The sequence below is a fragment of the Homo sapiens genome, chromosome 7, assembly GCF_000001405.40.
Source record: "Homo sapiens chromosome 7, GRCh38.p14 Primary Assembly".
NCBI lineage: Eukaryota > Metazoa > Chordata > Mammalia > Primates > Hominidae > Homo > Homo sapiens.
This window is the reverse complement of record NC_000007.14, coordinates 148,896,324-149,411,502: the sequence shown is the minus strand read 5'-3', so window position 1 is coordinate 149,411,502 and position 515,179 is coordinate 148,896,324. Positions and strand designations below refer to the sequence as shown.

The following is a 515,179-nucleotide window of genomic DNA, read 5'->3' as shown; positions in this document are numbered from 1 at the left end:
TTGAATCAGTAATAATAGCCTACCAACCCAAAAAAGCCCAGGACCTGATGGATTTGCAGCTGAATTCTACCAGATGTACAAATAAGAGTTGGTATCATTCCTACAGAAACTATTCCAGAAAATTGAGGCATAGGGGCTTCTCCCTAGCTCATTCTATGAGGCCAGCATCATCTTGATACCAAAACCTGGCAGAGACACAACAAAAAAATAAAACTTCAGGCCAATATTCTTGATGAACATCAATGCAAAAATCCTCAACAAAATACTTGCAAACAGAATCCAGCAGCACATCAAAAAGCTAATCCACTGTGATTAAGGAGGCTTCATCCCTGGGATACAAGGATGGTTCAACATACAAAAATCAATGAATGTGATTCATCACATAAACAGAACTAAAGACAAAAAACACATGATTATCTCAATAGACGCAGAAATGGCTTTTGAGAAAATTCAATATCCCTTCATGTTAAAAACTCTCAATAAACTAGGTACTGAAGGAATATACCTCAAAATAATAAGAGCCATTAATGACAAACCCACAGCCAATATCATTCTGAATGGGTAAAAGCTGGAAACATTCCCCTTGAAAACCAGCACAAGACAAGGATGTCCTCTCTCACCACTTATATTCAACATAGTATGGGAAGTCCTAGCCAGAGCAATCAGGCAAGAGAAAGAAATAAAGGACATCCAAATAGGAAGAGAGGAAGTCAAACTATCTCTGTTTGCAGACGACATGATTCTATATCTAGAAAACCCCATATTCTTGGCCCAAAAGCTTCGTCAGCTGATAACTTCAGCAAACTTGCGGGCTACAAAATCAATATACAAAAATTGCTAGCATTCCTATATACCAACAATAACCAAACTGAGAACCAAATCAGAAAAGCAATCCCATTCACAATTGCCACAAAAAAAAAAAACAAAAAAATACCCAGGTGATTTGTATGTTTTGTAGATACAGGGTCTTGCTTTGTTGCCTGGGCTGGTCTCAAACTCCTGGGTTCAAGCAGTCCCCCTGCCACCACCTCCCAAAGTGCCGGGATTACAGGCCCGAGCAACTGCGCCCAGCTTGGAGTCATAGCCCTGACCATTGTCAACAGCCCAATCAGACACAGGCAGGCCTCTGAGTCTCTTTCCAGGTGGGTGGCATGGAGGAGGCAGCTAGATCCGTGTTTTCCAGCAGTCCCTGAACTCTCCGAAGAATTTTTCTATTCAAATTTTAATCACAATCTTAGCATTTTTAATATGGGCATTCTAGGACTTGTTTGGGTGGACACTTTACAACAAAAAGCTGTTTCTAGGCACTGTGTGCTTGGGTGTGCCTGTACGCGTGTGTTTGTGATTCACTTGTCACCATGTGGTGCTTTAATACCTGTGGTGGCAAAAGAACAGAAGCTCAACTAAGTCCACAAGAGAGGGAAGTGAGAGTTGTGCTCACAGAGGCGGTTTCCCAGACGTGCTGGGGCCCAGCGGGTCTTCACAGGCTTGTGAGGGACAGCCTCACAAACACATTACACAGAGCCTGTTAGTTCTAGCGAGTTAGTTTCCTCTGAATGAAACTAATTATTTGAGTGTTATTTGATTTATGATTTCATTTGTAATGATTTCTAAAAAAAAATTGGTTTTTTTGAGAGACAAGAGTCTTGCTCTGTTGCCCTGGCTGGAGTGCAGTGGTGTGATCTTGACTCACTGCAACCTCCGCCTCCTGAGTTCAAGTGATTCTCCTGCCTCAGCCTCCCGAGTAGCTGGGACTACAGGCACATGTGAGCATGCCCAGCTAATTTTTGTAATTTTAGTAGAGACGGGTTTCACCACATTAGCCAGGCTGGTCTTAAACTCCTGACCTCAGGTGATCCACCCGCCTCAGCCTCCCAAAGTGCTGGGATTACAGGCCTGAGCCACCACCCATGGCAGGATTTCTAAAATTATTTTGTTTTTATAGCCGTATAAAACTGTTAAGTACAGGGCATTTGTATGTAGTTTTGTGTACATATGTGTATACAGATCTAAGAACTAAACTAAATAAACTAAGAAATAAACTAAAATAAAATTAACTCTGGGGCTCTAAGAGAAATGTTTCTCTTTTGAAAGTGTACAAGAAACCAGCAAAGAGGTTACATGCTGGCCAGGTGACAACTTGTACATTTTAAACTCTGAGCCACGTGAAGTCGTTACTCATACAAAAGCTAACTAATTCACACATTTAGAAAACCTCAGTTTAAATGTTCTGACTTTCCCAAAAGCAAATGCGATAAAAACAAAGATAAATAGCCGGGACTTAATTAAACTAAACAGCTTTTGCATGGCAAAACAAACAGTTAGCAGAGTAAACAGACAACCCATAGAGTGGGAGAAAATCTTTGTAATCTATACAAAGATTATTAATATCCAGAATCTATGAGGAACTCAAACAAATTAGCAAGAAAAAAATAAATAATCCCATCAGAAATTGGGCTAAGGTCATGAATAGACAATTCTCAAAAGAAGATATACAAATGGGCACCAAACATATGAAAAAATGCTCAACATCACTAATGATCAGGGAAATGCAAATCAAAACCACAATGTGATACCACCTTACTCCTGCAAGAATGGCCAGAATCAAAAAAATCAAAAATAATAGATGTTGGTTAGATGCGGTGAAAAGGGAACACTTCTACACTGCTGGAGGGAATGTAAACTAGTACAACCACTATGGAAAACAGTGTGGAGATTCCTTAAATAACAAAAAATAGAACTATCATTTGACCTAGCAATCCCACCGCTGGGTATCTGCCCGGAGGAAAAGAAGTCATTATACGAAAAAGATACTTGCAGATGCATGTTTATAGCAGCAAAATTGGCAATTCCAAACATGTGGAAACAAACTAAATGCCCATGAATCAATGAGTGGATAAAGAAACTGTGGTATACATATACAATGGAATACTACTCAGCCATAAAAAATAATGAATTAATGGCATTCACAGCAACCTGGATAAGACTGGAGACTATTATTCTAAGGGAAGTAACTCAGGAATGGAAAACCAAGCATCGTATGTTCTCATTCATAAGTGGGAGCTAAGCTATGAGGATGCAAAGGCGTAAGAATGACACAGTGGACTTTGGGGACTCAGGGGAAAGGGTGGGAAGGGGCTGAGGGATAAAAGTTCACTAATTGGGTACAGTGTATACTGCTCGGGTGATGGGTGCACCAAAATCTCACAAATCACCACTAAAGAACCTACTTATGTAGCCAAACACCACCTGTTCCCCAATAACCTATAGAAATAAAAAAATTCTAAAAAAAAATAGTTACCAGATTTGGAGGCAGGGCAAGATTTTTCTTTTATTACCCTAGACAATTTGTAGCTTACATTTACAGAATCATTCTGTGTCTCTGACTGAGACTCTTCAGATCTGTTTTTGAGGGGAAAAAAAAGCTAGGGTCTGCTTTTGAACATGCATTATACATCTTGGTGAGACATCTAGGTGCCACTGTCTTTTTCCAATAAAATCTATGACAACAAAGTAACAGCCAAAGGCCTGTTGACTTCCTTAAAGTGGCTCGACTTACTTTTGTATACAGTAAGATTCAGGGGGCACAACAGAAAACCTAATGCTGTCTGTAGGGATTTAAGAAAAAAAAAAAAAAAAGGAAACCTAATGCTCACATTAAAAGTAAAGCAACCAAATAGTAGAAAAATTATCAAATAATGTGGTGAATCTGAGAGTAATTTCTGATGTATTAATATCTAACACTATTAAGGTTTGATCCCAAATTGAAAATATAGCTGTAAAATAAGTTAAGCAAGCTCTTCTGAATATAGAAACCATTTTACCTAGGATAATATAGATATCATTTGGCTGCTTCCCTTATATTAATTTTTAGAGTACACAGTAGCTTCCATAGAAGATGGTGGATCTCCCTTCAGAGGCTCTTAAGGGTAGGAAATGAACTAGATGATTTCTTGAGGCTTCCCCCACCCCTGTGATTTTGCAAAATAGCCAGCTCTACTCGAAGGCTAACGTGTCTCATTGCCAGGGGCTGGGGGAGGTGGGATTGGAGTGATGTCTGCTGATGGGTTTGGGGTATCTTTCCGGGGTGATGAAAATGTTCTGAAATTTGATAGTGGTGATAGTTACACAATCTGTGAATATACCCAAAACCACTGAATTATATACTTTAAAAGGGTGAAGTATATGATGTATAAATTATAGCTCATTTTTAAAAAGGTTATTATGTCTCCATTTAGCTGCTATTAAAATATAAACTTTTATTAAAAATATTCTGTTACATAAGAGGTCTGTAAGTAGTTTATCACAATAAATAATTCTGACAAATGTCGCTGTTTCTGTGGTGTATAGCCTCCTAAGCGATTCCTTTCTGAAAGTATTTTGACCAGAAATAATTCTAATTTATTAATTTGGTTTTCTTCAATGAAATTGAGAACATTTATTGGCAATTTGTAAGAATAACAAGAATTTTAGCAAATTGCAAATGTATATAACTTGCGATAAAATTAATTACCACTGGCAAAAATAAATAAATAAATGTTCTGACTTCCAGAAGCCAATGTTGGGCCCTCTCAGGGCACTTGGGTTAAATGGCCTTCTCTGGGCAACCCCATTATATAAAAGCAGGGAGGGCTGGCAGGGAGGAGGCGGGGGATGAGGTTGTAACAGAGCAGGGAGAGGGGTCCACTGGGAGGCAGCAGAGCCCTGCAGACCCAACCCAAAATAAAGAGCAGCCTAGTGGAGGCTGGATAATGTAGTGGCTGTTTAGCTTTATTTATTTATTTATTTATTTATTTATTTATTTATTTATTTATTTTAAGGTCTTGCACTGTCACCCAGGCTGGCTCACTGCAGCCTTGACTTTCTGGGCTCAAGCAGTCCTCCTGCCTCAGCCTCCTGAGTAGCTGGGACTACAGGTGTGCACCACCATGCCCAGCTATTTTATATATATATAATATACATATATATATATATATATTTTTTTTTTTTTTTTGTAGAGATGGGTTTTCACCATGTTGCCCAGGCTGGTTTCAAATTCCTGGGCTCAAGCAAGCCATCTGCCTCAGCCTCCCAAAGTGCTGGGATTACAGGCATGATTCTCCACGCCCTGCCTTTAGTTCTTGATTCTGTCACTTAACACTGATTTGGGGCAATTTGCTTCAATTCCATATGTCATTGTCATCAATGATGATGGTGGTAGTAGTGATAGTACTACCACAAATAATTTTTTAAATTATATATATGAAGCTCTTACAATTTATTTAGAACAAAATAATTGCACAAAAACATTAGGTATTATAGTAAATGTAGTGTCTTGGGTGTGGCTACACAGGTGAAATGTGCTAAGAAGGAATGTCCCTCAGGCAAGGGGGTATAGCTGAGGAGTAAACCATTTGGCTGCAGATCAAGTGGTCCCTGGTTCAAATATGGGTGCCCTCTATTCCCAAGTTTCCTTCCCTTTCCGCTATCGGGTTTTGTGGTAACGTTCCCCCTCCCATTAATGTTACTACAAATTTCAGCTGGAAAACTTACCCCTATGACACCACTAAAGGCATCTGGAGACTATAAAATTAAATGAGGTAGAAAAAAACCAAGATGTATATGCTGTGCTATCATTTGTGTTTACAGAAAAGGTAGGAGAAAATATGCACTAATAACTCCTCAGACGTACAAATTATCTATGGAAGAATATGTAAGAAACACAAGACATGGGCTTCCCCCAGTGAGTGGAGTCTTGGTAGATAAACAAGAGGGAGAATTTTCACTGCCTACTTTTTCGTTCCTTTAGAATATTGTATTGTGTGAGTTCTATGAATTCGGTATTTATTTTTAAAATATACATTTTTTATTTGTTTTTATTTTATTTATTCTTTTTTTTTAAGAGATGAGGCCTCCGCTCTGTTGCCCAGGCTGGAGTGCAATGGTGTTGATGGTGGCAGGAGGCAGACAGGTTTCTGGGTAGGAAAGGACGGGTCCCAGATGAAACCCCACCTTCAAGCCAAGGATGGACTGAAGCCTGGAGGCCAGGCTGCCAGGTCCCAGTGAAGTCCGCTACCCGGAGTGAAAAAACTTCCTTGATGCCTTTCAGCCAATCAAGTGGTGCTTCTTCCAGGCCCACCATGGACCAATTAGCATGAACTTCCTCCATTCTGAGCCCATAAAAATCCCTGGACTCAGCCAGACTCATACACTCTGGGATTACCTGCCTGTGGATAGGAGCTACCCACTTTGGGTCTCCTCTCTGCTGAGAGCTGTTCAGTCACCCAATAAAGCTCTTCTCTGCCTTGCTCACCCTCCAGTTGTCTGAGTAGCCTCATTCTTCCTGGACACAGGACAGGAACTTGGGACCCACCACACAGTGGAAGCAAAAGGAGCTGTAACACTTCGCTGGCTGGCTCACCAGGCTGTGGGCAGTGATACGCGTCTGGACTGTGGGAGTTAAGAGTGGTAACCTTTCTGAGGCCCAGACCTTGGGATTCCCCAAGCCAGAGCTGTAACACTATAGCCCTCCCGCCCTCTGTCAGCAGTGACAGGAGGCAGGGCCAGACTAGCCCAGGAGCTTCAGGCCAGAGCGGGGCGGTGGGACTGAAAGAACTGTGACACAAACTGGCTGAAATACTACCCCAAAACACCCCCAACCCCACTTGCCACACTGCAAGTGATGAGAAGGAGAGAAGAGCTGTGGGCCTCCCCAAGCCAAGACCGTGACATGCTGTAACACCCTTTGGGGCTCTGCGGTTCCTGGCATCTCCAAGCTTTTGGGCACCAATGCGTTCCCCTCGTCCAGTTGCTGGTGCCTGTGGTGGAAGGTCCAGCTGCAGCTTCACACAGAGCTGGCACCTGTGCCCGTGCCCGGAGCTGCCCACCCCACCATAGCAGCTGGTGTGCCTGGCTACGTGCACTGGCCAGACCCCATACCTGCACACTCACACACCCCTCTCTGCTCCGCACTTGGCTTGCCCATGGCAGGTGGGGGATCTGGGCTGGTAGCGTGAACTAAGCACAGCCTGCCAGACCAAGTAGGTGGAAGGAGCTCAGCGGCCACGAGCAAAACTCAAGCAGAGATGCCACTGGCCACAGAAGTTTCCCACTGGCGAAGCGATACCAAAGTCAACACTGAAGGATCCTGTGACTGTGATGAGGGCTCACTACAAAGGATCCAGTGACAGCATGGTCAGGGCTCACTGCGAAGGATCCAGTGACAGCACAATCAGGGCTCACTGTGAAGGATCCTGTGACTGTGATGAGGGCTCACTATAAAGGATCCAGTGACAGCGCGGTCAGGGCTCACTGCGAAGGATCCTGTGACAGTGAGGTCAGGGTTGACTGCAAAGGATCCTGTGACAGCAGGATCGGGGCTCACTGCGAAGGATCCCATGACAGTGAGGTCAGGGCTCACTGCGAAGCATCCTGTGACAGCGCGATCAGGGCTCACTGCCACCTCAAAGTCCTGGGCTCAAGGGACCCTCTGCCTCAGCTTGTCCAGTATCTGGCACCACAGCTACTGCCACCACACCCAGCTAATTTTTTAAAAAAAATTTTTTTTGTAGAGACTGGGGTCTTGTTTTGTTGCCCGGGCTGGTCTGAAACTCCTGGCGGCTTCAAGTAATCCTCCCACCTCAGCCTCCCAAAGTTCTTAGATAACAGGCATGAGCCACTGTGCCCAGCCTAAAATATACATTTTAAATTTTAAAATAAATCTAATTAAATCAGGTCTCACCCACCAGGACTGCTGGATCTAGATGGAAGAGACTACTGTTTTTGTGTATATTTGAAATTTTCCATAATGAGGATCTGATTTTAAGGTTCTGATTCTAAGTTTCTGAGTTAGTTTTCTATCTCATGTTAATGGAGTTCATATTGGTGTGTCTGGAGAAAACTTTCTTTCCTTACTTTTCTTAGCACCATGGAGACAGGCTGACATTTCCAATAGGAACTTTGCTGAAAAACAAGGAGAAACAAAAAAAAGAAGGCACACTCAGAACCAGTCACCTTGGTTCCCGGTTCACTAGCGTCACTAGCAACACAAGGCTAGGTGGCAAACGTCCTTAGAAACCTTAGCTGCTCTGCAGGTAGGTTCCTGCCTCAGGGATGGGCTTCCTGGTTCATCTTGCCCAGAGATTTTTAAAGCAGAAAAGTGCTTACCTCCAGTTTCTCCAAGGACCCTCCCACTTTTGTTCTGGGATGGTGATACTCCTGGAACCTGAAGATAAAGTCACTTGAATATAACATCAGCCCATGAGCGTGAAGCTAGAATCGCTTCTAGCTGAAAACCGTTTTACATTTTAAAAGGTGACTAGGCGTACTTGGAAGTTCAAAGCAGTAGGATGCACCGTGCAGGGAAAGAAAGAGGAAAGCCCTTTTCCATGTTGTTTCCAGTCGCACTGGGTGGGACTGAGGTCAGCAGAAGTGACCCAGAGAGAAGTGTTCATGTGAAGGAACAACCAAAGTGACTTCTTCAAACTGACGAAGAAATTCTTCTTCAAACAAGAATTTCCCCCATAACATCCTTTATGACTTAAGTTCAATGACAGTTTGTGTTTGGTGGTAAAGGATTTTCTCCATGGCGTAAATTAAGACCGTTGGAAAGCACCAGGCAGTGGGTGCAGTAACTATCTGAGGACTGTGCTGGTGCGTCCTATGTCCAGGGACAAGGGGCAGCGTGCCTCGTCTGTGTTAGAGAGGGGAACGGATGGGATCTGGTGCTCCTCTTCTCCTGGATTCGCATCCCCACCCAGAGCCCAGTTTTACTGAGTATTCTGCCCTAGCCTGGTTCAAAGAACTCATCCAACTGACTTTATTAAGTGGAAGTGGGGTATATTTGATATATATTTGCCTAACAACATGGAAAAGGGCTTTCCTCTTTGTTTCCCTGCACGGTGCATCCTACTGCTTTGAACTTCCAAGTATGCCTAGCCACCTTTTAAAATGTAAAACAGTTTTCAGAAAAATGAGGAGGATTGCTTTCCTTGCATGCACTTATTATCTTGACTACCTGTATTACAAGGGATTTTTATATATTCATACATTCCAAAGTCAGCAGTTCTCCTGTTGGTTCATTATTGAATGTGATGTAAAGGAAGTCTTTTGCAATTAAAATGAGATTTGCCCACATCCAAGAAAAAAATACACAAAATAAAATAAATGAAACGGCAGTCTAATTAACTGTTTCATAACCTCACAGCCTAAAGTCACGGGTGGTGAGCTGTTATTTCCCAAATATCCAAGAAGGGAAATCAGACAATAAGGAAGTGGCAGATGTTTTATCTCCCAATGCCAGGTAGGCAAAGACCCTTTGTAACCTTGTTTTAGAAAGAATTCTTGTAATATGATCATGAACTTTGGTTCTGATGTTAGACTGTCTAGGTTACTGAATGTCTCTAAGCTTTGGTTTCTTTGTTTGTAAATTGGGGATAATAACAATACCTATCTCGTTGTGAAGACAAAAGGAGGCAATTAATGGAAAGCATGTAGCGGCCGGTCATATGAAAGCCCCCATAAGACCTGTTCTGGGAAGGATGGAGAGTCATAGGGAGGTGGAGGGAAGACAGAGAACATTTGAGAAGCTGGGTCTTCATAATGGGAGATAAGAAGCGAGGTTTCACGGCCAGGCGCGGTGGCTCACGCCTGTAATCCCAGCACTTTGGGAGGCCGAGGTGGGTGGATCACCTGAGGTCAGGAGTTCAAGACCAGCCTGGCCAATATGGTGAAAACCCATCTCTACTGAAAATACAAAAATTAGCTGGGTGTGGTGGCAGGCGCCTGTTATCCCAGCTACTTGAGAAGCTGAGGCGGGACAATCATTTGAACCCAGGAGGCGGAGGTTGCAGTGAACTGAGACCACACGCCATTGCACTCTAGCCTAGGTGACAAGAGCAAAACTTCATCTCAAAAAAAAAAAAAAAAAAAAAAAAAAAAGCAAGGTTTCTGTCCCCTGTGGCTGCTGTCGCCACCTGTGGCTGCTGTCACCACCTGCCCTCTCATCCAGACAGGTAGGCCTTGTGCCTTTCACACCACAGGGAAGGAATGACGCCATAGAATGCAAATTGTCGGTGCTCATCTTTTAATTTCAGCAGTCTGGGTGCTGGGGGACTCAGGCAATAAAGATTGGCACAGAAGTAGCACTGTCCCCGCATGGCAGAGCCATATGGGCAAGGCTGGCAGGAGAAGGCACAGTGGGGAACAGCAAGGACCCCGAGGCAGCAGGAAACCAGAATATCCCACACTCACATGTGGTCAAGATGATGTGAAGAAGCAAACCCCTAACCCCACCTCCAGTGCTGTGGCACTCCTAAAGCCACTGCCGAATTTAGGGGCAACACGGGGGAAATATTGGGAGGATTTATAGATGAGTCATTAAATTTCTGTCGCCCAGCAGGACAGGACACAAAATAGAAATCAAGCTGTTCTGTAAAAGAGTAAAGTCACAGTCCTCTACTCCTCAATTTGTGGACTGAGATTTGGACACACATAGTAGATCACAGAGCCAAGACACTAGCAGTGACGACGGGTGTCCAGGTCCAGGGGACTGAATGACAGGACTCAGTGACCTGCCAAGGATGAGCAAGGAGTCAGTGAGGGTCTCAGTTCCGTGGATGTGAGATTTTGGCCTCTAGAGAGGGGACAATACTTCGGAACAAGAATCACTCATGATAATTTTCTATGACCTGAGAAAATCCCCTCAAGAGCTTTCAATTCCATTTGCTCTGATTGCAGCCTCACTAAGCAACCTTCTGATGGCTCTTAGTTTCCCAGGTAACCTGAAGAACATTCTGGCTTATTATGTATCAGTCTTTGAGAGTCTAATTAGGGCTACCTTGAGAACCTGGTCAAATTAGGTTGCATCTACAAGTTCAGGGGTCTGGTGATGCACATCTGAGGCCCAGGCTCCATACCTTCAACCGCATTGAGGTTCTGCCAGTCCAGGGTTTCTGGACGCCTTTCTGAAGCCAATTATTAGCACTCCAGTAAGGAGGAGATTGACTGCTGTAACCCAGCATGTACCTCGGTGGGGAAGGAGAGGGAGAGAGCCTATCGGAAGCACTGGAGATGGAGTTACTGTTGAGAGTCACTGTTGTGAGCCACTCTGCTGAGCTCCATTTTCACTTTTAGGAGTCAATCCTGGGGACGTCCCTCTCTGGAGCCATTTCACAGGTTTTGATGATAACATTTATTATTGTTTGCTTCCAGGTATTTTCATTTTTCATTGCAATTTTTTCTTTGACCCATGGTTAATTCAGAAGTCTTTCAACTGTTGTCAAAGCATACATGATTATTTAGAAGTTACTTGTTACAAATTTCTGCCTTTACTACATTTTGTCAGAGAATGAGGTTTGTATTATACTAATTCTTTATAATGTGCTAAAATTAGACTTGTAATATGGTCAATTTCTATAAATGTTCTATTTGTGCTTGAAAAATGTGCATTCATTATTGTTTTTGTTTTTGTTTTTTGAGACGAAGTTTTGCTTTTTTTGTCTAGGCTGGAGTGCAATGGCACAATCTTGGTTCACTGCAACCTCTGCCTCCCAGGTTCAAGTGATTCTCATGCCTCAGCCTTCTAAGTAGCTGAGATAACAGGCGCCCGCCACCACGCCCATCTAATTTTGCATTTTTAATAGAGACAGGGTTTCGCCATAGTGGCCAGGCTGGTCTCGAACTCCTGACCTCAAGTGATCCACCCGTCTTGGCCTCCCAAAGTGCTGGGATTACAGGCGTGAGCCACCGCACCTGGTCAATTTATTGTTAAAGCAAGTATTTGGCTTCACCTTGTTTTGTTAATGCCCAAATACCTGCATGATTATCAATTTAAAAATAAATAATTATTGTATTATTAGTCTTCTGCTCAATTAATGTTTGTTACATTAGCCAGATTCTTAAATTTCTTTTCTAATTCTCTTATTTCCTATCATTCATTCCTTCTGTATACAGTTGTCTTCTTCCTGAAAAAATATCCTTTAAAACTTACTTTAGATCGGGCACAGTGGCTCACGCATATAATCCTAGCACTTTGGTTGACTGAGGCAGGAGGATCACTTGAGCCCAGGAGTTTGAGACCAGTCTGGACAACATGGTGAAACTGTCTCTACAAAAAATACCAAAAAAAAAAAAAAAAGAAAGAAAGAAAAAATTAGCTGGGCATGATGACACACCCTTGTAGTCCCAGCTACTTGAGAGGCTGAGGTGGGAGGATCTCTTAAGGACCTCCCCACTGGGAGGTCAAGGCTGCAGTGAGCCACGATCATGCCACTGCACTCTAGCCTGAGCAACAGAGTGAGATCCTGTCTCAAAAGACAATAAAATTTACTTTAGTGAGAGTTTGCTGATGGCAAATTCTCTCAGTTTTTATCAGTGAAAGGTTCTCATCTTTTCATTGTTATTGAACAGGGGTTTAGCTGGTATCGTAGTCAGGGTTCTTCAGAGAAACAGGACCAATTGGATGTGGGTGGATATATGGGTAGATAGATAGACATAGATTGATTGATACAGATAGATAGATCTGTATCGGTAGACAGAGAAATATAGCTCTATCATCTATCTATCTATCATCTATCTATATGGAGATTAATTTTAAGGAGTTGATTCATGAAATTATGGAGGCTGGCAAGTCCCACGATTTTCCGTATGGGAATCAGGGAATAAGAATCCGAGTAGAGGAGGGGCAGGGAGTGCTAATAGCAGGACAACAGCAACTGCAGAGAGAAGACGGTCAGGCCGGTGAGGGAAGGGAGGAGAACGGGTGTCCCGGACAGGTTCTTCTTGCAGTCCTACTCGATCCCAGAGGAGGCAGGACGAGGCCTTGAGCTCCCTGGCCAGTGTCCCGGGCCTGAGGCAAGGTGAGAGCTATGGTTACGGGGAGCTCTGCAGGCCTTGCTCTCACAGCCCTCGCCCCAGGGACAGCAAAGCAGCAGCTGGAGGGAGGTGGACCCGGAGAGACACTCCATAAAAGGGAGCGGCACCTGGGCAGGAGGGTGATGCTGGTGACGTGTAGGAGTGAATCCGTGAGTGAGTCGTGGCGGTGGGGCGCCAGCACCAGTTCCCCGAAAGTGAGAGCCCGGGAACAGCCAGAGATCAGAAGAGGCGTGGGACTGCAGCCTTGAAAGGCGCTAATGAGAGGAGCCTGCCACTGTAGAGGGTATAGCTTGGTGGAAGAGCCTCTGCCTACACGCCAAGAGGTTCCTGCTTCAAGTCCAGGTGTCTCCTATGGTTTACGTTTTTATCCAGCAAGAGTATTTTGTTTTCTTCCTCTCCCACCCCTCAAAAGCCAGCCTGTAAGGCTGTAATGTCTTATTTGTCTGTGACAAAGAAATAGAATGCAGCAGACAAGCTTTGCTAGCCTCACAATGACTTTTCTAGCAGGTTCTCTCTGTTTCTGCAGAAACCCTGTGGTACGTTTGAGTAGGTTTGAATCCTGATTCTGCCTCCTGCCATCTGTGTCATTGTTAGCAAGTCACTGAGTCTCAGAATCCTCACAACCAGGACAACTGGGGTCCCGGCAAGGAGACCACGTGTGGACAAACCTGTACGTTATGCCCAGGAGCTCAACTCCGGCTGGTTTGTGCTGCAACATCGCCGAGGACTCCACCCAACTTATAAGCGGGACTTGCTCCATCTGCTCCCTCTGGCCTCTCACTTGCCACTCTGGTTGCTGCCTGGGCCCCACCCGCCTGCCTTGGCTACTTCCATTTCTGCTTGTGGACAGAGGGCAATGCATCCAGGAAACGTCCCAATGTGGAAATGCGGCTCTCACCGCCCCTGATACAAACTAAACACATTCTTTCCAGAAAGCCTCCCTTCCCCCTGGACACAATGACCTAAGGGGAACAAATAGCCAACCCAGACTCCTGGCTCCTGCGGTGACTGGCCAGAGACTCCCACATCCTTTCCCACACCCTGTGCAGCCCACCCCCACCACCCCTCATCCAGCATCCTCCAGAGAGAGGGGAAGAGAGAGGAGGGGGAGCCTGGAACTTTGTATTCCATATGTACATGGGTGGAGGCAAATCGGTGCATCGTGGAGAGATAGTCCCACTCCACTAGCAAAAGCCTTCCTCCAGATATCAGTGCAAACTCCTCAGGGCAATCACTGGTACAAAATCATCTCTAGCGCAAAGTCATATTTCTTTTCTTCCCATTCCCCTCATTTTCTGATCCCAATTTCATCTGCAGCTGGGATCTATTTAAATTTCTAACTTCCAGGCATATCTAACTTTTTGTCTTTGGTGGGAAGAAGACTGACTACATAGAATAATAATCATGAAATAATTTATTTCTTAAAATAAATTTTAAAAATAAAAATAAAAATTATTAATAGTAAGAACATTGCAAGCCCTCAAGGCTTCCAAGCTGGGGTCCTCTGTGTATTTCACCTCCCTGCTTCCAACTCACCTCACCTTTCAGTCCAAAAAGTTACCAAATCCACTCTGTTGCCCAGACTGGAGTGCACAGGCCTGATTATAGCTCATTGCAGCCTCAAACTCTTAGGCTCAAGTAATACTTCCAACTCAGCCTCCTGAGCAGCTGAGACTACAGGTGTGTACCACTACGCCAGGCTGATTTTTAAATTTTCTGTGGAGATGGGGTCTCACTACGATGCCCCAGCCTGGTCTTGAACTCCTGGGCTAAAGTGAGCCTTCCACTTCGGCCTTCCAAAGTGCTGGGATTGCAGGCATGAGCCACTGCACCCAGCCCAAATCTTATAGATTTTTATTCCAAATTTTCGTCCACTGTCTCTACCCAAACTGCCACAGCTTCATGTACTCTTGCCTGAATCACTGTGACTCTAAAGTCACATCCCTGTAACTCCTTCCACTGGATTCTCCTGTCCAATGTGATCACACTGTGAGATTCCTGAACAATCTGAGCAGATTATTTTCATCTCCTGAATAAAACCGTTTGTGGATCCTCAGTGTTCACAGGACAAAATATAAACTTCATCCCATGGAACTCATGGCCCATGGCAATTTAGACTTTGCTGCCTTCTCCAGCCATCATGCCCTCAATGCCTCCCATGGCCCACACTACCCTTCTCACTGCTCCCCTGACACATGTGATTCCTTGCCCAGCCTTTGTTTATACTGCATCCTCTACCTCAAATGCCCTTCCCTACTCGTCTTCTTCACCTGGTATTTTGATTAGTTAATGCTGCAAAACAAATCACAGCAAATCTTAGAGCTTCAAACAACACTAAACATGTCTTACTTCCATAGTTTCTATTGGCCAGAAATTCAAGATGGACACTACTGAGCAGTTCTCATTTAGAGGTCTCTCCTTGCAGTTATAGTTGTATGTCAGCTGGAGCTGTGTCATCTGAAGGCTTGACTGGGGCTGGAGGGCCTACTTTCAAGGTGGCTCTCTCCCATGGCTGGCAAGATGATGCAGATTATGAGCTGAGGGCCTCAGTCCCTCTCCACATCAGCCTCCACAGGGTTGCTTGAGCATCCTCACAGCATGGAGGTTGGCTTCCCCTAAGAGTGATAAATCTAAAAGACCAAGGTGGAAGCTGCCATGCTTTTATTGTCTAGCTTCAAAAGTCACACACTGTCACTTCCATGGTCTTTTGTTCCTCTCTTTGTATCAAGTACTTTCTGACCTTCAGTCAAATGCTCTACCTCCGGGCCATCCTTTTGACCTGCTGTGACTTCACAACTGCCACCTTTCACTTGTAAGGACATGCCTAGGACTTCAAGCTTGCTTTCAGGAGCTGGCAACACCAATTCTAAATAGTGGTCTTCCTTACTGCCATGAACCATCCCTTTCTTGTCTTCACAACATTTCTGCCTATGCTTCCTCAGTCCCAAGGCAAAACATGCATAAATAGCCTTGTTGAAATTTAAGAATGGAAAGGCCAATCAACCCTCCTTGGTTAAACTCAACTGACATTTTTTTTGAGCATCTATTGAGTGCCAAGGCTCCAGACATATGCAGATGAGGAATATTTGAACATTCCTCCTGCCTAAGACATGCTCAGAGCCAGATGGAAATAATGACAACGTAGTAATACGTGCTAGAATTGCAAACAAAATCTTAAATTAAGGAAAAAAAAAAAAACAGAAAAGAGAAAAAGCAACTCAATCCGGGGCCAGTGAAAGGGAGAAAAGTCTTCAAAAAACATACCCAGTTTGGCGGCTCATGCCTGTAATCCCAGCATTTTGGGAAGCTGAGGTGGGAGGATCACTTGAGGCCAGGAGTTCAAGACCAGCCTGGCCAATATAGTGAAATCCCAGCTCTACTAAAAATACACAAATTAGCTGGGCATGGTGGTGTGTACCTGTAATCCCAGCTACTCAGGGGGCTGAGGTACGAGAATCGCTTAAACCCAGGAGATGGAAGTTGCAGTGAGCTGAGATCGTGCCACTACACTCCAGCCTGGGTAACAGAGCAAGACTTCATCTCAAACAAACAAAAAACAAACAAAAAAACCCAGCTGATAGGTCACCTCTACAGCGAGAGATGAATGCTTGTCCAGACAGTGGGGTTGGGAAGTGCGTTGGATGGCACATTAGAAGACGTGCTAGACCACAGAGAGCACTCGGTGGCCGGAGGGCGCATGTTTGCCTGTGAGGGTCTGTGGGGTGGTGGTATGGAGGATGAGGACAGGGAGCAAGGAACAGGGAGGGGTGGGAGAGAGAGGTGATCACGATGGAAAAGTAGATCGATACAGGTTGTGGGGAGCCTTGTATATCGACTGTGCTTGGAAGCTTTGACATTTTCGACATCTTGGAGTTCACTGAGGATTTGAAGCAAAGGAACCACAGGTTTGTATTTGTTTTGCAAGCAGATGGTGTCAGCAGGCAGAGGCCATGTGGGAAGAGTGGGGAGACGAGGGCGACTTACTAATGTTTGTTGTATTGTTGACGCTGCTGTTGCTGCTGTTTGTGAGGTTGGGGGTGGGGTTTTAACTTTTTTCCTTATAAACTGTTTTATTTATTTTAACTGAAAGTATAAGATATGGCCCTGGGAATACTGCCTTCCAGAGAGGTGGGGTCCTAGCAGCAGCTTCAGGGATGCTTTGGCCCCCAAGATCCTGTGCTGCTGTTGCAGTGCCTGAGCAGGACCTGGAAGTGCCTGGACAGGATCTGGCAGCACCTGGTCAGGACCTGGGCAGCATCTGGGCAAGATCTGGCAGCACCTGGGCAGGACCTGGCAGCACCTGGGCAGGATCTGGCGGCACCTGGGCAATACCTGGGCAGAACCTGGGCAGCATCTGGGTAGCAACTGACAGGATCTGGCAGTACCCGGACAGGACCTGGTGGCACCTGGATAGCACCTGGGCAGTACCTGCCACCACCACAGGCCCACAGCAGGACGATTCAGCTGATGAGGTCACAGTCATTGCTACAGTCTCTGACCCGGATGGTTTCTTTTCATGGCTAGTTTTTTCCTCTTACTTTGGAAAATTAAAGCATAACACAGAGAAGAGTGCACAAAGCCTCATGTACAGCTCAATGAATTAAAACAAAGCGAACATGCCTGGTAACCACTGCACCAGCTGAGAAAATAACACAGCAGAAACTCAGAAACCACCTGCAGGACCCTCCTAAGCATTGGCCTCTCCTCCCCAAAAGAACCAAACTATTCTGACTTCTCTTGCCATGCATTAATTTTGCCTGTTCATGTACTTTGTTTAAATGGAACCATAAAATATATGTTCCTCTTTGTCTAGCTTTTTTCTCTCAATATTCTATTTGTGAGTGCTATGGTGTAAATGTCTGTGTTCCCCCAAATTCTAATCCCCACAGTGATGGTATTAGAAGGTGAGGCCTTTGGAAAGTGATTAGGTCACGAGGGTGAAGCCCTTATGAATGGAATTAGTGTCCCTATAAAAGTGGCTGGAGAGAGAACCCTCACCCCTTCCACTCTGTGAGCATACAGCAAGAATGCACCATCTATGAGCCAGATATAGAGCTCTAACCAGTTATTGCATCTGCCTTGATGTTGGACTTCCCAGCTTCCAGAGCTGTGAGAAATAAATTTCTATTGTTTATAAACTCTCCAGTTTATGGTATTTTGTTATAGGGGCTGGAATGGACTAAGAGAGTGAGATTCATTCATGTTATTGCATGAAGCTATAGCACATTCATTTTAATGCTGCATAAGATTATCTTGGGCTAATAGTACAATGTATTTATCCATTCTATTCTTTATAAACATTTGGGTTATTTTCCATTTGAATCTATTATGAATGAAGCTGCTATGAATATTCATGTATGTGTCTTTCAGTGCACATTTCTTTTGAGCATATACCTAGGGGAGGATTTTCTCATTCATATGGTGTCTGTATCTTCAACTCTAGTGGATAATGTCAACTTTAGTGGATAAAGTTGTTGTGCAAGTTTACACTCACATCAGCAGTGTATGTTTTTCCATTACACCATCTGGTTACCAACACAATTATTGTTAGTATTTTTCTATTTTAATTTAGGCATCCCAGTGGGTGTGTAGGGTATCTTGTGATTTTATTTTGCATTTTGCTAATTATGACTAGATTGGACCATTTGTCATGTGTTTGTTAATAACCTTTCTTTGCATAATCTTGTTGAGGTCTATTGCCCATTTTTGTACTGGGTTCATAGGATTTCTTTATACATTCTGAATAAAATCTCTTGTCAGTTATATGTGTGCAAATATCTTCTCCTTCTCTATAACTTGCCTTTCAACTTTTTGTTTGTTTGTTTGTTTTTAAGAGAGCATCTCACTCTGTTGCCCAGGCTGGAATGCAGTGGTGTTATCATGGCTCACTGCAGCCTCCACCTCCTGGGCTCAAGTGAACCTTCCACCTCAGCATCTCAAGTAACACAGGCACATGCCACCATGCCCAGCTAATTTTTTAAATTTTGTATAGAGATGAGGTCTTGCCGTGTTGCACAAGCTGGTCTGCAATGCCTGGATTTAAGCAATCCTCATGCTTCAGCCTCTCAAAGTGCTGGGATTATAGGCATGAGCCACCACACCTGGCCCCTTTCAACTTTTTAATGGCAACTTTTCATAAACAAGCATTTCTAATTTTAATATAGTCTTATTAGTCTTTTTCTTTTGTGGTTCTTCTTAAGGTCTGCTTAAGAAATCTTGGCCGGGCGCGGTGGCTCACGCCTGTCATCCCAGCACTTTGGGAGGCCGAGGCGGGCGGATCATGGGGTCAGGAGATCAAGACCATCCTGGCTAACATGGTGAAACCCCGTCTCTACTAAAAATACAAAAAATTAGCCGGGCTTGGTGGCAGGCGCCTGTAGTCCCAGCTACTCGGGAGGCTGAGGCAGGAGAATGGCATGAACCTGGGAGGCGGAGCTTGCAGTGAGCCGAGATCACGCCACTGCACTCCAGCCTGGGCGACAGAGCAAGACTCCATCTCAAAAAAAAAAAAAAAAAAAAAAAAGAAATCTTTATTTCAAGAGCAGAAGAGAGTCTCTTCTGTTGCCCACTAGAAACTTAATTATTTCACCTTTTCTCTTTGGATCTGTAATTCACCCAGAATTGATTTTGTGTTTGGTACAAGATAGGGGTCTTTCATTTTTTCTATAGTGATGTCTAATGGACTCAGAAGCTTTATTGACAAAGCCATCCTTTCTGAGCTGCTCGGGAACACCACTGCCACTTTTGTCATAAATCAAGAATCTATAAGTGTGTGAGTCGATTTCTGGATTCCTTTGGATTTCAGTTCCCTTAGTTTGCTTGTTCTTCCTTGTGCAAATATATCATCTTAATCACGATAACTTGCTAACAATGTTTTTTAACAATATCTTTATATGTAAGAGCAATTCATCTTATTTTGTTCTTGAACATTAGCTTGGCTATTCCTGGCCTTTTGCATTTTCAATGTTAATGTTAGAATCGGCTTGTTAATCTCTTCTCTCCATCCACCATGAAAAACTGCAGTAATTTTGATTTAGATTGAGTTGAATCTATATACACATTAGTATCTTTATGCTGTGGGTGTTCTAGTCCATGAAGATGATATATTCCTTCATTTATTTATTTCTCTCAGAAATTTATCTCTGTAATATTTTATCACTTTCTGTGTAGAGAGAGTATTATTTTCTCTGTAAATATATTCATTAGATTTATCCCTAGGTATTTGGTATTTTTGATGCTGTTATTTTTAAAGACTTCATTTTCCCACTACTTATAAGTCACAAACTTGCTAAACTCATATATCAATTCTAATGATTTATCTGTATATCCTTTTGGATTGTCTAGGAACTCTGGCACACCTGCTGTGAATAAGAACAGATTAATTTCTTACTTTATAATACATATACTTTTATTTTACTTGTCTTATTTCAGTTATTATGAATTTCATAAAAATGTGAATAGAAGTGTTGATAGGAATCATGCTTGTCTATTCTCAAACTCAGAGAGAAAGTGAGCAAGACAGGGTCTTGCTACCACCCAGGCTGGAGTACAGTGGCACCATCATACTTACTGCAGCTCAAACTACTGGGCTCAAGTGATCCTCCCACCTCAGCCTCCTAAGTAGCTGAAACCACAGTTGTGCACCACTTCACCTGGCTAATTTTTTGTTGTTGTTAAAAATTAAAATCTCACTGCGTTGCCCAGGCTGTTCTCCCACCTCAGCCTCCAAAGTGCTGGGTTTGCAGGTTCATTGAGCCACCATGTCGAGTTGAGAGATATTTTTAGACGGTGTCTCACTCTGTCACCCAGGCTGGGATGCAGTGGCACGATCTCGGCTCACTGCAACCTCTGCCTCCTGGGTTCCAGCGATTCTCCTGCCTCAGCCTCCCAAGTAGCTGGGATTACAGGCGTGTGCCAACATGCCTGGCTAATTTTTTTGTATTTTTAGTAGAGACAGGGTTTCACCATGTTGGCCAGGCTGGTCTTGAACTCCTGACCTCAGGTGATCTGCCTGTCTTGGCCTCCCAAAGTGCTGGGATTACAGGTGTGAGCCACCGTGCCTGGCCCCTTTCTATTTTTAAATTGAGATTTTTATTGTTATTTTATTACAATGTTTGATTTTAAAAATCATAAATAGATGTTGAATATTATCAAGGCTTTCTTCTGTATCTACTGAGATTATCATATGATTTTTTTTCTTTACTCTGTTAATGTGGTGGGGTGAACATTACCTTGATAGATTTACAAATGTTAAGTCAACATTTCTGGAGTAAACTCAATTGATCAGAATGTATTATCTTGTTTATGATTTGCTGAATTGCTAGTACTTTTTGAGAATTTTTTCATCTACATTCATAAGTGATATTGGCCTGTAATTATCCTTTTTTACAATGCTCTGGTCAGATTTAGGTTATTAAGGTTATGTTAGCCTCATAAACTAAGTTGAGAAATTCTCCCTTTATTCGTATTCTTTGAAAGGCTATGTATAACAGAGGCATTGTTTCTTCTAAAATGTTTGGTTAGATTCATGGGTGAAGCCATCTGAGTCTAGAGTTTTCTTTGGGAAAGGTTTTAAATTATGGATTTAATTCCTTTAATAGTCATAGGAGAATTCCAGCTTTCTATTTCTGCATATGTAAGTTTTGTAAATTTGTGTTTTCTATAATTTACCATTTTATCTACATTTTCAATTTTTTAGTGTAAAGTTGTTTATCACATTTTAACTTTGAATTTCCATCTGATCTGTGTTACCTCTAGTAATGTTCCCTTTTAAATTCCTAGTAGTAGGTATTTTTGCATTCTATTTTCTTCGTCTTAAAAGTCTTGCCAGAGATTTCTGTCCTTCATGGATCTTTTCAGGGAACCAACTTTTGGCTTCATTGATCTCCTCTATTGTACTTTGCTTCCTAGTTCATTTTTGTTACTCCTCTTTTTTAATAGTTATCCTAGAGAGCATAGCATGCATGCTGAGCATGTCAAAATTTAATACTGATGGTACATTGACCCTCTCTCCATGAAACTGCAAGAACCTTAAAACACTTTAAGTCCATTTATTCTCACCTTATGTAATGTTGCTGTGTGTTGTAATTATCTATATATTTTAAACTATGTTAGATATTATCATTGTGTTATACTATTAATATTTATTTACATTACACACCTATTTATTCTTTTAGAAGGAGTCTCGCTGTATCACCCAAGCTGGAGTGCAGTGGTGTGATCTCGGCTCACTGCAACCTCTGTCTCCCGGGTTCAAGTGATTCTCGTGCCTCAGTCTTCCAAGTAGTTAGGATTACAGGTGCCCGCCACCATGCCTGGCTAATTTTTGTATTTTTAGTAGAGACAGAGCTTCACCATGTTGTCCAGGCTGGTCTCGAACTCCTGACCTCAAGTGATCTACCCACCTTGGCCTCCCAACGTGCTGGGATTACAGGCGTGAGCTACTGCACCTGGCCAACACACCTGTTTATTCTTGTTATTGTTTTTCTTCCCTTGCATATCCAACATTCCATTCATCTTTTCTGCCTGAATAATACTCTAATATTTCCTTTAGGGAGGTTAGCTGATAAATATTGTGTTTTTCTTTGCTCAGAAAAAATCTTTATGTCATTTTCAGAGTAGGGATACAGGCTATTCCGAGAGGTATATCTTCAAGAAAAACAAAATCAGAAGATTAACTGATGTGTTTTACTGTGTTAGAGGAGATTTTTACTGAAAGGACAAAGAGAATCGGAATTAAATTAACAGAAAAATGTCATCCCAGTTCGGGAGGGATGACTGATTTCACAGACCTGAGGATGCTGAAAGCTAAATATCTTCAGTGACAGAACCCAGAGAAGCAATCTGCCTCCCAAGGTGACCCTAACCCCAGAAGGGCTCAGGAATTGGAGGCACTAGAGCCCAGCAGGTGGACCTTTGTCATGGAGCTGGAAACAGAAGCCCCAGTTGAAATTCTGTTTCCAAAGCAGAAAGACTCCAAATCCTTTCTGCCATGGAGTAATCCAGATGAGAGAGAGGTTTACCCCTTGAGAGGCTGATCCAGAGGAAGTCCAGACTTAGGAGTATCTGTGATGGTTGCTCAATGAGAAATAGTGGAATTCACTCATCCATTCAGAAAGCATTTGTTGAATGGATACAGTGTACATGGCACAGTAACACAGCTACAGTGCCAGACAAGACAAAGTCCCTGCCCATTCTAGAGAGGACTAAGGAGAAGCCTACATGCTAAACTGTGAGGCTTTCTCCATCCCTTTCCCCTGTTCTGTGACCCCAGCTCACTCGTAGCCAATTACACTTTCTGGCTGGAGATGAGCGATACCATTTGGAGTCCTTACCCTTTGCATGTGATCTGCAAAATCAAATTTTTCTGGATCTCCCTACTATGAAGCCATCAGCCAACAAGCGCCACCCATACTCAGAGAACCCAATCAGCATCAGTCACCTCACTCTTGATTTACAAATGAGTAATTAAAGATCCACAGACTTTGGAGGCAACATCTCTAACATAAAAAACATAGATGAAAGCAAACAGAAAAAGAAAAAGAGACAATACCAGGAGCAGAAGAAAACTTAAAACTTTGGGAGGCCTAGGCGGGCGGATCATGAGGTCAGGAGTTTGAGACCAGCCTGACCAACATGTTGAAACCTCCTCTCTATTAAAAATACAAAAATTAGCCGGGTGTGGTGGTGCGTGCCTGTAATCCCAGCTACTTAGGAGGCTGAGGCAGGAGAATCACTTGAACCCGGGAGGCAGGGATTGCAGTGAGCCAAGATCACGCCACTGCACTCCAGCCTGGGCGACAGAGCAAGATTCTGTCTCAAAAATAAAAACGAAAACTATATGTGTGTGTCATTGCTATCCTTAGGGAGAAAAGGACAGTTTTGCATGCACGAAAAGGGAACACAGTATAAAACCAAAAAGAACTTCAAAGAATAAGAAAAAGGGCCTGAATATTCAAAATATGATCCAAGAAATTAAAAATTCAGTAGAAGGATTGAAAGAAAACTCATCCTGACAGTAGAATAAAAAAGATAGTGATAAAGACAATAGGAGAAAACAGATTTAAAAATCTGTTGGAGGATTGATTTAGAAAGTCCAACTTTCAATGTCCAAGAAGGAAGAATTCAGAAGACAGAGAGGAGAAAATTTCCCAGAGCAAAAGCAGTGAGTTTATAGACAGAGAGGGCCCATCAAGCGCCCAACACCAAGACTCTCACCAAGGGACTACATTGTGAAATTGCAGGCTTTTCATGGCTTCCTGTGGAGGTGGGGCGTGGCAGGGGTAGGACAGGGTCGAAGCATAGGGAATTAAAATCGCATTGGAATTCTCAACAGTAACATTGAAAGTTAGGGGCTGGGCGTGGTGGCTCACGCCTGTAATCCCAGCACTTTGGGAGGCTGAGGCGGGCGGATCACGAGGTCAGGAGATCGAGACCATCCTGGCTAACACGGTGAAACCCCGTCTCTACTAAAAATACAAAAATTGGCTGGGCGTGGTGGCGAGGGTTCCTGTAGTCCCAGCTACTTAGAAGGCTGAGGCAGGAGAATGGCATGAACCTGGGAGGCGGAGCTTGCAGTGAGCCTAGATAGCACCACTGCTCTCCAGCCTGGGTAACAGAGCGAAACTCCGTCTCAAAAGAAAAAAAAAAAAATACAAAAAATTAGCTGGGTTACTGTGCCATGTACACTGTATCCATTCAACAAATGCTTTCTGAATGGATGAGTGAATTCCACTATTTCTCGTTGAGCAACCATCACAGATACTCCTAAGTCTGGACTTCCTCTGGATCAGCCTCTCAAGGGGTAAACCTCTCTCTCATCTGGATTACTCCATGGCAGAAAGGATTTGGAGTCTTTCTGCTTTGGAAACAGAATTTCAACTGGGGCTTCTGTTTCCAGCTCCATGACAAAGGTCCACCTGCTGGGCTCTAGTGCCTCCAATTCCTGAGCCCTTCTGGGGTTAGCGTCACCTTGGGAGGCAGATTGCTTCTCTGGGTTCTGTCACTGAAGATATTTAGCTTTCAGCATCCTCAGGTCTGTGAAATCAGTCATCCCTCCCGAACTGGGATGACATTTTCTGTTCATTGAATTCCGATTCTTTGTCCTTTCAGTAAAAATCTCCTCTAACACAGTAAAACACATCAGCTAATCTTCTGATTTTGTTTTTTCTTGAAGATATACCTCTCGGAATAGCCTGTATCCCTACTCTGAGAATGACATAAAGATTTTTTTGAGCATCAAAAACACAATATTTATCAGCTAACCTCCCTAAAGGAAATATTAGAGTATTATTCAGGCAGAAAAAATGAATGGAATGTTGGATATGCAAGGGAAGAAAAACAACAACAAGAATAAACAGGTGTGTTGGCCAGGTGCAGTAGCTCACACCTGTAATCCCAGCACGTTGGGAGGCCAAGGTGGGTGGATCACTTGAGGTCAGGAGTTCGAGACCAGCCTGGCCAACATGGTGAAACTATGTCTCTACTAAAAATACAAAAATTAGCCAGGCATGGTGGCGGGCACCTGTAATCCTAACTACTTGAAAGACTGAGGCACGAGAATCACTTGAACCCGGGAGACGGAGGTTGCAGTGAGCCGAGATCGCCCTGCTGCACTCCAGCTTGGGTGACAGAGTGAGACTCCGTCTAAAAAAAAAAAAAAGTTAAGAAACAAGGGGGCAAAGCTTTTGAATATTGTGCAGAAAAATTATTACCAACTGTGGGAATGAAATTCCCAGACTAACGACCAACTGAGTATGATGTTAGAAGAAGGTGCTTTCAGAAACCTAAAGTCCGGGGAAGCTGCTGGAGGATGCACTTCATCAAAAGAATGCAACAGACCATCAAAGGCAGGGAGGACTGGTGACTTCCCAGGCTGGTGGGGAAGAGAGGTCCCCAAGTAGTAGCTGGCAGCAGGCCCAGAGTGCATGGAACAATTCAGAGCGATTAGGGAGGCATGTCTCCGAGAAAAAAAAAAAAAAAAAAACACTCCACCAGTAAATAGAGATTCATTCCTCTTTCAGAAATATCGGGATGATTAATGAAGTTTGCAGAAAACTTAGCAAAAAGGTCACCATAAATTCCCAGGAAAACAAAGAGCTGTATGAGAGAAAATCTAATCAGAGGACACTATAAAGCCCAGCTGTTAAAAAAATATTTGTATGATCATACTAATATAAATACTGAATATTGAGTTGAGAGACTAGAGGGAGAGAAAATGTGTGCGTGTGTGCATGCATGTGTGTTTGTATATGTGTGAGTGTGTGCACACGTGTGTGTTTGTGTATGTGGGTGTGTGTGTAGATTGTGGGAAAGAAAGAGGCTTATACAAGAGTTAAATTATTGTCTTCCATCAGAGGAAGTTAGATAAAATTTCAAACTGAAAAAATGAAGAAATAACAGTATAAGCCTGTTCTTCAGACCAATGGAAGTACCCACGGGGGAACGCTAAGAGTTTAAACTGGTTGCCTTGCCTTCGGGGAGCAGGGATTGTATGCAGACAGGTGACATGGGGCCGCCACCTGGTTTTTGTTGTAAGTTTTTTTTTTGTTTTTTTTTTTTGAGACGGAGTCTCGCTGTCGCCCAGGCTGGAGTGCAGTGGCGCGATCTCGGCTCACTGCCGGCTCCGCTCCCCGGGTTCACGCCATTCTCCTGCCTCAGCCTCCCGAGTAGCTGGGACTACAGGCGCCCGCCACCTCGCCCGGCTAATTTTTTGTATTTTTAGTAGAGACGGGGTTTCACCGAGTTAGCCAGGATGGTCTTGATCTCCTGACCTCGTGATCTGCCTGCCTTGGCCTCCCAAAGTGCTGGGATTACAGGCGTGAGCCACCGCACCCGGCCTGTTATAAGCTTTATGAGCTTTTTTCTTTTGTTATTGTGGTGAAATATACATAACATAAAATTGATTATTTTAACTCTTTTTAAGTGTATGGTTCAGTTGTGTTAAGCACATTCACATCGTCATGCAACCAACACCACCATCCATCTCTAGACATTTTTCATTTTCCCAAACAGACACTGTCTGTATTAAACACTAACTCCCCATTTTAACCTCCCCCCACAGCCCTGGCAACCTACATTCTACATTTGGTCTCTGTGAATTTGACTGGGCATCTCATATGAGTGGAATCATCCAGTATTTGGCTTATTCCACTTAGCATAATGCCCTCAAAGTTCATCCATGTTGTAGCATGTGTCAGACTGTCCTTCCCTTTCAAAGCTGAGTAATATTCCACAAACTTTTTAAGCCACACAAATTGTTTTGATACAGAACAATTTTTTAAAAAATTTTTGTGTATACATCATTTAAGAATGGGAAGAAAGAGAAGAAGCCATGTATGTCTGGCTAGATTTGGGAGAATTAAAAGAAAGGTCCAAGACATTGTACATTTATCTGTCAGTCATTACAGAAGGGGTGCTTCAGCATATTTTCACCATTGACTGGACACACACCAAGAAGAGGATCATTGATACAATTGGGCCATGGAAAGCTCAGGGTTTGGATAGGTGAGGACAGAGTGACCCTGGGAAGAGTGGGAAGTTGGGTAAGTCAAAGACAGAGCTTCTAGAGTCTCTGTGAACTATGAGGCAGGGAGCAGGGTCCGTGTTGAGAGAATCTGGGAGTGGCTTAGCAAAGCCAAATTCAGGATTGGACCAAAGGAGCTGGATGGACTTGGGGGTCATTTATGGGACTATGGGGTGGCCTGGAGAGCTCCAAGCCTCACTGTGGAGTCTGCCTCTCTGGATGCCACAGCACAAGGGGCCCCAGATGTGCACACGTGCCCTGGTCAGTGCTGGGAAGTGTAGTTAGGGGTTATTACCTCATCCCACCCTGTCTTCATCACTCCTTCACACAGAAGTTTACTACCAAGCCCCTACCCTCATCTTCAACCCCCACACATGAGCTTACACCTGGCCCCACTTTCACCCCTCCCCATGAGCACAGACAATTTTCGCAAGTAGGACAGACTCCCTGCAACACATGGAAGAGAACTCATACAGGGGATAAGAAGGTCTTTCCTTCTCTCATTTTCCAGATGAGAAAGCCAAGACTTGGGAATATCCTGCAGCTTTGTTGAGGCACAAACCACTGAGGGGCGGAGCAGGCCCATTCCTTGCAGTGGGGGTCTTTCAACCACATTCAACTCTCCTCTCAGCAGCACACAGGCAAACGTTCTCCCAGGATGAACACCTTTACAAAAGCATGTGCTAGACAGATGATGGTGAATCTTCACTGCTCCCTCTCTGGGAGGGTGGTCACCATTTCCTCAAGACTCTGGGGCCACCCCTCCTGTGTCCTTATTTGCACCAAGCGAAGAGGGGAAAATGTCCTCTGTATTCAGTGCAGTATTACTTGGTGGTTAAGATCACTGGCCTTGACTTTGCAGGGCCCCAGGCTCCAAGGCAGACTCTCCATTTATTAGCTGGCAGCCTTAAACAAGTTATCTAACCTCTCCAAGCCCCAGCATCTTCATCTGTAAGCACCGAAAAGAGAAATTACCACTTACGATGGCTGGGTGGGTTGTGTAAGGGATGCGTGGACAGTGTCCAGCTCAGAGCCTGGCCTGTCATCAGCGCTTGCTACACACTGGGCGTGACTGGCCGTGACTTAGGACAAGACATGCAGCCTCTAGACCCCACATGGTGCTGCCTGACTGTGTTATTGATCAGCTGTCTCCAACTCAGAAGGGCACAGAAAAGGTTATCCTGAAGTCCTTTCTGGTTGTAGGAGTCAACATTTTTAGCCACAGACTTGGAAAGGGCAGCCAGATGGCTGTGGGGCATCCGGGGGCCAGACGGTGAGGAGGGGATCTTGGCAGGAAGGGAAGCAGTTTTCAAGGGAGGAAGTTTGCCAGCTCCTGGGATGTGCAGAATGTCAGACATCATTGGCGGTTGTGCGTCCTCAAGGCTCTAGTGGCATTTGTCTCTTCATGGCCATCCAACATCCTTTCCCACTTCCTATCAGAACCTAAGCTTCTCTTGGGAGAATCTCCTCTTTCCCTTTGGGTGTCTTTTTGTGGGATAGTAGAGCAAGGTACACCCCCTTACCCTGGCCCAGGTCAGACAGTTGTCCCATGATAGGCCAAACACTTTCCTTGGGGACCCGCAGTCTTGAGCAGGGCAACCCAAGGATGGATGAAAAAACTAGCAGAGGTGGAGTGTTTGGTGGTGGCAGCTACTAGAGAGTGCCAAGCTCTCTGCTACCCAGATGACCAAGCTACTCTGCTTCCTGCCAGCTAGCTCTCCAGCCTACCAGCCACTCTCTGAGTTACCCATTAGCTACACTATACATTTCTTTTTGCTTGAATTATCCAGAGTTAATTTCTGTGGGCTGCTACCAAAGAATACAAACATATACACAAGTGACAACATGCCAGTTGGAAGTAACATTCTATTGTTATCCTTTGTCTGTATGGCTCAGGAGTAGCGATATTGACTGTTAAATGGTTTTTGGGTTCATGGATTTCTGCATCCACCCATGAAAAACTAACTACTATGGGAATTGCCTCCTTGCCATAAGTAATGAGATAACTGGGCAAAATATATAAAACAATGGTTTTCAGGCACTGAACAATAAGCAGAGGAGAGCAGTGAGAAGGAAAACAATGGCCCTACAGTGACCAAGCCCTGCAATGCCCCAGCTTAGTGCCTGTGGTCTGCAGTGAAGGGACAGGGAATCAACACAGACTCCAGGGGTCTCATTGAGTTGAAGAAGCAAAAATAAGACTTCAAGGAGGTCAGGGAAGCTAGAATTTGCAGGTAAAAGTACCAGAGAGAAGGAAGCTGCATGAAAAGTTCTGGGAAACTGCGGAGAGGTCCCAGGACGAGGATGAGTGTGCCTGGAGGACTGTTCTCATTTTCTATTGGTTCATGACAAACAGCCTTAGAGGCCTCAACAGCACAAATTTATTATCGCACAGTTTCTGTGGGTTGGTGTTCTGTGCTTTCTTAGATTCTTTGTCTCTCTGGCCTCCATTCATTACAGGGCCAATTACGTTAACTGTATTTTCTTATGTTCTGTATTCTTGATGCTCCGGCATTTGTGGCTTCACTGACTGGGTAGAGACTGCCCCTCTCAAGGTTAGCCAATTCTTAGAGACAGCAAAGGGCTCACCTGGGAGCACACCTTCTATATGCAAACTAACCAACCCAGAGCCCATCCTTCAAACCATCTCCTTATCAAACTCTAACACACGATGGCAATATTCCCCTACTCTAAATTACTCCAGGGCCAGGCATCAAGACAACTGGGGACAGCCTCTATGCCCCTAAGGTTTGCCAGGATTATTCAAACCAGCCAGTCCTAAACTGGTGGCCCTGCTTTGCCTTGCCTTTTCCATGGAAACCCCAATAAAGGTTCTGGCCCATGCTTTCCTGTCACTTCTGTCTTCTGACCAAAACTGGTGCTTCACCCATGTGGCTCTGCATGGTGGGGCATGCCTCCTTCTGTTGGATAATATAAGTAATAAACATCTTCTTTCAATGGCATTGGTCTCTGTGTTGTCTCTCAGTCTCCTCCATAAATTAAAATTTCACAGGTGCAAGTGAGACAGTCAGGAGTTCAGAAATATCTTAGCTGGTCATCTCCTCAGGCCCTTATAAGGCTGAAATCTAGATGCAGCCAGGCTCAGGCTCAGGGCTCTTTTCCAAGCTCACTGGTTTGGGCAGAATTCATTTCTCTGTGGCCATATGATTGAGGTCCCTATTGCCTGCTGGCTGTTGGCCAGGCACCTAGGGGTTGCCCTCAGGTCCTAGCCACATGGTCCTTCCAGAAAATGGCAACCCACCTTTTCAAAGCTAGAAGAAGGATCTCTCTCTTCAAGAAAGACCAGGACCTTCTTTTAAAGGGCTCCTCTGATTAGGTCATACCTGCCTAGGATAATTTCCCTTTTGATGAATCAAAGTCAACTTATTAGAGACCTTAACCTGCAAAATGCCTTTACCTTTATGATATAGTGTAACCTAATCATGAGAGTGAAATCCCATCATATTCATAAGTTTTGCCCACAAGGAAAGGAAGAGGATTATATGGTGCATATATCCCAGGGGGTAGGAATCTTGGTGGGAGCTGGGAGGTATCTTAAAATTCTGCCTAGACAACAGGAAAATCCTTAAGTCCAAAATGAAAAAAAAAAAACAAAAACGCCAAAAATACACCAGTAGACAGCAAGGCAAACAACTCCTAGAGTTCACACAGGACCAGAAAGAATTCATGTTCCAAATCAAAGACAGTGGAGAGATCTCATAATACCTAAGGCACTGAGCAAAGTTATCAGAAGGTTCTTGCCATAGGAGTGAAGGTAAATTATACTGCAGTTTCTCTTGGCTGCAGGGGATATATCCCAAAATCCCCAGTGGATGCCTGAAACCACAGATAATACCAAATCCTAATTATACTGTTTTTTCTTATACATACGTGCCTATAATAAAAATAATAATTTAATTTATAAGTGTGGCACAGTAAGAGATTAACAACAATAATCAATAATAAAATAGAATAATAATAACTGTATACTTTAATAAAAGTTATATGAATGTGGTCTCCCTTTCTCTCACTGTCTCTCAAAATATTTTATTGTACTATATCACCTATTTTCAGACCAAGGTTGACCACAGGTAACTGATACCTTGAAAAATGAAACTATTAGATAAAGGAGGACTAATGTACAGAATAAAGGCTACTCTGGACTCACTCTAACAAAATGTAAAAGCAAGCTTCAAATGGAGTAGGTTGACAGCCAAGTTACTTAATTGCATCCCAAAACAAAATTCAATACTCTTTAAAGGAATACAACTAAATCTAGTATTCAGCACTCTTTAAAGGAATATAACCAAACATAGCATCCAATTTTACATTCACAACATAAAATTCACAATGTCCAACGTACTAACAAAAATGCAAAGACAAAGGAAGATATGAGCCATAATCAGAGGAAAAACAGATGCAGAAAGGAAAGAGATGATGAAGTTAGCAGAAAATCACTTTAAAACAGCTATTATAAATCTTATAAATGTGCTGAAATATGCAAAGGAAGACAAGGACATAATGAGGAAAGAAATAAAAAATATTAAAAAGGCCCAAATATAATTCTATAGATAAAAATACAATATCTGAAATGAAAAGTAACTGGGTTAGATGTTTTAGAAGGAAAGATTATTAAACTTAAAGACATAGCAATATAAGCTACCAAAATGAAGTACACAGAGGAAGAAGACAGAAAACAATAAGCATAGATTTAGTGAGCTGTGAGACAATATCAAGCAGTTTAATACATATATATTTGGCCAGGCATGGTGGCTCACGCCTGTAATCCCAACACTTTGGGAGGCCAAGGTGGGAGGATTGCTTGAAGCCAGGAGTTCAAGACAAGCCTATGTAATAAGCAAAACCCTGTGTCTACAAAAATTTTTTTTAATTAGCCGGGTGTGGTGGTGTGTGCCTATAGTCCCAGCTACTCAGGAGGCTGAGATGAGAGGATCGCTTGAGCCCAGGAGTTTGAGGTTACAGTGAGCTATGATCATGCCACTGCATTCCAGCATGGGTGACAGAGCAAGACCTGTTTTTTTTTTAAAAAAAGCGTGGTGTGGTGTGGTGTGTGTGTGTGTGTGTGTGTGTGTGTGTGTGGTCTCTGAAGAAAAGAACAGAGAGAAATACAGAAAAAAATTTTAATAAGTGGTCCAAAAGTTTTCAAATTTGATGAAAATTGGAAATCCACAGATCATCTCAACAAACGCCAAGCATAAGTATCATAAAGAAAACCAAACCAAAGCACATCATGATAAAGTTGCTGAAAGCTAATGATAAAGAAAAAATATTAAAGACAGCCAACATAGAGGAATGAAAGCAGACTTCTTATCAAAAATCATGCAGTCTAGAAAGGGGGAAAAGGAATATCTTTTTAAAAATACTACTAATTCTATATTCAATGAGTTCTACACCCAGTGAAAATATCTTTCATCAATGACGGTAAACATTTTTTCAGACCAACAAAAGCTGAAAGAATTCGTTACCCATAGACCTACTTTATAGGAAGTAGAGTAGGCTTCTTCAGGGAAAGAGAAAAATGATACCAGATGAAAATCTGGATTTGCTCAAAGTAATAAAAAGTGTCAGAAATGGTACATATGTAGATTAATATAATTTTGCCTCATTTTAAAATCTCTTTAAAGGATAATTAATGCTTCTGGGCACAGTGGCTCACACCTGTAATCCCAGGATTTTGGGAGGTCAACGCAGGAATATCGCTTGAGGCCAGGAGTTCAAGACCAGCCTGGGCGACATAATGAGATCCTGTCTCCTTTTTATATTAAAAAATTAAAAACAACAAAAAAAGAGATAAGTAATGCAAAAATAATATAAATATACTGGGTTTATAATATACATAGAAGTAAAATCTATGACAATAATAACACAAAGGACAAAATGAGGGGAATGGAAATCTGTTGTAAGATTCTTACACTATCAGAGAAGTAGCAAAACATTATCTGAAGGTAAAATGTGATAAGTTAAAGATGATACTGTGATCTCTAGAGGAACCCTAAAAAATATAAAACAAAGAGGAATAGCTAATAAGCTCATGGTGGAGACAAAAGGAGATCATTAAAAAAATGAAATCCCAATGAAGTCAGGAAAACAAGAACAAAATCTAGTATTTGGAACAAATAAAACCAAATGTGGCTGGGCACACTGGCTTAGCACTTTGGGAGTTTGGCTCAGCACTTTGGGAGGCTGAGGCCGCAGGAACACCTGAGGCCAGGAGTTTGAGGCTAGTAGGGGCTCTTTGCACTCCAGAACAATCAGGCCCAGGGTCCAAACCCAGGCCCTCAAGCTATGTCTACATCTGGATTTAATCCCACCATTCTCCTTTTCCCAAAAAGCTAAGGCTGCAGCTTAATTGGCCGGATGCTGGCAGGTGTGGAGGGGGTTGTACAGAAGAGCTGCTCTGTTGTGCATTACATAACTCCACACCTGTAGCTCCTGGAGAGCTACAGGAGACAGGGTGGCCAGAGCGTAGCTTGTGAATGACTGTGATTATTAATACATCTTTATTGAAAGAAGATGAGTACCTTGGGGGTATAGCTCAGGGGTAGAGCATTTGACTGCAGATCAAGAGGTCCCTGGTTCAAATCCAGGTGCCCCCCCTTTGTCACTATCCTTTTACACTGGGCAATTATAGAATAGCTCCTTGTTATCTGGTAGGCTCTGTCTCTACGAAAAATAATTTTTAAAAAAATTAGCTGGGCATGGTGACTCACACCTGTAGTCCTAGCTACTTGGGAGGCTGACACGGGAGGATCACTTGAACAAAGAAATCTATAAGCTATCTATAAGAATGCCACTTTAAATATAATAAGATGAATAATTTAAGAGAGTGGAAAAAGTATATGCCAAACAAATACTAACCAAAAGAAAGATGAAAAGTGTATTCTATAACAGACTAAATAGACCAGAACAAGGAAAATTACTGAATTGAAGAGGAATATTTCATAATGATAAAAAGATCAGTTCATCAATAGGACATAACAGTCTTAAGTGTGTATGCATCTATTAACAGAGCTTCAAAATACAAGAGGCAACAACTACTGAGATCAACTGATCAACTGTTGGTAACTGAAGTTGGATCTGAATTTTTACCTCAAAAAATAAACGAATCTTCATGTTGTCTAAGCCAAAAAAGACAAATGAACAACATAATGAAAAAAAAATAGAACATAGCTAAATAAAATTTCAGATTATAAGAGAATACTATGGGCCGAGCACAGTGGCTCACACCTGTAATCTCTGCAGTTTGGGAGACCAAGGCAGGTGGATCACCTGAGGTCAGGAGTTCGAGACCAGCCTGACCAACATGGCAAAACACTATCTCTACCAAAAATACAAAAATTAGCTGGGCATGGTAGTGGGTGCCTGTAATCCCAGCTACTCAGGGGGCTGAGGAAGGAAAATTGCTTGAACCCAGAAAGTGGAGGTTGCAGTGAGCCAAGATTGCACTCCAGCCTAGGCAACAAGAACGAAACTCCATCTAAGAAAAGAAAAGAAGGAAGGGAAGGGAAGGGAGGAAGAAAGGAAGGAAAGAAAAGCAAATACTATGTACAACTTTATTATATTTTCTAAGTGAAAATGAATTACTAAAAGTGACCTAAGATGAAGCAGAGCACTTAAATAGACCAATAATGACAGAATTCATTAAAAGATCATTAAGGAGCTCTTCCTCACAAAAGGCACCCCACCCAGAGGCTTACAAGCAAGTTTCTGCTAATCTTTAGTTAAGAATATGTAATTTTATGTTATATATAATGTTCCAGCGTAGAACGCTTTAAATCTCTCCAAATCATTCTAGAAAATTCACATAATCCTGATATAAAAAATAAATTACAAGAGCATATACCACAAAGAAAGCTATAGGCCAATCTCATTTCAGAGTAATCTAGACAAAATAGTAGAAAACCTTATCCAATAGTACAATCCCACATAACCAAGAAAGACTTAAAACAGAAATGCACTGATGGCTCAATATTGGAACATCAATTACTATCAAGTAGGGGCTCCTTGCACTCCAGAACAATCAGGCCCAGGGCCCGAACCCAGGCCCTCAAGCTATGTCTATATCTGGATTTAACCCCACCACTCTCCTTTTCCCAAAAAGCTAAGGCTGCAGCTTAATTGGCCAGGTGCCGGCAGGTGTGGAGGGGGTTGTACAGAAGAGCTGCTCTGTTGTGCATTACATAACTCCACACTCTGGAGACAGAGTGGCCAGAGCGTAGCTTGTGAATGACTGTGATTATTAATATATCTTTATTGAAAGAAGATGAGTACCTTGGGGGGTATAGTTCAGGGGTAGAGCATTTGACTGCAGATCAAGAGGTCCCTGGTTCAAATCCAGGTGCCCCCTTTGTCACTACCATTTTACACTGGGCAATTATAGTATAGCTCCTTGTTATCTGGTAGGCCAGCCTCAAGGAACCAAATTTTCCAACCAATGGCAAAGACTGAAGTGTTTCTCTTGTGACATTTTTCACATATTTCATTTTTACCTCCTCAGCCATAATCATTTCCTGGAGGGGTAGAGGAAAGCTGCCCTAGATTTTTTCTGTTTCCCTTGTACCTAATTATTACCACCAAGATTTTATTTGTTTACACCAAGCTTGCTTTAAAAAAAGAATCCAAGGCAACTTACAATAAAAGACACAATAAAACTCTAACTGGTAAAACGAGTATTAAAATGCCAGAGCCAAATGTCTAGGAGAGGTAGCAAATAATTATTCCAAAGATCCTAGGTTAGGAGAAGCTCTTACTGTGGAATTCAAAACATCTCATAGCTCCTAGTAATCATGCGGAGGGAAAACAGACCAATTCACCAATCGTTAAAAATATGTTATTAGCTCAAAGAGCAGCAGACATTAATATGATAGGTCTTAATACATGAAACACTGGAGAGATGATGGTGGTTGCCAGGGCAACCATGTGCAGACACACAGGTTGCACATTTTATAACTTTACCAATTACACAGCACCCTGGAATGATGCAACACAGCGACCCTGAATATTTGCTGTATTTTATCCACTTTTTAAAAATTGTAGAAACAGTGCCACACGTGTGTGTGTATGTGTGTGTGTCTCAAAGGAGGCTACTAGTTAAGTACCCAATATTCATTCTTTTCTCTTCTGTAGTAATAGAAACTCAGATTTCATACTGAGCAGTTATGTTCTCAGCTAAAAGACCACACTCCTAGGCCGTCTTTGGCCAGGGGTGGCATACACATGAGGGATAAGGAACAGTTAAGACTTCTGGGAAATTTTAAGAGAAGGACAAACATGTCATGTGCTTCTTTTGCCTTTACTTCTGCTTCCTACTTATAACATAGATGTGATGGCTGGGGCACAAGCTATCAACTTAGACCATGAGTCAACTTTGAGGATGGGATCCACATTTTAAGGAAGGCTGACCAGAGAGATAAAAGGAGCCTGTGTCTCTAAAGACACCCTCGAGTTACCATGCCAGCTCTGGTCTGCTCACCTCCTGATATGGTTTGGATCTATGCCACCACCCAAATCTCATGTCAAATTGTAATCCCCAATGTTGGAGAAGGGGCCTACTGGGAAGTGACTGGATCATGGGGGCAGACTTCCCCCTGTTGTTCTCATGACAGTGAGAGAGATCTCATGAGATCTGGTTGTTTAAAAGTGTGTAGCACTTCCTCCCTCTCTCTTCCTCCTCTTCCGGCAGTGTGAAGATGTTCCTGCTTCCCCTTCAACTTCTGCCATGATTGTAAGTTTTCTGAAGCCTCCCCAGCCACGTTTCCTGTACAGTCTGTGGAACTGTGAGCCAACTAAACCTCTTTTCTTCATAAATTACCCAGTCTCAGGTATGTCTTTATAGCAGTGTGAAAACAGACTAATACAGCAAATTGGTACCAGAGAAGTGGGGCATTGCTGTAAAGATACCTGAAAATGTGGAGGTGACTTCAGAACTGTGTAATGGGCAGAGGCTGGAACAGTTTGGAGGGCTCAGAAGAAGACAGGAAGATGAGGGAAAGTTTGGAGCTTCCTAGAGACTTGTTGAATGGTTGTGACCAAAATGCTGATAGTGATATGAACAGTGAAGTCCAGGCTTAGGTGATCTCAGATGGAGATGAGGAACTTATTGAGAACTGGAGTAAAGGTCGCTCTTGCTTTTCTTTAGCAAAGAGACTGTGGCATTGTGCCTCTGCTCTAGGGATCTGTGGAACTTTGAACTTGAGAGAGATGATTTAGGGTACCTGGCAGAAGAAATTTCTAAGCAGGAAAGCATCAAGATGTGACCTGGCTGGTTCTAACAGCATATCATATATGTTCACAAAGAGATGGTCTGAAATTGGAACTTATATTCAAAAGGGAAGCAAAGCATAAAAGTTTGGAAAATTTGCAGCCTGATCATGTGGTAGAAAAGAAAAACTCATTATCTGTGGCGGGATTGAAGCCAGCTGCAGAAATTTGAATAAGTAAAGAAGAGCCAAGTGTTAATAATCAAGACAATGAGGAAAATGCCTCCAAGGCAATCCAGAGAACTTCATGGCAGTCCTTCCCATCATAGGCCCAGAAGCCTAGGAGGGAAAAATGGTATCATGGACCAGGCCCAGGGCCCTGCTGCTCTGTGCAGTCTCAGGACATGGCACTTGCTTCCCAGCTGCTCCAGCCCCAGCTGTAACTAAAAGGGCCTCAGATACATCTCAGGTTGCTGCTCCAGAGGGTGCAAGCCATAAGAAGTCTTGGTGGCTTTCACATGGTGTTAAGCCTGCGGGTGTGCAGAGGGCAAGAGTTGAGGCTTGGAAGCCTCCACCTGGATTTCAGAGGTTGTATGGAAACACCTGGATGTCCAGGCAGAAGTCTGCTGCAAGGGTGGAGCCTTCATAGAGAACTTCTACTAGGGCAGTGCTAAGGGTAAATGTGAGGTTGGAGCCCCCACATAGAGTCCCCACTGGGGCACTGCCTAGTGAAGCTGTGAGAAGAGGGCTACCACCCTTCCAGTCCCTGGAATTGTAGACCCATCAACAGCTTGCACCATATGCCTGGAAAAGCCTCAGGCACTCAATACCCATCCATGAAAGCAGCCATGGGGTCTGTACCCTACAGAGTCACAGGGGCAGAGCTGCCTTGGCCCACTCCTTGCATCAATGTAAACTGGATGTGAGACATGGAGTCAAAAAGATAATTCTGGAGCTTTAAGATTTAATGACTGCCCTGCTGGATTTTGGTCTTGCATGGGGCCTGTAGTCCCTTTATTTTGGCCAGTTTATCCCTTTTGGAACAGGAGCATTTACCCGATGCCTGTACTCCCATTGTATCTTGGAAATAACTTTTTTTTTTTTTTAATTTTACAGTCTCATCAGTGGAAGGAACTTGCCTTGTCTCGGGTGAGACTTTGAACTTGAACTTTTGAGTTAATGCTGAAATGAGTTAAGACTTTGGGGGACTATTGGAAAGGCATGCCTGTGTTTTGAAATGTGAGAAGGATGAAATTTGGGAGGGGCCAGGGGTGGAATGATGTGTTTGATTCTGTGTCCCCACCCAAATCTCATGTCAAATTGTAAGCCTTAATGTTGGAAGAGGGGCCTGGTGGGAGGTGATTGGATCATGCGTGTGGTCTTCCGCCTTGCTATTCTCATGAAAGTGAATACCTTCTCATGAGATCTGGTTGTTTACAAGCATGTAGCACTTCCTTCTTCACTCTCTTCCTCCTGCTCTGGCCATGTGAAGATGTGCCTGCTTCCCCTTCACCTTCTGCCATGATTGTAAGTTTCCTGAGGCCTTCTCAGCCATAATTTCTATACAACTTGTGGAACTGTGAGTCAATTAAACCTCTTTTCTTCATAAATTACCCGGTCTCAGGGTAAGTCTTTATAGCAGTGTAAGAACAGACTAATACACCTCCATACATCCTTTATGAAAAATATATAAATTGCTATCTTGTTGAAACCTCCAAGGACAGACAAATCCACACGATTCTGAAAGTTCATCCACTTTCTCCGTTGACAGCCTACCAAGCACCTACCTCAGTAGGTCTGAGTTAGTCATGAAAAAGGTTTTTCTACCAAGGCAATTTCCCTGGTAGAAATTCTCATTGTTGAGAGTTGACCAGGAAACTTTCATTGTTACAGAGTCAACTAAGTGTTCCCACAGCTTTCTCAGCTTCCCTCTAATGATACAGAGTAGTGTAGGAGGAAAGTCCTTCTATTGTTCCACATCCCATGGTGCACCCAGCTCTGCCTGGCCCAAGTCTACATCTCTACATGATAAGGAGAACGCAGGGAACCATACACTTTTGCTGCTTGTCTGCCTACAAGTTCCCCCAGGAACTTCTTGTCTTTGTGTTAGAAATGCAAGGTATGCTGTAGTGAGTGAGCCTGTACCCCTTAGCACAGTAGTCACTCTCATTTCCAGTTGGTTACTAGCAGCTGAATGCAGCTTCTAACTGCTGGTGCATGATTCTTCCACTAGTTTGGAAAAGGCAGTTCTACAAAGGGCTTGCATAACTAACTTAACAGAGTGGTAAAGTCATCCCTGGATGCCAGAGGAATTCATGGTTAGCATGTCTTTCAGCTCAGTGCTACTCATTGTGGTCCATGACCTGAGGCCAGTCCATGAACTCTTTGTTACAGGTCTGTGATGGGAGAAATTCAGAAATTGAGAGTAAATGCTGAGAAAGTCTATAACAATCTTCCATTGGCCAGTTCTGGTGGTGTGGTGGGTCTCAAAGTCTGCAAGTCTGATGGACCAGTGTTGATTCATGACAGATTTTAAGGAAATAAAAATAAAGCTGGGTTTTCACCACAGATAGATTGAAAAGCATGGCTTTAATTCACCCCTCCTGGAGATTCATTTCTGAGAACTCTTTAGTGTGGAGCAGCTGGCACTTCAAGATTTCACTCACTGTGTTCATCAGGGCCCTTAGGGACCAGCAACAGAACCTAGATTGAGCAGTAAAAGTTTATTAAAAGCATCTCTCTCACAAGGTAGAGTTGTGGAAAATGAGTCTCCAGTCTAACCTTTCAGAAAAAATGCCCCAAACCACCCTGCAGAACTGGCCCACTGAAGAAACAAAAATGCAGGTGCCACCTTGCACCAGATGACACAGTCTACATTCCAGACACCACAACTCATACCACTTCTCTACCAGAAACTCAAGCCCTCAAAACTGGAAAACAACAACACCATCCTTGCAAGCCAAATGGACCCTGCCCCTCCCTCTTCCCTCTTCAGGCCTTAAAAGGGTACATCCCATCACTGGAGCCCAGGCCCATTCCATAAACTCAAAGGGGCCTGGAGAACAAGTTTTCTAGCTTCTATTTTGAGGTTGCTGGTCTTATAAGGAAGACATTCCCCACGTACAGCTAGTGCACTCAAAGATTCTGCACCGTCAGAAAATATGAAAATGTCCCTCACAAACACATCAGATTTTTGAATACAGTACAAAAAGAATGTAAAATATCTTGTTAGCTTAATTACATGTTGCAATAATAATATTTTAGATATTTGGGTTAAATGGAATATTGCATTAAAATAAATTTCAATGATTTGTTTTTATGTATTAATGTGTCTACTAGAAACTATGAAATTACATATATGGCTCACATTTGCAGCTTGCATTATATTTCTATTGGACAGTGTTGCTCTAGATGAAGTGTGGTCTCAGAATATAAGACCGGGATGGTGTCACCAATCAGTGGGGAAAGGGTGGACTATACAATAAATGGTGCTTGAATAATTGTCTTCTAAACAAAATCACAATGTGATCCCTACCTCACTCCATTAAAAAAATACAGATGAGGCCAGGCATGGTGGCTCACGCCTGTAATCCCAGCACTTTGGGAGGCTGAGGTAGGTGGATCAGCTGAGGTCAGGAATTCGAGACTAGCCTGGCCAACATGAGGAAACCCCATCTCTACTAAAAATACAAAAAAAGTAGCCAAGTGTGGTGGTGGGTACCTGTAATCCCAGCTACTCAGGAGACCGAGGCAGGAGAATTGCTTGAACCCAGGAGGAGAAGGTTGCAGTGATCCAGGATTGCGCCACTGCACTCCAGCCTGGTCAACAAGAGTGAAACTCCATCTGAAAAAAAAACACAAAAAAACAAAAAACCAGATGAATTAAAGACCTAAATATGAACTCAAACTTTTGGTAGAATATACAGAATACACACACACACACATGCACAAACACACACACACACACATACATATATATTGTTAAAGAAAAGTTATTCAATGATACTTGTTAAAGCACAGTGAGGAAGCCATTGCAATAGGTATAGAGACCACTGCAGCAACTGGGCTTTGCAGTGGGGGAGACAGACAGGGCTCAACTCTGAATACAGCATGGCTAAGTAGGTATTTATAGCCAAGGAGCAGGGTTAGGGGTCAATGGATGGAAAATTACTAAGTAACATCAGGAGTAAGGGGAATTCTGGCTAAACTGGCCTAACAGGATTCTTGCTGAAGACAGGCCAGGGAAATCAGACATCATCACCTGGTAGATGATGAAGGAGGAGGAAGTTGACCAGCTATTATATTCATGTCTAAAACACCAAAAGCAATGGCAACAAAAGCCAAAATTGACAAATGGGATCTAATTAAACTAAAGAGCTTCTGCACAGCAAAAGCAACCACCATCAGAGTGAACAGGCAACCTACACAATGGGAGAAAATTTTTGCAACCTACTCATCTGACAAAGGGCTAATATCCAGAATCTACAATGAACTCAAACAAATTTACAAGAAAAAAACAAACAACCCCATCAACAAGTGGGTGAAGGATATGAACAGACACTTCTCAAAAGAAGACATTTATGCAGCCAAAAAACACATGAAAAAATGCTCATCATCACTGGCCATCAGAGAAATGCAAATCAAAACCACAATGAGATACCATCTCACACCAGTTAGAATGGCGATCATTAAAACGTCAGGAAACAACAGGTGCTGGAGAGGATGTGGAGAAATAGGAACACTTTTACACTGTTGGTGGGACTGTAAACTAGTTCAACCATTGTGGAAGTCGGTGTGGCGATTCCTCAGGGATCTAGAACTAGAAATACCATTTGACCCAGCTATCCCATTACTGGGTATATACCCAAAGGATTATAAATCATGCTGCTATAAAGACACATGCACATGTATGATTATTGCAGCACTATTCACAATAGCAAAGACTTGGAACCAACCCAAATGTCCAACAATGATAGACTGGATTAAGAAAATGTGGCACATATACACCATGGAACACTATGCAGCCATAAAAAAGGACGAGCTCATGTCCTTTGTGGGGACATGGATGAAGCTGGAAACCATCATTCTGAGCAAACTATCGCAAGGACAGAAAACCAAACACCGCATGTTCTCACTCATAGGTGGGAATTGAACAATGAGAACACATGGACACAGGAAGGGGGAACATCACACACCGGGGACTGTTGTAGGGGGAGGGGGAGGGATAGCATTAGGAGATATGCCTAATGCTAAATGATAAGTTAATGGGTGCAGCACACCAACATGGCACATGTATACATATGTAACAAACCTGCACGTTGTGCACATGTACCCTAAAACTTAAAGTATAATAATAAAAAAAAAAAGAAAAGAGTGCTCAGATATCAAGGGTGTAGGGGTTTTTGCTAAACTGGCTTAGCAGAACTCTTGGCTAAAACTGGACTTTATAAGGAAGTGTACAGATGGGCACAGATTGGGGGCTTGTGTTTAAGATTTATATATCTGATAGTATAAAATTGCTAAATTGGTACACTCACTATGGAGAAAATTTTGGCAATAAAAACAGCAAAATAAGTATATAAATCATATAGACCTATAAGAGTATACTTAAAAGTATGCATAAAATTCAGGAATTTCACTTCTTGGTACATCTGAGAAACTCTAGCATAAGTTTCTCAGGAGATGTGCACAAATGTTCTTTGCAGCACTATTGTTAATTTGAAAACAAACAAAAAAGAAATGTCCTGAGTATGTCCCTTTATAGTGGAATAGATAAATAACACTTTCTGGACTCTTATAATGTAATTTTTTAAATTATGCAGTTTAAAGAAAGTTTAAGCTGAGGGTGCAAGATAAAATAGGTATCAGATACCAAAAGTAGGCATGAGAGAGCACCATGTGGAAATTTCAAAGTCATGTCTGATAACCAGATGGCTTCCTACCAGGAGGGTATAAGAGGGTCAGTTTGTTGGAGATTAGAGTGTTGGTGAGGAATACATTTTCCTGCTCTTCTCAAGGGGAAAGAGTTGAGTGGGGGGTTTCCCCTAACTCAAGCCTAGTAAAGGAGCTTCAAGGAGTCTCAGCTCACAGAACTTGGTCCACATGCCCTGGAGTCGGGGTTTGCGATGGAGCAGAGTCCAGCACAAAGGAGGGCACAAAGCTAAGCAGGGGTGGCTGCCCTGCAGGTGGGAGTGTGATGCAGCTCTTGGAAATGGGCCTGCATCACCAGCATGGGCTGGGGACCAAAGGCACAGGGGTGTTCCCTGCAGGCCACACAAGAGAGAAAGCTACTCAGGAGCTATGTTAAACTCTGCCCAAGAGGATGAGTCATGGACCCCAACAGAGAGAATCTGTGTGACATGGAACCCAGAAAGCCAGAGGTGCAGGTAGAAATGTCAGCCTAAGAGAGGTGTGTGCCAGGTCACAGAGGCAGTCAGATGTTCCCAATGAAGCCCTTTGAAGAATCCCATGGAAATATCCAGGGAGTCATTTTAAACACTTGCCAAGCCCAGAAAAAACAAACCTATCTTATTACAGTGCCAGGCAAGTAAGAACTTTCTCATTCTCCTTTTCCTCTCCTCCCCTCTTCCCCCTCTCCCCACCCTAGATGCTAGGGATGAATGCTAGATGGGGACAGGGAAAGGAGGGACCATGACTCAATTCTTCCACTTCTAGCGGAAGATAGATGCTCCAGTCGATTTCAGAGTATCAGTTATTCCATGGGACTGAACATTTTAATGACTGAATTAAGATTGCAGCTATGGGACTTTCTGCTACCTAAGAGTAATCATTAAAGCCTCTTTGACAAGAAAAAACCATTTCACTGAGAAAGTTTAAAAGGGGCAGTGAGGAGCAAAAATGGAATTGCTTTTATTATCACCTCATGAGTGCTCCACATTCAACAGCTGCAAAAGTGACCAGATAGCTCTCAAAAAGAACAGTGTCATGTGCAAGGAATTTAAGATACAGAACTATATGTTTAGCATTATCTCATTTGGGTTGTTTAAACATACACAGAAAATATGGAATATTGTTTCTGTATACCCATATATAAATATAAAAGTATTTTTAAAATGGGACTTGTATCCAGAATACATAAAGTTGTCAAAATTTAACAAAAAAAGTCTATTTCAAAAATGAGCAAAATATTTAAAGACATTTCGCTGAAGAGGATATTCAGTTGGCAAATAAGCACATGAAAAGATGTCAACATCATCGGCCATTAGGAAAATGATAATAAAGCTACAATAGGATATCACTACTCTCCCATCAGCATAACTAAAATAGAAAAGTGATATTATCAAATGCTGTTGAGGATGCAGAAAAACTGGATTACTCATACATTACTGGTAGAAACGTAAAATGGTACTGTCACTCTACAAAAGAGTTTGGCAGGTTCTGACCAAGCCAAACATGTGCTAACTGTAGGACCCAATAATTGCACTCTTGTGCATTATCCCGAAGAAGCAAAATTTTTTTTTCTCAGAAAAATCTGTACCCAAGTGTTCATAGAAGTTTTATTCATAATGGCCAAAAGCTGGAAACAACCCAAACATCCTTCAATATGTGAATGAGGTTTAGCAAACTATTGTTCATCTGTATGATGAAATACTACTCAGCAATAAAAAGGAGTAGACCATTGATACACACAAAAACTTCGATAGATCTCTAGGGATTTATGCTGAGTGAAAGAAAGCCAATCTCAGAAGGTTACATATTGTATGGCTTCATGCACAAAACAATCTTGAAATCATAAAATTATAGATGTGGGAAATGGATTAGTGGTTGCCAGGATTAGAGAGGGATGAGGAGGGAAAGTAGCTGTGGCTATAAAAAGGTGGCATGAGGGACCCTTGTGAGGAAACTGTTCTATAGGTTGACTGTGGTGGTGGCCATATAAGTCTACATCAGTTATAACATTGCAAAGAACTAAACACACACACACAGGTGCATGTAAATCTAATGACATCTGAATAAGATTGGTGGGGCTTGTATCAATGTCAGTTTCCTGGTGGTGCTATTGTACACTAGTTATTCAAAATTATATTATTGGAGAAAATTAGCTGAAAAGTACTTCAGTTATCTCAAAAAGTTGAAAAATAAAAACCAAGTGGAAAGTGGAAGGATGCAGCCTAAATTCATGATAATAGTTGTCTTTAGGGAGGGGAGGAATGGGAGTGGATTGGGAAGGAGGATGTTGCAGGGGACATAGCTGTGTTGGTGATGTTTCACTACCTTAAAATGATGGGCCAGTTCTAACATGATAGCAGTTACCACTTCTGGGTGTTAAGTATATTGGTGATTCTTAAATTATTCTATGTAGTTTTCTATAAAATAAAAAGTATTTTTGAAAGGTGGGGGAGTAACTTTGGTGGCTTGATGGATATCCAGGTGGGGAGCATAGGCACACAGAAGGGCCAGCAAGCAGACACACTGCAGGTGAGCCTACCTCAGGGAAAGTTGCCCATTCAGGGCCTGGGATTGACCTGCAGAGGAGGGGTCTCTGGTCCCAACACAGAAGCCCTTGTTTGTTCAAGCTTTGTTTCTGGGGAACCTAGACTTAGTGTCCAGCCCCAGCAACTCCAGCTGGGCCAACCTGCTGGTTTGAGGCCCTGGGACAGGTAGAACTGTTGCCCTGCCCTAGGATGAGGGCTGAAAACCTCTGTTAGTATGTCTCCTGTGCCAGTTATCAAAGTATTGTCTCTTGACTCCAAATGCATCCCTCATTGCCTGCTCTGTGATAATGGAGTGGGACCCTGTAACTATTTCTCCCTAGTCAGTGGCACAACGTTATGCTTTGTCAGTAGAAGGTGCAAGAGGGATGCTGGGGAAGGAAAGGGTTTGTATTCCTGGTTGTGGTGCACTCTGCCTGGAGGCTCCTGCAGCGTGTGCAGCATCTGCAGCTCTGGGCTCGCACAGTACACTGAGCCAGCAGCATGTGTCTGCTTTCTCTGGAGTGTTGCTGCATGGCACCTCCTTGTGAATGGCTTCCTCAGCACCTTTCAGGCAGCTTTGCAGCAACTTCTGAGGGCAGCACTTTCTCATGGTTGGTTTCCCCAAGAACTCCCATAAAGTTTCCCAGTGACTGCTGCAGGTGCAACATCTCCCTGTGGGTCGTTGCCCCCAACACCCTAAGGGGTGGATTCCCCTTGAACTCAGCTGCTGTGGCATCTTAGTGAATTTCTCCACTCTGTAAGCCATGACCACAGCCTTTTCAATAAAGCTTAAATCTCAGCCTGCGGTGGAGGTGGGGTTTTTCCAGATCTGTTCCTTCCTTGGGTGCCCTTTCTCAGCCCTAGGATAGGGTTTACTCCCTATATCTGCTCTTCCTATATTCTTTAGAGTTCTCTTTGCCCCTCACTAGTCAATGTCCCTCACTATTCCAATCCTCTGCTAGAGTTACTATTTCTGTATACTAACCTTTTCCAAGTTAAGTTACCATGTGGTTTCTGTCTTCCTATTGGATCCTGATTGGTACAGAATTGATACCAGAGGCAAGGTGGTAGCAATCAGTAGATAGCTTCACACCATGGGTTTGGGGAATTGGTTTGTTTGTATTCTTGGCTTGAATGCAATGTGGAGCCCCTTGCCAATGAGAAATAATGGGATGCTAGTAGTCCATGGCATACACTGGCATCACAACCAATCAAGCTATCACTGTGGTTGATTGTGTTAAGTGTTAAATGAAGTAGATGTCTTGGGAGCCCAAGTGGCTGCTGTTTTAATGATGGCTGCAAGAACTATAATATGGGATTGATTCTTCTGAGTGCACTTGACCTCTTTCAGGAGGAAAATGACAAGCTTGGATTTTTGGAACCCTGTAGACATAAGCTTAAGCTTGTTGTTCACAGGCAAAAGGCAGAAGGATGTAGAGAGAATAGAGGAATTGCAGACCTAGTGGCTGTTTGAGGTCTCACTCTCTCAAGGAAGTCTTAAGTCCTCTTACAATTGAGTCAGGCACATCCAGGATAATCTCCCTTTAGATTAATTTATAGTCAGCTGATTAGGTTTATTCCATTTGCAAAATCCTTTCATCTTTGCCAGATAAGTAACATAATTGCTGAAACGACATCCCATCACCTTTGCTATATATATGTTTATTTTATTTATTTATTTTATTTTATTTTTGAGATGGAGTTTCGCTCTTGTTGCCCAGGCTGAAGTGCAATGGCGCGATCTCGGCTCACTGCAACCTCCGCCTCCCGGATTCAAGCTATTCTCCTGCCTCAGCCTTCCTGAGTAGCTGGGATTACAGGCATGCACCACCAGGCCTGGCTAATTTTATATTTTCAGTAGAGATGGGGTTTCTCCATGTTGGTCAGGCTGCTCTTGAACTCCTGACCTCAGATGATCCACCTGCCTTGGCCTCCTAAAGAGCTGGGATTACAGGCATGAGCCACTGCACCCAGCCTGCTATATGTTGTTGATTAGAAAAAAGTTACACATCCCATCCACACTCATGGGGAAGCAACTACACAAACATATGGATATTAGGGTACAGGAGTTGTGGGGGCCGTCTTACAGCTCTACCTACCACATCTTCCACTACAACATACCAAGGAAGCTCTGGCATTTCAAGTTCATTTGGTGTAGGCTACCTTTGGGCCTGTTTTTCAGTCAGCCACACTAGCAGAATGTGGATATAGTCTGCATTTGACTGCAAATTAAAGAAGTCTCTGGTTCAAATCCAGCTGTCCCCTTTGAAGATATCCTTTCAGAGTCATTCCCAGTCCGTGGAGCTAACACACTAAATCTGGAAAATCTCAGCTCAGTGAGCCCATTTAAATACATTCAGCCTGATCCAACTTTATATTCCTTCTACTTTGAGCTGACTTTGGTAGTTTTAAAGTATGTTAACATTTCTCCCTTGGAGATGTGAAGCTTAATTATCTTCCATGTGCTTAGTAAGACACTATGTTTAGTGTTACTGAGTTTAGTAACACACTTGTAATGAATAGAATATGGTGGAAATGACAATGTGTCACTTCTGAAACGAAGTCATAAAATACACTGTGGCTCTACCTTGCTCTCTCTTGGATAAAAACTCAGGGAAGCCAGTTGTCATGTCATAAGGACACATCAAACAGCCCTGTAAGAGGCTCACATGGCAAGGAATTGAGGTCTCCTGCCAACATGCATTAAGGAACTGAGTCCTCTTTCCAATAGCCATGTGAGTGAGTCAGCTTAGAGTGGTTCCTCTAGCCCCAGTCAAACTTTCAGATGACTGCAGCCCCAGCTGACATCTTATCTGCAATCTAATAGGAGACCCTGAATCACAGCCACACAGCTAAGTCATTCCCAGATTTCTGAACCTCCAAGACTGCATGATATAAAACAATAAATGTTTATTGTTTTAAGCTGCTAAGTTTGGGGTGATTTTGTTATGCAGCAATATATAAGTGTAGACATACCTTGGAGATACTGCAGGTTCAGTTCTAGACTACCACTGTAAAGTGAATATTGCAATAGAGTGAGTCACATGGAATTTCTTATTACCTAGTGCATATAAAAGTTATGTTTATACTGTAGTCTATTAAGTGTGCAATAACATTATGTCTAAAAAAGCAATGTACATTGCTTACATTAAGGTATGCAAGGTACATTGCATACCTTAATTTAAAAGTACTCTATTCCTAAAAAATGCTAATGATCATCTGAGCCTTCAGTTGTAATCTTTTTTTACTGGTAGAGGGTCTTGCCTTGATATTGATGGCTGCTGACAGATCAGCATGATGGTTGCTGAAGTTTGGAGTGGCCATGACAATTTCTTAAAATAAAACAATGAAGTTTGCCACATCAATTTACTCTTCCTTTTATGAAAGATTCCTCTGTAACACGTGATGCTGTTTGATAGAGTTTGACCAATGGTAGAACTTCTTTCAAAATTGGAGTCAATTCTCTCAAGCCCTGCTGCTGCTTTATCAACAAAGTTTAAGAAATATTCTATGTCTGTTGTTGTCATTTCAACAGTGTTCACAGCGTTGTCACCAGGAGCAGATTCTATCTCAAGAAATCACTTTCTTTGCTCATCTGTAAGAAGCAACTTTTCATCCATTCAACTTTGATCATGAGATTGTAACAATTCAGTCACATCTTCAGGCTCCCCTCCTAATTCTAGTTCTCCTGCTATTTCCACCACATCTGCAGCGACTTCCTTTACTGAAGTCTTGAACCCTTCAAAGTCATCCATGAGGGTTGGACTCAAATTCCAAACTACTGTTATTGTTGCCATTTTGACCTCCTCCCAAGAATCATGAATTGTCTTAATGGCACCTAAAATGGTAAATCCTTTCCAGAAAGTTTTCAATTTACTTTGTCCGGATCTGTCAGAGGGACCACATTATCTATCACAGCTACAGCCTTATAAAATGTGTTTCTTAAGTAATACAACTTCAAAGTCAAAATTATTTCTTGATCCATGGGCTGCAGAATGGATGTTTTCTTCACAGGCATGAAAATAACATTCATCTTCTTGTTCATCTCCATCAGAGCTCATGGGTCACCAGACACATTATCAATGAGCGGTAATATTTTAAAAGGAATCTATCTGAGTAGTAGATGTCAACAGTGGGCTTTAAATATTCAATAAGGCATGCTGTAAACAGATGTACTCTTATCTAGGCTTTGTTATTCCATTTCTAGAGTACAGGCAGATTATATTGAGCATAATTCTTAAGAGCTCTAGGACTTTCAGAATGGTAAATGAGCATTGGCTTCATCTTAAATCACCAACTGCATCAGCCCCTAACAAGAGAGTCAGGTTGTCCTTTGAAGCTTTTAAGCCAGGCATTGACTTCTCCTCTCTAGCTATGAAAGTCCTAGATAGCATCTTCTTCTAATAGAAGAGTGTTTCATCTACATTGAAAATCTGTTGTTTATGCAGCCACCTTCATCAGTAATCTCAGCTAGATCTTCTGGATAACTTGCTGCAGCTTCTCCACCAGCACTTGCTGCTTCACTTTGTCTTCTTATGTTCCTTAAACCTCATGAACCAATTTACGTAGCCTCAAGCTTTTCTTCTGAAGCTTCCTCACCACTCTCAGCTTTTATAGAATTGAAGGGAGTTCGGGCCTTGCTCTGGATTAAACTTTGGCTTAAGAGAATCTTATGGCTGGTTTGATCTTCTATCCAGACCACTCAAACTTTCTCCATATCAGCAATATGGCTGTTTTGCTTTCTTAACGTTTGTGTGTTCACTCAAGTATCACTTTTAATATCCTTCAAGAACTTTTCCTTTGCATTCACAACTTGGCTAACTGGTGCAAGAGGCCTAGCTTTCAGCCTGTCTCAGCTTTTGACATGCTTTCCATACTAAATTCAATCATGCTTAGCTTTTGATTTAAAGTGAGAGATGTGCAACTCCTCCTTTTATGTGAACCCTAATTAGAGGCCAGTGAAGGGTTAATTGGCCTAATTTCAATCTTGCTGTGTTTTAGTTGTTAGGGAGGCCCGAGGAGGGAGAGACAGGAGAATGGCTGGTTGGTGGAGCAGTCAGAACATACACAACATTTATCGATTAAGTCCACTTTCTTATATGGGTTTGGTTCATGGCACCCCAAAACAATACAATAGTAACATCAAAGATCACTGATCACAGATCACCATAACAGATATAATAATTTTCAAAAGTCTGAAACAATGTGAGAATTACTCCTTGCACCTGGGCAGCTTTTCCGAGCTCTGGGGCAGTGGGTGGGTGGGTGGGGCTGGTTTGTCACAAATCCTAGGCTTCTGCTTTCCCTTGTTGCTTATCTGAAAAAGTTTGAAATAATGTGAGCCTTACCAAAGCTCACATGGAATCATGAAGTGGGCACTTGTTGGAAAAATGGTGCCAATAGACTTGTTGGATGCAGGGTTGCCACAAAACTTCAATGCATAAACAAACAAACAAACAAACAAAAAACCCCACCAGTATCTGCAAAGCAAAATAAAGTGAAATTCAATAAAACAAGGTATTCCTGTAATCAGAGTCCCCCTCCCATTAGCACTGACACATCTCTCCTAGGATCAGCCAGGCCTCGGACCACACTGGGAAGGTACAAAAAAGACAATGATCTGGAGATGACAAAGCCTAAAGAATCAAAAAAATTAGAAGATTGATGTCATCCTGGATGGGAGGAGGGGTTAAAGGGAACACAAAAAGGAGAACTGAGCAATGAGGAATGCAGGACAGCTCTCTAGGTGGCCTTGGATGAACCAAGTTCTCCACACTTTCTTGCTTGTAGTTCTGAGGAATAACTGTAGAACATGCTGGGAATGCAACATCCTGAAATATGGAAGAAGGGGCCAAAACATCCCAGGTGCTGTTCCAGTCCCTCCTAGAAACAGGATGTCCATCAAGGCTTTATCCTAGCAAGTCATGAGACTCTGGCGTATAAAACCCAGGGTGGGCTGCTTACCAGGGTCCCTGAGCTGTGGGGCAAGTGAGGCATGCACAGACGAGACTTCATTTATTCTGGGCCGATTTTCTGAGCTTTGGGGGGCTGGTTTGTCACAAATCCTAGGCTTCTGCTGTTCCTTGCTGCCTATGTGTAAGTAATAAACCCATTTCATGGTGCTCACGTGTTTGGGAGTGCTCTGTCTCATTGAAGTCAGGCAAGTAGAGTGATGGCAGCAGCAGGCCATGAAGAGTGGCCACTTGCATCATGCTGGCTGCAGTGGGGAGGTGTGGGCTGTGGTGGCAGGAGGCTGTGGGAGCAGCAGTGGTGGCAGTGCGGCCCCTGTGTCCTGTGTTCCTGAGGCAGCCGACTGCACCACCCCCGTCCTCACATGGCCAGGCAAGACCTGCTCCCAGGCCCAGAGCCTCCACTGTAGCCTCAACCTCACTCCCCAATGCATCTTGGGAGCCTGCAAACACCCAGCCAAAGGTGCAGCCAGGACTCATGGGACCAGCCCCAAAAGCATGGAGTTTATTCATGTGGGGTTGGCCAGGGCACCTCATCCACCATCACTGCAGGGAAAGTGCAGAGAGGAGGTGAGCAGTCCCCAAAGCCCACCCCTGGGAGCCCCCCGGAGCCTGCTGCCCTGGGAGCTGGCACAATGGTGCCAGGCTGAGTCACCTATCGGTGGGAGAGTAGTGCAGCCATGAACAGAGGGGTGGGCAGAGACAGACCCTGAGGTGGAGTGGGGCCTGGGATGGTGCTGCACTCCACAGAGCTGGCAGGAGCTCCCCAAGGGCAAATGCAGCCACCCAAGCTGTGGCTGCAGACCTGGGCATCCCTAAGCTCTCGGGGGCCAGAAGCAGGCAACGGCCCCACCCTCCTGGGCACAGCTGCAGCTGCCCAAGCTGCAGCTGCAGACCTAGGCATCTCTGCACTCTCAGGGACCCAGGAAGGGTCCCCCCTGTCTCCAGTAGGCTTGGAAGTGCCTGATCCCACTGTCTGGCTTCTCTCTGCTGTCAACACCTACTCCAATCACACAGCAAAGCTGAGGCCGAGCCCAAGCACTGTCATAACCTGGCTGAGTATGTGCACACTCGGGACAGCGGTGACACACCAGCCCCCTGCCCACTTGGCCCCCTCTGGACTTTGGGCACCAACAAGCACAGGAGGGAGGCTGAAGAGGGGCTGAGGGCAGCTCGGTGCTGGCCTGCAGGTACCCTTCAGCATAAAGAGCCTGGGCACTACGAACAGTGGCAAGAGGCAGACAGGCTCCTGGGCAGAAAGGGGCAGGTCCCCAGTGAAGCCCCACCTTCAAGCTGGGGAAGGCCTGAAGCCTGGGAACCAAGCTGCCAGTCCCATGGACCAGAGTGGGTACTTACAGTGCTTTTTCTGGGCCTGCCCATGGCCACCCATGGACCCATCGGCATGCACTTTCTCCCCTCTAAGGCCCATAAAAAACCCTGGACTCAGCCACACCAGAAGAGATGACGGGACAACCAGCTGCAGAAGGGAGCTACCCTCTCTGCTGAGAGCTCAAGAGATGATGGGACAACCTGCCTGCAGAGAGGAGCTACCCTCTCTGCTGAAAGCTGAACACTCATCGGGACACCATGGCTATGTAGAGGAGCTACCGACTGTGGGTTTCCTCTGAGCTGTTCTATTGTTCAATAAAGCTCCTCTTCGTCTTGCTCACCCTCCACTTGTCTGTGTACCTCATTCTTCCTGGACACAGGACAAGAACTCAGTACCCACCAAATGGGGTTGCTAAAAGAGCTGTAACACAAACAGGGCTGAAACATGTCCCTTGCTCACCACGTTGTGGGTGACAAGAAAAAGAGAAGAGAGAAGGAGAGAGGAGCTGTAGCCACAGACCTAGGAGCTCCCTGAGCCAGGGCTGTGACACCCCCTTTAGGGCTCTGTGGTTCCTGGCATCTCCGAGCTTCCAGGCACCACCGCATTTTCTGGTGTGAGCTGTGGAAGCTGCTTATGGTATGCTTGGTCCAGCTCCAGCCTTGCAGGGAGCTGGCATCCATGCCAGTGCCTGGAACTGCCCGCCCCACCACAGCCAGTGTGTCTGGCTATGGACAGTGGCCAGACCCCACGCTCACTCACGGACCCCTTGCCACTTCATGCCTGGCTTGCCTTGGCAAGTGTGGGATTCAGGCCAGTAGTGTGAGCTGGGCACTGTCTGACAGGCTGAGTGGGTAGAACAAGCCCAGAAGGCCAGAGCAAAACTCAGGCAAAGGCACCACTGGTCATAGAGGTTTCTGGCTGGCAAAGCAACACCCCAGGGATTCTGTAAGGGTGCAGCCTGAGATGCAGTGGGCCGAAGTGGTAACCAGTGCACAGTGAACCTGCTTTGTAAGGGGCACGACATATGAGGCAAAAAAGCTAAAATACTGTTTTAATGTTCAACTGCCTTAAACAAATGTGGAATTTGAAGGAGAATTCAGGGAGGTCATCTTGGTCTCACACTGGGGGTTATTAGAAAGTGATCTCAACTGAAAAGCTGGCAAAGAAAGTTTGAATCCTTGGCTCTGTAAGCAGCACCTTCCCTCTGGGCTTCATCTTCTGCCTGTATACGAAGCCAGGTACAGACTTTGTTGTCTCATACAGAACCTCCAGTGGACATCCAAGCTGATGTCAAGAAATGTTCGTTTCTTTTTGGAAAAGGAAGATAGTTATGGCATAAGGAGATCCACTTACAGTTGAACAGGACCAGCAACTCTGTTGAGTCAGCATGAGCACCTGTATGTATGTATGGAACTATAAGAAAGTATAAATTATATACTATTCTCAATTATAGCTCAGTGGTAGAGCATTTAACTGTAGATCAAGAGGTCCCTGGATCAACTCTGGGTGCCCCCTTTAAAGAATTCATTTTCCTCCTTGAGCCGAACTGACAAAATCGAGTTTTACTTGAGTAGAGACCATAGTGCAGTCCACTCACAGAAGGAAGCTGATGAGCTTATGAAACAGTGCCTTTATGACCTTCTTCCTATGGCCATCCCCTACAATTCAGGATCCAACCAGGTGCTCAGCACTGCCTTAGAGACCAAGGACAAGACCAAGTCCATCCCAATACCCTCCTTGAAGGTATGTTTCCTAGTGCCCCACTGGTAGCTATTTCTGTATCATTCAGGGTCCAGTTCTGAGACAAAAACTGCACCAGTTACTTTAGCAGAGAGAATTCAACATAATTGTGGAGGAATGTTTTAGTTTTCTAGGGCTGCCCTAACAAAGCACCACGATATATGAGGCAAAAAAGCTAAAATACTGTTTTAAAGTTCAACTGCCTTAAACAAATGTGGAATTTGAAGGAGAATTCAGGGAGGTCGTCCTGGTTTCACACGGTGGGTGGCGGTGGGGGGTGGGGGGCGGTCATTAAAAAGTGATCTTAGCTGAAAAGCTGGCAAATCCAGTATCCAGAAAATGTGGGTTCTATCTTTGAAGTGTTGCAGGCTTGGCCAAACCATTGGGCATTTTGAGTCTCTGTTTGCAGGCCCCGGCACAAAACCCACAACATAGGTGTCACTAGAGAGCCTTCCAGCTGTCGGGGGACTGCTCCCCAGATCCCTGCACTTACTCAGGAACTGAGAGTGGAGAGGTGGCAGAGCTGTGGGAGAAGGAACTGGTTGCTTCCTCTAAGACAGGGTGTTGAGTTGGCAGCAAGTCAGGCCTTGTAACTCAGAAACCCATCCTGAAGCGGAATCTAGGACAGCAGGTCTGGGTGTGGCTGCACAGGGAAAGGTTGTTAATTGGACCTTACTAATGTAACTGGGGGTATAGCTCAGGGGTAGAGCATTTGACTGCAGATCAAGAGGTCCCCAGTTCAAATCTGGGTGCCCCCTAGCATTTTAAACATGAAAGGTGGTAAAGGAGTCCTAGTTTATTTTCCCATTGCTGAGCCCAGTTTCTGAGTCTCTGTGCAAAGGCTGAAGAATCAGAGGACACCCTCCCCCACTGAGCAGTTGGCGTTTCTCTCAGCTCCCACTCCTCTGATCTTCCCAATACCCCCTCGCCTGGTCCTTGGGCTTTGCAATATATACCTTGATCTTCTGGCCATGGGTGAGAACTAGGTCCTTTAGAGGGTAGCTGGTGAGAAATATGAAATCACCCACTGCTGGCCAGAAGATAGTGTGGTAACACATTCAATGAGAGGAAATAACAGCCAGGTCAGAATTCTGTTCCCTGAAAAACGATTCTTCAAGAATAAACAATTGCTGAGAAAAATTACCACCAACAGATCCTTACTAAAGAAAATTCCAGGCCGGGCGCAGTGGCTCAGGCCTGTAATCCCCGCACTTTGGGAGGCCAAGGCAGGTGGAGTTCAAGACCAGCCTGGCCAAGAAGGTGAAACCCCGTCTCTACTAAAAATACAAAATTTAGCCAGGCGTGGTGGCGGGTGTCTGTAATCCCAGCTACTCAGGAGGCTGAAGTAGGAGAATTGCTTGAACCGGGGAGGCGGAGCCTGCAGTGAGCCGAGATCGTGCCACTGCACTCCAGCCTGGGCGACAGGGCGAGACTCCATCTCAGAAAAAAAAAAGAAAAAGAAAAATTCCAAAATATGTACTTTAGAGAAAAGTAAAATGATCCCAGATAGGAGGACTGAGATACGAAAAGAGTGTTAAACAGGGAAATCGGTAGATATGTAAGTAAATCTAAATTTCATTGACCATATAACATCACATTAATGTCTAACTTACAGGTTTTTTAAAATATAAAACTAAAATACTGGTCACAATAACATATAAGGAAAGAGCTGATCCAAGTTTAAGTATTATAATATCTTTATGTAATTTGGGAGGAGGACAAAGATGATTAACTGTAGACTTTTTAAATTTGCTTGCAGAAATTCCTAGTGTATCATTTTGTAAAGTTGTGGCTTTGCCAAGCAAAGGGAGGTAAGGGGAGGGAGAGCACATGCTTGAAGAGCAAATAAATGAAGTGGAAAAAAATTGTAGTTAATCCAAAAGAAGGCTGCAAATAAAAAATAAAAGAAAAATGGGACAAGTGGAAAGCAGTCAGTTGGACTCAATCCTGATAAACTGTACTGGGCGAATGCTGTATTCATTTCCCAGGGCTGCTGTGATAAAATCACACACACTGAGTTGTTTTAAACAACAGAACTGTATTTTCTCACAGTTCTGGAGGCCAGGAATCTGAAATCAAGTTGTCGGCAAGGCCACAGTCTCTCTGAAGACTCCAGGGGAGAATGTGTTCCAGGTCTTTTTCTCAGCTCCCAGTGTTGCTGGCAATCCTTGCTGTTCTTTGGCTGTAGAAGCATCACTCCAGGCTCTGCCTCTGTTCCCACGTGACGTTCTTGTGTCTGTGTCTTCACATGGTGTGCTCCTCTGTGTGTGTCTGTCTCTGCCTCTTCTTCTCTTCTTATAAGAACACCAGCAATATTGGATTAAGGCCCACCCTAATGACCTCATCTTAATTTGATTACATTTGCAAAGACCCTATTTCCAAATAAGATCACATTCACAAGTATGCAATGTGAGGAGAAGTTAGGACTTCAACACATCCATTGCGAGGACACAGTTCAACCCATAACAAATGGTACTCCTCGAAAATTCACAACCACCCTGAAATTCAGAATATTACATTTGGAAAATTCACACATAATGTTGCATGTAACTGAGAGTCTCACCCTGTCATCTAGGCTGGAATACAGTGCTGTGATCATACCTCACTGCAGCCTCTAATTCCTGGGCTCAAGAAATTCTGCCACCTCAGCCTCCCAAGTAGTTGGAACTACAGGCATGCACCACCACACCCAGCTAATTTATTATTGTTGTTTTTTGTAGAGATGCGGTCTTGCTATGTTGTCCAGGCTGGTCTCTCACTCTTTTTTTTGAGACAGAGTCTTGCTCTGTCACCCAGGCTGGAGTGCATGGCATGATCTCGGCTCACTGCAAGCTCCACCTCCCAGGTTCATGCCGTTCTTCTGCCTCAGCCTCCTGTGTAGCTAGGACTACAGGTGCCCGTCACCACGCCCGCCTAAGTTTTTGTATTTTTAGTAAAGACCGGATTACACCATGTTGGCCAGGATGGTTTCGATCTCCTGACCTTGTGATCCGCCCGCCTCGGCCTCCCAAAGTGCTGGGATTACAGGTGTGAGCCACCGCACCCGGCCATCTCTCACTCTTGACCTCAAGCAATCCTCCTGCTTCAGCCTCCAAAAGTGCTGGGATTACAGGTGTGAGCTACAATGCCCTGCCTCCTCTCAAGGTTTTATGCTTTTTCTAAGTAGAGCATTTCCCATATTTTGTTAGAGTTATTCCTAGATGTTTGAAATTTTTATGCTATAATAAATGTTATCTTTTATACAATTTAAATTTCTTACTGTGGCTGAAATATAGAAATATAATTGAGAGGTTTGTTCTCAATTTTTATTATTGTGGTTAAAAAAACCTATATCATTTACCCTCTTAACCACTTTTAAGTGTATGATTCAGTGGTATTAAAAACATTCATGGCTGGGCGCAGTGGCTCGCACTTGTAATCCCAGCACTTTGGGAGGCCAATGCAGGCAATCACCTGAGGTCAGGAGTTTGAGACCAGCCTGGCCAACATAGTGAAACCCCGTTTCTACTAAAAATACAAAAAATTAGCCAGGCGTGGTGGTGCACGCTTGTAATCCCAGCTACTCAGGAGGCTGAGGTAGGAAAATCGCTTGAACCCAGGAGGCGGAGGTTGCAGTAAGCTGAGATCACACCATTGCACTCCAGCTTGGGCAACAAGAGCGAAACTCCATCTCAAAAAAAAAAAAAATTCATAATGTTGTGCAACCATCATCACCATACATCTCCAGAACTCCTTTCATCTTGTAAAACTGAAATATTATACCCATTAAATAGTAACTCCCCATTCTCCACTGCCCCCAGCCGCTGGCAACCACCATTTTACTTTCCATCTCTATGATTTTGACTACTCTAAGTATCTCATATATGTAGAATAACACAGTATTTGTCTTTTTGTGATTGGTTTATTCCACTCACCATAATGTCCTCAAGGTTCATCCACATTGTGGCATGTGTCAGAATTTCCCTTTCTTGTAAGGCTGAATAGTATTCCATTGTATGGACAGACCACATTTTGCTTATCCATTCATCCTCCAATGAACACTTGGGCTACTTCCATGTTTCAACTGTAGTGAACGATGCTGCTATGAACACAGGGGTAAATATCTCTTCAAGACCTTGCTTTCAATTTTTTTGGGTATATATCCAGAAGTGGAATGGCTGGATCATATGATAATTCTATCTTTAATTTTTTGAGGAAACACCATACTGTTTTCCACAGCAGCTGTACCCGTTTACATTCCACCAATAGTGTACAAGGGTTTCAAGTTCTCCACATCCTTGTCAATACTTGTTATTTTCTGTTTTTGTGATAGTAGCAGTCCTACTGGGTATAAGGTGGTATCTCATTGTAGTTTTGACTTGCATTTCCCTAATGAATGGTGATGTTGAGCATCTTTTCATGTGATTTTTAGCCACTTGTATACCATCTTTGGAGAAATGTCTATTCAAGTCTTTTGCCCATTTTTTCAAGTCGTTTGTTTTTGGAGTTGTTGAGTTTTAACAGTTCTCTGTATACTCTGGATATTAATCCAGTATCAGATACAGTTGTCCCTTTGTGTCTGTAGGGTATTTGTTCCAGGAACACCCATAGATCCCAAAATCTGTGGCTGCTCATGTCCCTTAGATAAAATGACATAGCATTTGCATATAACCTATGCACATCCTTCTGCATTTTTTTTTTTTTTGAGATGGAGTCTTGCTCTGTCACCCAGGCTGGAGTACAGTGGCGCTATCTTGGCTCACTGCAACCTTCGCCTCCCAGGTTTGAGCTATTCTCCTGCCTCAGCCTCCCAAGTAACTGGGATTACAGGCACGTGCCCCCATGCCTGGCTAATTTTTGTATTTTTAGTAGAAATGGGGTTTCACCATGTTGGCCAGGCTGGTCTCGAACTCCTGACCTCAAGTGATCCACCCACCTCAGCCTCCCAAAGTCCTGGGATTACAGGCGTGAGCCATCTCGCCCAGCCACCCTCCTGCATATTTCAAATCATCTCTAGATTACTTATAAAAGCTAATGCAATGTCTACACATCACTTCATTTTCATGGGTTCAATGTAGTACTCAGCAAGTGACAAATTCAAGTTTTGCTTTTTGAAACTTTATGAATTTTTTGTCCAAATATTCTCGACCTGTATTTGGTTGAATCCATAGATGTGGAACCCACAAATGTGGAAGGTTAACTGTATATGATTTGCAAGTATTTTCTCCTATTCTCTGGGTTGCCTTTTCACTCTGTTGATATTATCTTTTGATGCACAAAGCTTTTTAACTTTAATGAAGCCCAATTTGTCTACTTTGTCTTTTGCTGCACTTGTCTTTAATGTTATATCTAAGAAAGGATTGTCAAATCTAATGCTGTGAAGATTTTGCCTTATATTTTCTTCTAAAACTTTTATAGTTCAATGGCCAGGCATGGTGGCTCATGCCTGTAATCCCTGCACTTTTGGAGGCCAAGGTGGGCAGATCACTTGAGGTCAGGAGTTTGAGACCAGCCAGGCCAACATGATGAAACCATGTCTCTACTAAAAATACAAAAATTACGTGGGCATGGTGGCACATGCCTGTAATCTCAGCTAATTGGGAGGCTGAGGCAGGAGAATTGCTTGAACCCGGGAGGCAGAGATTGCAGTGAGCCGAGGTCACAGCACTTTACCCTAGCCTGGCCAACAGAGTGAGACTCCATCTCAAAAAATAAATGAATAAATAAAAGTTTTATAGTTTAGGTCTTAAATTTAGGCTTTTGCTAATTTTGAGTTGATTTTTGTATATAGTGTTAAGTCAGGGTGCAACTGCATTCTTTTCCATGTGGATAGTCAATTCCCAGCAACATCTGTTGAAACGACTGTCTTATCCCCCACTGAATGGTCCTGGCACCCTTGTCAAAAAATCACTTGATCATATACACAAAGATTTATTTTGGGGCACTCTATTCTATTCCACTGATTATATGTCTATCTTCATGTCAATAACACACTGTTTTGGTTGCTGTAGCCTTGTAATAAGCTTTAAAACCAGGAAGCATGAGTCTTTCAGCTTTGTTCTTCTTTTTCAAGATTTGTTTTGACAATTTAGTGTCCCTTGAGACTCATATGAATTTTAGGAATTTTATTTTCTCTATTTCTGCCAAAAAAATTATTGGATACTGATAGGGATTGCATTAAATCCCTATCAATGCAACCCCTATTCATAGCTCACTGCAGCTTACAACTCCTAAACTGAGCAAAAGCCTAGATTGCTTTGGGTAGTGATATGGTCTGGCTCTGTGTCCCCACCCAAATCTCATCTTGAATTGTAATCCAAATTGTAATCCCCACGTGTTGGGGTAAGGACCTCATGAGAGGTAGTTGAATCATGCGGGCGGTTTCCCCCATTCTATTCTCATGATATTGAGTAAGTTCTCATGATAGCTGATGATTTTATAAGGGGCTTCCTCCTTCGTTCAGCATTCATACTTCTCTCTCCTGCTGCCATGTGAAGAAGGACGTATTTGCTTCCCCCTCCGCCATAACTGTAAGGTTCCTGAGGCCTCTCCAACCATGTGGAACTGTGAGTCAACTAAACCTCTTTCCTTTATTACCCAGTCTTGGATATTTCTTCATAGCAGCATGAGAACAGACTAATACAGTAAATTGATACCACAGAGAGTGGGGTGCTGCTATAAGCATACTCAAAAATATGGAAGGAACATTGGAACTGGGTAACAGGCAGAGGTTGGAACAGTTTGAGGGGCTCAGAAGAAGACAGAAAAATGTCTTCCTGTTCCTTCCTTCTCTAGGAACCTCCTAGAGACTTATTGAATGGCTTTGACTAAAATGCTCATAATAATTTGGATAATGAAGTCCAGGCTGAGGTAGTCTCAGATGGAGATGAGGAACTTTTTGGGAATTGGAGTAAAAGTAACTCTTCCTATGTTTTAGCAAAGAGACTGGTGGCATTTTGCCCTGGCTCCAAAGATCTGTGGAACTTTGAACTTGAAAGAGATGATTTAGGGTATCAGGCAAAGCATTCAAGAGGAAGCAGACCATAAAAGGTTGGAAAATTTGTAGCCTGGTGATGCAACAGAAAAGAAAACCCCAGTTTCTGGGGAGAAATTCAAGCTGGCTGCAGAAATTTGCATAAGTAATAAGGAGCCAAATGTTAATTACCAAGACAGTGGGGAACATGCCTCCAGGGCATGTCAGAAAGCTTTACAGCAGCCCCTCACATCACAGGCTTAGAGGCCTAGGAGGGAAAAATGGTTTCATGGGCCAGGCCCAGGGTACCCCTGCTTTATGCAGCCTTGGGACATGGTCCCCTGAGTCCCAGCTGCTTCAGCTCCAGCCATGGCTAAAAGGGGCCAATGTACAGTTCAGACCATTGCTTCAGGGGGTGTAAGACCCAAGGCTTGATGGCTTACATGTGGGTGTTGGGCCTGCAGGTACACAGAAGTCAAGATTTAGATTTCAGAGGATGTGTGGAAATTCCTGGATGTCCAGGCAGAAGTTTGCTGCAGGAGTGGAGCCCTCACGGAGAACCTCTGCTAGAACAGTGCAAAAGAAAAATGTGGGGTCAGAGCCCCCACACAGAGTCCCCACTGGGACACTGCCCCTGGAGCTCTGAGAAGAGGGTCATCGTCCTCCAGACCCCAGAATGGTAGATTCGCTGACAGCTTGGACCATCATGCACCTGGAAAAGCCACAGACACTCAATGCCAGCCCATGAAAGCAGCCAGGAGGGTGGACCACACCCTGCAAAGCCACAGAGGCAGAGCTGCTTAAGGCCATAGGAGCCCACCTCTTGCATCAGCATGCCCTGTAGTCCCTTCGTTTTGACCAATTTCTCCCATTTGGCACAGGTGTATTTACCTAATGCTTGTATCTCCATTGTTTCTATGAAGTAACTAACTTGCTTTTAATTTTACAGGATCATAGGTAGAAGGAACTTGCCTTGTCTCAGATAAGACTATAGACTTGGACTTTTGAGTTAATGGTGAAATAAGCTAAGACATTGGGAAAGTGTTGAGAAGGCATAATTGTGTTTTGAAACATAATAAAGGTGAAATTTGGGAGGGGCCAGTGGTGGAATGATATGGCCTAGTTCTGTGTCACACCTAAATCTCTTCTTGAATTGTAATCCAAATTGTAATCCAGTGTTGGGGGAAGGACCTTGTGCAAGGTAATTGAATCAAAGAGGTGCTTTCTCCCATGCCATTCTCAGGATAGTGAGTAAGTTCTCACAAGATCTGATGGTTTTATAAGGAACTTCCCTCTTTACTAGGGTCTCATACTTCTCTCTCCTGACACCATGTGAAGAAGGATGTGTTTGCTTCCCCTTCTGCCATGATTGTAAGTTTCCTCAGCCCTCCCCAGCCATGCAGAACTGTGAGGCAATTAAACCTCTTTCCTTTATAAATTACCTAGTCTTGAGTATTTCTTCATAGCAGTAAGAGAACAGACTAATACAGGTAGTGTTGTCATCTTAACTATATCAAGTCTTCCAATCCATGAACATGGGATGAGGTTCCATTTATTGGTTTTCTTTAAATTTATTTCAACAATGTTTTCTGGTTTTCATTGTACAGGTATTTTGTTTTCTTGGTTAATTCCTAAGTATTTTACCATTTTGATACTATAATAAATTGAGCTATTTTCATAATTTCCTTTTCAGATTGTTAATTGTTAGAAATGCAACTGATTTTTGTGTGTTGACTTTGTATGCTGCCACTTTGCTGAATTCATTTATTAGTTTTAACAGTTTTGTGGGATATTTGGGGTTTTCTATTTGTAAGACTATATCACCTGTGAACAGAGATCATTTTACTTCTTCTATTCCAATTTGAATGTCTGTTTTGTTTTTCTTGCCTAATTTCTCTGGTTAGAACTTCCAGTACTATGTTGAATAGATGTGGTGAAAGTGAGCCTCTTTGCCTTGTTTCTTATCTTACAGAAAAATATTTCAGCCTTTCACCATTGAGTATGGTATTTGCTATAGTTTTTCACATATGGTTTTTCACATATGACTTTTATTATGTTGACGTAGTTTCTTTCTATTCCTAGTTTCTCAAGTGTTTTTATCATAAAAGTGTGATGAAGTTTGTCAAATATTGTTTCTGCATCAATTTAGATGATCACGTGTGTTTTCCCTTCATTCTGTTAGTATAGTGTATTATATTGATCAGTTTTCATATGTTGAACCATTGTTGCATCCCACAAATAAATTCCACTTACTTATGGAGTATAAACCTTTTAATATGCTACTTAATTTTATTTGCTACTATTTTATCAAGGATTTTTGCATAAATGTTCATATGTTCTCATGGTAGTGAATAAGTCTCACAAGTTCTGATGCAGTTTTATAAGGGGAAACCCCTTGCACTTGGCTGTCATTCTCTCTCACCTGCCACCATGTAAGACATGACTTCTGCCTTCTGCCATGATTGTGAGGCCTCCCCAGCCATGTGGAACTGTGATTCCATTAAACCTCTTTTCCCTATAAATTACTCAGTCTCAGGTATGTCTTTATCAGCAGTGTGAAAACAAAGTAATACAAAAGTGCACAAGATATATTGGTCTTTAGTTTCCTTCCCTTCTAGTGTCCTTATTTGGCTTTGGTATTGCAGTAATACTGAGCTCATAAAATAATTTAGAAGGTATGACCTCCTCTTCAATTTTTTTGGAAAAGTTTAAAAAGGGTTGGTGTTAATTCATCTTTAAATATTTTAGTAGAATTCACCAGTGAATCAGGTTCAAGGCTTTTCTCTTTTGAGAGATATTTTGATCACTGATTAAATCTCCTTACTAGTCATGGGTCTATATAGATTTTCTAATTTTTAGTGATTTAGTCTTAATAAGTTTTGTGTTTTTAGAAATTTGTCCATTTTATCTTGGTTATACATTGTCTTGGCATACAATTGTTCATAATACAAAGGATTGTAAAATACAACCGTTTTTACTTCTGTAAAACTGGTAGTAAATCCCCACTTTTATTTATTTATTTATTTATTTATTTATTTTGAGATGGAGTCTCACTCTGTTGCCCAGGCTGGAGTGCAGTGGCACAATCGCGGCTCACTGCAAGCTTCGCCTCCTGGGTTCATGCCATTCTCCTGCCTCAGCCTCCCAAGTAGATAGGACTACAGGTGTCCGCCACCACACCCAGCTAATTTTTTGTGTTTTTAGTACAGACGGGGTTTCACCGTGTTAGCCAGGACGGTCTCGATCTCCTGACCTTGTGATCTGCCCGCCTCAGCCTCCCAAAGTGCTGGGATTACAGGCATGAGCCACCGCACCTGGCCTCATTTCTTATTTTAATAATTTCAGCCTTCTCTCTTTTTTTGTTAGTCCACCTAGCTAAAGATTTGTAAATTTTGTTGATTTTTTCAAAGAACCAACTTTTGGTTTTATTGATTTTCTATTCTCTATTTTGTTTCATAATTTTTAATTCTCTATTTCATTTATTTCTGCTCTAATCTTTATTATTTTGTTCTTCTAGTTTGAGGGTTAACATGTTCTTCACGAATAGGAACAGCTCCAGTCTATAGCTCCCAGCATGAGCAACACAGAAGATGGGTGATTTCTGCATTTCCAACTGAGGTACCGGGTTCATCTCACTGGGGCTTGTCAGACATGGGGTGCAGCCCACGGAGCATGAGCCGAAGCAGGGCAGGGCATCGCCTCACCCAGGAAGTACAAGGGGTCAGAGAATTCCCTTTCCTAGCCAAGGGAAGCTGTGACAGACGGTACCTGGAAAATCGGGACACTCCCACCCTCATACTGTGCTTTTCCAAGAGTCTTAGCAAACAGCACAACAGGAGATTATATCCTGCACCTGGCTCAGCGGGTCCCATGCCCATGGAGCCTCACTCGCTGCTAGCATGTCCAACTGCAAGGTGGCAGCTAGGCTGGGGGAGGGGCATCTGCCATAGCTGAAGCTTGAGTAGGTAAACAAAGCTACCAGGAAGCTCAAACTGGGTGGAGCCCACCGCAGCTCAAGGAGGCCTGCCTGCCTCTGTAGACTCCACTCTAGAGGCAGAGAATAGCTGAACAAAATGCAGCAGAAACTTCTGCAGACTTAAACCTTCCTGTCTGACAGCCTTGAAGAGAGTAGTAGTTCTCCCAGCATGGAGTTTGAGATATGAGAAAGAACAGACTGCCTCCTCAAGTGGGTCTCTGACCCCTGAGTAGACTAACTGGGAGGCACCTCACAGTAGGGGCCAACTGACATCTCATACAGCTGGGTGCCCCTCTGAGACGAAGCTTCCAGAGGAAGGATCAGGCAGCAAAATTTGCCGTTCTGCAATATTTACTGTTCTGCAGCCTCCGCTGGTGATACCCAGGCAAACAGGGTCTGGAGTGGACCTCCAGCAAATTCCAACAGATCTGCAGCTGAGGGTCCTGATTGTTAGAAGGAAAACTAACAAACAGAAAGGACATCCACACCAAAACACCATATACACGTCACCATCATCAAAGACCAAAGGTAGATAAAACCACAAAGATGGGGACAAACCAGAGCAGAAAAGCTGAAAATTCTAAAAATCAGAGCACCTCTTCTCCTCCAAAGGAACACAGCTCCTCACCAACAACGGAACAAAGCTGGACGGAGAATGACTTTGACAAGTTGAGAGAAGAAGGCTTCAGACAATTGGTAATAACAAACTTCTCCAAGCTAAACGAGGATGTTTGAACCCATTGCAAAGAAGCTAAAAACCTTGAAAAAAGATTAGATGAATGGCTAACTAGAATAAACAGCATAGAGAAGACCTTAAATGACCTGATGGAGCTGAAAACCATGGCACAAGAACTACATGAGGCATGCACAACCTTCAGTAGCTGATTTGATCAAGTGGAAGAAAGGGTATCAGTGATGGAAGATCAAATGAATGAAATGAAGCAAGAAGAGAAGTTTAGAGAGAAAAGAATAAAAAGAAATGAACAAAGCCTCCAAGAAATATGGGACTATGTAAAAAGACCAAATCTACATCTGATTGGTGTACCTGAAAGTGATGGGGAGAATGGGACCAAGTTGGAAAACATTCTTAGGATATTATCCGGGAGAACTTCCCCAACCTAGCAAGGCAGGCCAACATTCAAATTCAGGAAATACAGAGAACACCACAAAGATACTCCCTGAGAAGAGCAACTCCAAGACACATAATTGTCAGAATCACCAAAGTTGAAATGAAGGAAAAAATGTTAAGGGCAGCCAGAGAGACAGGTCGGGTTACCCACAAAGGGAAGCCCATCAGATTAACAGCAGATCTCTCGGCAGAAACTCTACAAGCCAGAAGAGAGTGGGGGGCAATATTCAACATTCTTAAAGAAAAGAATTTTCAACCCAGAATTTCATATCCAGCCAAACTAAGCTTCATAAGTGAAGTAGAAATAAAATCCTTTACAGACAAGCAAATGCTGAGAGATTTTGTCACCACCAAGCCTGCCTTACAAGAGCTCCTGAAGGAAGCACTAAACATGGAAAGGAACAACTGGTACCAGACACTGCAAAAATATGCCAAAATGTAAAGACCATTGAGACTAGGAAGAAACTGCATCAACTAACGAGCAAAATAACCAGCTAACATCATAATGACAGGATCAAATTCACACACAACAATATTAACCTTAAATGCAAATGGGCTAAATGCTCCAATCAAAAGACACAGACTGGCAAATTGGATAAAGAGTCATCAGTGTGCTGGATTCAGGAGGCCTATCTCACATGCAGAGACACACACAGGCTCAAAATAAAGGGATGGAGGAAGATCTACCAAGCAAATGGAAAACAAAAAAAAAGCAGGGTTTGCAATCCTAGTCTCTGATAAAACAGACTTTAAACCAACAAAAATCAAAAGAGACAAGGAAGGCCATTACATAATGGTAAAGGGATCGATTCAACAAGAAGAGCTAACTATCCTAAATATATATGCACCCAATACAGGAGCACCCAGATTCATAAAGTCCTTAGAGACCTACAAAGAGACTTAGACTCCCACACAATAATAATGGGAGACTTTAACGCTGTCAACATTAGACAGATTAACGAGACAGAAAGTTAACAAGGATATCCAGGAATTGAACTCAGCTCTGCACCAAGTGGACCTAATAGACATCTACAGAACTCTCCACCCCAAATCAACAGAATATACATTCTTCTCAGCACCACATAACACTTATTCCAAAATTGACCACATAGTTGGAAGTAAAGCACTCCTCAGCAAATGTAAAAGAACAGAAATTATAACAAACTGTCTCTCAGACCACAGTGCAATCAAACTAGAACTCAGGATTAAGAAACTCACTCAAAACCGCCCAACTACATGAAAAATGAACGATCTGCTCCTGAATGATTACTGAGTACATAACAAAATGGAGGCAGAAATAAAGACGTTCTTTGACACCAACGAGAACAAAGACACAACATACCAGATCTCTGGGACACATTTAAAGCAGTGTGTAGAGGGAAATTTATAGAACTAAATGCCCACAAGACAAAGCAGGAAAGATCTAAAATTGACACCCTAACATCACAATTAAAAGAACTAGAGAAGCAAGAGCAAATACATTCAAAAGCTAGCAGAAGGCAAGAAATAACTAAGACGACAACAGAACTGAAGGAGATAGAGACACAAAAAACCCTTCAAAAAATCAATGAATCTAGGAGCTGGGTTTTTGAAAATGTCAACAAAATTGATAGACCACTAGCAAGACTAATAAATAAGAAAAGACAGAAGAATCAAATAGATGCAGTAAAAAAATTATAAAGGGGATATCACAACCTATCCCACAGAAATACAAACTACCATCAGAGAATACTATAAACACCTCTAGGCAAATAAACTAGAATTGCAGCACTATTCACAATAGCAAAGACTTGGAACCAACCCAAATGTCCAACAATGATAGACTGGATTAAGAAAACGTGGCACATATACACCATGGAATACTGTGCAGCCATAAAAAATGATGAGTTCATGTCCTTTGTAGGGACATGGATGAAATTGGAAATCATCATTCTCAGTAAACTATCGCAAGAACAAAAAACCAAACACTGCATATTCTCACTCATAGGTGGGAATTGAACAATGAGAACACATGGACACAGGAAGGGGAACATCACACTCTGGGGACTGCTGTGGGGTGGTGGGAGGGGGGAGGGATAGCTTTAGGAGATATACCTAATGATAAATGACGAGTTAATGGGTGCAGCACACCAGCATGGCACATGTATTCATATGTAACTAACCTGCACATTATGCACATGTACCCTAAAACTTAAAGTATAATAATAAAAAAAAAAGAAATGGATAAATTCCTGGACACATACACCCTCCCAAGACTAAACCAGGAAGAAGTTGAATCCCTGAATAGACCAATAACAGGCTCTGAAATTGAGGCAATAATTAATAGTCTACCAACCAAAAAAAGTCCAGGACCAGACGGATTCACAGCCGAATTCTATCAGAGATACAAAGAGGAGCTGGTACCATTCCTTCTGAAATGATTCCAATCAATAGAAAAAGGGAGAATCCTCCCTAACTCCTTTTATGAGGCCAGCATCATCCTGATACCAAAGCTTGGCAGAGACACAAAAAAAGAGAATTTTAGACCAATATCCCTGATGAACATCAATGCAAAAATCCTCAATAAAATACTGGCAAACCAAATCCAGCAGCATGTCAAAAAGCTTATCCACCATGATCAAGTGGGCTTCATCCCTGGAATGCAAGGCTGGTTCAACATACACAAATCAATAAATATAATCCATCATATAAACAGAACCAAAGACAAAATGATTATCTCAATAGATGCAGAAAAGGCCTTTGACAAAATTCAACAGCCCTTCATGCTAAAAACTCTCAATAAACTAGGTATTGATGGGATGTATCTCAAAATAATAAGAGCTATTTATGACAAACCCACAGTCAATATCATACTGAATGGACAAAAACTTGAAGCATTCCCTTTGAAAACCAGCACAAGACAGGGATGCCCTCTCTCACCACTCCTATTCAACATAGTGTTGGAAGTTCTGGCCAGGCAATCAGGCAGGAGAAAGAAATAAAGGGTAGTCAATTAGGAAAAGAGGAAGTCAAATTGTCCCTGTTTGCAGATGACATGATTGTATATTTAGAAAACCCCATCGTCTCAGCCCAAAATCTCCTTAAGCTGATAAGCAACTTCAGCAAAGTCTCAGGATATAAAATCATTGTGCAAAAATCACAAGCATTCCTATACACAAATAACAGACACAGAACCAAATCATGAGTGAAGTCCCATTCCCAACTGCTTCAAAGAGAATAAAATACCTAGGAATCCAACTTACAAGGGATGTGAAGGACCTCTTCAAGGAGAACTACAAACCACTGCTCAATGAAATAAAAGAGAACACAAACAAATGGAAGAACATTCCATGCTCATGGATAGGAAGAATCAATATCGTGAAAATGGCCATCCTGCCCAAGGTAATTTATAGATTCAATGCCATCCCCATCAAGCTACCAATGACTTTCTTCACAGATTGGAAAAAAACTACTTTAAAGTTCCTATGGAACCAAAAAAGAGCCCTCATTGCCAAGACAATCCTAAGCCAAAAGAACAAAGCTGGAGGCATCACGCTTCCTGACTTCAAACTATACTACAAAGCTACAGTAACCAAAACAGCATGATACTGGTACCAAAACAGAGATATAGACCAAGGGAACAGAACAGAGCCCTCAGAAATAATACCACACATCTACAACCATCTGATTTTTGACAAACCTGACAAAAACTAGAAATGGGAAAAGAATTCCCTATTTAATAAATGGTGCTGGGAAAACTGGCTAGCCATATGTAGAAAGCTGAAACTAGATCCTTTCCTTACACCTTATACAAAAAATTAACTCAAGATGGATTAAAGACTTAAATATTAGACCTAAAACCATAAAAACCCTAAAAGAAAACCTAGTCAATACCATTCAGGACATAGGCATGGGCAAGGACTTCATGTCTAAAACACCAAAAGCAATGGCAACAAAAGCCAAAACTGAAAAATGGGATCTAATTAAACTAAAGAGCTTCTGCACAGCAAAAGAAAATACCATCAGAGTGAATAGGCAACCTACAGAATGGGAGAAAATTTTTACAATCTACCCATCTGACAAAGGGCTAATATCCAGAGACTACAAAGAACTTAAACAAATTTACAAGAAAAAAATCAAACAACCTCATCAAAAAGTGTGCGAAGGATATGAACAGACACTTCTCAAAAGAAGACATTTATGTGGCCAACAGACACGTGAAAAAATGCTCATCATCACTGGCCATCAGAGAAATGCAAATCAAAATCACATTGAGATACCATCTCACACCAGTTAGAATGGTGATCATTGAAAAGTCAGGAAACAACAGGTGCTGGAGGAGATGTGGAGAAATAGCAACACTTTTACACTGTTGGTGGGACTATAAACTAGTTCAACCATTGTGGAAGACAGTGTGGTGATTCCTCAAGGATCTAGAACTAGAAATACCATTTGACTCAGCTATCCCATTACTGGGTATATACCCAAAGGATTATAAATCATGCTGCTATAAAGACACATGCACATGTATGATTACTGCAGCACTATTCACAATAGCAAAGACTTGGAACCAACCCAAATGTCCAACAATGATAGACTGGATTAAGAAAATGTGGCACATATACACCATGGAACACTATGCAGCCATAAAAAAGGACGAGTTCATGTCCTTTGTAGGGACATGGATGAAGCTGGAAACCATCATTCTGAGCAAACTATCGCAAGGACAGAAAACCAAACACCGCATGTTCTCACTCATAGGTGGGAACTGAACAAGAACACTTGGACAGAGGGTGGGGAACACCACACACCGGGGTCTGTCATGGGGTGGGGACTGGGGGGAGGGATAGCATTAGGAGATATACCTAATGTAAATGACGTGTTAATGGGTGCAGCACAACAATATGGCACATGTATACATATGTAACAAACCTGCACCTTGTGCACATGTACCCTAGAACTTAAAGTATAATAAAAAAAAAAAAAAGAAATACCATTTGACCCAGCCATCCCATTACTGGGTATATACCCAAAGGATTACAAATCATGCTGCTATAAAGACACATGCACACATGTTTATTGCGACACTATTCACAATAGCAAAGACTTGGAACCAACCCAAATGTCCATTAATGATAGACTGGATTAAGAAAATGGGGCACATATACACCATGGAATACTATGCAGCCATAAAAAAGGATGAGTTCATGTTCTTTGTAGGGACTTGAAACTGGAAACCATCATTCTAAGCAAACTATTTCAAGGACAGAAAACCAAACGCTGCATGTTCTCACTCATAGGTGGGAATTGAACAATGAGAACACTTGGACACAGGATGGGGAACATAACACACTGGGGCCTGTCGTGGGGTGAGGGGAGGGGGGAGGGATAGCATTAGGAGATATACCTAATATAAATGATGAGTTAATGGATGCAGCATACCAACATGGCTCATGTATACATATGTAACAAACCTGCACATTGTGCACATGTACCCTAGAACTTAAAGTATAATAAAAAATAAAACATGTTCTTCAATTTCTAGTTCCTTAAGTTGTAAAGCTAGGTTATTAATTTGAAATTTTTCATGTTTTTTAATGTAAGTGTTTATAGCTATAAATTTTTCCCTTATCATTGCTTTCACTGTGTTCCATAAGTTTTGGTATGTTATGTTTTCACTTTCACTGTCTCTAAGTATTTCTGATTTTCTTTCTGATTTGTTCTTCAATTGATTGTTTAAGAATGTGTTGTTTAATTTCCACAATTTTGTGAATTTTCCAGTTTTACTTCTGTTATTTATATTCATCCTGTTATGGTTCAAGAATATATTTTGTATGATATCTTTTTAAATCTATTGCAACTTAATATGTGGCCTAAAATATGATCTATCCTGGAAAATGTTCCATGTGCACTTGAGAAAAATGTGTCTGCTGCTGTTGTTGGGTAGTGTTCTATATATATCTACTACATATAATTAGTTTATTTTGTTTAAGTCTTCTATTTCCTTACTTATTGTCAGTCTGATTGTTCTATTTATTATTGTGAGTGGAGTGCTGAAGTCTTTATTATTTGAGTACTTTCTACTTCTCCCTTCAATTGTGTTGTTTTGGTTCTTGCTCCATGTGTTATTAGGTACATAAATGTTTATAATTGCTACATATTCTTGTTGTACTGAACTTTTTTTAAAGAGAGATTGGGGTCTCACTCTGTTGCCCAGGCTGGAGTATAGTAGTGCAATTATAGCTCACTGCAGCCTCAAACTCCTGGGCTCAAGCAGTCCTCTCACCTCAGCTTCCCAAGTAGCTAGGACTATAGGCAGATGCCATCATGCCCCACTAATTTTTTACTTTTTGTACAGATTGTCACTATGTTGCTCAGACAGGTCTCAACTTCCTGACATCAAGCAATCCTCCTACCTTGGCCCCCTAAAGTGTTGGAATTACAGGCATGAACCACCACACCCGGTCTAAGCTTTTTATTAATATATAATGTCCTTTTTGTGTTGTAATCTTTTTTGATTTAAGGTCTATTTTTTCTGGTATTAGTTTTGCCACCCCCTCTCTCTTTTGATTACTATTTGTATGGAATATCTTTTTGCATCTTTTCACTTTCAATCTATTTGTGTCTTTAGGTCTAAAGTGAATCCTTTATAGACAGCATATAGTTGGATCATGTTTTTGTGTCCACTCTGCCTTTTGATTAAAGTTTAATCCATTTACATTTAAAGTAATTACTGATAAAGAGAAAACTACTTCTGTCATTTTGCTATTCATCTTCTGTATGCGTCTTAGCAGTTTTATCCCTCATTTCTGCGTTACTGTTTTCCTTTTTGTAGTGAAATGTTTAAATTTCTTTCATATATATATATATGTGTGTGTGTGTGTGTCACTTTCAAGATTCTTTGTCTTGGGATGTTGAAAGTTGATTATAACGCATCTCAGTGTGGGTCTCTTTAGTTTCTCCTACTTGGAATTCATTGAGCTTCTTAGATATATATATGTGTATATATATATATATATATATGGGTTTTTTAATACATACATATTCTATAGCTATTTTCTTTGTGGTTATCATGGGGATTACATTTAATATTATAACAATACAACACCCCGATTTGAATTCATGCCAACTTAACTTCAGTAACATACAAAAACTCTGGTTTGTTAACAGCTCCATCACTACCCCTTTCAGTTGTTGAAGTCACAAAATCACATCTTTATATATCATATGCCCAAAAACAAGAACTAATAATTCTTTTAAGTGCATTAGTCTCTTACATTATGTAAAAAAAAAAAAAAGTGGAGTTACAACTATTGTTGCAGTAACACTAACTTTAACAATTGCCCATGTATTTACCTTTACTGAGATCTTTATTTTTTCATATGGCTTCATGTTACTGTCTAATGTTCTTTTATTCCATCCTGCAAGGCCCCGCTTGAGCATTTCTTGCAGGGCCATTCTAATGGTAACAAACTCCTCAGCTATTATTTTTCTGGAAATTTCTCAATTTCTCTCTCACTTTTAAAGGACAGTTTGGCTGAATACAGGATTCTTGGTTGAAGGGTTTTTTTCCCTTTTAGCACTTTGAATATATCAACCCACTGCCTTCCAGCCTCCAAAGTTTCTGATGAGAAGTCCACTGATAACCTTATTAAGGATCGCTTCTATGTGATAAGTTGCTTCTCTCTTGTTGCTTAAAGGTTCTCTTTGTCTTTGGATATCGAAAGTTTGATTATAATGTGTCTCAGTGTGGATCTCTTTGGTTTTTTTAATTTCAATAGGTTTGGGGGGGAACAGGTGGTATGTGGTTACATGAGTAAGTTCTTTAGTGGTGATTTCTGAGATTTTGGTGCCCCCAACACCCAAGCAATGTACACTATACCCAATGTGTAGTCTTTCATCCCTTGCCCCCGCCACCTATCCCCCAAGTCCCCAAAGTCCATTGTATCATTCTTATACCTTTGTGTCCTCATAGCTTAGCTCCCACTTATGAGTGGAAACATAGAATGGTTTGGTTTTCCATTTCTGAGTTGCTCCACTTAGAATAATGGTCTTCAATTCCATCCCGGTTGCTGTGAATGCCATGATTTTGTTCCTTTTTATGACTGAGTAGTATTCCATGGGGTGTGTGTGTGTGTGTGTGTGTGTGTGTGTGTGTATCTATCTATCTATCTATCTATCTATCTATCTATCTATCTATATATCACATTTTCTTTATCCACTCGTTGATTGATGGCCATTTGGGCTGGTTGTGTATTTTTGCAATTGCAAATTGTGCTGCTATAAATATGCGTGTGCAAGTATCTTTTTCATATAATGACTTCTTTCCCTCTGGGCAGATATTCAGGAGTGAGATTGCTGGATCAAATGGTAGGTCTACTTTCAGTTCTTTAAGGAATCTCTATACTGTTTTCTACAGTGGTTGTGCTAGTTTACAATCCCACCAACAGTTTAAAAGAGCTCCTTTTCACCACATCCATGCCAACAGCTATTTTATTTTATTTTTATTATGTCCATTCTTGCAGGAGTAAGGTGGTATCACATTGTGGTTTTGATTTGCATTTCCCTGATAACTCGTGATGTTGAGCATTTCATCACGTTTGTTGGTCATTTGTATATCTTCTTTTGAGAATTGTTTATTTATGTCCTTAGCCCACTTCCTTATGGGATTGTTTGTTTTTTTCTTGATGATTTGAGTTCCTTGTATATTCTGGACATTAGTCCTTTGTCAGATGTATAGATTATGAATATTTTCTCCCACTCTGTGAGTTGCCTGTTTACTCTGCCGATTATTTCTTTTGCTGGGCAGAAGCTTTTTAGTTTAATGAAGTCCCATCTATTTATCTTTGTTTTTGTTGTGTTTGCATTTGGGTTCTTGATCATGAAGTATTTGCCTAAGCCAATGTCTAGAAGGGTTTTCCAATGTTATCTTCTGGAATTTTTACAGTTTCAGGTCTTAGATTTAAGTCTTTGATTCATCTTGAGTTGATTTTTGTATAAGGTGAGAGATGAGGATTCAGTTTCATTCTTCTACATGTGGCTTGCCGATTTTTTCACACCATTTTTTGAATAGGGTGTCCTTTTTCCTCAGTGTGGGTCTCTTTAGGTCATCTTACTTGGAATGCATTGAGCTTCTTAGTTGTTTTTTTCTTCTTTTTTTGAGACAGGGTTTCATTCTGTCACTCAGGCTGCAGTGCAGTGGCATGAGCTCAGCTCACTTTTTTTTTTTATTAAATTACTGAGCTTTATTTCACATGCATATTTTTGTCTCCCTACCATTTCCATATCTAACCACCGCTATTACTATGTCCTATTATAACATTCCATACATACCTAAAACCAAACAAAGGGCAGAGTTCCATCTTTAAAAACTAAACAGGCATTTTGGACAACACGTTCTTGGCAATGGAACCTAGACAACAGTTATCAAACACGGTAGGGAAATTTCTCACTCTGCATTATAAAAAAGACAGCCAGATATCAACTGTTACAGAAATGAGATGAAAATTTTTTAATAAATTGTTTAAACTATTTTCTTAAAGAGACTTCCTCTACTGCCAGAGATCTTGAATAGCCTCCTGGTCAGTCATCTGGAAGCAATTCTTCACATAACTGATGAACTTGGCTTCCACTGTGGGAATAGAACCACCTTTTTCTATACTTGCTTGCATTTTTGCTTTAATGTCTTCTACAGAACTAGGTCCTTCTGGTGTTTCAGGAGTTTTTTGCTGTTTTTTGAAGGATTCTTGTCCATTTGATCTTGATGTTGATGGTGGTTTTGAGTCTTTTCCATTCTGATTTGACTTTTGTGCATTTTTGGCTTGGAGTATCTCATATAGATTTCTTCACTGGTGTTTTTCTTCAGTTTCCTTATCATCAAAATCATCACCATCATCATCTTCATCAGCAGCAAGTTTTACTTTTTTCTGTGGAAGCTTGCTACCACCGCCAGGGGCAGACTGCTTTCCAGATATACTTAAGAGTTTCACAACCTCCTTGTCTTCATCTTCTGACTCTGCTTCTTCCTCCACAGCTACTAAATGCTGTCCACTAGTATGCACTGGCCCTGAACCACACTTCAACTGTAAGACCACTGGTGGTGTTATTTCAAAGCCCCCAAGGGAAACCGTTGGCTGTACAGACATTTTCAAAGTTGCCAGTATTACTTTAATTGGACTGCCTTCGTAATTCATTGCCTCTGCTTCAACAATGTCCAATTCATCCATTGCACCAGCCCCTAAATTGATTGTTGTTAAAGGTAACTGGTGCTCATTTTCATTATTATCTACCTTAAAGTGATAATCTTTGTTGGCCTTTAGTTCACAACTGAAAAGATAGTTCTGGGGCCTCAGGGGCCTCATCCCCATGTCCACGAATCTTCCATCAGGTGGTGGCACGCACTTAGGTAGGAGAGAAGGTGGATGGAGATAAACGACCACTGCGCAAGAGAACAGCCGCACAGGAGAGAATGACAGCAGGGTAATCTCAGCTCACTTTAACCTCTGCCTCTTGGGTTCAAGCAATTCTCATGCCTCAGCCTCCTGAGTAGCTGGGATTACAGGCATGTGCCACCACGCCTGCCTTTTTTTTTTTTTTTTTTTTCCCAGTAGAGATGGGATTGCACCAAGTTGACCAGGCTGGTCTCAAACTCCTGACCTCAAGTGATCCACCCACCTCAGCCTTCCAAAGTACTGGGATTACAGGCATGAGCCACTGTGCCCAGCTGAGCTTCTTAGATTTTTATATTCATGTCTTCCATCAATGAAAGTTCATCAAAACTTTCATCAATAGTTTTCAACTATTATTTCTTCAAATATTCTCTCTGTCCCATTTTCTCTCCCTTCCTCTTCTGGGAGTCTCACAATGCATATGTTGGTCCACTTGTGGTGTCCCATGGGTCCCTTAGGCTCTGTTCACTTTTCTTTAGTCTTTTTTCTTTCTGTTCTTCTATATTAATTACCTTATCTTCTGTGTTTGCCATACTTTTGTCTTTCCATGTTTTATGATGGATAGTTTTTCCTCCCAATGTTTTAGTTCACTGATTTTTCTCACTGGCTTAATCTATTTATTAAGAAGAGCATAGACCTATTCGTTGAGTTTTTTAATTTTAGTTAATTATATTTTTAGACATAAAATTTATATTTTGTCTTCTTTTCAAATCTCCTAAGTTACTTTTCATGCTTTTAAATTTCCTTTTGAAATTTTCAGCCCCCGCCTGGCCAGCCGCCCCGTCCGGGAGGTGGGGGACGCCTCTGCCCGGCCACCCCATCTGGGAAGTGAGGAGCCCCTCTGCCCGGCCGCCACCCCGTCTGGGAGGTGTACCCAACAGCTCATTGCGAAAGGGCCATGATGACAATGGTGGTTTTGTCGAATAGAAAAGGGGGAAATGTGGGGAAAAGAAAGACAGATCAGATTGTTACTGTGTCCGTGTAGAAAGAAGTAGACATAGGAGACTCCATTTTGTTCTGTACTAAGAAAAATTCTTCTGCCTTGGGATGCTGTTAATCTATAACCTTACCCCCAACCCCGTGCTCTCTGAAACATGTGCTGTGTCCACTAAGGGTTAAATGGATTAAGGTCGGTACAAGATGTGCTTTGTTAAACAGATGCTTGAAGGCAGCATGCTCGTTAAGAGTCATCACCACTCCCTAATCTCAAGTACCCAGGGACACAAACACTGCGGAAGGCGGCAGGGCCCTCTGCCTAGGAAAACCAGAGACCTTTGTTCACATGTTTATCTGCTGACCTTCCCTCCACTATTGTCCTATGACCCTGCCAAATCCCCCTCTGCCAGAAACACCCAAGAATGATCAATAAATACTAAAAAAAAAAAAAAAGAAATTTTCAAGGTTGGCTGTTATCTCCCTCAACACAGTAACATTGTTATTTTATAATGTTTCTGGTAGTTCTAATATCCGAAGTCCCTTTGTTTAGTTCTGTGGTCTGTTATTTCTGTTTATTCTCATTTATAGCTTTTTGCTTCCCTGTGTATTTGGTTATCTTTGACTGTATGCTAAAATTTTACTTAAAATTGTATTTGTAGAACTAATCTAAGGCCAGGGATAATAATATCTTCCTTTATTTGCTTTTTCCAAGTATCTGAGCAATCAGGACACCTTAATATAATTTCAAGGTTTGAGTTTTCCTGAGCCATTCAAACGTTAAAAAGCCTAGCCACAAATTCTTACAGTGGCTGAATTTCTTTCCATTTACTCTTACCCCTTGAGTTCCTAGTCCAAAGTCAGAGTTGGTCTCATCAACGTCTGTACTGTAGTTGGGCCCAGAATTCTGACTTCTATCTCCTTAGTTTTGAGAGGTTCCCAAAAGCTCCACTCAGCTTCTCAGCTGCCTCTTCTGAACTGAAAAATACACTCAGGGCCAAAGCAGCTTTTAGTAAGGAGATTTAAACTTCTGCTTCCCATCATTTCCAAATCTACATCTGGTATTTCCTGTGTTAGCTCTTTGATACTTTTAATGAGATGTTTTTCATATTTTCTGAATTTTTATTTGTCCTCATATAAAAGATTATTTCAGATTTCTTTGTTCATCAAGGAAAGTAGAGAATCCTCTGAAGATTTGTTACAGCCATTTATATGTCTTAAATATTTTATCTGAATTTTTAAATATAACATAAAGTAGGGTCTACTTCTAGGTATTCTCATCAAGGAAATACTGACCCAGGGTAAGAAATAAGAAGTGTTAGGAGAGAAGAAGGGAGAATCAGATGGCCAGAATCTGTGGTAGAGGCAGCACCCTCAAGAAATTCACAGACAGAGAAAAGAGACAAATTTGACATTGCTTTCAAATCATTATAGTTGCCTCTGGGAAGTAGGAAGCTGCATATATTTCCTTCATACTTCACAGTAGTAGCAAGATCAAAGAGATAGTCTGTGCCTTCTTTCTGGAGATTACGGTGAGGCTGAGGAAATGAGATACCGAGAAAGAGTGAAGTCCACATATAGACCATGAAGGGCAAGAGACCCAGAGGTGGGGCTTGTCTGGGCTAACTTGGTCAGCCTCTTCAATCAAATGTGACCCTAGTAGTTATTATATTATCTGGGTGATGATCAGGGGAGGATTCTTAGACCTTGTCCTGATCCAGACACTAAATTTTATCATGAAATAAAGCACACTAATGGTCACATGTGGGGAGAAGGGGCAGAAATCCCAGCACTACTTCAGTGATTAAAAGGAGTAGGGGGCACCTGGATTTGAACCAGGGACCTCTTGATCTGCAGTCAAATGCTCTACCCCTGAGCTATACCCCCAGGCCTTGTTCTACATCTTAATTTCACCTTTACAACTGTGCAGCTGATGGCTGTTTCTGGACTCAGCCATGTTCCTGAGGGGTGTGGGGAGCCTGCCCATGATAGCCTGGCCCTCACTGCCATCACTCACTCCCTGGTCTACCTGTGAACACCTGACCATATTTCATGTGCCAGGCATATCTTTACCTCTGCCACCCCTGTTCCATCTGCCCTGCAGTGGGCAGTCACTGGCTGTCCCAGCTTAACAGAAGCCTAGTTCCCCTCCTGCCTTCCTGTACTAGGGTGCTGAGGAGCAGAAAAGTCTCTGCATAGAAAGACTAGCAGGTCTGAAACGAGACCTGGCCACAGCCTCACACCCTGAGACACAAGATGACCTATTGTCCCACTTTCTACTGCATGAGTCAGATTGTGGGGTTGATCCCCAACAATATGCTAAATATTGAGAAGAAATAAGGTGAACAGCTTCAGATTCCCTTAAGAAGAAAATTGATCGGGGGGCTGGGGAAACACTGTGGTCAATAGCTGTGAGCCACGCAGGGTATGGAGGCTGGGTTTCAAGATTCGTTTCAGAGGGCGGGTGGCTCTGCATGGGCAGCAAGAATAGGGAGGCAGTAGGGGCGGGAGCTTACTCCCATCTGAACAGCTGGGTCCTGCATGGGGGGCAGAGCCAAAAGAGACCCCACCACCACTGGTAGACAAGCCAAAAAAGGCTTTAACTCACCTATCAACCCTTCCCAATGCCTCACCTCATCCATCTTCTCTCCCATAGACAGTCTCCAATAAAGTCCACGAAGCTCACAAGGACTTTGGGTAAGTAGTGAATTTGTCCAGAAATACTGTGGAGGGTCCGCAACACCCATGGGCTGCTTGTACCAAGTTTGCCAGTCACTCTGAAGTAATTTCATATTTACCATGTTTTTTTGTTTTCTCAAGGCCACTTCAACATGCCAGAATTGACCGTAGACTCCCTCTGTTGGCCCAAGATCATGATACTTTCAGCCAGCCAGCTCTGCTGAAGGAGCTAAAACTGGACCCTTAACTGAGTGTCCTGGGCCCCAAACCCTGCCTAGATGGAACCTCTCCCTCAACAGCCTTGCACAGGCACCTTTGCCCTCGCAGTGAGGCCACTGGCTGACTCCTCCCCACACCTGAACCTCCAGCCCTCTCTCTCTACTATGTCATCTCTTCCCACCCTCTATAACACTGAGTGGAGACTTATTGGAGTAACTCTGCCAGGAAATGGGCCTAAAGGCATGAAGTAGCCAAGGGTGTGCCTCAGGCTCTATGGGACAGGAGCAGGGAAGGAGCTAACATCAGCCCCCAGGCTGGGAAGACAAGGAAAGGTCACCTTTATTAAAGGCCTTGTACCTTGATACATTTTGACTCACTATTCCATTGAGTTTGGACATTTAGGTTATTTCCAATTCTTTACTATTTGGAGGAGCATTGCGATGAACAGTGAATTCGTCAAAGGGTCTTGCTGTTGATGCTCTGTCATGTCTCTGTTCAGCAGTGGCCAGATGTGTGCTGAGAGGTAAGGCAGGAACTGGAACAATTTACTTGAGTCCTGCCAGATAATATCTGCACATCATCACACTTGGGCCCCGGAGTTAGAGGACCTTTACCATTCAAAGAGGAGAGTCCAAGCCTGTTGGAACTGCATATGCAGGATTGCAAAAGCATGAGAGGCCAAGTAAACAGAGAGAGAGAATTGCCCCCTGGCACTGGCAAAATATTAACAAATATAGGCCATCAATAAGCTCAATGAAGGCTGTTTCCATGGATCAGGTGAAATGAAAGCTGGATTGGAATGGGAGCAAGGATGTGAGGTCGATGAGAACAGTTGATTAATTTGAGTGGTTTTTCAGGAAAACAATAGCAGAAAAATTGAACAGGAACTGGAGGGTCATGGAATCAAGAGAAACTTTTACAAGATGAATGATAGTAAAGCATGTTTATATGCTTACAATAATACCGTAGAGAGGGAACAAATGATGCAGGAGAGTAAAGACATCATCATGATGTGGTCCTTAAGGGAGCAAGGGGTGGAATTTAATTCACAAGTAATAGGTTGGCCTTGGGTAAGAATGGGAACCCCTCCTTACAACAGAGGGAAAGGCAGATTATGTGCAGACAGACGGAAACTGTTTGGTTGGAATTGATAGAAGAAAGATGGAAGTGATTCTCATCTTACTGCCTTTATTTTCTGATTATTCAAGATATTTGTCAACTTAAGCAACAGAAAGTGAGACTCTCTAAAAGAAAATGATGTGTGCCATAGTAAACTATCTGCATATTCAGGGAGGTAAAGGAAGACAAAGGTTATTAAACGAAAAGCGAGGATTACATAATTGTTTTAATTCTTGGCTACAAGGATAAATAACAAGGGCAGCACCAGTGCAAGGCTGGACAGGCAGCAACTGAACAGATGTCCCTACAGAAGCATTTTTGTGTGTGTAAGTTTGCAACGGCCTTTGTGCAAAGTTACGGATTTTGCAGTCTTTTGTGATGGTTCTTGTTATCAGGCATTCATGCATAAGAACTCTCCCTTTCGCTGGGTATGGTGGTTCACACCTGTAATCCCAGCACTTTGGAAGGACAAGGCAAGAAGATCACTTAAGCCCAGGAGCTCGAGACTGGGCTGTGCAATATAGAGAGACCTTGTCTCCACAAAAAATTTTAAAAATTAACTGGATGTGGTGGCATGTGCCTGTAGTTCCAGCTACTTGGGAAACTAAGACAGGAGGATTGCTTGAGCCTGGGAGGCACAGGTTGCAGTGAGCCAAGATTGTACCACTGCATTCCAGACTGGGCAGCAGAGTGAGACAAAGTCTCAAAAAATTTTTTTAAAAAATAACCCTCCCTTCCTTTTTACAGCCTCCTCCAGCTCTAATTGTCAGAGTTTTTTTTGTTTTTTGTTTTTTGTTTTGGTTGTTGTTGTTGTTGTTTGGAGATGGAGTCTCACTCTGTCACCTAGGCTGGAGTGCAATAGTGTGATCTCAGCTCACTGCAACCTCTGCCTCCTGGGTTCAAGAGATTTTCCTGCCTTGGCCTCCTGAGTAGCTGGGACTACAGGCACGTGCTACCACACATGGGTAATTTTTTTGTATTTTTAGTAAAGATGGGGTTTCACTGTCTTAGCCAGGATGGTCTTGATCTTCTGACCTCATGATCGCCTGCCTCAGCCTACCAAAGTGCTGGCATTACAGGCATAAGCCATCGCACCTGGCTTGTCAGAGTTTTTAATACAATTAACTCCATTTTGATTCTGACAACTTCCACCTTTCCCCCGTTTGATCAAGGTCTTTCTCTAAAAGCATTGCTGATCAAATCATTCTGTAGTTAGGATTATGTTCCTTGGTGCTGAGATGAACCTGTCCCAAACTGCTGCTCTGGTCCCATTTTGGAGGGAAAAGATTGGCCACAGTGGCGTGAGCCACTGTGCCTGGCCTAAAGATTTTTATTTAGTTAATTGATCTTAAAATTATTAGAAGCCCATATTTAAGTGTACTTGTTAGAGTCTCCTCCATGAATCTGATTCCAAATGCTTTTAGAGAAAAATCAAAACAATAACTGTGGATGACAAAAACTTAAAATAATCATGTTTAAAAATCTGATGTAAGTTCATTATCATCAGCAATTGACACAGAAATTTGGTTATTTTTGTGGCATACAACATAACCCAAATTATGTCTAATGACATTATATTTTTAAGAGTTTAATACAATTTTGGAACATTTAGGTCAATAACATATCAGAAATGTGGCTGGGTGTGGTGGCTCACACCTGTAATCCCAGCACTTTGGGAGACTGAGGTGGGTGAATCACCTGAGGTCAGGAGTTCGAGACCAGCCTGTCCAACACAGTGAAACCCTGTCTCTACAAAAAATACAAAAATCAGCCAAGTGTGGTGGCACACACCTGTAATCCCAGCTACTCAGGAGGCTGAGGCAGGAGAATCCCTTGAACCCAGGAGGCAGAGGTTGCAGTGAGCTGAGATCACACCATTGCACTCCAGCCTGGGCAACAGAGTTAGACTCCATCTCAAGAAAATAAAAATTAAAATAACGTATCACAAATGTGACTGAAAAAATCTAGCATCACTTATCATCTGACAAAGCATCCTGTATAATTTACCAAACAAGCCTAATCATTTACTATCTCTATAAAAATGAGAGATACATCTTTTGATGCTCTCCTGGGGCTCAACTGGAAAAATCACAAAGCAAATTCAAGATCAAAAAGACTTAATTTAGAATTTTTACATTGGGAAAGCCTGTCAAAGATGCCAAAACTTTTTAAACACCTGATTAAAACAGGATTACAGGTCACTGTGAAATAATAGTCATTCATTTAACCATAGTGATAGTCAAAAATTTCAAGAGCAATACAGAAAGTTACATGGATTTTTTGTAGACTTAAAGCTTTCAAAGCTCAGTTTTCCTAAGTAATCAAAAACCTAATAAAGACTGTTTCTTAGAACAGTTACCAAAAAGATAAGACAAACATCCTGAAATGTGATTGCTTATTCTTACAGGAAGCTCACTTATATAACATGGAAGTTGAACCTGATGAAAAAGCTCTTTAAACTTAATAAGATTGTGTGTCCAAGGTTATGAGTGTAAAACACATTATAGAGGAATGTAAACAAAAAACTAGTATCTTGAGCAGCAGAATGCATGGCTCTTGGTAAAAGCATGGGAAGTTCGGCCGGGTGCGGTGGCTCATGCCTATAATCCCAGCACTTTGGGAGGCCGAGGCAGGTGGATCACGAGGTCAGGAGATCGAGACCATCCTGGCTAACACAGTGAAACCCCGTCTCTACTAAAAAATACAGAAAATTAGATGGGCACGGTGGCGGGCACCTGTAGTCCCAGCTACTTGGGAGGCTGAGGCAGGAAAATGGCATGAAGCTGGGAGGCAGAGCTTGCTGTGAGCCGAGATCGCGCCACTGCACTCTAGCCTGGGTGACAGAGTGAGACTCCATCTCAAAAAAAAAAAAAAAAAAAGCATAGGAAGTTCCTGGTTATATGGAACAATTCAGAAACATCAAGAAATCAAGTTATATTAAACAAAAACATTTCTCTTCTAGACCTTCAAGATAAGTATTTCAGTGTCAGGCCATACCAGCAGAGTTAGAACTAGAGAACTGAGCTGATGAAAAAGTTAAAATTATCACCCCAGCCAGGCAAAAAAATGAATATATTACTTGCAAATCACCTGCAGGGAGACACAGCCACAGTTGAACTTCTGAGATATGAACCTGGGAAGTTGAATTTCTGAGATATGAACCTTGAGGTAGAGGAAAACTCTACCTCAAGAAATAAAATTACCATTCTAAATGATGAAGACAGCATTTTCAACTGAAACTAGGGAAATTAAATAAATCTCAGGACGAAATGTGACATAAATAGAAACCATAAAACAGGAAGAGGCTGCAGTTTAGAATACAGCTGTTAAACATTTCATAATTAAAATCAAAACTTCTTGTAATTTTACTTCAAGAAAACCTTGTTCTAACATAAGGGATCACATTTTTAGTTTTGTATTAGTAATTTTTAACATAAAACCTCAATGTTTAGAAATAATTTTAATAATTCCCTTCTAATTATAGCCTACTTGATCACACACAAAAAAGTTATTTCATAAATGCATCCTTCACAAACCTTTCACGACTTGCACAGACCTTCCATGACATGCTTAGACCTTCTGCTTTGTCCTATACTTCCTCTTTCCCAAATAAGTAGTCGTTTTACTTTGGGACAAAAATATACCACACAAGATTATTTCTCATATAAAATTATTCTCTTTTCTTTTTAACCTTCCTTACCAAAATTACAGTTCCATACCTATTAGTTTCTTCATCTCTCTCTCCTACTTACTGGTTACTTTCTATATTGCTTCTATTTCATTCCTAAACACATATTTTGAAACAGCCTTTAAATAATCTCTGAATTAGACAAAATTACTGTTTTTTTCTCAATAAAGAACACATTTTTAAAGCCTAATTTTTCTCATCAAATGATTTTTGTGTACTTTGTAGACAGAATCATATATATTAATTAGAATTTTTAACTCTTAGTAACCTTAAATTCTAGTGAAAACCTAGGAAGCAAAAAATTTTGAGCTGCCTGTCACATATTAGTATTTTATAGATGGAGAACCATGTTATAATTTTTAGAAGTATGTTTCCCCATAACACAATTTTTATTTTGTATTAGTAGATCTAAATTTATTTAGTCTTCCTATAAAATTTAAGATGCCGAGAATAAACTTATATTTATGTTTAGCAATGTATGTTTTAGTATTTTGTCTTACTTAAAAATAACCCAGACATTTAGTATCACTTAATTTAATAATGTTAAGATTTCAAATTGCATGAAAAGTTTATAAATGTGAATCCCATTTATATTGATTTATTTTAAACAATTATACCCAGATTACTTACGAAAACTAAAATAGTAGACAAAACTAGTCATCATTTTAAGTCATTTCCCTGTTAGCCCTTTTCTGTAGCCTGTGAATATCAGGTATTCACCTGAGTAACAAGTAACTTTACATATGTGGATATTTTGCCAATACCTCAGAAGATACAACTGTTTTTACTAAATCAACAATGTTAAATTAGTCTTATTTATCAAAGAGTTACAAAAAAAAAGATTAGTCTGTTTGGGGGCAGGGCTTCTAGTTTTATGACCTTAAACCATTTAGCAGAGGCAAATATAATCCCATTTGGCCAGGCCAGGCACAGTGGCTCATGCCTGTAATTCCAGCACTTTGGGAGGCTGAGGCAGGTGGATCACCTGAGGTCAGGAGCTCGAGACCAGCCTGGCCAACATGACAAAACCCTGTCTCTACTAAAAATACAAAAATTAGCTGGGTATGGTGGCAGACACTTGTAATCCCAGCTACTCAGGACGCTGAGGCAGGAGAACCGTTTGAACCTGGGAAGCAGAGGTTGCCATGAGCCAAGGATCATGCCACTGCACTCCAGCCTGGATGACAGAATAAGACACTGTCTCAAAAAATAATAATAAAATAAAATAATCTTATCTGGCCAGCAAACCCAGGCAAAAGTATATGCTGACCATTTTAAAGGCCTTTCTATTTTTATCAACAAATTAAAACTAGCTTATTTATCAAAGATTTATGTAAGTCACATAAACTAAAAGGTATTTGGGTTAATTATTATATATTTTCTGTGAGTGCTCATTTAATTGCTTTGCCCCTATGTGGTAAAGCAATTTTTTTTTTTTTTTTTGAGACAGAGTCTTGCTCTTTTGCCCAGGCCGGACTGCAGTGGCACTATCTTGGCTCACTGCAAGCTCTGCCTCCCGGGTTCACACCATTCTCCTGCCTCAGCCTCCTGAGCAGCTGGGACTACAGGCGCCCGCCACCACGCCTGGATAACTTTTTTTTGTATTTTTAGTAGAGACGGGTTTCACCGTGTTAGCCAGGATGGTCTTGATCTCCTGACCTCGTGATCCGCCCACCTCGGCCTCCCAAAGTGCTGGGATTACAGGCGTGAGCCACCGTGCCTGGCCGGTAAAGCAATTTTTATGCTGGGTGGAGATACCTTCCTTATATTATTACTCTGAGCTCAAGGTTTTGACTTGTTTGATCTGGTAGCCTAACTTTTATAAATATTTATTTAGTTCTTTTCTTTTAGAATGTCAATCCTTTAATTTTTCCATCACCTTGAGTAGTTGTTAGTTGGGCAAACCTGAATTTTCATTTCCAAAAGGTGTCTAGGTTGTTAGTTGTCATGGAGCTATTGTAATTTGTAAAGCTATTGATTTGAAAGCCCTTTAAGACTCCTTTTTAAATAATCTTGGCTAGGGGCAGGACATGGTGGCTCATGCCTATAATCCCAGCTGTGGGAGGCTGAGGCAGGAGGAGGGCTTGAGGTCAGGAGTCCAAGACCATCCTGGGTAACATAGTGAGGCCCCTGTCTCTACAAAAAAATAACAAAATTAGCTGGGTGTGATTGTACTCAAATGTGGTCCTAGCTACTCAAGAGGCTGAGGCAAGAAGATCACTTGATCCCAGGAGTTGGAGGCTGCAGTGAGCTATGATCATGCCATTGTACTCTAGCCTAGGTGACAGAGTGAGACCCTATCTTTATTTAAGTATATATATTTAATATATATAATATATAATATTGTATATATATTTAATATATATATTATATATATTTAATATTGTATATATATTTAATATATATTATGTTAAATATATTTATCAAATATACATAATATATATATTTAAATAGAGAGAGAGAGAGGCTGGAATGCCATAACCAGTGAATTCATCCTAATGCCAGGAGAAAAGTCATCAGAGTCAAAATAAGCAGAAAAAAGTAGACAGAGAACTTGGAAGAATCTACATGTTAACCCTATAGTTGGCTGCAGTTTTCTTAGAGCCTGTGAATAATGACCATTTGTGCTCTACATTTTTCTTGGTGTAATTTGCCCATCAGTTTTAAAATGTACATGAGAATCAACTATGATACAGCTGACTGGAATCCCAAAGGAAGGTTTTAGTGGTATGCCTTTAGAATTTGATAATCGCGTTCCACTTCTTGTTTATCTCTCAAGGGCAAAAAAAAAATCCTAGAAATCCTGTCAAAGAATGTGAGTAATTTGAACTGGCATGACAGATAGCAGTGACCACCTAGTAGCTTTTAATTGGTCATCTTATGCCCACCATTTAGAATGTTTTTTTTTTTTTCCTCTCAGAACATGTTCAGAAACAAGGGAGAAAAGAGCCAAATCACTTACAGATACATGTGACCTGACCAAAATGAAACCAAAAGTAAGAGTGTTCATAAAAATTTTAAGCCAAGTATGCAGACAGATACGGTTTGGATCTGTGTCCCCACTCAAATCTCATGTCAAATTGTAATCCCCAGTGTTGGAGAGGGGCCTAGTGGGAGGCGACTGGATCATGGGGGCGGTTTCTCATGAATGGTTCAGCACCATCCCCTCGGTGCTGTCCTCATGATAGTGAGTGAGTGAGTTCTCTTGAGAACTTTGCATTGACCACATTGCTGGAGATGAGGATCATACAGACGGAGTAGTAGCTTGTGCTGCTGGACTAATAGGGGACTTATATACAGCATTTGGGAAGGATGTACTGAAACTAGTAGAAGCTAGGCCACTGATCCATGAATTGTTAACTGAACGGCGGAGATCGAAGACGAACAAAGCAAAAACCCTTGCTACACGGGCAACAAAAGAATTCAAGAAACTGAAGGACCAAGCTTGATCTGTTACCACTGGGATGATAACCTGAGGACCCCCACTGGAAATCTCCAATCTTTTGAAAAACCTGGAAGTGAGGAGTGTGCATGGATGCTGAATGTTTGGGAATGAGAGGATGAGTGAGTGAGGCTTGAAAACACACCACATTGAAAATCCTGCCACAGCAGCAGCCGCAGCCGCCGCCGCCAACAGCAGCACTGTCAGTGAGCTAAGTAAGCACTGACTTCGTAGAAAACCATAACATTGGCTATCTTGGAAAAGAGAAAAACAATGGAGTTACTTATAAAAAAAGAAGAAAGAAAGAAAAAGAAAGAAAGAAAGAGAGAAAGAGCGAAAGAAAAGAGAAAAGAAAAGAAAAAAGAAAAGCTATCTCTTCCCAGGAGAGGCTAGAAGTAGTTTTTCTGTCTTTTGGCCGGTGCCGAGTGGAATGCCTGGTTTCGGGGAGGAGGAGGGACTGGGTTCAGCTGTGGTGCTTTGTTGTAAAAGGCAGCCTGGCCTTTGCTACTGAGGAGAAAGATGGAGCCTGGGTCTCAAGCCCACCTTCTCTGTACCTTTGCCACACGGTACTGTATGCTTGCCGGCTAGAAGGAGGGTGAGGGATTTTTTACAGTCTGAGAATGAGTGTGTGTGAGTGAGGCGGTATCCACATTCTCAAGTTCAAGTCATTACAGTTTCTTTTTCCCAGAAAACAAGGGGTTAGATGTTGCATTTCATAAAACGAACCCAAGTTCTGTCTACTGGTGCAGCACAAGAGATGTAAAAAAAAACAAAAAAAAAAAAACACAGAGGAAAGACGCTCTTTAGGTTTTGTTTTTTTCGTTTTGTTTTGTTTTTTTTTTTTTTTTACTCTAGGGAAACACTGACGAATGGTCAGAGCTCCTATCCTGATCTTTTCAGTAAGGCGCCTTTCCTAATACTATGGTTCAACTGTGAATGTAGAAGTGAGGGGGAGGGGGGAGAAAAAGAAAACTCTGGCGTTAGAGAATATAGAAAAATGTAAGTACAATTGTTACAAATAGCGCAGACTTCAAAAACAAAAAAGTCACAAACCAAACCAAAATTTAAATGATCAGAATTGGCAGCACAAAGAAAACGCCCTCTCCTGACTTGTATTTTGGCAGTCTGAACGCCCCCAGAAAATTACGCCAAAGAGTTTAGAAAAATATACAATAAAAGTAAACACACACATACACACAAAACAGCAAACTTCAGATAACTACTTTGGATTGCAAACAGGATAAATTAAATGTTCAAACAATCTGATAAAATAACCATTTGGAAACTGGAAAAAAAAAATGTGTAGCACCTCCCCCGCCCCGCTTGCTCCTGCTCCAGCCACAGAAGTGCCTCCTTCCCCTTCACCTTCGGCCATTGTTGAAAGTTCCCTGAGGCCTCCCCAGAAGCCAAGCAGTGCTAGCATCATGCTTCCTGTACAGCTTGAAGAACTGTGAGCCAATCAAACCTCTTTTCTTTATAAATTATCCAGTCGCAGGTATTTCTTTATAGCAATGCAAGAACAGACTAATGCACAGACCAAACAAAATATTAAACCAGGCATGGAGAACCAGACAGAAGATAAATTCTGTAGAAACCAGAGTACTGAAACCAGAAGGACATTGTTCTTATACCAGAAATGGTTTGCCAGAAAAACAAAGTCTTCTGTCATCCCAGGACAGATGCAAAGTTCTTTATTGAGGTGGCCTTATAACCAAATCAGAACATGAATAAAATAAAAAAGAACTCACCAAAGACAGGGAGTCCAAAAACTCGAGATTCACCAGGGCAGAAAAGGTAACTGACAGAAGCAGAGTGCAAAGAGCTCAGGTGGTACCACACTTGATTCCGGAGCCACCAACCCATTCAAGCTGAGCTCACTTCAGTCCCACTCGAGACACCATTTTGTCAAACTAAGAAATACAGAGGGACACTCTAAAAATTCTGCTTATTGGAAACAGAGCATTGCAATGGGGATATGTGTGCCATAGTAACTATGTGTGTATTCACGGAGGTAAAGACAAAGGTTTTTAATGAAAAAAAGTAAGGCGAATTATATAATTGCTTTCAGACAATTATCCTTGGCACTAAGGATCAACAATAAGAGGGTGCCAGTCCAAGATTAGCAGTTTCTGGACAGACGTTCTCACAAAAGTATATTTTGTGTGTGTAAGGTTGCAATTACCTTTGTGGAACCTGTGGGTTTTGCAGTCTTCTGTGATAGTCCTTCTTATCAGGCACTGGTGCGGAGAACCCTCCCTCGTGCCCTTCCCCAACTCTATTTGTAAGGGTTTTTTAACGCAAGTGATTCCATTTTGATTCTGACAACTGTTGCATATTCAACTACAATAGAAGATGAGAAGGGCATGTTGAGGATTTGAGAAGAGAATAGAAGAGGCAAAATAGCCGTCTCAGGAGGTGATAAGGCAAGAGTATTACATAAACTAACAGGCTTGCCTGGAAATGTTAAGTGCCAAGTAGCGGTCTCAGGTGAGTCTAGTCAACACAGTTGTATGGCTTTTCCCCAGCAATGACCTGCTGTCTCAGATTCCTGGGATCTATAGACATGGCTGCAGCTGGTGCACTGTTCCAAGGAGGGAGGAGGGAGAATGGGCACTTCCATGCATCCAGGAGGGTACTTGCCACACTGCTATGAGCTGCTGTTGAGACTGGGATGCAAGCGCACTGCACTCTCCACAGCTTCTTGCTCACACTGCTTGCCTGGGTGGTGCCCCATTCTCTCTCTGGTCCTAGGCCCAAGATGCCATTTTGAGGGTGTAACACTGGGTTGGGCCCCGCCTTCAGCCTGAATTTAAACTGATGTGGCCGTGGCCACTACCCAGCTGAGGGACAAGGAAGCCAGACTCTCCTATGCATACCTAGAACAATAGCCAGTGCCCTGCCACAGGTTTCTGTGAGACTGAGAGGCAAGCAAACCACACTCCCCACAGCTTTTTTCCATGCTTTCCTGAGAGGGGCTCCACCCTCTCCAGTCACAAGCTCACAGCTGGCACCATTTTGAGAGTTTAGAGACATTATTTGGCAACATGGCAGCAGTGGCCATAACAGGCATTTTAGTCTCAGGCTAGACATTGGAGCACTTGCTTTGGAATGGGGGAAAAGCCCTCCACAGCCAGAATTGAGCAGCAAACATGGAGGTGCCCAGCAGTAGGTGCAGGAATTAGGCTCTCTCCCGTTGCAGGGCTGCAGCAGGAGGAGAGCTGCTGAAGCCATGGTTTCTCCTGGGTGGCAAGACTGGCAGCCAGGGGCAGTTTTGTGACGTGGAACCAGTCTGCATGTGTCATTGCTGGGTGCCCCAGCCTACTCTCTTGGTCAGTTGGGGGAAAGTGCCCCACCACCATTTGAGAAGCTAGAGGGCAGTGCACTCCACTCCCGTGGAAATCTAACTCTTGGCATGGTCCCCTCTAAGAAGGTGGGGAGCACAGAATGTCAAAGCCACCCTTAGGTCAAAGGAAATGCAAGCACCATGCTAACTTCTGTAGGAGGCACACCAAAGCCCGGAACAGACATCAAGAGGGGGTCATCTCTTATCCCTGGTGCCCCTCCTCGGTGCACTGTTGCCTACTCAGCAGCGGCTCCTCCTGTTGGGGTAGAAAGAGACAGCTTCTCCCGTTGCTCCACCCCACTGAAGATGAATGCATGCCTGAAGAGGGCGCTCTTTTCATTTTTCCATTGCCTGTACTCCCACTCCTCCCTGTCGGCTCTTACTCTTAAGCGCACCTACTAGACTGCAGCCTGACTTACACCACCAAGCAAAATTACATCACTACTACAAGCAACATCTGAGAAAGCTACCTATCTGCATCCAAGAAACAATACAGAGCCTTGGTATCCTGGAAGCACCCAGAAACATAGCCAACCAATCAATCACACACAATATACACCAGAGTCATACCCCTAAGGGATAAAAGAATAAAATATCAAGAACCTCCACCTAAATGATAGCAAATTTAAAAAAAAAAAAAAAGCATCAGCTCTCTCAGCTGAAAAGGAGCCAGCACAAGAACTCTGGCAATACAAAAAGCCAGGGTGTTTCATCACCTCCAAAGTATCCCACCAGCTTCTAAGCAATGGATCCTAACCAGAATGAAATGTCTGAAATGACAAATATAGAATTCAAAATATGGATGGCAAGGAAACTCAATGAGATCCAAGAGAAAGTTGAAATCCAACACAAAGAAGCCAGAAAAACCATCCAAGATTTGAAAGAAGACATAGCTATATTAAGAAAGAACCAAACAAAACTTCTGGAATTGAAAGACTCCCTACAGGAATTTCAAATTACAGTTGGAAGCCTTAACAACAGACTTGGCCAAGCAGAATAAAGAATTTCAGAGCGCAAAGACCACTCTTTTGACTCAACCCACACATATTTTTTAAGTATTCTTTTTAAATGAACAAAGCCTTCAAGAAATATGGGATTGTGTAAAGCAACCAAATCTATGACTTACTGGCATTCTTGAGAGAAAAGAAGAAAAAGTAAGCAATGTGGAAAACATATTTGAGGGTATAATTCAGGAAAACTTCCCCAATCTTGCTAGAGAGATTGACAGGCAGATATAAGAAATCTAGAGAACTCTTGCGAGATACTACACAAGACAATCATCCCCCAAGCACATAGTCACCAGACTATCCAAGGTCAAAGGGAAAGAAAAAAAAAATCTTAATGGCAACTAGAGAAAAGGGTTATATTACTTCTAAAGGAAAACCCATCAGACTAACAGTGGACTTCTCAGCATAAACCTTACAAGCCAGAAGAGACTGGGGGCCCATTTTTAGCATTCTTAAAGAAAAAGAATGCCAGCTAAGAATTTTATATCCCACCAAAGTAAGCTGTGTAAACGAAAGAGAAATAAAGTCTTTCTCAGATAAGCAATTGCTAAGGGAATTTGTCACCACCAGACTGACCCAACAAGAGATGCTTAACAGAGTTCTAAACATGGAAACAAAAGAATGAAATTTGCCTCCACAAAGGCACATGCAAGCACATAGCCCACAGACTGTATAAAGCAACTACACAATTGAAACTACAAAGCAACTAAATGGCAATGCTATGACAGGAACAAAACCTCACATATCAACATTAATCTTGAAAGTAAACTGCCTAAACACTCTACTTAAAAGGCATAGAGTAGCAAATCAGATTTTTAAAAAAACAAGACCCTTCCTCTGCTGTCTTTAAGATACCCATCTCACATGTAATGACACCCACAGCCTTAAAGCAAAGGGACTGAGAAAGATCTATGATGTAAATGGAAAACAAAAAAAGAACAGAAGTCACTATTCTTCTATCAGATAAAATTGATTTTAAACTAACAAGAGTAAAGAAGGACATTATATAATGATAAAGGATTCAATTCAACAAGAAGGCTTAACCATCCTGGCCCAGGCACGGTGCCTCACGCCTATAATCCCAGCACTTTGGGAGGCGAGGTAGGTGGATTGCTTGAGGCCAGGAGTCGAGACCAGCCTGGCCAACATGGTGAAACCCCATCTCTACTAAAAAATACAAAAATTAGCCAGGTATGGTGATGCATGTCTGTAATCCCACCTACTCAGAAGGCTGAGGCAGGAGAATTACTTGAACCCAGGAGGTGGAGGTTGCAGTGAGCCAAGATCATGCCACCACACTCCAGCCTGGGCAACAGAGTGAGACTCCATCTCAGAAAAAAAAAAAGTCTTAATTATCCTAAGTATATATTCCCCCAACATTGGAGCACCCAGATTTATAAAACAATTACTTCTAGACCTAAGAAAAGATTTTGACAACCATGTAATAATTGTGGTGACTTCAACACCCCACTGACAGAATTAGGTCAGGGAGGTAGAAAACTAACAGAGAAATTCCAGACTTCAATTTGATACTTGACCAATTAGATCTAATAGATGTCTGCAGAACACTCCACCCAAATTACCACAGAATGTACATTCTTCTCTTCTGCACATGGGACATACTCTAAGATTGACCAGGTGCTTGGTCATAGAGCAAGTCTCACAAAATTCTAAAACCTCAAAATTATACCAAGCATCTTCTCAGACCACAGTGGAATAAAAATAGAAATAAATATCCAGAGGAACTCTCAAAACCACACGAATACACAAAAACTAAACAACTTGCTCCTGAATGACTTTTTTGTAAACAACATAATTAAGGCAGAAATTTAAAAATTATCTGAAACAAAGAAAGTAGAGACACACCATACCAAAACTTCTGGGATGCAGCAAAAGCAGTATTAAATGCCTATATAAAGAAGATAGAAAGATCTTACATTAAAAACTTAAACTTGCGCCTAAAGGAACTAGAAAAACAAGAACAAACTACACCCAAAGCTAGCAGAAGAAAAGATAACCAAAATCAGAGCAAAACTAAATGAAATTGAGACCCCAAAAAACCATAAAAAGAAACAAGAAAACCAAAAATTGGTAATTTGAAAGGATAAACAAGATTGATAGACTGCTAGCTAAAGTAACAAAAGAAAGGCCGGACGCAGTGGCTCACGCTTGTAATCCCAGCACTTTGGGAGGCCAAGGCGGGCAGATCACGAGGTCAGGAGATTGAGACCACGGTGAAACCCTGTCTCTAATAAAAATACAAAAAAATTAGCCGGGCGTGGTGGCGGGCGCTTGTAGTCCCAGCTACTCGGAGAGGCTGAGGCAGGAGAATGGCGTGAACGCGGGAGGTGGAGCTTGCAGTGAGCCGAGACTGCGCCACTGCACTCCAGCCTGGGTGTCAAAGCAAGACTCCGTTTCAAAAAAGAAAAAAAAAGAAAAAAGAGAAGATCCAAATAAGTACAACCAGAAATGACAAAGGAGACATCACAACTGATCTTACAGAAATACAAAAGGTTCTTAGAGACTACTATGAGCATCTTTTTGCACACAAACTAGAAAATCTAGAGGAAATGGATAACTTCCTGGAAACACACAACATCCCAAGAGTGAACCAGGAAGAAACAGAATTCCTGAACAGGCCAATATCAAGTAATGAAATTAAATAAGTAATTAAAAACCTACCCAAAAAATCCCCTGGACCAGATGGATTCACAGCCAAATTCCACTAGATGTACAAAGAAGAGCTAGTACCAATCCCAATGAAACAATTCCCAAAAATTCAGGAGGAGGAACACCTCCCTAACTCATTCTATGAAAACAGTATCACCCTGATACCAAAATCTGGCAAAGATACAACAAAAAAATAAAACTATAGACCAATATTATTCCTGATGAACACAGACACAAAAATCCTCAACAAAATAATATCGTACTGAATTCAGCAACACATCAAAAAGCTAATTCACCACAATCAAGAGGGCTTTATTCATGGGGTGCAAGAATGGTTCAACATATGCAATCGATAAATGTGACTCAACACATAAACAGAATTAAAAACAAAAGCCATATGATCATCTCAATAGATGCAGAAAAAGGCATTTAGTATAATCCAACATCCCTTCATGACAAAAACCTTCAATAAACTAGGTATCAAAGGAACATACCTCAAAATAATAAGAGTCATCTCTGACAAACCCACGTCAATGTTATACTGAATGGGCAAAAGTTGGAAGCATTCCCCGTAAGAACTGGAGCAAGACAAGGATGTTCATTATCACCACTCCTATTTAACATAATACTGGAAGTCCTAGCCAGAGCAATCACTCAAGAAAAGGCAACCAAATAGGAAAAGAGGAAGTCACATTATTTCTCTTCACTGACAATATGATTCTATACCTGGAAAACCCTAAAGATTCTACCAAAAGACTCCTAGACCTGATAAACTACTTCAGTAAAGTTTCAGGACACAAAATCAACATGCAAAAATCAGTAGCATTTCTATACACCAACAACATTCCAGCTAAGAGCCAAATCAGGAATACAATCCCATTTATAATAGCCACACATGCAAAAATACATCTAGCCAAGGAGTTGAAAGATCTCTACAAAGAGAACTACAAAATACTGTTAAAAGAAATCAGATGACACAAACAAATGGAAAAAATATTCCATCTTCATGGATTGGAAGAATCGATATCATTAAAATGGCCATACTGCTCAAAGTAATCTACAGATTTAATGTTATTCCTATCAAATTACCAACATCATTTTTCACAGAATTAGAAAAAACTATTCTAAAATTTATATGGGGCCAGGTGTTGTGGCTCATGCTTATAATCCCAGCACTTTGGGAGGCTGAGGTGGGTGGATTGCTTGAGCCCAGGAGTGTCAGGCCAGCCAGGGCAACATGGTGAAACCGCATCTCTACAAAAACTACAAAAATTAGCTGGACATGGTTGTGTGCACCTGTAGTCCCAGCTACTCAGGAGGCTGAGGTGCAGGGATCACTTGAGCCCAAGAGGTGGAGGTTGCAGTGAGCCAAAATTTTGCCACTGCCCTCCAGCCTAGGCGACAGAGCAACACCCTGTCTTAAAAATAAATAATAAATAAATAAATGTAACTTAATTCATATGGAACCATAGAAGTGCCCAAGTAGCCAAAGCAATCCTAAGTAAAAAGAGCAAAGGTGGAGGCATCACATTACCCAACTTGAAACTATGGTATAGGCTACAGTAACTAAAATGGCACAGTACTGGTACAAAAATAGACACATAGCCCAATGGAACAGAATAGAGACCACTGAAATAAAGCCACCTGTATAACCAATTGATCTTCAGCAAAATAGTTTTTTTTTTAATGGGGAAAGGATAGCCTATTCAGTAAGTGGTGCTGGGAAAACTGGCTAACCACATGCAGAAGAATGAAACTGGACCCCTACCTCTCGCCATAAACACAAATTAACTCAAGATGGATTAAATACTTAAATGTCTTATTCTAGAAGAAAACCTAGGGAATACTCTTCTAGACATTGACCTAGGCAGAGAGTTTATGACTAAGTCCTCAAAAGCAAATGCAACAAAAACAAAAAATTGACTAGTGGGACCTAATTAAACTAAAGAGTTTCTGCACAGCAAAAAACAAAAACAAAAACAAAAAAAAACTATTAACAGAGTAGACACGCTACCAAACGGGGAAAAATATTTGCAAACTATGCATCCAACAAGGGTCTAATATCCAGAATCTATGAGAAACAGAAATCAATAAGAAAAAGACAAATAACTGCATTAAAAAGTTGGCAAAGGACATGATCAGACACTTCTCAAAAGAAGACATACAAGTAGCCAACAAACATGTTTTTTAAATGCTCAACATTATTAATCATCAGAGAGATGCAAATAAAAACTACAATGAGATACCATCTCACACCAATCTGAATAGCTATTATTAAAAAATTTTTAAATAACAGATGTTGACAAGGTTGCAGAGAAAAAGGAATGCTTATACACTATTGGTGGGAAGGTAAATTAGTTCGGCCCCTGTAGAAAGCAATTTGGAGATTTCTCAAAGAACTACAAATAGAATTACCATTCAACCCAGCAATCCCACTACTGGGTATATACCCAAAGGAAAATAAATCGTTCTGCCAAAAAGACACCTTCACTTGTATGTTTATCACAGCACTATTCACAATAGCAAAGACATGGAAGGCCGGGTGCAGTGGTTTATGCCTGTAATCCCAGCACTTTGGGAGGCCAAGGCAGGCAGATCACCTGAGGTCAAGAGTCAAAGGCCAGCCTGGCCAACACGATGAAACCCTGTCTCTACTAAAAATACAATACTTAGCCGGGATGATGGCAGGTGCCTGTAATCCCAGCTACTTGGGAGGCTGAGGCGGGAGAATTGCTTGAACCTGGGAGGGAGAGGTTGCAGTAAGCCAAGATCGTGCCACTGCACTCCAGCCTAGGGGACAGAGCAAGACTCTGTCTCAAAAAAAAAAAAAAGACATGGAATCAACCCAGGTGCCCATCACCAGTGATAGGATAAAGAGAATATGGGGCCAGGCATGGTGGCTCATGCTTATAATCCCACACTTTGGGTGGCCAAGGCAGGAGGATCTCTTGAGTCCAGGAGCTTGAGACCAGCCTGGTCAACACAGTGATACCCCCATCTCTACAAAAAATTTTTTAAAATAGCCAGGCATGGTGGTGCATGCCTGTAGTCCCAGCTACTCAGAAGCCTGAAGTGGGAGGATTGCTTGAGCCCAGGAGGTTGAGGCTGCAGAGACCCATGATTGCCATGATTGTACCACTGCACTCCAGCCTGGGTGACAAAGCAAGGCCTTGTCAAAAAAAAATGTGGTACATATATAACATGGAATACTACAGAGTCACAAAAAAAAGAATGAAATCACATCATTTGCAGCAACATGGATGCAGCTGGAGGCCATTATCCTAAGTGAGTTAACACAGAAACAAAAAACCAAATACCACATGTTCTCACTTATAAGTGGGAGCTAAACATTAGATACACATGGACAGAGAGATGGGAACAATAAGCATTGGGGAATCCAAAAGGGGAGAGGGAGGGAGGGGGAGAAGGGTTAATAAACTACCTGTTTGGCAATGGGATCATTAGAAGCCCAAACATCAGCATTACTCAATATACCCATGTAACAAATCTGTACACGTACCCCTTGAGTTTAAAATTTAAAAATTTTTAAAAAGGTCATCACTAGTTCGTGTATTCAACAAACATTTATTGAGCTCCTGCCTGTTCCAATCTGTGTCATGTTCTGTGAACCCCTAGCTGATGAAGACTTTGTTTTGGCAGTCAAGGAGCTCCTGGGCCAGAGAACTGTTCCCACTGCAGATATATACGGAGTACCCAAGGGACAACATGATCATCATCCTAGTCTCAGGCCTCCAGGAGAGGTCTCTGCACGCCAGGCCAACAGCTCTTTTGAGCTTGAGCTTATGTGCAGACCAGCAAAGAAAAATTTTCTTGTTGATATCTTTGTCCACAGCATGGGGGAAGGGAAAGAGAAGTGTATTTGTTTGTTCTCACACTGCTATAAAGACATACCTGAGACTGGGTAATTTATAAAGAAAATAGGTGTAATTGGCTCACAGTTCTGTGGGATGTACAGGCTTCTTCTGGGAAGGCCTCAGGAAACTTACAATCATGGCAGAAGGGGTGTGAGAAGCAAGCACATATTCACATGGCCGGCAGGAAAGAAAGAGAGTAAAGGGGGAAGTGCTACACACTCTCAAACAACCAGATCTCATGAGAACTCACTCGCTATCACAAGAACAGCAAGGGAAAAATCTGCCCCATAATCACCCCCCACTAGATCCCTACCCCAACACTGGGGATTACAATTCAACAAGAGATTTGGGTGACAACACAGAACCAAACCATATCAAGAGATTGCAAGGGCTTTGGGACTAGACCTTCAGTGAGGCTAATTGTTGAGAAGGAACAATACTCAGTCCAGCTCTGCTCAGCACATCATTATTGCAGTGGTCTAGCATCTCTTCCTGTCTTCTCCTCCAACTCAGACATTGCTGGGCCAAACTAGGTATTTTTTTTCAGATTTCAGCCTGACCATATCACTCCCTCTGGTGGACAGTTGTTGATTCTTTTTACCCAGCATCCATTTCTCCCTCTTCTTAAGCTTCTTTCATTGTTTCTCCTTCATCTCCTTTTTTGTCTCAAATACTGTCTCCCAAAAGATGCATTCTAGAAGTGAAGAAAACTAGGGGGCACCTGGATTTGAACCAGGGACCTCTTGATCTGCAGTCAAATGCTCTACCACTGAGCTATGCCCCCTGCTGCCATTATGTTTCCTATTAATATTATTTCAGCTTTGGAATCGTGTTGTATTAACATGATGGTAAGTGGCAGAGATTAAATTTCAGCTGATAGAAAATAAAATATAATGTAAATATCAGACAAGAAGCTGACTTCCAGGAACTCAAATGTTCTCAGGACTCTCTCCCTGTAGCTTTATTCTTTGGTTCCCTCTTAAGTTAGTTTTAATGTCTCAAACCCAACTCTCCACGCAGCTGAGACCCTGCCTCCAACATTTGTAGGTTCATAGCTCCACACTTTGATTGCCAGAGAGAAAAAGACTTGAGTCTAAAAAATTCTAGAGAAGGACTGTGGTTGGTTTGGCTTGGGTTCTGTGCCTATCCATGAGCAGCCACTGCCACCAAGGATTAAGATATGTAAGGGGTATAACCATTTCAGGAGTAAGGTCTTCTAAGAATATATCTGCCTCCACTCAGAATATATGTCTATAGTATGAGGAGAAAAGTGGTTCTCTAAAAGAAGTCAGGAGTAGCCAGGACATGGCCATGGGGGACCATCACTGCAGCCCTAGGGGCCTCTCAGTATTCTCAGCAGAGTGGAACATATTAAGAAAGACTAGCAACCTACTGCCTCTGCTAAACAGAGCCATGGGAAGCCCTGCACAGCCAGATTCCTTGATGAGTTTCATGCATTAATTCAATGAGCACTAGTAGGTGCCTCCTGTGTCCCAGACTCTAACAACCACACAATTCCCGGCCTCAGGAGCTAAAAGTTTAGTGGAAATGCCTGTCATGGCAATTCATGATAATAGCTCTTGGAATACAGAGGAGAGGGTGTAAATTACACACCTGACCAAAACTAGGGTAATGGCATGTTCCCTATTCAAAATGGGCTTTGCGTTCTGAAGGGCTTACTTAAACAAGGCAGGTGGGAAGGAATTCCATGTGAAAATGGCAGCAAGAGCAATGGATTCAGGTGCAGCCTTGACAAGAAAGTTCAAGGATGGTCATTGCACAGTGTTGGGTGAGACAATGGGGGAGGATCTTAGAGAGGCATCGAGGCCCAAGGCCTACAGTACAGCAGGACCTCCTTGCAGAATTAATAGTCAACATGGGCCCTGAGTGTGACCCCACTGGAGAAAAGGACCCATAAGAACTGCTGATGTGTTGGGGCCACAGCTTAGGGCACTGGACTGTAGGTCAAGAAGTTGGGGTTCAAATCCAGGTGGCTTCTCCCTATTCTGGCTTTCGCACATGAATGCCTTCCCATATTTTTCATATTATAGCCCACTTAAGAGACGAACTCTGGTATTCAAGGGTGGTCTTCACTGTGCATGTTCGCCAAGAGGCAAGGTCCCTGCTTTGGATTGAATGGGTCACCTAAAAAGATACATTGAAACCCTAACCTCTGGTACCTGTGAACGGGACCTTATCTGGAAACAGGGTCTTTGCAGATATAATGAGCTCAAGATGAGGTCATTAGGGTGGGCCCTTATCCAATATCACTGATGTCCTTGTAAGAAGAGGAAAGGAGACAGACACAAACACAGAAAGAATATCATGGGAAGATGGAGGCAGAGACTGGAGCGAATGTCTGTAAGCCAAAAGCACCAAGGAGCAAGGCCACACCAGAAGCCGGGAGGAGGCAAGGAAGAGCTCTACCCAGCGTCTCCGAGGAAGCAGGCCTGACTGGCACCTCCACTTCTGACTTCTGGTCTCCAGAACTGTCCAAGAATAAACTGCTGTTGTTTCAAGCCACTCCATTTGTAATACCCTGTATGGCAGCCCTAGGGAATTAATACAGTCCCCACGCAGGGGGGCTACTTGGTCCCTGCATCCAGGGCAGGGACTGAAGAGAAAAGAGTGAAGCCGCCTGACTGGGCCTGATCACCTCCAGGCTGTGAAATTCCAGCTTCTCCAGCCTGGCTGGCCTGCGCAGATGTGGGGGTTCCTGGGATTGCTAGGGCTGCGGCCTCTCTGGCCACGAAATAAATAGCTTTCCCTGGAGACCTTGGCTCCCCAAGTAAGAGGGAGGGCTGAGTAAGGGAAGGGAAGGAAATAGCCCAGATCAGGAGAAAATAAGTGGACCTCACTGCATGTGGCGAAGTAGAGAACTGTTAGGAATGCTCCGTGAAGGCTGAGACGCACACACCACACAAAACCCCATTCCTTACCTATGAAGCCAGGAGGCTGGCCCAGACCCTCACAGGTCCTGTCCACCACCTCTCACCTGCAGGAAGCAAGTGAGGAGGAGGCCGCAGTGCTCTGGGAGCGGGGCGGAAAGGGCTGCTCCGCAGCGGGGTGGGAGTCCTTCGGTCCTCCTTACTGATGGTCCAGCTGGAGCCGTGAGTGTGGCCGCCTCCTTGAGTGCTAACTGAGACCTCTTTTCTCTTGGACCTGCCTAGGACTCTGTTTTGCCATTTGTTAAATGGGGATGTAAAAGCCCTACAGCGGGGCGCAGTGGTTCACACCAGTAATTCCAGCCTCCAGGCTGAGGCTGGAGGATTGCTTGAGCTCAGGAGTTTGAAACCAGCCTGGGCAACATGGCGAGACCCCAACCTCTACAAAAAAAATTTTTTTAGATTAACCGAGTGTGGTGGCATGTGCCTGTGGTCCCAGCTACTTGGGAGGCTGAGGAGGGAGGATTGCTTGAGCCTGGGAGGTTGGGGCTGCAGGGACCCATCATCACAGCACTGCATTCCAGCCTGGGCCACAGAACGAGACCCTACCTCAAAAAGAATAAAATAGAAGGTCCTACAATTGTGAGGATTAAATGAGAACCTTCATTTTTTTTTAACTTTTATTGTAGGTTTGGGGTACATGTGCATATTTGTTATATGGGTAAATTGCATATCGTGGGGGTTGGGTGCACAGACTATCTTGTCACCAAATAATAAGCATAGTACTCAATAGGTAGTTTTCTGATCCTCACCCTCTTCCCTCCCTCCACCCTCCAGTAGAACCTGGTGTCTGTTGTTCCCTTCTTTGTATCCATGTGAAGATGTTTAGCTCCCACTTCTAAGTGAGAACATCCAGTATTTGGTTTTCTGTTCCTTTGTTAGTTCACTTAGGATAATGGTCTTCAGCCCCATCTATGTTGCTGCAAAGGACATGATCTCATTCTTTTTTATGGCTGCATAGTATTCCAGGGTATACGTGTACCATATTTTCTTTATCCAGTCTAAATGAGAACCTCTACAGCAGGAATCAGCAAACCGTGGTCTGTCACGGGGCACAGCCCCACAGGCTACGAATGGATTTTACCCTTCTCAATGGCTTGGTTGGGGGGATGGGAAATGGGCCCTCATGGGACTTGGGGAAAAGTAAATGAAACAATTGTTGTTGTTTTTTAATGGCACAGAGTAAGTGTTCAATAAATATTTGCTGTTGCTTCAAAAAATATTTTGTGGCATGCAAAAATTATATGAAAATCAAATTTCAGCATCCATAAATAAAGTTTCCTTGGAACACAGCCACTCTGGTTCATTTCTTTGGTGTCTGTGGCTGCTTTCCTGTTAAAAAGGCAGAGCTGAGTGGTTGCCAACAGAGACTATTTTGCCTATAGAATAACAAACATGTACAATCTGGCCCTTTTCAGAACAAGAGTCTGACTCCAGGCTTACAGCCTTAGAGTGGTGCCTGACCCATAGCAAATGTTTCATAAACGATGGCTAGTGTTGTTATTGCAGCAGAGAGTAAGCACGGCTCACTGGAGAGCCTAGAGTTCCCTGCCTCCCATTCCAGTTTCCCTGACTTTCTGGCCTCATTCACAACAGCTGCAACCCCAGCTCCCTCTCCTCCTCCAGCCTCATTCTCCAAGACCTCCAGGTAAACTCCTTTAAGATGCTAAAAACTACAAAGTCTGATACCACACTAGGGATTCAGGGTGTATGGGGAACAGGCATGTTTCTGCGTTGTTGGTAGGAGTGTACACTGATACAACCTCTAAGGAGGCACCTGGCAAGAACTTTTGAAATGCTAAAAGCACATAACTTTGACCCAGGAATTACACTTCTAGAAACTAAGAGGTCTATAAACACAATTGTGAAATGATGTCTGCAAGGTTATTCTGTAGCCACATCATTTTAAATTATAAAACATTAGAAGCAACCTAATTGTCCCTCATCTGGGGACTGTTAAATAAATTACATACAGCCGTACAATTGAATGCCAGGCAACCCTTTACAAATGGGGATGCTCTTTATGTACTGATAGGGAAAGATTGCCAAGAAGAAACAGAAAAGCAAGCAAGGAAAATGTGTTTCCGCCATAGCCTGCTACTGTTTGTAGAGGGGAAGAAAAGGGGAGATGACATGTTTGCATTTATGTCATGAAAAAACTCTAGAAAGATCTACAAGAAACTGGGAACATCAATTGCTTGCGAGGAGGGGACATGGGTGGCTGGGGACAAGAGTGAGAGGAGATACCATTGTTTCTGTGCCACTGGAATTTTGAACCATGTAGATATATTATTGTGTCAATATTTTCTTACCTTTCTAAAAAGGAAGAGAATGTAACAAGAACAAAAACTCACCGGAGCCTAGGTGTCACCCCTTCTGTGATGGGGTCACACCTCATCTCCTTCTCTGCCCCCTTCCCATTGGGCCTCTATGTTCCCACACAAACATGTACCTTTTTTCCTAACAAAAAGTAAATATAAAATACTAAAACACCCACAATATTTTTTAAAAATACTAGGAGTGGCCGGACATGGTGGCTCATGCCTGTAATCCCAGCACTTTGCAAGGCCGAGGCAGGCGGATCACCTGAGGTCAGGAGTTCAAGACCAGCCTGGTCAACATGGTGAAACTCCGTCTCTACAAAAATACAAAAATTAGCCAGGCATAATGGCGGGTGCCTGTAATCCTAGCTACTCAGGAGGCTGAGGTGGGAGAATCACTTGAACCCAGGAGGCAGAGTTTGCAGTGAGCCAAGATGGCACCACTGCACTCCAGCCTGAGAGACAGAGTGAGACTTCGTCTCAAAAAAAAAAAAAAAAAACAGGAGTAATATGATTCCCAAACCCAGTTGTCTGTATATTATAATAAAATACAAATTAAAAAGGACACATACTTGCAATGTCCAGGAACCCTACGTTAAATTTCCCAAAACACTGACTCTAGCATGAGTGTAGTGATTTGTTTCTTACAGGCATCCCCGCTGGTCTAAGCCTTGGGGACCCTGCCTTACTTGCCTTGTAGCCCCATCACCTAACACATAGCACATGACTCGGGCTCAGCAAATATTTCTGGAAAGATAAAGGCCAATCCAAGCCCCTGGAGGGACGCCTTCTCCCGCCAGCAAAAAGAGTTAGTACCTCCTGGGGCCCACAGCGTTCAGCAAACCCCCAGGAGCATCCACACAGAGAAGAATCCTGTGGGGTGGTGCCGGCAGCCTCCACGCAGCCCGAAGGAAGCTGCAGCTGGTTCACCGTGTCCTATGAGCTGTTCACTCTCCAAAACATCAGCAATTGACCCACCATGAATCCACTCAGGCTGCCATAACAAGACGCCACAGACTGGATGGCTTCAACAACAGACATTTATTTTCTCACAGTCCTGGAGGCTGGAGGCCCAAGATCAAGGTGTCAGTGGTACTGGTTTCTCCTAAGGCCTCTCTGTGGTGTGCAGGTGGTCACGTTCTCACTGTGTCCTCACACGCCTTTCCTCTGTGTGTGCCCATCCTGGTGTCTTCCCCTTCTCATAAGGACGCCAGTCCTCTTACATTGGGGCCCCACCCTAACAGCTTCTTTTTAGCTTCATCACCTCTCTAAAGGCCTCATCTTTGAATATGGTTACATTATGAGGTACTGAGGTTTGGGACCTCAACATATAAATTTGTTGGGGGGTGGGGGTGGTGGCTCACACCTGTAATCCCAGCACTTTGAGAGGCCAAGGCGGGGCAGATCACTTGAGGTCAGATGTACGAGACCAGCCTGGCCAACACAGTGAAACCCTGTCTCTACTAAAAATGCAAAAATTAGCTGGGCGTGGTGGCACCCGCATGTGGCCTCAGCTACTGGAGAGGCTGAGGCAGGAAAATTGCTTCAGCCCAGGAGGCAGGGGTTGCAGTGAGTCGAGATTGTGCCATTGCACTCCAGCCTGGGCGTCAGAGCGAGCCTCCATGTCAAAAAAAAAAAAAGGGAGGGGGAAATAATTCAACCCATAATGCACACAAAATGAATCTGGTCATGCTGTTGCCTTCCAGAAACTTTTCTTGGTTACTGTTATGGACTGAATGTCTGTGTCCTCCAAAATTCATATGGTGAAGCCCTAATCCCCAAAGTGATATTGTTTGAAGGTAGGGCTTTTAGGAGGTAATTAGGTTTACATGAGGTCATGAGGGTGGGGCCCCAGGGTGGGATTAGTGCCCTTACATGAAGAGAGACCACATCTCCACATCTCTCTCTCTCTCTCTCCTTTTCTCTCCCACTCTCTCTCCCTCTCTCCCCAACATGTTGAGGATGTCTGCAAGCCAGAAGAAGAGCCCTAAGGAGAGCCAGGAGAGAATCTGCCCACATCTTGATCTTGGACTTCCAGCTTCCAGAACTGTGAGAAATAAATTTCTGTTGTTCAAGCTGCCTAGTCCATGGTATTTTGTTTTAGCAGCCCGGGCTGACCAATACCGTCAACACAGTACTTTTTGTTGTTGTTTTGTTTTTGTTTCTGCTTGTTTGTTATCTAGCACTAACATTTTAAGATGGCAAGGGTAAAATGGGATTTTCCACATTTTCAATCCTCTCCAACCCTTTTGGAAAGCAATTTTGGCAATATTGTATTTATTATATTGACTCAGTCATGCCACTTCTGAGAATCTATTTTAAATAAATAAACACCCATGAAAAATAAGAAACCTAAGATTATCACTGTATTATTTTTAATTTAAAACTAGAAAAAAAACTCTAAATGTCTAGTAGTAGGGGAATGGTTAACAGCATTCACTTAGTGGAATGTTATGTTGCCATTTGAAGAGATCAGGTAATGTTTATGAAGCATCTCCTCTGTGCCAGGCTCTGTGCTAAACAGGATAGATGCAGAGATGAAGAACATGGTGCTTGCTTTCAAAGAATTTACATTTTAGTAGAAACAGACACAAAACACTCATTTCATAATTCAAATATTTAGTAAGCACCTACTATGTGCCAGGCATTATTCTAGGTACTGGGCATCAAGCAGGAACAAAACAACATCCCCATTCTCATGGAGTAGATAATAATCAAACAGGCAGGGCACAGTGGCTCACGTCTGTAATCCCTGCACTTTGGGAGCAAGAGGCAGGAGGATCATATGAGTCCAGGAGTTCAAGACCAGCCTGGGCAACACGGTGGGACCCCATCTCTACAAAAAATTCAAAAATTAGCCAGGTGTGGTGGCATGTGCATGTGGTCACAGCTACTTGACAGCTGGGGCAGGAGGATTGCTTGAGCCCAGGAAGTTGAGGCTGCAGTGAGCTGTGTTTACACCACTGCACTCCAGGCTGGGTGGCAGAGGGAGACCCAGTGTCAAAAAATAAATAATTTTTTTAAAAAGATAATAATCAAATAATTAATGTCAGGTGCAAATCTGTGCTGTGAAGACACATAAGGCAGAGTGGGGGAAAGAGAAGGGGCCCCAGCAGCAAGTAGGGTGGTATTTTAGATGGAGCATTCAGAGGTGACATCTGCAAGTGATCTGAAAGGAGCGGGGAGCAAGCCATGCGAATGTCTGAAGGGAAGGGCTCTCGGGCAGAGGACCAGCGAGAGCAGAGGCCTGGAAGCATGGCCAGCGTGGCCAGGTAGAAAGATGGGCCGTTTACCCTGGCCATGAGGGAGGCCCCCAGTGGGCAGTGCAGGGAGCCAGGGGAAGGCCTGGCTGTGGAGCATGATGTTTGAGGCAGGATGGTAGCAGAGGTGGCGGCGGAGGTGGGTGGCTGAGGCCTTTGGACGGGATTCACGCCTTGGAGAGTCCCTGAAGACATTTACTCATTCTTTGAGACCGAGCACAAGCGTCATGCTCCTGTGAGCTCATCCCTGACTCTCTTGACGGCCAGTCTACCCTTCTCCCGGGTTCCCACATCAACGTGTAGTCTATTTCATTATTGCTGCTTTGTATTGGATTCGAGCCATTCAAGCCCTTCACACATCTAACGCATGCACGTTCACACACATCTCAGAGCATGGACTCTCACTGCAGATCCCGCATATTTGATATATCTAATGTACAGGACTTAGCATGGAAAATGCTACTGAAATGAATTATTGAATACATAAACTCACATCCCCCAACTGCACTGTGATTTCATAGTAAAAGAGCAGGACTCTGTCTGGAACTCCTGCTCTATTCAGCAGTGCCTGGAACAGGTGATACTAACACCTCTCAAGTACCACTTAGATCAGGAGCGCTTTATGGGCATGAACCTGTGCAGTGGCACAGAACCCCATGCTTAGAAAGACCTGAGTTTGCTATCATGCTCTGCTGTCGCCATCAGGAAACTCATAATCTTACCTTTGAACTTGTGTTTTGCAGGTGAAATCCAATAGGACAATGAGCATGTCAGGAGCAGAGATGAGCACAGCATGTTCCTTGCAGCCCAATTTGCATATAGAGTGCTTGTGGTGCCCCATTGCATTCCGAAGGCCCACAATGCATGGAGTCCAGCAAGACCCAATGGGATATACAAGGTAAGCACATTCCATCTATGACCGAGAAAGTAGGGTTCTGACAGCCCAAGAGGTCCTACTTTCCTTTGGGACCAGAACTTGGTTCAAATACAGAAAGAATACCATGGTGTATTAGTCCATTTTTACGCTGCTGCTAAAGACATACCCAAGACTGGGCAATTTACAAAAGAAAGAGGTTTAATGGACTTACAGTTCCGCATGGCTGGGGAGGCCTCACAATCACGGCAGAAGGCAAGAAGAAGCAAGTTACATCTTAGATGGTTTGGAGGCAAAGAGAAAGCTTGTGCAGGGAAACTCCAGTTTTTAAAACCATCAGATCCAGATCTCATGAGACTTATTCACTATCACTAGAACAGCACAGGAAAGCCCGCCCCCATGATTCAATTACTCCCACCAGGTTCCTCCCAAAACACATGGGAACTGTGGGAATTACAATTCAAGATGAGACTTGGGTGGGGACACAGCCAAACCATATCACATGGTGTTCTGAGAAACACAAGCAACCAAGGAAATGTATCAGACACTTTCTTCCCCATGCTACTCGTATTATCATACATGTGCTAGCCAATTACTTACTCTGAAAATGTTGGGCTAGAAGGAAGAAGAGAGGGCAGCCCATGGCTCCTTTTCCGTTAGTCCTTTGCTCCTGGTTATACTGAAGATAGAGAGTGTTGGTAGAACGGGCATGGAGCAGGAAGTGAAATGAAAACAATGAAGTTAGCTTTGGGCAGTTTCCACGGTTCTTGTAAGAATGAAACGCATATGCATGTGTGAACTACAAATATTGTTTACTTGTGTGGAATCATGTGATTTCAGTGATTCTGCATCCCAGTAAATGCTCTTCTATTTGCATTTAAAACTATCCGTTCATAATACAAAGATGAATGGTACACACGCTCATAATGTTTTTAATTTTTGTTTTACATTAACAATTAATGTTTTAACTTTTCTTTACTCAGAATGACAGTAAAGAGCAAACAAAAAACACTATGATAGGTCAAAAGAGAGAGTGTGGAAGAAAGGAAGAAGCTTAGTATTTTAGTACCCTCCATGGTACTTTCTTCCTGCCTTTGAATAAGGGGACCCACAGTTTGATTTTGCACTGGGCCCTGCAAATTATATAGCTGCCCAGATTCGGCTCGAAGCTGCAGTTGCCAGTGCCTGGTGTAGGGCAATGATAAAGATGAGGATAGTAAGGGGTCTGGCTTCCATTCACAACATGAACACTTTGCATAAATGAAACAGCGGGCTCAGGACAGCCAACCGCCAACTGAGACAAACTGAATACCAGAAGGTCATTAAGGGGCTTTGAAAGAGGCTCTTGGCCAGGTGCGGTGGCTCACGCCTGTAATCCCAGCACTTTGGGAGGCTGAGGCAGGCGGATCACGAGGTCAGGAGATCGAGACCATCCTGGCTAACACGGTGAAACCCCGTCTCTACTAAAAAAAGACAAAAAAATTAGTTGGGCATGGTGGCGGGTACCTGTAGTCCCAGCTACTGGGGAGGCTGAGGCAGGAGAATGGCGTGAACCCGGGAGGCAGAGCTTGCAGTGAGCCCAGATTGCGCCACTGCACTCCAGCCTGGGCGACAGAGTGAGACTCTCCGTCTCAAAAAAAAAAAAAAAGAAAAGAAAAAGAAAGAGGCTCTCACATCCTGTAGCCATGGAGCAGTCTGTGCAGAAGGCTGGAAGGAGACAAGGGACAGCAATGGGCTGCCCAGGTCAGAGTCAGAGTCCACATGGGACAGTGGGACATGGGGTCCAGGATGGGGAGATTTGGATAGACAAGTCTGAGAAATGGGGACCCCACCCCCACCCAATCTCCCTGCACTTTCCAGATGGTAAAGCAGGGCTGAGGGAGGAAAAGCTATTCTGTTTTCTCCTTATTCCTGCCAGGAGAAAGTGGAACAGCTGCCTCTCCCCTGGAGAACAAGTAATAGCCTCTCCTGGAGCAGGACCCAGCCTCGCCCTCCTCCTCAAAGCTGTGCCTCCACTGCCCCATTCGTCCTGGCCCAGTGGAGAAGCACAGTCTCCACCCCAGGAGTGTCCTAGGGCCACTGAAACAAAGGACCACACACTGCGGGGCTTAAAACAATGGAAATGTATTCCCTCACACTTCCAGAGGCTGCAAGTGTGGTATCAAGGTGCGAGGAAGGCCGTGCTCCCTCTGAAGACTCCAGGGGAGAACCTGTTCCACATCCCTCTCCTCGCTTCTGGTGTCACCAGCAACCACCCTTCCTTGACCTGCAGACACGTCCCTCCAAACTCACTCCACCATCACATGATGTCCTTCTGCATCTGTGCCCTTCACATGGCATTCTCCTCTTACATGGACACCAGCCATACTGGATTAAGGGCCCATCCTACTCCAGTGTGACCTCATCTTAACTTACATCTTAATTATATCTGCAAAACCCCTATTTCCAACCTAGGTCACACTTACAGGTACTGAAGATTAGGACTTGAGCATATCTTTGGGAGGACACAATTGAAACCACAACCCCAAGCCAGCTGCCATCAGAGCAACATGTAGCTCTGGATCATCAGGGACAGGATGGATGTAAGCTGGAGAGGGCACTGGTATGGACACCTTCCCCCAGGACTCTGGATTGTGCTCTAGGAAGGAGACCCGGAACAGGTCCTAATCATCTACTGACATGGCTCCTCGGAGCTTGGGCATGACAATGGCCTAGAGTAAAGGAAGTGGAAATTCTAGAAGGTGCGGTAATGAGGAAGGGATCAGGAAGCTCTTGAGGGAGGGAACTTGTCTTGGTTGGCTCAGGCTGCCATAACAACATATCCATACACTGGGCAGCTTAAACACCAGAAATTCATGGCAGTGCTGGAGGCTGGCAAGAGGGCACCAGCATGCCCAGGTCCTGGTGAGGACACTCTTCCACCCTCACATGACAGGGAGTTCTGGTGTCTCTTCCTCTTCCTGTAAGGGCACCAATTCCATCGTGAGAGCCCCACCCTAATAACCTCATCATCTAAGCCTAACTACCTTCCCTAATGGCCCCATCGCCAAATACCATCATACTAGAAGTCAGGCCTTCAACATATGAATTTGGGGAGGGGGAGGCAAAATTCAGCCCGTAGCAGAATCCTAGAATAAATTTGCTACATGAGACAAGAGGACCTAAAGGACCAGAGGATCCTCCCTGCAATAGATGCCTCACCTTATTAAGGTGAGGGAGGCTCAGGTGTCTCAGGGTGATTTGTCTGTAGCTGGGGTTGATGATGGGAGCTGCTGTCACAAAACTGACCTCCCTGGTGCCAAGAGAAATGATGGGATTCCAAATTCAAGAGCTGTCTAGGATGTGATGTATTGGTGGCCCATCTTGATAGGACCCAATGCTGTTCTTGGTTCACTTTTACACTTCTAGGACCTTTGTTAAAAATGAATCATTGGCCAGGCATGGTGGCTCATGCCTGTAATCCCAACACTTTCAGAGGCCAAGGCAAGCAGATCACAAGGTCAGGAGTTCGAGTGAAACTCGTCTCTACTAAAAATACGAAAATTAGCTTGATATGGTGGCACGTGCCTGTAATCCCAGCTACTCAGGAGGCTGAGGCAGGAGAATTGCTTGAATCCAGGAGGTGGAAGTTGCAGTGAGCTGAGATGGTGCCACAGCACTCTAGCCTGGGCGACAAAGCAAGACTCCGTCTCAGGGGGAAAAAAAAAAAAGAATCATTTGGCTGGGCACAGTGGCTCACTCCTGTAATCCCAGCACTTTGGGAGGATGAGGTGGGCAGACTGTGTGAGCCCAGGAGTTCCAGACCAGCCTGGGCAAGGGCAACATGGTGAAACTCAGTCTCTACAAAAAAAAAAAAAAATTAGCCAGGCATGGTGGCGTGCACCTGTAGTCCCAGCTACTCGAGAGGCTGAAGTGGGAGGATCACCTGAGCCCTGGGATGTCAAGGATAAAGTGAGCCGTGATTGTGCCACTCCACTCCTGTCTCAACAAAGAAATGAATCAGTTGCTCTGACATTGTCAAGAATAGTAACAGTGGCTCACATGTCACCACCTAGTTATCATCCTGCACTGAGAAGAGTCATGGTGAAATTGACACATTTTTTCCTTGCTTAGTGAAGTAGAAAATAAGGGTGTGTCTTACAATCAATGGATCTTAGATTCAATGAAATACTGGAAATGTATTAACAACTATTATTTAAGGCAGGAAGTGGTAAAGATGTGCTGTTAAAATTTGCATTATCAGATCAATGACATTAAAATTGAGAATGGCATCACTTATGAAAACATTTTTATTATTCATTCATTCCACAAACGTAGGGGCTTTCCATGTGCAGGGCACAGTGCTGGACACTGAGGCCTCTGCCCTCCAGTGCTCATCCAGGGCTTGGTCCTCCAAGCCTACCTGGACTCTGCCTTTCTTTGGGACGTTGTCCTGGACTTCAGTCCATCCAGTACTTCTTTCCAGAACTTCAGAATGGAAGCACAGGTGAAAATCACTATATTTCACCACTGATCATGGGAACCTAGAGTGGAATATCATTACTGCATCACAGACAAGATCACAGACAGGGTAAGAAGGGGGAGAGAGGAAATTTACAATTCCTCATAAATAGTTCCTTATTTACAGAGATTGTAAGTGATTATGTAAATCACAGAGCTTCCAATTAAAACCAGCTCAAGCTACAAACATGAAAGTCCAGGGGCAGTGCCAGAGCCACCTCACTTGCCCGAGTGCTGCTCTCCAGGGCTTGCTACCATCTGCTCGTGTGCCCCTTAAAGTGAGGGCAATGGTAGAGACAGCACCGGCCTCTAGTCCTAGGAAGCACACATGCATTCATGTCAAGCACTGGGGGTTGAGTGGGGAGGAGGAGGGGGACAGGGGATTATCTGACAGCTGAGGATCTAGGGGATCCTGGCGGAGTCTGGGTCACAGCTGGAGCCCAGTTGTGGCTGAGATCTCCAGTAGCTGAGGGGGAACTAATGTATCAAAATGGGAGGGTCCCAAACTGGCCGGCCACCATAAGGGCCTGCCTGAAAAGCCCAAGGGACTGGCCTAAATCTTCAGATGGTGGCGGGGCCGCCAGGATCTCAGGGGGGCTTCTCAGCTGCTGGCAGGCCATGTCCAGGTTTCCTACCTCCCTTCTGCTCAACCTTTAGGTGCTTCTGCAACATTTACTGCAGCCCATGCTGCCTGCTGTTGTCTGTGTGTCCTCTGCCAGGTGCCACCATTGATGTCAGATACCCTTCCCAGCCCCACAGCTAGGAACCAGGCCTGTCTTTGTATCCCAGTGGCTGGCACACGTTGGATCCTCAGAAAGCCCCCTTTGCCTGCCTGCTCCAACAATGGCTTGAAGACAAATATTACACCAACTGGGCAGGGCGCTGTGAGGGCCAAGATGGCTGGTCCTGAGCACTGGGCCACAGCCAGCCCAGGCCCTTCCGGGACACATGGCCCACAAAGCTGCCTTTCCCAGGTAATGGGGAGCAAGGGGGAGACAGAAGTCAGGGAAAGTTTCCATGAAATCTTACAACTCACCAAGGCTGTTGGATTCGCATCTGAGGGACGCTTGGGCTCAGCCTATTAAACAGGAGGCTGGGTCTGGCCTGGACTCCGTCCAAGGCCTCCTGCCACCACCGCCCACCCTAGGAAGCACTTTAGAATCTTCACAGTCAGCATCCAGGAAACCAACGGCTATGGCTAAGAGTGAGCACCTTGGATGTCCCTTCAAAGCACTGAGTAATTACGTCTCCTAACTTGGACCTTTGTCTCTGAAAATCACTCGCCTAATAGAACAAGGCAAAGCCAGCCACTCCTGCGCACCCCATCTCCAAGCCCAGGCCTTCCCCTCAGTGAGGCTCAGGTGTTTGGGACTGGCCTCTATCCCAGCCGCCTCCCTGCAACGAGAAGGCCCATGGGCAATCTCAGTGCCTGGGAGAACAGCCCTCCCCCGGGAAGCCAAGACCATGGCCAGAATACTTTGACCTGGCCAAGAAGTGGCCCCCAGGAGAGGTTGCTCAGATTTAAGGGGCACCAACTGCCCCTGGGCCCTCAGAGCCCCTTTAGGGAGCTCTCTGGGTGCTACCCACATTCTCCATCTTCACGCGAGAAAGAGAACTGGGCAAGGGACCCCCACCCAAGACCTTCCTGATCACCACTGCCCCGCTGCCTGTCCCCAGGGCACCTCCTGAGGCCCAGCTCTGTACCAGTGCCCTCAAATCTGAGTGCGGCAGAAGGATTACTAGGGGTGCTCCCCCACACTGCACCCCTGAGGCCCGTGGGCGGCTCATCGGTCGAGGAGTCCCTCTCACAAACCAGGCAAGATGGAGAGGCCTGGCTAGCATGGCTGTCCTGGTGACGCACAAGCCAGGAGGGACAGGTGAAGCTCTCACCACAAGGGCTGCAAGGATAGTGCTTCTCCTGCGAGTGGCCACACAGATGACGCAGGAAGCCGGGCTTCTGCATGAATCTCCTGCTGTACTGGGCGCACTGGAAGGAGCGCTCGCCCAAGTGCACTCTCTGGTGCACGGTCAGGTTGGCCAGACGCGTGAAACGCTTGTCGCACTGCGCACACTGGAAGGGCTTCTCGCTGATGTGTGTGTGCCGGTGCTCCAGCAGCGTGGACAGGCGGCTGAAGCAGCAGCCACATTGCGTGCACTGGAAGGGCCGCTCACCCGTGTGCATGTGCCGGTGCTCCAGCAGCGTGGACAGGCGGCCAAAGAGCTTGGCGCACTCGTAGGGCTTCTCCCTGATGTGCGCGCAGTAGTGGGTGTGAGCGTCGACTGCTGGAGGAAGGTCTTGCCGCATTGGGCGCGGGTGTAGGTGCACTCGGCCACGTGCGCCCGACGGTGGCTGGCGGGGGTGGTCCGCTGCGTGAAGCTCTTGGGACACTGAGCACCAGCGAAAGGCCGGGGGCCACGATGCACGCGCTGGTGCGGCGCACTGAGCTCCTTCTGGCCGAAGCTCTGGCCACACTGGGCGCAAGGTGGGCACTGCTCCGTGCCCCTAGCGGCTGGCTCAGCCTGGCTCGGGGGGCCTGGAGGGAGGGAGGCCTCTAGCTCCCTGGGGTCAGGAAGCAGACCCCCACAGGTGCTTCCCCGAGAGCCCTCCTTGCCAGGCCCCCCTCCAGCAGCCCAAACTGGCTCGTGGCCCTTGGACCCTACCTCCAGACTCCTCTCTGCGGCCCAGACAGGTCTCTGCAGGCAAAGGACACAGAAGGGTATAGTGAGTGAGGCCTGCCTGCCACAGGCTCTGCAGCCGGGCCACCTGCCCTTGGCTCTTCTGGAGTCTGAAGCCTGGGGTTCAAGCATCACTGAAGGCCCCACTCTGGCCTAGCCTCCATCAGCTCCCATTGTCCTCTGCCGGGTTCCACCCTGTGCTGTTCCACCTAAGGCTCCCCCGTTCATCCACCTCTGAGCCTTGGCCCGAGGGTCCTCTCTACCCAGAAGGTCTCTGGCCTCCTCTTTGCCTCTCACCCAGGCTCTAAGCCCCTCTCAAGTCCCACCTCCCTCTCATGGAGCCTCCCAAGACCAGCGTGGTGACATTTTCCCCAGCAGCACCTTCATCTGGGCCGCCTGTGGCCACCGAGACACCCCTTTTACTATAGTTGAAAGAACACCTTCAGCTGTTTGCACATCGTAAGCATATGTGCTTTTTCTTAGAATACTGGCCATCTTTTGGGTCAGATTCTGAAAGGGCTCTCTGGCTGCAGACATGGAAGTGCCCCTTCCCACCGTGTACTGTGTCTGTGTTCGTCTTCTCTCTCCTGAGTGGAATCTGTGTCTCATGCATTAATGAGCCCCTGCAGCGCCCAGCACCATGCTGCCTACAGACAAGTTCATGAAATAAACAGGAAACAGGATCAGGAATAAAAGAATGATTTCGTGCAACTGCATGGGAGGACACCACGCAGCAAGCATACAAGATTCTGCAGAGACACAGCCAAGGCTGCGCACTGCCTTCCCTCAGGAGCCTCGCCCAGGAGAAGGCCCCACTAGAGGCGCTGTGAGGCCCCCCAGGGGACGCCATGTCTCCTAAGGCCCAGGGATACAGGCCTGAGGAGACATGGCCCAGCATGCCTTACCTGAGCACAGGTGTGCCACAGTGGTCTCCTGTGGGCCCTGCTGGCTCCTCCCACTTGCCCCTTCCTCTTGCTTGATCCAGGACAGAACGCCTGGGGACGTTCCAGCTGGCCTGCGTCTAAGGGAAAGAGGAAGAGGCCCTGAGGGCAGCAGGTGTCATAGGACATCTTTCCTCTCACAGCCTCAGTTGGGACCATGACACCAAAGAGACTCCCAACAGAACTGTAGGTCCCAGCAAAGGCACAGCACATCCTGGGGACGTGTGACATGGCAGTGAGTCAAGCCAGGGGAGCTTGGTCTGTGAATGACGGGCTGTGAGCTGTGACGGGGATGACCAGCCATCTTCCAATGCCATCCACCCCGCTTCAACACTAACAGAGCACTTGGTGTCTTGCTGGCCATGTGGCCTCCTAGACTCCAGACCTTGTTGCTGGGCCTCCCTGCAAGTAGGTGTGCCCTGTGGCTGGTCTGACTAATGGATGTGAGGGGCGCTGCCTCCTCCAGCTACAGGACCTTTGACAGTGGATTCGGCCTCTCTGTGCCTCAGTTTCTTCATCTATGATCTGAGGAAACTGAGAGTTGGAATAAGCTTAAATGGGTCAATGTTTATAAAGTGCACAGTAAGTACTAAATGTACAAGAAACCAATGTGTTTGCTTAAAGGGAAAGGCATCAACTAAAGGAAAAGGGAAAGGGCACCCCAACCCCCAGCCCATCCCCTTGCTTCCTTCAACAGGGCCGTGGGCATGGTCGCGGGCCATCTCGAACCACAGCAACAAGGCCTGGCCCCAGGAATGGTGGAGCGGTAGGCTGGAAGGAGCCTGGGCCTGTGAGCTGCCAAACAAGCTCTGTCGGGAGGGAGACCACCCCCTGCCGTGTGGAAGCTGCGGTTTTGGTTTTGTTTTCTTCAGTCTCTGTTACAGCAGCCAAATACAGATCCTACAGTGCCCTCAGGTGGGTGTCCTTCAAGGACTGGGCGACCTCACCAATCTGTGCCCACCTCTAAGGCCTATCTAAAGATCAGGGAATAGTTACTGCTCCTCTTCCTGCTCCAGGCTTGACACAGGGTAGGCACATTTTTTGTTAAATAAATGAATGAATGGAGAACATTCCAAGCCACCCATATCTAACAGCTGTCCAGTCGCTCAACGCTGCCAGATTTTATAGCCAGGGCACAGCTCACTTACTTCTGTCATACACGAGGCCCTTCTGACACAGCCACTCTGAAGACACCAGCCCGACCTGGCTGCCACACACCAGGCTGGCTCCACCATTAACCAGGGCCCTGGAAACCGTTTCGAGAGGAAATTGATCAAAATGTATCAACACGAAAAGATCCTTAAGACATATTGTTGAGTGAAAACAGCAAACCGCAGAAGATACGTAGTGTATATCTGTGTGTTCTTAACCCCTGTATTTTTCCACAGTACACACAAGTAAGTATGTGCATGAGAAAATAGCCTGAAAGGTTATGCAGCAGAATGATCCCAGTGGCTACCCTGGGAGGGGCCTGGGGTTGGGTGGGCGGCCAGCAGAGAGCCGCTTAGCTTTACCCATGACCTCCACATTGCTTAGTAAGAACATATTCGTGTAAGAATCCATTTGCATAATCAAAACATAGACACTTTCAATGGCTAGAGGCGGGTCACCTTCTGTTCAGAGGGATCTCTGAGCCGTGATTTTCAAACTAACGGCACCAGAATCACGGGAGGAAAGTGTTGAAAGTCCAGTGCCCAGACCCTGCCCGTACCTAATGAATGAGCAGCCCGTTTACACTGCTTCTAGAATTCTGGCAGCAACAGCCTGCCTGTGGAAACATCCAACAGATAAAGCAGTCATGCACCCACACTGTCTGGGGCCTGCACGCAAAGGGTTTAGAAGCAGCTTTTAGGAGTGAAGCCCAGTCCTTGGGGGTAAACAAAGCTCTCTCCTGGAGAAATCTGGAAAAGTTTACAGAGAATGGAAAACAAGAAGTAACTGCTAGAATGGCAAGGACTACCCAGACCGTAGGGCAACCCTAATCCCCTGAGCAGGTCTCATTCCTCCACCCACCACGCTTCCTTGAGCTGCCTTCAGGTGCAAGCCCAGCCTCATGGCAGAGCCGTGCCTGCAGCTCTTTGGCCAGGCCCTGCCTGCTGCTTTGCATCCCCCTAGGAGCTGCTCAGCCCTGGGGACTGTGGCACCGGCCACAGCCTCTGAACATGCCCCAGTCCTGCCCACACCTGCTGCAGGGGGCCAGCCCAAGACGGGGGTGGCTGCAGTGCCTGGGCTCAGCTCCCCTCCCTGCACCACAGGGGAGGAGCTGTTGGCCAGGCTGCTGCTGTAATAGCGCTCAGTGACACCACAAGAGCCACGTTCAGTGACACCACAAGAGCCACGCTCAGTGACACCACAAGAGCCACGCTCTGCCCAGCTGGCCTCTCGCTCAGGGCTCCCCAGCTTGGGCTATGTGACCTGCATCCTGCCACACCCCACCCCTTACTCAACCCTGCTCTCTCTCTGGTGCCCCTGCCCCCTGCAGGTGCCTGGAAATGCCACTTTTAGCCTTGGACCTACATGCCAGCCACTCAGTACCCCTGTCAACCCCCACCTTCTTCCCCACTCTGGGCTCACTGTGACTTAATTTACCTACTCAAAGAGTCTGCTTCACAGGGGAGCCTTCCTCCCCAAATCTAAGAATCTAGAAAGCAAGCAGCAGTATCTTGGCATGATCCACTGTGTTCTGAGCAACCAGCTCCAGGGTTCCTGTCCTTCAACTAGAATGGTCCCATTGTCCCCATGTTATATGTTTCTGGTTGTCACTGGAATAAAGGGTTCTCACCTTTAAAAAAAAAAAAAAACTGCATTCTGATCCAATGCTATTATTTGAAAAATGGAGGAAACTGAGCTTCTATTCTGGTTCACTGTTCATTTAGTAATTATATATTATTTATAATCTCAGTACATGCCAGGCACTGTGTAAGGTGCTAGAGGAGGGGGATAACACAGCAAGACTCAGTCCCTTCACCCAAGGAGAGTGAAGCCTGGAGAGGAAGCAGGGATTAGGCTGCAAAGTGAGGAGGACATGCACGCAGGCACCAAGGGCCCTGGGAGCAGATGCAGTGTCAGGGCAGGTCTCACGGAGGCCGCCAGCCCGTCGCTCCTCCCGGAACCCTGCATGCACCAAGACGGCCTGTCTCAGGTTCCTGGTATCTGCTATGCCCTCTGCCCTTCCCCTCAAGCCTCCAGACTGGTCTCAGGCCAAGCGATGGCTCCAAAGGGACATGGAGTATGGGAAATGGCCCAGGCCCTCTCTGGGTGTCAGAACACCCGGGTCTGGCCCTGACCACCAGCTGTGAGGCCCAGCAGTTCACTTCCCCCCACCTCTGCCTCTCTTTCTCCAAGGGGGCCTTCTGACACCAGATGCCCTTACCAGATGCAGGTGGAGAGGCCCAGGCCCACACCCTGAGGGACTCACCAGTGCCCGGGCTCTGGCCCCTCTCCGCACTGGGCAGGCTGCAGTTGCCTGCCTGTCTCCTTTCTCCACTGGTGCCAGATCTGGCTTGGTGGTGGCCTGGCCTGTGGGGAGGAAAAGGGCAGTGGCAGGGCTGTCCTCTGCAGGCCTGGAAAGGGAGGGTGTTCTGCTAGGCTTGGAGCAGCCTCTTCAAGGCGTGTGTTGAGGGGCATGGAGAGTAGGGTGGGCAAGGCCTCTCAGTTTTCGTGGGCTAGAAGTGAGTGCCATGAGGCCAAGAGGAAGGGTTCCCATCCACTGCCCACATAGACAAGTCACCTAGTCCAGACAGATGAGGAAACTGAGGCCCAAGAGTGGGTCTGGCCATCCATGGCAGTCAGGCTCAGGCTTCCTGCTGCCCTTCCTTCCACGTGCTTCTCCTTCCTCGCCTGAGGCCGGACAGCCTCCTCACCCTGCCTCCCACAGCACACTGGGACCCTTTTCTGAAGGAGGAACCTCTGCAGCCAGGCAAAGAGAGGGAAGGCACTGTGTTCTGGGCCTCAGCCTCCCAACAAGGGGAGAGACTGGACAAAAAGCCAACTGCTCACCTGCCCAAAGCAGTGAGAATTCCAGGTTCACGCAGGAGAGCTTCGGAGTGGGGTAGCTACAAAAACCCAGGTCTGATCAAGTCTCACACGAAGACGCACACCTGCCTGAAGGAGCGAACTTCCCAGGCCTGGCCCTGATTTTCTGGACCTGGGGCATCCTTAAAAGCAGGCCTGGCCAAGCCTGGTGGCTCACTCCTGTAATCCCAGCACTTTAGGAGACCGAGACGGGAGGATCGCCTGAGGTTGGGAGTTCGCGGCCAGCCTGACCAACATAGAGAAACCCCGTCTCTACTAAAAATATAAAATGAGCCGGGTGTGGTGGCCCATGCCTGTAGTCCCAGCTACTCAGGAAACTGAGGCAGGAGAATCACTTGAACCCGGGAGGCGGAGGGTGTGGTGACTGAGATCACGCCATTGCACTCCAGCCTGGGAAACAAGAGCAAAACTCCGTCTCAAAAAAAAAAAAAAAAAAAGCAGGCCTACAATTCATCCTTCTTTGCTCAGCAGGAATCTCCTGAGAACTCAGTGTGCAGAGTGCAGCGTGGGAGTCCTAGAGATGCAGATGTAAACCAGGGGAGGCCCCAGCTCCCCAGGAGCAGATAGGCTGGTGAGCCACAGGTGTGCACGCAGGAGCTGCCTCTGGCACCACGCGAAGGGCAGGACAGCGAGGAGCAGATTCCAGTTTATTTACTCCAAGAAATCTGGAACAAGTCACATAACCTCTGCATTTCATTACATAAAACTTCAAAATGAGAATGACAGATACCTTCTACCTGCCTGAAGACAGAGGGCTGAAGAAATGATCTCCACATGCTTCCTGCTCTGAGATTCAGGAGTCTCATGTGATTGAATAAAGGAGTAAAACCAAGGTGTGGAGGCCCCCAGAGGCCAGCCTCTCACCCAGGAAGCTCAGGGTGTCGCAGCTCCCCTTCACAACACATTTGCAGAACTCCTTCTATGAGTCCTCCAGGCCGCCACCCTGCTGCTCTGAGAAATACCCGACCGTGTCTTCAGGAGTCACAGGCACCTGGAAGTACAAGTTGCCTGCACCCACCATGAATAACAACCATTTCACGGAGCAGCCAAAACCAACTCGTCCCCTCTCCCTTCCCCCGAAGCAGAGGGCATCGCAGGCCAAACTACTAAGCAAATGCAAACTCAACTCCATCACACTGCCTTCAGCTAAAGGGCAGAACCAGTGACTAATGGGATCTAGGATCGGGGCTCCTGGGTTCTCCCCTCTCCCAGGCACACATATCTCCTACTTGTGCCAGTCCTCACTCTCAGAGACCATGTACAACCACTGCTGCACAACCATATCTCTCCCAACAAACCCCATTCCATCTTCCAAAGCAGACATTTTTCTGTGTCACAATTTTCTTCTGACATTTTTCAAGCCCTTTAAAGTCAACTAGTGACTGCCTTGGACGCCCAGAGGTCAGGCTTCAGCAGCCAAGGGTATGCTGCTGTGGCGACGCTATGCATATGGCCACCCTACAGAGTCCAGGCAGGGCCTCTCCTCCTACACCCAGCTCCTGTACCTTGGGGGCCTCCCCCTTGCTGCCCGGGGGCAACTGCAGGATCCAGAAGTTCCTGTTGCACAGCAGGTTCTCCACGTTCCCCAGCCACCTCTGCAGCAGCCCGTACTCCTGCAGCAGGGTCCCCAGCACGGCCCACTTGCCTCCAGCTGGTTCCCGAACTCCACAGCCACCTTCTCGCAGTCAGCCAGCTTCTTCTTGGCTGTCCACATGCATCCCTCCAGGCTCTGTAGCCAGGCAGCCTGGGGTTCCATCTTCTTCTCCACCACCTGAACAGCAGCCACGATAGCCGGAAGGGAGATCTCTGCAGATCAGATCTGGGCCTCTCCCTGGAGGTCAGTCCGCAATGCCAGTCCTGCAACCAGACACAAGTTCGCAAGTCAGCCACCAGAAGGAGAGCAGCCCAGAGCCATTCCCAAATACAGGAAGGTCAGGATTCTCCGGAATGGGGGAGACGTCTTCTGAGTGCCAGGCGGCCTCACTGGTCAGACCCCCAAACAGACCCCACCTAATAGTCAAAGACAGCAGACACTGGACCGCACAAAGCCCCCACGAGAAGAATCCTGAACCAAGAGCCGGGGCAACGGAAAATGACATAACTAACATTACCATCATAAATGAACAGAGAGTGGATCCCAGCTCTACCACTCACTGGCTCTATTTACTCAGCCAATTACTCAACCAACTAGGGAACACGGCCAGCAGCAGGAGCCAAGAAATGGTGAGAAGCCCAAGTCCAGAACACCTGCCAGGGGACCTGGGGTCCAGTGCACACACACCCAGGCAGCAATCTGACTCCTCACCTTCTTCTAGAACAAGCCCACACCCCTTAGTGGGCTCAAGGGGAGAAAGGCCTGTTGTTCTGCCTTGGTGATTTCTAAGGCCCATCCACCCTGACATCTACTGGTGTGACTTCCTGCCCCGCCTGATACCACATCCCCATGATCCAGGTGCCTTGTCAACCAGCCCCAGGGTGGTCTCCACCCTCCTAGCTGCCAGGCAACAGGGGCCAGAGAAAGTTGAAAGCAGAAAAGGAAAGAACAAAGAAACATTACAAGGAATACCCTGTTCACAGGAGGTGGAAAATATATTGTGTATTGCTAGAAATAAAATTTAAAATCCAGGAATGCCTCAGCAGGGAACAGTTGAGGTATAAAGGGAGTGCTCCTGGAAATGGAACTCACCTAGAACTTGACTCAGTGCCTCTCCTGCCATCTGAATCCTGCACAACCTGAGGTCAAGCCACATTACTTATCCAAGGTTCTGTTTTCTCACTTATGGGGACATCCTAACTTCCTTCACTCCTAAGGTGGCTGTGTGGATGAAATGCACTGAAGATATGAAAAAGCACTCATGGTGTATGACATTAGCACCTGTTATATTCTTAAAAACAAATATAAAGGCTATGGACCAGTGATCTGAATGTGTTATGAACCAAAGACTGTGATTAATCCAATTCTGTGCAACTGAGTTTCTCAGAGACCTCCCCAATAAACGTACTCAGCAAAGCGTCCCACACATACCAGGTACCAGACACCAGATACCTGGCCCTTTCCTTCCCCACACAGCATGGCTATTCATCCTCAAGTCTGGCCTCTGTCTGATACAATGAAGTGGAGCTCAGAGGAGGCAGCACCGTCTTCACAGATTAGGGGCAAACATCCTCACCTCCCTGCAATGCCCTGCCACAAATGTGCCACCCGGGAATGGATCCAAAACCACTGCAAAGCTATTTATACTAGGAGATGGCCCCTCTACCTTTAAAAACCTATGAAAATCTCAACAGTTCTTATGCAGGCCAGCAATGGCCTAGGTCAAGCCTGAGCCTGAAGCCCCTAACCAAAAGTCCTCACAATGCAGATCCCCTCAGCAGCAGCCAGAAGGACTTGTCAGGGAATTTTAGAAAGAGTGGGCAGGCATCAGAATCCTCCTGACTGGAATCAGAGCTCAAGTCTAGAGCCCACCTCACAGCCAGGAGCCAGACTCTGGCTCCAGCAGACTGCAGCGGACATCCCTCCCCAGGCCATGGCACTGGTCTCAGCTTGGAGGGAGGGGTGGATCTTTGAGATGGTCGACTTGGGGGCGGTGCCAAAAGGCGGGTCCAGAAAGAGGAATCTTGGAGAGTCTGGAATGAAGACGTCCACAGTCCACTGTCCCCCCAGAGCCGGGTCCAGTGGATATCAGGGCTGGAGGGAACCTCCAAATCTTGTGTTTGCCAATCACCTTATTCCACAGGCAAGGAAACGGAGAGCGAGAAGGGCGTTTATCGTGTGGCCTTAGGAGTCCTTGTCCTCCTCCTGCCACCCGGGCTGAGCCCTCCCCAGTTCCAGGAGGTCGCCGGAGATGGTGGGGGGTGGAACATCCTCCTGGCGAATTCAGGACTCGGCTCCACGTCCCCAAGCCTCCATGAGGGTCGCCCTTACCGGAGGCGCAGCCGCCTCGGCCATGGCCCTGTGCTGGCCGGCCTGGGCAGGGAGTAGCCGCTGCCGTTACGCGCGGCCCCACACAAGCCCGGCTGCGCAGTCCTCTCCGCAGACGGCGTCAGCCCTGCTTTCCCCGCACGGACCGAGCTCGCGGGGCCGCCGGGGCTCGGGACACGCGGAAAACGCGTCAGCGCGGCAGCTGTGCAGAGACTCAACGGGTTGCGACCGGGTGGACCCCGCCCACATCCCGAAGCCAGATCCCCATTGGCCGGTGGTGGAAGCTCCGCCCCCCACTTGGCTGGCGCCTCCGACCCAGTGCCAGCTTTTCATTGGCCAACCCGGGAGGCCCCGCCCCCACAGCGTGCGCCGGGCCTTTGTGCACGCCCGACAGGTGCGAGCGCCCGCCCCGGGCTGGTGCCCAACAGCCCGCAGGTGTCGCCAGCTGCCACCGCCCCGCACGGCCACTCACCTCCCAGAGAGCAGAAACCAGATCAAGCGCACGCACTCGTTTATGCCAACAACTTTATTGAGCACCAATTAGGGCAAGGGACTACCACCTTCACAGTTCTCTTGGGCTTATTAACGTCGTGGCCCACTCATTTATTTCACAAATGAGGAAACCGAGGACCCTGCTGGGAGAGTTTGGGGCCCAACCAGGGCTCCCACTGAGTCTGGGGCACCCTCAGCTCCTGCACCACAAAGCTTCGGTTGACTTGTTTCAATGTAAAGAACGTTACTTAAACAGGTCTGAGTGCTAGGCAAACTCACAAGACCTAGCTCAAAGTTTGAGCACATTGGTATGAAAAAAAGAAAAAAGGAGAATCAGCACCTTGTGATATTTAAGCAGGGGCATTTGGCATTAGCCAACCAAGCCCAGAAAGTCGGCAAAATTCTTAGCCTGAGGCATCCCCAGAACACCTGAGACTAGCTCCTGCAGCTGAGGGTTAAACTCGTGCACCTGCACTTGCACCACATCCTGTCTGAGCTCTTGCTGACAGCCCGTCTCTGGTTTGTGAAGCTCCTGGCAAGGGTGGGGGGACTCCAGAGCAGACAAGCAGGATCCACAGCACAGAAGGGCAGTGCCTCTTCCCAAACCCAAGGGAGCCTGGCTGAACTGTCACTGACTTGTATACTCACTCTCCTCCCAGAGATGACAGCAATGCTACCATTGGCCCCCAACTCTGCTCAAGACTTTGGAAGAAGTGTGAGGGTCAGAAGGGCAAGGAAATGGCACATCCAGGGACCAAGACCCCCAGAAGCAGCCCTGAAGCGTGGTCACAGTGCCAGACAAGGCGGTAAAAAACAAGGATAGCTGGGGTCCCATCACTCCAGCTTCAGAGTCACCCACACCAAGGCTGCTCTACAGACAGCGTCCGCAGTGGTGTGATGAGAGACACCAGAAGCCAGCTGACCTCCAGACTGCCCCATGAGGCAGTCTGAACTGAGGCAGTCTGAACTTCTACAGTCCGAATCTCATGCTTTGGTAAGAATTTGTTCACCAAAATACAAAGGACTCCTGGGGAACAGAGCCCCATGGGCGACTCTTTCACTGAACCCAGTGGAACTGCCACTCACTCCAGAAGATAAAGGTCCTTCCTGAGGGATTCTGACAGGAAAAAAAGGCTGGAATGGAGTAGAAAGGAGGCCCTGAATTTGAAAGGAAGCACAAAGCTAGGCTTCATATTTGTCCCAGTGCCTGTTACTTTGACCCTGACAACTCTGAGGTAGGACACACTGGGGCCATGACCCCTTTGACAGAAGAGGAACATGAGACTAGCTGTGACTAAAGGATTCACCCAGATCTCCTAGCCCAACTCTGCCCCAGAGCCCAAAGTGCTCAAGGGAGAACTCCTTTGAGAGGAGACTGCCCCGCCTTTAATGTGAAAAGCAGGCCTGGAGGCCCAGGGTGGACGTGGTCCTCAGCCAGACCAAGGGCCTCCTCTAGTGGAGGGGCTTCCTGGGCTCTCTCTGCACTGCCCCTCAGGGTGCTTTCTGGGGTCCAGTCAATGGATCTTACACACCCATGAACACTGAGCCCTTGGGGAGACGTGTCCAGGCTTCAGTTTCCCCTCCCAGCTGACAACAAAAGTAAATAATGGATGTGACTATCCTGTGGGGAAGGACTAGGAATACTGGGAGTCACTCTGGGCCAAGAAACACACACATGGGGAGACACTGTGCCTCCAAGACAGCAGCCAAGACATCCCCATCAAAACCCACAGGCTGGGCCAAGAGTGGTGGCTCACGCCTGTAATCCCAGCACTTCAGGAGGCCGAGGTGTGCGGGTCACCTAACATCAGGAGTTCGAGACCAGTCTGGACAACATGATGAAACCCTGTCTCTACTAAAAATACAAAAATTAGCCGGGAGTGGTGGTGGGCGCCTGTAATCCCAGCTACTCAGGAGGCTGAGGCAGGAGAATCACCTGAACCCGAGAGGCGGAGGTTGCAGTGAGCGGAGATTGTACCATTGCACTCCAGCCTGGGCAACAAGAGTGAAACTCCATCTTAAAAAAACAACAACAACAACAAAAAAAAAACCAAAAGACCCACAGGCTGGTGGACGTAGCTCCCCTTTCAGCTCTGCGAGCCTCACATGGAAAAGCCGACTCTTTCCGACTTTGCAAAAGGCAAAGTTCCATTAACAACTACACACATTTACAAAAGTATTTCAAAGTCTCTATAAGAAGGGAAAAAAATTTCAAAATAGCAAAGTAGAAAACTTTCCAGGGCCCTTTCTTCAAGTCAGGCCATCCATCCACTCCACTCCACTGTTTCTCATGGTGACAGCAGGCAGGAGATCTCTGCACAAAACAAAAATCCCAGGTCCCCGATGTCTCTATCGCCCCCATACTGGAAGGGCCATGATCTCTGGTCCTCTTGGCTGTGGTACCTACCAGAGGCCTTATCAAAAATATGGCATCCCTTAAGCCTTAAGGCATCTTTTAGAAGTCAGGAATGCAGAAAAGGCAGCGAAGAGTGCAAACAGGAAACAGAAAGCACCCGGTCACACACAATGTCACCAGAAGGGCAGCTAGCTTCCCATTTGAATGGGTAAAAACAACAAACCTCTCTCCATCCCAGGAAAAGGAAGAACCTGCGTCAGGCACAGGGGAGAGACCCCGCCAGGGGTCCTCTGTGGGCTCCTGCCAGGTCAGCCCTCCTCCTTCCGGCTGGGCCAGGGCAGGGGCAGGCTCCCGTGGCGGGCGGGGGCGGCAGGGAAGTGTGGGCCCACCTGGCCTCGGGCGTGGGTCTGCATGTGCACGGCCAGGTGGTGGTTGCGGTTGAAGGTCCGGCCACACTGGGGGCACTGGTAGGGCCGCTCACCGGTGTGGATGCGCTGGTGCCGGAAGAGGTCCGAGGGCCGGCGGAAGGCCTTGCCGCAGTAGGGGCAGGCGGGCCAGCCCTGGCCATTGCCGGTGTGCAGGCGCTGGTGCAGCAGCAGGCTCTTGCGCTGCTGGAAGAAGCGCAGGCACTCGCTGCAGTGGTACATCTTGCTGGCTGCAGGCCGCCGCCCCACCAAGGCACGGCCCCCTGCCACGGAGCGGCGACCCTCAGGCTCCTCGGGGAGCCAGCGGATGACAGGGCCGGGTACCACCACCTCCCCCGGCTCCAGCATGGCCTGGCTGTCCCCGCAGCTGGTGGGCGAGCGGCCGGGGGCCTCCTGCCGCCCCTCCTCCACATGGGTCCGCTGATGAATCGTCAGATTGATCTTCAGGCGGAAGCTCTGCCCGCAGTCGGGGCAGGGGAATGCCCGCTGCCGCCTGCGGGAGAGGACTCGGGGCGTCTCCCCACTGGCCCCCGGTGGCCGTGGCTCCCCTGCCCGCACCCTGGGCATGCCCTGGGCCTGATGACGGCTGGGGCCCCCAGGCCTGTTCCTGGGCCCTCGGGGGATTCTACACTCGGTCTGGCCTCGGGACACCCCCAGAAAGAGCCGCTCAGGCGTCATCTCGTCTTCAGACTGTGCCTCTGTCTTGATGGCCACACCACCACCTGGCAAAGGAGTCTATGTTGGTTTCCAAGTGGACCTCACCACCCTGTCCCCCAGGTCACTCGGCCCAGTCCTGGCTTCCAGCCTCAGCCCGGGCCCTATCTCCCCACAGTGCTCACAGCACATTGCAGGGGTCCTGCTCACTGAGCCCTGCCACACAGGCACTGCCTTGCACGGTCACTCAGTCCTGATTGTTGTCATCTGCCTCATTCCTGGAGGCCAAGCTAAGGACATCAGGGGAGGGGAGATCAAACTGCAAGGCCAGGAGCCAGGGAGCCCAGAGGTCAGGGGTCAGCTGGAGTGGGACACAGAAGCAGAGACCCTGGGCACAGCAGAGAGGGTGGCAGGACCCCACCCCCAAGAGTTCTGGTGACATTAGTTACCATCTGTGAAAGACAATGAACCCCAGGGGCCCTGCATGCCCCCAGACCACCCTAAGAGGCCTCTGTGGACTAGAGGTGGTGAGTGCTGCACCCATGCTCAGCTGCTCATCCACATGACAAATCCACACAGAGCGTCCACGACCTGTCTGCCACTACACTCACTGGTGACAGAGAGGAGGCACTGGGACCTGAGATTCCTGCCTGGGTCTGTGTGAGTCTCACTCAACTCCCAGGTTGGGTGGAGGCAAGGAGCTGCTGGGACAGCAGTGACAAGGACAACCAAGGCAGTGGCAGGTGATCACAGCAATGTGCTGGAGACGTGAGACCCCAGGTCTCAGCACCCAGCTCTCAGGGGTCCCTAATGTGAGGGAGGGTCCTGGCACCCTGCCCTCTCAGGGAAGCACAGACTCTAGGCAGAGGGACACAGACTGTGGACACGGAGGGGCTGGGAGCCCAGCCACGCCAAGACCACGTGAACAGCTTTTCCATCATCATCGGACCACATGCCTGGGATCTGATGCCTGGGTTTTCATGCAGTGCCTTTCCAGCCAGGCCAGACCAGACCACGATGGGGAAAGACCAGGAAGGACCCCAGACTGATCTGGGTCCCCACAGTCCCCAGGGAGATAGAAGCTGGAGAGGGAGGGAGAGAACCCTCAGGAGGAAGCCCCTCACCAGGTCCCACCACCCAACCCCAACCCCACCCCACTCCCAAAAGGCCCCCACACTCCTGTGGGGCTCTGCTGCGGCCACAGGTGCCTCCGCCCTTCTTCCCCAGGCCCCATGCCTGGCAGGATGTCCCTGGTGGGGAAGGTTGGAGACTCCCCATCTAAAGACTCTCCTTCTGGCTTAATCAAAGATAAAATGCTGGTGCTCCGGGAGGTGAGGGGCGCCTCTGCCCGGCCACCCCTACTGGGAAGTGAGGAGCTCCTCTGCCCGGCCAGCCGCCCCGTCCGGGAGGGAGGTGGGGGGGTCAGCCCCCCGCCCGGCCAGCCGCCCTGTCCGGGAGGGAGGTGGGGGGGTCAGCCCCCCGCCCGGCCAGCCGCCCCGTCCGGGAGGTGAGGGGCGCCTCTGCCCGGCCACCCCTACTAGGAAGTGAGGAGCCCCTCTGCCCAGCCACCATCTCGTCTGGGAGGTGTACCCAACAGCTCATTGAGAACGGGCCGGGATGACAATGGCGGTTTTGTGGAATAGAAAGGGGGGAAAGGTGGGGAAAAGATTGAGAAATCGGATGGTTGCCGTGTCTGTGTAGAAAGAAGTAGACATGGGAGACTTTTCATTTTGTTCTGTACTAAGATAAATTCTTCTGCCTTGGGTTCCTGTTGATCGGTGACCTTACCCCCAACCCTGTGCTCTCTGAAACATGTGCTGTGTCCACTTCCCCACTTCCCTCCACTATTGTCCTATGACCCTGCCAAATCCCCCTCTGCGAGAAACACCCAAGAATGATCAATAAAAAAAAAAAAATTAAAAAAAAAAAAAAAAAAAAAACAAAGATAAAATGCTGGTGCTAGCTGGCGGCCACGTGAGAAAGACTCGGCGAGGGCCTCTCCCAACACCGGCTGCTGGACACCCGCGGCTTGCAGCGTGCACAGCCATCTCCCCAGCAGCCCTGGACGTGCGCAAGTCCCTGTCAGGGAAAGGAGGCCTAGGGCTTCTGTCCCGAGGGCTTCAGAGGTGAGACAAGAGCTACGAAGGCCATGTCCCCAACACTCCTGCAGGCCAGTGCTAATGACTTGTCCCTCAGCATCTGTCACCCTGATGAGCCTGAAAAGAACAGAGGGTTGGGAGGCTCCCGGACACCGTTCCAGGTCTGCAATGGGGCAGGAACATTGCCTTCCCACCTAAGAGGGTCCCATCTCTCCAACTCCATGAGCAGAGCCCAGACTTACACACTGGCTGGAAAGAGAAACCCAGGGAAGGGAGGATGATCCAGTGGGGAAGATACCCAGAAATCACCACAGGGAAAGCAACCAGAGACTGAAAGTCGGGCCAGCGGCAGGACCAGGTGGAGGAGCCAGCCCCGCAGAGGAACACTAGACAGAGAACAGAGCTCTGGACTGTTTGCAAGTGTTCCGCTAAATGCCCTGATATACACTTTTGTGAAAGGACAGGCAGGGACTGCCTTTAAATAAAAGCAGACAAAGAAGTCTGGAAGGATGACTAAAGCCAGAGTTCCCAGTAGGTCTTCAGAAAGAGGGCGTTTACTGAGAAACACCATGCTGGCGCCGCGCTAGGCACAGGACACACACTGCCCCGTGGATGGGACCCTCGTAAAGACCCTGGGCAGGCACAACACACCCATCTACCCCCTCCCCTCACTCCACCGGACCCATGTGCCCAGGCCCCCAACACGCAGAGGAACCCACCCCTCTATACAGACTGTTTTCTCACGCTGAAAATGCCAAAACCTACCTTCTTTTAGGCCTGTCTCAGGGGCCTCTTTCCCAGAAAGCCTGTCCGGCCCAGCCCAACCAGTCTCCCAGCCCTCTCTCCCAGCCCCATGCTTCCAGGGCTTTTCCTCAGCACCATCGCTTGGTGATCGCGTGCTGCCTCGGGACACTGTTCATCCTGCCGCCTCACTGTCCTCACTCACCTGCTTCTGGCCCGGCTGGGGCCACTCTCGCCTCTGAGTCCTGCTGCTGCTTGGGGGCCTGCCCTTCTTTCAGCTCCTCCTGGGCAGGGCTAAGTGGGCTGGTGAGGTGCTCTGGATACGGAGGGAGGCCTGGAGAATGTAAATCAGTGACATTGAGCACAACATGGAGGTCTCCTGCCCAGATGACCAGGGACCCTCTGGGGAAAGGCAGAGTCACTGCGATCCTGGGGCCTCAGCTCCAGCACAGGGCATGATAGTGAGGTGGACCCCACCAAATACCTGGCAGCTAGATTCCAGTCTAAAGCCTCATGTCCCACAGAAGGAAACTGCAGCACAGGAATTCAGCAGACAGGAAATCACGGTAATGATCGCCAGGCAGGTCATGACAGAATCTGGCATTTTAAGGCAGGAAAGAGAAACACCATGCCTGTCCCACCAGCCAGTGGGGTGGTCACCACCTCCCGCAGTCGGGCCTCCTCCTCCTCCTCCAAGCTGCTCTTATGGCATAGGGGACCCAAGGCAGGGCAGAAACACAACTGAAGATATGGCGTTAGGAGCGTCAAGGTTTTCCCCTCAGAAGTTGTCTTTCAAGATAACTCCATCCCTACGCCTACTTCTTAGAACCCGTGTCTATATACATGTTTAATCAGTGCCCGCCTCCCAGAGTGATCGTAACCAACCCAGCTGTTAGCAAGACTTTCAAATGGTAAAGCCCCGAAATGAGCACTTGTCCTCTCACACAAGAAATCAAACTCTGATTTTTTTTTTTGAATTTTTTTTTTTTTTTTTGAGGCGGAGTCTCGCTCTGTTGCCCAGGCTGGAGTGCAGTGGCGCAATCCTGGCTCACTGCAAACTCCGACTCCCAGGTTCAAGCAATTCTCTGCCTCAGCCTCCCAAGTAGTAGGGATTACAGACGCCCATTACCATGCCCGGCTAATTTTTGTATTTTTTAAGTAGAGACGGGGTTCCACCATCTTGGCCAGGCTGGTCTTGAACTCCTGACCTTGTGATCCACCCTCTTGGCCTCCCAAAGTGCTGGGATTACAGGAGTGAGCCACTGTGCCTGGCCAAAGCTCTGATTTTTTAAGCAAAAAAAGATGATAAGAAAAAAACTATGATGAGCAAAAGGCTGACAGTGAGAGTTGACAGAATGCTACCATCAGAGATGAAATCAGCAAATGGCTCACATCATTTGTCCACTTGATGCTAAGAGGAATTTGAAATTGGATGGGCATCAGATCAGAAGGGAACAGACAAGAAACCCAGAATCATGGAAAAAGTGGCTCTACCTCCAAACCTGGGTTGGAATTTACCACGCTGGATCTTCCTAAACTTAAGCATCCAGAGAACAATGCCTTGTCAGAGATAAAAGAACAACCAGACCGGGCGCGGTGGCTCACGCCTGTAATCCCAGCACTTTGGGAGGCCAAGGCAGGCGGATCACAAGGTCAGGAGATCAAGACCATCCTGGCTAACATGGTGAAACCCCGTCTCTACTAAAAATACAAAAAATTAGCTGGGCGTGGTGGCAGGCACCTGTAGTCCCAGCTACTTGGGAGGCTGAGGCAGGAGAATGGCATGAACCCGGGAGGCGGAGCTTGCAGTGAGCCGAGATCGCGCCACTGCACTCCAGCCTGGGCGACAGAGCAAGACTCCATCTCAAAAAAAAAAATAAATAAATAACCACCAAACGCCGAGTATGGTGGCACATGACTGCAGTCCCTGCTAGTTGGGAGGCTGAGGCAGGAGGATGGCTTGAGCCCAGGAGTATGAGGCTGCAGTGAGCCATGATTGTGCCAGTTGCATTCCAACCTGGGCAACGGGGCCAGACCCTGTCTCAAATAAATAAATAAATAAATAAATAAATAAATAAAAAGTAACCCAAGTGGGGTCCTGTCCACTCTACCTCAACTGAGGTTCTCTTCTAACAGAAGAGGTAAAACCAGCTAGAAGGTTATCAAAAGGTAAAATAGTGATGAAAAGTAATAATCCAATTGAGTCTGTGCCTGCTAACACTGCTACCGATTCCCCTTTACGTACGGGAGAGTTATAAACCAACGGGTTACACTGCCCCTAAAAATGTTGCTTTCATGACAAGCCTAAAGACGGTTGCTTCATCAGCAGATCCTAAAAATTTCAGTGGATCATCCTCTGAAGTTTCATCTTTGGATCCTTCCTACAACAAAGAAAAACACATCATCCATCCTACTAAACAGCCCCAAGCATCACAAGGTGGTGACTGAGCAGGATGAAGCCTCAAAAAAGAATGAGAAACAGAACAGTCTAAGTGAAAATATGAATCCTGACTGTTCGTGAGCCACTAAGAATTGAAAATAAGGCCGGGCGTAGTGGCTCATGCCTGTAATCCCAACACTTTGGGAGGCCAAGATGGGAGAACTGCTTGAGCTCAGGAGTTTGAGACCAGTATAGGCAACATGGTGAAACCCTGCCTCTACAAAAAAATACAAAAATGAGCTGGGTGTGGTGGCATACGCCTGTAGTTCCAGCTACTCAGGGGGCTGAGGTGGGAGGATCACCTGAGCCCGGGAAGTTGAGGCTGCAGTAAGCTATGATTGCACGACTCCAGTCTGAGTGACAGAGCAAGACCCTGCCAAAAAAAATTATGAATAATTTTTTAAATATTGGGAGGAAGAGCCAGATTCCACTGCAGTTGGATTTGGGGGACAGCACTGGCAAAGGGGCAGCACCCCCAGGATCAAGCAGCCTGCAAGTCAGCAGTGCTCCTAGTTGGGGCAGTCCTAGGCCTCTCCAAAAATGCCACTTCCATCAGTTCCATCAGGTGAAGACTCCACGCAGCTCCTTGGCCTCCAGTGCCCCCAGATGAATAAAGGGAAGCACAGGCCAAGAAGGCAACCTCATTGAAGATGATTTTGAAAGAACGGCAGGAGAGGGCCAGGCGCAGTGGCTCATGCCTGTAATCCCAGCACTTTGGGAGGCCCAGGCGGGCGGATCACAAGGTCAGGAAATCGAGACCATCCTGGCTAACACAGTGAAACCCCGTCTCTACTTAAAAAAAAACACAAAAAATTAGCCGGGCGTGGTCATGGGTGCCTGTAGTCCCAGCTACTCGGGAGGCTGAGGCAGGAGAATGGCGTGAACCCGGGAGGCGCAGCTTGCAGTGAGCCAAGATCGCGCCACTGCACTCCAGCCTAGGCAACAGAGCGAAACTCCGTCTAAAAAAAAAAAAAAGAAAGAAAAACCTAAAGCCTCCATCAAAAAAACCTATTAGAACTGATAAATTCAGCAAAGTCGCAGCATACGGAATCAATATACAAAATCAGTAGCCTTTTTATATGCCAACAGTGAACAATCTGAAAAAGAAATCAAGAAAATAATCCCATTTACAATAGCTATAAATAAAATAAAATACCTAGGAAAAAACTTAACAAAGGAAGTAAAAGATGTCTAGAATGAAAATTATGAAACATTAATGCAAGAAATTGAAGAGGACACCAAAAAATGGAAAGATATTCCATGTTCATAGATTGGAAGAATGAATTAGTTATAATGTCCACAGTACACAAAGCAATCTACAGACTCAATGCAATTCCTATCAAAATATCAAAGACATTCTTCACAGAAATAGAAAAAATAATCCTAAAGTGTATACAGAACCATGAAAAACCTGAAATAGCCAAAGGCATCCTAAGCAAAAAGAACAAAACTGGAGGAATCTATTACCTGACTTCAAATTATACTACAGATCTACGGTAATCAAAACAGCATGGTAATGGCATAAAAAAAGACAAATAGAACAACAGAATAGAAGAGGGAACCCAGAAATAAACCGATACATCTACAGCTAACTCATTTTTAACAAAGGTGTCAAGAACACATATTAGGCCAGGTGCGGCGGCTCACGCCTGTAATCCCAACACTTTGGGCAGCCAAGGTGGGTGGATCACCTGATGTCAGGAGTTCAAAACCAGCCTGACCAATATGGTGAAACTCCGTCTCTACTAAAAATACAAAAATTAGCTGGGAGTGGTGGCTGGCGCCTGTAGTCCCAGCTACTCAGGAGGCTGAGACAGGAAAATTGCTTGAGCCTGCAAGGCGGAGGTTGCAGTGAGCCAAGACTGTGCCACCACACTCCAGCCTGGGTGACAGAGTGAGACTCCGTCTCAAAAAAGAAAAAAAAAAAAGAAAAGGAAAAAAAAAAGAACATATATTGGAATAAGGATGGTTATTTCAATAAATGGTGCCAGGAAAACTGAATATCCATATGCAGAAAAATAAAACTAAACTCCTATCTCTCATCATATACAGAAATCAAATCAAAATAGATTAAAAACTTAAATATAAGACCTCGAACTATCAAACTACTACAAGAAAACATTGGGGAAACTCTCCAGGACATTGTTCTGGGCAAAGATTCGAGTACTACCCTAAAGCACAGACAACCAAAGCAAAAATGAACAAACGGGATCACATCAAGTTAAAAAGCTTCTGCACAGCAAAGGAATCAATCAACAAAGTGAAAAGACACCCCACAGAACGGGAAAAAATATTTGCAAATTATCCATCTGACAAGGGATTCATAACCAAAATATCTAAGGGGCTCAAACAAATCTATAGGAAAAAAATCTAATTACCCAATTAAAAGATAATCTGATTAAAAATGGGCAAAAGATCTGAATAGATATTTCTCAAAAGATGGCATACAGCTTGGGCATGGTGGCCCATGCCTCTAATCTCAGTGCTTTGGAAGGCTGTGGCAGGAAGATTGCTCGAGTCCAGGAGTTCAAGACCAGCCTGGACAACATGGCAAAACTCTACCTCTACAAGAAATACAAAAATTAGCTGGGTGTGGTGACACATGCCTCTAGTCCCAGCTACTTGGGAGGCTGAGGTGGGAGAATGGCTTGAACCCAGGAAATCGGGTGCAGTGAGCTCTGATTGTGCCACTGCACTCCTGTCACATCTGGGCAACAGAGTGAGACCCTATCTCAAAAAAAAAAAAAAGTACAAATGGCAAACAGGTATATGAAAAGGTGCTCAACATAATCGATCATCAAAGAAATGCAAATCAAAACTACAATGACATATCATCTCATCCCAGTTAAGATGTCTTTTATCCAAAAGACGGGCAATAACACATGCTGGCGAGGATGTGGAGAAAAGGGAACCCTCGTGCACTGTTGGTGGGAATGTAAATTAGTGCAACCACTATGGAGAACAGTATGGAGGTGCCTCAAAAAAACTAAAAGCAGAACTACCACGTGACCCAGAAACCCCACTGCTAAGTAATACCCAAAAGAAAGGAAATCAGTGTATCAAAGAGGTATCTGCACTCCCATGTTTACTGCAGCATTATTCACAATAGTCAAGATTTGAAATCAACCTAAGTGTCCATCAACAGACAAATGGACAGAGAAAAGGTGGTACATATACACAATAGAGTAATACTCAGCTATAAAAAAAGAATGAGATCCTGTCATCTGCAACAACATGGGTGGAACTGGAGGACATCATGTTAAGTGAAATAAGCCAGGCACAGAAAGACAAACTTTGCATGTTCTCATTCATTTGTGGGAGCTAAAAAGTAAAACAATTGAACTCATGGAGACAGAGAAGTTGAATGATGGTTACTGAAGGCTGGGAAGGGTTGGGGGAAGGTGCGAGGGGGGAAGTAGAGATGGTTAATGGGTAAAAAATATAGTTAAATAGAATGAATAAGATCTAGCATGTGATAGCATAACAGGGTGACTACAGTCAACAATAATTTAATTGTACATTTTATAATAACTAAAAGTATAATTGGAATGTTTATAATACAAAGAAATAATAAATGCTTGAGGTATGAATATCCCATTTACCCTGAGGTCATTATTACACATTGTATGCCTGTATCAAAATATCTCATGTACCCCATAAATATGCACACCTACTATGTACCCATAAAAATTAGAGATTAAAATAGAAAGAGTTCTAAAGGAAAAAAAAAACTCATCCACACTCAGTAAGAGAGGTGCCATTAAAACTACACTGACAGACTTCTTACTATTACACTGAAAAGAATCCTACAAGTTTGCCCTCTGTTGGCATGAGAACCTTTCTCACAACACAGATGAGAATGCAAATGATACGAGCCCTATGGAGGGGAATTTGGAGATAAATTCTCCCCAAATAACATATTCATTTACCTTTTGACCCAGAAATCCAACTTCCAGGATTACATCTCAAAGATACATTGGGGCTAGGCACAGTGGCTCATATGTAATCTCAACACTTTGGGAGGCTGAGGAGGGTAGATCACTTGAGGTCAGGAGTTAGAGACCAGCCTGGCCAACATGATGAAACCCCGTCTCTGCTAATACGAAAATTAGCCAGGCGTGGTGGCGCACACCTGTGGTCCCAGCTACTCCAGAGGCTGGGGCTCCAGAATCATTTGAACCCAGGAGTCAGGGATTACAGTGAGACGAGATCGTGCCACTGCACTCCAGCCTGGGCAACAGAGTGAGTGAGACTCCTTCTCACAAAAAATAAATTTAAAAAAAAGATACGTTGGCAAAAACATGAACTGATTTATGCACAACGTACTCCCTGCAGCATTATTTATATCAGCAAAATACTGGAAATACCCTAAATGTCCAAGGTACAGACTGTTAAATAAACTATCATACCACAGAACATTCTGAATCCACAGAAGAACTGAGGAAGATCTGTACATAATCATATGAGGTGATCTCCACAACCTACTGAATAAGACAGGGGTGGGAATACAAATATATCTCTGTGTTATTGAAACATGGTAGTATAAATAAGAAAGGAATCAAGATGATTATCTATAGTGAGAGGCCACAAGGATGGAAACGAGACTTCCTTGAATCTACCCTGTTAAATCATTTTGACTTCGCAAACATAAAATATCTTACATATTCAAAAAATTAAGTTAAATCAAAAACCAAAAAGAATAATCAATAAAAAATCTAAAAATACACAAATGAATGCAACTGTATACCAAGCTGGTGACATAACTACATAGAGAAAATATTTCAAGTGACTTTAAAAGGCATTATTTTGCCCATAAGTCCTGCATAGAATGTATACAGAGGACAAAAAGAACTGCAAAGAAATCTTGTATTTCAATGGAAGTCTAATTGTTAATAGTATTATGGCTTCACTGTTTTGAAATTGTAAGATAAATTATAGGATAATGAAGTGGTAGGACTGGATATAAGATCATTTAAGAAATTATGCAAATTTCGTTGAGAATTTAAGATTGCCACCTAAAAGGAAAGTGATAAACAATATAAAATCAAAGAGCCAGGCTGGGCGCCGTGGCTCACGCCTGTAATCCCAGCACTTTGGAAGGCCGAGGCAGGCAGATCATGAGGTCAGGAAATCGAGACCATCTTGGCTAACACGGTGAAACCCCGTCTCTACCAAAAATACAAAAAATTAGCCAGGCGTGGTGGCGGGCACCTGTAGTCCCAGCTACTCAGGAGGCTGAGGCAGGAGAATGGCATGAACCCGGGAGGTGGAGCTTGCAGTGAGTGAGCTCGCACTCCAGCCTGGGCGACAGAGCGAGGCTCCGTCTCAAGAAAAAAAACCAAAGAACATTAAATTTGAATTAGAAATATCAATGTATAAACTCATGATTTCTTTTTTCTTTCCAAAAATATGTATTTTCTGAACAGGCCTAGAAGTAGTGCCAAAAATCAGCAACAATTAACACTCACATTGTAATCTCTAAATACCACTCCTCACCAATAGAAATCAAAAATCCAGAGACATTTTGATTCCAGGTCTGGAGCAGGAAGCACACACATAAATCTGGCACACCTTATGGTGTCTGAAAGCCACTGAGGTCACATCAGAATAACCTATGGGCCAACTTAAAAAAGAGGCTCCCACTAGCTAAAGATGGGACAGTTTAAGCAGGAAAATCATGGCTGCAAAGGCCTAGCACATATGAAATATCCAATTATCTGTGAAGTCACAATAACTTAACTCAGGAAAAAAAAGAAGCCCAAGTCATGGGTCACCTTTGGAGGCTACTAAGGCAGCAACTCTTCATTCATTCTGAAACTGATAAAGGAAAGAATTAAGCATCCATTCTGCCTTTTCAGTGCAGACTGAATCTCAGGGTAACTAAAAAAGCTGACTAGCATTTTCGGAGGCAAAAGTAGGTGGACTGCTTGAGCCCAAGAGTTTGAGACCAGCCTGGGCAATATAGTGAAACTCTGTCTTTACGAAAAAATACAAAAATTAGCCGGATATGGTGGCGTGCACCTGTAGTCTGACTAAAAAAAATGCAATGGTGAAAAGACTCCCTTCCCTATTCAATAAATGTTGCTGGGGTAAGCCATCCCATTACTGGGTATATACCCAAAGGATTATAAATCATGCTGCTATAAAGACACATGCATACGTATGTTTATTGCAGCACTATTCACAATAGCAAACACTTGGAACCAACCCAAATGTCCAACAATGATAGACTGGATTAAGAAAATGTGGCACATATACACCATGGAATACTATGCAGCCATAAAAAATGATGAGTTCATGTCCTTTGTAGGGACACGGATGAAGCTGGAAACCATCATTCTCAGCAAACTATCGCAAGGACAAAAAACCAAACACCGCATGCCCTCACTCATAGGTGGGAACTGAACAATGAGAACACATGGACACAGAAAGGGAAACATCACACACCAGGGACTGTTGTGGGGTGGGGGGAGGGGGGAGGGATAGCATTAGAAGATATACCTAATACTAAGTGACGAGTTAATGGGTGCAGCACACCAACATGGCACATGTATACATATGTAACAAACCTGCACATTGTGCACATGCACCCTAAAACTTAAAGTATAATAATAATAAAATTTAAAAAAAATGTTGCTAGGGTAACTAGCTAGACATGTGCAGAAGAATGAAGCTAGACCCTTACCTTTCACCATATGCAAAAAGTAACTCAAGATGGATTAAAGATTTAAATGTAAGACCTCAAATTATAAAAATTCTAGAATAAAACCTAGGAAATACCCTCCTCGATATTGCCCTTGGCAAAGAATTTTTGGCTAAGTCCTCAAAAGCAACTGCAACAAAAACAAAAATTGACAAGTGGGACCTAATTAAACTAAAGAGCTTCTGCAGAGCAAAAGAAACTACCAACAGAGTAAGCTGACAACCTACAGAATGGGAGAAAATATCTGGAAACTATGCATCTGACAAAGGTCTAACATCCAGCATCTATAAGGAACTTAAATCAACAAGCAATAAATGGGCAAAGGACATGAACAGACATTTCTTAAAAGAAGACATGCAAGCGGCCAACAAACATGAAAAAATGCTCACCATCACTAATCATCAGAGAAATGTAAATCAAAACCATGAGATACCATCTCACACCAGTCAGAATGGCAATTATTAAAAACTCAAAAACCGTCAGATGCTGGTGAGGCTGTAGAGAAAATGGAATGCCTATACACTGTTGATGGGAATGTAAGTTAGTTCAGCCACTGTGGAAAGCAGTTTGAAGATTTCTCAAGGGACTTAAAACAGAACTACCATTTGACCCAGCAATCCTGTTACTGGGTATATACCCAAAGGAAAATAGATCATTATACCAAAAATATACATGCACACGTATGTTCATCACAATGTTATTCACAATAGCAAAGACATGGAATCAACCTGGGTGTCCATCAGTGGTGGACTGAATAAAGAAAATGTGGTACATATACACCATGGAATATTACATAGCCATAAAAACGAATGAAATCATGTCCTGTGCAGCAACATGAAGCTGAAGGCCATAATCCTAAGTGAACTAATGCAAGAACAGAAAACCAAATATTGCATGTTCTCACTTATAACTGGGACCTAAACAATGAGCACACATTGACATAAACCTGGCAAAAATAGACACTGTGGACTACTACAGGGGGAAGGGAAAGAGAGGAGAATGGATTGAAAAGCTTGGGTACTATGCTCACTACCTGGGCACAATATACCCATGTAACAAACCCGCAGGTGTATGCCTATATCCAAATTAAAAGTTGAAATTTTTTTTAAAAGTACTCAATTGTACACTTTAACAGGTGAATTATATAGTATATGAATTATATCTCAATAAAGCTGTTGAAAAAGACTGGGGGGATTGTCATAAGTTTTTTTAATATACTTCAGAGACGTAAACCAAATGTAAAATGTGGACTTGGGTGTATTACAATTAGGATCCAAAGACCCATAGAAAACATTTTTGAGACAACTAGGGAAAACAAAACAAAGGCTAGGTATTAGATGGTATTAGATGATATTCTGATATTCTGTGGGTGTGATCATGGTATGTGGTCATTGTTCAGGAAAAGGGTAAAAACAGATGGATGAAGCGCATGTGGCAAAACCCAGCAGAGTGTTGAGTTTTGGTGACGATCATTTGGAGATTCGCTGTGCTATTCTACTTTATTAAAATTTAATTGAAAAAATAAAGCTCCCCAGAGGATTGTGATGTGCAGTCCCCTTTGGAACCACTGTCCTATATACCAGCTACAAGGACAGGGCATGCCTGGCCCTCCTACCAAGGGCCATGTACACAAATGGAAGCCAGCACGTGACATGCCTTCCTGCCACAGGCTGGGGTTGTGGGACTGCAATAGGGGACACAAGCAATAGCGGGGACATGGACACACGTGAAGATGCCAGGAGGCAGCAGTGCTGCTGGTGGAGGTATTACTAAGTCCCCATTATTTTTTTTTTTAGATGAAGTCTTGCTCCGTCACCCAGGCTGGAGTGCAGTGGCGCAATCTCGGCTCATTGCAAACTCCGCCTCCCGGGTTCACGCCATTCTCCTGCCTCAGCCTCCCGAGTAGCTGGGACTACAGGCGCCTGCCACCACGCCCGGCTAATTTTTTGTATTTTTACTAGAGAAGGGGTTTCACTATGTTAACCAGGATGGTCTCGATCTCCTGACCTCATGATCCGCCCGCCTCAGCCTCCCAAAGTGCTGGGATTACAGGCGTGAGCCACCGCGCCAGGCCAGTCTCCACTATTATAAAGTGATCAGTATGTACATGCTTAACACTTATCACTCAGTCATCACAACCACGTAAGGTGAGTGTGATGTTCCACCTTAGACAGATATAGAAACCCTATGGCTCAAGCCAGCCACCCACTCCTGCCCAGGGTGGCCTTGTACAGAGTGGTCCCACTTTGGGTTAATGGTCTATGCTCCCTTCCTGCCCTCCCTGATTGTCTGGGAAGCCCGAGAGGGTAGGCGATGGTGCAGCTAGCCCCTGGCGGCCCCCCAACCACATCTGGCTCCTATACTTACCAGTGCCCATCATCCTTGGACGTCCCACCTCTACTTCATTCCCCTTCTCCTGGCCCCACCGGTCAAGACAAGGCTCCTCTCCCCTCTCTATCCGGGTGAGGATGTCTGGTTTGGAGATTGCATAATCTGTGCACAGAACAAGAAATGAGGAAGAGCTGGACCCCACATGCCCACAGAGATGCAGAGATGCCCAAAGTACCAAAAGCCAAAGCAAAGACACAGACTGTCCACAGACAACCTGTGGACAGAGGCCCAGATCCTCCCTCCGTGGCCTTACCCAGGGAGACCAGCGTCTCGTAGTTGCCCCTCATCACGTGCTTGTAGAGCTCCTTCTGCCAGTCCTCCAGCTTGCCCCACTCCAGCTCAGAGAAATACACGGCCACATCATCGAAGGTCACGGGCACCTGGAACCATAAGTGTCGCACTCACTCACCCACACGCTCACAGGCTCAGCCCCTCGAGCTCCCCCACCCCAGGGTGTCCCGGTGCTACCTTGGGGGCCTCCCCCTTGCTGCCCGGGGGCAGCCGCAAGATCCAGAAGTTCCTGTTGCGCAGCAAGTTCTCCACATTCTCCAGCCGCCTCTGCAGCAGCCCGTACTCCTGCAGCAAGGTCCCCAGCACGGCCCACTTGCCCTCCAGCTGGTTCCCGAACTCCACAGCTGTCTTCTCGCAGTCGGCCAGCTTCTTCTCGGCTGTCCCCGTGCGCCCCTCCAGAGTCAGCAAGCGGGTCAGGCAGGAATCCACCTTCTTCTCCAAGGCCTGAATGGCGGCCACCACCGTCCACAGTGTGATTTCCGTGGAGTAGAGGTACGAGTTCTTCTCAGCAGCTGGCTGGGGCAAGGGTGTCGAAGGACTCTGGTCCTCTGTGTGCTTGTCTGTCTCGGGGTCCTGCTCACAAGAAGAGAAAAGAGAGATGTTATGAGAATTATACAATCAAAACTTCCACCTCAAAAACACACTTCGGAAATGACACCTGCCATGGTAAAGTCCCATCTGGGCTCCTGAGTTAGCAGCAGACTGGGGGGGAGAGGGAGAGGCTAGGGTATCAGTTAGGAATCCAGCCTAACTGATACAAGAGATAGTGGCTGGACCAACGTGTCAGCAAGTGGGAAAGTGGAAGAAAAACAGCCCCGGCTCCTGTCCTACAGGCTAGCTATGGAGACGGGGCATGCCCCACAGGCTTGAGCAACCACGTGCAGTCTCAAACAAGTGACTCCCCTTCTTGGGTCTCAGTTTCCTCTTCTAAAAATGAAAGGACAAGGCTTTGTGGCACAGAGAACATGACTCCCCAGTGGACAGCCCAGGTGCAACTCAGCTCTGCCACTTACAAGCTGGCCAACTGTGGGCAAGGTGTTTTCAACAGCTTCCAACTTCCCTTCCCTATCTAGAAAATGGAGATAATAATAGTACCTATACAATAGCACTGAGAGAATTAAGAAAAATCTGTGTACAAAGCACTTAGTACAATGTGTAGCACAGCACAGATAATAAACATGAGCCCCATGTTGCAGGGCTAAGATGACACTGACTGCTATGGAATGAATGCTTGTGTCTCCCTCAATATCCATCTGCTGAAGCATTAATCCCCAATATGCCGGTATTTGGAGGTGGAGCTTCTGGGAGGCAATTAGGCCATGAAGGCAGAGCCCTCATAAATAGGATTAGCGCCCTTGTAAGAGGAGACACAAGGGAGATGATCTTGCTGTATGCCACGTGAGGATACAATGAGAAGGCAGCCGTCTGCAAACCAGGAAAAGAGCCCTGCCGGGAACCAAGGCAGCCTGAGCAGACTGAGACAATGACAGTGATTATGGTGATGGTTCCAGCTCAGGGATATGGTATAAATAGTTCATATGGCCTTTTTTTTAACCTCCACCTCTTTTATTCCATTGTCCTTCAGTGCCTTGGAAAAAGCTTCTCAAGTGCCTCAGCTTACCCTGGTATCTGATTCACAAGCCCTCATTGTGCATGCGCAATGGGCACAGTCCTGGTTGGTGCTGCTAAAAGCCTTGTTGGAGAGACAAATCAACATCTCACTCCTCAATTTCATTCATCCTTCATGGTTAAATCACCATCAGGTCCTAACTTCCAAAATTACCTCAAATCCATCCATGTTTCTCCTTCTCCACTGCCAGTGTCTAGTCCAAGTTCCCATCACCTTGCTTGGCCTGGGCCACTGCGGTCCTGCCCACCTGATTTCCCCACTTCCAGCCTTCTCCCCCACTTCCAGCCTTCTCCCCCACTTCCAGCCTTCTCCCCCACTTCCAGCCTTCTCCCCTACTTCCAGGCTTCTCCCCGACAATACACTTTCCACAGAGTAATTGTTAATCTTTTTTTTTTTTTTTTTTTTGAGACGGAGTCTTGCTCTGTCGCCCAGGCTGGGGTACAGTGGCGCAATCTCGGCTCACTGCAACCTCCACCTCCCAAGTTCAAGCGATTCTCCTGCCTCAGCCTCCCAAGTAGCTGGGACTACAGACGCCCGCCACCACACCCAGCTGATTTTTATATTTTCAGTAGAGACAGGCTTTCACCATATTGGCCAGGCTGGTCTCAAACTCCTGACCTTGTGATCCGCCCGCCTCAGCCTCCCAAAGTGCTGGGATTACAGGCGTGAGTCAGTGAGCCACTGCTCCCGGCCTGGTAATCTTTTAAAAACACAAATAGATCATTTCAGTACCCTGCTTAAAACTCTTCAATAGCTTCCCAGTGTACCTGGCATAAGATCTAGACTTCTTCATGGCCCAGCCGACCTCTCTTGACCTTGAGCCATCCAGTTCCTGTCGTGCTCCAGCCATGCCAGCCTCCTGTGGATTCCGAGGACCCACCCGGCCCTCCTCCAACTTCACATCAGCTCTCAATATGCATCCTCTGTATGCCTGAGTCTCTCTCGTTTTTAAGATTCTAGCATAGACAACGCATCCTAGAGATTTTCACTGCCCCTCCCCCTTAGCACTAGTAATCTATAATTGCTTCATTCATTCAATAACAATTACTGAACACCTATCATAGTAAATGTACAGTGAAGATGAAGAAAAAACTGATGTGGTTCTTCCTTCTCCAGGAGAAAAATTCTGTATAGGAATACTTATAAACAACAACAGTGTGATAGGATGGGCTAACAAGAGTCCAGGGCAAATCTGTCCCTTTTGGGGAGTTTTTTGGGATCTCAAGTGCTGCAAGAAGGGAGGAGCAGGTGGACAGGAGTGATCTGAAAGGTAGTGAAGCAGTGAGCCCCAGGCTAGGGGGAGTGGATGATGTCACCTTCTAGGGCCCCCTCTTCCCAGGGAACAGGACTATAAACCTGCAGAATCCTCAACGCTTTTTCTCTCCCTTGCACTCAGGGAACCCAAAAAGAAGCTCAGCACACTCACTAAGAGGAGGGAGAGGAAGTTATACTTTAATAAAAGTATCCAGAAAAATCAAGGTTTCAAAACCTTCACTGAGGTGTATTAATAATAGTAGGTATCATCTATTGAGCCTTTACAAGCGTTTTCCAGTATGTCAAAAATGGCCAAAGGATTATAATCTCCCAATTGGACATACTGCACTATATCAAACCAAGATTCTAAAATCTGCTAAACTGGCCTAACTTATATAGATGAAGATGCCAAAAAAACTGATGTGATTCTTCCTTCTCCAGGAGAAAAATTCTGTATAGGAATACTTATAGTGTATTCTTATGAATAAACTTATTCATATAGATATGTATCTGGACAGATAGATAGATAGATATAAATGAGACAGGCACCTGCGCCTGTAATCCCAGCTACTTGGGATTGGGAGGCTGAGGCAGGAGAATACCTTGAACCCGGGAGGCAGAGGCAGAGGTTGCAGTGAGATGAGATCCCGCCACTACACTCCACCCTGGGTGAGAGTGAGACTGTGTCTAAAAAAAAAATATATATATATATATATATACACACACACACACACACACACACACACACACACACACACGTATATATATATACTTTTTTAATTAAAAAATTTTAAAATGGCCGGGCGCGGTAGCTCTCGTCTGTAATCCCAGCACTTTGGGAGGCCGGGGCGGGCAGATCACGAGGTCAGGGGTTCGAGACCAGCCTGGCCAACATAGTGAAACCCAGTCTCTACCAAAAATAGAAAAATTAGCCAGGCGTGGTAGCAGGCGCCTGTAGTCCCAGCTACTTGGGAGGCTGAGGCAGGAGAATCCCTTGAAGCCGGGAGGCGGAGCTTGCAGTGAGCCGAGATCGTGCCACTGCACTCCATCCAGCATGCGCAACAGAGCGAGACTCCCTCTCAAAAAAAAAAATTAAATAAAATCTGCTACAGTAATCTTTTTTAAAAAAATCTACTATCTCTCTTGTAAACGACACAATCTTTCTCTTTGGCAAAAGTAGAATATGAGGCGTTTTAAAGTGTCTAATTCCAAAATCCCTGCCCCGGCGTGAGGCTCCCGCCTCTAATAGATGCGTGACCCTGGGCCTGTCCCTTCCCATCTCAGCCTCCGCTACTGTCCCGTGGGGCTGGCGGCCCCTGCCCGCCCAGCCTGCTGTAGGGGGGGCCGCGAGGCCTCAAATGGGACAATACTCCTAAGGCGCGGCCTCCTCGTCGCCGAGCGTGACTCTGGGGCCCGGCCTGGCTGAGGCCGCAGATGGGCCGGATCGTCAGCCGCTGACGTCGGGGCCCCGCCCGCCGGGCCTGGCATTTGGGCCGCCCGGTCAATGCCTTCGACGCGGGCTGGGCGATGGGCCGGGGGCAACGAGCGCGGAGGCTGCGCGCAAGGCCCTCTCACCCCGCGGCCTCGCGCGGCCAGAGTCCCTCGCGCGGGCTCACGCGGCGGCGGCCTGGGCCTTCCGGGCGTCCGCGGGGCCGAGGGCGCTTACCCGGGCAGGCGCCGCTTCGGCCATGGCTGCCCGCGTCCCTCGCTGGGTTGCAGTCCCTGGACCCGGCCTGTCGGGCCCGGGGCGGCGCGGCAGCGACGGCGGAAGCGGAGCGGGACCCGCCTAACCTGAGAGCTACTGCCGGGCGGCAGCGAACTGCGTCCCGAGCCACGTGCCCCGCTGGCCCTTTAAAAAAGAGCTGCGCTCGGCGGCCGAGCTTGAGGACGCGCACAGCGCCCCCTGCAGCCCGTAGGACCGCACGCCCGCGGCCGCCGCCCCGCGCCCTCCCGAGGCCTTCAGCGCCCGCGGCGTCCGGGACCCAGGCGCGGCCACCCACCCTCACCCGGGGCGCGGGAGTTGACGCCAGGGCGGGCGTGCCACGGCCTCCAGCGGGGCTACGTCAGGCGTAAGCCACTCCCGGGCCAGCGCGGCGCCCAACCTCTCTCTGCGTCCCACGCGGGAGCCGGGAGGGCTGCGGGAAGGAACCGCGCTGGAAAGTGCGAAACCTCGCGAGGGAAAGCTGCGTGGGGAACGGGGTCGGCCCTCGCCGGGGCTCCAGTCCGGACCGAGACTCTGTTGCAGCGCCTCCCACGCACCACAGAACTGAGTTGGGGAAAGTAAAAAGGATACGTGTGTACCCAGGGAGAAGCCAGGGAAACTTACATGAACGTTTTTAAAGTCTCTTTTAAATTTGACAGAACAAACGTGAAGATGGTAGGATTTTTTTTTTTTTTTTCCTAAGCCTGCCCTCCCCTCCTGAGGACTCTGGGGTCCCTTCCTCCTCCCGGGGCCCGCCTGGTGAAAGTCCTCAGCCACCCACGAGGACCCTTCTGTAGCTTTGGTCCAGGCTGAGATCACAGCAAGTGTGAATCAGTCCATCCCTCATTTAGGCCCTGAGGCATCTTGAATAAACCGCAGGACCCATTTTCCTCGGCCTGTGCTGAGGCATATTGAACTAAATGTGCTGTATGCAGTTGAAGCTTTGTTTTCTGTCTTTTCTGCATTTCCCATTCATCTCACAGTCTTTGTCCAACAAGCTGGCAAACTCTTCCCGCTAGAAATCTGCAGTTTTGTTTCTTTCTGTGTTTGGGTTTGTTTGGGGTTTTTTGGTTTTGGTTTTGTTTTTTCTTTTTTGGGGGGGGGGGGTGAGGGTGAGAAGTTATTTTCACAAATATTTGAGCCAAGCAAAAGCGTGGTCAACTATCAGAAAAAACACAAACTGATATCCTAAGTAAGGTGAACCCCAAAATTTGCGGAAAGGTTAGGACGTGTTACTTTAAGGTAACAAATCAAATAAATATTTGGCATTATTCATTTTGGAAATTCTTGTTGAACTATCCCAATCTAAAACACAAACTGCAAGTATGCACTAAAGACATTAAGAGCATCCCTAGGATCTTATCAGGGATCAGTCCAATCTATTCAGGATTATAAAATACCAGTAAATGGTGACGTTATAGAATAACAGTTAAGGTCCAATGCAAACAGAAAGGGTCAGGAAAATGGGCCAGGAGCCGTGGCTCATGCCTGTAATCCCAGCAGTTTGGGAGGCTGAGGCGGATGGATCACCTGAGGTCAGGAGTTCGAGACCAGCCTGGCCAACATGATGAAACCCCATCTCTACTAATACAAAAAATTAGCTGGGTGTGGTGGTGAGGTACTCTGGAGGCTGAGGCAGGATAATCGCTTGAACCCGGGAAGCAGAGGTTGCAGTAAGCCGAGATCATGCCATTGCACTCCAGCCTGGGCAACAAGAGCAAAACCCCATCTCAAAAAAAAAAAAAAAGAAAAAGAAAGAAAGAAAGGGTCAGGAAAATGGGCTGGAGACAAAAATGCTAGGATTTAATGAGCTCTGTTGAGGAAAGAGTGCTATAATGTTTGACAGCTAGTCTTCGTTTTTTAGAAAAAAAGTTTCTCTAAGTCAGTGGTACTCAAACTTCAGTGTGCATCATGTTCACTGAGGGTTCTTGTTAAAAATACAGGATGCTAGGCACAAACCTCAACATTTCTAGGTCTGAAACAGGAGGGGATGAAAGTGATGCGAATTTGCAATTCTAACTAGTTCCCAAGAAATGCTGATTCTATTGGTCTGGTGATCACAGTTCGAAAACCTTGGCACTGTTTATCAGGGTCCCACAGCTACCTCCCATTCCCATGCTCAGATTTTATAAATATATTTAATAAACGAACACTTTGCACCATAATGTGGTTTCTGAGCAGACCAGCCGGGGTGTCAAGCCAGCTCTGATATAAATTAAAATTACATGGTGGCTTTTTTTTTTTAAGACGGAGTTTCGCTCTTGTTGCCCAAGATGAAGTGCAATGGCACGATCTCGGCTCACTGCAACCTCCACCTCCCAGGTTCAAGAGATTCTCCTGCCTCAGCCTCCCGAGTAGCTGGGATTACAGGTTCCTGCCACCATGCCAGGCTAATTTTTAGTATTTTTAGTAGAGACGGGGTTTCACCATGTTGGCCAGGCTGGTCTCAAACTCCTGACCTCAGGAGATCCACCCACCTCGGCCTCCAAAAGTGCCGGGATTACAGGCATCAGCCACCACGCTCAGCCTACATTCATCTTTAATTGTTAATCTGTCTCTTGTGAGTTTGTTTTTTGGGGGATCAGATTTCCAGGACCTGATTATCTCTGGGTGAACTGACAACATCCAGTGGAGGCCCAGTCCGTGGAGTAACAAGGGTGACTCCACCTGCAGAAGGTAGGGTTGTCACAATTTGAGGGCCACCAAAGTAGTACCCAGGGTCACTCAACAAGAGGTCAGCACACTCAAGTGCCATTGTCCCCACCAGAACATCCTCAGCCAAGAGATAGTGGCAGGTCAGAGACAGAATTCCTGTGGCTCCCTCATCCTCCAAGCCAGGAATGTAATTTAGATTAGGAGGTGGACCCACACAGAATTATAAAGATGTTAGGAACGGAAGCATTAGTAGAGGGAGACCAGAAGTACAGCCAAATCCCACTTCCTCCATAGAAGCCTTCTCTATTTCAGACAACACCCAGCTCTCTATTCTGTGAACACCCATTATACTTTCTCATTCAGCAAACATTTGCTGAGCACCTATGTGCCAAGCACCTGTGCTGAGAGCTGTGGAGGCTGATAGGAGTAAGACATGGTCCCTCCTGAGGCCAGGCGCGGTGGCTCACGCCTGTAATCCCAGCACTTTGGGAGGCCGAGGCGGGCGGATCACGAGCTCAGGAGATCAAGACCATCCTGGCTAACACGATGAAACCCCGTCTCTACTAAAAATACAAAAAATTAGCCGGGCGTGGTGGTAGGCGCCTGTAGTCCCAGCTACTTGGGAGGCTGAGGCAGGAGAATGGCCTGAACCCAGGAGGCGGAGCTTGCAGTGAGCTGAGATGGCGCCACTGCACTCCAGCCTGGGCGACAGAGCAAGGCTCCGTCTCAAAAAAAAAAAAAAAAAAAAAAAAATGGTCCCTCCATTCCCACAGCATCACATCCTGTGACTGTTTCTTGGTCTTATCTATTGTTCCCTTCCCACTGCAGCTGCACCCAATCAGGTAGGTCCTCACTGGCTCTTCCTTGATCTCACTTGAAACCTTCTAACATATCCCAAACCTCACACCCCCCAAAAAGCACAGTATAATTCTTATTAGTATTCCCAAATCACAGCTAGAATCAGGTCACTCTTTTGCTCAAAATTCTTCAGCTCCCCATTATCAACCGAATAAAATCCAGACTCCTTGAAGCCTGACCCAACTCTTAACACCCACTACTCTCCTTCTCACACTCCACCCTCCCGAAATTGGATGAACTCCTCTTCTGTACATGTCCCATAATGTCTCCTGACTTGGTCATGTCACCTCCATTTAGAATGTCCTTCCTCCCATCCTTAAAAGGCCAGTTCAAATACCACCTATCACGAAGTCTTCCCTAATGTCTCACATCTAAAATAATTGTTCTCTGAATGCTTAAAGCCTTTTACCCTCACTTATCTGAAGACATTACTATTCTATCTTATATTCCCTTAGTAGCCTGTAAGTCCAAGAGCAAGATTTATCCCTGTACCCCTCTGTAGAATTCTGCACAGGGAGGATACTCAGATATTTGTGAGTGAACAAACTCTAAGGCAGAATGGAATACTGTCCTCACCTAGGAAAGGGCTGTGCAAAGGTGCAGTAAAGGAAGAAAACTGATTTTGAAAGAACATAAACTCAATAAGGGCAAAGATCTTTTTTTTCATTGATGTGTATTTAAAATAGTGTCTAGATAACAGGGACTCAATATGTATTTGTTCAATGAAAGAAATGGATGAGGGAAGCTTTCACAGAAGGAACTTATAAGCCAAAACAGTGAAAAATAGTGTTTGGTTCAGAGAAGGACACTGCAGAGAGAGGGAGAGAGCATGGCTTATTCAGTAAGACAGGAGGCCAGACGTGGTGGTTCACAGCTGTAATCCCAGCACTTTGGGAGGCTGAGGCAGGAGGATCACTTGAGCCTAGGAGTTCAAGATCAGCCTGGCAACATAGTGGGACCCTGTCTCTACAAAAGGTACAAAAATCAGCTGGGTATGGTTTGTGCACACCTGTAGTGCCAGCTACTTGGAAGGCTGTGATGGGAGCATCCATTGAGCCCAAGAGGTCAAGGCTGCAGTGAGCTGTGATGGCACACTCAGCCTGGGCAACAGAGACTCTGTCTCAAAAATTTTTTAAAAAAAATAAATGAATGAATGAATGAATGACAGGAAGCCCAATGTGGCAGCAGCATAGAGTGAAAACAGAAAAAATGCAGGGTGACGCAGGTTTTCAGAGTCTTGAGTTCTATACTAAAAAGACTGCTCATTATCAGTAGCTGCTAAAAGCCATTGCAAGGTTTTGAGGAAAGTCTACATCCAGTTGTGTGCAAGGACATTAACTCTGGAATCAAAAAGGATGTGATTAAGAGCAGAAGACCTACTGGTTACTGAAAAGTTTGGATGAATGATGACTAGGACCTTAACTGTGGGAACAGAAAGGATAGAAAAGGCAGGATAGATGAGTCACTAATATTTGGCATTTAATTCTTCCCTGTTGACTTCAATCTTTCTAACTTGATCATCCCTGTCCTTCTGACAGTGCATTTCCTGTTTTCTCCTCAGCACCTGGCAGAACAGGCTTTCAATGGAGGATGGCAGAAGCAGACAAGAAGAGGCGAATCTTTCGTATACCATAAGAGAGTGCCTCTGCATGCACAGAATCACCTGGGGAGCTTGCTGAGATGCAGATTCTGACTCGGGGGTCTAGGTGGAGCCTGAGTCTGCACCATTTCACACTCCTAGGGGATGCCGCTGCTGCCAGCAGAGAGCCCACACTTCAGGACACAGGATCCAGCTTTGACACTGAGTTCCTAACTGCAGAAGCACCACCACCCCACAGCCAAGTGTGTGGCTCGGAAGCAAGATGCTCTGGGTTTCCATCACCTCTGCCACCTTACTTCACTTCTCAGGCCTCCTCCCACATCTCATACGGAAAACTAGGTAAAATCATGCTCACCACCCAAAACTATAAGGATTTGTTTTCATGGAAATAATTTGAATAGTGCCTAGCACACAAGTATTCAACAAGTGTCAGCAGGAGTCCAATTGCTTGATACAATTATTTCCCAGCCTCAAGGAAAACTTAACTTAATTGGAGAAGTAGGACCATATTTTGTGCTTCGCTTTTCCCCACAACACAAGGCCCAAGGCTGCTCACATTAAAACGCTCAACAATTGGGAAGTAAGAGTAACTAAGGACAGGACAGAGGGGGTGTCTATAAGGCAAAGGCTTGAGGGTAAGAAAAAACTGCAGAAGAAACAGGAAAGAAACTGCAAAGGTTTTCCTGACGAAGCTACCTACCCACCTCACACAGCGCCAGCCCTACAAGGATTCCCTCCATGTTGTTTCTGTAACAAGACAATCCCATACCTTATAGCAGGAGGCCTCAACCCCTGGACTGTGGATCAGTACTGGTCCATGGCCTGTTAGGAATCAGGCCACACAGCAGGTTAGCTCTGCCTCCTGTCAGATCAGCGGCGGCATTAGATTCTCATAGAATGAACCCTATTGTGAACTGCGCTCGCGAGGGATCTAGGTTGTGCGCTCCTTATGAGAATCTAACGCCTGATGATCTGAGGTGGAACAGTTTCATTCCAAAACCATCCCGTCCCCCACCACTGTCTGTGGAAAACCTGTCTTCCACGAAACCAGTCCTGGTGCCAAAAAGGTTGGGGACCCCTGCCTTACAGCAAGCCAAGTTTCCTTCTACTTATTTGCTCGCTCTCCCCGTGGAAAACTGTAATGTCTTTTAACGGGTCTCCTTTGGTCCCAAGTGTTCTTACAAAATGTTTTGTGTACATGCATTTTTAATTTATATAAATGGTGTTACATTATAGATCTCAATTTCTTACCTTTTCCCCTCGGCATTGTGTTTAAGATGGATCCAGATGGCTACGCATATATCTAAGCCAATGCTCGTAACAGCTACCTGGCACTCCCTGGGGTACCCACATTTCACCTACTCTTTCTACCTCCCAATAGCCATCACCCAGACTGTCTCCAGCTCTCCACCATCATAAGTACAGTCCCCTGAAAATTTTCACCCATGCCACATCTTGTCTTCTGTCCTAGGTTTAAGTAAAAGTGCAGGTTAGGCTGTGCCATCAGTCCTTCCCTGTCATCACTCCAGGTCAGGTGCCTCTCCTCCACCTTGGCCCCAGGAGAGTGTTCTTGACAAACGGAGAAAAACATCCAGTATGAACTTTTTTTTTTTCTTTTGCTAGTAGCAAGTTTTATTCTAAGCAACCGCAAATCATCCAAGGGGATGTTCACATATGACCCCAGAGCCCACTCCCATCCCCCCAGACAGCAGCGGGGCACACATTCAACACTCCTGAGACAAGCCATCTGTGTGCTTTTTCTGTACCCTCTCTGGAATAGGCAATCCCAGAATGCATTTGGAAACTGTAATCCGAACCACCTCAAGTAAGGATTGGTGTAATAGGAACAAACTCAAATAACCACTGGTACAAGGTGAACAACCTTAAGTAACAAAGTAGTTTTCTACTCTGGGAGGCTGCAGAACATAGCCAGGAGGAGGTGGGAAGAGGAGAGGGGTATGCCGAGACACCGCAAGTCCCAGACCACAGCCATACCATCAGCAACTTCACTGGAATCTTTCTTCTCAACAGGGCTGCAGGGTCTACCCCTCCGACTCTTTTCCTCTTGGTCCTTTTGAGACAATTTGAGAGCACCAGGCACTGCACGAGGGAACCTAGCACCGTGTCCCCTGCTCTCCGGCCTAAGTAAGCATCAGTGGGCTAAAAGAGCCCCATTAACAACTCCCTCCTAGAGGGTAGGTCCAGTCCCCAAGTTAGGAACAACTTCTACAACTCTTAAAATGTAAAAAACAAGTGTTGGGCTGTATTCTTTAAAAAATCAACTAAAATCTAATTCCAAAAAAGGTTCTTCAGAGCAGGGCTAAGCAGTTCATTTAAATTATTTCTTCTACTTATTATTAAACAAAGAGATTATAAAACAAGAAAAAATGGAGGGTTATACTTCCCAGAACTCTTCCAGGCAGCTGCTCACCCCTATGGCCCGACTCAACCCCGTGGGAAGACATGAAATGCCGGGACGAGCCCTGGAACCAGCCACCAGTCCCTGTGGGGTCAGAACGCCAACCCCAGCCCACAAGCATTGGCATGAATGAGAAAACCAGAGACCTGAAGGTGCCAAGAAACAGCAAACTTGGCAGCAGGATGAAGACCTGGCCTGGACTCTTCTTCCACAGGGTTTTCAGGACAGCCTTTGGGCTTGGCTTGGTACTGGGACAAGGGAAGGCAATCACAAACAACTGCCCTCAGGAAGAACTCAGTCCCTGACTGCAGTGTCTCTTCGGGGGAACCAATGCCACCCCCCTCCATCCCCCAGACGGGCGAGGGGCTGCACCCTTAAAGCAGGCCATTGGGCCTTCCGGGCTCCAGGGCCAGCCCACCCCGCTCCCGCTGGTGGATCTTCTGGTGCTGCAGGAGGTGCTGCTTCTGGACAAAGCTCTTCTCACACTCAGTGCAGCTGTAGGGCCGCTCACCCGTGTGGATGCGCTGGTGCCGCACCAAGTCAGATGGGTGACTGAAGCTCTTGCCACAGTAACCACAGATGAGGGAACTCCGGCTTTTCCTCCAAGGGATGTGGCCAGGCAGGGCAACCAGGCTGTTGGGTGAGAACCTCTCTTGGACATGCTGGCCGGCACTGGGCCCCTCCTGCAGGTGGCAACGCTGATGGGTCACCAGGCTCACCTTGCAGCTGAAGCTCCTCAGGCACACATCACACTGATGCAGCTTGGCCTTTTTGGTCTGTGGTTTCAGCCGTGGCCTGGGCCTAAGGCTCTCCTCTGGCTCCTCAGGTGTACAAGACCCCCACCCAGAGTGGCTGCGCAGATGTGTGGCCAGCTGCTGCTTATAGCGGAAGGTGATCTCACACTCAGAACATTCGTAGGGGCGGGAAGTGTCCTTTTTCAGCTTCAGGCCCTGCCCACATTCCTGGTCCAGCTGTACCTGCCTATGAGATTTCTGCTTCGGGCAGCCCACAGTTCTGCTGCTGCTAGGAACTCTACTACCAACAGGCTCCTCTAGAGTAGAGTCCCCAGGACCTGTTTCCAAGAGGACAGAACTGCCCTGACCACCCCAGAGTTCGGTCTGCTCTGGGCTCAGGAAAGCCTGCTCTTCAGCAATGCATGAGAACTCTCCAGGAAGATCCGCAGGGCCTTCCTGTGTATACTGTAGCTCCTGTTTGATCATGACCCCACCTGCTGCAAAGTGGAAGAAGACCAACAAAAAAGATCACATTCTAGTACCTTTGGTTTCTTCAGGACCAAACAAACATCTGTGAATTTCAGAAGCACCCCAGGAATAAGTGAATTAGGATAACGTGGAGGAGGATGACACTGGCTAGGTTCCAAGACTTCTATAAAACTATATTCATGTACAGTTTTTCCAATGTTGATTGGAAATATAAATGTATTACTCTTATAAAACAATACTGTAAATGATAGTTCTCCAAGCTTGTCTACAAATTTATATTTAATCCCTGTGAAAAATGACAGAATACACTGTAACAACTATACTCAATTAAGAGTGTTAAAATAACAAATTTGAATGATTAAAGACAAACTAAACCTACAGCTTAAGAATTCATGTCCAGCTCTGTTCTTCCTCCATAACCTCCCAAATTACCTACTGACAAGTGCTTTTCCTGCACTGCCTTCCCTCCTGAAGCTCTGACATACCTACGCTCAATCTCCAGCAGGTTTTGACTACCGCCTCGTACGGTACTCTATTCTGTAGGGCATGAAGAATAATGATTGATGTGGCCGTTAGTCTTAAAGACCCCACAGGGTGGTAGGAGTTGAGGCATATGTAACAGCTGAACTAACGACAATCATAAAGGAGTCCAGAACAAGCAGATGCCAGATGAGGTCACCAAGTCAGCACCTGGCACTTCAGCCGTGGGAAAGCTCACTCTAGGCTACAGAGGGCTATGGAAGGGGAACAGAATATTCCAGAGCCACTCACCTGGGTGGGCACCACCAGGACCTTCCTCTTCCAAGTCACCCAGCATCTCTGTACCCAACTCCGCTTCTCCCTCTGTCTGGCCAAGGACCTCTGGGTGGGAAACAGCACAGTGTGAGCCCAGGAGAGAGTGAAAGCTCACTGCACACTGATCAGCTGCCAGTGACCAAGATGACCAATGGCAGGGAGGAAATATAGATTCAAAGGCTACTGTTCTTGTCAGTTTCCCCTAGCAGTTTGGGACAATTATAAAATTCTGGCCAATCATAACAACTGACTTGGCTAGCTGCTGCCTCCAGTGCTCCTCCATTAGAGGGGCTGTGGCTCAGGCAGGCAGGCTACAGAGCTACCACTGCCCTTGATGGCACCACCACCCACCTCTGCCTCTCCATGTGCGTGCAGCTTAAGTCTTGCCAATGCTTCCTTTCAGGGGATCTAATTTCATCCTTGCTAAGGCACTGCAAGGTAAGATGGGCACTGGGACAGACAAGGAAACAGTCACAATGAGAGCATGTGACCCAACCAAGCTTACAAGGTCACTTTTCTGGCCCATTTTCTATTTCCTTTACCTCCTACTCTGCTCCAGGCACTTGACACTCCTCCATGTACCTAGGTTTTAAAAGACTTTGTCTACCAAACAAAACACATTTATTATGTAATAGGTAACATTTTGCATATAAAGACTTATATCTATTAAGCAGCACTCCTAATCAACAAGAAAAAATCACTGAGACCACAATGACCAGCTATAATTCCGGCCAAACACCAAGAAAATGCTTTTGATCAGCCTGTGCTGCCTGCCTCATCCAAGGTAACATAGGGTTATCAAATCATCTTTTTTTTTTTTTTTTTTTTTTAAGCAACAGAGATCTCACTATGTCGACCAGGCTGATTTCGAACTCCTAGCCTCAAGCTATCCTCCCACCTTGGCCTCCCAAAGTGTTGGGATTACAGATGTGAGCTACCACACCCATCTCAAATAGTCTTAAATATTAAAAACAGCATGAGAGGCCAGGTGCGGAGGCTCACGCCTGTAATCCCTGCACTTTGGGAGGCCGACGTGGGTGGATCACTTGAGCCCAGAAGTTCAAGACCAGCCTGGGCAACACAGTAAGACCCACGTCTCTACAAAAAATTTAAAAAATTAGCCAGGCGCAGTGGCATGTGCCTGTAATCCCAGCTACTCGGAAAACTGAGGTGGGAGAATCATTTGAGCCCAAGCTGTCAAGGCTGCAGTGAGCCGAGATCGTACCACTGCACTCCAGCCTAGGTGACAGAGTCTCAAAAAAAAAAAAAAAAAAAAAAAAGATAAAACAGGCCAGACGCAGTGGCTCACACCTGTAATCCTAGCACTTTGGGGGGCTGAGGTGGGCAGATCACGAGGTCAGGAGTTCAAGACCAGCTTGGCCAACATGGTGAAACCCCATTTCTACTAAAAATACAAAAATTAGCTGGGCGTGGTGGCAGTCACCTGTAATTTCAGCTACTCGAGAGGCTGAGGCAGGAGAATCGCTTGAACCTGTGAGGCAGAGGTTGCAGTGAGCCAAGATTGTGCCACTGCACTCCAGCCTGGGCAATAGAGCAAGACTCTGTCTCAAAGAAAAAAAGAAAAAAAAAAGATAAAATAAATTAAAAAACAACATGAGGAACCCTAGCCATATCACACTATAGGGTATATGACATTTTATTTATTAGAAAATACTATCAAGAACAGACTATGTGACCACAGGAAAAAAAAAAAAAAAACACAAAAGGCACAATGCTGCGAGCTTTCCAAAAGTCTCTGTAAATGGGAGGACCTAGAGACTGGCATTTCTCCACCCGTGCAGGTCTGTAAATGGGAGGACCTAGAGACTGGCATTTCTCTGCCCGTGCAGGCCGACAGAGGACCCACAGCCACAGGAGCCACAGGTGTGGTCTGAATTACAGGCTGCCAGCCAGGAATTGTAGTATGTCTGAGACAGAATTCTAGGGAGAAAACTGCTACTCACTCAGAGAGACCAGTGTCTCATAGTTACTCTCCATCACGTTTCTGTAGAGCTCCTTCTGCCAATCCTCCAGATTCTCCCATTCCTGCTCGGTGAAACAGACGCCATCATTCTCCAGTGACCTGGACACCTGGAATCACCAATGGCACACCATGAGTGCTTCTACTCACAGCTATGACAGAAAAGCCAGCAACTGAGGTGCTTACATATTAAAGGGCTGGCTCCCCCTTCTCTTCTAACTTTTAATCCTCAATGAGACTACCTTGGGGGCCTCCCCCTTGCTGCCCGGGGGCAGCCGCAGGATCCAGAAGTTCCTGTTGCGCAGCAGGTTCTCCACGTTCTCCAGCCGCCTCTGCAGTAGCCCATACTCCTGCAGCAGGGTCCCCAGCACGGCCCACTTGCCCTCCAGCTGGTTCCCGAACTCCACGGCCATCTTCTCGCAGTCAGCCAGCTTCTTCTCGGCTGTCCCCGTGCGCCCCTCCAGGCTCTGTAGCCGGGCAGCCTGGGACTCCATCTTCTTCTCCACAGCCTGAATAGCGGCCACCACCGTCCAGAGTGAAATCTCGGTGGTCTGAAAATAGGAGCTTTTCTCTGTTGCTTGTGAAGGAAGTGTGGAAGAAGTTAAAGGTGTGGAGCGTCGTTTTCTCCTGTGCTGATGGATTAAAGACACAGGGTCAATGTCACTTCCAAACATCAAGTAAAGAAAGCAGTGTTCAAGTGTATCAGTGCTCAGAGTTATCTAGTTTCTTTTAATTAAAAAAAAGCATGTCTTTTATTGATACTAAAAATTATACATAGATATTGTATTAATAATGTTGGAAAATGATGAAGAATAGAAAGAAAATATTACACAAAATCTTCTCACACACAATAAGCTGTTAGGGCTGGCCGTGGTGGCTCACAACTGTAATCCCAGCACTTTGGGAGGCCAAGGCAGCTGAATCACTTTAGCTCAGGAGTTTGACACCAGCCTGGCCAACAAGGCAAACCCTGTCTCTACAAAAAAGTTCAAAAAATTAGCCAGGCATGGTGATGCATGCCTGTAGTCCCAGGTACTTGGGGCACTGAGGTGGGAGGACGGTTTGAGCCCAGGAGGTTGAGGCTACAGTGAGCCAAGATCGTGCCAGTGCACTCCAGCCTGAGTAACAGAGTGAGACCCTGTCTCAAAAAAGAAAAAGAAAGAAAGAAGCTGTTTGAATTTTGGTGTATTTCTAAAGTTTTTTTTCATCTTTTAGTTTATTTTTTTTCAACAAAAGTGAAATTATAGCGTGTATGTTCTGTTACCTATGCTTTATGCTTAGCATATTCTCTGAGACTCCTGTATCAGTGTTCATTTTTAAACCTATTTTTATTTAATGTTTTGGACTATATGATAAAAGATGTCACTTACATCTTATCTTGCTTCCACATCCCTGCCAGACTTCATAGTTGATCATGTCACCCGTTTGAAAACTTTCAATGGCTCCCCACAATAAAGACAAAATTCCTTAGCAGGACCTACAAGACCTAATTCATTCATCTTTGCACTCTAGCAGCTGGGATGGTGAATAAATCCTTAAAAAATATTTACTGAAATGATGTGACTAAGTCTACTGACATTTTCCTTATAATTTTCACTTTAATGAGCTGTCTCTGACAGTAGGAAAATCACTGTCATAGAAGCTAAAATTACTGAAACCAACACTGGGGAAGTCTTCCCCAAGCTGTCCCCCTACTGTCTCCCTGCACGTTCACTTCAGTCCTAACCCCCTCTGCAAACTTCACTTTATTTGAATAAAGCACACACTTTATTCAAGGCTGCTTCTCTAACCACAGTGAGGCCACCAAGACCGAGACACTAGAGGAAATATCTCGGAAAGAACTGCTGGGGCCAAGGGTTGTGGTCCAGAGAACATGGGACAAAAGGAAACTGACTGGTGCAGAACTGAACATTTAAGTTTGGCCATGACCTACTCTAGTTACTCAAGTCAGTTAATTCATCATGGAACACATGAGACAAAAGCTTAAATACATCCTCCTGCAAGAGATTAAAAGAAAAGTTCAATGTAAAAGACAAATACAAGCGAAACAAAACAAAATATTAAACTGGATATATGCATGCCATCATGTTTGTTTTGCTTCTACTTTAAGTCTGTGAGTCTCCTCTTTCTGTGGCCCAGCATTCTGTGCTCAGTAGCACTTTTTCTAGACAGGAATGTAGGTGAGAATCTGTGCAAAGGAATAAGCCCCCTCCTCTTCCACATAGTAAGAGGTTGAAAAGAATGATTAAGCTAGTTTCTTCTTGTCTTCTGTTTTGAATTATCTAGCATGATGGGAACAATTCAAATGTTCACGAACCAGTCAATGGATGAAAAAATTGTGATCCATCCAGTGTTATGGGTTGAATTGTGTCTCCTCAAAATAATACAGTAAAACCCTAATCCTCAGTACCTCAGGATGTGATCTTACTTGGAAATAAGGTACTTCCAAGGGTAATCAGGTTAAAATGAGGTCATTAGGATGGGCCTTAATCCAATGACTGATGTCCTTAAAACAGAGGACCTTTAGACGCAGACACACACACACACAGGGAGAAGATGTCTACTATGGTTTGTCCTCACCAAAACCCATGTTGAAATTGTATTTCCAATGTGGCAGTGTCGGGAGGTGAAGTCTCGTGGGAGGTGTTTGGGTCATGAGGGCATATCCCTCATAAATAAATTAATGCGCTCCCACAGGGGTGAGCTGTCATTGGCAGGAATGGATTAGTTCCCACTACAGTGGGTTGTGAAACAGTCTGACTTCTTTGGTCTCTCTCTTGCCTCCTCTGTCACCATGTGATCTCTACACACACCTGCTGCCCTTCCATTTTCTGCCATGAGTTTAAGCAGCTTGAAGCCCTCACTAGACACAGCTGCCCAATCTTGAACTTTCCAGCCACCAGAATTGTGAGCCAACTAAACCTCTTTTCTTCATGAATTACCCAGCCTCATGTATTCTGTTACACCAATACATAATGGGCCATGTCAAGATTAAGGCAGAGACTGGACTTATGCTGCCACAAACCAAGAAAACACATGGGACCACCAGAAGCTAGGAGAGAAACACAAAACTCATAAGGAACCAACCCTGCAAACATCTTGATTTCAGACTCCTAACCTCCAGAACTGTGAGACAGAATTTCTGTTATTTAAGCTTCCCAGTTTGTTACACCAGCCCTAGGAAACAGACACACTATATAAGACACTTCATTATATACCGTATTATATATTTAGTGTATTTTTCCTATATAGCTTAGAAGACTACTAAGCCTGCTACTTAGTAGTAGACTACTACTTCGACTACTAAGTCTACTACTATGTAATAAAAAGGAACCAAAATCACTGACATGTTTAACAACATGCTAAGTGACGGGAATCAGACAAAGGTCAGGCACGGTGGCTCATACCTATAATCCCAACACTTTGGGAGGCTAAGATGGATCACTTGAGCCCAGGAGTTCAAGATCAGCCTGGGCAACAAAGCAAGACCCCCACCTCCACAATTTTTTTAAAATGAGCCAGACGTGGTGGCATGTGCCTATAGTCCCAGCTACTTGGGAGGCTGAGGATGGGAGGATCACTTGAGCCCTGGAGTTCAAGGTTGCAGTGAACCATGATCACACTACTGCACTCCAGCCTGAGTGACAAAGTAAGACCACTTAAAAAAAAAAAAAAGAAGGGCCGGGCATGGTGGCTCACACCTAAAATCCCAGCACTTTGGGAGGCCGAGGCGGGCGGATCACCTGAGGTTGGGAGTTCGAGACCAGCCTGACCAACATGGAGAAACCCCATCTCTACTAAAAATACAAAATGAGCCGGGCATGGTGGCGCATGCCTGTAATACCAGCTACTCGGGAGGCTGAGGCAGGAGAATCACTTAAACCTGAGAGGCGGAGGTTGCGGTGAACCGAGATCACACCATTGTACTCCAGCCTGGGCAACAAGAGCAAAACTCCAAAAAAAAAAAAAAAAAAAAAGAATTCAGACACAAAAGGCTACATTTGTGTTTCATTTACATGTTTGGAAAAAAGCAAACTATAGGGACAGAAATCAGATCAGTGGTTGCCAAGGGCTAGGGATAGGAGAAAAATATTGATTATAGGCCAGGCACAGTGGCTCACACCTATAACCCCAGCACTTTGGGAGGCCGAGGAGGGCGGATTGATCATGAGGTCAGGAGATCAAGACCATCCTGGCTAACATGGTGAAACCCCATCTCTACTAAAAATACAAAAACAAAATTAGCCAGGTGTGGTGGCAGGTGCCTGTAGTCCCAGCTACTTGGGAGGTTGAGGCGAGAGAATGGTGTGAACCCAGCAGGCGGAGCCTGCAGTGAGCTGAGATCACGTCACTGCACTCCAGCCTGGGCAACAGAATAAGACTCCGTCTCAAAAAAAAAAAAAAAGACTGATTATAAAGGGATATGAGGGAACTTTCTTGGATGATGGAAATATTCTCTATCTTGGTAATATGCTGGCTACACATTTGTCAAAATTTGTTGAACTATCTGCCTAAAGAGTAAATTTTACTGTATGTAAATGGTATCTCAATAAACACGTCTTAGAATGTCAAAGTAGGAGAAAATGCTAGCTGTAATAAAAGATAACATAAACAAAGTCTAAAAACAAGGAGAGAATATTTGTAAACAGAATATGAAGTGGAAAAAGGTCAAGAACCCCAAAATAAAACTGCAGATTGTAAATCATTCATGGAAGCGGAAATGCAGGCAGTCAATAAACAAATGAAAACACAACCACCTTACAATCAGGAATCCAAATATAACTAAGTGAAAGCACGTTCACCCATCAGACTGACAAACATGAAACAGACACAAAGAATAACATTCAGAGCTGACTATAATGTGGTAAACTGACTCTCATAACACTCCTGGAAGGAATGAAAAATACTACACACTCTTAGGGGAAGAAAAATTTCAAGTCATTAAAAACCCTTTTACCTAGCAATCCCACTTGGGGAATCTATGGCTGGGCACAGTGGCTCGAGTCTGTAATCCCAGCACTTCGGGAGGCTTGAGGCGGGAGGACAGCTTGAGCCCAGGAGTTCAAGAACAGCCAGGGCAAGATGGTGAAATCCCATCTCTACAAAAAGACAATAAAATTAGCCAGGCATGATGACAGGTGCCTATAGTTCCAGCCACTCAGGAAGCTGAGGTGGGAAGATCACTTGAGCCCAGGGGATTGAGGCTGCAGGAAGCCATGATCACACCACTTCCCTCCAGTGACAGAGAGAGATTCTGTCTCAAATAAATAAAGACACGGTCTCACTCTGTCACCCAGGCTGGAGGGCAGTGGCACGATTATACGTCCTGGTATTACAGGCATGAGTCACCCCACCCAACAGAAAAGTGACACATTTAGGATGAATTTCAATTCATAAACATAGTATGCAAATCCTTTTTTTTTTTTTTTTTCTGAGATGGAGTCTCTCGCTCTGTCGCCCAGGCTGCAGGCTGGAGTGCAGTGGCATGATCTCAGCTTACTGCAACCTCTGTCTCAGGTTCAAGTGATTCTCCTGCCTCAGCCTCCCAAGTAGCTGGGATTACAGGTGTGTGCCACCACTCCTGGTTAATTTTTCTGTATTTTTAGTAGGGACAGGGTTTCACCATGTTGCCCAGGCGGGTCTCAAACTCCTGACCTCAAATGATCCACCTGCCTCAGCCTCCCAAAGTGCTAGGATTATAGGCATGAGCCACCATGCCCAGCCTTTTGAGACTCCATTTTTAATATCTTTCAATGTTTTAACATTTTCCCTAGGTATCTATTCCAACCATCAACTCCTGTATGACAAATAATCCCCAAATTTAGTGGCTTAAGACATCATCATCTACTTTGCATGTGAATCTGCAGTTAAAGGAGGGTGGCACATGGATGGTTCGTCTCTGCTCCACTCTCTGTCAAGTGGGGCAAATCACAGGCAGCCAGGTGCTAGAATCCCTTGAGAAATCCCAAGCCACATGAAGAGGGTGCATGAAGTGTTCTGTTCAACGGCCTTACCTACAATCTCAGTCTACACACCAGCATCAACCAATAGACATGGGAATGCACACATTTTCATTCCCAATAGGTTTTTATTTTTGCCTCCTCTCTTTTGTTTTCATTTTGTCTCTACACTTTGATATTATATACTGATAGATATATGGATTAAAAAAATCATTTCTGGCCAGGTGCAGTGGCTCACGCCCATAATTCCAGCCCTTTGGGAGGCCAAGGTGGGCGGATCATGAGGTCAGGAGATCGCGACCATCCTGGCTAACATGGTGAAACCCCATCTCTACTAAAAATACAAAAGAATTAGCCGGGCGTGGTGACGGGCTCCTGCAGTCCCAGCCACTGGGGAGGCTGAGGCAGGAGAATGGCATGAACCCGGGAGGCGGAGCTTGCAGTGAGCCGAGATCGCACCACTGCACTCCAGTCTGGGCAACAGAGAGAGACTCTGTCTCAGAAAAAAAATAAAAATAAAAATAAAAATAATCATTTCTGTACCTGTGCTTCCAATATAATATCCACTAGTCACATGTGGCTGGTTAAATAAAATTAGCCGGGCACAGTGGCTCGTGCCTGTAACCCCAACCCTTTGGGAGGCCAAGACAGCCGGATCACTTGAGGTCAGGAGTTCAAGACCAGCCTGACCAACATGATGAAACCCTGTCTCTACTAAAAATACAAAATTAGCCGGGTGTGGTGGCACATGACTGTAATCCCAGATACTCAGGAGGCTGAGGCAGAAGAATCACTTGAAACTGGGAGGCAGAGGTTGCAAGGTTGCAGTGAGCCAAGATTGCACCACTCTACTCCAGCCTGGGTGACAGAGTGAGAGTCTGTCTCAAAATAAATAAATAAAATTTAAAACTCAGTTCCTCAATCATACTAGCTAACATTTCAAGTGCTCAAAAGCCACATGTGCCTAGTGGCCACTGTATTAAACAGTGCAGAGCAGAACATTTCTATCATCTTGGGAAGTTCTACTGGATGCACTACACCCTTATAAGTCTTTTCTATTTGATAAAATACTAAGGTTGTATTAAAATCTCCTATTATAACAGTGAATCTTTCTCGCAATTCTGTCAGTTTTGTTTTATATATTTTTAGGCTATGTAATTAGGTGCATACAGGTTTAGAAATTTTGTATCTAGCTGGTAAATTGAGTCTTTTACCATTACAAAAGTAGTAGGAGCCTTCTATCTCTAAAGATACTAAATATATTTGTCAACTTTATTTTCATTAGTATTTGCTTGGCATATTTTTTCATGACCTTTTATATTCAACTGTTTCTATATCCTTATCTTTTAGTTGTATCTCTCTCTCTCTCTCTTTTTTTTTTTTTTTTTTTTTTTTTTGAGACGGAGTCTCACTCTGTCACCCAGGCTGGAGTGCAGTGGCGCAATCTTGGCTCACTGCAACCTTTGCCTCCCAGGTTCAAGTGATTTTCCTGCCTCAGCAACCTCCGCCTCCTGGGTTCACGCCAGTCTCCTGCCTCAGCCTCCCAAGAAGCTGGGACTACAGGCACCCACCATCACATCTGGCTAATTTTTTGTATTTCTAGTAGAGACGGAATTTCACTGTGTTAGCCAGGATGGTCTCAATTTCCTGACCTCATGATCCACCCAACTTTGCCTCCCAAAGTGCTGGGATTACAGGCGTGAGCCACCACGCCCAGCCGGTTGTAACTCTTTTAAACCATCTAGTTGGATTTTTCCCCCATCCTGACAATCTATGCCTTTTAACTTGAACATTTCATTCATTTACATTTATTGTAATTGTTCATTAGCTTTGATTTATTTTTACCTTTTTTGTGCTATTTATCCCATCTTTCTTCTCTACTTTCTTGTCTTCTTTTACATTAATTTTTTCTTATTCCATTATCCCCCTTTCTGATCTGTAAGTTATACGACCAATTTCGAGTTGTTTAGCAAGTATCCTAGAAATTATGGGAAACATACATAGAAGGCCCTTTAACAAAGCCCTTTAAACACTTTAGTTCTGATCATCTCTTCCTCATATTTACATCAATGCCATCATGTATTTTAATTGTTTTTAACACAACAAGAAATTGTTACGTTTTATTAAGTCACTATTTGTTTAGATTTAACCATTTCCATGCATCATCACATCTTCTCATATTTTCAGACTTTCTATTTGGGAAAATTTTCATTTTACCTGAGGTATATCTTTTAGAATTTCCTTTTCTAAGAGTGTATTGGTAGCAAACTGTCATTTTTAATTTGTCTAAAAATGTCTTCTTTACATCTTTGTTTCTGAAACATTTTTGCTGCATATAAAACTATGGGACCACAGTTACTTTCTTTCAGCCTATTGACAATATCATTCTACTTTTGCCTAGCTTCCATGGTTGCTGTTGAGAAGCTGGCCCCCATTCATTTTGCTGTACTTCATTTCAAGGTAGTCTTTTTTTTTTTTGGTTGCTTTTAAGAATTCCCTCTGCCTTAGGCCGGGTGCGGTGGCTCATGCAGTGGTAATCCCAGCACTTTGGGAGGCCGAGGCAGGTGGATCACCTGAGGTCAGGAGTTCAGAGACCAGCCCAGCCAACACGGTGAAACCCCATCTCTACTAAAAATACAAAATTAGCCAGGCATGGTGACGCATGCCTGTAATCCCAGCTACTCCGGAGGCTGAGGCAGGAGAATCGCTTAGAACCTGGGAGGCAGAGGTTTCAGGCAGCCAAGATTGCTCCACTGCACTCCAGCCAGAGCAAGAGAGCGAGACTCTCTCAAAAAAAAAAAAAAAAAAAGAAAAGAAAAGAAAAAGAAGAAAAGAAAGAAAAGAAACGAAACTATGGCCAGGCACGGTGGCTCACGCCTGTAATCTCAGTGCCAAGGTTTAACAACTTACTTTGCAATCATCTGAAGGTCAGACCTTACTTTCAGTTCACCCTTACACAGAATGTTACCCTTTGAACTCTCTGCTTCATGGGATTGGGTTAGGGAGCTTCTTAGACTTTCCATCTTAGGCTCTGAGATGTGTGTTCCATTTTGCAGGTCCCTTGAATCATAAACACCAAAGATGAATGTTTGGCCAATGCCCTCAAAGTTGGCTTCAGAACTCTATCACTTTCGAGTTTCCTCTTTCGCTTAAGTTTTGGGGCTCCAAGTATTCTTTACTAAAATACATTTCAAATGCATTTATGTGCAGGGTTTTCCAGCATTTTCAGTTGTTTCATCAGGGCACCTACTTGAGCTTACTGTTAAATGACAGACACCTGAAATGTCTGAGAAGAGAAACAGGCTCAAGAACAATTTGAATAAGTTCTACAACGACAGATTCATGTTATTTAAGGCATAGTTTGGGATTGTGGTGGACTTTTTTTTTTTTTTTTTTTTTGAGACAGAGTCTTGCTCTGTCACCCAGGCTGGAGTGCAATAGCACGATCTCAGCTCACTGCAACCTCCACCTCCCAGGTTCAAGCGATTATTCTGCCTCAGCCTCCCGAGTAGCTGGGTCTACAGGCACCCGCCACCACGCCCGGCTAATTTTTGTATTTTTAGTAGAGACCGGGTTTCACCACATTGGCCAGACTAGTCTTGAACTCCTGACCTCGTGATCCGCCCTCCTCGGCCTCCTAAAGTGCTGGGATTACAGGCATGAGCCACTGCGCCTGGCCTGTGGTGGACCTTTAAGGCTTCTTCCTAACAAGGTCTACTGACGACATGTAGGTAATTGTGGAGTGACCTGGCAGGAAGAACTGTGGCAGAATCCTCTCGCCGGACTCTAACACTAACTAGATCTTGTGGAAAAGCCAAGTCTTTGACTGGCTCAGCCTAGCTTATAGGAGTCAGATGAGGTTAATATTGTAAACATTTGTGTCTTGTCTTCCCAATTCAACTGTTAACTTCCTTGAAAGCAAATACTGTGTTCTCTAAGTCTCCCAATCTCTCCGTTCTTAGTTCTTAACGCACTTTCTACAAGAATCAAATATAGCGCACCCTGCTCATGGTCAAATTTTCCCCACAGAATTTCCTTAGCCCTCCATTCTCACAAAGATCTAACATGATTCTCGAAGTGTTTCTAGACCAAGGAACACTTCATTAAAAGTCAATTCAATTCCAGCTGCCCCTTCCGTTGCAAACCCTCTGGTGTTGTTAAATTAACCACTACTTTGAAACAGTATGGGAACAGTATGAGAATGTCGGAGCTGGAAGGAAACTTAAAGCCTTGGAGATCATCTAGCAACTACTCCAACACTCTCGATTTACAGTTAAGAAAACGAAAGAGACCCAGAGAAGCGAACACAGTTGCCTAAAATCACCCAAATGGACAGCTGAAAGCTTCGTGACTCCACAAATAGGATTTTCCTCACACCAAACTCCGTATCTTGACATTCCCAGAATGGGGATGGTCGGTGGGCTGGGAGGGGGGTGTTGGGGGGGGGGTGAAGGAGAGAGTTTGGGCAGCTCTACAAACAAAATGCAGCAACTGCACTGTAGATAACATCCGTCCCCAAGGAGAAGCAGCCCAGGCTGACTTCAACCTGTGGCTGCAACCCCCAGACAGAAATCTGCAGCACTGGAAAAACCGACAACACATCGGACCGAAGAGGAGGTGGTCGCAGAGAGGCAAGTCCTGGGGTCTCCCGGGCAGCGGGAGAGCTCACTCGTAGCGACGGAGACCGTTTCCAATCTGGAAACACTCCAACCTGGGAACGGGCTCTTTTGGCACGAAAGAGAAAATGTGTGGGCAGGGTCACAAATCCACCAACCTAAAGCAAGCGTCAGAGAAGTTTCTGGGCAAGGGCGCACGGCGCCGAGGCTCCGACCCCGCTGCAGAAGGAAGCGGAGGGAAAAAAGGGCAGAGCACTGGGGTCGCGAAGAGGAGGGTCCGCGTTCACCCGCGCCAACGGCAGCCCCGGGAAACCAAGACCCCGGCGGCGTCCAAACCGCGAAGCCCCGCCCCCGGCAGGGGACTCCGCCATCCCCAACGCGCCCTCGAGCCAGCGCGCCGGTGCCTCTTTACCCGAGCAGGCGCCGACTCCGCCATGGCTCCAGTCGCCCCTCAACACCCAGACCCCGCCTCGGAGCCCCCGTGCTGCGTTCCTGTCCGCTCGGCGCCCCAGAGCCTGTTGGAAGCCGCCGCCGCCGCCGCCGTGTTGATGCCAGGTGCATTCTGGGAGCAGCGACCTCCCCGGCACAAGACCGGCTCCAGCCGCTCTTCCTCACTGTGCAGGCTTCCCATTGTGCCCCCGTGCGGCGGGAGGGAGAACGCTGCTTGGCACTCCCGGCCAGAGTGCGGGCACCAGGAGGGCTCAGTCACTCAAAAGTCAAGACCAGGTTCCGCGTTTCAGGCAAAGCCACGGGATCCTGCTGTCTTCCGTATGCCCAGCACTCTGCTAAATGCTTTGAGGGATTCAAAAATGTGTACAACTCAGACTTTTTGCTGAGGAAAGAACATGTAATGTTGTTGGGGAAAAGAAATATGGTTCCAAAAGGCAAGTGATTTTATTCCAAAAGTTCACCTGTTATTTGGCTTTTTAGAAACTGGGAACAGTTTCCATATCAACAGTGTGGAGCGTGGGGTCAGGCCCAGGCCAGCCCTCTGTAGCCTGTTAATTATGGTAATCATGTGCCTTGGAAAGTCCAAGACAACCCTGATTTCAAATATTTCCAGTCCTCATGCTACATGTAAGACGATGTGTCTGGAATTTTTGTTGGAAAGCACGGCCACATGACCATTTAATCGCCATGTACTTAATCCCCAATACCAGCAACACTACGGCAACCATAGCTGCCTAATTTATACCATTGTCTCTCTGGAGACAAGCAATGAACTTCCACTTCACAGGATAGGCGTGAAGTGTTTCCTCTGAGAACGAAACTTTTTTTTTTTGAGATGGAGTTTCGCTCTTGTTGCCCAGGCTGGAGTGCAATGGCGCAATCTCGGCTCACTGCAACCTCCACCTCCCGGGCTCAAGCGATTCTTCTGCCTCAGCCTCCCTAGTAGCTGGGATTACAGGCATGTGCCACCACGCCTGGCTAATTTTGTATTTTTAGTAGAGACGGGGTTTCCCCATGTTGGTCAGGCTGGTCTCAAACTCCCGACCTCAGGTGATCCGCCCACCTCAGCCTCCCAAAGCGCCGGGATTACAGGTGTGAGCCACCCCACCCGGCGGAGAACGAAACTTTTAAGATCATGACTGGCTCCTTCCTCACATGCAGGGCTCAGTTCAGATTCTACATCCTCAGAGAGATATCCCCAGTCCCCCCTTTCTACAGCCCCACACCATCCTCCATCTCAATACTCAATCTCGTTACCCTGCTGGAAATTTTTCATACCATTTATCACCATCTGAAGTAATCTCTCTTTTTCACTCATTTACATATTAATTATCTGTATCTCTTCCACTGAAATGTCTGTCTACTGTATCCTCCATTTGTTGTACACAGAAGTGTTCATATTTGTAAATGATTGAATGGTGAATCAGAGTGTAAGGATATGAAATGTCATCTCAAACAGAGGCATTATTTCCAGGGCAACTAGATCAACGGGCACGTCACTGAATCATTAATAAATCTAGAGAAAGAATGGGCCAGGCTGAAGAAACCGGTCAGTCAGGGAGATCCTGTCCAGAGGGTCTGACCTAATCTCTCAGACCAACAAACTCTTGGTGTCAGATACAGAAAAAAAAAAAAATGTGTCATGGGTGAGGTGGCTCATGCCTGTAATCCTAGCACTTTGGGAGGGCAAGGCAGGAGGATCACTGGAGTTTGAGACCAACCTGAGCAAATAGGCAGACCCTGTCTCTACAAAATTAAAATTAAAATTAAAATGAGCCAGGAGTAGTGGTGCACACCTGTAGTCTCAGCTACTCAAGAGGTTGAGGTGGAAGAATCATTTGAACCCAGTAGTTCAAGGCTGCAGTGAATCACGATCGCACCACTGCACTCCAGCGTAGGCAACAGACCAAGATCTTGTCTTTAAAAATAAAATAAAAATGTTATCCTCCACAGGCACAATATCAGGACATAGGATGCTGAGGTCATTAAACAGTTCGGTCGTAGAACTCATTCCCTCTATTCTATTTCTATACTCACAAGGCAACCTTCTGACGTTGCATGTTGCCAGGTAGCTTCTGGGAGGCAACATGCAGGTGAAGCTGATGCACATGTATACCTCAGTCTCTTGAAAATGAGCATGTTTCAGCATCCCAGACTCTGAGCCTGGAAGTCTGGAAAAAGGTTCAGATCAAATTTCCAGCCTGCAAAGGAGGCAGCACCAGGCACCAGGGTTGCAATCACGTGGGCTGGTGGAGATGGTGTGGCGCCTGCAGTCCCCCGGGCTGATGAAGACAGTGTGGCACAGTGATTTGCTAAGTGGGGCTGGGGAGTGAGACCGTCTGGGTCCCTAGCCCAGCACTGCCAGTATATTAGGTTTCTCTAGACAGACTAATAGGATATATATATAATGTTATATAAAGGGGAGTTTATTAAGTATTAACTCACATGCTCACAAGGCTCCACAATAGGCTATCTGGAAGCTGAGGAGCAAGGAGAGCCAGTCTGCGTCCCAAAACTGAAGAACCTAGAGTCTGATGTTCGTTGATGTTCGAGGGTGGGAAGGGTCCAGCATGGGAGAAAGAAGTAGGCTGGGAGGCTAGGCCAGTCTAGTCTTTTCACATTTTTCTGCCTACTTTATATTCTAGCTGTGCTGGCAGCTGATTAGATTGTGCCCACCAGATTGAGGGTGGGTCTGCCTTTCCCAGCCTACTGACTCAAATGTTAATCTCCTTTGGCAACACCCTCACAGACACACCCAGGATCAATACTTTACATCCTTCAATGCGATCAAGTTGATTCAGTATTCACCATCACAGCCACTTACTAGATGTGAAACTTGGTCAGGTCTTTAACTTCTTAGTACTTGTTTCCTCATGATTATTGGTGAATAGATAACAGTACTTAGCTCATAGAGTTGTGTGAATTAAATGAGTGAATTCAAGTCAAGTGCTTAGAACAGTACCTGGCACAGAGGAAGAGCTCAAGAAGTACTCATGATCATTATTGTTGTTTAGTCCCAGATCCTTCATTTACTAAGTGCTGTGGCTCATGCTCACTCTGCCCTAGTGTCCTTGTCTTCCACTGAGAATGTGAACACCTCATCCTAAGGTTGCTGATGGAACTAAAAGAAAGAATTTATGTAAAGTGCTTATGTAGCCAAGTGCCCGGCATACAGCAAGCACTTGATAACAGGCAATTTCTTCTCTCTGCTTTACTTTTGCAAGGTCCAAGCCTTGTATTGCAATGAGTTCAGCAGGATAAATGTGGCTTTGTTGTGTCTCTTAGAAACTACCCATTTGTTTTTTCCAACTGACATTCAAATCTTGACATATGCTGTTTTAAAAAACGTTGTTGGCCGGGTGTGGTGGCTTACGCCTGTAATCCCAGCACTTTGGGAGGCCAAGGCAGGCGGATCACAAGGTCAGGAGATCGAGACCATCCTGGCTAACATGGTGAAACCCTGTCTCCACTAAAAATACAAAAAATTAGCCAGGTGTGGTGGCGGGCGCCTGTAGTCCCAGCTACTCCAGAGGCTGAGGCAGGAGAATGGTGTGAACCTGGGAGGCAGAGCTTGCAGTGAGCGAGATTGCACCACTGCACTCCAGCCTAAGCCACAGAGCGAGACTCCATCTCAAAAAAAATTGTTGTTGTTTTTTGTTTTTTGTTTTGAGACAGAATCTCGCTCTCTTGCCGAGGCTGGAGTGCAGTGGAGAAATCTTGGCTCACTGCAACCTCCGCCTCCCAGGTCCAAGCGATTCTCCTGCCTCAGCCTCCCAAGTAGCCGGCATTACAGGTGTGTGCCACCACGCCAAGCTAACTTTTGTATTTTTAGTAGAGAGGGGGTTTCATCATGTTGGCCAGGCTGGTCTCGAACTCCTGACCTCAAGTGATCCACCCGCCTCGGCCTCCCAAAGTGCTGGGATTACAGGTATGAGCCACTGCGCCCAGTCCGTTTTAAAAAACTTTTTTTTTCCTCTTTTTTTTTGAGACAGAGTCTCTCTCTGTCACCCAGGCTGGAGTGCAGTGTCGTGATCTCCGCTCACTGCAAGCTCCACCTCCCAGGTTCACGCCATTCTCCTGCCTCAGCCTTTTGAGTAACTGGGACTACAGGCACCCGCCACCACGCCCAGCTAATTTTTTTTTTTTTTTTTTTTTTTTGTATTTTTAGTAGAGACAGGGTTTCACTGTGTTAGCCAGGATGGTCTCAATTTCCTGACTTCGTGATCCGCCCGCCTCAGCTTCCCAAAGTGCTGGGATTACAGGCATGAGCCACCACACCCGGCTTAAAAAACTTTTAAATGAAGTTCACAGTTATTCCCATTAGTAGCATTGGTATTCCAAGAATCAAGAAAATAGACATTTAGTACTTGTAGCCTGGCATCTCTACATTTGTAGAATATGAATGCAACATGCAGAGCTGAAAATGACCTTAGACATCATCTCACCCCAGACCCTCATTTTTAGTGAAAGAAAAAAGTATTCTTTGAACAAACAAATAATATACATTGTTAAAATAATGTTTTAATAATATTTATCTTGGCCAGGTGCAGTGGCTCATGCCTGTAATCCCAGCACTTTGGAAGGCTGAGGTGGGAGGATTGCTTGAAGCCAGGAGTTGGAGACCAGCCTGGGCAACATAATGGGACTCCATCTCTACAAAAAAAAAAAAAAAAATAGCTAGGCATGGTGGCACACGCCTGCAGTCCCAGCTACTCGGGAGGCTGAGGTAGGAGGATCACTTGAGCCCAGGAGGTCGAGGTTGCAGTGAGCTGTGATCACGTCACTGCATTCCAGCCTGAGTGACAGAATAAAGCCCTGTTTCACACACACAAAAATTATCTTATCCTTTAAATTTGTATCATGTGTATGATTTATAGCATACATATTAGCCTATATAAGTACATATATGTATGCCTGTTTTTTTCTCAAAAAAGTTTATAATCCATGGCTTTATTCCACTCGTTAAGACTCTTTCTGTCTCACTGCCATTACTATCTTGCAAGTCCCTAGATGGCATGAACCATTTCTTTTTTTCTTTTTTTTTTTTTTTTGAGACAGGGTCTCGCTCTGTCGCCCGGGCTGGAATGCAGTGGCGCAATCTCAGCTCACTGCAACCTCCGCCTCCTGGGTTCAAGCATTTCTCCTGCCCCAGCCTCCCAAGTAGCTGGGATTACAGGCATGCGCCACCACGCATGGCTAATTTTTGTATTTTTTAGTAGAGACGGGGTTTCACCATGTTGGCCAGGCTGGCCATGAACTCCTGGCCTCAAGTGATCCAAACGCCTGGGCCTCCCAAAGTGCTGGGATTACAGGCGTGAGCCACCGGGCCTGGCCGAACAATGTCTTTTGTATTCCTTCCCTCACACTAACAATCCTCTGGAGATCATGCCCTGCTAGACTGCAGGTCAGTGAGAATCCTGGAATCAACACGCATTGGCTCAAGGTGCCTCCCGGCTGTTTATGTGTCTGTGGTGTGCACCCACGAACTTCTGCAGCCTAACATGGCTCCTTTCGTCCTCTAGGCATCGTGCCTCCCTAAGCTGTACCCATGTAATTCAAATGTGTGTTGCCATCTTCTTGCATACCAACTCCAGCCTGGTCTCAGTAACCGTTTGAAGGGTGAGCACCTGGCTCAAGCCAGCCCAATCATATGGGCCCAGTCATAGCACAGTCATTAAGCCAGCCCACCCTATGGGCCCAGTCATAGCACAGTCATTAAGCCAGCCCACCTATGGGCCCAGTCATAGCACAGTCATTAAGCCAGCCCACCTATGGGCCCAGTCATAGCACAGTCATTAAGCCAGCCCACCTATGGGCCCAGTCATAGCACAGTCATTAAGCCAGGGTGGATGTGTCCTGAGCTGGACCAGTCCAAGCTTTCCCCTGGGTTTCTTCTAACTGAGCTGAGGGAAAAAGCTAATTTCCTCTCTGGTGAATTATAACTATATGAGTCAGGAATAATCTTGTCCTCCATTTTTTTTCTTTATAAAGTTTTCTGGGACGGGAGCCTCACTCTGTCACCAGGTTGGAATGCAGTAGTGCAATCTCGGCTCACTGCAACCTCTGTCTCGCGGGTTCAAGTGATTCTCGTGACTCAGCCTCCCGAGTAGCTGGGACTACAGGCATGCGCCAGCACGCCCGGCTAATTTTTGTATTTTTAGTAGAGATGGGGCTTCACCATGTTAGCTACGCGGGTCTCAAATTCCTGACCTCGAGTGATCCACCTACCTCGGCCTCCCAAAGTGCTAGGATTACAGGCATGAGCCACCATGCCCGACCATCCTCCATTTTTTTTAGAATAAGTTGGTTTGAAAGAATGATCCCAATACAGTGAAAGGAGCAGAAATGAGAGACACATTTTTGTCAGTATCCAAGAGTGGTTCTTCATCAGTTACCTTTGAGTCTGTGAATGATTCCAGGTTCCTTCCAGAATGTTCCCTTTTCTTCCTGGTTGGCCAGTCAGCTTCTGTTGATTGCAACTGGAAGCACACTGACTAGTGAAAGAATGATGGCTCTCTGTATACCCAAACCGAATGGAAAGTCCCAGAGGGCAAGGAGTGCCTCCCGTCCTGTCTTTGTGTCTTTCTCAGCTGCACAGTTTCTTGGACTTGGAGATACTTCTAAAACCCCTGTGGGAAGTCAGGGGAGCGTGTGACCTAGAGTGGTGAAGCAGTCTTCAGGGACAAAGTGGAACCAGAGCTGGGGCTTGAGAGACCAGGACTTGGACACAGCTCCCCTGGCCCAGGACCCCTGGAGAACAAAAGTGGAAAAAACAGGGCATGGCTTGGAAGTGGTCAAGAGACAAGCCTGTAATCTCAGCACCTTGGGAGGCTGACGTAGGAGGATCCCTTGAGCCCAGGAGTTTGAGGCCAGTCTGGGCAACATAGGGAGACCTCATCTCTACATAAAATTTAAAAATTTGCCAGGCATAGTGGCACACATCTGTGCTCCCAGCTACTTGGGAGGCTGAGGTGGGAGGGTTGATTGGGCCTGGAAGGTCAAGGCTGCAGTGAGCTATGATTGCACCACTGCAGCCCTCCAGCCTGGTTGACAGAGCAAAACCCTATAGATGATAGATAGATAGATAGATAGATAGATAGATAGATAGATAGAGCAAAACCCTATAGAGAAAGAAAGAAAGAAAAAGAAAGAAAGAAAGAAAAGAAGAAATAAATGAAGGAAAAAGAAAAGAAGGAAAGAAAAAGAAAAGAGAGAAAGAAAGAGAAAGGAAGGAATGAAGGAAGGACGGAAGGGAGGGAGGGAGGAAGGGCTGAACACAGCTAGGCAAGTTTGGGTAGTAGGCAATAGAGCAGAGAGAGCTTCTACTGACAGGCTAAATGTCTGTATCGCTATCATAGGGGCAGTGTAAAGAAAGAAATGCTTCTTTAAAAACTAAAGGCAGTCGCCAAGCGCAGTGGCTCACGCCTGTAATCCCAGCACTTTGGGAAGCTGAGTCGGGCAGATCACGAGGTCAGGAGATCGAGACCATCCTGGCTAACACAGTGAAACCCTGTCTCTACTAAAAATACAAAAAAAAAAAAAAAAAAAATTAGCTGGGCGTGGTGGCAGGTGCCTGTAGTCCCAGCTACTCAAAAGCCTGAGGCAGGAGAATGGCATGAACCCAGGAGGCGGAGCTTGCAGTGAGCCGAGACTGTGCCACTGCACTCCAGCCTAGGTGACAGAGTGAGACTCCATCTCAAAAAAAAAAAAAAAAAAACAAAAAACTAGCTCCTGTAATCCCAGCTACTCGGGAGGCTGAGACAGGAGAATCACTTGAACCCAGGAGATGGAGGTTACAGTGAGCTGAGATTGCACCATTGGACTTCAGCCTGGGCAACAGTGAAATTCCTTCTCAAAAATATATATATGTGTGTGTGTGTATATATATATATACATATACACACACAAAAATTAGCCAGGCGTGGTGGCGCGCTCCTGTAGTCCCAGCTACTTGGGAGACTGAGGTGAGAGAATTGCTTGAACCCAGGCGACGTATGTTGCAGTGAGCTGAGATCACGCCACTCCACTCCAGCCTGGGCGACAGAGCAAAACTCCATCTCAAAAAATAAATAAATAAATAAAGAACCACTTCTCATCCCCAAATCCTTGAAGTGTGGGGCAGGGGCACTGGCTTTGACACTATATGTAGGATGGGTCTGAAGCTATTTTTCAGTTAAAGGATATTGACACCATCAGAATGAAAGGTATGGGGACACCCAGATAGTCAACACTGGCTTACACCTCTAATACTAGATACAGAACTTGAATCTTGAATGGGAGACATCAAAGGTAGTCTTTTTTTTTTTTTTTTTTTTTTTGAGACGGAGTTTCACTCTTGTTGCCCAGGCTGGAGTGCAATGGCACGATCTTGGCTCACCACAACCTCCACCTCCCAGCTTCAAGCAATTCTCCTGCCTCAGCCTCCCGAGCAGCTGGGACTACAGGCATGCACCACCACACCCGGCTAATTTTGTATTTTTAGTAGAGACAGGGTTTCTCCATGTCGATTAGGCTGGTCTTGAACTCCTGACCTCAGGTGATCCGCCTGCCTTGGCCTCCCAAAGTGCTGGGATTACAGGCATGAGCCACCATACCCGGCCCAAAGGTAGTCTTTTATAACAAAGAGAGTCTTCTGGTAAACCTATAGAAATTATCATGCTGAGGGGTGACGTGGATTTAAAATATGTCTAGGCCAGGCACAGTGGCTCATGCCTGTAATCCCAGCACTTTGAGAGGCCAAGGCAGGAGGATCGCTTGAGCCCAGGAGCTCAAGGCTGCAGTGGGTCATGATCCCACCGTTGCCCTCCAGAGTGAGCGACAGAGCGAGACCCTATCTAAAAAAAATAACACATTAAATTAAATTAAAATATGTCTAAAGAAGTTTGAACAGAGGTTCCCAACCTTTGGGATACAGTGCCAGCATCTCACTAGCAGAGTGACTCTTATGGAAGGAGACATCTGGGACCCTTGTCAGTGGGGGCTGGGGGCTGTGTATGATTCTGACAGATATTCAGGACCTCTCATCTCAAGAATTACCAGTTTAGAGATATGCCTCCCTAGCCGGGCACAGTGGCTCATACCTGTAATCTCAGCACTGTGGGAGGCTGAGGTGAGTAGACCACATGAGGCCAGGAGTTCGAGACCAGCCTGGCCAACATGGTGAAACTCCATCTCTACTAAAAATACAAAAAGTAGCCGAGCATGGTGGTGCACATCTGTAATCCCGGCTACTCAGGAGGCTGAGTCAGGAGAATCGCTTGAACCTGGGGGCAGAGGTTGCAGTGACCCAAGATCGTGCCACTGCACTCCACCCTGGGCGACAGAGAAAGAGCCTGCCTCAAAGAGAAAGAAAGAAAGAAAAAGATATGCCTCCCTAATGACTCCCTAGGAGGCATGGCCTCCCCCAAACCGTCCTCCTGTGCTCTTCCAAAACAGGGTTCTGGGCCTCTAGGATGCTCTATCGCATGTTTTTGCAGTAACAGCTGGATGGACAAATGCTGTGAAATTATAGGCACAGGCTGGCTCATCCTGAGCCTGGTATGAAGTTTCCTACTTTCCCCCTTTACTCCCTGCCAATACCCAATACCCAGGGCCCAGATGTCAGAGAGCTGGTCATGGTGCCCAAATCTTTGATCATAAGATAACTGCCTTTACCTGTGTGTTTTGGGGTGTTTTTCATTTTTGGTGGTGTCTGACTTAAACCTGCCTTCTTGAGACTTCCATTTCATCCTCTGGCCTCCTTTCAGCGCTATGCATTCACTGTTTCTGAAGAGTTCCAAAAGGGCTGCAGCTCTGTGGGGCCCAGACCACCAGCAGCTGGTCCACGGCCTCTGGCTCTGCCAGTCTTCTGCCTTTCAATCCCAATTGCATTCTCCCCAGTGTGTTTCACCCTTGTCCCACATTGCGTCCTCCCTCCTTTCCCTCTGCCCCATCCAATTCATCCTCTAGTCCCTGACTTCTCCATGAAGGTTAATCTCACGCTTATCGTATCATGAGCTCTGACTCCTCCCATCAACTCTGCTGTCAAGCAAATTGTACCACCTTAGGGTGCCAATTTCCTCTTCATGTCTGTTGCTCAACTCCGATCACTTGTACCCCCTGTGGTGCCCATCCAGGCTAGACACGTGCTAAATACTAAAGAGGTATTCAAGTGAACAAAATGCAGAGGCCAGCATCCTGAGTGTCACCATCTTTGATCAGCTCTGTGGTTAGAGCTCCCTACGGGACTCTCCTAGGGCCTGTGCTGGGGGCTGGGGTGACTCACGGTGTAGTTGAGGGGCACTAGTGCAGCGGGATCCCCCAACCCAGGATCCAGGAAACCGGAGACTTAGCCTTGACCATCACTAGCTCAGTATGGCTTCTACAGACCAGTATTTTCCCAACTTCTCAGCGGGATGTCCTGCAGCGAGCCTTCCAGAAGATCAGGCGTATATTTCTCAAGCCCCCACCCTCATGCAGTCATATGCTTTCTAGTAGTGTTGTTCTCACAAATACCTTCTCTCCTTTAGACGTCAGGCTCCCAGAGGGCAAGGACTAGGTCTTACTCTTCTTTGTTCCCTAATAGATGTTCATGAAACAATAACAATGCAGCCATCCGTCCATCCTCAATCTCATTCTCCTAACACCCTGCCTTGCCCTTTCCATAAAGTAAGGCACAAACTGAGGCCATGAGCATGAAGTTCCCTGAGCTGTCCACCCATCTCAGGAAACGTTCTACTCTCTTGAGCTTTTTGGAGCAGCAACCTTTGCAGAGCACTCCTTGTACCTGATCATCTGGTACAGTGCTGAGGAAGGAATGCTACAATCCAGATGTCCCTGTTAGAGCTTCCTAGGCTGATGAGGACAGAAAGCCCAGAACAGCATATCCTGAAATGAGGAAGTAATTTGAATGTCTGGGAAATTGAACACAGGTCTGTAAGGACACAGATGCAGCTTTCAGCAGTGGATACTTCCAGGAAGTGTGTTAGGAAAGAGTTTCACTCTTTATTGTGTCCTCTTTTCTTTTTCTTTTTTTTTTTAAACTGTTCGAATTTTTATTGCATGCATTGTGTGTGTTTTTTTTTGTTTGTTTGTTTGGTTTTGTTTTTTTTTTTGGAGACGGAGTCTCACTCTGTCACCCAGGCTGGAATGCAGTGGCACAATCTTGGCTCACTGCAAGCTCCATCTCCCGGGTTCAAGCGATTCTCCTGCCTCAACCTCCTGAGTAGCTGGGATTACAGGTGTGTGCCATCACACCTGGCTAATTTTTGTGTTTTTAGTAGAGACAGAGTTTCACCATGTTGGCCACGCTGGTCTCAAACTCCTGACCTCATGATCCGCCCGCCTAGGCCTCCCAAATTGCTGAGATTACAGGCGTGAGCCACCATGTCTGGACTGCATTGATTTTTAAATTAAAAGTCAATTAAAAAAATAGGCTGGGTTGGGCGAGGTGGTTCACACCTGTAATCCCAGCACTTTGAGAGGCCGAGGTGGGCGGATCACTTGAGGTCGGGAGTTAAAGACCAGCCTGGCCAACATAGTGAAACGCCATCTCTACTAAAAATACAAAAATTAGCTGGGCATGGTGGTGGGGGCCTGTAATCCCAGCTACTCCGGAGGCTGAGGCAGGAGAATCACTTGAACCCAGGAGGCGGAGTTTGCAGTGAGCTGAAATGGCACCACTGCACTCCAGCCTGGGCAACAGAGTGAGATTCCATCTAATTAATAAATAAATAAATAAATAAATAAATAAATAAATAAATAAAAGGCCAGGTGCAGCAGTTCACATCTGTAATCTCAGCACTTTGGGAGGCTGAGGTGGGAGGGTTGCTTGAGCTCAGGAGTTCAAGCCCAGCCTGGGCAACATAGCAAGACCCTATCTCTACAAAAAGTAAAGAAAAACAAAATAGCCAGGTGTGGTGATGCATGCATGCCTATAGTCCCAGCCACTGGGGAGGCTGAGGCAAGAGACTGCTTGAGCCCAGGAGTTCGTGGCTGCAATGAGCAATGATTGAATCATTGCACTTCAGCCTGGACAACAGAGTGAAATCCTATCTCTCTCTTTTTTTGAGGAGTCCCGCTCTGTCGCCCAGGCTGGAGTGCAGTGGTGCCATTTCGGCTCACTGCAACCTTTGCCTCCCGGGTTCAAGCGATTCTCCTGCCTCAGCCTCCCAAGTAGCTGGGATTACAGGCACCCACTATCACGGCCGGGTAATTTTTTGTATTTCAGTACAGATGGGGTTTCACCATGTTGCCCAGGCTGGTCTCAAACTCCTGAACTCAGGCAATCCATCCACCTTGGCCTCCCAAAGCGCTGGGATTACAGGTGTGAGCCACCATGCCTGGCCTGTCTCTGTTTTTAAAATTTTTTTCTTTACTCTAGAGACAGGGGTCTCACTATGTTGGAAGGGCAGTCTGAAACTCCTGGTCTCAAGCAATCCTCCCACCTCAGCCTCCCAAAGTGCTGGGGTTACATGAATGAGCCACCACGCCCAACCGGATTGCTTCAGCTCCAGAGGTCAAGGCTGCAGTAAGCCAAGATTGCACCACTGCACTCAGCCTGAATGGCAGAGCAAGACTTTGTCTCTACATAAACTACATTTTCTCAGAAGGAAAATAAAAATCCACCCCCAAAGCAAAACCCCTGTTCTGCTTCAGGATGTGGACTCCAGGGTCTTCACTGAGGATCTTCGCTGCCTGGGAGCCAGCAGAGGCTAACATCCTGAGTGTCACCATCCCCGATCAGCTCTGGGGATGAGGCTCACTATGGGATGCTCCAGCAACCTGTGCCAGGGCTTGGGGCGACTCATGGTGTAGCTGAGGGGTACTTGGTGCAGTGGTATCCACCAGCCTAGGATACAGGAAAGCAGAGAGGCTTGGCTCTCACTAGCTCAGTCCCTAGGTCTCCTTGGGAATCAGCCCCTTGAAGGTAAAATAAAGGGATCACACTGAGCCTTGTGCTCAGGTGTTTTTTTGTTTTTGAGTCGGGGTCTCGCTCTGTCGCCCTGGCTGGAGTGCAGTGGTGCGATCTCCGCTCACTGCAATCTCCACCTCCTGGGTTCAAGCGATTCTCCTGTCTCAGCCTCCTGAGTAGCTGGGATTACAGACACCCGCCACCACGCCCGGCTGATTTTTGTATTTTTGGTAGAGACGGGATTTCACCATTTTCGTCAGACTGGTCTCAAATTCCTGACCTCGGGATCCGTCCGCCTCGGCCTCCCAGTGCTGGGAATACAGGTGTGAGCCACCGCGCCCGGCCAGGTGTTTTAAACCCATGTCTCAAGTGACGTCTCCCCTCTCCTCACACTCCTGCAACCAAAAGACATTCTGACCTTTCCATGATCTAGATTAGGAAAATACTTCGTGCATATGCTTTTTAAAAGTGGCACACTACCCCCCTCCCCCAGCAACTGATCACTGGAGGGTCCCCTTCTGCTCTAACAAAACTCTACTGAACCCTGTCTAATTTCTCATCTCAATTTGCTTTCTTAAGATTTGTCTCCTTCAAAAAGCAGAATGAAGAAAAAAAAATACCCCATTGAATTGGATTCCAGTTCATTGAGGCTTTACTGTAGGCAAGCTGGAGAACCCCCAGCTCTGTGAACATGCAGTCTGCAATCTGGATACCTTTTATTTAATGTCAAGAATTCCCTTTGCACGGCAAAAAGGGGTCTGAGGAAAGCGGAGCAGCGTAGATGAGGGCGAGGGCGGAAGCAGGACGCTCGCCAAAGTGGTGCCGGGTGCCGGCTGCCCACTGTGATCCCGGCTGGGAGGAACGCCGGACCCACGGCAAGGGCAGGGAAAGTCATTTTTGACACAAACAAGGGTCCTGGGGCATACCACCCCACCCGGTGCCAGGCCATGCAAGACGCTGAAATGGAGACTGTGGCCCCTCGGGACGCAGCGCCCGGAGCTATGGAGCAGGTGCACCAACGTGAAGGGGAATCCTTTGGGCGCTTCCCGAGGCGCCTGCAGGGTGTGGAGCACAGCAGGGTCTGTATCCATGTCCGTGAGCACGGGCAGTAACAGATAGCACCAATTGGGAGGCCCAGGGCAGGAGAGCCTGAGGCTCAGACTCTAGCACCCACTTGCCCGGCGCTGCTGGGAAGAGACACGTGACGGCTACTCTCACAGCAAAAGCCTCTCCCTCGCCCCTCTGCCCTGGGAGAACTGGAACAAATCATCATGGTGAGGTCTGACCTGGGGCCCTAACTGCCTGTGGGGGACCAGGCCACTGTTGTGCAGTGACAAGATGCTGCTGCACCAGATTGAGGGGCTGGGGACAGGCTGGGGCCGAGGCGGCACCAGGAGCTCCCATGGAGAAAGAGCCCTCTGAATGTACAACCTGGGGCGTTCCGTAGCCAATCTGTTCCCGGCTCCCAGGAACCCCAGGAGCTGGCCTCCTGTCGCTTCTGGTTTTATCCGTGGGTGAGAGCAAGGAAAGGAAGAGAGACCAGGAAAGGAAGAGAGACCAGGAGGGCCAGGCCAGCAGCTTCCCGAGCAGCGGAGGTAGGCGGAGAGCGCGGTTGGGCAGCGCGCGCCCCTTCCCGTGTGATTGGGTGAACCGTCTCACCTGCCTCTCACTTTACTCGGTCACCAGGAAAATCCTACCCCACCTATCTGAGAGGGATAGGCCAAGGGTGAAATGGATAACGGATAGAAAACACTTAAAAAAGTATAAAGCGCTATTGAAACGCGAGGCAGTGTTGTCATCATGAAGGTGTTACCCTTAGCACATCCCTCGGCCTTCGCTTTTTTTCAGGGCGTCTCCTAACCTTGGGACCTGATTTCCTGATCTCAGAAGGGCTTCGGGACTCCCTGGTGGCTTCCCCTGATGACCATCTGTGGCCCAGTGGTCCCAGGGCACTCGAGGAGGTGTGAGGGCGGTGCCCGAGGACGCTCGGCTCCTCGCGGTCCCCCTGGCTCTTCCCCAGCAGCTGGGTCCACCCTAGATGAGCTGGGCGTCCATTCAGACCAGACAGATCTGGGGGATCCCTGCCCCACCCTGGGGGACCCCCAACCGGAGTGCAATGCCTGTTGCCGATTTCCAGACGGTGGCTGAGGACACCCGGCAAGGTGGTTGGTGCTCAGGCCGCCCCCGATCCACTCCGTCCGGCCCTGCCCTCCCCCAGCCCAGCCCTAGTCTCGCTCAGGAGGCGGCGGGAGCTGCCGTGGGGCGCCGGGGCCCGGGCCGCCGCTGTGCACGCGCAGGTGGTCCTTGAGCGACTCCTTGTAGCGGAAGCTCTTGCCGCACTCGCCGCACGTGTAGGGGCGCTCGCCCGTGTGGATGCGCTGGTGCTTGAGCAGGTTCTGCTTGCGGATGAAGCTCTTGCCGCACAGTGCACATTGGAAAGGCCGCTCGCCCGTGTGCAGCCGCTGGTGGTTCTGCAGGTGCTCCTTACGGCTGTAGGTCTTCTCGCACTCCGAGCACTTGTAGGGCCGCTCGCCGCGGTGCGTCATCTGGTGGCGGATGAGGCCCGAGTGGCAGTTGAAGCTCTTCTCGCACTCAGCGCACTCGTAGGGCCGCTCCTTGGTGTGGCTGCGGTGGTGGATGATGAGGCTCTTGCGCACGCCGAAGCTCTTGCCGCACTCGGGGCACGAGTAGGGCTTGCTGCGGGCGCCGTGCAGGAGGAGGCTCCGCCGCAGCCCGCCAGGGCAGCAGCTGCCACAGCCGCCGCCTGCCCCCGTCCCCGCCTCCGCGCCGCCGCCCCCACCGCCCCCATCGCCCCCGCCGCCCCCGGTGCTGCGGTCCCCACCCGGCGGCGCCTCGCCGGAGCCACGCTCCCCGGGCAGCACCTGGAAACCGTCGTCCAGCAGCCCTCGGCTCGGGGGGCCGCCCGGGTTCTCGGCCACCGCGATGGGGGGCAGGCTCTGGGGCTGGGGCTGCGACTGCAGCTGCGGCTGCGGTGGCTGGGGCTGGGGCTGGGGCTGTGGCGGGGCCGGGGGTGGGTTCTTCACCATCAGCAGGCTGTCACCTGGGGAGATAGGAAGAAGTGACATGCTGACAGGGGTTCTCGGCCAGGACCCCACACTGCTCCCGAAGGGGGGCCCAGGGAGCATGCTATCTGAGCCTCAGTTCCACTAACTACGAGGGATTGCACAAGGTGCTGGGCCACGATCTACGTGGCCCTTCGACCTGTTCGAAGCCACCCTGCTGTGGAGCCCAGAAACGGGTCAAGCAGGTGGCACGCAGCAAGGACAGGAAGTCCCTCCAGAACGCTGAGGGCTAAGGGGTAGGGGACCTGCTGTCCAGAAGTCATTTTGGAAGGCAGAATTTCCCAGAAACAACAAGACTTACTTGCAGTCTGATGGACAATGTTTTTTGTTTGTTTGTTTTTCCAGACAGGGTCTGGCTCTGTCTCCCAGGCTGTAGTGCACTGGTGAGATCATGGCTCACTGCAGCCTTGACTTCCTGGGCTCAAGTGATCCTCCCACCTCAGCCTGCCAAGTAGCTGGGACCATAAGCATGCGCCACCAGGCCCAGCTAATTAAAAAAAAAAAACAAATCTTTTCGGCCGGTCGCAGTGGCTCACGCCTGTAATCCCAGCATTTTGGGAGACCGAGGTGGGCGGATCACCTTAGTTCAGGAGTTGGAGACCAGCCTGACCAACATGGAAAAACCCCGTCTCTACTAAAAATACAAAATTAGCCGGGAGTGGTGGCCCATGCATGTAATCCCAGCTACTCAGGAGGCTGAGGCAGGAGAATCACTTGAACCGGGGAGGCAGAGGTTGCAGTGAGCTGAGATCTTGCCATTGCACTGGCCCAGGCATCCAGCCTGGGCAACAAGAGCGAAACTCTGTCTCTCAAAAAAGTAAATAAATAAAATACAATTTAAAAAGGCCAGGCGCAGTGGCTCACGCCTGTAATCCCAGCACTATGGGAGGCCGAGGTGGGTGGATCACGAGGTCAAGAGATCGAGACCATCCTGCCCAACATAGTGAAACCCCATCTCTACTAAAAATACGAAAATTAGCTGGGCATGGTGGCACGCACCTGTAGTCCCAGCTACTTGGGAGGCTGAGGCAGGAGAATCACTTGAACCTGGGAGGCGGAGGTTGCAGTGAGCTGAGATCCTGCCACTGCACTCCAGCCTGGCGACAGAGCGAGACTCTGACTCAAAAAATAAATAAATAAAAATAAAAAATAAAAAATAAATTTTTGTTGAGACAGGGTCTCACTATGTTGCCCAGGCTGGTCTCCAACTCCTGGGATCAAGCAATCCTCCCACCTTGGCCTCCCAAAGTGCTGGGATTACAGATGTGAGCCAGCACACACACTGACAATGCTCACTTTTATCTCAGGACAGTCTCTCAATAGGAAGAAAAGAATTTTATCCAAGGTGAAAACCATCTAGAGGCCCACAGGAATGGAATGCAGGGAGCTGGAAACATAAGCATCAGATGGGTTGGCAGTCATGTTTCCACTAAGCATGTGGGGCATCTGACTTGGGCAGGTGTGGGCAGCTGGGACATGTGAGTCCCACCCTGGCACCTGACCCACCTGGACCTTGGCAGCACCATAACAGGCCCTCCTTGCACTCGTGGCAGTGGCCACCCAACCTACCACCCCAGGAAATGCGGTTCTTGCCCCCTTTCCTCCAAGTGCACAGTTCTCCACCACCTTGGGGGGCAGTGGGAGACAAAGCCCAGGCTCTGAGCATCAGAATGGTGACGTCAGGCCCAGTCCTTCCCCCTCCCACCCACCCTGTCCCCCAGCCCAGTGGTTCTCATGCCTCACGCTCCATCACCTCCCTGGTCTTCAGTTTGAATTCCTTTCTCCCTAGAGGAGTCCTGCTCCCCAATTTAGGGGAAGCCTGTGGAAGAGCTCTGAAGAAAGAGACGGCCTCCCACCTCTTCTCAGCATCCTTTTCTCCGTGCTCACACCCCTCTGCCTAGGACCCAACTGCTCCCCGGAGGCCACTTCCCAGGCCACATCTGCCATGTTTCCACCCAGCCCTCCTATATTCGTTGGTGTTTGACTGAGGTCTGTCCTTATATGATACTCTTAAATAGACTGGGCCTGCCCTCCCTCTCTGTCTCAATCAAAATTGGCCTGGCAGAGAACCATCTCTGCAGGACACTGGCCAGGTGCAGAGGCCAAAAGAATTCTCTTCACATCAGTGCAGGATGCCTGGGAAGGGTCATCCCAGCTCCAGAGAATCCCGGGAGATCGCTGTGGCCTCTGTGGCCACGGCACTGAGGGTGTTTGCTTCTCTGTCTACCCAGTCCTGCTACTCTCACTCCTTCCCAGGTGTTATTCCCAGAGGACTTGCAAAGAAACTATATGCACATAAACTCCCAGGGGCTGTCTCCCGGGAAGCCCACCTAAGGCAGTCCTACTCTGACCGTCTTCCAACCCAGTGTGAACCTCAATCCACGTTCTCACCATCCCGCTATGCCCTCCACCTCCAACCTTTTTCTGCCTTCCTGACCCAACTTGGCTCTCCAGGCCCGGCAGCCCAGGCACTTGCAAGGGCACGGTGATTGCCTTTGCTCCGCCGTTGTGCTTGCCTGGAGAACTCCAGTCCTGTGACTGCACTCAGGCAGCTGAAAAACTGCACAAGCTGGCCAGGCACTGTGGCTCATGCCTGTAATCCCGGCACATTGGGAGGCCAAGGCAGAAGGATTGCTTGAGCCCAGGAGTTTGAGACCAGCCTAGGCAACCTAGGGAGACCCCATCTCTACAAAAAAACATTTAAAAATTAGGTACTGTGACACACGCCTGTGGTCCCAGCTACTCAGAAGACTGATGCGAGAGGATTATTTAAACCTGAGAGGTCGAGGCTGCGGTGAGCCGTGATCGCGCCACTGTACTCCAGCCTGGGTGACAGAGTGAAACCTTATCTCAAAAAAAAAAAAAAAAAAAACCCTCCAGGGGCCTCCACACAGCCTGGCATCCTGGCCCACGTCTCTAGTGGGTTTTACTTTTCCACTCTGGAATGATTACGTCATCCTTCCTCCTCTATCCTACGCCCCTCCCCCCCAACCCATGCATGGCCCTGAGGGCTTTTCCTTTCCAGTCACTGGCTGGTAAGTGATTCACATGCAAGCATGTAACCTAGTTATGGTCAGTAGGGTATGGGAAGTTTGCTGGGAGGCTTCTGGAAAGATTTCCTCATTCCTTAGAGTGTGCAGGAAAAGATGGGCTTTCCTGTACACTCATGTCTGGATGCGACGCTTGGGACAGCTGCAGCTGCTGTGCTACCAGCCTGGGGATGAAGCCACACCGAGGATGGTCAGGCAAGGAATTGGAAAGAACCTGGGTCCTTGAAAACATGCTGAGTCTTTGAATCAACTAAGCCTGAACCTGACCTACCTTAGGACTTCCAGTTACGTAAGAGAAGAAATTTCTTTATTCTTTTTTTTTCTTTTGGAGACGGAGTCTGGCTCAGTTGCGCAGGCTGGAGTGCAGTGGCGCGATCTCAGCTCGCTGCAAGCTCCGCCTCCTGGGTTCACGCCATTCTCCTGCCTCAGCCTCCCGAGTAGCTGGGACTACAGGCGCCCACCACGACTACGCCAGGCTAATTTTTTTGTATTTTTAGTAGAGACGGGGTTTCACCGTGTTAGCCAGGATGGTCTCGATCTCCTGACCTCAGGATCCGCCCGTCTCGGCCTCTCAAAGTGCTGGGATTACAGGCGTGAGCCACCGTGCCCGGCTTCTTTATTCTTTAAGGCAGTTTGAATCAGGGTTCTAAAGTAGTTGGGAGCATCTGACCCGAGACAATGGTCTAGTTATCTCCGACCTTAAAAGAACCCCCTCCCTAGGCCCATGTGGCCCGTGCCCCAGCTCCTCACATGTCATTTCTGTTCCTTTTCATAGTAAGACTCATCAAGAGTCACTGCACTTGCCCTTACCACTTCTTCACCTCCCATTCTTTTTAGATGATTCCAATCAGGCATGCACCCTTGCCATTCCACTGAAAAACTTTTTCGTTTTTGAGACCAAGTCTTGCTCTGTTGCCCAGGCTGGAGTGCAGTGACACAATCTCTGCTCACTGCAACCTCCACCTCCCAGGTTCAAGCGATTCTCTTGCCTCAGCCTCCCAAGTAGCTGGGATTACAGATGCCTGCCACCATGCCTGGCTAATTTTTGTATTTTTAGTAGAGACAGGGTCTCTCCATGTTGGCCAGGCTGGTCTCGAACTCCCGACCTCAAATGATCCACCTGCCTCGGCCTCCCAAAGTGCTGAGATTACAGGTGTGAGCCACCACACCCAACCTCCATTGAAAAACTTTTGCCGAGATCACCAACAATATCCAACCTGTCAAATCCCCCAGGCTCTTCCCTGTCCTGCATATGCAACCACTCATGGGTGTCTGACATAGTTAACCCTCCCCAAGAGATTCTCTTCTCCCAGCCTCTGTAACACCTTGCCCCTCTGGTTTTCTGCCATGCTCAGAGCTAAGATCTCTTTAATTCTTTGTTTACACTGTCCCTAGAACTCATATAGTCCTGAACAACCTAAGTGTAATAACTTGACTGGCCTTTGTCCCTGGTTCCTGGGAAGGAGCCTCTAAATCTCTGGATTTCCCGAGTGACAGGGGTGCCTTTGTTATTCATGGTGGGATCTTAGAGAGTTTAAGCTAAGGAGATGACAAAGGATGGGGCTGCCATGCTGAAAAGACCAAGCACGTGACTAAAGGTTTAGGGTTTGAGGCCCAACCTCCAGGGAGGGAAAGGGGCTGGAGACTGAGCTGAACCTCGTGGCTAATGATTCAATCAATCATATCTATATAAAGAAGCCCCAACAGAAACTCGGAACGCCAAAGCTCAGCGAACTTCCCTGGTTGGCAATGCTCTGCATATTTTCACACGTTGACATGCTGGGAGGGTGACACATCCTGACTCCACAGGGAGGGAACAATGGAAATTTCAGGCTTAGGACCATCCCAGACCTAGCCTTATGGATCTCCTTTTGGCTAGCTCTGATTTGAATCCTTTTGCTGTGATAAAACTGTAATGATATATATAGCACTTTCCTGAGTTCTATGAGTCATTCTAGCAAATTATGACGGGGTGATGGGAAGCCCAGAATTTGTAGCCAGCTGGTCAGAAGTGAGGGTGGCCTAGAACCCCCAAATTTGCAGCTGGTGTCTGAAGAGAGAACGGTCCTGTGGAGGCATGAGCCCTCAACCTGTGAGGTTTGGCCAATTACAGGTCGCTGATGTTGGAAGTCACTGCAACCTGTAACTCCCAAATCAGTCTATCCCCAAGCTCTCTCTTGAACTTCAGACTCCTATATTCACCTACTTGATCTGCTACTTGAGTGTCACCTCAAATTTTAATAGGTCCAAACTAGAACTCTTGACTCCAAACTAGAACCAGCAACACAGGTTCTTTTCCAGGGCTTGGCACTTCAGCAAACAGTACTACCATTCACCCACTTCTGTAGGACCCAGACCCAGGAGTCAGTCTTGATTCCACAGCCCCCACAGGCAACCCATGAGTGACACTCTCAAAGTGCATCTGAATCTGTCCTTTCTCTCCCTGTGCACTGCTGCTACCCCAGCTCTGACCACCAGCATCTCTCCACTTGGTCTGCATCAAATGCATGAGCCTCAGACATGGCTCCGCACCCCCCGCCAATCCACTCCTGAAATCCTATAAAAACGTAAACCAGATCATGTCCGATTTCATACCCTTTATTAGTCTCTCTCTCTCTCTTTTTTTTTTTTTTTTCTGAGACAGGGTCTCGCTTTGTTACCCAGGCTGGAGTGCAGTGGCATGATCTCACTGCAACTTTCACCTCCTGGGTTCAAGGGATTCTCATGCCTCAGCCTCCCGAGCAGCTGGGATTACAGGTGCCCGCCATGACACCCGGCCTAGTCTCCTTTCTTGTAAGAATAAAATCCAAACTCTAACTTGGCCCATAGGTCATACATGCTCAGGTGCCTCAGTCTACGGCTCCATCCTCCTCCCCAAAGCCTCCATGGCCCTGCCTTCACTTCCCTCTTCTTGGTCTTCTCTTCCCCCTGCAACCCCACGGCCGGCTCCTTCCCACTGCCAAGGGCACACTCAGTCAGGCACCGCTTCCCCTCGGAGGCCTTTCCTGACCACTCTGTCTTTGCTCTGCCTCATGTCCACACTCCTTCCTGTTCTCCCTGCCATTGTTCTCAGAGCATTGCTGCATCCTGGCTTTACCTTGCCTGCTTGCTGGCCTGCTTATTCATCCTCTTCCCACAAAAGAAAAGGTCTTTCTTCACTCCCAATTTTTTTTTTTGAGACAGAGCCTTACTCTGCCACCCAGGCTGTAGTGCAGGGGCGCAATCTTGGCTCACTGCAACCTCCGCCTCCCGGATTCAAGCAATTCTCCTGCCTTAGCCTCCCAAGTAGCTGGAGTTACAGGTGCCCACCACCACTCCTGGCTAGTTGTTTTTTGTTTGTTTGTTTGTTTGTTTTTTGTATTTTTAGTAGAGACGGAGTTTCACCATGTTGGCCAGGCTGGTCTGGAACTCCTGACCTCAGGTGATCCAACTGCCTTGGCCTCCCAAAGTGCCGGGATTACAGGCCTGAGCTACCACACCTGGCCCTTCACTGCTTATTCTAAGTGCTTACAATACTGTGTAACACATAGCAGGCATTAAGTAAATACCTGCTAAAAAAAATATAAACTATGAAAGGTTGGAACCACTGTTTTAACCCAATGTAGTGAATAATGTGGGAATTTCAAGAGGGTGCTTTCACGTCATATTCTGTGGGTGTTGGCACCTGGGAATGGTGGCCCAGCTTCAGGATCTTTACCACCTCTCACTCCGGAAGCACCTTTTAGCCACTGCACTCCAGAGTCCTAGCTACGCTTCCTGCTTCAGTGGAGGCACTGATGTACATTAACTTTGGGCAAACTGAATCTTCTTCTTGTCTTACACTAACATGCTGAGAGCGAGACTCAGTATACACTCATTAATAAATAAATTCAGGAGTCCCTTTTACAAGAATGTAATATCCAATTGGGTTGAGGTCTGCCTTTGAGTCAAACGGATACCAGTTATTTCCCTCTTACATATCCCAGGGCTGGAGAAGGAAGTTGGCAAGGACAGGTATCCCGTGTCTGCACTGTGTTCTCTACCCTGACTCTTCTCCCCTCCATCCCCTTTCCAGAAGACTCTTCCACATAATAGCATGGCTACCATCTGGCTGTCCCTGGCAACCACAATACTAGGTTGGTTTTAAACATCAAAGAAACCACAGATGACAGGCCAGTGTCAAATTCCAACACTGATAAATAGGAAGCAGGCTCACTTTGGGAGAAAGAACAGAGGTTCTGATAAGAGGCTGTCGTGACTTGGCAGGCAAGAGAACCATTTCCAGATACTCCTATCTCCTAAATTCTGTGCATTTCCTCCCAAATGCTAGGGTTCAAAGGTCCTTCAAATATAAAATAACGGGCTGGGCCTGGTGGCTCCTGCCTGTAATCCCAGAGCTTTGGGAGGCCCAGGTGGGAGGATTGCTTGAGGCCAGAAGTTCAGACCAGCGTGGGTAATATAGCAAGACCCTATCTCTACAAAACATTTTAAAAAATTACTGAGGCACAGTGGTGCATGCCTGTAGTCCCAGCTATTTGGGAGGCTGAGGCAGGAGCATCACTTGAACCTAGGAGATGGAGGCTGCAGTGAGCCAGGATCACACCACTGCACTCCAGCCTGAGCGGCAGAGTGAGACCCTGTCTTTAAACAAACAAAAAAAAGATAAAACAACATGAGGCAAATCATTCTATGATATCCAAACTTAAGTAGGAAAATGGTGGGGTCCTTTGCAAATCCTTGCAAGTTCTCTATGGGCCTTCCTAGACTGCTTTCCACACAGCACAAGTCCCCAAGAACAGGCTCCTCTAGGCCCACATGCTCCTAGCCAACTGGGAAGAATCAGAAGACAGCATTGAGGGATAAGGAAGGGTTTGGGCAGAATTTCCTGGCCCCAGGTCAGATGCACTAGTTCCTATGCCTTCGGGCCAGGGCTAGCAATGGTAGCCTACCAGCTGTGGAGGAAGAGATGGAGTTGGCTTTCTTCCGGTGCTCACCACCAGTTTCCTGGCTTCCCCCATCTCATCCCACCAAGCCAGCAGTTACAAAGAGGACCGCTTTCAATTCTACTTGAAATAAGGACATACATTGTTCCTATCTCGTTCCTGCCAATTCCTCCAGGCCCACACTGGCTCTTCTAGAACTAAGTTGTCTTATAGAGAGTGTGATCCGCTTGCCTGAGTTTGAAATGGCTGTTCAGAACCAGAAACAACCCATGTCCTCCGCTCTTACGTGAAGTTTAAGCTCCTTCAAGATGTCAGCACTGGGCACTATGGCTCATGCCTGTAATCCCAGCACTTTGAGAGGCCAAGGTGGGCAGATCACCTGAGGTCAGGAGTTCGAGACCAGCCTGGCCAACATGGTGCAACCTCGTCTCTACTAAAAATTCAAAAATTAGCCAGGCATGGTGGCACACACCTGTAATCCCAGCTACTCGGGAGGCTGAGGTGGAAGAATTGCTGGAACCCAGAAGGCGGAGGTTGTGGTAAGCCTAGATCGCACCACTGCGCTCCAGCCTGGGCGGCAGAGTGAGACTCTGTCTCAAAAAAAAAAAAAAAAAAAAAAAAATGTCAGGAAATATGGACAGGGAACACACATGCAGCTATTCTGTTAAGCCTTTGACCAGCCAGAAGACACTAGGTCAGCCATGTTGAGGGCAAGGGGATGGTACTGGGTTTTAGCGAGGAATATTAGCCTGAGCTAAGAATGTTCAACAATCCATAAACATATGCCTAGGGTCATAGGTCAATAAGGGAGCTTCAGAAAGACCCAAGAGACCCAAGTCTGGTGAGACATTTGGTTCCATACCTGTTGGGAAAACAATCCTCCCTTTCTCTTTGAGCTTCAGTGTGTTCATCAGTGACTCCGGGATGGTAGCTCAGGGATGCCTGGGGTACTTCTAGTGTTTTTTGTTTTTTCTTTCAGGTTTTTTTGAGACAGGATCTCGCTCTCGCCCAGGCTGGAGTGCAGTGGTGCAAGCATGGCTCATTGCAGCCATGACCTCCCAGGCTCAAGCGATCCTCTCACCTCAGCCTCCAGAGTAGCTGGGACCACAGGCATAAGTCACCACGCCTGGCTAATTTGTTAATTTTTTTGTAGACCCTGTGGGTCTCACTATGTTACCCAGGCTAGTTTCAAACTCCTGAGCTCAAGAGATCCTTCCACCTCAGCCTCCCAAAGTGCTGGGATCATGGGTGTGAGCCACCGTGTGCAGCCTGGCTAGTGTCTTCCAGCATGTGAGCCACCTGCTGCTGTCAACTGCCTCGGGCACACTGGCTCAGCAATCTCCCGGCCCCTCTCCCTTCCTCCCCTCCCTGCCATAAAGGGTTAAATTGTGCCTTCCCCCCTCCCCACCAAATATGTTGAAGTCCTAACCCCCAGGACTTCAGAATGTGACCTTATTTGGAAACGGGGTCATTGCAGATGTAGTTAGTTAAGATGAGGTCATACTAGAGTAGGGAGGCCCTGATCCAATATGACTGGTGTCTTTATAAGATGGCATGTGAGGACAGACACAAGGGAACACCATGTGACAACAGAGGCTTGCAGCAACGCATCTACAAGCCAAGGAGTGCCAGAGGTTCCTGGCACCCAGCAGAAGCTGGGAGAGGCGAGGGAGGAATCCCATACAGACTTCAGAGGAAGTCTGGAGCAAGGCCCAGCCCACCCCTTGATTTTGGACTTTCAACCTGTGGAACTGTGAGAGAATAAATTTCTATTGTTGAAGCTGCCCAGCCTGTGGTACCCTGTTATGACAGTCCTGGGGAGCTAATACAATATCACACTCCAAAAAGAATGGGAGTGCTTTGGTGCAGAACTTTGAAACGCTGCCATCAACAGAACATCACCCTACGAGGGGTGAGCTGAGAAGAGGACCAGCCTTCGTCCACGCCTCAGCTGTACAGCTCCAGAGAAGAAACCCCAGGGTCTAGGTGGGGACGTTACTCACTAGGGCCAGAGTCTAATCCAAGCTCTCCGTCCATTGAGTCGCGTGGTCCCCATGGGTATGGCTGCTCCTCCTGCTTGATCCATGACAAAATGTCATGTGCTGAGATGAGAGACTCTGTTGTCATGGAAAGAAGGCAGTCTTAGATTTTGTTCAGTTCTACTCGGCCTCCCATCAAAGGTTTGAAAACCATCCCATGCGGTGGCTGCAACCTGCAGGGCATGTTTTGGTATCGGTGTTGCATTTCCAGGCCATCCTCCTTACCCTCATAAGCCCCTTCCTAAATGGACTCTCACTGCTCGATGCATTTCAAGTTGGCCAGAAGGAGGCTTAGCCCAAGGTCTGTGCAGTGGCAGGGCCGGGATTAAAACCCAGATCTCCCAGCTCTGCCACTTAGCCCCAGAGGAACCCATGGGGCCAGGACAGGCCAGAAGAAAGCCCCAGATAACGGCCCTCAGGGCCATGGCTAACAGGTATGATTTAGAAACCAGCGATGGCAGAGGCTGCAACCAGAGGTCATTGATAAGAACCACAGTGAAGCAGGAAGGCCCCGCTTTCCCTCTGCCCTGGGTCCCCTCAATTTCTCTGTGGTGAAGTTGACAAAGTACAAGGAATCCTAGATTCAACTTCTCATCCTCTCTCCCTGGTATGGTGGGTAGGATGAGACTTGTGTCCTAACTACCAGGCAATGACACTGGACTTCTCAGCTCTGCAATCACATGGACACACACATAGGTCGTGGGCAGGTGGGGCTTCCATTGTTCTTTTATGCCTCCCTGAATGCCTAGACCCTCCCTACAAGTTTCTTGGGAAACTTCTAACTAGTATTCACTCAAGAGAAATTCCAGAAAATGTAAATAATTTTCTGACACAGAAATATATGCAGCTTTTAGATGCTTTTTGGTTGTTTTTATTGTTCAAAAATCAGTGCTGAATGGCCGGACGCGGTGGCTCATGCCCGTAATCCCAGCACTTTGGGAGGCTGAGGCGGGCAGATCATTTGAGGCCAGGAGTTCAGAAGCAGCCTGACCAACATGGTGAAACCCCATCTCTACTAAAAATACAAAAAATGAGCCAGGTGTGGTGGCACATGCCTGTAATCTCAGCTACTCAGGAGGCTGAGGCAGGAGAATCGCTTAAACCCGGGAAACGGAGGTTGCGGTGAGCTGAGATCACACCACTGCACTCCAGCCTGAACAACAGAGCAAGACTCCGTCTCAAAGAACAAAAAATCAGTGCTGAAGTAATTTTAGTATCAGCTGCATAAACACAATAAATTATTAATTTAATGATTCCTTTTGAAAAACACTTGTTGCCCTCAAGATTCATTCTGACCTTGTTCTCACCTGAATTGGGATCCGTGGGAATATCTCTGTCTGCCAAATCCTGCTGATCCCACACGCACTGATGCTCCTCCTGTTTAATCCGGGACAAGAGGTCCTGGGCAGAAATTGGGGAGTCTACTTGCGGGAACAAGAGCGGCAAAGGTGTTAGAAGATGCGAAATCTCCTGCAAGTTTGTGTTTTGAGTAAATCTCTGATTTCATGCAATTATCTCTTTCCCCTAAACATCAGGTACAATTACATAAGTCTCATTAACTAAAGGTTGAAGTCAGCTTGGCCCCAATTAACGGAGCTTTTGCTGCAAATAAGAGGATGCTGCAGGGGAGTAACATTACAGTCTTTAAGAAAGAGCCTTTCTGTGCTGCAGGAACTTAAATCTCCTTAGAATGAGGTTCCCATTCTGGTGCTGAGACCACCACAGAAAGAGGTATTTCCTCTGGAAAGATGAAAACTTCCAGAAAGCCTCTTTTTTTAAATTATATATTGACAAATTATAGTTGTATATATTTATGGGGTATAAAGTAATGTTACAAGAAGCCTTTAAATCTTTTGAATGGGATTTTTCTAAGATGTAAGAAAAAGACCCTATACTCTCTTTCTTCTACAGAGTCTCTGAAACCTAATTTACACCTTATTGCCTTCTTATCTCTTAAAGATCTCCTTAAAGATCCTAATACTGTGATGCTTTCAAGGGTCATGCCTGATGACAAGTGAACGGGCTTTCCTCTACCCAGACACTATGAGCACTTACCTATGGGTGTGAGGCTCTGACTAAGGGGGGGATGAGGTTTGTGGAGCTCTAACCTGTGGATAAGTAAAGGGCTACAGTATGTTAATATGTCTCATGATTGTTGATTTTATGTGTCAACTTGGCTCGGCCACGGTACCCAGATATTTGGTCAAACATTATTTAGCTGTTTCTATGAAGGTATATTTTTAGATGAGATTTGAACATGTAAGTCAGTAGACTTGAGTCAAGCAGATTGCCCTCTATGATGTGGGCGGGCCTCATCAACCAGCTGAAGGCCTAAGGGAAAAGACTGGCCTCCCCCAAGGAAAAGGGAATTCTGCCTGCAGGCTCCAGCAGCCACATCAGCAATTCCCTGGGGCTCTAACCTGCTGGCCTGCCCTGTAAATTTTGGACTTGCCGGCCTCCACAATCACAAGCCAATTCCTTAAAATAAAATAAATCTCTCTTTTCCACACACACCCTTACAGGTCCTGTTTCTCTGGAGAACTCTGATTGATACATACATCTGCTATAACAGAGCTCTCACCTACGACAGAGTCCAGCTGCAATGCCAGCTAAGAGGAGGTCCCTCACAGGACCGCAGGTATGTAGGTGCCTGGCACAGAGGTAGCAGCCCATAAATACTTGTTTAAAACAATGAAAGGCCTTCCTGGTCAGGGCACAACAGGTCTTCCTGACCTCCCTGTTCCCCCACCCATGAAGCCTTACACTTAGTACTTCTGCCAGGATATTGTTTCTAAAGGGGAAGATGGAATAGTTACAAACGGATAATATGAGGAAGAGAGGAAACAGAACACGCTGAGCCCAGGTGTACCAGCAAATTGTCAATGCTGTTTGCCACGTCTGTGTCTCCTGGAGGAATCCTGGCTCAGCCCAGCCCTGGATGCACAGCCCTTCCATTTCGAGCTCAGCCCTCTGGCCTGGCACATGTGACAGCTAACTCTGGGGGCTGGCAGACCATGCTAACCCTCTCCCCTCCCCTCCCCTCCCTGGTGTGGACGGCTGCTTGGCTCACTCACCGGTAATGGATTCCGTAGGGATGGCTCTTTCCTCCAGGCCCCGCTGACCCCGGACACACAGGGTGTCCTCACGCTTCACCTGGGAGGACGCATCCTGCGCAGGCACCAGGGGCTCTGCTCCTGGGGACAGAGAATGACATTGCTTTGTGTCTTTTTTTCTGCAGGCACCAGGAGCTCTGCTCCTGGGAACAGAGAATGACATTGCTTTGTGTCTTTTTTTCTGCATGCTGGTCACCAGGACATTCTGGGCTCAGAAGCATGGCTGACAGCACTTGCCAGGGGAGAAGACAGGGGTCTCGGGTTCCTATTGGAACCATGGGGGACCCTGAGGAGCAGAAGGTCTCAGGAGCAGAGAGGAAGCCAACATTCAAGAAAAAGGGCTAGGCAAGCAGCAAAATGAGGGGTGATGACACTGAAGAGAGAATTCAGAAACAACCTAGAGCTGTGTAACTGGCTGGGTCCTAATCAGGACTGGGCCACAAGTTGGACCTCTCTGTGGGAGTCATTAGTCCTTGTTAGTCACCCCAGTCAGAAAGAGCTGGCCAGGTTGAGGCCAGATGCACACACACGTGTATATATATGATTTGTGAGAAGCGGGGATGGGCAAAAAGGCACAACTAAGCTCTATTGTTGGACAGATAGTGCAGAACCTCCTTATACAGCCAGTCTCACTGTCGTCAGCAGGTTCTTGGAAACAGTGAGTTCAAGTGAAATGACACATAGCAGATCCTCAAATAACATCATTTCCTTCTATGATGTTTAGTTATAACATTGATGAGAAAGAAAAATTGGTTGTGTTATATGTCACTTTAAAGCCACAGTTTCCGAGACCCTATCAATGACATTAAGTGAGGACTCACTGTGCATAAAAGACAAGGACATAGCCTCTACACAGAAGCCCAGCATGCAACAAACAGGGCCTTTTCTTCTGATGGCGCCCCCTGCTGCAAGAGGAGGCTCAGGCACCAGGAAAGAGAGAAGACAAAGAATCTGAAGACTGGGATCCTGCCTTCAACTCCGCACCAACTCAGTGGATGAGTCATTTAGCCTCTCTGGGTTCCGGTCTACCCTTTTCATCTACAAAAAGGACACAGTGATCCCTGTTCTATCTCATGCTCAGTGATGGTTTGATAACCAACTGAAACTGTTGAGATTACAGTGCTTCAAATGTAAAAATCTACCCCATAAGACTAGGTGCTGTTACTACCGCTGCTGACCTTAAACTTCTGCAGTCCTTGATGAAGACAGGGAAGGAGCCATTTAGAGGAAATGCCCAGGACAGGCAAATTCATAGATATGGACAGTCGATTAGTGGTTCCCAGGGGCGGGGGGTGGTAAAAGAGAGCAGGGAAGGACTGCTTGTGGGTGTGGGGTTTCTTTTTTTTTTTTGAGACGGAATCTGTCTCCCAGGCTGGAGTGCAGTGGCACAATCTCGGCTCACTGCAAGCTCCGCCTCCCGGGTTCACGCCATCCTCCTGCCTCAGCCTCCCGAGTAGCTGGGACTGACTACAGGCGCCCGCCACCACGCCCGGCTAATTTTTTGTGTTTTTAGTAGAGACACGGTTTCACCGTGTTAGCCAGGATGCTCTCGATCTCCTGACCTCATGATTCGCCCTCCTCGGCCTTTCAAAGTGCTGGGATTACAGGCGTGAGCCACCGCGCCCGGCCCTCTTTTTTTTTTTTTGAGATGAAGTCTCCCTCTGTAGCCCAGGCTGGAGTGCGGTGACACAATCTTGGCTCACTGCAACCTCCACCTCCCGGGTTCCAGCGATTCTCCTGCCTCAGCCTCCCGAGTAGCTGGAATTACAGGTGCACGCCACTGCACCCGGCTAATTTTTTGTATTTTTTAGTAGGGACGGGGTTTCTCCTTGTTGGCCAGGATGGTCTTGAACTCCTGACCTCAGCTAATCCGCCCACCTCGGCCTCCCAAAGTGCTAGGATTACAGGCGTGAGCCACCGTGCCCTGCCGGGTGTGGGGTTTCTTATGGTAGAAATGTTCTGGAATTAGATAATGATTTTGGTTGCATGACTTTGTGAGCCACTGAATTGCATTCTTTAAAACAGTAAATGTTATGGTCTGTAAATCACATCTCAAAAAAAGGAAAGACTGGGAATGGGAGGAGGAGAGAGTGTGGCCTTGAGAGCTGCATTCTAAGATGAGTTTCAGGAAAATGTTCTCCACTTAAAAACAACGGAGGACACGGCCGGGCATGGTGGCTCACGCCTGTAATCCTAGCACTTTGGGAGGCCGAGGCGGGTGGATCACTTGAGGTCAGGAGTTCAAGACCAGCCTGGCCAACATGGTGAAACCCTGTCCCTACTAAAAATACAAAAATTAGCTGGGCGCAGTGGTGTATGCCTGTAGTCCCAGCTACTCGGGAGGCTGAGGTTGCAGTGAGGCTGAGGTTGCAGACTTGAATCTGGGAGACGGAGGTTGCAGTGAGCTGAGATTGCACCGCTGCATTCCAGCCTGAACCACAGAATGAGACTCTGTCTCAAAGAAACAAAAAACAAAAAAACAAGGGAGGACAGAGGGCCCAGACAGGCAAAAGTTCCTCCAATGAGGTAGAGAACACAGTTTGAGCACCAGATTTCACCTAATCCAACAATGCTCAGGAAAGCTGACCCTGAGGAAAGATTTCCAAGGCAGAGGCAGGCCTAGAACCCTAGGGCCTTCCACCCTTTCCACCCCAGCAAGAGCTCATCAAGTGTGATGTGCTCGGGGGGCCCGATTTCCTCAGGCTTAAGATTCCTTCTTGAGTGAGGCAAGCGGCTTGCAGGGCGAGCCTGCAGGTGAGCCGCATGTGTCGGCCGACGAATGAGGTGATGACGCTGTACATTAGGCCAAGCAATAAGCGACGGGCCGGGGCGAAACCCCACATGCGCCGCAGACTCCTTTTTCCCTCCTCTGTCAGCCTCTCTGAGCCCGGGCCTGGGGCGGTAGCGTAAGCCTAAGCCCTTCCTCGTCTCTCCACCCAGCTTACTTGAGAGTCCAGAGCTACGCGGCTTTAACAAACCACACCACAAATATCCAGGGTGCTATTTTGAGCCCTGAGATCTCTTCCTATAAGTGACCACCAAATTTCGACTCTGGCAGAACTGGCCCCTGGGAGCCACCCAAGACCCTCGCCCCATGGTGCACACACAGTGGCGCCTCGCGGCAGCAGTGTGCGGAAAGCCGGCTGTCCTCTCTCGCCCTTCCCTGGACCCCGCACTCTCTTCTGCTGCCATCACCTGCTTCGGGATCCATTGGGATTTCTCTCTCTTCGGGGTGGCGCTGCTCCCACACACAAGGTTCTTCCCTGGGCTCAGCCTGGACTGGAGCATCTGGCTTGGGGACTGAGCCCTCCGCGTCTGGAAGTGAGGAGGAGGGAGGGAAAGGCTGAGTGAAGTTGACCAACGCATCCAGCAAGGGGAAGGGAGAACTCTCCCCTACCCCATCTCCCCCTCTCCTCCTGGGTGTCCCTCTTTGGCAGCAGTTATGCGAGTTAGGCGGGTAATCTGAAAACGAGTCGATAGATGCCCAAATTTCTACTGTAGGAAGAGCTGGTCTCTGAAAGCCAACATCAGACCAGCTATGGCTTACCGCGGGCTGCTGGGATGTGGTGCGTGGTGAGGTGCGAATGGTGCTGTTTTACTGTAATCCAACGTGGTAGTGGTGTAACGTTGAGTTCTATGGTAATGGGCCCTGTTACTGGGTTTTAAATTTTTATCCTATTGTAAACTGTTCTATCCTACTAGCATTATAAGCAAATGGTTTCCTGAGTTTCCATTACATAAAAATATGAAACAACCTGCCTAGGCGGTGCTAACGTGGACAAATAAGCATTTCACAACCCTCTGCAGAGATGGCTCACCAAAGAGGAGAGAAGGTGTCCTTACCCAGGGACATGAGGGTTTTGTAGTTCTCCTTAACAAGGTTGTTATAAAGCTCCTTCTGCCATTCGTCCAAGTTCTTCCACTCGTCTTCGGAGAAGTACACAGCAATGTCGACAAAAGTCACTGGAACCTAAGCCAACAAGCGGTTAATCTAGCGCCTCCTGCCTGTTCCTCCCCACCACCTCCCCTTCTCCTGCGGGCCACAAGACCCACTCCCCACCAAAGCCCGGCCTTTGCTCTCCGTGGCTCCCCAGTCCCCACTGTCCATCTCAGTGGAGTCAGTCCTCTCTGTCCCGGACCTTCTCATGCTTTCAATAACACGGATGGTCAACCCTGCCTTTTTAGAAAAAGCATTTAGCCACATCCATTGTTATTTCACTTTTAGGTCAACTGGATACCTGAGGGTAAAGAGTAGTCAATATGCTTCTTTTGGTATTCAGGGTGACAGAGGGGTAATGGGTTCTCAGAGTGGGTATCCGTGAGCCAGGTAGAGTAAAACCTGGTTACCAAACCTGTATTTCAGGTCAGGTCACCTCTGTGCACACAGTTACCTCTTTGTCAGCAAAGCATATAAAATCTAAGGCCTGTGCTAAGGTTCAGGACCTTGGTCCACTTCGTTCACTACCCTATCTTGATCATCAAGGAGCATACAGTAGGGAATCAATAAATACTTGAGTGTGCTGCGCAGCGAGTGCCAACACCAGGAAGCTCCACTGCGGCCCGAGTCGTCGCGTGGTGTCAGTCACTTGTCAGACTGATGACAAGTGTGTTCGGATCTGTTACAGAAAGCCGATTTCAGTTTGCAATCACTCACTTCAGCCACTCACCAGCACGACCTCAACTTGGACCGAATTGTCCAAAATCGTTTCACTTCCATGACTTTGATAACTGAACTTCCTCCTCTGGACACACAGCCTTCCCTCTTACCACTTTCACATTCCGACTGAACCAGCCTTTCACTCTCGGTCTGAAATCCGACCCCTCAATCCTCCCCCATCCTGTGATTACAGTCCATTCATCTACGTATCTGCATTTACAGGGCCAAAGCTGGCTTGTATGGCACCTTGGGGTGAGTTAGAAAAGGCAAAGTCAGGAGCACAGCTACCACTACTCAGCATGGTGAGTGGGCAGCACCTTTATGTAAGTTAGAAATGTCAGCCCTTTTACCAGGTGCTTGTAACTCTGAGAATGCCATGCGCAGGTGCGATGTCTACACCTCAGTGCCATGGCCCCACCCCTACGGACTGACAACTCACTGTCCATCTTTACAATCAGAACTAGAATCTTTAGCTACTGGACCTTCCACCAGATGCAGGAAAAGCCCCAACCTGGGAAAATTAATACAGATCCCTTTCTTCATTTTATTTTTATTTTTATTTATTTATTTTTTGAGACAGAGTCTCGCTGTCGCCCAGACTGGAGTGCAGTGACGCGATACCAGCTCACTGCAACCTCTGCTTCCCGAGTTCAAGTGATTCTCCTGCCTCAGCCTCCCGAGTAGCTGGGATTACAGGCGCTTGCCACCACGCCCGGCTAATTTTTGTATTTTTAGTAGAGACGGGGTTTCGCCATATTGGCCAGGCTGGTCTCAAACTCCTGACCTTGTAATCCACCCACCTCAGCCTCCCAAATTGCTGGGATTACAGGGGTGAGCCACTGCACCTGGCCTCTTCATTTTGTTTTTTATTTTTATTTTTTTGAAACGGAGTCTCGCTCTGTCTCCAGGCTGGAGTGCAGTGGCACAGTCTTGGCTCACTGCAACCTCCGCCTCCCAGTTTCAAGCAATTCCCCTGCCTCAGCCTCCCCAGTAGCTGGGACTATAGGTGTGTGCCACCACGCCTGGCTAATTTTTTTGTTGTTGTTGTTATTTTAGTAGAGACAGGGTTTCACCATGTTAGCCAGGATGGTCTCGATCTCCTGACCCCGTGATCCGCCTGCCTTGGCCTCCCCAAGTGTTGGTATTACAGGCGTGAGCCACCGTGCCCAGCCCCCTTTCTTCATTTTAATTCTCTGTTACTAGAACTCCGCAGATGACATCCACCACCAATTCATACCGCTGTCTCACGGCTGCTTCAGAAGCTTCTTGTTTGTCTCTTGCTGACACCTTGCTATGTTCTCCGGGAGGCTTGTTTCAAACGTTTCATTCTCCCAGACCTTTAAGTGACCTCCCACATCTGTCTGTCTTTGATCTCAGGTAGGCGCCGGCAAGCTCCTTTCTTGCCCCTCTCCTTGCAAATCCAAGGCCGACGGTATGTGCCCTTCACCTCTTCCTCCACCTCCTGCCTGTGAAGCTTAATCTAAGTCATCAGTTTCTCCCTCTCTACTGGCTCCGTCCTTCAGGGTCATTCCAACCTCAGAAAAACCTTCCCTCAACACGCTGCTCCCTCAGGTCACTCTGCCCTCCCCATTCACTGGGAACATCCCAAGAGACACATTCTGTTTTTTCCTCTTCACCATCTATGCATTCTTTACCCCCTTAGATTCTGCCTCTGTACCTTCCATTCTCTGAAACCACACTCTGGAAGATCATCAGCGACCTTCTGTTGAAATCCTCAACAATTCTGACCTCTTCGAAAGGTCAAATCATCTTTCTAGAATTTTATCCTGCTTGGTTCCCGTAATTATGTTGCCTCCCGTCCATCTGGCACGTGTCTTTTTTACTTTTTCCTCTTCCTCCCCCAAGACCACGTGCCTCCCACCAACAGGTACGTGAGTGAGCCATGCCGGAATCAGGCCCTCCAGCCCCAGTCAAACCTTCAGATAACTGCTGCCCCATTCAACAGCTTGACTGTAACCTCATGGGACTCTGAGCCAGACCCACTCACCTAAGCTGCTCCCCAGTTCCTGACCCACAGAAATGGTGAGATGATAAATAATTATTTTTTAGGCTGGGCTGCTACATTTTGAGGTAATCTGTTATACAGCAATAGGTAACTAACACAATAATCTACATAGTGTCTTCCCACAAATAAAATTAATTAATCCTCACAACTCCATGAAGTAAGCATATTATCATCTTCGTTTTATTGATAATAACCCTGAAACTCAGAGAAACCAGCTGGGAATTTACTGAATTGTTTATACTTCACTTCCTTCAAAAGAGGAATTAAGGAGGCTCAGAAACAACAAAAAATACATTTGACCAATGATAGGAAAATCAGTACAAGCAGGCCTCATGCAGTGGCTCAAGCCTATAATCCCAGCACTTTGGGAAGCCAAGGCAGGAAGACTGCTTGAGCCCAGAAGTTCAAGACCAGCCTCGGCAACAAAGCAAGACCCTGTCACTACAAAGAATAAAAATAAATAAAAAACTTAACTGGGTGTGGTGGCATGTGCCTATAGTCCTAATTAATTGAGAGACTGAGGTGGAAGGATTGCTTGAGCCCAGGAGTTCAAAGCTGCATGAGCTATGATTGTATAACTGTACTCCAGCCTGGATGACAATGTGAGACCGTCCCAAAAAAACAAAAAACCAGTAAGTGGCAAAGTCAGGATTTAAACCCAAGTCCTCTGATTCCAGACCCCAAAACCATTTCATTATTCTGTAAGAGCCCTTGTCAAGTCAAGTCTCCTCTAATGCCTAATGCAGCGCACAGAACACGCCACAGTGCCACACAAGGATATGCGCTGAGACACACAGAACAGACAAAAGAAAAGGGCAGTGTGTACGTAAATGCTGATTGTGCTAGACAAGCGACATATGCAAAACCATACTAAAAACCAGCCTCTGTGGCTGCAGTGCCAGGAAATGTTTTGCTGAGGAACCAGAGCCACGATTACAACTCAGTTCTGTGAAGCCTCAATGAGTAACGTCAAACAACTCCTCTGGCAAAGTCATTGGGGTGGTTGCCTCAGCAGACACAGAGACACACAAGACCCAGTCCCTGCCAGGAAGCTGTTAGCTCTCCAGCTGGAGAGAGGCACTCCACAAACATTTTTTGCATACCAGTCTAAGCCAGGTACCATTCCAGGCACAGGGATGCAGCAGGCAACCAAGCAGAATTTACACTCTGGTTGGGGAAAACCAACCAAGAAGACAAAAAAAGCAATACAAAACTTAAGAATAATATCATAAGGCCAGGTGCAGTGGTTCACGCCTGTAATCCCAGCACTTTGGGAGGCTGAGGCGGATGGATCACTTGAGGTCAGGAGTTTGAGACCAGCCTGGACAACATGGTGAAACCCTGTCTCTACTAAAAAATACAAAAATTAGGCCAGGCGCGGTGGCTCACACCTGTAATCCCAGCACTCTGGGAAGCCAAGGCGGGCAGATCACGAGGTCAGGAGTTCGAAACCAGCCTGACCAACATAGTGAAACCCCGTCTCTACTAAAAAAAAATAGAAAAATTAGCCGGGCGTGGTGATGTGTGCCTGTAATCCCAGCTACTTGGGAGGCTGAGGCCGGAGAATGGTGTGAACCCGGGAGGCAGAGCTTACAGTGAGCCGAGTTCGCACCACTGCACTCCAGCTTGGGCAATAGAGCAAGACTCCGTCTCAAAAAAAAAAAAGAAAAATTAGCCGGGCATGGTGGCACATGCCTGTTATTCCAGCTACTCGGGAGGCTGAGGCAGGAGAATCGCTTGAACCTGGGAGGCAGAAGTTGCAGTGAGCCGAGATTGTACCACTGCCCTCCAGCCTGGGCAAGACTCTGTCTCAAAAAAAAAAAAAAAAAAAAGAAGCATATCTTAAATATTTAAGATGTCAATGGCAAAAGTGCTTTGTAGAAAATTCGAGTAAGGGCAGGGAGACGAGTGTGCTTGGGGGACGTGGTTCTTTCATATAGGATGGTTGTAGAAGGGCATGCTGATGAAGTGGCACCTCAGCAGACCCTGATGGAAGAGGTGGCGAGGACGGCCATGCAGATATTCAGGGCAGGAGCTTCTCAGTGGAGAGTCCCTGAGCTGGGGGCGCACGTGGTGTGCTGGCAGAACAGCACAGATGGGAGTGAGCAGGAGGGAGTGGATGCAGAGGAGGTCAGAGAGGCAGGGGAAGAGAGCGTGGGCCATAAACAGACATGGGCTTTTATTCTAATCAGATGGGAAGCCATTTGGGAGGTGTTTTTTGGGTTTTTTTTAAGACAGATTCTCACTCTGTCACCCAGGCTGGAGTGCAGTGGTAAGATCTCAGCTCACTGCAGCCTCTGCCTCCCAGGTTCAAGCAATTCTCCTGCCTCAGCCTCCTGAGTAGCTGGGATTACAGGTGCCTGCCACCATGCCCAGCTAATTTTTGTATTTTTAGTAGAGATGGGGTTTCACCATGTTGGCCAGGCTGGTCTTGAACTCCTGATCTCACATGACCCACCTGCCCGGCCTTCCAAAGTGCTGGGATTATGGGCGTGAGCCACCGTGCCCAGCCATTTGGGAGGTTTAAGCAGAGGTGTGATGTGACTGCTTCACATTTTCAAAGGATCACTCTGGCTGCTGTGTTGAGATAGACTGTATGGGTGGGGGGACAAGGATGAAGACAATGAGACCCACCAGGAGGCCATGGCAAAAATCAGATGAAAGACCATGGTGCCTGGGACCAGACGATGGCGATGGGAGTGGAGGTGGTGAGGAGTGGCCAGGTTGTGGATATATTCTGAAGAAAAATCAGGGTATTTACTAATAGATTGGAAGTAGGGTGTGAGAAAGAGAGGAGACAAGTATGACTCCAAGGCTTTGGCCTGAGCACTTGAAAGGATGGAACCATCCGTCATCAACGGAGATGAGGACAACTTCAGGTAGAACAGGTCTCAGGCAGGCGATCCGCAGTTCACTTTGGACATGTTAAATCTAAGATTTACTGACATCCAAATGAATTAATAGGTAGGAATGTGAATCTGGCATTCCAGAAAGAAAGCTGGGCAACATATAGAAAGGGAGCAGGGGAGAGAAAGCATCTATTTGGGAGGTGAGAGCATACAGATTGCTTTTAATAATGTGAGACTAGCTGGGCGTGGTGGCTCACGCCTGTAACCTCAGCACTTTGGGAGGCCCAGGCAGGTGGATCACCTGAGGTCAGGAGTTCGAGACCAGCCTGGCCAACATGGTGAAACCCCGTCTCCCCTAAAAATACAAAAAATTAGGTGGGCATGGTGGCAGATGCCTGTAATCCCACCTACTAGGGCAGCTGAGGCAGGAGAATCACTTGAACCCTGGAGGCAGAGGTTGCAGTGAGCCAAGATCACGTCACTGCACTCCAGTCTGGGCAACAGAGCGGGACTCTGTCTCAAAAAAAATAAATAAATAAATAAATAATAAAGACTGTGAGACGGGATGCAGTCATGAGGGAGGAGAGTAAATAAAGAGCAAAAGGCCAAGACAGAGGTCTGGCCCACTCCATGCATTAGAAAGCTGGCCAAAGGAGGCAAAATTGGCAAACAATGAGACACAGCAGCTGGTGAGGTAGGAAAAGACTCAGCAGAGAGAGGTGTCCCAGAAGCCACGGCAAGGGGTTTCACGGAGAGAGTGGTCACCTACACACAATGCTGCTGACAGGACAGGGAGGATGAAGACTGAGAAGCAACCACTGGCTGTAACACCACGGACATCATTAGTGAGCAAAGGCCTGATCAGAGTGCGTTCCAGAGAGAAAGATCCAGTTACCAATCAACTGGAATACTGAGAATAGAGGAACATGTTAAATGAGACCACAGGGGACGTAATCAGTGGAATCCAGACAGCGAGATGCAAAACAGGACAGGTGGCCCAATTCCTTCCAGATAAACTGAAAGGAAAAATAATAGATGGAAGAGATGCCCGCAGATTAAAAAAGACTTAAGAGACATCTCAAACATAATGTGTGGACATTACTTGAATCCTAATTCAAACTAAAAAAATGTTTTTAAAAATTGAAACAACTGAAAATCTAATCACTGGCTAGACAGTGATCTAGGCTGAAGCTTTTACTATGGTGGTGGTGGTAATAACATTGAGATTATCACTTAAAAAAAAAAGAGTCTTTACCTTTTGAGCTAATACTGACATATTTGCAAAGGAAATGACTAATGTCTGGGGTTTGCTTCAAAATAAAATGGGAGTGGGGAAGTGGGCAGGGATTTAGGTGAAACAAGACTGGCCAAGAGTTAGCAGCTAATGCAGCTGGAATTTGGATACATGGGGACCCATTATACTATTCTGTCTATTTTTATTTGAATATTCTATAATAAAGAGAAGGGGAAAAGGGAGGGAAGGAGAGAAAATGGGGAAGAAAGAATTGGAGACAACAAGTATAGACAACTCTTTCAAGGGGTTCTGCTCTAAAGAGGAGTGGAGAAATGAGGCACCAATGCAGGTAGATGCAGGGCCCAGGGAGGTTTTCTGTTAAAGACGGACAGCAGGACAGAACAGTCACATGCTGGTGGGAATAGCCCAGCAGAGGGGGGAGAGCTGATGACTCAGAGGAGAAAGGAGAGAGACGCTGGGGGTGACCTCCTGGGGTGGGCAGGGGACATCAAGCCACAGGAACAAGGGAAAGCAGAGTCTGTGGCCACCGAGCAGCAGATGGAAGAACAAGCTGGCTGCATGTGGACGCCTCTTCTGGGTGACTCCGTTCTCTCAGTGAACTGAAAAGCAGCATTGAGGATCCGGGAGGAAAGCAGGAGAGGGAACGGAGTAAGATACGGAGTGTGCATTCTGAACTTTAAGAAGGGCCCCCCTGAGATAAGTGACTACGACTTGAAAGCAACTCCAGGCAGCCTGGTTTGAGGTGCGACTCCAGCCACATTCCGGTGAGCATATACCAAGACAGCCAATGACACATGATCGCTGGTAGGTGTCAAGTGGGAAAACCAAGGAGTGAAGAGCTGCAAGAACTTGCAGACAACCAGACAACTCAGAGGGGTCTAGGAACAGCGAGAGCAAAGGCTCCCAGACAGAAATGCAGACTGTGGGGAATGAATGGAGTGAGCCTTGCTGGGGTAGAACGTCCAAGACCAGGTTGTTTCAGTGGAGACAGGCTTTAAGAAGACACTGAAATTGGATAACGGGGAGCCAGAGAAGTTTATGAGAAGGGCTGACAAAATGAAATCAAGAATTTTATGCACCTGTGCTGTTCCTCACCTCTATCCCTGCCCCAGGGACCACCACATACCTTGGGGGCCTCCCCCTTGCTGCCCGGGGGCAGCCGCAGGACCCAGAAGTTCCTGTTGCGCAGCAAGTTCTCCAAGTTCTCCAGCCGCCTCTGCAGCAGCCCGTACTCCTGCAGCAGGGTCCCCAGCACGGCCCACTTGCTCTCCATGTGGTTCCCAAATTCCACGGCCGTCTTTTCACAGTCGGCCAGCTTCTTCTCGGCTGTCCCCGTGCGCCCCTCCAGGTTCAGCAGCTGGCTGGCCTGGGCATCCACCTTCCTCTCCACAGCCTGAATGGCAGCCACCACAGTCCAGAGTGAGATCTCTGCTGTGGGCAACTGGGGCTCTCGCATCATGCGGTCGGGGAAGACAGGTGCCCTATCTGGAAAGGGTGGGAACTGAAAAGGCATTGGCCGCCGGGCGTCCATGTCCCATTCTTGAGCCTGTATGCAGAGGGAGAAAGCGACAACCCAGGATGAGACCTTGTGTGAGCCGGGGAAGTCAGCTGGGAACAGGGGTCAACTAATCAGATGCTACATGTCGTCTTTCTTCTGCCAGGCCCCCGTAACTCAGGATACACTAACACCCCCAGCAACAGCTACCCACTCACCCACCCACCCAACTCAACACTCTCCCATCTCCTGCCTAGGTGAGTCAGGCTGGTCACTGGTTCACCCACATTGACCCTTAGCAAGTTAAGGCTGCAACCCCTGCCTAAAATGTCACAGGCCACTTTCTTTGAATAGACCAACTGATTTCTTCAAGGGCTAGCCTTAATGACGAACTTTGTATTTGCCTAGTGTTTTATGTTTCCAAGAACTTTGATGTAAGTTAGCTGACGCTAATCTTCCCAGCAATCTCTCAGCAGGTTAGGGCAAGAATGATGATCTCTGCCTTAAAGATGATGAAACTGAAGCACAGGGAGGCAGCTGGTCACTCCGCAGCGCCTCCCTGCACTGCCAGCTGGGGCAGCTCTAGATGCTGCAGGTAACAAAAAACACATTCCTGGCCAGGTGCAGTGGCTCACACCTTCCCAGCACTTTGGGAGGCCAAGGCAGGCAGCTCACTTGAGGTCAGGAGTTCAAGACCAGCCTGGCCAACATGGCGAAACCCTGTCTCTACTAAAAACACAAAAATTAGCCGGGTGTGGTGGTGGGCTCCTGTAATCCCAGCTACTTGGGAGGCTGAGGCAGGAGAATCGCTTGAACCTGGGAAGCGGAGGTTGCAGTGAGCCGAGATGGTGCCACTGCACTCCAGCCTGGGCAACAGAGCAAGACTCCGTCTCGGAACAAACAAATAAACAACAAAAAAACCCACCACATTCCTACCAGGGCTGCAGTCAAGGAAAAGACCGGAGAGCCCAAGCTAGGGCAGAAAAGCAGCTTCCCCCCATATACAACTACTGTTTCATAAACATTTTCCAAATTGAAAATAGGTTCACTAAAAAAGGTCACTCATTAGAGGTGAAGAGGGGATGTCCCTCACACCCAAGAGGACCAAGAGAAAGAAAAACTCCTCTGGGACCCCTCCTTGCTTCCTGGGGAAGGGGTGCCCCATGGCCTGGGGACTCCCCCTTTTATCTTCCAGCACAGAGCCCTCACCCCAGAAGGGTAAACTAATTGGTGCAATTGAGAGCTGAGACCTATGGCTAAGGGGGGCTGGTTGAGGCTGGTGACAGTTCACTGGTCATCTGGGACCTGGTGTCAGACTCAGGGCTCACTGGACCACATGGGCTGGCAGCCGACTCTCCTTCACACCTGGGACAGGAAGAGGTGTCATTTTCTGTCCTCCCGATGGCTGCAGAAAAGGCCCTCAGGCTAGGAAAAGGGGAGGCCTGCTGCTTGGGGCGATCTGGGCAGACCAGCCCCACTCTCTGACTCAAGAGCAGCCCTGCTCCGGGGCAGACCTGCTCCGGGACACAGCAGAGTGGAGAGCAGGGCCCTAGGATCGCCAGGCCCTGTAATACCAGTAAGAGGTGCTGGTGTTTCCATCAAAAGCACCCATTCCTCCATCACAGAGGCTCCACTCCGCCCTAGCCCACAGAAGGGGACAGAGTCCACAGTAGAAGTTAAGAAAGTCCCGGGGCCCAGTTTAGTTTTCTCGGGTTTGAAGCCCTAACCCTGAAAATGATCAAACACAACACAGCAGCCCCTGGCTCCCTCGTTAGCACCTGGCTGAGAGCCGCGTGGTGAGCAGAGGGGCCCCTGAGCAGCCCAGCCCCAGGGTGGGCCCAGAGAGTCTTCCCTGGGCAAGCTTTCAGGCCTCTCTGAGGATCCACCTCCCCTGGTTTTATACCCAATTCTGGAGCACCGGTTCTGCCCACGGAGATCATCGATGGAGCCTGAAGAAATGCCTGGTGCTACTCTCACCCGTCAGAGACCCTGAGCTCTGGGACCAGGCAAGGGCTCAGGAGTCTTAAAAGCTGCCCAGGCCATTCCAACATGCGGCCAAGTTTGTCAACCGCAGGAAAGACCCCGAAGTCATCTCTCCATGGCCCCCTCCCTGGATCACACCCGGTGCAGGGGGAGAGTGAATTACTCATTACACTTGGTGAAAGGTGGTAATCAAACATTTAAAAAATATCCCCGTCAAATTGGCCACCGTGTAAACACGAACGAGGCATTCACTTCTGCGGCCGGGCGGAAGCACTGCCCGCGAAGCTCTCCGCCGGCCGGGCGCAAAGGGAGCCCCAAGCCGGGGCTCAGCCACAGGGTCAGAGCTCTGCCAGGTCCCGGAAAGGACGGTCCCGGCCCCCGCCCCGCGGGGCCTCCGCACTTGGGCCCGGCGACCGCTGCTCCGCGCCGCGCGGGCCAGGCCTGCCCTTCCGGGCCTGCGTCGGGCCCGCTCCGTCCTGCCCGCCGCGCAGCCCGGCCGTGCCCCGCCCGCCTCGGGCCTCGCCTGGGCGCGGAAGCTGGGAGGGCGCCGCAAGGCTACCGGAGGACGGCGCGGCCCGGTCCCGCGGCCCAGCCCGCGCCCCGCCCCCACGGCAGCGCGGCCATGGCGCCGGCGGGGTTCTCCCACCTGCATGGGCGGCATTCCCTCGGCCATTTCCCCGCGCAGCGCCGGCTCCTGGTGGCAGACCTCCTCCGGGGGCAGAGCCTGGGCCCAGCTCCAGCTCCCGCTGTCCAGCCCCAGGCCCTGGATGCCCAGCTGCTGAGGCTGCGGCCGTGTTGACACAAACTGCATCCTGGGAGTGCTGTTCCCCGCTCGGGTCGGCCAGGGAGAAGAAGAACGTTTTCCAGGCGCCTTCCCCCTCTCCGGGGCCGGACAGCTCCATCTACAGCCCGTAGGAGCAAACAGTCCCCTTCGGCGGCGCTCCCCGCCCCTTGGCAGCCCGCGCGCCAGCCAATGGCCTCGGAGCTCCTGCCCGCCTGCGGGGACCTACCGGGGCCACTCCCGGACTGGGGTCGCCACCGCCCCAAAACTGAGAGGCGGCGGCCTCGCCCAGGGGTCAGGCCCCCTCAATCTGGGATGGCCGACTTTAAAGGCCCAAACTATGCGAGGACCTGGACTGTGGGCTTGATTACTGTTAATTCTGCAAATGTATTGGGCATCCCGGGAGAAAATAGTGCCTGACCCTTGTGAAAATTTTGCAGGAGTAATTCTGTCTTCAGACACTTTCTTCTGGCCTTCTGCCTTCCCTCACTCCTTTGCAGACTTTACCTCCCACTCCCCTTCTTCCCAATCCAGATTTACCTGGACCCATCCCAGAGCTTTTGCACTGTTATGGATGATAGAGAAGTGATTCATGTTAAGGTGTCAAAAGAGGGCTGAGCTCTTTCTCCCAGGTAAGGTGCAGTGCATTTTAACAGTGGCCTCTTCAAACACCTTGAAATTGGGTTGGGCGTGGTGCCTCACACCTGTAATCTCAGCACTCTGAGAGGCTGAAGCAGGAGAACGACTTGAGCCCAGGAGTTCGAGACCAGACTGAGCAACATATTGACACCCCATCCCTATAAAAAATAAAAATTAGCCGAGCGCGGTGGCTCACATCTGTAATCCCAGCACATTGGGAGGCTGAGGCAGGCGGATCACCTGAGGTCAGGAGTTCGAGACCAGCCTGGCCAACATGGTGAAACCCCGTCTCTACTAAAAATACAAAAAGATTAGCCGGGCGTGGTGGCGTGGGCCTATAATCCTAGCTACTCGGGAGGCTGAGGCAGGAGAATCGCTTCAACCTCCGAAGCGGAGGTTGCAGTGAGCCAAGATCGCGCCAGTGCGCTCCAGCCTGGGCAACAGAGCGAGACTCCATCTCAAAAAATAATAATAAGGCCGGGCGCCGTGGCTCACGCCTGTAATCCCAGCACTTTGGGAGGCCAAGACGGGCGGATCACGAGGTCAGGAGATCGAGACCATCCTGGCTAACACGGTGAAACCCCGTCTCTACTAAAAATACAAAAAAATTAGCCGGGTGTGGTGGCGGCGCCTGTAGTCCCAGCTACTCGGGAGGCTGAGGCAGGAGAATGGCGTGAACCCGGGAGGCGGAGCTTGCAGTGAGCCGAGATCGCGCCACTGCACTCTAGCCTGGGCAACAGAGCAAGACTCCGTCTCAAAAAAAAATAATAATAATAATAATAAAATAAAAAATAAAAATTACCCGGGCATGATGGCTAATGCCTGTACTCCTAGTTACTCAGGAGGCTAAGGCTGTAGGATTGCTTGAACTCAGGAGTTGGAGGTTGCAGTGAGCTGTGATTGTGCCGTTGTGCTCCAGCTTGGGCGGCATAGCAAAGATCCTGTGTCAAATAAATAAATAAATAAACCTTTAAATCGGGCAGTCATGGTGGCTCACACCTGTAATCCCAACACTTTGGAGGCCAAGGCTGAGGCCAGGAGTTCAAGACCAGCCTGGGTGACACAGCGAGATCCCTTCTCTACAAATAAAACCCTTTAAAGGCAGGTCAGTGTCACTTTGAAACATCAGGCCAGGTCAGAGGAGGAGCCAGGGAGAGGCCAGTATAAGCTGATGAAGATGGAGGAGGGGAAAATTCAGTCATTCCAAATGTATTTATTGAACACCTACTGTGTGCCAGGTACTGTTTAGGAAGAGGGTGAGCTTTGCAGTTGCATACACCTGAGTTTAAATCCCAAAATCACCACTCACTAGCTATGACTTTGAGCAACTTATTTAACTTCTCTGAGCCTCATTCTCTTCATATATAAATGAAGAAAATAATGGCAACTCTATTTTAATGTTGTAAAATTAAATGAGAATTGTGCCTGGCACATAGCGAGCATTCTGCAAAGATAGTTACCCCCAAAAGGTGTTTTTGTAATTATTCTCAAAATAGTATTTACTTTGTTTTCCTAAAGGACCAGTCCCTGTCTTGTTAAGGAAGAGATCTCTGAGGCTCATCACCTTGTGTGGAAGCAGACCTGCTAGTACCTTTAAGTTCCACTGCACTTCATAAAATAAAGGACATTATTGGCCTACGTGAGACATGTGCTTAGAAGGCCATATTCAGAAGAACAGTTACCAAGTACTTTCTCTGCTAGGCACACTTCTAGGATACAGAAATGAGTATTCACAGACTTAAGATTATCCTCAAGGAGCTTATAGGCCAGTAAAGTCCATGCTCCCAGAAGTCAGTGATTTCCTTCCCTGCTTCCTGGCCCTGATTGTAAACATCACGTCCACTTTTATTAGAGGAACCAGGCAAGTTAAGTCTGAAAAGCTCTAGGCAAATTCATTTCCACCAGCGAGCCACATTTCAGAACACGTCTTCTGCACTGTAGATTATCAACTATCTTTTCTCTTTCCTAGAGGTGATAAAGGAAGGACTAGGTTAGTCCCAAACATTTATGCTATCTTTTCTGTATAAAGCCTTTAAAATGACTTCCCTTCCTAAGCACTTAACTAGTTATAACGATGTCCTTTGTTACATAGTAAGACATCGCTGTAGTGTGTCTACTTCACATTTCTCCTTCACAGCGGGTGGATTTTCATGCAGCCATCAACACTATCACCCTTTGTGACCAGAGTAGTTGCTCAGAGCTAGAGGTCCCATTCATTGTTAAGATGATCCCAGTACTTTGGGAAGCCGAGGCGGGCAAATCATGAGGTCAAGAGTTTGAGACCAGCCTGGCCAATATGGTGAAACCCCATCTCTACTAAAAATACAAAACTTAGCCAGGCATGGTGGTGTGCGCCTGTAGTCCCAGCTACTCTGGAGGCTGAGGCAGAAGAGTCGCTTGAGCCCAGGAGGTGGAAGTTGCAGTGAACCGAGATCCTTCCACTGTACTCCAGCCTGGCGACAGAGCAAGACTCGGTCTCAAAAAAAAAAAAAAAGAGATATATGAGCAAAGCTACTCAACTCAAACAATTTAAATGCACAGGCTTCATTGTACTTGCAATATTTTATTTTATTTATTTTTGAGACAGAGTCTCACTCTGTCACCCAGGATGGAATGCAGTGGCTCAATCTCGGCTCACTGCAACCTCCGTCTCCCAAGTTCAAACAATTCTCCTGCCTCAGCCTCCCGAGTAGCTGGGATTACAGGCGCTTGCCACCATGCCCAGCTAATTTTTGTATTTTTAGTAGAGGTGGGGTTTCACCATGTTGGCCAGGCTGGTCTCAAACTCTTGACCTCACATGATCCACCCGCCTTGGCCTCCCCAAGTGCTGGGATTACAAGCATGAGCCACCGCACCTGGCCACTAACATTATTTTATAACCACCAAGCCTAGCAACCACAGGCCATAAAAGGCCGTAGTGGATACCAGCAGGAAGGTAGTGAAGGGAGTGATTAAGGAGAACTTCCCAGAAGGAAAACAAGCAGGGAATGAGGAGGAAGCTGCTGTAGCTGCACAGGCTGTGGGCCCCGTTATAGGTCCTCCCATGATCAACGGACTGATGAGACAGAGAGATCCCCAAGAGTGGGAGAGACCCTGCACTGGGAGAAGTGTTCAGTCATAAGACTGGTTTCCGGAAATCACTGGGTGACTAGGAGACAGTTATCTAACGTACCGAGGAGCAGAATGAGCAACTGGATAAAGTGGATTATAAATGCCATGTATCACGGTTAACACACGTTTCTTGTTAGGGAAGGACCCAGGCCTGGCCCCTCAGTCTCTCAGGTGGGAACTGACTGCTTTTCATCCCCTCCCCTAGGAATTTTATTGTTACTGCTCTGGACAGGATATTTGAAGTGATAGATGCTGAACTAAAGAATACAGGAGAGGCCGGGCGCGGTGGCTCACGCCTGTAATCCCAGCACTTTGGGAGGCCGAGGTGCGCAGATCACGAGGTCAGGAGATCGAGACCATCCTGGCTAACACGGTGAAACCCCATCTCTACTAAAAATGCAAAAAAATTAGCCGGGCGTGGTGGCGGGCGCCTGTAGTCTCAGCTACTCGGGAGGCTGAGGCAGGAGAATGGCGTGAACCCGGGAGGCGGAGCTTGCAGTGAGCCGAGATCGCACCACTGCACTCCAGCCTGGCGACAGAGTGAGACTCCATCTCAAAAAAAAAAAAAAAAAAAAAAAAAAAAAAGGTATACTTCCGTTTGCGGCGCGGCTTCTTTCTTTCCGTGCCGATAGCGCTCACGCAAGCATGGTTAACGTCCCTAAAACCCGACGGACTTTCTGTAAGAAGTGTGGCAAGCACCAACCCCATAAAGTGACACAGTACAAGAAGGGCAAGGATTCTCTGCATGCCCAGGGAAAGCGGCGTTATGACAGGAAGCAGAGTGGCTATGGTGGGCAAACTAAGCCGATTTTCCGGAAAAAGGGCCAAGTGATCCAGTTCTAAGTGTCATCTTTTATTATGAATACAATAAAATCTTGAGTTTATGTTCACTTCAAAAAAAAAAAATACAGGAGAGGCCAATGGAGAGGGGATGCATCAACGCCAGAACATTTATGTCTACTATTTCCTAAAGATTTCTGGTGCTCTGCGTCTTTCCAACAACTGCAATAAAGCTTTATTTGAGGAAGAAAACCTCTAGATTCACTGTTAGTTAAGTGAAGAGGGTAACCAAATTTGCACTCCTATCTTGGTTTTTTGCCCCATACCTAATTTAATGAGCAGGCTACGAAGTACAATGTGGTCACCGGGATAGGGAAAGGAAGGCAGCTCAGCTTCTCAGGCTTCCTCCACCACTGGCATGTCCCTGGTCACAGCTTTCCACCTTCATTTTAGGACACTGTGCCTAGTTATGCCAAACTCCAAGGAAGAGTAACTCTTTTTTTTTGGAGACAGAGTCTTGCTGTGTCACCCAATCACTGCAACCTCCGCCTCCCGGGTTCAAGCTATTCTCCTGCCTCAGCCTCCCGAGTAGCTGGGACTACAGGCACGTGCCACCATACTCAGCCAATTTTTTTGTATTTTAGTAGAGACGGAGTTTCACCATGTTGCCCAGGCTGGTCTCGACTCCTGAACTCAGGCAATCTGCCTGCCTTGGCCTCCCAAAGTGCTGGGGTTACAGGCATGAACCACTGCATTGGACCAAGCAACAATTTAGGTTACAATACAAGTGACAGCCTCAGTGTGATAAAAAAAATCAGAGGCAGGGCTTTATGGAGGGGATGGGCACTAGGAGTAAGGTGACAAAGCTCCCAGACCACTTAAAGGGGCAGAAAGTATTAATGTGGGGTTGGGGGAGAAATACAGTCAAATATTTTGTATTATAAAGTTTTAGGGCAATTTGCTCTAGCAAAGGCATTTTTTTAATATCTCTGCCCTTTACAGACCCTCCTTTTGGCAACATTTTATTTCAAACTTAAACACCCAAACACATACATGTTCTCCTTCTCTTATTTCTGAAAATTTTTGCTTTATACATATGCAATGTTTGGAGAAAATACTTTTTTCCTCTTGAGTTCATTCTCAGTCTCCTTCAAATAAGCATTTCATTACCTTTACAAGTTTTGACACTGTAGATGAGTAAAGTTCACTGGCTTCTCATCAGTTCTTAGTGACTCCATGGTATCTCTCCACTGCTCAGGTAACTGAGTATGCTACTAACATACTAACACAACAGACACCTAGGGCTTAGAAACTCTTTATGCAGATGACAGGTTTTATGTTGGTAATTGCTATATGTTCTCTTGAATCTCCTCAGTAGACAACCTTTCGATTTCAACTTTTTTTTTTTTTTTTTCCTTGAGACTGAGTCTGGCTCTGTTGCCCAGGCTGGAGTGCAGTGGTGCGATCTCCTCACTGCAACTTCTGCCTCCTGGGTTCAAGTGATTCTCCTGCCTCAGCCTCCCAAGTAGCTGGGATTACAGGCATGCGCCGCCATCCCCGGCTAATTTTTGTATTTTTAGTAGAGACGGGGTTTCACCATGTTGGCCAGGCTAGTCTCGAACTCCTGACCTCAAGTGATCCACCTCAGCCTCTCAAAGTGCTGGGATTACAGGCATGAGCCACCGCATCCAGCAACCTTTCAAGTGCAGATTTGATTACTACTAATGGCCGAAATTCATGTAAAATAAAGTCTAGTGCTTATACAGAAACATCCTAGTTCTTCCAAATTCAAAAATAAGGCATTAAAACCAAGTGTTGGCCGGGCGCGGTGACTCAAGCCTGTAATCCCAACACTTTGGGAGGCTGAGGCAGGCGGATCACCAGGTCAGGAGATAGAGACCATCCTGGCTAACACAGTGAAACCACGTCTGTCTTTACTAAAAATACAAATAAATAAAATAAAATAAAATAAATAGCCAGGCGCCTGTAGTCCCAGCTACTCCGGAGGCTGAGGCAGAGAATGACGCAAACCCGAAAGGCGGAGCTTGCAGTGAGCCAAGATCGCGCCAGTGCACTCCAGCCTGGTCCACAGAGTGAGACTCCGTCTCAAAACAAAAAAAACGACAATAACAAAAAAAAAATGTGTTATTGTTAAATCCAAGTTGGTAAGGATGTCACTAAAGTCTCTTCTTGTTCTTCACTAAACTGCTCTTATAAGGAGGCACTAGCCTCACCATTCTGGAAGTTAGTTAGGTATACAGCATAGGCATAGGGTACCAGTCTCATCTGTGCTCCCCCAGTCCCGCCAACTTTTTTTAATCACAGGCTCTGGACACAGCTCTGCAGCCTGAAGTGAATGCTGCTTTTCCCACTGACTCTAGAGCTCCTAACTATTGAGGTCAGAACTTTTTCAACCACCATTCCCATAGCTTTATATCCTTCTGAGTCCTGCTTCTAGAATCAAATTATGACTTCCCATTGTGGATTCAAAGACCCTTTATTAATCTCCAATCCACAGCTCCCTGCTCCAGTAAAGCAGGCTAAGTAGCCATTTCCAGTCCAATAATTCACTTTCTCTGATCTTCTGTACCTTGCAGGCACATTAAAACCACTTGGGGGAACTCTAAAAAACAAAACATCCAGGTCTTATCGCACACCAATTAAATCATACCATGGCGGGCCTTGGCATAAATATTTTTTTAAGCTCCCCAGGTTATTGTAAAGTTCAGCCAAAAACAACTAGTGCAACAGAATCTTCCTCCTACTCCTCATCTCCTTGTCTCAGCCCCACAAGATCATCTGGAAAAATAAACACCCTAAATGACTACTTTCTTGGCTAATAACATAAATATGATTGGTGTAATTATTCTTGTTTTTATCCTGCTCTTTAATCACTAAGGGTGGCTTGTAGGTATTGTCTTATACAATTTTTTAAAATTATGAACTCAAGGCCAAGAACTGACCTGATGTACACAGATTGATGTACATCCTTAATGTGGAATCCTGCTTGTTTAGTCAACTCTCTCTAGTAACGTGCCTGCCTTCCTGATGTTCTAATTCTTACTATACATACAAGTGGTTATCTTACAAAAGTTGCTGCCAGAGCTAAACACACTATACATGTAAAACTAATTTTTTGGCATTACATTTTTTCATCTCTGTCCATACTTCCACTTCTCCCATTGCTCCCCAAATTGCAATATTGGGCTAGCTTCTCCTCATCATAGGCAAGCAAATTGGAAACAAACTACTGCTTTTTTTTTTTTTTTTTTTTTGCGACAAGGTCTCACTCTGTCACCCAGGCTGGAGTGCAGTGGCGCAATCATGGCTCACTGCAGCCTCAACCTCCCGGGCTGAAGGGATTCTCCCACCTCAGCCTCCAAGTAGCTGAGACTACAGGCATGTGCCACCACACCCAGCTTTTAAAAAATTTTTTGGTAGAGACGGGGGTCTCACTATGTTGCTCAGGCTGGTCTCAAACTCCTGGGCTCAAGTGATCCTCCTGCCTTGGCCTCCCAAAGTGGTGGGATAACATGAGTGAGCCATCACACCCAGCCTCCGCCCAGTCTTGAATGAAGAGAAACATCAATATGACCCATGATATTGTTTAACTGGTTAACAAAGTAATTCTCCTGCAACTACTATATCAACACTGTCTTCTTATGTTTGACATATAGACTTCAAAGCACTTTAAAATCTTTCCTGCCAGGTGCGGTGGCTCACACCTGTAATCCCACCACTTTGGGAGGCCGAGGAGGGCGGATCACGAGGTCAGGAGTTCAGGACCAGCCTGACCAACACCGTGAAACCCCCTCTCTACTAAAAATACAAAAATTAGCCGGGGGTGGTGGGGGTGTGCACGCCTGTATTCCCAGCTACACAGGAGGCTGAGGCAGGAGAATCGCTTGAACCCCGGAGGCAGAGGTTGCAGTGAGCTGAGATCGCACCACTGCACTCCAGCCTGGGTGACAGAGCAAGACTCCATCTCAAAAAAAAAAAAAAACTTTCCTCATTTGATCTTCACAACACCTTCGTAAACTAGGTATTATCCTCACATTATGAATGAGAAAACTGAAAGCAAGGTTAAAACTCTGGCCTCCTGACTTGTTTTCCAGGACCTTTTTCATGACAATAATCCTTATTCTTACAAAAACATTAAAAATGCTTTACGCGGGCCGGGCGCGGTGGCTCACTCCTGTAATCCCAGCACTTTGGGAGGCCGAGGCGGGCGGATCACCTGAGGTCAGGAATTCAGGACTAGCCTAGCCAACATGGTAAAACCCTGTCTCTACTAAAAATAAAAAATTAGCTGGGTGTGGTGTCGCCTGTAGTCCCAGCTACTCGGGAAGCTGAGGCAGGACAATCTCTTGAACCCAGGAGGCAGAGGTTGCAGTGAGCCGAAACCACGCCACCGCACTCCAGCCTGGGAGACTGCAGTGAGCTGAGATCGTGCCACTGCACTCCAGCCTGGGGGACAGAGTGAGACTCCGTCTCAAAAAAAAAAAAAAAAAAAAAAAAAAAAAACCACTCAGCTGGGCTTGGTGGCTGTAATCCCACTACTTTGGGAGGCCAAGACAAGTGGATTATTTGAGGTCAGGAGATCGGCCTGGCCAACATGGTGAAACCCCATCTCTACTAAAAATACAAAAATTAGCTGGGCATGGTGGCAGGCGCCTGTTATCCCAGCTACTTGGGAGGCTGAGGCAGGAGAATTGCTTGAAGCTGGGAGCCAGAGGTTGCAACGAGCCAAGATTGGGCCACTGCACTCTAGCATGGACAACAGAAAGAGACTCCATCTCAAAAAAAAAAAAAAAAAGGTTTCCACAAAGAGCTTTACGTTACACAAAATTTATAGGGAAAAGCAATCATTGAATTACCCTAGCACCCTAGCAAAAGAATTACTGTTTTCCTATGTTTTGAAAAAGTGAATTAAATATATACTTCATATTTAAAACAAAATGTTATACTTTTGCTAGAACTTTTTCAGTTTGTGTAGCTTTGGAGTTATAATATGGATAGAATGAGACTCTTTAGTCTGTAAAAACGCATACCTCTCCAAGGTGTTTATACTGCTTTGCAGAACAATCACTCAATAGGGCAGAATCTAGGAAGAAACCAGACAAGGGAACAGGACCCAAAAGTAAAATCTTAAATTCTGTAATTTTGTAATTGAAGGGCCTTTTCCCCAATTCTGGCAATCCTACTCCAGAATAAAGGAACTTATATTACCATGTTGTTCAATCTTCACATTAGAGAGAGGAAAATAACATCTTTGTAAATTAGGTAGTTTGCCCCATACAAGTAGAGAATGTTAAGCAAGGACCATCATCCACTTTTTAACTCCTACTTCTGGTGGTCTTCATACTATATGATCATTCATTGAGCAACCATGTGCCTAACAGCATGTGGCATCATGAGGAATACAAAATAATACATGGCCTCTGTTCTTGGGTAGCTTAAGTTTTAGACCAGTTTTAAGATTTTACAGTAAATACTAGCTTTGCTAGTAAACATAAAGCCACATAGCTCAATGAGGTTTTATTATTTTATGGATTTTTTTTTTTGAGATGGAGTTTCACCCTTGTCACCCAGGCTGGTGTACAGTGCCGCAATCTCGGCTCACTGCAACTTCCACCTCCAGGGTTCAAGTGATTCTCCTGCCTCAGACTCCCGAGTAGCTGGAATTACAGGCACCCACCACCACGCCCAACTAATTGTCTTTTTAGCAGAGATGGGGTTTTGCCATGTTGGCCAGGCTGGTCTCAAACTCCTGACCTCAGGTGATCCGCCCGCCTCAGCCTCCCAAAGTGCTGGGATTACAGGCATGAGCCACCATGCCCGGCCTTTATCAAGTATTTTATTTGAAATGTAACCTGGGAATTTTTGAGAGCATTGCAGGACACTGTTTTTGAGGCATCTCTGGGCTGGAATATCTGCCTTCTTTGATGGGAGGATGGTCTCCTTTTTTTTTTTTGAGACAAGAGTCTCGCTCTGTTGCCCAGGCTGGAGTGCAGTGGCGCGATCTAGGCTCACTGCAAGCTCTGCCTCCCGGGTTCACGCCATTCTCCTGCCTCAGCCTCCTGAGTAGCTGAGACTACAGGCGCCCACCACCACACCCGGCTAATTTTTTCTATTTTTTAGTAGAGACGGGGTTTCACAGTGTTAGCCAGGATGGTCTCGATCTCCTGACCTCATGATCCACCCGCCTCGGCCTCCCAAAGTGCTGGGATTACAGGTGTGAGCCACCACACCCGGCCAGGAGGTTGGTCTTAAGGGTAAATTTTTTTTTTTTTTTTTTGAAGAGGCAATTTAATTGACCAAGTTGAGAAAAGTCATTGTGAATGTGTGTATACATGATTGTGGCCAGTTACTCATTTAAAAAGAAACTAAAACAAAGCCAGAAGGAATAACATCCTAGAAAGTGACAAATGACTCCTGCAAGATACATAAACCTAACCTTCTAGATACATACACAGAACCTTCCATATTGTTTTCTGCAAGAAACAATATGCTCTGGCCCATGATACTTCTGCAGAGCAGCCTCCGTTTTTGGCAAATTCACTTCAAATTCAGCCCAGCTTTATGACCCCCCGTCTGGTTGGTCCTGTAAAATCTGATAGCCGATATACTGAACACCTCCTGTGAGCGTCCTGTGTTACATACTACATAGGTTTCCCCTTGAGCCTTAACACCTCTGAGACACAGGTATTATTATCCCTATCCTATAGATAAGGAAACTAAGGCTCAGGATGGTTAAATAATACATCAGTTATCTTACTTACGATGTCAGGACTTGAATCGAGGACTCCAGAGTCCCTGCTCATAACCATTAAGCTGTACTAACATACATGATGTATTGTTGTTAAGGCCCTGCACACTCCCTGCCCCCACCAATTTGATCTAACTTGAGTATCTTTTGCTTGTAAGAGTCTGAAACATTTTAAAACAAAGAACGGACCAGGCACGGTAATCCCAGTACTTTGGGAGGCCAAGGCAGGCAGATCACAAGGTCAGGAGTTCCAGACCAGCCTGACCAACATGGTGAAACTCCATCTCTACTGAAAATACAAAAATTAGCTAGTTGTGGTGGTGTGCACCTGTAATCCCAGTTACTCGGAAGCTGAGGCAGGACAATCACTTGAAGCCAGGAGGCAGAGGTTGCAGTAAGCCGAGATCGTGCCACTGCACTCCAGCCTGGGCCACAGAGCCAGACTCCGTCTCAAAAACCAAAACCAAAACCAAAGAACAGCCTCTGTGTATAAACCCTGTGAGAAATGACTGCTCCTTTGCTACAGATAAAGAACTGGAGCTAGGCCAGGCAAGGAGGCTCACACCTATAATCTCAGCTCTTTGGGAGGCCTTGGCAGGAGGATCACTTGAACTTAGGAGTTCAAGACCAGCCTAAGCAACACAGCAATACAGTGAGACTTCTCTAAAAACAATTTTTCAGCAAAAACAAACAAAAAACCAAGACTAAAGAGAACAGGGTTAGAAATATCAATCAGGTTGCCGGGCGCGGTGGCTCATGCCTGTAATCCCAGCACTTTGGGAGGCCGAGGAGGGTGGATCACAAACTCAGGAGATCGGGACCATCCTGGCTAACACGGTGAAACCCCATCTCTACTAAAAATACAAAAAATTAGCCGGGCGTGGTGGCGGGCGCCTGTAGTCCCAGCTACTCAGGAGGCTGAGGCAGAATGGCGTGAACCCAGGAGGCGGAGTGCAGTGAGCCGAGACCGTGCCACTGCACTCCAGCCTGGGCAACAGAGCAAGACTCCGTCTCAAAAAAAAAAAAAAAAATCAGGCACAAAGAAAGAAAAAAAAAAACATATTTGGTGACATCAGAGGTCCTTGTCCGTAAGAAAATATTTTTGAGAAAGAAAGATGCTTTTGTTCATGGCTACTGAGCTGCCCTCAGGCAGTCACTGAGGATGCTTTTTGTAGTTTAAGAAGCTAAGACATGAGAGGAAGGGCAGGAGTCCTGCCCCTCCTCAGAGAAAATCTGAGCAGAAATTAGGGATTCCCATTCCATTTGGAATGAGGTCCTTTTTTTTTTTTTTTTTTAATATCAACGAGGCTTGTGTGGACTGTTATTACCGAGTAAGTCACAGGGTCTGGTCCTGGTTGAGATAGACATGAACATCACTTCTCAGATATGCTCAAGAGAAGCCCAGCAGAGCCCCACACCTTCCCCGCTAATAGGAAACTTGCACACATTATTAATGAAAAGGGAAGTAGGAGTTTCCAATACTAAATGTTCAGCAGAAAAGGAGCAGGGCCATCTTCTTGCACTTTCTAGACAATCAACCAACTTCCATTTATTTTCACAACTGTGGCTAAACCAGAGGTTCATCCAATGGTGACAATGGAAAACCTAGTAAGCAAAGAGTAAATCTGGTTATAGTCAACACCTGGATCCACTCTAAGGGAATGGTGCTTATGTGTGATAGTGACAGCTTCTTGGTCCAAAAGGCTGACAGATGAAGAGCACGTTTCTGGGGTTTCCCCTTTCCTATCTTGTCTGGTCATGACAAGCAGTTCTCATGTATTTCTTTAACTGAAGTGTTAAATTGCATGGTTTCTCTCAGGAGCACTTGATAGGCCAAGAGTTTCTCCTCCACACTTTCTGTTGGACACCTTATCCTTCCCACTGATCCATTTTACTTACCCACTTTTGAATCTTAAGCAAACACTCTTTGGAACTGGCCTGCAGTTCTAACTGATAGGGGATTGATGAAAGAAAAGAGTAACAGTTGAACTCTCTTTTATTCTTGGGCTGAGGCTTAGTATCGCACCTGCTTCCGTCTCTCTGGGATGGCCTTGCACATCGCCTTTCGTTCCATCTGAGGGCTCTTCCTTCATTCGTATTTGAATTGTGTTCACTTTTTGCCAAAGTTTAGGTCCCTGCTGGCTACACAGTTCCTTTCAGAAGGGACTGCGGGATCTATCTGCAGCCATTTCAATCCACAGGTCTCTTTCACTAATAAGCTGTGTTCTTGGCAAATCTTTGAGTAAAAAAGTATTTAAAGTGTTACCTAGTCCCACATCTCACCTACTTTAGGAGTCCCTCCTCCAGCATACCCTGGCAAATGCTTGAAATCCACTCAGAAAAGGGAACTCAGCACCTAGACAATACTTTGGCTCTTCTCCCTTTTCACTGGGGAAATCAAGGTGCAAACTAGAGCTGAATCTCACATTCAAGTTCCTAGTGGGTTGCCAATGAAGCCAGAACCTTGGCTTTGGGATTCCCAGCACCCCTAAATTTTCCCATGGTATAGGTCCAGATTCTGGCTAGAAAGCTCTTAATCCCAATATGCTAGGGTATTGCCCATCATGTCTTGTTCTGTATTATTGGGCTTTTTCACTGTAAGTTATGACAGCAGACACACATTTCTTGTGTCTCCCATGGTCCCTGGTATTGTGAATGTCATGGAGCAGATGTTTTCTAAGTGTGATTATCCTACAGAGCAACATGTTCAGACATAGCCTTCCCAGAAGCAAAGTTAGCTGGGCTAACACCTTCTTCTAGTGTTGTTATGCATAACTAGAGAGAGTGAAGGATGGGCTAGGTGATGAGCAAAAAAATGGGTCCTTTCCTTATCACTTCATCAAGAAAATATCCTGTCTAAACATTTCCAGACCTTGTTCTAGACCTCAGGAAGAAGCAGAGGAAACAAGAGTATAGGAATAAACCAGTTTCCTGCCCAAGATGTAAGACTTCTGCATTCTGTCTTCTACCTCAGGATTCCAAGTGGGAGTAAAACAACAAATCAAATAAATTTTAGTCAAGTTTCAACAAGAATTTATCTGCTTTGACTTTGCTGTCTTATTTAGCTTTGCCTGGACAGAAGCCAAAGACAGAGACAGAACTTTGGCAGGAAAAGGAATGTATCACAGACTTTTTTTGAATAATTCCTAGAGGCTCACTTTTTTTCCTTTCAACAGCCTCATTGTGCAGATGAAAATTTGAGATCCATAAAGGAAACAGAACTTAGGCCCAGTTGCAAAGCCACTTAGGAGCAGACTCAGATGCTCCCAGGTGATTAAATCACCCCAAGAAAAGAACATGTGGTAGTCAAAGTCCCTAAAAGCAACACAGGCAAGAACAAACTGTTGTCTATGCATGGTGCTTAGCTCTCAGTGATCTAGGAATTTCCTCAATCTGTCCACTGCCAATGGGATACAGCCAGATAGGGTGAACATACACTCTCTCTGATGGCTCAAGGAAGCTGCATTATAACACTGTTATCATCTCACTACTGAGGACCAAGAGTTCACTGGCACTTTCTGAAGCTCCATGCTTCTGGAAAGTGCTGTGATCTTTGTTGCTGATGATTGTCAAGAATATCAGACACCAGGAATGGAGAAGCCAACTTACTGGCTTGGAAAAGATAAGAATTTGATGTGAACGACTCTCAGAACATGGTGTAGGCACAAATTTTAAGCTGTTCTGTCATTGTTAAGCCAGCTATTTCTCTGAGATCTCTAGCTTTTAAAGCTGGGGCTAAGAAAACCGTTTCCAATTTTTTTAACCAGGACCTTGGCAAAGATTTCTGGCAGTTTAAATGGCAATAAGAGCCTGTTTCAAATCAAGCCAGTATAGTTAAGGAATATTCTCCTTAATAATCTTTTAAAGTCAGATTTCTTGTTCAACCAATATTAAACAAAATTTATGTGAATAATTAATCTAAGAAACCTAGGCAGGCAGTCTTGAGTTACCATGTTTCAGGGAAAGACAGCCACAGAGGTGTGTGAACAGATCTTGGCTGGTTTTGAGAGAGGAGGCAGCAACATAAACAGTGGCTTAAGCACTTTCTCCAACAACCATCTTAGCTATCAAAGAACTAATAAAAGGCTTTATAGTTAAACATTCTCATGCCTTATGATGGGCTTCCAGTTTTGGAGGCTCTTCTCATGTATCTGTCTCTACCTAGAGACATAATCTACTATCAACCTGCTGTTCTCTGAGAACAAGAGAACTAGAGGTTAAATCCTGCTTTCCAACCTCTCCGCAATATTCTTGTAACTTCTGCTTTTGTTGTATCTTTGAAAAGATGGACATGCTGGGCTCCTTTCCAGGTCTTTCTGGGTTTCAAAATGTGGTATTCTTGTAAGGGTGTGAAATTCCAAAACACAAGCATGTCTCTAGTCAAGTGTATAGGACCCCAAATTCATTGATGTGCCAGATAATAATTACTGTGGGTGTTGGATGGGGCTCACAGACCTTCTCTTGGATTTTGTGCCCTGCTGTGAGCATATACAAGCATGAAGCCACAGAGATTTGGATTTACAAAACTCCCCCTCCACTCCCTTCCCCATACCACTGGTTGGTCTCTAGACCTTCAGTGTTGACACCCAGGCCAGAAGTTTCAAGCCCAGTTATGAGGGGACCTGGTGGGTTGGGTGGCTGACCTGATGGGTCACTATCACCCCCACAGCCTCCATTGTGGCCTGAACGGAGGTGGTCCTTGAGTGTCTGTTTGTAGCGGAAGCTCCTGCCACAGTAGGAGCAGGGGTAGGGCCGCTCCCCGGTGTGGATGCGCTGGTGTTTCATTAGGTGGTGCTTGCGGATGAAGCTCTTGCCACAGTGAGGACAACTGAAGGGCCGCTCGCCTGTGTGCAGCCGCCGGTGGTTCAGCAGGTGCTCCTTGCGCATGAAGCTCTTACTGCAGTCAGTGCAGGGGTAAGGACGCTCGCCTGTGTGGATCATCTGGTGGCGGATCAGGGCCGAGTGGCCGTTGAAGTCAATGCCACACTGAGGGCAGGAGAAAGGGCGCTCTTGTGCATGACCCCGCTGGTGGAGCAGGAGGCTGATTTTCAAGCTGAAGCTCCTGCCGCACTGGGCACAGCGGAAGGGCCTTTCGCTTGCATGAGCTCTCCGGTGGCTGGTGAGTCGAGCCTGGTCAGCAAAGCGCTTGGGGCAATCAGGACAGGGGAAAGGACGCTCAGTGCTGTTATGGACCCGAAGATGGTAGGTAAGTCTTGATGGGTGAGTAAAAGTCCTGGCACAGTGTGGGCAGGTGGGGGGTGTCTCGCTGGCATGGTCCTGGGAGGTGCTGCTGAGGTCCGCCTGTGGAGTAAAGTGCTTAGGGCACTGGGCACAGGGTAAGGGGTGCTCAGTAGCATGGCTACATTGGTGGGTCAGCAACATGTCTTGGCTGAGATTCTTGCCACAGTGGTGGCATGAGAACACCTGCTCGCCAACTGGAGGTGGGAGGGGATAGCTACCCAACTGAGTAAAAGTCACTTGTCCCTCAGAGGCTTCAGGCAGGTCAGTGGCTGGACGTCCAAAAGGTGTCATGGATGTAGACTGCTGGCTTTTGAAAGCCACATCTGAAAAAGCATCCTTTGCTGCTGCTGGTGGAGAAGAGAAAGGGACTGGAACCTCAGGGCACAACGAGGATCTAGCAAGGCCTTCAGCTTTGATGACAAGCTCTTCATCTGAAAGAAAAGACTCCAGAGTTATACCCATCAATAACTGTCTCACTAGCAACTCTCATGCATTCCTACCCAGCTCTAACAGATCACTCGAAGCTCAGATCAGAAATACAGCAGAAGGCTGCAATAATAACCGAGACATCTGTGGTCTCTGTGGCAAATCATCAGAGAAATGAAATGACACTTTAAATTTATTTTATGACAGGATCACATTCTGTTGCCCACGATGGAGTACAGTGGCGTGACCTCAGCTCACTGCAGCCTCCACTACCTGGGTTCAAGTGATTCTCCTGCCTTAGCCTCCTGAGTAGCTGGGATTACAGGCATGCACTACCGTGCTCAGGTAATTTTTTTTTTTTGAGACGGAGTCTCGCTCTGTCGCCCAGGCTGGAGTGCAGTGGCACAAACTCGGCTCAATGCAAGCTCCGCCTCCCGGGTTCACGCCATTCTCCTGCCTCAGCCTCCCGAGTAGCTGGGACTACAGGCACCCGCCACTACGCCCAACTAATTTTTTTGTCTTTTTAGTAGAGACAGGGTTTCACTGTGTTAGCCAGGATGGTCTCGATCTCCTGACCTCATGGTCCACCCACCTCGGCCTCCCAAAGTGCTGGGATTACAGGCATGAGCCACCGCGTCCAGCTGTGCTCAGGTAATTTTTATATTTTTAGTAGAGATGGGGTTTTGCCATATTGACCAGGGGTCTCGAACTCCTGGTGTCAAGTAATCCACCTGCCTCAGCCTCCCAAAGTGCTGGGATTACAGGCATGAGCCACCACACCCAGCCCTCATCAGAAAATTTAACACTGTACCTCTTCTATGCTATCTGTTAAGAAACAGAAAATCCTTGGCATCAATCTTCCCAACGTTACTTTCACTATATTTTACCTCTACTCAAGAACTTTCTCTATTGCCTGTTGTGACAAAGCCTAAAATCACATAATTATCTATTCCTATTTCTCTGTATTCTATCAGATCAACCCATCACTGTGGTCAGCTGTCTCTTTACTTCCCCTGAGAACAGAGTATACATTTCTGCTATGCATCTTGACTTACTCTGTCCTCCCTTTTGTAGAATGCTACCCCTCTCTCCCCATCTTTCCAAATTATACCCAGCCATATCATACCAATCTTTTAAGGTACAATTGTGGCTTTATGCCCTTCTTTAGGTCTTATCTAAATACCTAAACTAAAACTGATGCATATTTTCCTTTTTTTTAGAGACAGGGTCTCCCTATGTTACCCAGGCTGGTCTTGAACTCCTGGGCTCGAGTGATCCACCTGCCTCAACCTCCTCCCAAAATGCTGGGCTTACAGGCACGAGTCACCAAGCCAAACCTGATGCATGTTCCTGAAACTTCTCATTCATTTATATAAGTCGTCCACCCCACTCATCCTTGACACTTAACAGGCTTGCCTAGTACTGATATGTATGTCCCTAGCATAAGTTTTTTCAAGAGCTAAAACTATCTTATGTTTCATTTGTGTTTCCCAGTCTAAAAGAACACAGAGCACAGAAAATACTAAAAAAAAAACAGAATGCATTAAGCTGTATAAATGACTGGGACCCTTCTGATCTTGAGATTCTCTTCTACAATACAAATGGCAAAAGTATCTTAGAAGGAAGATACTTATATTTCTTCTCCCATCATTGATTTTCCTTTCACTGAGGGAGGGCTCTTAATTAACATTCCCATTTACACCTCTCCATGGCCATTTCTGTCTCCAGGGCTTGTCTCCCCACCCCACTCCCACGTTTTCTACCCTTTCTACATGATTTTCAAATCGTCTTCTGTCTTTCCCCATCCCCATAATTTTGGTTCGTCTGTATGCACTTGTTTTTCTTCTTCTGACAATTCTCATTTGTCTTTGCATGTAAGAGTGTATTTTCTCACTCACTTCAAATTTATCTTAGTGACTGTTTGGTTTCATTCATAATGTTGAGCATGGCTTTTTCTTTCCCTCATTCTTCTCCCACATATTTGCCTCTACAAATTTCACCTGCTGTTTCTTCAGTCAGTCCTGGCATGAGCTGGATATGGACATGAACACCTCTTTAATTTCATACTCACCAGCATAAGTGCTTTTGTACACGTCACTCTCCTTGGACTCCGGTGGGGCCCCAACCTGAGGCTCTTCTTCTTGTTTAATCCAAGACAGAATATCTGATGTTGAAATACCAGGCTCTAATTTGTGGGAGGAAAAAAAAATGGCCTTCATGAACTTGAATAAGAAGGTAAGATAATCAAGTTGGTTTGCTGAACACTATATTTTGCCCCAAATATTTTTCCTTTCTTTTTTTCTTTTTTTGAGACAGAGTCTCGCTCTGTCACCCAGGCTGGAGTGCAGTGGCACGATGGCTCACTGCAAGCTCCGCCTCCCAGGTTCAAGCCATTCTCCCCGCTGCCTCAGCCTCCCGAGTAGCTGGGACTACAGGCGCCTGCCACCACGCCCAGCTAAGTTTTTTTTAAATTTTTTTGTTTTTAGTAGAGATGGGGTTTCACCGTGTTAGCCAGGATGGTCTCGATCTCCTGACCTCATGATCCGCCCACCTTGGCCTCCCAAAGTGCTGGGATTACAGGCTTGAGCCACCGCGCCCGGCCCCAAATATTTATTTCTAAATAACTATAACAATAACACAGAACCAGCCTTTTAAAAAATGCATACAGGATGGGTGTGGTAACTCACGCGTGTAAGCCCAGAACTTTGGGAGGCCGAGGCAAGTGGATCATTTGAGGTCAAGAGTTCAAGATGAGCCTGACCAACGTGGCAAAACCCTGTCTCTACTAAAAATAAAAAAAATTAGTCAGGCGTGGTGGCAGGCGCCTGTAATCCCAGCTACTCAGGAGACTGAGGCAAGAGAATTGCTTGAACCTGGGAGGCAGCGGCTGCAGTGAGCCGAGATCGCACCATTGCACTCCAGCCTGGGCAACAAGAGCAAAAAAACTCCATTTCAAAACAAACAAACAAACAAAAAACAAATCAACTTCCAGAATTACAAAGTTAGTTCAGTATAGACACAGAATCCAACTCCCTAGAAACACACTTTTCAGATTCCCAATTCTGGGCTCTTTCTATGAGATATATTATCTTTGTCTATTAAATGATACAAGTCATTGTTTCCTAAATGCTGGGAGGGGGAAGAATATAGTATTGGCAAGTCCTTCAGGTCTTGGGGGTTCTTTCTGAAAGAAAAAGTGCACAGCCAATATCGGCTTTGCACACAACATGCCTCATCTGATCAGTACCAAAACAGCTGTGCTAGCTATTACAACCTAGGCCTATATGGCTTTATTATTTTTTTTTTTTTGGACTAAATGGACAAGTTGGCAAGCTGACAAGAGAGCTTGTCAAGCTCCAGAGAGTCCCCTGAAGCTCTCTATAGTTATTTCTCAAACACAGCCTTGTGGGCAGAATATGGTTTAATTCACAGCAAATTAACAGAACTGACTACTTTACCCAATGTCTTCTAAATCAGTTAGACGCCACTGAAATCTAAAGGTGTTCTCAAAGCAGAAATAAGAGGCTGGGGTAAGACGAAAGCCCAAACGACCATCGGTTATGGGGAGCGATTTGGGAAATAGATTTTAGCATATGCAACAGTTGCCTTGCCAACCTCCTGTTCTGACCTAAAAGAAAAGCTGAAGTGTATTAAACATAGTCCAATCTTATCTTTGTTCTCTTCCAGATGTTATACACATACATATCTATAAGGAAAAAGGCAGAGGGGGGGAAAGACTGGATATAAGGAAGAAAACCTCTGAACCGATATCCAGAGGATTAACTTTCCATTCAAAACATCTGACTTTTGTTTGTTTGTTTGTTTTTGAGACAGGGTCTCACTCTATCACCCAGGCTGGACTACAGTGGCGTAATCTTGGCTTACTGCAATCTCTGCCTCCCAGGCTCAAGCTATTATTCCACCTCGGTCTCCCTAGTAGCTGGGACCACAGGTGTGTGCCACCATGCCCAGCTAATTTTTTGTATTTTTGGTAAAGATGGGGTCTCACTATGTTGCTTAGGCTGTTCTTCAACTCCTGAGCTCAGGTGACCCACCTGCCTCAACCTCCCAAAGTGCTGGGATTATAGGCATGACCCACCATGCCTAGCCAAAAAACCTGACTTTTAAAACACTTACCTGCTTGTTTTTAAAAATTTTCTGAATGGGCTGGGCACAGTGGCTCACGCTCATAATCCCAGCACTTTGGGAGGCTGAGGTGGGCAGGTCACGAGGTCAGGAGTTCAAGACCACCCTGACCAACATGGTAAAACCCTGTCTCTACTAAAAATACAAAAATTAGTTGGCTGTGGTGGCACGCGCCTAGCTACAATTACTTGAGGAAGGGGGCTACACTAAACAACAAATTTTCATGTATGAGAAACAACTTTCTATTGGAAGAATATGTCATCTGGGACTTTCATAACTAGAGAGAAGTCAATGTCTGGCTTCAAAGGACAAGCTGACTCTCTTGTTACAGGCTGATGCAGCTGGTGACTTGAACCCGGTGTTCATTTTAGTATTCTGAAAACCCTAGGGCTCTTAAGAATTATGCTACATCAGGCCGGGCATGGTGGGTCACGCCTGTAATCCTAGCACTTTGGGAGGCCAAGGCGGGCGGATCACCTGAGGTCAGGAGTTTGAGACCAGTCTGACCAACATGGAGAAACCCTGTCTCTACTAAAAATACAAAATTAGCTGGGCGTGGTGGTGCATGCCTGTATTTCCTAGCTGCCCAGGAGGCTGAGGCAGGAGAATCGCTTGAACCCAGGAGGCGGAGGTTGCGGTGAGCCGAGATAGCGCCATTGCACTCCTGCCTGGGCAACAAGAGCCAAACTGTGTCTCAAAAAAAAAAAAAAAAAAAAAAAAAGAATTATGCTAAATCTACACTGCCTGTGCACTAGAAATGGAACAACAAAGCCTGGATGACAGCACATCTGTTACAGCACGGTTTACAGAATATTTTAAGCCCACTGTTCAGAACTACTGCTCAGAAGAAAAAATTCCTTTCAAAATACTAGTGCTCATTGACAACGCACCTGGTCACCCACAAGCTCTGATGGGGATGAACAAGGAGATGAGTGTTGTTTTCATCCCTGTAAAACAACATCCATTCTACAGCCCCGCAGATCAAGGAGTAATTTTTACTTTGAAGTCTTATTGCATAAGAAATTTATTTCAGCATCAATGCACTCCAGCCTGGGTGACACAGCTAGACTCTGTCTCAAAAAAATAAATAAACATATTTCAGCCAGGCATGGTGGCTCACGCTTGTAATCCCAGAACTTTGGGAGGCCGAGACGGGTGGATCACCTGAGGTCGGGAGTTCGAGATCAACCTGGCCAACATGGCGAAACCCCGTCTCTACTAAAAATACAAAAAAATGAGCCAGGCATGGTGGTAGGCGCCTGTAATCCCAGCTACTCAGGAGGCCGGGGCAAGAGAATTGCTTGAACCTAGGAGTCGGAGGTTGCAGTGAGCCGAGATCGTGCCACTGCACCCCAGTCTGGGCGACAGAGCAGGACTCTGTCTCAAAAAAAAAAAAAAAAAAAAAAAAAAAAATAGAAATTGCCACAGCCACCCCAACCTTTAGCAACCACCACCCGGATTAGTCAGCAGCCATCAATACTGAGGCAAGACCCGCCACTAGCAAAAAGATTATGACTCTGAAGGTTCAGATGATTGTTAGGATTCTTAGCAATATTTTTAAATTAAGGTATGTACATTGTTTTTTTAGACATAATTTATTGCCAACTTAATAGACTGTATAGCATAGTGTAAACTTAACTTTCACATGCACTGGGAAAACAAAAGTTATTGTTACTTGTACTGTGATATTCACTTTATTGCAGTAGTCTGGAACTGAACCCACAATATCCTGGAGATGCCTGTACTTGCCTTTAATGCTGTTTCCATATTAACTAAGTATTTATCACACACTGTGGCCGTAACTTTTGCAGTTTGAGGTGCAACAGTAGCACTAGTACAAATTTCTTTTACTTTCTTCACAGTTTCACAGATAGAAGATTTGTTCTTACCAGAGATCTTGGCAACCTCAGCATGTAACTTCCTTCCTTCCTTATTAAGTCAAGAAATTTCACCTTTTCACATAAAGGAAGCACTTGACGGCTTCTCTGATACATCTGAATTGCCACCATTACTACTTTTGCAGTTTGGGGCAATTATTTATTTTTAAAAAGGGGGGGAGCGCGGGGTACTTAACATAAGCACTGCAATACTGCCACAGTTGACATAGCTTCTAAGTGACTAATGGCCAGGTAGCGTATACAGTGTGGATGCACTGGACAAAGGGATGATTCACGCCCCAGATGAGACAGGGCAGGATAGTGCAAGATTTCATCATACTACTCAGAATGGCAAACTTAAAACTTATAAATTATTTCTGGAATTTTCCATTTAATATTTTCAGATCACAGTTGACGGCAGGTAACAAACTGTGGAAAACGATACCATCAATAAAGGGGGACTACTGTATGTAGTCTCTATGCTGATACAAAACTTCCCCTAAATGATGAGTGGTTGGCTGTACCTAACTGCAGTCACGTACCATGTAACATTTGTATAGTAGTACAAAGGTTTATATTTGTGCTGAATATAAGGACAGTTTTGAGCAAGACACATGGAGTCATGCACTGCATAATGGTGTTTTGGTCAAAAACAGGCCACTGTCGAGCATGGTGGCTCACATCTGTAATCCTAGCACTTTGGAAGGCCAAGGCAGGCAGATCACTTAAGTCCAGGTGTTTGAGACCACACTGGGCAACATGGCTATACCCCATCTCTATAAAAAAATAAAAAAATTAGCCAGGTGTGGTGGTTTGAGCCTACAGGCTATTTGGGAGGCTGAGGCAGGAGAATCACTTGAACCTGGGAGGCGGAGGTTGCAGTGAGCCAAGATCACACCACTGCACTCCAGCCTGGGCTACAGAGCAAGATTCCATCTCAAAATAAATAAATAATAAAAAGTAAATCCCAGCACTTTGGGAGGCCGAGGCAGGTGGATCATGAGGTCAGAGGCGGGTGGATCATGAGGTCAGGAATTTGAGACCAGCCTGGCCAACATGGTGAAACCTCGTCTCTAATAAAAATGCAAAAATTAGCCGGGCGTGGGGGCGCAGCATGCCTGTGATCCCAGCTACTGGGGAGGCTGAGGCAGGAGAATCACTTGAACCCAGGAGGCAGAAGTTGCAGTGAGCGGAGACTGCGCCACTGCAATCCAGCCTGGGCGACAGGGCAAGACTTCATTTCAAAAAAATAAGTAAAAAAATTTAAAAATAGGAAAAAGTTATAGAAAAAGGGTATAAAGAAAAAATATTTTTGTATATATGTACAATATGTTTTACACTAAGTGTTATTACAAAAGTCAGAAAGTTATAAAATAATAAAAGTATATTACTATATTATAAAGTAGTATTATAAGTATATTACTGTATTATAAAGTAATACAGTAAGCTAAGGTTAATTTATGGTTAAAGAAAAAATTTCTTGGCCAGGCGCGGTGGCTCATGCCTATAATCCCAGCACTTCGGGAGGCCAAGGTAGGTGGATCATGAGGTCAGCAGATCGAGACCATCCTGGTTAACATGGTGAAACCCCATCTCTTCTAAAAAAAAAAAAAAAAAAATTAGCCGGGCGTGGTGGCACGTGCCTGCAGTCCCAGCTACTCAGGAGGCTGAGGCAGGAGAATCACTTGAACCCAGGAGGCTCAAAAAAAAAAAAGAAAAAATGTTTCTATAAATTTAGTGTGGCCTAAGTATACAGTGTTTATAAAGTCTACAGCCTAGTAATGTCCTAGGCCTTCACATTCACTCACTGACTCAGTGAGAACAACTTCCAGTCCTGCAAGCTCCATTCATGGCAAGTGCCCTATAGAGATGTACCATTTTGTATTTTTTTTTTTGAGATGGAGTCTCGCTCTGTTGCCCAGGCTGGAGTGCAGTGGTGTAATCTCGGCTCACTGCAACCTCCGCATCCTGGGTTCAAGCAATTCTCCTGCCTTGGCCTCCCGAGTAGCTGGGACTACAGGCGCCCACCACCATGGCTGGCTAATTTTTTGGATTTTTAGTAGAGACAGGGTTTCACCGTGTCAGCCAGAATGGTCTCTATCTCCTGACCTCATGATCCACCCGCCTTGGCCTCAAAGTGCTGGGATTATAGGCATGAGCCACTGTGCCCAGCTCATTTTGTATCTTTTACACCAGATTTTTGCTGTACCTTTCCTATCTTTACATGTGTTTACAAACACAATTACCATTGTGTTACAATGGCCTACAGTATTCAGGACAATAATATGCTGTACAAGTTTGTAGCCTAGAAGCAATAGGCTATACTATATAGCCTAGGTACATAGAAAGCTACATCATCTAGTTTGTGTGAGTTCACGCTGTGATGTCTGCACAATGACAAAATCAACTAATGATGCATTTCTCAGAAGATATCCCCATTGTTCAGCAGCGCATGATTGTGTTTGTCAAACAGTGTGGTATATGCAGAACACGTGCTTTCCTTCTATGAGTCTGGAATTTGGGTAAGTGCTAGACAGAGGGTATGCATGTGATTAGCCCCCAATAAAAACCTTGGGCACTGAGTCTCTAATGAGCTTTTCTGGTTGTTACAACTCATTACTGGAACAATTAAGCATATCCTATAAGACTCCACTGGGAGAGGACTCTGGGAAGCCTGTCCCTGGTTTCCTGCAGACTTTGTCCCAGGTACCTTTTCCCTTTGCTGATATTACTTTGTATCATTCTAACAAATCTTGCTGTGAGTACAACCATATGGGAATCCTGTGAGTCCTCCTAGCAGATCACGAAATCTGGGAGTGGTCTTTGGGCCCTCCAACAGAGCCAGGAGCATATTTTTTTTTAAGAAAACAAGTACTGAGGTTGGGTGTGGTGGCTCAGGCCTGTAACCCTAGCACCTTGGAAGGCCGAAGCAGGTGAATCACTTGAGTTCACGAGTTCAAAACCAGCCCGGGCAACATGGCAAACCCCCATCTCCACAGAAAATACAAAAATTAGCCAGGCATGGTGGTGTGTGCCTGTAGTCCCAGCTACTTGGGAGGCTGCGATGGGAGGATGGCTTGGGCCCAGGAGGCACAGGCTGCACTGATCTCAGATCATGGCACTGCACTCTGATCATGGCACTGCACTCTAGCCTGGGCAATAGAGCCAGACCTTGTCTTAAAAACAAACAAACAAACGAAAGAAATTGTGAAGCTGACAATTTGATCAACCAACAGAAAATAACAGGCCAGGCACGGTGGCTCATGCCTGTAATCCCAGCAATTTAGGAGGCCGAGGTGGGTGGGTCACCTGAGGTCAGGAGTTCAAGACCGGCCTGGCCAACATGGCAAAACCCCATCGTTACTAAAAATACAAAAATTAGCTGGGCATGGTGGCACATGCCTATAGTCCCAGCTACTCAGGGGGTTGAGGCATGAGCATCTTGAAAACCCATGGTAAAAACAAACTGACAAGATAACAGCAAAATGAAACTTTGATACGTTATCACAAAACCTAATTACTTGTTATCTTTTTCACCCATCCCATAAAATACAATGATATATTCATTTGTACTTGCTGAGGTCTATGACAGATAACTAATAATGTAGACCAAAGAAATATACCCAATAAGAAATCTTTCTGTAGTCAAGTCACTCATCTTTATTGGTGGTATTATTTTAGCCTCATTACTTATATCTGTGATATAAAGATTAGTAAAATGCAACGTGTTACACTGACTAAATGCAATCACCTACACATTCTTAAAAAATAATATGGCCGGGCGTGGTGGCTCACTCCTGTAATCCCAGCACTTTGGGAAGCCAAGGCGGGTGGATCACTTGAAGTCAGGAGTTTAAGACCAGCCTGGCCAACATGGTGAAACCCCATCTCTACTAAAAACACAAAAATTAGCCGGGCGTGGAATCCCAGCTACTCAGGAGGCTGAGGCTGGAGAATCACTTGAGCCTGGAAGGCGGAGGTTGCAGTGAGCCAGGATCACGCCACTGCACTCTAGCCTGGGCGACAGAGTGAGACTCCATCTCAAAATAATAATAATAATAATAAATGTGAGGCAGATGTGTACATTGCTTAAAACTCAATTAAGACTTGAAATTTCATTATATGTAAAATTTACCTGAAAAGAAAAAAACAAATATTGAACTCTAGGTTAATAATATTCATGCTGAACTATTTACAGGAAAATGCATTGATGTCTTCACTGATTTTGAAATACATCAAAAATAGGATAGATGGCTGGGTGCGGTGGCTCATGCCTGTAATCCCAGCACTTTGGTAGGCCAAGGCAGGCAGATCACTTGAGGTCAGGAGTTCGAGACCAGTCTGGCCAACATGCTGAAACCCTGTCTCTACTAAAAATACAAAAATTAGCCAGGCGTGGTGGTGGGCACCTGTAATCCCAGCTACTCAGGAGGCTGAGCCAGAGAATCACTTTAATCCAGGAGGTGGAGGTTGCAGTGAGCCAAGATCGCACCACTGCATTCCAGCCTGGGCGACAGAGTGAGACTCCATCTCCAAAATAAATAAATAAATAATAGACGGATGGCTGGATGGAGTGATGCAGTGATAGATATATGCATGATAAGGAAGGATGGTATAATGTTAGTGGCAGAATTTAGGCGCTGGATATCCAGGTGTTCACTATAAAAATATTTTAACTTTTCTGATTGAAAATTTTCATAATAAAATGTTAGAAAAAAATAAATGTGGCGGTGGCTCAGGCCTGTAATCCCAGCACTTTGGGAGGCCGAGGCGGGTGGATCACGAGGTCAGGAGATCAAGACCATCCTTGCTAACATGGTGAAACCCCATCTCTACTAAAAAATAGAAAAAATTATCCGGACGTGGTGGCGGGCGCCTGTAGTCCCAGCTACTTGGGAACCTGAGGCAGGAGAGTGGCGTGAACCCAGGAGACGGAGCTTGCAGTGAGTCGAGATCGCATGAGCAAGACTCCGTCTCAAAAAAAAAAAAAAAAAAGAAAAGAAAAAGAAAAAAATAACTATATGGGATAGCGGGTGGGTTGTAAGAGAAGTTCATATAATAGAGATGCCCGGAGGATCAACTTTCTGTGTGCTTCTATCCATCAAAGAACAAAAAAGTGTATGAGAATTTTCTGACAGCAAGGTGAGGCATGAGAGAAACAATAAAACTGGACTTTGGTTGGCAGTCTTTCCCACACAATGTTAAGCAGCTGCCAACCAAAAAGTTAGGAAGAGTTCATGATAGCCAGCTTCCCAGACCTGAGAAAATCCATGTTGCCCAGGTGGATGTCATCAGTGTCTACTGGTTCCATGCATCTTAGAGGGACCATGCAGACTCCTAGTCCCTTCAGCACTTATGAAGGGCCATGCTTATATTTGCTCAAGCCAATTTAGTCCAGATGAGCATGACTGCCTCCTTCATCATGTAAGGACATGTTTATTTTATTAAACAGCTAGGTGTCAGTACTTCTGTCAGGAAATGCAACTTGTAACTGTTAGGTGTGTAGTACTGATAGGTGAAGACACTGGACAAGGTGACCTCTAAGCTCCCTTTTATATTTAAATGCCTGATGACACATTCAAAATCTAGTTGCTTTAGCAATGAATGGCTCTAGAAGCCCCTAAGCCCTGCTTAGCTCTGAGCCACCATGTCTGACCAGGAAAGGGAGACAAGAAGTAGGAATCTCTTCTCCCACTTACCTTCACTGGGGTCTGTGGGAATCTCACTTTCCTCTGGCCCTGCCTGGTCCTCTGTATTATGTTCCCCTTCTGGTTGAATCTGAGATAAGACATCAGGTTGATTTATAGCATAATCTAGGAGAGGAAAAAGGAAGAGAGAGTATTACAAAGAGATAAATGAGGATGACAACTAATTGCCATCAAGGCTGAGCTGAAGCTTTGTGGTCACAGTGCCAGGGAATTTCTTTTAGATTTCATATCACTTCTTCCCATCTATCCATCTTCAGCTGTGGATATCTATTCAGGAAAGCAGGCAGTGGAGATGTAATGTGTGGGGAAAGCACATGTGCTAGGTTAGCACTGCTTTCAGAGTGACAGTGTGCCTCAAGGGGGAGAAGTCAAGCTCCTTTCCAAGTGAAGGATACCCATGGAAACCACCAGCTGTCACACCCATAACCCTGAACTTCATTCTCTGTCCTACAATTTGGTAAAAAGAGAGATTATGATTCCTAGTTAGCAAGCATTAATTGGTCATATTTTGGCTTGAAACCAGAATTTGAAGTGTGTGAAGACAGAGTGAGAATGAGGTCACTGGAGGAAAAGGGACTGTTCTGAGCCCTCTTGGAGCTGCTGTCACTTCATTCAAAAGGTGTCAACTCAGCCTCACCCATGGAGATGAGAGACTCGTAGTTGCCCTTCATGATATTCTTGTAAAGTTCCTTTTGCCATTCTTCTAATTTTTCCCACTCTGGAGTGGAAAAGTAGATGGAGACATCATCAAATGCCACAGGCACCTAAAATTACAATCACATGGGTTAGTCCCTTCCATTATAATTCAGTCATTCAATAAATCTCTTTCCAATTAGTTCCTTTTATTTTTTTTACATTTTCAAAGGGTGGTCAATAAATATTCTAAATATCTCTGAAATGGTTTCTTTTAATGCTTCACTTGTCATTAGAAAATCCTAAAATCCTAGTACTCATGCAATACAGCACGAGTCCCTTAAATAAAGCTGGTACCTTTTCTTGAGGCACATTCGAGTATTTTGGTAAGCAGTAATAAAATATCTAAATACCATGTATGTTAAAACTTCAAGCTTTATTGAGTCTTTGATTTCACCTCTTTTAAAATGCCTTTTCTCTAAGAACATCACTCTCCAGGAGATCCAAATTCCTCTATTTGTTTTCTTTGTGTTGTTTCTAGTTCCTCTAGTCTTTTGCCAAGTACAGAGTTCCCTTTGATGCTGTTCATCGTGCACATGAGGAGGAAAGGATAATACCATGGCTGATGACTGAGAGCAAACAGGATTGATTTTGGAGGCATGTTAGGAACCAAAATTAAACTTCAAAATTCATTATGTCTTCTGTGTGTATCCTTTAGTCTTTTCTGAAGCTTTGTACATTCTTCAAATGGAACATTTTGTCTATTTAAAACCCAATTTTCTGTTTCCATTTCTTCTCTACCTGCCTCCAAGATTTACACCTTGTCCTGCCATCTCTTCAATTGTTTTCACGGCAAGATTTCCTGTTTTTCTGGGCAACTGCAGCTCACTGCAATTTCTCTTTAGCTTGACTGTACATTTCCCTGAGATACATTCATGAAGCATATGCTTTTCTTCTAACTGCTGTGTCTGTTCTTTTTCCAATGTCTTTTTGACTTCTAGTTAGACTTTCTCAGCTTGATTTCTTATATTTCAGCATTCCTGTTTTAATGTCTCCATCGTTTCTTTCAGCATTCGGTTCGAACTCTGCAAGTGAGGTAACTTGGATCTGAAAACTACTGATTTACTATTCCAGGTCAAAATTTTCGTTTTTTTCTTCCTCTGCATTTTCTTTCTTTCTTTTCTTTTTTTTTTTTAGAGACAGAGTCTCGCTGTACACCCAGGCTGGAGTGCAGTGGCGCGATCTCGTCTCACTGCAACCTCTGCCTCCCGAGTTCAAGCAATTCTCCTGCCTCAGCCTCCCAAGTAGCCAGGATTACGGGCACCCGCCACCACACACCGCTAATTCTTGTATTTTTAGTAGAAATGGGGTTTCACCACGTTGGTCAGGCTGGTCTCGAGTTCCTGACCTCGTGATCCACCTGCCTCAGCCTCCCAAAGTGCTGGGATTACAGGTGTGAGCCACCGTGCCCGGCCTCCCACAATTTCTTTTCACACTGATGCTTTTCACATTGCTTGCAGACATCATGATCCACTTTCATTTTCTATCTGCTAACTTGTTTTCAAATTCTAGCTTTTCATCCTGTAATGCCAGAAGTCTTTTACAACCTTCTTCCTTGGCATCTGGTGCCTTACATATTAATATATGATCTTTTTTTACTAAGGGCACTTTGTGGTGTTCAATAGCTGGTCTCAGAATTTCATTGTCTGACAGTAAACCATCCAGTTCACTTTGAATCTTTTTCCTTTCCCTTTCTAGCTCACTCTTGCTGCCTCTAGTTTCATGGCTGTTATTTCTAGTATGCTTGAAAGTTTCGTTCTTTGACTTTAGTGCTCAGTGTATTTCTTTCTTTCTCTTTTTTTATTTTTATTTTTATTTTTTTGAGACGGAGTCTTGCTCTGTCACCCAGGCTGGAGTGCAGTGGTGCGATCTTGGCTCACTGAAAGCTCTGCCTCCCGGGTTCACGCCCTTCTCCTGCCTCAGCCTCCCAAGTAGCTGGGACTACAGGCGCCCACCACCACGCCCGGCTAATTTTTTGTATTTTTAGTAGAGATGGGGTTTCACCGTGTTAGCCAGGATGGTCTCGATCTCCTGACCTTGTGATCTGCCCGCCTCGGCCTCCCAAAGTGCTGGGATTACAGGCTCAAGCCACTGCGCCCGGCCCTCTTTCTTTTTTTAAGATGGAGTCTTGCTCCATCACCCAGGCTGGAGTGCAGTGACGCTATCTCGGCTCACTGCAACCTCTGTCTCCTGGGTTCAAGCAATCCTCCTGCCTCAGCCTCCCAAGTAGCTGGGATTACAGGTGCACACCATCACGCCTGGCTCATTTTTGTATTTTTAGTAGACACGGGGTTTCACCATATTGGTCAGGTGGGGCTCGACTCCTGACCTCAAATGATTCACCTACCTCAGCCTCCCAAAGTGCTGGGATTACAGGCGTGAGCCACCGCCACCACTCCCAGCCTGGTCAGGGTATTTCTTTCTTGTTCAGTTTTATGTAATCTTTAATGATTAAAAAGGTACTTTGGCCAGGCGCAGTGGCTCCTAGAACTTTGGAAGGCCAAGGCGGGTGGATCACCCAAGGTCAGCAGTTTGAGGCCAGCCTGACCAACATGGCGAAACCCTGTCTCTACTAAAAACACAAAAATTAGCTGGGCTTGGCCGGGCGCGGTGGCTCACCTGAGGTCGGGAGTTCAAGACCAGCCTGACCAATATGGAGAAACCCCGTCTCTACTAAAAATACAAAATTAGCCAGGGGCGTGGTGGCACAGGCCTGTAGTCCCAACTACCTGGGAGGCTGAGGCAGGAGAATCGCTTGAACTCGGGAGGCGGAGGTTGCGGTGAGCCGAGATCACACCATTGTACTTCAGCCTGCACGACAAGGGCAAAACTCCATCTCAAAAAAAAAAAAAAAAAATTAGCTGGGCATGATGGCGCATGCCTGTAATCCCAGCTACTCAAGAGGCTGAGGCAGGAGAATCGCTTGAACCTGGGAGGCGGAGGTTCCAGTGAGCTGAGATCACGCCACTGCACTCCAGCCTGGGCGACAGGAGTGAAACTCTGTCTGAAAAAAACAAACAAACAAACAAACAAAACAGGTATTTTGTTCATTGTTTGATTGTGGCTCTTTTTCCGAGCATTTAACCTACAGTTTACGTGACATTTTTGGCCTACTGGGACCTGACTGTAACTGCATCTCAGCCAACTGTCACACCTGTATTCTTAGGACGTTTTCTAACTGAGCACCAGAATTCTCTTTTTCAGCCGTTAAATCTGCTACTTCAGCCTCTGAATGAATATATATATATTTTTTGAGACAGACTCTCGCTCTGTTGCCCAGGCTGGAGTGCAATGGCACGATCTCAGCTCACTGCAACCTCCGCCGCCCCCCTCCCCCCACCCAGGGGTTTGCCATGTTGGCCAGGCTAGTCTCAAACTCCTGACCTCAGGCGATCTGCCCACCTCGGCCTCCCAAAGTGCTGGGAGTACAGGCGTGAACCACTGTGCCCAGCCAGCCTATGAATTATTTTAATTTCTGAAACAAATGGACTTTTTCTCAAACAAGTTCCTCTACTCATTTGTTGCCTCTTGTGGGATCAACACTAAGCAGCTGGTTATATAGTTCTACATCTTTCCCCAGTCTTGCAATCTATAATTCAGGCCAGGTGCACTGGCTCATGCCTGTAATCTCAGCACTTTGGGAGGCCAAGGCAGGAGCATCACTTGAGGTTAGGAGTTCGAAACCAGCCTGGACAACATAGTGAGATCCTGTCTGTATAAAGAAATTTAAAAATTAGCCAGCTGTGGGGCCAGGCACAGTGTCTCACACCTGTAATCCCAGCACTTTGAGAGGCCGAGGCGGGCGGATCACGAGGTCAGGAGATCGAGACCATCCTGGCTAACATGGTGAAACCCTGTCTCTACTAAAAATATAAAAAAATTAGCCAGGCGTGGTGGCAGGCGCCTGTAGTCCCAGCTACTCGGGAGGCTGCGGCAGGAGAATGGCGTGAACCCAGGAGGCGAAGGTTACAGTGAGCCGAGACTGCGCCACTGCACTCCAGCCTGGGCGACAGAGCGAGACTCCGACTCAAAAAAAAAAATTAACCAGCTGTGGTAATGCACACCTGTAGTCCCAGCCACTCGGGAGGCTGAGTCAAGAGTCTCACTTGAGCCTTAAGGCTGCAGTGAGCCAAGATAGCACCACTGCACTCCAGCCCAGGCGAGAGCAAGACCCTGTCTTGAAAAATATATAAATAAGTAAAAATAAAAATAAATCTCTAATTCAAATTTTAGAGTTTTTTTCTAAACTACATGTAAATTCTTCTTCCTAGTGTTTCAGATTCTATTTAAGAAATGTATGTTTATAGCAAAGCTTGCAGCTCTATACTTTTCCACTTCTTCATCCCAATTGCAAAAACACTGGAGTTTCTAATTCTTGCTGTATTTGGGCTTTTAACAATTCCCCTTTTTTTTTTTTTTTGGAGTTAATTACCTGCAGCTTCATTTCTTCTAAGTCCTTAGCTTTTCTACTAATTCCCCTCTTAGTTCTTCAAGCAGGAGCTGAAGTTTTTCCTGGTATGTTTGCTTTTCATTTAATAGGCACTTGAGTACTTTTTGCGACTTTATGTACTCATCCTGCCACCTTGTATGCTTGTATGTTAGGCATTCAGAATCTGGTAACTAGTTGTTTTTGGTTTTGGTTTTGTTTTGTTTTGCTTGTTTTTAAGACAGGGTCTCACTCTGTCATCCAAACTGGGGTGCAGTGATGTGATCATTGCTCACTATAGCCTCGACCTCCTGAGCTCAGGTCATCCTCCGATTTCAGCTTCCTGAGTAGCTGGGACGAGTCAGGAAGTGACATGCCACTATGGCGAGTCAATCTTTAGAAACATAATTTTTGTAGGGATGGGTCTGGCTATGTTGCCCAGGCTGGTGTCCTACACCTGGCCTCAAGCAATCCTCCAACCTCAGCCTCCCAAAGCCCTGGAATTACAGGCTTGAGTCACCACACCTGGCCTAAAAACTAGTTTTTGCCTTTCCTCAATATTTTTTGGAAGTCAGGTTGTCAGCCCATTGTCTCTACTAGGAAAGAAAAAAGTTAGGAAAAGATCCTGGTGGCAAGGAGCCAGAGCAAAGAGGAGGAGGGATAGACAGGGTGAGGAGGTGGTGGTGGGACAGGGAGAAGGCAGGGCAAAGAGGAGGAGACACAGTGCCAAAGGGGCGCTGGGGAAATCTGAGGAATCCTGGGAGAGCTCCAAGGGTCAAGAGGGCAGCGTTGGGGAAAGCCCACCTCCTCCTGACAGGCCTCCTTGGGGTGCAGAGCAGAGACACCACCTCAGCCAGCAGCCCGCCCCCACTCTAGCCCCCTCAGTCTAAAAATCTTTACTGTTTACTAAGTGCCTCCTGACTGAGAAAACTATATGGGGTACTGAAAGGATACAGGAAAAATAAGGCACAGACCAATCTCTAGGAGTTCACAATGATTTCAAGAAGAAAGGTGATAATCTAAAGCTGTGAGCTTCTGGAGGGTGGAGGACTCAGAGTTACTCAGAGTTAGATACAAATGCAAAGCATACTTAATTCACACAAGAAAATATTCTGAGTATCCACTACATACAAGGTTTTCCCTAAGCATTGAGATAACTAAAATATGGTTTCTGCCCCAAAGGGGAATATGACTATCTGCAAATGAATGACATGGACAAGACATGGGGCTGGCATGACTCAAAAAGAGATGTGACTTTGGCTAGTCCTAATGGGAATGGAGAAAACATTCAAGTGAAGGAAACTGAAGAGTGCATTCAGAGGAGGACTGTGAATTCTGCCTCACTGGGGTTAAGACTGCATGTAGGGAATGGCCATATGCAGAAGAGAATCCCACTTCCTAGTATAAACTGGTCTATACTCTCAGCTCACTGCAAGCTCCGCTTCCCAGGTTCACACCATTCTCCTGCCTCAGCCTCCCAAGTAGCTGGGACTACAGGCCCCCACCACCACATCTGGCTACTTTTTTGTATTTTTAGTTGAGACCCCCGTGTCAGCCAGGATGGTCTCGATCTCCTGACCTTGTGATCCGCCCGCCTTGGCCTCCCAAAGTGCTGGGATTACAGGCGTGAGTCACCGCGCCTGGCCTAGAAAAGAGGATTTTTTTGGTGTTCCCAACACAAAGAAATGATAAATGCTTCAGGTGATAGATATGCTAATCAGCTAATTATCCTCCTTTTATCATTACACTTTATACAAATGTATCAAAGTTTCACACTGGCTGGGCCCGGTGACTCACACCTGTAGTCCCAGAACTTTGGGAGGCTGAGGAAGAAGGATCACTTGAGGTCAGGAGTTCGAGACAAGCCTGGCCAACATGGGGAAACCCCATCTCTACTAAAAATACAAAAATTAGCCAGGCATGGTGGTGCATGCTTTTAGTCCCAGCTACTCGGGACTGAGACACGAGAATCGCTTGAGCCTGGGAGGTGGAGGCTGAAGTGAGTGGAGACTGTGCCACTGCACTCCATCTTTCTAACAGAGACAGAGTGAGACTCCATCTCAAAAAAAAAAATTTTTTTTTTTTTTGAGGAAAAGTTATTTTGGACCTGGAACTTGGCATTCAAATTTAAGAGCAGAAAAAGAGCATTTTTTTTGAGACGGAGTCTCACTTTGTAGCCCAGGCTGGAGTGCAGTGGTGCGATCTCAGCTCACTGCAACCTCCACCTCCCGGGTTCACGCCATTCTCCTGCCTCAGCCTCCCGGGTAGCTGGGACTACAGGCACCCGCCACCATGCCCGGCTAATTTTTTTTGTATTTTTAGTAGAGACGGGGTTTCACCATGTTAGCCAGATGGTCTCGATCTCTTGACCTCATGATCCACCTGCCTCAGCCTCCCAAAGTACTGGGATTACAGGCGTGAGCCACCGCGCCCAGCCGAAAAAGAGCATTTTCAACAAAGCAAGGACACAAAAGTTTCTCATATTTCAATTTAGTAAATCTTTAATACATTTTGACTAGAATCAAATGCATTTTAATTTCATTAAGAAATATTTAAGAGATGGCCAGGCGCGGTGGCTCACACCTGTAATCCCAGCACTTTGGGAGACCAGGGCAGGTGCATCACTTGAGGTCAGAGTTCCTCTAAAAATTCAAAAATTAACCAGGCGTGGTGGTACACACCTGTAATCTCAGCTACTTGGGAGGCTGAGGCAGGAGAATCGTTTGACCCCGGGAAGTGGAAGTTGCAGTGAGCCGAGATCACGCCACTGCACTGCAGCCTGAGCAAGAGGGAGACTCCATCTCAAAAAAAAAAAATCTTTAAGGGAAATCACATTACTTTATAGATGATTTTAGAGTCTAAGATGGACAGTTTAACTGTTAACCACTTATTCCAGATAAGACAATAATTTTAACTTACCTTTACTATTATTCTTAAAATAAATACTAATTTTCTTTTTTTTTTTTTTTGAAACGGTGTTTCGCTCTGTCACCCAGGCTGGAGTGCAATGGCATGATCTCGGCTCACTGCAACCTCTGCCTCCTGGGTTCAAGCAATTCTCCTGCCTCAGCCTCCCGAGTAGCTGGGATTAGAGGAATGCGCCACCATGCCCAGCTAATTTTGTATTTTCAGTAGAGACAGGGTTTCACCATGTTGGTCAGGCTGGTCTCCAACTCCTGACCTCAGATGATCTGCCTGCCTAGGCCTCCCAAAGTGCTGGGATTACAGGTGTGAGATACCACGCCAGGCCATGAATACTAAATTTAAATTATCCCAAGGAACTTCTGGAGGAGCTCCAGATGCACAAACAAAATGTACTATGGAGAAGGTTCTCTATGAGAAACGGCTCCAATATCCTTCCCAGGTACTTCCTCATCTCCACCCCACTTCACAGAAAAATCTGAAAAAGTTGTTGATCATCTTTCCATTTTTTCTCTTCGCATTCACTCTTCAAAATCTGCTCCATTCAGTCTTCTATCCCACCAGTCCACACAAGCAATTATTGTAAAAGCCACCAGTGACATCTATGCAGACAAATCATACTCAATGTCCTCATCTTTCTAAACCTCCCAGTAACATATTCAACATAAATGACAACTCTCTACTTGGGATGCTTTTTTTTTCTCCTTGGCCCTGTGACACCACATACTTTCCTGTTTGTTTTTTCCTCTACCTCATCAGCCTTTCCTTCTTTTTGATTTTTATTTTTATTCGTTTTTTGGAGACGGAGTCTTGCTCTGTTGCCCAGACTGGAGTGCAATGGCACGATCTCGGCTTACTGCAACCTCCACCTCCTGGGTTCAAGCGATTCTCCTGCCACAGCCTCCCGAGTAGCTACAGGCAGGGACTACAGGCGCCTGCCACCATGAGCCACGGCGCTGGCCCAGCCTTTCCTTCTTAATCTCCTCTGCCGGCTCCTCCTACCACCGGACTTGGTCCTGGACTCTTTTTTTTTTTTTTTTTTTTGAGACAGAGTCTTACTCTGTCGCCAGGCTGGAGTGCAGTGGCACGATCTCGGCTCACTGCGACCTCCGCCTCCCGAGTTCAAGCAATTCTCCTGTCTCAGCCTCCCAAGTAGCTGGGACTACAGGCGAGCGCCACCACGCCCAGCTAATTTTTGTACTTTTAGTAGAGACGGGATTTCACCATGTTGGCCACAATGGTCTCGATCTCTTGACCTCGTGATACGCCTGCCTTGGCCTCCCAAAGTGCTGGGATTACAGGCGTGAGCCACCGCGCCCTGCTGGTCCTGGATTTTCTTTTTTTTTTTTTGAGACGGAGTCTCTGTCGCCCAGGCTGGAGTGCAGTGGCGCCATCTTGGCTCACTGCAAGCTCCGCCTCCCGGGTTCATGCCATTCTCCTGCCTCAGCCTCCCGAGTAGCTGGGACTACAGACGCTCGCCACCACGCCCGGCTAATTTTATATATTTTTTAGTAGAGACGGGGTTTCGCCGTGTTAGCTAGGATGGTCGCGATCTCCTGACCTCGTGATCCGCCCGCCTCGGCCTCCCAAAGTGCTGGGATTACAGGCATTAGCCACCGTGCCCCGCCCTGTCCTGGACTTTCTTAGTCCACTTTTAACGTCTCTCCTGAAAGTATCACAGGCATTTCAAACCTAACATTGTCAAAGGGGAACTCCTAATTTCCTCCCACCCCCAAGGCCACACTTTCCCAAGGTATTCCCCTCAAGGAAACTCCAACACCATCTACCCAGTTCTTCAAGCCGAAAGCCTGAGACAGTAAACCTAACGTGGTTAAGAGCATCTGCTCTGGAGCCAACCTAGTTAAAACACAACTTTGTTATTTATATTAACTATGTGACCTCGGGCAAGTTGGGTTCTTCTGAGACTCATATGCCTTAAAATAAGTAGAACACTTAGAATAGTAAGTTCTAACTAAATTACCACACAGTAAATTTATAATTATTCTTTTTTTTTTTTTTGAAATGGAGTTTCGCTCTTGTTGCCCAGGCTGGAGTTCAGTGGTACAATCTCCCCTCACCGCAATCTCCGCCTTCTGGGTTCAAGCGATTCTCCTGCCTCAGCCTCCCAAGTAGCTGGGATTACGGGTATGCGCCACCAGGCCCAGCTAATTTTTTTGTATATTTAGTAGAGATGGGGTTTCTCCATGTTGGTCAGGCTGGTCTCAAACTCCTCACCTCAGGTGATCCACCTGCCTTGGCCTCCCAAAGTGCTGGGATTACAGGCGTGAGCCACTGCGCCTGGCCTACAATTACTGTTCTTAATGCCTTATTTCCTAATTCCCATCAGTAACTCTTTTTTTTTTTTTTTTTTTTTTTGAGATGGAGTCTCGCCCTGTTGCCTGGTCTGGAGTGCAGTGGCGTGATCTCGGCTCACTGCAACCTCCCCCTCAACTTCAAGCGATTCTCCTGCCTCAGCCTCCCAAGTAGCTGGGATTACAGGTGCCCACCACCACGCTCAGCTAATTTTTTTGTATTTTTAGTAGAGACGGGGTTTCATCATGTTGGCCAGGCTGGTCTCAAACTCCTGACCTCATGATCCGCCCGCCTCAACCTCCCAAAGTGGTGGGATTACAGGCGTGAGCCAATGCACCCTGCCTTCCCATCAGTAACTCTTATTGTCAGTTCTACCACCAAACATCCTGCATCTGTCCACTTCTCTCCATCTCTACAACTGCTACCCTCATCCAAGCCACTTGCATCCCTCCCTGCCTTAGTATTTCCTCCCTTCTTCAGTTCTTCCCCTACGATCCATCCTCCACAAAGCAGCCAAAGGGATTCTTTCAATATATAAAACTGGCCGGGCGCGGTGGCTCATGCCTATAATCCCAGCACTTTGGGAGGCCAAGGCGAGCGGATCACGAGGTCAGGAGATCAAGACCATCCTGGCTAACATGGTGAAACCCCGTCTCTACTAAAAATACAAAAAATTAGCTGGGCATGGTGACGGACGCCTGTAGTCCCAGCTACTCAGGAGGCTGAGGCAGGAGAATGGCGTGAACCCGGGAGGCAGAGCTTGCAGTGAGCCGAGATGGCGCCACTGCACTCCAGCCTGGGCAACAGAGTGAGACTCCATCTCAAAAAAAAAAAAATTAAAAAAAAAAAAAAAAAAAAAATATATATATATATATATATATATAACCAAATATAATTCCTCTGCTTCAAACCCTCCAATTTCTCCTCATTACACCTTAGTTAAAAATCCAAATTCCTTTCCTTGGTCTTAAATGCCCTACACATCAGTGATTCACAACCCTAGTCATATATTAGAATCATCTATGGAGGTTTTTAAAAAATTATTCATGCTTAAGCTCCATCCTGGACCTATTAGGTCAGAATCTGGATGTGATGCTCACCAAAATTTTAAAAGCCTACCAGGTGATTCTTCTTTTTTGTCGTTGTTGGAGACGGAGTCTCACTCTGTTGCCCAGGCTGGAGTGCAGTGGCGCAATCTCAGCTCACTGCAACCTCTGTCTCCCGGGTTCAAGCGATTCTCCTGCCTCAGCTTCCCAAGTAGCTGGGATTAAAGGCGCCCACCACCAAGCCCAGCTAATTTTTGTATGTTTAATAGAGATGGGGTTTCGCCTTGTTGGCCAGGCCAGTCTTGAACTCCTGAACTTGTGATCTGCCTTTCTCGGCCTCCCAAAGTGCTGGGTTTACAGGTGTGAGCCACCACACCTGGCCAATTTTTGTATTTTAAGTAGAGACGGGGTTTCACCATGTTGGCCAGGCTGGTCTTGAACTCCTGACCTCAGGAGATCCACCTGCCTCAGCCTCCCAAAATGCTGGGATTACAGGTGTGAGTCATCTCGCCAGGCCTTTTTTTTTTTTTTTTAGAAGGAGTTTTGCTCTTGTTGCCCAGCCTGGCATGCAGTGGCATGATCTCGACTCACTGCAACCTCCAACTCCTGGGTTCAAGCTATTCTCCAGCCTCAGCCTCCCGAGTGGCTAGGATTATAGGCATGTGCTACCACACCCGGCTAATTTTTGTATTTTTAGTAGAGACAGGGTTTCCTCACGTTGGCCAGGATGGTCTCAAACTCCTGACCTCAGGTATCTGCCCATCTCAGCCTCCCAAAGTGCTGGGATGAGCCACCGCGCCCAGCCTCAAATTGACTGATTTAAAAGAATATTTATGTAGTCTCCTCCCCAAGAATCTGGCACACAAGTTAACGAAGAAAGAAGCGGCTCATGGGTAATGGGTAGGAGAAACCAAAAGAGAAAAAAAATCCATCTACCAGATAGCCAACTTTGGTCCAGCAAGAGGTTTCCAATCTGAATCTTGGCACTCTAAATGGGTACTAAATTGAACATAAAATGTTTCCCAAATAGACAAACATAAAACACCTTCATGATTCTTTCAGACTGAGATATTTTAAGAAACTTTAAAAGGAAATAAAAAATCTAAGTAACTGAATGACCAAGACTACTACTAATGTAAGTTCTAGTGGTACCACTTTACATCTAGAAATGAAGGTATTACCTTTGGGATATCTCCCTTAATACCTGGAGGGAGCCGCAGGATCCAGAAGTTCCTGTTGCGCAGCAGGTTCTCCAAGTTCTCCAGCCGCCTCTGCAGCAGCCCGTACTCCTGCAGCAGGGTTCCCAGCACGGCCCACTTGCCCTCCAGCTGGTTCCCAAGCTCGGTAACTGTCTTTTCACAGCTGGCTAGTTTCTTCTCTGCTGTCCCTGTCCGACCTTCCAGGTGTAGGAGTCGCCGGCTGTGGATCTCCACCTTCCTCTCTATAGCCTGCACGGCGGCCACCACTGTCCACAGAGAGATAGCTGCTGTCTGCAGGTGTGCCTCATTTGCTGCTGGGGGTGTAGGAAGAGGAAGGGGCTGCAGGGATGTAAGGCACTCGGAGTCCCATTCAGATGTCTGCATGCAGTGGAAAGATGGAACAAGACATTGAGTGTTAGAAGGAACCCTAACTCCAAACTAAAATCAGATAAGGACTGCTTAACTGTCCAGCAGAGATTAATTTGAATATAGTTCTAGTACTGCCTGCGTATGCCTCATCTTTCTGGAGCTCACTGGCATCAACAGCCAAGAGACCTGATTTGGTGGTTCTGGGATAGATTGGGTAAGACAGTGAATTAATGAAATTGGCTCTTGAACTAGTCTGGTATATTTCCTCCGCTATAAGGCCCAGCTTAGGTTGCTGCAGCATCCTCTATCTCTGGAAAAGGCAAATGTGCACAAGGATCCTTTCCAGGCCTCACTGAACCTAGTGCCCTCTGATAAATCCATTATAGACTTATGCTCTAGACCTGTCAATCACCCTGTTTACAAACTACAACCACACCATTCAGTAATGGCTGAATAAGCTAAGAATCTTGAATCTGAAGAAAACATGAGAGCTGTTTTCAGATAATGAGGGTTACAAAACAGAAGGCAGAACAGCCTTGTTTCATCTTACACTATGTTACTCCAGAGGGCAGAACTAGAACCAACATAACGAAATTTTCAGACAGGCAAACTTTGGCCTACAATAAATACATTTTTTTCTTTTTAGAGACGGGGTCTTGGTGTCTCATTATGTTGCCTAGGCTGGCTCACTCAAGCAATCCTCCTGCCTCAACCTCCTAAGTAGCTGGGGCTACAGGTGTGTGCCATTGTGACCCACTAATAAATAATTGTTGAACTATTCAAAAAAAGAAATTCTTGCCGGTGCGGTGGCTCATGCCTGTAATCCCAGCACTTTGGGAGGCCGAGGTGGGCAGATCACCTGAGCTTGGGAGTGCGAGTCCAGCCTGGCCAACATGGTGAAATCCCGTCTCTACTAAAAGTACAAAAATTAGCCGGGTGATGGTGCACATCTGTAACACCAGCTACTCGGGAGGCTGAGACAGGAGAATCAGCTTGAACCTGAGAAGTGGAGGTTACAGTGAGCCAAGATTATGCCACTGCACTGCAGCATGGGCAACAGAGGGAGACTGTGTCTCAAAAAAAAAAAAAAAAAGAGGCTGGGCACGGTGGGTGGCTCACACCTGTAATCCCAGTACTTTGAGAGGCCGATCACCTGAGGTCGGGAGTTCGAGACCTGCCTGACCAACGTGGAGAAATCCCATCTCTACTAAAGATACAAAATTAGCCGGCCATCGTGGCAGATGCCTGTAATCTCAGCTACTCAGAGGCTGAGGCAGGACAATCGCTTGAACCCAGGAGACCGAGGTTTCAGTGAGCCGAGATCGCATCATTGCATTCCAGCCTGGGCAATAAGAGCAAAACTCCGTCTCAGAAAAAAAAAAAAAAAGAAATCTAGGCCAGGCGCGGTGGCTCACGCCTGCAATCCTAACACTTTGGGAGGCCGAGGGGGTGGATCACGAGGTCAGGAGATCGAGACCATCCTGGCTAACACGGTGAAACCCTGTCTCTACTAAAAATAGAAAAAATTAGCCAGGCGTGGTGGCGGGCGCCTGTAGTCTCAGCTACTTCGGAGGCTGAGGCAGCAGAATGGCGTGAACCCAGGAGGCGGAGCTTACAGCAACCCAACTTCGCGCCACTGCACTCCAGCCTGGGTGACAGAGTGAAACTCCGTCTCAAAAAAAAAAAAAAAGAAATCTTTAAGGGAAATCACATTATTAATTAATTAATTATTTATTTCTTGAGACAGAGTCTCGCTCTGTCGCCCAGGCTGGAGTACAGTGGTGCCATCTCAGCTTACTGCAACCTCCGCTGCCTGGGTTCAAGCGATTCTCCTGCCTCAGTCTCCCGAGTAGCTGGGACTACAGGAGCGTGCCACCATGCTCAGCTAATTTTTTGTATTTTTAGTAGAGATGGGGTTTCACCATGTTAGCCTGACCTCGTGATCCGCCCTCCTCGGCCTCCCAAAGTGTTGGCATTACGGGCGTGAGCCACCGTGCCCGGCCACATTATTTTATATATGATTTTAAAGTCTAAGATGGATAGTTTAAATGTTATCCACTTATTGCTTGAACCCAGGAGGCAGAGGTTACAGTGAGCCAAGATTCTGCTACTGTACTCCAGCCTACGCGACAGAACGAGATTCAGTCTCAAAAAAAAAAAAAGAAAAAAAAAGAAAGAAATTTTTGTTGAATGAATGAATAAATAAATAGGCTTGCATGCAAACCAGCCACCTCAGGATGTCTTCTATAGCTTAATTTTTTTTTTATTTTTTTATTTTTAGAGACAGGGTCACCGAGGCTGGAGTGCACTGACATGACCATAGCTCCTTGTAACCTATAACTCCTGGGTTATTGATCTTTCCAAGAAAATAAAAGGCTGCTCCAAAATAATTTACTTTGAAACAAAGAGTAGTATAAAAGGAAAAAATTCCCACAACAAATAAGTTGGACTAGGATGATGTATACAAAGCCTTCTAACTCTATGAACCTGATAAGCCACTCTCTGACGACAACCTCCCATCTTTCCAACTCACCCACTACTTTATTCTCATTTCACCTAGTCCTTTGACCATTCCATTTGCTCCTGGTATCTGCCCGTTCCTGGCTTTTTTTCTCTAATTGATCACATCAGTCACTTCCAACTCCCCTTCTCTCATGTCTTTCTGCCTCACCTGCTCAGCTAACCTCCGGCCTTGAATCAGTCCAATCATTCTTTCTCCATTCCTGTAAGCAGATTAGTAAGCGTGCCTAGAGGAAATCACCAGGTAAACTGCTGTCACCACATACCAATGGTTTCTAAGCTTAGTGGGGATCTCAACACTGACTTGTGCCCTCCATGCCGCTTGTCCCATTCCATAAAGTGGCTACTACAAAGCCTCAGCACAGTCCTTCAGCTTTTAGTACAGTTTGTCCTCAAACTAACATGAATAAGAATCAGCTGGAGGGGCCAGGCACAGTGGCTCATGCCTGTAATCCCAGCACTTTGCAAGGCTGAGACAGGTGGATCACCTGAGGTCAGGAGTTTGAGACCAGCCTGACCAGCATGGTGAAACCCTATCTCTACTAAAAAATACAAAAATTAGCTGGGTGTGGTGGCAAGCCATGTAATCCCAGCTACTCGGGAGACTGAGGCTAGAGAATCACTTGAACCCAGGAGGCGGAAGTTGCAGTGAGCTGAAATCGTGCCACTGCACTCCAGCATGGTGACAGAGCAAGACTCTGTCTAGGGCAGGAGGGGAGGCGGGGGGGCGCGGGAGGCGGGGAAGAATCACCTGGAGATCTTGTCAAAGTACAGATTTTTATTCAGTAGGTCTGTAAGGAAAACTGAGATTCTGTTGGGTTTTGTTTTTGTTTTTTTGGGATGAGGTCTCACTGTCACCCAGGCTGGAGTGCAGTGGTGTAATCTCAGCTTACCGCAACCTCCATCTCATGGGCTCAAGCGATTCTCCCATCTCAGCCTCCCGAGTAGCCGGGACCACAGGCACACACCACCATGCCCTGCTAATTTTTGTATTTTTGGTAGAGACAGGGTTTCACCATATTGCCTAGGCTGGTCTCAAACTACTCAGCTCAAGTGATCCACCTGCCTCAGCCTCCCAAAGTGCTGGGATTACAGGTGTGAGCCATGGTACACAGCCTGAGATTTTGTATTTTTAACAAATTCCCAGGTGATGCTGACACTGAGTAGTAAGACTTGTCTGCTGCAGCCCCCACTCTCAGAAGATGACATGTCCTCTTGCTTTGAGATGGAAATTAATCAGACCTAAATTCATTCAACTTTCTCTTCATACTCCTTGCTTCAAACTTATCAGTAACCGAATCTAAGTTTTCTTCTTTACTTCCTAAGGAAGTTGCATCCTATTTAAATCTTAACTCTCCACATTTGCTTCACTTATGCCAACCCCTTCCACCTTTTTGGGTAGGTTGTTCCTTTCTTAGTGTCAATCTGTCTCCTGATTCTTCTCCATAGGGTGGACTGGCACTGTTCAATACAGTAGCCACTACCTACATGTGGCCACTGAGCACCTGAAATGTGGTTAAATTGAGATGTGCTATGAGTATAAAATACACGAGACTTTGAAGACTTAGTATGAAAAAAATATTTGTTTGTTTGCTTGAGACAGGGTTTCACTTTGTTGCCCAGGTTGGAGGGCAGTGGCAGGATCACAGCTCACTGCAGCCTCCACCTCCCTGGCTCAAACACCTCCCACCTCCTGAGTAGCTGGGAGTACAAGTGCATGCCACCACGCCTGGCTAATTTAAAAAAAAAAATTTTTTTTGTAGAGATGGGGTCTTCCTATGTTGCCCAGGCTGGTCTTCAACTCCTGGGCTAAAGCTGTCTTCCCACGGCAGCCTCCTGAAGTGCTTGGGATAACAGGCTTGAGCCACCACACCCGGCCATTAATGTTTTAAATCGATTACATGAGGCCGGGCGCGGTGGCTCACGCCTGTAATCCCAGCACTTTGGATCCCAGCGGGCGGATCACGAGGTCAGGAGATTGAGACCATCCCGGCAAACACGGTGAAACCCCCCTCTCTACTAAAAATACAAAAGGACCCGGGCGTAGTGGCACGCGCCTGTAGTCCCAGCTACTCGGGAGGCTGAGGCAGGAGAATCGCTTGAACCGGCAAGGCAGAAGTTGCAGTGAGCCCAGATGGCGCCACTGCACTCCAGCCTGAGGGACAGAGTGAGACTCCACCTCAAAAAATAAATAAATAAATAAATTGATGACATGTTGAAATAATATTTTGCATATATTGAGTTAGATATATAATTAAAATTAATTTCATCTATTTATTTTTTAACTTCTCAAAAATTTTTTTTATTTTAGAGACGCGGTGTGGACTGCCTCGAACTCCTGGACTCAAGTGATTCTTCCGCCTCAGCCCCCGGCCTAGCTGGGACTACAGGCGTGCACAACACAGCGCCTGGCTTTTTACTTTTTAAACGTGACGCCTAGAGAATTTAAGCAGGGGTGTCCAATCTTTTGGCTTCCCTGGGCCACACTGGAAGAACTGTCTTGGGTCACACATAAAATACTGATCATGATAGCTGATGAGCTAAAAAAAAAAAAAAAAAAAAAAAAAAAAGACAAAGAAAAAGGTCCGTGCATAAATCTCATGATGTTCTAGGAAAGTTTACGAATTTGTGTTGGGCCGCATTTAAAGCAGTCCTAGTCCGCATGCGGCCTGGGGGCCGCGGGTTGGACAAGCTTGATTTAGAGTTTTGTATGCGGCTTCCCTTATATTTCTATTAGCCAGGACTGGCACAACACAGGATCATCGCTACCATCCCACCTATACACAAAAAAAAAGGTTGGAAAAAAGAAAAACAGGTCCAAGAGTGGAGGTGGCACTTCCCTCTGCTCTACCCCCTACCCATCGCTGCTCTTCCTCCTTTTCCCAGTCACCCCTCATGTGCCAGGGTGGCTCCTGACCCAGTACAATTGCTCTCCTAGAGGTGACCAAAGACCTCTTGGGTGGCAAATGCGATCAGTGCTTTCCCCGCGGCCTGACCGTCCCCTTCTCATTCTACGGGGCTGCGTGCAGGCGCGGCCCGGTCGCCTCGGTCGCCCTGGCAACTGGCCGCTGCCGGCCCCCGCAGGCCTTGGCAAACACCCGCGAATGAACCGCCACGCACGCGAGGCCACTCCAGCCTCCGGGTCCGCACCATTCATTCGGCAGCTATTTCGGGAGGGCCTCCCGCGTGTCCCGAGTCCGGTGCCGGGAGCCCAGGCGTCACGCAGCGCGGCGGGAATGCGCCTCCGCACACTTAAATGCCGCCCGCGCCACCGCTCAGATTGCTGGTGACGAACGCTCCCGCGGCCGCGAGAATGGCTGACGGCTCCCCAGCCCAACCCCGCTGCGCGTCTGGCGGGCAGGCGTGGGGCTGACACGCAGCAGGCACCCCCTCGACTTCAACCCAACTGCAGGGCCCCGGGTCTCATAGCTGCCTGCGAGTGCCCCTCAGACCTGCGGCCCAGCCTGGTGTCCCCGGGTGGGCGGTTTCACACCCACCCGCTAAGTCCCCTCACGCGAGGCTGCAGCCGCCAAGCACGGGCGACAGGCGACGTGGCCGGCGGGACCCGAGAACGGCGCCTATGCCTGGCAGCTCCCTGCCCGCCCGCCTTCCTCCCTCGGGGTCTGGGTCTCGGGGGCTCACAACACTCGCGCGCGGCCGCCCTTACCGGGGCCGGGGCCGCCTCAGCCATGGCCCTGCGCTGTCTAGCCCGGGCCTCGGAAGTCGCCGCCGCTGCCGCCGCTGCCACCGCGCCCGGCTCCAAGCAGGCCCGGCCGCCGGGTCCTCTCCACAGGCGGCGCCGACCCGGCCCTGCCTTCCCCGCACGGACGGGACTCACGCGGCCGTCGGGGCTCGGGACGCGCAGGAACGCGGCGGAGGCGCGGTGCAGCAGGCGGCGGATCAAGCTGGGGTCGCGAGGCCGACTCCGCCGCACTCCACCCGCAGCGGCCCCTCAGCTGGCGCTTTGTGGGCAGCGAGTGCACCGGGAACCGCGCGGGCCTAGACGCGCCGCAGGCTCGCGCTGCCCAGCCACCGCGGCCAGCGCGCCCCCTGCCGGCCCCTGCGGCCAGCGCCCCCCGCGTCGCCTCCGCCCCTCCCCCCCAGCTCTTGGGCTTCGGTGTGGGGAGGGTTGTTATTTGGGGCCCACGTGTGTTCCGCTTTCTCACATTCCCACGAGAAGGTTCAGCTCACCGCAGTTTAGGACCCAGCCGCAAAGCCGGGCTCATTCTGGGGAGTGATTTTCTTCACGGAGGCTCGATACGCAGGCGCCGTCTGCAGGCAACAGCTTCTGCTGAAGGGCAGCCGTATTTAGAACAGCGGAAATGTGCAGGGTGAGAGTAAGGGGGACACGGCTGAAGGGAGCCTATGGGTGGAATGAGTGACGGAGAGGCACAATTTTGGAATGAAGAAGATATAGATCATTTGCGGAAATTACAAATGTGGTTGCCAAGGTGAGGCGGTTCAGGTCCCACGCGGCCTGTGTTGGGATCAATAATATTTTAAGGTCTCCTTCACATCTCGGATTATTGACTCTCCGGGGCCTGGTCTGGAAATAGGATTCTTAATTTTTGTTTATTTATTTATTTAGAGACGGAGTCTCACTCCGTCGCCCAGGCTGGAGTGCAGTGGCGGGATCTCGGCTCACTGCAACCGCCTTCCGGGTTCAACCGATTCTCCTGCCTTTGCCTCCCAAGTAGCTGGGATTACAGGCATGTACCACCATGCCCAGCTAATTTTTTTTTTTTTAAGTGGAGACGGGGTTTCACCATGTTGGCCAGGCTGGTCTGAAACTCCTGACCTCAAATGATCCACCCGCCTTGGCCTCCCAAAGTGCTAGGATTACAAGCGTGAGCCATTGCGCCCGGCCTTATTTATTGATTTATTTAGAGACAGTCTCCCTCTGTCGTCCAGGCTGGAGTGCAAGTGGCACAAACAAGGCTCACTGCAGCCTTAAACTGCTGGGCTCAAACGATCCTTCCCCTCAGCCTGCCCGAGCATCTTGGACTACAGGCGCAGCTACCAAGCCCGGCTAATGTTTTATTTATTTGTATTTATTTATTTACTTATTTATTTTTCTGTAGAGACAGGGTCTCGCTATGTTGCCCAAGCTGGAGGAAGTGGAATTCCTGAGAGCAGCAGAGATCGAGCTTGGGGTTACGGTTTGCTGCGTCTGAGCAAAAGGACCTGCGAGAACAGGCCGAGCGCAGTGGCTCACGCCTGTAATTCCAGCACTTTGGGAGGCCGAGGCGGGCAGATCACCTGAGTTCCAGACCAGCCTGGCCAACATGGTGAAACCCCGTCTCTACTAAAAAATACAAAAATTAGCCGGGCGTGGTGTCGTGCACCTGATATTCCAGCTGCTCCGGAGGCTGAGGCAAGAGAATCGCTGGAACCCAGGAGGCGGAGGTTGCAGTGAGCAGAGATGGCAGCACTGCACTCCACCCTGGGCGACAGAGCTAGACTCCATCTTAAAAAAAAAAAAAAAAAAAAAGGACCTGCGAGAACAAAGTGTTTTCTGGTGAGGTTGTGTTTTAAGTCAACAGAGTGTGTGTAACAGCAGTAGGTTCCTTGCCCAATGCACATAGCAAGTCTATATGCAGAGACACCAGGTTGCAGCAGAGAAAGAGGTCTAATCATAGGGCCACCTAAGGAGGAGACAGGAAGAAGCCTCACATCCATCTCTGCTAGGAATTTGGGAATTTGGGGTTAGAGTTTGTAAGGGTAATGGAGTTGACTGATTGGTGGGAGAGTGCTGGTGAAATCGTGGTACAAGGAGATGAAGAAACTACATTCTCATGCTCATCCCATTCCTCTGTGGGGGGTCTTCAAACTGGTTGAACTCAACTGTTTCACCGGAACTCGTGGTCTGAAAAACATCTTAAGCGATCCTTAAACAAAAGCCTTATGATTCTAATGTCAGAGATCCTGTCTACAGGAACAACAGGGATGCAAATCAATTCTTAGTCTGATGTCTGAAATCCTATCTATAGGAACAATAGAGATGCAAATGTCAGTATCTAGTGCCTTGTGACTATTAGCAACAAGGAAGTAGGCCGAAGTGCAGCCTGATTAATGCTTAATTATAACTATATTTCTGTCCAGAACCTGCATGCAATTTTTGTGAACCCTGTTGGGGCGGTTTCATGTGTGTGGTGATAGGATAAGCACATGACCCTGGTTTTCCAGGAAGTCTTCATTTCAAACATGTATGAATCAAACCCTGCTAAACCTGTATTTCAACACATGAATCAAGTCAATGCCCATAACAGTATAACTATCTGTAAATCACAAAAGTATGAGAACTATCCTGTTGGGGCAACTGCTCTTGAGCAGACTAAGTTACTTTTCGCCTGTGGCTACATATGCAGTCCGTAATTTGGGATTTACCTGAATATACATATTTGTCAGATGGTGAATGCTTAATAATGAAAATTGCCATTCTCTGACTCACAATATGAGTAGATTACAAAAAAATAATAATCTGAATTTTCTTGGAAAGAAAATTCTGTTGTATAATTTTATTATTTAAAATGTAGTAGCCGAGAAGCCGGGCACGGTGACTCACGCCTATAATCCCAGCACTTTGGGAGGCCGAGGTGGGTGGATCGCCTAAGGTCAGGAGTTGGAGACCAGCCTGAACAACACGGTGAAACCCCATCTCTACTAAAAATAGAAAAACTAGCCGGGCGTGGTCGTGGGTGCCTATAATCCTAGCTACTCAGGAGGCTGAGGTAGGAGAATCACTTGAACCTAGGAGGAGGAGGTTGCAGTGAGCGGAGATTGCACCATTGCACTCCAGCCTGGGAAACAAGAGTGAAACTCCATCTCAAAAAAGAAAAAAAAAAATGTAGTAGCCGAGCACAGTGGGAGGCCGAGGTGGGTAGATTGTTGGAGCCCAAGAATTCAAGGCCAGTCAGGGCAACCTGGTGGGACCCTGTCTCCATAAAAAAATACAAAAATTAGCCTGAAATGGTAATGCACACCTGTCGACCCAGTTACTCGGGAGGCTGAGGTAAGATCACTTGAGCCAGGGAGGTTGAAGCTGCAGTGAGCTGTAATAATACCACTGCACTCCAGCCTGGGCGACAGACTGACATCCCATCTCCAAAAAAAAAGTAGTAAAGTTTTCAAGTTTGATGTTATAAGGCAAGAACAACAATTTCTGTCAGATGCTCCTATGGCCATTTAACAGGGACATTTGTATTACTAAATAAGACTTCCAACTGAGCTCCATAGAAAGCAAGGCTACCTCTCTGCTTTAATATGGTAATATTACCACCAACTTATTAAATGTTCCTTCCTTGAATAGGAATATATTAAGACAAGAAATTCTTCCTATTTAATTCTTGGCCTTAAAAATTCTTTGGATGGTACTGGCATTTCATTAAGCAATTTCACTGACTGAAGCTTTTTGTGTACTGTTTAAAGAAGATGCACAATATTTTCAGAAGCAGATGTAAGGTTGTTGTACTAACTTATTTTTAATTTATAATATTTTTGTCTGCTCTTGCTGCTATACATAATCACTAGAGAAAAAAATTGTCCTAAAAGTTTGGATCTAGAAATGTGACTATGAAACAATTTAATTGGCTTTTTTGGGGGGTTGTTTGTTTGTTTTTTGAGATGGAGTTTTTACTCTTGTTGCCCAGACTAGAGTGGAATGGCGCAATCTCTGCTCACTGGAACCTCTGCCTCCCGGGTTCAAGTGATTCTCCTGCCTCAGCCTCCCAAGTAGCTGGGATTACAGGCATGCGCCACCATGGGGGCTAATTTTGTATTTTAAGTAGAGACGAGGTATCACCATGTTGGCCAGGCTGGTCTCGAACTACTGACCTCAGGTGATCTGCCCACCTCGGCCTCCCAGAGTGCTGGGATTACAGGCGTGAGCCACCGCACCCTGCCAATTGGTTTTTGAGTTAACAAAATAATCCCAGTTTCCATCTGCATCTTGACTTTCCCTGCATATGCACACCAATTTCAGCATCTTCCTTTGCACAGAATCAAGGACAGATTTTTTTCAGCATGTATGATGTAAAAAATACACTGATGGCACATCAATTTATTCAGCAAGTTCCAACAAACTCTTTTGTCTTCAAGCAACCATTGGTTATTGGTAAATCTTGCTACATTGGTAATATTCTCTGAAAATTACAAAATTAAAGCCTTTATCCGATCAGCTTTAGAAGGACGTAATAATTGCACCACCTTGCTTCAGTATCTTGTAAAACAAGACAGTTTCAAAATCTACAATGTTCCTGCTTGCCGCCAGTAATTTTCTTTTCTTTTCTTTTTTGAGATGGAGTCTCGCTCTGGCCACCGCGCCTGGCCAGTAATTGTCTATTACATCATTAATACATTAAGCTAGATGTGGGAGAATCACCTGAGCCTGGGAGGTTGAGTTTGCAGGGAGCCGAGATCATGCCACTATACTAATCAATCATCGATCAATAAAATAACATACATGAAGCTATACCTGTTTTCTGAATGTAAAACTGAAGATGGGAACAAACTATAGTGTGCTTGTGCTCATAGCCTTTACTGTATTTTTCCATGGGAAATTCGACGTTCGTGCGTTTCCGTTTACTGATTTTACATTCCACAAATTTTTCTCAAAGTCAGATTCACTGAGACCTAGGAATTTTTCATTAAGTAGGGAAAATGGAAACCCAGTTGAATTAATAATTGCTCCTCTGTATGGTCAAACATAAAAAGTTAAGCGTGATTCTTCATATCCAAATATCTGGTTTTTTGTTTGTTTGTTTGTTTTTAGACGGAGTCTCGCTCTGTTGCCCAGGCTGGAGTGCAGTGGCGCGATCTTGGCTCACTGCAAGCTCCGCCTCCAGGCTTCACGCCATTCTCCTGCCTCAGCCTCCCGAGTAGCTGGGACTACAGGTGCCTGCCACCACGCCCGGCTAATTTTTTGTATTTTTAGTAGAGACGGGGTTTCACCGTGTTAGCCAGGATGGTCTCGATCTCCTGACCTCGTGATCCGCCCGCCTCGGCCTCCCAAAGTGCTGGGATTACAGGCGTGAGCCACCACTCCCAGCCCCAAATATCTTATATACCAGATATATACAGTATCTGGTACATATACAGATATATACAGTATATATCTGGTATATAAGACATTTTCAATATTTTATTGCAGCATTTTTAATATTTCATTAACCTTTTGGTGCACAGCAGAAAATGAATCAGGAAAAATATTTTAGGAATGTTTCCTAAAATAAATCAATATTTAGAATAAGATCTTGGGGAAATCTCAACCGAAAATGGTTACCAGTCTATAGCAATTATCTCTACAAGCTCTAAAAACATTAGTCCAGGCACGGTGACTCACCTCTGTAATCTCAACACTTTGGGAGGTCGAGGTGGGAGGATTGCTTGAACCCAGGAGTTTGGAGCTGTAGTAAGCCATGACTGTGCCACTGCATTCCAGCCTGAGTGGCAAAGCGAGACCCTGTCTTAAACAAAAACAGCCTTCATGGATGCCAACCTATGATAACTTGTCTTACTAAAAGCATGCTCTAAAGTCTGTGGATTAGGGCCGGGCGCAGTGGCTCACGCCTGTAATCCCAGCATTTTGAGAGGCTGAGGTGGGTGGATCACCTGATGTCAGGAGTTCAAGACCAGCCTGGCCAACATGGTGAAACCCCATCTCTACAAAAATACAAAAATTAGGCCGGGCACAGTGGCTCATGCCTGTAATCCCAGCACTTTGGGAGGCCGAGGCAGGTGGATCACGAGGTCAAGAGATCCAGACCATCCTGGCTAACACGGTGAAACCCCGTCTCTACTAAAAATACAAAAAATTAGCCAGGCGTGGTGGCGGGCGCCTGTAGTCCCAGCTACTCAGGAGGCTGAGGCAGGAGAATGGCATTAACTCGGGAGGCGGAGCTTGCAGTGAGCCAAGTTCATGCCACTGCACTCCAGCCTGGGCTACAGAGTGAGACTCCGTCTCAAAAAAAAAAAAAAAAGAAAAAAAAGAAAAGTAGCTGTAATCCTAGCTACTCGGGAGGCTGAGATGGAAGAATCGCTTGAACCCAGGAGGCAGAGGTTGCAGTGAGCCAAGATTGTGCCATTGCATTCCAGCCTGGGCCACAAGAGCGAAACTCTGTCTCAAAAAAAAAAAAAAAAGTCTGTGGATTAGAGAGAACAGTTGTATTTGGAGTGCCCCATTTTAATCTAAACTTTCTCTTTTTCTTCATACTCTCTTTTAAAAAAATTTTTAATCATGACTCAAAGATGATTTAAAGATGATTTATCATATATGTGTTGTAGATGAGATTCTCCCTCCTTGTGAAATTTTGAGGTGACCAAGTTGACACTGCTTTTTTCTCCCTAATGTGTGAAAAATTACCAAATAGGGATTTTTTTTTTTTTTTTTTTTTTTTGAGACAGGCTGTGCCTCTGTCGCGCAGGCTGGAGTGCAGTGGCACAAGCATGACTCACTGCAGCCTTGACCTCCTTGGCTTAAGCAATTCTCCCGTCTCAGCCTCCCAAGTAGCTGAGACTACAGGCCCACCCTGCTACACCTGGCTAACTTTTAAATTTTTGGTAGAGAGAAGGTCTTGCTATGTTGCCCAAGCTGGTCTCCAACTCTTGGGCTCAAGGGATGCTCCTGCCTTGACTTCCCAAAGTGCTGGGATTCCTGGTGTGAGCTACCACGCACAGCCAGGGATCTTTTTTTTTTTGAAAGGACAGAATGGAACAAAATTGTTAAACATTCGTTTCTAAAGGGTGTTTTATGGGCCTGGCGTGGTGGCTCACGCCTGTAATCCCAACACTTTGGGAGGCCGAGTCGGGTGGATCACCCGAGGTCAGGAGTTTGAGACCAGCCTGGCCAACATGATGAAACCCCGTCTCTACTAAAAATACAAAAGTTAGCCGGGCATAGTGGCACTTGCCTGTAATCCCAGCTACTAGGGGGCTGAGGCAGGAGGATCGCTTGAACCTGGAAGGCAGAGATTACAGTGAGCTGAGATGGTGCCATTGCACACCAGCCTGAGGAACAGAGCGAGACTCTGTCTCAAAAAAAAAAGTATTTTATGTACTGTTATGAATGCAACTGTGCAAAATAATTCCATAGTAACTAGAATTATTATGTCTAATGTTAATTCTCTTTCCCTATGGTAGAATTATATTTTTATAAACATCTGTAGGCTCAAAAAGAACATAATGTTCTTTCTAAAGTTATCTAGATAACACGCTCTAAATATACTGTCAATGTATGTAACTATTTGAAAGTTCCTGTTTATTACATAAAATAACATCTTTCGTAATCCTCAATAATTATTATAGCATTTTACTTTTGCAGTATTAAATATATATTCATATATACTTCAACTGACTGCTAGGATTTGAACATTAAAGCACATCATCAGATTTTACTTTTATTATTTTTAAATTTTTATTTTATTTTATTATTTTTTTCTTTGAGATGGATTTCGCTCTGTTGCCCAGGCTGGAGTGCAGTGGCGCAATCTCGGCTCACTGCCTCCTGGGTTCACGCCATTCTCCTGTCTCAGCCTCCTGAGTAGAGCTGGGACCACAGGTGCCCGCCACCACGCCCGGCTAATTTTTTGTATTTTTAGTAGAGACAGGGTTTCACCGTGTTAGCCAGGATGGTCTCGATCTCCTGACCTCGTGATCCCTCCATCTCAGCCTCCCAAAGTGCTGGGATTACAGGCGTGAGCCACCACGCCCGGCCAAATTTTTATTTATTTATTTATCTGTTGCCAGGCTGGAGTGCAGTGGCTGATCTCGCTCACTGCAACCTCCGCCTCCCGGGTTCAAGTGATTTTCCTGCCACAGCCTCCCAAGTAGCTAGGACTACAGGCATGTGCCACTACGCCCAGCTAATCTTTGTATTTTTAGTGGAGACGGAGTTTCACCATGTTGGCCAGGATGGTCTCGAACTCCTGACGTCATGATGTGCCCGCCTCAGCCTCCCAAAGTGCTGGGATTACAGGTGTGAGCCACCGCGCCCGGCACATCATTAGATTTAATACTTTAAGTTACATTTGGAATTTAGAATACCTAAATTTAAAAGTAGGTATTCACACAGTAACAATAGACCAGGTACACTGGTTTATGCCTATAATCCCAGCACTTTAGGAGGCCCAGATGAGAGAATCACTTGAGCCTAGGAGTCTAAGACCAGCTTAGCAACATTGTGAGACCCCATCTTTACAAAAAAAATTAAAACTTAAAAAAAAAAAATTGGCTGGGCGCAGTGGCTTGTGCCTATAATCCCAGCACTTTAGGAGGCCGAGGTGGGCGGATCACGAGGAGGTCAAGAAATCAAGACCATCTGGTCAACATGGTGAAGCCCCGTCTCTACTAAAAATCCAAAATTAGCTGGGCGTGGTGGCGTGCTCCTGTAGTCCCAGCTACTCTGGAGGCTGAGGCAGGAGAATTGCTGGAACCTGGGAGGCAGAGGTTGCAGTGAGTCAAGATGCGTCACTGTACTCCAGCCTGGTGACAGAACAAGACTCCGTCTCAAAAAAAAAAAAAATTAGCTGGGCATAGTGGCATGCACCTGTAGTCCCAGCTACTCAGGAGGCTGAGATGAGAGGATCAATTGAACCCCAGAGGTTGAGGCTGCAGTGAGCACATTTATTATTACTTTTCTGTGCTTTGCAGAATATTTGAAATATACAGGGTTGTATAAAGACAAAGGCCACATATAATCATACAATCCAGAGACAATCACTCGAAGCATTTTGGTTCTTATCTTTGTGAGCTTCTTTTATATAAATATATATATGTATACACACACACAATATTTATTTATTTTCTTAATACAGTTGAAACTGTAAATACTGTTTTTTGATTTGTTTTGTTTTGTTTTTGAGATGGAGTTTCACTGTGTCACCCAGGCTGGAGTGCAGTGGCACGATCTCGGCTCATTGCAACCTCTGCCTCCTGGATTGTAGCGATTCTCCTGCCTTAGCTTCCTGAGAGTAGCTGGATACAGGCGTGCACCACCACGCCCAGATAATTTTTGTATTTTTAGTAGAGATGGTATTTCGCCATGTTGTCCAGGCTGGTCTCGAACTCCTGATCTCAGGTGATCCACCCACCTCGGCCTCCCAAAGTGCTGGAATTACAGGCGTGAGCCACTGCACCCAGCCATAAATACTGTTTTGAAACCTGCCTTTGTTATTTAATATACTTGAATATCTTGCATAGCATTAAATTTTTTTCTTTTTTTTTTTCTTTTTTTTTTTGAGACAGAGTTTCGCTCTTATTGCCTAGGCTGGAGTGCAATGGCCTGATCTCAGCTCATCACAACCTCTGCCTCCCGGGTTCAAGCTATTCTCCTGCCTCAGCCTCCCGAGTAGCTGGGATCACAGGCGTGCGCCACCATGCGCAACTAATTTTTTGTATTTTTAGTAGAGATGGGGTTTCTCTATATTGGTCAGGGTGGTCTTGAACTCCCGACCTCAGGTGATCCGCCCGCCTCGGCCTTCCAAAGTGCTGGGATTGCAGGCGTGAGCCACTGCGCCCAGCCAAATATTTTTCGAAAACATAAATTTAATGTCTACATATTTCATCTTATGGATGCTTCCGACTTATTTATACGTTTAGGTTCCAGTTTTTCACAACTAAATACATGTAAGTGATTGTGCTTGCCCATAAATGCAGAAAAATGATTTGACAAAACAAATATTCACATTTACTCACAATAAAAACTCTCACAAAACTAGGGATGAAAGGGAATTAGCACAACATGATAAAAAGTATCTACATGCCAGGCACAGTGGCTCACGCCTGTAATCCCAACAGTTTGGGAGGCCAAGGCAGGTGGATCACGAGGTCAGGAGTTCAAGACCAGCCTGACCAATATGGTGAAAACCCGTCTCTACTAAAAATACAAAAATTAGCCGGACATGGTGGTGCACGCATGTTATCCCAGCTACTCAGGAGGCTGAGGCGGGAGAATTGCTTGAACCAGGGAGGCAGAGGTTGCAGTGAGCCGAGATCACGCCACTGCACTCCAGCCTGCAGGAAAGAGCAAGACTCTGTGTTAAAAGAAAAGTATGCAGTTAACGTCATACTCAACAGTGAGACTAAATGGCTTCCCCTCAGATTGAGAAAGGCAAGGATGTCTACTCTCAACACTCCTCCAAAGCTACAGTAATCATGAGCATGTCATATTGGGGAAGGGATAGACACATGGATCAATAAAACAAGAATCTAAAAATAAACCCACACAAATTTGGACGACTGACTTTTTACAGAGGTGTAAGAGCAATTCAATGGGCCGGGCATGGTGGCTCACACCTGTAATCCCAGCACTTTGGGAGGCTGAGGTGGGAGGATCACCTGAGGTCAGGAGTTCAAGACCAGCTTGGCTAACATGGTGAAACCCCGTCTCTGCTAAAAATACAAAAATTAGCCAGGCATGCTGGTGGGTGCCTGTAATCCCAGCTACTTGGGAGGCTGAGGCAAGAGAATCACTTGAACCCAGAAAGTGAAGGTTGTGGTGAGCCCAGACCATGCCATTGCACTCCATCCTGGGCCACAAGAGCAAAACTCGGTCTCAAAAAAAAAAAAAAAAGGCCCAGCGCGGTGGCTCACGCCTGTAATCGCAGCATTTTGGGAGGCCAAGGCAGGTGGATCACGAGGTCAGGAGATCGAGACCAGCCTGGCCAACACAGTGAAATCCTGTCTCTACTAAAAATATTAAAAAATTAGCTGGGTGTGGTGGCGGGCGCCTGTAATCCCAGCTACATGGGAGGCTGAGACAGGAGAATCCCTTGAACCCAGGAGGCAGAGGTTGCAGTAAGCCTAGATCATGCCACTGCACTCCAACCTGGGTGACAGTGTAAGACTCCATCTCAAAAAAGAAAAAAAAAGCACTTAAATGAAGATAGAAAAAGTTTTTCAACAAATTGTGTCTCAACTATTGGACTTTCATATGCAAAAAAATGAACCTGAACCCAACTCTTACACTTTTTACACAAAGTAAATAAAAACAGATAACAGATATAAATTTAAACTGGGAAGTGAGGAGCACCTCTGCCCGGCCGCCAACCCGTCTGGGAAGTGAGGCGCACCTCTGCCTGGCAGCTGCACTGTCTAAAAAGTGAGGAGTGCCTCTGCTCGGCCGCCCCACAGTCTGGGAAGTGAGGAGCGCCTCTGCCTGGCCGCTCTGCAACCCTCTAAGTGTGAGGTGGCAGCCTTGAGTGTGATTTTTACGCCCTCCCCAAGTTTGCATTTTTGACATTAAATTTTACTTTTAAATTAAAAGCTTTAAATAGGGGAATATAAATAAACATATAAATAAATAAATAAATAAATTTAAAACATAAAACTAGGAAATTTCTAGAACAAAACCAAATATTTATGACCTTGAATTAGGCAGAGTTCTTACACATGATACCAAAACCCCAATCCACAAAAAGCAACAAAGTACAAATTGGACTTAATCAAAATTAAAGCTTTATTATTATTATTATTGTTATTAGTTTTTGGAGACGTAGTCTCCGTCTCCCAGGCTGGAGTGCAATGGCATGATCTTGGCTCACTGCAACGTCCGCCTCCTGGGGTCAAGTGATTCTCATGCTCAGCCTCTTGAGTAGCTGGGACTACAGGCGCGCACCACCATGCCCAGCTAATTTTTGAATTTTTAGTGGAGACTGGGATTCACCATGTTGGCCAGGCTGATCTTCAACTATTGCTTACCTCAAGTGATCTGTCTGCTTCAGCCTCCCAAAGTGCTGGGATTACAGGTGTGAGCTACCGCACCCGGACTATTATTATTATTCTAATAGTTTTTGGGGAACAGGTAGTGTTTAGCGACATGGATAAGTTCTCCAGGTGTGATATCTGGGATTTGGTGCATCCATCACTCAAGCAGTGTACGCAGCAGCATCCAGTGTGTAGTCTTCTATCCCTCACCCCTGCTCCCAGTCTTCCCAAGTCCCCATAGTCCACTATATCATTCTTATGACTTTGCGTCCTCATAGCTTAGCTCCCACTTAAAATTAAAGCTTTCTTTTTTTCTTTCTTTCTTTTTTTTTTTTTTTTTTTTTTGAGACAGAGTCTTGCTCTGTCACCCAGGCTGGAGTGCAGTGGCGCGATCTCGGCACACTGCAAGCTCCACCTCCCAGGTTCATGCCATTCTCCTGCCTCAGCCTACTAAGTAGCTGGGACTACGGGCACCTGCCACGACGCCCGGCTATTTTTTTGGTATTTTTAGTAGAGACGGGGTTTCACCGTGTTGGCCAGGATAAAATATTTACTAATCATATATCCAACAAAGGACTTACATTCAGAATAAATTAAGAACTGTCAAAACTGAATAAGAAAATAAACCACTTTCAAATGCCTGCCTTCTTCAACTAGGCTTTGTTAATGTGGTTATTGCAATCAGCATTATCTCTAACAGTCTTTAACATAATAAATGAGGTCAGGTGGTAATCCCAGCATTTTGGGAGGCCGAGCTGGGCAGGTCACCTGAGCCCAGGGATTCCAGACCAGCCTGGCCAACATGATGAAACCCCTTCTCTACTAAAAATACAAAAATTAGCTGGGCGTGGTGGTGTGTGCCTGTAGTCCCAGCTGCTTGGGAGGCTGAGGCATGAGAATTGCTTGAACCAGGGAGGCAGAGGTTGCGGTGAGCCAAGATTGCGCCACTGCATTCCCGCCTGGGCGACAGAGCCAGACTCTGTCCAAAAACATAAAAATAAAAGTGCTGAAGGAAAAAAAACAGCCTGGGCAACAGAGTGAGACTCCATCTCTAAACAAATAATAAATGATTAGGTGTTACTCTTTTACCTATTATCTAATGTCTAGTTAATATATCTTTAAAAGTACTCAGAGTTGAAAAAATAAACTTTAAGTTGTACAGAGAGATCATTAAGAATATAATGGATGGGATGCTGTGGCTCACATCTGTAGTCCCCAAACTTTGAAAGGCTGAGGTGGGAGCATCTTGAGCCCAGAGGGTGGAGGCTGCAGTGAGCTATTATCACACCACTGCACTCCAGCCTGGGCAACAGAATGAGATCTCATATCAAAAAGACAAAAACGGGCTGAGCGTGGTGGCTCACACCTGTAATCCTAGCACTTTGGGAGGCCGGTGGGGAGGGGGGTTGGATTACCTGACATCAGGAGTTCAAGACCAGCCTGGCCAACATGGTGAAACCCCGTCTCTACTAAAAATCCAAAAAAAACAAAAAAACAAAAAAATTAGCTGGGCGTGGTGGCGGGTGCCTGTAATCCCAGCTACTTGGGAGGCTGAGGCAGGAGAATTGCTTGAACCTGGGAGGCAGAGGTTGCAGTGAGCCGAGATCACACCATTGCACTCCACCCTGGGCAACAAGAGCGAAACTCCGTCTCAAAAAAAAAAAAAAAAAGACAAAAACAGCATGGCCAAGCACGGTGGCTCATGCCTGTAATCCCAGCACTTTGGGAAGCCAAGGCGGGCAGATCACCTGAGGTCAGGAGTTCGAGATCAGCCTGACCAACATGGAGAAACTCCGTCTCTACTAAAAATACAAAATTAGCCGGGCACAGTGGCGCATGCCTGTAATCCCAGCTACTCGGGAGGCTGAGGCAGGAGAATCGCTTGAACGCAGGAGGCAGAGGTTGCGGTGAGCCGAGATCATACCATTGTACTCCAGCTTGCACAAGGGCAAAACTCCGTCTCAAAAAAACAAAAAAAAAAAATCTGAAGGTCACAAAAAACAAATATATATATACATATATATGTGTGTATATATATATACACACATATATATGTATATATATATATATATATATATATTTAAAAAACACAAAAATAACCAAAAGCCAGGTGCAGTGGCTCACCCCTGTAATCCCAGAACTTTGGGAAGCTGGGGCAGGCAGATCACTTTGTCAAAAGCCTTTGAACTGTAGCAACTTCATCTTGAATAGGGGCTGGGTAAAATGAGGCTGGGCTGCATTCCCAGATGGTTAAGGCATTCTAAATCACAGGAAGAGATAGGAAGTCAGCACAACATACAGGTCATAAAGACCATGCTGATGGCCTGGCACAGTGGCTCATGCCTATAATCCCAGCACTTTGGGAGGCTGGGGTGGGCAGATCACTTGAGCCCTGGAGTTCCAGACCAGCCTAGCCAACATGGTGAAACCCTATCTCTACTAAAAATACAAAAGTTATCTGGGTGTGGTGGCAAGCCTATAATCCCAGCTACTTGGAAGGCTAAGGCAGGAGAATCGCCTGAACCAATGAGGCGGAAGTTGCAGTGATCCAAGATTGTGCCACTGCACTCCACCCTGGGCTACAGGGTGAAACTCTATCAAGAAAAAAAAAAAAAGCCTTACTGATAAAACAGGTTGCACTAAAGAAGCCAGCCTAAAACCTACCAAAACCAAGATGGCAATCAGAGTGACCTCTGGTTGTCCTCACCGCTGATATAGGAGTTAAAAAGAAATTATTTAGGCAGATAGTGAGGGTAAGGAAGTCATCGGTAAAGCTTTCCTTTTAATAAAAAGCAGCCCCAAAATCATTTTACTTTCTAACAAGGAGCCTGTAAAAATGAGCTGCAGACATACACAAGCAAGCGGAAGCTTGCACAGGTGAATGCTGGCAGTTGTGTCAATCAGAAAAGGCTACCAGAGACTAGGTGTGTTTAAAATGGCGGCTCCATCTTCTGTTTTTCTTTCCATCTTCTGTTTTTCTTTCCAACCACTTGTGCAGTAGGGAGCACACAACATGGCACTGGCCCAGTGGAAAGCTCATTTGCATTAAGTAGATTAGGGTGGGTGGCCAGCTTCCTCTCATGCTATGTAGACGTCCCACCTGGTCCAACCCATCTCTGGGCCCCTGGTAAATCAGACACCGCCTCCTCAAGCCTGCCTATAAAATCCGGTGCACTCCACTGAGGTCTAGAGGTCCCATACGGGTGCCTCTCTCTCTCGAAAGAGAGAAAGCTGTTCTCTAGGCCGGGCGGGGTGGCTAATGCCTGTATTCCCAGCGCTTTGGGAGGCTGAAGTGGGCAGATCACATGAGGTCAGGAGTTCGAGACCAGCCTGACAAACATGGAGAAACCCCATATCTACTAAAAATACAAAATTAGCAGGGCGTGGTGGCACATGCCTGTAATCTCAGCTACTCGGGAGGCTGAGGCAGGAGAATCAGTTGAACCTGGGAGGTGGAGGTTGCAGTGAGCCAAGATCACAGCATTGCACTACAGCCTGGGGGACAGAGCAAGACTCTGTCTCAAAAAAAAAAAAAAAAAAGAGAGAGAGAATATAAGGAAGTCGGTGGAGTAATAAATTGATATAACCTCTTCTGAGCAACTTAGTAGTGTATCGATTATAAATAAGTAGACCTTTTGATCAAGCAATATTTTTCTAGGAACGTATTCTATAAATATATTTGCAAATGTAAGATTCATCAAAAGCAATACTTGATGCTTTTTGACTATAAACTAAAATTTGACTATAAACAAAACGTCTAGTAGAGGACTGGATGAATAAATTGTGGTAAATTGGTATGCTGCGTAGCTATCAAAGAAGGTGTGAACATATTTAAAATGTCTAAAACTGTTTAAAAGTGTCAAAAGCAAAGAATTTTCCACTAGGATAATAGACTAAGCTAAAACAGGAAACCCTCCCCGCTACTTCAAATTCAATAGAAATGCTAAGTAAAATATATATTTTTAAATGTTTCCAAAGCTGGATTATGGCTGGGGCTTATTACATTGTTCTGCATATGTTTTTTGTTTGTTTGTTTTGTTTTGTTTTTGAGGCAGAGTCTCACTCTTGTTGCCCAGGCTGGAGTGCAGTGGCCCGATCTTGGCTCACTGCAACCAACGCCTCCAAGGTTTAAGCAATTCTCCTGCCTCAGCCTCCCGAGTAGCTGGGACTACAGGCGTCCGCCACCACACCCAGCTAATTTCTGTATTTGTAGTAGAGATGGGGTTTCACCGTATTGGCCAGGATTGTCTCAATCTCCTGATCTCGTGATCCATCAGCCTCTGCCTCCCAAATTGCTGGGATTACAGGTGTGAGCCACCACACCCAGCCTGTTCTAATATGTTAAAAGAATTGCCCATAGTAAAATCTTTCCTTAATAAAAAGTCCATATTTATCAACCTGAGAAAAATGCAATTGAAAAATGGACAAGGAGCAAGAACAAAAACTTAACTAGAAGTTGGCAATTTAGCACGTAATAAGAATTTTTTGTATCATTAGCAACTAGGGAAATCCAAATAAAAACTACATTGAGATACCCCTACACTGAAACAGACCCAATTGCCCTATAGAACTGATGTTTATGGTTTCTTTGAATAAACACAGTAACTGATCCTTTTAGTCTTAAAACTTGAGACAGTTACATTTGTCTTATCTGAGTTCCTTTCTCAGGAAAGCAACCATCAGGCCTCCCAGATAGTATTAACCAGTTGAAACTCACAGGATCACTGAATTTGGACAATGAAAGTCAGACCCCTCACCCATCATGATTGCCTAACCCACCACCTGCTTCCTGTTGACCAAACCCTCTTCCTTACCCCTAACCAATTCATGTTTTTCCACATATGGTTACATTTCCTCCCAGCAATAGAAGCCGCTCATTTTAGCCTGTCAGGGAGATGGATTTGAGACTGATCTCCCATCTCCCATCTCCCATCTCCTCAGCAGTAACACCCAATTAAAGCCTTCTTCGTTGGCAACACTTGTTGTTGTCATGATTGGCTTTCTGAGCCACAAACAGCAGCACCTAGACCAAACCCCTGGTGTTTCAGCAACACCACCATTGATTAGAATGTCTAACGGTTTTTTTAAATGCTAAAAATACCAAATAAAGAACGTGGGCCAACTGAACTCTCATGCGTTCACAAGGGGAACACATAATAGTACAGTCACTCTTAAAAATGGTTTGCTAGTTCCTTGTAAAATTAAATATACATATTTACCGTGACTCAGCAGTCCCACTCCTGGGTATCTACCTTAAAGAAATAAAAATTTATTTTCACACAAAAACCTGTATGCAAATGTTTATAGCAGCTCTATTCAGAATTCCAAAACTTGGAAAAGGCTGGGCACAGTTGCTCATTCCTGTCATCCCAGCACTTTGGGAGGCCAAGGCAGGCGGATCACTTGAGGTTAGGAGTTTGAAACCAGCCTGGCCAACATGGTGAAACCCCTTCTCTACTAAAAATACAAAAATTAGCCAGGTGGGGTGGTGTGCACCTGTAATCCCACCTACTCAGGAGGCTGAGGTGGGGGAGTCGCTTGAACCCCAGAGGTGGAGGTTGCAGTGAGCCGAGATCATGCCACTGCACTCCAGCCTGGGCAACAGAGTGAGACTCCATCTCAAAAATAAATAAATAGGCCGGGTGCAGTGGCTCATGCCTGTAATCTCAGTACTTTGGGAGGCTGAGGCAGGCAGATCACCTGAGGTTGGGAGTTCGAGACCAGCCTGACCAACATGGAGAAACCCCGTCTCTACCAAAAATACAAAATAGCCAGGCGTGGTGGCACATGCCTGTAATCCCAGTTACTAGGGAGGCTGAGGCAGGAGAATCGCTTGAACCTGGGAGGCGGAGGTTGCGGTGAGCTGAGATTACTCCATTGCACTCCAGACTGGGCAACAAGAGCAAAACTCCATCTCAAAAAATAAATAAATAAATAAACAAATAAGTATAAAAAATAATAAAACGGAAAAAATACAAATATCCTTCAATGGATAAATACTCTTCAGTATATCATAACATGGAATACTATCAGCAATTAAAATAAAACTGTTGTAGGCCAGGCGCAGTGGCTCATGCCTGTAATCCCAGCGCTTTGGGAGGCCGAGGTGGGTGGATCACCTGAGGTCAGGAGTTGGAGAACAGCCTGACCAATATGGTGAAACCCTGTGTCTACTAGAAATATAAAAATTACCTGGGTGTGGTGGGATGCACCTGTAGTCCCAGCTACTCGGGAGGCTGAAACAGGAGAATCATTTGAACCTGGGAGGTGGAGGTTGCAGTGAGCCAAGATCGAGCCACTGCACTCTAGCCTGGGCAACAGAGCAAGACTCCGTCTCAAAAAAATAACAATAAAAAATAAATAAAATAAACTGTTTTCACACACAATGATATGGATACCAACTAAATTGTGACCTTTTTTCCTTTCTTGTCCAAATTTCTAACTAAGGGACATAGGAAATCATGCCCTACAAACTATAAAAATCTCACCAGAAGGGTTTTATTTAACCCTATATAACCGCTTAGTTTCCAACCTGACTCTGGCATAACATTGCATGACAAAGAAGGAAATCAAAATATTTTATCCCCAAATATGCTTCTTTGCAGTATATATTATATATTTATATGAAAATATAGGGCCAGGCACAGTGGCTCATGCCTGTAATCCCAGCACTTTGGGAGGCCGAGGTAGGTGGATCACGAGGTCAAGAGTTGAAGACTAGCCTGGCCAACATGGTGAAACCCCATCTCTACTAAGAATACAAAAATTAGCCCAATGTGGTGGCACATACCTGTAATCCCAACTACTTGGGAGGCTGAGGCAGGAGAATCGCTTGAACCTGGGAGGCGGAGGTTGCAGTGAGCCAAGATCACACCACTCTACTCCAGCCTAGGCAACAGAGCAAGACTACGTCTGGAAAAAACCCAACAAACAAACAATATATATATATATATAATTTTATTTTATTTTATTTTATTTTTTTGAGACAGAGTCTCCCTCTGTCTTCCTCTCTCACCCAGGCTGTAGTGTCAGCACAATCTGTGCTCACTGCAACCTTCGCCTCCCAGGCTCAAGTAATCCTCCCACCTCTGCCTCCCAAATAGCTGAGATTAACGTCTTTGCCACTGTGCTGACAAAATCTTGTATTTTCTGTAGAGATGGGGTTTCGCCATGTTGCCCAGGCTGGTCTTCAACTCCTGTGCTCAGGCAATCCTACTGCCTCAGCCTCCCAAAGTGCTGGGATTACAGACGTGAGCTACTGCGCCCGGCCAGAGAATCTAGCACCTTTTAAAGGTTTAAATAGGAAATTTTTGCCATCTAAAGACAGTCACTATGAGACATCCTAAGAATCTTGGTCTCCACAACCCCTTATCTTAACCCAGACACTCCTTTCTATGAACCTGGTCTTCAGATAGCCAATTGCCAATCAGAAAATCGCTGAATCCGCCTGTGACCTGTAAGCACCGCTTGGAGTTGTCCCGCCTTTCCTGACAGAACCAGTGTACACTTTACATGTATTGACTGATGTCTTAAGTCTTCCCAAAACGTGTAAAATCAAGCTGTAACCCAACCACCTTGGATACATGTTCTTAGGACCTCTTCAGACAGTACCTTGGCCTTCCTCACTCATATTTGGCTCAGAATAAACTTCTAAATATTTTACAGTTTGACTCTTCGTAAACATGGATGAATCACAAAAGCATTACGCTTTTGAGGAGCCAGTCACAAAAGGTTATATCATACTGTATGATTCCATTTATATACCATTTCTAAAAAGAGAAAACTAGGTTTCAAGAGCAGATCAGTCCTTGCCAAGGATCCAGGTGTCGGAGGGAGTGACCATAAAGCAAATGAAGCACAGAAGAGAATGGCAGCACAAGGAGTTTCAGGGTGGGACAGGGCTCTTCCGTATCCTGGTTACAGTGGTTACTACACGTATACATACATATGTGAAAATTCATAGAACTTTACACCCAAAGAAACGTTAGTTTTTTTGTTTGTTTGTTTTTGGTTTTTTTGAGATGGAGTCTCCCTCTGTCGCCCAGGCTGGAGTGCAGTGGCGCGATCTCGGCTCACTGCAAGCTCCGCCTCCCGGGTTCACGCCACTCTCCCGACTCAGCCTCCCTAGGAGCTGGGACTACAGGCGCCCGCCACAACGCTCGGCTATTTTTTTTTTTTTTTTTTTTGTATTTTTAGTAGAGACGGGGTTTCGCCGTTAGCCAGGATGGTCTCGCTCTCCTGACCTCGTGATCCGCCCGCCTCCGCCTCCCAAAGTGCTGGGATTACAGGCGTGAGGCACCGCGCCCATCCGAAACGTTAGTTTTAATGTAAGGTTTTTTTTTTTTAACCCTTTAATCAGTAAGGTGCATCTACATTTCACGATTCCGGGACAAATACAGATGTGCACACGCTCCTCAGCCTATGCAGGGACTACTTTCTCATGGACATCCTTTCTAACTACACACTTTTCATTTGTTACTTTAGCCTGACACCTAAAACATGACTAGGACAGAATGCGAGGTTGATTTTCTGGGGACAGTCGCCACCCCCTTCCTTGCCCTCTCTCTCCTTTCTGTCTCTCCCTGGTTTCCCCTTCTGCGTCTTCCCACCTCTCCCGTTTTTGCGTCTTCGTGTTTCTCACGCCCTGTGTCATGGCCTCCTCCGTCTTCTCCCGCTCTGTCACAGTCTCCCGCCGGGGGCTAGGGGTGCCCGGCCCGCATCCCTGGGCGACCCTGAGTCCCCGCAGGCGGCCCCGAGGCCGGGGTGGCTTCCGCATGGGGTCTCTGCCCGAGGCCTTTCTCTGCCAAGGAGGGAGTGTGGACGCTCGGGGAGCCCAGAAGGGCGCTGCACCCACGGGGACCGGACGTGGTGGGCGGACCCCTCCTCCGCGTCCCCGACGGGACATGCCCGGGGCCCACACGGCCTCCGCGCCCCCGGCGGGACGGACACCCCGGGCCACCGCGCGCCCCCCACCACCTACCCGGCCTCGCTGGATTCCCGGGACCCCCTCACAAACGAAACCCTCGAGCTCATCCCTGACTTGGGGGCAGCTTTGGAAGGAACAGCACCGGACTCTCACCCTCTCGCTGCCTCTCAGTCCGGGTTTCTGTGGAGCGCGTCTCCCAGTCGCTGTCCCTACTCTCTCCCTGTTCCTGCTCTCTCCATGTTCACCTGCCCCTCCGTTTCCCCTCCCGTCAGCTCCCTCATCTCGTCTTCGACCGCATCCCTCGCATGCAGATCCGGGAGTCCAAGGGTCCCTCAAAGACCGGCGTGCTGCGGCCCGCACGGAGGGTGCCCGGGCCCCTCCTCTGAGGACCGACTCCCTCTGGCGGCGCCGCTCCTCCCGCCCGCAGGGGGCGCTATGGGGCGGAGCGGCTTCCGCTTCCGAGCGCCGAGTCCCAGCATGCACCGCGCCCGGCCGGCTCTGCCTTTGGGGGCCAGCAGGGCTGTACCTGGGAGTTGGGTTGGGGCGGAGCGGAGGGGAGGCCGTGCCAGGCAGGGCCGGTTCGTGCGGAACCGCCATGGCCGAGCCGGCTTCGGTAAGAAGGGCCGGTGGAGGATGCAGGCTCTGTCGAAACTCGGGTCCCTGTCGCAGCTGGATTGGGGTCCGCGTCCAGGGAGTGGGGCGGCCGGGGCCTGGGCCTGGGGGTTGGCAGTGGCCCACGGACTGAGCTCCGGGCTGGGCTGGAGAAGGTGCAGTCTTGCTGCGTGTGCTGTTCTGGAATTGACCTGGGGAAAAGCTGGTCTGGCCGGGCTTGGCCGCGCGCGTCTGTGGCCCCGGCCACTCGGAAGGCTGAGGCGGGAGCAGCGCTTGAGCCCGGGAGCTCTGCGCTGTATATGCGCTAGGTCCGTCGCGCGGTGCCTCTGAGTTCTGCATCTGTGTGGTGACCTCTCGGGAGCGGGGACCACCAGGTTCCCCAGGGAGGGGGAACCGGCCCAGCTCGGAAACCGAGCAGGGCAAAACCCCAGTGCTGATCGTTAGTGGGATCGCGCCTGTGAATAGCCACTGCCCTCCAGCCTGGGCAACAGCCAGACCCCGTCTGTTTAATACATAAATAAAAGTTGGTTTGGGAGAAAGAATCCGGGTGGGAAAGATCTGTTTCTCGGCCTGTTGTAGGCTCAGATCAACAACGCTGTCCCTGCCTTCAGTGTCGGGGCTCTGAACCTCGGGGTCTCTCTGGGGCCCGTGCTCTCCTGCTGAAGGTAGTTTCAGAGAAGCACATCAGTGTTAAGCAGATGAGAAAAAGGAGAAGGAAAGCTGGAACTGAGAGAAATTGGAGACCGCTCCCTCTAGGAAAGGACAGAAAACTTAAAATGAATTGGGTGGTTAGCGTAAATCGAATTTACCGTAAATGCTGTAGTATTGTAATGTAGTATTGAAAATTTGAGCACCGGTTTTAGAGTTTGAAAGGCGTATCCTGAGGCTTAATCCAAGAAACCCTGTTACATTCAGTTAAGTATAACTTGCTTAAGTGTGCAAGTTTTTCTTGTGCCCCCAATGAAATTTTATAATCTTAGGAATGTAATGCTCCTTATTTGCATTTGATTCTTCCCTTTTGCTTCCCACTCCTTTTCCCCACCCTCCTTTGGCAGGTACAGATTCTTTTCTGATTTCTCCAAGCTTTGTTTCTACAGCCAGGCTTTCTTTTTTTCTCTCCTCTTTAAGTGATTGGGAATCTCCTGGAATATTCCTCTCTGTTCTGGGAAAGTTTGTGGTAGCTCTTCTTTGTACATTGAATTTATAGAAAATGTGGTAACAGTTTATTGGCTAATGTATTATTTGGGATAGGCAAGGAAAAATCGTTTTCTTGATTTTCCTTTCCACTGTAGCAGTTTAATGCTAATTGTAAATGTGGTCATAAATGGGAATTTTATAGGTGGAAAACACATGGGTGGCCGGGCGTGGTGGCTCACGCCAGTAATCCCAGCACTTTGGGAGGCTGAGGCGGGCGGATCACCTGAGGTCGGGAGTTCGAGACCAGCCTGACCAACATGGAGAAAGCCCGTCTCTACCAAAAATACAAAATTAGCCTGGCATGGTGGTGCATGCCTGTAATCTCAGCTACTGGGGAGGCTGAGGCAAGAGAATCGCTTGAACCCAGGAGGCAGAGGTTGAAGTGAGCCGAGATCGTGCCATTGCACTCCAGCCTGGGCAACAAGAGCGAAACTCCGTCTCAAAAACAAAACCAACAACAACAACAACAACAAAAAAATATGGGTGAGGTACAATAAAACTGTAGAGGAATTTGGTTGAAATCACATTGTAAAAATAACAAGGCCATCCGGACGTGGTGGCTTACGCCTGTAATCCCAGCACTTTGGGTGGCCAAGACGGGCGGATCATGAGGTCAGGAGATCGAGACCATCCTGGCTAACACGGTGAAACTCCCTCTCTACTAAAATTACAAAAAATTAGCCGGGCGTGGTGGCGGGGGCCTGTAGTCCCAGCTACTTGGGAGGCTGAGGCAGGAGAACGGCGTGAACCCGGAAGGTGGAGCTTGCAGTGAGCCAAGATCACGCCACTGCACTCCAGCCTGGGCGACAGAGGGGACTCCATCTCAAAAATAAATAAATAAATAGCAAGGCCAGGCCAGGCGTGGTAGCTCAGGCCTGTAATCCCAGCACTTTGGGAGGCCGAGCCGGGCGGATCACGAGGTCAGGAGATCAAGACCATCCTGGCTAACACGGTGAAACCCCGTCTCTACTAAAAAGACAAAAAATTAGCCGGGTGTGGTGGTGGGCGCCTGTAGTCCCAGCTACTCGGGAGGCTGAGTCAGGAGAATGGCGTGAACCCGGGAGGCGGAGCTTGCAGTGAGCCGAGATGGCATCACTGCTCTCCAGTCTGGGCGAAAGAGCGAGACTCCGTCTCAAAAAGGAAAAAAAAAAAAAAAAAGAAAAAGCAAGTCCGGGCGCAGTGGCTCACGCCTGTAATCCTAGCACTTTGGGAGGCCGAGGCGGGCGGATCAACTGAGGTCAGGAGTTCCAGACCAGCCTGGCCAACATGGCGAAACCCGGTCTCTACTAAAAATAGAAAAATTAGCCGGGTGTGGTGGCGCGCTCCTGTAAACCCAACTACTCGGGAGGCTGAGACAGAAGAATCTCTTGAACCTGGGAGGCAGAGGTTGCAGTGAGCCAAGATTGTGCCACTGCACTCCAGCCTGGGGACAGAGCGAGACTCCGCCTCAATAAATAAATAAATGAAAATAAAACAAGTTTGAACTTGTTTGTCATAATAGCTGATACTTAAGCTTTCAGGGCTTATGATAGTTTAGATAGAATTTTAGCTCTGAAACTTTTATCTCCAAAAGCCTAAGTGTTAAACGTCAGGTCTCCTAGATTCTCTTATTGGGAGACTTGTAGTGCTTCTGACCAACATTTTCTATATACTTGGGAAGAGCCTTAGCCATCTTTCAAGATGTCCAGTACTTTGCTAGTAGGCTGTCATCTATATTTATAGCACAGAATCTGAAAGGAGTGAAAATGGAATTTTCAAAAGTTACACATGTTCTGTTGCTTCCCTCTTGACACAGTGGATCTGTCCTCAAACACCCAGGAAGAGCCGCCCTGGTTAGTTCAGTCCATACTAGAGGTTGTAGGTTAATGGTCCATGAGCCAATCATGGCTTGCAGACATTTTGTTTGAAACACCCCTGTTAAAATTGGGAATTTTAGTTGCCAACATGAGTTCACATAAAATGATCTATGTTTCCAGTTTCTCTTTAAGAAAATGACACATCCCAGGCCGGGTGTGGTAGCTCACACCTGTAAATCCCAGCACTTTGGGAGGTTGAGGTGGGTAGATCACCTGAGGTTAGGAGTTCAAGACCAGCCTGGCCAACATGGTGAAACCCCGTCTCTACTAAAAATACAAAATTAGCTGGGCGTGGTCGCACATGCCTGTAATCCCAGCTACTCAGGAGGCTGAGGCAGGAGGACTGCTTGAACCAAGGAGGCAGAGGTTGTAGTGAGCCGAGATTGCGCCATTGCACTCCAACCTGGGCGACGGAACGAGACTCCGTGTACAAAAAAACAAAAACAAAAACAAAAAACCCACGTCTCAATGTAAAACACAGCTACAAAACCTGTAGAAGGTGACACTGGAGAAAATCTTTGGAACCTAGGGCACAGTGGGAAGTCCCTGGTGGTGTACCACCAGCACAATCAATAAAGGGAAAAAAGTGATAAATTGGACATAATCAAAATTTAAAACTTGCTTTTTGAAGGATCCTGTTAAGAGCGTGAAAAGATACGGACTGGGGCCAAAATTTGCAAACCACATATCTGACAAAGGACTCCTGTCTAGACTACATAAAGAGCTCAGCTAGGCAAGGTGGCTCCTGCCTATAATCCCAGCACTTCCGGAGCCTGAGGCAGGAGGATTGCTTGAGCCCTGGAGTTTCAGATTAGCCTGCGCAATGTAGCAAGACACCATCTTTATTTAAAAAAAAAAAGAATCTTCCTTGGACAGTTAAAAAAAAATCCAATTAGAAAATGGGCAAAAGATGGCCGGGAGTGGTGGCTCACACCTGTAATCCCAGCACTTTGGGAGGCCGAGAGTGGGCGGATCACGAGGTCAGGAGATCGAGACCATCCTGGCTAACATGGTGAAACCCCATCTCTACTAAAAATACAAAAATACAAAAAAAAAAAAAAAAAGCCGGCGGTGGTGACGGGTGCCTGTAGTCCCAGCTACTCAGGAGGCTGAGGCAGAAGAATGGCGTGAACCTGGGAGATGCAGCTTGCAGTGAGCCGCGATTGCACCACTGCACTCCAGCCTGGGTGACAGAGCGAGACTCCGTCTCAAAAAAAAACAAAGAAAACGGGCAAAATATATAAAGTGGCATTTTGCCAAAGAGAATATTTTCATGGGAAAAAACACATAAAAAGATGTTTAACATCATTACTCATTAGGAAAACCAAATTAAAGCCACAGTTAGAGATCACTATACACCTATCAGAACAGTTAAAAGTAGTGACATTGCCAAATGCTGGCGATGGTGCTAAGAAATGCTGTCTTATAGATTGCTGGTAGGAATGTGAAATGGCGACCAGGCATAATGGCTCAGGCCTGTAATCCCAGCACTTTGGGAGGCCGAGGTGGGCGGATCACAAGATCAGGAGTTCAAGACCAGCCTGACCAACATAGTGAAACCCCATTTCTACTAAAAATACAAAAATTATCCGGGCATGGTGGGGCACGCCTGCAGTTCCAGCTGCTCGTGAGGCTGAGGCAGGAGAATCACTTGATCCCGGGAGGCGGAGGTTGTGGTAAGCCGAGATCACACCACTGCACTCCAGCCTGGGCCACAGAGCGGGACTCCCTCTCAAAAAAAAAAAAAAAGGCCGGGCGCGGTGGCTCACGCCTGTAATCCCAGCACTTTGGGAGGCCGAGGCGGGCGGATCACGAGGTCAGGAGATCGAGACCATCCCGGCTAAAACGGTGAAACCCCGTCTCTACTAAAAATACAAAAAAAATTAGCCGGGCGTAGTGGCGGGCGCCTGTAGTCCCAGCTACTTGGGAGGCTGAGGCAGGAGAATGGCGTGAACCCGGGAGGCGGAGCTTGCAGTGAGCCGAGATCCCGCCACTGCACTCCAGCCTGGGCGACAGAGCGAGACTCCGTCTCAAAAAAAAAAAAAAAAAAAAAAAAAAAAAAAAGGAATGTAAAATGGCCCAGCCACTCTGGAATATAGTTTGGCATTTTCTTTAAAAACTAAACAAATACTCATCATATGACACAGCAGTTGTAGTCCTGGGCATTTACCCCAGAAAAATAAAAACATGCCCACCCCAAATCCTGTACATGATTGTCCATAACAGCTCTTTTGTTAATATCCAAAAAGTTAAAACCAAAATATTTCTCAGTAGGTGAATGGCTAATCAAACTGGTGCATCCATACCATGGAATACTACTCGGCAATAAAAAAAGAAATGAAATACAGTCCTGGGTTGCTTAACGACAAGAATGTGTTTTGAGAAACACATTGTTAGGCAATTTTGTGGTTGTGCAAACATCAGAGTGTGCTTCCAAAAACCTAGATGGTATAGCTTATTTCTCCTAGGCTACAAACTTGTATAGCATGTTACTGTACTGAATACCGTAGGCAGTTGTAACACAATAGTAAGTATTTGTGTATCTAAACATAAACGTCCAGTAAAAATGCAATATTATAATCTTATAGGACCACTGTTGTATATGTGGTCTCTCACTGAAGCATCGTGTGGCACATGACTATATTGGTAAACATGACAACTTGGATGGATCTCAAGGACATTATGCTGAGAGAAAAAAGTCAATTTCAGAAGGTCGCATACCATGTGATTCCATTTATATAACTTTTTTTGTTTGTTTTTTTGAGACAGAGTCTCATTCTGTCGCCCAGGCTGGAGTGCAGTGGCACAGTCACAGCTCACTGCCAACTACGCCTCCCAGGTTCAAGCAATTCTCCTGCCTCAGCCTCCCGAGTAGCTGGGGCTACAGGCATGTGCCACAATGCCCGGCTAACTTTTGTATTTTTAGTAGAGACGGGGTTTCACCATGTTGGCCAGGCTGGTCTCAAACTCCTGCCTGCCTCAGTCTCCCAAAGTACTGGGATTACAGGGGTGAGCCACTGTACCCAGCCAACATTCTTGAAATGGCAGAATTGTGATGGATAATAGATTCGTGGTTGTGATTATAAAGGGTTGCAACAAGGGAGCTCTTTGTGGTGATGGGATGCAGTTGTCTGTCAGTATCCGCAAGGGATTGGTTCCAGGACCCCTCACAGATACCAAAATCCATGGATGCTCAAGTCCCTTATATAAAATGGTAGAATTTACATATACCCCGTGCACATCTTCTTGTACATAAATCATGTCTCAATTACTTATAATACCTAATACAATATAAACGCTATGTAAATAGTTATGCTGGATTTTAAAAAATTTGTAGTATATTCTTGCATTTTAAAATACATTATTTAAAATTTTACTTTATTTTATTTTTTAATAGAGATGAGGTCTTGCTATGTTGCTCAGGCTGGTCTCAAACTTGAGCTCAAGCAGTCTTCCCACCTCAGCCTCCCAAAGTGCTGGGATTACCATACCTGGCTTTTATTTTTAAAGCAGTTTTGATCTAAGGTTGGTCGAATTTATGGATGTGGAACCTGTGAATACAAAGGCTGACTGTAGTTGTGTTTTTTGATTGCAGTGGTGGTTACATGAGTGAGCATATGCGATGAAATAACAGAATTATATGTACACATTGCACCAATGTCAGTTTACTTGTTTTGATATTGTACTATAATATACAATATGACCTTTTGGGTAAAGTGGGTGAAGGGTACATGGAACCTTTTTAAAAATAATTTTTGGGCCAGGCGTAGTGGCTCGTGCCTTAATCCAGGCGTGCCACCACACCCAGCTAATTTTTGTATTTTTAGTAGAGATGAGGTTTTACCACGTTGGCCAGGTTGGTCTCTCGAACCAGGCATGGTGGCACACCCCGTAATCCCAGCTACTTGGGAGGCTGGGGCAGGAGAATCACTTGAACCTGGGAGTCAGACTTTGCAGTGAGCCGAGATTGAGCCACTGCACTCCAGCCTGGGTGTCAGAGAGAGACTCCATCTCAAAAAAAAAAAAAAAAAATCTAGGCTGGTTTCAAACTCCTGAACTTAAGCAGTCCTCCCGCCTCAGCCTCCCAAGTAGCTGGGACTATAGGCACACTTACATGGAAGCCTTCTGTGCTGTTTTTACAACATCTTGTGAATGTATAATTATTTCAAAGTAAAACATTTTTCAAAAACTGACACATCCAGCAATACTAGACCCAGTCTTCCACAGCAGTAACTGGTTGCTGCTAAGTAAAGCATCCCTTTTTAGATGGTCTTTGTGCTCAAAGGCCTGCTATTCATTCATTCATTTTAGTTTATTTTTATTATTTTTGAGACAGAGGCTCACTCTGTAGCCCAGGCTGGAGTGCAGTGGCAGGATCTCAACTCACTGCAACCTCTGCCTTCCGGGTTCAAACGATTCTCCTGCCTCAGCTTCCTGAGTAACTGGGACTACAGGAATGTGCCATCACGCCCAGCTAATTTTTTAATTTTTAGTAGAGATGAGGTTTTGCCATGTTGGCCAGGCTGGTCTCTCAAACTCCTGACCTCAGGTGATCCACCCACTTTGGCCTCCCAAAGTGCTGGGATTACAGGCGTGAGCGACTGGGCCCGGCCCATTCATTCATTTTACTTGGCTCCAGTGGATATTTGTGACCCCTTTGTTGTTTATTTTATAATATGGCACCATCCAGAAATAATTAACATGTTTTCTTTCTGTATCTCAATAAAGTAATGGACATTGAAAAACAAAGTAGCCGTAAAGTAAAAATGTATGTGTATACTATTTGTGATTCCAGGTAACTGTGACATTTGATGATGTGGCCTTATATTTTTCGGAACAAGAGTGGGAGATCCTGGAGAAGTGGCAGAAGCAAATGTATAAGCAAGAGATGAAGACCAATTACGAGACCCTTGATTCCCTGGGTAAGATGAGCTTCTAAGGAATCACTTTTTAGGAACCAACCTAATAGTACCAGGCTTCCTTCCCTGTATGAGCCGTGGGCTGGTTGAATATGATACTGTGCCCAGTTTACATTCATAATGTCTCCTCCCTTTCCTATAATGGCCTGGGAATATTAAATTCCTTTTTATCCAGTGGTATCTTTGCCTTCAGTATTATTAATACTCTAAATTCTCTGTCTCCTACCTTAACCCTCCCCAATGTCTCCCACAATTAGAATTACTAAGTAATCTGGCCAGGCGCGGTGGCTCACGCCTGTAATCCCAGCACTTTGGGAGGCTGAGGCGGGTGGATCACCTGAGATCAGGAGTTCGAGACCAGCCTGATCAACATGGAGAAGCCCTGTCTCTACTAAAAATACAAAATTAGCTGGGCATGTTGGTGCATGCCTGTAATCCTAGCTACTGGGGAGGCTGAGACAGGAGAATCGCTTGAACCTGGGAGGCGGAGGTTGCATTGAGCCAAGATCGTGCCATTGCACTCCAGCCTGGGCAACAGAGCAAGAGTCCATCTCAAAAAAAAAAAAAAAAAAAAAAAAAAAAGAATTACTAAGTAATCTAATTGCCCCTTTTTTTTTAAAAGAAGTGTATTCTTTTATTTCTTTAATACTTTCATGCCTCCTTATTGTGTTGCCTGCCTGAATAAGATGAATTTCTCATCTTCAAGGAACTATTGGTTTCATGAAGGGGACAGAGTGATTAAGTGAGAATAAGCTGGGATGCAACATAGTGCATGGTGTGAATATAACAGGCAAGAAAAGGGTAGAGGAAGGGAGGAGAGAGCAGTGGGATGGGACACTTAGGTAACTCCAGGGACATACTCAAGGAGTAGATTAAAAAGATTAAAGAGAAATTTGGGGAAATTATAACTTGCTGCTTATCCGGCTTATTCTGACACATTCTTGTATCATTAAAACCATTTCTTTTTTTTTTTTGAGACGGAGTCCATACTGGAGTGCAGTGGTGTAATCTCCGCTCACTGCAACCTCTGCCTCCTGGGTTCAAGTGATTCTCCTGTCTCAGCCTCCCAAGTAGCTGAGACTACAGGTGCCCGCCACCGCGCTGGCTAATTTTTTTTTGCATTTTTAATAGAGATGGGTTTTCATCATGTTGGCCAGGCTGGTCTCGAACTCCTGACCTCGTGATCTGCTCACCTCAGCCTCCCAAAGTGCTGGGATTACAGGCATGAGCCACCACGCCTGGCCTCATTAAAACCATTTCTACTGGTATCAATATAATAAGTGATCTCAGTCTAGCCTGAAGGACTCATTCCCTGCTTGGGGGATTTATATTTTATTGTGTGAGATAGGAATGACAAGAATCAACCATGTGAAATTAGGGGGAAGACAATTTTAAGCAGAGAAAAACTAGGGCAAAGGCCCCAGGGTAGGAGTGCCTGGGCTCAGGTTGTTGAGACCTACACTGAGCCTGTGGTAGGATCTGCACAGAAGGCTGGTGAGGAAGGGCCCCAAAGGACAAGATAAGGAGTTGGATTTTATTCTCAGCACAAGGGGAAGATGATGGGGGGATTTAAACAGAGGGGAGTGATTTACTTTTAAAATGGTTACTTGGGTTGCTATGTGGAGAATGAATCATAGTGGACAGCAATGAAAGGAGAGACACTAGCCAAGAGTGTTGGCCGTTCTGGTGCGATTTCATGGCAGCTGAACCAGGTAGGTAGTAATTAAGACAGAAGAAGATGGTCTCCAGATAGGCTTTAGAGGCAGAATCCTAGATTTTGCTGATGGATTAGATGTGGAAAAAAAGAAGAATCAACTCCTTGATTTTTGGTTTGAGTATCCTGATGGCAAGTGGCTTTGTTCACTAACAGGAGGAAGGTTAGGGAGGTCGCACATTTGTGCCACATTACATCTGAGATGCTCATATACATTTCCATGGAAACATAAAGTATGTGAAACTGGAATTCCATGTTAAGGTTAGGACTGGATTTACAGAATTGGAAGACGTTATAGTGATGGTATTTTAAACTATGGGGCTGGTTTGGGATCATCCAGGGAGAATTGTGTAGACAGAACAGAAAGAGACCTGGGACAACAACTCATTTAGAGGCTAACCTGAGGACACCGAGGCCCAGGAGCCAGCAGGGTGGGACAGATGAGAGCTGTGTGCTGATCCAGTCTTGTTGTGAGGTATCACAATTAGTGTCCTTCAACTTGGAAAATTTAGCCAGATTTTTCCAAATTTTAAAAATCAAATGGTATTACCTGCCAATGATTTTCCGTATAGAACATCCAGATCCCAGCCCCAGCGCTTAGGATTTAGCAGGTTCGGGCTCAGGCCCAGGGATCTACATTTTTCACAAGTACTTGAGGTGCTGCTAATGCTGGCGGTACCCACTTCCCTTGGAGATGAAGCCTTGATCTGAGGGCTGAGCTGTAGCTGACACCACCAAAGGCTCAGAGGAAGAGGCTTCCTGCTGCCTACTCTGAAGACCCTCTACTGATTTATGGAAACCCTTCTTTTTTTTTTTTTTTTTTGACGGAGTCTCGCTCTGTCACCCAGGCTGGAGTGCAATGGCACGATCTCGGCTCACTACAACCTCTGTCTCCCAGTTTCAAGCTATTCTCCTGCCTCAGCCTCCTGAGTAGCTGAAATTACAGGCGTGCGCCACCACACCTGGCTAATTTTTATATTTTTAGTAGAGACAGGGTTTCACCATGTTGGCCAGGGTGGTCATGTTGGCCAGGGTGGTCATGTTGGCCAGGGTGGTCTCGAACTCCTGACCTCAGGTGATCCGCCCGCCTCAGCCTCCCAAAGTACTGGGATTACAAGCGTGAGCCACCGCACCCAGCAAAAAACCCTTCTTTTAGGCTTATGCCACTAGACTGCATTACTTTCTACCTCTTAATCACTGTTATTTAACAACCTCCTGTTTCTATCACTTCACTGATCAAGAATGTTGGTACCTCGATATTCACCAGGCGTGGGGGCTCATGCCTGTAATCCCAATACTTTGGGAGGTCGAGGCGGACAGATCACTTGAGATAAGGAGTTTGAGACCAGCCTGGCCAACATAGTGAAACCCCATCTCTACTAAAAATACAAAAAAAAAAAAAAAAAAAAATTAGCCAGCGTGGTGGCACACGTCTGTAATCCTAGCTACTCAGGAGGCTGAGGTGGGAGGATTGCTTGAACCTGGGAGTTGGAGGTTGCAGTGAGCCAAGATCACAACTCTGCAGTCCAGCCTGGGTGACAGAGTAAGACTCTGTCTCAAAAAAAAAAAAAAAAAAAAAGAAAAGAAAGAAAAGAAAAAAAGAATTTTGGTACCTCAATGGTGAGGATTGGATGTGAGCCATCTCATCAGAAAAGTTTAGTGATTGAAGTTCCCTCCTTAACTCCCTGTAAGTTTTCTTTTCTTTTCTTTTCTTTTTTTTTTTTTTTACTCACAGTGTTCTCATAATGATCACTTTTTTAAATCCATATCATCCTTAACTTGTCTGCTTCCTTTAATTATTTTGTGAAATATTGGGCCGGGCACAGTGGTTCACGCCTGTAATCCCACCACTTTGGGAAGCCAAGGTGAGTGGATCATGAGGTTAGGCATTCGAGACCGGCCTGGCCAACATAGTGAAACCCCATCGCTACTAAAAATACAAAAAATTAGCCGGGCATGGTGGCGCACACCTGCAATCCCAGCAACTCAGGAGGCTGAGGCAGGAGAATTGCTTGAACTCGGAAGGCGGAGGTTGCAGTGAGCCACTCTGTGCCACTGCACTCCAGCCAGACTGTGCCCTGCACTCCAGCCTGGTGACAGAGTGAGACTCCATTTCAAAGAAAAAAAAAAAAAAAAAAAGGCTGGGCGCAGTGGCTCACGCCTGTAATTCCAGCACTTTGGGAGGCTGAGGCAGGTGGATCATGAGGTCAGGTGTTCCAGACCAGCCTGACCAACTTGGTGAAACCCCGTCTCTACTAAAAATACCAAAAAAAAAAAAAAAAAAATTAGCTGGGCGTGGTGTTGCACCCCTGTAGTCCCACCTACTCAGGAGGCTGAGGCAGGAGAATCGCTTGAACCCGGGAGGCAGAGGTTGCAGTGAGCCAAGATCACACCACTGCACTCCAGTATGGGCAACAGAGCAAGACTGTCTCAAAAAATTTTGTGAAATATTGCAGAGGATATTTAAACTGAACAGTCTTTTTTTTTTTTTTTTTTTTAGACAGAGTCTCTCTCTATCACCTAGGCTGGGTGCAGTGGCACAATCACAGCTCACTGCAGCCTCAAACTCATGGGCTCAAGTGATCCTCCCAACTCTGCCTGCTGAGTAGCTGGGACCACAGGCATACACCACCGCACCTGGCTAATTTTTAAAATTTTTGGGCCAGGTGCGGTGGCTCACGCCTGTAATCCCAGCACTTTGGGAGGCCAAGGTGGGTGGATCACGAGGTCAGGAGATTGAGACCATCCTGGCTAACACGGTGAAACCCCATCTCTACTAAAAATACAAAACATTAGCCGGGCGTGGTGGCAGGCGCCTGTAGTCCCAGCTACTCGGGAGGCTGAGGCAGGAGAATGGCATGAACCTGGGAGGTGGAGCTGCCAGTAAGCTGAGATCATGCCACTGCACTCCAGCCTGGGCGACAGAGTGAGACTCCGTCTCAAAAAAAAAAAAAAAAAATTTGTAGGAATGGGGTCTCCCTATGTTGCCCAGGCTGGTCTCAAACTCCTGGGCTCAAGCAGTCCTCCCACCTCAGTCTCCCAAAGTTCTGGGTATACAGGCATGAGCCACTGCACCTGGCCTGAACTAAAGTCTTGGTAAGGCTTTATTCTATTGTCATTCATGTCATTTCAACGGCTTTCATTTTTTTGACTTAACTTTGATCTCAACGTCTCTAGGAATCGAAGTCAACTATGAAAATGATTTTTATTGTGGGTAATGGTAAAAAAGAGAGAGAGGCCGGGCACGGTGGCTCATGCCTGTAATCCTAGCACTTTGGGAAGCTGAGGTGGGTGGATCTCTTGAGGTCAGGAGTTCGAGACTATCCTGGCCAACATGGTGAAACCCTGTCTACTAAAAATATGAAAATTAGCCAGGCATGGTGGCACGTACCTGTAATCCCAGCTACTCGGGAGGCTGAGGCAGGAGAATTGGTTGAACCTGGGAGGTGGAGGTTGCAGTGAGCCGAGATCGCACCACTGCATTCCAGCCTGGGAGACAGAGCGATACTCTGTCTAAAAAAAAAAAAAAAAAAAAAAGGGTCACGGGGCTGGGCGCGGTGGCTCACCCCTATAATCCCAGCACTTTGGGAGGCCGACGCAGGCAGACTGCTTATGCCCAGCAGTTTGAGACCAGCCTGGGCAACGTGGCAAAACGCTATCTCTATAAAAATACAAAATTAGCAGGGCATGGTGGCGCATGCCTATAGTCCCAGCTACTCAGGAGGCTGAGGTGGGAGGATCAGTTGATCCCCGGGAGGCAGAGGTTGCAATGAGCCAAGATTGTACCACTGCACTCCAGCATGGGTGACAGAGTGAGACCCTGTCTCAAAAATAAAATAAAATAATAATGATAATAATTTTTAAAAATAATTTTTTTTGAAACGGAGTCTCGGTCTGTTGCCTAGGCTGGGGTGCAGAGGCGCGATCTCTACTCACTATAACCTCCATCTCCCAGGTTCAAGTGATTCTCGCACTTCAGCCTCCCGAGTAGCTGGTATTACAAGCGTGTGCTACCACGCCCAGCTAATTTTTGTAATTTTAGTAGAGACGGAGTTTGCTGTGTTGGCCAGGCTGGTCTCTAACTCCTGACCTCAAGAGATCTGCCTGCCTTGGCCTCCCAAAGTGCTGGGATTACAGGCGTGAGCCACCACACCCGGCCAAAAAAATTATTTAAGTATGCAGTAAACTCAAAGTCTGTGTGGACTCTATTTGCAGGGTATGCTTTTTCCAAGCCAGATTTGATCACATGGATGGAACAAGGGAGAATGCTATTAATCAGCGAACAGGGATGCTTAGATAAAACAAGAAGGACAACTAGCCCTCCTACTGATGAACAGTTGAACATGAAGAATACTGGAAAGTTGCTATGTTTTGGTGAGTAAGATGGATTTAAGATCATGAATTATTTTATTTTCCTAGCCTTGTTTCCTGAATCTTTCTTTTTGGATATCTGACTAGATCTAGTCAATAAAAAAAGTTGTTTTGATGGAGAATGTTAGTTTTCTTTACTCAAGAGGGTAGCAAATGTGGGCTGGGCGTGGTGGCTCATGCCTGTAATCTCAGCACTTTAGGAGGCTGAGGTGGGTGGATCACCTGAGGTCAGGAGTTCCAGACCAGCCTGGCCAACATGGTAAAACCCCATCTCTACTAAAAATACAAAAAAATTAGCTGGGCGTGGTGGCAGGCACCCACAATCCCAGCTACTCTGGAGGCTGAGGCAGGAGAATTGTTTGAACGTGGGAGGCGGAGGTTGTGGTGAGCCAATGTCATGCCATTGCACTCCAGCCTGGGAGACAGAGCGAGACTCCATCTCAAAAAAAGAGAGGGTAGCAAATGTGAGACTGTATTATGTATTACTCTCATACAGAAAGTTTTATATAGATATATAATTTTTTTTTTTTTTTTTTTTTTTTTTTTTTTAGACAGAGTCTTGCTCTGTCACCCAGGGTGGAGCCCAACTGTGCAATCTCGGCTCACTGCAACCTCTGCCTCCCGGGTTCCAGGGATTCTCCTTCCTCAGCCTCCAGAGTAGCTGGGACTACAGATGCCTGCCACCACACCTGGCTAATTTTTTTGTATTTTTAGTAGAGAAGGGGTTTCACCATATTGGCCAGGCTGGTCTCAAACTCCTGACCTTGTGATCCATCCAACTCGGCCTCCCAAAGTGCTGGGATTACAGGCATGAGCCACCGCGCCCGACACCCGGCTAATTTTTTGTATTTTTAGTAGAGACAGTGTTTCGCCATATTGGCCAGTCTGGTCTCAAACTCCCGACCTCAAGTGATCCACCCATTTGCTCTTCCAAAGTGCTGGGATTATAGACGTGAGCCACCATGCCTGGTGTGGTGATATATGTTATTTAAAAAAAAACAAATCCTGGGAAGAAGATGACAATTCCTTGTAAAGGGCAAGGGATGGCCGGGCGTGATGGCTCATGCCTGTAATCCTAGCACCTTGGTAGGTCAAGGCGGGTGGATCACCTGAGGTCAGGGGTTCGAGACCAGCCTGGCCAACATGGCGAAACCCCCTCTCTACTAAAAATACAAAAATTAGCCGGGGGTGTTGGCGCATGCCTGTAATCCCAGCTACTCGCGAGGCTGAGGCAGGAGAATTGCTGGAATGCAGGAGGCGGAGTTTGCAGTGAGCCGAGATTGCACCACTGCACTCCAGCCTGGGCGACAGAGTGGGACTCCGTCTCAAAAAAAAAAAAAAAAGAACAAGGGATCCATTTGTCAAAACCCTGAGAGGAAAAACCACTCCTTGTCACACTGTCATGTCCATTTGAATATACAGAAATGAAAAACCCTGTAATTTTGTACAAAATTTTTTTTATTATACAGAACTTTAAAACTTGGGTTTTTAAAACTCCTTTTGAATTCCTTGTGACATAAGGGAGTATTTCACTTTTTATAGTGCGCGAATGCTTTTCTTTTTTTTTTTTTTGTGAGATGGAGTCTCACTCTGTCGATGAGGCTGGAGTGCAGTGGCACCGTGTGGGCTCACTGCAACCTCCATCTCCTGGGTTCAAGCAATTCTCCTGCCTCAGCCTCCTGAGTAGCTGGGATTACAGGCACCCACAACCACGCCTGGCTAGTTTTTATATTTTTAGTAGAGATGGGGTTTCACCATGTTGGCCAGGCTGGTCTCGAACTCCTGACCTCAGGTGATCCACCCACCTCGGCTTCCCAAAGTGCTGGGATTACAGGCGTGAGCTACCGTGCCCGGCTGCACAAATGCTTTTCTAGGTTCTTGGGAGTCAAGGAATCCTCTGAAGCAGGAGACTTTGAGGCCAGGAAGTGTGTCCAAGCCCCATCAACAGGATAAAAGAATTTCCTGGTCAGGCGCGGTGACTCACGCCTATAATCTCAGCACTTTGGGAGGCTGAGGAGGTCGGATCACATGAGGTCAGGAGTTCGAGACCAGCCTTGCCAATATCATGAAACCCGTTTCTACTGAAAATACAAAAATTAGTCAGGTGTGGTGGCAGGCTCCTGTTATCCCAGCTACTCAGGAGGCGGAGGCAGGGGAATTGGTTGAGCCCTGGAGGCGGAGGTTGCAGTGAGCCAAGATTGCGCCATTGCACTCCAGCCTGGGTGACAGAGCGAGACTCTGTCTCCAAAAAAAAAAAAAAGAAAAAGAAAATAAATAAAGAATTATCAAGGGTTTCATTTCATTGACACTGTCTATTCATTCACTCATCTAACCAATATCGAGTGCCTCCCACAGTCACAGGAGTACGTTAGGCGAGGGCAAAAACTTTATATAATGTATGTGTATGTATACATATGAATAAAACAATTGTTATATTCTAGATGTTGATCGTCTTACTGACATGGCAATTAAGTTAGCCAATTATATTGAACTATACATAGTTGAATTAGTCAACTATAAAATAAGATTGCATATGACTTAATAAAATATTAAGTAATCCCTAATTCTGTGCTATAGGGATTTAGAGGAGAAGGAGCGGAGGAGAGAGAGCAATATCCCAGGAGGACTCTAAAAGGAATTAGGATATAAATAGCAAAAAATGGGCAGATTTGGTTAGAGAAAGAAGAATCAGTAGGGGTCATACATGAACTGAAGCTCAAAGACAGGAACAAATCTATTACATTTAGAAAACAGAGAAGACTAGGCTGGGTGCCGTGGCTCATGCCTGTAATCCCAGCACTTTGGGAGGCTGAGGAGGGTGGATCACGAGGTCGAGAGATCGAGACCAGCCTGGCTAACATGGTGAAACCCCTATCTCTACTAAAAATACAAAAATTAGCCAGGCGTGGTGGCAGCTGCCTGTAGTCCCAGCTACTGAGGAGGGTGAGACAGGAGAATGGCGTGAACCCGGGAGGCGGAGGTTGCAGTGAGCCAAGATCGCGCCACTGCACTCCAGCCTGGCAACAGAGCGAGACTCCGTTTCAAAAAAAAAAAAAAAGAAAGAAAAAAGAAAACAGAGAAGACACCAACCTGCCTGTAACTGAATGTTACTCTCTTGGGACATAGTGGGACATGGGAGGAAAAACATAAATTGGTGTTAGACGACGTGAGGCCAGGATTGCCAAGGTGGAAAGTTTGACTTCATCCTATAGAATGGGAGGAGCTTGGGAAGATTTTTATTTTTTTTCTTAGACAGAGTCTTGCTATGTCACCAAACTGGAGTGCAGTGGTGCAATCTCAGCTCACTGCAACTTCCACCTCCCGGATTCAAACGATTCCCCTGCCTCAGCCTCCCGAGTAGCTGGGACTACAGGCACACTCCACCATGCCCGGCTAATTTTTTGTATATTAGTAGAGATGGGGTTTCACCGTGTTAGCCAGGATGGTCTCCATCTCCTGACCTCGTGATCCACCCACCTCAGCCTCCCAAAGTGCTGGGATTACAGGCGTGAGCCACCACACCCAGTCCTGGAAGGATTTTTGAGTACCAAAGAGTTAACAACTTTGGTAGCTATCCCTAAAAATAAATGTTGTTCCCTTAGTACAAGGTGGTGCTCAGCCAATAATCACAGCTGCTCGTCTGCCTGGGTTAAATAGTAAAAGCATGTTTTTAGGAAGATTTAACTTCCAGTGATGAGGAAGGGGATTCAAGGTAAATATACTTTCATCACAATCCAGGCAAAAGGTATTAGTGTTAACTTACTAAATCATATGATCATGTTGAAAACATCACCTGTGTTGTCCTTAAGGTGACCACAGAGCATAATGAGAGTCCTCTGGGGGCAGTGTCACTTGGGTTTCCTCCCAGGTTAGGAGATTAAAAAATGCCAACATGGTGAAACTCTGTCTCTACTAAAAATACAAAAATTAGCCGGGCGTGGTAGTGGGTACCTGTAGGCTGAGAGTTTGCTCAGGTACAGTGGCTCATGCCTGTAATCCCAGCACTTTGTGAGGCTGAGGCAGGAAGATTAGTTGAAGCCAGGAGTTTGAGACTAGCCTGGGCAACATAACAAGACCCCATCTCTACAAAAAATAAAAAAAATTAGCTGAGCATGATGGTGTGTGCCTGTAGTCCCAGCTACTTGGAGGTAGGGGCTAACGTTGGAGGATCACTTGAGCCCTGGAGGTCAAGGCTGCAGTGAAATGTGATCATGCCACTGCACTCTAGCCTGGGCAGCAACATAGTGAGACCTAGCTCAAAAATAAATAAATAAATAAATAAATAAATAAATAAATAAATAAATGGGAGAGAGTTCCATTATCCAGTTCGACAAGACTTTGGAGGAAAAGCAGTTCTGAAATATAATGGCTTAAGTGAATATCTGCAATGGTCCTTTCCAGATCTAGTGGGTAATAATGATAACTCAGGTTCCTCTATTTCCTGTCATCATGTCTTCTACTTTGGGAACAGTAGTGATTATGCTATATAAATATATCATTCTTGGCCAGGCGCGGTGGCTTATGCCTGTAATCCCAGCACTTTGGGAAGCCAAGGCGGGCAGATCACAAGGTCAGGAGATCGAGACCATCCTGGCTAACATGATGAAACCCCGTCTCTACTAAAAATACAAAAAATTAGCCGGGCGTGGTGGTGGGCGCCTGTAGTCCCAGCTACTCAGGAGGCTGAGGCAGGAGAATGGCATGAACCCGGGAGGTGGAGCTTGCAGTGAGCAGAGATCGCGCTACTGCACTCCAGCCTGGGCGACAGAGCTAGACTCTGTCTCAGAAAAAAAATAAATAAATAAATAAATAAATAAATAAATAAATCATTCTTATAATGCAGAGTTTTTTGGAAAAGGAAAAAAATTCTACAGTGTTATTTGTGAATTCAGTAAGCTGTCATTTTTATATTCCTAAGAAAAATATTTTCTATTAGCATTTCTTCCAGAAAATCTTTCCTGAAATCTCTGGTAGAAGGGAGACAAGAATATGGCCCTAAGCTGTCCTCCTTAAAAATTTTTTTTTTTTTTTTTTTGAGACAGTCTCACTTTGTCACCCAGGCTGGAGTACAGTGGTGTGATCTCAGCTCGCTACAACCTCCGTCTCCTGGGTTCAAGAGATGCTCCTGCCTCAGCCTCCCGAATAGCTGGGACTACAGGCGCACATAACCACACCCAGCTAATCTGTGTATTTTTAGTAGAGACAGGGTTTCACCATATTGACCAGGCTGGTCTCCAACTCCTGACCTCGTGATCTGCCCACCTCAGCCTCCCAAAGTGCTGGGATTACAGGTGTGAGCCACTGCGCCTGGCCACCTCTTTAAATATTTGCCATTTATTTCATAGATGTAATGGTATAGTCAGATGATCAGAGTAACTCATTTTCACTGTCTCCAACTTCTGCTTACCCTATAGTTCACAAGATGTGAACTATGAATTTCAATTTGCTTGCAATTTTTTTCATGCTAAGTTATTTCTTAACACATGGTGAAAAGAATATAAAAGTTAAATATGATTTACCTGCAGGAGGCAGATTGACAAAGTCATTGAGATCAGTGGGATTCCCTTTTCTACTTTGTTAGTGACATGAAGACAGTCCTTGAATGGCTAGGCACGGTGGCTCATGCCTGTAATCCCAGCACTTTGGGAGGCCAAGGTGGGTGGATTGTTTGAGGTCAGTTTGAGACAAGACTGGCCAACATGCTGAAACCCTGTCTCTACTAAAAATACAAAACATTAGCTGGGTATGGTGGTGGATAGTCCCAGCTACTCAGGAGGCTGAGGCACAAGAATTGCTTAAACCAGGGAGGCAGAGGTTGCAGTGAGCCGAGATCACGCCACCGCACTCTAGCCTGGGCAACAGAGTGAGACTGTCTCAAAAAATTTTAGGCCAGGCATGGTGGCTCATGCCTGTAATCCCAGCACTTTGGGAGGCTGAGGTGGGTGGATCAGGAGGTCAGGAATTCAAGACCAGCCTGGCCAAGATGGTGAAACCCTGTCTCTATTAAAAATACAAAAATTAGCCAGGCGTGGTGGTGGGTGCCTGTAATCCCAGCTACTCAGGAGGCTGAGGCAGAGAATTGCTTGAACCCAGGAGGTGGAGGATGCAGTGAGCCAGGATTGTGCCACTGCACTCCAGCCTGGGCGACAGAGTAATACTCCGTCTCAAAAAAAAAAAAAAAAGGAAAAAAATTTTTTTTAAAAAAGGCCAAGCGCGGTGGCTCACGCCTGTAATCCCAGCACTTTGGGAGGCCGAGGCAGTGGATCACGAGGTCATCCTGGCTAACATGGTGAAACCCCGTCTCTACTAAAAATACAAAAAATTAGCCGGGCGTGGTGGCGGGCGCCTGTCGTCCCAGCTACTTGGGAGGCTGAGGCAGTAGAATGGCGTGAACCCGGGAGGCGGAGCTTGCAGTGAGCCGAGATCGCACCACTGCAATCCAGCCTGGACAACAGAGCGAGACTCTATCGCAAAAAATAATAATAATAATAATAAATTTTTAAAAGACAGTCCTTGAACCCATTTATAGGGTAGACATATCACTGATGAGAGTGATACTTCTTTCTGCTCCAGATGACGAAGGAACTCCCAGGACAAAAGAAGAGGATTGCCGTTTAAATGGTCCTCAAAAACAGGACTTGTGTGCTGCCTTACGAGGGAAAGAGAGAAAGATTTTATTAGCTCAAACAGCCACCTTCCAGTCTCCAAGTCTCCGAGAAACAGAGATTCTAAATAAAAAAGTCAGCATCACAGCATATGATCCAGACAAGAAAGACCTGCGGCATAAGCCTCGGGAGACCCCAGGGCGCTTAGAAATTCCCACAGGGCCAAGATGCTATTCCTGCTATGTCTGTAGGAAAGTCTTCCAAGTAAGGAGGGATTTGCTAAAGCACAAACGGAGCCACTCCAAGAGCCAGCTCTGCAGATACCCAAAGTACAAAAACTCGTCCAGAGGGAAGTCCGAACTCAGGCGGACGCAGAGGCTCCTGTGTCAGAAGAAGCGGTTCCAGTGCAGTGAGTGTGAGAAGAGCTACTTCCTGAAGGGCAGCCTCGTCACTCATCAGGTTGTCCACACCGGCCAGCGGCCCTACCCATGCCCTGAGTGCGACAAGACCTTCCGGTACAGGGCCAACCTGAAGAAGCACCTGTGTCTACACCGCGGGGAGCGGCCGTTCTGCTGCGGGGAGTGCGGCCGGGCCTTCGTGCAGCAGTGCGAGCTCACGGAGCACTTGCGGCTGCACAGCGGAGAGAAGCCCTTCCAGTGTCCGCAGTGTGACCGGTGCTTCCGCCTGAAGAGGGGCATGAAGGTCCATCTGACCCAGCACAGCGGGAAGAGGCCCTTCCACTGTCCCGAGTGTGGCCGGAGCTTCTCCCGGAAGGCTGCCCTGAAGACCCACCAGAGGACGCACAGCGAGGAAAAGCCGTTTTCTTGTGGTGAATGTGGCAGGAAATTCATCTACAAGATTAAGCTGGACGAGCACATCAGAGTTCACACGGGAGAGAAGCCCTTTTCGTGTCCCGAGTGTAACAAAAGTTTCCGCCTCAAGAGAAGCCTGAAAGCCCACGGGCTGCAGCACATTGGGAAGCGGCCCTTCCAGTGCCCGGAGTGCAGCAGGGGCTTCTTCTGGAGGAACGCCATGCGCGCCCACCAGCGCCTGCACAGCGAGCAAAAGCCCTTCCCCTGCGCCGAGTGCGGCAAGCGCTTCACGCGGCCTTCCAAGCTCGCCTGCCACACCAGAGTCCACGACAGGCAGAAGGAGTTTCCCTGCGGCGAGTGCAAAAAGACCTTTTCTCAGCAGTCGCGGCTCACGCAGCACCTGAAGGTCCACACCACGGAAAAGCCGTTCTCCTGCGCCGAGTGCGGCCGCAGTTTCCGCCGACGCGCGCATCTCACAGAGCACACGAGGCTTCACAGTGGCGAGGAGCCCTTCCAGTGTCCCGAGTGCGACAAGAGCTTCTCCTGGAAGGCCTCCATGAAGTTCCACCAGCGGATGCACAGGGACGAGAAGCCCTTCGCGTGCGGTGAGTGTGACAAGACCTACACGCATCAGTCTCAGCTCACCGAGCACCTGAGGCTGCACAGTGGAGAGAAGCCCTACCAGTGTCCTGAATGCGAGAAGACTTTCCGCCTCAAGGGAAACCTGAAAAGCCACCTGCTGCAGCACAGTGGCCAAAAGCCATTCTCTTGTGTGATGTGCGGCAAAAGTTTCACTCAACAGTACCGGCTCACAGAACACATTCGAGTCCACAGCGGGGAGAAGCCCTTCCAGTGTCCGGAGTGTGACAAGAGCTACTGCATCAGGGGCAGCTTGAAGGTCCACTTGTATAAGCACAGTGGAGAGAGGCCCTTCCAGTGTCCCGAGTGTGGCAAAGGCTTCCTCCAGAAGAGAAGCCTGAAGGCCCATCTGTGCCTTCACAGTGGGGAGAGGCCTTTTTCTTGTGATGAGTGTGGAAGGAGCTTCACGTACGTGGGGGCGCTCAAGACCCACATTGCAGTGCATGCCAAAGAGAAGCCCTCCAGCCTCTAGGTCAGGCCATGCAGCAGTCACGCAGTCGGCTTTCAGGAGGTGCCAGCAGCTCTGTTGGCTCAAGTTGAGGCAGGTTGAAGGATTCACAGGGTAAGATCGGGCACAGTGGCTCCCGCCTGTAATCCCATTACTTTGGGAGGCCCAGGTGGGAGGATCGCTTGAGCCCAGAAGTTTGAGACCAGCCTAGGCAACATTGCAAGACTCCATCTCTACAAAAAATATAAAAGTCAGCCAGGCGTTGTGGTGCATGCTTGTGGTCCCAGCTACTTTGGGAGGTTGAGGCAGGAGGATCGCTTGAGCCCAGGAGGCAGAGGCTGCAGTGAGCCATGCTCACACCACTGCACTCCAGCCTGGGTGACAGAGCAAGATCTTGTCTCAAAAAAGAAAAAAAATCACAAAATACTGGCTACAGACACACTGGACAGGTGTGTGGTCTGCAGAACTCTATGGCTCCTTGACAAAAGTTCCAAATAATCCATAGACAGTCAAAGAGACATCTCCCTCAATAATCGTCATAGGAAAGACGTGCCAGTTGTGGAGGAAACATTCACACTGATCTGCTAGTCCAACGATCTCTTCAGTGTCATCCAATAATCCCTTCATTAAATTCAGAAACTACAGCCTGAGTGAAGAAATGTTACAGCCAGGAACATATTCCTCAGTCAGCTTTTCCATTACCAGGCCATTTTACTTAAATCTGTATTAAAGTCTTCAGTTTTCTCTCATAGTGGATTTTCATTTTCTCTCAGATGGTGAGAGGGCTTCTGTTTCTTGGAATGTTTCCATATTGCTAAAAATAAATGTCTTCCACTATCTCATTTGTTAAAATGATTACCCATGTGTTCTTTCCTTCTGAATTTTACTTAAATCACCTAAAAGTCCACCACTGTGAGTAACAGGCAGTGTTATTTATCTAACCCCTCTGCATTTTCAACAGTGTTATGTCAGTTCTCAAAGAACTATACTTAACATTAGGGTCTCTGAGGAAAATACCAAAGGATAAAATACTGTCAGTCCACAGCACCACTATTTTTTTTTTGCCCTGTCGCCTAATCTAACATTATAAGATTTTCCAGGCTATTCTGGCAAACCCTCATCTGTCTCTCAGACTGTCAATCTTTGACATTACTCGTTTTTTTTTTTTCTTGAGATGGAATCTCGCTCTGTCACCAAGGCTGGAGTGCAGGGGCGCCATCTCAGATCACTGCAAACTCCACCTCCTGTGTTCAAGTGATTCTCCTGCCTCAGCCTCCCGAGTAGCAGGGACTACAGGCGTCTGCCACCACTTCTGGCTAATTTTTTGTATTCTTAGTAGAGACGGGGTTTCACCATGTTAGCCAGGATGGTCTCCATCCCCTGACATCCGTGATCCGCCCACCTCGGCCTTCCAAAGTGCTGGGATTACAGGTATGAGCCACCGCACCCAGCCTTTGACATTACTGTTAGGATAACTTACAGCCTTCCTTAGGAAATTTGAGTACCTTCATAAATTTTGTGTGTGTTGCACAAAACATGGTCCCCAGTTACCGAAGTCAGAATCTGCTGGGATCAAAGTCGCTACAAGAATCACAGCGTCGGCCGGGCGCAGTGGCTCACACCTGTAATCCCAGCACTTTGGGAGGCCAAGACGGGCAGATCACGAGGTCAGGAGATCAAGACCATCCTGGCTAACACGGTGAAAACCCGTGTTAAAATACAAAATACAAAAAATTAGCCGGGCGTGGTGGCGGGTGCCTGTAGTTCCAGCTACTCGGGACGCTGAGGCAGGAGAATGGTGTGAATTCGGGAGGCGGAGCTTGCAGTGAGCCGAGATCTCACCACTGCACTCCAGCCTGGAGGACAGAGCGAGACTCTGTCTCAAAAAAAGGAAAAAAGAATCACAGCATCTATACAAAGAGGAAAAAGGTGCCGCCTGTGTTTGGGACAGTCCTGTGGGTAGGGAATAGGCTGCTATTTATGTGGTACACCTCAAAAAACAAAACTAAAGTGCCAGTGATCAGATAAATGAAATGCCAACAGTTTAACAGGTAGATTCAGAACTAAAAATAAAATAATGTGAAAATAAAGACATTTTTAAAAAATGCTTTTCAGAAAGAGTTTTAAAAGATAATGGGTGAGGCACGGTGGCTCATGCCTGTAATCTGAGCACTTTGGGAGGCCAAGGTGAGTGGATCACCTGAGGTCAGGAATTTGAGACCAGCCTGGCCAACATGGCGAAACCCCATCTCTACAAAACTTAGAAAAATTAGCAGGGCATGGTGGTGTGCACCTGTAGTCCCAGCTGCTTGGGGGCTGAGGTGGGAGGATTGCTTGAGCCCAGGTGGTTAAAGCTGCAGTGAGCCATGTTTGCACCACTGCACTCCAGCCTGGGTGACAGAGTGAGACCCTATCTCTAAACAAATGAAAATAATAATAATAATAATGAGTACCCCACAGTACCACATGCTGCAGAAAGAGGTCAAAGAAGAAGTTAAAGGATTATAAATGTCAGTGAGAGATATTACCCTGAGTGGCTGAAGCAAAAGCATGGGGCTGAGTAGAACACAGAAGAGAAGGGGCAGTTCCATGACGTAGTTCAGAAAGCACAGGGCTTAGAGTAAGTCCCACAAAATAAAACAGACCCTCGCTCTGGCCTTGGGCAAGACACTAGAGCTCTGTAAGTTTTACTTTCTCCATTTAATATAATGGTGAGGGGAGGGTACCTTTATGAAAATCAGCCACATCTACAAAAATAAATGCTGTTTTTCAGCTATACTGGTAACACAGGCATTCTCTAGTATGAGTTAGGTGATGGATTGCAGTACATGGAGTGGCCTACAGAATCACTCCCAGTCCACACATGGGGGACTGGCACAGAAACAGCAATAAGGAGTGCTTCTGAGGTCAAACCGAGGCAGGAATTAGGAGAAGAAAGTGACCAAGTGCAGGTAGAGAATGGGGAGGAGCTGAGAACAAGGAGGAGGGGTAGCTTTAAGAAAGGAGAGACTAGGCGCCATGGCTCATGCCTGTAATCCCAGCACTTTGGGAGGCTGAGGCGGGCGGATCACGAGGTCAAGAGATGGAGCCCATCCTGGCCAATATGGTGAAACCCCGTCTCTACCAAAAATACAAAAATTTGCTGGGCTGGTGGCACGCGCCTGTAGTCCCAGTTACTCAGGAGGCTGAGGCAGGAGAATCGCTTGAACTCGGGAGGCAAGGGTGGCAGTGAGCTGAGATCGTGCCACTGCACTCTAGCCTGGTGACAGAGGGAGACTCTCAAAAAAAAAAAAAAAGAAAGAAAGGAGAAAGGGCAGGGCGCGGTGGCTCACGCCTGTAATCCCGGCACTTTGGGAGGTCGAGGCAGGTGGATCACCTGAGGTCAGGAATTTGAGACCAGCCTGGCCAACATGGTAAAACCCTGTCTCTAGTAAAAATACAAAAAATTAGCTGGGCGTGGTGGCAGGCACCTGTAATCCCAGCTACTCGGGGGGCTGAGGCAGGAGAATGCTTGAACCCAGGAGGCGGAGGTTGCAGTGAGCCGAGATCGCGCCATTGCACTCCAGCCAGGGCAGCAAGAGCGAAACTGCGTCTCAAAGAAAAACAAACAAAAAACAAGAAAGGAGAAAGGAACTGTGGTAAGCATTACCTGGAACTTCCCAGATGCTCATGCTTATCAGGAGCCAAGTAGAAGTTTCTATCTAAGCTGTCTTTGCCCCCAAATCTGGTCACCTAAGTAAGGGAGTATAAATTGTTTCATGACCAGTACTCAGATTCTGGAAATAAAGGCCAAGTTAATAATGGACACTATAATGTGAGGATGAACATGAGATTATGAATGTGAAATACATAGTGTCTAGTCAAGAGTAGGCATTCAGGGCTCGGCACGGTGGCTCATGCCTGTAATCCCAGCACGTTGGGAGGCCGAGATGGGTGGTTCACTTGAGGGCAGAAGGTCGAGAGCAGCCTGGCCAACATGGGAAAACCCTGTCTCTACTACAAATACAAAAATTATCCGGGCGTGATTGCATGCACCCATAGCCCCAGCTACTCGAGATGCTAAAATGGGAGAATCACTTGAACCCAGGACGGAGGTCACAGTGAGCTGAGATCATGCCACTGCACTCTAGCCTGGGTGACAGAGCAAGATCCTGTCTCAAAAAAAAAAGAGTAGGCATTCAGTAAGATGTAACCCCATGTTATGAACGGAATCATGTCCCCTCCCCTTTCCAAATTCACAGGTTGAATCCCTAACCCCCAGTGTGACTGTAAGATCAACATGACACCTTTACTAGTCATAAAACTAACACAGGAGAGCCCAGCGTGCACATGACCTGAGCAAAGTGGGTGAGGAGGCAGAGGCTGCAAGTGCTGTGCTCACGGAGCTCCCCCTCAGTGGAGAGGAACACCAAGAATGAGGGAGAAGCGCGCCCACCTCCAAAACCAGCAGCAAGCTATGGCTGTTTGTGTGCGTGACTATTTGGCTGTCCCTAGCTGCATCTGGTACAGCCATCTCTTCTGTTACCACATATGTGCTAATGACTTTCAAATCTATAAATCCATATTTTCAACTTGTGCCATGAACATCTCAAACACAAAATGCCCCAAGTAAGACTTGTCACCTGTATCAACCCTCACTCTACCCCCGTTGTTGTTGTTGTTGTTATTGTTGTTTGAGACGGAGTCTCGCTCTGTCGCCCAGGCTGGAGTGCAGTGGCGTCATCTCGGCTCACTGCAAGCTCTGCCTCCCGAATTCACGCCATTCTCCTGCCTCAGCCTCCCGAGTAGCTGGGACTACAGGCACCCGCCACCACGCCTGGCTAATTTTTTTGTGTTTTTAGTAGAGACGGGGTTTCACCGTGTTAGCCAGGATGGTCTCGATCTCCTGACCTCGTGATCTGCCCATCTCGGCCTCCCAAAGTGCTGGGATTACAGGCGTGAGCCACCACGCCCGGCCGTTTTTTTTTTTTTGTTTTGTTTTGTTTTGTTTTGAGACAGAGTCTCGTGCTGTCACCCAGGCTGGAGTGCAGTGGCGCGATATCGGCTCACTGCAAGCTCTGCCTCCCAGGTTCAAGCAATTCTCCTGCCTCAGTCTCCCGAGTAGCTGAGACTACAGGCGCCCGCCACCACGCCCAGCTTATTTTTTTTTTATTTTTTATTTTTTTGGTATTTTTAGTAGAGGCAGGGTTTCACCATGTCAGGCTCGTCTCGAACTCCTGACCTCAAATGATCCGCCTGCCTCAGCCTCCCAAAGTGCTGGGATTATAGGCATGAGCCACTGTGCCCGGCCTCTACCCTTCTTTGTTAGACTGTTCTGTATTTCCTACCTCTGTATACTAAATCTACCTCATCTCCAAAGTTATAAATCTGATGATGCACCTAGGTTTTCTTACACCCAATCTAGCATCTAGCTCCTGATTCTTCCCAAACAAGATCCTTTCTCGCTATCTCTGTTGTTACTACTTGAAGCTCACTTTATTTATTTATTTATTTATTTAATAGTGTTTTCCTTGACAGGTTTCCTTGCTTCTGGCTTTTTTCCTCCAGTACATTTATCATCCATCTGCCAGATGGGTTCTTCTAAAATGCAATTCTAACATTGGTCCCTTCAAGAAATACTTAGAAGTTTCCCATTTTGGCCGGGCGCGGTGGCTCATGCCTGTAATCCCAGCACTTTGGGAGGCCGAGACGGGCGGATCACTCGAGGTCAGGAGTTCAAGAGCAGTCTGGCCAACGTGGTGAAACCCCGTCTCTACTAAAAATACAAAAATTAGCCAGGCATGGTGGCACATGCCTGTAGTCCCAGCTACTTGGGAGGCTGAGGTGGGAGAATTGCTTCAACCCGGGAGGTGGAGGTTGCAGTCAGCTGAGATCACGCCATTGCACTCCACCCTGGGCAACAGAGCAAGACTGTCTCAAAAAAAAAAAGAAGAAGTTTCCCATTTTATTATAAATGCATTCTTTAATAAGACCTAGAAAAGGCCGGGCACGGTGGCTCACGCCTGTAATCCCAGCACTCTGGGAGGCCGAGATGGGCAGATCACGAGGTCAGGAGATTGAGACCATCCTGGCTAACACGGTGAAACCCCGTCTCTACTAAAAATACAAAAAATTAGCCGGGCGAGGTGGCGGGACCTAGAAGAACCTGTGAGCTGACCCTGACCTGCCGCTTCAGTTTGACCTTCACAATGTGAGCCTCAGCCTCATCGCACAGCATGTATCTTTCTCAAGTGCATTATATTCTCTCATGACTCTCGTCTGTCTGGAATGCCTTCCCTCCCTCACATCACCTCCCTCACATTCCATGATTCAGTCCAGAGAAAAGGAATGTTTTAGCTATATGCTTGTCTCTTCTCCCAGCACCTCTAAATTCCTTCCTCTAAAGCACTCCCCACTGAAACTCTGTCTGCTTCCCCTCATAGCCTGAACCCCTGGAGGGCATCTGTATGCTCTTGTTTTTGCATTTTCTCCACTTAACACACACCTGACATAGAAGACATTCTAGGGCTAAGCGTGGTGGCACACCCAGTTACTTGAGAGGCTGAGGTGAGAGGGTCGCTTGAGCTCAGGAGGTTGAGGCCAGCCTGGAGGACATAGCAAGAGCCCGTTTCTAAAAGGAAGAAAAACAAGACATTCTAGAAATTCTTCTTGAATGGTCAGAAGGAGCGATGAATTGGGTTTTGGGTACTGAGGATAGAAAGGATGGATATGAAAAAAAGGTAAAGAAGATTAAGCAGGGTTTGGTGACTGGGTCACATGAGGGAGAAATCAAACATTCTTGAAATCATGTCTTTCAGTCCCACTAGATGGGAAAGGAATGTATGTACATTTCAAAGCTGTCACAGGTGATTCTGACATGCTAATTTTGTATCATTACTCTTCCTCTCCCATTTTCTTTCCAAACAGTGAATTTGAGAAAAACCACTCAAAAATTTTTTTTTCTTTTTTCTTTTTTTTTCGAGATGGCTGTCACCCAAGCTGGAGTGCAGTGGCACAATCTTGTGCAGCTGTCACCCAAGCTGGAGTGCAGCATCACCCAAGCTGTCACTGTGTCACCCAAGTTGGAGTGCAGTGTGGCGCAATCTTGGCTCATTGCAACCTCTGCCTCCCGGGTTCAAGCGATTCTCCTGCCTCAGCCTCCTGAACAGCTGGGACTACAGGTGTGCACACCATGCCTGGCTACTTTTTGTATTTTTAGTAGAGACGGGGTTTCACCATGTTGGCCAGGCTGGTCTCGAACTCCTGACCTCAGGTGATCTGCCCACCTCGGCCTCCCAAAGTGCTGGGATTACAGGCATGAGCCACCACACCCGGCCTGCAGTTAAAATTTTATGTCTTCTTCCTAAAACTAAAGACTATTTCATAGTTAGGATTTTTGCTGGGTGGGGTGTTTCAAAGGTTTCTATTTGACATGTTCAGTTGTCAGTGCCCTGCACTGTAGGCTTTCTCTTTTATTTTATTTTTTAATTTTTTTTTTTATTTTTTGAGATGGAGTCTCACTCTGTCGCCTAGGCTGGAGTGCAGTGGCGTGATCTCGGCTCACTGCAACCTCCACCCTCCGAGTTCAAGCGATTCTCCTGCCTCAGCCTCCCAAGTAGCTGGGATTACGGATGCCTGCCACTGTGCCCGGCTAATTTTTTTTTGTATTTTTAGTAGAGACGGGGTTTCACCATCTTGGCCAGGCTGGTCTTGAACTCCTGATCTCGTGATCCACCCACCTCGGCCTCCCAAAGTGCTGGGATTACAGGCGTGAGCCACTGTGCCCGACCTCTCTTTTCTTTTTTAAATAGAGACAGGGTCTTGCCATGTTGCCCAGGCTAGTCTTGAACTCCTGGCCTCAAGTTATCCTCTGCTGCCTTCGCCTCCTAAAGTGCTGGGATTAAACCAGTGAAACATGAGGCACAGCCCACTGTAGGCTTTCTACTCCTTAGAACATCTGACAATACCAGCTACTATGGAGAATATGGAGCAACTAGAGTTCTCACACATTGCTGATGGGAATGCAAAACAGCATCATGCCATTCTAGAAAATGATTTGTTTCTTATAAATATGTACTTACTGAATGACCAGCAATCCCACTCTTGGGTATTTATCCTAGACAAATGAAAACCTCTGTTCACACAAAAACATGTACATGACATGGCCAGGTGTGGTGACTCACGCCTGTAATCCCAGCACTTTGGGAGGCCGAGGCAGGCGGATCGCGAGGTCAGGAGATCGAGACCATCCTGGCTAACATGGTGAAACCCTGTCTCTACTAAAAATACAAAAAAAAAAAAAAAAAAAAAAAAAAAAGTAGCCGGGCGTGGTGGCGGGCGCCTGTAGTCCCAGCTACTCTGGAGGCTGAGGCAGGAGAATGGCATGGACCTGGGAGGCAGAGCCTGCAGTGAGCCAAGATCGCGCCACTGCACTCCAGCCTGGCCTACAGAGCGAGACTCCATCTCAAAAAAAAAAGAAAAAAACACTTACATGAATGTTTGCAGCAGCTCCCTTCAGAATTGCTAAAATTTGGAACAATCCAAATGTCCTTTGATGAACGGTGGCTATACAAACTGTGATACATCCATAGTACTAATGCATTTTTTTCTTTTCTTTTGAGACAAAGTCTCCCTCTGTCGCCCAGGCTGGATTGCAGTGGTGTGATCTCCACTCACTACAACCTCTGCCTCCCGGGTTCAAGTGATTCTCCTACCTCAGCCTCACAAGCAGCTGGGACTACGGGCAGGCGTTATCACGCCTAGCTAATTTTTGTATTTTTAGTAGAGACAGGTTTTTGTCATGATGGCCAGGCTGGTCTGAAACTCCTGATCTCAAGTGATGCGCCCACCTCGGCCTCCCAAAGTGCTGGGATTACAGGAATGAGCCACTGTGCCTGGCCTGCATTTATTTTTCTTTTTGGAGACAGGGGTCTCGCTATATTGCCCAGGCTGGCCATGAACTCTTGGGCTTAAGGGATCCTCCCACCTCAGGATCCCTTGAGGGGACCTACAGGTGAGAGCCACTACAGCTGGTGCTCCTTAATAACATTGATACAGATAACAATGTGGATGAATCTCAAAGGTATAGTGAGTTGAAGTATGTTGTAAACTTTTATAAGTCTCAAAAGGTTACATACTGTATAATTCCGTTTATATGACATTCTTGAAAGGTAAAACTATAGGGACAGAAATAAATCAGCCCTTGCTAGGGGTTACAGATATAGGAAGGGAGGTGGATCAAAAGACATTACAAGATGGCTGGGCACAGTGGCTCTCACCTATAATCCCAGCACTTTGGGAGGCCCAGGCAGAGGATCACTTGAGGCCAGGATTTTGAGACCAGACTGGGAAACATAGCAAGACCCTGTCTCTACACTTTTTTTTCTTTTTTTTGAGACAGAGTCTTGCTCGGTTGCCCAGGCTGGAGTGCAATGGCGTGATCTTGGCTCAATGCAACCTCCGCCTCCTGGGTTCAAGTGATTCTCCCACCTCAGCCTTCCCAGTAGCTGGGATTACAGGCACCTGCCATTATGCCTGGCTAGTTTTGTTTTATTTTTTGAGATGGAGTCTCGCTCTGTTGCTCAGGCCAGAGTGCAGTGGCGTGATCTCGGCTCACTGCAACCTCCACCTCCAGGGTTCAAGTGATTCTTCTGCCCCAGCCTCCCGAGTAGCTAGGATTACAGGCGCGTGCCACCACGCCCGGCTAATTTTTGTATTTTTAGTAGAGACGGGGTTTCACCATGTTGGCCAGGCTGGTCTAGAACTCCTGACTTCAGGTGATCCGCCTGCCTCAGCCTCCCAAAATGCTGGGATTACAGGCGTAAGCCACCGCGCCGGACCAACAATTTTTTAAAAAACAAAACAAAAAAGCTATTTAAGGGCATTTTAGAGGGTGATGAAACTTCCAATAGCCTTGTAACCGGGCCCCTTGAGACTTCAGCATTCTGCAGTTCTTAAGGACTGAATAAATGAAAATTCTGATCAGGCCCTTGCTTGTTTGCATGTTTTAACCACTTGCTTTTTGCCCAATATTCCTTGTTCTCACAATATAATTACATACTGCTGATGTACTGTTTGATTGTCAAGGAGAAGGAGATAACTTCAGGGTCATGAAAAATTGTTGCAGGGGGAATGCCTTCAGGGTCGTTGTGGCCAGCCCCTGACGCCCAGAAGCCTGATTGCTCAAGGTGTTATCAGAGACTGAAGAAACACAGACTTTCCCCCTTGGTTCCCTGAAACTCCCCCTCCCTTACTCTCTAGCCCCATAAAAACTCCCTGCTTCCTTTTGTTAAGACAGATTTTAGAGATTTGCTCTGCTGCCTTCTCGCTTTGGCCAAATCAATGAAACCTTTTTGCATCTCCAAGCACCGGTGTCTCAGTGTTTGGCCTCAGCTGCCCATGAGGTACACAAGCCTGATTTTGGGGTTTTACAACAGCCTGATTATGATGTCAGTTACATGTTTATGCATATGTTAAAATTTGGAGTTCTATGTAGTAGTATAGAAGTTATACTTCTATATAACTTACAGTTATAAAAAAAGTTAATAGTTAAAAGTTCATGGCAGGGTGCAGTGGCTCACACCTGTAATCCCAGCACTTTGGGAGGCCGAGGTGGGCGGATCACGAGGTTAGGAGATGGAGACCATCCTGACTAACACGGTGAAATCCCGTCTCTACTAAAAATACGAAAAATTAGCGGGGCAGGCATGGTGGCATGCGCCTGTAATCTCAGCTACTCGCGAGGGTGAAGCAGGTTTTTTTGTTTTTTGGTTTTTTTTTTTTGAGACAGAGTCTCGCTCTGTCGCCCAGGCTGGAGTGCAGTGGTGCGATCTCAGCTTACTGCAAGCTCCGCCTCCCGGGTTCACACCATTCTCCTGCCTCAGCCTCTAGAGTAGCTGGAACTACAGGCGCCCGCCACCTCGCCCGGCTAATTTTTTGTATTTTTAGTAGAGACGGGGTTTCACCGTGTTAGCCAGGATGGTCTCGATCTCCTGACCTCGTGATCCGCCCGCCTCGGCCTCCCAAAGTGCTGGGATTACAGGCCTGAGCCACCGCGCCCGGCCAGCAGGAGAATCACTTGAACCCAGAGGCTGCAATGAGCTGAGATCGTGCCACTGCACTCCAACCTGGGCAACAAGGGCAAGACTTCGTCTAAAAAAAAAAAAAAAAAGTTCATAGCAGTATACATTAAAAAATTGTACTGTATACACTTCGGGAGGCCGAGGCGGGTGGATCACCTGAGGTTGGGAGTTCGAGACCAGCCTGACCAACATGGCGAAACCCCGTCTCTACTAAAATACAAAAAATTAGCCGGGCATGGTGGCGCGTGCCTGTAGTCCCAGCTACTCGGGAGGCTGCGGCAGGAGAATAGCTTGAACCCGGGAGGCGGAGGTTGCAGTGAGCCGACATCCCACCACTGCACTCCAGCCTGGCGACAGAGCAAGACTCTGTCTCAAAAAAAAAAAAAAAAAAAAAAAAAAAAAAGCCAGGCGCGGTGGCTCACGCCTGTAATCCCAACACTTGGGGAGGCCGAGGCAGGTAGATCACAAGGTCAGGAGTTTGAGGCCAGCCTGACCAACATGGTGAAACCTCGTCTCTACTAAAAATACAAAAATTAGCCGGGCGTGGTGGCAAATGCCTGTAATCCCAGCTACTCGGGAGGCTGAGGCAGGAGAATTGCTTGAATCCAGGAGACAGAGGTTGCAGTGAGCCGAGATTGCGCCACAGCACTCCAGCCTGGGTGACAAGAGTGAGACTTTGTCTCCAAAAAAAAAAAATTGTACTGTATAACAGTTGTAAAAATAAAAAACGTTAAACAGTAAGGTGCATGTACATTTCACGATTCTGTGGCAAACACAGATGCGTATATGCTCCTCAGCCTACGCAGGGACTATTTTATTTCTTATGCACATCCTCTCCAAACTACACACTTTTCCTTTGCTACTTCAGCCTGACACCTAAGACATGACTAAGACAGAATGCGAGGTTGATTTTCTGGAGACAATCGCCACCCCCTTCCTCGCCCTCTCTCCTTTCTGTCTCTTCCTGGTTTCCCCACCTCTCCCCTGTTCTTGCGTTCTCGTGTTTCTCACGCCCTGTGTCATGGCCTCCTCCGTCTTCTCCTCCTACTCTGTCTCTGTCTCCTGCCGGGGCCCGGGGTGCCCGACCGCAGCCTTGGGCCACCCTGAGTCCCTGCAGGCGGCCCTGAGGCCGGGGTGGCTTCCGCATGGGGTCTCTGCCCAAGGCCGTTCTCTGCTAAGGAAGGAGCGTGGCCGCCCGGGGAGCCCGGAGGGCTCTAGACCCACGGCGACCGGACCTGGTGGGCGGACCCCGCCTCCGCGTCCCCGGCGGGACAAGCATGGGGCCCCCACGGCCTCCGCGCCCCCGGCGGGACGGATGCCCCGGGCCACCGCGGGCAGCGCGCGCCCCCCACCCACTTTCCGGCCTCGCTGGATTCCCGGGACCCCCTCACAGACGAAGCCTGTCTCGGGGGCGGCTTTGGGAGGAACCGCACCGGAGGTTCCCCTCTCGCTGCCTCTCAGTCTGGGTTTCTGTGGAGCGCGTCTCCCTGTCCCTGTCCCTGATCTCTCCCTGTCCCTGTCCCTGATCTCTCCATGTCCTGCCCCTCCGTTTCCCCTCCGGCCAGCTCCTCAGCTTGTCTCTGACCGCTTCCCTCCCCAGATCCCGGGAATCCGAGGGTCCCTCAAAGACCGGCGTGCTGCGGCCTGCTCTGAGGGCGCCCGGGCCCCTGGGTCCCTCCTCTGAGGACCGACGCTCAGGCAGCGCCGCTTCTTCCTCCCGCAGGAGGCGCTGTAGGACTGAGCGGCAGCCGCGGCCGGGCGCCGGGTCCCAGCATGCACCGCGCCCGGCCGGCGCTGCGTTTGGGGGCCACCCGGGCTGTGCGTGGGAGTCGGGTTGGGGCGGAGCGGAGGGGAGTCAGTGCGCAGCAGGGCAGGTTCCTGCGGAGCCGCCGGAGACGGTCGGGTTTGCCAGGGCCGGGCGGGACCGCGGGGACCATGGCGGAGCCGCCTCGGGTAAGCGGGCTAGCCTGTTTGGACGCCCGGTTTCGGGGTCGTGGTGGGTCCTCGGGTTCCGGGCTCGCCCGTGTCCTGGGGTCCCCGTGAGTGCGCGCGGTGCACGGGTAGGACGGAGTCTGCAGGCTGCTTCTGCTGGGGATGTGGATTCCGGGCCCTGCGGTGAGCAGGTGGCCTCCGCTCCCGCGGCTTGTCCGTGGCCAAACCCCTGGACAAAGCCGAGCGTGGACCGAGGCCGACCTAGGAGCGGGGCGGAGCCTGGGCGAGGATGCCGGGCGGACGGGGAGCGGACGGTGGAAAGGATAGAAAGGTTTGGGGCCAGAGGTGGATGTTACAGGTCAACCAGTTTTACATCATAGTCACCGAAATCAGAACAACTGTTCCAAAAAGTTTAAGATTCCGAATGGTTGAAATGGTGTTTGGCGGGGGCTTCAATGTCAGAATTTATTGTCTAGCGTGATTTGGGTTGAGTGTAAGATGATACGTTGGGAAGAGTAGAAGAGGATACAAAAAATTAAGTTAGTGGTTTCTTAAAATCGAGGTTTAGAGGGTATTTTTATCTTGTAAACTTTAATGTTGAGGATTTTTGCTGATTATTAAATGAATTAGGCCGGGCGCGGTGGCTCACGCCTGTAATCCCAGCACTTTGGGAGGCCGAGGCGGGTGGATCACGTGAGGTCGGGAGTTCGAGACCAGCCTGGCCAACATGGTGAAACCCCAACTCTACTAAAAATACAAAAAATTAGCCTGGCATGATGGCGGGCGCCTGTAATCCCAGCTACTCGGGAGGCTCAGGCAGGAGAATTGTTTGAACCCGGGAGACGGAGGTTGCAGTGAGCCGAGACTGCACCATTGCACTCCAGCCTGGGCAACAAGAGCGAAACTCCGTCTCCAAAAATATATACATACCTATATATATGGGGAAAGGATATAAACAGCCAAATCACAGACCTGAAAATAAATTATTAATGAGTAAAAGAATGGATTTTAAAACTTGTGACATTCAGGCCAGGCGCCGTGGTTTACGCCTGTAATCCCAGCACTTTGAGAGGCCGAGGTGGGCAGATCACTTGACGTCAGGAGTTCAAGACCAGCCTGGCCAACATGGCGAAAAACTGTCTCTACTAAAAAATACGAAAATTAGCTGAGTGTGGTGGCGGACGCCTGTAATCCCAGCTCCTCGGGAGGCTGAGGTAGGGAGAATTGCTTGAACTCGGGAGGTGGAGGTTGCAGCGAACTGAGATGGCGCCACTGCACTCCAGCCTGGGCGACAGAGCGAGACTCTATCTCAAAAACAAACAAACTTGTGACATTCAGACGGTGGAACACTATACAAAATTAAAATAAATTAGCTACATATATGATCAACAGGGCCGGGCGTGGTGGCTCACGCCTCTAATCCCAGCACTTTGGGAGGCCAAGGCGGGCGGATCACGAGATCAGGAGATCGAGACCATCCTAGCTAACACGGTGAAACCCCGTCTCTACTAAAAATACAAAAACAAAAATTAGCTGGGCGTGTGGGCGGGAGCCTGTAGTCCCAGCTGCTCGGGAGGCTGAGGCGGGAGAACCCGGGAGGCGGAGCTTGCAGCGAGCCGAGATCGCGCCACTGCACTCCAGCCTGGGCGACAGAGCAAGACTCTGTCTCCAAAAAAAAAAAAAAAAGAAACTCAACAGGGCCAGATCCCAAAATGTTGAGGGAAGAATACAAGTATAATAAAGTATTTACGTATAAAAGACACAAAGTAATACTGAATATTTACAGATACATATATGTATTAAAATGAACTGGAAAGTTCCCATATTATTTATAATGTTTGCCTTTACAAAGGAAGGAGAATGTGACAATATCAGAACATGATTGAAGAGAGGAACCACAAGAACTTGAGTTTCACCGGTCACATTCTATTTCATTAAAAGGAACTCTGAAGAAAAATGTTAAACTTGTTAAGTCAGTGGTGAATACTAGGATGCTTATAGTTTTCTCTGTAACTCTCTGGATTTTTAAACTTCTAAAAATTAAAAAAGTTTTAAAAGTAAGGAATTTTAATCAGAGAAGAGGAGAGAATGAGTATCTTTAACACAAGTATAAACATACGTTCAGTTCTGCAATAATACAGCATATGCATTTCTAAAAATCATAGTGCTATGCAAAATTGTGCAATAAAAACCACAGAGCTTATTGGGAGAAATGTTACACATACAATACTCAAACTTTAATCAGTGATGTGTTGAAAGAACCTAAAAGCAGTTTTATGCACTTTAATGAGTAATAAATTATCTCAATTGCCTTAAAAACTGCCTGAAATAAGCCTGGGCAGGCCAGGCGTGGTGGCTCACACCTGTAATCCCAGCACTTTGGGAGGTCCAGGTGGGCAGATCACCTGAGGTCAGGAATTCAAGACCAGCCTGGCCAACATGGTGAAATCTCATCTCTACTAAAAATAAAAAAATTAGCTGGACGTGGTGGCGGGCACCTGTAATCCCAGATACTCGAGAGGCTGAGGCAGGAGAATCACTTGAACCTCGGAGGCGGAGGTTGCAGTGAGCTGAGATCGTGTCAATGCATTCCAGCCTGGGTGACAGAGCAAGACTCGGTCTCGAAAGAAAGACAAAAAAAAAAAAAAAAGCCTGGGCAACATGGTGAGACCCCTCTCTACAGAAAATTAGCCAGGTGTGGTGGCATATCCCTGTGGTCCTAGCTACTCGGGAGGCTAAGGCAACAGAATCACTTGAGCCCAGGAGATCAAAGCTATGGTAAGCTGTGTTGGCACCACTGCACTCTGGCCTGGGCAACAGAGACCCCCGTTTCAAAAAAAAAAAAAACCTAAAAGAACTACCTGAAATGTGCTTGTGGAAGTGGGCATAGCAAGGGTTGCAGTTTGTGAGCTATTGTGAAGTGGTGAAAGGAAGGTTATCTGAAATGAGATGGAAAGTTGTGACCCCGGAGGTGAATGGGTAGGGCTCATAACACAGGGTAATCTGATGTTTGAAGTGTGTTGCATGTGTGCATTTTGCGTATGTCTATGCAGCCCAGTTCTGTTTGTTCACATAGTACAAAGTTTCTCACCCTTGCCACTACTAACATCCTGTGCTGGATAATTTTCTGTTTTGCAGGCTGTCCTGCGCATCGTAGGATGTTTATCACTATTCTTGGCTGCTACGCACTAGATGCCCATAGGCCACCCCGCTTCCCCACATTATAACAATAAAAAATGTTGCCAGGGGACAAAATTGTTCTGATTGAGAACCACTAATCTAGTGTTTCTTATAGACAGAATTGCACATAAGCAAATGCAAAATTTTGTAATATATTGTCTCCTAATAATCATGTTGGAACAAATTCACATTTCAAAACAAGGATTATAGCAGAAATGACTATATTTCCTTAAAGTTAAAATAATGAATTTCTGATTTAAGTGTTGCTATATCTGCAGTTTGGATATTTGTCCCTAAATCTCATGTCAAAATTGGATTTGCGGCTGGGCACAGTGGCTCACGCCTGTAATCCCAGCACTTTGGGAGGCTGAGGCAGGTGGATCACCTGAGGTCAGGAGTTCAAGACCAGCCTGACCAACAAGGTGAAACCCTGCCTCTACTAAAAATACAAAAATTAGCCGAGCATGTTGGCAGGCGCCTGTAGTCCCAGCTGCTTGGGAGGCCAAGACAGAATTGCTTGAACCTGGGAGGTGGAGGCTGCAGTGAGCTGAGATCGTGCCACTGCATTTCAGCCTGCCTGGGCGATGGAGCAAGACTCTATCTCAAAAAAAAAAAAAAAGGATCTGCGCTGTTGGAAGTGGGCTGTAATGGGAGGTGTTTAGGTCATGGGGGGTGGATCCCTCATGAATGTCTTGGTGCTGTCCTCTATTAGTTCCTGAGGGAGCTGGTTAAAAAGAGCCTGACATCCCCCCTTCTGTCTTGCTTCTTCTTGCCATGTGATCTGTGCACATGCCAGCTCACCTTTTGTGTGTATGTGTGTGTGTGTGTGTGTGTGTGAGACAGAGTGTCGCTCTGTCACCCACGCTGGAGTGCAATGGTGTGATACTGGCTCACTGCAATCTCTGCCTCCTGGGTTCAAGCGATTCTCCTGCCTCAGCCTCCCAAGTAGCCGGGATTACAGGCCCCTGCCACCACACCCAGCTAATTTTTGTATTTTTAGTAGGGACAGGGTTTAGCCATATTGGCAAAGCTGGTATTGAACTTCTGACCTCAGGTGATCTGCTCACCTTGGCCTCCCAAAGTGCTGGGATTACAGGTGTAAGCCACCGTGCCCAGCCCCCTTCACCTTCCATCATGAACAAAAGCCATCTGAGGCCCTCGCCAGAAGTAGATGCTGGTGATGTGCTTCTTATACAGCCTGCAGAACTGTGAACCAAATAAACCTCTTTTCTTTAAAAATTACCCCACCTTGGTGTTCCTTTACAGCAATACTAAACAGACTAAGACAAATTTAAAGGAGTCAGAGTTTTTAAAACTCAACTCTAAATTTCATAATGAATATAACAAAAAGATGGGAAGTCCTAGCCAGAGCAGTGTGGCAAGAGAAAGAAATAAAAGTCATCCAAATAGAAATAGAGGAAGTCAAACTATCCCTGTTTGCAGACTGTATGATTCTATATGTAGAAAACCCCATAGGGTGCCCAAACGCTCCTTGATCTGATAAAACAACTTCAGCAAAGTCTGAGAATACAAAAATCAGTGTACAAAAATCAGTAGCATTCCTATACACCAACAACATCCAAGCTAAAAGCCAAATCAAGAATACAGTCCCATTCACATCTAGTCAAAAATGCCGAGGAATACAGCTAACCAAGGAGGTTAAAGATCTTTACAACAAGAATTACAAAACACTACTCAAAGAAACCAGAGATAACACAAAGGGAAAAACATTTAATGCTCATGGATAGGAAGAATCAATATTGTTAAAATGGCCATACTGCCCAAAGCAGTTTCCAGATTCATTGCTATTCCTATCAAACTACCAATGACAATTAGAAAAAAACTATATTGCCAGGAGTGGTGGCTCACGCCTGTAATCCCAACACTTCAGGAGGCCAAGGCGGGCAGATCATGAGGCCAGGAGTTCGAGACCAGCCTGGCCAATATGGTGAAACCCCATACTCAAGCAGTTCTCCCACCTCAGCCTCTCAGGTAGCTAGGACTACAGGCATGTGCCATCATGCCCTGCTAATTTTTGTGCATTTTGTTACTGTTTTGGTAGAGATGGGGTTTAGCTATGTGGCCCAGACTGTTCTCAAACTCCTGGGCTCCCAACTTACTGGGATTACAGGTATGAGCCAGTACCTGGCTGAAAAAACTATTTTAAAATTCATATGTAACCAAAAAAGAGCCCAAATAGCCAAGGCAGTCCTAGGCAAAATGAACAAAGCTGGAGACATCACACTACCTGACTTCAAACTATACAAGGCTACAGTAACCAAAACAGCATGGTACTGGTAAGAAAACAGACATATAGACCAATGGAACAGAATAGAGAGCCCAGAAATAACGCCACATACCTACAATCATCTGATCTTCTACAAAGTCAACAAAAACAAGCAGTGGGAAAAGGACTCCCTATTTAATAAATGGTGCTGGGATAACTGGCTAGCCATATGCAAAAGACCGACACTGCACCCCTTCCTTACACCATATACAAAAATCAACTCAACATGGATTAAAGACTTAAATGTAAAACCTAAAATTATAAAAACCCTGGAAGATAACCTAGGAAGTAGCATTCTGGACATAGGCCCTGGCAAAGATTTCGTGATGAAGACTCCAAAAGCAACTGCAACAAAAACAAAAATTGACACATGGGACCTAATTAAACTAAGGAGCTTCTATGCAGCAAAAGAAGCTATCAGCAGAGTAAACAGACACCCTACAGAATGGGATATTTGCAAACTATGCAACTGACAAAGGTCTAATATCCAGAAGCTATGGGGAACTTAAATTTACAAGCAAAAAACAACTGCATTAAAAAATGGGCAAAGGACATGAACAGACACTTCTCAAAAGAAGACATACATATACATGGCCAACAAGCTTATGAAGAAATGCTCAGCATCACTAATCATTTGAGAAATGCAAATCAAAACCGTATCAGTCAGAATGGCTATTAAAAAGTTAAAAACAAGGTTACAGAGAAAAGAGAACACATATACACTGCTGGTGGGAATGTAAATTAGTTCAGCCGTTGTGGAAAGCAGTTTGGTGATTTCTCAAAGAACTCAAAGCAAAATTAACTTTTTTTTTTTTTTTTTTTTTTGGGATGCAGTTTTGCTCTGTTGTCCAGGCTGGTGCCATCTCAGCTCACTGGAACCTCTGCCTCCTGGGTTCAAGCAATTCTCCTGCTTTAGCCTCCTGAGTAGCTGGGATTACAAGCGCGTGCCACCACGCCCAGCTAATTTTTTGTATTTTTAGTAGAGATGGGGTTTCTCCATGTTGGCCAGGCTGGTCTAGAACTCCTGACCTCAGGTGATCTGCCCGCCTCGGCCTCCCAAAGTGCTGGTATTACAGGCGTGAGCCACCGCGCCCAGCCAGAATTACCATTTGACCCTACAATCCCATTATTGAATATATACCCAAAGGAATATAAATTGTTCTGCATAAAGACACATGTTTGCATATGTTCATTGCAGCACTATTCACAATAGCAAAGATGTGGAATCAACCTAAATGCCCATCAATGGCAGACTGGATAAAGAAAATGTACATATGCACTATGGAATACTATGCAGCCATAAAGAAAATCATATCCTTTGCAGAAAGATGGATGGAGCTGGAGGCCATTGTCTTAAGTGAGATAACACAGGAGTAGAAAACAAAGTGCCGTTCTCACTTATAAGGGCGAGCTAAACACTGAGTATATATGGATACGAAGCAGGGAATGAATAACAGACATTGGGGCCTACTTGAAGGTGGAGGCTGGGAGGAGAATGAGGACTGAAAAATTCCTTATCGGGTACTATGCTTATTACCTGGGTGATGAAACAGTCTGCACACCAACCCCCACAACATGCAATTTACCTGTATAGCAAACTTGCACATGTTTGCCTGAAACTAACATTTAAAATAAACAAATAAATAAATAAAAATAAACTTTGGCCGGGCGCGGTGGATCACGCCTGTAATCCTAGCACTGGGAGGCCGAGGCGGGTGGATCACCTGAGGTCAGAAGTTCGAGACCAGCCTGGCTAATGTGCCAAAACCCTGTCTCTACTAAAGATACAAAAATTAGCTAGGGGTGGTGGCCGGCGCCTATAATCCCAGCTACTTGGGAGGCTGAGGTAGGAGAGCTGCTTGAACCCTGGTGGGTGGAGGTTGCAGTGAGCTGAGATCGTGCCACTTTACTCCAACCTGGGCAAAACAGCAAAACTCCGTCTCAAAAAAAAAGAAAAAAAAATTTAAAGATGACTAGGCTGGCTGGGTGCGGTGGCTCGCGCCTGTAATCCCAGCACTTTGGGAGGCCCAGCCAGGCAGATTGCCTGAGGTAGGAGTTCAAGACCAGCCTGGCCAACATGGTGAAACCCCATCTCTACTAAAAATACAAAAAAATTAGCCCAGTGTGGTGGCGTGTGCCTGTAATCCCAGCTACTCAGGAGGCTGAGGCAGGGGAATCGCTTGAACCAGGGTGGTGGAGGTTGCAGTGAGCCAAGATCACGCCACTGCACTCCAGCCTGGGCAACAGAGTGAGACTCCGTCTCAAAATGAATAAATAAAAATAAAAGATGAAGAGGCTGAGCATGGTGGTTCATGTCTGTAGCCCCAGCACTTTGGGAGGCCAAGGTGGGTGGATGACTTGAGGTCAGGAGTTGGAGACCAGCCTGACCAACATGGTGAAACCCCGTCTCTACAAAAAATGCAAAAAAATTAGCCAGGTGTGGTGGTGCACACATGTAGTCCCAGCTACTCAGGAGGCTGAGGCAGGAGAATTGCTTGCATCTGGGAAGTGGAGGATGCAGTGAGCTAAGATCACGCCACTGCACTCCAGCCTGGCAACAGAGCGAGATGCCGTCTCAAAAAAAAAAAAAATTTAAGTTGGAACAAGATAAACTTTAATACCCATAAAAATTGAGGACATATGGCAATAACAATGGCAGTTCAATAAAAGGTGGGATGTATGCTTATGTAATTAGAGTGTTTTAAATTAACAAATATATAATTTACATACTCCTAGTTGTGAGCCTCAGGAAGTATCCATTTATCTAAGTCAACTGTAATAAACACAAATATTAAACAATACTGAACATTTGCATACACTGCATTTTTTCTAATGCAGTTTTTAGAAAAGCAGTAAAATTCAAAACCAGTTGCTAGTAACTCTTAGTCTTCTGCTTCTGGGGAGGCCTCAGAAGACTTACAATCACACGGTCTTCTCATGGCTGGAGCAGGAGAGACAGCGAAGGGGCAAGTGCTACACACTTTTAAACAACCAGATCTTGTGAAAACTCGCTATCATGAGAACAGCAAGGAGGAAGTCCGCCCCCATGATTCAGTTGCCTCCCACCAGGCCCCTCCCCCAACCCTGGGGATTACAATTCAACAGATTTGGGTGGGGACACAGAGCCAAACCATGTCAAGCGAATGCCTAGGCATTTTATTGTTTTTTCCAGCCATTGTAAAAGGTACTGAGTTCTTGATTTCTCAGCTTGGTCGCTGTTGGTGTATAGCAGTGCTACTGATTTATATACATTAATTTTGTTACCTGAGACTTTGTTGAATTCATTTGTCAAATCTAGGAGTCTTTTGGAGGAGTCTTTTGGAGGAGTCTCTAGGATTTTCTAGGTGGAGGATCATATCATTGGCAAACAGAGATAGTTTTCCAATTTGGATACCCTTTATTTCTTTCTCTTGCTTGATTGCTGTGGCTAGGACTTCCAGCCTTATAATGTAAATTAAAATACTGAAATACAACTTGCCGCCCCACATTGGCAAAAAATAAGGTTTGAGAACATCTTGTGCTGGCAAAGGTGTAAAGAAACAAGAAGTCTCATGTTAATAGCAAGGGTAAATGTGCTGCATTCTTTTTGGAAGGCAATCTGATGTTATCTATTAAAACTGAAGATGTGTTTTCTCTTTGATTTAGTATTTCCCCTTTTATACTTTATCCTGAAGAAGTAAAAGCACTAATACCTAGAAAGCGCATGAGAACACTTTTTTTTTTTTTTTTTTTTTTTTTTTTGAGACCGAGTCTTGCTCTGTCGCCCAGGCTGTAGTGCGGTGGCGCGATCTCCGCTCACTGCAACCTCTGCCTCCTAGGTTCAAGCAATTCTCCTGCCTCAGCCTTTCCAGTAGCTGGAATTACAGGTGCACGCCACCACACCCGGCTAATTTTTGTATTTTTAGTAGAGGTGGGGTTTCACCACGTTGGTCAGGCTGATCTCGAACTCCTGACCTCGTGATCTGCCCGCCTCAGCCTCCCAAAGTGCTGGGATTACAGGCATGACCCACTGCGCCTGGCTGAATACTGTAATTTATAAGGGAAACAAACTATATGTCCCATCAGTGGGGTATATCTTCTACTCATGGAATATAGTGCGACTTTACCAAAAAAATGAATTTGCCTCAATATATATTATTGACCTGGAAAGAAGTCTGTGACATATTAAGTGAATGAAGTTACAAAGTGACTTGTTCCCATTTTGTAAAGAAAAAAATTCCATACTCTACATGTGTATATATACTTTGAACAAGCATAATGAAACGTGGAGCGGGGGATGTAGTGGTTAACAGCAGAACGATGTAATTGGAGTAGAGGAAGGAGTAGTTCTCCAGGAAGAAGCTGCTGAACAACCAAAAACATTTGTCCACTGCAGAAGTCTTTTAAATTAACAAGGAGAAGGAGCTGGAGTCATTTTGAAGCAACCATGAATGCATATGTCTTATGTCTACAATTTCAGCTACCTCTGACTTTTGAGGATGTTGCTATTTATTTCTCCGAGCAAGAATGGCAGGATCTAGAGGCATGGCAGAAGGAACTTTACAAGCATGTGATGAGAAGCAATTATGAGACTCTCGTCTCTCTAGGTAAGACCTGTTCACCTTTGTGGGTAGGTCATGGAACTGGATCCTGTAAGGGGTCACAGTCACTTGATGCTCCTGTTTCTCAGGTAGCAAGATTTCTCAGAAATTAACTCAGAAGGGTATTTTTACCCTGCAATCTATTGTTAATACTTTTGTCAACATTGTTAATCTTTACTCAAGGGTAGACATTGTTACATGAGAATATTTGAACAATGTAAGGTGGTCCGGGTGACTAAATATTATTTATGAGGGGCCTTTAGTCATGACTATCAGGATGCCATGATTGTCCACATAGGAGCACACCTAGCGCACATTCATGAAGTGCTCTGTATATCTTTAACCTAGGATGTCCCCACCTCACAGCTTTTACAGTGGGGTCTAAATACTTCAGAAAAGCTATTTTGGAAGGGTGTACAATGAAGTGTTTGTTTTTTTGAGACATAGTCTCACTCTGTCGCCCAGGCTGGAGTCTTGGCTGACTGTAACCTCTGCCTTCCGGGTTCAAGCAGTTCTCCTGCCTCAGCCTACCGAGTAACTGGGACTACAGGTGCGTGCTGCCATGCCCGGCTAATTTTTGTATTTTTAGTAGAGACAGGGTTTCACCATGTTGGACAGGATGGTCTTAATCTCCTGACCTCGTGATCCACCCACCTCGGCCTCCCAAAGTGCTGGATTACAGGCGTGAGCCACTACGCCTGGCCTGAAGTGTTTTAAGAGTAGCTGTCTGCTGGGCGCGGTGGCTCACGCCTGTAATCCCAGGACTTTGGGAGGCCGAGGCAGGTGGATCACGAGGTCAAGAGATCAAGAACATCCTGGCCAACATGGTGAAACCCCGTCTCTACTAAAAATACAAAAATTAGCTGGGCGTGGTAGCGGGCGCCTGTAGTCCCAGCTACTCAGGAGACTGAGGCAGGAGAATCACTTGAACCTGGGAGGCGGGGGTTGCAGTGAGCTGAGATCACGCCACTGCACTCCAGCCTGGCAACAGAGTGAGACTCCGTTCCAAAAAGGAAAAAAAAAAAAAAAAAAAGAGTAGCTGTCTCTGCCTGGGTATGGTATTGGATGTCCTTTTTGCTTATTTGGTTTTTATATTTCATTTATCAAATATCATTTTTAAAAAATCAGTCTGTTCAGAGAAGCATCAAGTGAAAGATCGAAGTCTCCTGTTTCATTCTTTTTTTTTTTGAGACGGAGTCTGGCTCCGTCGCCCAGGCTGGAGTGCAGCGGCGGGATCTCAGCTCACTGCAAGCTCCGCCTTACGGGTTCACGTCATTCTCCTGCCTCAGCCTCCCGAGTAGCTGGGACTACAGGCGCCCACCACTGCACCCGGCTAATTTTTTTGTATTTTTAGTAGAGACAGGGTTTCACCGTGTTAGCCAGGATGGTCTCGATTTCCTGACCTCGTGATCCGCCCTCCTCAGCCTCCCGAAGTGCTGGGATTACAGGCGTGAGCCACCACGCCCAGCCCGTTTCATTCTTATCTCCACATTCAGTTAACCACGTGAGGGCAACCACTTTTAACCATTTTTGTTTTAGTTTTTAAAGTGGCTTCCTCCAATCTAAATACGCTTCCAATAACTTGATTTATCGAGTTTAGACAGAATTAATTACTATGAAAAATTAGGCATTAGTTCACTTATACAATCCCTCTTCTATCATCTTCTCCCCAGTTTTTGATAGTTTTTGTGCCTCTGTTGGTCAGCTTTATAATTTAAAATAATATGTTTAAGATTCTAGATTGTATTCCATCATTTTCATCTGACTCATTCAGTATATAAAGATAATTAGTTCTCTAGTATTTCTCTTCATCTCTTCTGCCAGTTGACAACAGCCATACCACTTCCTTTATATTGCAAAGTTTCTAATATTTATATTCTGTTCTGTTACCATAGTTAACTTTTTTTTTTTTGAGACGGAGTTTCACTCTTGTTGCCCAGGCTGGAGTGCAATGGCACCATGTCGGCTCACCGCAGCCTCCGCCTCCTGGGTTCAAGCAATTCTCCTGCCTCAGCCTCCTGAGTAGCTGAGATTACAGGCATGCGCCACCACGCCCTGCTAATTTTATATTTTTAGTAGAGACGGGGTTTCTCCATGTTGGTCAGGCTGGTCTCAAACTCCCGACCTCAGGTGATTCACCCACCTTGGTCTCCCAAAGTGCTGGGATTACAGGCATGAGCCACCGTGCCTGGCCTACCATAGTTAACTTTTGCAGGCTGTATGTATGGATTGTTTCTAAAACATATAACTGAAAACATTACATTATTTTCATTGTTACTGAAGAATCAGTTACAGTAAATGAATCTATAGAGGCAAAAATATAATTCTATGCCATTAACCCTGTGCCAGCCTAATAAGAATGTTCCAAGCATCAAGATCAAATGGATTCTCTTTTTTTCATTCTTATCAGTTGTTCAAAATTATGCTACATTTTGGCCAGGTGTGGTGGCTCACGCCTGTAATCCCAGCACTTTTGGAGGCTGAGGTGGGTGGATCACTTGAGGTCAGAAGTTTGACACCAGCCTGGCCGACATGGTGAAACCCCATCTCTACTAAAAATACAAAAATTAGCTGGGTGTGGTTGTGCATGCCTGTAATCCCAGCTACTTGGGAGGCTGAGGGAGGAGAATCACTTGAACCCAGGAGGCGGAGGCTACAGTGAGCCGAGATCACGCCATTGCACTCCAACCTGGGCAACAGTGAGACTTCATCTCAAAAAAAAAAAAAAAGACAAAATTATGCTACATTTTAATTTGTTTCGCTGTTGGGCCACAACTGTTTCTCATGCTTTCATCATATCCTTGTGATTATCCATCATCGTCATCATGTTGCCCAGGCTGGTCTCGAATTCTTGAGGTCAAGTGATCCACCTGCCTTGGCCTCCCCAAGTTCTGGGATTACAGTCGTGAGCCACTGTGGCCGGCTAGGAGAACACCCATCTTCTTTTATTTATTTATTTATTTATTTTTGAGAAGGAGTCTCCCTCTGTCGCCCAGGCTGGAGTGCTGTGGCGCAATCTCAGCTCACTGCAAGCTCCGCCTCCCGGGTTCACACCATTCTCCTGCCTCAGCCTCCCGAGTAGCTGGGACTACAGGCGCCCGCCACCACGCCTGGCTAATTGTTTTGTATTTTTAGTAGAGACGGGGTTTCACCGTGTTTGCCAGGATGGTCTCGATCTGCTGACCTCATGATCCACCCGCCTTGGCCTCCCAAAGTGCTGGGATTACAGGCGTGAGTCACCACGCCTGGCCACCCATCTTCTTAATCTAATAGTCAGTTACATGGATCTTTCTGCCTTCTGTCAATTCTCTCCCCAAATGAATCTATAGATTCAAAGCAAGTCCAGTCAGAATCCCAATAGAGCTTTCTGCGGAATTTGATAAGCTGATCCTAAAGAACATGGGAGAACCAAGACAAGAATAATGAAGACAGTCTTATGGAACAAGATGGAACGTGACTGATTGTCTTATCAGATAGCAAGACTTATTATGTGGTACTATGTTAGAGATAGTAAAACATCTGATAGCATCGTGTGTTGTCAAGATGTGAAGCAAAGTGAACATTCCTACTCTATTGTCAATCAGCATAGCCACTTTGGAGAGCAATTTGGTAACATACAGTAAAGTTGAAGACATGCTTATCCTGTGATACAGCAATTCACTTCAAGAACTGTCAATGCTTATGTGTGTATTCATAGAGGCATGCCAGGGAGCAGAAGAAAAAGACAGACTGTGATATATTCATATAATCAAGACTATCAAACAAATGAAGCCAAGTGTTCCAAAATGGAGAAATTTTCAAAATATAATTTGAGGAGAGAAGAGCAAGTTGCAGTACAATGTGGTATGGTCTATGTAGTTTTTTTTTTTTTTTTTTTCAAGATGGAGTCTCTCTCTCTTGCCCAGGCTGGAGTGCAGTGGCGCGATCTCGGCTCACCACAACCTCCACCTCCCAGGTTCAAGCAAGTCTCCTGCCTTAGCCTCCCGAGTAGCTGGGACTATAGGCACACACCACCACACCCAGCTAACTTTTGTATTAGATGAGCTTTCACCATATTGGCCAGGCTGGTCTCGAACTCCTGACCTCGTCATCCTCCCGCCTCGGCCTCCCAAAGTGCTGGGATTACAGGCGTGAGCCACTGCGCCCGGCCTGGTCTGTGTAAAGTTTAAAACCAGCAATATAGGCCGGGCACGGTGGCTCATGCCTGTAATCCCAGCACTTTGGGAGGCCGAGGCAGCCGGATCACCTGAGGTCGGGAGATCGAGACCAGCCTGACCAACATGGAGAAACCCTGTCTCTACTAAAAATACAAAAATTAGCCAGGTATGGTGGCGCATGCCTGTAATCCCAGCTACTCGGGAGACTGAGGCAGGAGAATCGCTTAAACCTGGGAGGCGGAGGCTGCGGTGAGCTGAGATCGCGCCATTGTACTCCAGCCTGGGCAACAAGAGTGAAACTTTGTCAAAAAAAACAAAACAAAAACCCAGCAACATTTTATTTATACATATATATTTTAAAATAAGAACATGCATAGGAATAATGTACACCAGATTCAGGGTAGTGCTTATGTCTGGAGAGGGATATACAGGGGCTTAAACTGTGTAATGTCTCATATCTTCAAAAAACCTGAAGTAGACTGGGCATGGTGGCTCATCCCTATAATCCCAGCACTTTCGGAGGCTGAGGTAGGAGGATATCTTGGGCTGAGAAGTTTGAGACCAGCCTGGACAAACTAGGGAGACCCTCTCTCTACAAAAAATTTAAAAATTAGCTGAGCATGGTGGCTCCCGCCTGTAGTCCCAGCTGTCAGGAGGCTGAGGTGGGAGGATTACTTGAGCCCAGGAGGTTGAGGCTGCAATGAGCTATGATTGCACCACTGCACTTCAGCCTGGGAGACACAGTGAGACTCTATCAAAAAAAAAAAAAAAAAAAAAAAAAAAACCTGAAGTGTGTCAGCACAGTAGGATTTGACAAAGTTAGATGGCATCCAGGTTTTTGTATATTTTTCTCCTTCTCCATGTGCCAGAAATATTTCTAATAAGTTAAACCACTGGCCAGGTGCGGTGGCTCATGCCTGTAATCGCAGCACTTTGAGACTCCAGGGTGGGGTAAGACTACTTGAGTCCAGGAGTTTGAGGTTAGCCTGGGCAACATAGTGAGACCCCATTTCAGAAACTAATAAAAAAAATTAGCCAGTGTGGTAGCTCTTGCCTGTAGTCCCAGCTACTCAGGAGGCTGAGGTGGGCAGATCACTGGAGCCCAGGAGGTTGAGGCTGCAGTAAGCTGTGATCATGCCACTGCATTCCAGCCTGAGAGACAGAGTGAGACCCTATCTAAAACAATAGTAATAATAACTTAAAGCATTATTTTAAAAACTCCTTTTTGACCGCATTTTTGCCATAACCAACTTGCTTTAAAATTGGACCCTATGATCTGGCTGTTAATAAATCACTATTAAGAATATTGAAGGCTGGGCGCAGTGGTTTATGCCTGTAATCCCAGCACTTTGGGAGGCCAAGGCAGGCAGACTGCTTGAGCACAGGAATTTGAAACCAGCCTGGGCAACACGGTGAAACCCGTCTCCACTAAAAATGCGAAAATTAGCTTGGCCTGGTGGTGCGTGCCTGTAGTCCCAGGCTGAGGTTGAAGAATTACCTGAGCCCAGGAAGCCGAGGCTACAGTGAGCCATGATTGCACCACTGCACTCCAGCCTTGGCAACTGGAGTGAGAACCCATCTCAAAAAATAAATAATTAATTTTAAAAATATATATATATATATAGCATTAGCCATTTTGTTTTTGGACAAAATACAGCATTGCTAAATGTGTGGGGAACATGACAAAATTAAAACAACATACCTGATCTAACATGCCCAGACAGACTAGGAGGCATTGTTAGGATGTGTAGGCGGTTTTTTCATCTTTGTGTAAACCTGTTTTTTTTTTTTTGACATGTTGTTCTCATACTTTGTCCCAGGAGTGAATGTTGAGAAATTTAGAAACTTAGTGTGCTTTAAATTCAGGAAGCCAAACTACCCTGTCTGACTTCTCTGTGCAGATGATGGACTTCCAAAACCAGAACTAATATCCTGGATTGAACACGGGGGAGAGCCCTTCAGGAAATGGAGAGAATCACAGAAATCAGGAAACATAATTTGCTCCTCTGTTGATATGCATTTTGATCCAGGTTTTGAGGAACAGCTGTTTTGGGGTGAGTATTAAGAAATCAGGGCCCCGACCTTGAGACATCATGTTCAGATTTGTTTCTCTTCTCTGATCTTGTCATCCTGTTTGGGCAAGCTGAGGTTTGAAGACTCTTATCTTCTAGATAAAGGCAGTAAAGCATAATGGTTAGGAATGTGGGTTCTAGAGTCTGTGTCTGGATCTTGCTTTTTCTTGGTGACCTTGGGCAAGTTATTGAACCTTTTGGTATTTCAATGCCTGATCTATAAAATGAAAGTACCCATGTTAACAGGATTGAATTGGTTAATATATATAGTGTTAGGCCAGGCATGGTGGCTCAGGCCTGTAATCCCAGCACTTTGGGTGGCCGAGGCGGGCAGATCACTTGAGGTCAGAAGTTCCAGACCAGCCTGGCCAACATGGTGAAACCCTTACTCTACTAAAAATACAAAAAAATTAGCCGGGCATGGTGGCAGGTGCCTGTAATCCCAGCTACTCAGGAGGCTGAGGGAGAAGAATTGCTTGAACCTGGGAGGCAGAGCTTGCAGTGAATGAGCTGAGATTATGCAACTGCACTCCAGCCTGGGCGATGGAGCAAGTCTCAGTCTCAAAAAAAAAACTATATATATATACATATATATATATATATATATATATATATATATACACACACACACACACACACACACGCACACATATACACACACACGTGTATATACATATGTATATAAATGTATACATAAATATATGTGTATATATGTATACATATATATGTGTATATATATTGAGAGACAGTTTATATAGTAAGAACTCAGTAGAAACTGGTTATCCAGTTTGTTTGGTTTTTAAGACACAGGATCTTGCTCTGTCACCCAGGCTGGAGCACAGTAGCATGATCATAGCTCACTGCAGTCTTGAACTCCTGGCTTCCAGCAGTCCTGGCCTCAAGCAGTCCTCCCACCTCAGCCTCCCAAAGTGTTGGGATTATAGGTGTGAGCCACCATGCCTGGCCCATGGTTATCCAGATCTTCATGACTAACGTGGCTTCCTTCCTAACTAGAGACTGTTGTCTACTTGAATACTTCAACCTGAGCTCCTCTCTTTCATTTCTTGTCATGAGGAGAGAGTCTGAGATTTTTGGATTCTTAAAGTACAGAATGAAAAAGTCAAACAGGAGCATCATTTCAAGAAATCTTGTCAAATAGTTTTTGTTTTTAGGTGCTTCTTTCGAAAGTGAAGGTTTTTCCCCCACAAATTACTTAACTTTCTACCATCTATTAATTATTCCAAGAAACCTTCTTGAAACATTGGCAGAAATGGGGGCAGGGAGGGAGGAATAGGCCCAAGCCTTGCTGCCAGGTCTTAGAGACAGGATGGCTCAAGGATCACGTATAACTGTGGTATTGGTCAGGGCTCCAGCTCGGGACTCCAGGTGTGTCTGTACATCAGAATGCGATACACTGGCTTTCCTGAAGTCATGAGAACAGCCAACACTTAAACAGAGTACATGCACTATGCCAGGCACCATGCTAAGCACCTCATGCACATTAGCTCATTTAATTCTCACAGTAATCTTATGTACTTTTGTTTCCATGTTTTTACAGAAGGAGCTGAAGTCAAAAGAGATTAGCTTGACAAAGGTTACACAGTGGACAGATAGGATTCAAAACTAGGCAGACTGATTCCAGAGCTTACACTCTATATTTGCGACCTATATTTTCCTTTTTTCAATATTATCCAAAGATATGTCTGTTCAGTTTAGTTTCAGCAGACTCACCAAACTCACGGCCATGAGACAGATCACACTGCATGGTTGGGTAGCTCAGTGGAAGCTGGGTTCCCAGGCCACCACAAGGCACTCTTGTGGGTCACTTGACTGTGAGAATCGCTAGTAGTGCTGCAGACAGGAATACCGACTGAATTTTTGTTTTCAATTGCAGGAAGCCAGCAGGCTATGAATTCAGGAAAAACTAAAAGCCATTTCCAATTAGATCCTGAAAGCCAGTGTTCCTTTGGATCCTTTGTTTCCTTCAGGCCTGACCAAGGCATCACCCTCGGGAGCCCACAGAGACACGACGCCAGGGCTCCTCCACCACTAGCCTGCGGCCCCAGTGAATCTACCCTAAAAGAAGGAATCCCAGGTCCCAGAAATCTGGATCTTCCTGGTTTGTGGGACGTCCCCGCCTGGGAGAGCACCCAGCACCCTTGGCCTGTCTGCGGGGAAAGCTGTTGGGAGAACAACCATTTAGTAATGCACCAGAGAGGCCACTCAAAGGACCGGACACGTAGGGCCTGGGAGAAATTCAACAAGAGGGCGGAGACGCAGATGCCGTGGAGCAGCCCTCGGGTACAGAGGCACTTCCGGTGTGGCGTGTGCGGTAAGAGCTTCCGCCGGAAGCTGTGTCTGCTGCGCCATCTGGCGGCCCACACGGGGAGGGGCCCCTTCCGGAACGCTGACGGTGAAATGTGCTTCCGACACGAGCTGACCCATCCCAGCCACCGCCTCCCGCAGCAGGGGGAGAAGCCTGCCCAGTGCACCCCATGCGGCAAGCGCTCCCTCCCAGTGGACAGCACGCAGGCTCGCCGGTGCCAGCACAGCCGGGAGGGGCCGGCCTCTTGGAGAGAAGGCCGCGGGGCCTCCAGCAGTGTGCACTCGGGACAGAAACCAGGCTCGCGCCTGCCCCAGGAGGGGAACAGCCACCAGGAAGGGGACACGGAGGCGCTGCAGCATGGCGCAGAGGGGCCCTGCTCCTGCTCGGAGTGTGGCGAGCGCTCCCCTATGAGCGCCAGGCTCGCCAGCCCCTGCAGGGCGCATACTGGAGAAAAGCCCTTCCAGTGTGCGCATTGCACCAAGCGCTTCCGCCTGCGCCGCCTGCTGCAGGTCCACCAGCACGCGCACGGTGGGGAGAGACCGTTCTCCTGCAGGAAGTGTGGCAAGGGCTTCGCCAAGCAGTGTAAACTCACGGAGCACATTCGAGTCCACAGCGGAGAGAAGCCTTTCCGGTGTGCCAAGTGTGGCAGGAACTTCCGTCAGAGGGGACAGCTGCTGCGGCACCAGCGGCTGCACACGGACGAGAAGCCCTTTCAGTGCCCAGAGTGTGGGCTGAGCTTCCGCCTGGAGAGCATGCTGAGAGCCCACCGGCTCCGGCACGGTGGGGAGAGGCCGTTCTCCTGTAGCGAGTGTGGCAGAGGCTTCACCCACCAGTGCAAGCTCCGTGAGCACCTGAGAGTGCACAGCGGGGAGAGGCCCTTCCAGTGCCTGAAGTGCGACAAGCGCTTCCGCCTGAAGGGCATCCTGAAGGCCCACCAGCACACGCACAGCAAGGAGAGGCCGTTCTCGTGCGGGGAGTGTGGCAAGGGCTTCACCAGACAATCCAAGCTCACGGAGCACTTGCGCGTGCACAGCGGGGAGAGACCCTTCCAGTGCCCAGAGTGCAACAGGAGCTTCCGCCTGAAGGGGCAGCTGCTCAGCCATCAGCGCCTGCACACGGGAGAGAGGCCCTTCCAGTGTCCGGAGTGCGACAAGCGCTATCGCGTGAAGGCCGACATGAAGGCCCACCAGCTGCTGCACAGCGGGGAGATGCCTTTCTCCTGTGAGTGCGGCAAGGGCTTTGTGAAACACTCAAAGCTCATCGAGCACATCAGAACGCACACGGGAGAGAAGCCTTTTCAGTGTCCCAAGTGTGACAAGAGTTTCCGCCTGAAGGCGCAGCTGCTCAGCCATCAGGGCCTGCACACAGGGGAGAGGCCTTTTCACTGCCCTGAGTGTGACAAGAACTTCCGGGAAAGGGGACACATGCTGAGGCACCAGCGCATCCACAGGCCCGAGAGGCCCTTTGCCTGTGGCGATTGTGGGAAGGGCTTCATTTACAAGTCTAAGCTTGCGGAGCACATCAGAGTACACACAAAATCCTGTCCTGCTCCAAATGAACTGGACATTAAGAAAAGGCTCAGCCAACTGTTTGCAATGATAGAGGCCGATTGGAGTTGAGGCAGAGTGGGACATCCAAAGCGTTGAGCAGGATTGGTATTGCCCAGGAATCCACAGCAACAGTAGCCAGACCCGCTGGTAGACGGGTTTTAGGAGCAGGTATCCTTCTTTGAGCAAGAGTGTCATGCAAGTTAGGAATATGAAGAACCACAAAGGATTTTCTCTTCAGAAGCATCACCAATTATATTTCTTTCTTTTTTTTTTTTTTTTCCAAGATGGAGTTTTGCTCTGTCACCCAGGCTGGAGTGCAGTGGCGTGATCCCAGCTATATTGGAAAAGACAGCATTATAAAACAAGGACATAATTTTATGAAAAAGGAGGCATCTGCAAACGAAAACAATTTCTACGAGGTTATATGTGATTGTTAACATTTTTAAGAAAAGGTGCACACAGAAATCCAGATAAGATGTGATTACCTTTGTGCATTTGTATAAAAATATATGTGTGTAATTATAAGGAAGTTCTGACATTTTAAAAAGTAATTGTTATAAAAGTAAATTTAGGCCAGGCACAGTGGTTCATGCCTGTAATCCCAGCACTTGGGAGGCCGTGGCAGGAGGATCACGAGCCAAGGAGTTTGAGACCAGCTTGGGCAACATGGCAAAACCCTGTCTCTACTAAAAATACAAAAATTAGCCAGGCATGGTGGTACACACCAGTAGTCCCAGCTACTCCTGAAGCTGAGGTGGGAGGATCGCCTGAGCCCAGGGAGGTCAAGGCTGCAGTGAGCAATGATGGTGCCACTGCACTCCAGTATGGATGACATAGTATGACACTGTCTCAAAAAAAAAAAAAAAAAAATTTGGGCCAGGGGTGGTGGCTCACGCCTGTAATCCCAGCACTTTGGGAGGCTGAGGCGGGTGGATCACAAGGTCAGGAGATCGAGACCATCCTGGCAAACACAGTGAAACCCTGTCTCTACTAAAAATACAAAAAAAAAAAAAAAATTAGCCGGGTGTGGTGGCAGGCACCTGTAGTCCCAGGAGGCTGAGGCAGGAGAATGGTGTGAGCCCAGGAGGCGGAGCTTGCAGTGAGCCAAGATCAAGCCACTGCACTCCAGCCTGGGTGACAGAGCGAGACTCCGTCTCAAAAAAAAAAAAAAAACAAATTTAGTATCTCCCAAAGGAAGCTTGGCAAGTCCTTTTCATTCTCTTTAGAATTTATAGAATATAGCCTGGCGTGGTGGCTCATACCTATAATCCCATTACTTTGGGAGGTCAAGGCAGGAGGATCACTTGAGGTCAGGAGTTCAAGACCAGACTGGCCAACATGGTGAAACACCATCTCTACCAAAAAGTACAAAAATTAGCCGGGCATGGTGGCATGCACCTGTAGTCTTGGCTACGCCGGAGGCTGAGGCAGGAGAATCGCTTGAACCCCAGAGGTGGAGGTTGCATTGAGCTGGGATTGCACCACTGCATTCCAACTTGGGAGACAGAGCAAGACTCCATCTCAAAAAAATTATAGAATATATAATTAATATATAAAGATACAGAATAATATATAATTATAAATTCCTTTTTTTTTTTCTTTGAGATGGAGTCTTGCTCTGTCGCCCAGGCTGGGGTGCAGTGGCATGATCTCGGCTCACCGCAAGCTCCACCTTCCGGGTTCATGCCATTCTCCTGCCTCAGGCTCCCAAGTAGCTGGGACCACAGGCGCCCGCCACCACGCCCAGCTAATTTTTTGTATTTTTAGTAGAGACAGAGTTTCACCGTGTTAGCCAGGATGGTCTCGATCTCTTGACCTCGTGATCCGCCCGCCTCAGCCTCCCAAAGTGCTGGGATTACAGGCATGAGCCACGGTGCCGGCCTTTCTTTTCTTTTTTTTTTTTTTTTTGGAGTCTCTGTCAGCCAGCCTGGAGTACAGTGCCATGATCTTAGCTCGCTGTATCCTCCACCTCCCAAGCTCAAGTGATCCTTCTTTCTCAACCTCCTGAGTAGCTGGGACTAAAGGCGCACGCCATCACGTGCCACCATGCCTATTTTTGTATTTTTAGTAGAGACTAAAAATACAAAAAATATAAAATGTGGGCCAGGCTGGTCTTGAACTCCTGACCTCAGGTGATCTACCCACCTCAGCCTCCCAAAGTGCTGGGATTATAGGTGTGAGCCACCGTGCCCGGCCTATACTTCGCCATTTGTCTCTTAACACGGGTGCCCAAGAAGCTGCTGCTTGGGGGGCTGTATTCAATTAACACTTTTAATGTTAACAGGTGTGGACCATCAAGAGATTGTCTCTCCCTGGCTGCCGAATTCTCATTCTTAGAGAGGCAATTTGTTAATTGCTGAACCATCACCTGACATTTCTAGTGGGTCGGGAGAGAGCCCTCTGCTGCCCTGTTGATGCCTAACTACCTGTAACAATCTGATTATTGTAAGTTTTCCTGTATCCAGTATCACCTCCAATATTTATCAAGGAGTTGTGTGAAATACCACCTCACAACCAGATGAAGAATTTTATCACCACCTCCTCCAATTCCTCATGAGGGAGAAGTAGGAATTGCTCTGAGCCTAAGGTAGAAACCGTTCCTGAAATGTTGAAAACCGTCATTGTGAGTAGGTGAGTGGAGTGGTGGAGTAGTGAATCACCTGTACAATGGCACTGTCAAAAGACAAAATTACAACACATTTAGTTTAAAAATCTTAATTGGCTTATTTGGTATTCTAGAATTGAGCAACACTTCATCCCATGAAACAGAATAAGTGGCCCGGCGTGGTGGCTCACGCCTGTAATCCCAGCACTCTGAGAGGCCGAGGCGGGCAGATCACCTGAGGTCAGAAGTTCAAGACCAGCCTGGCCATGGTGAAACCCTGTCTGTACTAAAAATACAAAAAATTAGGTGGGTGTGGCAATGCGAACCTGTAATTCCAGCTACTCGGGAGGCTGAGGCGGGAGAATCGCTTGAACCCGGGAGGCGGAGGTTGCAGTGAGCCGAGATCGTGCCATTGCACTCCAGCCTGGGCAACGAGCGAAACTCGGTCTCAAAAACAAAAACAGAAAAACAGAATAAGTGTTTGGATGAGCCAGCCAAGGCGGGTTTTTTTTTTTTTTTTTAAGAAGGAGTCTCCCTCTGTCGCCCAGGCTGGAGAGCAGTGGCGCTATCTTGGCTCACTGCAACCTCCACCTCCTGGGTTCAAGCAATTCTGCCTCAGCCTCCCAAGTAGCTGGGATTACAGGTATGCGCCACCATGCCTGGCTAATTTTTTGTATTTTTAGTAGAGACGGGGGTTTCACCAGGATGGCCAGGCTGGTCTCGAACTCCTGATCTCGTGATCTGCCCACCTTGGCCTCCCAAAGTGCTGGGATTATAGGTGTGAGCCACTGCACCCGGCCCGCGGTTGGTTTTATGGACAGAAAAAGCTTGGGAAAAGCAGAAACAGAAAACTAAAAGTGGGTTGGTTGTTTCAAAGTTACTTTTTTCTTCTAAAGGTTAAAGCAGAGGGGGTGTCTTCTGGCCGGGCACGGTGGCTCACACTTGTAATCCCAGCACTTTGGGAGGCCGAGGCAGGTGGATTACCTGAGGTCAGGAGTTCAAGACCAGCCTGGCCAACATGGTGAAACCCCCGTCTCTACTAAAAATACAAGAATTAGCCGGGCGTGGTGACACACCCCTGTAATCCCAGTTACTTGGGAGGCTGAGGCAGGAGAAGTGCTTGAGCCCGGGAAGCAGAGGTTGCAGTGAGCCAAGATTGTGCCACTTCACTCCAGCCTGGCCGACAGAGTGAGACTCTGTCTCAAAAAAAAAAAAAAAAAAAAAAAGCAGAGGGGTCTTCCTTATGCTGGCCTGTTTGGTGATGTGGCACTTTTGCATGAGTAACTCCATCTTGGTGTGGTCTCTTGGAGCCTAGTGCTGGAGCTGAGTCCGAACCAATGGACTCCTATTATTTTATTTAATAACAGTTTCTTTTTTCTTTTTTTTTTTTTTTGAGACGGAATCTTGCTCTGTTGCTCAGGCTGGAGTGCAGTGGTGCGATCTCGGCTCACTGCAATCTTCACCTCCTGGGTTCAAGTGATTCTCCCGCCTCAGCCACCCGAGTAGCTGGGACTACAGGCGCGTGCCACCACGCCCGGCTAATTTTTGTATTTTTAGTAGAGACGGGGTTTCACCATGTTGGCCAGGCTGGTCTCAAACTCCTGACCTCAGGTGATCCGCCCGCCTCAGCCTCCTAAAGTGCTGGGATTATAGGCATGAGCCACCGCGCCCGGCCGATAACACAGTTTCATTGTGAAGACAGGCGGCTTGTAGTAGCAAAAATTGAAACCGAAAATGGCGACGTTACACATTCTCCAAATCCCTACTAATTTACATACCTATCAATTTCAGAGGCAATCTCGTGTAACCCTAAAGGAGGTTATCTCTGGAGAGCTTGGAGCAGCTCCAATTCAAGTTCAGAGATCCAGGGAGCCCAGAATGCACAGCGCCGCGGGGGTGCCTCCCGCCAGAAGGCGGCGCTGTGGGATCCCAGCCCGAGCCGTGTCCAGGCACAGGAAAGGCAGAGCGTTCTCAGCATGCCCTGCCTGTGCCCTGGGCAACGGCCGCCGCCGAGCGAGATCCCGGGGTCGCGCAGGGTGGGGCTGGGGCTGAAGGGCGCAGGCCCCGCGTACGGGGGCCGCCCCTGCTTTTCCTCCGCGAGACCAGAGCTTAGACTACGGCAGGACTAGTCCCTGGGGTTCCCCTTCGGGTGTCAGACCCTCTCTGGGCGGTCGCGGGAGGGCTCGGGCTCGCAGGATCTGCAGGTGTTGGGGCTGGGGCAGTGGGGAGTGGTCCGTGGGCCCAAGAGGACGAAGCGGAGTCGGGCGGTTCCGGCTGGGAGGAGGCGCCTCCCCGGGGCTGCCCTGACCTAGTAAAATCTGTGGGGAAGCCCTGGCCGGGGAGCCTTCCCCCAGCTCGCTCCCTGGGGCCTGGACAAAAGGCCGGGAAGGAAACGCAGCCCTGGGCTCTGCGGTCTTTGGAACAGAGACTGCGACTTTTCATCTTCGTTTCCCACCTAGTGTGGGGCCCCCGTGGGTGCTGTACAAATGCTGTGGAATCAAAGAATCAGTGGAGGAGTCCCGCACGCACCCATTGATTTTACTCAGTCCAGAGTTTCCGGAGAGTGCCTGCTTCCCTAAGCGCAGCTTGTGGGCGGAGACTCTGCTGGATGAGGTGCAGATTGGGAGAAAGAACAGGAAATTACGGGTGAGAAAAGAAAAGGATTCCCATAAAGGGCACATGTGAAAGTACAATGCTGAATTGCAATATTAGGCACTTCCATTTTCTTTTTATTTATTTATTTAAGACGGAGTCTCGCTCTGTCACCCAGGCTGGAGTGCAGTGGTGCCATGTCAGCCGACTGCAACCTCCGCCTCCCGGGTTCAAGCGATTCTCGTGCCTCAGCTTCCCAAGCAGCTGGGATTACAGGCGTGCGCCACCACGCCCGGCTAGTGTGTGTGTGTGTGTGTGTGTGTGTGTGTGTGTAGCTGGGATTACAGGCGTGCGCCACCCCCCCCCCCCCCCGGCGAGTGTGTGTGTGTGTGAGTGAGACGGAGTATCACTCAGTTGCCCAGGCTGGAGTGCAGTGGCGCGATCTCGGCTCACTGCAACCTCCGCCTCTCAGGTTCAAGTGATTCTCCTGCCTCAGCCTCCTGAGTTGCTGGGACTACAGGCACGCACCACCATGTCCGGCTAAGCTTTGTATTTTTAGTAGAGACTGAGTTTCACCATATTGGCCAGGCTGGTCTCGAACTCCTGACCACGTGCCCGCCTGCCTTGGCCTCCCAAAGTGCTGGGATTACAGGCGTGGTATTATTAATGTTAATGGTGTTGCGTCTCTGGGGTAGTGACTGCCTAGTCAAGCTTCTATTCTGTTTTCTAATTACTAGGAAACTAAAGGGCATTTTCCTTATTTGCTTTGTCACCTTCTAGGGAAAGTGATGTTTTGCTTTTCTGGTGCAAAATGTTTTGAAGAAGATAATTTCTCATAGCTGTATTGGAGCAAACTGTCACTTTAAATTTTATTTTGGTGAAATGGTACCAATTATGGCCGGGCGCGGTGGCTCACGCCTGTAATCCCAGCACTTTGGGAGGCCGAGGCAGGAGGATCACGAGGTCAGGAGATCGAGACCATCCTGGCTAACACGGTGAAACTCCGTCTCCACTAAAAAATACAAAAAAAAAAAAATTAGCCGGGCGTGGTGGTGGGCGCCTGTAGTCCCAGCTACTCGGGAGGCTGAGGCAAGAGAATGGCGTGAACCTGGGGGGCGGAGCTTGCAGTGAGCCGAGATAGCGCCACTGCACTCCAGCCTTGGGGGCAGAGGCAGACTCCGTCTCAAAAAAAAGAAAAACAAACAAACAAAAAAAAGAAATGGTACCAATTATGGAAGTCTGCAGATGTAACTATTTTTTGCTTATAAACACAGGTGTTTTTGGTGTTTTTAACATCTCAAAATGTTGAAGACAGTTCAATGTGTACTTTATCACGCAGTACTATAACATTATATGACTGTATAGTAGGCTAGGTGCTTACAGAACTATGTCCTATGGTAATTGCTCAAATGTTCATTTAATTGAATCAAATTATTTCAGATTGTGTTTCTCCAGTTACAAATAAGTGTCTGCAGAAGTTCCAATGATTGACTTCTCTATGAGTCTCCCCAAACTATTCCTGTAAAACAAGGGCCTATGTATTCAATATTCCACCTCTGTCAGGGTATAAATCTGCTTTGTTTGCAGCACTGGTTAACTTTTGAAAAGAGGAACAGCAAAATCATCACAAGTCTATTCCTGGAATTATGTCACTAAAGCCTAAGTCAATTCACATGATGAATATTCTGCCTTCTCAAGATTTGTGTCCTAACTCCTTCCCCAATATAACAAAGGTAGAAGGGCTTTTAAACATTACTGATGAGGACAGGTGTGAAGCCACCCTGAGACAAAAGGAAATGTGTTTGGGGTTCCAAGTGGCAATGACCTTTGACGACATGGCCATCTGTTTTTCAATACAGGAGTAGGAGAATCTGGATGGATATCAGAAGGAACTTTACAAGCAGGGGATGAGGAGTATCTGTGAAGCTCTGATCTCTCTAGGCAAGATGGGTTTTTGTTGAAAATTTGAGAGTAATTCATGAAATCAGAGACTAAGCAAGTCTCTGCAGGTTACCTGTTCTTTCTGTTGGCTGCTTGGTTGGCCTCTGGAGACAGCAACCTACTTATCAGTAGGATATCCTGAGAAAAATTATTTCCTTGATAATTATGCCTAGTTCATGTCTTCCAAGTATCCTATTTGCCTTATAATACCTTAATCAAATGCTTTATTGCCACCAATTTCTTAGGGTCTCTGCATTTTGGCTTTATTGTCTTAGAACGCAACCCACAAAACAGCCAGAAGTGTATGTGCCAGTTAAATCAATGCTCATCTTTCCAGAATTTTCATTCCTTTATTTAATTCAGGAGAAATCAATAAACACTTATTGCATACTTCCCATGTATCAGATTCTGGGGTAAGTAGAAAGATAAATAAAATATAGTCCCTACCTTCATGGGGCAAATAGCCCACTGAGAGAGACATATGGGCCGGGTGCAGTGGCTCACACTTGTGATCCCAGGACTTTGGGAGGCCAAGGCGGGCAGATCTCCTGAGGTCAGGAGTTTGAGACCAGCCTGGCCAACATAGTGAAACCCGGTCTCTACTAAAAATACAAAAATTAGCCACGCATGGTTGTGGGCGCCTGTAATCCCAGCTACTGGGGAGGCTAAGGCAGGAGAATTAATTGCTTGAATCCGGGAGGTGGAGGTTGCAGGGAGCTGAGATCATGCCCCTGCACTGCAGCCTGGGTGACAGAGTGAGACTCCATCTCAAAAAAAAAAAAAAAAAAAAAAGGCATATGTATTGCGTGAGGGCACTTTTGCTTGCAGATGACAGAAACTCAGCTCAAAGTACCTAAAGGAAAAATAAAAAGTAGCTTATAGGTTCATGTAATAGGAAGCCCAGTGGTCGGATTGTCTTCACAGCTGGCTGGGTGCAGGGGCTCACGCCGTGGTTCAGGGCACTTTTGTGCTCTTTCTTCTTAGTTTTGCTTCCCTCTGTGTTGACCTTATTTTCTCCAACTGCATAGGTTTCTTTCATATGCTGAGAATGATAGTTGCCAATGGCCCCAATTTCACTTCATGTTCCCAAAGGTGTTCTCCAGATAAGGCAGATTTACAATTGCCCTCAGCATTTTTTCTTTTTTCTTTTTTTTTGAGACAGAGTTTCACTCTTGTTGCCCAGGCTGGAGTGCAATGGCACAATCTCGGCTCACTGAAACTTCCGCCTCCTGGGTTCAAGCGATTCTCCTGCCTCAGCCTCTCGAGTAGCTGGGATTACAGGCGCGCGCACAAGGCCCAGCTAATTTTGTATTTTTAGTAGAGATGGGATTTCACCATATTGGCCAAGATGGTCTCGAACTCCTGACCTCCGATAATCATCCCACCTCGGCCTCCCGAAGTGCTGGGATTATAGGCCTGAGCCACCGTGCCTGGCCACGCTGTCAGCATTTTTAAAGGCTCAGAGAGGCCCTGCAACAAATAAACCTGTTAAACTTTGTTTAATCTGTCATTTCCCAAGTTTATTTCATCTGAGAACCGCCCCCCCCCCAACTTTTTTTGTTTTTTTTTTAACAGAGTTTCGCTCTTGTTGCCCAGGCTGGAGTACAATGGGGCGGTCTTGGCTCACTGCAGCTCTGGCCTCCCAGATTCAAGTGATTCTTGTGCCTCAGCCTCCGGAGTAGCTGGGATTACAGGCGCCTGCTACCATGCCCGGCTAATTTTTTTTTTTTTGGAGACGGAATTTCGCTCTTGTTGCCCAGGCTGGAGTGCAATGGCGCAAGGGGGCTTGGCTCACCGCAACCTCTGTCTCCCGGGTTCAAGCGATTCTCCTGCCTCAGCCTCCCAAGTAGCTGGGATTACAGGCATGTGCCACCACACCCCGCTAATTTTGTATTTTTTTAGTAGAGACGGGGTTTCTCCATGTTGGTCAGGCTGTTTTCGAACCCCTGACCTCAGGTGATCTGCCCGGCTCAGCCTCCCAATTCTGGAAAGATGAGCATTGATTACAGGCGTGAGCTATTGCGCCTGGCCTGTATTTTTTATTTTTTTTTAGTTTTTTAAGATGGAGTCTTGCTCTGTTGCCCAGGCCGGAGTGCAGTGGCGTGATCTAGGCTCACTGCAACCTCCGCCTCCCAGGTTCAAGCAATTCTCCTGCTTCAGCCTCCCAAGTAGCTGGGAAAATTAGCACACCGCCACGCCTGGCTAAGTTTTTGTATTTTTACTAGAGATGGGGTTTCACCAGATGCCCAGGCTGGTCGCGAACTCCTGAGCTCAGACAATGTGCCCCGCTTGGCCTCCAAAGTACTGGGATTACAGGCGTGAGCCACCGCTCCCGGCCTAATTTTTGTATTTTTAGTAGAGATGGGGTTTCACCATGTTGGTCAGGCTGTTCTCGAACTCCTGACCTCAGGTGATCTGCCTACCTCGGCTTCCCAAAGTGCTGGGATCACAGGCATGAGCCACCGCACCTGGCTGAGAACACTTTTTACAAATATTTGGTAGCCACACCCTTTAGGACTGGAATTCTGTGGAATTCACTTTGGGAAGTATTGTGAATTTCTTATACAAAGGACGGAGCAATTAATTCTTCCTGTGTAGGTTTCACTAAGGAAAAGTCGGTTGCTCTAGGCCTTAAATGATTTAAAAAGAGAAAGAAAAAAATATTTTCCTGGGTTAAGGAGATGGGAGAGGGCATTTCAAGAGGGTTTGAGAAAAGACAAAGGGTGGTGAAAATGGAGTGCGTTCAAGACTGCCCTGTCATCTTTTGTGGCTAGATCATAGGATTCTTTGGGGGAAAATGGCAGGAAATAACCTGTGTGAGGCCAGCTCATGGACGGCCTTGAATGCTGCATTGGATTTGGCCTGCATCCTAAAGGCATTAGGCTGCCACAGGGGCTTTAGAAATGAGAAGGGAATGATCTGTATATTGGAAAGTTAACTGATCACATGATGTAGGTTGAATGAATCTGGAGAAACTGGAAGCAAAATGGCTAGATAAGAAGCTATTTCTGCTGCAACTTCTCAACTCTAACTCTCCTGTTACAACATGAAAGCAGCATAAAAGATACATAAACAAGTGAGAGTGGCTGTGTGCCAATAGAAATTTATTCATGAGTTCTGAAACTTGCATTACATATCATTTTTACATGCCATGAAACATCCTTCTTTTGATTTTTTTTTTTTTTTTTTTTGAGATGGAGTCTTGCTTTTTTTGAGGCTGGAGTGCAGTGACTGGATCTTGGCTCACTGCAACCTCCACCTCCCGGGTTCAAGCAATTCTCATGCCTCGGCCTCCCAAGTAGCTGGGATTACGATGGCTAATTTTTTTTTTTTTTTTTTTGAGATGGAGTCTTGCTCTGGGTTCAAGCAAGTCTCGTGCTTCAGCCTCCCACGTAGGTGGGATTACAACGGCCTTTTTTTTTTTTTTTTTTTTTTTGAGACAGAGTCTTGCTCTGTCCCCCAGGCTGGAGTGCAGTGGCGCTATCTCGGCTCACTGCAAGCTCCACCTCCCGGGTTCACACCATTCTCCTGCCTCAGCCTCCCAAGTAGCTGGGACTACAGGCACCTGCCACCACGCCCGGCTAATTTTTTTGTATTTTTAGTAGAGACGGGGTTTCACCGTGTTAGCCAGGATGGTCTCGATCTCCTGACCTCAAGATCTGCCCACCTCGGCCTCCCAAAGTGCTGGGATTACAGGCGTGAGCCACCATGCCCAGCTTTGTTTTTTTTTGTTTTGAGACAGAGTCCCACTGTGTCTCCCAGGCTGGAGTGCAGCGGTGCAATCTTGACTCACTGCAACCTCCGCCTTCTGGGCTCAAGCAATTTTCTTGCCTCAGCCTCCCAAGCAGCTGGGATTACAGGAGCCCATCACCACGCCAGGTAATTTTTTTTTTTTTTTTTTTTTTTGTATTTTTAGTAGAGACGGGGTTTTGCCATGTTGGCTACGCTGGTCTCGAACTCCTGACCTCAGGTGATCTGCCTACCTCAGACTCCCAAAGTGCTGGGATTATAGGTGTGAGCCACCGGCCCAGCTGTATTTTTTTTTTTAGTAGAGACAGGGTTTCACCATGTTGGCCAGGCTGGTCTCGAACTCCTGACCTCAAGTGACTCACCTGCCTCAGCCTCCCAAAATGCTGGGATTACTGGCGTGCGCCACTGTGCCCGGCCCTTCTTTTGATTTTTTTTGTTTTCTACAGCTAAAAAGTGTACGGCCAGTCATGGTGGCTCACAACGGTAATCCCAGTGCTCTGGGAGGCTGAAGCAGGATTGCTTCAGCCCAAGAAGTTGGGCTGCAGGGAGCTGTGATTGTGCCACTGCCCTCCAGCCTGGGTGACAGAGCAAGACCCTTGTCTCTTAAAAAAGGAGAAATATAAAAACCATCCTTAACTCATGGAATGTGAAAATAAAAGAGGCAGGCACTGGATTTGCCCCACAAGCTGTAGTTTGCTGATCTCTGTCTACAGCTCAGAAGACATGGAACTGGTATCAAATGCAAGCTTGTCCAACCCTCAGCCTGCAGGCTGCTTTGAATGTGGCCCAACACAAATTCATAAACTTTCTTAAAACATTATTAGTCGGCCGGGCACGGTGGCTCACGCCTGTAATCCCAGCACTTTGGGAGGCTGAGGCGGGTGGATCACGAGGTCAGGAGATCGGGACCATCCTGGCTAACATGGTGAAACCCCGTCTCTACTAAAAATACAAAAAAAATTAGCCGGGCGTGGTGGCAGGCGCCTGTAGTCCCAGCTACTCGGGAGGCTGAGGCAGGAGAATGGTGTGAACCCAGGAGGCGGAGCTTGCAGTGAGCCCAGATAGGGCCACTGCACTTGATCCTGGGCGACAGTGCAAGACTCCGTCTCGAAAAACAAAACAAAACAAAACAAAAAACAAAAAAAATTATTAGTCTTTTTGTGATTTTTTTTTTAGCTCATCAGCTATATTAGTCAGGGATCTCTAGAGGGATGGAACTAATGGAATATATATAGAATATATAATATATATAAGTTAATATAATATATAATATGTGTTATATAAATATAATATATAAATTATAATATATAATAAGTATATAATATATATTATATATAAAATATATATGGGGGAGTTTATTAAATGTTACTCACACCATCACAAGGTCTCACAGTAGGCCATCTGCAGGCTGAGGGGCAGGGAGAGTGAGTCAGAGTTCCAAAACTGAAGAACGTGGAGTCCGATGTTCGAGGGCAGGAAGCATCCAGGATGGAAGAAAGATGTAGGCTGAGAGGCTAGGACCGTCTCTCCTTTTCACATTTTTCTGACTGCTTATTATTCGCTGGCAGCTGATTAGATGGTGCCCACCCAGATTGAGAGTGGTCTGCCTTTCCCAGCCCACTGACTCAAAAAGTAAACTCCTTTGGCAACACCCTCACAGACACACCCAGGATCAATACTTTGTATCCTTCAGTCCAATCAACTTGACACTCAGTTTTTTTTTTTTTTTTTTGAGATGGAGTCTCGCTCTGTCGCCCAGGCTGGAGTGCAGTGGCGCGATCTCGGCTCACTGCAAGCTCTGCCTCCCGGGTTCACACCATTCTCCTGCCTCAGCCTCCCAAGTAGCTGGGACTACAGTCGCCCGCCACCACGCCTGGCTAATTTTTTGTATTTTTAGTAGAGACATAGTTTCACCATGTTAGCCAGGATGGTCTCGATCTCCTGACCTTGTGATCCACCCGCCTCAGCCTCCCAAAGTGCTGGGATTACAGGCATGAGCCACTGCGCCCGGCCGACACTCAGTTTTAACCATCACAAATCCACCCCTTGTCAACTTGAATCAATACACATCTCCTGAGATCATATATAATCTTCAAATAAAGATAATAATAGGGTCATAATTATGCCTAACATAATATAACTATCCTTCGTACAACCGGAAACGCACCAATCCCCAACCCAAATACTATGACATAAAGTTAACAATACTTAAATGCTGATGTGAAGTCAATAAATCTAAATGTCATGTGATACAGAAGAAAGGAAATAACATGTTTTTTGTTGTTGTTTTTTTTTTTTTGAGACGGAGTTTTGCTCTTGTCGCCCAGGCTGGAGTGCAATAACACGATCTCAGCTCACTGCAATCTCTGCCGCCTGGGTTCGAGCAATCCTCCCAGCCTCCTGAGTAGCTGGGATTACAGGCGTGCACCACCACGCCCAGCTAATTTTTTTATTTTTTTGTAGAGATGGGGTTTCGCCATGTTGGCCAGGCTGGTCTTGAACTCCTGACCTCAGGTGATCCACCTGCCTCGGCCTCCCAAAGTGTTGGGATTACAGTCGTGAGCCACCACGCCTGGCCTAACATGAAGATATTTTCTTAAGTAGAAGTGTATAAATGCACAAACACGTTTTTAACAAAAGGAGGAAATACTCATGAAAATTACAGTCCTCCTTTTTGCAGCTGGTCATGCGGTCATAGCTGGTATTAATGACTACCTTCTTCACTACCCGTTCTGTGTTCCCTTTATCTTCAGCAAGCACCTCAGCAGGTTGTGGTATTTTCCTGGTGGAGTGACCCAAACCTTCATTCCTGAAGGGTCTGGGTCACTTGTAGTCCTTCCTGGATTGTGCTGTTGTAGTTTCCGGTAGACCTTAATCACAGGGCATGGTAGTATCACATGGTAATACTAAGAGACACCCCAGGCTGGGCGTGGTGGCTCACGCCTGTAATGACACCCTAGGCCGAGGCAGGTGGATCACGAGGTCAGGAGATCGAGGCCATCCTGGCTAACATGGTGAAACCCCGTCTCTACTAAAAATACAAGAAAATTAGCCAGGCGTGGTGGCGGATGCCTGTAGTCCCAGCTATGTGGGAGGCTGAGGCAGGAGAATGGCGTGAACCCGGGAGGCGGAGCTTGCAGTGAGCCGAGATAGCATCACTGTGCTCCAGCCTGGGTGACGGGGCGAGACTCCGTCTCAAGAAGAAAAAAAAAGAGACACCCTAATGGATCTCCTCTATTCCATGCATACTCTTCCTTACCTCCGCTGTGGAGTAGTAGACTGATTTCATCTTGATAGTGCGGGTCAGTCACCCCAGCCCACACTGTAACTCCCTTCTTAGCCTGTTGATTTAAAGGTAGGAGGAGCCCAAAGTGTCCAGGTGGCAATCTTAACTTCCAGTTTAATGGAATCGTGTCTCCTGGTGGCAGCATTCCTCCCTCTGGAACTAAGACCTCTAGGCCAGCAGAACATAATGTCACAGGAACAGGAAGCAAAAATTTTGCTAGTGGATTACTAGGGGTGATGGTGAGTGGTGCCACTTCCACTTCAACCCCTTGATTCCTGGATCCGTGAATTCTGGCTATGGGAGAAACGGTACCATATATTGGACGCTGATTCAGAGCATACATGGTCTTGTGGAGAACTTTACCCCAGCCCTGCAGAGTATTGTCACCTAGTTGGAGTTGTAATTGTGACTTCAATTACAGTGAAGGCCATTCCACCATTCTATCAATCCAGCTGCTTCAGGATGATGGGCAACATGGTTAAGACCAGTGAATTCCATGAACATGAGCCCACTGTTACACTTCTTCTTTCTTTCTTTCTTTTTTTTTTTTTTTTTTGAGATGGAGTCTCGCTCTGTCACCTAGGCTGGAGTGCAGTGGCACGATCTTGGCTCACTGCAAGCTCTGCCTCCCGGGTTCACGCCATTCTGCCTCAGCCTCCCGAGTAGCTAGGACTACAGGCGCCCGCCACCACGCCCGGCTAATTTTTTGTATTTTTAGTAGAGACGGGGTTTCACCCTGTTGGCTAGGATGGTCTGGATCTCCTGACCTCGTAATCCACCCACCTCGGCCTCCCAAAGTGCTGGGATTACAGGCATGAGCCACCGCGCCCGGCCGCCCACTGTTACACTTCTTTAGCCCTAAAGTGAGTGCCTTGGTCAGAGGCAATGCTGTGTGGAATACCATGCATTCCGTGAGTCCACAGATGGTAGTCTTGGCAGAAGCATTGCCTGCAGGATAGGCAAACCCATATCCAGAGTAAATGTTTATTCCAGTGAGGACAAACCTCTACTGTTTTCATGATGGAAGAGGTCCAATATAATCTTCCTGCCACCAGGGAGCTGGCTGATTGAATGGTGCCATATCGAGGGCTCAGTGTTGCTCTCCACTGCTGGCAAATTGGGCACTCAGCGGTGGCCAGAGCCAGGTCCACCTTGGTGAGTGGAAGTCCATCTTGCTGAGCCCACACGTAACCTCCATCCCTGCCACCATGGCCACTTTGTTCATGGGCTCATTGGGCGATGATGGGTGGCTGGGGAAAGAGGCTGAGTGGTGTCCACAGAACGGGTCATCCTATCCACTTGATTATTAAAATCCTCCTCTGCTGAGGTCACTTAGCGGAGCACTCACATGGAATACAAATATCTTCACAGTTTTTGACCACTCAGAGAGGCTCCATCCACATACCTCTTCCCCAGATTTCTTTTTTTCTTTCCTTTTTTTTTTTTTAAGACAGATTCTCACTCTCGCTCAGGCTAGAGTGCAATGGCGCAATCTTGGCACACTGCAACCTCTGCCTCCCAGGTTCAAGTGATTCTCCTGCCTCCGCCTCCTGAGTAGCTGGGTTTGCAGGTGCCCACCACCACACCTGGCTCTAATTTTTGTATTTTTAGTAGAAATGAGGTTTTACCATGTTGGCCAGGCTGGTCTTGAACTTCTGACCTCAGGTGATCCTCCTGCTTCAGCCTCCCAAAGTGCTGGGATTACAGATGTGAGCCACCATGCCCAACCCATTTTCCTGACCCTTTCTGTTTGCATTGGACCTTAACTGTTATTTTTCTGCTTATATAAATTAAATAGGAATGCAGTAGGCTGCCTATCAATTTCACTTCTAGGAACACTGATTAATTAGCTAATGCCAGAGTTCTACACGAGTCAGACTATTCTGATTGCCACTTTGCCTCTGCTGTCTGTTAGGGTAGCTATGCCCACCTTGCCTTTGACAATTGAGTGCTGCCACTTGGTGTCTGCCAACTTGGGATCCAGTTATTCCCACTGTACTTAAATTTTTTTTTTCCCATGAGTTTTTATTAGCAGTGAAGTCATGATTTTGGATGCCGGGGTGGGGATCACCGGGTACTAGGTCCCCCTTCACCACCCTGGGAGAAGGACAGAGGACAGAGGAGAGGGAGGTGCAGCCAGTTCAGATCTTCCCGGGAAACGTGCCTTCAGCCCAGTGCTTGTCCCAGGCTGTGACCCAGTATGTGGGGCAGAGGGACTTGTACACATGCTGGTACCATTCGCACACAGAGATATCACCTCCTTTAGTGGTCACTGCCTTCTGACAGCAGTGGAAGTCCAGGTAGTTCTGCTAGCAGTTCCTGGTCTGGTTCTGGTTGGGAAGCAGCTGTCAAAAGGGGCAGTCTTGTAGTTCTTGATTTCGGTCTCGATGTCTTCTTCCGCCATGGTGCTGAATCCCAAAGGCAGCCTAGATACAACTTCTGTATTTAAATTTTGTAGTTGAGTGACTGAGATTCCCACTATTGGATCGGACATACAGAGAAGAGCAATTACAGGGCTCTTCAAAGATGCAGGTGCTGCCCTCACAAATCTATTTTGCAAAGCACTGGTCAAGGGTATATCTTCTGGACCTTTCCAGCTGGGATGAGTAGGTCTAAAGTGACTAATGCACTCCACCATCCCAATCTCCCTAAGCTTTCAGATCCCTTGCTCTACATTAAACCAAGGGAGATCAGGCATTTACAGCTCGCTCACAGTGGGCCATCTTCTAATCCATATTTCAGCTGACTAAGCAAATAAACTATTAGAACCTTTTTTTTAACTCCCTGAGCTGCAACATTAAATGCAGAGTCCCTAATTAGTAGGCCCAAATCAATAAATTCAGCCTGATCCAACCCTGTGTTTCTTCCATCTATTTATTTATTTATTTATTTATTTATTTATTTATTTGAGACAAAGTCTCACTCTGTTGCCCAGGCTGGAGTGCAGTGGCATGATCTTGGACTCACTGCAACCTCTGCCTCCCGGGTTCAAGCAATTCTCCCTGTCTCAGCCTCTCAAGTAGCTGGGATTACAGGAGCCCGCCACCAGCCCAGCTAAGTTTTGCATTTTTTTTCGTAGAGACAGGGTTTCACCATGTTGACCAGGGTGGTCTTGAACTCCTGACCTCAGGTGATCCGCCCACCCTGGCCTCCCAAAGTGCTGGGATTACAGGCATGAGCCACTGTGCCCGACCTGTTCCTTCCACCATTATCCCACACCCTTAATATCCATTCCCATGCCTGTTCTCCAGATTTCTGTTTATATAAATTAGAAAACTCAAGCAGTTCTTTTCAAGTGTAGCACATGTCCTAATGGGTCACACTCTCAGCCTCACCTCTAGGGGCCCACCAGGACTTTAGTTATAGGTCTAGAAGCAAACACGGGTGTTGGGGTGGTTTTTGAGGAGAATCAACAGTATCTTGCCTGGCAACTGCCTCAGGGGAGGCCATCACTGTTGTCTCAGGCAGCACAAGCTGTATCTCCTCAGACAAAGGTGGAAAGGCTGATGGCAGCATAGTCGGGGAGGGATGTTGCCACTACTGGAGATGGGGAAGCTGTTCCTTCTGGCAAAAAAGGTTCATCAGAGTTTACAAACTCAGTGCCCCCAGCTTCATCAGGGTCCTCCCACACGTCCCCATTCCAAGTTGCAGGGTCCCATTCTTTTCCGATCAATGCCCTCACTTTAATAGTAGACACCTGGCTGGGCGCGGTGGCTCATGCCTGTAATCCCAGCACTTTGGGAGGCCAAAGTGGGCGGATCACGAGGTCAGGAGATCGTGACCATCCTGGCTAACATGGTGAAACCCCGTTTCTACTAAAAATACAAAACAAAACAAAAAAAAAATTAGCCAGGCGTGGTGGCTGGCGCCTGTAGCTGGCGGGTGCCTGTAGTCCCAGCTACATGGGAGGCTCAGGCAGGAGAACGGTGTGAACCCTGGAGGCGGAGCTTGCAGTGAGCCCACATCGGGCCACTGCACTCCAGCCTGGGCAACAGTGTGAGACTCCATCTCAACAAACAAACAAACAAACAAAAAAACAGTAGACACCTGGTGAGGCTGTGCATGCACCTGTCACTGCAGGTCAGCCACTCACATGATAAGAGCTTGTGTCAGTTTTTCCACAATTTCAGCTCTTTCTCTACAGGAGATGAGACTCTCAGGACAATCTTAGCAGATTTGAGGCTCAGTATCTGCTTCTGAAGCTGGGAAATAGAATCCCTGAGTTCATTATTTTATTTCATCGCTCTGTCCATTGAATTTAGAAGCAACCAACCAGCTTCATTTTGTTCCTTGGTTCTCCACATATGGTGAAAGGTATTAGGTACAGAGTCACTAAACTCCTTGCCTCTCACAAGCAATGAATCAGGAGTGTCAAATGCATTTATTTTGCACAACTCTCTAAACAGTTCATGCTAAAGGACTATCAGTGTTCTCCAAACTATTAGAAGTATAGTCCTTAGCATTTCTAATCATATTAAGCAGCTGACTCCAGAAACCCCAAAACCAACAAAAGAACTCCATCCTTAATATTCTGTTCCTCTAGAATCACTCCTGGTACTAAAATCTGTATTAGTCAGGGTTCTCTAGAGGGACAGAACTAATGGAATATATATATGTATGTTTATATATATATGAGTTTATTAAGTATTAACTCACACGATCACAAGATCCTGCAATAGGCCATCTGCAGGCTGAGGAGCAAAGAAAGAGTTCCAATACTGAAGAACTTGGAGTCCGAGTTTCAAGGGCAGGAAGCACCCAGCATTGGAGAAAGATGTAGGCTGGGAGGCTAGGCCAGTCTCTTCCCATTTTCTGCCTGCTTATATTCTAGCCATGCTGGCAGCTAATTAGATTGTGCCCACCCAGATTGAGGGTGGGTCTGCCTTCCCCAGCCTACTGACTCAAATGTTAATGTCGTTTGGCAACACCCTCACAGACACATCCAAGATCAATACTTTGTATCTTTCAATCCAATCAAGTTGACACTCGGTATTAACCATCACATCAGCTATCGTTAATGTTAGTGTATTTTATGTGTGGCCCAAGACAATTCTTTCAATGTGGGCCAGGGAAGCCAAAAGATTGGACACCCCTAGAGTAGAGGATTGTTGCAAAGAAGTCAAGGATGTGAATACTTGTGGTGAGTGTGGCTACTCGCCTAACCAGTGAGGCAATCAGTGAGGTAAGTCCCAGTCAGACAGTCCTCATGCAGGAATAGAGCACAGGAAGAGACCTTTGTAAGTGGTGATGAGAGGTGTTATTGGTTGGCCAGGCACAATTGCTCATGTTTGTAATCCCAGTGTTTTAGTAGGCCAAGGTAGGAGGATACCTTGAGCCCAGGAATTCAAGGCTGCAGTGAGCTATAATTGTGCCCTACACTCCAGTCTTGATGACAGAGTGAGACCCTGTCTCTAAAAAAAAAAAAAAAATGAGAGAGGCCAGGCGCGGTGGCTCATGCCTGTAATCCCAGCACTTTGGGAGCCCGAGGCGGGCGGATCACGAGGTCAAGAGACCGAGACCATCCTGGCCAACATGGTGAAACCCCGTCTCTACTAAAATACAAAAAAAATTAGCTGGGTGTGGTGGCGTGCACCTGTAATCCCAGCTATTCAGGAGGCTGAGGCAGGAGAATCGTTTGAACCCCGGAGGCGGACGTTGCTGTGAGTCAAGATCACACCACTGCCCTCCAGCCTGGGCAACAAGAGCGAAACTCGGTCTCAAAAAAAAAAAAAAGAGAATGACAGAGATACAGAGAGAGATGTCATCACTGGCAATTGGTGAGATTCTAGGGTTCATAGGGAGTAGAAACCAATTGCATTAAGTATGGGAGATGAGGCAGTGGGGGAAGCCTAGCCTGTTATGTGGGCGACTATTCTTTCAGGTTTTTTTTTTCTTTGTTTTTTTTTTCTTGAGATGGAGTCTCGCTCTGTTGCCCTGGCTGGAGAGCAGTGGCACAATCTCGGCTCACTGCAACCTCCAACTCCCAGATTCAAGTAATTCTCCCACCTCAGCCTCCTGAGTAGCTGGGACTACAGGCGTGCTCCACCATGCCCCGCTAATTTTTGTATTTTTAGTAGAGACGGGGTTTCACCATGTTGACCAGCCTGGTCTTGAACTCATGACCTCAAGTGATCCACCTGCTTCAGCCTCCCACAGTGCTGGGGTTACAGGTATGACCCACCATACCTGGCCTTCTTTCAGGTTTGAGGGTTAAAGGAGGAAAAAACCTTATAAAGAAGAAACCTTACAAAGTGAAACAAGAATCCAAAGTAAGATTTTTTTTTTTTTTTTTTTTTGAGACGGAGTTTCGCTCTTGTTGCCCAGGCTGGAGTGCAATGGTGCGATCTCGGCTCACTGAAACCTTTGCCTCCCAGGTTCAAGCAATTCTCCTGCCTCAGCCTCCCAAGTAGCTGGGATTCCAGGTACCTGCCACCATGCCCAGCTAATTTTTTTTTTTTTTTTGTATTTTTAGTAGAGACGGGGTTTCACCATGTTGGCCAGGCTGGTCTTGAACTCCTGATGTCAGGTAATCCACCCACCTTGGCCTCCCAAAGTGCCGGGATTACAGGTGTGAGCCACCGCACCCAGCCCCAAAGTAAGGATTTTTAAGAATGAAGATGCAGCCGGGCACAGTGGCTCACGCCTGTAATCCCAGCACTTTGGGAGTCCCAGGCAGGTGGATTACCTGACATCAGGAGTTCAAGACCATCCTGGCCAACATGGTGAAACCCTGTCTCTACTAAAGATACAAAAATTAGCTGGGCATGGTGGCGCATGCCTGTAGTCCCAGCTACTCGGTAGGCTGAGGCAGGAGAATTGCTTGAACTTGGGAGGCAGAGGTTGCAGTGAGCCAAGATTGTGTCACTGCACCCCAGCCTGGGCAACAGAACAAGACTCCTTCCCAAAAAAAAAAAAAAAAAAAAAAAGAGGACATAATTTGTGAAGCAAACAGGGGATGGGGTCCAGGGGATGGGACTAAGGGCTCTTTTTGAAAAGGAATAAGGACCTGACCTTCCTTTGGAGCTAAGTATTGACAAACTACCTATTACCTATTGTTGCGTAAAACATTACCCCAATACTTAGTGGGTTAAAGCAGCAAGCATTTATGATCTCACAGCTTCTGTTGTACAGGAATGCAGGCACAGCTTAACCAAGTACCTCTGGCTTAAAGCTTCTCATGAGGTTCGAGAAGCTGTTAACTGGAGCTGCAGTCTCATCTGAAGGTTTGACTGAAGGAAGGCTCCACTGCCATGCTCTCTCCTGTGGCTGGTGGCAGGCCTCAGTCCCTCCCACATGGGCCTCTCCATAGAGCTGCTTCACAACATGGCCGCTGGCTTCCACCATGGAGACAGAGACACAGAGAGATAGAGAGCAAGTGCTGGAAAGAACAAGAGAGCTCACTCACTATGGAAGCCATCGTCTTTTAAAAACTTAATCTCAAAAGTGATAGCTCATAATTTCCTTGGTATCCTGTGTGTGAGAAGGGAGGCAGTAAGTCCATTCCATGCTCAGTTAGATGGAGGGGCCTGCAGAAAGATGAGCAGATCAGGACAGCAGGGGTTGCTGGGCACCATCTTGGAGGCTGCCCACCACCACTGGTGCAGAAGGCAGAGAAGTTTATGTCCCTTTTGCCTCGGAAAATGAAATATCTGCTGTGGATGAAGATGATAAACAATGGAAGTAGGGAACTTAAGTAATATGGTAAAGCTTTTGTATAGACACTGAGAAAAGTGGGAAAGGAAGCTGTCCAAGAGCAGCATCTGGATATGAAAAAGTAATGAAACAGAAATACAGTCAAACTTCTGGAGGCCATGGCCTGGTTAGGACGGGGACAGACCTTAGTGAGAGGTGCTTACTGTAAGTTGCTTTCTTGAATCAAGTTCCCTTCTAACTTTAGTCATCAGAATCTCACTTTGCTCTATCAGGTATGGGAAACTCTGGGAAACTTCAAAATATTTCTATTCCTTTTTTTTTTTTTTTTTTTGAGATGGAGTCTCACTCTGTTGCCCAGGCTGGAGTGCAGTGGCGCCATCTCGGCTCACCGCAAGCTCCACCTCCCGGGTTCACGCCATTCTCCTGCCTCAGCCTCCTGAGTAGCTGGGACTACAGGCGCCTGCCACCACACCCAGCTAATTTTTTGTATTTTTAGTAGAGACGGGGTTTCACCGTGTTAGCCAGGATGGTCTCGATCTCCTGACCTCGTGATCCGCCCGCCTTGGCCTCCCAAAGTGCTGGGATTACAGGTGTGAGCCACTGTGCCTGGCCAATATCTCTATTCTTTCTCTTCACCTTATTGAATATCACTGACCTACCCATTCGATGACTTTTAAACTGACACATCTTTCATTTTAAAGTCACTTTTGCATTGAAGATTCAGCAGTGACTCAATGAGACATCCACATAGTGGTGAAAGAAAGTAACTGTACAGAAAATTATCCCCTTCTGCCATTCCCTTTGAGTTTTCATGCAGGGAGAAGAGAAAACTACCTGTAATTTTACTATTTGAAAATTACAGGCCGGGCGCAGTGGCTCACACCTGTAATCCCAGCACTTTGGGAGGCCGAGGCGGGTAGATCACCCGAGGTCAGAAGTTCGAGACCAGCCTGACCAACATGGAGAAACCCCATCTCTACTAAAAATACAAAATTAGTCGGGCGTGGTGACACATGCCTATAATCCCAGCTACTCGGGAGGTTGAGGCAGGAGAATCATTTGAACCCGGGAGGCGGAGGTTGCGGTGAGCCGAGATTGTGCCATTGCACTCCAGCCTGGGCAACAAGAGCAAAACTCTGTCTAAAAAAAAAAAAAAAAAAAAAAAAAAAAATTAGGCCAGGTGCCATGGCTCATGCCTGTAATCCCAGCACTTTGGGAGGCCGAGGCAGGTGGATCCCCTGAGGTCAGGAGTTCCAGGCCAGCTTAGCCAACATGGCAAAACCCGATCTCTAGTAAAAATACAAAAAAATCAGCCAGATGTGGTGGCACACGTCTGTAATCCCAGTTACTCGGGAGGCTGAGGCAGGAGAATAATTGCTTGAACTCGGGAGGCAGAGGTTGCAGTGAGCCGAGATCACGCCACTGCACTCCAGCCTGGGTGACAGAGCCAGACTCCGTCTCAAAAAAAAAAAAAAAGAAAAGAAAATTACATTAGAACTGCCTTATTCAGTGAGAATGACTGATGGGGGGAAAGCAGCCTCTTTCCTACTGGATAGAAAAGAGGAAGGATATAGCTGTACGAACTGCTGACCCAACACCATGAAACCATGGAAGCAGAACTGAGACAGGGAAACCTCCTCCTGTTAACATTATTGGAGCCCTGGATTAAGCTACGCCTGAAGTTATGCTATGCCAGGATGCCAGTTATAAAAACTAATACAATTCCCTTCTTGTTTAAGACACTTTAGAGTTGAATTTTCTCTTACAAAATAAAGAGTCGTAACTGACATAGAAATTGTTAACTAAATGGGGGGTTGCAAGTAACAGATCCTAAACTATGGAATTGGCCGCAAAGAGTGGGATGGAGGGAAGTGAGGACTGTCCTGGTTCAGGAAGTTGACAGTCTTTGTTGGGTGGGAGCTATCACCTGCTGTTTCTTGGGACCTGACCATGTACATACTAATATGAAGCACTAGGGACTTGGTAGGAAAAAAGTTCAGGCATTAACAGCTTGCTTGTTTCAGCCCTCAGCAAATATCTAGAAAAAAGAAACAGCCTTATCCTGAAACTGGTCAGTCTGTAAACAAAGAAGGGAGAAATATGGCTTTGCTAAGAGACCCCCTTTCTAAACTTAAGGAATTTCTTCACATTTAATTTCCATTTAAATTTCTTCAGGTAAAATTTAAATTAATGATTTTATTAAGAATTATGGCCAGGAGGCCGGGCACGGTGGCTCCTGCCTGTAATCCCACCACTTTGGGAGGCCAAGGCAGGCAGATGACGAAGTCAGGAGTTCGAGACCAGCTTGGCCAACGTGGTGAAACCCCGTCTCTACTAAAAATACAAAAAATTAGCCGGGTGTGGTGGCGGGCGCCTGTAGTCCCAGCTACTTGGGAGGCTGAGGCAAGAGAATGGCATGAACCCGGGAGGCAGAGCTTGCAGTGAGGTGAGATCGCGCTACTGCACTCTAGCCTGGGCGACAGAGCAAGACTCCGTCTCAAAAAAAAAAAAAAAAGAATTATGGCCAGGAGCTGTGACTCATGCCTGTAATCCCAGCACTTTGGGAGTTTGAGGTGGGAGGATCACTTGAGGCCAGGAGTTCGAGACCAACCTGGGCAACATAGTGAGACCACCACCCCCATATCTATTAAAAAAAAAAAAAAAGAATAGTATGAAGAGCATGATTGCACTTAGTAAAATAATTCCCATCCGTATTTTTTAAATTTTTTTAATTTTTTTATTTTTTCCTGAGTTGGAGTTTAGCTCTTATTGCCTAGGCTGGAGTACAGTGGCACAATCTCGGCTCACTGCAACCTCCGCCTTCTGGTTTCAAGCAATTCTCCTGCCTCAGCCTCCTGAGTAGCTGGGATTACAGGCCCCCGCCACCACGCCCAGCTAATTTTTGTATTTTTAGTAGAGACAGGGTTTCACCATGTTGGCCAGGCTAGTCTCGAACTCCTGACCTCGTGATCTGCCCACCTTGGCCTCCCAAGCCCATCCATCTTTATCCTGTCCTCTCAATTCTTGGAAGTACAATGCATAGAACTTTTATTCTCAGCCATTTGAGAGTAAATTGCCTGAGGCTCCATTACCCTCCAAACAAGGACATTCTCCTACATAACCACAATGGCACCATCAAAATCAGGAAACTGGAGTGATACCATCAAAATGATACCATAACCATGAAAACCAGGAAACTGGAATGAAACTGCCAATCCTTAGGGCCCCTTCACGTTTTGACAATCGTTCTAATAATGTCCTTTTCGCAAAAGGAGCCAGTTTAGAGTCGCCTGCTGTATTCAGCTGTCCTGTCTCTCTAGTCTCTTTCAGTCTAGAACAGTCTCAGTCTGTCCTTGACTTCCGTGGCCTTGCTGCTCTTCAGGACTACAGAAAAGTTATTTTGTCAAATGCCCCTTAATTTGGGTGTGTCTGCTATGTCTGTCTTCCTGAGAAAGTTCAGGGTCATTTCTTGAGGAGCATGTCCAGAAGCGATTCTGTGTTCTGTTGCAACTCAGCAGGTGGCACACGATTCCAATTTGTTTCATTACTGGTGATGTTCACTTTCATCACTTAAGTTAGTGTCTGCCAGATTCTTCCACTATAAATAAGGAAGTTGCTTCCCCCCCTTTTTATTTTTTTATTTTTTATTTTTTGAGATGGAGTCTCACTTTGTCGCCCAGGCTGGAGTGCAGTGGCGCGATCTCGGCTCACTGCAAGCTCCGCCTCCCAGGTTCACGCCAGTCTCCTGCCTCAGCCTCCCAAGTAGCTGGGACTACAGGCGCCCGCCACCACGCCCGGCTAATTTTTTTGTATTTTTAGTAGAGACGGGGTTTCACTGTGTTAGCCAGGACAGTCTCGATCTCCTGACCTCGTGATCCGCCCACCTCGGCCTCCCAAAGTGCTGGGATTACAGGCGTGAGCCACCGCGCCTGGCCCCTTTTCCCCCGTCTTGATAACTTTCTAGTATTTTTGTGATTTTTGTGGGGGTAATTTGAAATCATGTGAATATCCCATTCCTCATGGAGTTTTTCATTTATTCCTCTGCAGATTTTATACCTCTATGACTCATCATTTCCTGTAGTCCTGTTTTATCCCATGCATTGTAATCCTTCTCTCTCATTATTTTGATGCTCTGTCTCAGATTTGGCCAGTGGGAGCCCTGTACACAGACATCTGTGCCTTTTGCATGTCCCTGGCATTCTTTGGGCAACTTCCTTGCTCTCTCTGGCACAAAAAGATGTTCTGGGTTCATTTATATTTTCCCTGTCCTGATACTGCAATCAACCATTTCTCAAAGGAGCCCTTGCTCCTTTTAATGGAGAATGGTTAGAAGCCAAGAACTGGACACGGGATGTGCTCGTGGCTATTTAAGTGTGGCCATGTCTAGGTCCTCTCAGTGGGCAGAGCTAGGATGTGCATACATGGAACACACATGCAAACACAGAACACACATGCGAACACAGAACACAGTGCACACATGGAGCACATGCGAACACAGAACACACGTACACACATGAAGCACATGTGAACACAGAACACACGTGCGTACATGGATCACACATGTGAACATAGAACACACGTGCATACATGGAACACATGCATACCTGGAGCACAGAGACATCTTTACACATACACTTATTTCCATATCTTTAAACATTTTTACTGCTTTTTTGAGGTCTCACTGAAAAATAAACATTGCATATATTTAATGTGTAGTGATGATCTGATATTCATGTACACTGTGAAATGATGACCATGACCAAGCTATAACATATCTTCCACCTTCCCTAGTTACCATTTGTGTGGTGAGGACACTTGAGACCTACTCTCTGCACGTCTCAGGTATACAACACGATATTGTTAACTGTAGTCACCATGCTGTACTTCCAAATCTTTTTTTTTTTTTTTTTCGAGAGAGTCTCGCTCTGTCGCCCAGGCTGGAGTGCAGTGGTGCTATCTCAGCTCACTGCAAGCTCCTCCTCTCCGGTTCACGCCATTCTCCTGCCTCAGCCTGAGCTGAGGACTACAGGCGCCCACCACCACGCCCAGCTAATTTTTTTGTATTTTTAGTAGAGAGGGGGTTTCACCACGTTAGCCAGGATGGTCTCCATCTCCTGACCTCGTGATCCGCCCACCTCGGCCTCCCAAAGTGCTGGGATTATAGGCATGAGCCACCGTGCCTGGCCAATTTTTTAATTATTTATTCATTTTTTGAGACAGAGTCTTGCTCTTCACTCAGGCTAGAGTGCAATGGTGTGATCTCGGCTCACTGCAACCTCCGCCTTCTGGGTTCAAGGAATTCTCATGCCTCGGCCTCCCAAGTAGCTGGTATTACAGGCATGCACCACCATGGCCGGCTAATTTTTGTATTTTTAGTAGAGACAGGATCCCACTGTATTGCCCAAGCTGGTCTCAAACTCCTGGCCTCAAGTGATCTGCCCGCCTCAGCCTCCCAAAGTGCTGGGATTACAGGCGTGAGCCACCACACCTGGCCTCTAAATCTATTTTTTAAAATGACTTTAGGTGGTGTGTGGCTCAGGCCTGTAATCCCAGCACTGTGGGAGGCCGAGGTGGGAGGATCGCTTGAGCCTGGAAGCTGGAGACCAGCCTGGGCAACATTGTGCCTGGTCAGAAATGTGTTTTTGGTTAAAACAGTTCATGTGTGATTTTGACGGAAGGCAGATCCAAGTCCTTGTAAGGAGGGAACTGAGACTAATATCTGCAGCCCTCCAGTCCCAGACTCCCCATTCCACACTCCAGGGCTCCCACTGTCTTCTGGCATTTGCTTCCTAAACTACAACCCAGCCAGCTCCACTGCTTACTTCTTGGACATTGTTGTCCAGCCCCTTGGAAAACAGTTGGAACAGCCGTTGGGCTCTGAGCAACAAGGCCCTTTTATTTCAGTTAGATGCTGGTGAGAGCTGCTACCTGCAGCATTCCTGACAACATTTATCCTGGAGCCATCCCTTCCCTTCCCTCCCTTTCCCTCCCCTCCCCTTCCCTCTTCCTCCTCTCCCCCCTCCCCCCCCTTCCTTCCTTTCTTTCTCTCTCTCTTGCTCTCTCTGTCTCTCTCTCTCTTTCTTTCTTTCTTTCTTGTCTGTTGCCCAGGCTGGAGTGCAATGGCACGATCTCGGCTCACTGCAACCTCCGCCTCCAGGGTTCAAGCGATTCTCCTGCCTCAGCCTCCTTAGCATCTGGGACTACAGGCACCCACCACCACACCTAATTTTTTTGTATTTTTAATAGAGATGGGGTTTCGCTATGTTGGTCAGGCTGGTCTTGAATTCCCGACCTCAGGTGATCCTCCCACCTCAGCCTCCCAAATTGCTGGGATTACAGGCGTGAGCCACTGCGCCCGGCCTCCTACAGCAGTATTTCTACTACCACCATACAATATATGCCACACTGTGCTTTTTAGTTGCATGAAAAGTGTAGCAAAATGGGTACCCCAATTCCAAACAAAGGCTACAGTCCTGGGAGTATGAGTGGCTTTATTTTCTCTTCCTGGCATCACAGGGTCTTCAGGATTTGGGGATTTTGTTTTGATTTTATGTCCCCCAGTATCTTGTGCCTGTAGTAAAATATCAGAATTCTAGCACCCCTGATTGTGCTTTCACACATAAAGCTCAAGGAAACTAAACCACCTCATGATATCCTCTCTGTGCAGACTATGCCATTCTGACACCAGATTTGATATCCCAGATTGAGGGGAAAAGGAGAAAATGGAAAGGGCGGTTCACCTTCATGCCAACGAGCATTTGTATTTGAAGAGCATAAAAGCGTGGCTGTTTGGAGCAAGTTAGACGGGATTAGGGTGCTGACATTTGAAGCTATACAATGGCATGATCCAAATTCCTTTTCTTAGTATTCTTGTCATATTGGCAGGATTCGGGTTTGGGAAATGGAAATGACAACTAGTAGGCCTTGGATCTTCTAGATGGGATAAGAGATGCTGGCTTGTTCATTGGTCGATTTATAGTATACATTATATTATATATTAATATATAGACATACATACACATGCATGCACACACACACACACATATGAAATTGTGGGTATGTGTGTCTGTGTAAATAAAAGACGTGCAGCCCTGGGTGGATTTAGAGGGACAGTGCAACTCTGATAAGCCCAAGCTGAGTCACAGCTGAAGACTGGGAAGACACACTGGAAATACTCTATTTCTACGTCTGAGATAAAGGTTCTAAGACCCAGAGAAGTTGTCCTCACCCTAGGACTAGAACTCAGATATTTTATTTATTTATTTTTTGAGACAGAGTTTTGCTCTTGTCACCCAGGCTGGAGTGCAATGGCGCGATCTCAGCTCACTGCCACCTCCGCCTCCTGGGTTCAAGCAATTCTCCTGCCTCAGCCTCCCAGGTAGCTGGGATTACAGGAGCACGCCACCACACCCAGCTAATTTTTTATTTTTAATAGAGATGGGTTTTCATCATGTTGGCCAGACTGGTCTCAAACTCCTGACTTCAGGTGATCTACCCACCTTGGCCTCCCAAAGTGCTGGGATTACAGGTGTGAGCCACTGCGCCCAGCCAAACCCAGATATTTTAACTCTGTCTAGTGTTCTTTCTAACTTGACCACACTCCTTCAATTAAATTGGCTCTGAGTCTAGGAAGAAAGAAAAATTGTCACATGGAAGTATTTCTTTCTTAGTTCATGAGTTTTTATTTTTATTATTATTTATTTATTTAATTTTTGTTTTTTGAGATGCAGTCTCGCTCTGTCGCCCAGGCTGGAGTGCATGTGGCGTGATCTCGGCTCATTGCAACCTCCGACTCCTGGGTTCAAGCAATTCTTCTGCCTCAGCCTCCTGAGTAGCTGGGATTACTACATGCACCACCATGCCCACAGGTGATCTGCCTGCCTCGGCCTCCTAAAGTGCTGGGATTATAGGCATGAGCTACCACGCCCGGCCTGTTTTAAATTTTTTTTATTTCCATGACACAGCCCCAAGAGGTCCCGACATGTGCCCCTGATATATTTTGCTATTCATATTACAAATAAATGTAGTATCTCAAGTTAGTTCCCATTTCTTATCTCATTTCAGCACTTCTCTAGGGACACCTGGGTTCTGTTCTGTGTGTGGTTAAGGCTTAACAGGCCAGGTTTTCCCACGCCCGATTCCTTGCAGTTGAACTGCAATTGCTGGTGTCCCATCAGCCTCCACCCCAATTCCTCACTCACAGCTGACGGGAGAAATATCTGAAGCTTCCCTGGAAAGGCTTCTTCTCTTTTTCTACTCGTTGCCTTAGCTGTGGCTGTGGAGTCGTTTTCTGTCTGGGCATTCCTTCCCTGACCCGTGAACTCTCCTACCCAGCCTTCCTGAACACTTCTCAGTGCATCGACTCTTTATTTGTCTAAAGTTTTACAGCAGTGGGTCCTTTCATGTCCAATTCTTGCTTTGTCGTTGTTCTAACAACCCATATGGGGAATGTTTTCTGGGCAACACGGAAATGAATTCAAGAGGAGTCTTTCATGTATATGAAACTGACCCAATAGTCCCACAGACAGTTTTTTTTTTGTTTGTTTTTTTTTTTGGATAAACATAGAAATTGTCCCTTCTAGTCTTTTTTTTTTTTTTTTTTGAGGCCGTATATCACTGTGTCGCCCAGGCTGGAGTGCAATGGCACGATCTTGGCTCACTGCAACCTCCGCCTCCTCGGTTCAAGCGATTCTCCTGCTCAGCCTCCCAAGTAGCTGGGATTACAAGCACCCACCACCAAGCCTGGCTAATTTTTGTATTTTTAGTAGAGACAGGGTTTCACCAGGCTGGTCTCGAACTCCTGACCTCAGGTGATCCGCCTGTGTCGGCCTCCCAAAGTGCTTGGATTATAGGTGTGAGCCACTGTGCCCGGCTTTGTTTTTATTTTTTAGCAGCCTCCCAAAGGATTAGAAGTGTGAGCCACCTTGCCAGGCCCAGTTGCCAACAATTCTTGGTGTTCTTCCGCTTGTAGCTGCATCACTGCAATCCCTGCATATGTCACCACATGGCCATCTTCCCTCTGTATGTCTGTGTCTACTCGTATAAAGATACCACTCAGATTGGGTTAGGGACCCACTCTACTCCAATACAACCTCATCTTAATTTATTACATCTGCAATGACCCTGTTTCCAAATAAGGTTACAGTCTGAGGTTCTGGGAAGGACATGAATTTTGGGGGACACTTTAATTCAGGTGTAGGAAAATGGCAACAGTATTTCAAAACTCACTCAGGCTGGGCGCAGTGGCTCACGCCTGTAATCCCAGCACTCTGAGAGGCCGAGGTGGGCGGATCACTAGCTCAGGAGATTGAGACCATCCTGGCTAACACAGTGAAACCCCATCTCTACTAAAAATACACACAAAAAAATTAGCCGGGCGTGGTGGCGGGTGCCTGTAGTCCCAGTGAGAGGTGACAGCGTGCTGGCAGTCCTCAGAGCCCTTGCTTGCTCTCGGCACCTCCTCTGCCTGGGCTCCCACTTTGGCGGCACTTGAGGAGCTCTTCAGCCCACCACTGCACTGTGGGAGCCCCTTTCTGGGCTGGCCAAGGCTGGAGCCCACTCCCTCAGCTTGCAGGGAGGTGTGGAGACAGAGGTGCGAGCGGGAACGGGGGCTGCCTGCGGCGCTTGCGGGCCAGCTGAAGTTCCGGCTGGGCGTGGGCTTGGCGGCCCCGCACTCGCAGCAGTCGGCTAGCCCTGCTGGCCCCGGGCAATGAGGGACTTAGCACCCGGGCCAGCGGCTGCGGAGGGTGTACTGGGTCCCCCAGCAGTGCCGGCCCACCAGCACTGCACTCGATTTCTCACCGGCCTTAGCTGCCTTCCCGCGGGGCAGGGCTCGGGACCTGCAGCCCGCCATGCCTGAGCTTCCCACCCACTCCATGGGCTCCTGTGCGGCCCGAGCCTCCCCGACGAGCGCCACCCCCTGCTCCACGGCGCCCAGTCCCATCGACCACCCAAGGGCTGAGGAGTGCGAGCGCACGGCGCGGGACTGGCAGGTAGCTCCACCTGCAGCCCCGGTGTGGGATCCACTAGGTGAAGCCAGCTGGGCTCCTGAGTCTGGTGGGGACGTGGAGAGTCTTTATGTCTAGCTCAGGGATTGTAGATACACCAATCAGCCCCCTGTGTTTAGCTCAGGCTTTGTGAGTGCACCAATCGACACTCTGTATCTAGCTGCTCTGGTGGGGCCTTGGAGAACCTGTGTGTCCAAACTCTGTATCTAACTAATCTGATGGGGACGTGGAGAACCTTTGTGTCTAGCTCAGGGATTGTAAACGCACCAATCAGTGCCCTGTCAAAACAGACCACTTGGCTCTACCAATCAGCAGGATGTGGGTGGGGCCAGATAAGAGAATAAAAGCAGGCTGCCCGAGCCAGCATTGGCAACCCGCTCGGGTCCTCTTCCACACTGTGGAAGCTTTGTTCTTTTGCTCTTTGCAATAAATCTTGCTACTGCTCACTCTTTGGGTCCACGCTGCTTTTATGAGCTGTAACGCCCACCGCGAAGATCTGCAGCTTCACTCCTGAGCCCAGCAAGACCACAAGCCAACCGGGAGGAATGAACAACTCCAGACACGCTGCCTTAAGAGCTGTAACACTCACCGCAAAGGTCTGCAGCTTCACTCCTGAGCCAGCAAGACCACGAACCCACCAGAAAGAAGAAACTCCAAACACATCTGAACATCAGAAGGGACTGACTTCAGACACGCCACCTTAAGAGCTGTAACACTCACCGCGAGGGTCTGCGGCTTCATTTTTGAAGTCAGTGAGACCAAGAACCCACCAATTCTGGACACACCAGCTACGCGGGAGGCTGAGGCAGGAGAATGGCGTGAACCTGGGAGGCAGAGCTTGCAGTGAGCCGAGATCACGCCACTGCACTCCAGCCTGGGCGACAGAGTGAGACTCCGTGTCAAAAACAAACAAACAAAAAAACACACCTCACTCAGTGAATATAATGTTTGCAGGGGAAGACAAATGTACATTAAATAAAGACCAACTACAATAGCAAATAATGAGGCAAGGCACAGTGGCTCATGGCTGTAATCCCAGCACTTTGGAAGGCTGAGGCAGGTGGAGCATTTGAGGTCAGGAGTTCGAGACCACCCTGGCCAACATGGTGAAACCCCATTTCCACTAAAAATACAAAAAAAATTAGCTGGTCATGGTGGTGCGCCTGTAATCTCAGCTACTTGGGAGGCTGAGGCAGGAGAATCACTTGAACCTGGGAGGCGGAGGTTGCAGTGAGCTGAGATCATGCCACTGCACGCCAGTCTGGGCAACAGAGTGAGACTGTCTCAAAAAAAAAGCAAATAATGAAATGCCAAGCATGAAAGAGTTTAATGTGGGCTGGAATAACTGGCTAAGTCTTCAGGAAAAGGTGAAACTTGGGTAGATCATTGCAGGAAAGTGAGTGCAGGCATTTTGAGGTGGAGCACAGTGAGGTTAACACATGGAGGTGAGGATGATCAAGGGCCAAGTGGGTGAACAGGCTGGTGACGACTGGTCTAGCATGAGAGGCAGAGATACACTTTTGAAACTGGCCCCATAGTCCCATCACAGTTGTTTTCAGATAAACATAGAAATTGACCCTTTTGCTCTTAAAGCTTGAAACTTGTTTTTGTTTTATCTGAGTTCCTTCCTCAGGAAAGGACCTTCAGGAAGTATCAAAGAACTGAAACTCACCAGATCATCACACCAGATGCCTCCTTCCCCTCCCTAGCTCCTGTTTGCTTACACATTGTTACATTTTTTTCCCTGCTTATACATCCCTTGTTTTAGTCAGAGAGATGGATTTGAGACTGAGCTCCCATCTCCTCAGCTGCAGCACCCAATTAAAGCCTTTTTCCTTGGCAATACCAGTTGTCTCAGTGATTGGCTTTCTGTGCGACAAGCAGCAGGACCTAGACCAAATCTCTGGTGTTTTGGTAACACTTTCAGACCAAGTTTGTTTCTTTTTTTGTTTATTTGTTTTTAGATGGAGTCTTGCTCTGTCACCCAGGCTGGACTGCAATGGCACGATCTCGGCTCACTGCAACCTCTGCCTCCTCGGTTCAAGTGATTCTCTTGCCTCAGCCTCCCAAGTAGCTGGGATTACAGGCATGCACCATCACACCTGGCTAATTTTTTGTATTTTTAGTAGAGACAGGGTTTCACCATGTTAGCCAGGCTGGTCTTGAACTCCTGACCTCAAGTGATCTGTCCGCCTCAGCCTCTCAAATTGGTGGGATTATAGGTGAGAGCCACCATGCCTGGCCAAGACCAAGTTTTTAGAAGAAGCAAACTGCATCTCTATGTATGTCTTCCCAAATCAAACTTGGTGTCTTGTCAATTTGGCCAGGCCCAGTGCTAGGAGGATTTCTTCTTAGGGAACACTGTGTTACAGAGCAGGGGTGGTACCAATTTAGGTGAGTATACTTCTTCTTTGTTAATTTTAGATTGTTGAGGGGGTACATGTGCAGGTTTGTCACACGGGTAGATTGCGTGATGCTGAGATTTCGGCTTCTAATGATCCCATCACCTGAGTAGAGAACATAGTACCCAATAAGGTACTTTTTCAACCCTTGGCCCCTTCACTGCCTCCCCCTTTTGGGATCCCCAGTATTTACCATTGCCATTTTTGTGTCCATGTGTACCAAATGTTTACCACTTACAAGTGAGAACATGCAGTATTTGGTTTTCTGTTTCTGCAGAAATTCACTTAGGATATATCACTCTCCAGCCGTATTCATGGTGCTGCAAAGGACATGATTTTGTTCTTTTTTATGGCTGTACACTTATTTTCTTAGGCTTTTTTTTTTTTTTTTTTTTTTTTTTTTTTGAGACGGAGTTTTGCTCTTGTTGCCCAGGCTGGAGTGCAATGGTGCAATGTTGGCTCACTGCAACCTCCGCCTCCCGGGTTCAAACAATTCTCCTGCTTCAGCCTCCTGAGTATCTGGGATTACAGGCATATGCCACTACGCCTGGCTAATTTTTTTGTATTATTAGTAGAGACAGGATTTCACCATGGTGGCCTTGCTGGTCTTGAACTCCTGACCTCAGGTGATCTGCCTGCCTTGGCCTCCGAAAGTGCTGGGATTACAGGTGTGAGCCACTGCGCCTGGCCATTTTCTTAGTTTTATCCATGAACTTTTCTATTTCAAATAGGTTGGGAATTAATATCTATGGAAGAGGATTCAACTATTCAGGCTTTCAAAATTGCCCCAGTATCCTGGCAAAAATTCTAACCTACATTTAGAGGCATAGAGACAGGTTGTGTTTTTGTTTTGTTTTATTTTTGTTCTTAAACATTTGGGGTATCTAAGGCTGATTTCTGAGAAGTAAAAACATTTGGTAATGTGTTGAAGTATGTCACATCATAAAAGAAGAGCCTGCAATGCATTATATTGGTTTTGTTTCTGCCTTCATTTTCCAGGGAGTAAATAAACCAAGACTTTTATACACATTACTAAATTTCTAATTATACCTTGGGAAAGAATAACCTTTGAGAGGACATAGTTATCTCCCCTTGTCTAAGACTAAAAGACATTGGTTTAGTCACTGATTTCATGAGATTTCTAAAGACTCTTTAAATTAAAAAAAATATGTAAGACACAGGGAATTTTTAAAATACTGTATTTTATGAGGTTGGGTGCAGTGGCTCATGCCTGTAATCCCAGCACTTTGGGATGCTGAGGTGGGTGGATCACCTAAGGTCAGGAGTTGGAGACCAGCTTGGCCAATGTGGTGAAACGCCATCTTTACTAAAAATATAAAAATTAGCCAGGTGTGGTGGCGTGCACCTGTAATCCCAGCTACTTGGGAGGCTGAGGCAGGAGAATCACTTGAATCACTTGAACCCAGGAGGCAGAGGTTGCAGTGAGCCAAGATCATGCCACTGCACTCCAGCCTGGGTGACAGAGTGAGATTCTGTCTCAAAAATAAACAAATTAATAAAAATAATAAAATTAAAATATTGTATTTTAGGCCAAGCACAGTGGCTAATGCCTGTAATTCCAGTACTTTGGGAGGCCAAGGCAGGTGGATCACTTGAGGTCAGGAGCTCAAGATCAGCCTGGCCGACATGACAAAACCCTATCTCTACTAAAAATATAAAAATTGGTTAGGCGCAGTGGCTTATGCCTGTAATCCCAGTACTTTGAGAGGCCGAGGCAGGTGGATCAGGAGGTCAGGCGCAGGCGTTCAAGACCAGCCTGGCCAACATAATGAAATCTCGTCTCTACTAAAAATACAAAAAATTAGCCAGGCGTGGTTGCCTGTGCCTGTAGTCCTAGCTACTCGGGAGGCTGAGGCAGGAGAATCACTTGAACCTGGGAGGCAGAGGCTGCAGTGAGCCGAGATCATGCCACTGCATTCCAGCCTGAGTGACAGTGTGAGACTCTGTCTCAAAAAAAAAAGAAAATTAGCTGGGTGTGGTGGTGCATGCCTGTGGTCCCAGCTACTCGAGAGGCTGAGGCATGAAAATTGCTTGAACCTGGAAGGGAGAGGTTGCAGTGAGCTGAGATAGTGCCACTGCACTTCAGTCTGGGAGACAGAGTGAGACTCTGTCTCAAAAAAAAGATATTTTTTTACTTTAGTTTATTTTGACCTGAGCCACATAGATAATTTCCTGGATTTCTTTCTTTTTCTTTTTTTTTTTTCCCCCTTTTTTGAGACGGGGTCTCACTCTGTCTCCAGGCTGGAGTGCAGTGGTGCGACCTTGACTCCCTGCAACCTCTTCCTCCCGGGTTCAAGCGACTCTTCTGCCTCAGCCTCCCAAGTAGCTGGGACTACAGGCACCCGCCACCACTCCTAGCTAATTTTTGTATTTTTAGTAGAGATGGAGTTTTACCATGTTGGCCAGGATGGTCTCAATCTCTTGACCTCGTGATCTGCCCGCCTCGTCCTCCCAGAGTGCTGGGATTACTGGCGTGAGCCACCGCGCCTGGCCAATTCTCTGGATTTCTAAATAAAACTATAATGTCCTAAACTAGGACACAATATGTCACGTATTGTCTAATCTTATACTAGACAAGTTCGAACTCTGATATGATTCCTTTTCCCGTCCTCATTGCATAGTTTTTCTCCTGAATTTAGCAGTATATAGAAGTCTGATTTGTGGGAGGACAACAGCCTTTTCTTCTGGGTGTAGTGGCTCACGCCTGTAATCCCAGCACTTTGGGAGGCCGAGGCGGGCAGATCACCTGAGGTCTGGAGTTCAAGACCAGCCTGGTCAACATGGTAAAACCCCATCTCTACTAAAAATACAAAAATTGGCTGGGCATGGTGGCACATGCCTGTAATCCCAGCTACTCGGGAGTCTGAGGCAGGAGAATCACTTGAACCTGAGAGGCGGAGGTTTCAGTGAGCTGAGATTATGCCACTGCACTCCAGCCTGGACGACAGAGTGATACACCGTCTCAAAAAAAAAAAAAAAAACAAAACAGAATATGTATCTTTCTATAAGGCTTCTTGTACAATAGCAATGAAGTCAGCTTTGATGAGAATTTATGATTGGTTTATGTTAAAACATGAAACACTTCCCAAATTTGTGTCATCGTTGCCCAGGAGCCATGCTAATCTTCTCTGTATCGTTCCAATTATTTATTTATTCTTAGTATATTGCTGCCAAAGACAGCACGTGATGACAATTTAATGTAATTCACCTAAATACTTCTGTAGTTTTAAAAAGGGCACCGTAAAATTATTCAATATTAAAATATCAAGGAATATCAAACTTTTTTTTTTTTTCTTTTGAGGCAGAGTCTCGCTGTGTGTCTCAGGCTGGAGTGCAGTGGCGCTATCTGGGCTCACTGCAAACTCCGCCTCCCGGGTTCATGCCATTCTCCTGCCTCAGCTTCCCGAGTAGCTGGGACTACAGGCGCCCGCCACCTCGCCCAGCTAATTTTTTTGTATTTTTAGTAGAGACAGGGTTTCACCGTGTTAGCCAGGATGGTCTCAATCTCCTGACCTCGTGATCCACCCGCCTTGGCCTCCCAAAGTGCTGGGATTACAGGCGTGAGCCACTGCACCCGGCCTAGGCTACCTACTTTTCTTTACCCCCAACTATAACCACCATCTGTCATCAAGATTACTGTGAGAACAGGCCAGGCGCGGTGGCTCACACCTCTAATCCCAGTACTTTGGGAGCCCGAGGCGGGTGGATCACCTGAGGTCAGGAATTTGAGACCAGCCTGGCCAACATGGTAAAACCCCATCTCTACTAAAAATATAAAAAAATTAGCTGAGTGTGGTGGTGGGCGCCTGTAATCCCAGCTACTTGGGAGGCTAAGGTAGGAGAATTGCTTGAACCCAGGAAACAGAGGTTGCAGCGAGCCAACACGGTGTCACTGCACTCCAGCCTGGATAACAGAGTGAGACAACGTCTCAAAAAAAAAAAAAAAAGAAAAGATTAGTGTGAGACCACCTTCTATTTGGTCTTTCTGACTCTAGTCACATCTGCTCCCACATGGCCCCCAGAGTGATCTTTATAAAATGCAAATATTATCATGCCACACTCACCTACTTCACTGATATTTTACTGCCCTCAAGCTAAACCTTTTATCGCCTGGCTCCTTCTTTCTCCATCTTTATTATCCCGTGCTGCACCTCCTTTCACTATATGTCAGCTTGCCAAATAACCTGCTTTTCTTCAAATTCTCCTCATTCTAATTCTTTACACAGACTCCCCTATAGCCACCATCTCCACCTGCCTAATTTAAGGTCTGAAGCAGTAATTAGGAATAATTTTATAGCACAAAATGCCCATATTAAAGGAGAAGAAAGATCACGAATCAATGATGTCAACTTTCACTTTAAGAAACTATAAAGAAAACAGTAAATACAACCTAAAATAAGCAGAAGAAAGATAATATAAATTAAAATGGAAACCAATGAAATAGAAAATAGAAAACAATAAGGAAAATCAGTGAAACCAAAAGCTGGTTCTTTGAGAAGACCAATATAATTTATAAACCATTAGCCTGACTCATCATTAAAAAAGAGAGAAGACAAAAATTATCAGTATCAATAATGAGAGGTGACCTCACTACAGACTCTAAAGTTATTTAAAGCATGAGAGAAGAATATTCTCTTAGCACATTCTTGCTGCTATAACAAAATAGACTGGGTTATTTACAAAGAACAGAAATTTATTTCTTACAGTTCTGGAGACTGGGAAGTCCAAGATCAAGGTGCTGGCATTCAGTGTCTGGTGAGGTCCTTCTTGTCATTAATACATCTCCACATGGTAGAAGGCGGAACATGGAAGGGCATGGGGGATGAACGCTGTGTGCTCACATGGTGATGAGAATGAACCCATTCCCTCAAACCCTTTGTAAGGGCCCCAGTTCCATCCATAACGGCTCTACCCTCGTGACTTTATCACCTCCTAAAAGCCCCATCTCTTATTACTACCACATTGGCAATTACGTTTCAACATACAAATTTTGGGAGATATTCAGACCATAGCAAATATCACCAAAAACTGTATGTCAATAAATTTGACAACTTATATGAAATGGACAAATTCCCACCAACTACTGAAACTCACTGAAGAAGAAATAACCTGAATAGCCCTATATCTATTACAGAGATTAAATTTATAGTTGATTGATCTTTGATTTTTTTTTTTTTTTTTGAGATAAGGTCTCGCTTTGTCACCCAGGCTGAATGCAGTGGTGTGACCTCTTCTCTAGTAAGTCTATGCAGAAGCAGAGGAAAATGCATGTTCAAATTGGTCTGTAAACCCAGCATAATAGTGTTAAATCACAGCTCTGGGGATAAACCAGGGAGAAGTTCATTTACATGAATGAATTTCCAAACTAGGGTCCGTTTCTATGATTCTTTTTTTTTTTGAGATGGAGTCTCACTATGTCGCCCAGGCTGGAGTGCAGTGGCGCAATCCCAGCTCACTGCAACCTCCGCTTCCAGGGTTCAAGTGATTCTCCTGCCTCCTCAGCCTCCCAGGTGGCTGGGATTACAGGCACGCGCCACCATGCTCAGCTAATTTTGTATTTTTAGTAGAGACAGGATTTCACCACGTTGGCCAGGCTGATCTGGAACTCCCCACCTCTCATGATCCGCCTGCCTCAGTCTCCCAAAGTGCTGGGATTACAGGAGTGAGCCACTGTGCCCGGCCTCATATCTATGATTTGACAGACAGCCTCTCTACGCTTACAACAACCAACTGTGGAGATCTTGGATATAGTCATGGAAGTATCATTTCTCATCTCTCTCCATTCTGACCCTCAACACAGTGCTGTTTGTACCCATAACAAAATTGAGTGAAAAATTTAGGGATAAAGAGAAAGGAGCTTTCCAACTTGATAAAGTTCTGTTTTGTTGAATGAACTTCTATAGCTATACCCTAAATGCTTTCAAAAAGAACATTGTTACTTTAATGTCACAAGATATATGTGTGTTTATACACATATACAGACAGCACTTCAAGAGCCTTCTTCCTATCTTTGTATCAACAAAAGGCCAGTGAAATTGTGTTTCTCCCACCACTGAGCAAATGGGGTCCTCATTCCTCTCAGTTTAACAGTGTCATAGGAAACAAGAAGAAAGATGAGAACTCTGACTTGTCTTTTTGAAGAACAGGTCTATCTTTAACATGATATTAAGGCTGGGCACGGTGGCTCACACCTGTAATCCCAGCACTTTGGGAGGCCGAGGTGGGTGGATCACTTGAGGTCGGTCAGGAGTTTGAGACCAGCCAGGCCAACGTGGTGAAACCCTGTCTCTACTAAAAATATAAAAATTAGCAGGGAGTGGTGGCGGGCGCCTGTGGTCCCACCTACCCGGGAGGCTGAGACAGTAGAATCACTTGAACCCAGGAGGCGGAGGTTGCAGTGAGAGGAGATGGCGCCACTGCATTCCAGCTTGGGTGACAGAGCAAGACTCTTGTCTCAAAAAATAAAATAACATGATACCGAACTGTCTGGTGGCCCACATTCATAGCACTCTAATAAATCAGTGTGTACAGTTGCATAATGTTCTGCCCTACAAAATTGACCAGGAACCATCAGATTAATAGGCATTCAACAAAAAAATTAAGTATTTTTAATTGCTAAGGTCTGTGAGTTATCCCTTTTTTCTTCCTCACGTAATAATCTGCACACACGAGAAAATATTCCTGAACTTGAGTTTCTATTTTTTTTCTTTTCCCTATTTGCCTTCTCAAACTCCCAGGTGTTAAAAAAAAGTCTCAAACTTAATGCACATTACAGGCTTCTTTTCTGACATACAAAAATCGTCATCTTAACCTAGTTTTCTTCTCCAAAGTGGTCAAGAGGGAAAACCTCAAGCTTTTATTCAGATCTATGTAAACCACTAGATTGCCTATCTGGTATTTCCTTTTGCAGAAAATCACTAGAAAACTAAATAAGACGAGGCAAAGTTTAGACAAGAATCTGATGGCTTGTTTCTCCGAGATGCAACCTTGGAGAGAGGCTTCCCCAGATTCTAGTCTGGATTCACTTTACTGCATGCTCTTCCCCGCTCTCTAGCTCAATACTCCGGAGAGAAATGAAACTTTTATTTGCTCGAGCAGAAAAAGAAATTAAGAAGGCCACGAACATGCAGCGGACTTGGAGCCCCTTTCTAGCAACAAACAGGCTCGTGCTCCTCCGCCCGCGTTGGTCTCCAGCTTCCCAGAGCCCCGGCGGGTTGCGAGGACCGCCCTGCTCGCCACTGCTCCCCACCGCTCCGGTACCGACACGTGTTCTTACTGCCAAGTTCGGCCGCAGGATGCTGAGCCGAGCCCCGCCCCGCTCCACATTTCCCAGGCTCCGCCTCTCCTGCCCCGCCCCCGGCACCGATTGCCAATAGCGCCCCGAGGCGTAGCCAGGTCCCGCACTCCCCGTGCCCGGCCCGCCGCCTTTGTTCTCCCCCGCTCTCCCTCTTGGCCTGTGCGCTCCCGGCAAACCGAGTGGCAGCCGCTGATTGGTGGTTGTGGCGCAGCCAATCAGAAGGGGGCACCTCACGTTAGGGCTCGGAGTTTTAAACGCGCAGCCGAGGGCCGCGCGCAGGAGTAGGGAGGGCCTAGGGCGGCGGAGCCGACTCGTCGCGGCCGAGGCGCGCGCGGTCCGTGCCGGCGTCAGTCTGGGATTGGCCGGCCCGCGACTTCCTCCGCCCCCTGCCAATCGCCGGGGACGACTTCCGTGGGTTTTTCCGGCTCCCCCGCGTCGCTAAGGAGCGACGGGCTGTCGGCCAGACCCCGAGTTCTCGGTGCGCTCAGCGGCCGCCGACGCTAGGAGGCCGCGCTCCGCCCCCGCTACCATGAGGCCCCGGAAAGCCTTCCTGCTCCTGCTGCTCTTGGGGCTGGTGCAGCTGCTGGCCGTGGCGGGTGCCGAGGGCCCGGACGAGGGTGAGCGGCAAGCGCGCCGCGGGTCGGGCTGTGCTTGCGGGGGCTGCAGAGCTGTGCGGGGGCCTGGGCCCTGCGACCCCGGCGGGCGGGCTTCCGCGCGGTCAGCTCCAGAACTAGTGATGGGCGCCGAGCCCGGGGTAAACTTGGCGGAGTTGAAGGGGCGGGGGCGGTGGCTGTGGCAGTGGCAGGATCGATTTGGGGTTCCCGGGAGAGGAAGGTGGCCGGGGTCTCTTGGGCTCCGACGCCCTGGAAGACCCCTGTCACCCGAGGCTGGGAGAGGGCTGCAGAGCGCCTTTTTTGCAGCTGGGTCCTTCGCCTTAATTTACAGATTTTCGTCAGGTCCAGGCTAACTCCAGGCGAACGCGCCCAGGCAGTGGGAAGGGAGAGGGAGAGCCACTGGAGAGAAGGGGCGAGGGCGTGAAGAAACAAGTGCGAGTTCTTTGGAACAGCAAGCATTCCTTTTCAAAATGTGGTCTGTAGATTTGGAAATGATTAATCCATAGATTCTGGAGAAAGGGATGGCTTGGTTTGCACCTTTGAGAAACTAGAGATACCATTCCTTCTGCATTTAGCATTTACTGTGTGCCAGTCCCTGTACTGGGTTCTGGGAGGAAAAGATTGTGAGTGTGGTCCCTGCCCATGAAGCGCGTACTCCAGTAGGAATAGTAACAACTACTTCATGGTCCCTGCATTTTTCTTCGAAGTGAGCTAGCTGCAGACATAAGAACTCTGAAGATTAGGAAGTGCTAATTAAGGAAAAGTTGTTATTCCTAGAGAATAAGGCATCCAGGTACTGGTCTTTACCTTCTTCCTCTCTGCCCTTACTTTTAATCACTAGCTTTTTAACCTTCTGAGTTTGTTCTAATATAAATATACACTCTTTGATAATGTTAGTGTGTAGGGAAATCGTGAACTTTATACTCTTTCAAACAGATTGAGTAACTTCTGCGTGGGTCACTGATTCAAAAAGAGTCTTTGCCCAAATAGAAAAGGAAGTAAAAACCCACACTCGGCGAGAAAAACACCTGCCGAAAGGAATCCGATAGCGGGACTGCTTACAAATTGTGTCTTGAGACCTTTACCCAAATCATGTTTGTTTAAATAGTGTTTATTTAAATACAGATACCCAAAATACACTGAAGCAGAATGCAGGGGTGGGCCCCGGAATCTGCGTTTTAAGTCAGTTTTCCCTTGAGACATAGAATTAACTTCGGGAGGCACAGTGAAAGTTGAGGACCAGTGTGGGTGGAAGATGCTTTTTGGAACATAGCGGAAAAGCATATAGCACTGTCTTGGTTTTGATCCAGTGATTCTGTTTTTGGGGGGATTCTTGAGAGGCCTGGGAGAGTGGCTTTAGGAGCTGTTAGGACCAGCAAGTTTATCCTTCCGGTCAGAGGTCTTTAACACAGAAGAGTCCCTGGGAAGCAGTTGCTCCTAGGGTGAGCCTAGGAATCCCAGGGGTCATCATGGCCAAGGGCAGGCCTCCTGGGACTTCTAGCTCCGTTTTTTTTTTTTTTTTTCCTAGATAAGGTTACGCATTGTTGCCCAGGCTTGAGTGCACTGTCCTGATCATGGCTTACTTAAGCCTCAAACTCCTGGGCTCATGGGATCCTCCTGCCTCAGCCTCCCGAGGAGCTGGGACTGTAGGTGCTTGCCAACACGCCTGGCTGTTTTTTTTTTCTGGCTCTGTCGCCCAGGCTGGAGTGCAGTGACGCGATCTCAGCTCACCACAACCTCTGCTTCCCGAGTTCAAGTGATTCTCCTTTCTCCACCTCCCTAGTAGCTGGGACCACAGGCACGTGCCACCACACCCAGCTAATTTTTTGTATTTTTCAGTAGAGACGGGGTTTCACCGTGTTAACCGGGATGGTCTCGATCTCCTGACCCCGTGATCCGCCTGACTTGGCCTCCCAAAGTGCTGAGATTACAGGAGTGAGCCACCGTGCCCAGCCTGGCTATTTTTTTTCTTTTTTTGGTAGAGATGGGGTCTCACTATGTTGCCCAGGCTGGCCTCAAGCAATCCTCCATCCTTAAACTCCCAGTGTTTGGGATTACTGGCGTGAGCCACGGTGTGGGCTTACCTTGACCCTTTCTCATCCCTGAGGGCATCCCTCGGCCATTCACTGTCAAAACCTGTCATAGATTCACTGATAACTTGTCCAACAGATTTATTTCAAGTCTGCACTACCTCACCCCTCAAGTGTTTCAAGTCTCGAGGCTTTTTTTTTTCTTTTTGCTTCTGTTACATTTTAGATTTAGACAGCACAGTGGTGTCTAGGTACTTAAATGCCCTCCTTCCCCCAACATGGTTACTAAATACACCCTAAGCTCTGATGGTTTAAGCCTCCGGTTGCAGGGCTTTCCGTGTCTCAGAAGGTGCCTGCACTCTACACATCCTTCATGCTAAAACAGGAAAGGAAAATATTCTGATCCTGTTTGTTGCCTGCTTTTATGTGGTATTGGTTTGTTTAGATTTAAAAGTAAGTAGAAATTCACCTATTTTTCGTGCTAAGGAACTGTTAAACTCTCCTCCTCTTTTCATTCCTGAGACATAATTATTTTCGGAGCCATAAAAATGTGGAAACTCTAAATGATTCCACCAAAAACTTTGGGCGTATTGGGAAGAAAATCTAATGTGACAATACAGCATAGCAGTTAAGTGGTCAGGACCCTCCGCTAAGTAGCTTTGTGATCTTTGGACAGGTGACTCAAGTTCCTGCATCTCAGTTTCTTCATCTGTAAGATACAATATAACGTGTAATACAGTCTCCCTTAAGGGGTGAAGTGGTGTGTTTAAGAGCCCAGCACAGTGCCTGGTACATACAATAAATACCAGCTATCATGGTTACCGTAGCTGATAACAGTTCTTGTTTCTGTGTTTAATACAAACTCTTCAGTATTGGCTGAATGGTAGAGTTTATGCAGCTGTTTCAGGCACTTCTCTGGGGGAGATGAGAGTGATCAGCTGAGGACGGAGAGTGAGGACATCCTAAAAGGAGCTGCCTGTGTCTGAGCAGGACCCAGTGTTGTCATCAGGTGTGCCCCGTGGGAGTGGACAGGGATTGAGGCAACCTGCTCAGGTGAGGGTCCCCCACTTCAGGAGAGGCCTTAGCATGTGGGCTGAGCAATGTGGAGATGAACTTGGGAATTCATTTGTCTCATGCTGAGGAAGGTTGCATCTTTTCAGAGGGTGCTGAAAGGCTCTGGACATACATATATATATATATATATATATTTTTTTTTTTTTTTTGAGATGGAGTTTCACTCTTGTTGTCCAGGCTGGAGTGCAATGGCGTCATCTCTCGAGTAGCTGGGATTACAGGCATGTGTCACCACGCCCAGCTAATTTTGTATTTTTAGTAGAGATGGGGTTTCTCCATGTTGGTCAGGCTGGTCTCGAACTCCCGACCTCAGGAGATCCGCTTGCCTCGGCCTCCCAGAGTGTTGGGGTTACAGGCGTGAGCCATCACACCTGGCCTTTTTTTTTTTTTTTTTTTTTTTTTTTTAAATGACAGTCTTGCTCGGTCGCCAGGCTGGAGTGCAGTGGTGCGATCTCAGCTCACTGCAACCTCCACCTCCTGGGTTCAAGCAATTCCCCTGCCTCAGCCTCCCGAGTGGCTGGGATTACAGGTGTGTGCCACCATGCCTGGCTAACTTTTTTCTGTATTTTAGTAGAGACAGGGTTTCACGATGTTGGCCAGGAGGGTCTTAATCTCCTGACCTCGTGATCTGCCCGTCTCAGCCTCCCAGAGGAGCACGTGGATTACAGGCATGAGCCACCATGCCCGGCCCTGGATGTATTTTCTATCCTAGAATGTCCACCTTTAAAAATGAAGCCCAGTGAAAAGTGTTCCCCCACTAAAATGTGGACTGTTTTGCTTGCAGGGATGTGTGGGTTTCTGGTAGATAGAAGGCTAGAGCTAGCACCTTCCCAAATTGCAGAGGAATCAATCCTGGCTTGTCTGTGAGCTGGGGAGGAAATGGAAAGGTAGGGGCCTTGAGAGTCCTTAATTACATAGGGAATGTCCTATCATTTTGTTTATTCTTTAAAAAGATAATGGGATTCTTTTTTGTTGTTGTTAGTCTCGCTTTGTCACGCAGGCTGGGGTGCAATGGTGTGATCTCGGCTCACTGCATCCTCTGCTTCCTGGGTTCAAGCAATTCTCCTGCCTCAGCCTCCCAAGTAGCTAAGATTACAGGCATGCACCAACATGCCCAGCTAATTTTTGTACTTTTAGTAAAGACGGGGTTTTGCCATGTTGGCCAGGCTGGTCTCAAACTCCTGACCTCAGATGATCCACCCTCTTTGGCCTCCCAAAGTGCTGGGATTATAGGCGTGATCCACCATGTCTCGCCAAAATTCATTTTTTTAAAAGGGTCAAGAAAGAAGTTGCCTCTTAGGAATGCTGTGTCCCATGGTGACTAGTCAGCTCCCACTTAATCATGAGAGCTCTGTCACATTGTAATGTTGAGAGCCCACTTGAGGCCGACCATAGGTAAGAAGACGTCTTTGTTTTTTGTAAAATTCACCCTGTAAAGGAGTTGTCTATGTGGTCATGTTTTAGGCCTCTTCGCTGCAAACGTCAGTCTTATGCTGTGCACCGAGCCAATTAGTTTCCCTTCCTCTCCTAGCTGTGATTCCTACCTGGAAGAGTTGATTAAGTTCCCCAGTGCATTATTTCCGACCTTCCTCCAATCTTCCCATCCATCTGCTTGCAAGTAACTTTGACTCCTACTGGGCAGAGCAGCTAGGTAGTGAGAGTGGATATGGATGGTCCCAAAGCACTACTTAACTGCCAGCCGGGGCCCCTGGTGGTCTCCCTCAGGGACCACCCAGGATTTAAAAAAAAATGTCAAAAATCTCGATTACTTTTGCACCAACCCTAATACTTGGGCTTAGTCTTAATGACATCAGCACAAGATGTGTATTTCAGCCTCACACGATTCATTCAAAGACACAGGTAAATACAGTGGGCAAGATTTTCTAAATAGCACAGAGCAGAGGATCTTTTCTTTTTTCTCCCTCTTGGGGGTCTAGAATGATCTGAAAAGGGAGACCAGAAAACCTTGGGAACACTGGGTTTCCCTCTGCTCCACAGGGAGATGTCAGCCTGGCCCCTGCCTGTACTGTCAGACACACGCAGTCCCGAGACCCCAGGGGAGGTGGGCCTGCGCCCAGGCTGTCTTTCTCTGTGTTCTGCCCTCCATGAACTTCTGACAGTGCCTAGGGAGTTCCTGGTGTGGAGGGAGGGGTGGCAGGCAGGAGGCTCATCTCAGATGGGTGGGTTTGCTTTTGGCATTTTAGAGCTCTTTCTCCCTCCTCCGACAAAAGAGGATCCTAAGCCTTAAGTTGAAACAGGAATGTGCAAGTCAGGAAAAGCTGTGGGATGTTTAAAAGGAAGAGGACTGAGTGCGGGTGACTAGTGTGTGCCAGTGGGCTTTCTTGTTGGCTTTTTTGTAAAGTTTGCAGATTGGTACATGTTGACAGTGATGAACAAAGCTGCCCCCTTCTCCCTGCCCGGCACAGACCCAAGGAGTAGGCTGGAGGAGCAGAGGGCAGGCACAGCCATGTGGGGTGGGTGCAGGCTGCCTCCGTGGCTAGGCAGCCACAGAGTCCACGCGGGGTTCCTTCATCAGGGTTGGTGAGCCCCAGGAGTTCTGGGATCCCAGGGGCAGGTTTTCAGACCCTGACCTCATCCACAGCCCAAAACAGTAACTAGCAGCGTTCATTTACCTCCTGGAAAACACATCTCCAGAAAAGAATAATTGGCCCCGGAAACATTCTGGCTTCAGCGTTAATGAAATTGCCGTGCTTGCTGTGCCCAGTTCAGTTTACTGGTGTGACAGTAGCCAGAGAACCTGGTTAATAAAAATGGCAATTCCATGTTCTTTGTATCTGTGGTTTGGCAAAAAAAATAAAATAAAATAAGTTGAACCTTGAAAATAAAATATACACAATTTCTCACATTCTAGGAAGAAAACTTAGCTTCCAAGCAAAGGTGTGATTTTTGATACATGTTGACCCCATCAATTTCTATATTTGTTATCCTGGAAATTACTCAGGGGTGCCTTTATAAGTAAAATGAGATTTCCCGCCCTCTTCCCCTTCACACTTGAGCCTTTTCCTCAAGGATTATAAAACCTGAAGGGCTATTTTTTATGGGTATGAGGTAAAATGCCACCCCCTTTCAGAAATGGAATTAGTATTCCATCCTCTGCAGTGAAAAGATTGAGTACTTGTTTCCTGTTGGTACTCTTTTGGGGCCAGGCAGATAATTTGTTGATGGGAGGTGTTACTGAAGGCCCTGCCTGTGGAAAGCATACAGGGTGAGGAGGAGGCGGCACATCAGTGAGCAATAACGTTGAACACAGACAAGCTAGGGCGAGATCACGAAATGCGGTGCCCTGAAATGCAGAGTGTGGGATGTGGGTAGGGGAGCCCGAGCTACAGGAGCGAGGCCCGGGAAGACCGCAGAGGGTGGTACAAGGAAGTAGGGAGGAGGTGGCCAATGCGGAGGCTGTCTGGGCTCAGGGCAGGGTTTGCAGAGCAAGGCAGGGGGCCGCGACTCTGGAAGGGTAGGGTAGTCTGTGCTGCCCTCCAACTTCCCCTGGGACATTTGGACTTTATATTCTAGAGCTGTGGTTTTCAAATATTATTTAGCCATGACCTCCCTCTGAATGAAATTTTAAGTAGCAAACTTAGAACAGCTGGCATGAGGGAGGCCTGATGTCACCAGCCAATGACGTGGTGGGCCCCCAGGGACCACCCGGGACTTGACACATTCTGAAGTGTATGAATTTTAGGAAAGTTTTTTTTTTTTTTTTTTTTTTTGAGATGAAGTGTCACTCTGTCACCCAGGCTGGAATGCAATGGCGCGATCTCGGCTCACTGTAACCTCCGCCTCCCAGGTTCAAGCGATTCTTCTGCCTCAGCCTCCCGAGTAGCTGGGACTACAGGCGCGTGCCACCATGCCCGGCTAATTTTTGTATTTTTAGTAGAGATTGGGTTTCACCATATTGGCCAGGCTGGTCTTGAACTCCTGACCTCGTGATCCGCCCACCTCAGCCTCCCAAAGTGCTGGGATTACAAGTGTGAGCCACCGCGCCCGGCCAGGAAAGTTTTAAGGAGAGTCACCACCAGCTTTGTAACCAGTCTGGGTGTTTTCCACTCAGATTCTTCTAACAGAGAAAATGCCATTGAGGATGAAGAGGAGGAGGAGGAGGAAGATGATGATGAGGAAGAAGACGACTTGGAAGTTAAGGAAGAAAATGGAGTCTTGGTCCTAAATGATGCAAACTTTGATAATTTTGTGGCTGACAAAGACACAGTGCTGCTGGAGTTTTATGCTCCATGGTAAGGACCGCGTTCTAATTTCTGCAGGTGGACAAGCGCTGTGCTCCATTCGCTCAGCCCTTCACCCGGTCATCCAGACCTTGGGGGGTGGGGTAGGAGTGTCTGGGTGCAGGAACTTGCACTCTAGCTTTAAGAACGCTGGGAGCTCACTCGTTCTACCACTGTGCGTTGAACGGCCAGTGAGCCAGCCCTCATGGAAGGCGATGTCTTCTTGTCTCAGTCCAGTGGGTTAAAGATGAATACGTCCTCTGATGGTCACAGCTGGGGGACGGGCATTTAACAAGCGGCAATGACACAGAGCCCTGTGTTGGTAACAGACACGTCCTTGTTATAGATTCTGCTCCGACCTGTCTCAGGCCACCCTGCCTTCCTCTTCCCTCAAAGGCTGTTGCTCAGGCAGCTGCCCCAAGTGCAGGCTGTTGGCCTGTGTGGTGGATTTTTTACTACACACATAGGCCCTGCGGGGGGACCAGTCAGGCATCCCCACTTCTTTTCCTGTCTTTACTCCTCCTAGTGCAGACCGTTAGAGCTCTTGTGTCCCTCTCATCCCTTCTCCTCTACTGTTTTGAATCTCATGACCCCTGCTTTGCTCTTCTGTCTCATGCCCTTTCTGTTTCACTTCTGAGACCAAATAGGATATACTCACTTTTGTCCAGTGCCTGAGGGTCAAGCGTAGCACAAGTGTTTTATTTAAAACATGGAAATAGGCCGGGCATGGTGGCTCACACCTATAATCCCAGCACTTTGGGAGGCCAAGGCGGGCAGATCACTTGAGACCAGGAGTTTGAGACCAGCCTGGCCAACATGGTGAACCCCCATCTCTACTAAAAATACAAAAATTAGGCATGGTGGTTGGCACGCACCTGTAGTCCCGGCTATTCGGGAGGCTGAGGCAGGAGAATTGCTTCAACCTAGGAGGGGGAGGCTGCAACTAGCTGAAATTGTGCCACTGCACTCCAGCCTGGGCGACAGAGCAAGACTCTATGAGGTTATATTATTCCTCTTTCATAAATTATCAGATTTCATACTTTTTAGTTCAAAGAGACCTTAACATTCTTAAGAAGTGAGGACCTCAGAGGGCTTTTTATATGGGTCATGTTTATCAATATTTACCATATTTGAAGTTAAAACTGAGAAATTAAAAAAAAATTTTTTTGAGACAGATTTTCACTCTTTTGCCCAGGTTGGAATGCAATGGCATGATCTCTGATCACTGCAACCTCCACCTTCTGGGTTCAAGCAATTCTTGTGCCTCAGCCTCCTGAGTAGCTGGGATTACAGGCGCCTGCCACCAAGCCCAGCTAATTTTTGCATTTTCAGTACAGACAGCGTTTCACTATGTTGGCCAGGCTGGTCTTGAACTCCTGATCTCAAGTGATCCGCCCACCTTGGCCTCCCAAAGTATTTTTTGTAAAGATGGAGTTTCGCCATACTGCCCAGGCTGGTCTCAAACTCCTGACCTCAGGTGATACACCTGCCTCAGCCTGCCAAAGTGCTGGGATTACAGGTGTGAGCCACTGCACCCGGCCATGTCAAGCTCTTTTAAACTACATTCGTGAAAGTGCATTTGCCTATTCATGAGGGATCCACCCTTAAGACCTAAACCCTTCCCACTAGGTCCCATCTCCCAACACTGCCACACTGGGGATCAGATTTCAACATTTTGGTGTGGACAAACCACATCCAAACCAAAGTGGTATGTATTATTGTTGGATTTAAATCCCATAGGTACAGTTAACGTTTTTTGCCCTTCCTAATCTAATTGTTAGGTGTGGACATTGCAAGCAGTTTGCTCCGGAATATGAAAAAATTGCCAACATATTAAAGGATAAAGATCCTCCCATTCCTGTTGCCAAGATCGATGCAACCTCAGCGTCTGTGCTGGCCAGCAGGTTTGATGTGAGTGGCTACCCCACCATCAAGATCCTTAAGAAGGGGCAGGCTGTAGACTACGAGGGCTCCAGAACCCAGGAAGGTGAGCTGGTACCTGAGCTCGTAGAGGAAGAACTCCTTCCCGCAGGGAATGGGAATTTGGCTAATAGAGGAAGAAAAGCTGAGGGTACCAGGGACTGACTTTCTCAGGAACCTTAGCCCTCTGGAATGTTTATTTGCTCTTGGGGTGGGGGTGGGGGGGTAGGAGGGGGGAGTAGTGGGGTGGGCAGGGTGGGTTGGGGCGTGGCATCTTTACATTTCAGACTCTGAAACTCAAAACATGGGCAGGAGTGTTAGGAAATGGGCCAGACATGGTGGCTCACACCTGTAACCCCAGCACTTTGGGAGGCCAAGGCAGCTGGATCACTTTAGGTCAGGAGTTCAAGACCAGCCTGACCAACATGGTGAAACCCCATCTCTACTAAAAATACAACAATTAGCTGGGTGTAGTGGCTCATGAGTGTAATCCCAGCTACTTGGGAGGCTGAGGCAGGATAATCGCTTGAACCTACGAAGCGGAGGTTGCGGTGAGCTGAGATTGTGCCACTTCACTCCAGCCTGGGTGACAGAATGAGACTCTGTTTCAAAAAATAAATAAACAGGAGTGTAAGGAAATGACATCAGAGGTCACGGGTCTTGGTGGTGGTCTAGAGCACTGGTTCTTAATGTTTAGCAAGCGTCAGTCATCTGGAGGGCTTGTTCAGCTTGCTGGGCCCCAGCGCCAGAGTTTCTGATTCAGCACATTTCAGGCCAGATACAGTACAAGTCAGGCCAGATAATTTGCATTTCTTTTTTATTTTTTTTTTGAGACTTAGTCTCACTCTGTTGCCCAGGCTGGAGTGCAGTGGCATGATCTCAGCTCACTGCAACCTCCGCCTCCTGGGTTCAAGCGATTCTTCTGCCTCAGGCTCCTGAGTAGCTGGGACTACAGGCGCCTGCCACCACGTCCGGCTAATTTTTTGTATTTTTAGTAGAGACGGGGTTTCACCATGTTAGCCAGGATGGTCTCGATCTCCTGACCTCGTGATCCGCCCGCTTTGGCCTCCTAAAGTGCTGGGATTACAGGCGTGAACCACCACGCCCGCCCAATAATTTGCATTTCTTACAAGCATGCAGGGCTGCTGCATGCTCAAAATTGCTGCTGGCTCAAAGCCATGTGCTGAGAACCACAGGTGCAGAGAGCCACATCCAGGGATTCTCTGAGGATGTCTGCAATCTGGCCTGATGGATCCCTGCCTGGCTCACATTAGACACTACATGCATTTTATTAAATGAATGAACAAATAAATTATTTGATTTTTATTTAATTTTATTTCGATAAAATGTATTTAATTTTATTTTGATAAAATGTATTTTATTTTGATAAAATGTATTTTATTTTGATAAAATGTATTTAATTTTATTTTGATAAAATATTTAATTTTATTTTGATAAAATGTATTTAATTTTTGAGACGGAGTTTTGCTTCTGTGGCCCAGGCTGCAGTACGATGGCGCAATCTCAGCTCACCGCAACCTCCACCTCCCGGATTCAAGTGATTCTCCTGCCTCAGCCTCCAGAGTAGCTGTGATTACAGGGACACACCACCACGCCCGGCTAATTTTTGTATTTTCAGTAGAGACGGGGTTTCTCCATGTTGGTCAGGCTGGTCTCAAACTCCCAACCTCAGGTGATCCGCCCACCTCGGCCTCCCAAAGTGCTGGAATTATAGGCGTGAGCCACTGTGCCCGGCCTCTTATTTTAATAAAATTATTTAATTTTATTGAATGAACATGGTATCCTTTAGCAAGGGCAAATCTCTCTGAATCACTGGCAGAAAAAAAAAAAAAGATGCGGCTGCATTTTCCATTCCCAGTGTGGAGTAGAGGAAAGAGCGTTGAATAGGCTTCCGGTCCTCATAGACATAAGATAGGCCTGTGTTCTGGACGAGCGCCTTGCCCTTGCCAGGCCTTGGCATCTCATCTGTGGAGCATGGTGTCAGTTGGATGTAATCTGAGATCACATCTCTGAGGTGGTGTGAGAGGCTCTCCTCTGCTCCTTTAAGCAATGGCACTCACTGTGGCGTATACAAAGAGAATGGATTTGCTTCCGTTGATATTTAGTGTCACAGTTTGTTGACTAGGTAATACATTTATAAACTTGGTAATTCAGAGAGGTAGATTAATGAATAGTCTTTCTTCCCTGAACCTGGGTGATCCAGCTCCCCTCTAAGAAGGTACTAGTAGGCTGGGCACGGTGGTTCACGCCTGTAATCCCAGCACTTTGGGAGGCCAAGGTCGGTGGATCACGAGGTCAGGAGATCGAGACCATCCTGGCTAACATGGTTAAACCCCATCTCTACTAAAAATATAAAAAATTAGCTGGATGTGGTGGCAGGTGGCTGGTGTGTGGAGGAGGCTGAGGCAGGAGAATGGCGTGAACCCGGGAGGCAGAGGTTGCAGTGAGCCGAGATCGCGCCACTGCACTCCAGCCTGGGCGACAGCGAGACTCTGTCTCAAAAAAAAAAAAGGTACTAGTGTAACAGGTTTCTTCTGTGTTTGGAGATATTTTGTATGCATAAAAGCAGGTGTGTGTGTGTATCTGTCTGAGAGAGATTTTCTCATTTTTACAGTTATTAGTATATGTCAAATACTATCCTGTACCTTCATGTTTTTATTTAACAGATATGTCTTAGCCATATCCATACATAAAGAACTTAATCTAAAACAAATTGAAAGTTGAGTACTTCTTTATTTTAGATGGAGTCTTCCTCTGTCTCCCAGGCTGGAGTGTGCAGTGGTGCAATCTTGGCTCACCGAACAGCCTCCACCTCCGGGGTTCAAGTGGGTTCTCCTGCCTCAGCCTCCCGAGTAGCTGGGGTTACAAGCATGTGCCACCACGCCCGGCTAATTTTTGTATTTTTAGTAGAGACAGGGTTTCACCATGTTGGCCAGGCTGGTCTTGAACTCCTGACCACCCATGATCCACCCACCTCGGCCTCCCAAAGTTCTGGGATTACAGGCAAGCCACCACCCCTGGCCTAAAAGTTGAGTACTTCTATTGTTGTGAAGTAAACAGGCATATGCGTTTGGAGGTCTGTGGCCAACATTTGACTGCAAGAGACTTGGCTGTTTTGCAAACTTTAGAGCAGTGTATGCTATGTTTTGATAAAGAGGCCTCCTATGTGTTAAGTGCCTCAGGACCCCTGGGTGTGGTCTGGGGGGCAGGGCACAGACACTTCATGCTGCGAATGCGCAGAGGAGGTGCTTGTGCACGTTTCAGTTTGAAGACTGCAGCTTTGCAGGAGTGGCTGTAGATTTGGCTCCTTGGTAGATTCTGCAGTGGGGAAAAAGAGTGACAGTTTGCAACCACTCGTCCTAAGAACTGCTTGGCACATTTTTTGTACGAATTTATTGTTCCACTCCAGCCCTGGAGTCCATTTCTGGAGAATGAGGCCACAGATGGGCATTTTTTAAAAGCCTTCTCAGGTAATGCCACTGCACCTTGAGCAATGGGAGCTACTGCTCCTCTTTTAAATTTTTCCTTTTTTTTTTTTTTTTTTTGCATACATCTTATGACGTATGTAATATAGTAACATTAGATGTGAATGACTAAATATGTATATATTTTGTATGTGTTCAGGAGATGCCCCACAATGCTATCCATAGGCATATGTAATCAAAACCATTGGGAGTTGGTGAGGGTTTGCGTGGAGTTAGTACCATAGCCTGATGGTAAAGGAAGTCTCAACCATCAGTAAGTCTTAGGCCCTCTGGAGAAGTCTGCAGGCTGTGGAAATGCGATGGACAATTGTTGGGAAATAGCGAACCTTCTGACTCTTGGCTGTGTCCCCAAAACTGCAGAGATGCAGCCAGGTTTCAGGAAATCAGACACCTCCTGTTCTTGTGGGCCCCGACACTTGCTTTCTTCCCCCTCCTCATCTGCTTCTGGAGGGAGGTGAAGTGCCTGCCAGTTTGGGCCTTGTGTGCTCAGTCTTGCTTGGTTTCTTTCAGAAATTGTTGCCAAGGTCAGAGAAGTCTCCCAGCCCGACTGGACGCCTCCACCAGAAGTCACGCTTGTGTTGACCAAAGAGAACTTTGATGAAGTTGTGAATGATGCAGATATCATTCTGGTGGAGTTTTATGCCCCATGGTAAGGTGGTGTCAGGCCCTTTCCATATTCAGTACCCTGGTGGGCACTAGGTGCGGGGTGGCAGGCCCCTGCCCGTGAGGCAGGAACAGCAGAGGAGCAAGGTGGGCACGAGTTGTAGGCCAGGATTGAGGCTCCAGGTCTTCTGGAAGAAGCGTGGATGTAAGAGAGCTGTTGGGGGAGTGAATGTGGAAGGAACTGCCAAGTAGTCCATTCTTGGGTGGGAGAAGGGACCCAAAGGAAAGAAGATGGCAGAAAGAGAGGTGGTCGGAGTGGGAGCAAGTACAGTGGCTGGTCTGAGCTGCCCAGCTTGGGGAACTGAGGTGGCTGCTTCATGGGGAGGGGAGGGGAGGGACGCACAACCAGTTGCGTGGATAAGCTGGCAGCAGTCAGAGTAGAGAGCAGAGCGGAAGAAGACGGCTCTCAAGGGAGAGGGGAGCCTGGCTTCAGGAGAGACCATCTGCCTTCCCAGGAGACGGCCCAGGGTACCATCTGTCTTGGTGATTTTGTGGTGGGTCAGCTGTGGTTCTGGTTCTTGAGCAGTCCTGGTATGTCTGACCATCAGGCCACCAAGAACCGCCTCAGATGGGTGTGTTCTGTAGGGAGTCTGGGAGAGTCAGTAAGCAGAGGAAGCTTTTGGGCCTAGAACCAGCAGGTGGAGGCCATGGCTGATGCACAGGCCGGGGGGTGGGTGGCACCTTCTGCACTGTGGGGTCAGGTTTGGGACCAGGACACCCTTGTTCCAGGCAATGCCTGGATAAGCCCAAACCTGAGGCCACAGATTCTGCAGCAGAAACCTGGGAGTTGCTGGATGTGCAGATGAAAAGTGAAGTCAGGTGGGTGGTTAGAGAAGGAAATGATCTGGGAGAGAAGGAAGGAAGCGTCTGGGACACGTGGGGCACCCTTCTAACCCCCTTGCGATGCTGGAGAGACACAGACCCTTGTTTCGCTATGCATGGGGCCCTGGCCTGATGGGTGGGAGGTGTGAGAGGGAGAGTGGCAGCTGCACATCTAACTGGTGGGTTGCTTTGTGGCTCGCTCAGGAGCCAGGTTGAGCCGACTGCTGCACAGTGCACGCTCAGCGAGTGTAGTGCGATTTCCCTGAAGTGGTTGATGATGCCTCAGAAGATAATTATCCATTTATTCACAAACAGTTTTTTGGTCTTTTGATGTGTTTTTGTGTGTGTGGTGGGAGGTTGTTTGTTTTTTTTGTTTTGTTTTCTTAGGTTTCTTTTGAGATAAGGCCTTGCTTTGTCACCTGGGCTGGAGTACAGTGGCACCATCATAGTTCACTACGCCTTGAACTCCTGGGCTCAATTGTGCTGCCTCAGCCTCCCTAGTAGCTGGGACCACAGGTGTGTGCCACCACGCCCAGCTAATATAAAAAATATTTTTAGAGATGAGGTCTTGCTATGTTGCCCCGGTTGGTCTTGAACTCCTGGCCTCAAGCGACCCTCCCGCCTCAGCTTCTGGAAGCACTGATATTACAGGAATGAACTACTGTGCCAGCCAACAAATGGTTTTGAAGTTGCAAGATGCACCCTTTAATTCATTTGGGTGTCCTAAGGACTTTGACAGGATGGTGTTTTATCTTAACTCAGGACTGAGAGCCTCCTGTGTGCCAGGCCCCAGCTGGGTGTGGGATGTTGGTTCTTTTTTGAGACGGAGTCCTGCTCTGTTGCCCAGGCTGGAGTGCAGTGGTGCGATCTTGGCTCACTGCAACCTCCGCCCCCTGGGTTCAAGCGATACTCCTGTCTCAGCCTCCCGAGTAGCTGGGATTACAGGCGCCCACCACCATGCCCAGCTAGTTTCTGTATTTTTAGTAGAGACGGGGTATTGCCATGTTGGCCAGGCTGGTCTCAAACTCCTGGCCTCAGGTGATCCACCTGCCTCGGCCTCCCAAAGTGCTGCGATTACAGGAGTGAGCCACTGCGCCCGGCCAGTTCTTGTGGGCAATGGGCTGTGTGACGCAATACTGACTCCAAGGGACTCTCCCTCATCTCCTCCCTGGGTGGTCTGTGTCAGTGAGGGTTTGTGACGCTCTTCTGTTCTCCATGCCTCTGTTCTTGTTACCTGGACCTGCCGACCCTCTCTTCGCCCCACCTCCCGTGGGCTCCTGGCTAATTCCTCGCTGTCCCTTGGATCCTAGCTCCACTGCTACTCCTCCTCTGAAGCCATCTATGACTTACATCCTTGCTGGCCCCCAACTCTCCAACCAAGAAAGTCCTCTTGCTCAGGACAGTGTCTCTCTTGGCCTCTCCATGTTTTCCCCTGTGCCGCAGTTACTAATGTCCTGTCTGTGTCCTGTACATGTGTGTACGCATGCTCCACCCCCAGTGTGTGAATGCTGTGGGATGAAGTTTGTGTCTGTCCAGCGGTAGCGCCCTCAACAGCACCTGAGGGCCTGAGGGTCTAGGAGGCATTCGGAGGCTTACTGGGTGTGGCCAGGTTACTAGGGAGCACAGGATGGGTTTCTGCAGCTCATTTAGCTAGAAAGTGAGTCCACACTAGAATGAGCCCCTGACAAACCAGTTTCCTCTTGGCAGGTGTGGACACTGCAAGAAACTTGCCCCCGAGTATGAGAAGGCCGCCAAGGAGCTCAGCAAGCGTTCTCCTCCAATTCCCCTGGCAAAGGTCGACGCCACCGCAGAAACAGACCTGGCCAAGAGGTTTGATGTCTCTGGCTATCCCACCCTGAAAATTTTCCGCAAAGGAAGGCCTTATGACTACAACGGCCCACGAGAAAAATATGGTATGGCCACTCCCTTCTCTCCCACTACAGTGGGGAAGGGAAACTCCCTAACAGGAAGCTGCCATTGAAGGTGCTGGGGGCTGGCAGGCATGGGCCATGGGAAGTGGGCAGTTCTTAGTGCCCCTGCTCAGGCGTGTGCCCTGCTCCCAGGAATCGTTGATTACATGATCGAGCAGTCCGGGCCTCCCTCCAAGGAGATTCTGACCCTGAAGCAGGTCCAGGAGTTCCTGAAGGATGGAGACGATGTCATCATCATCGGGGTCTTTAAGGGGGAGAGTGACCCAGCCTACCAGCAATACCAGGATGCCGGTGAGTTGTGGCCCTCTGGGCTGAACAAAATGTGCGTGCCTTGGGCCGTCTGCGGTTGCCTGGTTTTTCAGAAAGCTCCTGGGACATCCATTAGGGGGTGGTTTGATGAGCCATCTCTGGGAATAAGCTTTCCATTCTGGGGTTGGAGTTGGGGCTGGGGCTGGAGATGGGTCCCCTGTGGCCCTCCTGGCCTCGGTGCAGGGGAGGGGCACAGTCAGACCGGTCCCAGCTCCATGTCTGCCTTCCAGAGCCCGAGGAGGGCAGGTCTTCAGGCCATAAGGTGCCGGCCTCTGAATCAAACCAGCTTTCAAGGCCTGGCTCTTCCAGTTATTATCACTGTGACCACAGGTGGTGACTCAGTTAGCCTAGTGGTCTCTTGCCCAAGGTGGTGGTCTTTTCTGAGAGGTTATTACACTGAGATAATGTAGATGAAGAGCTTAGCAATGTACTTGATAATGCTAAGTGTATTATAAATGCTAGTCTTGCTAGCCTGAGGAGTGAAATGACTGTGAACAGCTGTCAGCAATAGTGTTCTGTTGGGGTAGGGGCAGGCAGCAGTTGCCCCATCCTGAAATCCATCGTCTGCCTTGGTCTGGCTCCTGATGCCTGGGGACAGGTGTACTCAGGGTCCTGGCCATCCTCATTGATGTCTTCTGAGTGCTACCCTCTCCCACTACACCAAAACCAGCTTGGCTAAGTGCTAACTGATTATAATTTTTCAAATGCACAGCTTGCTACTTAGTGCTAATTCTGTGCTTTACAATAACAATTGTGCATAAGTCAAATGCAGATTAATGTATAAAACCAGTAGAGCTAAATTCCCTTCATCTGTTAATTAGGTGGCCTTGTTATTCACGCCTAACTAGTCAGGAAGAAACTTGCAGAAGGAAACCCCAACCCACCCAGGGTTATGGGCAGCAGGGGATTCCGTAGCCCCAAGTCTGACTGCAAGTTACGTGCATTGATGTGCATGCAAATCCCCAGGGAATTTGTTAAAATGCAGGTTCCAGTGCTGTGGGTCCCAGGCAGGCCTGGCACCACATTCCTAGGAGTCAGTCTGTGATTTGGCTTGGGCAGGGTTAGGGCTGCAGATGGGGCAAGAGTCACTGGGCCTGCTTATGAGAGAGGGGTTAGCCCCAGGGACACAAGATGTTCTACAGATAGGTTGGCAGGGCCGGAGCAGAGAGGGCGGCTGGGGGATGAAAGGGTCTGTGGTCCTGGGGTGGGCAGGAGGTGAAGTTCTTGATGCGGGTCTGTCTCTGCCTGAAGCCAACTGACTACAAATCCCCAGGACACCTGGAGGCTTAAAACAGGCGCCATCTAGATAGCTGTAGCCTTATTTATTTATTTTGAGACCGGATCTCACTCTGATTGCCCAGGCTGGACTGCAGTGGTGTGATCTCGACTCACTGCAGCCTTGACCTCCCCAGGCTCAGGTGATTTTTCCACCTCAGCCTCCCAAGTAGCTGGGACTACAGGTGAGCGCCACCACATCCAGCTAATTTTTTTTGTGGAGACAAGATTTTGCCATGTTGCCCAGCTGGTCTTGAACTCCTGGGCTCAAGTGATCCTCCTGCCTCGGCCTCCCACAGTGCTGGGATTACAGACATGAACCACAGCACCCAGCCCGTGTGGCCTTATTTAGTGGATTTTAATGCCTCTGTTTTACAGAGAAGGGCCTGTGGCTCGGAAGGTTAATAACTAACAAGTCTAAAGCTACGCAGTTAGTAGGTCACAAACCTATCATATGAATCTAAGTCCATCTGACTCTGAAAGCCACAGGCTTATCCAGGCTGCCCCCCCATCCCCTGCCCTCCCAAAAACATGGTTTACCATCTCAGCCACATGTGTCCTATAACCCAGCTGAGAGTCACAAACCTCTAGACCAAGAGCCCTTCAAGGGTAGGGTGACACCCAATGTTTAAATCTCAAAATCAGCCCAGGATGAGTTTGGATGCCTTGAGGAGGAGAATGGAGAGGGACTGAAGGTGCATTTACCTGTAGAATCTAGGGTAGGGGTTGACACTGTGGCCCACACACCCATTCTGGCCATAGCCTGTCTTTGCATGTGACATCTCATTGGAACACAGCTTTGTCCACACCCTGTCCAGCTGCTTTCACACTGCAGCAGCAGAGTTAAGCAGCTGGGACAGACCACATGGTCCTTAGAGCCTTAACTACTCACTCTCTAGTCCTTCTCAGAAAGTTTGCCCAGCCCTGTGGTAGGGTGCCCTCAGACCGTGGGGTTTCATCATGCATTTTCACGGATTTAAGTAAAAGTATCTTTAGCCAAAGAACTTCATTCGGAGCTCCAGCCCACAAACAGGCAGCCCACCAACTTGAGGAAGGGAGATTTAAACCTCCACGAAGGGTGCTGGGTGTGAAAACTCCACATAGGGATATAGGACTGTGTGCTGCTCATGTGGGCTCCAGAACATTCCCCCTGCCAAAGAATCAGTGCTGCTTATAGACATCAGTTGACAGCAGCTTCTGGCAAATTAGCTGTTTTTCTGTGAACTTTTCCGGGGTTTTTTTGTTGTTGTTGTTATTTATTTTATCTTTATAGAAATGGGGTCTCACCATGTTGCCCAGGCTGGTCTTAAACTCTTGGGGTTGGCTGAGCACAGTGGCTCATGCCTGTAATCCCAGCACTTGGGGAGGCCAAGACAGGCGGGTCACTTGATGTCAGGAGTTCGAGACCAGCCTGGCCAACATGGTGAAACCCTGTCTCTACTAAAATTACATAACATAGCCAGGCATGATGGCATATGCCTATAGTCCCAGCTACTTGGGAGGCTGAGGCAGGAAGGAGAATTGGCTTGAACTTGGAAAACAGAGACTGCAGTGAGCCGAAATCACGCCACTTCACTCCAGCCTGGGGGACAGAGCAAGACCCCGTCTCAAATAAATAATAAATGAACTAACTCCTGGGCTTAAGCAGTCCTCCTGCCTCAGCCTCACAAAGTGCTGAGATTACAGGCGTGAGCCACTGTGGCCGGCCAGGATTTAGACGTTATACCTTGTACCAAGTTTTTAAAAACGAACCTCCTTTCAAGTGTTTAAGTTATAGGAATTGTCCACACAATTTTTGGTGGTGACTTTTTTTCTTTTCTTTTTCTTTTTTTTTTTTCTTTTTAAAGACAGTCTCACTCTGTCGCCCAGGCTGAAAGTACACAGTGGCGTGATCTCGGCTCACTACAACGTCCACCTCACCTCCCCAGTTCAAGCAATTCTTGCGCCTCAGCCTCCCAAGTAGTTGGGACTACAGGCTTGCATCACCACACCCGGCTAATGTTTGTGTTTTTAGTAGAGACAGGGATTCACCATGTTGGCCAGGCTGGTCTCAAACTCCTAACCTCAAGTGATCCACCTGCCTGGGCTTCCCAAAGTGTGCTGGGATTACAGGCGTGAGCCACCGCGCCCAGCCTACAGTGGTCATTTTCAGAACATTTGCTTTGGCTGATGTGGGTAACGAATTAAATCTCAGACATTTAGGCAATTTTCAAAATTACATCTTATTCTGTTAACGTTTCAGCTAACAACCTGAGAGAAGATTACAAATTTCACCACACTTTCAGCACAGAAATAGCAAAGTTCTTGAAAGTCTCCCAGGGGCAGTTGGTTGTAATGCAGCCTGAGAAATTCCAGTCCAAGTATGAGCCCCGGAGCCACATGATGGACGTCCAGGTAAGCGGGCCCCTCTGCCATGCCAGCCCTGGACACCCCGCAGGCATGAGGACTCTGCTTTGAGCCACCTCTGAGGTTTCAAACGTGGAGGTTTCGCTCTTGTCTGCAGGGTCTGGAACTCCTTTTCCAGCCCGTTCTCCCCACCCCACAGGTTTTCTGCAGGCGGCCTGTGGTCTCTCTTTGCCGGAGGGACAGGGCTGGGGCTCCCGCACACCTGGCAGGTCCTGGGGCTGGGCAGAGCTCCACTTGGTTTTGCCAGAACAGTTGCTGCCACCCTTTGTCCCTCCTGGCAGGCAATCACCAGTCTCCCTCCAGTGCCTGTTCCACTGTGGGTTTGGCCTGGGCCAGCACATGGTGCTCCGTTGAGGCCAAGTCGTGTTTGTTCGGGCAGCTCCAGCTGGGGGCTACAGAGGGACAGCATCCCTGTCTGTTCACCAGAGGGAGCTGTTGACCTTGGTGGGTGGATTTTGCCTTTCTTTCCATTACTGCACCCCTGCACTTCATCCTCCTAGAGTGTGACACACTCAGCCCTAGAGGGGCAGTGGGAGTTCCCAGCCCAAGGGGAACCTGGGGCCAGTTCAGCCTTCTGAGTGCTTTAGAAGGGGCCCTGCACTTCGGTGAGTAGATCTCAGATTTGGAAGGATCTTAGATGTCGAGTTTGAAGCTTTGGTTTAACAGAGATTGGGCTGCAGAGAAGTGAGCTCTACCCCCCACCCCAGACCCCACAGCTCCTGGTGGGAAGCAGAGCTGAGATTGGGGTGAAGGGGCCTTTCCAGGTCCTACTGGCCCATAGTGTCAGGACCCTGGCTGTTTGGGCTGTGGGCTCTCATGGGACCTGGAGCAGGGGGTGTGACAGGACAGGAATCCCGGGGGCCTGCACCAGAACATGGCAGTACCTTGGAGAGAACCACCCTGAATCTTTCTGGTCCCCATGTCCTCTGTTTCCTTCCTCAGTTTTTAGTCCTGTCCCTCTTTCTCAAGGTCTGTGTGTCCATCCCATCTGTTTCTCTGCCAACTTGAAGCTCAGGGCAACTCTCCTCTTCCCTGGACTCATAGTGGCTGCTGCGACCCCTCCCCCCAGCTTCACTTCCTTCCATCCAGAGATAAGATCCTGGGCCCAAAGAGGGGTCCTGATGAGCTTGGGGGGCCATTGATCCCGAGAATCGGACACAGCTCTGTGTGTGAGTGCATATTCCAGGAAAGGGGTCTGTAGCTTTCAGTAGACGCTTCAAGATCTATGCAGTCTTGTCTGTTGGGCACATTGCTGCTGCTCCCAGTTCTTCTGGCGTTTCCCTGCTGAGTGAAGTGCACGCAGCGCCATGTCATGGTTAAAGACTCCACGGCCTCCTGCCACCTGGGAGATAGTTGGATTATCTGTGCCTTAGCATGGCCTCCCAGGCCCTCCTTACCCACCTTTTCAGCACATCCCACCCTCCAGTGCTGTCACGCCAGATCCTGTTTGTGCCTCGTGCCCTGCCTCAGTCTCTGCTGCCTCCCTGAGTGCCTTCTGCTCCCTTCTCACCAGCGGGGCCCTCTTGTCCTTCAGTGCCACACAAGGACCCCTCCCTGAGTATCCCATCCCCACGGAAACCCTTGGGCTCACAGGCCCACCCACCACTTGCTGGCTGCGCAGCCTTGGGCAGGTGGCTGACCTTGCTCTGCCCACCCCTGGAGGGCGATGTCTGTGAGGGACTCCAGTCGTTGTGAAGTGTGAGCCCTCAGGACCTCCTGCGTGAAGACCGCACAAGCTGAAGGTGGAAAGTTCCACACAGCCCAGCCCGTGATAACCCTTCCTGTCTGCCAAGAGCCAGGCCTACCTTGAGTGGTCTCTTTGTGGGGTTAGTGAGCCTACACCCCCAAGGAAAGGGCCAAGGTGTTTGCCTTTTCCCAAGAAGCCACCTACGGTTCACTGGAGGGAAAGGAGCCCCAAAAGACGGTAGGGAATGACTGGGCTGTGCTTGAGTGGGGTCGAGCCCTGGGGTGTTTTGCCTCCTAAGACTGATCCCCTTCAAAGTCGCCACTCCCCCAAAGTCCCTCAAACATTGTACTCAAGAACAATGGTGGGGAGATGGTGGGCCCCCTCACCTGTTCCCTCTTTGAAGCAGGGCTCCACCCAGGACTCGGCCATCAAGGACTTCGTGCTGAAGTACGCCCTGCCCCTGGTTGGCCACCGCAAGGTGTCAAACGATGCTAAGCGCTACACCAGGCGCCCCCTGGTGGTCGTCTACTACAGTGTGGACTTCAGCTTTGATTACAGAGCTGGTGAGGGACCCCCACCAAGACCTGCGGGGGTGGGGGGTGGGGGGACTCGTTCTTTCAGGCAAGGTGGAGTGTTGAGGGGAGGTGTGGCTGTATGTACATGGCTCACTCAGAAATCCCAGCCTGGGGCCCTTGCACGTTGGTGGCTCAGGTATATTTTTTAATTGATGGCTTCCCTTTTTAGCAGGATGGGAGCTTAGATTCAGGTGCAGAACCCTCTTAGAGTTGACGTAGCTGAGACTTGGAGGAGTTCAGAGGCTGCAGAGCTGGGACTAGACCAGCCCTGGCCCCAGGCAGGCGTGGCCGTGCCACCTGGGCACAGGTCTTAAGGGCCTGTTGGGCTTGCAGCTGTGGCCCCCGTGACAAGTGGGGCTTTTCCAGAAACATGTTTCCCTCCAATTGAGGTAAATCCAGGGTTTGAGCATTGTCAGAATATTAGCGACAGGACCTGAAGCCTGACCTCAGAGTCTGAGCTGGGACTTGCTCTGTGTGGCCGCCTGGCTTATGGCCCTTGGTCCCTTTCAGCAACTCAGTTTTGGCGGAGCAAAGTCCTAGAGGTGGCCAAGGACTTCCCTGAGTACACCTTTGCCATTGCGGACGAAGAGGACTATGCTGGGGAGGTGAAGGACCTGGGGCTCAGCGAGAGTGGGGAGGATGTCAATGCCGCCATCCTGGACGAGAGTGGGAAGAAGTTCGCCATGGAGCCAGAGGAGTTTGACTCTGACACCCTCCGCGAGTTTGTCACTGCTTTCAAAAAAGGTGAGCCCGTGGCTGGGGCTGGGGTCTCCCATCAGCTGCTGTGCTCCTCGTGCGGAATCCAGACAGGCCAGGGGCGTCTGGTGCTCTGGCCACGGGCACGACACCCCCTTAAGTCAGCCAGCAGTCCTCTCTCACCCCCGAGGGACTCTGACTTCTCGTCCAGAGAAATGTCGGGTGTGACCCCAAACTCCAAGGCACCAGAATAGCTTAGAAGAAGGATTTGCAAGTGTTACTATTTTCTTCTTGGCAGTTCTCCCAGTGTTTACTTTGAAAGCAAAAGCAAGATTCGGAGTCCATCTCAGGGCTTACCTAGCATCACTCAGCGGCCTTAGCACATTTCCAGCGCTGATGTGCTAAAATTCCAGACTAGGGCCGGGGTGTGCAGAGGGGGCATCTGAAGATGGAGCCCAGACAGGGCAAAGTCTGGGTGTGCTGAACACCCCTTGTGGCTTCAGAGCCTGACTCAGAGCCTCTTCACCCTCGGCCACCTTGCTGTACAGCTTTAAACAGAGCCTGTTGATCTTGGCTGAGCACATGGCCCCAGGCCCCCAGCGCTGGCCACATTTTGTGGGCAGGCCATGCTGTTCCGATGTCTGTGGGTTGTCCTGGCACCTCCCCCCCATGGCTCCCGGGCCCTCAGTGCCAGTGCTTACGGGAACTCCTCTGCCTGGGCAGTGACTCTTGTGATGGCCTCTCTGACAGGACCCGATGGCCCATTAGGTCTGGGCTGGAGCCACCTGCAACCTCTCTGGCCTTTGCAAGGACAGAGAGTAGAGAGTAGCAGCTACTACTTTCTACAGTAGTGGGCTCTTCCTGTGTGACTGGCCCGTCTGGTGGCCACACCAACCTCACTGCCTGGTCCAGAGAGAGCCCCCAGAATCTTTGGCCTTTGCAGCACTGACGCCCCCTCCCGCCTTGCTTTCCTTGGCAGGAAAACTGAAGCCAGTCATCAAATCCCAGCCAGTGCCCAAGAACAACAAGGGACCCGTCAAGGTCGTGGTGGGAAAGACCTTTGACTCCATTGTGATGGACCCCAAGAAGGACGTCCTCATCGAGTTCTACGCGCCATGGTGCGGGCACTGCAAGCAGCTAGAGCCCGTGTACAACAGCCTGGCCAAGAAGTACAAGGGCCAAAAGGGCCTGGTCATCGCCAAGATGGACGCCACTGCCAACGACGTCCCCAGCGACCGCTATAAGGTGGAGGGCTTCCCCACCATCTACTTCGCCCCCAGTGGGGACAAAAAGAACCCAGTTAAATTTGAGGGTGGAGACAGAGATCTGGAGCATTTGAGCAAGTTTATAGAAGAACATGCCACAAAACTGAGCAGGACCAAGGAAGAGCTTTGAAGGCCTGAGGTCTGCGGAAGGTGGGAGGAGGCAGACGCCCTGCGTGGCCCATGGTCGGGGCGTCCACGCCGAGGCCGGCAACAAACGACAGTATCTCGGATTCCTTTTTTTTTTTTTTTAATTTTTTATACTTTGGTGTTTCACTTCATGCTCTGAATACTGAATAACCATGAATGACTGAATAGTTTAGTCCAGATTTTTACAGAGGATACATCTATTTTTATCATTATTTGGGGTTTGAAAAATTTTTTTTTACACCTTCTAATTTCTTTATTTCTCAAAGCAGATAATTCTTCTGTGTGAAAATGTTTTCTTTTTTTAATTTAAGGTTTAAAATTCCTTTTCCAAATCATGTTGATTTTGCTCTTTGCTTTTTCGTTGTCTGAGAAATTGTTGGCGTAGATTTGGCTTCTGGTATGTGTTTCTGATTGCTTCCTGTTGAGCACAAAGTGAGAGCTGCCACTGAGCAGCCCTGCCAGGGGTGCTGTTTCAGGCTGGGCATCGCCAGGCGGCCTCCCTGCAAACCAAGGGCTGGGGGCAAAGGGGCATGATCCAGGGTCCCCCAGGGTGGGCTCAGCTCCAGGGAGAGGCCACCCACGTGGCAGCCCCACCTCTTGAGAGCCCCCAGTGCCGGAGCAGAAAGGACCCTGGACCCAGAGGCAGATACTGCGGGGTGGTAGAAAAGGTAGAGTAGGCTGTGGCAATGGAATAAAACACGATTAAAAACGTTAAGAACTGCGTTAGAAAACATCTGATCTGTGCTGCTGGGAGCCTCGGGGTGGGGCAGGAGCTGGATGTAGCTAAGCCCTGCAGAGGCCTGGCAGTAGCCCCCACCTCCTTCCAGACACAGGTGGGTGGAGATCATCCTGACCTAGGCTGAGGAGCTTCAGAGGTCTCCCCTCAGCGCTTCTCCTGGGGTGGCGGCTCCGCTGGACCGGCGCTTGTGTAGAGGTGGTTCTGTGCCATAAGGGTTCCAGGGCATTTGAGTAAGACCTGGGCTTCATTTCATCACAGGCTTGTTCGAGATGAGCCATCACCGTCCTCACCCCGCGCCTCCCCCGTCACTCAGCTGCTCCCAATTGTGGCTGAAGAGTGGCAAGGGTGAAACCTTGCGCTGACGGCAGCTCCTGCAGCAGTGACACGTGTGTGTTGGGGGTGGTGGGGGCAGGAGGCATTGGGTCTCCCAGGAAGGGGCAGCCTTGGTGGACTTACCCAATTATCCGCTGTAAAGTTAAGCCTGGCCAGGGCAGGCTGGGAGATGATCCGCTGTAGAGTTAAGCCTGGCCAGGGCAGGCTGGGAGTTGTGGGTGGGCCGTGCTCTGTAAGTTCCCTGTGTGATGAGAAGTCTCTGCACCCACCCCCATCCCCACCCCCAACCATCGTGCCCTCCCTCACATCAGGAGAGCAGGTGGCCCTCAGTCCTGGGATGGGCCCTTTCTTCAAGGCCCTTCCCCTCAACACTGGCGAAAAGCTTGGAGTTGTGACCTGGGGTAGGGCAGCGGTTAAGGCTGTTTCCGGAAGCAGAAGTCCATTCGTTCAGCGCTCTACCATGAGAACAAAGTGATTCCTGTCCTGGTAGGGCTCCCATGGGTTCAAAGGGCCCTGAGGAAGACAGCCCCTCTCTGGGGAGGAGCAGCAGTGTGACCTCACTTCGTGTAGGTGTCAGGGAAGCCCTGCTCTGAAGTGACATCTAAGCCAAGACCCTCGGGAGAAGTTGGCTTGAGCTGATGGCAAAAAAGGAGTGTCCAGGGACCTGCAGCTTTGGTATCACTGGGATGTCTGTCAGAACTGTAGAGTCTCAGGCTGGGCCCCGGTCCTACTGAATTATTCTGCGTATAAGAAGATCCCAGGAGGGTCACAGGCATATTGAAGTCTGGGAAATACCAGGAGTAAATGTTCCAGGCTTGGGGCCAGCATGTGCAAAGGCCCTGAGGCAAAAATCAAAATGTTTCCTCTTTGGAAATAGTCTGGAAGTCGGGTAGCCCAAGAGTGTCTTAACTGAGTCAGCTCCCTCTACATTGCCTGCAAAAGGCGGGACCACTGAAGGAATTTACCCTGGACCTGTGAGGGACCTCAGAAAGGAGACGGGCAAGTAGGTTGATGACAGCCCAGCGTGATCGGTGCCACGATGAAGGTATGTACGGGGCCATGGGAACCCAAGAGGGGACTGTCCCAGCTGCAGGCCTGGAGAGGCCGACTCAGGAGCTGGGAGGAGGAGGAGGAGGAAGCAAACTTCCCTCCTTCCCCTTCACCAGCCACGGAGCACTGTGCAAGGAGGCTGGGTTGCTGAGGGTAGGAGAGGCAGGGCCAGGTTGGGGGGCCTGCATTCAGGAGCTTGACCTTTATGTTAGTTTGCAGGGAACCATTGATGGTTTCCAGCAGGGAGGTGATGTGATGAGATTGAGATTGATGACGAGTAACAGTTAACATTTATCTCGCCTTAAGCAAAAGCCAGAACCCATGTTGAGCATTGCCAGATTGTCTCATTAAGTGACCTGTGAGGTAGGTTCTTGCGTTCATTTTACAGCTAGAAAGGAGGGGGATGTGGGGCTGAGTAGCAAACAGAGTGGGGATGTGAGCGCAGGCCACTCTCAATGCTGTGGCACCTCCCTCAGGAGCAAGGGAGCGAGGGTGGGCTGCATTGTGGGTGGCCAGTGGGTCTCAGGGATAAGGGGGCAGGATCTCCAGGGCTCTGAGACTGATCAGATGCTGAGGGTGGGTGAGTGGACCCAAGAAGACGGATAAGATGCCCAGGTTTCTGAATGAAGGGTTTTGTCACTTATGAAACTTTTCAGCATATGCAAAAGTAAAGAGACTAGGATAATACACACCCTTTACTCATCACCCACCTAAAACAAAATGTTGCTCCATGTTTAAACCTGTGCCTATCCCACCCTGCCCGCCCCTTTTTTTTTTTTGAGGATATGATGGAGGAAGGACAGGTCTTGCCTGTCTAGGTCATATCACCTCTGCCTCATAGAAAAGGAAGCAGAGGTCAGATAGTAAAGAATTTCCCCCAGAGCCACAGGGTGGGTAAACTGGGAAGCTGGAGCGGAACTCAGAACAGGTGTCCTTCAGTGCATCAGCAGCTCCTAGAACGTGTTGAAGCCTTCTGAAGGAGGTTAGTATGCACTCCACTAGAGTAGAATCTGTGAGTTACTTGGCTTGGGAAATAATGGAGCTCAAACAAATAAAACTTCCGTGGGGTTCTTGGGTGAAGAGCCTCTCAGAGCCTGTAGCCCCGGCAGGCCAGGCCTCCCTCCAGGAGATGGATAGGACCTTTGACTTCAAGGTCCCTGGCTTTGACTACACATCCCACAGATCCACGAGTTCCCGAATGATCAGCTCTCCTAACACGTAAGTCTCGTCAGCTGAGTCTGTCTTCTGAGCACACACCTGCCCTTGGAAGGACCAAGGCATCCCCTGTCAAGGTGGGCCAGCCCTAGGGTAAGGGCTGTGAGCTAGGAAGGGCTCCAGGAGCCCCATGGACAAATCTGACCCTCCAGGCCACCAGGTGCACAACCTCAGACCCTACCCGGTGCAGCAAAGGGATTAAACTCGAGTGGACATGATTGATTATTTGATTCCTACTATAATGAATTAAAGAGGTACACTCATGCACTGAGTAATGACATTTCTGTCAATGATGGACCACATTTATGACAGTGGTCCCATAAAATTATAGCGGAGCTGAAAAATTTCTTTCACTTAGTGATGATGTAGCCTTCATAACGTCATAGCAAAATTACCGTATTTTTTTTATTTATTTTTCTTTGAGACGGAGTCTCGCTCTGTCGCCTAGGCTGGAGTGCAGTGATGCATTCTCAGCTCACTGCAAGCTCCGCCTCCCGGGTTCAAGCAATTATTCTGCCTCAGCCTCTCGAGTAGCTGGGACTACAGGTGCGTGCTACCATGCCCGGCTAATTTTTGTGTTTTTATCAGAGATGGGGTTTCACCATATTGGCCAGGCTGGTCTTGAACTCCTGACCTCAGGTGATCCTCCTGCCTCAGCCTCCCAAAGTGCTGGGATTACAGGCATGAACCACCACGGCTGGCCGCTACCGTATTTTAAAAATAAATGTAGCGTGGCCTAAGCTTGCGGTGCTTATAAAGTCTACAGTCGTGGACGGTAAACTCTGAGGCCTTCACATTCACTCACCACTCACTGACTCACCCAGAACAACTTCCAGTCCGACAAGCTCCATTCATAGAAAGTACTCTTTATAGGCATACTGTTTTAATCTTTTACACCATATTCTTACTGTACATTTTCTATGCATAGATACACAAATGCTTACAATAGCACAAGTGCATGCTGTACAGGTTTGTAGCCTAGGAGCGATACACTATACCGTACAGCCAGGGTGTATAGTGGGCTGTACCATCAGGGTCTGTGGAAATGCACTCTGATATTCACACAATGCCAGAATCGCCTAACAATGCATTTCTCAGTACATGTTCCTGTTACTAAGTGACATGACTGTATTTAATGTTTATTCAGTATTCAGTATAGTTTTTAGTACTTAGTGTTTTTAAATCTTGCAGAAAGCTTGGGAAGCAAAAGTGAGAGGTAGGGCCGGGCGCGGTGGTTCATGCCTGTAATCCCAGCACTGTGGGAGGCTAAGGTTAGGCAGATCACCTCAGGTCAGTAGTTCGAGACCAGCCTGGCCAACATGGTGAAACCCTGTCTCTACTACAAATACAAAAATTAGCCCGGTGAGGTGACGGGCGCCTGTAATCTCAGCTACCCAGGAGGCTGAGGCAGGAGAATCGCTGGAACCTGGGAGGTAGAGGCTGCAGTAAGCCGAGATTGACCCACTGCACTCCAGTCTGGGTGATAGAGTGAGGCTCCGTCTCAAAAAAAAAAAAAATAGAGGTGGAACGGGGAGGCCGCCCAGGGCCAGCGCATAGTAACTGCACACCTTTTGAATGAGTAAATGGAGAACTGTAGATTCTTGGGAAGCCCAGGCTTGAGGGGCCAGATATGGAAGGGGCTCTCTTACCTAAGCCAGAGCCTCCCGTCAGCCACACCACTCGCTCCACACTCTTTTCACTCGGCTCAGCACAAGGCAAGATGAGCACAGCTCTTGAATTCAACGTGTTCTCATCTTAGATTACAGAGAGACTGTGGAAGAGGGAGGAGGACAAAGGACCTCTAGTTCAAAAGTAAAAACTGAGAAGTTTTTCTTTTCTTTCTTTTTTTTTTTTTTCAAGACAGTCTCGCTCTGTCATCCAAGGCTGGAGTGTAGTGGCACAATCTCAGGTCACTGCAACTTCCATTTCCCAGGTTCAAGCAATTCTCGTGCCTCAGCGTAGCTGGGATTACTGGCATGCCCCACCATGCCTGGCTAATTTTTTTTGTATTTTTAGTAGACAGTTTCACCATGTTGACCAGGCTGGTCTCGAACTCCTGACCTCAAATGATCCGCCTGCCTTGGCCTCCCAAAGTGCTGGGGTTACAGACGTGAGCCAGAAGGGGATTTTTTAGAAAACAGCTTGGAGAAGGAGTCGTGGGAAAGGAGTCAATTTTTTTTTTTTTTTTTAATTTTTTGAGACAGGGTCTCACTCTGTCCCCCTGGCTGGAGTGCAGTGGCACAATCATGGCTCACTGCAGCCTTGGCCTCCCAGGCTCAGGTAATCCTCCCACTTCAGCCTCCCAAGTAAACTGGGACTACAGGTGTGCACTACCACACCCAGCTAAGTTTTTGTGTGTGTGTTTTTTTTTTTTTTTGTAGAGATGAGATCTCACTATGTTGCCTAGACTGGTCTCAAACACCTGGGCTCAAGTGATCCGCCTGCCTTGGCCTCCCAAAGTGCTGAGATTACAAATGTGAGCCACCATTCCCATTCCCTTCTATCTATTCTTTCTGGCTTTTCTCATCTATTAACAGCAAGTGTAGGCTCAGATCAGGTTAAATTGAAAACATGCCTTTGAATCCTCCCTCCCCAATCTGCTACAAAAGTCTCCTACTTGGAACTCATGGACAGTTGGGTTCGCTGGAGGCCAGAGGTTGAAACCTCCAGTGTTCAAGGGACCTGGCAGGCAAGGTTAAGTGCGGCAAGGGGTGATGGGGAGTGGTGGCGACCCGGGTGCACTTGAGGTCCTCTGTCCTGCCTGAAGTGGGTGCTGCTGCTTGGCCCCAGGCACTTGTTGCAGGTGGGAATCTGAGCCTGCTGTTACTCTTTGGTTTTTCAAGAAAAGCCAGGCATTTTTATGTGAAATCACCCAATTTTTAAGTGTCAGATCTAACTCAAATGGTCTTATCAACACTGGATAGGCCAAAGAAAGGCACTTAAGGGCTGTATTTAGTTAGAGACATCTGATCTAAGTCAACATCACCCTTTTTTTTTCCTCATAGTATTAAAACCCCAAGAAACAAACCAGCACACAGGATCCCCCGATTGTAACAAAGGTTTAAAAATGGAGGAGTTCCCTTAGAAAAGCTGAAGATTCCAATCTGGAGCTGCAGTTGAGGCTGCAGTCAGGGTTGTTTGGCTGGATTACTGAGTGCACGGCATAAATGCTTCAACCGCATTGGAACACAAGAATGGTCCCTTCCTTGCCCAGGGATCAGCGCTCATGCCATGGGTCGTCTTGACACAGTGCCTGGAGGAGCTGTCCTGCTCAGAAGCCTCCCCATTCTCTGACCTCTTAGTAGCATACCCCATAGAGACCATAGAGACCTGCTACACCTCGTGCTTGGCAGCCACTTCTTTTTTTTTCTAGACAGAGTCTCACTCTGTCGCCCAGGCTGGAGTACAGTGGTATGATCTTGGCTCACTGCAACCTCTGCCTCCTAGGTTCAAGTGATTCTACTGCCTCAGCCTCCTGAGTAGCTGGGATTACAGGTGTGTGCCACCATGCCCAGTTAATTTTTGTATTTTTAGTAGAGACAGGGTTTCGCCACGTTGGTCAGGCTGGTCTTGAACTCCTGACCTCAGGCAATCCACCCACCTTGGCCTTCCAAAGTGCTGGGATTACAGGTGTGAGCCACCACAGCCGGCCAGTGGCCACTTTTTAATCACTGCCTTTTGGTCACCCAAAGACTAATTTGGGTCATGGAAGCAGCAACAGTCCTCTGGTGGCAGGGCTGGTTAGGCTCAAGCCCACCAGAATCTGCTGTTCCTTCCAAAGCCTTGACACTTCGAACTCCCTCTTTATTTTTTATTTTTTATTTGAGTCAGATTCTCACTCTGTCTCCTAGACTGGAGTGCAGTGGCGCAGTCTCAGCTCACTGCAACCTCTGCCTCAAGCAATTCTCGTGCCTCAGCCTCCAGAGTAGCTGGGACTGCAGGCACCCGCCACCACACCCAGCTAATTTTTGTATTTTTAGTAGAGATGGGGTTTTGCCATGTTGGCCAGGCTGGTCTTGAACTCCTGGCCTCAAGTGATCCACCCGCCTTGGCCTCCCAAAGTGCTGGGATTAAAGGCATGAGCCACCGCACCTGGCCAGACTCCCTCCTTTTAAGGAAACTGAGAATTGGAGAAGAGATGGCCTTGCCCAAAGCCACAGAGCTGGCCAGGATACTTCCAAGTATTCAAAACTGCATGGGAGGCCAGGTGCAGTGGCTTACGCCTGTAATCCCAGAGTTTGGTTGGCCGGGGCAGGAGGATCACTTGAGCCCAGGAGTTTGAGTCCAGCATGGGCAACATAGCAAGACCCCAGTCTCTAATAATAAAAATAATTTAAAACCCCAAACTGCACAGGGTTGAATCCATTTCGATGCCTTGAGAGTTCAAGTCTCTCTGCTGAGTTAGCACAAGGCATAGACTCCACCTGTCCCCTTTGCTGCCACCAGTCCAGGTGCCTAAATGCTGTGACCTTGTAGCTGCCAGGCTCCTGCCCCTAGTCATGGGCCCGGAAACAATCCCTCTACTCTGATCACAGGCCACAGTAGCTCTACCTCCTCCGCCCCTCTTTCCAGATCCCCTCCTCTTTGTGAAAACCAAACCAGCTAAAGCGGGGGCCTGTGCTGCTCTCCAGAGGGGCTGTTTGCAGCACACACTTGTCCCATAACAGTTCAGGTAAAGAACTCCTGGATCTTCAGAAAGGCTGTTTAGAAAACTTTCCCAACTGAGGCCGGGCGCGGCGGCTCACGTCTGTAATCCCAGCACTTTGGGGGGCCGAGGCGGACGGATCACGAGGTCAGGAGATGGAGACCATCCTGGCTAACACGGTGAAACCCCGTCTCTACTAAAAATACAAAAAATTAGCCGGGCGTGGTGGCGGGCGCCTGTAGTCCCAGCTACTTGGGAGGCTGAGGCAGGAGAATGGCGTGAACTCGGGGGGCGGAGCTTGCAGTGAGTCGGGATCGCGCCACTGCAGTCCGGCCTGGGCGACAGAGCGAGACTCCATCTCAAAAAAAGAAAAGAAAAGAAAACTTTCCCAACTGAGGCAAGGTGGTTGGCTCAGGACCAGACTGGAGGTGAGGGGAATGTCCCTTGACCCTGTCAAAGGGGACCCAGCTGGTACCTGTGAGCCTTCTCTCTGACCCTAGGAGGCTCTACTTGTAAGGAAGACAGAGACAGGGACAGAGGAGGCAGCCTCCTTTTGAAAAGGATGAAATCTGTAAGGGAAAACCCAGACGCTGAGGCCGTGAAAAGGAGGTGGTCAGGCCAGGCCGAGGCCATGAAAAGGAGGTGGTCAGGCAAGGCAAAGGCCATTCAAATTCCAGAGAAGGCTGAGGATGGATACTTTTATAGTTTCAGTTACTTGTGACTTAGTGCTGCCTGAGACAAAGTCGTTTCTATAACTAGGGGAATACCTGGGAGTCACCCTGAGGTCTGAAAATGCCCATCCCCACACCCAGCAACCTGCAGAATGGCCTATGGCAGCACCCTGGGGGGACAGTGGGGAAGGGCATGTGGGCAGACCCTTCGTATTTTGAGGGATTGAAAGGAAAGTAGCCAAGCCATGAACCAAGGTCCTCAGAGAGGGAGGGGCCACAGGCTTCAGCATCTCTTGGCTGCTGGTGGGAGACCCAGTGCCCCAAGCCTGGCTGTGCTGAGAGGTGTCAGTTACATGACCCACAGGGGCCAAGAGCTGCAATCTCGGGGGCCTGAGCAGGAAGCAGCCAAGTGTGCCCATTTTCACTTTGAAGACCACTCCAGCCTATGCAGTGACCTGGACTAGGAAAAGCAGATCAAGCAAATACCAGCACCACAGGTCTGACTGCACAGGGCATAGTTTCGGCACAACCCTGGTAAAGCCCCAGCTGCAGGGTGCCGCTAGACCCCAGGCCCTTTCCAGCTGGGTGTGAAGGTCAGAGGGACCCCAGCTCCCCCATGGGACCCTGGAAGCTCTGGGACACTTTTTGTTTTGTTTTTTTATTGTTACTTAGTTTTATTTATTTTTGAGACAGAGTCTCCATCAATATGTGACCTTTTGCCCAGGCTGGAGTGCAGTGGCTCGCTCTCTGCTCACTGCAACCTCCACCTCCTGGGTTCAAGTGATTCTCCTGCCTCAGCCTCCCAAGTAGCTGGGACTACAGGCACGAGCCACCACGCCCAGCTAATTTTTGTATTTTTAGTAGAGATGGGGTTTTGCCATGTTGGCCAGGCTGGTCTTGAACTCCTGGCCTCAAGTGATTCACCTGCCTCGGCCTCCCAAAGTGCTGGGATTACAGGCATGAGCCACTGCACCCGGCCTATTGTTAGTTTTATTTTCACAATTTAAAGGCTGGATTACTGTCAGTTAGCACTTAAATAAAAATAAAAATAAAGGCTGGAGGGTCTCAAGCAGCGAGACACTCGATTTCCAGCTCACTCTCCAGGTGGATGTTTACATGGGGCAGAAGGAAAAGCCGTGACTTCCTTCCAGGTTTTGGTATTTGTACAATTTTAAGTGTCATTTCCGCAGGTTTTTGTTTTTGTTTTTGTCCCCTGTTTATTTCTCTCTGATCCAGGGCAGTAACAGACGAGGAGGCAAAGAGCAGCTCACACATGGGAGGGTCAGAGTGGTGCCAGTCCCATGCCCCACACCCTATGAGTGAGACCGCCTTTCCATGGGTGCCCCAGGAGCCTCGCTGGCACAGCCCCACGATGCCAAGGTGCAAGCCACCACGCCAGGGTAATTTTTGTATTTTTAGTAGAGATGGGATTTTGCCATGTTGGCCAGGCTGGTCTCGAGCTACTGACCTCGGGTGATCTGCCTGCCTCAGCCTCCCAAAGTGCTGGGGTTATAGGTGTGAGCCACCGCACCCGGCCAAGATTTTCAACATTACCTCCATTGTCTACTGAAGGTAACATTCAGAAGCAACTCCACATCACCCACACCAGCCTCAAGCCTTTGCATCGAGTCCTACCTGGGTCAGCCGGTGGATGTGGCCCTGGCCCTGGCCTCCTGGGAAGAAGCAGCTCCATGTGCTGCACTGCGTGCCTGCTGCAGTTGATCAGGAGAGCAAGTCCAAGGGTCAAGGCAGCATGAACCTCAGCAGATGGCCCCAAAGCCCCTTCGGGCTCCTCTGCAGGGCTGACCACAAGGGCTATGGGACCACCCTCCCTGACCCCACTGTGCCCGGGGAGGTGTTGCGCCAGTGGAGTGGGGTGAAAGGGATGCAGAGGGGAATGGCGGAGACCACACTGGTCCTGGAATCAGAGACTCCTTGAGACCCCATCTGCCATCACTTAGCTTACTAACTGGGCAAACCTCCCAGCCTCATTTTTCTCAAACGGAAAACAAGAAAAAATATCACCAGTCCTACTCACTTCACAAGACCGTCAAGAGGACCAGATCAAATGGGATACTATTAGTTGAAAGCATTTTAAAGAACTGGGGTGGGGGCCAGGCATGGTGGCTCATGCCTGTAATCCCAGCACTTTGGGAGGCTGAGGCAAATGGATCATTTGAGGTCAGGAGTTCGAGACCAGCCTAACCAACATGGTGAAACCCCATCTCTACTAAAAATACAAAAAATTAGCTGGGCATAGTGGCATATGCCTGTAGTCCCAGCTACTCGGGAGGCTGAGGCAGGAGAATCACTTGAACCCAGGAGGCAGAGGTTGCAGTGAGCTGAGATCGCGCCACTGCACTCCAGCCTGGGCGACAGGGCGAGACTCCGTCTCAAAAACAAAGAAACAAAAACAAAAAACTGGGGTGGAATTCACATAACATAAAATTAACCATTTTTAAGGGTACAGTTCAGGGGCGTTTAGTACATTCTCGCTGTTGTACAAAACTAGTTCCAAAACATTAATAGCCCCAAAGGAAATCCTGTAGCCATTAAACAGTCATGCCCTCCAGCGCCTGGCAGTCACCAATCTTCATTCTGTCTCTATGGATTTGCCTATTCTGAACATTTCATATAAATGGAATCCTACAATATGCGACCTTTTATGTCTGGCTTCTTTCACTTAGAATAATGTTTTCAAGGCTCACCCATGTAGGATGTGTCAGAACATCCTTCCCTTTTTTTTTTTTTTTCTTTTGAGACAGAGTTTTGCTCTGTTACCCAGGCTGGAGTGCTGGAGTGCAGTGGCGCGATCTCGGCTCACTGCAAGCTCTGCCTCCTGGGTTCACGCCATTCTCCTGCCTCAGCCTCCCGAGTAGCTGGGACTACCGGTGCCCGCCACCACACCTGGCTAATTTTTTGTATTTTTAGTAGAGACAGGGTTTCACTGTCTTAGCCAGGATGGTCTCAATCTCCTGACCTCGTGATTCACCTGCCTTGGCCTCCCAAAGTGCTGGGATTACAGGCGTGAGCCACCGCACCCGGCCTCGTCCTTCCTTTTAATGGATGGATAGCATTCCATTATACACGCGTACCCCCGTCGTTTATCCATTCTTGCTTCAGCGGACACTTGGGTTGTTTCCACATTTTGGCTATTGTGAATAGTGCTGCTGTGAACATTTGTGCTCAGACTTGTGTGTGGACATGTTTTCTGCCCCTTGGGGTATATACTTAGGAGTGGAAATTTGGGGTCATATGGTAGTTCTGTATTTAACTTTTTGAGGAACCACCAAACTGTTAGTTGAAAGCATTTTTGCAAAGTCAAGAATCACTCACCTGGAGGAAGTGTGTGTCACCATCTTGCTCACCTTGCCCTGGGCAGTTCTTCTTTGTTGACGTCTTTTTTAAAATATGGGACCCCAAACTGACCCCTGGGCCCTGGGTTCCACCCAGTGAGAACAGACTTCAGGGACAATGACAGCCTTCTGTGAAACTACACAAGTATTTGCATTTTTACTGTGTGGGATTCTCTTATCTGGTACTTGGTCAGATTTGTTGTTTTTTAACTGAAAAGGGAAACTTCAGCTCTGATAATTTATGTCTGTTACCTTGTTAGTTTATGTCTGTTTCTTGTTAGCTTGTGTCCAGTCAGCCAGGAAAAATGATTCTGAACCCTGAGAGCTAACATTCTTTTTTAAAAAATTTTTTTTTGAAATGGAGGCTCTCTCTGTCTCTCAGGCTGGAGTGCAGTGGCGTGATGTTGGCTCACTGCATCCTCTGCCTCCCGGGTTCAAGCAATTCTCCTACCTCAGCCTCCCGAGTAGCTGGGATTACAGGCATGCACCATCACACACAGCTACTTTTAGTATTTTTAGTAGAGACAGTTTTGCCATGTTGGCCAGGCTGGTCTTGAACTCCTGCCCTAGGTGATCTGCCCGCCTTGGCCTCCCAAAGTGCAGGGATTACAGGCGTGAGCCACCGTACCCAGCCTTTAATTTTTTAAAAGCTTCTATTTCCATAGATTTTGGGGGAACAGGTGGTATTTGGTTACATGAGTAAGTTCTTTTTTTTTTTTTTTTTTTTTTTTTTTTTTTTGAGACAGAGTCTTGCTCTGTCGCCCAGGCTGGAGCGCAGTGGTGCGATGTTGGCTCACTGCAAGCTCCGCCTCCCAGGTTCACATCATTCTTCTGCCTCAGCCTCCCGAGTAGCTGGGACTACAGGCATGTGCCACTATGCCCGGCTAATTTTGTATTTTTAGTAGAGGCGGGGTTTCTCCATGTTTGTCCGGCTGGTCTCAAACTCCCGACCTCATGTGATCTGCACACCTCGGCCTCCCAAAGCACTGGGAATACAGGTGTGAGCCACCCCACCCGGCCCAGAGAACAGCTTTGTCTCTTTCGAGAGAGAGGTGCACCCAAATGGGACCTCCAGACCTCAGTGGAGTGCACCGGATTTTATAGGCAGGCTTGAGGAGGCGGTGTCTGATTTACCAGGGACCCAAAGATGGGTTGGACCAGGTGTGACATCTACATAGCATGAGAGGAAGCTGGGACTACAGGCACCCACCGCCATGCCCGGCTAATTTTTTTTTTGTATTTTTAGTAGAGACGGGGTTTTGCCATGTTAGCCAGGATGGTCTCGATCTCCTGACCTCGTGATCCGCCTGCCTCGGCCTCCCAAAGTGCTGAGACTACAGGCGTGAGCTACTGCGCCCGGCCATGAGTATGTTCTTTAGTGGTGATTTGTGAGATTTCGGTGTGCACCCATCACCAGAGCAATATACACTGAAATCAATTTTTAGCCTTTTAATCCTCATCCCCTTCCTACCCTTTCCCCCACAAAGTCCCAAAGTCCATTGTATCATTTTTATGCCTTGGCATCCTCAGAGCTTATTTCCCACTATAAGTGAGAACATACAATGTTTGGTTTTCCATTCCTGAGTTACTTCACTTAGAATAATAGTCTCCAATCTCATCCAGGTTGCGGCAAATGCCATTAATTCACTCCTTTTTATGGCTGAGTAGTATTCCATTGTATATATATGCCACAGTTTCTTTTTTCTTTTTTTTCTTTCTTTTTTTTTTTTTTTTTTTTTTTTTTTTTTTTTTTTTTTTGAGACAGAGTCTTGCTCTGTTGCCAGGCTGGAGTACAGTGGTGTGATCTTGGCTCACTGCAACCTTCGCCTCCCAGGTTCAAGCGATTCTCCTGCCTCAGCCTCTTAAGTAGCTGAGACTACAGGTGCACGCCACCACACTCGGCTAATTTTTGTATTTTTAGTAGAGACAGGCTTTGACCATGTTGGCCAGGATGGTCTCAAACTCTTGACCTCGTGATCCGCCTGCCTCAGCCTCCCAAAGTGCTGGGATTACAGGCGTGAGCCACGGCGCCCAGCCCTATGCCACAGTTTCTCTATCCATTTGTTGGTTGATGGGCATTTGGGCTGGTTCCATATTTTTGCAATTGCGAATTGTGCTGCTACAAACATGCATGTGCAAGCATCTTTTTCATATAATGACTTTTTTTTTCCCCTCTGGGTAGATATCCAGTAGTGGGATTGCTGGATCAAATGGTAGATCTACTTTTAGTTCTTTAAGGAATCTCCACACTGTTTTCCATAGTGGTTGTACTACTTTACATTCCCACCAGCAGTGTAGAAGTGTTCGCTTTTCACCATATCAACACCAACATCTATTATTTTTTTGATTTTTTTTTTATTATGGCCATTCTTGCAGGAGTAATGTGGTATTGCATTGTGGTTTTGATTTGCATTTCCCTGATCATTAGTGATATTGAGCACTTTTTCATATGTTTGTTGGCCATTTGTATATCTTCTTTTGAGAATTGTCTATTCATGTCCTTAGGCCAGTTTTTGATGGGATTGTTTTTTTCTTGCTAATTTGAGTTCCTCGTAGATTCTGGATGTTAGTCCTTTGTCGGATGTATAGATTGGGAAGATTTTCTCCCACTCTGTGGGTTGTCTGTTTACTCTGCTTACTGTTCCTTTTGCCGTGCAAAAGGACAGCTAACATTCTTATAGTTTCTTTTTTTAATGTGCCAGTAAACTCTATGTGGCTTCTCAGTTAATCTTCCCAACACCCTATAAGATAGATACTTCGATTATGACCATTTTCTAGATGGAGAAACTGAGGCTCAAGCAAGGTAAGTGACTTGACCAGAGATAGCTAGCTAGTAGCTGGTGAAAACTAGGACTCAAGCTGAGATAATGTGGCTGCAGCCCGTGCTGTTCATCTCTAATGCCTGCCGGATTCTCACTGCATATCATGACACCTATTGGGGCATCAGTCAATTTGATTAGTCAGCTTCAGTGTCTTCATTTGTGGGGTTGTTGGAAACAGATGAGACAGGATCTGGCTGAGAAACAGCCCCAGAAACCTCCTCTCCCAGAATGGCACCAACCCCCCTTCCCTGCCTCTGAGCCTGGCCACTGGGTGGACTTCCAGTCCACATAGTAGACTAGATCACCCCCAGTGCATGCAAAGGCAGAGTGAAAGGTATAAACAACTTAGTCAAATCAAGCTGTACAATGAAAAACAAAAGGAAATAAAACTATTCTGGCGCACACCTTTTTCTTATTAATTTCAAGTTGGCTGCCAATGTTTACCTGCTTTGTTCTTAAAATAATCCATTCTAGAATTTTGCTAGAGAGCAACATCGTTTAGAGATTGTCATTTATGAAACTCTCACTCTCATTTTCCCCTCTTTTGAAATTAGGACAACATCTACCCATGTCTAGTTTTCTGGGGTTATTCATTCTCCTCAATGGCATTCATTCATTCATTCACTCAACACATTTACATAGCACCTGCTGTGTCCCAGATACTGTGCTAGGTACCAGAAGGAGTCAAACATAGTCAATGATTCTGCTTTTCCATTGGCTTGGGGCATCCAGGAACACATTTTCTCAGGCTTGGAGATGTGAACTCCAATGGGCAGCTGCCTGCCCTTCCCCTCCCCTTGCCTGCACCTTTACAGTAAGGTCTACTCGCCGCTGCAGCAGGAAGATCCTCCATTAGGAGTAAAACAGAGCTGTGAATTCGGCTGCCCCAGGAACAGCCCGATCCTTGTTGCTCCAGACACATCCCTACTGTCTTTTTGCTGTTCTTTGCTTTCGGCATGAGTTTCAGGTCTTTCAGAGCTTTGCCTCTGACACTTTCACAGAAATCTTTTCCACCCGCCTTTTCTTAGTCATCTTTACTTCGGACTTCCTGCTTCTGCCTTTTGTCCCTGTAGATTCTGAAGTCCTCAGGAACAATCCAAGATCTTCTGGTGTTTCAGATGCTTCCCCTTCACGTTCCTTAGGTGGTGGTTTCTGTTCTATCAGTTGGGGTTTAAGGAGGAGGCAGGGATCTTGGGCAGTGGGAGAAGCACCTCTGTAGGGAGCTGACTGCCAAGATGGGAAAGTGTCAGCCTCCAGGTAGTGGCGCTTGCTGGGATTTACCGACGCTGGAAGCACAGACTTTATCTGTAGGGCTCACAGTTTCCTCCAGGTCCCACAGAGCTGTCCGGAGGGTCACACAGCAAACAGATAAAGGAGGCCAGCGCAGATTGGGCGGCTCTCTGGTACCTTGCGGTGGCTGAGCCACTCAAGACAAACCGGGGGAAAGACGCCCTGATGACGAAATGCTAATTTTGCATATCTCTTTCCCAGGATGCTTAGCAACACGTCTGATTCTTGTTATTCAGTACGTTTTTCCAGCTATTGATAAATAGATGTGCCAGGGAATTCTTAGAGTATATATATATCATTAATATTGTAAATATAGTCATCAGTAAACTGAAACCAGAATATCACTGTAAGGGGAAAATGAACAAATTTGGGGGCTTTAAATAGTTCAAACAGTAGGAGGACTTATTGGCTGGTCCGAAGGTAGTGAGTTATCTCAATTGATTGTTCACAGTCAGTTACAGATCGAACTCCTTGTTCTACTCTTTCCCCCCTTCTCACTACTGCACTTGACTAGTCTTTTACGAGAGTTTCCACTCTCCTGGCATCCCTCGTTTCTTGTTTTCATCTCAATTTTAAAATGTTGAAAGTCAGCATCATTAAATAAAGCATGGAATACAGGGGGAAAACGAAGTACTATTCTTTTCTTCCAGAAACAAACAGTAAATTTGGGAAAACCCATCACAGACAAGAAGGAAAAAGAAAACAAAAATCAAATAAATAGTAATAGATACTACGGACCAATTATTGGTAAAGATGGTATAGTATGTCCTAAGAGATCAAAGACAGGAAATGGGATGAGGGTGAATAGGGGTTTTTCTTTTTCTTGTACTTTTTCTTTTCTTTTCTTTCTTTTTTTTTTTTTTTTTTTTTTTTTTTGAGACAGGCTGGAGTCTCTGTCACCCAGGCTGGAGTGCAGTGGTGTGATCTCGGCTCACTGCAACCTCCGCCTCGTGGGTCCAAGCGATTATCTTGCCTTAGCCTCCTGAGTAGCTGGGACTATAGGCGCGCGCCACCACGCCTGGCTAATTTTTCTATTTTTGTAAAGACCGAAGTTTCGCCATGTTGGCCAGGCTGGTCTTGAACTCCTAACCTCAAGTGATCCTCCTGCCTCAACCTCCCAAAGTGCTGGGATTACAGGCGTGAGCCACCGCGCACGGCCAGGATTTTTTTAATGTTTTAATATCAGTAGGATTAAGGACTGGTATTTGATGATACAACACTCAATGGACAAAATTAAGAGGCATTTCAAAGTCGACAATCCAGTTAAGTTTTGAAGCTAAGAGATGTGAACATTTTCAGAGAGAAAGTATTTTGGAGGAAGACAAACCAAGTCCAAGAGTTTGAAAATAGAGAAGGCGGAAGAGGGCAGAGTACATTGCGGGATGCTCACCACGTGAGGCACCAGAGCCACTTTCTAATCCTGGTTCAGCCCTTAGGTTCTTATGTAGCCTTTAGAAAGCCACGCAGCTGCCTCCTCATCAGAAACAAAGGGTCATTACACTGATCTTCCTTCCCTCTTCGCTACATGGAAGTATACATTCCTAACAGCCTCGAGGCAAAGTGTTGTTTGATGAGATTGTGGTGGTGTTGCAGTACAGTGTGACTGCCACAAATGTGTATACAACAAAAGAATATTTAAATTTTTCTTATAGGTGAAAGTAACCCAAGGCACCTTGAGGGCACATGTGGGTTTCCCAAGAGCTTCCCTGTGGGGTTTTTTGTTTTTTTTTTTTCTTTCTGAGACGGAGTTTCGCTCTTGTTCCCCAGGCTGGAGCACAATGGCGCGATCTCGGCTCACTGCAACCTCCGCTTCCCAGGTTCAAGCGATTCTCCTGCCTCAGCCTCCCGAGTAGCTGGGATTACAGGCATGTGCCACCACGCCCAGCTAATTTTTTGTATTTTAGTGGAGACGGGGTTCCTCCATGTTGGTCAGGCTGGTCTCGAACTCCCGACCTCAGGTGGTCCGCCAACCTCGGGCTCCAAAGTGCTGGGAATACAGGCAAAAACCACCACACCCGGCCTTGAATTGTAATTCTCAGGTGTTGAGGGGGAACCTGGTGAGAGGTAACTGAATCAGGAAGTCAAGACTTAAGGGTCTCCTCAATCTAAGTCCCGAGGCTTTTCCCGTACAGCTAGCTTGCTGCTTCTTCAATAATAGATATGCCTTAATTACAGTGATTGTTCAAGCCAACTGATGTTGCTATGATCACGTACCAGCTATGAACACAGGACTGTCACTGTATCTCAGGAATAATGGCAATTAAATGATATTGCAAGAGAGTAACAGTCTATTGGCCATAGTCACCATTTGATATTTGCAAAGGAATACATTTGTATTGTGTTTTATAAGGTACAGGGTATTTTCATATGACCTATTTCATTTAATATTCTTTGCAGTCCAGTTAAATTAGTATGACAGACATTATCATTTTACAAATGAAGAAACTGAGGTTCTGAGAGAGATCACATAAGCAGCCGAGAGTCAGCCACTGAGTTCATTGCTTGCAGAGCCAGAATAACCTTTCTTCCCCAAAAGTATTCTCTCTGCTACCCCGCAAAGAAAAACCAGCAATCAAACAATGTCAACAAAGCCATGAAACCAATTGCTGTACTATTCCAGTCAGTGGAAACATTGCTAAAAACTAAAAGATAGATGGATGGATAGTTAGGAGGGAGGGAGAGAGAGAGAAAAAAGTATGTAGTTGATGGTGGAATAACTGTTAATATGGACACTACGAAACTAACACGAGAGCAGAGTCAATTTCTCTGACTTTAGGTTGATTTCATTCCACAGATATGAGACTGCACAATTCTATCAGTCTTGATGACATATGTATCCTATCTCCAGAAACTTCCTAACCAGATAATATCTGCAAAGCAATAATGAATGCCCAGTGCAACTATAAGGCCAGCTCAGAGTAATATGATAACTTGAGGAAGAAAAGAGTTTGGCATTAGTTCTTTCCTAAGACGTATTTGAATAAGATAGGATTGTCAGATAAAATACAGGATGCCTGGTCAAATTTGAACAATAGTGTAAATAGATTTTTAGCATAAGTATGTCCCAAATATTGCACACTATATCCTACTGTCATTGCACAGACAGTAGTTTGAAGCCAAAATAATTTTGATTTGCAAAAGCGCGGCATTTGCGAAGAGAAAGGGGATATTTTCCAATACCAAAATCTTTATGTTTTACAAGAAAAGCAAAGCTTGGTGGATCCAGGTTTAGAGATAATACCATGAACCATCGTGTCCGAGGTGAGCAGTTTCCCCACCACACAGTAAAGAGGAAAGCTTCGTGTCTGCATCATTTCTAGGTTAACAGCTTGGGATTTTCTTCATCTTTGATCTTGCTAATACTGTATTAACACAGACAAGCTTAAGCACAGATGTGCAAAGTGTTTTACTTTTCAGTGTGAAATAGAATCATGCTATGTACATTACTTTGCAATTTGAAAAGCTTGCTCTCTTACCACTGCACTCTGCGGACCTTTGCCCTCTCCTGGATCCCTCTTCTTCATGCCTGACACCGTGGATAAGGAGGTGCGTGAGACATGGTTCATTCCTTAGGTCACCTAAACCTATGGTTCTCCTTATTCTCAAGGTACAATTCAGAGACGAGGGGACCTCCCTTTTCAACACGGAGCATGCCAGGCTCCTAAAAACACTTAATGTGCTCTGTCCACTAGTCATCTTCACTGGCAAGTAGTGGTGTGCTTAAGAAAAACCTTCAGGCAGGATCTTGGCTGTTCTGTATTGGGGAACAGAAAATGCTTTCCCACCCCAAAACCACAGCAAAAGGCTAGTCAAGTGAAGCAGTGGGAGTGGAGAAGGAACAAAGAAATCTGTAACTGGTTGTGATCAATTAGTTGTAAACACCACTGCACTCGGACCAGCCGAAACACAAAGGCACGCTGCTACTTATATAAGCCTCGAAAGTTCCATCTCTACCATAGTTACGGTGACTATTCACAGGAGCTAAAAAAAAGGAAGAGTATAAATACACCCCAAATAGAAAGCAAATGTTTAAAAAATAAAACTGTTAAACACATAGACTTTGTAAGAAAAAGGTCCTTCTCTCTTCAGTGACATTAAAGGAGCTCGGGCAACCCTGCTCAAAGCATTGTGGGTGATTTGCATGGAAACCCTGCATCAGCCACATCCATCAAAGACTCCCACGGTGCCCCCGGCGGGGCCTCAGTCTCACAGGGCCAGGACGTCTAGAGCGGGAGGGGACGTCCTCTTAAGAAGGAAGAGGCAACCCGCCGCGGGGGTGGGGCCGGGCGGGCGGGGGCCCCTTGGAATTCAGTGGCCCCCCCGGGATCAGGGGTCCCCGCGGTTCGGTGGTCCCGGACCCCACGCAGGGCTGGCGCGGCCCCCCACGCCCGCGCCCCCACCCCCGGTTCCCCGTGGAGGGGGAGCGTGTGTCCTGCGAGGAGCCCTGCAGCCCGGCGTCCCCTCCCCTTTTCCTTCCCAACGACCCTCTTTAAAAATGAATGAATGAATGTATGAATGAATGAAGTCCCAGATTCTGGTGTCACCCACGATGCTTTTCTTGAGCTTTCCAAGGTTTGTTTTGTTTTGTTTGAGCTCTTTAGGAAGCTTTCCTGGCGGTTTCGCCATAGTCCTGCGCTCCTGTTACCAAGTGGTTTTGTTTCAAAGCGGCTGCACTGGGGACCTTGAGCTATTCTGGAAGGAGGTTAGGAACCCCACTCTAAACAGAAAGGGAAACATTCGGTCCGTGGAAGCTAACATTTTAAAATACATAATTAGCAATTATCTTTTTAAAAAGTGACGCCGTGGAGGAATGAGGCGCACAGAGCCTCGGAGAGACTCCCGGGGGCTGAACGCGCACCTGGCTTCTCAGCAGGGGCAGCCTGGGCCCCCAGCCCTGGGCCGCACAGCGGGTCCCAGGAGCTGCCGGGTGGGGCAGGACCCGACACGAAGGGCGAGGGGAGCGCAGCCTCGGGGGTCTTTGCCTTTCCAGGCTCTGCAGTGGGGGCCCGACCCCTTGACCCCCAGAGCGGGTCATTTTGAACAATCCTCTTACTACAAAATTATTTTCAGTAAAACGCATGAAATAATCAGTATGTATCACTGGATTTTGCGATTAGTCCATTAATTTTAAAAGAAGCAATTAACAATTTAAAAAAGAAGATATGTCCATTTTAAAGTTTTTTTTTTTCAAATTTAGAAAAAGATTTCATGTTATGAAATGAACTTTCCACCTACCAAGTATTATATCTTGTGTTCCCTGCGTAAAGGCTGTGTGTTTTCACTTTTACATTAAACACACTTAAATTTTCTTTCCTTTTTTTCTTTTTTTGAGACAGGGTCTCCTCGCTCTGTCGCCCAGGCTGGAGTGCAATGGCACGATCTCTACTCACTACAACCTCTGCCTCCCGGGTTCAAGCGATTCTGCCGCCTCAGCCTCCGGAGTAGCTGGGAATACAGGCACCCGCCACCATGCCTGGCTAATTTTTTGGTAATTTTAGTAGAGACGGGATTTCACCATGTTAGCCAGGCTAGTCTCGAACTCCTGACCTCAGATGATCTACCCGCCTTGGCCTCCCAAAGTGCTGAGATTACAGGTGTGAGCCACCATGCCCGGCCTTAAATTGATTTTTAAAATATAAAATTTTGGCCGGACCGGTGGCTCCTGCCTGTAATCACAGCACTTTGGGAGGCCGAGGCGAACCGATCATCTGAGGTCAGGAGTTCGAGACCAGCCTGGCCAACATGGTAAAACCCCGTCTCTACTAAAATACAAAAATTAGCCGGGTGTGGTGGCAGATGCCTGTAATCCCAGATGCTCGGGAGGCTGAGACATGAAAATCGCTTGCGCCAGGAGGTGGAAGTTGCAGTGAGCCGAGATCGTGATACTGCACTCCAGCCTGGGTGACAGAATGAGACGCTCTCTCTCTCTCTCTCACATACACACAATCAATTTAAATCCCATTGTTCCAGAGCCGTTTGTTAATCTGTTCTCTGCTGTGCTGCCATTGCCTCTTTGTGAAACATCACTTGACTACCCTTATGTGTGCCAGTTTGTGGGTTCCCTATTCTGTTGCATTGATCTATCTGTTCTTTCACTAATACCACACTGTCTTGATTACTGTAGCTTTATACAGTCCATCTTGAGGTTGGGTAGGGTCAGTCCTGTGACTTTGTTCTGCTTCAACGTTGTTGGCTATTCTGGGTCTTTCAGCTTGTCCATGGCAACTGTTTCATTTAATTTCTCTTTCTGATATTAGTGATTTGTGTATTCTCTCTTTTTCGTCTTTGTCAGCCTGGCCGGAGGCTGATCTTCTCTACTGATTTCCTGTTTTTTAAGTTAATTGATTTCTGCTCTAATTTTTATTAGTTCTTTTCTTCTGCTTACTTTGGATTTAATTTGCTTTTCTTTTTCTAGCTTCTTAAGGTGGGAACCTAGAATATGGACTATAGATCTTTCTTCTTTACTAATGTATGCATTTAATGCTATCAATTTTCCTCTAAACACTCTTTTTGCTGCACCCCATAAATGGGATGTATTTTCATTTTTTATTTAGTTCTAAATATGTTATTTAGAAGTGTTGGCGGGGTGTGGTGGCTCACGCCTGTAATCCCAGCACTTTGGGAGGCTGAGGCGGGTGGATCACAAGGTCAGGAGTTCAAGATCAGCCTGGCCAAGATGGTGAAATCCCGTCTCTACTAAAAATACCAAAAGTTAGCCGGGAGCGGTGGCAGGCGCCTATAATCGCAGCTACTTGGGAGGCTGAGGCAGGAGAATCGCTTGAACTCGGAGAGTGGAGGTTGCAGTGAGCCGAGATCATGCCACTGTACTCCAGCCTGGGTGACAGAGTGAGACTCCGTATCAAAAAAAAAAAAAAAAAAAGAAAAAGAAGTGTTAATATGGGCTGGGCTTGGTGGCTCACACCTGTAATTCCAGCACTTTGGGAGACTGAGGTGGGCAGATTACCTGAGGTCAGGAGTTCGAGACTGGCTTGGCCAACATGGCGAAATCCTATCTCTACTAAAAATACAAAAATTAGCAAGGCATGATGGTGGCTGGGTGACTGAGGCACCAGAATCTCTCCATCCCGGGAGATGGAGGTTGCAGTGATCCGAGATCACTCCACTGCACTCCAGCCTGGGCGACAGAGCAAGACTGTCTTAAAAAAAAATTATATATATATGGTTTGGCTTTGCGTTCCCACCCAAATTTCATCTTGAAAAAAATTTTTTTTCTTTTTTTTTGAGACGGAGTTTTGCTCTTGTTGCCCAGGCTGGAGTGCAATGGTGTGATCTGCAACCTCCTTCTCCTGGATTCAAGTGATTCTCCTGCCTCAGCCTCCCCTGTAGCTGGGATTACAGGTGCCCACCACCGTGCCCAGCTAATTTTTGTATTTTTAGTAGTGATGGGGTTTCACTGTGTTGGCCAGGCTGGTCTCGAGCTCCTGACCTCAGGTGGTCCACCCGCCTCAGCCTCCCAAAGTGCTGGGAATACAGACATAAGCCACCGCACCCAGCTTTGAATTGTAATCCTCAGGTGTTGAGGAAGGAACCTGGTGAGAGGTAATTGAAACATGGAGGTGGTTTCCCGCGTGCTATTCTCGTGATAGTGAGTGAGTTTCACGAGATCTGATGGTTTTATAAGTGTTTCTTTGGTAGTTCCTCTCCTGCTTGTTGTGGTCTCTCTAGTGCTGTTTTATGAAGAAGGTGCTTGCTGCTTCTTCCGCCGTGATTATAAATTTCCTGAGGCCTCCTCAGCCATGAGAACTGTGAGTCAATTAAACCTCTTTCCTTTATAAATTACCCAGTTTTGGGACAGAGTTTTTTTGCTTTTGTTGCCCAGGCTGGAGTGCAATGGAGCGATCTCAGCTCACTGCAACCTCTGCCTCCCAGGTTCAAGCGATTCTCCTGCCTCAGCTTCCCAAGTAGCTGGGATTACAGGCATGCACCACCACGACCAGCTAATTTTTGTATTTTTAGTAGAGATGGGTTTTCACCACGTTGGTCAGGAAGTCCTGACCTCCAGTGATCTGCTTGCCTCAGCCTCCCAAAGTGCTGGGATTACAGGCATGAGCCACAGTGCCTGGTCTCTTTTTTTTTTGAGATGGAGTTTTGCTCTTGTTGCCCAAGCTAGAGTGCAATGGCACAGTCTCGGCTCACTGCAACCTCTGCCTCCCAAGTTCAAACGATTCTCCTGCCTCAACCTCCCAAGTAGCTGGGATTACAGGTGCCTGCCGCCACACCCGGCTAATTTTTTGTAATTTTTAGTAGAGATGGGGTTTCACCGTGTTGGCCAGGTTGGTCTTGAACTCCTGACCTCAGGTGATCTGCCCTCCTTGGCCTCCCAAAGAGCTGTGATTACAGGCTTGAGCCACTGCACCTGGTGGGGAAATTCATTATAGCAGTGTGAGAACGGACTAATACAAGTTTATTGTTTAACCCTCAAATATTTGGGGATTTTCCAGATATTGTTCTGTTATTGATTTCTAGTTTAATTCCATGTGGTCTGAGAGCAGATGTTGTATGATTTCTATTTTTTTAGACTTGTTGAGGCATAAACGTACCTTTTATTGCCCGGAATATCGTCTATCTTGGTGAGTGTTCCGTGTGAACTTGAGAAGAAAGTATATTCTGCCGTTGTTGGATGAAGTAGTCTACAGATGTCAAATGGTAGTTTATTACTAACCATGTGAGTCCTGGGGAACCTAAAGGAACTCACTCTTCAAACAAATGTTTTAACTGAGTCTGCACGTCGTGTTGGCTTGAGAGTTCTCCAAATTAACTCTCATGTAGTCATATGATGCGTAGTAAAGGGAAGACTTAAAATGTGCTCATTCCAATCCTACATGTATATGACTGAAATCCAGGGGCAACTGCAGCAACATTTTAGAATTTAGACCAATAGAGGCTTTGGGGGAGGAGCCTTTTCTTGTTGGCATTGTTTAAAATTGCCAGGGCATCGCCATGAAAATCATGAAAAGCCAGCCACCTTCTAGTTGGTTTCTGATTGTTTTAGGTCTTCTCTGACAGCTCCCTGCCCTGTGCGGGGTGATAAGCCAGACACCCCAGCAAGTTCCCTCCTGGAATGATTATTATTACTCTCTCCTGGGATTCCCAGGCCCCAGGGAGAGCCGTTTGTTCTGTTGTTTTTCAGTCTGAGCCTGGGGTCTGAATGATGCGGCTCACAGCCACCTGGGCCCTGATGTGGGGACAAGTCCCTCTCCCTTCCTCAGGTGGCTGTTAATGGGACACTTCATCTTACTCCCTTTCTGCTGTCCGATCCCAGTAGATCCCAAGCAGCTGCAAGGCTGCCCTTCCCCGCCTCTCCACATCCTCTAATCTCCGATTTTCCTGCAATTCCCTGAAGTTCCCCTCCCGCGGAAGCGCACGTCCTCATTCCTCAGCTGTGCTGTACCCACCTCCTGTAACTCCATTGGAGGACATATTTCATTCCTCTGTCCTGCCTGTATGGAGTAGGCTCCTGAATTGGCCCAGAATTTGGGGAGGAATGTTGGGTATTTCTTCCCATACTCATCATCAACAACTCATGTTTTTGTACCCACCCCTCAAATAATGATGATGGGTTTGACATGAGCTACTGAGGGTCTTAGCGATACTGGTAAAAGGATCTCCTTTCTAAAGAAAAAAAAATTTTTAGTTAACATATTATGTATAATAATAATAACAGGTATAAAATCATTCTATATAAATATAAAATTATTGAACATAAAATGATAGAAATATGAGTTTGAAATCACTATAAATTAAAAACTCAAAATCACCAAAACACGATAATTTTTATTTGTATTATTTATTTTTTTATTTTATTGAGACGGAGTCTCACTCTGTCACCCAGGCTGGAGTGCGGTGGCGCTATCTCGGCTCACTGCTACCTCTGCGGCCCAGGTTCAAGAGATTCTCGTGCCTCAGCCCCCCGAGTAGCTGGGACTACAGGCACGTGCCACCACGCTGGGCTAATTTTTGTATTTTTAGTAGAGACGGGGTTTCACCATGTTGGTCAAGCTGGTCTCGAACTCCTGACTTCGTCATCCGCCCACCTTGGCCTCCCAAAGTGCTGGGATTACAGGCGTGAGCCACCGTGCCTGGCCAATTTTTTTTTTTTTTTTTTTAATTTATTGAGACTGAGTCTCGCTCTGTCGCCCAGGCTGGAGTGCAGTGGCATGATCTCGGCTCACTGCAACATCCACCTCCTGGGTTCAAGCGATTCTCCTGCCTCAGCTTTCTGAGTAGCTGGGATTACAGGCATGTGCCACCACACCCGGCTGATTTTTGTATTTTTAGTAGGGATGGTGTTTCACCATGTTGGCCTGGCTGGTCTCGAACTCCTGAATTCAGGTGATCCACCTGTCTTGGCCTCCCAAAGTGCTGGGATTACAGTCGTGAGCCACCACACCCAGCCAGGTTCTCTAGTTTGAATGGCCCCTTCCACAAACAGGGTAGTCTGTGTGAAGGCTTACATTTTGAAAATAAGTCCTCCACTGCCTCTGCTCCAATACACACAGCCCTTCAGTTTGAGATAGAGAGATGTCCAGACAACCCAAGAACAACTTTGGCAGAGCCTGAGGAGGTCCATGTTGTAACTAACTGCTTTGTTTGCAGAGTCTCGGAGGCTTTAGATAATTTACTGTATAACTACTGAGCTTCTTGGGTTTTTTTTTTTTTGAGACAGAGTCTCCCTCTGTCACCCAGGCTGGAGTGCAGTGGCACGATCTCAGCTCACTGCAAGCTCTGCCTCCCGGGTTCAAGCGATTCTCCTGCTTCAGCTTCCCAAGTAGCTGGGACTACAGGCACGCATCGCCACACCAAGCTAATTTTTGTATTTTTAGTAGAGACAGGGTTTCACCATGTTGGCCAGGATGGTTTCGATCTCTTGACCTCGTGATCCGCCCGCAGAGTGCTGGGATTACAGGCCTGAGCCAGCAGGGGTTTCGTTTTTCACCTGGATAAATGCAACTTCCCTTTTTCTGCATCTCAATGCCTGGCCCTCCGCACTGCAGACACTCCTCCTGGAGCCTCTCCACACTGCAGGGCCATGACAAAGGCAGGGAGGCAGTCCCTCTGCTCAAGTACCAGAGGCTGAACCCGTCCCATGGCAAGGCCCATGCTTCTCCAGGACAATGCACTCTAGTTAGAGATGAGAGGCGTGACCTCCCAGCCTCTAGACCTGGTCCTTGGAGGGGCTTAGAAGATCCTAGCACTCCTTGTATTTTATAAAAAATCTTCTGTCTCCTCCTCATGTGCATGTGTTTTCCTGGAAAGAAGATCCACAGCTGTCATCAGATTCCCAAAGGAGCCTCTGAGTTGGTCATGAACTTCACTCTAGCTAATATAAGCAGAAGGGATCAACACTGCCCAAAGCCTGGCGCAGGTCTGGGCCTTTGAGAGAGCTCATGCCCCTGCCCAGCTTCAGGAGATCCTCGGCTGCCAGGAGGCAGTTATGGCCATGAATCCCTGCTCTCTGCTCCAGTCTGTCCCAGCAAAATGTAAGCCTCATCCTGCCAGCCCCCACCCCATCTGATTAGAAATTCAAGTCTTGCAGTGAGTTAGTGCATCTAAGAGGCTGAACCTACATCACCTCCAGACCCAGCTGCAGGGCCTTCTGGGAAATGTGGTTTTTAGCTTTGTCCACCTCCTTGGTACTGAAAAGAAAGCTGGATGCTGAAAAGCATAACCATGGCATCTGTCACCTGCTGTCAGTCACAATTTTACACCACTTAAAAATTAACCCCGGTCAGGCACCATGGCTCACGCCTGTAATCCCAATACTTTGGGAGGCCAAGGCAGGCAGATCACCTGAGGTCAGGAGTTCAAGACCAGCCTGACCAACATGGTGAAATCCCATATCTACTAAAAATACAAAAATTTTCCGGGCTTGATGGCACATGCCTGTAATTCCAGCTACTTGGAAAGCTGAAGCAGGAGAATCGCTTGAACCCGGGAGGCGGAGGTTGCAGTGAGCTGAGATTGCGCCACTGTACTCCAGTGTGGAGTGAGACTCTGTCTCAAAAAATAATAATAATAATAATAATTAAAAAACCCCACTGTTCCCTGATATCTGTTGCAATCCCTTTCTAATGGTAGAGCTGCTACATTACTGACTTTTACAGTGATTGTTTCACTGACACCTCCATTCAATGATCCTGCAAATCTGGGATGTGGCGTGAAGGATTCCATGGCTAAGCTAGGATCAAACCCAGGTCTGTCCAATTCCAAAAAGCCTGTGCTAAGCCCACTAGAGCTTCCTTGTGTGCTGCAGAGAATGTGCCCAAAATACCTTCTCCACTTCATCCTGACCCCTCAAATCAGCCATGCCCTGCCACCCCCACTTTGGCATGAAATAAACATTCTAGCTTGCTACAAATCCATTACTCAAGCAGTAGGTGGCCAGCAAAGACCAGAGGGAGCGCCCATAGCTTCTGCCAGCCTCTTCTCTAGGCACAGAAATTGCCACCTAAGTTGTCCTTAAACAAACAAGAATGCATTTTAACTAAGTATAAAGAATATGTATGTAGAGTGAGACTCTGTCTAAAAAAAAAAAAAACAAAAGTTTTTTCCAGCTTGTATTTTGAATTTGAATCCAAAATAAGACCCATCCACTGTAATTGGTTAATGTGTTTCCTTTTGTTTGTTTGTTTGAGACGTAGTCTCACTCTGTCACCCAGGCTGGAGTGCAGTGGTGCGATCTTAGCTCACTGCAACCTCCGCCTCTTGGGTTCAAGTGATTCTTGTGCCTCAGCCTCCCTAATAGCTGGGACTACAGGTGCATGCCACCACACCCGGGTAATTTTTGTGTTTTTAATGGAGACAGAGTTTCACCATGTTGCCCAGGCTGGTCTTGAACTCCTGGGCTCAAGCGATCCAACCACCTTGGCCTCCCAAACTTTGGGATTACAGGCGTGAACCCCCGCGCCCGGCCCAGTTAATGTATTTCTTAAAACCTTTTTTTTAGTTAAGATATAACTCACATATAAAAGTCACCCTTAAAAGTATACAATTCAGCCAGCCACAGTGGCTCATGCCTGTAATCCCAGCACTTTGGGAGGCCGAGGCGGGTACATCACCTGACGTTTGGAGTTTGAGACCAGCCTGGCCAACATGGTGAAACCCCATCTCTACTGAAAATACAAAAATTATCTGGGCATGGTGGCTCATGCCTCTAATCTCAGCTACTCGGGAGGCTGAGGCAGGAGAATCACTTGAACCCAGGTGGCAGAGGCTGCAGTGAGATCACGCCACTGCACTTATGTTTAGCATATTCAGAAGATTCTGCAACCATCACCCACTATCTAATTCCAGAACGTTTTCATCACCCCAGAATGAAATCTCTGTGTTCATTAGCAGTCACTCCCATTTCCCCCTCCTGCCCCCTAGCCCCTGGCAACCACTAATCTACTTCCTGACTCTTAATTCTCTTCTAACGTACAGGTTTCTCCCTCTCTCTCTTGCAATTTGTTTGTTGAGGAAACCTGTGGCGTTTTCACAGGTTCGCTTCATGACTGCCCTCAGTGGTGGTGTTTAAAGGGCTCCCTTCCTCGGCGTCTCCTGTAAGTGGGTGGTTGGGTCTGGAGTCTTGATCAGATTCCAGTTGTATCTTTTTTGGCCTTACTTTATAAATGGTATTTTGAACTTCGATGAAGAGGTACATAACGTCAGATTACCTCTTTTTGTGGTACTAACAGCTGTTAATAATTGTTGCCTAACTTTGTTAATTCATCAGGGGTTGCAAAACGGTGATGTTTTAATTCTATTTCTTCTTCATTTCGTAGGTGACATACTCTATAAACAGAAAGTTTCCTTCAGCGACTATTAAGTTACTGAGGTGCATGCAGTATGTTTAATAAAGGCAGAAAGGTTTGACTCTTTTGGTTTATTTACACTTATACAAATAATGAGTTGCTTGGGTTCCAAGCATTCCCCAAAACCGATCTGTGAGGGCTTTTGAGGGGGGCGGAGGGGGACAAAAATCAGATTTTTATAAACTACTCATTGTAAAACTCACTATACAAGTAGGAAAGGTAGAGTGGGTCCAGATTCTGGGGTCCTTTGCCCCTGGCAGGGCATCTGCATTGCAGCAGTAGGGGAGCCTGATTCATTCCTAATTGAGGCGTTGTTTGGTGGAAATGGTATTGAAGGAGGCGTGGAAAAGGCAGGCAAATGGCAGAGCAGACTTGGGTGGGGCGGGGTTAATACTCACAGCTCATGGAGCTCAGCCAGGTCAGTCAGGAACTGTCCTGTGATTTTTTTTTCCCCTTTCATGAGCTATGTGCAGGAATACCTTTTTTTTTTTTTTTTTGGAGACGGGTTTCCCTATGTTAGCCAGGCTGGTATCGAACTCCTGACCTCAAGTGATCCGCCCACCTTAGCCTCCCAAAGTGCTGGGATTACAGGCATGAGCCACCGTGCCTGGCCAGGAACACCTTTTTAAAAATTATTTTCATTATTATTTATTTATCTTGAGACGGAGTCTCACTCTGTCTCCCAGGCTGGAGTGCAGTGGCGTGATCTCGGCTCACTGCAACCTCCACTTCCCAGGTTCAAGCGATTCTCATGCCTCAGCCTCCCAAGTAGCTGGGATCACAGGCGCCCGCTACCACGCTGAGCTAATTTTTGTATTTTTAGTAGAGGCAGGGTTTCGCAATGTTGGCCAGGCTGGTCTTGAACTCCTGACCTCAGGTGATCTGCCTGCCTCGACCTCCCAAAGTGCTAGGATTACAGGCGTAAACCACTGTCTGGCCACCTTTTTTTTTTTTTTTAACTTTTTTTTTTAAATGTTGCTATAATTTAGAGACAAGCAGCTGGACAAGAATGGAAATGAAAGCAAAGAATACAACAGAGGAATCATTTTGAAGAACAATTCAGACACAACCAAGTGATTGACAGTGGATGGGAAACCTTGGAGAAGCCTCGTAAGGTTTCCGGCGAGGGGCAGAGGCGATGATCATTCCGTGAATCAAAACAGGGAAGTTGAGTGAGGGAGGCAGTTCTGAAAAAGAGAAGGAAAGGATGACAAGGTTGGTAGTGAAGAGGTTGCTTGAAGTTCCAGTGAGATACTCATGTGGAACTAGCTGGCTGAAGCCGTGGGGTAGGAGATGTATCAAGGACAGGCACATTTGTGTAGGCCAAGGGCTGGAGAAGGCAGAGAAAGGGAAGCAGAGTCAGGCAGAAGGGAGGAGCTTCATGTGAGAGTTGGGTTAAGGAGAAGAAGGACTCAGCAGCCACTGGGTTTGTCAAGACAGAACTGGTGACCCGAGAAAGCAGGGGGATTCAAAAAAACATTTTAAAGGGAACATCTACTGGATGTGCCCAGTGGCATTCGGAACCCATTTGTATCCACCTCCCGGATACAGAATAGGAGGCTGGCAGTGAGTGGAAGGCAAAGAGACGGCCACGGTGTTGGGAGGAATCACAGTTTTTCTTTTCTTTTTTTAAGATGAAATCTTGCTCTGTTGCCCAGGCTGGAGCGCAGTGGCGAGATCTCGGCTCACTGCAGCCTCCGCCTCCGGGGTTCAAGCAATTCTCCTGCCTCAGCCTCCCGAGTAGCTGTGACTACAGGCATGCACCACTATGAGTGGCTAATTTTTGTATTTTTAGCAGAGATGCGGTTTCACTACGTTGGCCAGGCTGGTCTCAAACTCCTGACCTCAAGCAATCCGCCCACCTTAGCCTCCCATAGTGCCGCGATTAAAGGCGTGAGCCACCGCGCCCAGCTGGAATCGTCGTTTTTCAAGACGGTTAAGATGGGTGCATGTTTTCAGATGGTGGGGAAAATTGATATAGAAGAGGTGAGGGGTTAAGTTTTGGGGGGGCCACTGGAGTCAGGGACCACCTAGTTACACAATGCAATCAAAATTAACCTGAGGGCCAGGCGCAGTGGCTCACGCCTATAATCCCAGCACTTTGGGAGGCCTGAGGCAGGAGGATCACTTGAGCCCAGGAGTCTGAGACCAACCCAGGCAACATGGCAAGAATTTATCTCCACAAAACCATAAAAAAAAAATTAGCTGATTGTGGAGGCACACGCTTGTTGTCCCAGCTATTTGTTAGCTGAGGTGGGAGAATTGTTTGAGCCCAGGAGGTAGAGGCTGCAGTGAGCCATAATCACACCACTCCACTGCACCCCCAGCCTGGGAGCAAGACACTGTCTCAGAAAACAAAACAAAACAATCAAAAAACACACTGTGGCTCACGCCTGTAATCCTAGCACTTTCAGAGGCCAAGGCTGGAGGATCACATGGGGCCAGGAGCTGGAGACCAGCCTGGCCAACATGGTGAAACCCCATCTCTACTAAAAATACAAAAATTAGCCAGGTGTGGTGGCACCCGCCTGTAATCCCAGCTACTCAGGAAGCTGAAGCAGGAGAATCGCTTGAACCTGGGAGGTGGAGGTTGCAGACAGCGGAGATCGCACCACTGCACTCCAGCCTGGGCCACAGAGAGAGATTCAGTCTTGAAAAAATGAAAAATAAAAATACAAAAAAAATTAAATTAACCGGGCGTGGTGGTGCACATGTAATCCCAGCTACTTGGGAGGCTGAGGCAGGAGAATTGCTTGAACCCGGGAGGTGGAGGTGGCAGTGAGTCGAGATCGTGCTACTGCACTCCAGCCTGGGAGGCACAGAGAGAATCTGGATATATATTACCAACATGAGTTATCCCTGGTAATGTATACCTTGTTCCCCTGGCTGAGGTGTGTTTGTCAGCTTTCTCTGCCGTAAAGTGGCTCTTTTTACTTACTCTCTCTCCCCATACTGTACTTTTTGGTGGAAGTTTGACCAGGACAGTTTTTCAATGGTATTTCTCTTCCACAGGCCTGACTTTTCCTTTGTCACGACAACACTCACATCTGTGAATATACCCACATCCTACGTTTGCCGCCACGAATACTTCTTTCCTTTATTATCTTATTTTCCTCTATCATCTTCTTTTCTTTTCCTTGTGTACAGCTTTCTCTTGAGTCTTGCCAGTTGGTCTGCATTAGATGGTGAATAAATATCCATAGGAAGCAAAAACTTGGCAAGTGGGTGTTGCTGGAGCATGGGAGACAAACAGTTCCCGTGACCTCAGGTGATGAGGCTGTGAGCTGCAAAGGGAGTTGTTTTAATTGTAATGCTATCGGCAGTGACACATGTAGCAGTTAATCACCACATCAATCCATCTATAGCATAATTATCATCTCAGTTAAAACATCAGAGCCTGCTGGCAAGTATCATTAAGTCTAAATTGGATGCCTGGGCAATGTTCTAATTACAATATTTGAATTTTTAAAGTGAACTCATGGAAAGATTAGCTTCATGCTGTAATTATTGATTTCCACCTATTGGACAGGAATATGCACAATGTACTCTTGAAGTAAATGATCACTCTCTCCTTATAGCACTAAGGTGGGCTTATTTATATGATTAATTAAAGTAATTACATCTTGCTTCTTATAATAAAATATATATTAGAATATATTCAATTCTAATTACATCGTACATTATATTATAGAAAATATTTTGTTTGAGCTCAGGAGTTCAAGCCCAGCCTGATCAACATGGTGAGGCCCCGTCTCTACTAAAAATGCAAAACTTAGGCTGGGCATGGTGGCTCACGCCTGTAATCCTAGCTCTTTGGGAGGCCGAGACAGGCGGTCAGGAGATCGAGACCATCCTGGCTAACATGGTGAGACCCCCATCTCTATTAAAAATACAAAAAATTAGCTGGGCGTTGGTGGTGGGCACCTGTAGTACCAGCTACTCGGGAGGCTGAGGCAGGAGAATGGCGTGAACCCAGGAGGTGGAGCTTGCAATGAGCCAAGATCGCACCACTGCACTCCAGCCTGGCGGACAGAGCGAGACTCCGTCTCAAAAAAAAAAAAAAAAAAAAAAAAAAAAAAGCCGGGTATGGTGGTGTGCATTTGTAATCCCAGCTACTCAGGAGGCTGAGACAGGAGAATTGCTTCAAATCAGTAGGCGCAGGTTGCAGTGAGCCGAGATGGCACCACTGCACTCCAGCCTGGGCGACAGAGTGAGACTCTGTCTCAAAAAAAAAGAAAGAAATTAAACTATAGGGAAGTCATCTTTTGATTAAAATAGAAAATGTAATCCTTGGCATTGGGCCTCTGCTTTTTTAGGCTCCTGCTGTACAGATTTGGGAAGCACTGGCTCTGGTGAACAGGGCAAGCCTGCTGAAAATGTGACCTTTTTGGCCTTGTATTAGGCCATTCTTGCGTTGCTATAAAGAAATACTGGCCAGGCGCGGTGGCTCACGCCTGTAATGCCAGCACTTTGGGAGGCCTAGGTGGGCGGATCACGAGGTCAGGAGATCGAGACCCTCCTGGCTAACACGGTGAAACACTGTCTCTACTAAAAATACAAAAATATAAAAAAATCAGCCGGGCGAGGTGGCGGGCGCCTGTAGTCCCAGCTACTGGGGAGGCTGAGGCAGGAGAATGGCATGAACCCGGGAGGCGGAGCTTGCAATGAGCCAAGATGGCGCCACTGCACTCCAGCCTGGGCGACGGAGCGAGACTCCGTCTCAAAAAAAAAAAAAAGAAATACTGGAGACTGGGTAATTTATAAGAAAAGAGGTTTAAGTGGTTCACAGTTCTGCAGGCTGTAGAGTAAGCGTAGCACTGCATCTGCTTCTGGGGAGGCCTCAGGAAGCTTCCAATCATGGCAGCAGGTGAAAGAGGAACAGATGTGTCACATGACAGGAGCGGGAGGAAGAGTAGGGGGGAGGTGCCATACTGTTAACCAGATTTCGAGTACTCACTCACTATCTTGAGGGCAGCAGCGAGCCATGAGGGATCTGCCTCCATGATCCAATCACCGCCCCACCAGGCCCCACCTCCAACATTGGTGATTACAATTCAACATGAGATTTGGAGCAGACATCCAAACGATATCAGGCCTCTATCCTAAGGGCCACAGTGCCACCGTGGATGACCAAGTGGGCTGTGCCCTGCATGACTCTCGGAGCCACCATTCCTGCAGAGTCTAGAATGTAGACTGGACTGAGACTCATGCCCTGGAGTTGTACTAGGTGGCTGTGGACCGCCCATAAATTATGTAGGTGAGGGCAGGTGCTATGGCACATGCCCGTAATCCCAGCACTTTGGGAGGCTGAGGCAGGCGGATCACTTGAGGTCAGAAGTTCTAGCACAGCCTGGCCAACATGACGAAACCCCATCTCTACTAAAAAAGACAAAAATTAGCTGGGTGTGGTGGCATATGCCTGTAATCACAGCTATCAGGAGGCTGAGGCATGAGAATTGCTTGAACCCAGGAGGTGGAGGCTGCAGTGAGCCAAGGTTGCACCACTACACTCCAGCCAGGGTGACAGAATTGAGACTCTGTCAAAAAAAAAAAAAAAAAAAAGGCTGGGTATGGTGGCTCACGCTTGTAATCCCAGCACTTTGGGAGGCCGAGTTGCGCGGATCAGGAGATCAGGAGATCAAGACCATCCTGGCTAACACGGTGAAACCGCATCTCTACTAAAAATACAAAAAATTAGCCGGGCTTGGTGGCGGGCGCCTGTAGTCCCAGCTACTCGGGAGGCTGAGGCGGGAGAATGGCATGAAAAAAACAAAGCTCATTTTAACGTCTTAGCCATTTTAAGTGTACCGTACATTCAGTGTTAAGTGCATTCACATTGTACATAATCAATCTCCAGAATGTTTTCATCTTGCAAAAACTGAAACTCCATACTCAAAAATAACAACTTCCCATTCTAAGCTCCTCTCCCCCACAATCCAGCTCCATGGTCACCACCATTCTGCTCCCTGTGTGTATGAATTTGAGAACTCTAGTATTCTAATGTGGAAACACACCACAGCTGGTTTATCCATTCATCCATAGAGGAGCATTTGGGGTTTCCACCCTGTGGCTGTTGTGGATACTGGTGCTAGGAACATCAGTGTAACAAATGTCTGCTCGATTATTCTCTTACTTTGAAAAAACTTTCAAAAAACTAGTTTGAGCCCAATAGGCCTGATTTGCTCTAACGCTGGGTCCTGGATCGCTGGTTGTTGGATCTGAATCATACTGCAGTTTGCTTTCTCCAGACTGGGTAAGGAGCCACTCTTGTTCTCCCTGCAGCCCACTTTTCTGTCACAGGTATTGATATTGATCAATATCTTGCATCCCGGCGGGGCGCAGTGGCTCACGCCTGTAATCCCAGCACTTTGGGAGGCCGAGGTGGGCGGATCACCTGAGGTTAGGAGTTCCAGACCAGCCTGGCCAACATGGTGAAACTCCGTCTCTACTTAAAATACAAAAATTAGCCGGGCTTGGTGGCGCACGTGCCTGTAATCCCACACACTAGGGAAGCCGAGGCAGAATTGCTTGAACTTGGGAGGCGGAGGTTGCAGTGAGCTGAGATGGCGCCACTGCACTCCAGCCTAGGCAACACAGCAAGACATATATATATATGTCTTGCTATATATATAAAAAACCCCTACGTGTCTTTGCCTCTCTGTGCGCCCCCCACACTTACCCTGATGCTTCTTATGTGAGGAGCGGGAACACCGGGCTTTCTTTTGTTCTCCTGCGTGAAGGCTCCCAGGGAGCCTCACCTTCTCTGGGACTTGCCTGGAGCCTCTGCGAGAGGCGAGTATCGGCACCACCAGGCCAGCCCCGAGCAGCATCTCCCATGGGCTGTCCAGGTTCGAGCCAGCGCTTGTCACCCTGTCTGCGTCCTGCAGGGGGCGCCAGAGGCCCAGCGGTCGTTCGGCCCTGTCAGCTGGTTGACACCGAGGGCCAGGATTGCGCTCGTTTTTAAGTATAATATTTTAGGAACGCCGTGACCCCACCCACCTTGGCTGACTGACTTGTGAGATATGACCAAAAACAATGAATCGACATGGAGAAATTGGAACGCTTGCACTCTGCTGGTGGGAACAGAAAATGGTGCAGCCGCTGTGGAAAACAGTCTGGCAGTTCCTCAAAAAATTAAAAATAGCATTGCCGGCTGGGCGCGGTGGCTCACGCCTGTAATGCCAGCACTTTGGGAGGTCGAGGTGGGCGGATCACGAGGTCAGGAGATTGAGACCATCCTGGCTAACACGGTGAAACCCCGTTTTTACTAAAAATACAAAAAATCAGCCAGGCGTGGTGGCGGGCGCCTGTAGTCCCAGCTACTCGGGAGGCTGAGGCAGGAGAATGGCGTGAACCCGGGAGGCGGAGCTTGCAGTGAGCCGAGATCGTGCCACTGCACTCCAGCCTGGGCGACAGAGCAAGACTCCGTCTCAAACAAACAAAAAATTAGCATTACCTTATTTATGATTCACCAATTCCACTTCTGGGTGTGAACCCGAAAGAATCTGGCCGGGCACGGTGGCTCAAGCCTGTAGTCTCAGTGCTTTGGGAGACTGAGGTGGGAACATAGCTTGAGCTCAGGAGTTCGAGACCAGCCTGGGCAACATAGTGAGACCCCCGTGTCTGCAAATAATTTTAAAACTTGGCTGGGCACGGTGGCTCATGCCTGTAATCCCAGCACTTTGGGAGGCCGAAGCGGGTGGATCACTTGAGGTCAGGATTTCGAGACCAGCCTGGCCAACATGGTGAAACCTCAAATCTACTAAAAATACAAAAATTAGCTGGGCATGGTGGCACATGCCTGTAGTTCCAGCTACTTCGGAGGCTGAGACAAGAGAATCACTTGAACCTGGGAGGCGGAGGTTGCAGTGAGCCATGATAGCACCGTTGCATTCTAGTCTGGGTGACAGAGCAAGACCTTGTCTCAAAAAAAAAAAAAAAAAAAAAAAGAAAAAAGAAAAAAAGACTTGAAAGCAGGGACTAGAAGGGAAGATATGTGTACACCTGTGTTCATAGCAGCATAGTTCACAATTAGCCATAAGGTAGAAGCAACCAAGTACCCATCGAGGGACATGAATGAGTAAACGCAATGTGGTATGTACAGTCATCTACAGTCGTCCCTCGGTATCTGTGGGCAGTGGTTCCAGGACCCCTGCTGGATCCCAAAATCCATGGTTGCTTAAGCCCCTCATAAGATGGTGTAGAATTGCCGGGCGTGGTGGCTCACACCTGTAATCCCAGCACTTTGGGAGCCTGAGGTGGGTGGATCACGTAAGGTCAGGAGTTCGAGACCAGCCTGGCCAACATGGTGAAACCGTTTCTACTAAAAATACAAAAATTAGCCGGGTGTGGTGGTGGGTGCCTGTAATCCCAGCTACTCAGGAGGCTGAGGCAGGAGAATCACTTGAATCCAGGAGGTGGAGGTTGCGGTGAGCCGCGATCACACCATTGTACTCCCAGCCTGGGTGACAAGAGCAAAACCTCCGTCTCAAAAAAAAAAAAAGATGTAGAATTTACATATAACCTATGCACATCCTCCCATATACTTATAAATCATCTCTAGATTACAAGTACAGATTTAGATAATACCTAATACGATGTACATGATATAGAAATAGTTATTATGCTGTATTCTTTAATGAATAATGACCCTGAAAAAGTCTATGTTCAGAACAGACAAAACTATCTATTTTTTCCCCCTAATATTTTCAGTCAGCGGTTGGTTGAATCCATGAATGTGGAACCTGCAGATGCGGAGGGCCAACTATCTTTTTTTTTTTTTTTGAGATGGAGTCTCATTCTGTCACCTAGGCTGGAGTGCAATGGCACAATGTGGGCTCATCGCAACCTCCGCCTTCCAGGTTCAAGCGAGTCTCCTGCCTCAGCCTCCAGAGCAGCTGGGATTACAGGCACCCACCACCATGCCTGAAAAATGTTTTCTATTTTTAGTAGAGACAGGGTTTCACCATTGGCAGGCTGGTCTCGAACTCCTGACCTCAAGTTATCCACCTGCTTTGACCTCCCGAAGTGCTGGGATTACAGACGTGAGCCACCGCATCTGACCCTAACTATCGTTTTAAAGGCACACTTGTCCCCCTCCCTGTTTCCTCCTAAAACAGCGAGCCGGCATCCCTGCCTCCTCCTAGGCGTTCTTATTTGGTGTAGGATGGTGATAAAGCCACCCCATTCCTTTCCTTACACAGAATCCCTCCCCTTTTGGGGTCGGCATTTTCTTGGACAATCAAATGTTCTTGGAGCTGCTGACTGCCTCAGGGATCTTTTTTTACAAGAAATAGTGGTGATCATGATTGGGCTACAACAGCTGCTGGGGTGGTCCTGATCCCTGGGGCCAGGACTGGGAGGACTGAGAAATGTGGCCAAGGCATCAAGGCTCAGGGGTCGCACCCTCAGCCATTCTTGAGACCCTCTCACCAGCAGCACAAGGCGATGCTGCCTCTCAGGCCCAGGGCGGCTGCCCAGGAATCAGCTTTCTGTGGCCGCTTTTCTTCCTTTTCCAGGAGGCCTTTGTTGTTAACCCTTTGGTGCATCAGGAAGTTGATCATTCCATTCCGTAGAGACGGAAGCAAACAAGGAAAGGAAAAAAATAACTCTGATGCTGAAACAATGTTGATGAAAGCTTAATTGAGAAGTTTCTTGGAGAGACTCCACCGAACAGAATCGGTTGAGCAGAAAATTGAAACAGACACAAACACTGTCTGTTTTGGATCGGACTGGTTTTTATTCTGGAGATAAAGTGCAGCAAGGATTGTGAATAAATATGAGGGCTGGGGGACACAGCGCTGTCAAGTTAACCGTTCTGTGCAAACGCAAAGCTGGCGGACAGGGGCCTCCTTGTTTGAGGACAACGGCCCCGACTGAGGCTCTGGGCTGACAGGAAACGCACCTATAGTCCCAGCTACTTGGGAGGCTGAAGCAGGAAAATTGCTTAAACCTGGGAAGTGGAGGTTGCAGTGAACCGAGATCGCACCACTGCACTCCAGCCTGGGCAACAGACTGAGATTCTGGCTCAAAAAAAAAAAAAAGTACATTCAGGCTGGGCACAGCGGCTAACGCCTGTAATGCCAGCACTTTGGGAGGCCAAGGCAGCAGGATAACTTGAGCCAAAGGAGTTGGAGACCAGCCTGGGCAATATAGTGAGACCCTGCCTCTACAAAAAAGGAAAAAAAATAACTGGATATGGTGGCATGTGTCTGTAGTCCCAGCTACTCAAGAGGCTAAGGTAGGAGGATTGCTTGAGCCCAGGAGTTTAGAGCTACAGTGAGCTATGATTGTGCTACTGTACTCCAACCTGGACAACACAGTAAGACCCTAAAAAGAAAAGGAGGGGGACATTTATGTAAGAATGCTTTCCCCCCAACATGAATATTTTGTAAAGTTAGCTTGTTTGATTGAAATACAAAATCAAATGGTAAAAAGCCAGTCAAATTTAGCAGTGGGGGGTTGTATACCAACTTTAGTGACACTAATGTTAATAAGTTCTGATAACCCACTACCATCGGACCAGCCAGAAAAACTGCTTTCACTTTCATTTTATAAATCTCTGAAGTGGCTACTCTAAATAAGTTAGGATGAGTTATTTTAAGAATTCTCCAAAAAGTCTGATATTATATGACCCCTACAAAATAATACTGCAAAAAGCCATACATTATCTGATTATCTTCCTTTAATTTTAAATAGCTTAATGCAAACTGATATTCAAAATAAATGTAGTTGCATGATGGGAAATAGACGTAAATTACCAAATGGAAGCCTCTTGTCCTTTGCAAATACCTGAAGACATTCATGAATCAAAGAAAAGTAAATGAACATATTTGTGTCAAATGCCCAGCAATAGAAACGTTGAACATTTAATGTCAACAAAATGAGCTTTGGTGTTTTTTTTTTTGTCGTCTCCCTGCCTGTGATCTGCAAAATGCCTTCCTGAATCAAGGCAGCAGCAGATGGCAGCAGTGCCCAGAGCATGCACTTTCCATCCACTTTCCCACGGAGCCTGGACCAGAGAACTCCTCACCCACGAACACACTGTTTTCACATCACCCACAAACACGCTGTATTCACATCACCCACGAACACGCTGTGTTCACACTGGTTGTTTCCTGGGACTTTTCCTGATAATCCTTAATAGTTCCTATAAATCACATGGGTACGCCAGGTTTAATATGCTCAGATCTCTCACCTTTCAGACAGGTTGCTGCTGGCATTGAGAAGTTGCCATAATCCTGAAAACAGCCTTTTACCAATGGTTTTATCAATGAAAGCCAAATCCCTCTCAATGATTAGATATAAGCACTCTCACTGAGTTTAGTAAGAAATCCCACATTAACCAGAAAAAAAAGGAATGAAAAGGATTAGAAAGTGATCAATAAACCTTAACTATTATTATCTTTGCCTATCAAATCTCAATTTTCCTGTTTTAAGTCATTCATATTTTAACATACCAAATGTTAAAGTATTAGGTTGGTGCAAAAGTAATTGTGGTTTTTGCCATTAGTTTTAATAATAATTGGAAGGTTTCAACTGACAGAAGAAAATGTATGTTCAAGATTATGATTAACTTGAATGCTTAGGAAATGTCACTTTCTTTCTTTCTTTTCTTTCTTTTTTTTTTTTTTGAGATGGAGTCTTGCCCTGTTGCCCAGGCTGGAGTGCAGTGGCCTGATCTCGGCTCACTGCAACCTCCTCCTAGGTTCAAGCCATTCTCCTGCCTCAGTCTCTCAAATAGCTGGGACTACAGGCACATGTCACCATGCCCGTCTAATTTTTGTATTTTTAGTAGAGACGGGGTTTCACTGTGTTTTCCAGGCTGATCTCGAACTCCTGACCTCAAATGATCCACTCTCCTCGGCCTCTCAAAGTGCTGGGATTACAGGCATGAGCCACCGCGCCTGGCTGGAAATGTTACTTTCTAAGGCATAACATTCCCCACCTTCATATGTATTGAGCTCAGCTAATCCCAGGAATTTTTTTAAAGTAATTGGAATGAGAATTATAATTGTTCTGGGACCTGGGCTTAGAGATGTGAAGGGCTGAGGCTTCCGGAGAGAGAGTGAAGAATACAGAAAAGACACAGTCCCTACCCTCAACTTGGTGATTGCTCCAGCAGTGATTAGGACAACTTTCCAAAGTAGACTAGCTGAGATTTCCTGGAGGGCTGGCCAGCTGCTCTGCCTCCCGGGTTCACGCCATTCTCCTGCCTCAGCCTCTGGAGTAGCTGGGACTACAGGCATCTGCCACCACGCCTGGCTAATTTTTTGTTTTTAGTAGAGACGGGTTTTCACCGTGTTAGCCAGGATGGTCTCAATCTCCTGACCTCATGATCTGCCCACCTCGGCCTCCCAAAGTGCTGGGATTACAGGCGTGAGCCACTGCGCCCAGCCACATCTCTTGTTAAAACATAAATAATCAACTTCTGTTTAACATGGTAGGCTGCCCACCAGCAATTGCCTCAATTCCTTTTGGAACCATTAAAATTAGACTGAAATAATAAAAAAGGAGCAGAGAAGAGAAAGAAGACACACTTGCATTCCTTCCTCTGCCCTGGAATGAGGTTTGGGGGTGTGGGGCTGGAGAGCCATCCTGAGACCACGAGAACAAAAGCCCTCACTTAGGAAGGCCTAAGAGAAAGAAAAAAAAGTCTTGGTGCATTGATGACAGGTGGGGCACTGCTCCAGTTCTGGACACGGCCCACCTCCATACTTTCTGCAACAAGAGGACACTAAATCTGCATGAGTTTAAGCCACTGTTACTGGGTTTCCTATGACACACAGCTCAACAGATTCCGAGCCATTAGAGAGAGTATAGAAAGTGTGAGATATGGACGGCTGGATCACTGGTGGGGTATGAGGAATTTTAGCTAGCACTGGATGTAAAGTTAGTAAAGTTCTTCAAGGAAGAACAATCTTAGTTTGACGATAATATGTCTTTAACACCTCCCATTTGTTAAGCTGCTTTTTTTTTTTTTTTTTTTTTTGAGACGGAGTCTTGCTCTTGCTCTGTCTCCCAGGCTGGAGTACAGTGGCATGATCTTGGCTCACTGCAACCTCCGCCTCCCAGGTTCAAGCAATTCTCATGCCTCAGGCTCCCAAGTAGCTGGGATTACAGGTGGGCACCACCACGCCCAGCTAATTTTTGTAATTTTTAGTAGAGACAGGGTTTCACCATATTGTCCAGGCTGGTCTCAAACTCCTGACCTCAGGTGATCTGCCCACCTCAGCCTCCCAAAGTGCTGGGATTACAGGCATGAGCCACCGTGCCTGGCCAAAAAAGTTGATTGTGGTTTCATGTGCATATACATTTGCCAAAAGTCATTGAACTGAATAATTAAAACGGGTACATTTTATTGTATACAAATTAAACTTCAATATGGATAAGAAGAAATAAATCTCTACTCAGGGGTGAAGAAAAAAAGAAATGAAAAAGAAGTAACTAATTAAAACAAGTTTATTTAAAGGAAATATTGTGTGAATAACTATTAAAGTCATCCTTGGATTTCACTAAGCATCTCAAATGGCCGAGGTGGAGAACTGAGTTCAGTGAGGGGTTGAACAGACACTGAGCTCAAGGTCCTAGAGGCGCATCCAGGAGAGGCCTTGGGGCTGGAGCTGGGTGCTGCTGAGAACCTGAGGGCAGACAGAAAGGAAGTGAATGCAAAGACCCCACAGTCTTGCTTTGGTCTACCTGGAAAAATCATCATTTTTTTAAGGAATTTGGGCCATTTGGCCATAGGGGTCATAGGTAAATACTTTCCATAAGTTAACTTGTACTTTTCTTCAAAACATGCTGGAAAACATTTCATGGCTTCCTGCTGCCTTCAAAGGATGTTAAAGTTCCTTGTTTCTCCGGCTCCTGTCTTCCACAGGCTCAGCTGTGCAGCCTGCCTCCACCCAGGCCTCTGTCATGACCCTCTGCCCTCCAGCCGGACCCCAGAACTGTCTGTAGTTCCCCAGTGAGTTACTCTCTTTGGCCCAGAGGCCTCTGTCCATGCTGCTGTCTCTCCCATCCATACCGATTATAACTAGAGCCCCTGTTGGCAAGGAAGGGGAGGGAAATGATTATTTTAGGGGAACCTGTCTGTGGACACAACAGGTCCACAAAATGCACAAAAGCTTTTTCAGTCAGCTCTGCTAAGCAGCTCTCTGACATGATATCTCCCTTTACAAACCTCTGTGCATGGGATATAAACATGTTTCCTCTAAAAAGCATAAGGAGGCCAGGCACAGTGGCTCACACTTACAATCCCAGCACTTTGGGAGGCCGAGGTAGGAGGATCACTTGAGCCCAGGAGTTCCAGACCAGCCTGGTACACGCCTGTAGTCCCAGATATTCATGCCCATCATGCCTGGCTAATTTTTGTATTTTTAGTAGAGACGGTATTTCACCATGTTGCCCAGGCTGGTCTTGAACTCCTGACCTCAGGTGATCCACCTGCCTTGGCCTCCCAAAGTGTTGGGATTATAGGCATAAGCCACCATGCCCAGCCCTCTTGGGTTTTTATGGAAGCCTCCTGATGTCAGCATGCCTTCCCTCAGTCTGGAATGAGAGAGTCTCATGACCCACAGTCATAAAGCTGAGGGAACGGGAGGGAGCAAAGAAAAAAAGTACCAGAAAAAAAACAGGAAAGGTGAGGGAAGATTGGAGTCCTGCCTTGGGGCAGGCGAAAGGAGGGCAGAAGGCCAGAGAAATTCTGTTTTCTGAGGCCTGCCCTTGAGGCCTGACGCTCCAGAAAGTGATAACGAAAGGCGGTCACAGGGCTCTGGGAGGTACTACCGGGTCGCACAGGGGATACAGCTGCACGGGGCTTAGGGATCATGGGCAGGCCCATCCCTGGCCCTCAGATCTCTGACTGAAACCAGGACAACAGGGGAAAAGAGTCACCTGTGTCCACCTGAGTAACCCAGGAGGGGACTGAGGCTCCAGGTGAACCAAGGAAGGCAGCGTTTTTTGTTTGTTTGTTTTTTGAGGTGGAGTCTCACTCTGTCGCCCAGGCTGGAGTGCAGTGGTGCAATCTCGGCTCACTGCAGCCTCTGCCTCCCAGGTTTAAGCGATTCTCCTGCCTCAGCCTCCCAAGTAGCTGGGATTACAGGCGCCCACCACCATGCCTGGCTAATTCTTGCATTTTTAGTAGACTCAGGGTTTCACCATGTTGGCCAGGCTGGTCTTCAACTCCTGACCTCAAGTGCCTGCCCTCTTCAGCCTCCCAAAGTGCTGGGAGTACAGGCGTCAGCCACTGTGCCCGGCTTTTTTTTTCTTTTGAGACTGAGTCTCTCTCTATGCCCCAGGCTGGAGTGCAGTGGTGTGATCTTGGCTCACTGCAACCTCCGCCTCCCAGGTTCAAGCGATTCTCCTACCTAAGCCTCCCAAGCAGCTGGGACTACAGGCACCCAGAAGGCAGCGGTTTTGTTCATCAAGGTTGTGGTTCTAAACGATGCATCTTTAAGCCGCCTAGGCCCACGACCTTCCCTCTTGACTTCACACCACATCTTTCTACAGCCTCAGCCAAACCCTATCCGGGTTCCCTAAAGATCTCTGAGCTTTCATCTCTCCCAAGAAGAGGCCCCAGGGCACACGCCAGCATGAGGTTCCCAAAAGCTGTCTATCAGATGTATCTCGTAGCATAGAGACTATAGGGGCCTCGCCCTTTGACATTTTTCTCTCAAAACCAGTAGTTTTAAAAATATTTTTAAAATCATTAAACTCACAGCCATAAAAAAAAAAACAAGATCATGTCTTTTGCAGGAACACGGATGGAGCTGGAGTCTATTATCCTTAGCAAACTCACACAGGAACAGAAAACCAAATACCGCATACTCTCACTTATAATTGGGAGCTAAATGATGAGAACTCATGAACACAAAGAAGGGAACAGCAGACACTGGGATCTGCTTGAGGGTGGAGGGGGAGGCAGGAGGAGCAGAAAAGACAACTGTTAGGTACTGGGCTTAATACCTGGGTGATGAAATAATCCGTACCACAAGCCCCTGTGACATGAGTTCATCTGTGTAACAAACCTTCACATGTACCCCCGAATCTAAAATAAAAGTTTAAAACAACAACAAAATAAATCATCACAAACTTAAAAACATCATTAAACTCTTTGGGATTCTGATGAAAGTTTTGTGTCTATGTGTACAAAATCATACACATTCACATATGTACAGACATCTTGTGTGTGGTTTTAGGGTGTGGTTCATGGACCACCTCCCCCAAACCTGACCGTAAACCCCAGATAAAGAAAATCTGGTGTACCAGCCTGGGCAACATATTAAGACCCCATCTCTATACAAAATTTAAAAATTAGCCTGGCCTGGTGTGTGCCTGGGGTCCCAGCTACTCCAGACACTGACGTGGGAGAATCACCTGAGCCCAGGGAGGTCGAGGCTGCAGTGAGCTATGATTGCACCTCTACACTCCAGCCTGGGTGACAGAGCAAGATCTGTCTCACACACACACACACACACACACAAACACACATGATTAAAAAAAAATCTGGTGTGGCTAACTGCAAAATACCATAAGTTTGTTGTCTTCTTTCATCCTTTTCTCTCTCTCTCCTTTTTTTTTTTTTTTTTTTTTTGAGACAGAGCCTCCCTCTTTTGCCCAGGCTGGAATGCAGGGGTGCAATCTCAGCTCACTGCAACCTCCACCACCCAGATTCGAGCAATTCTGCTGTCTCAGCCTCCCGAGTAGCTGGGATTACAGGCACTTGCCAGAACACCCTGCTAATTTTTTTGTATTTTTAGTAGACGGGGTTTCACCATGTTGATCAGGCTGGGCTCAAACTCCTGACCTCAAATGATCTGCCTACCTCGGCCTTCCAAAGTGCTGGGATTACAGGCGTGAGCTACTGGGCCCGGCCCTTTTATCCTTTTCTGTACCCCTTGGGAAGCAGTGCTCCTGCCTCCAAAATTACCCCTCACCCCAGTCATTGAAATCCATAGTCTCCCAGATTAAATAGCCAACAATAGGAGATGTATGAATTATATTTTTACCTAGCTATTTGAGAGATAGAAAGTTATATAGATTTAAAATTAAGGACTAAGAGTAGCACAATGGGGGAGGCCGAGGCGGGCGGATCACCTGAGGTCAGGAGTTCGAGACCAGCTTGACCAGTATGGTGAAACCTCGTCTCTACTAAAAATACAAAAATTAGCCAGGCGTGTTGGCACACACCTGTAGTCCCAGCTACTCAGGAGGTTGAGACAGGAGAATTGCTTGAACCCGGGTGGCAGAGGTTGCAGTGAGCCAAGATCTCACCATTGCATTCCAGCCTGGATGACAGAGCGAAACTCCATCTCAAAAAAAAGAGTAGCATAACAGAAAATTCATAAAATAGCCTAATGGAAAAAGTTCAGTGAGAAAACAAAAACAAAACAAGACCATACTGTGCTTGAAACTGTGGGAAAACTACACGGGAATAAGAGCAAAGAAAACTGAAAATCGGGCTGGGCACAGTGGCTCACGCCTGTAATCCCAGCACTTTGGGAGGCCAAGGCGGGTGGCTCTGTGCTCCCCGCCTGCCGCCTTCTTCACCTGGGCCCCTGCGGCTGCCTAGGGCTGTTTCCATAGCTGCATGGCAGGTTCCAGGGGGAGCCTCTGGGAAGGGAACCCCACGTGCTCATCTTCCTGGAGAAGGGGGTGGTGTAAGCCCACAGATTCATCTGTGAATGAAACCCCATCTCTACTAAAAATACAAAAATTAGCCTGGCGTGGTGATAGGCGCCTGTAATCCTAGCTACTCGGGAGGCTGAGGCAGGAGAATCGCTTGAACTCAGGAGGTGGAGGTTGCAATGAGCTGAGATCGTGCCGCTGCACTCCAGCCTGGGTGACAAGAGCGAGACTCCGTCTCAAACAAACAAACAAACAAAAAACAAACACCCGGCGCGGTGGCTCATGCCTGTAATCCCAGCACTTTGGGAGGCCGAGGCGGGCGGATCATGAGGTCAGGAGATCGAGACCAAGGTGAAACCCCCTCTCTACTAAAAATACAAAAAAATTAGCTGGGCGTGGTGGCGGGCGCCTGTATTCCCAGCTACTCGGGAGGCTGAGGCAGGAGACTGGCATGAACTCGGGAGGCGGAGCTTGCAGTGAGCCGAGGTCGCGCCACTGCACTCCAACCTGGGCAACAGAGCAAGACTCCATCTCAAAACAACAACAACAACAACAACAAAGAAACCCCTGAAAATCAGAAGTTTGATGTTTAGGATAGTGTCTGCTTTCTCTTTGTGTATATATCCTCCAATACCAGATTGTGTTGTGGTGCGATTTGTGTCAGAAAACTCAATTTCCTCATTGCAGCCAACTCAGCCAATTAGAATAAAAGCAGCAGAGTGGACACCTTCCCATAGAGCGTAAATAACGTTGTGTAAACACCTACGTCTGATTGGAATAAAATTTCCAAACCGTAAAGGAACCTGAAGAGAGACTTCGTTTAAGCACGCAGAGCATCTCAGGCCTCTCCTGCAAAGCTGAACCCGGGTGGTTCTTAACATGGCTTTCCAGCTGGAAAAGGGGGAAAATTGACTTAAACACTCTCCCAATGTTCCTTCCAAGTTAATGAACCCTCCTCTTGGCACAGCTTGGCTTTTGAAGATGGCACTTGTTATTCACAGACAAGGATGCTAAGGCAGTTGGACACCGGGGCCATCAGCCTGGGACGTGGCACCAGAAGGGCAGCCTTGTGCCCAAGGTGGGTGATGGGACGCGGCCGCGTCCCACAGCTGGGAAGGGCCTGGCAGAATCTGTGGGCTTACACCACCCCCTTCTCCAGGAAGATGAGCACGTGGGGTTCCCTTCCCAGAGGCTCCCCCTGGAACCTGCCATGCAGCTATGGAAACAGCCCCAGGCAGCCGCAGGGGCCCAGGTGAAGAAGGCGGCAGGCGGGGAGCACAGAACCATAAACCACATGGGAACAGGCGGCCTTTCTGTCTGGTCTTTGGATCAGGCCCTGAGGGAGGGGATAGGCTGTGCCCACCGCTCCCCACAGCCCTGTGGCATTCTGCAAGGTGGCCACTCCAAACCCTGCAACAAGAAGGCTTTGTGTGTTTTGGTTTTGGCAGGTTGACCCGGCAGGGACTTCTTTCTTTTTAAAAATCTTTTTTCTTTCTCTTCTGTACTTGTCTCTTTCTTTCTGCTCAGACCTGCTGCTTCATGCCTGACGCACCAGCTCCTCTGGTCTGGCTCCCAGCTTGCAGGCAGCAGCCGCGGTGAGGGCCACAGGCAGGGAAGGGCCTGGGCCTGGCTTCCAGGGGCTGGTTTTGGTCGCTAAGCTGCAACTGCTCACTGTGCATGAGCCAGTTCTCCTCTTTGGGTCTCATTTTCCTCCTCTGTAGAACAGGAATAAGAGTCTCACATAGGCCCAAGTGAGCCTGGAGAGGGAACACACACGGGGCCCAGCAGGTTATAAGTCGATGCCCATCGCGGTGCCCACTATTCCAACTCTTGGCTTGGCTACAACATGTATTTCTCTTTCTCTGTTACTCTTCAAAGCTTGCTGTAAAAGCACCTTGTTTGAAGGCTGTCAGTGAGTTTGTTCTCGGTCTCTGTCTCTCTCTATATATATACATATTTTATATATATATATAATTATTATTATTTTGAGATGGAGTCTCACTATGTTCCCCAGGCTGGCCTTGAACTCCTGGGCTCCAATGATCCTCTCGCCTTGGCCTCCAAAAGTGTTGGAATTAGAGGCGGGAGCCACGGTGCCCAGCCAGTGAGTACCACATTATTAAGAGTCTTCACTTGAAGTTTTATTGCCTTTTTTTCTTTATGTAAAAACTGAGTTCCAAGAGCAATCCTTTATTGCTCTCTCAGGACATTCACGGGGTAGGTGAAGAGCAAGGCCTCAGGGCTGCAAGTGGAAGCATGAGAGTAGGTCCTAATCTCAGGCAAGAGAGGTAAGGAAGTCAGGTGCGCAGAGCCTGGTGCAGTGGAGCAGAGTTGGTAGATGAGATGCCCCGATTGGCCAGGGCTGGGGAAACTGACTTGAGAATACATTTGAGAATTCAGCAGCAGGCAGAGGTCTAAGGCCACCCTGCCTGGTACCTTGGGCTCTTGAATTGGGTACAAGGTCCTTATCTTTTCCTAAAATCCTCACAAGCAGAGTCAAATGATATTATTTAAAAACATTTTGTTTATACCAGAATAATTTACAATATAGAAAATATCATGCCTATGAAATAAAGAGCAAACAATAATAATAATCATTGTAATAGATAGCATTAATTTTAGCTACCACTGATCTGGGACTGTACCAAGTACAGTCGTTCATCCTCCTAATGATTCTATGAGGTAGTACTATTATTACATCTATTTTAATAATGAGAAAACCAAGCCTCAAAAGAGTGACTTGGGCATGATCATGGTGCTAATAAGTGGTAGACATGGAATCTGATGAGCTGTGGCTTGCTCAGCTCCAGCTGCTGTAACAAATAATCATTGACTGGGTGGCTTAGACAACAAACATTTATTTCTCACAGTTCTGAAGGCTGGCAAGTCCAAGTTCAAGGCACTGACTGATTTGGATCCTGGTGAGGACTTTATTCCTGGTTTGCAGACAGCCACCTCCTTACTGTGTCCTCACACGGCAGAGAGATCATCTCTTTGTGCCTGTTCATAAAAGGGCACGATCATCATTATGTGAGGGTCCACCCTCATGACCTAATCATCTCCCAAGGACCTCATCTCCAAATGCCATCACACTGGGCGTTAGGGTTTCAACATACACATTTGGGGAGGACACAAACATTCGGTCCATAGGAAGGTGGCAGCAGGCTTTTGGTTTCAGTATGTCAATCTTCCCTTGGCACTTAGGATTTTTCTCCTGTATCTACACATGTGGCATTTGGACCGACACCTGCAGTTAAGTCATTGAATCCTGACAGCATTTATGAAATGTATTTCTCATTTAGTCAAGAATATCCATGGGGTCGGGGGAAGTGGGGGATGGTTAATGGGTACAAAAATGTAGTTAGATAGAATGAGTAATATCTAGTATTTGATAGCACAGCAGGGTGACTACAGTCAACAATATAATTTATTGTACATTGAAAATAACTAAAAGTATAATTGGCTCGTTTGTAGCATAAAGGATAAATGCTTGAGGTGGTGGATACCCTGTTTACCCTGATGTAATTTTTATGCAGTGTATGCCTGCATCGAGGTATCTCGGCTGGGCACAGTGGCTCATGCCTGTAATCCCAGCATTTTGGGAGGCCGAGGTGGACGGATCATCTGAGGTCAGGAGTTCGAGACCAGCCTGGTCAACATGGCAAAACCCCGTCTCTACTAAATACGCAAAAAATTAGCCGGGCATGGTGGCGGGTGCCTATAATCCCAGCAACTCGGGAGGCTGAGGCAGGAGAATCACTTGAACCCAACCAAAAGGCAGAGATTGCAGTAAGCTGAGATCACATCATTGTACTATGTATCCCATAAATATATACACAGAGTATACAGTATGTACCCACAAAAATTAAAAATTAAAAAAAGGAATCTCCATTGTATCTTCCTGCTGTGCTCAGGAAGCTGCGGCATTGTGGCCTCACCCCTGCCTAGATTGTTCTGTTTCTTACTCTCCTGGAGGAGGGAAATAGCTATGACACATTGCTCCAAGGAAAGAAATGCTAAAGCAGGTAATGTTGCCAGATCAGCTCTCTACCGCTTGATGAAGTGACTATTTGTGGCCTTACAGAGACCATTGCTCCCTGCTATACGAGTCTCTCTATCCTCCTCACCTCCTCCAGTCTTCTGCTAACCAACCTGCCAGGGATGAGCACATCCTGCAGAGCCTGAGACCAGCATAAGCCAGTGACATGGATTTCCTATCAGCAACTGACACCCCAAAGTTGCATATGTTCTTTTCTTAGAAACATATTCTTGGCTGGGCATGGTAGCTCACAGCTATAACTCCAGCACTTTGGGAGGCTGAGGAGGGCGTAGTCCCAGCTACTCGGGAGGTTGAGGGAGGAGAATCACTTGAACCCGGGAGGTGGAGGCTGCAATGAGCTGAGATCGTGCCACTGCACTCCAGCCTGGGTGACAGAGCAACTCCATCTCAAAAAAAAAAAAAAAGATAATGTATGTATTATAGGCCAGGCACAGTGGCTCACATCTGTAATCCCAGCACTTTCGGAGGCTGAGATGGAAGAATCTCTTGAGGCTAGGAGTTCAAGACCAGGCTGGGCAACATAGAGAGACCCCCATCTCTTAAAAAAAAAAACAAAAAACAAAAAAACAAAAAACTGATAATATATGTATTATATACAATAAAATGTTACATTAAAAAGATATTTTAGGCCAGTGCAGTGGCTCACACCTGTAGTCCCAACACTTTGCGAGGCCGAGGTGGCTGGATCACGAGGTCAGGAGTTTGAGACCAGCCTGGCCAACATAGTGAAACTCCATCTTTACTAAAAAAATACAAAAATTAGCTGGGCGTGGTGGAGGGTGCCAGTAATCACAGCTGCTTGGGAGGCTGAGGCAGGAGAATTGATTGAGCCCAGGAGGCGGAGGTTGCAGTGAGCCAAGATTGCACCATTGCACTCCAGCCTGGGCGAGAGAGCAAGACTCCGTCTCAAAAAAAAAAAAAAGATATTTTAAAATTCCTTAAATCGATTTATTATCTCAATTTTATCCAACCTTCTGTATGTTGTTTTGAAGAAAACAATTTTTTTCAATGTGATTTTACAGCATACTTTGGTGTTACTTTGTGGTTCTTTAGAGAGAAACACAGTGGCAGGAAAATCGCATTATTTACTAGGCTACTTGAGGACAGAGGCTGTTTCTCTTGTTTTCCTTGCTAGTGCGCTTTGCCAATAGCGGCGGCCAGTAAATATTTGTTGACAATCTTCTTGTGAAAGTGACTGGTGTTTTGCTTCCATGTAAAGGAATAGAAAGGGGATGAGAACCCAAGTGTTAGGACATGGATACCTGGAACCCTTTTTGAATTCAGATTCTTAGGGCTTAAAACATCTGCATTTGAGTCAAACAAGTCCCTGAGTGCAATTATTTATATTAAGTAACACACAAATATATAGATACAAAATCAAATAACCATTTTTTAATCATAGTGTTCAGTAAGTAGTTTGAAAACTCATCAAAATGGTCAAGGTCACTACCAATCCTCAATCCTGCTGAGTTTCATCAGTATTCCTAGTAGTTTGGAATCTTTTGAAGGTTGGATACAGCAACTCAGAGATAAAGAGATCGAGCCTCTTCTGGTGTTCACATGATTCCTGAAGTCAACCTAGATCTTGCATATAGTTGATAACATGGGTCCTTGTTTTTATTTTTTTATTTTATTTTAATTTTTTATGGTTTTGTTTTGACTTGAGACAGACTCTTGCTCTGTTGCCGAGTGGAGGGCACTGGCATTGTGTCCGGAATTGGTGGGTTCTTGGTCTCACTGACATCAAGAATGAAGCTGCGGACCCTCGCGGTGAGTGTTACAGCTCTTAAGGTGGCGCCTCTGGAGTTAGTCCCTTCTGATGTTCAGATGTGTTTGGAGTTTCTTCCTTCTGGTGGGTTCGTGGTCTCACTGGCTCAGGAGTGAAGCTGCAGACCTTCACGGTGAATGTTACTGCTTTTAAGGCAGCGTGTCTGGAGTTGTTCATTTCTCCCGGTTGGCTTGTGGTCTCGCTGGACTCAGGAGTGAAGTTGCAGATCTTCGCGGTGAGTGTTACAGCTCATAAAAGCAGCGTGGACCCAAAGGGCGAGCAGTAGCAAGATTTATTGCAAAGAGTGAAAGAACAAAGCTTCCACAGCGTGGAAGGGGACCCGAGCAGGTTGCCACTGCTGGCTGGGCAGCCTGCTTTTATTCTCTTATCTGGCCCCACCCACATCCTGCTGATTGGTAGAGCCGAGTGGCCTGTTTTGTCAGGGTGCTGATTGGTGCATTTACAATCCCTGAGCTAGATACAAAGGTTTTCCACGTCCCCATCAGATTAGTTAGATACAGAGTTTCCACACACAGGTTCTCCAAGGCCCCACCAGAGCAGCTAGATACAGAGTGTCGATTGGTGCATTTACAAACCTTGAGCTAAACACAGGGTGCTGATTGGTGTGTTTCCAAACCTTGAGCTAGATACAGAGTGCCGATTGGTGTATTTACAATCCCTGAGCTAGACATAAAGGTTCTCCATGTCCTCACCAGAGCAGCTAGATACAGAGTGTCGATTGGTGCACTCACAAACCTTGAGCTAAACACAGGGTGCTGATTGGTGTATTTACAATCCCTGAGCTAGATATAAAGACTCTCCACGTCCCCACCAGACTCAGGAGCCCAGCTGGCTTCACCTAGTGGATCCCGCACCGGGGCTGCAGGTGGAGCTGCCCGCCAGTCCTGCGCCGTGCGCTCGCATTCCTCAGCCCTTGGGTGGTCGATGGGACTGGGTGCCGTGGAGCAGGGGGTGGTGCTCGTTGGGGAGGCTGGGGCCGCACAGGAGCCCATGGAGTGGGTGGGAGGCTCAGGCATGGCGGGCTGCAGGTCCCGAGCCCTGCCCTGCGGGAAGGCAGCTAAGGCCCAGCGAGAAATCGAGCACAGCGCCGGTGGGCCGGCACTGCTGGGGGACTCAGTACACCCTCCGCAGTCACTGGCCCGGGTGCTAAGTCCCCCATTGCCTGGGGCCAGCAGGGCTGGCTGGCTGCTCCGAGTGCGGGGCCCACCAAGCCCACGCCCACCCGGAACTCCAGCTGGCCCGCAAGCGCCGCACGCAGCCCCGGTTCCCGCTCGTGCCTCTCCCTCCACACCTCCCTGCAAGCTGAGGGAGTGGGCTCTGGCCTTGGCCAGCCCAGAAAGGGGCTCCCACAGTGCAGTGGGGGGCTGAAGGGCTCATCAAATGCCACCAAAGTGGGAGCCCAGGCAAGGGAGGTGCCGAGAGCGAGCGAGGGCTCTGAGGACTGCCAGCATGCTGTCACCTCTCAGCATGATCTCGGCTCACTGCAACCTCCGCCTCCTGATTTCAAGCGATGCTCCTGCCTCAGCCTCCCGAGTAGCTGGGATTACAGATGTGCACCACCACACCCGGCTAATTTTTTGTATTTTTAGTAGAGACGGGGTTTCACCATGTTGGTCAGGCTGGTCTTGAACTCCTGACCTCAAGTGGTCCACCCACCTTGGCCTCCCAAAGTGCTGGCATTACAGGCGTGAGCTACCACACCCAGCTTAATTTTTATGTTTTGTTGTTGTTGTTGTTGTTGTTTGAGATGGAGTCTAGCTAGCTCTGTCACCCAGGCTGGAGTGCAGTGGTGCAATCTCGGTTCACTGTAACCTCCGTCTCCTGGGTGCAAGCAATTCTCCTGCCTTAGCCTCCCTAGTAGCTGGGACTACAGTTGCCTGCCACCATACCCAGCTAATTTTTGTATTTTTAGTAAAGACAGGGTTTCATCATGTTGGCCAGGCTGGTCTTGAACTCCTGACCTCAAGTGATCCTCTCACCTCCGCCTCCCAAAGTGCTAGGATTACAGGGGTGAGCCACCACCCCAGCCTGGGTTCTTGTTTTTAAAACAAGCAACTCCTATGTAGAAGGCATTGAGGCTAATGAAACGAATACAATTGCATACCCACTACTAAAGAAGTTATTATCTATTTGGGGATATAAGACACATTTGCAAATTATTAGGAAACAGCAAAGGATATGCTAAATGGCAACACACAAAAAAGGAATAAACAAGACTCTTTCGTGGTTTCCAGAACAGAGAGCAGACCCAAGGGAGGGGGTCCAGTCCCATGAAACTGTGGAACAGCAAGGATCTGTCTATTGGTTAGAGCCAGAAGGGATAGACTCAGCTGGACACCCTTACAAGCAGCAGAAGAAAGTCAAACGAGGTTTAGCAGTCAAGGAACCCTCTAAAGTAACTCAGTAGTTCTCTTGAGGTCTCTGGCAGGGTAACAAAGGCAGTGGCTTCCATAAGGGCCAGCCTTCAAATCTGGCATGGGCTCTGATCGAATTGCCCTTGGGCATAGCAGCAGCAGGGGTTAGCTGAAGGAGTGGAAAGTTCTAGTCGAAGTCTGATATATTACTAACTAAAAAAAAAAAAAAAAAAAAAAAAAAAAAAGTCAGGCTTTACATGAACAGCAAATTCTTAATTTGCTCCTTCGAGCTTGTGCCTTTCCTAGATCTGGCCAAAGATGGTTGCTCTGATTAATTTTACCTTCTCTTACAGGAGAATGTATGAACAAACAATATCAATTTCATGTTTCACACACTTTCCTAACCCATCTATTTGAAATATTATCTGAATAGAGGTGAAATTTTATTACAATGAATATTAAGGAACTGTTTTTGTCTAGAACTTATTATTGTATGAGATATATAACTAGAAAACAAAGTGAACAAACACAGAAGCAAGTTAGTTTTGTAGTAAAGTGCAAAGTCCCAGAAGCCAGACTGCCTGGATTAGATTCCTACTGTGCCACGTACTTGCTGTGTGCCCGTGGGCCACTCCTCTACCTCAGTTTCCTCAGCTGTAAAACAGGCATAATGGCACCTACCACATAGAGTTATCATCAGTAGGAAGTGTTATATTTTTGTTAGATACTAAATAAATAAACACAGCACAACTCATTCATTGAGGAATTGGTGCATTCAATATCCAAAGTAAATACTCTATTATCCATTTCAAAATAATCGCTTGGAAAAATTACTCCAAGGATACAGCCATTGATCAAAATGTATTCAAAATCTTGGGATACAAAGCTAACCAGGCGGCCTGCGCTGTAGTCCCAACTACTCTGAAGGTTGAGGTGGGAGGATCACTTGAACCCAGAAGTTCGAGGCTGCAGTGAGCCGAGATCGCATCACTGCACTCCAGCCTGGGTGACAAAATGAGACCCTGTCTCAAAACAAAGCAAAATAAAAACTTGGAGCCCAAGGCAGGAGGATCAATTGAGGCCAGAATTTTGAGATCCCAATATATATACATATTTTTTTGAGACGGAGTCTCACTCTGTCACCCAGGGTGGAGTGCAATGGTGTGATCTCAACTCACTGCCACCTCCACCTCCTCGGTTCGAGCAATTCTCCTGCCTCAGTCTCCTGAGTAGCTGGGATTACAAGTGCGCGCCACCACGTCAAGCTAATTTTTGTATTTTTAGTAGAGGAGGGGTTTCACATATTGTCCAGGCTGGTCTCGAACTCCTGACCTCATGATCCGCCCACCTTGGCCTCCCAACATGTTGGGATTACAGGCGTAAGCCACTGTGCCCAGCCACAAAAATATTTTTATTTTCTTTTTTTCCCCAGATACTTCAGAGATGGATACGAAAAATTTTTGTTTGTTTTTTGAGACAAGGTCTCGCTCTGTTGCCCAGGCTGGAGTGCAGTGGCACGATCTCGGCTCATGGCAACCTCCGCCTCCCAGGTTCAAGTGATTCTTCTGCCTCAGCCTCTCGAGTAGCTGGGACTACAGATGCGCACCACCACGCCCTGCTAATTTTTGTATTTTTAATAGAGATGAGGTTTCACCATATTGGCCAGGCTGGTCTCAAACTCCTGACCTCGTGATGTGCCCTCCTCGGCCTCTTTCCAAAGTGCTGGGGTTTACAGGCTTGAGCCACCGTGCCTGGCCTCGAAAATATTTTTTAAAAATTATCCAGGCATGGTGGCACGTGCCTGTAGTCCCAGTGACTTGGAAGGCTGAGGTGGGAGGATCATTTGAGCCCAGGGGTTCGAGGCTGCAGTGAGCCATGAGTGCATGCCACTGCACTCCAGGCTGGGTGACAGAGTGAGATTGCAACTCAAAGGTAAATAAAATAAAATAATAAATAAAACCAAATGAGTTTGTCTTCAGAAGCCGTGGAATATTCTTTTTGGTATCTCTGGGGCAGCAAATTTTCCTCTTTTGAAGATAGATTTGCTTTTTAAAACGGTCCAGAGTCCATCAAAGTCAAGGACGTTGAATATGATAACGCAATGGGAAGCACTGTCTTGGCAAAAATGAAGTGATGTAAAATAACACGACCCATTTTCTTGCATGGGTCACACTTCAACTTTGAAGGAGACTTTCAAAACAGAAGGGTTCCAAATATGCTTCAGCAATGGCAGCACTTCTTGGTAAAGTGCATGTATTAGTTATTGATGGCTGCATAACAAACAAACCCAACACTTAACAACTAACATTGATTTCCTCACACTAGCTGTGGGTCAGGAATCTGGCCACAGTTAGCTGGGTGCTCAGGCTCAGGGTCTCCCACAGGCTTGAAATGAAGGTGTGGTCCACGGTTGTGGTCATCTCAAGGCTCAGTTGGGGAGAGATTGGCCGCAAGCCCTCTCACAGTGCTCAGGGCCTCCCTGGCTGTTGGCTGCATATATAGCTCTTTGCCTCTGTAGGGCTGTTCAGTACGTGACAGCTGGCTTTCCCCGGCAAAGGAGAGAGGCACTTTACTTTTGTCTTATTCTATTCCTTAGAAATGAGTCAGTAAGTTCAGATTACACTCAGGAAGAGGGAATTACACAAGGGCACAAAAAAATTAGTGCCAGGAGGCAGGATCCTTGCAGAGTTCCCTGAAATGCAAGGGATGATAGCATTCATTTCAACAAGATATCTTTCTCTCTCTCTCTCTCTCTATGGTTGTTTTTACGTTTTTCATGTTCTGTAAGGATGCTACTTTTTTCCTTATATTATATACACAATATATAATATATATCATATCATATACACAATATATAATATACCATATCATATATACTATATAATATATATCATATCATATACACAATATATAATATATATCATATCATATACACTATATGTAATATATCATATCATATACACTATATAATATCTATCATATACATTATATATAATATCTATCATATACATTATATATAATATCTATCATATACATTATATATAATCTATCATATACATTATATAATCTATCATACATTATACATATCTATCATATACATTATACATAATATCTATCGTATACATTATACATAATATCTATCATATACATTATACATAATATCTATCATATACATTATACATATCTATCATATACATTATACATAATATCTATTATATACATTATACATAATATCTATATTATACTATATACATAATATATGTTATATACATATGTTATATACATAGTATATGTTATGTTATATACATAATATATGTTATATTATATACATAATATATACATAATATATGTTATATTATATACATAATATATACATAATATATGTTATATTATATACATAATATATACATAATATATGTTATATTATATACATAATATATACATAATATATGTTATATTATATACATAATATATACATAATATATGTTATATTATATACATAATATATACATAATATATGTTATATTATATACATAATATATACATAATATATGTTATATTATATACATAATATATACATAATATATGTTATATTATATACATAATATATACATAATATATGTTATATTATATACATAATATATACATAATATATGTTATATTATATACATAATATATACATAATATATGTTATATACATAATATATACATAATATATGTTATATTATATACATAATATATACATAATATATGTTATATTATATACATAATATATACATAATATATGTTATATACATAATATATACATAATATATGTTATATTATATACATAATATATACATAATATATGTTATATTTACATAATATATACATAATATATGTTATATTATATACATAATATATACATAATATATGTTATATTATATACATAATATATACATAATATATGTTATATTATATACATAATATATACATAATATATGTTATATTATATACATAATATATACATAATATATGTTATATTATATACATAATATATACATAATATATGTTATATTATATACATAATATATACATAATATATGTTATATTATATACATAATATATACATAATATATGTTATATTATATACATAATATATACATAATATATGTTATATTATATACATAATATATACATAATATATGATATATTATATACATAATATATACATAATATATGATATATTATATATTTTTGAGATGGAGTCTTATTCTGTCGCCCAGGTTGGAGTGCAGTGGCACAATCTTGGCTCACTGCAACCTGCGCCTCCCAGGTTCAAGCAATTCTCCTGCCTCAGCCTCCCAAGTAGCTGGGATTGCAGGTGACTGTCACCACTCCCGGGTAATTTTTGTATTTTTAGTAGAGACGGGGTTTCGCTATGTTGGCCGGGCTGGTCTAGAACTCCTGACCTCATGATCCGCCCACCTTGGCCTTCCAAAGTGCTGGGATTACAGGCTTGAGCCACCGCACCCGGCCGAATTTTTGTATTTTTAGTAGATACCAGGGTTTTACCACGTTGGCCAGGCTGGTCTCAAACTTCTGACCTCAAGTGATCCGCCCACCTCAGCATCCCAAAGTGCTGGGATTACAGGTATGAGCCACCGCACTCAGTGATATATATTTTTTCATAAAAAATTATTTCACTCTAAAACCTGATCTTACTCATTGTCACTCTTGGGTTTGAGTCATAGGTTGAAATTATATATACAAAAGCTAAGTTCTGGTCCATTTCCTTCACGGTGGACCTCATTTCTAATTATTTGTCACCTGAAGTGGATATTGAAGTGCCTATCACATTTAGCACATTGAACAAGATTCTGGGCCGGGCGCGGTGGCTCACGCCTGTAATCCCAGCACTTTGGGAGGCCGAGGCGGGTGGATCATGAGGTCAGGAGATCGAGACCATCCTGGCTAACAAGGTGAAACCCCGTCTCTACTAAAAATACAAAAAATTAGCCGGGTGCGGTGGTGGGCGCCTGTAGTCCCAGCTACTCGGGAGGCTGAGGCAGGAGAATGGCGTGAACCCGGGAAGCGGAGCTTGCAGTGAGCCGAGATTGCGCCACTGCAGTCCGCAGTCCGGCCTGGGCGACAGAGCGAGACTCCGTCTCAAAAAAAAAAAAAAAAAAAAGAGATTCTGGTATTCTAACTTTGTAGACTACCAGCCATTCTAGAATTTGGGGGCTTTGTATGTCAAGGCTTTTACATTCAGGACTCAGGTATTAATAGTTTAAGAAGGCTGACAGACACAAAGTGCCCGTTTTCAGCAAGCTCTCAGCAGCTTGTGAATGCTCCTCAGGCCCTTATTAACAAATGATGCCCTTTTCTTCTGTCGAGATTTAGTAATGATAGGGCCCTTTTGCCAATTTTTTCAAGGGCATTTTTTTGGAGCAAATTTACAATAGAGGGTGCATATTTTTCAATAGTGCAGCCAAGTTTATTTGCTAATGAAGAAAGCCAGTGTGTTGGACTTTTTTGATTGAATCTGAGTGTCAACTCTAAGCAACTGCTGGCTGACAACTGCAGACGGAAAGGCTGGATGAATGCCAGCGAGGAAGCCTTGCCAGGGAGGTGAAACCGATGAACACCTCCATTCTTAGCTGGTTATAAATTGGATATTGATCCGAATCTGTGAACCTATATATTCTTAAATTTTTTTTTCTTATAGCTTTCAGATTGTAAAACCTATATATTTTATATGTGAAACAAACGAACAAACTTATGCAAAAAATGTACATTATCTGCTCACTCACACCTACACAATTATTGAATTTATAGCAACAAACTGTTTATAACTTTTTTATTTTTCATTTTTGAGACAGGGGTTTCGCCATGCTGCCCAAGCTGGTCTCAAACTCCTGAACTCAAGCGATCCCCTCCCACTCCCACCTCGCCCTCCCAAAGTACTGGGATTACAGGCGTGAGCCACCAGGAGGTGGAGGTTTCAGTGAGCCGAAACCGCGCCATTGCACTCCAGCCTGGCGACAAAGCAAGACTCTGTCTCGGGGTGGTGGGGGGGAAAGTATACATACATATATGTATGTGTGTGTATATGTGTATGTATGCGTGTATATATATATATATATTTTCACATATATAGAAAAGTAACCTTGATTATAAGGTTTATTAAAAACCGAATACAATATTTAATACATTCAAAGGTAATTAAAACAAAATTATTCCTTTCGTGTAAATTTTCTTCTCAGGCATTTTGAAGGTTAATACTTCAACGCTGCTGGGAAGTTAATCTTACTAAAAGAAGCTTATAACCAATAGGCTTCCTTGAAAGTTTTTCAAATCAACTAAAAGCTACTCTTTCGTTCAAACCGTCAACTAAAGGTTACTTTTATATGCGTTTTTATTGATTTATGTAAACGTTGTCTACTACTGTTATTAGTGCAAAACAGCAAGCTAGTCAAGCGCGGTTGTGGGGGGAGACAATGTTAAATCAACTTAACAATAACCCACAACACTCGGACCAACTGTGTTATCCTGTGAGTCTCTTGTTATTTATAGTGCCTACTTAGGGTCTTTTCTAGGTAAGGAGACTTTTCAGAGCCTATGCCATGATCGTAAAAATAAAATGTGTAAAACTTTTTGATTAAACACAATGAAAACAAAACCAAATGCTCTCTCTTAAGAGAGTTTGTAAGAATTATGTTAATCAACCAAGGTTTTTCTGCATTTCACTTTTACAAATGCATTGTGGGTAGCGCCTAGCTAAATATGAAAGTAAACCCGGCGCGTGGTTCGCAGCCACGCGGGCTCCGGGCAATTGCGCTTTAGTCTGGGTGGACAGCTTCGCCGGAGCTGAGAGCCCGCGACCTGCCGGACCAGGGCTGGGCCGCGGGTCAATGATCCAGGAAATCCCGTCACTCGCGTGCCTGTGGCTGAAGCGCGGCAGCTTGTCTTGTCCGTTTCGTGTCAGTTTCAGGGCTGAGTGGCAGCGTCTGGACTTTGCGGACGCCGAGGGCTCAGATGCTGGGCTCTGGGGAGGGAGAGGGCGCCGGCCGGCCTGTCCCTCTCCGGGGATTTGCAGGTACCACCTGTCGGCTTTGTTTCATCATCAGGAGCCCCTTTGCCCAGAAATCCCGATCGTCTACACCCAGGTCTCTACTGATCAGAGATTGAGAGTGAGTCAACAGGAGTCCAACACGTGACCCCCATAAGTCTACCCTCTTTTCCCCCAATACTTGTAGATACCACCCAGTAACACCCGTGTGTGCTAAAAATCCTATTCTGGGAGTTCTTCGGCAGTTTAAATCGCCCATGAATTACTCATATTTTCTCAATCCACCGTGAGCCTGGCACATTTCTTTTCAGTAATTGATTGGGAAAGTGCAAGCCATTGGTGACCTTTAGAAGTTTTAAATGTTTATAACGAAAGGGCTAAGGACAGAGGAGATTACCCACACTTAAGTATTTTGCACCTTAAAAATGCTAGCAAAAATATGAATTTATATTCCTTCAGGGAGAAGATTTCGTCTGAGGACGTAGGCCGAACCTTGTGTTTTATATGTCATATGAATTACGCTCTGAAACTAAAATATGAAATAGATTCCATAATTAAGCCCTTTGGAATATCAGCCTCATCTGAATTATTTCTAAGGATATTTTTGCCTTTTTTGGTTTATTAAAAACTTCCTTTTGGGGAAACTTGTATAGATTTTCTGCACTTAGGCAAAATAAAGCATTTTATTCAAAATATTTCTTAGGGTTTTCCTAGAACTTACTCTTCTTTCTTCCTGTAAAGACAAACCTAGGAAATTGTTCAGAAAAAGGCCCAAGGTGATTTCCTCATAACCTATAGTGATTAGTGAGAAAAAGTTTGGATATTGGGGATTTCGGGGTTGATTTGATAATTTCAGGAAAATGAAGAAAACCTCAAATTTAAGATATTAAAATGTTTAAAAATTGTCCTAGAGAAAACGATGGTACTAAAAGCTTAAAAATTTCTAAAGATTAAGAGAGCTGACAGTGATTTAAAAAATACATTTAATCTAGGAAAAGCAGTAGATTAAGAAAGATATTAGGAATGTTGTCAAATGCTGTCTTTTAAAGGTGGATAATTGCTTTAGTGACACTTATACTTTTGGGATTTTTGTCTTATGATTAAGGTGGCAATTACATAATAGTCATCATTCTAGATTGTATAAATTATACTTTTTACATTATTTCATTATATTATATTACTGGTATCTTTTTCTTTAGAATTGATAGAATGCATCAGCTTTTAATCTCCCTTTGTAATAGTTATTTAACCTAAGGGAGATCAGAATATGCCATGCCAAAATGTGACACTTTGTCATCAGGATTATTTTGAGCTGAAGGTAATTGAGAATGAACATATAGAAAGAAACTTTCTCAGAGCTTCCCTTATCTGACTAAAAGCAGTGACTTCTGAGAAAGGAGGCTGCTATAAATTCCCCTTTTGGGTTAGGTCTACTCATAAATGCATTCATCAGGGAAGTTTTATGGCCCTGAAGGAGACCACCCATACCTGTCTAGACAGTCTCACAAACTTTCTTATCTCCTGTTTCTTCTCCTGAAAACTCCTATTTGTCTTTCCTCAGGAAACCCATTTTTTCCCCCATAATAGCCTTTCTCTCCCCTCTTTTTCCTCAACTAAGTTAGGTATATAAGCCCCAAATGCGAACCACCCCTTTGAGTTGCTCATCACTGAGCACTCCTGTGTGTATGTGTATTACACACATAAACTGCTTTTTTCCTTTTGTCAAAGGTACCTGTCTTTTGCAGCTTAATTTGCAAGCCCCTAGTTATTGAACATGAGAGTGTAGAGGAAAAGCATTTTCCCTTCCCTACAGGCCTAAAGGAAACTACATGAAATATTAAAACAAGTACTGATTAAAGGCCGGGCGCGGTGCCTCAAGCCTGTAATCCCAGCACTTTGGGAGGCCGAGGCGGGCGGATCACGAGGTCAGGAGATCGAGACCATCCTGGCTAACACGGTGAAACCCCATCTCTACTAAAAATACAAAAAAATTAGCCAGGCGTGGTGGCGGACGCCTGTAGTCCCAGCTACTTGGGAGGCTGAGGCAGGAGAATGGTGTGAACCCGGGAGGGGGAGCTTGCAGTGAGCCGAGATGGCGCCACTGAACTCCAGCCTGGGCGACAGAGCGAGACTTTGTCTCAAAGAAAAAAAAAAAAAAAAAAAGAACAAGTACTGATTAAAAAGGTTAAGGGGTTATGTGAGGGGAGGGGAGTTTTGTGGCCCAGGCTGGTCTCGAACTCCTGAGTTCAAGGGATCTGTCCGCCTCCGCCTCCCAAAAGTGCCGGGATTACAGGCATGGGCTACCGTGCCCTGCCTCTTTACTGTTTTATTGGGATGTACCTCCATGGATCTTCACTAGTATTATATCATTTCATCCTCAAAACAGCTCTATCAGGTAGTTAAATCAGATAACGTAAATATCTTCCCAGTTTATGCCTATTATGGGCATGGTGGCTCACACCTATCATTCCAGCACTTTGGGAGACCAAGGTGGGAGAATCACTTGCGGCTAGGAGTTGGAGACCAGCCTGGGCAACATAGGGAGATACCCCCATCTCTAAAAAAATAATAAACAATATTAGCTGAACGTGTTGGTGCATGTCTGTGTGTGCCTATGGCTTCAGCTACTTGGGAGGCTGAGGTGGGAGGATGCCTGAGCCGGGAGGTCGAGGCTGTGTCAGTCATGATTGCACCACTGCATGCCAGCCTGGGTGACAGAGCAAGAACGCTGTCTCAAAAATAAAAAATAAAAAAGCAAAAGAAATATCTTCCTCTAGGACCACAGCTGTAAAGAGCAGAGCAGTTTCCCTCTCAGCTTAAAAGGCTAAACGCTGATGTGCTTGCACGCTAGTGCTTGGCCCATGCATCTTTCTCTACCTCAGAGATATTATTGTAGGGGTCAAAGGTACCTAATCTAATGCCTGGGATATAGTACCTATGCTCACTAAGGTTCATTTGAATTTATTTATTTTAATTAATTAATTAATTAATTAACTTTTTGAGATGGAGTCTCGCTCTGTCGCCTAGCTTGGAGTGCAGTGGCGTAATCTCAGCCCACTGCAACCTCTGCCTCCCAGGTTCAAGCAATTCTCCTACCTCAGCCTCCCAAGTAGCTGGGATTGCAGGCATGTGCCAACATGGCTGGCTAATTTTTTTTTTTTTCCTGAGACAGTGTCTTGCTCTGTCGCCCAGGTTGGAGTACAGTGGCACAATCTTGGCTCACTGCAAGTTCCGACTCCCGGGTTCACACCATTCTTTTGCCTCAGCCTCCTGAGTAGCTGGGACTACAGGCACCCGCCACAATGCCCGGCTAATATTTTGTATTTTTAGTAGAGACAAGGTTTCACCCTGTTAGCCAGGATGGTCTTGATCTTCTGACCTCGTGATCCACCTGTCTCAGCCTCCCAAAGTGCTGGGATTACAGGCGTGAGCCACTGTGCCCACCTGACTAATTTTTGTATTTTTAGTAGAAACGGGGTTTCACTCTGTTAACCAGGATGGTCTTGATCTCCTGACCTCGTGATCCACCTGCCTTGGCCTCCCAAAGTGCTGGGATTACAGGCATGAGCCACTGGGCTCACCTGGCTAATTTTTGTATTTTTAGTAGAAACGGGGTTTCACCATGTTGGCCAGGCTGGTCTCGAACCCCTGACCTCAGGTGATCCACCCAGCTCAGCCTCTGAAAGTGCTGGGATCACAGGCATGAGCCACCGTGCCCAGCACATTTGAACTTATTAAGTAATGACCATTGAATTTTATTTTTCTGAGTTTTAGTTGTTTTGTTTGTTTGTTTGTTTGTTTGAGAAGGAGTCTGGCTGTGTTGCCCAGGCTGCAGTGCACTGGCGGGATCTTGGCTCACTGCAACTTCTGCCTCCCAGGTTCAAGTGATTGTCCTGCCTCAGACTCTCGAGTAGCTGGGATTACAGGTGCCCGCCACTACGGCCAGCTAATTTTTTCGTATTTTTAGTAGAGATGATGTTTCACCATGTTGGCCAGGCTGGTCTCGAACTCCTGACTTCGTGATTCGCCCACCTCGTCCTTCCAAAGTGCTGGGATTACAGTCGTGAGCTGCAGCGCCTGGCCTGAGTTTTAGTTTTAAAACTGACCAACACTACATTTGTGTCCTCTTTTCAACTCCTGTTATCCAAAGCATTTATGCTATAAGTAATACCTTCTTTTTCTTTTGGCTATTTAGTTGAATATAACCAGCTTTGTTCACACAGGTAGAGAAAGACCTACAGTCAGCCCTCTGTTTCCGTATTCGTGGGTTCTGCATTCATGGATTCTTTTTTATTATTATTTTGAGACAGAGTCTTGCTCTGTCCCCCCAGGCTGGAGTGCAGTGGTGTGATCATGGCTTACTGCAGCCTTGACCTCCTGGGCTGCAGCAATCCTCCCACCTCAGCCTCCTGAGAAGCTGGGACTACAGGCACATGCCACCATGCCCAGCTTGCTTATTTATTTATTTATTTAGAGACGGAGTCTTGCTCTGTTGCCCAGGCTGGAGTGCAGTGGCACCATCTCGGCTCACTGCAAGCTCCGCCTCCCAGGTTCATGCCATTCTCCTGCCTCAGCCTCCCAAGTAGTTGGGACTACAGGTGCACGCCACCGCGCCTGGCTAAGTTTTTGTATTTTTAGTAGAGACGGGGTTTCACCGTGTTAGCCAGGATGGTCTTGATCTCCTGACCTCGTGATCCGCCCGCCTCGGCCTCCCAAAGTGCTGGGATTACAGGTGTGAGCCACTGTGCCCAGCCTAATTTTTTTTTTTTTTAAAGAGACATGAGTTTCCCTGTGTTGCCCAGGCTGGTCTCAAATTCCTGGGCTCAAGGGATCCTCCTGCCTCAGCCTCCCAAAGTGCTGAGATTACAGGCATGAGCCGCTGTTCTGGGCCATTCGTGGGTTGTCCATCCGTGGATTCAACCAAATGCCCATCAAAAATATTTGGAAAAAATATTTTCCAAATGTTTACAATATTTACATTGTATTAGGTATTATAAGTAATCTAGAGATGATTTAATGTATACAGGAAGATGTGCATAGGTTATATGCAAATATTACACCAATTTATATAAAGGACTTGAACATCCATGGGTTTTGGTGTCTGAGAGGGTCCTGGAACCAATCCCTTGAAGATACAGAGGAATAACTGTATTGTATTGGCCAGGTGGGTCACATGTAGGAATGAGACAACTCAGGTGTGTACACATAGTGGCGCTGGGAAGAAGGCAGCCTGTTTCGGCCCTGCTGTGGCTGTTCTGCCTCTGGCGCCATCTTTCACACCAATGCATGGTGGCTGCAATTTAAATCCGATGTGGAAAATTCAAGTAGGTAATAAGAGCCAAGTGGTGCCGAAGGTTGGCCCTTGTAGGCCTGGAGGGCCTCAGGCTCAGTGTTGGCTCAGTGTTTATTGTCTGCCCTTCTGTTGCTGGGCATCCCAGGGCCCACATGCCAGGGTACACAGGCATTCTGAAAAAGGTGCAATTGCTGTTTCTGATTAGAAGAGCAATATATGATTATCGATAAAATTTGAACATGCAGAAAAATAGCAAGAGGAAAATAAAAATTACTTGATACGCTCATTACTCAGAGTAGTTATTTTCTTCCAGTTCATTGTCTTTGCATTTTTCTTTAGTTGCAGTCACACTTAATAAAATTTTCTTACTTTGTTACATTTGCTTGAAATATATATAAGTTAGCTGGGTGTGGTGGCTCACGCCTGTAATCCCAGCACTTTGGGAGGCTGAGGCGGGTGGATCACCTGAGGTCAGGAGTTTGAGACCAGCCTGGTCAACATGGTGAAACCCCATCTCTACTAAAAATACAAAAATCAGCACGCCTGTAATCCCAGCTACTCGGGAGGCTGAGGCAGGAGAATCGCTTGAACCCAGGAGGTGGAGGTTGCAGTGAGATGAGATCATGCCATTGCACTCCAGCCTGGGCAACAAGAGCGAAACTCCATCTCAAAAACAAAAAACAAAAACAAAAACAAACGTTAAAGGCCAGGCACAGTGGCTCACGCCTGTAATCCAGCACTTTGGGAGGCCGAGCTGAGTGGATCACTTGAGGTCAGGAGTTCCAGACCAGCCTGGCCAACATGGTGAAACCCTGTCTCTATTAAAAATACAAAAATTAGCTGGGCGTGGTGGCGGGCACCTGTAGTCCCAGCTATTTGGGAGGCTGAGGCAGGAGAATTGCTTGAACCCAGGAGGCAGAGGTTACAGTAAGCCGAGATTGTGCCATTGCACTCCAACCTGGGTGTCAGAGCAAGACTCCATCTCAAAAAAAATAAATACATAAAGTTAAAGTGGGCACGCGTGGTGGCTCATGCCTATAATGGTGGCTCACACCTGTAATCCCAGCACTCTGAGAGGCTGTGGTGGGAGGGTTGCTTGAGTTTAGGAGGTCAAGGCCAGCCTGTGTGAGACCCTATCTAAGTTAAAGCACTTCCCCGTACGTTTAAAATCTCTTCATGGGCATCGTTTTCCTTGCTGTGGCCTGCCTGCCTTTTACTCAGTCATACCCCCACTGGTGAACACGCCAGTGACTTCCAGTTTTCACTGTTTTACATAATGCCAACATGTACATCTGAGTTCATGACTCTCAACTGGGTTATTTCCTTAGTATTTTTGGAAGTGAAATCACCAGGTCTCAGCATACTCTTCAGGTTATCGTAACATCTTGCCAAGGACTTCTCAGAAAGACTATGAGCATGAATAGAGGGTTCTTGACTAGTGCCTCACCTTAGTGAGGTTTTTGGGAATGACCATTTTTCTTTTTTTTTTTGAGACAGTTTCGCTTTTGTTGCACAGGCTGGAGTGCAGTGGCATGACCTTGGTTCACTGCAACCTCTGCCTCTAGGGTTCAAGTGATTCTCCTGCCTCAGCCTCCTGAGTAGCTGGGACTACAGGCATCTGCCACCATGCCCAGCTACGTTTTTGTATTTTTAGTAGAGATTGGGTTTCACTATGTTGGCCAGGCTGGTCTCGAACTCCCAACCTCAGGTGATCCACCTGCCTCGGCCTCCCAAAGTGCTGGGATTACAGGCGTGAGCCACTGTGCCCAGTCATGACGATTTTTCTTTTTCTTAATCTTTGAACATTTGAATGGTGGCAGTGGTTTCTTGTGGCTTTAATTTGCATTTTTAATTTAATTTAATTTAATTTTTTGAGGCAGGGTCTCGCCCTGTCACCCAGGCTGGAGTGCAGTGGCATGATCACAGCTCAATGCAGCCTCAACCTCCCGGGTTCAAGCGATCCTTCCACCACAGTCTCCGGAGTAGCTGGGACTACAGGTGTATGCCAGCATGCCCAGCTCATTTAATTTGCATTTGTTTGATTTGCAGTCAGCATGAACTTTTTCCATGTTTACTAAACATTTCCCCTTGAATGCTTTCCTTATTATTTGCATATGCTCTAATATATATATATATATTTTCTTGAGATGGAGTCTCACTCTGTCACCCAGGCTGGAGTGCGGTGGCACGATCTCAGCTCGCTGCAACCTCCACCTCCCAGGTTCAAGCGATTCTCATGCCTCAGCCTCCAGAGTGGGATTACAAGCTCGCACCACCACACCCAGCTATTTTTTGGTATTTTTAGTAGGGGTTTCATCGTGTTTGTGAGGCTGGTCTCGAACTCCTGACCTCAAATGATCCGCCTGCCTCAGCCTCCCAAAGTGCTGAGATTACAAGCATGAGCCACCCGCCCCCCGCCTCTCTAATATAAATTTTTGAATAATTAGCTGAATCTGTAGCATACGCTGAAAACCTTTCCCTTGTTTGTTGCTTGCCTTTAATTGTATGATGTTTTAATACATAAACATTTTAGTTTTTAGCAGTCACGTCATTTACTCTATGGTTTCTTCCATTGTTTTTAAGTGTAGAACGTTCTTCCCATTGATAATTCAGTTAAATATTCCCTTACCTTTTTTTTCTAGATTTTGCTCTTATTTTCACTTAACTGTTTAATAATTTAATTTTATTTCGATGTGAGTGATAAGAAACCAGCTTCTTATCTTTCTTGCCTAGCCCTTTCCTCTTATCTTAATTGAGATTTCTAATTTCTACGGTATTTCTTAGCTTCAAAACATCTCCAAGTAGTGTTAAATATAGTTAAATTTTACTACACTGTACGTTATTTTCTGAGAACAAATTATAGTCTTTCAAGAACTAACGGGCTAAATGACTTCAGTCAGTTCTTTTCACCTCTCTGGGCCTCAGAATCTGTAAAATGAGACTTGGAACAGATCCGCTTTTCTACCAAGTATTCCAAGGAGCACAAGTTTTTTAGGGTTGAATGAGAAAAGAATTTTGTGGTCAACTCTGTTTGGGAAATTCTCAGTTATATTAAGTGTAAGAGGAATTTTCTTTTCATTTTATTTTACATTCAGTATTATCATTTATTCAAAAGCAAGTATTGAATGCCTCCTAGGCCAGGCATTGCTAGAGGTAGAGCCCTGAGCGACAACATAGTCCTTGTCCATTGAGCAGGCCATGGATTTCAAGGATATTATGAAAGAGGAAATCTGGGACCGGGTGTGGTGGCTCACACCTGTAATCCTAGCACTTTGGGAGGCCAATGTGGGTGGATCACCTGAGGTCATGAGTTCAAGACCAGCCTGGCCAACATGGTGAAACCTGGACTAAAAATACAAAAATTTTCTGGGCGTGGTGGCGGATGCCTATAATCCCAGCTACTGGGGAGGCTGAGGCAGGAGAATCACTTGAACCCAGGGGGCTGAGGTTGCAGTGAGCTGAGATTGCACCATTGCACTCCAGCCTGGGCAAAAAGAGCGAAACTCCATCTCAAAAAAAAAAAAAGGAAAATGGGAGTGCATGGCAGGGGGCATCCTCAAAGAAGTGCTGAGCCCCACAGGATGAGGAGGAGTTGCCCAGGTTATGATCGAGAGTGGCAGAGAAAAAGAGCAAATGCCCCTATTGAGAGAGCGTGGAACATTGGAGACACTGGGGAAGTCCAGCCTGAAGCCAGATGGATAGGGAGCTCAGAGGCCTTTTTAGGGATTTTGAACTTTATTCTCAGGGAGACATGAAACTATTGAAGATTTTCATCAGGGGAGTGATATATCTGTTTTTCTGGGAGCTTCTGGCTGCTTTGTAGAGAAGAGGGAGAGGGAGGCAGAACCATTAGGAGGCCCAAGGTGTTTTAGGGGAGAGACGTCATGCTGGCAGTTCTGAGTAATGGAGTGAAAATGGGGCAAAAGTGGACAGATTTCAGAACAGTTTTGGAGATGTAATTGCAAGAAGTAAGAGAAAGCTAAAAATCAGAAACGACTCCCAGATTTCTGGCTTGTGCCATTGGGTGGATACCATTTCCTGGAGTATGGAAAAAGTGATATTGACATGGAGACTATGAGGTGGAGGGCGGGATGTGTGGAGACCGATGAGCTCTCTTTTGGAGCTGATATTGTGAATCCCTAAAACAAATACTATGTAGCATCTGTCCCGTTTATTTGACCCATATGCATTTCTGTTTTTCAGACAATCTCTTGGGGCCAGGGTTCCATGGAACACATGTTGGTAAAGGCTAGTTTAGCTACTCTCAGGGGTCCTTCCCAGCTCAAATATTCTCTTTTCCCACAATGCTAATGAGAACCAGAAAGTGAACTGCATTGGCTGATGTTTTAAATAAACTTTTTAATTGAATTGTGAAAAAGATGTAGAAGATGCTCACCTCCTAAGTGCAGAGCTTGATGAATTTTTACATAGTGTGCATACCCGTGTAACCACTGCCTAGAGCAAGACAGCATACATTATTGCAGATGCCTCCCAGAGTGCTTGATTTTTAAGTATGAAAAGCTTTGGAGGAGTGGGCCATTTGGCTGAACCATCACTTCCATTCTGTCTTCCAGGACAAGTTTGAGGATACAGTGGTACAGAGCAGCTCAGACTCTGAGTGCAGCAGGAGTCTGGTGCACTTGGCCTCTTTTTCTTGGAAAGGGCATTAAAAACTAATGGATGAAGTGAAGGATGTTCATCCGGAGTTGGCCTCACCTGCCAAGTGGCCTTTGTGTGAAGATCTCAGGAAGGAAGGGAAGGCCCCTCATCCATTTGTCAAATAAGCCCCAGCAACCCTTGTTGCCTGAGGTTAACAATGACACAGTTTAGGGTCGACAGATATTGATAGGGTTAATGAGTGAATGACTACCAGAATCTCTGCTTCCTGCCCAGGTTCTAGTCTGCAGATGCCAATGCCTCTGAGAAAGCAGCGTTCACTGGCAGCTCAGTATCAAACTCCAAATGAGAGAGTAAACGAACACATGAATGAATTCATTTCCTGGACCGAAACGTTCCTCCCCTACCTCTTTCTCTGATGACTCTTCTATCTGCCTGGCCCTAATTTAATTGTCTCCCCACTCCAAGAAGCTATCCCTGAGCCCAGATGGTGTCAGGTCCTCTCCTCATATACTCTCCCAGCACCTTATACTTCCTAATGCTTGCACCACTGCTGTTAACAACGGTTCGCTGCCCTATGCGCACAGAAGCCAACAGCTAGGCAGGAAAGACATTTTTTTTTGTTTTGTTTTTGTTTTAATTAATTAATTTTTTTTTTTTTTAGACGGAGTTTCACTCTTGTCGCCCAGGCTGAAGTGCAGTAGAGCGATCTCGGCTCACTGCAACCTTTGCCTCCCAGGTTCAAGAGATTCTCCTGCCTCAGCCTCCTGAATAGCTGAGATTACAGGCATGTGCCACCACACCCAGCTGATTTTTGTATTTTTAGTAGAGGAGGAGTTTCTCCATGTTGGCCGGGCTGATCTGGAACTCCTGACCTCAGGTGATCCACTCGCCTCGGCCTTCCAAAGTGCTGGGATTACAGGCATGAGCCACTGCGCCCGGCTGGCTTTTTTTTTTTTTTTTTTTTTTTTTTTGAGATGGGGGTCTCACTATATTGACCAAGCTGGTCTCCAACTTCTTGCCTCAAGCGATCCTCCCATCTTGGCCTCCCAGAGTGCTGGGATTACAGGCGTGAGGCACGGTGCCTGGCTGAGACAGGAAAGGCTTTATTGCAAAACCTGCCAGCAAGGAGATGGGAATTGGGCTTAAATCTGTCTCCCTGACTTGGGGTCTGGGGCAAGTTTATGGGCTCGGAGGGAGAGGGAAAGGATTTGGGAATGTTGGCTGGACAGGGTCCAATTGGAAGGCTTCAAATTTGGCCATTTATGGTAAGGTATGTGGAGGCCAATTTTAGTCCCGGATCTTCCGGCCACTGGACCCCTCGCTTCTGGAAGAGTTCCGGAGTTCGGGTTCCGGTCATGTCTCAGTCTTCTTGGTTCCGAAACGAGGAATCGTAGGTTCCGGGTGTTGTTAGAGGGTCCAGCGTTTTCTATTGCGCCTGCCTGGGCTCCATGACGTGAGAGCTTTTTGGCTGTGTTGTACCTTCAAGGTAACTGACCATTTTGTTATCAACAGAGTAGGCCCAGTGTGGGCTGGTCTCAAGGTAACACAACCGTCAGCAAATAGAAGGCCCCTAGAGGTTGTCCCATGCCTGAGAGGAGGCCTAATGAGGAAGCCGCCCAGAGCAGGGCCACTGACCTTGGACTTCCCGGGCTCAGGTCTTGGCTTCCTCTGTTGCTCACCAGCTTGTGCCTTTAGGCAGGTTACTTACTTTCTCTGTGCCTCGGTTCCTTTGTCAGCTGAATGAGGGCGAGTACAGTACCTACCTGAGTCATGCCATGGATATTAAAGGAGAGGATATTTATGAACAGTGCTCAGTGCAGTGTCTGGGGCATGGGAGGTGCTCAAAAAACACTTGCTGTGTGAGTGAACGTTGAGTTACTGTTAGACTGAGGGGAGGTGGAAGGTCCTATGGGGTCTGAAAAAGGAGAGAGGTGGAAAAAGCAGGGGTTTGGGGGTGGGAAGGAGGGTGACAATGAAGGAGAGCATGGGATAATGCCACAGAAGGCGACTGCGACTTTTTTTTTTTTTTTTTTGAGACGGAGTCTCGCTCTGTCGCGCTGGCTGGAGTGCAGTGGCGCCATCTCGGCTCACTGCAAGCTCCACCTCCCGGGTTCACGCCATTCTCCTGCCTCAGCCTCCCAAGTAGCTGGGACTACAGCCGCCCGCTACCACGCCCGGCTAATTTTTTTGTCTTTTTAGTAGAGACGGGGTTTCACCGTGTTAGCCAGGATGGTCTCCATCTCCTGACCTCGTGATCCACCCGCCTCGGCCTCCCAAAGTGCTGGGATTACAGGCGTGAGCCACCGCGCCTAGCCAGGAGACTGCGACTTCTAATACACTTTCATTTTAGGATAGGGCCTGACTTGCTTTTACCCATAAAAAAAATGCCTCTTAGCATTTGCCCAAGTTAGAATGAATCTGGCCTTGGAGATAAAGAAGCCATTGTTTTCATGTAGATGTCACGAAGTCTGTCTCTTCTTAACGCTACTTCCTGCCTTGGGAATTTGGGCAGGGGGATCACCTAGGTTGGACTAGGCTTGGCTGCTGGTGCCTACCCTGTTGGATAACCTGGCGATAAGGAGAGAAGAAAGGGTGGGGCCCATCCCAGAGTGTTTACCTGTGATCCCTGCAGATGTTCCCAGTGGGGGAAGTACTCATGGACCATCACACCTTCTTCTCCAATTCCCTTTATATTTTTATTTATTTATTTATTTATTTATTTTTGAGACGGAGTCTCGCTCTGTCGCCCAGGCTGGAGCGCAGTGGCGCGGTCTCAGCTCACTGCACCCTCTGCCTCCCAGGTTCAAGCGATTCTCCTGCCTCAGTTTCCCGAGTAGCTGGGATTACAGGTGTGCGCCACCTTGCCTGGCTAGTTTTTTGAATTTTTAGTAGAGATGGGGTTTCACTGTGTTAGCCAGGCTCAGGTGATCTGCCCGCCTTGGCCTCCCAAAGTGCTGGGATTATAGGCATGAGCCACCATGCCCGGCCCAATTCCCTTTTTAAATTTAGATGTTTATGGACTTGATCTCATTCTACCTGAAAATATTTTTAAGGGTGGGAGGTGGAAGCAGAAAGGGATTTACAGAAAAGATACATTTGGTCATTTATTTTCTGGCCTACTTAAGATGTGGTTTTGAAGACAGCAGAGGCCTATGATCTGTTGGCTCTCTAGATGGCTTCCAGCCCTGTGACTCTATGATCTAATAGAATTTATAGCATTAAATATTCCAGTAGTGACTTGCAAAGATTGCTTTGAAGGGATTACAGATGGTTCTGTAAGTATATACTTTTAGAAGAACATAATGCAATTTGCTTTCTAGCCCAAAGCCCTAAAAATAATTAGGTAGGAGTTCAGACAAGTGTTAAAAGACAGTTGTTTCTGGTGAATCCAAGTGGCTTTTAAAAAAATCAATTTCACTTCTCATCAGAGGAGGGCTTGCATTTTAGATTGCTCATGGTTTGTTGAATAGCGACGCCCAACGAGCACACTGGCATTAAAAAAAAGTAAGCAATGAGAAAAATTAGTGTGATATTCCAAGCTCAAATTAAGTATAATAGAGTGAGGAAAAGAATTTCAGAATGCTGGAGTGAGTAATGTAACTGAGACCTAAGCACTCGCCTTTAGGGATTCTTACTTGGTCCAATTGTGACTTTAACATATGTCTTCCATCTGTCTCTGTCTGTTGCCCCTCATGCCTTGGAATAGTTCTGGCCCATCTGGTTTCCTTTCATGGGATCCGAGGGAGACTTTCTCAGTGAAGTGCGGGTCAGAGTTCAGTTTTGGCTGCACATAGAGAGGTGGAGATCACTCAAGGAGGAAGAGAAGGAACTAAGGACATGCCAGCAGTGAGGGTCCGGCTGCCAAGGGCTCTCGGGGGTGGGCCCCCGAAGATATTTGGCAGGCGAGAGGGAACCATTCAGGAGCTTTCTTTTCCATAACTTTTTATAATAAAAAGAGCAAAACGTTAACATAGAAAAACTAGAAAAAACAGAATAGTATAAAGAGGGAGACAAACATCCCTTGTAATCTTATCTCTCATTGTGGGGTTTTCTGTTTTTCTTTTTGGTTAGGGAGAGATGTGAAAGTGATACTCTTAGAACAGTAACTTGTTAGATGGTAGTAGGTGTTATGGGGCAGGGGGAAATTCAGTAAGGAGGCAGACTGGGAGTGTAGCAGGGCCCAGGGTGAAGTGGGTGATCAGGGAAAAGCCCACAGACTGGGGATTTTTAAATAAAGAACTGAGGCTGACTGGCCACAGTGGCTCACGCGTGTAATCCCAGCACTTTGGGAGGCTGAGGCGGGCAGATCAGTTGAGGCCAGGAGTTCAAGACCAGCCTGGCCAACATGGCAAAACCCTGTCTCTACTAAAATTACAAAAGTTTGCTGGGTGTGGTGGCACACACCTGTAATTCTAGCTACTTGGGAGGCTGAGGCACAAGAATCGCTTGAACCCAGGAGGTGGAGGTTGCAGCGAGCCAAGATTGCGCCACTGCACTCCAGCCTGGGCAACAGGAGTGAGACTCTGTCTCAAAAAGGAACTGAGGCTAGGTGCTGTGGCTCATGCCTGTAATTCCAGCACTTTGGGAGGCTGAGGCAGGGGGATCCCTTGAGCCCAGGAGTTAGGGATCAGCCTGGGCAACATAGGGAGACCCTGTCTCTACAAAAAATAACAATAATAAAAAAAATTAGCCAGACATGGTGATACTTGCCTGTGGTCCTGACTACTTGAAAAGCTGAGGTGGGAGGATTGCTTGATCTGGGAACTCAAAGTTGCAGTGAGCCGAGATTGCACTACTGCACCCCAGCCTGGGTGACAGAGTGAGACCCTGTCTCAAAAAAAAAAAAAAAAAAAAAGAATAAAGCAAGACTAATGGGGTTGAGGAAATGAGCACTGGTTACCTGGAGGTGGGAGTGTGCCCTTCAAAGGAGGAGGGCGTAATGGGGAGGAGGGAAGCCCTCAGCTGGCTGCTGTAAGCTGTCGTCTGACTCGGAGAGGGGTGAGGGTGGAAGTGAGCAGAGAAATGGCACGTCCACAGAAACAGGGAGGTCCGTCCATTTCCTGGCGCACATTAGCACCACCTGAGTGGCTTAAAAAAACAGAAGTTTACTTTGGGAGGCCGAGGTGGGTGGATCACCTGAGGTCGGGAGTTCGAGATCAGCCTGACCAACATGGAGAAACCCTGTCTCTAATAAAAATACAAAATTAGCCAGGCATGATGGCGCGCGCCTGTAGTCCCAGCTACTCGAGATGCTGAGGCAGGAGAATCGCTTGAACTCAGGAGGTGGAGGTTGCAGTGAGCCGAGATTGCACCATTGCACTCCAGGCTGGGCAACAAGAGCAAAACTCCGTCTCAAAAAAACAAAAAACAAAACAAAACAGAAGTTTACTTTCTCACAGTTCTGGAGACTGGAAGTCTGAAATCAAGATGTCAGTAGGGCGGCTTCCTTCTGGGTTCTTGCAGGCAGGACCTGTCCTGAGCCTCTCTCTCAGCTTCTGGGAGTGGTCAGCAGCCCTTGGCTTGTGGACGCATTGCTCCACTCTCTGCCCCCGTCCTCATGTTGCCTCTCCTCTCTTATTAGAATCCTTGTCATTGGATTTTGGGATCATCCTAAACCAGGGTGATCTCATTTTGAGATCCTGAATTGTATCTGTAAAGACCCTTTTTCCAAGTAAGGTCACACCCACAGGCTTTGAGCAGATATATCTTTTTGGGAGCTCCCCATTCAACCCATTTTAGAAGGTCACCAGGAGGAACCAGTTTCTGGAGGAAGGTGATATGTGGTGATTCTCTACAGTTTCACAGCGCACGTGCCGTCTCATTCTCCTCAAAATCTATGAGTTAGTTTTGCTTCTCTCAGCAACATCATCCTGAAAATGACCTGGCCATAAAGAGCCAAGTTCATAACCTTGAACCTTTCCAAGACATTTCCTCAAAAAGCCACAGCTCTACTGGTGTGTTCCCATCTTGTGATCTGCCCTGATAAATGACTGATCCTGGAGGACAGTGCGTGGCCCTGTCACTGTTCTAAGATAGCCTTTATTTGAGTGAATGAAGGGATAAATGAATGGCCAATTAAATCTGACCTCTGGCCAGTGTTGAAATTCAGTGATCTTCTGATACATAATGTCAGTGGTTCTTATGCTTTTTTGTGGAGTCAAGGGTGTCCTTGGGAATATGATGGAAAATAATGGATCACTCTTCCCATACAATTGTACTTATTCTCACCCGGGCATGGTGGCTCACAACTGTAATCCCAGCACTTTGGGAGGCCGAGGCGGGTGGATCACCTGAGGTCAGGAGTTTGAGACCAGCCTGGCCAACATGGTGAAACCCTATCTCTACTAAAAGTACAAAAAAATTAGCCAGACGTGATGGCGCACGCCTGTAATCCCAGCTACTCAGGAGACTGGGGTAGGAGAATCACTGGAACCTGGGAGGCGGAGGTTGCAATGAGCTGAGATCGTGCCACTGCACTCCAGCCTGGGCAACAGAGTGAGACTCCATCTCAAAAAGAAAAAAAAAAGTACTTATTATATACAATTCCTAGGAATTCCCTGATAGAGAGTCAACCAGCCCATGAGAAGGTGGCCACAGAGCATCTGAAAGTCATGGCCACATTTTTCTTATGAGAACTAGATGGACCTGAAATCTTTACCCAGTAAAACTTCCCACCCTATTTCATCTCATGTGGCGTGGCAAAGAAGATTGGACCTGGAAGTTTTCTAGGGCCCAGTGTGCCAGAGGGCTTAGAGGAGAAAAGAGACTAAACAGAGGGCCTGGTCAGGAGATGGCAGATATAATCCAGAGGAGAGGCCACGAGGGCTCTGCCACTGGCTCTGGGAAGGTCAAAGCCCACACTCCTTTCTGGAGCTCACTGGGTAATAAGCTGCCTGCAGCGAGCAAAGGAAAGAGGACTTAAAAATGACTCCAGGCGTGCAAGCCTCAGAGTCAGGCAAGACCCGCATGGTAACCTATAGGAAGAAGGGAACTATTTTTATAAGTTCAATCTGTAGCTTGTTGAATCTTTATAAAGTCCATATTTAGTTTGCAGTCTTTAAATTCTAATCACAGAGCTTATAGAAATGATAGAAATGAGTAGCATTTATAAGCATTTTGGACTTCCTTCTCATAGCAAAAATGGACTTTAATTGCTGTCAGCTTCAGGTTACTGCTTACCTTTTTCTCTGACAGCCATTTTTATTTGTCTTAGGATCTGCATTATATTATATATAATTGCGAAATGAAAGTGTCCTAAAGTTAAATAAAATAGCTTTTAAATGGCACTTACAAACAGTTTCTATTGAACCCCCAACCTAAATCATAAAAGCTTACAACTCTTAAGAGCACTGTGTGAAGATAGTATATTGTGAAACATTTCAGATTGTACAGGATGTGTTTAAGAGGAAAAGGAAGCCCTATGGGCTTACAGAGGCTTAGGAATAGAAAGAGAATGATATTTATGTTTTAAAATTCTCTCTGTGTGCTTGTGTACATGTCTATATACAGAAATGCATAGAAGAAGGGAGGAGGCCCCACAGTGGGAGAGGAGGGAACGTTCCCTTTTCTCCTGTATGTTCCTGTGTTGTTTGAATCTTTAAAATGGAATATACTCAGGAATTACTTGTGAATCAAAATTAAAGAAAGATGGAGGCAAATCATCAAGGCCAACACAGCTGGCACAAACAGCCTGATCCGGGATGGACAGACTCCCACACCTTTTGGAAAACGATATAGGTCAGCTCATCTTCTTAGGAACACCATAGTTAGCCTTTGCTTTTTTTGTTATCTTTTTTTTTTTTTTTTGAGATGGAGTTTTGCTATTGTTGTCCAGGCTGGAGTGCAATGGCACGATCTCGGCTCACCGCAACCTCCGCCTCCCAGGTTCAAGCGATTCTCCTGCCTCAGCCTCCCTAGTAGCTGGGATTACAGGCATGTGCCACCACGCCCAGCTAATTTTGTTATTTTTGGTAGAGATGGGGCTTCTCCATGTTGGTCAGGCTGGTCTCGAACTCCTGACCTCAGGTGATCCACCTGCCTCAGCCTCCCAAAGTGCTGGGATTACAGGTGTGAGCCACCGCACCTGGCCGCTTTTTTTTTTTTTTTTATCTTAAGTAAACTTTGTCTTTCTTCTTTTTTTTTTTTTTTTTTGAGATGGAGTCTTGCTCTGTCGCCCAGGCTAGAGTGCAGTGGCACAATCTCGGCTCACTGCAACCTCTGCCTCCCAGGTTCAAGCAATTCTCCCTGCCTTAGCCTCCAGTAGCTGGGATTACCAGCACCCACCACCATGCCTGGCTAATTTTTGTATATTTAATAGAGACGGGGTTTCACCATGTTGGCCAGGCTGGTCTTGAACTCCTGACCTCAGGTGATCCACCTGCCTCGGCCTCCCAAAGTGCTGGGATTACAGGCATGAGACACTGTGCCTGGCCTGTCTTTATTTCGGTTGGCATTTTGAGGAGTAAAATCAGTGCTTCCTTCAAAGCTTCTCTGCAAGGACATAGCTGGGTGGTGCCAGGCTGTGCCGGGGTAGTGCTGGGTGAGCCGGCTGGGCTTTCCCACAGGCAGTGCAGTGTGTGGTGGGTTCTTCCATTTGCTGCTGTCCTCAGAGTGTAAGAACACGTCCAGAGAGCGAGATACTAAACACCCAATGACACGGCGAATGAGCACCCTGCTCTTCCTAAGCTTTTTTGATAACAAAATTGAATAGACCCAAATATAACCTGGGTTTGATGGATTTTTCCTGCCCCAGTTGTCTCATCAGCCCTCCCCACGGTCCCGTGATGCCTGCCCTGCTGCTCATTTGATGCAGTTGGAAAAGTCTCAGAGAGGTGATGGGGGGACACCTCTTGTGTCACCAGGCTTCTATAGGTACATTCGTCACCTGGCACTGCATAACAAAGTACCACAAACTGGATGGCTTCAAATGACAGAAATGTGTTGTCTTACAGTTTTGGAGGCCAGAAGTCCGAAATCAAGGTGTCAGCAGAGCCATGTTCCCGGCACTCCTTGATGTTCCTTGGCCAGCAGCCGCAGCGTTTGGATCTCTGCCACCCTTGCCACGTGGCCTGCTCCCTGTATTGGCCTCACACAGCTCCTTTCCTCTTCCAATAAGGACATCTATCACATTAGATTAGGGGCACATTATCCTGTGATATGATCCCATCTTAACTCTTTGCATCTGCCAAGACCCTGTCTCTAAACAGGCCACATTCATAGGTCCTGGGCATTAGGACTTCAACTTATCTTTTCTGGGGGACACAATTCAACCCATAACAACAGGCCATGGCTGGAATTTGAGTTTTCATCTTTCCCTCCCAACAAACCAAACTTATGTGATTCACTTTCTCTCCTTACTCCATTTAAAAAATATCATAGGTAGCCCTTGGTAAATAACAGCATTAGGTGTGCCAGAAACTTTCTGAGAAGGGATGATCTAGTGGGAGGACCTGGTACCCTGCTGGGGAGCAATCCTGGATAGTTACAGGAGAGAGAGATGTTCCTGCGGATTTACCACGGGGTGACATCCTGGCAGGAAGTGGTAGTACCACCCTACTGGCTGCTGTTAAAACAACTTGCTATTCTTCATCTGCAGATTTTGCCAGCCCATGACATTACAGTAGCCATGGCTGATGTCATTCAAAATTCCGCAGGCTTGAAACCTCGTAAATGTAGTGACTCTGTGTGTGTGTGTGTGTATGTTTGTGTGTGTGTACGTGTGTGAGTGTGTGTGCTGTGTGTGGGCAGAGTGTATGCATGTGAGGCTGAGATTTAGGTGTGCTGATGACATGAGTTGACTGTCTTTTTCAGGACTGAAATCAAACTAAAGTTTCTACAGATGTCCCTTGATAAGGGACACCTTGTAACCTAAAGCCTGGACATTTGAAGATTTAGCTAATTCTAGCTAGGGGTTTTATGGAAGTGGTTTAAGTGAGTTTCTTCTTTTAGGGAGTAGTAGAACTAGGACTTGTTGTTTCACAGGCCTCTAATATGCCCACTGGACACAGGCTTTTTGGCTGTAAACTCTGAGTGCAGAAAGAAAGACAGAAAAAGCTAGATAAATGCCGAGCTATCACTGTCATCAGGAGCTTGGAGGGAGGTGGAAAAGGCTTACAGAGAGGAGGGAGGGAGAAGAGACAGGAGAGGGACAGATTGAGGGAGAGGCCTACGCCAACCTGAACTGGGAAGCACATAGACCAGGGTTCCCCAGGGATCTGACATCAAAAGTAGAGTTTCAGTGAATTAAAAAGATTATCGTTTTAACAAAGGCCCAGGATACGATTAGAGATAGCATAAAAACTGTTTCAGGAAAAGTTCAGAACTAATAGAAAAGATTCAGTTATGTGCTGTAAAGCTAATGTAAATTATTTGCTCAAAAAGTGTATCATCTTAAACGGCACTTCCGGCAGCCTAAAACATATCTGCACACATAAAGATGTGTTTTCCATCAGACTGTACGTAGTGGTGGCATCTCTAATCACCTGGCAAGGAAAATGAGTGAAAACCACGGATTCCTTGGAGCTGCCTCCCGGTGACAGCCATGATGCTGTTTGTCGGGTCAGATTCACCAGCTGACTTAGGAGAAAAGTGTGTTTTTGTTTATTTATTTTTAACTTTTAATTTTTTCAAAGTGCATTCAGACTTTAATTGCTTTTTAATTGCGAGAGGAAAGAAATGTATTTTTAGAGGTGAGACTGCTGCACTCATAGTAAGGCTTGGATATTAGACTCTCTAGTCTCAGGAAACTAATCAACTATTTTCTGTCTCTTTACCTGATAAACTGATAAGACAAAAGTAAGTTCTAGAAGTGGAATTAAAGGAAAACTCATTAAGAAATTGCTTGAGAGTTACAGCTAGACATGCACAGAGGTCTAAAGCTGAAGTAGAATTTAACGGAATCCCGAAGCTCCAGGAACGACACTATCTACAGTGGGACTAGGGTGTGAAACAGCCACAAATGACACTGTCAGGGTTTCAGGATCAATTTAGACAGGTTTCATTTTTCAGTGACGGTCATGACGGCATTTTCAGAGTCAGCTTTAGTAAGTAGATAAGTCCTTTACAGATGAAGAGATACTTTTAAAATATGGCCAATATTATTATCATTAATATACTAATTCAATAATGAAAATTTTTTGAGTAGTTGCTAAATGCTGTACACTGCTAAGCATGCATTTTCAGTACGTGTGATTTCTAGAATGCTTGCTTTTTAAATAATAATTTTCTTTCATTCAAAGATAAAGATTTCTTTCAAAAAGCCTATCTGATTTTATAATAGAAGGATTTATTTAGCAGAAATTCATATTAAGGAAACTAAAATATTCTAATCCGTCAGGTGAGATATGTCTATACTGAGAAGAAGATATTAATATGCACCAAAGCAGCAAGAATGCTTGCTTGAAATCCAATAATTTTTTGATACCCAGTACATGAGCTTAAGTCACCAAATATTTAAAAAAATTTTTTTAAGTGTAATTATTTCTTAAGGAAACTCCTAAGAAATCTTTGCAAGGCAGAGACTCTATTTTAATCTTCTTTGTATCACCCGTGGCACCCAGCTCAGAGCTTAGAATGTAAAACATGCTCAAAAAATATTCTTTGAAGGAATGTTTGATTTGGGAATCCAAACCTGACAGTGGCATTTATTTACCTGTAGTCATCAATGCTTGCTATTTTAAAGCGGCATTTTTTTTCCTGCCTTCAGTGATAATTAATGCTCAGCTCAGACTGCAGGGTTTGAATGAAGAAATCTGAACAATAGCTAGACAAGACAAAGCCTGTGAAATCTTATGCAGGCTTCTCTATTAATGTGGTTTAGAATGATATGTTAGGAGCACTGTATACCAGAAGAATATTGATTGCATTTCAGATAATGCAATTTACAGTTAATAAGATGGTTAGGCTGGTCCAGGGAAATATTTGTTTTCTTCAACAATGTTAGGCAGAAAACATACATTTTAATAAATACTACATGAGAACAATCCTTTTGGGTGAATTTCAAGGAAACAAACAGACTACCATATGGCTACACATTGGTGGATTTTCACATTTCTAAAATCTGGATAAATGTATTATCAGTAATACTTTGCTTTACAAATAGATTTGTTTGAATTATTCTTGCTTTAGTACCAGAAACCTTTGCTGACATTTTGTATGTAACGTTTAATATCTAAGGATGATAGTTCTAGGACAGAATATATAATGTGATCACATTTGTTTTTAAAAAAATACACACACACACACACACACACACACACACACACACACACACGCAAACTCTGGAAGACTAGACCCCAGGTTTCATAGGGGTTATGGTGAAGAACAGGGCAGAGTGAGATTATAGGGTATTTTTACTTTTAGAGTTAAATATTTCTGTGACATTTGAATTTTTATAATAAGTATGTATTGTTTTTGAAATCAGAAAAAGATATATTAATTTATGGGGCTGACACTGATGATGTTGACAGTCAAAATAGTATTGCAAAGAGCCTGAAAATAATCTAGCTGCAGAATCATCTACCAAAACTGATTCCTGCCTGCATGTACAAGGTGGATGCTGCAGCATTGCTCAGAGTGGCCACAGATCTGCCACTCCTTGAAAGTCCATCATCAGAGGGAGAGAAAGAGGAAGTATGAAGGCGTATCTGTCTGCATAGACTAGGAAAATCTGGCAGAGGATGAGAACCTAGTAACTCTAAAGTCACTGGGGGCTGTGATTTTTCAATTTGGTACCATGTGCTTGGTCCACATGTTAAAAAAATTGGGCGGCCAGGGGTGGTGGCTCACGCCTGTAATCCTAGCGCTTTGGGAGGCCAAGGCGGGCAGATCATGAGGTCAGGAGTTCGGGACCAGCCTGGCCAACATGGTGAAACCGCATCTCTACTAAAAATACAAAAAGTTAGCTGGGCATGGCGGCAGTCGCCTGTAATCCCAGCTACTCGGCAGGCTGAGGCAGGAGAATCACTTGAACCTGGGAGATGGAGGTTGCAATGAGCCGAGACTATGTCATTGCACTCCAGCCTGGGCAACAGAGCCAGACTGTCTCAAAAAAAAAAAAAAAAAAAGACAAGTGTGGTGGCTCACGCCTGTAATCCCAGCACTTTGGGAGGCCAAGGCGGTCGGATCACAAGGTCAAGATTTCGAGACCAGCCTCGCCATCATGGTGAAACCCTGTCTCTACTAAAAATACAAAAATTAGCCAGGCATGGTGGCACGTGCCTGTAATCCCAGCTACTTGGGACGCTGGGGCAGGAGAATTGCTTGAACCCAGGAGGTTAAGGTTGCTGTGAGCCGAGATTGCACCACTGCACTCCAGCCTGGGCGACAGGGCGAGACTCCATCTCAAAAAAAAAAAAAAAAATTGAGACGGAGTCTTGCTCTGTCACCCAGACTAGAGTGCAGTGGCGCAATCTCGGCTCATTGCAACCTCTGCAATGGGCAGAGTTCAAGCAATTCTCCTGCCTCAGCCTCCCAAGGAGCTGGAATTATAGGTGCCTGCCACTACGCCTGGCTAATTTTTGTGTTTTTATTTTTGTATTTTTATTTTTTATTTCTTTTGAGATGGAGTCTCACTCTGTCACCCAGGCTGGAGTGCAGTGGCACGATCTTGGCTCACTGCAATCTCCGCCTCCCCAGTTCAAGTGATTCTCCTGCCTCAGCCTCCCGAGTAGCTGGGACTACAGGCATGCGCCACCACTCTTGGCTAATTTTTGTATTTTTAGTAGCAACGGGGTTTCACCATGTTGGCCAGGCTGGTCTCGAACTCCTGACCTCAGGTTATCCACCAGCCTTGGCCCCCCAAAGTGCTGGGATTATAGGCATAAAGTACCGTGCCTGGCTGGGCTGTGCTTTTTCGATTTGGTACCATGTGCTTGGTCCACATGTTAAAAAAAATTGTTAAAAGATTATATATTTTTAAAAAGATTATATTTAGGTTCACAAGCCACAAGATAGCAAAAGAATCTGCTGGATATTTTCTGTCTCCTCTCAGCGGCCTTCTTACACATAGATGTTGGTTGTATTCTTCCTCCGTCAGGGCTTCTAAACCCATCAATGGTGAAAGACCAGTTTTGTTTTGCTTTTTATTTCTCCAAAGGCTTATAGACTGATACTTTAGTACAATCAATAAAAATGAATTACTGGTAAAATGAAATTAAAAAACAACAGAAACATACAAAATTCAAGGTCCAATTTAAAAATTATTAGATGGAGCAGACATACCATTCCTCTGTCAAATTGCTTTTAACCAGTGGTTAGTGGTTCTCAACCAGGAAGAGGCAGGGAGGGCTCTTGATTTTGCCCCTCCACCTCTGAGGACATTTGACAATAGCAGAGACGTTTTTGCTTGTCCCCCCTGGGGAGGGGGATGCTACTAGCATCTCATGGGCAGAAGCCAGAGATGCTCAGAAGCATCTGACAGTGCAAAGGACGGCCCCCACAACAAAGAATTATTGGGCCCCAAATCAGTAGTGCCAAGGTTGAAGAATCCTGCCTTAAAAGTTTCTACATTGCTAATCTCAGTTTTTTGTATTTATCTCTTGGCAGAATGGTAACATTTTTGGACTGTGGTCCACAGACCACATTTTGAGACGACTGCCCTTACATACTTGAACTCTGACCCAGTAAGGTTGCCAGACAAAACACAACTGGATTCTCTAATCCTTTAACTTTGTAAGGCTTCTGGATAAACAAAATAAGAATGAGCACAAGGGAATGAAGCTTAGTGATGTAATCAAATGAAACATAAATTATTCTCTGCAGTCTGCAGGACTGGGGCTTAAAGCCTAGCTTTGTTACTTCTTAGCTGTGTGAGCTTGGGAAAGCTATTTTTAAAAAATCTTTTAATTTGATTTTTTTTTTTTTGAGACGAAGTCTTGCTCTGTCACCCAGGCTGGAGTGTAGTGGCATGATCTCGGCTCACTGCAATCTCCAACTCGCTGGTTCAAGTGATTCTCCTCCCTCAGCTTCCCAAGTAGCTGGGACTACAGGTGTGTGCCACCACGCCCCGCTAATTTTTGTATTTTTAGTAGAGATGGGATTTCATCATGATGGCCAGACTGGTCTCAAACTCCTGACCTCAGGTGACCCACCCACCTTAGCCTCCCAAAGTACTGGGATTATAAGCGTGAGCCACTGCACCTGGCCTGGTTTTTAATTAAAAAAAAATTTTTTTTGGTGGAGATGGTGGGGGGAGGTGTCTCACTATGTTGCCCAGGCAGGTCTTGAACTCCTGACCTTAAATGATCCTCCCGCCTCAGCCTCCCAAAGTGCTGGGATTACAGGCGTGAGTCATTGAGCAAGGCTGGGAAAGCTATTTAATATCTTCAGACTGTCATTTTCCCCTCTGTGGAGTGGGGATAATGCCCTCTTCCTATGGCTGTGCGAGGATAAGTGTGATTTTTGGTATGGAGAGCGCCTAACCCACAGAGGCACCTGATAGTTGAACCTCTCCGTCAAAGGTCACTGAGAGCCCCAGAGCGTTCTTCTCAGTCTTTTTATTTCTGCAGTGGAGCCCGAGGCAACACCCCTCACATTTCCTCCTCCTTCTCCGAAGAGTGGGGCTCACCAGGAACTTTGAACTGCCAGGTACCTGAGTGAAGGGCAGGTCCTAACTCTTCAGAGACGATTCCAGGAAGCTGCTTTGTAAAGTGGAAAGTGTGATGCAAATGTTAGGAATCGCTTCGTTGGTTTCACTGATATTGACTGGGCCCCTACTAGATGCCCTTAATATAAAGCAGTGGCAGGCTGGGCATGGTGGCTCACATCTGTAATTCCAGCACTTTGGGAGGCTGAGGTGGGTGGATCACCTGAGGTCAGGAGTTCAAGACCAGCCTGGCCAACATGGTGAAATCCCATCTCTACTAAAAATACAAAAATTAGTGGGGCATGGTGACAGGCACCTGTAGTCCCTGCCATTTGGGAGGCTGAGGCAGGAGAATTGCTTGAACCCGGGACGCGGAGGTTGTAATGAGCCAAGGTTGCACCACTGCACTCCAGACTCCATCTCAAAAAAAAAAAGAAAAAAAAAAAAAAGAAAAGCAGAACTAGGCTCCCATTTGTTCACGGGTATTAAATAAAAATGATCAGGGAGGAGGGGAAAAGACGATTCACAAAGGAGCTTCTAGTCTGAGTTATAAGGTAGCCACAGTGCAGTCAGCTCAGGCATTGGCAGGAACTACTGGGGGGATGTCACCCAACAAATTCCACCTTCACCTTAAAAAGTAACTGTCCAGCTGGTCCTTGCCTTCCTGTCCAGACCCGGAGCAGTGGGGCCCATGCACCTGGCACCTGACTTGCTGCAGGGAACCACAACAGCGTGTTCCTGTTCTAGGAACTGGGAGAGGGGTGAAGGGTGGCTGTGGGCCCAGCTGGAATGCTGGCCTCAGTGGAGGAGGTGCAGAAATGCCTGGGCAAGGCCAGGGGCAGACCCTCCCATCAGCGGGGAAAGGCCCTTGGCAGGTGGCACCAGAGGGGGCCACATGGTAGTGTGCCCAAACAGGGGCCCAATAAAGTCTTTACTTCCCTAGCTCTCTTTCTTGAGAATACTTCCCTCTGTGTCATAATTGGAATGTGTGAGTCATGCTCTCAATCTCCGAAAACTCAGTGCTCTTGGTTTGTCTGAGTCCGCAGCAGGTGCTGCGGGGGAGGCTGCGGGAAGCTGAGGACTTGCAGCCACTGAGGCCAGAGCTTCCCTGGACAGCACCGAGGCATGAACGGCATTGCACCGAAGACAGGGCTGGGTGGGGAGAGGTATGGCTACAGAACACACCTGTTAACTACCGGTAGCTTTCTGGGGGCAGAATCTGTCTGTCTCAAGCCCCCCAGGATTGCAGCCACCTCTCCCATCGCAGTCCCGCCACTGCTTCTGCTGCCAGGCAGGGCCTGGAGATATGGCTCTTGGCCACCTTTAGTACACAAGGTGCAGGCAGGCCCTGATAATGAAGAGAATTAAGACAGTTTCTCTCCCACAGACACTCACAGCCTAGACGAGGAGATGAACCATCAACAAATAATTTAACAAAGATTTGGGAACAGAGTGGCAGAAGCTATTCCTCTGCCCAGGAACAAAGAATCATTCCTTTCTGTTTCCATGTGGGCTCCTGACACAGATACTCAACAAGCAGAGCCAACATGATTGATCTTACGCCCTGATTATGTGGCAAACATGTTTGCATTTTACGATTGTTCATTTTAATTCGTATTATCAGGTTTTGCTACCATGGCAGAACATAACGGTCTTAAACCCTGCATGTTAATCCCAGTTATCCAAGACTTCCCATGATACACTATAAAAATGTCTTTTTACCCCGCACATGCTTATGTCACTATCTTATATCTTATACAATGTGCCTTTCATTTCTAAAAGCAATTCATTCACATAAATGTTCCTGCAGATTGTTAAAGCCTTAGACTCTGGGACCAGGCATAATTGGAGAACGAATCAGATGTATGTTTCAAAGAAACAACCCCAACACATATCCAAACGACATTTAAGATTTCTTCCTATTTCACAGGAGATGACTTACGAGTGAACACTCACCCTTTTTTGGTATGTTAGTCTCATATTACCTTTTGCTATTAAACCAGGCATGGGTACACTTTCCAGGGCTGAGCTTTATTGCACATGAGCCCTGTGACTCAACTTTGCCATAACCAGGTATTTTGGGGGCTTTTAAAAGTATGAAGACATTGCTAAGATTAGTAAAAACAGAACCTTCAAAGTCATGAACACTGAAAGTACAGAAATAAATCATTTTAGCTTTTGATGGTTTGATGAAACTTTCTATTCACTGGCTTCCTAATTCATAAGCATCAAAGTAAAGGAAATTGTGGTGACATGATTTTGCAGTCATAATTTCTGAGCCTCAGAAATGCATTCAGCTGAATCGAATGTAGTATCTTTCTTTTAATTTGAAATGGGTAAAATACAGATCCACAGTTTAAGAATCAAATTCAGTTTAACAATTGGAAAGAACCTTTGAGAAACTGTGTTCCAAACACATTTTACAGGTGAATACTATCAGAATACAACCGGTTGAGGACCAGGCAGGCCCCTTAACTTCCCCAGGGCTCAGCTTCCTGATCTGTAAAGTTAGGGGCTGGGCTGTATGAACCCCTAAATCCCGTTTCACCTCAAACGTATTTCAGGATTCTAGTAAAAAGGTGCTGAATGAACGAAGCTAATCCCGAGAGAGACTTGGATTTGCCTGAGATCATGCAGTTAGTCAGGGACAGACACACATCCTCTGACTCCCGGCCATTGCTCTTTATAGAGAACAGGTTTAGAGTAAAGATCTTGAATTAAAAAAAAAATTACACAGAGATTAATGAACAGAACACCTTATAAAAAAAAAACAACACACAACTCTATATGAAAACCAAGTCACGCAAACTTCTGAGCAATATGTTTCAGTAACCTGCACTTTTAAATCATAGACTGGCAGCTATGATTTAAGCACCCTTAGACATCCAGCTTGTGTCCCTGGCATGACCAGGTATGCACTGGAGGAATGTCAGCCAGTGTACTGGCTTCTTCTGTTACATCATGAACTTCTCCAAAATGGAGAGACAACAATTCATTATACCATGATCTCTCATTATAGATTGAATTGTATCCCCCAAAACGACATGTTGAGGCCCTGACCTCCACTACTGTATCTGTGAAGGGGACCTTATTTGGAAATAGGGTCTTTGTGATGTAATCAAATTAAGATGAAGTCATTGGGGGGTGGGGGTGCTAATCCAGTATGACTGATGTCATTATAAGAAGAGGGAAATTTGGACACAGGGAGAAGACGGCCACATGAAGATTGAGGCAGAGATTGGAGTGATGCTGCCACAAACTAGGGAATGCCCGGGGCTACCAGAAGCTGCAACAGACGAAAAAAGGGTCCTCCCCTAGAGCCCTCAGAAAGAGCATGGTCCTGCCAACACCTTGATTTTAGACTGTTAGCCTTTAGAACTGTAACACAATGAAATCGTGCTGTTTTAAGCCACACAGCGTGATACCTTGTTATAGCAGCTCCAGCAAACAAATACACCTCTCATGTCTCTGTTGGGTTGACTGGGCTCACTGGAGTCCTTCTCACTCAGGGTACTGCAGAGAGTGGCTGGAGCTGGCATCACCTGAAGGCTCAACAGGGCTGCATCCAAGATGATGCACTCACATGGCTGCAGTTGATGCCGTCACTGGCTGGGGGCTCAGCTAGGGTGTGGACCAGCTCATGGCCTCTCTGTGGTGTGGAATTATCAAAGCATGGCAGTGTCACTCCAAAGAGGCAGGAAGTAGAGACTGCTGTGCCAGTAAGGCCCTGGCTGGGAATGGGTGTGGCATCTGTTCTGCTACCTTCTATTAGTCAAACCCATTAAGGAGGTGTAGCAAGGTGAATGCAGAAAAGCATGTGAGTTGGGAGAAAGTGCTGAGCCATGATTGGAACATACAATCCAGCTCAACAATGTTTAATAGGATAAGTGAATGTGAACCTACTAGAAATCATGTAATTCACTGTTAAGCCAAAATATTAGTGGATTTAGAAAGTTATTTGAGATATTCGGAGCCATTGCTTCCCTCTGTTCTTTTTTTTTTTTTTTTTTTTTTTTTTTTTTTGAGATGGAGTCTCACTCTGTCACCCAGGCTGGAGTGCAGTGGCACGATCTAGGCTCACTGCAAGCTCCGCCTCCCAAGCTCAAGCGACTCTCCTGCCTCAGCCTCCTGAGTAGCTGGGACTATAGGTGCATGCCACCATGCCCTGCTAATTTTTGTATTTTTAGCAGAGATGGGATTTCACCATGTTGGCCAGGCTGGTCTTAAACTCCTCACCCGCCTCTGCCTCCCAAAGTGCTGGGATTACAAGCCTGAGCCACCATGACCGGCCCCTCTGTTCATATTGATTAACAAGATTAGGTTGTAGAAAACATGATTCCTCAGGACAGTTACTGATATACTGGGACCCAGAAGAGCTACTGCAGCCCCCAAGGGTTCTATATGACAAGGAGGGCTTCTTCAAACCAGTTTTCCCCCCAGAATCTTCATCACCCCTGAATCACAGCTCAGGAGACTGGAAGAGATACTTCCTCTCCCTGCTTGGAATCATTTGTTACAACTGTTATACTATGTTCAGTGATCCCCTAGCTGATGGGGAAAGATTCTCCCTGAAGCACCTAGCAATTCCTTAGTCAGCATGCCTTTGTTAAATGCTTTCTGGGGGTCAGCATTGTGTTGGCTGTTGATGCCTGCAGTCTTGAGAGATGGAGCTGTGAAAACTTCTGTATTCCCCCTCTTTCTTTCTCCTTTCTGAACTGTAGGAGGTGTGGGAGCTCTGAGTCTTGGAGCCATTTGTGTCATGTCTCTGTCTTTAGATATTCTTTTTCCCACTGTGTGGGCCTGAGGAGGCCCCTGGAGGCTGCAGCAGTGAGGCTGGACCATCTTGGTTATCTGGTTCCCTTTCCTCTGACAGGGTAGGTGAGCTTTTTATGAGCTGGAAGGTCTCAGGTGGTGCTAGCACCTGCAAGGACCACCCTCTGGAAGACAGATTCCTGCTACCTGTTTGGGGGAGGATGTTTAGAAGAAAGAAAGGCTGCTTAGAAGGGTGCCAGAAACAGGTGCTTAGAAGAGAGAATGGTGCAGCAACCATTTGGAGAGGGCTGCTTTTGGGTTCTTGCTCTCCTTGTGGGGTGGGGGTGGGGGATTGTGAGGCTGTGGCTTTTTTTTGTTGTTGTTGTTATTTTTGAGCTGGAGTCTCACTCTGTCACCCAGGCTGGAGTGCAGTGGCATGATTTCGGCTCACTGCAACCTCCACCTTCCAGGTTCATGCAATTCTCCTGCCTTAGCCTCCTGAGTAGCTGGGATTACAGGTGCCTGCCACCCCGCCCGGCTAAATTTTGTATTTTTAGTAGAGACGGGGTTTCACCATGTTGGCCAGGCTGGCCTTGAACTCCTGACCTCAGGTGATCCGCCTGCCTCGGCCTCCCAAAGTGCTGGGATTACAGGTGTGAGCCACAGTGCCCAGCCGGGGCAGTGGCTTTCATATTGTACATGTTCAAGCCCTTGAAGACCTTTGGTGGCATCAGGGACCACCCAAAGGGAGGAGTGAGTTAAGAAGGGGGGGAAACTTTGGACCCCTTATTTAATTTTTTTTTAAACAGACTTTATGTTTTTAGAGCCTTTTTAGGTTCACAGCAAAATTCAGTAGAAAGTGGAAGCTTCCCATATACTCCCTGCCCTTTGCCCCACTCCCCCAGCCTCCTACACCATCAACATCTTGCATCAGAGCGGTGCGTTTGTTACGATTGATGAAGATACATCACATGTCATTATCACCCACAGGCCATAGGTTAATTAGGGAATACTCTTGGTTGAGTCATAATAGTAGTTTCACTGCCTCAAAAATCCTCTGGGCTCTGTCCCTGCCTCCTCCCAGATCCTGGCACCTGCTGATCTTTTCACCGTCTCCTTAGTTTTGCCTTTTCCCTCACCGCTTTTCGACCAGAGCTGATCTGTTTTCATGTTGGTCTTTTGTTTAAAAATTCATTCGAAGACTAAATTGTACTACTTAAAAAGAAAAAAAGGAATAAGGATACAAGTTATCAGGCAGTCCTATTCCTTGTTAGCTGTGTGATCCTGGGAAAATCACTTCACCTCTCTGAAAGTCAATATTTCATCCACAGAATGGGAGGAATGATGGCTGTCTCGCATCAATACTGTTAAATATGGAAAGTATCCGACAAGCACCTGGCGAATAGCAGAGGCTCAACAAGGACAGGTTTCCTCCCTCTGCTCATCCTGCTCCTTCTCCCATTCAGTCACTGAGTTCAGCCCGTTTCGTCTTTAGAGTTTAGAATTTCTCTCTTCTCATCCTCATCACAACTCCTTTCTGGTTCAGGCTTGATCTTATTCAGAGTGTCTACAAACAATGATTATCCCACACATCTGTGCTTAACGCTCACCTTTAATGCAACAAAATGTGTAGATATTGCTTGGCAATTTGGAGATGAGTGTAGGTAGATTCCTAGGGGTTGGCCGGTGAGTTCTGCTGGCTGTTCCCGAGTGCCGCTTTCTGGGGTCTTTTCCTTCACTCTGACAAACTGCCAGGGGACTTGGGTGGTTCCTGTAAGGGGCTTTCATGGTGGTGGCAGGCTATCCATTTAGAATTCCACTTCCCAAATTCCTTACACACCAAGCTATTACACTAGCTAGCACTAATCTCACAAGATACAGTGTAACAGCAAACAACCACACCACACACACATAAGACCTTAGCAGGGTAGCTTCCTGGATGGTGTCTCCTTAAATTCTCACCTTTGGGTGTCTTTTGAATAAGCCCTTCCAAATAAAAGGCCCTCATTCTGTCTCTCACTGGGACTGCTCTGTCATCTCCGGAGTGGTCTCTAGCCCTGCCCCCAATCCGGGATTTGAGAAATAGGTCCTAAGATGAGCAGAATTGGGTAACTGACTGGAAGCTGGAGATGAAAGAAAATGTGAGGGTGAGTCCAGGAAATTGTGGCAGTGTCACCAAGTAGAGCAGGGAACACAGGAGGACCCGCAGCCCACAGGTGTGGACCCCGGGCAGGCTGCCGGATATGTGCATATAAAGCTGAGTGAGTCCTTTGCGGGAGGCTTGTTTTGATCCACCTGATTTTCCCAGCCTACCTCTTTGGAGACATCTGTTTCCTCTTATTTCCAAGGTCTGGGGAGGGAGCAAATCATTCTCACCCCATGTGCTGTCTACAAGACAATTCTTGTATGGCTTGGCATTTAGTGTGATGCCTTATGCTTTGTGGTGCGATACATCTAGTGTGTAGAAACGTGAAATACTGGTTTATCCTTTAGCTGAACTGACTAGTTGTGTTTTGATACTGTGTATTCATGCATATTACAAATACACACACATGGCTGGGCGTGGTGGCTTATGCCTGTAATCCCAGCACTTTGGGAGGCCGAGGCAGGTGGATGGCTTGAGGTCAGGAGTTCAAGACCAGCCTGATCAATATGGCAAAATCCCTTCTCTACTAAAAATACAAAACTTAGCCAGGCATGGTGGTGCACGCCTATAGTCCCAGCTACTCAGGAGGCTGAGGCAGGAGACTCATTTGAACCCGGGAGGCTGAGGTTGCAGTGAGCCAAGATGGTGCCATTGTACTCCAGCCTGGGTGACAGAGCGAGACTGTCTCAAAAAAAAAAAGGAAAAAAAAAAAAAAGAGAGAGAAACAGAGGGTGAGAAAGAAAGAATGCTAAAGCCAGTGTGGTAAAATGTTAACAATGGGGAATCTGGGTGAAGGATATATGGGAATTCTTTGTACTATTTTGCCAACTTTTTTTCTCAGTCTATAACTTTTTCAAAATTGAAAAGTAAAACAAAAATTAGTTTAATATATGCTATAGGACCCTTTAAGGACTGAAACGGGGTGGTGGAGGTGGGGTGTGTGTGTGTGTGTGTGTGTTGGTGTTGGAAGTGGGTAGGGAGCACCAAAAACTTGATGGCATCAGCTGTAAGGAAACTGGTGATCACCCCACATAATCGCGGATAGTCACCTCAGCTGCTCAGTTGTTTTGAGAAACAATCTTTTTGCTTTTTCTAGATGCAAAGAGGTATAATTGAATAAGTCACAGCAGAAAATGAAAAGATGATCTGTTTTCTGTTACAGCGATTGTGAAATGCACATAGATCTCAGCCCAGAAGGAATCAATTTGACTAACGTAGATGTAAAATCAAAATTAATAGAACTATAATCCCTTTGGTGATCTGCATTTGTTCTGAATGATCTTATCAAACGTTCCTGGTGAGACAGGACACAATATGATTGCTAAGACACCAGGAGTGGGGAGGGCAATAAGTCAGATGGAGAGAAGATACTAGATGTCATGTGCTTCCCTTGCTTAGAGAAAATGGATGAAGTGAGATTGAGATACCAACTGTAGAGCCTGGACTGCCGAACCAGGATCCTGACCTTAGGAGCCCCTTCGTGATGTGAATACACCGGCTCAGACTCAGATGTGTCCAGAGCATGTGGTCCTGATTTGTATCAGGGCACTGGAGGCTTATGAATGATCCCCAGACTCAAAGGAAACAGAGCACCCTTAATTACTTAAGTCTTGTTAAAGTCCAGTACCATCTGCTCCAACAGGTAGGTTTCACCAGGAAGACAGTCAGGGAGGGTTGCTTATGCAACAAGTGTTTATTAAGTGCCTTCTATGTATAAGGCACAGTGCAGAACGATGGAAATAAAATGGAGAATAGGATCTATACCATCGGAGGACTCATAGGCTGGAGGCTTCTGACCAAGGAATTCCCATACAACCCAGTTTCTCCACGTGTAAAAGGGGAGACCTACCCCCCTCACATGCTAAACATGAGATTAAATGAACTGAGGCCAGGTGCGGTGGCTCAGGCCTGTGATCCCAGCACTTTGGGAGGCTGAGGTGGCCGGATCACCTGAGGTCAGGAGTTTGAGACCAGTATGGCCAACATGGTGAAACCCTGTCTTTACTAAAAATATAAAAAGTAGCCAGGCGTGGTGGCACATGCCTGTAGTCCCAGCTACTCAGGAGGCTGAGGCCCGAGAATTGCTTGAACCTGGGAGGCGGAGGTTGTAGTGAGCAGAGATTGCGCCACTGCACTCCAGCCTTGGCAACAGAGTGAGATGCCATCTCAAAAAAAATAAATGAATTAAAAAAAAAAGAATTGATATATGTAGAGCAAGCAGTAAACACTTGGCATATATCCAGTGCTCAGTAGTTGCTGGTTCCCCCTCTGTCTCTTCTCCAGGGTTCTCTCCTACCTGAGCCGTCTTTGGTTACTCTGAATCTTGCCCACTCTGGTCTGTCCCGTCAGGATAGTTCCACGGACCTAACTCTTGACCTTCTGCTGTTGTTTTAACCCAGATACCCTAAACAACGCCTGAACTTGTCCTTACAGTGCCTCCCACCCTTGTACTAAGACCTCTCACTATAGGGCTGACATTTATTTGGTTAGGAAAGCCATCTGGCTTTAAAATGTGCATATATCTGGGCTGCAACAGCGATTTCAATTTGTAGATTTCACCATGGTTGTTCTGTGAAGCAGTGTTCAGGTTTATTAATTTTATATGCATTGGAGTTTTTGAAATTGTTAGTTCGTATGTATGGAAATAAATTTTCATGAAACGAACCACAAGTTCTGTTATATAGGACGTCTTTAATACCACAGTAAAATAGCTTTTAGATTACTAGAATGTCAGGTTTCTGCTAAAAATTTGTGTCACAAAAGGGAAAAAAGAAAGCATGGATGAAATACAAAAAGAAAAAATAGATGTGAAGTTACTGTAGTTTTGATTATGTTTAGAGGGCAATTTTTACGGTTTTCCCAGGGACCCAGACCTTTCTCCATCCTACGAAGAAGGCCTGTAAAGGTTGGGGTGATTTATCTCAATTCCACTGGTGCTCAGGAGCAACCTAGGCCAGCTGGAGTCGAGCTAGAGGCTGAGCCAGAAGGAAATAAGAGGCCAAAGTAAGGGCTGCAATTGCAGGCAGCCTCCAACAAGCACCTGGTTAGGTAACTGGGCTCAGACGTGGAGGAAACAGGATCTCACAGCCTCCGGGTTGAAACCTTAGCCCAGACCGGCCCAAGATGGAACCCAGCTGAGGCTCTGCTTGCTAATGAGCCCTGCCTGCTCTGTGGACCAAGGGTGGAGGAATATTGATGTTTCAGCTTGATGGTTTTCACTGAAATCACATCAATGGCTGTCTGCCTGAGAAAAGGCAGTTTAGGGTGCTCTTTTCTCCTTGGAGTTAATTTTCCCATCTGCCCCAGGCCAGAAAGCCACGGGAGATATTTCATAGCTGCTTACAGAATGATTCAGGTCTTCACAAAATCAAAACTATTAATAGTACAAAGTACAGAATTCAGCAGAAAGCAAGAAAACGAGCCATGGAGAATGTCTGTTGTTAGAGAAGCAATGTGAAGAGTTGAACCAGAAGCTTAGATATTTAAAAAAGCACAAAGTTGCACGTGATACTGCTTTACTGGGACTGACAAGGAAATAAAATGGAAAAGCAAATTATCCTACTCCAGTCAAAAAAAAAATTATTTTCACATATTTCCCACAATTTTTGTTCTACTCCCTTTATATACTTTTCTCTCTGCCTAAGAATGAATTTTGAATCATCATTCTGCTGCCAGAAATTTGTCTCACATTACCAAGTGTGTTTGCAAAGTAAGGATACTGATTTCTGCAAATCACGCCTGAGAATCAATGTCATTATTTCATAATCAAAGTATGTACACTATCTGTTTAGCAGATATAATTAGAGACATTGGCAATCTCTGATTTTACTTGTCAGAATATGGAGTTTGGACTTATTTCAGAACTTTGCATTTTCAAAATAGTTTATACTTCTAAAAGTAATCTTACCTTATTTAATAACTTAATATTATCTGCTGCCCTGCCCCCATTTGATAACCCAAGTGAGATTATCACTAGATTGTCTCAGATTATAAATTCTTTGTCAGCAGGGATTAGACCCCTGCAGTTTCCTGTATATAATATTTTGCAATTAGATGTTTGATAGTGCTTTGAAATAGGAACTCAGTTTTTAACTTTTGGTCTTTTTATTTTCAACATAATGAACCATGAAATAGTGAAAATTCCATTTTTCTTGTTATACGATTTTAGGCATTGTCATTTTTTCCAGTTACAAGCTCAGTTACAGAGAGAAGGAATTATACTACCTCTTACAGAATCAGCAACCAACAGACTCACAACACAACCAACTGGAAAAAGCAGAACAACCCAGGAGCTGTATACTATGGAAGACCAGGTTGAAAGACTGGGCTGACTTTAGGTCGGCCTTCTTCATGTAGTCACCCACAGATGGGTTTTAGGAGCTCTGGACATCCCCCAAAATTCCTTGTTGGAAAATTTGGGGGTGAATTAGTGTCTGTTGCTTACTCAGATGCTCAAAGAAGCTCAGGTATCCCCACTTCCCTCAAAAAGGTAAAATCACAATTCTGTGTTTTCTGTTTTCCTGCTTCCATTAGATTGAGAAGGCAATGTGTTTAAGGGCAGCTAAGGCAACGTGCAGATGATGCTTGGGTACCTTAGAGTCATTTCCTCTCTTCTTTCTGCTAACAGAACCCTGACTTTGCTCAGGACAACAGTGTGCCCAGCCTGAGGAGATCATTCTTGATATTTGAAATCATGACAAGCTCATTCTCTTTCCTTGTAAATATCCCAGCTGCCCTTTAAGCTAGGACATGTGTTCCATGGACATGTGTTGCCTTTCTTGCCAATAAGATGCAGAGAAGTCTTCAGGGAGGCTTCTGGAGAGCTTCTGCTTTCTTGATACATGATAAAGTAGGGGCTGACTCAGTCCCTTCCCCTTCTTTCTGCCTTGAATTTGCATGTGATACTTGGAACTACAGCAGCCACCTTGCAACCATGAGTACACGCATGAGGATGATAAGCCAATATGCAAAATGAGAAGACAGAAAGAGCCTGAGTCTAATGAGTTTTTATGAAGCTGGCAGACCAATCCTGATATGGACTTTCTCTGAGTTTCTTGTTAAGTAAAGAGTAAACCATCCTTATGACTTAAGCTATAGTTAGTAGAGGGTTTCTGCTACTTGCAGTCAAATGTGGGCCTCAGTGGATACAGTGAATAATCTTTTATGGCTTAAAATACAATAAATTGATTCTGTTAAAAAGTACCACTAGATGATGTTTTTCAATGAATTCTGCGAACTATATTATTTTGCTAGTCTTCTAACTACGCCTGCAGGAAGTGCAAGGGAAAAATCAGGAGTGAATAGAGTGATCACCTGCGTTTAAATGGTATTCCTCCTGATATAAAAAAGAGTGGATTTTATCTTATTTTTGGTCTGTAATACTCAATGAATGGAAATAGTTATATAGGCAGAGACTACACCTCTACTTCCAACTGACATGGACATTGTTTCTATGCTTTTCTGCTCCAAAGATTTCTTTTTCTTTTTCTTTTTTTTTAAACTTTAATTTTAGATTCAGGGGTATAGGTGCAGGTTTGTTACATAGGTAAACTCGTGTCATAGGGGTTTCTGGTACAGATTATTTTATCACTCAGGTTAGTAACCAAACAAGCATTTATAACTTGATAAAATTCTTGTACTATTTCATCATATTGCCTGCATACAGGTATAAAAGAGCAACTCATTTATTAAGGTTTAAATTTTTTGGCCGGGCACGGTGGCTCACACCTGTAATCCCAGCACTTTTGGGGGTGAAGGTGGGTGGATCACTTGAGGTCAGGAGTTCTAGTCCAGCCTGGCCAACATGGTGGAACCCCATCTCTACCAAAAATACGAAAATTAGCCAGGCGTAGCAGTGCACGCCTATAGTCCCAGCTACTTGGGAGGCTAAGTCAGGAGAATCGCTTGAACCTGGGAGGCAGAGGTTGCAGCGAGCCGAGATCGTGCCATTGCACTCCTGCCTGGGCAACAGGGCAAGACTCTGTTTCAAAAAATAAAAATAAATAAATAAATAAATGTTTTTGTTTGCTCTCTATATATATGTTTTTTGAGACAGAGTCTCGCTCTGTTGCCCAGGCTGGAGTGCGGTGGCATGACCTCGGCTCACTGCAAGCTCCACCTCCAGGGTTCATGCCATTCTCCTGCCTCAGCCTCCCGAGTAGCTGGGACTACAGGCGCCCACCACCATGCCCGGCTAATTTTTTGTATTTTTAGTAGAGACGGGGTTTCATCGTGTTAGCCAGGGTGGTCTCAAGCTCCTGACCTTGTGATCTGCCCACCTCGGCCTCCCAAAGTGCTGGGATTACAGGTGTGAGCCACTGTGCTCAGCCAAAAAATTTAAACCTATGCCCAGCTGTTTGCATTATATTTTTTATGTGTTGTAAAAAAGCTGGCTGGGCATGGAGGCTCACATCTGTAATCCCAGCAGTTTGGGAGGCTGAGGTGGGAGGATCGTTTTAGGCCAGGAGTTTGAGACCAGCCTGGGCAACATAATGAGACCCTGTCTCTATGAGAAAAACAAAAGAAAAAAAAGAAAAAAAGCCTATTTGGACAAGTAAACCACTTGGAATTTTAAAATCAACTTCTATTGTATTCAAAGATAAACCATTTAAAAATATCAAGGAAGGAAAAAGCCACTGAATTAAGTTAGCATATTCTCCTCCAATAAATTTAATTATATGTATTTCTATAAATTTACATACTACTTCATATGCATTTATGTATATATTTGTGGATTATTACTTTCATTTTTTAGAGACTGCGGTCTTGCTATGTTGCCTAGGCTGGTCTCAAACTCCTGACCTCAAATGATCCTCCTGCCTCAGCCTCCCAATGTGCTGGGATTACAGACATGAGTGACTGTGGCCAGCCAGATTATTACTTTTTTTTAAAAACAGCTTTATCTACAGTATACCAAAGGTGACAGGGTTGGATATTTATCAGTTAGTACTGCTGTGTAACAAACCCCTCCAAAACTTAGTTTAAACAGCAAAGGTGTTATCACTTGTGACTGCAGGTCAGTTGGTCTAGCCTGGGCTTGACTGGGCATGACTCCACACTGAAGGTTGGTTCCAGGCCTGTCTCACTCTTCTTGGACCAGCAGGCTGGCTGGGACTTGTTTTTCTTATGGCAATGGCAGGGCTGTGAGAGGGTAAGAGGACAAGCCAAATGTGCAGATGCATTTCAAGCCTTTGCTTGTATCACGTCCCCTGACATGCCATTGGCTAAACTGAGTCATAGGGCCAAGCCCAGCATTCATAGTGTGAGGAAATAGACCTCACTGCCGGGCGGGAGGGACTGCAAAGTTACATGGCCATGTTCACAGGAAGATCCAAGGGACAACAGGTGAAAACTAGAATGCAGTGTGAGGGAAGAAACACTGGTAACAAAGGCCAGCTTCTGACATTGTTCCAGCTCAGTTTTTAGAAACTGACAGAGCTAAGAGTTAAAGAAACTATCTTAGGAAAGAGAGATGCCTGGTACTCCTGCCACAGAAGATAAAATTCTTCATACTGAACATGTTTAGGCAATGCTTAGAAGAATTACCTTGACAATGCTTTTAGAAAGATCACCATTCACTACTATTGTACTCATGTCCCTTTCTAGAGTGAGCCTAGTATTTCTATGTAATAAAGAAAATTGTTTTGTCATTGTTTTGCCTTTCTGTTATGCCAGAATTGTACAGATATTGTTTTTACAAAATCCATAATACATATATACATTTTTTTGGTGGAGTTTTTTGCTCTTGTTGCCCAGGCTGGAGTGCAATGGTGCGATATCGGCTCACCGTAACCTCGGACTCCCAGGTTCAAGCAATTCTCCTGCCTCAACCTCCCGAGTAGCTGGGATTACAGGCATGCACCACTGTGCCTGGCTAATTTTGTATTTTTAGCAGAGATGGGGTTTTTCCATGTTGGTCAGGCTGGTCTCGAACTCCTGACCTAAGGTGATCCACTCGCCTCAGCCTCCCAAAGCGCTGGGATTACAGGCGTGAGCCACTGCGCCCGGCCATATGTTAATGACCAATTTTTTTTTTTTTTGAGATGGAGTCTCGCTCTGTCACCCAAGCTGGAGTGCAGTGGCGCAGTCTCGGCTCACTACAACCTCTGCCTCCCGGGTTCAAGTGATTATCCTGCCTCAGGCTCCTGAGTAGCTGGGACTACAGGTGCCTGCCACCACACCTGGCTAATTTTTTGTGTTTTTAGTAGAGACGGGGTTTCACCATGTTAGCCAGGATTGTCTTCATCTCCTGACCTCAGGTGATCCGCCTGCATCGGCCTCCCAGAGTGCTGGGATTACAGGCGTGAGCCACTGTGCTCGGCCATGACCAATATTTTTAACAATTAGGAGCCAAAATAACAGCCATGTTCTTCACATGCAGTATTTCATATTAATCTTCACAGCAACTCTGTGAAGTAGGAATTATGTATTATTATGTTTTATATTATTTCTGTTTTACAGATGAATTGAATCTTAGGTTAAGTAACCCGCTAAAGATCACACTTAACAAACAGGATTTGAACATAGTTCATCTTGGGTGGGCTGGGTGGCTCATGCTTGTAAACCCAGCACTTTGGAGGCCCAGGCAGGAGGACTGCTTGACCCCAGGAGTTTGAGGCCAGCCTGGGCAACATAGCAAGACCTCACCTTTCTTTAAAAAAAAAAAAAAAAAGAAGATGAATTTTGATCATTTCATTTAGGATCAGGACCCACAAGCTTAACAGGACACACACTGCTTCTTGTATCCCCTATGTGAAAACAGTGCCCATGCTTTTGTTGTTCTAGTGCAATTTGGCACATGAAACCACAACCAAACTGAGACCATGAAATATACATGCTGTAAAATAAAATAAGTTACGCATCTCTGTTTCAGCATTTTGGGTGTCATATCACCCCTGTAGTCCCAGCTATTTGGGAGGCTGAGGTGGAAGGATCGCTTGAGCCCAGGAGTTTCAGGCTGCAGTGAGTTATGATCACATCACTGCACTCCAGCATGGGTGAGAGGGCCAGACCCTGCCTCTTAAAAAAACGAACAAACAAAAAATAAATCATTATTACAACTCTTTTTCAGTGTTGGAATACAGAAAATAGCCCATCTAGTTTGCTTTTGAGCACTCTATCCTGCAGATCTTGGTTGATTGTTGGAAGAATGCATTTTATGGAACACATGTTAATTTTCTAAGGTTCTGAGCTCTCTTATTTACCAGGGCCAGCAATATCACTGGCCTCATTGGCTTCTCAAACCAGTCTGGCCTGGGCTAGCCACGCCCACGGTGGACTAGCGATCTGAACTCTTGTTCCCTGTTTTGGCAGGTCCCAGCCCCAGGACCCCTTTTCCCGTTGCTCAGGACCACGGAGGAGTGTGTAGGCAGCTGAGTCCCCACTGCTGCTTTAAAATGTCTATTTTTTCCTCTCTCATTCTTGATCATGTTCTGCCTACTTTTCTGAAACCTGGTGTTAACTCAACACACAGAGAAACATTTGAAGAAACTGCTCACAACTCAAACCCAGAATTAACCCTTTAGCCTTCAGCCCCACCCTTTGTTTGCTCATGGATCTGAACAAAGTAATCACTGGGTTTTTAAATGTTTTCAAGAGTCATGAATTATTGTCTTAATTGTTTTAAGCTATAAAAATTAATTCTTTTAAAAAGGGTATTCTTAAAAATCCTTTTGGTACGAATGGTAACAGTAGAACAAACACATCCATTTAACCTAAAAGAGTTTTCATGTAATAGCAAGTCAACAATTATTCATTCAACTAGCATGTGATTTTTTCTTCTTTAACAAGAGTGGTACGGTTTTGTGGGTGCTTTGGGGATGGCTAATAAACATGAGAGGACATACCTGGTTGATCCTGACAGTAGCAAAAGAAGAAAATAATAAATTTTAAAAAGAAATAGGAGGATTGTCAAGGCCTCTGCTGGGGTGGGTAGGGGAGGTGGAATTCAAATTTTTGAGTAACTGACAACGGCACAAGCACTGACCACTCAGAATGGACACTGGTCACAAACAGCCTGTGTGGCTGTATTGGTGTCACCTTAACATTAAATGGGTCAACTTTCCTTTGGTGCCAGCACTAACTGGTTTCCAGCTCCAACACCCCAGCTCTGGCTACAAACTTCTGTTAGGCACTTTTTTTTTTTTTGGGACGGAGTCTCGCTCTGTCGCCCAGGCTGGAGTGCAGTGGCATGATCTCGGCTCACTGCAAGCTCCGCCTCCCGGGTTCACACCATTCTCCTGCCTCAGCCTCCCTAGTAGCTGGGACTACAGGCGCCCGCCACCACGCCCGGCTAATTTTAGTGTATTTTTTTTTTTTAGTAAAGACGGGGTTTCACGGTGTTAGCCAGGATGGTCTCGATCTCCTGACCTCATGATCCGCCCGCCTTGGCTTCCCAAAGGGCTGGGATTACAGGCGTGAGCCACCGCATCTGGCTGGCACTTTTGTGAACAAATCCTACTGTCGAAAGGAAAGGATTTGTCACCATTTGGGAGATTCAGTTCCTGAAGGCAATTTCAAAATATTTTCAAAGAGATTTTGAGCACTTTCTAGAAAAAGTTACCCCTTCTTAAAGTGTGCTGCTGATTGAGAACAGAAATTCGGCATATTTAGTCAAGGATGTCCACTGTTATTTTTATTTTTTGAGACAGCGTCTCACTCTGTCACCCAGGCTGGAGCGCAGTGGCACAATCTCGGCCCATTGCAACCTCCGCCTCCCAGGCTCAAGCGATTCTTCTGCCTCAGCCTCCTGAGTAACTGGGATTACAGGCGCCTGCCACCAGGCCCGGCTAATTTTTGTGTTTTTAGTAAAGACGGGGTTTTGCCATGTTGGCCATGCTGGTCTCGAATTCCTGACCTCAGGTGATCCGCCCGCCTCGGCCACCCAAAGTGCTGGGATTACAGGTGTGAGCCACCAAGACCCACCAAGAATGTGCACTGTTATTTTGTCATACTTCCTGGTAATTGGTATATTTAGTGGTGGCTTCCATGAAGTGACTATCATTTTATTGCAATGTCAAGTCAGGTGGCAGTGTCTGACTTAGTTGGAGAACTTTAAACCTAGTGAGAAAAGGTGGTTACTATTAGAGCAGTAGGCGTAGAAGTATCACACTGTAAAGGAGAACGAGTTCGATTTGGAAAGAGCAACCAGATATCCCAGTTTGACAACCAGCAGTAAGGAGCACCTTGCTGTTTGCCTTCTGCATGTTGGTTGCTGGATGGATGGAGTCCATAGGAACAGAAACAGGTTCCCCAAACAGAACTGTCCTGAGCTCACTCTGTCTCAGTGCTGCTTCTGCCCTTCATGCTTGGGATATTTTTTTCATAGTGAATTTGCAAGTTTAGAAGGTCTCTCAAAATGGAGCTGAGTAAAGAGGACTTGGGAAGTAGGCTGGCTCTAGGGCTCGTAAATATGGTAAGAGAATTCCACCAAGGAGAGAGAGGATTTCTCTGATTTTTCTTAATTATACTTTCCTGTATGATCTAAATGGTTTTTTGTTTTTGTTTTGAGACGGAGTTTCACACTGTCGCCCCGGCTGGAGTGCGATGGCACGACCTCCGCTCACTGTGACCTCTGCCTCCCAGGTTCAAGCGATTCTCCTGCCTCAGCCTTCTGAGTAGCTGGGATTACAGGCGCCCGCCACCATGCCCGGCTAATTTTTTTTGTATTTTTAGTAGAGATGGGGTTTTACTGTTGGCCAGGCTGCTCTTGAACTCCCCACCTCATGATCCACCTGCCTTGGCCTCCCAAAGTGCTGGGATTACAGGCGTGAGCCACCGTGCCTGGCTATAAATGTTTTATAATACATATACGTTTTATAATCTAAAATGTGGTATTTTAAAATATTATGGTCTGTAACAATTAATGAAGAAGTACATTGTGCAGTTTTACTTTTTAAAATTATAGAAGCAACGCACACATTCTTATTGTAAAAGAGTCAGGGCAAGCCACAATGGCACAGAACTGAATGGGAAGGTTCCCTCCTCACTGTCCTCTTGCTCCCCTGCCCAGAGGTGACACAGTTTTGTGCACATCCTTCCAGTCCCTTTCTACGTATTTTTCTTTGTATATATGTGCAGGTATCCTTCTTACATTTACATAAATGTGGTAATACTATACATACTGTTTTATAAATTACATTTTTCATTTTATACCACATCTTACAGATCTTTTACTATCAGTATATACAGATTTACCTTACACTTTGTTCGAAAATTTTTATTCATTTGATCTCAATAGCTGC

At 46.5% G+C, this 515,179-nt stretch overlaps 7 protein-coding genes, 7 long non-coding RNA genes, 9 other non-coding genes and 7 pseudogenes across 44 annotated transcripts, besides 73 other annotated features; 12 read left to right on the top strand and 18 right to left on the bottom strand.

Moving 5' to 3' along the window:
- Positions 1-10,021: 10,021 nt before the first annotated feature.
- Positions 10,022-14,320, top strand: LOC105375559 (uncharacterized). 2 transcript variants are annotated; one of them, XR_928103.3, is made up of 3 exons: positions 10,022-10,967; positions 11,191-11,331; positions 13,379-14,320. It is a non-coding gene; the product is annotated as an uncharacterized LOC105375559 (long non-coding RNA). The 2 variants fall into 2 exon arrangements; XR_007060584.1 differs by having other exon boundaries at positions 10,022-11,331.
- Positions 10,047-13,299, bottom strand: LOC101928733 (uncharacterized). Its single transcript, XR_242213.1, has 2 exons — positions 12,960-13,299; positions 10,047-12,826 (listed from the first exon to the last, which is right to left on the bottom strand). It is a non-coding gene; the product is annotated as an uncharacterized LOC101928733 (long non-coding RNA).
- A 19,601-nt stretch (positions 14,321-33,921) lies between the features above and the next one.
- Positions 33,922-33,993, top strand: TRC-GCA10-1 (tRNA-Cys (anticodon GCA) 10-1). The gene has a single exon. It is a non-coding gene; the product is annotated as a tRNA-Cys (tRNA).
- Positions 33,994-35,672: 1,679 nt separating this feature from the next.
- TRC-GCA18-1 (tRNA-Cys (anticodon GCA) 18-1) lies at positions 35,673-35,744 on the top strand. Its single transcript has one exon. It is a non-coding gene; the product is annotated as a tRNA-Cys (tRNA).
- Positions 35,745-40,166: 4,422 nt separating this feature from the next.
- LOC124901770 (uncharacterized) lies at positions 40,167-41,697 on the bottom strand. Its single transcript, XR_007060583.1, has 3 exons — positions 41,603-41,697; positions 41,318-41,440; positions 40,167-40,299 (listed from the first exon to the last, which is right to left on the bottom strand). It is a non-coding gene; the product is annotated as an uncharacterized LOC124901770 (long non-coding RNA).
- Positions 54,774-54,849, top strand: TRY-GTA11-1 (tRNA-Tyr (anticodon GTA) 11-1; annotated as a pseudogene).
- Positions 55,757-55,828, top strand: TRC-GCA13-1 (tRNA-Cys (anticodon GCA) 13-1). The gene has a single exon. It is a non-coding gene; the product is annotated as a tRNA-Cys (tRNA).
- Positions 76,333-77,506, bottom strand: NPM1P12 (nucleophosmin 1 pseudogene 12; annotated as a pseudogene).
- Positions 80,231-80,525: an enhancer, noted in NCBI's record as "tiled region #1294; HepG2 Activating non-DNase unmatched - State 7:EnhWF, and K562 Activating non-DNase unmatched - State 9:DNaseU". NCBI's record gives its function as "activates a minimal TATA promoter and a strong SV40 promoter by Sharpr-MPRA in HepG2 and K562 cells {active_cell/tissue: HepG2 | K562}" and the evidence as "EXISTENCE:reporter gene assay evidence [ECO:0000049][PMID:27701403]".
- Positions 80,303-80,374, bottom strand: TRC-GCA9-2 (tRNA-Cys (anticodon GCA) 9-2). Its single transcript has one exon. It is a non-coding gene; the product is annotated as a tRNA-Cys (tRNA).
- Positions 89,116-89,295: an enhancer, noted in NCBI's record as "active region_26813". NCBI's record gives its function as "activates an Ori minimal core promoter by ATAC-STARR-seq in GM12878 lymphoblastoid cells {active_cell/tissue: GM12878}" and the evidence as "EXISTENCE:reporter gene assay evidence [ECO:0000049][PMID:35858748]".
- Positions 89,645-89,862: a silencer, noted in NCBI's record as "fragment chr7:149018732-149018949 (GRCh37/hg19 assembly coordinates)". NCBI's record gives its function as "represses an EF-1alpha promoter that drives an FKBP-Casp9 reporter gene in an ReSE screen in phorbol 12-myristate 13-acetate-treated (for megakaryocytic differentiation) K562 erythroleukemia cells {active_cell/tissue: K562(+PMA)}" and the evidence as "EXISTENCE:reporter gene assay evidence [ECO:0000049][PMID:32094911]".
- Positions 101,242-101,313, bottom strand: TRC-GCA1-1 (tRNA-Cys (anticodon GCA) 1-1). The gene has a single exon. It is a non-coding gene; the product is annotated as a tRNA-Cys (tRNA).
- Positions 101,314-114,190: 12,877 nt separating this feature from the next.
- Positions 114,191-126,222, bottom strand: LOC155060 (AI894139 pseudogene; annotated as a pseudogene). Its single transcript, NR_036573.1, has 11 exons — positions 126,007-126,222; positions 123,727-123,938; positions 122,046-123,072; positions 121,777-121,955; positions 121,465-121,565; positions 119,195-119,292; positions 118,011-118,126; positions 117,487-117,752; positions 117,091-117,123; positions 116,320-116,963; positions 114,191-114,452 (listed from the first exon to the last, which is right to left on the bottom strand). The product of NR_036573.1 is annotated as an AI894139 pseudogene (transcript).
- Positions 125,893-126,070: a silencer, noted in NCBI's record as "fragment chr7:148982524-148982701 (GRCh37/hg19 assembly coordinates)". NCBI's record gives its function as "represses an EF-1alpha promoter that drives an FKBP-Casp9 reporter gene in an ReSE screen in K562 erythroleukemia cells {active_cell/tissue: K562}" and the evidence as "EXISTENCE:reporter gene assay evidence [ECO:0000049][PMID:32094911]".
- Positions 126,171-126,520: a silencer, noted in NCBI's record as "silent region_18754". NCBI's record gives its function as "represses an Ori minimal core promoter by ATAC-STARR-seq in GM12878 lymphoblastoid cells {active_cell/tissue: GM12878}" and the evidence as "EXISTENCE:reporter gene assay evidence [ECO:0000049][PMID:35858748]".
- Positions 126,509-149,307, bottom strand: ZNF783 (zinc finger protein 783). 6 transcript variants are annotated; one of them, NR_144367.1, is made up of 7 exons: positions 146,379-146,474; positions 144,773-145,168; positions 144,558-144,684; positions 144,281-144,406; positions 133,255-133,367; positions 132,976-133,104; positions 126,509-129,998 (listed from the first exon to the last, which is right to left on the bottom strand). NR_144367.1 is itself a non-coding variant. In XM_047419692.1 (6 exons), the coding sequence occupies exons 3-6, from the start codon at positions 144,589-144,591 to the stop codon at positions 129,160-129,162; spliced, it is 1,128 nt and encodes a 375-aa protein (XP_047275648.1). In that variant the 5' UTR covers positions 144,592-144,684; positions 144,773-145,168; positions 146,993-149,031; the 3' UTR covers positions 126,509-129,159. The 6 variants fall into 6 exon arrangements, 3 of the variants coding, with proteins under 3 accessions (XP_047275648.1, XP_011514003.1, NP_001182149.1); NR_144366.2 differs by lacking the exon at positions 146,379-146,474 and adding an exon at positions 149,146-149,307 and having other exon boundaries at positions 126,515-129,998; XM_047419692.1 differs by lacking the exons at positions 133,255-133,367; positions 146,379-146,474 and adding an exon at positions 146,993-149,031.
- Positions 129,534-130,070: an enhancer, noted in NCBI's record as "H3K27ac-H3K4me1 hESC enhancer chr7:148978524-148979060 (GRCh37/hg19 assembly coordinates)". NCBI's record gives its function as "activates a minimal SCP1, AML or CMV promoter by ChIP-STARR-seq in naive H9 embryonic stem cells {active_cell/tissue: H9 hESC(naive)}" and the evidence as "EXISTENCE:reporter gene assay evidence [ECO:0000049][PMID:30033119]".
- Positions 148,840-149,709: a silencer, noted in NCBI's record as "silent region_18753". NCBI's record gives its function as "represses an Ori minimal core promoter by ATAC-STARR-seq in GM12878 lymphoblastoid cells {active_cell/tissue: GM12878}" and the evidence as "EXISTENCE:reporter gene assay evidence [ECO:0000049][PMID:35858748]".
- Positions 149,162-155,529, top strand: LOC124901769 (uncharacterized). The gene is made up of 2 exons (XR_007060582.1): positions 149,162-149,856; positions 154,256-155,529. It is a non-coding gene; the product is annotated as an uncharacterized LOC124901769 (long non-coding RNA).
- A 367-nt stretch (positions 155,530-155,896) lies between these two features.
- Positions 155,897-171,852, bottom strand: ZNF212 (zinc finger protein 212). The gene is made up of 5 exons (NM_012256.4): positions 171,701-171,852; positions 160,955-161,344; positions 160,696-160,822; positions 158,708-158,797; positions 155,897-157,944 (listed from the first exon to the last, which is right to left on the bottom strand). The coding sequence occupies exons 1-5, from the start codon at positions 171,722-171,724 to the stop codon at positions 157,088-157,090; spliced, it is 1,488 nt and encodes a 495-aa protein (NP_036388.2). The 5' UTR covers positions 171,725-171,852; the 3' UTR covers positions 155,897-157,087.
- Positions 171,791-172,085: an enhancer, noted in NCBI's record as "tiled region #80; HepG2 Activating DNase unmatched - State 1:Tss, and K562 Activating DNase unmatched - State 1:Tss". NCBI's record gives its function as "activates a minimal TATA promoter and a strong SV40 promoter by Sharpr-MPRA in HepG2 and K562 cells {active_cell/tissue: HepG2 | K562}" and the evidence as "EXISTENCE:reporter gene assay evidence [ECO:0000049][PMID:27701403]".
- Positions 177,101-178,300: an enhancer, noted in NCBI's record as "P300/CBP strongly-dependent group 1 enhancer chr7:148930294-148931493 (GRCh37/hg19 assembly coordinates)". NCBI's record gives its function as "activates an origin of replication core promoter dependent on BRD2, BRD4, P300/CBP, MED14 and CDK7 cofactors, with strong dependence on P300/CBP, by STARR-seq in HCT116 cells {active_cell/tissue: HCT116}" and the evidence as "EXISTENCE:reporter gene assay evidence [ECO:0000049][PMID:35650434]".
- Positions 184,689-184,896: a silencer, noted in NCBI's record as "fragment chr7:148923698-148923905 (GRCh37/hg19 assembly coordinates)". NCBI's record gives its function as "represses an EF-1alpha promoter that drives an FKBP-Casp9 reporter gene in an ReSE screen in phorbol 12-myristate 13-acetate-treated (for megakaryocytic differentiation) K562 erythroleukemia cells {active_cell/tissue: K562(+PMA)}" and the evidence as "EXISTENCE:reporter gene assay evidence [ECO:0000049][PMID:32094911]".
- On the bottom strand, positions 185,260-215,957 carry ZNF282 (zinc finger protein 282). 3 transcript variants are annotated; one of them, NM_001303481.3, is made up of 9 exons: positions 215,749-215,957; positions 212,751-213,170; positions 204,681-204,807; positions 204,033-204,152; positions 200,799-200,918; positions 199,032-199,145; positions 197,689-197,802; positions 187,513-187,691; positions 185,260-187,255 (listed from the first exon to the last, which is right to left on the bottom strand). In NM_001303481.3, exons 1-9 carry the CDS (start codon positions 215,911-215,913, stop codon positions 187,223-187,225), a joined length of 1,392 nt encoding a protein of 463 aa, NP_001290410.1. In that variant the 5' UTR covers positions 215,914-215,957; the 3' UTR covers positions 185,260-187,222. The 3 variants fall into 3 exon arrangements, with proteins under 3 accessions (NP_001290410.1, XP_006716214.1, NP_003566.1); XM_006716151.5 differs by having other exon boundaries at positions 185,265-187,691; positions 199,032-199,148; NM_003575.4 differs by having other exon boundaries at positions 185,265-187,691.
- Positions 190,676-191,665: an enhancer, noted in NCBI's record as "H3K4me1 hESC enhancer chr7:148916930-148917919 (GRCh37/hg19 assembly coordinates)". NCBI's record gives its function as "activates a minimal SCP1, AML or CMV promoter by ChIP-STARR-seq in primed H9 embryonic stem cells {active_cell/tissue: H9 hESC(primed)}" and the evidence as "EXISTENCE:reporter gene assay evidence [ECO:0000049][PMID:30033119]".
- Positions 201,448-202,162: an enhancer, noted in NCBI's record as "NANOG-H3K4me1 hESC enhancer chr7:148906433-148907147 (GRCh37/hg19 assembly coordinates)". NCBI's record gives its function as "activates a minimal SCP1, AML or CMV promoter by ChIP-STARR-seq in naive and primed H9 embryonic stem cells {active_cell/tissue: H9 hESC(naive and primed)}" and the evidence as "EXISTENCE:reporter gene assay evidence [ECO:0000049][PMID:30033119]".
- Positions 208,030-208,530: an enhancer, noted in NCBI's record as "H3K27ac hESC enhancer chr7:148900065-148900565 (GRCh37/hg19 assembly coordinates)". NCBI's record gives its function as "activates a minimal SCP1, AML or CMV promoter by ChIP-STARR-seq in primed H9 embryonic stem cells {active_cell/tissue: H9 hESC(primed)}" and the evidence as "EXISTENCE:reporter gene assay evidence [ECO:0000049][PMID:30033119]".
- Positions 214,890-214,939: an enhancer, noted in NCBI's record as "active region_26812". NCBI's record gives its function as "activates an Ori minimal core promoter by ATAC-STARR-seq in GM12878 lymphoblastoid cells {active_cell/tissue: GM12878}" and the evidence as "EXISTENCE:reporter gene assay evidence [ECO:0000049][PMID:35858748]".
- Positions 215,380-215,739: a silencer, noted in NCBI's record as "silent region_18752". NCBI's record gives its function as "represses an Ori minimal core promoter by ATAC-STARR-seq in GM12878 lymphoblastoid cells {active_cell/tissue: GM12878}" and the evidence as "EXISTENCE:reporter gene assay evidence [ECO:0000049][PMID:35858748]".
- Positions 215,860-216,181: a silencer, noted in NCBI's record as "fragment chr7:148892414-148892735 (GRCh37/hg19 assembly coordinates)". NCBI's record gives its function as "represses an EF-1alpha promoter that drives an FKBP-Casp9 reporter gene in an ReSE screen in HepG2 liver carcinoma cells {active_cell/tissue: HepG2}" and the evidence as "EXISTENCE:reporter gene assay evidence [ECO:0000049][PMID:32094911]".
- Positions 215,860-216,289: a biological region, named in NCBI's record as "ReSE screen-validated silencer GRCh37_chr7:148892414-148892735".
- Positions 216,000-216,289: a silencer, noted in NCBI's record as "silent region_18751". NCBI's record gives its function as "represses an Ori minimal core promoter by ATAC-STARR-seq in GM12878 lymphoblastoid cells {active_cell/tissue: GM12878}" and the evidence as "EXISTENCE:reporter gene assay evidence [ECO:0000049][PMID:35858748]".
- On the bottom strand, positions 228,461-285,095 carry ZNF398 (zinc finger protein 398). 5 transcript variants are annotated; one of them, NM_020781.4, is made up of 7 exons: positions 284,848-285,095; positions 282,559-282,680; positions 257,163-257,558; positions 245,219-245,345; positions 244,573-244,686; positions 234,922-235,035; positions 228,461-232,855 (listed from the first exon to the last, which is right to left on the bottom strand). In NM_020781.4, exons 4-7 carry the CDS (start codon positions 245,250-245,252, stop codon positions 231,702-231,704), a joined length of 1,416 nt encoding a protein of 471 aa, NP_065832.1. In that variant the 5' UTR covers positions 245,253-245,345; positions 257,163-257,558; positions 282,559-282,680; positions 284,848-285,095; the 3' UTR covers positions 228,461-231,701. The 5 variants fall into 5 exon arrangements, with proteins under 5 accessions (NP_065832.1, XP_011514741.1, XP_011514742.1 ...); XM_011516439.3 differs by lacking the exons at positions 282,559-282,680; positions 284,848-285,095 and adding exons at positions 260,221-260,296; positions 262,987-263,091; XM_011516440.3 differs by lacking the exons at positions 282,559-282,680; positions 284,848-285,095 and adding an exon at positions 263,220-264,050.
- LOC100420549 (centrosomal protein 83kDa pseudogene) lies at positions 246,082-247,075 on the bottom strand (annotated as a pseudogene).
- Positions 249,903-250,052: an enhancer, noted in NCBI's record as "active region_26811". NCBI's record gives its function as "activates an Ori minimal core promoter by ATAC-STARR-seq in GM12878 lymphoblastoid cells {active_cell/tissue: GM12878}" and the evidence as "EXISTENCE:reporter gene assay evidence [ECO:0000049][PMID:35858748]".
- Positions 251,517-251,576: an enhancer, noted in NCBI's record as "active region_26810". NCBI's record gives its function as "activates an Ori minimal core promoter by ATAC-STARR-seq in GM12878 lymphoblastoid cells {active_cell/tissue: GM12878}" and the evidence as "EXISTENCE:reporter gene assay evidence [ECO:0000049][PMID:35858748]".
- Positions 253,669-254,236: an enhancer, noted in NCBI's record as "H3K27ac-H3K4me1 hESC enhancer chr7:148854359-148854926 (GRCh37/hg19 assembly coordinates)". NCBI's record gives its function as "activates a minimal SCP1, AML or CMV promoter by ChIP-STARR-seq in primed H9 embryonic stem cells {active_cell/tissue: H9 hESC(primed)}" and the evidence as "EXISTENCE:reporter gene assay evidence [ECO:0000049][PMID:30033119]".
- Positions 254,237-254,802: an enhancer, noted in NCBI's record as "H3K27ac-H3K4me1 hESC enhancer chr7:148853793-148854358 (GRCh37/hg19 assembly coordinates)". NCBI's record gives its function as "activates a minimal SCP1, AML or CMV promoter by ChIP-STARR-seq in primed H9 embryonic stem cells {active_cell/tissue: H9 hESC(primed)}" and the evidence as "EXISTENCE:reporter gene assay evidence [ECO:0000049][PMID:30033119]".
- Positions 254,803-255,370: an enhancer, noted in NCBI's record as "H3K27ac-H3K4me1 hESC enhancer chr7:148853225-148853792 (GRCh37/hg19 assembly coordinates)". NCBI's record gives its function as "activates a minimal SCP1, AML or CMV promoter by ChIP-STARR-seq in primed H9 embryonic stem cells {active_cell/tissue: H9 hESC(primed)}" and the evidence as "EXISTENCE:reporter gene assay evidence [ECO:0000049][PMID:30033119]".
- Positions 263,136-263,185: a silencer, noted in NCBI's record as "silent region_18750". NCBI's record gives its function as "represses an Ori minimal core promoter by ATAC-STARR-seq in GM12878 lymphoblastoid cells {active_cell/tissue: GM12878}" and the evidence as "EXISTENCE:reporter gene assay evidence [ECO:0000049][PMID:35858748]".
- Positions 263,326-263,475: a silencer, noted in NCBI's record as "silent region_18749". NCBI's record gives its function as "represses an Ori minimal core promoter by ATAC-STARR-seq in GM12878 lymphoblastoid cells {active_cell/tissue: GM12878}" and the evidence as "EXISTENCE:reporter gene assay evidence [ECO:0000049][PMID:35858748]".
- Positions 263,551-264,124: an enhancer, noted in NCBI's record as "H3K27ac hESC enhancer chr7:148844471-148845044 (GRCh37/hg19 assembly coordinates)". NCBI's record gives its function as "activates a minimal SCP1, AML or CMV promoter by ChIP-STARR-seq in primed H9 embryonic stem cells {active_cell/tissue: H9 hESC(primed)}" and the evidence as "EXISTENCE:reporter gene assay evidence [ECO:0000049][PMID:30033119]".
- Positions 263,551-264,245: a biological region, named in NCBI's record as "H3K27ac hESC enhancer GRCh37_chr7:148844471-148845044".
- Positions 263,606-264,245: a silencer, noted in NCBI's record as "silent region_18748". NCBI's record gives its function as "represses an Ori minimal core promoter by ATAC-STARR-seq in GM12878 lymphoblastoid cells {active_cell/tissue: GM12878}" and the evidence as "EXISTENCE:reporter gene assay evidence [ECO:0000049][PMID:35858748]".
- Positions 263,770-263,941: a silencer, noted in NCBI's record as "fragment chr7:148844654-148844825 (GRCh37/hg19 assembly coordinates)". NCBI's record gives its function as "represses an EF-1alpha promoter that drives an FKBP-Casp9 reporter gene in an ReSE screen in HepG2 liver carcinoma cells {active_cell/tissue: HepG2}" and the evidence as "EXISTENCE:reporter gene assay evidence [ECO:0000049][PMID:32094911]".
- LOC107986856 (uncharacterized) lies at positions 264,142-268,539 on the top strand. 2 transcript variants are annotated; one of them, XR_001745398.3, is made up of 2 exons: positions 264,142-264,400; positions 265,151-268,539. It is a non-coding gene; the product is annotated as an uncharacterized LOC107986856 (long non-coding RNA). The 2 variants fall into 2 exon arrangements; XR_007060581.1 differs by having other exon boundaries at positions 264,142-264,520.
- Positions 264,556-264,605: an enhancer, noted in NCBI's record as "active region_26809". NCBI's record gives its function as "activates an Ori minimal core promoter by ATAC-STARR-seq in GM12878 lymphoblastoid cells {active_cell/tissue: GM12878}" and the evidence as "EXISTENCE:reporter gene assay evidence [ECO:0000049][PMID:35858748]".
- Positions 264,699-265,272: an enhancer, noted in NCBI's record as "H3K27ac-H3K4me1 hESC enhancer chr7:148843323-148843896 (GRCh37/hg19 assembly coordinates)". NCBI's record gives its function as "activates a minimal SCP1, AML or CMV promoter by ChIP-STARR-seq in primed H9 embryonic stem cells {active_cell/tissue: H9 hESC(primed)}" and the evidence as "EXISTENCE:reporter gene assay evidence [ECO:0000049][PMID:30033119]".
- Positions 265,273-265,846: an enhancer, noted in NCBI's record as "OCT4-NANOG-H3K27ac-H3K4me1 hESC enhancer chr7:148842749-148843322 (GRCh37/hg19 assembly coordinates)". NCBI's record gives its function as "activates a minimal SCP1, AML or CMV promoter by ChIP-STARR-seq in naive and primed H9 embryonic stem cells {active_cell/tissue: H9 hESC(naive and primed)}" and the evidence as "EXISTENCE:reporter gene assay evidence [ECO:0000049][PMID:30033119]".
- Positions 265,847-266,420: an enhancer, noted in NCBI's record as "OCT4-NANOG-H3K27ac hESC enhancer chr7:148842175-148842748 (GRCh37/hg19 assembly coordinates)". NCBI's record gives its function as "activates a minimal SCP1, AML or CMV promoter by ChIP-STARR-seq in naive and primed H9 embryonic stem cells {active_cell/tissue: H9 hESC(naive and primed)}" and the evidence as "EXISTENCE:reporter gene assay evidence [ECO:0000049][PMID:30033119]".
- Positions 284,200-284,249: an enhancer, noted in NCBI's record as "active region_26808". NCBI's record gives its function as "activates an Ori minimal core promoter by ATAC-STARR-seq in GM12878 lymphoblastoid cells {active_cell/tissue: GM12878}" and the evidence as "EXISTENCE:reporter gene assay evidence [ECO:0000049][PMID:35858748]".
- Positions 284,410-284,849: a silencer, noted in NCBI's record as "silent region_18747". NCBI's record gives its function as "represses an Ori minimal core promoter by ATAC-STARR-seq in GM12878 lymphoblastoid cells {active_cell/tissue: GM12878}" and the evidence as "EXISTENCE:reporter gene assay evidence [ECO:0000049][PMID:35858748]".
- Positions 284,913-285,464: an enhancer, noted in NCBI's record as "NANOG-H3K27ac-H3K4me1 hESC enhancer chr7:148823131-148823682 (GRCh37/hg19 assembly coordinates)". NCBI's record gives its function as "activates a minimal SCP1, AML or CMV promoter by ChIP-STARR-seq in naive and primed H9 embryonic stem cells {active_cell/tissue: H9 hESC(naive and primed)}" and the evidence as "EXISTENCE:reporter gene assay evidence [ECO:0000049][PMID:30033119]".
- ZNF425 (zinc finger protein 425) lies at positions 285,179-308,719 on the top strand. The gene is made up of 4 exons (NM_001001661.3): positions 285,179-285,307; positions 293,155-293,281; positions 299,208-299,366; positions 305,937-308,719. Exons 1-4 carry the CDS (start codon positions 285,290-285,292, stop codon positions 307,889-307,891), a joined length of 2,259 nt encoding a protein of 752 aa, NP_001001661.1. The 5' UTR covers positions 285,179-285,289; the 3' UTR covers positions 307,892-308,719.
- Positions 285,465-286,016: an enhancer, noted in NCBI's record as "NANOG-H3K27ac-H3K4me1 hESC enhancer chr7:148822579-148823130 (GRCh37/hg19 assembly coordinates)". NCBI's record gives its function as "activates a minimal SCP1, AML or CMV promoter by ChIP-STARR-seq in primed H9 embryonic stem cells {active_cell/tissue: H9 hESC(primed)}" and the evidence as "EXISTENCE:reporter gene assay evidence [ECO:0000049][PMID:30033119]".
- RN7SL521P (RNA, 7SL, cytoplasmic 521, pseudogene) lies at positions 285,517-285,810 on the top strand (annotated as a pseudogene).
- Positions 285,581-285,754: a silencer, noted in NCBI's record as "fragment chr7:148822841-148823014 (GRCh37/hg19 assembly coordinates)". NCBI's record gives its function as "represses an EF-1alpha promoter that drives an FKBP-Casp9 reporter gene in an ReSE screen in K562 erythroleukemia cells {active_cell/tissue: K562}" and the evidence as "EXISTENCE:reporter gene assay evidence [ECO:0000049][PMID:32094911]".
- Positions 286,264-286,764: an enhancer, noted in NCBI's record as "H3K4me1 hESC enhancer chr7:148821831-148822331 (GRCh37/hg19 assembly coordinates)". NCBI's record gives its function as "activates a minimal SCP1, AML or CMV promoter by ChIP-STARR-seq in naive H9 embryonic stem cells {active_cell/tissue: H9 hESC(naive)}" and the evidence as "EXISTENCE:reporter gene assay evidence [ECO:0000049][PMID:30033119]".
- Positions 286,765-287,265: an enhancer, noted in NCBI's record as "H3K4me1 hESC enhancer chr7:148821330-148821830 (GRCh37/hg19 assembly coordinates)". NCBI's record gives its function as "activates a minimal SCP1, AML or CMV promoter by ChIP-STARR-seq in naive H9 embryonic stem cells {active_cell/tissue: H9 hESC(naive)}" and the evidence as "EXISTENCE:reporter gene assay evidence [ECO:0000049][PMID:30033119]".
- Positions 306,200-306,400: a silencer, noted in NCBI's record as "peak6837 fragment used in MPRA reporter construct". NCBI's record gives its function as "represses an SCP1 promoter by STARR-seq MPRAs in K562 erythroleukemia cells {active_cell/tissue: K562}" and the evidence as "EXISTENCE:reporter gene assay evidence [ECO:0000049][PMID:32103011]".
- Positions 316,840-317,040: a silencer, noted in NCBI's record as "peak6836 fragment used in MPRA reporter construct". NCBI's record gives its function as "represses an SCP1 promoter by STARR-seq MPRAs in K562 erythroleukemia cells {active_cell/tissue: K562}" and the evidence as "EXISTENCE:reporter gene assay evidence [ECO:0000049][PMID:32103011]".
- Positions 319,934-320,423: a silencer, noted in NCBI's record as "silent region_18746". NCBI's record gives its function as "represses an Ori minimal core promoter by ATAC-STARR-seq in GM12878 lymphoblastoid cells {active_cell/tissue: GM12878}" and the evidence as "EXISTENCE:reporter gene assay evidence [ECO:0000049][PMID:35858748]".
- Positions 320,544-320,843: a silencer, noted in NCBI's record as "silent region_18745". NCBI's record gives its function as "represses an Ori minimal core promoter by ATAC-STARR-seq in GM12878 lymphoblastoid cells {active_cell/tissue: GM12878}" and the evidence as "EXISTENCE:reporter gene assay evidence [ECO:0000049][PMID:35858748]".
- ZNF786 (zinc finger protein 786) lies at positions 320,785-341,862 on the top strand. The gene is made up of 4 exons (NM_152411.4): positions 320,785-320,880; positions 330,786-330,912; positions 336,965-337,117; positions 339,030-341,862. The coding sequence occupies exons 1-4, from the start codon at positions 320,863-320,865 to the stop codon at positions 341,078-341,080; spliced, it is 2,349 nt and encodes a 782-aa protein (NP_689624.2). The 5' UTR covers positions 320,785-320,862; the 3' UTR covers positions 341,081-341,862.
- Positions 339,182-340,174: an enhancer, noted in NCBI's record as "H3K27ac-H3K4me1 hESC enhancer chr7:148768421-148769413 (GRCh37/hg19 assembly coordinates)". NCBI's record gives its function as "activates a minimal SCP1, AML or CMV promoter by ChIP-STARR-seq in naive H9 embryonic stem cells {active_cell/tissue: H9 hESC(naive)}" and the evidence as "EXISTENCE:reporter gene assay evidence [ECO:0000049][PMID:30033119]".
- Positions 345,316-346,198: an enhancer, noted in NCBI's record as "H3K27ac-H3K4me1 hESC enhancer chr7:148762397-148763279 (GRCh37/hg19 assembly coordinates)". NCBI's record gives its function as "activates a minimal SCP1, AML or CMV promoter by ChIP-STARR-seq in primed H9 embryonic stem cells {active_cell/tissue: H9 hESC(primed)}" and the evidence as "EXISTENCE:reporter gene assay evidence [ECO:0000049][PMID:30033119]".
- Positions 345,597-345,826: a silencer, noted in NCBI's record as "silent region_18744". NCBI's record gives its function as "represses an Ori minimal core promoter by ATAC-STARR-seq in GM12878 lymphoblastoid cells {active_cell/tissue: GM12878}" and the evidence as "EXISTENCE:reporter gene assay evidence [ECO:0000049][PMID:35858748]".
- On the bottom strand, positions 357,196-357,636 carry COX6B1P1 (cytochrome c oxidase subunit 6B1 pseudogene 1; annotated as a pseudogene).
- Positions 360,279-360,479: a silencer, noted in NCBI's record as "peak6833 fragment used in MPRA reporter construct". NCBI's record gives its function as "represses an SCP1 promoter by STARR-seq MPRAs in K562 erythroleukemia cells {active_cell/tissue: K562}" and the evidence as "EXISTENCE:reporter gene assay evidence [ECO:0000049][PMID:32103011]".
- Positions 378,337-378,451, bottom strand: RNU6-650P (RNA, U6 small nuclear 650, pseudogene; annotated as a pseudogene).
- Positions 382,506-383,085: a silencer, noted in NCBI's record as "silent region_18743". NCBI's record gives its function as "represses an Ori minimal core promoter by ATAC-STARR-seq in GM12878 lymphoblastoid cells {active_cell/tissue: GM12878}" and the evidence as "EXISTENCE:reporter gene assay evidence [ECO:0000049][PMID:35858748]".
- Positions 382,506-383,283: a biological region, named in NCBI's record as "H3K27ac hESC enhancer GRCh37_chr7:148725312-148725905".
- Positions 382,690-383,283: an enhancer, noted in NCBI's record as "H3K27ac hESC enhancer chr7:148725312-148725905 (GRCh37/hg19 assembly coordinates)". NCBI's record gives its function as "activates a minimal SCP1, AML or CMV promoter by ChIP-STARR-seq in naive and primed H9 embryonic stem cells {active_cell/tissue: H9 hESC(naive and primed)}" and the evidence as "EXISTENCE:reporter gene assay evidence [ECO:0000049][PMID:30033119]".
- Positions 382,998-408,452, top strand: PDIA4 (protein disulfide isomerase family A member 4). Of its 8 annotated transcripts, none has more exons than NR_163907.1 (10): positions 382,998-383,182; positions 390,356-390,536; positions 392,306-392,511; positions 396,461-396,599; positions 399,143-399,348; positions 399,499-399,657; positions 403,193-403,250; positions 405,522-405,606; positions 406,129-406,362; positions 407,294-408,452. NR_163907.1 is itself a non-coding variant. In NM_001371244.1 (10 exons), exons 1-10 carry the CDS (start codon positions 383,095-383,097, stop codon positions 407,707-407,709), a joined length of 1,941 nt encoding a protein of 646 aa, NP_001358173.1. In that variant the 5' UTR covers positions 382,998-383,094; the 3' UTR covers positions 407,710-408,452. The 8 variants fall into 8 exon arrangements, 3 of the variants coding, with proteins under 3 accessions (NP_001358173.1, NP_001358174.1, NP_004902.1); NR_163905.1 differs by having other exon boundaries at positions 390,018-390,536; positions 403,193-403,344; positions 405,450-405,606; NM_001371244.1 differs by having other exon boundaries at positions 403,193-403,344; positions 405,447-405,606.
- Positions 383,156-383,225: a silencer, noted in NCBI's record as "silent region_18742". NCBI's record gives its function as "represses an Ori minimal core promoter by ATAC-STARR-seq in GM12878 lymphoblastoid cells {active_cell/tissue: GM12878}" and the evidence as "EXISTENCE:reporter gene assay evidence [ECO:0000049][PMID:35858748]".
- Positions 383,284-383,878: an enhancer, noted in NCBI's record as "H3K27ac hESC enhancer chr7:148724717-148725311 (GRCh37/hg19 assembly coordinates)". NCBI's record gives its function as "activates a minimal SCP1, AML or CMV promoter by ChIP-STARR-seq in naive H9 embryonic stem cells {active_cell/tissue: H9 hESC(naive)}" and the evidence as "EXISTENCE:reporter gene assay evidence [ECO:0000049][PMID:30033119]".
- Positions 383,316-383,365: a silencer, noted in NCBI's record as "silent region_18741". NCBI's record gives its function as "represses an Ori minimal core promoter by ATAC-STARR-seq in GM12878 lymphoblastoid cells {active_cell/tissue: GM12878}" and the evidence as "EXISTENCE:reporter gene assay evidence [ECO:0000049][PMID:35858748]".
- Positions 387,373-387,952: an enhancer, noted in NCBI's record as "NANOG hESC enhancer chr7:148720643-148721222 (GRCh37/hg19 assembly coordinates)". NCBI's record gives its function as "activates a minimal SCP1, AML or CMV promoter by ChIP-STARR-seq in naive H9 embryonic stem cells {active_cell/tissue: H9 hESC(naive)}" and the evidence as "EXISTENCE:reporter gene assay evidence [ECO:0000049][PMID:30033119]".
- Positions 389,478-389,597: an enhancer, noted in NCBI's record as "active region_26807". NCBI's record gives its function as "activates an Ori minimal core promoter by ATAC-STARR-seq in GM12878 lymphoblastoid cells {active_cell/tissue: GM12878}" and the evidence as "EXISTENCE:reporter gene assay evidence [ECO:0000049][PMID:35858748]".
- Positions 393,037-393,286: an enhancer, noted in NCBI's record as "active region_26806". NCBI's record gives its function as "activates an Ori minimal core promoter by ATAC-STARR-seq in GM12878 lymphoblastoid cells {active_cell/tissue: GM12878}" and the evidence as "EXISTENCE:reporter gene assay evidence [ECO:0000049][PMID:35858748]".
- Positions 393,307-393,356: an enhancer, noted in NCBI's record as "active region_26805". NCBI's record gives its function as "activates an Ori minimal core promoter by ATAC-STARR-seq in GM12878 lymphoblastoid cells {active_cell/tissue: GM12878}" and the evidence as "EXISTENCE:reporter gene assay evidence [ECO:0000049][PMID:35858748]".
- Positions 398,526-398,692: a silencer, noted in NCBI's record as "fragment chr7:148709903-148710069 (GRCh37/hg19 assembly coordinates)". NCBI's record gives its function as "represses an EF-1alpha promoter that drives an FKBP-Casp9 reporter gene in an ReSE screen in phorbol 12-myristate 13-acetate-treated (for megakaryocytic differentiation) K562 erythroleukemia cells {active_cell/tissue: K562(+PMA)}" and the evidence as "EXISTENCE:reporter gene assay evidence [ECO:0000049][PMID:32094911]".
- A 13,621-nt stretch (positions 408,453-422,073) lies between the features above and the next one.
- GHET1 (gastric carcinoma proliferation enhancing transcript 1) lies at positions 422,074-423,976 on the bottom strand. The gene has a single exon (NR_130107.1). It is a non-coding gene; the product is annotated as a gastric carcinoma proliferation enhancing transcript 1 (long non-coding RNA).
- Positions 423,617-424,117: an enhancer, noted in NCBI's record as "H3K27ac hESC enhancer chr7:148684478-148684978 (GRCh37/hg19 assembly coordinates)". NCBI's record gives its function as "activates a minimal SCP1, AML or CMV promoter by ChIP-STARR-seq in naive H9 embryonic stem cells {active_cell/tissue: H9 hESC(naive)}" and the evidence as "EXISTENCE:reporter gene assay evidence [ECO:0000049][PMID:30033119]".
- Positions 423,630-423,679: an enhancer, noted in NCBI's record as "active region_26804". NCBI's record gives its function as "activates an Ori minimal core promoter by ATAC-STARR-seq in GM12878 lymphoblastoid cells {active_cell/tissue: GM12878}" and the evidence as "EXISTENCE:reporter gene assay evidence [ECO:0000049][PMID:35858748]".
- Positions 424,000-424,049: an enhancer, noted in NCBI's record as "active region_26803". NCBI's record gives its function as "activates an Ori minimal core promoter by ATAC-STARR-seq in GM12878 lymphoblastoid cells {active_cell/tissue: GM12878}" and the evidence as "EXISTENCE:reporter gene assay evidence [ECO:0000049][PMID:35858748]".
- RNY1 (RNA, Ro60-associated Y1) lies at positions 424,255-424,367 on the top strand. Its single transcript, NR_004391.1, has one exon.
- Positions 424,260-424,329: a silencer, noted in NCBI's record as "silent region_18740". NCBI's record gives its function as "represses an Ori minimal core promoter by ATAC-STARR-seq in GM12878 lymphoblastoid cells {active_cell/tissue: GM12878}" and the evidence as "EXISTENCE:reporter gene assay evidence [ECO:0000049][PMID:35858748]".
- RNY3 (RNA, Ro60-associated Y3) lies at positions 427,647-427,748 on the bottom strand. The gene has a single exon (NR_004392.1).
- Positions 428,046-428,145: a silencer, noted in NCBI's record as "silent region_18739". NCBI's record gives its function as "represses an Ori minimal core promoter by ATAC-STARR-seq in GM12878 lymphoblastoid cells {active_cell/tissue: GM12878}" and the evidence as "EXISTENCE:reporter gene assay evidence [ECO:0000049][PMID:35858748]".
- Positions 431,360-431,560: a silencer, noted in NCBI's record as "peak6832 fragment used in MPRA reporter construct". NCBI's record gives its function as "represses an SCP1 promoter by STARR-seq MPRAs in K562 erythroleukemia cells {active_cell/tissue: K562}" and the evidence as "EXISTENCE:reporter gene assay evidence [ECO:0000049][PMID:32103011]".
- Positions 433,091-433,592: an enhancer, noted in NCBI's record as "H3K27ac hESC enhancer chr7:148675003-148675504 (GRCh37/hg19 assembly coordinates)". NCBI's record gives its function as "activates a minimal SCP1, AML or CMV promoter by ChIP-STARR-seq in naive H9 embryonic stem cells {active_cell/tissue: H9 hESC(naive)}" and the evidence as "EXISTENCE:reporter gene assay evidence [ECO:0000049][PMID:30033119]".
- Positions 434,213-434,712: an enhancer, noted in NCBI's record as "H3K27ac hESC enhancer chr7:148673883-148674382 (GRCh37/hg19 assembly coordinates)". NCBI's record gives its function as "activates a minimal SCP1, AML or CMV promoter by ChIP-STARR-seq in primed H9 embryonic stem cells {active_cell/tissue: H9 hESC(primed)}" and the evidence as "EXISTENCE:reporter gene assay evidence [ECO:0000049][PMID:30033119]".
- Positions 434,713-435,214: an enhancer, noted in NCBI's record as "H3K27ac hESC enhancer chr7:148673381-148673882 (GRCh37/hg19 assembly coordinates)". NCBI's record gives its function as "activates a minimal SCP1, AML or CMV promoter by ChIP-STARR-seq in primed H9 embryonic stem cells {active_cell/tissue: H9 hESC(primed)}" and the evidence as "EXISTENCE:reporter gene assay evidence [ECO:0000049][PMID:30033119]".
- On the bottom strand, positions 440,733-444,469 carry LOC124901768 (uncharacterized). Its single transcript, XR_007060580.1, has 2 exons — positions 444,341-444,469; positions 440,733-440,945 (listed from the first exon to the last, which is right to left on the bottom strand). It is a non-coding gene; the product is annotated as an uncharacterized LOC124901768 (long non-coding RNA).
- Positions 444,376-444,425: an enhancer, noted in NCBI's record as "active region_26802". NCBI's record gives its function as "activates an Ori minimal core promoter by ATAC-STARR-seq in GM12878 lymphoblastoid cells {active_cell/tissue: GM12878}" and the evidence as "EXISTENCE:reporter gene assay evidence [ECO:0000049][PMID:35858748]".
- Positions 446,507-447,006: an enhancer, noted in NCBI's record as "H3K27ac hESC enhancer chr7:148661589-148662088 (GRCh37/hg19 assembly coordinates)". NCBI's record gives its function as "activates a minimal SCP1, AML or CMV promoter by ChIP-STARR-seq in naive H9 embryonic stem cells {active_cell/tissue: H9 hESC(naive)}" and the evidence as "EXISTENCE:reporter gene assay evidence [ECO:0000049][PMID:30033119]".
- Positions 447,007-447,508: an enhancer, noted in NCBI's record as "H3K27ac hESC enhancer chr7:148661087-148661588 (GRCh37/hg19 assembly coordinates)". NCBI's record gives its function as "activates a minimal SCP1, AML or CMV promoter by ChIP-STARR-seq in naive H9 embryonic stem cells {active_cell/tissue: H9 hESC(naive)}" and the evidence as "EXISTENCE:reporter gene assay evidence [ECO:0000049][PMID:30033119]".
- Positions 448,093-448,188, bottom strand: RNY4 (RNA, Ro60-associated Y4). The gene has a single exon (NR_004393.1).
- Positions 455,373-455,874: an enhancer, noted in NCBI's record as "H3K4me1 hESC enhancer chr7:148652721-148653222 (GRCh37/hg19 assembly coordinates)". NCBI's record gives its function as "activates a minimal SCP1, AML or CMV promoter by ChIP-STARR-seq in primed H9 embryonic stem cells {active_cell/tissue: H9 hESC(primed)}" and the evidence as "EXISTENCE:reporter gene assay evidence [ECO:0000049][PMID:30033119]".
- On the bottom strand, positions 469,932-470,015 carry RNY5 (RNA, Ro60-associated Y5). Its single transcript, NR_001571.2, has one exon.
- Positions 481,558-482,363: an enhancer, noted in NCBI's record as "H3K27ac-H3K4me1 hESC enhancer chr7:148626232-148627037 (GRCh37/hg19 assembly coordinates)". NCBI's record gives its function as "activates a minimal SCP1, AML or CMV promoter by ChIP-STARR-seq in naive H9 embryonic stem cells {active_cell/tissue: H9 hESC(naive)}" and the evidence as "EXISTENCE:reporter gene assay evidence [ECO:0000049][PMID:30033119]".

What these genes read in the sequence shown, in the direction of transcription:
- ZNF282 (XM_006716151.5), bottom strand. Translation starts at nt 215,913, where the DNA reads ATGCAGTTTGTGTCAACACGGCCGCAGCCTCAGCAGCTGGGCATCCAG. An exon ending in AGGGAATGCCGCCCATGCAG is followed by an intron (nt 213,171 to 215,748) that starts GTGGGAGAACCC and finishes CTCTGCATACAG; the next exon opens with GCTCAAGAATGGGACATGGA. An exon ending in TCCCACGGATCCCAATTCAG is followed by an intron (nt 197,803 to 199,031) that starts GTGAGAACAAGG and finishes CCATGACAACAG; the next exon opens with AGTCTCTCATCTCAGCACAT.
- ZNF786 (NM_152411.4), top strand. An exon ending in TGAGACTCTCGTCTCTCTAG is followed by an intron (nt 330,913 to 336,964) that starts GTAAGACCTGTT and finishes TTCTCTGTGCAG; the next exon opens with ATGATGGACTTCCAAAACCA. An exon ending in TGAGGAACAGCTGTTTTGGG is followed by an intron (nt 337,118 to 339,029) that starts GTGAGTATTAAG and finishes TTTCAATTGCAG; the next exon opens with GAAGCCAGCAGGCTATGAAT.
- ZNF783 (XM_011515701.3), bottom strand. Translation starts at nt 146,435, where the DNA reads ATGGGAACTTGGACTAGACACTGGCAGTGGAGAAGGAGAAACATGGAT. An exon ending in GAAACATGGATGGATTTGAG is followed by an intron (nt 145,169 to 146,378) that starts GTAATTTTGGAA and finishes TCTTGTGAGCAG; the next exon opens with GACCCCGAGACAGACAAGCA. An exon ending in GCAAGGGGGAGGCCCCCAAG is followed by an intron (nt 144,685 to 144,772) that starts GTAGCACCGGGA and finishes TTATGGTTCCAG; the next exon opens with GTGCCCGTGACCTTCGATGA.
- PDIA4 (NM_001371244.1), top strand. Translation starts at nt 383,095, where the DNA reads ATGAGGCCCCGGAAAGCCTTCCTGCTCCTGCTGCTCTTGGGGCTGGTG. An exon ending in GGGCTCCAGAACCCAGGAAG is followed by an intron (nt 392,512 to 396,460) that starts GTGAGCTGGTAC and finishes GGTTTCTTTCAG; the next exon opens with AAATTGTTGCCAAGGTCAGA. An exon ending in CGGCCCACGAGAAAAATATG is followed by an intron (nt 399,349 to 399,498) that starts GTATGGCCACTC and finishes CCCTGCTCCCAG; the next exon opens with GAATCGTTGATTACATGATC.
- ZNF425 (NM_001001661.3), top strand. An exon ending in CGAGACCCTTGATTCCCTGG is followed by an intron (nt 293,282 to 299,207) that starts GTAAGATGAGCT and finishes CTCTATTTGCAG; the next exon opens with GGTATGCTTTTTCCAAGCCA. An exon ending in TGGAAAGTTGCTATGTTTTG is followed by an intron (nt 299,367 to 305,936) that starts GTGAGTAAGATG and finishes TTTCTGCTCCAG; the next exon opens with ATGACGAAGGAACTCCCAGG.
- ZNF212 (NM_012256.4), bottom strand. Translation starts at nt 171,724, where the DNA reads ATGGCGGAGTCGGCGCCTGCTCGG. An exon ending in CGGAGTCGGCGCCTGCTCGG is followed by an intron (nt 161,345 to 171,700) that starts GTAAAGAGGCAC and finishes TTAATCCATCAG; the next exon opens with CACAGGAGAAAACGACGCTC. An exon ending in TGAGACACTGGTCTCTCTGA is followed by an intron (nt 158,798 to 160,695) that starts GTGAGTAGCAGT and finishes TTTCCCACCCAG; the next exon opens with AGGTCCTTGGCCAGACAGAG.
- ZNF398 (XM_011516439.3), bottom strand. Translation starts at nt 260,259, where the DNA reads ATGATTGGACTGATTCAAGGCCGGAGGTTAGCTGAGCAG. An exon ending in GCCGGAGGTTAGCTGAGCAG is followed by an intron (nt 257,559 to 260,220) that starts GTGAGGCAGAAA and finishes CACTGCATGCAG; the next exon opens with ACATCTGAATGGGACTCCGA. An exon ending in GTACAAAAGCACTTATGCTG is followed by an intron (nt 232,856 to 234,921) that starts GTGAGTATGAAA and finishes CTTTTCTTTCAG; the next exon opens with ATGAAGAGCTTGTCATCAAA.